At 38.9% G+C, this 418,691-nt stretch overlaps 6 protein-coding genes and 1 pseudogene across 10 annotated transcripts; 3 read left to right on the top strand and 4 right to left on the bottom strand.

Annotated features, from left to right (window-relative positions):
• Positions 1-12,660: 12,660 nt before the first annotated feature.
• HDAC1 (histone deacetylase 1) lies at positions 12,661-39,630 on the bottom strand. The gene is made up of 6 exons (XM_065230504.1): positions 39,371-39,630; positions 36,062-36,174; positions 35,876-35,993; positions 35,353-35,813; positions 13,912-14,560; positions 12,661-13,793 (listed from the first exon to the last, which is right to left on the bottom strand). Exons 1-6 carry the CDS (start codon positions 39,411-39,413, stop codon positions 13,714-13,716), a joined length of 1,464 nt encoding a protein of 487 aa, XP_065086576.1. The 5' UTR covers positions 39,414-39,630; the 3' UTR covers positions 12,661-13,713.
• Positions 39,631-45,265: 5,635 nt separating this feature from the next.
• Src64B (Tyrosine-protein kinase Src64B) lies at positions 45,266-289,812 on the top strand. 2 transcript variants are annotated; one of them, XM_065230479.1, is made up of 6 exons: positions 45,266-45,468; positions 46,144-46,754; positions 264,711-265,917; positions 285,189-285,402; positions 285,465-285,718; positions 285,788-289,812. In XM_065230479.1, exons 3-6 carry the CDS (start codon positions 265,686-265,688, stop codon positions 286,708-286,710), a joined length of 1,623 nt encoding a protein of 540 aa, XP_065086551.1. In that variant the 5' UTR covers positions 45,266-45,468; positions 46,144-46,754; positions 264,711-265,685; the 3' UTR covers positions 286,711-289,812. The 2 variants fall into 2 exon arrangements, with proteins under 2 accessions (XP_065086551.1, XP_065086550.1); XM_065230478.1 differs by lacking the exon at positions 45,266-45,468 and having other exon boundaries at positions 45,498-46,754.
• Positions 189,931-190,631, bottom strand: LOC135708656 (heterogeneous nuclear ribonucleoprotein L-like; annotated as a pseudogene).
• A 3,517-nt stretch (positions 289,813-293,329) lies between the features above and the next one.
• Positions 293,330-295,183, bottom strand: LOC135708504 (uncharacterized). The gene is made up of 6 exons (XM_065230622.1): positions 294,846-295,183; positions 294,706-294,804; positions 294,246-294,638; positions 293,921-294,184; positions 293,550-293,692; positions 293,330-293,351 (listed from the first exon to the last, which is right to left on the bottom strand). Exons 1-6 carry the CDS (start codon positions 295,086-295,088, stop codon positions 293,330-293,332), a joined length of 1,164 nt encoding a protein of 387 aa, XP_065086694.1. The 5' UTR covers positions 295,089-295,183.
• A 6,495-nt stretch (positions 295,184-301,678) lies between these two features.
• On the bottom strand, positions 301,679-303,250 carry Papst2 (PAPS transporter 2). The gene is made up of 3 exons (XM_065230706.1): positions 302,276-303,250; positions 302,039-302,220; positions 301,679-301,969 (listed from the first exon to the last, which is right to left on the bottom strand). Exons 1-3 carry the CDS (start codon positions 303,062-303,064, stop codon positions 301,786-301,788), a joined length of 1,155 nt encoding a protein of 384 aa, XP_065086778.1. The 5' UTR covers positions 303,065-303,250; the 3' UTR covers positions 301,679-301,785.
• Positions 303,251-307,152: 3,902 nt separating this feature from the next.
• Positions 307,153-415,059, top strand: SCaMC (Short Calcium-binding Mitochondrial Carrier). Of its 4 annotated transcripts, none has more exons than XM_065230489.1 (6): positions 307,153-307,950; positions 341,291-341,505; positions 341,576-341,687; positions 405,052-405,210; positions 405,288-405,855; positions 412,838-415,059. In XM_065230489.1, exons 1-6 carry the CDS (start codon positions 307,726-307,728, stop codon positions 413,047-413,049), a joined length of 1,491 nt encoding a protein of 496 aa, XP_065086561.1. In that variant the 5' UTR covers positions 307,153-307,725; the 3' UTR covers positions 413,050-415,059. The 4 variants fall into 4 exon arrangements, with proteins under 4 accessions (XP_065086561.1, XP_065086560.1, XP_065086562.1 ...); XM_065230488.1 differs by having other exon boundaries at positions 341,264-341,505; XM_065230490.1 differs by lacking the exons at positions 307,153-307,950; positions 341,291-341,505; positions 341,576-341,687 and adding an exon at positions 391,840-392,993.
• On the top strand, positions 338,478-384,959 carry LOC135708503 (uncharacterized). The gene is made up of 3 exons (XM_065230621.1): positions 338,478-338,539; positions 383,610-384,424; positions 384,932-384,959. The coding sequence occupies exons 2-3, from the start codon at positions 383,757-383,759 to the stop codon at positions 384,957-384,959; spliced, it is 696 nt and encodes a 231-aa protein (XP_065086693.1). The 5' UTR covers positions 338,478-338,539; positions 383,610-383,756.
• Positions 415,060-418,691: the final 3,632 nt, after the last annotated feature.

Below are 418,691 nucleotides of genomic sequence, written 5' to 3'. Positions count from 1 at the left end.
CTCCGTTTGTGTGTAGGTTACACTCAATCGAATGATATATAGCGTTTCTCAAATGAGAATGATCCATGCCTTCGTCAAATGACTAAGCAATTGATATCACCCATTCGGAGGAGGTCCCCTTTGATAGCGAATAGCTACTTTTCTCATTTTCATCAAAAATGTTCAAATGATTTTGAGAATTTACAGCACTGATCCCATCAAACAAGATGTGGGAGGCTTGGAATTCTTATATTGAGAATTTTGAGATTGCCCTCTCCCTCAGCAATGCTCGGGACCCAGTGCGCAAAACGCAGCTACTTTTCTTCTCCATGGGGGAGCAGCTGCAAAACATCGTTCGAGCGGCAAAGCTTCGTCCCAGCTTATCCCGGCCGGATTGTTACGAAGAGTTAGTGAGAAACGTTGACGAATACTTCAGATCGATGACCGACACGGCCGCAGAGCACGAGGCATTCTCAAATATGAGGCAGCAAAAAGGAGAGTCAGCAGTTACATTCCCCTGGATTCGATTCCCCCTGGGTTCGGGTTACAGCGCCATCATGTTGTCAAAGAGGGTTTTTAAGTGGGGAAGTCGCCGTTAGTGGCGCTTAAGTCGAATAGGAATCTTTACACAAGTTTTTAAAGAAATGTTGTTCGAGCCTCCATGTCTGTTCTCTGTGTGCAAAAGTGGATTACGGGTTTTAAAATAAAAATTGACAGCATTCAGTAATTCATTAACTTGTATAACTTTTATATCAAAGGAGAGGGAAGATATGAGATGGATAATAACTAGGCACGCCATGACTTCCCTAATAAAAAATAACCATAAACGAACGATAACGCAAATCATTGAACTATTCCATAAATGGTTTGGATGATACCCAGAACACGTCGTTAAGCAAATTAACCATACAATTTTTATTAGGGTTTTCATACACATTTCCTGACAGTTGGTAAAAGGCCATTTGGATTGAAGCTGCTGCACGGGTAAGTTCAACATTCACTAGCTGCGTCGTGGGTGATTTGCCCATAACCAATATCGGCGGATTTTCACACATATTAGCTTATTGCGTGCTCTCCACTTAGTGTTCTAGATGCACTTCCACAGTTATTAATTGACCATTTTTGCATTAGTATAATTGTGTGGCAAGTACAATCATACTCTATGCCCAGGGAAGTCGAGAAATTTTCCTACCCGAAAAATTCCTAGACCGAACCGGGAATCGAACCCAACCACCTCCAGCATGGTCTTGCTTTGTAGCTGCGCCTTTACCGACTGAGCTAAGGGAGGCCCCAATTATTCAGCTGTTGATCAACTCAAATTGTTTGTTGGGTGATTACGTTCTAATTCGTCAATTATGTGTAAATTAAACCGTTTCATATCAGATCATGCCTTTTGTTGCAGAAAATGCGTCGACTACGGGACCGTTTACAGTATAGACACTGTATATAGACTTCTCTGACGTTTATAAATTGCACAAGTTTTAGTGCAGAACTTTGGGTGAATTCAAAGGTTTTCTTGCACTAATACTTATAATTTACCCACTAATACATACAATACATACACACACACTGTACCAAACCACCGTCCTCTGTTCGAATGAAACCTCAGACCATTCAAATCGAAAAATCGAAATCGCCTTTTCGAATGATAGCTGCAACCGGATGACGGTTGTTTTGAAATCAGATGATTTTCCTCTCGAATACAGGATGAACATTGTTAAGAAAAGTGATAGGGCCTTTAGTTGGAATGCGTAATGCTTTCTGCAGAATGATAATCATCTTAGGCTCTGAACCATTTGGTGGATTATTTTAACTTTTGGTTAAAATTTGACAGATGAAAAGTTATCGATTAACCCTGCTATCCGAGCGTGGTTACTTCTGACAGACAAGAAGTTAAATTTTGACGACCGTGGCTCGGAAACCGGTCGATCGACAGCACGGGGATTTTCGAACATAAGAAATAACTTTCGAAATGTCACTTTTAACCACGAGTTAAATTTAACTCGGCAAATGGTTCACAGCCTTAAATTGAAATTAATTTGGTATTGGTTAAGCCCCTTAACGCAAATCATTCAAAACGATGATGTAAATAATTCTATCGAACATCATTTGTTGCTCTGAGCAGACTAACGAGGTGGAAGCATATAGCCATCACTATCAGAGGTGGTACGAGCATTGGTAAAGCGTGGAAACCGTAAATTGTCTATTTCGTAGTGGAAGAAGTTTCCTCTACCAACCAACAAGGAATTTTTGTATCCATGATGAATGACTGTTCATCGCTATTCAATATGTAAATGCAAACAATCGAATTATTAATCTAATCTAAAGCATTTGCAAGTCATCCTATCGTAAAATTGTTGTCCTCTGAGTCCTGTATGTTTTACAGACAATTTGCAAATAAACAACATCCTTTATTTGGATGACAGTCATATTGATTCCCATCAGTTCATGACGAATTCAATCATATGATATGTAAGGAAATCATCCGAAATTCTACAGCATATTGTTAAAGGGCTCGAGCAATACAATAATCAGTCGAAGTATTGCGGATATTTTCGTTCAGTGCATGCATTTCACAAACGTCAGAGAAGTCTATACACGGAAATAGAAAACTACCTAATATTAAGTTCAATCTACTCAACTACCTAGTTCCGTGCGGGAAGTTAAAATTGAGTTCTACCCATTGAACCTAAAAATAAGTTCCTGCACCTAAAGTATTGGATGGATAGTTTTTACCTAACGTTAAAAATAATAAAATTAGGTTAAAAAAACTTAAAATTAGGTAGTTTCCAAAAAATAGAATACAGGAAATATTGATGACTGCAACTAAAACTAGGCTACCCCAAAAAGTGCGATAAAATCGCAAGTTGTCGCCAAATCGTTTTGGTGTCTTCGGAGCACTTATTGCTTGCATCATAAGGAATAAGTACACTGAAGACACCAAGAAGATTTGACGGAAACTGGCACTTTTACTTAAATTTTTAATAGGGTAAGTGTTCCAGTTTTGGCACAATCCCATAAGCGTAATGGTTCCTATTTTGGCCCTACTTCATACAAATTACACGGGCTAATGCCAAAACTGGTACATATTTTAAGTAGTGCCAAAACTGGCTCACTCACCCTAAATGAAAACGCATACATTTACCCAGTTTGGAATGAAGTGTGCATAAGGGGGAAACAAAATGAAACAAAAACCCGCTGTTAATCTTTTTATTTATCTTGCTTATTTAGTTATTTTCTTCCACAGGAAGTTTTATTAACATTTTTGTTTATTTTTATTCATTTCGAAACAACTTGCTTGTTTTTTTTTTAAATATCAGCTTCTGTCAAAGAGTAAAATACAAAAAGATGCATGTGTAAAAATATGGACCGAATCCAATAAACAAATAATCATGTCAAAAAGTAAAATACAAAATATGCAAATGTAAACATATGGACCGCTACCGATTTGTTTTAGTCCAGGCATACGTTTAGCAAACAATTATTTTTCCTAATTAACATTTTCATAAGTTCATCAAAACCAGCACTTTTAAAATACTAATGAGCTTTTAAGATCTTGATAAATTTTAGGAATCTGATTGGTATTTTATGCAATGCAAGTATCCAAGATTCCTTAACTTTTTCAAGTCTAAGATCTCATAATCAAAACTCACCTGTTAGTTTGGCGTAAACATCGCCGTCCAATTTCCGTCCAAGTCCTTCCATTTTCCCGGTTCTGGTCGGAAAACAGCACCTGCAAGGAACTACGCACTCGGGACACTCGACGGATACACTAGACAAGTCCAATAAGCTGTACAAGGTTGTACAAATCGGATCCTCTCGGAGCTTCTCCCTTTTCTGTCGAGTTTGGTTCGTTCAAGTTCTGCAATGAAAAATCTATTTAGAACTAAATTTAAGGAAAAATATTCTTGCAAACTTACGATTGCATGCAACCTCCGTAGGGAAAACGAATGAAAACAACCGCTCTTTACGCCGCACTGCTACACCTCGTATCGGTGAGCGAAAAGCAACGTGGCACTTTGGATGTGGTCTCGACTTCGCAATCCTGACGCTCCACGGACGGGATACACCGTTGGTTCGACTCGGACTTAGCTTATACGGCGTTCGACGGACTATCAACTTTGGTTTGTTCAACCACGTTCAACACGTGAAAACGTATCCAAACAATCACTGAACTCAACAAGGTTAATCTGCCAACTGCTCTCTACTCCCGACGGAGCCGCACTGGTCCACCTCTTTCCAGTGAGCGGACAACAACGAGGCACTTCGTCGTTGGTGACACTTTACTTCGGATGAAGTCTCGACTACGCACTCTGAACGGTCCACGGACAGGATACGTTGTTGGTTCGACTGCGACTGTGATTCTGCGTGCTACTTTCAATTTCTGCAATGAAAAAAATAACATTTTACACTGAATTTACACTCAAATACCCGAACAAACTTACGCAACCGCTAAAATCAGCACGGATCTGGCTACTCCTCTTAACGCTTGATGGAGCCAAACAACCACACCTCGTTCTGGTGAGCGGATCGTAACAACGGACACACCCGACAAATAAACTAAGGTGTACTCGGTTGTAAAAATCGGAGCTTTTCTTCTGACTTCTAGGCGTGATCACGACTACGCACTCCTGACGCTCCACAAATGGGATACACCGTTGGTTCAACTGTGACTGACTGTATGCAGCGTACGACGGACCGTCAAGTACGATTCGTTCAATCACGTTCAACTTCTGCAATCAAAAACAAAACCATTGAGCATTTAATTAACTAAAAAATATCAGTACAAACTTACGATTGCGTTCCACCTCCGTAGTGTAAACGTATCCAAACAACCACTGAAATCACCACGGTTAATCTTCCCCCTGCAATTTTCTTCCGCCGAAGCCGCACTGGTACTCCTCTTTCTGCTGACCGGATATCGACGAGGCACTTCGTCGTTGGTGGCACTTTACTTTGAACGTGGTCTCGAATACGCACTCCGGGTGCTCCGCGGACGGGATATGAAATCAGCACGGATTACGGAACTGCTGGTAACGCTCGATGGAGCCACACTGCTACACCTCGTTCTGGTCTTTATACGTTCGACGGAGCCGCACAACTACCACCGACCAACCGGTAGTTTCACTGTATTTCTGGATGCAGTCACGACAAGTCCGAAAACTTCACGGGCGGGATATGCCGTTGGACCGATTTCGAGGGACAGTGATATCTGGCTCTGATCGTGAAACCCGGATCCTGCAAAGAAATGAGGAAAAACACAACCTTCAAATTGGTTGGAACGCCGATTTTGCTGATGGGGGGAATGCCATATAACGAAGAAGATTTTACTTACGGAATATTGAGAGCGACCTCACGGAACAAGCTAAAAATCCTGCCACACACAAAGTACCTTTCACCGATATAAATTACTATTATAATTGAACACGGAAACACTTCGACAACTTCGACTGAAAACGCGACGCGACCGACTTCAACGAAAGTTTGCTGTCAACTGAGCGGGCACAATTTTTTCATCCAAAATTAAGTTTAAACTACCCAACGTCAAGTTCGCTTAAGTAAAAACACGTTGAGTAATTTCTACGTAATTTTGAGTTATTTGAAACTTGAATTTTTTTTTAGATTTGATCAGGGATCCGATTTGAATTGGACGCGAATGCACGATAGAGAAAATGATTATCTCAGTTAATAAGGGGTTTAATTTAATTTGCATTTAATTGTTTAAAATTAAAAAAGGACAGTTGAGTTTCGCGAATGTGTTGTGCGGAATCCAACAACATTATGGAGCAGATTTGCAGGAAACGTTTTACAAAAAGTTCAAATAAATACATCAACGTTCGTGTTAAGTGTGGAATACTATTCGAACGTGAAAACGAACATGAGTGATACCTAGTTATATTTTGCAGGATATTTACGATCATTAACATTTTTCTGTCAAATCAAAGTTTTTTTAAACCTATTAATGAGTTCTTTTGAAAGTACCTAAACGTTAGGTAAAAAGAACCTAATAACGAAAGCGATATTTACCCAATCGTTTAGTTCAATCGGAAGAAGCCAATTTTAGGTTCTTTTGAACTTAATATTAGGTAGTTTTCTATTTCCGTGTAGAGAAGCCTGCTTGTTACTACGGCACGCTATGTCTGAAGGCACTTTTTTTGCAACATTCATGTACCTCAGTTTTATCTTCACAGGAAGTTAGTTTTGATCCTAACAATCAAATCTGCGAAGATTTTAAAATATTTCATCTTGGGTTTTTTGAGAAAAAGTGTTTTGAAGTTTACATAGCTGTTCACAAAGGCATATACGGACTATTGATGATACAAAACTGTTACAGATCGAAACAAATTCAGCTGAAAATGATTCAAAAGGGGATTAAAGTTTTCAAAACATTAAGTTTCAATGATACAGTAAGATTCCCTCTTCGGTACCGTCAGATATCGTAACAATGTCATGATCTCAGAATGTATAAATTAATAAAATAATTAAAACAATGGTTTGGTCTCTAAATTTACTATTATTGAGCCATTCCATTGCAAAACGATATAGTGGTTCTCAGAATTTGGTAGGAAATGGTAGTTTTGAACCTTATCGTAAAATATTTTTTTCATGTTGTCAACGTTAGGGTAGTCCAAAAAAACTTTTATTTTTTATTTTTTTCAAAAATGACTTTTTAAAAAAAAAATTATAGCTTTTGAACAACTGGGCCAATTTTGAAGATCAAAATATCAAATGAAAGGTTATTAAAAGTACTTGTAATGATGCAATATAATGGTATTAAAAAATTGGGATTTTTTATTTGAAAACATTGATTGTATTCGTTTATTATGGTTTTCATGGTTTGTAGATAGAGGGTGCAATGTGTTTTTATATTTTTCCTTAAAAATTTAGGCTTTTTTACACAACATATCGAAAAATCAGCGATGTGTTGTTTTTCATTAGCTGATGATTAAAATTACATCCTTCAAAAACTGCACGAATATCAGGTAATGGCGTTTTTCAAGCACCTACAATGGCGACCAGTGAATCCAAATTGCGTATGCTGAGTCGCATTTGCGGCAGCCATATTGCGTTATTGGGATCATTCTTGGCCGCGTTGTCTTTCATCATAGCTGATTTGAGGCCCGGCTGGATAGTTTGACGGCCGGTATGTCTCATACATTTTGCCAGTTTTAGCGTCTGTAATATAACAAAAGTATAGTTTAAAGTCATGTAAAATATAAAGTTATAAAGATAACTGTTACATACTGACCTTATTAAGATCTTTCTTAAAACTGAGTAAATCTTCGTGAGAAATCTAAGATTTGTTTCCTGATTGTTTCAAATTTAAACGCATTGGTCTTGCTGCGACGTTTGAAAAACTAATCTATACTAGTTTTTTGCCTGCTAACTATCTAATCCTTTTGGCAATAAAGTGATGCTTACTTTCATCTGCCAATTTGAAGAGATTCTGAAGTCTGAATTCTGAAACCTGCTTCCGACATAATTTGAATTTTTTTTTCAATTTTTTTTCTGTGGTGTTTTTTTCTTACAAATATCTACACACCCGCATAACTTTGACTGTCGAGTTTGGTCTTCTGGACATTTATGAACCTCAATTTTCATAAACTGCTCCCTTTTTTTATACCGTTAACGGCAATGTAACATGCGTGAGCCGTACTCACGATTTTTTTAGGTGGCAAACTTTCATTTTTACGCCCTTCCACCCTGCTCATGCCCACATTTCATAAAGGAAGTGTAAAAGAGAAAGAGATATTGCAACAAATTCTCAATATTATACCTGTTTTCTAAGACATGGAGTGGGAGTTGTTCCACCAACGACCCGATGAGACAGCTTATAGAAGTAACTTTCAAATTCAAATCCCTGTTCATATGTTTTTCCTTGATTTCGTTGAACTTCGATGAAATTCTTCTTACTTTCTTGATGTTCTTTGATGTTCTTGTTTTTTTCCTGAAATTCTCAGATATTTTTCAAAATTCATAGTACATACTTTCCTAATGTTATTAAATTTTCCTGTGGTTCACAGACCATCCTAAAGGTTGCAAAAATTTCCTCACGTTTAAAGAACTGTTTACAGCACATCATTGAAATTCATATAATGTTGCTATAGTTCACAGAACACTCTTGAAGTTCGTAGAACTTACCAGGTTGGGCATTGAACTCCCCTGAAGCTCACAAAATGTCCCTGAAGTTGGCAGGTCTGGAGAGCGAAGCTCACTTTTAAAGTTTGAAGAATTTTCCTGAAGTCTTTCCTGAAGTTCAATGAGCTTCTCTGAACGTTGTTGAATTTCTCTGCATAGTTCGCATAATTTCCTAGAAAGTCGCTGAACCTTCCTGAATGTTTTCTTATTCAAAATATGGGAATTGCAATGCAGCTCTAGCAATTCTGTAGTAATTCAAGGCTAGGACTACCTAAACTCACTGGGCAAGAGCAGCTAACCTCATGTGAGTTTCATTCCTGTATTATCGGTTAAACGATTTTCAAACCAATTCGTCATGGTTGCCAGAATTTATTTTCGATCTCGCCATTGAGTCAAACATATCTATTTTTTTTTTAAATCCAAGCAATTTTTTTTAAATTTTTTTTCCAGATTTTCTACACGATATCTCCAATAAAAACAAAAACACTCGAAACAGGACGAAAATCAATGCCTACTATGATTACGTGGCTGCCTCAGACTGTCCTGCTCGTTTCTTTTTCTTCTACATACTCTTATGAGGGAAGAGAAATTAATTAAGAAGTTGTTCTAGCAACAATTATTAATTGATTTTGGTCAAAGTCAACATAATCAATACGGATCTTACTTGAGAGTCAAAGAGAACTCCTTAATACCATTTAGATTAATTCAATCATCATTTGAACATTTTTTAACTGCATTTGTTCAATTCGTAATAGTTTTGTATCGTCGGCTTTGAAAACTTCAAAACACTTGTTCTCAAAAAACCCAAGATGAAATATTTTAAAACCATCACAGATTTGATTGTTAGGATCAAAACTAACATCCTGTCAAGGAAAATCTGAGGTACATGAATGTTGCAAAAAAAGTGCCTTCAGACATGGCGTGCGGCACTGGAGATTCGAAGCGCAATGTCTCGGTGATAACCCGCAGGAGCCAAATCCGAGACTGACAGTGCTCTCTAACTACCATGAAATGTGACTTAAAACTGAGCCGGAAAATCGACATTGCTTTTTGTAGGGTATTTCCTCCCCGTCAATTCAGATGGGCCACTTCCAGGGATGGTGGTTGCCCATGCAGAGGTGGGTTATACTCCATTCATAGTCACTGAGAATAGTACGACTGCCAGTATGGAGCCTTGTGGCACGTTTCCTTTTTACTTTTCGTGTTTCTTATGGTCACCTGGAACGTTGTAATGATAAGAAAGTTTTGGATGGCACGGAGAATGTGGCCAGACAAGCCCTATTCTTTGGAGAGTCTCCTAGAGCATCGTCGATTACCTGGCCCAGAGAAGCTAAGTACGTTCCTGTACCAAAGCCCTGTCGGAAAGCATGTAATCTATGATCCAGGTGATTGTTTTCTCGAAGGTACGCTGTCAACTTTTTTGTTGATGATCCGTTCGTAGATCTCACAGGCGCAGCTGGTTATTTGCGATTGGACGGAAGTCCTTGGGATCAATTGATGAAGATCCGTTCTTCGGTATGAGGATCACCAGGCTGTGAGGCCACTGCCAGCATTGATTTAATTTTTTAAGAAGCATTTGTTTGCCACGAATCGGAAGGTGCATCAGCATGGGGTATCCAATATCGTCAGGGCCTTCAGATCTTCCACTGCTACCAGCGAGAGCAGATGATAATTCCACCATGGTAAAAGGTTGGTTGATTGAGGAGTTTTGGCAATCGGATGGAATTACGAATGTTGATACGGAGTTCGTGCATGCTTTTTGCGGCGAAGGAAGGCTTCACTGTAGTTATTAACAGCTGAGAGATCAGTAAAATAATCCGCAAGGGTGTCGGCAACAATCGCAGGGTCCCGGGAGATTCCAGTCTGAAAGCGGATTCCATTCCCAGGGTGGCAAGTGAATTTCTATTTTGAAATTCCTGGTTTTTTTCCTGGTTTTCCTGGTCAATGATTTAAAAATGTCCTGGTTTAAAAAACCATGTATTTAAAAGAAACAATTTTTAATAAAAAAAATAAAGTGAATCCTTGTACCATCATTTCGCGCAATGCGAAGCCGCGCTACTTCGTCGTATCATGGCGCCTATTTCCGTTCTATGTGCTAAAACTATAATAGCAAAGCGTTTTCACTCATGTTTTTGCAAAAGCATCTTTGCTTACAAGATTGATTACGATTGACACTGAAACATTTGCGATAACCCGTAAAATGAGCGATTTTAGGGGTGTATGACGAAGAAAAGCTGAGATACGACGGACTAGCGCGGAGCCCTATCTAATGTCTGAAATTTAGTGATCTATAAGCCCCTAAATTTTGAGATTTCTGTTTTTGAAGCAGCGATTTTTTCAACTTTATTACTGAGAGTTTTAGCCAACGGGCTAGTTTATCTCAAGGTGAAATTGCGAAGTGTGATATGAATGAGGACTCTTTAAACAAACCTTTGCTTCTAACAATTTTACGGATTTCCAGTTTGTTTAAATTTTCCGCAAATTGTCAACGGTTAAGGATCTTATTTAGCTGAATTTTGATTACAACATGATTTCAAAATCATATGATTAAAAGATTTCATAAAGATTCCCTAAAGTTCGTAGAACTTCCCTGAAGCGTTAAGGTCTTTCTTGAAGGGTTCATTGAATTTTGTATTGCCTGAATTTCATGGGACTTCCCCGAAGTTCCAAGGACTTTTTTAAGATCTTAGGACTTCCCTGAAGTTCGAAGTTTTTTAAAATTCATAGGAATTTCTTAAATATCGTAGAAGTACCACGAAGTTCGTAGAAATTCTCAGAAATTCGTAAGACTTCCTTCAAGTTCGAAGAACTTTCTCGAAGATCTGAGGACTTCCCTGAAGTTTGAAAGACTTAACTGAATATATGAGGACCCTAAAATTAGAAGAGCTTCCCTGAAGCTCATAAAGCTTTAAATATCGAAGGGTTTTCCAAAAGTTTGTTGGTCTTTCCTTAATTTCTTGGAAATTCCCTGAAGTTTGGAGAGCTCTCATGAATTTCGTAGGACTACCTGTAGTTCAATCGACTTCTCGGAAGTTCTAGGAACTTTTTTGAGCTTGGAGAACTATGTTAAGTTCAGAGGACCTCCCAAGAGTATTGAAGACTTCTCTGAAGCTCGGAAAAAAATCCATAAGTGTCACAGGATTATCCTTAAGTATTAAGCAATGCCTAAATGTCGTAGAAGTTACATTAAATCTGTAGAAAATTCTGTAAAATTCGTAGTTATTCCCCAAAGATAAAAGGACTTCCCTGAAGTTCGTAAGACTTCTCTGAATTTTGTAAAACTTCTCTGAAGGTTCGGAGAGATTTCCTGACCGTCATAGGTCATCACAGTAGTTCACAGGATTATCCTGAAACTTGTAAGACTTTCCCGAATTTTGTAGAATTTGCATGAAATTCGAAGTTTTTATAAATAGAACTTTTTTATTGAACATGTTGAACAGGTACTTCAAAGTAGTTACGCGTCGGCGCTGCTTAAGTCTGCTATCAATTAAGCACAAATCATACATGCAATTGATTCTAGAAAAAAATTAATTTAAAAATAAATACAAAATATATTTACAAAATTCTCAGGGTAAATTTTGTTCATCAATGTTTAGTTGTGTGAAAGATTTAGTTTGAACAAAATGGTTAGTTTTGACCTGATTATAAAAAGAAACTTTGACATACATAAAATTTAAAACCTATTTAAATTATACAAACAAGATTATTTTCCTGGTGGACTTATGAAATTCCTGGTTTTTCCTGGTGAAAATAAATTCCCAACTTTTTCCCGGTTTTCCTGGTTCACTTGTCACCCTGCATTCCCGTTGATTTTCTTTTTACTTTACTCCGGAGTTCCGTAGCTGATTGGTTGCTGTTGATGAATTTCTCCCAGCTGTGACGTTAACTGCTCGCATTACTTTTCTCCTTGCTTTAATTGTCGATCGTGTTTCGGCAGTCTACCAGTGGAAGGCTCGCCGTTCAGAATTTGGGCTTGTCCGTGCGGCCAAGTGCATTGACTCGAAGGTGAGTGTTCGTCCAGGTTCGTCCATGCAAGTTTCAAAGTCCAGTCCGCTAGCGTGGTCGACGTGTAGTTTTTGGATGGTGATCGTTCGTGGAGATTTCGATTGGTCGGTGGTTGGATATTCTCTCATGATGCAAGGTATTCCAAAAACCACCAGGCGATCGGAGATCAAGTATTGTTCTGAAAATCTTGAACTATGCAACAATTCAAATCAAATTTTCAACTATGCAATGAGTCACCTGGTAATGAGGCACAACAATGCAGTCAAGCAAAATGAGATCAACTGGAGTATTCAAAATAAGTTACATCATAACAGCTTTGGTCGGGTAATTTATACCTACCCGAGTTGCACCGAACCATCAATCGATTCTCATCCTGGTTTGACTCTTCAACTTTCATCGAAATGTGACAAAGTTACGGTTATCAGTTTTACCTCGAACCATCAATAAAAAAAATCATGTAGGTACATAACAGCAAAACACACACCGCTTGCAGAATGAAATTGAACATTTCGAAGAAATCAACAGAAACTTGAAATCTTTTCCAGTTGTTGCTCGCAAGACCCTTACCGATCTTGAAAACACATTTAATTCATCTCTTCTTTTCGTCAATTTGGAAATATAGTTCTTATTTATTTGTATCCTACCGTGTTGATCCTATAAGTTATAAGTTCATTGCTAAATGTTCATTATTTAGTTTTAGTTTCCTATATTCTTACCATTTATTAGTTAGTAGTGTGAATTATTAATCATGATTGTTTACTGGGATCCATCATTCAGAATGACAAATCTCCGCGGCGATAGTTGGCTAAAATGTGGCCGAACTGAAGACTTTTAGAATTGATAAGATAAAACGATTCAAATAAATTAATCTCTCTTTCTTGATGCCTCCAATTGGGGGTGGAAATGTAACTTAAAATTTAGGCGAATGTAATACCAGACATAAGAAGGGTAATAAACGAAGATGCTTGCTTTCAAAACGTGGGTTACGTTCCTGAGATCAATGTTGATTTGTGAGTTCCGGTTGCTTAAGCTTTGTTTGTTTTGTTCTGTATAAATTGATTTGTTTGATTGTGGGACCGGGGTTTGTTGCTACAAAAAAAAATACCATCATGCTTTTGCTTTTCAATTTATACCTTTTTTTTTGGGAATTTGAATCCTAACTATGTATAGGTATCTGGTACCGAACACGACGACAGGAACTCTCGCTCAATTTGTTACGTTTGCCTTCTCGTTCGGGTTTAGAAGTTTTTATTTCTAAATGTACTTTTTTGTTTGAGGAAAATTCTGAATCAATTGGAAAGAGTTTGTCTTATTTTTGTCATTGAAGTGCAAATAAAAAAGTTTTTACATTCTACAGTTTAAAACTATCGCTTTGCCTATAAATTGAACATAAGTTTGCCCTTGCACACTAACACGTCGGAGAGGGCAAGCAACTGGACGTGCGTCCAGGTCCGCCACAAATGTATGCAAGTGTTTCCGATACTGTATGCGTGGATGTTTGTTTTTTTTCTGTATGTTTGTCAGGGCGTGGGAAATTTACTGTTTCATTATGCTAGTAGCGGGCTATTTCCGGTACGCGGCCAACGCTGATCATGCAACAGCGGTCGTTTCCTTCTTCGATTCCTCACCGCCGCCGGCTTTGGCATCCTCTTTATCACCCGTCGTTTCGGCTATACCAACAAGATTGCAGAAAGAAGAAAAACGAAAAAACGATTCCAACATCAGTAAGTAAATCATTTATTTCCTTAAAAATCAACAGATCTAAGTATCAGACAAAAAATTGCAAACCTTTCACTTCCGCTTCGTCCTTCATGTCTTCCGACTTGGCATCCTTGTCCAGCCGTGGTCTCTTCCGTGCACCGCCCTTGTACGATCGGTTATCCCTTCGGCCGCCCTCGCCTTCGTCTTCCGAGTCGGAGAACTCATTATCCGGCACTATCCGTTTGTCCTTGTCGCTTTGTGGCAGTCGTTCGTCCTTGTCGATCTTGTCCTCGTCGTCGCTTTCCTCATTGACCGCATCCTCTGGGATTGCTTGCACCTGCACCCCTGGAGCATGTGGCAACATTCGCAAATTTTCGAACAACCGGTTCTTGATCTTCTCCAAGTATTCCGTCGTATTCTGGTTGCTCATGTTGCTCGGGCTGATATGCAGCTTAAAGTCCGGTCCGAAGTATTCAAAGTAATCGTTGTACGGCAGCTCGTTGGCAATTTCGCAACCCAACGCAACCGAGGTTTCGTACGTCCAGCAGCGGGAAACGTTTCGGATGGTATAGCCACCGCCGCCCACCATCAGGAAGGGAAGATTGTACTTCTTGACAAACTCCACGCACTTCCCGTGGCCCTTGACCGTCAGGTTGAAACAGCCCAGACGATCGCCGGTGAGGGAATCGGCACCGCACTGGAGCACCACCGCCGACGGTTGGAACGTTTCCATGACCTGGAAGAAACAGGAGACACATTTTTTTTAGATGTCAGATTATTTTCAGTCTAATGAAGAGAATCGATCAATGCAGATAGGACCTTCTGAAATGTTCAGAATATGGTTGGAGTTTTGTCATATTCGGTTACGACCACTGGCTTGCCGGCCAACAATTTATCCAAAAGCAATCAAAATGTCAGTTTTTTTTTTTTTTTTTTTTTTTTTTTAACTCTTTATTTGTTCCAAATTCAAAATAAATTACATTTCATTTTAACCTAGGTGCTCCAGTTACTGCAGTAACTTACCAGCCTTAATTGTTATGATATATATCTAAGTGTTTTTACATTGTTCATGTCTTGGCAATTCAGTATTTTAAACAGGTTTTTTAACCTGCATGTCAGTATAACAATTGATATCTTAAAACTAAAAACTAAAACTAAATCTTATCTAAGTATAAAGGGAATTAATCGTTGCAATTGAGGATTGCAACGATTTTTGCCTGAAATTATTAATTATTTTGTTGGACATTTGTGCTAAAGTCTCAACATTCGAAATTCTATGTACTTCGGTTGTACTGTACCAGGGAGGCAACTTCAAAATCATTTTCAGAATTTTGTTCTGAATCCTTTGAAGTCCTTTTTTCCTGGTAGTGCAGCAACTAGACCATATTGGCACAGCGTAAAGCATGGCCGGTCTAAAAACTTGTTTAAATATTAGGAGTTTATTCGTCAGGCAAAGTTTGGATTTCCTGTTTATAAGAGGATACAAACATTTTATATATTTGTTACATTTGGCTTGAATGCCCTCAATGTGATCTTTAAAAGTTAATTTTTGGTCAAGAACTAATCCAAGATATTTCACTTGGTTTGACCAGGAAATTGGAACTCCGTTCATAGTGACTATGTGACTACTACTAGGTTTCAAAAAGGAAGCCCTGGGCTTATGTGGAAATATTATAAGTTGAGTTTTGGAAGCGTTGGGAGAAATTTTCCATTTTTGTAAATAAGAAGAGAAAATATCTAAACTTTTCTGCAGTCTGCTGCAAATAACACGAAGACTTCTTCCTTTAGCGGAAATGCCTGTGTCATCAGCGAACAAAGATTTGTGGCAACCCTGAGGCAAATCAGGGAGGTCCGAAGTGAAAATGTTATACAATATAGGCCCAAGAATGCTACCCTGAGGAACTCCTGCTCTAACAGGTAGTCGATTAGATTTGGAATTTTGATAATTTACCTGCAGAGTTCTGTCAGTTAAATAATTTTGAACTAATTTCATAATATAAAGTGGAAAATAAAACTTTTTCAATTTAGCAATCAAACCTTCATGCCAAACACTGTCGAATGCTTTTTCAATGTCTAGAAGAGCAACTCCAGTTGAGTGGCCTTCAGATTTGTTTGAACGAATTAAATTGTTAACTCTTAAGAGTTGATGAGTAGTTGAATGCCCATGGCGAAATCCAAACTGCTCATCTGCAAAAATTGAGTTCGTATTGATGTGAAGCATCATTCTATTCAAAATTATCTTTTCAAAAAGTTTACTTATTGAAGAAAGCAAACTTATTGGACGGTAGCTAGAAGCTTCAGCTGGATTTTTATCCGGCTTCAAAATTGGAACAACTTTTGCATTTTTCCATTTATCAGGAAAGTATGCCAAATGGAAACATCTGTTAAATAATTTTACCAAGAAAGACAAGGTACTCTCTGGGAGTTTTTTGATGAGGATATAGAAAATTCCATCATCACCTGGAGCTTTCATATTTTGAAATTTTTTAGTTATAGACCTTACTTCGTCCAAATCAGTCCCCCAGGAATCATCAAAAATATTTTCCCGAGAGAAAATATTCAGAAAATCCCGAGCAACCTGATTCTCAATAGGACTAGTAAGACCCAAACTGAAATTATGGGAACTCTCGAATTGCTTAGCAAGTTTCTGAGCTTTTTCCAAATTTGTGATCAAAATTTTACCACCTTCTTTAAGCGCTGGAATAGGCTTTTGAGGTTTTTTCAAAATTTTTGTGAGTTTCCAAAAGGGTTTGGAACTCGGGTCTAATTTAGAAATATTATTTTCAAAAGTTTTGTTCCTCAGGGCAGAGAATCGCTTTTTAATTTGTTTTTGCAAATCCCGCCAGATAACTTTCATGGCAGGATCGCGTGTTCTTTGAAATTGTCTCCTACGGACATTTTTAAGACGGATCAAGAGCTGAAGATCATCGTCTATTATAATTGAATCGAATTTAACCTCGCATTTTGGTACTGAGGCAGCTCTTGCTTCAACTATAGAAGTAGTCAGAGATTCAAGAGCATAATTAATTTCATCTTTGGTTTGCAAAGGAATGTTTGGATCGAAGTTATATTCCATAAATGTTCGATACTGCTCCCAATCAGCTCTATGGTAATTGAAAGTAGAGCTGTTGGGATTACAAATTATTTCTTGGGATATTTCAAAAGTTACTGGAAGGTGATCAGAACCGAAGTCAGCATGGGTAACCAATTGGCTACAAAGTTGACATGAATCAGTTAAGACCAAATCAATAGTGGAGGGATTTCTTGTAGAAGAAAAGCATGTTGGGCTGTTTGGATATTGAATAGTGTAATAACCTGCAGAACAATCATCAAACAGAATATTACCATTGGAATTGCTTTGCGCATTATTCCATGAGCGGTGTTTTGCATTAAAATCACCAATAATGAAGAATTTAGACCTATGACGGGTAAGTTTCTGGAGGTCACCCTTGAGAAAATTCTTTTGCTGGCCTACGCATTGGAATGGCAAATAGGCAGCTATAAACGTAAGTTGTCCAAATTTTGTTTCAACAGAAACTCCCAAAGTTTCAAAAACTTTGGTTTCAAATGAAGAAAGAATTTTATGTTTGATTCGTCTATGAATAATGATGGCAACGCCACCACAGGGTCCATCAAGACGATCATTTCTATAAATCAAGTAATTTGCGTCCTTCTTAACCTTATGGGCAGGTTTAAGGAACGTTTCAGTTATAACGGCAATATGCACGTTATGAACTCTTAAAAAGTTAAATAGCTCGTCTTCATTATCTTTAAGAGATCGAGCATTCCAATTTACAATATTTAATGCTTTAAAATCCATTACTGAATTTTAAAGTCATGACAATATTATTTGCAAATTTTACTCCAGTTTGAATAGCATCAAACATGGAGTTAGATTTAAGCATATCAGAAATCATGTCAATTAATGAATTCTGTAAAAATTCCATTTTGGGGGCAGTAATGCTTCCTAAGTCAAAATTGTCAAAATTTCCGTTAGAACGTTGGTTAGTATTTTGATTTCTACCCGCTGCAATAGCAGCATAGGTAGCTCCATTAACTCGCTGAACATTGTTAGCAGCGAGGGGAGTAGGTACAGATGAAACATTTGAAGCAGGGGAGATATTTGTACCTACGGGTACGAATGTAGAATTTGTTCCTCGCTGACCGTTGTTAACAGCAGAGGAATTTGTACCTGGTCGGAAACGTGGAGCGTTTCCTACCTGACGGTTAGAACGAGATTGTAGGATCGCTTTGCGAGTCTTACATTCCCAAAAATTGGATTTGTGGTTTTCACCACAATTTGAACATTTAAATTTCTTAGGATCTTCCTTCACAGGACAGTCGTCCTTTGCGTGAGAGGAATCACCACAATTCATGCATTTAGCTGGCATGTAGCAATTTTTAGTTCCGTGACCCCATCCCTGGCACTTACGGCACTGGGTGAGGTTTTGGAAATTTCCTCCAGTCTTCCTGAAGTGTTCCCACTTCACTCGGACATGGAGCATAAGGCTAGCTTTTTCTAAGGCCTTAAGGTTGTTTAGTTCACTAGACTTGAAGTGAACTAAATAAAAATCATTAGAAATCCCGTTGCGCGAATCGCCAGGACGGGATTTCATTTTCATTTTGATTACTTGGAGTGGCACAACTCCAAGTAATTTTGCCAGTTCATCTTTGATCTGATCCAGGGATTCACCACTGGGCAGTCCTTTCATGACAACCTTGAACACACGTTCAGTTTTGGTGTCGTAAGTAAAAAATTTGTGCTTCTTCTCAGTAAGATACTTGAGAAGACATTTAAATCCGTCCAAGGTTTCAGCCAATACACGGCATTCACCCCGACGTCCAATTTGTAGTGAAAACTTAACTTTCACGAAATTCAAAAGTTCCATGCGAAGAGCATGGAAATCGGTAGTGGTTATCACAATAGGGGGAATCTTTTCCTTCTTGGCATTAAGCCGGGAAAGTTTACTAGAATTTTTCTTGGATGATGGATCATTCTCATCATCCGTGAGCAAATCAAATTGATTACTCAAATTAATTTCATCAGAAGGGGGGTCAAGAGTTTGCCCCTTTCTTTTGCGTTTAGGCGCCATGGCGGCAGTAAATTTTTATCCAAATCGACTTCCAAGCAGATTACTATAAGAATCTGAAGGATCGAAGAGGAATTTTCCAAATTGATATCCAAGAAGGATTACCTCGGGTAGGGTCCAAACAAGGATCGAAGAGGAATAAGAGTTGAACAAGGTAGAAAATTTTTTACAGGTTGAGCACTGAAAAGTGCTGTTTAAATTTGTTGTAGCTTTAGGTAGTAGTAACACTTCCTTCAGCAAAAAGCAAATAGATCCGCACGGCAAGAGAGCACGATGCGGACTGTGTATCAAAATGTCAGTGATAAACCGTTCAATATAGGTAATCAATCGTAATCGTTAAATAGTAATCATCGATTGGCGAGCTTGTTTTAGATTATGAGGATTTCATGGTGGTTCAAGATAGCTCCAGGAGATTTTCAGGGAGACTTAAATGGTATTGGTTCTTTCGAGAACGTTTGGGGTAAACCTAGATCACTCCTAATAGAAGTTTGAAGGATTTATAGAGAAACATTTTTTTTAGGGAAACGGCAGAGAAAAGAGCCAGGTACGGAAATGTGCGTACTATCGTGGCAGAAGAAAAATTTGATCAAACTGAACCAGAAGGCGACGAATTTCTGTGGACAAAGATTGGATGAGTTTTGGTTCAGGTGTTAATCGATTCAGGTAGTTCAAAGAATATTATCGATGATGCGACCTGGGTCTACATGAAGAATCATGGTGTGAGAAGCTGGGTCCCACGAGATGTTCCTAATCAGGGCGTCACAATATCAGCTTCAATCGACCAAATCGATGCGACGAAGAGACTGCTGGCTTGCTTTTTCTGTTAAAGTCGAACAGCTTCGCAGCATTCTAGAACCTCAGTCGGCGTGCACAAACAAATGTTCAATCGCTTCTCTCTCTTTCTCCCGTCGCTCCATTGGTCTTCCTTTCAAGCTTCGTCGAAACGGATGAGCGAAAGAGCGCTCGACTTTGATAGTTTTCTCTTTCGTGAAACACATCAACAGAGGTTTCATGACGTATATGACGGAAAATGAAATAACACATTTAAAGCATTTCCCACGTCAAAACACTTGAAGATTACACGTCATATTTCTAATTTATCTTCCATCCATATATTTATCTAAAAAAAATGATCGAAAACGGGACATAACGCATTTTAAACAAATTGAAAGAGCGGTGATGGAGTGTTCGTGAAAGGGGATTGAAAGCCATAATGAGGTTCGTTTAACTAGAAAATCGACGTTAGTTACATTGAAAGCGATGAGCAAAGCAACGACGAGAAGTTCCACAGCCAGCCTTTCCTTCTAAGCGTCCTGCTTTTTTTATTTTCGTTTCTTGCTGATAGTCTAGCTAGGCGTTATAGAAATGAAGCGTCGAACACGTATGTATGAGAGAAACAAAACACGAGTTCATTTTAGAGCTTCGAAATTGTAGAGCCCTGTTCCTAATACAACGAGGATGCGGTCGAGAAGCTAAACCATTGGAGATTGTACACTAGACTGATGCAAAATTTGACTTTTTCGCAGTGCTTAAATGGTTTCAAATCGGATCCTGATTAGCCTCCCAAAGTTACAACTCATTTGGTTAGAAACAGACTTCGCACAAGCCATTTGAAGTTTACATGTAAATTACTATGGGAAATCTCAACTATTTGTTCATTGCCTTCTAGTCTTTTTCCATATTGAGCTACGAAACAGTTCGATAGCCATTCTTATAGAAAATTTTCTCAGCTACAACTTTGCCCAAGATCGTTTCTATGTAAAACGAGACAGGAAAAAGTTATTAATTATTTAATAGATTGGTGAACTTATGACATGATCAAGCAGCTGCTCTGTAGGCAACACTGTATTTTGCAGTGCGACATAGTAGCCATGATTTTTGTGTCCTATTCAACGCCCCAGAAACACCAATGTTGCCTGCTGAGCAGTTGATTGAGCATGATCATAAGACATCAGCGCATTGAACCATTGATAACTTTCGATCCTTGCATTTAATTAAAAAGTGGTCTTTAGCAAAGTTGTAGCTGGGAAAATTTCCTACAAGTACAGTTGAAAACTTTTGAAGCAGACCGATATGGTGAATTATTAGATAGACATGAACAAAAATCTTGGTTTTACCATAGTAATTCCCATACAAACTTCAAATGGTTTGTGCCATCTCAGTTTCTCACCAAATGGGTTCAAATTTTGAAAGGTTAGTCAGGATCCGATTTGGAATCGTTTAAGTTTTGTGTAGCGAAAATTTCAAATTTTGCATCAATCTATTGTACACGTGTTTGAAGCCGTCATTTCAGTGGAATCAAGTAGCAGCAAATTTGAAACCATTGCAATATTCTATGTTGTGGTAGGTGGATTGCAGTCGCTATTTGGAAAGGAAACTGCGAAGTGTTTAAGAGTACTGAAAATTGGACTTCCGTATCCTGAGCACTCAATCAACGCTGTGATTCCAGTAGCGAAACGACCATTTCCCAAGATGAAAAATGTTCAAGTAAGGATTCCCGTTAATCAAGATGTCACTCCAATCGTTCAAAGAGCTCATCGTCCTCCTATATTGCATTACTCAGTCGGATTGAAGACAGATTGGATCAGGTTTTGGCAAACGATATTATCGAATTCGTAACGGGACCATCGCCTTGGGTATCACCATTGGTAACCATTGTGAAGGACAATGGTGATCTACTTTTTTTGTAATGAATATGCGGCGACCGAATCAAGCAATCCAGAGAGAGCATCATGTGATGCCTACGTTTGAAGACTTCTTTCCCCACTTCAAGTCATCTCGATTCTTTAGCCGATTAGACATTAAAGATGCTTTTCATCAGGTAAGAACTCTAGAAGAGAAAATAATATTGTAAAGCAAAGATGGGACTGATATGCGATTATGGGTAGTATAGAAAGTATACTTATGAAGCTCCATTTGATTTCGACTTCTTCAGTTTGAGCTGATATATAACAACCTTTATTTGCCATAAAGGATTGTTCAGATACAGGCGGCTAATGTTTGGAATTTCCTGTGCTCCAGAGATGTTCCAAAATATTTTGGAACATATTCTGTCAGACTGTGAGAATGTTGTAAATTACATGGTTGACATAATTGTCTCGGGGGACACTGAAAAAGAACACGATGAAGCATTGAGGAAGGTGCTCAGAGTACTAGAGTTCTGAAATATATTGCTTAACAAGGACAAATATATTTTTAAAGCAAAGCAAGTTGAGTTCCTTGGTCATCTGATTTCATCGGAAGGAATTAAGCCAACTATTGGTGAGGTTGAAGCGCTTCATAGATTTCCCGACCCAAAGACTGCCGAAGAAGTAAGAAGTTTCCTGGGTCTTGTAACTTATGTCGGAAAATTCCCGAACCTCTAAGACAACTTATCTGCAAAAAATAATAGATTCAAGTGGGAAAGGAAACATCAAGACAGTTTTGAGCTCTTAAGAAGGATGATCGCTGATGTACAAACTCTCTCGTTTTTCAATAACTCGCTGAGAACTCGAGTTATTGCGGATGCTTCTCCAGTGGCTCAAGGGGCAGTCCTTGTTCAATTTGAAGGTAGAGCTGATGCTGATCCTCGAATTATAAGCTATGCGAGCAAAAGCCTAACTATAACCGAGAAACGTTATTGCCGAACAGAGAAGGAGGCGCTAGGCGTTGGTATGGGCAGTGGAAAAATTTTCAGTTTATCTGGTTGGCAGAGAATTTGAATGGAGACAGATCATAAGTCGTTAGAGATCATTTTCTCACCTTCATCGACGCCGTGTGCTTGAATTGAGCGGTGGGTATTAAGGCTCCAATCCTTAAAGTTCACCGTGAAACATCGGAAAGGTTCGGCTGGTAGTAGCAGAGGATCCTGTTGAATTCGCAACAGACAACCATTTCTTAGTTCTCGCTGTTCAGGAATCAGCGGCGATTGATGTAGGAGAAATTGAAGTTGCTACTAGATCGGACCCTGAACTTAAAGCTGTTTAAAGATTGTCTCGTATCAGGAAACTGGAGTAACCAATTAGTAAAGCCATTCGAACCATTCCGAAATGAGCTGGGTTTAATTGATGATACGATTGTAAGAGGGAATAAACTAGTTGTACCTCGATAACTTCGACCACGAATGCTTCAGCTAGCTCATGAGGATCATCCAGGGGAATCGATCATTAAAAAGCGCTTGAGAGATCGAGCCTGGTTGCCAGCTATGGATCGGGGAGTAAAAGATTACGTTTCGTGCTGTGAAGGTTGTCAGTTAATAGGAATGCCAAGTAAACCGCTCCCGATGAGCAGACGAGAATTGCCAACAAAACCTTGGATTGACGTTGCAATCGACTTCATGGGACCTTTTTCCTTTACCTTCTGGGGAGTATTTACTTGTGTATTATACAACTCCTTATTCAACAACCGGGAAAACTCCAACAGGGGCTTACTATTAGATCCAAGTTGCCGTCAATCGAGGACATCGAAACCACACTAGCAACATTAGATTATCGTGATCTGGACAAGATCAACAAGAAAAAAGGAAAAGAAAAGGAGGACAGAAGGCGACACGCTCAGGAGTCAGACATCGAAAGAGGAGATACTGTTCTAATGGAAAACCTTTTGCCATCAAATAAACTAGCAACGTTTCATAAAACTAAATATAAAGTAGTAGATCGCGCAGGGGCGAGGGCTGTGGCAGAAGACCAGGACACAGGAAAACATTCAAAAGAAACATTGCACACTTGAAGAGAATTAGGACTCCAGCTACAGAAGCCGCATCTAGTTCAACTGACACTTCATGTTCTGGCAAAGACGCAACAGCTACAACCACTGCTGACCTAGTAACACCATAGAGGTAACTCTAAGACTAGAAGGTCCCGAAATAACATGCTCAACTTTTTGGCTCCGCTCTGGTACTCCCTTCGGTCCCAAGCTAATCGATTCACCTTTCGAAACATAGGAAAAACCAATAACCCCTCATTTTATCTGTCGAACTTTCATAGCGAATCAAAACAAACATTGCGTAGTACTAGAATTTCGACTAGAATGGGATACGTTAATCGTTTGTTTGGGACCACTAGGCTAGTCAAGTAGTGAGCCAATTTAAAATCGTTAGTTTCGTATTGATTGTTGGTAACACCATGTGCATCAAAACCTATGGTTAGTACATCACTATTTGAAGAAGATCAAGAGGAGAAAAACATATCATCAGATGGAGCTGAAGAGAACTTCCGGGGATTCAACATTGAAGAGTTAGGTAATAATCAACGCACTAGAAGACTACCTCCAACATTTGACGATTTTATTTTTTAACGATTTAAGTATTTATGTTGATTAAATAGATTTAAACTTGGTCTATGTTTATATAAAAAAAAAGAAGATGTGCAAAATAATATCTAAGCAGGCCTTGATAACATGATAATTAATAAATTCAGAATATACTGTACTACCAAACAGATAACAAGTACTTTTACTGTGTGCATGAATTGGAATCCGAATATACCAAGGTACCACAGATTCTCTTAATTTCTTTAAACTTTATTATCCTTTAAAATCCTCTGAAAATTCACATGGAATTCTCCTTAAAATTATCAACAAATTCTTTTCGAGATGTCCTAGAAACTATTCTCGGAATTTACTTAAAACTCTTCGCAGAATTCCTTTCGAACTGAGTTTTCTACAACGCTACTTAAAAAATTACTAGAGAACCAACTCAAAAACCACATATGACGTTTTGACTAGTCAAGTTGTACATCGGACATGTTACATTGGACGATTTTTCTCAATGGCATATGCAATAAGTGTTACATTGGACGTTTTGTTCTACATGATACTAGATTCCCTTTCACAGATTTCAGAATAGAGTACCTAACCTAACCATGCCCCGCCTTTAGAAAATGAGCACCAATCATGCAGTCCAAATGTCCAAAGTAACAATCACGTACCCATCATTTCAAACTGAACATTGGACAATTTTCGACCTATGATTGATTATCTTAAATAGATGAAAGTAAATTTGGATGGGTGTTTTTGTATCACATACAGTGATAGAAGAGCAATAGTTTGTATCGACTAACTCGATTTGTTTACATTTGTTACTTAGGATCTTTTGAAAGGTAACGCGATAATTGTCAATAATGTTTTAGACCTACCATGCTTTATGCTGTGCCAATAAGATGGTGTAGTTATTACACTGCCAGTAAAATAAACAATTCAAAGGATTCAGAGCAAAGTTCTGAAGTATGAGTTTGAAGTTGCCTTTGGGCCTATCAAGCAGAAAACATCAAATAAATCCATGATTTCGGCGTTAACAGGTAAATTATGCGTTTGGTACGATACTTTAGTTCAAATGCTACCGAACGAAGTCAATAAGAACGAGTGATATGAATGTTTGCATTCAATATTATCAAATACAAATGAACCGCTCCGACCGAATCAATCTTTATCTTCATCCGATAGGCCGAAGTGAACTCATTGGCGTTTCAAAGTGTTAGGCCGAGTTTGGCGTCAAGAAGCAGTGTTCGACTTTTAACAATATCTCAACAATTTGTTTCTCTTTATCAAATCTTACGGTATGTACGGAACGGTAAATACATTTGGAAGCCTTCAGTAATAATAACATTCCGTTTGGTGCTAAACTACGCTAGAATAGGAAAGACTAAGTGTGGGTTGTGCTTAATAGGCCGGAAAAGGGGTAGTTAACCACCCTACAACCGAGGTACACAGAATTTCGAATGATGAGACTTAAGAACAAATGTCCAACAAAATAATTAATAATTTCAGGTAAAAATCGTTGCAATCTTCAATTGCAATGATTAATTCCCTTTGTACTTATTTATTATTCAGTTCCATCCTGGATCGGGTGTCAAGATTGGATCTGCTCATTTTCTGACAAACGTCAGTTTGATCGTTTGTTTTTAAAACCTACCTTCAGTTGAGGTTCGCACTGACAAAAAGTTCGGTTTCGCACTTCGGTCGGTCCTATTTGCGTTTTTGTCAAAACTGAGCTTTTAAATGGAAACGGTAGCTAATCACCCATATTTTCATGATACTGGATGAACATAACTACTTTGTTCTAAAAGAGTTTGGAAAAACAGCAAAACTGTCCCATCATATAAGAAGCAGAGGTACGAAGTAAACTTAAATCGCGTTTTTCTCGGTTTGCTGATTTGTGCTATGGGACGGACTTGCCATGAGGGGCAGTGCAGGAATAGCAAACCTGTTTAAAATACTGAATTGTCAAGGCAGGAACAATGTAAAAACACTTAGGTAGATGTAAATCATAACAATTAAGGCTGGTATGTTACTGTAGTAGCTGGAGCACCTAGGTTAAAAATATTTTTTTTTGTTTTAATTTGAGGAAAATAGAGTTAAAAAAGGAAAGCAAGAAAGAAATGAAAGACAACTCAGTCGGTGAAAAGTTGGTTGATGGTTCGATTTTTGGAATATTGGCTGATGGTTGAACAGCCATTTATCGGTATAGTTTTGGACTTAATTGGCATAGTCGGTATGTGGAGTAATTTTAATAAAATAACCGGCTTTTTAAAAATCTCTATTAAGACTACAAATGCGTAAAGTTTTATTCATTGTCTTTCAAGAAAATGGGGTTTTTCTTAACTAGTTCTAACTTCTTACACGCCCATCGAAATATGCACAATATGCTATACCAATAACCGATAAATGGTTAATGAGCCAAGCAGACAAAAAAATAAGAAATCTATCTTGTTACAGATCGTTTTCCGGCAAATTCCACTCACAGCAAGAGCATCTGGAAAACCTCTGGAGTTAGCGAAACATTTCACTACGACTATCACAATCAGCAACGTTACCAAGCCAGAGCATTGCTATATCACGTCGGTCAAAGATTTTAACGTGATTGGTCTGGACTGGACGGATGCATTCGATCTGTGGTCAAAGCCGTTTGCTGTAAAAAGGTGAATCTTTCAGATGTCCCTGTCCATGATCAGCACTTTCTCACTCGATTTCCTGCCGTTTTCCAGGATGGATTGGGTGTCTGAATTAAAAAAAAAGTAGAACGGTCTGTGCCTAGGGGCACGAACGGAAGCTTGACGTAGGACCGCTAGTGGATGGAATAAATGTGAAGAGCATTTAGTTCTTTTAATTAATCAATTATCTATCATCTCAACTCTTTCCGTTTTTGAATTGTAGGCGTACCAAATTTGTAGTAAATTTTTTCAAAGAGAAAGTTGATTAAGAGAATCAATCAAAATCACTTGCACCCCTGCTTCCAAGTTTGGTTACAAGATTACAACTCTGGCGAGCATTTTGTGTGGTCGTTGGGGGTTTGTGGTTCTGAATAAGGACAAACAAGCACAGATAAATTCTATTTCAACTCTTTACTGATGTAAGCTTGATGGCCCTGAAAAGGGCCGTTTTATTGAAGAGGACACCCATGGCCACTTACGCTTGGCGTGTTTAGTGTAGGTGACAGCATCACAAACCTCATTTTCCAGGAACACCTTCAGCACACCTCGTAGATCAGACCGGAGATACGTTTGACACCACCACGGCGAGCCAGACGACCGATGGCGGTTATCTCGAAGAACTTTGCGATGACGCTTGGCGCCTCCTTTACCAGACCTTTTCCTCCTTTGCCACGACCAGTCAATTGTTGCTTGTTGGGTTATAGAAGAGTGGACTAGCCACCACCTTCCTACTGCTACTATTGCTGTTCACCACGCCGTCCGAAGCGAATATGAGCTAATGCCATACAGCAGCGCTCTTTTATATCTTTTCAGGTTAAAGCAGAATGCTGTGCAACCAAGTGGTTTAAAAGCACATGAGTAGTTTGCTATCAAGTAGCGACACTGGCTCTTTTCCTTTTGCGGACACGGCGAATGAGAACGACCCAAATTTTTGAATTTAGTTCACTCATAATCACCAAAAGTGCAGGAACTCAGCGATGAGTAAATTTGTATCATGGTTTCCTGTGGAAAACCTAAAAAATCTGCCAGAAAATGAGGAAATTGACGAAAATTTTATTCAGTCTCGGAGTGGTACCAATAGACTGAATGAATCCAATATTTACTTTTCTCAAATTAGGGAATTTTTCCCTGGAAAATCCTGGGAAAACATGAGGCAAATTTACTCATCGCTGAGTTCCTGCACTTTATTCCTTATTTCTGAGATAACTAAACTCAAATTTGGGTCGATCTCATTCGCCGTGATATCACCTTGAAAGATATCGGCGCCGGTGGTTAGCGTGATTACCTCTCACCCCAGCAGGCCTGGGTCCAATCTCAGTCGGCGCCACCGGCATGTTCTAAGGCATAACATCTCTGATCACGCCTTGCCGTTGGTCCCCGGTTGAGTTGATGGGTCGATTGGTAGGGTCCAGGTGTGGGAGCTGCCTTCCTGGCGTCGGTAGCATTGGAGCTCAGTACGGAAAACAAATCTCGCCTCACTTTTCAATACGTCCTATCTACATTGATCGATTATCTTCATCGACACTCTCTTTCGTAAATAACTCGGTTTCACAAATGTTTCCTGCCGCCTTCGTCGAATTAGATGCTAGATTGTTGCTTCTTCCATCGAAAATAACTGGCCGTGGCGATTCAAAGTTGATCAAAATAATTTGTATAGCTGCTTCCAGTTTGATTACATGAGCATTTTATGTGGTCGTTGGTTCTGAATATGGACAAACAGGCAGATGAATTCTATTCCTACTCTTTACTATAATAAGCTTGGTTGCCCTGAAGAGCCGTTTTGTTGCCAAAGTTGGTGATGATTTAACCTCCGAAACCAAACAGAGTGCGTTTCTGTCACTTCAAAACGTAGATGACATCCATGACCGCTTACGATTGGCGTGTTTAGTGTAGGTGACAGCATCACGGATCTCATTTTCAGGAACACCTTCAGCACACCTCGTAAATCGGACCGGAGATACGTCAGACACCGCCATGGCGAGCCAGACGACGGATGGTGGTTATCTCGAAGAATTTGCGTTTGGTTCTGAATATGGCGATGAGTGTGCAAAATATTACGCAATTCCATCCTCCCTATTCGCACGTGCCCGAGGATCGGAGGCGAATGCCACTTCGACTTGTTTCGTCTACTTACTACTCTCTAACGACTGTGCTGGGGAAGCAGCATATGCATGTAGGTAATTGGTGGATTTGTTAGTTAATTCGACGCTTTTGGACAATGCTGGACATTTACCACTTTTTCAATAGTTTCTTGTTGAAAATCAACATTCGGAAGCATTGTTATCGATGCGTAGCCATATTTCTGATCGACTGGTGATAAAATTATGGAAATTGGACCAGGGGCAGCTGAGTTATTAACGTTCAAAATCTTTCTTAATTTGTTACATGTTCCATTTTCGGTTTTCACAAAGTGTACCCCCATATAGAAATCAAAGACGTAGTCCTACGTCAAAAGTTTGGCCAAAGCGAACAGTTCCATTCGAGCTCGATTCGCTGCCAGACTGTTGAGCAGTTCAGTCGATTTGAATTCTCTCTAGTTTCGTTCGTTCGTTCGCAAGTCGAATTAGCTCCGCGTTGTGTAGTGACGCTCTCGCTGACCCAGCCATGGGTAAGAAATCGCGCGGTAACGCGAGTGCCGGTTTACCGGGAAAACAGACTCTCCCAGGAGACGGCGCGACCACCGAGCCAGCCCAGAAGAAGCAGAAGAAAACCCCATTGCCCATCCCGACAGGCGTTGCGGACCCGCAGCCGGGGCCTCCCGGAACTAAACGACCCAGACCTGAAGACAGCAGCGCCACCGTATCAGCAGCAAAAAAGCTGCTGAGCAACAATCCGTTCTCCGCCTTGCAGAACGGAGCCCAGCCACAGTCGGACCCTGAGACGGTGCCGAAAAAAGTTAAGTTGCCACCCTTCTATGTGAAGGGCTTCCCTCCCGGGCTATGGGAGCAGCTGGATTTCTACATTAAGCAGGGCCTTCGCTGCACCATTCAACGGTGCACGGAAGGCTACAAACTGATGGTCCCGGCCGAAAAACACTTCAACGCAGTTCAGGCCCTCTTGGACAGAATGAAGCTGGAGTACTTCTCCCACGACATCGAGGCCACCAAGCCGCTGAAAGTGGTGCTGCGCGGGCTCCACGACATGGACACCACCACCTTAATGGACGAGATTAAGGCGAACGGCCTCAAGCCGGTCGAAGTCCACAAGATGACCCGCAGCAAGGCCATCAAGTATCGTGACCAGCTCTACCTGGTCCATCTGGAGAAGAACTCCACAACCGTGAAGGATCTCCAGACGACACGCACACTGTTCCACATCGTAGTGAAGTGGGAGCGGTATAAACCCACCCACCGTGGCGTCACTCAGTGCTCGAACTGCCTATTGTTCGGGCACGGCACCAGGAATTGCCGCATGGCCAGCCGCTGCATCAAATGCGGCAAAAACCACAAGATCGACAACTGCGACAGCATCGAGGAAGCCACTCCCACATGCGCCAACTGCGGTGCCGCCCACAAGGCCACGAGTAAGGCCTGTCCGAAGCGGGCCGAATACGCCGAGATCCGGAAGAAGGCCTCGTCCAACAGCCAGCCCGGTCGCAAGAAGGTTCCAGAAAACAACGCGCAGAACTTTCCTCCGTTATCACCGGTCCAATCACGGCCAATTCCAGTGTTGCCGCCGCTCCCGCTCAACCAACAGTTGGCTGCCGCTGCAGTACCCGGTCAATCCTCCGGGCCATCGACGGATCCCCCTGCTCCGGGATTGGCCGGTACAACCGGTGAAGCTACAGACGATTCTCCGCTGTCAACGGATGAGATCGTCACACTGTTGGCCCAGGCCATCATCATCAAGCGCACCTGCGCAACAAGAACACAACAGCTCCAAGCTATCATCTCCTTCGTCGCTAATTATGGACCGTGAACCCATAAAGATTGCCAACTGGAACGCTCGCTCCGTAGGGGCGAAAAACATTGAGCTTGCAGACTTCCTCCGCAAGCACGACATCGACGTGGGCCTTCTCACCGAGACCCACCTCAAGACCGGTGACAGCTTCTGGCTGCCCGACCACAGCATTGTCCGGCTTGATCGCACCAGCTCCAGGGGGGGCGGTGTCGCGGTCATCATCAAGAAAGGCATCAAGTACTGCACCCTACCCCACTACCGCACTTCCATCATCGAGGCCGTCGGCGTTGAGGTGGAAACATCGACCGGAAACGTCCGGTTCATCGTTGTCTACTGCCCCCGGCAATGTACCGTTAGCAATGGTACAGCACAGCAGTTCAAGAACGACCTTGCCATCATAACCCACACCAATGCCCGCTTTGTAATTGGAGGGGACCTGAACGCCCGGCACGAGGCCTGGCGGAACTACCAGCAGAACCAGAACGGCCGCCTGCTATTCGACCATTCCCAGCATGGTCTCTATTCCGTCTGGTTTGCGGACGAACCAACCTTCACATCACCGACGGGCAACCCATCGACGCTGGACCTGTTCTTGGCAAACACCAGATTAGCCAAGCCGGTTGCCATCAACGACCTGAGTTCGGACCACCAACCGGTGCTGACCGAGCTGGGCTACAACGTGGCCCCTGCACCGTGCCAGCGGAAGGACTACCATCGAGTCAACTGGGTCCAGTTTCGACGCGTGGTCGACCGCCACATCGACGACAACCCACCGCTCGACACAGTGGAGGACATCGACCGGGCCCTGGAGGGTCTCCATCAAGCCATATCCGTGGCTGACGAAGAGTGCGTTCGACGAGTTCCTGTGAGGGGTAAGTTTCAAGCAATTGATTCCCACACCAAACTCTTGATTCGGCTCAGAAATGTTCGTAGACGCCAGTTTCAGCGGACTGGGGATCTGCAGCGTAAATACGAAATGGTCGATCTGAATCGGCAGATCGCTTCCAGAATGGTCTCAATCCGGAACGAGAGTTTCGGGCGGCTCGTTCAGAACCTGGACGACCGTTCCAGACCATGCTGGAAGGTTGCCAAGGTGCTGAAGTCTCACCCCAAGCCCATTCCACCACTTAGAGTCAATGACGAACGGCTTATCACCAACGAAGAGAAGGCCAATGCGATTGGGGAGCACATTGCCCAGTCGCATTTGCTTGGCTCTAAAATCCCAAGTCCACTCGAGAACCAGGTTGCGCAGTGCGTCCTGACGTTAGATGCCTCCCCTTGTGCCGTCCCTCCAGAAGAACGGATTACAGAGGAACAAATTTGCTCAGCGCTGAAATACAGTAAGAACATGAAGGCTCCCGGGTTTGACGGAATATTCAACCTAGCGTTGAAAAATCTCAGCCCGAGGGTGCACTCGCTGCTAGCTGCCACCTTCAACAGATGCTTGGAGCTGCACTACTTTCCAAGCATCTGGAAGGTGGCAAAAATCATCCCGATCCGCAAACCTGGGAAAGACCCTTCACTACCGTCAAGCTACAGACCGATTAGCCTGATCTCAGCGCTGAGCAAGCTGTTCGAAAAATTGATCCTCAGCCGACTAAACAAGTTTGTGGAGGAACATGACATTCTTCTTCCGGAACAGTTCGGGTTCCGTAAGGGGCATTCCACCAATCATCAGCTAGTGCGGGTGATGAATAACATCCGGAGTAACAAAGCTGTATCCAAGTCCACAGCCATGGCCTTGTTAGACGTCGAAAAGGCGTTTGACAATGTCTGGCACGACGGACTTATATACAAGCTTTGTAACTCCAACTTTCCACCATACCTTGTGAAAATCACCCGTAACTATCTCCAGCAAAGGTCGTTCAGGGTGTCGTTGAATAGTTCCCTTTCGGGACAATTTCCGATCCCAGCAGGTGTTCCGCAAGGGAGTCTGCTGGGACCACTGCTTTACAGCATCTACACGTCGGACATCCCTCCTCTAGGAGACGGTTGCGTGTTCTTTCTGTTTGCAGATGACACCGCGATAGCCGTCAAGGGTAGGATGCCTCGTGAAATTACGAACAAGCTCCAACGATGCCTTGACACCTTTACTGATTATGCCACCACGTGGAAAATCAAAATCAACGCCTCGAAAACCCAAGCGATCATGTTCCTTCACAGACAATCATTAAAACTTAAACCGTCTCCCTCCTGTACCGTAATAATGGATGGTACAAGGGTCGAGTGGTCCACTGATGTTACTTATCTCGGGATGTTGTTCGATGAGAAGCTCCTGTTCCGCTCGCACATAGAGAAAACCCTAGTTAAGTGCTCCGCCTTGGTTAGGTGTTTGTATCCGCTCATTTGCCGCAGATCCCGCCTCTCAAGGCAAAACAAACTGGCTGTTTACAAACAGATCATAGCCCCCGCGATCTTCTATGCCGCCCCGGTGTGGGAATCGTGCGCTCAGACCCACAGGAACAAAATCCAGGTTGCACAGAATAGAGTGTTGAGGATGATCCTAGATCGTCCATTCGACACAAGAATAGTAGACCTCCATCAAGAGGCAGAAATTCCCAAAGTAGATTCCAAAATTGATGATATGACAACTAAATTTATTCAAAAATGCAATCTTTCTGAACATGCTTTAATAAGCAATTTGTACATAGTAGGTTAAGTGTATATAGTAGAGTAGGTTAGTTTTAAGCTGTCAATAGTAGTATTAAGTAGTTTCTCTTCAAATTCTAAAAACAAAACAAACCAATCCCACCAAGGTGGTCGACCGTGTACTAAGTCTAGGACTAATTCTGTGAAACAAATTTTGAATTTTGCCCATACCTAAAGATGAAGAAAGCAATTAAATCACTTAGTAAAAATGTATATGGTAATCGTCCAAGTTAAACTAAAATAAAGATCATTTAAACTAAAAAAAAATAAAAAAAAACTAAAACAGTTCCATTCCATTCCACTCAAGAAGTCAAACGGAACAGTCATAACACCTATCGATTTCTCTGACTGGGCAGCTGATGCGCATTTGCGCCGATTATTTCGCCGGAGTCAAACTGGAATGCCAGAAGACATCTTGCCAGCAAACGTTTTTTTAGCATCATTGATCTTTCCGACGGGTGCCTACAAGTAGAAGTGGCACAGAAGCTCCTGACAATCAACAACCGTCGTGGCTTGTTTCGATTCAATCGTTTGGCACCTGGGATCAAAGCAGCACATGGTGCATTCCTGCAGCTGATGACGAAGATGATAGCAGGTCTGGAGGGAGCCGATGGTTTTATTCACAGCGAATATGAAGAGAAACATTCAACGCACTCTTCAAGCGAATTGATTTTCATTTACGCCTGGATAAATGTCAATTTCACTAGAAGGAGATCAAATACCTCGGAAACATACACATCCTTCGTCCTTCATTCCTTCATGTATGCAAGATATTACAGAACAATTGATGAAACATTTTTACGTATAGCATTAGTTAGATTTGAGCACCTCTACTGTTATGGAGCGTTGTTGGATTTCATGCTTTGACATTGGACGTAGAAACTTGAAGAAGTTCTTCTCAGAGTTCAAACCAACGTTTAAGCTGGTCATTAGGGTTAGTACATAGTCGCATAGTTCACAGGCGAGGCATCTTTGGATTCATCTCTGGCGTCGTGATATATCGTAGAGGAGACAGGTTGCAACTTTCTCCCCTTCGTTGGCTAGGGAATCCCCTCACGGTCGATTGTCACATCTGCAAGAGTGCTTTGTCTTTGTCTTCTCTCATAGGTTATCGGTTTTAAAGGCTTTCTTGATGGCCGTTCATTGCTCGTCTCCGTAGCCACCTTCCTGAACATCCGATGTTCGGGCCTTAAGCTTTTCAACGAACGATCTCCGGGGCTGTTCATAATCTACGTACCGGGTCAGCACCATATTTGACGAGTTACTTATGATGACGCCGCACTCGTCTATTTTTGATCGCATCTCGATCTTGACAAAATATTTTTTTAAACTTTATTACACCATCATCCCTAGAGCAGTGGAACTAATATTTGCAGAAGTGACATTTAGAAAATAATGATTGAAAATAGTCGAACATTATTGAGTGCCGTGCGTCGATTTTGGAACCGTTTCGAATATGGTACCTCCACGGTAGACCATTTTCAAGAGATTTTAGAGAAATTTGACAGAGAAGTTTAAACCATTGCTGACTATTAAAAAATCCAGAACTGATTATTACAATATTTCTTTTTTCCTTGATTTGTTTTCCGTGCTGAGCACCAATGCTACTTAGAGAGGCAGCTCCCACACCTGGACCCTACCTATCGACTCATCAACTCATGATCCGGGGACCAACGGCTTTACTTCCCTTCCGAAGGCGGCGCCGACTAGGATTGAACCCAGGCCTGCTGGGGTAAGAGATAATCACGCTTACCACTACACCACCGGCGCCGCTGATTATTACAATAGCCAATACAGTATTGTAATAATCAGTTCTGGATCGCCTTGTTACTGCTATAAAAATGTACACAGAGTGACGTGCTGCTATTCGGTAGGTTACCCTCAGGCAAAAAGCGTTTGCAATGGGTTTGCAATCACCTTACGCTATAACACACATCGGGGTTCAAATTAACAGAGGATTAGAAAAACCCCCTCTCACTCACCTTCGAAATGATCGGCACAAAGATCGACTCGTACGACTCGTCGTCCATTCCGTCCCTCAGCGGAATATTCACGGCGTAGTACTTGCCCCGTCCGGCACCAATGTCCCGCAGGTCACCCGTTCCGGGGAAGTACTCCCCGTACTTGTGGAAGCTCACCGTCATGACCCGGTCCGTGGTGTAGAACGCTTCCTCCACGCCGTCCCCGTGGTGCACATCGATGTCGATGTACAGCACCCGCTGGTGATACTTCAACAGTTCCAAAATGCCCAGCACAATATCGTTTACGTAGCAAAATCCGGAAGCTTCGGATTTTTTCGCATGATGCAGCCCACCACCCCAGTTGATGCAAATCTCCGAAGCCTGTTTGTTGAGCTTCACGGCAGCCGCCACCGAGCCGCCGGCCGAAAGCTGACAAAACTCGTACAGACCGTCGAACACCGGGCAATCTTCACCGACGTTAACTGAAAAACCGAAGTTGACTGATTAGTCCAAGGAAGATTGAAAAAAATGCGTGCGTGCGTACATCTCTGCATCTGTTTGTTATACTCGGACATGTTATCGGGACGGATTGAGCGCAGGAATCGGATGTAGTCGTCCGAATGGAACTTGGTCATCTCATCGGCAGTGGCTTTGTGCGGTCTCTGAAAGTTGGACGAGACCAAACATTACTACTTAGTTGGTATTAATCGGGGGACGCAAATCAACTAACGTAGATCTCCATCTTCCGGTAGAGGCCATAGTTGAGCAGTAGGTTGTGTGTCATCCGTATGCGGTGCGGCTTCATCGGATGTCCCTGGCCATAGTAGTAGTTTCCGATGTCACCTAGAGGACGAACAAGGGAGCGAGAGAGAACGAAAATGTTGTCAATCAATGAAATTGCATTAGATAGCGAGCATTTTGCGCGCGCGGTTCAAGGAATGTTCAGGAAGGCAGATAGACAGAGGTGGCAAGGTAGAAAGGTAGAAAAGAGAAACGCCGATACAAAGCAGCAGCGCACAAATTCACCATTTTAACGCCACTGTCTCCTAGCGAACACTTGGCGGCTATCGCCGTCGTGTATCGAAAAGCAGACTGCGGGTGGGGTGGGATTTGTTGATGTGAATCGCACTCCTTTGAGTTAGACTTGTGCGCCGTCACATAGTCTATAAAGGGCGAGGCAAAATTTGAAGTGTTTGCTACTTTGTGCTCAAATGGTTCCAAATCCAGGGTTGTCTATTTGTTATGATAAATAAAATTCCCTGAGTTTTCCAGGTTTTTCCAGGACTTCAAGGGAAAATTTCAAGGTTATCAATGAAACCTTTATTTAAATTAGGTTAAAAAATATTTCTGATAGTTTTGAATCATGAAAGCTTCTCATGGTCCAGAATCTTGGACAACAAATCAAGAACACTGGCAACTCTTCCATTTTCTCATACGAACGCTATGAGACAGGTACAATCGCGTCATCTGCCGCTCAAAGGTAAATGCTTCGAACGATGAGCCCTGAATGTCAAAAAAAAAACACCCTAATCTTGATGATTTGATTTTTCTAAATTCAGAATCAAGAGAACTTTTCTAAACATGAGATATCAAATTTAATAAAAATTCTCATATTTCATATATGTTTTACCTTATCTTCTTTTCTGTGATTTCGAATTCATTTTTTTATTATTCATCTGTGTTTGAATCATTTTGATACTTTTGACGTTAGTCACAGGATGTCTTAAAATCAGTTTCCGGTATTCCATTACAATTTGCTCCATAAAACTCCATCTCCAGAAGGCTCTTTGAATCACTGTTCAGTTCCCTTAAAATTCTTAAATTACTTCACTAGGAATTCCTATAGAATTCTTCTGAAATAAACTCTCCTCAGTACTCACTAAGTATCTCCTGAAATTGCTGTGGAATTATCTTCGGAATTACCTCTAAATTGCACTCAAAATAATCAAAGAGCAATCCCATAAATTTCTTGAAAGGTCCCCAGACTTCCCTATGAACTGTTCTTTGATTTCTCTTAAAATGATTTCAATAATAGCATTGAAACTTTCCTAAGTATTGCATCAAAACATTGTTATTTCCCTGAAAATTCCTTCGGAATACCATTGGAATCATCCTCAAAATGTTCATTGAATTCTATCCTAAATTCCCTTTGGAATCTCCTTCTTCTCTACTCACAAGTATCTTGGAGTTCTCTTTACCAATCACTTAGCCAGAACTCTCTTGGAATTCTCTTTGAGATTACCTTAGAATCATTATCAGAATTCTGTTGGAAATTTCCTTTGCATTCCTACTAAGGATTTCCTTGGACTAATAATCAGAACTACCATGGAATTCTCCTTACGCTTCAGCTTGCTTTTCATGTGAAATTCAACAGAACTAACTTGAAAGGAATCCTCAGATTTCACTTGAAGTTTTCCTAAAAGTTCTTCCCCTGGGATTTACCTCTGAATTTCCATGAAATCATCCCAAGAGTTCGTTGGAGATTCTCGTCAAATTAATTAATAAAATTAAAAGATGAGAAACTTTTGCAAAGCCTTTATATTGTTTAAATCTGGGTTCTTGGAAAACATTCGATGACGTTTAAAATGTGTAGACATTATTGATAGTTCAGAACCCTGGAAACCAATCCTAGTTGTTGTTGTTAAATGTTCCAAATGTTGTTTGTTACTGTAGATTAATCCACTTCAGAATTATTATGTTCAAAGAGGAAAAGTTTATAACGAGGGAGATAAAGTTGGTTGTATTTTAAAATGTTTGGCAGGTTCTTTGGCGTACACCCTGAAATCTTGTCTTGAACATTCTCATTATTTTATGAAAACCGACTTGAATGAAACAGAGTACTTTTCATAATTGGGCTAACATAAATTTGAAATACACTCTGGCAGTCTCTTGAAAATTTTAGTCCAGAAATATTATCTACGAATGTTTGATTCTTCCAAGAATTCACTGAAGCTTCCTTCAATCAAGTCGTTTTTAATTTTCTTTAGGATTTCCAAGCATTTCACCTTAGAATTTATTGAAATTTTTCTTAGAATTATCATGGAGTTTTTCTCTAAATTCTTCTGAAAATCAACTTGAAGTTCTGCTTAGAAATTCTTCTCGAGATGCCCTTGGAATTACCCTCGGAATTCCCTTAACAGTTTTCTCAGAATTCTGTTGGAATTGTACCTTGGTATTTTTCGGGCATCCAGGAATCCTCTTCACAATCGTTTTGGAAATTTCAACATACCTACTTAAAGATTCTACTCTGAACTCACACAATTGGTACAGATTTCTAGTCAGAACTCCCTTGGAAATTATCTGTGAAATGCCTTGGTGTTTCCCCTAAAATCTCATTAAAATTCCAATGCTACAAGAACGAATTCGAAAAAGCTATGGACGACTTATTTGAATCACCTCGCATTGAATCGTAATTTTGTTTTGCCGGTTTACGTGTCTAGCTTTTGGAAAAACATGACCGTGTAGCTAGATAATGGTTTTAGTTGAAATGTCATCTACATTTTTCCAATAAAAAAACAACTAAGTAGAATTAAACAAATCCATTACACATCATTAATCTAATAACCAAACTAAAACAAAATTAAGTAAAAATCTAATTCACAAATCCGAAATCTAGCACCACTGCCATCATAGGTGGCAGCAGATCCGCCGCCCGCCCATCAATTTGGCTCTTCTCACAAACTATGGCTTTCAGGCACCCGTACTTTTTGCGTCTCTCGTCTTCTCATCCGGCAATTTTTCCCACACACACCACTGACTGACTGCCTCACACTCCCTTTCTATAGCAAACATCGTGTTGATTGTACGGTCGCCATCTTAAAAGTCTTGGCTAGGGACAGTGGTCGTAAAATTTTAAAATGATTTTACAGAGCTAGAGGTTTTATTTTTCGGTGAATTTCGATCGCAAACTACCCTACATCAACGTCCACAATTGTGAGAAATGAAGTTTTTCAAAAATTCTAATTATAGGAGCGAAAAACTCGAAACCAAAAAACCCTGGCATTCGAATGGTCAAGTTCCCGTTGTTCGGAATACTCACTGTCGTAGTAGTAACATACGCGCTTCTTGCTATGTGACTGCATTTTTTTTTCTTAACTAGCAGAAAAACTTATCCTGCTAGAACTGAACACCGGTAAACACGGAACACACACAAGACGGCAGCCAAAAAAAATGCACTATTTTTGTTTATGCCTCCTCCGTGCTGCCCACTACGACGCGATACGACGGCAATCGAAATTACTTCGGTCGCAAATGCGTTTATTCACTCTTCACTGTACCGACTTCGACTGCGACGCTCACTCTAGTTGAACAAAGTGCTCTTGCCTTTGCTTGCGAACTCACTGACGATTTATGTTGATTTGATTTGACTTGACGATGACGATCGCGAGTTCGAATGAGTCGAATTTATGCTCGCCACAAGCGAAACAAGGATGTGTGAGCATGTACACATGAACAATGTTGGTGTGTTGGTGAGTGCTCTGGCTGAGTAAACGTCTGAAGTATTTTGAAAACTCAGACGTATGCCCCATCGGCCAGGAAGGAGGAGCTTAATACACTCAGAAACAAATTTATATTACACTCAAATAACATTCAATTCGAAATAGTATAAAAGCTACGCTAAATCGCAACTCTCCTGACCGACGCATACACAGAAAAAAAAAGTTGTTGAATATTACATCCAAACTGCTGCAACCAGGTCAATCCCTCGGTAATTACGGAGTTCGGTTCTCTTGGGCAGCGCTTGGTTTTTACTTCAAATCCTGCTTTAAATTTTGATTAAGGATACGTTGCTTCGAATTTTCATAAAAATAAAACCAGTTTTGTCAAAGAAATGTATGAAATATATTTATTTAATTTGTCTTGGCAAATAAAAACTTCCGTAACGCGAGTTACAGCGTGGAAAAGTACAGTCAAAAAAATCTCTGTCATTCTTATTCAAATGGTTTTTAAAATGCGTTTGCAAGCCAGAGAAATAACCTTGTATATTTTCACGGCATGATAAACAAACTATAGCACAAGATGCCTACAAATAAAATCATACCGTTACAAATGATTTCAATCAAACGTGCATCCTTCTGTTACAGCTGCTCCAGGACTTTTTCCATTTTTACTAAAGTTTTGCACATGTCCGACGAGCACATGCGATAAAAAAAATGGCTGCCTAATATTAGATTCAGCTTAGAGAACCAAGTTTTCGGTTAAAATTTCCGTCACGAAGTTGAGCGCAAGTGGAACGTTTGACGTTTAAGCGTTTGACGTTTAACACGCTTTAGCGAATATTCGGTTCAGTTTACCGAGTTTCTCGGTTTTCACGTAGCGAATTCGTAAATGTCGATACATTACCGTATATACTTTTCGGATTTTTAAGAGATTAACTAGCCTATGGCTAAAAATCTCTTAAGGGGTTACGCCTACCTGCAAGACCGAAAAAAAGCGAAAGTTTGGATTTTTTTTTTCTCGAAAACGACGCAACATATTGAAAATCGGTTTTCTGCAGTTTATTGAGCACACATTAAATGGTACATTTATCAGTCGATGCTGTAAAAACGAGGTCCTGGTGCCCCGCACGGCTGCTCCCTGTAGACGATGTTCTAAAAAACGCTTTTTGCGGTGCCAACTGCGGTTTGTGATGTAATCATCTGAAATAAAAAAAAAAAACCATGCCAAATCGTTAAGCATGTGTTAAACTAGTCCTTGATCGTTCGGTTTTTTTTTTAATTTTTTTGACAAAATGGTGGTCTTGCAAAGTTGAAGTGCCGATTTTTGATCCTTAAAATTTGTCTTTGATCGGCTGTAAAAAATCGAAATTAAATGATAGACGAAATCCGAACGATCGTGGACTGCACAAAATAGTACTGAACAGAAATCAAAACGAATCGGACGAATGTATACATTTCGAGAAATTTTTGGCACCGGTTTTGAAAATATGATTCCGAGATAATCGCGTTTAAAGTTTCAATTTGGGTTTAGTCCACTATAAGTAAATATTTTGATACGTCGCATAACTTTCACAATTTTCATCGGATCAACTTGATCTTTTGAGGAAATATTCTTGACTTTATATACTTTCGATTAGGACAATAAAAAAAAATCGATTTTTTGAAAGTTTGCAGGTAGGCGTAACCCTAGGGGAGTCTCACTTTTAGAATGCCCATTGAATATGCATTTAATTTAAATCAAATGCATTTAATTTACATCGTTTGCATCAACCATTCAGTGGGATGTGAACATAAAAACAAAGTATGCACTTTTCCGGTGACACCTATACATACATACATGCATCAAGGCGAAGATAAATAAACACAACAGGAAAAGATAACTCGGAGTAGAGAATTCACGAAAATCTCCCTGCAACCTTCTCCGGCAGCAAATAAAATCTCCAACGAAATCGTGCAGAAGCTCCCTCCGGAATTTCCACTGCTAACATCAAAATTACGTGAAACCTGCTCCGCCGAGAACGCGAGACAACTTCGTCGAAATTCCGTAGAACATGGTAGACCCTCCATTGACAGCATCGGAAATCTCCACCGGAATCATGCGGAAGCTCCTCCATCTAAAAAACCCGAGAAAATACCGTACAGATTTCCTGAAACTTCCATTGGCAGCACCGAAAATCACCACCGTGAATGCTAGAAAACTCCGACGAATCTGGCAGAATCAGAAACCTCTACCAAAATTGTGCAGAACCTCCTCCACTGAGAACGCGTGAGAACTCCACCGAAATCGATTGGGACCTCATCCACCAAGATCGCAAGAAAACGCCATTGAAATTTCGCATTTCTTAATTGCCATACTTTATGTAATTGTAATTTATTTATTTGTCAACATCAACAGACTCAATGTAGCCCCAATGTATGTATGTAGTCAAACGTAATCCTGGTGGAACCATTAATCAACAAGACATAGTTCCTAGAACCTTCGTTGGCAGTCTTAGAAATCATGCAGAACCTCCTCCACCCAGAAGGCAAGAAAAATCCGTTTGAACTTCCAGAAACTCCCGCTGGCAGCTTCCAAAATCACTGAAATCACACAGAACCTCGTCCATCGATAACGTAAGAAAACGCTGTCGATATTCCCTGGAACTTTCGTCTACAGCATCCAATCTCTTCACTGGTATCGTGCAAAACCTCTTTCACCGATAATACGTGGAAACTTCGTCGTAAGTCTCTGGGAACCTCCGTTGGCAGCATCTACATTTTCGAGGGGAGTTTCGAAGGAGTTTTCATGTGTTCACGACGAAAAGGATTCTGAAAAGGGTTATTTTCCGAGGGGGGCGACACATCTAAATCTCAAGTTTAGATGCTCAACAAATCTCACACTAGCGAATCAATCTTCGAACAATCTTCTTTCATTTGTCGCATCTACTTGCATCGCTCATCAAGTTTTTGCAGGAAATCTTCAGAATCGTCTTCAATCTTCTTTCTATCTACTCAGCGTGCGCGCAGCTAACCACAGCAAAACACAATTTTTCCTGCATCGTAGATAAAGTCGTCCCCCTCGTTATTTTCCACCTTCTCGGAGGAGCTTCTGGACTAATTTTCTCAAGCGTGGAGTGTGGATTTGAGCGAAACCGAAGCGAACAACAAAACAGGACAAAACCTTCATGTATACATGCATGTATTGGTGGGAGGTGTCACTTAAAGCTACACACAGCAAAAAATGCACTGAGAAAATGCATTTAATTTGTTTTGTTATAATAAATGCACCTCAAGTGATCTGCCCCTAGGCGTAACCCCTTAAATAAAGATAAAAAAAACGTACTTTTCGGTTCAGTCTTCAATTATATCTGTCAAATTTATACTATTTTACTGAAATTAGGGTCTGATTCGATAAAAACGCCTAAAAAATATTTTTAAACCATTTATTCGGTTTCTCGTTGGTAACCGAAGAGGTTCGGTAGAAAATTAAACCGAGTTCGGTATTATTTTCTAAGTGTGAATGTATTGTTATTGTTGTATGGAGTAAATAATGTTTTCTAATTTAATATTTTTGCTTCCTCGCCATTCAAATTTTAATAGATTTTGAAAAGAAAAATGACGTTATTACCAACAATCAATACGAAACTAACGGTTTTAAATTGGCTCACCAATTTAGTAGCCTATTGGTCCCAAGCAAACGATTAACGTACCCTATTCTAGTCGAAATTCTATTACTACACTATGTTTGTTTTGATTCGCTATGAAAGTTTGACAGATAACATCAGGGGTGTGTGGATTCATGCAGAACATGCAGGGGTGTGTGAAATAGCTTGGGACTGCTTGGGACCGTTGTTCTGGTACTGAGTGAGCCAAAAATAATAATGATTTTCTTCGGGACCCAGTGGTCTTAGAGTTACCTCTATGTTATTACGTTGAAAACACAGGTTTATAAACTGAAAACATTTGTTTTTTGCAATAATAATTGGCGTCTTGCAGTGAAACTTTTCCAAGCTTTCCCCAACTACATTTCGAAGTGAGAACTACTAGAAGGAGGATAGTTTCAAAATTTTCCAAGTAAAACCGACGCTTTTTGGGGCAAATCGGTCCATAAAGAAAAACTAATAATTTCCCGTGAAAACTTTTGCTTGAATCGTGTAAGAAAACGTGTTTGAAAACTATTTGTTATTATTTCGGTATGGATCGGAGATGTTTTCATGGCAAATTATGCATAACAAGTTTGCACCCACAGGGACAGGTTACCTCCAGCGCAGCTGCATTTTTCAGAAACTGATAAATATGTGTGATTTTCACTAATATGAAAGTGGAAATTAAGTGAATTTACTTAGGAAAGGTTGTATCATGCTGGTGGTAATAGAGAATTGGTTGTATAGGACGCCAATATTCAATAAATGTTCATTTTGGCCTTTTTTAAGCAAACATATTGATACTCACAATTTTCGACGGAAAACGCACCGGAACTTGATTTACTCAACACGCACCATACTATTAAAATGGTGCTAGATGGTCTTCAAAGTGATAACAAGATGACAAATCATCTTTATTTTGAGTAATTGAGCAATTTACTTCTGTTTACCATCATATTTACGATGCGGCATTGATGGAGCCGTGAAATGAAATGAATATATCTTATGAAAGTTCATCTGGAAAAGTCAAAGATGCACATCAGTCTGATCGTAAAAACGTTTTCTTCTTCAATTCGAATGTTATATTGGAAGGATTTCACGCAGGCTTGATGAAAATTATGATTCAATGCTAATTTTCACGAATTTTATATGCAGTCTGTCAACATTATCATCATCATGCAGTGGCGACATCTGCGTTGAGCTTTTGCGGCAATCTTCCAATACTACATTTAATTTCCGTTTCGAGTCTATACGCCCTTCTGACTTGTTTCCTCAGATTTTCGTCACTTTTGTCGATTGGGCACGTACACTCTAAGCTACGATTACCTAAAATTATCGGTATTGTATACCGATAAAAATCGTTACATTTTACTTTAAATAGGCTATTTTTTACCATAAATTAGGATATTTTAACGTTAATTATTGGTAATCCATGATTACCGATAATTTTGGTATGTGCACTTTCTTCGATTATCGGTAATTTTTTACCGATGTCTAGGTATTCTTAACCGATTTTTAGGTATGTGCATCTTAGCGTGTAGCGCAAGGATCTCTAAAAATCCGAAAGGTAAGCGTTTTTGTGTGGAAACTCGCTTGTTTTGTTTTCGGTTTGAATGTGTGAGTTCCCCCAACATATAAATAAACAAAGCGACGTTGCCGCGTTCTACGTGTTATTATGCTACGCGAGATTCGTTCGTCAACATAGCACCAACACAATCACTTTTTTGTTTTCTCCGCTGCTCGCTCTCACCATCAGCATCGTCTCGTGAGCATAACAAGCCGCATAGAAGTTACAATGCAACAACAGCACCAACACCGACTTGCCGTTGTTCTCCCGCTGTTGGCCGTGTGTCGTTCGTTGGGGCCTTTGATTTGCGGATGGCGGCGGATCTTCCTTCAGTCGAGAAAAGAGTGTGTTTCAGTGAACATCGGTGTGACCTCGCGCGGTTGGATGCGCCTTTTTTACAATACAGTGTGTTTTGCTGCTCCCCACATCTCTCTGCTGCTGGTGTGCGATAATAGTCATGGATGCGGCGGACGGGGATCACCCGCTTTGTGAACGGTGAATAGAAAAGGTGAAAAAACTGGTTCTTTTATTTTTAATAGCACACGGGACGGAAGAAAAACGGTGCTGGCTCTGAAACTTGGATTGCAGTGTCGGAAGAAGGAAAGAAGAAAGGCTCGGAGGGCTCAGAAGACTGGTGTTTTTTTTTTTGGTTTGTCAAATTAGTGGACCAGTGGAAGAGTCATCTTTTCGGCAGACGAGCCCCCCTTTTGGTGTGTAACAGCGGCTCTTCTATTTTGCTCCCTTTTGGTGGCACGCAGAAACAGGCCACGACGTCCGTTTGCTTTTTCTTGAATTTGGAAGTGTTTATGTCCAGAATAGGATCAATTTGTGTGAAGATAAGCTATTATTGTGCAAAACATTTTGCCAGGAAAGTCGTCAACTTTAGTGAAGAACGAGTATCCTTCCGTGAGTGAGTGAGTGAGTGTATTGGTGAAGGGTGTATTGTGTGAGTGGTGTGTGGTGAATATTCGACGAGGGAGGGTACGGTGAAAACAATATTCCTGGGGTGGAAAACGGAAAGGTTTCGATTTTCCTGCCTTTTCCTATCAACGATCCTGTTATAGTGAAGCAAGCCAGGGGGAAGAAGCGAAGGTTGAAAATTCTGGGGAGCAACCCCTGTACACAGTGTATCCTTTCTTCACCACTCTCACACACCCTACTTCCTTTTTTTTTTGGCATATAGCGCTTTTCCACCCTCGTCAAGAAGTGAAAAATTGATTGGGAATTCGTCGTCGTGTCAACTTGAAAGTAAAATCGGTTTCCTGTTTTTCATTTTTGAGGAATAAATTAAAATAAATGTTAAATTAACATACAGTGATATACTATAAGGAAACATAAAAATAAATATTGTAGAAATTAAGTGAAAAGTGCATTGATAAAAAGTCAATCAAAATAGTGTGCAGAAGGCAACACAAGAAGAAGAAGAAAAAAAGTCTCCTGCGAATGAAGATTGACGAGGAAAATTGTGGGATTAATTAGGATTATTCACCGACTTTTCGCTGGTTGGTTTGTTGTATAGCTGCTGCAGTGATTCAGTGTATGTGTGGTGCGTGTGCCAGAAAAGAGGATACAATAGCAGCTCAGCGGGCAGGATTCGTGTTCTAGTGGAAAGCACACAAACACCAATGTAGGTGAGCGCGATTGCGGTGGGACGACGAATTGTAGCGAGTAGCGGAAAAACAGCCTACTTGGATTATGTATACATCAACAACAACAACAACAATAGCAGCAGAACATCAATAGCAGCACAGCGAAAATTGCAGCCGATTCAAAATAGGAACAGGAATAATAAAGGTTTGTTGAACTCTTTTGGGCTGTGTTGTTCGGACTTTTCGGATATTTTTTTTGTCGTGACTGTCTGTCTGTCGTCCGAAGGGATGAGTATAGCTGAATTGGCACAGTTTGAAGGGATGATGGAGAAATTGAAGTTCGGTATGAAGACAGATGGCTATAATCTATTTTTTTTTTTGGTGAATAATAAGTCGATAACTTCTATGTACTGATTCATACTTATTACATATACTTCAGAATAAGATTGAAGTTTCCGTGAATATGTGGGTATGTGTTGAAGTGCTATGGGTAGGTCGATATCATATGTTAGTACAATAGCGTACAAATTCTAGATGTAATACGGATACAACTAGAGACAGAGTGGCAACTGAACCGGGAAATAAACGGGAATTCGATTTGAACCTTAAAACATATGAAGAGCTTTGAGTGGATTGGTTTATTTCCTTTAAATTCTGTTATAATTGCTTATCTTTTGACAGATACGCGTATTTCGTCTACTATTTGCAGACTTCATGAGTGCCAAGTACTCAACACCACTTGGGTACTTGGCACTGATGAAGTCTGCAAGTAGTAGACGAAATACGCGTATCTGTCAAAAGATAAGCAATTATAACGGAATTCAAAAGAAATAAACCAACCCACTCAAAGCTCTTCATATAGGGATTCCGTTAAGAGGTTCGATAAATTTAAAGGACTTAAAACATATTTTTAAGGCCATTATTATTCGAATTTTCTACTAAGTCCAATGTTTTGAATATTTTTTGCGGAACATTTGAAAATGGCCTAAGTCCAAAATGTAAACAAACCAGAAAATGAATTTAAATTTTTTTCGTCACTATTCAATTCATCAGGGCTGATAGCGGGTCACTTTTTAGTGACTTTGTCACTTTTTTGAAGATGGTCACTAAAAAGTCCCTATTTTCGACAAAAAGTCACTTTTTTCGCTATTCCCGCTTGAATTGCAATGTAAAATTCGTTATAAAAATAAAGATTGTTACAGTGCTTCAGTATGCAAAGTTCTTAGTTGGAAGTTCATTAAACTATCGAATGAAAAAGTTTGCAGAAGAAAGCAAGACGCTACATCATCAAAGCACACTTTTATTTGCGATTTCGCAAATAAAAGTGGAGTCCAGTTTCAACTGCAAAATTAAATAATAAGGGTGACCGGGAAATCGGGATACCTCGTGAACTTCGGAGCTAAATTGAAAAAATGTGCTTCATCCTCTCTTTAAAAAATCTCAAGAATAGAGCTCCGAGTTAATTGTGTGAGATCAGTGTTTTTTTTTTAAAGTATACCCTGTGAAAAATTTCTTGGGAACAACTTGGACTATGAACTACTTGGAAAGCATTTCCAGATAATTTTAAAGAGAACTCCATGTGAATTTTCAGTAGAACTTAAAGGGGAACTCCAAAACAATTTAGATAAAAATTTATGAGAACTCGGAGGTGAACAGCATGGGTATTTCTAAGGAGGTGAATTCTTTAAAAAAGTTTATAATTCAAAGAGAATCTAAGGACGAATTTCATGATTTGTCTAGTGTTCTGCAGAGAATTCCTTTCTGCACTGTTATAAAGAAAATTCAAGGCACTCCCAGAGATAAACTCGAATTTATTTTTTAGAAGAATTCTGTTAAGAACTCCATAAGGGAAAATTCTTTTGAAAGAAATACTTGAACTTAAATATAATCCTGTTAAGCTCTGTAAAGCTTCTCTGAAACTTTAAAAACGGCAAGTTGAAATTTAAATTGTTACCCATAACTGGGCAGTCTCAAATTGTCATGTCAAATATTTATCTCGTTACAATAAATATAAGAACCTTATTGTAACTAAAATCAAACACTTCAACAATAAGTAGCTTTTGGTTTTATATATAGTTAATCTACTGATTGGTTTAAGTTAAATTTGAATCCACATCTCTAAAATTTCACCAAGTTCATGTACCTGATGACGCCGGTTGTGTAGTGGTAAGCGTGCTTACCTCTCACCCCAGCAGGCCTGGGTTCAATCCCAGTCGGCGCCGCCGGGATGTTCTGAGGCATAACAAAGGGAAGTAAAGCCGTTGGTCCCCGTTTCATGAGTTGATGGGTCGATAGGTAGGGTCCAAGTGTGGGAGCTGCCTCCCTGGCGTCGGTAGCATTGGTGCTAAGCACGGAAAACAAGATTGACGAAATACAAATCAAGGAGAAAAAAATGTACCTGATGAGTTTAAATTTTTATTCTTGTCAATGTCCACAAAATTTAACCCTTGGATCATTTTCGTCAATGTCCTAGAACTCTAGTTTTGTAGGTAATTCTGAGTAGAATTCCAATGCAGCTTTTGACGTTAATTCTTAAGGAATTATGAGAAAATTTAAACGAGAAGGAGGATTACACCATGATTATTCTGAGGAGAACTTCAAGATAATACAAGAGATAAATCTAAGGACATTGTGAGGATAATTTAAAGAAGATTCTGGGACCAAAGGAATCCAGAGCATATTTCCATGTGAGTTTTCGGAGAATTCATAGAGGGTATATTATGGAGGATTACAATTTAATATGAGTTTAACTCCTATCGAACCTCAAATGAATTCGGTTGAAAATTCCAAGAGGGTTCTGACAAATTTTATGGAGAAATCTAAGAAGAACTGCAAGTTATTTTTTAGGTGAGAATGTCATAGTAGTGAGTTGAATTCCAAGGAAAGGGGCAATATTCAACGGTAATTCCAAAATATATTCAATGAGAATTTTTCCAACGGATATCGTTAGAAAATTATGAGCTTAATTTCAAGTGAATTTCAAGGAGTATTCTAAAGATATTCCGGTGTTTTTCTCTTCAGATAATTCAAAGAAGATTTTTTTTATAGTCACTTTAACACTCTTGGGTCATTGGTGACTTGTCCGGGGGTGAGATTTGAACTCGTGACTTTGGCGTCGCCCGGGGTCAAAGAAGAATCCCAGCAGCATTTCGAAGAATTTTTGGGATTTCCTAGCAGAACTAAAAAAAAAATCCAAAGATATTTCCATCGGAATCTCAGGATAATATTAAGTAAATTCCAAGGTGACCTCCAAGTTAGGAGTTCCGGCAGTGCCTAGCAAGAATTAATTATAATGTAATGAGCATTGCAAAGTGAATTAAAATTGTTTTCTAAAGATGTTGTAATATTTTTTAAAATCATATTTTTCCTTTACACTATCTAGGATAATACCTATCAGAATTTCTATCTCAATTTAAAATATTTCCATTATACATTTGGATTGTATTTTTGAAAAATGCGTGAAATTAAGATCATAGGTTAATGAAACTATAGTACTTTATGGTAGAAACATTCGAAAAAAACCTGGAATTTTATTAAGAAAAATGAGTAGACAATAAGCTATAATAATTATCAACTATATACATTTTTTTTGGGAATCTGGATTTCTTTTCCATCGTTTTTTTTTAATTACTCACTATATAGGGGAAATGGCTCTAATGTTGGCCTATGGATCTAAGATTGGGCCCATCGCTAAAAATCTGCTATTTATCAATTTTATCTAGATGAACGCGTCATTGGGACAGTACTAATGGATAGTTTTGGACGCCATTGAAAATTTATTCGATTGCTGAATTTGTGTATGGGCCCAAATTAGGAGCTAGTACTGTATTTTGTACGTTTAAGCTCTATGACCCTTTCCTTCCCACGGTAGCACAGGGGATCTATAGGTTTTTGGTCCGTCTTACGATTATCATTACAGCTTAAATTAGTCAGCATTGATTTAAGTTTCTCTTGTGCTCAATATTCCCCTTTATATATTTATCTCACAAATTTCTTGAAAATTTATAAAAAAAATCATTTCGGAACTTATAAATTGAGCTTGATAACTTCAAAAGTGTCTTAGTCCTATGATTTGTAAATTTCCCGCTTCTTGCAGCTGTTTTTGTATAATTATTTTCCCAATATCTTGTTGTTAGACCATACCTCAATCTTTTATTTAAAAATGCAATTGACAACAGAGTTTAAAGATTAAAAAGAATATATCTGAAATTTATTAAAACTTAATCCAAAATATATCTAATTTCCACAAAGTACAAGCTTGAAAATAATCGAAGAATATTAACAAATCTCCAAAGACAAGACTAAGAGATCTTAAAACAAATGGTTCATTCAGGTACTTTCTTATTTCAAAAATTTTAAGATTGTTTGTCAGTCTGTCAATTGTTAAATGATCCAAAATCTTTTCAGGGATCTTGTGAATTGAAGTTCAAGGATTTTATGAATTCTAGGGATCTTTCATAAACAATTCCGATCACTCGATATTTTACTTATCATGTGTTATTCTATTTTTTACCTGTTTAAAATAGTTTATTAGCTTAAAGGTTCAACACGAAACAATGCGGACGCATTTCTTAATCAAGCTAAGTGTGTATAAAATCACAGCAGGCATTGGTTGTCAGGATAAGTTAATTTGTTTACATCATGGCTTCACCGGAACAAGCACGTCGCGATTCGATCCTGCGCGCTCAAAACGAAAATCCCGGTCCATCCGCTCCTGGCAGTTTTCGATCAAATTCCTGGGCAGGAGTTTCATACCTCGGTTGACCGGAAGAGTGACCCGGAAGAATGTAAAATCAAAAAGAAATTGAAATTTCCCAGAAAGTTCCTTGCCTGGCAAGCAATCTGCAGTTGTGGGATTAAAAGCGAAACTGGGACCATGAACCAGCAAATTTACCACGAGGAGTGCCTACGGAAAAGAATACTGCCTTTTCTGGAGCAGCATGAGATGGACTGTATATTCTGGCCGGACTTGGCAAGCTGCCACAACTCAAATTCCACCAAACAGTGGTACAGCGAAAATGGCGTCACAATGGTTCCCAAGGAGATGAATCCGGCCAATACTCTCCGGAACTAAGGCCAATTGAGGAATACTGGTCAATTGGGTTTTTTTAATTTTGAAAAAATATATCGGTTTTTATGTATCAGCTTCGTTTTCTGAGCACAGCGATATTTTTTTTTCGAACCCACACACTTTCATCTCGATTTTTAAATCAAGATTTAAATCAAAATAATAACTTCACTGTTTGACACTATACTGACAAACTGACAGCTCGCTCCCATACAAAGTGGTACCCAGGGGCGCTAATAAGGTGATTTTTGCAAATGTAATCGTACTTTTTTAAAATAGTTCCAGTGTACCAAAATTGATGAAATTTTGGGTATAGGTTCCATTTTTAATGCAGATTACGAATATGCATTTACCTCAATACCCTTAAAGAACCCAATTAAGCAAAGGCGGCGCCCTTCGTGATGCAAGTTTGCAGATCACATAAAGATCATCATAGTTCATATCTAAATTCTAAAGAGCGTGACGTGTTAGATAATAGATTTATTCTAGACTTTAATTCAGGAGACCATAAGAATCTCAAATATGGTAAAATACATCTGTTATAGAAACTCGTGTTACACAGTGTTGTTAGTTTTCAATCTAGTTCAGTTGTGCAAGATCTTGCAATATAAACTTTTGACGAATGCGTACAGATAAGAAATCGATGCCTACCTTTTTTGGATAACTGACAAATCAATTTGCAAGATTCTTTTTCTGAAAGTTTTCCGATAATTTTTAAGTCACATTTTGGTAACTTTTTAAAATAATTTTGGTCACTTTTACTGCTATCAGCCCTGCAATTCATTTAAAAGGAAACTGAAGTATTTTGTTTTCAAAATTATATGAAAATCGATAACCAAATTAATAAGCCTTTTTGTGAATCTTTCAATGGATAGGCCCTTTTGTTAAGCCGTTGTGCTTGTCATCACGCCCTTTGCTAAGCCTTTTCGCAGCGTCAAATAAATTCAGAACAAATCAAGCTGAACATTGCACTAGCTCCTAAGTAACATTGATCGATTCTCTTCGTCGACTTTCTCTTTCGTTAATAACATGAGCACTAGACTGATGCAAAATTTGAAATTTTCACTCCACAATGCTTAAACGGTTCCAAATTGGGTCCTGCTTAGCCTCCCAAATTTTGAACTACTTTAGAAAGAAACTGACCCTGACTGATTTCAAGTTTATATGGGAATTACTATGGGAAAATTTATGTTTTTGTTCATATCTATCTAACAATTCACCACATCACTATGCTTTCAAAGATGATCACAGTCATTGTAGAAAATTTTTCCAGCTACAACTTTGTCCAAAACCTCTTTTCAATATAATGTAAACATCAAAAGTTATCAATAATTCAAGCCACTAACGTCTTATGATTATGCTCAAACAACTGTTCAGCAGGCAACATTGGTGTTTCTGGTGCGAAGAATAGAGCACAAATATCATGGCTACTATGTCACACTGCAGAATACAGTGTTGCCCACAGAACAGCTGCTTGATCATGCCATAAGATTATCAATCTCTTAAACAATTAATAACAATTTAAGTTGTAGCTTAGAAAATTTCCCATAAGAATAGTTATAGAAAATTTTTCGAAAAAGCAATATGGAAAATAGGTAGAAGACATTGAACAAAAAGTTTGGTTTTCCCATACTAACTTCCATATAAACTTCGAATAGTTTGTGGCAAGTCAGTTTCTTACCATATGAGTGTAAATTTGGAGAGGCTAATCAGGACCTGATTTGAAACCGTTTGAGCACTGTGGAGCAAAAATTTCAAATTTTGCATCAGTCTAATGAGCACATAACCATTTCTTGTTGTGTTTCTCGTATTAGATGCTAGATGAAAGCTTCTTTTATCGATATGTGTGCTGAAAATACCTGGGAATGTCTGAAGATGGCCGTGAGGATACAAAGAGAAAGTCGACGAAGAGAATCTGTCAATGTTACTTAGGACCTAATGCAATGTTCAGCTTGAAATAATCATCGGCCCTGCCTCAAGCAGTATAGGGCCTAGCTTTGGTTTGAAAATTTTCAATTTTCGGCCCTTCTACGTCAGTTGGCTTATCAATTAAATGAAAAAAAAAATGAATTATTGGCTGTTTTAGCGTACGGGCCATTAATGAATCGAAAAATTTCTTTGACCGGCAGTTTCGAAAATCGAGTTATTTTTAATGATTTTTATCGATTATGCGGAAGGGAACTGGGTGTAGTTCTGCCCTTAGCGTTGAGTTTGGAATCACTTAGAAAAGAACTTCTAAGGGTGAGAAAATTGCAAGTAATACATTGCTTGTAACATATTCGTAAACCCGCTCCTCACTAAGAGCGTGATGTACTTAATGGATCATCGTCTGCTGTAGGTTAATCCACATTGCATCAATCTGCCCTCAATATTTTGAACTCCGTTAATTATTTCCCGAAATGAAATCTGCTTTCAATGTGCCGCTGTTTATCAAGTGCTCACAACAATGTGTTAAATCAGTGACTTGATCAGGATGCCAAGGCAATAACAAAAACGTGATTTACACTTACTACCTCTGTTGCAGTTCGTAGCTGAATTAATCTCTCAAAACAAGGGAAACCTACGGCCAGCTGTATTATTTTAACTTACAATTTACACCGGGTTCTCGTCTGATCTTTCGTCCAACTGTAGCCAGTTGCCTGCATATATTTAGCCAGCCCAAAAAAACACCCGAATTTCGTTGCGTGAGAGCTCTAAACTAGCACTCACTACTAGCAGCCGGGTCCGGATCGAACCGTGGCAAACCGAAGGAAATGGGCGTAGGAGGGAACACGAGACATGCGTGCATTTGGTCCCTCGCTGTTCCCCAGTCCCGATTCTCTTATTCCCGGTTGGCCAGTGATGTGTGTGCGCACTCGACCCCCGTGTAGACTACTTTCTGTAGACAGTCTGTCACTTTCGGAGGTTTGCTGTGTATGTTCCTATGTACGTACTTTGCGTCGTCGTTGTTGTTGTTGTTCCACTACGAGAGTACCGGTTCGATGCGTTTTTCTTCGGTTGGTGCCTTTTGGCATATGGCCTGCAATAGTAAATGCACTGGTATTGGTATCGAACCAGCAGCACCATCGTTGCCGTTCGTCGATGTGTAGGATGAATGTTTTTCTTTCTTCTCTCGACGACGACGACGACGGACGGTTCACCTCCCAGTGGCTGCTTGCACGGTGATAGTTGCCCTCTCTGAACTGCAGAGCTGCCTCTGCTGCCGGTCGCAGCCTCAGGGACAAAGCTGATGTTTTCACTTTGTTCAGCTTTCTTCCTGATGGGTCGCTTCAGAGTTTGTTTTGGTTTTGATTTTGGCTTAGGGATATGAGTGTTGCAGTATGCAAATAGCAGTCAACTATTCTGTGGTAGGTATTGCATGATTTTCTTATTTTACCATGTTCGAAAAGACTTCTAAAACAGTTGTGATCACCTTGATGTAGATTCGTTTGAGGAAAATGATCTTTTTGATGGTAGAAATGTTACTAAGTTTCTATTATTTCCTAAAATTCTGGAGTTGAAGTTGTTGCACAGGTAGATGCAGGTTAAAGTGAAGTCGCTGCTTTTTAGTCGTCTAAATTTCTGTATAAACTTCTCCAGACTAGGGTTGCCAACAGTTTTCCACTGGAAGAAAACTGGATCCCCATAAAAATTTGATTTTCTTGCAAATATGCAAATTGCTGACCATTTCATAATAATTTTTTTCTTCAATTTATTTATTTGGTAAGACTCTACTGTTAAAAAGAACTTTATGGAGCCGAAAGTCTTTAAATCAATACTGAGCTAACAAGTAGCACTATTAACAATCGTTGACATTATTAAATTGAAAAGTTCCCTGATTTTCCGGTACGAATTTATCTGTCTATAAAAATTGACAAATGTCCAGAAGAAACGACAATGTTATTTATTTGAGAACTTTAATGACTTATTAATACCCAAAGTGACCATTCGCAAATTTATTTCGCGTTTTTGTATATATACTAGCTGAGCAATGGCTATACCCGTAGTGTTAGTAAGCTCTGATGAGGCCCGTGCAAGGCAGGAAAGGCCACTTAATTATTTGAAATTGTTCTAACACCCCCATAATTTTATTTTATTGTTAAAAAAACCGATTTTGGGTAAGTGACCACATACTACCATGAGTAAGTCAATCATTTTTCAACAATTTTTTTTAAAAGTATATTTTATAAAAAAAACTCAGTAATAAATGATAAACTTCAGTAATATCATCATCGAATGTGAATATATTTGGAGAGCGCCTCTCCGCTTTCCAAAACCGTATAAAACTATCGGTTGAAAAATAATAGTGTTATTCATGGTAGTATGCGATCACTTAATTGGAAAAGCAAACGTGAAAATTCCGGGAGATTGACGGGAGAAGCGGGAAAAATAAATTATCCTTCATATATGGTCGCTTAAATCATATGTTTCTTTTCTTTCTATTGGTTATGAATGTTTATTCTAACTGATGATATGTTTTATTATAATGTTTAATAGATTTCTGACATTGCCATGATCTCTGAGCCATGTTTTTCCTTTGCCCTTGTTATCACGAAATAGCCAAAGAAAATTGTATCGCAAATTTTCTGAGGTTTCAATAAAAAAAATCTGATTCCAACATCCTGGCTTCTTTACTTCGTGATCTTGGAAAATTTCCAAGTCTTAGATATTTTGAAAAATGGTCTAGGAAAATTTACTTGCGCTAAACATTTTTTCAAAGACTTAAATTTTGAAAAATCTTTGAAGCTCGGTAGCTTTAATATTCGTCCAAACATTTCCATGACCAGATTTTAGAAAAAAAAATCTTTGCCCATGATTAAAAGTTTCTTAACTTGTTTGTCTAAGAGATTTCGAATGCTTAAGGTTCAATTTACTTTGATGCTTTTTCGAAAAATTGCAGAGCAGTTTTTTTCAACGCATTAGTTCAGATTGCAAAATGCTTGCACTATTCGATTCCTTTTGCTATTCTAAACAAAATGACGCGAGCTTTTAGCAATCCGAAATAATGCGTTGAAAAAAACTGCTTTTGAATTTTTCGAAAATGCATCAAAGTAAATTGAACCTTAAGTCCCAGCATTGAAAAATTGTTCCAAAATCTTTAAAATTTATCCCGGAATCTTTAATTATTTTTTTTGTTTTCCAGATGTTAAGGCCGAGACGCATGCAAAATATTGTACACGGCAAAAAAAAAATTTGACTCATATGTCAGTCCCGTTAACTAAAATTCGTATTTGAGTAATTTTTTACACAAATATGAGCAAATATCACTCATATTTGAATGACATTTACTCATATATGAGTGACATTTACGCTTCTTTGAGTAAAAATTTACTCATTCCTGTGACCTACGTTTTTGCGAATTTAAGTGAACTTGACTCAAATATGAGTCAGATTAATTTGCCGTGTGCATTCATGATCTTTCCATCTTGAAAAATTTTCCTCGTTCCACAATGAGATTTTTTCTTGGACCGCTACCTAGAAAAGTTGTGTAGGTCCTAGAGCTATGAAAATTTGAGGTGTTTCAAAAGTTTCTACATCCGAGGTCTTTAAAATTGATTGTCTAAAAATTGTCAACATTTGTCTTGTTATTATTATTTGATTACCTAATAAGGCATAAGAATGATGTAAGTAACATTTTCATTTTATTTCCGACATCACTCAAATAGGTCGAGGAAGGGCAAATATAAAAAAGCAAAAAACCAATAAATTTACGTATAAGCAACTCATTTATTAACAAAAAACAAAAATCAAATTTGTATTAGTCATAATTATTGTGACCAGCAAATCTCACTTTAATTTCCCGGGGTTTTCCCGGAATTTTGGTGATTTTGGTTTTGAGCCAGGGAAATTTCTGGCATCTAAATTATAATCCATTTAGGCTCAAACGCATCCGGTTATATGCTTAATTAAAATGTAGGGAAAATGGCTCTAATATTGGCCTATGGATCTAAGATTGGGCCCATGGCTAAACATCTGCTATTTATCAATTTTAACTTTTTTCGTCGCTATTGAAAATTTAGTCGATTGCTGAATTTATGCATGGGCTCAAATTAGGGACATGACCGACATAACATCCACTTCCCTTATATTTCACATTTGAGAAATACCAAATTTGTTGGAAAAAGTCGTTAGTTTCTTATCAAGAAGTCATTAAGATTTTTCGATGTTTTAACTATAATGAAAAAAGTTCGCTCAAAACTCTTTACATGATTTTTATGAAATGTTCTCAAAACTCCTTTAGAATTATTTCCTACCACAGAGTTATTTTCAGAGTTTCTATAAGTTAATTTGAGATTTTCTCCGAGAGACCCTTGAAAATGTCTATATAACATTTCAGAACACTAAAAAAATCAAAGAATTTATCCTAAGATTCGCTTCGAAAAATCTTACTGAAACTTCCTTACATGCTTCTAACATTCAATTTAGAATTAGTCTGAACATTCCTTAGAATTGTCATACAATTCTGCTCATAATTATCTTGGAGCTTAATTCTTCTGAAAATTCGCTTGTACGTGTGAAATTCTTCTCGAGATGCTCTTTGAATTAAACTCGCAATTCTCATAAAACTCATCTCAGAATCCCCTTGGCATTGTTGTCTCAAAATTCTATTCACTTGGTATTTATCGTAAGATCTCGGTAGAATTCATTTGATATTATCTTTAAATTTTCTAATAATTTCCTTCGAATTGTCATCACAATTCTGCTAAGAGCTCATCTTGAATATTCTTTTGAAATGAACCTGGAATCCACTTCACAATTGTCATGAATTTTCCAAAAGAACTACCTAAATAGATTCTACTCTGAGGTTCCACAATTGACTTGGAGTTCTAGTCAAATCTATCTTAGAGTTCATAAAAAAGATCTATTGGTATTTTTCTCTGAAAAACATTGTTGTTATCTGCAGAATTCATCGTAAAATCTTTTCAAAATTCTCATAACATTTAGTTCATTAAAGTGACTGTATCCTCAAAACATTTTTCAGTCCAGGGGTCTTGCAATTGTTTAAAGGTCCAGAATCTTATTTTCCCCGGTTTGTCATCGAAATACACTGGCTTTTTCCGATTTTTTCCCGGCGATTTCGAATTCATGCCTTTCTCCCGGTTTTCCTGAATTCCTGGTTCACTGTATAATAAATTAATAATAATTGTTCGAGACAAATTTATGGAATCGGTAAACCATTATTTGTTTTATTTCAAAGGAGCATGAACAATGCTCAGAATAGGTTGTGATTGTGAGTTTATAAAATTTCTCGAAGTGGGTCGCAGTCAACAAAATATTGTAACCGTTTTTTTCCGATCAATAAATGTCACTATTAGTCACTTTTTATTGGTTTAAAGTCACTATTTGGTCCCTATTTTCGTTATGTTAGTCACTAAAGTCACTACTATTATATTACTTATCCACTACCAGCCCTGTATATTGAAAATGCCCTTGAAGTTCTTTTATGAAATTATTTTCTTAGCACTCTTTAAATTCGGTTTGGAATTATCTTTAAATTTTCAGCAAAACTCTCGGAATGAAGAAGAAAATTTCCTGATTTTAATTCCATCGTAAAATTTTAAGTGTAAGCATCTTAATTATTCTGTACTGGTAATCCTACTTAAAAAAATGTTGCTATTTATAAGGTACAACTGGATATAACTGGAAGATTTCAAACTTTAACTGTTTGACTGGATGTGTCCAAAACAATCTGGAAGAATCCAGGTTAAACTGAAATGTTGCCATCACTGCACCAGACTTGTGTCCGGAATACGCTAGGTTTGTCTCCAAGTCTACACAATTTGTGACCATTTTTAGAGCATGAAAATTGATTGCAGAAATATTTCAGAAACTATTCAAAGACTTTCACACCGATAATCCACTTACACTTAACTATCCTGCGAACCTTCAGTAGTGCCAACGTAAAAAATTTACCCTGGGTCTGCTTTTGCTGCGATGTCTTGCCGGATTCCCCAATCCAGCGCTTGCTTGCAAATGGCCAACAACTTTTAGCATATTTGTCGTTCTCAACTGCAATTATTTAAAGTCTTATTGGAAAGATAAATCTTCAGAACCATTTCAACATTAAATAAGGTCTCAAACTTGTACACACTCGGATCGTCTCAGGGCCACTGCTACTATGTTTATTTAATCTGGGAAGGACAAATAACTCATCCATTACTAACGACCGCCCATGAAAGTATCACAACATATCATGTTAAGTACGGTCGAAAGCAATCCACAATCATACGGTCAGTCCATTTTGGACGACCTTAAACCCTATCCACCTCGCCGCACCAAGGAGGTAACCTTCATCCGAACGACGAACACGTTGAACTTTCACTAGATCCCTCTATTCCGGGCCATTGAATACACGCAACTCAAGCTCCGTCATTCTCATTTGTACTCGAGCCAAAGTGTACATATGTACATATGTACAATCAAGACAGAAGTACATATATCGAAATGAGAAAAACAATACACCAAAATAGGGTATATTACCTAAAAAATAAAAGAAAAGGAAACGTTATTGCCACATGCCCTTTCCACACATATCCTGGGCCGGGTTCGAGTCTCGTAGTTTCAAGAGCAAAGCCGTTCCGTCACAGCACGTTCACCAACCTTGGGCTCTGAAATCTAGCTGAACGCAGATTAACCCTTGGGGTGATGATTTCCGTTATTTGGTTGTTGTGCGTGTGTTTTCCCAAACACGTAATCCCCACAGAGCGGAGGAGAATGGAAAACGAAAGTGAAATTAAGTTGTTCTCGGTTTCGGGCTGGTTCGGTAGTGGTTCGATTGCTACAACACGTGCTCTAAAATTTGCGAGCGATAATCAGCGTCGTTGGCACGTGTGTTAGCAGCGAAACCGCACCGTCACGGCAGGACATCTTCGTTCCATCGTTGGCGACAGAGCTGGCATTCGTTTCCACCGATATGTCCGGCCTTTGCGGTCCTGAAAGAGGAGCGGGAGGTATAGGTATAACGCTCGAAAGCCTTGCTGCCAGGGGTTGTGTACAACGATAATTATGGATAATGCTAACCAGGAGCGAAATTGAAATGGTCGTAATGGTTTTGCGGTTAAGTTCAGTTAAATAGCTTCGGGGTGGAAGTTAGGCGGAGACAATTTTGCAATTACAGATTTTTTTTTATTGTTCAAATGGGCAGATAGGGGTGATTGGATTTTGCAATTGGAGCTGGAGTTGGAGTTTTTAGCGACCTCCGGCTTTGCTTAAACATTGGCATATGGTGGCAATCAAGATGAGTACTACAAACTGAAAAAGTCTCCCATCGTGGTAATACAATTTTAACGCCAAACAAATTTTACATCAAATTTAAATCGAATGGTATGATAACATTTGAAATCCGTCGAAAAATGGCCATATTTAAAGGGATTTAAATCTTCCGCTATTTCGTTACACTTTCAATTTGCAATTTTATAATTTGCACCCCCATGTGTTCTGCAAAGACGTAAGACCACGTCAAAATTCAAGATGATAACCTTATAAAATAATAGATCTTGAAAGATTACCGCAGGATTGATAAAATCATTGGAATGAAATGACACAGTCAACTTTTCGTGAAGTGTTATTTATACTGCAGGAGTTTCAGGGCTACAAGGTGTCATTCGAACGACCCAATTTCATTCGAACGATTTTACCAACCAAGAGATGGCATCCCGGAAGCAAAGGAAACATTCCATCCCCATCGCTTTAAGTTGGCCTTCGTAATAAGTACGTACCCGCAGCAGCAGCAGCAGCAGCAGCGGTTCCATTCAGCTGTCACTTGATACTGGGCGTACAGCATCAACCTACAGCAGACAGATGTTGGAAACTGCAGATCAGTCCAGGGCTGTATCACTTTCTTCCTTTTCCGAGTTTCGAATTGTGGGCTCAATTTGACCTCGTCTGCTCTGTTCCTGGTAACAGTAGGAAGGACATCATAACTGTGGCACACGCACAAGCAGCTGCCTCGATCACGTTGTCGAGCAGCTTGAATAATGGTTGAACTGTTCACGCGAGCTCTCCGGCGGCGACCGGCAATCGTCGTCATCATCATCATTGGTTTCTCGGTAAGCGCCACCTACAGTTCAAGAGATTATCCGAGTCTGAGTGAAGAATGCAAGAAGACCCACTTTGTGTTACGGTTACGTGTTATTGCATTGAATGGAGCTATTTAAATATCTTCGTTTGGAGTGAAGTTTTATTTAACTTCTTGGAATAGAGTGCAATAGCAGTCATTGGTAATAATAGAAGGAACCGGTAACAATGGTCAGCCCACGCAGAGAATGAAAAAGCAGACACCCATTTATATCTAACTGCGCAGTACGAGCATGTCGATGATGCAAAAAAAAAGTACGGGTTCTAACAAGTAACAGGTACAGGGGTAGGTAATTTCATAGTGATTTTTTCCTCCCACCTCGCCACACTGAGCTGAGGTGGATACTCAATATTTGAACCATTAATAATAAATGACACGTCTCTGGGAATATAGTTTTTTTTCCCGATAGGTTTTCCATTCTTCTCAAAGCAAGTCCCCGGGTGTAGATTGACAATAACTGCATTACCCAAGAGGTGCACGTTGTTGCCTTCTTACCGGGAAATTTGCTCTGGCATAGCTCTGGAAGGAAGATGAACTTTCTTTGTTGTCTGAAATGGAATCGTATGTCCCGAGAAATAGGGTTATGGAAAAGTTTTCCTGTTCTCGGAAACCCGTGCAAAGGAAGTTCTGATATGACTTTTCCATTTGACTATGGGCAAATAGAGTTTCGCGCTCATTTAAGTATGGATTGATTTTGTCGGGAATCAACATTGATCAATATTTTGCTCAGTGTGTGTTCTGTGTATTGAATTAAATTGTTTTGCAAATGGTCTAAATTACGCTTGTATCAACACAAGCGCGTGCCGTACGCAAGTGTGTTTGAGTTTAAATTTCGTTGATTCTGTTGGGTTTTTTATTGTAGGTGGTGATTGCGAAAAAAAACCCATTAGCGACTGTAGCAACTAAAAAAACAACAGGAACGTATATTCATCTCGTGCAATCGCATGCGAATGTAGCAGGGGAAACATACAAATTGATAATTAAACCTTGCGGAAGAGGGGAATCTCTGTTAAATGGAATAGGTTCTCGTTTTTTTTTTCATACGATGGTTGCTGGACTCACGAACCGTGGGGCGGAGAAAGAATAAACAAATTAATACTTTAATCGATTGTATTGAAATACAGTCAGCTTACCATACCTCGATATTTACCCACTCAACCTCATACTTTAGACCAAAGTTTCGTTGTGTTTAGCTAATCATGGATGTTCATAACGCGCATACCCTTGTTAGTGCTAAAAAAACGACATAATATTTAGGAGCTATTTGCCAAGGTGGCCAGCAAACCGAGAAAACCGGGAATTTGAAAAGCAACTGGGAAAAATCCGGGAATTTTATGGAAGAACCAGGAAAACAATAAACTTTAACAGACGGTTACTTAAATTATAGCCAAGGTTGCAAAGACTCATTTCAGCTAAAATAATGTTTTTCGGAATAATAAAACCAAAAGATGGTATGATGGCATGTTTTACTTGTAACTTACAAGAAGAGGTTACAAAGTATGCGTTGGAAACATAAAACCTGTAAATTTTCCTGATGAATGTGGGCGTCTTAGTGGAATACCTGTATAATGAGAGAGAGAAGGATTAGTATTTTCCATTTAATTCCACTACTTTATTTGCTTATCCTTGACAGATACGCGTATTTCGTCTACAATGTGCAGACTTCTTCAGTGTCTTGTACTAATACTCGACTGTAAATTTTGCTTTCTATGAGTCACAATCAGCGATTTGCTGATCGCTGAGTGAGTGAGTGAGTGAGTTTGTGAAAAATCGCTGATTGTGACTCTCATGAAGTGAAATAAACAGGTTTAATATGTCAAACACATTCTTTGCAAACTCTTCTTGTATCCTACCAATTCAAAATTTGATCATGGCATCTAATTACACTCAGGTCTTTTTTTACACGGGGGATACGGTCCGTGTAAAAAAAAACCGTGTAAAAAAAAACCGCGTAAAAAAAAACCGTGTAAAAAAAGACTTCAGTGTATTTCATAATTTATAAAGACATTGTTTTAGCTGAAATGAGTCTTTGCAACCTTGATTATAGCTTTTATTTTTGATGGATGCACAGGTCATGGATAATGTTGTTTTTTTCTCTCAAAATTCCCTTGAAGTTCTTTTCTGAGTTTTCTCGAGTATTCCTTTGAAATTGTCATCCAAAACATCATTTAAATTCGGCTTGCATTCTCATTGAATTATCATCAGAATTCTCCTACACTACAAATTCACCTGCTATTCTCCTCAGAAACACCTCGGAATTTAATGCAGAACTTAATTTCTACTTCCCAGAAATCTACGAATTTCTCAAACCTTAACCTCAATAATATTGATGGAGTTCAGCAGCATGAGCATGATTGACCGCCCACGGTTGCTACTCTGTTATCGCCAGACCAGCTGTAATTACACAGAGAACCAATAGACGATGCTTGGGACTAGCAATCATTCTCAATGTGTAAAAACTGGTGATCTCAATCTAGGCAATACCAGCGCCGGCCGCGCCCGAACACAGGTCAAGAAATGAAGGGGTAGGAATGTGTTGACGTGACACTCGCTTTGATGGAAGCCGAGAACACCTCTGCACTTCCACGAGGAATCACTGGGATGTTGGATAAGAGGGTTGGGTTTGTAGCAGGGTTCGTTTTGGTAAACGATAAGCTGAACTGATGTCCTAACGATCATATAACGCGAAGGAGTTTGGGATTGAACCCACGGTCTTCTGCTCAGTAAGCATAAACGTTTGCCACTAGGCAGACGAGCTCCTTTTTAACCATCGCTTGCTGCTGTTATTACCATGTAGTCATGTTAACAAATAAAACGATTGAAGAATCTTGAATGTGGTTGGGCTTGAGATTAGACTCATGATGTTCTGCTCAGTAAGTAAGGCCACCGAACCCCTCATATCACATTATACCGTTACTCAAATTTCTTTAACTATTCAAATCCGGCACCGACGACAGCGAAAAGTTTTATAAAATACACGATAAACAAGCGATCTTACCATACATTTTTAATATGAAAGGACCTGGGACCGCGTTTTTCAGCTCAGTAAGCACGGCACTGCAACCGACGATCTTTGAAATCCTAAGACTAAAAGCTACGAAAGAGTATTTAGGCCTTCATTAAGATCCACTTTCACGCGACGTTCAATGTTTCGATTTTCTCTTTACGCATGGTTCAGACAATCATAACAAGCTTTGACCGACGTGACGATTGTTTAAGACCTGGTTAAACAAGCTATTCAAATGAAATTACGTTCTCGAATTTCACTTGGAATGTAATGAACAACAGAAATACGCGATAATTCATATAGTTTCAGCGGTTGATGGTTAATTTTAAATATACTAACGGTACTGCCTACGGCGACTACGACGGCGATTACGACAACGACAACAGCGAATTTGTAACTTACCATTTGTCTAGGATATAACACCTTTGACCGGCACCCCTCAAAATATTCATGGAGTTCAAGCTCAAAACTATCTTAGTTTTTTTTCCACATTTTTTTAAGAATCCTTCCCAGTGTATCTGTTGGAATGACAACTTCAATTCCTTTCAAATTTAGTGAGAAAATAATTAAAATCTAAAAAAAAAGGTAAAAACTTTCCCCCATTTTGAGTATTTTTTCAGATCCAGATTGATGAAAAACATTACAATTCTGTTAGTTTCGGAAACTATAAAAAATGTCAGTCTAAGACTCAAAATAAACGTCAAAACCTTGGAAGCAATGCAAATCTTGGAAATTTTATCAATTGCCATTTTTTATAGATTTCTACGGAGTGTTAAAATATTTTCTTGCTACGAAATCTCCAAGGATTTTCACTAGATCTCATTTGTGTCAAGTTCAAGATTTCTAAATCAATTCTTAATTCAATATCTCACTAGTCACAATTCGATCTAATGACTCATTCAGTTGGCTTACACGCTGGACTGACTGATTCATAACTAGTAATTGCTCATCTTCAATTATGGATCGAAACCTGATCGTAAAGATTGTTTTTCTTTTAATACATCATGCGAACGATTTAGTTGAATATGCTACCAGCCTTATAAAATGCTTTCTGTAGTTTTGCTACTGAATATGTTTTTCCCAAAACATTATATGCACGTGGTCATAAACACATTTGGTTTTTGCTAAATATTAAAAATTGGAAAATTTCTGGAATTTGTACAGGGAATTTCAAAATGACAATTTGCTGGTCACGATGGATTTATGGTTTCCAAATGTTTCGTATTGAATTGCATCTTAGTCCAAAAGTTTTGGTAATTTGGTACTAATTTTAAGTCCACTACATTACACTACAAGACACAAGAGATCTGGACATTGTAGATGAAATACACATCTGTCAAGAATATGCAAATCTTGAAAATATGAAACTGAATTTTTGTTCACGAAATCTTGAAAAATTTCAATGTCTGATTTAACTAAATTATTTCTTTGGAGCTTGTCCCAGAATTTCTTTAAAAGATCTCAAAGATGTATTAAGAATCAGTCCAACATGTCTTCAGAGATGCTTTCAAAATTCCATTCAACAATTTTATGATTCACTCCGGTGTTCCATAACAATCTCGGAATATAAAGAGAAAGATAAGGATTAATAATTTCCTTTTAATTTCACTACCTTATTTGCTTCTCCTCGATAGAAACGGGCATTTCGTCTACAATTGGCAGACTTCTTGAGAGTCTTGTACTAATACTCGACTAAAGAAAGCATAGCATTTTACCAAATATATATTAACCTGAGTACATTTTCACTTAGAAGTTAGGTAAACTTAAATCCAATTTACTGTAGGAGCAGGCACTCCGTTGCTTACTCGTTGATGTGTACTAGATAGTAACATGAAAAGCCATGTGTGTCCGTTTCCTTGATCCCTGTTGAGTAAAGTTGAATTCCGTCAAGTCCTACCCGGTTGTCAAGTCCCGTCCCAGGTATGGCAAAGTGTTACAACCCTTTTATCAAGTATAAGAAAAGTACGTTATGTAGGGGAGGATAGTATTAAAAAGCAATCTGTTACATTATGTAACATTTTAATGGGCCCTAGGAATTCTTTCATTTATTGAGCATTACACGTTATTAATATGTTGATACCGATAAATGATATGATTGATACTTTGATACATAGTTGAATGTACACGCATTGTAGTCATATAACTTTTTGTTTATGTATTTCAAGATGATGTATTTCGGATATACGTAGAATCCCGCACGATTTGGATCTGTAAGAGATTTAAATGAAAAAACAGTTCAAATATCAACGTGTTGTTAATAATAGTCACTTATTCACCTTTATGTAAATCCGATCCGAATGAGACGAGGCTCGGTAGCTCAGTGGTTACCGTTTCTGCTTACTGAGCAGAAGATCGGGGAGTTCAATCCCAGGCCCGTCCCCTTCCTTGCAATTTTTCACTTTGCCTTATTCTATACCCACTAGATTTTAATAAAAACAAATTCTTCTTTAACACCGATCGCATCAATTACCACAGTGTGGGTCGTGATCTATAAATAGAAATTGGATGAGTGCGCGCGCGCGTGTGTGTGTGTGTGTTTGTGTATTATAATCGCTCTACCAAAAAACGATCCCTGCGTGTGCGTGCAACCTTTCCCCACATCCAACATCCCAGTGATTTCTCGTGGAAGCGCAGAGGATTTCTCGGTTTCCTTCACAGCGAGTACCACGTCAACACATTCCTTCCCATTCCCTAGTTGACCTGCATTCGGACACGGCCGGCGCTGGTATTGCTAAATATTAGATCTCCAGTTCTTACACATTGAGGATGAATGTTAGTCCCAAACATCATCTGTTGGTTCTCTGTGTAATTGCAGCTGATCTGGTAATAACAGAGCAGCAACCGTGGGCGGTCAATCTGATTTGATTTTGATTTATGTAAATCCGATCCGAATGATGTATTCCTGTGTGCTAGATCGTGAGCTAGTGTGAACAAACGTCAAAAAACTAAATGGCAATCACTGCACCACACACAAGTTCTAATTTCAGCGCTTTCATGATGCATTTAACCGAAAAGGTGGTACGGATTTTTCATCGGCGTGACATAAATGTATTCGACGACGTGAAAGATTTTACTGCTGCGGCGAATGAAAATCGTCGGCGGCGCACAGGTCTATTTTTTTTTATCGATGATTGCCTGGATTGTGGATTCCGTGTATCCGTTGAGTCTCGCTGTTTCGAAGATGTACTGTAATTCCTTAACCTTTCCTGTATAACGCTTTGGACTTCTCTTACTGCGTCCATGGCTGGTATTGGGATATCATGTGGTTCGTTCTTTCTAGCTTCACCCGCTAGACGGTCTGCAGAAATATTTCCTTGAATAGCAGCATGACCAGGAATCCAGCAAAATTTTATGTTTTTGTTGCGAACTGCCGCTTCAATACTTTCGATCCATGGATGTGTAGACCTGCCGGACTCGAGAGCATAAAGACAGCTGGCTAAGTCCGTTAGGATAGCTATTGGCTTTTTGGATGAAGTCTTGAGTGCCAGGTTGAGGGCATAGGCCTCTGCTGAGTACACGCTGCACTGACGAGGGATGGCTACAGATTTGCTAACGCCAGCTCCAAAAAGGCCTGTGCCGACTGTATCGTCACTCTTGGAGCCATCGGTGTAAAGTATGGTTCAGTTCACAGGACGTTAAGCTCCGCGAGATAAAATTCGACACAAGCCAATGGAAGGACAGCGTGAACCCCGCAGACCAACGGGTCCTAACCCGATTGAGAATAGGACATACGAGGCTCACCCACGAGTTCCTGATCAACAGAACAGATCCACCTTTATGCGAATCCATCATCGACATACGTCATATCCTTCTGGACTGCAGGAAATATCAAGATTCCCGATCACAATTCAACATTGACTCTTCAAGCCTGCAAGCAATACTCCACAATAATGATGCAGTAGAAAAAACATCATTGCTTTCTTAAAAGAAACTGATCTGTACAACAAATTGTAATTAATCCAATCTAGACATGAATGCACAATACAGGTGTAAAATGTCTCTAATATTAAAAAAAACATAACCTTTCCTGTTTTGCTCAGTAGAAGAGTCTGCATCCAATGAATCATTCGGTGGAAGGCGGTCATTTTCTGCTGGAACGAGAATGGTTGGATGTATAGGGGATAACTCTTTTGGTGCTTGTTGGTCTCCTGTAAACGTCGTATTCAAGCGACGAAGATGATGACTAGAAGATCGAGAAATGCGAGTCTTTTTCTACCTCGTGAGTGAATTTTATATCCTTGTGAATTCTGTTGATCTCTTCTAAAATTTGTGGAAGGACTTCCCTTTTAACTAAGCTGAAGATATCGTCAACAAACCTCCACCAACGGTTTGGTAATAGTCCTTTCTCCTTAAGAATTGTCTCCAAGTTGGCCATGAAAAGTTCACACAGGAAGGGGGATAGGGAGTTTCCCATTGGGGCTCCTTTCGTCTGCTTGTAGCAGCTACCTCGGAAAGAAAAGTAGTTATGTTCCATACAAAGGCGGCTCAGCTTAAGGTACGTTCGAACCTTGTTTCTCCAAGCTGCATCCTCTCGTTGTGTTAATAGCCAGTCCTCCAAATGGTTGATCGCTTCCTTGACCGGTATGCTGGGAAAAAGAGAGCTGTAACGTTGAAAGATACCATAATCTCGTCCTCGTTGATGTCTCCTGAAGATTGTGATTGCTGGGCGAACTCCTAGGTGTTACTAACTGCCGTACTCTGGAACTGATTCGGGCATACTCTGGAACTCTGTGACTAGCCACTTAGCTAGTTTGTGGGTAGGGGAACCAACTGCAGACACGATTTCTCGCATTTTATTCCCCGGTTTGTGGACTTTGGGGAGACCTTTGATCCTGGGTAGAATGGGATTAGATTCCCGTAAACGACCTGCTCGATCTCCTAATATTGATTTGCACTCCTTCAGTGTTTTCTCCACGCGTTTCACTATGTTCTGTAAGAGGTCTACTCGAAGCTGTTTATATGGTCCATTGTTAATCTTCATTGTCATCTCATTGTCGTAATCGTCCTTGTCCAGCTTTTCAGCTCCTTAACAATCCGAATTTTGTTTTCGTTGCTATGACTATGTTCCTATCCGTCCTTGATTATGTTCGATGTGATAGTCCTGACCGTATTCTGTGATGATGTTGGAAGTGTATTGGTAATCGTTGTCTCCACGTCAATGATGATCTGCTCCACGTCTTACTTATAACCGCGTATCCTAGCCCCTTGTTGAGGTGTGTCAATTGTTCTTCCGTGAATGCGGTCGTCGATCGGTTGACAACCAACTCATCAATGGAGTGAACCCTCGGCGTCGTGGTGATGGTGGATGGGATCTGCTCACCCGTTCGGTGTGTCATTCGTCTTCGTTGAGACTCGTGTCGTAGCTTCTGTTTTCCATCCGATTCGCACTCCTCGGCTAACTTTACCCTAGACAGAAACTCTTGGAATTTAATTGGATACTCCTTGGCCTATTTGAGATGTAGAGAATAACATCCCAAAGTCTTCATGTCCAGTTTGCTATATAGTCGTCTGATGCTATCCTTGATAAACTCTGCTTCCATCGTCTTTACTACACTGGGTGGGGTGTGTGTCCGTACCTTAATCCTATGGCTTATAGGTATAACTTTATATTCGATATTCGAAGTTTTTTAAACTTTGCTGAAATTCAAGTTATTTAATTTTTTTAGTTAGTATTATATTTTATTCAAAAGAATAGTTTTATCGTTTTTCTTCGATCTGATCCGATCGATTCAATCTTTTCCAGATCAATGCTATTATTTTTAAAGTACTGAAAAACATAGATCACATGAAATTTGAAAAAAATACATGATTTTCTGAACGAATTTTCTTAAAAATGCCCAAGCGAACGCAACATGCCATCAATCATTCAAAACTGTACAGCTCATACGCAGGCCTGCAGGAATAAATGGCACAGTAAGTCAAAAGTAAATGCAATGATAACAACGTTATTCTGCATAGTTTTCCCAATCGCTGCCTTCAGCATGGTCTTGCTATAAGCTGCACCTGCTTTAACGGCTGAGCTAAGGGAGGCCAGTATTCAGAATTAGATTTCATTGGAAATCGATGGAGAGATCTTCTGAATTTTCTTGGATTGATTGATTTACAATTTCAGCCGTAGATGATCGTTAGTGCCATTAGTGGGAAGTGTCAGGATTGTAGCAATGAATTAATAATTTCCAGAAATTGTACTCATAATCGCTATAATAGTCTCTTCAGAGCTACCCAGACAACCAGTAGTCGTATAACAATGTACAGACAGTATTGTAAATTGCTACAGTTTAAGTCAAAATCGCATATAAGAATGGCATACCTCGCATTATGTTTAAGTTAAATCGTATAGAATGCAAATTTCCGACCTATATGCGATGACTCATTTTTCCGTCGTACTGTATCACAAATTAAATCGGATTACATCGTAAGACTTCAAAATGAATTTGTTATTACAGATTAAAACGTATATGATGTTAAATCAACTCGTTTAAAATTAAATGAAAATATGCACATATATGGCCTCCACTTTTGTACGTATAAGCCATTTCTTTGCATTCTATACGAATTGTTTGTTTGTATATATGTTTGTATATCACGAAAACAACTTTGAATATACGTGCAATCTGGTTGTCTGGGTACCTTGGAATGTATCTTCAGTTATCGTAACAATTTTCTAGAAATACCTTTCAAAATTCCCTGAAACTTCTACTCAATTTTCTCGGAGGTTCTCTTCATACCCCATTTAGAATTATCTTTAAAATTCGGCTCAAAACTCTAACTCGGTGAGAACGTTTTTCATATTCTTTCAGTTTCTCTCCTGATTCGCACTACTACTGTCAATTCTGAGTATAAGTGTAGTCATCTTCGGGGTAGAATCAACCCTTGTTCAACTATCTTTTAACTTCCAACCCTGGCTATTTTTGTTCTAACTTGAATGAAAGGATTTCACTAATTGATTAATTCAAAAACTCTTTCTTGCCAAATCGTGTTCACAACATTTATAGAAACAGTTAAAAAAAATACTTTAAGGTTATAGTGAATGTCGCAATAAATGCCCTAATTGTGACTCCAATTTATATGTATTTCAAAACTTCAAAATTGGTGTCACGTCGAGATTTTCGATAAATTTTAAAAATTCACACATAAATCTGTATAAATGCATTTGTATGGAATCATCCAAATTTAAGAGTGTTCAATATATTGCAGTGGTTTGATAAACTTAATTCTCAAAGTACCATGAGTGTTGATGCTAGGTCACACGACTGTTCTATTGCGGAGAAGCGAGCTTGCTCACAACACAGGATTTAAGAGGTTTATAGATCAGACATGACTTGCTTCTCCACAGCAAGCAACAAGTTCTGGTTTCAGCTAAGTGCATTTCCAAAAACCTTCATATTTTGGCTGGTAAAATTGCAAAGTTTAATGAGGAAAACGACGCAATAAAAAATCAATTATTTTCTAAAAGCACTACAGGTATACCTCGATATAACTTAACTGTTACTTTTGACTTCAATCATCGATATCTCGCAAATATAAATTCAATCATACAAATCAACATTACCAATAGATGGGAGATTGCCTTAGCTGGCCGAGGGTGTTGTTACTTTGCTTGATTAAATGATCGTTCGCCACAAATCGACGATCGAAGTCAAAGGTGACAGTTACGTTATATCAAGGTATACCTGTATTTGTAAAACTGGGAACTTTTAGAATTGACCAAGAAAACCGGGAAAAAAATCTGGAATTTTAAAATAGGAATTCTCTTGCCACCCTGTAATTTATTTCTTGAACCCCTTGGCCCAGTAGTGTTCGGCCTAGTGCCCTTCGAAAAATTTACCTGTAACCTCAAAAATATCATATATTTTCGCAAAGTTAATCTTGTAAACTATTCAGACTAACCTGAATTGATGTAACAGAAGATAAGTTTTCTTTTCCTGAAGAGTTTAATCGTGAACCAGCATAAAATGTGAAACTTAGTTGTGGTAATCTGCTTAATTCAAGGATTTTCGTTTGAACTTTTAAGTTGCAACCTTGATGAAAGAATAACTTTCGTTCCCAGTTGATCCAGACAATAATGAATCTCATCCAATTACTTTCAAGGATATATCACTTTCGTTCTAGTCTACTCAACCGGGAAATACACCTCTTCGGAAGATATTCAACCGAGGCTCCCCTTCCCAAAAGGAGGCGGATTCTCACTCGAAAGGACACCCAGGTATAGGGATTAAACTGAACAGAGCAAAAAAAAAAAACTGTTATAAATCGAGTGCTTTAGACGCTGGCGGTGCAAAAATGAGCTCTCATTTTTTGCTCCATGTTCATCCCCTAGCAGACCAACCCCTGTGCCAGTTATAATGATGCCCTATACCTTTCCCAAGAGTTGCAAAAAATTTCCCACCTCATTGGAAGTTATTATGGGGCTGGAATGGGGCGTTTATGTAGTTCCCTTGATTAGTTCGTTCCCCCGGGGTTGAGTTTTGCATCAGTTGGAGGAATCCGCTTATTGCGCCTTGCTAGCAGCGATAGGAGAATGGGACACGACCGACATGCTTTTTGGTTTGTAACGGTAATAATGAAAAAAAAAGGTTTCCTAGGGACTTCAACTCTAGAGTTTGAACAGTGGGAAACTGCGCTGTGTTGCATCAATTGACACGTCCCACCAATGAAAGGGAAAAAGCATGACGTTAGATAACGATCGAAAACAAACAATCATACCATCACCAAAACAAACAAAACTGAACTTTGCGTGACGGTCTCCAGCTTCTCTCAGCAGCAGCAGCAGCAGCAGCGAGTCGTTTGTCATCGAGTATGTCGTCCAAAGTCGTTTTTTACCCTTCTTACAATCACAAATTGAAAGGTGTTATCGTCCCTTAGAACTTTTTTTTGAGTATTTTTGGGATCGGTCAACTGGTTCCGGTTTGTATGGGCCATGTGACTAAATCCGACCTGAAACAAATAAAACCCAAAATGTGACACATCAAATTACTTGAGAATCCAAAAACCAGTTCAATGGTTGTCATCTGAAGTTGCCAGAATCACACTGGTTACATCCAGCCATGTTCCGGTACCTTCGGAGAAGTGGCCAGTTTCTGACTGTGGTCAAAACTAATTATGTGATACTTCAAATTGCTTTAGAATTCAAAAACCAGTTCAATCAGGGCTGGTAGCGAGTCACTTTTTTCAAGCCGGTCACTAAAAAGTCTTCTTTTTTAAGGCCATGTCACTAAAGTCACTTTTTCTTGTAATCAGTCATTCCTACATTTTGTTCTAATTTTTTTGACGTTTAATCGTCTTTTTCTATCCACAGGGTTTCTATTCATTTTTCTAAATAAAATTACCTGAGTTTTCCAGGTTTTTCCAGAATTTTAACGGATCAATTCCAGGCTTATAATAAGAAGCTGTTTTTGAATTACGTTCAAATTATGCTTTTTTTTTTGTAAATCAACAACAACAGCAATTAACCAAAACGTGTTGAAGAGATGGCAATCTGTGTTAAAGAAACAGTTTTACAATCAAATCCATTGAATGCTGAAGTTTAACACTTACTTATTTTTCACTTTTATAAAGTTTTAAAAAATCTTACTTAATTTTAGTAAATCCAAGATCACAAAATATTCAATGTCTTGAAGTTTCGTATTCCATGTACAAGTTCAAAATATTGAAAATTTTCCAGAACAAGTACCAGAATGATAAATGATTTATTTCAAGTTCGTAATTAATTTTATGACAGATTCGAAACTTCATTGCACCCCCATTCATCCCACAACAATTGTAGAAACTTTGGAGAAGTTCTAAGGAATGAAAGGAAATGCTGAGAATTTCAATGAACCTTCTTAAAAAAAACTGCGGAAACATAAGGAAAGCACACTGAAAATATGGGGAAAAGCGGTTCTTTTAGCATCCGAAAATTTGCAGTAACTTTTAAGAAGTTCCTAGAATTTCAGAGAACTTCACAGGTGTCAAGAGAACTTGAGAAATATAGAATACTTGAGGGGAGTTGTGCAAATCTTTAAGAAGTTCTAAGCATCTCAAAAAAGCTAGATATCGAGATCTTTGGGGAATTTAAGAGATCATAAGGGCAGTTCTTGTAATTTTAGTCCAGACTTTTGGAGCAGTTTAAAGATCTATAAGCGTGAGTTTAAAAAAGTTCAGGATAGCTCCATGATGTGCTGAAAAAAAAATCGATGACCCTTAAGATGTGCCGAGAATTCCAGGGAAGTACAGAAAATTAATGAAAACTGCAGAAATATTTCAGGAACTTCACAGAAGTAAAGAGAATTTACGGGAATTCAATTTATTTCCGAGCAGAGCCGAGATCTTGAATAAAATTGAGAGCTACAGAGAAGCCCCGAGAACATCAAGACAGATCAGAGAATCAAAGGGCAGTTCAAACAATTTCAAGAAAATTACAGAAACCTTAAAGAAGTTTCGAGAAACTCAAAGAATTTTCGTGAAACTTCAGCAAAGCTCCGAGAGAATTTCTGGCACGTGATATAAATTAAATGAACATCTGGAAAAAGTGGGAATCTTTTAAGCGTGTTATATCATGGAGATTTCACAAACTTCTAAAAATTGCCAGAATTTAACTAATTTTATTAGAAAACATCAACGAGGTTCGATGAGTAAAAAAAACAATACGAGAACCTTTATCAAGCACCGATATATTCAAGAACGTCCAGAGAACTTCTAACAAATTCTGATATTTTTAGATAGTTGCTCGATATTCAGTGAAGTTTCGAGTACTTCGAGGACGATCAAATAACTTAAGAAAAATACCATTAAATTAAGGAAATTTGCAGCGACTTACTAGGAGTTGCGTAGAATTATAGGATATTCCAAGAATTCTATGATTGATCCGAAAACGTCAGATGCTTCAGGGAATTATGAATAAATATCTGAAACATTCAAAATGTTTGTGTTACTTCATACGTTAAGTTTACGAGTTTCAGAGTTGGTTGGAAATGCTATACTAATATCATGAAGCTTTAGGGTGAGAATCTATTAGCTAGGGAAATTTCTGAAGAGTGTAGGTTGATAGTTCCGCTAGGGAGTGTGAAAATTGAATAGAAGTTGAAATTGAGCGAAGGGCCATTAATGCGACAGTACTAGTCAAACGCACTCTCCTTTACCTAACTCACACATTAATGGAGGAAGCGGACTTGAGGAACTCCCTTAGCTCAGTCGGTAAAGGCGCAGCTACAAAGCAAGACCATGCTGGAGGTGGCTGGGTTCAATTCCCGGTTCGGTCTAGGAATTTTTCGGGTTGGAAAATTTCTCGACTTCCCTGGGCTTGCCACACAATTATACCAATGCGAAAATGGTACAGGCATCGAAAGCTCTCAATTAATAACTGTGGAAGTGCATCTGGAACACTAAGTAGAGAGCATGCAATAAGCTAATATGCGATATGCAATAAGCTTGAAATGCGAAGAAGAAGAAGAAGAAGAAGGGACTTGAGGACTATTCCACAGCCGCATGCAGTATATCAGCCAGTCAAACGCGCACTCTTTTGCTTGCTTGTGGATTTGAGGAAAAGCCTCAAGTCCCCTCTTTTATTAATGTATGAGTCAGGTAAAGGAGTGTGCGTTTGACTAGTACTGTAGCATTAATGGCCCTTCGCTCAATTTCAACTTCTATTCAATTTTCACACTACCGTACTCTAGCGGAACTATTCATCTACTGTCTTCAGAACCTTCTCTAGCTAATAAATTATCACACTATAGCTTCATGTTGATATTAGCATAGCATTTCCAACCAACTCTGTAAATCTGAAAATTTTCCGGATCATTAAACAAATTTAGGGAACTTCAGGAAATCATAGCTAAGTTCAGGTATAGTTTGTGATTTATAGGCAAAGTTCCATGAGCGTTTATAAAGTTTATAATACTTGAGGAAAATTGTCGAAACTTCAAGGCAATTCAATTAATTCAGTAAAGTTTTGGCAGTTTTAATAACATCAGGAAAGTCTACACAATTAATGAAGTTATGAATAAGTGGCGACTATTTAAGGACAGATCCATGAACTTTAGCAAAATCTTGAAAACTTCAGTGAAAATCAAGAAACCATATTAATTGTTTCGTTTTGATTCCATTTGATTTTTTGAGTTTAAAGTAGTTCCAGAAATTTCAGAAAAACTTTGAAATCTTCACAGAAGTACAGTGGTTTTCAGAAACATTTCGCGAACTTCATATAATTCTATGGAACTGTAGGGGAGATCCGCGAGCTTCAGGAATATTTATGAACATTAGCAGAATGCGGGAGCATTTCAAATAAGTTTAGTAGGATCCAAAAACTGGAGTAATTTCGGGAGGAGATCAGTTCCTTTGTTTCAGAAAATTAGTTAATATCCCATTAGTTTCAGAGATGTTAAAAAATAATAATTGAGGCTTCACATAAGTTCAGAAGTTCACGGTAGCTTAAACATATTTAGGGCAGTTCAATTAAATTCAGCGCAGTACAACAAGCTTCATGAGAACTGCAAAAAATTAGAGAAGTTTCGAAAACTTCAACAACGAACAGAGAACCTCAGAACAGTTCCGTTAACATTAGAGAAATTACATAAATTGTTAATAAGCTTCGAGAACTTCACAAAATTGTTGAAATTTTAGAGAAGATCCATGATCGTTAGGAAAATTGAGGATACTTTAGGAAGTCCAATAAAGTTCAGGGAAGTTTAAAAATTGGATGAGAAGTATTGTGAGCTTCAGGATAGTTTCTCAAACTACAAAAAAAAAGCTTCAAATAAGTTTCATTAACTTCAGGAAAAATGTGGGTATGTTGAAGTAGTTCTGAATAGTCTATTCTATATTCAACGGAGATTGCACATGAAAATTCACTTGCAGTTGTCCTCAGAATTCGCTGTGTATTTTTTTTTTACAGACCGTGGATTTCGTATTGCTCAGAGGAGCACATAGATGACGCTTGGGATTAGCTCTTCAATGTGCAAGTTCGCAAATTCAAGCTATTTACAGATCAGCACCGACGCCAGCCACGTCCACAGGGTCTTTTGGGAAGGGGAAGGACAATTAGTATGACAACCGTTGTTATAAAGACCGTGTTAAACTCTGCGTGTCTACGATTGCCATTGGAAGGAAATTTGTGTTAGTTTAGGACAGGTTATTTTCTTCTGGATTCACTGTGGTAAGTGATGTGATCGGATCGCTAAAGCAGATTTGTTTATTTGAATCTGATGGGGACAGATAATTAGGCATAGTGACAAATACATGGAAAGGGACGGGCCTGGGATTGAACTCCCGACCTTCTGCTCAGTGAGCAGAAACGGTAAACACTAAGTTACCGAGCGTCGTCTCTCCTCAGCATTCGCTTTGTATTCTCCCGAAACTCTCATGGAAATATTCTAGAAAGTTTCTCTAAATTATCTAAAAAATATATCAACAGAATATACCTAGACAACTTCTCGCAATTCCATTGAAATATGCCTCAAAATTTCGATGGAACCATCCTCCGAATTCAATTTTCTTTGAATTTTCCTCGGAATTACCTTGAAGTTCTTCTCGGTTAGAAGCCCTTTGGAAAAATTCTTCGAATATTCATTGAATTCATTTCAGATTTCCTTTTGAATCTCACTCCTTCCTTAGAAATTCTACTCACATTGAAAGTCTCCTAACAATTCATTTGCATTTCTCCTCACAAATTCCTTAGATTTCTTCTCATAATTTGTTTGGTAAACTCTCCTGAATTTATTTTCCGAATCCCTTTGAAGATGTCTTGGAGTTATTCTCAGAGTTAATTGTAATCCTTCTTTTAGTATTCTCAGTATTTAGTATTTTCAAACTGCGTGAAATTATCTTCAGAATGCCCTTGGAATTTTCCTCTGAAGTTCACAGGAAGTGTGCTCCTCAGAAATTCCTAAGAGTTTACATTAAAATTTACTTTGAATTCAATTCAGGTTTTTGCTACTCAAAACTGTCAGGCTTCACATGAAATCTAAAATTCCTCAGAACTACCTTGAAAGCAAGTTGCATTTGTTGTTTTTCTCAAAGAATTTTTTCAGGGATTTCCCTTGGAATGAGGTCATTAGAAGTTATAATTAAATTCCACGAGTCTTTTGAGTCTTGAAAATTTCTTGAAGTAGCTTTTAAGACCAGGATTTTAAAAATTTGTTTAAATTTAATTTTTTTTTTTGAATTATGCATATTACAGAACAAAAAAAAACATTTCAAGCTTCTAAATTTTTAAAATTTGTTTGTTACTGAAGATTAATCCTTTCTGGTGAATGAAAATATCGAGGAAAATCAAATGTTAGTATTTGAAAATCCATTCTTTTCTTTAAATTATCCTTAGTAAAAAAAAATCATAAATTCCTAGAGTACTTCAAGGTATTTTTAGTAAAAATAAGATTCTCTGAAGATTTCCAGCTTTTCATGTTTTGACGCAGAACTACGTCTGTGATTTCTATATAGGGGTACACTTTGTGAAAACCAAGAATGGAACATGTAACAAAATTATGAAAGATTTTGAACGTTAATAACTCTGCTGCCCCTGGACCAATTTCAATAACTTTATCACCAATCGATCAGAAATATTTCTACGCATCTGATAAATTTAAAACCTTATCATTTTCAACATGTCACTATTGAAAATTGCACCAATGGGCAACTGTTGCTAAGATAATTAAAATTATCACCGATTGCCTGTGAAAAGCGATTTCCCTAACACAGATTTCATTTCGGTTAAAATTCATCAGGCGATGCCTAAAATCACATGAGAAGTCATCCGTTACGTCATATGAGGCAATTTTGACGGAATTTCCATTAGTAAGAAGTATCAGATCTCACCATAGGTGGATTAATTCGGATTTTTTTTTGGTCGGCTTGAAATCTCTTTCTCCGAATTCCCGTTGACTCACACTCCGTCGTCGTCGTCGTCGCTGACTATCTCCATCCCTTTGGCTTATGCTGCAGCGAATCAAACGACGAGTGCGTTGTGTTGTTTTTTAACTGATTTCTTCATTCCACTTCTATGTTTTGCTTCGCATAATCATAAGCGCGAACCGAGCGGCATTTACCACTCGATATCGTTGCTTGCCTTTATATTCGTCATCCGTCGCACTCGCCGAGCTCAAGAGAGTGATTTACTTCCTAGCTGTGGTGGTGGGTGACTCAATTTTTCGTTCCCAAAATGTTTGTTTTTCTTTCTCTGCGTCGCCGGCGTCGTTTCGGCTCCGTGAGGTGCAACGAAACGTTTCTCGATGTCAGGCAAACTCCGGGCGCCCGTAGAAGCAAAGGGATCTGACCAAATGAGACGGATCCGGGTGAAGTGATTGAGTGTGTGTTTATTTCTATATGTATGCTCTATGTTTTTATGGGACGTATTAATTCATTTTGTGTCGATTTCGCTTCGGATTTATTTTTTGCGCTTGGAAGAAGATTGATTTACAAGTAGTACATGTGATAATGCGATAATTTGAGTGTGAAGGTTTACGCTACCAAATCAATCAAATCCACTCCACCGGTAAAATGTCCGAAAGTCCTTATTGTTTATGCAAAATCACATTCAAAACAAAATATGTGATAACACGTAAATGTAGGACCTCGTTCACCAACCACATACTACTGAAGTGCTTCGACAGCAAAAAAATCCATGAATCTGAAATATTCTCAGATAAAATCTCTCAGAGCGATCTCCTCAGTTGATGAAGAGTGCTTTAAATGACACTAACCAGACACAGCCAGTTAACAACCAACACCAGAAACACACCCCTTTATATCACATAAGACCCATCATCATTGCGTGCCGTTACTACTTTCGGACTGCCAAATAGGGAAACCCTAAAAAAAAAGTGGTTTCGCCAAAAAATACAACCACTCCCGTCAAGCGTTTCAGTTGCCATAAATCAAAAGCTGTGTCTACTTTCGTCCGCTTCGGGCAGCCGGGCAGTAAAAATGTTAATTTTTCAATTCTTAATTGGCCATTTCGGAATAAATTTCTATTCTGCAACGTACTCGGATGGAAGACGCGCTGATTCCAAAGTGCGGGTTCCGGAATGTCTGTAAAGTTTGGCTGTACACCATCCAAAGGAAGAGAAAAAGTTATTCGCTGCGTAGCTATTCTTTTGCGAAGAACTTTAAATCGAAAAAAAAATGTAATCCTGTAGAAAATGAAAAGTGCGACACTCTCGACTTAATCAAAAGTGCACAGCCCTTCTCCCTCTATTCGATACCAGGGAGCTAGGATCAAGGCAGTCAGTGTGGCTTCGCTGCATGAGAAGAATGACGGAATGTTACATTTCTTCTAGCTCCCCGGAACAAAGAATCGTAAAGCAAATCGTAAAGCTCAAGAGAATCCCTTCAAGTATGCGAAAGTAGAAATTACAACGTACGATCGGAGCTAGGGGGAAAGGCCTAGCTGTGTCCTGAAGGAATTTCACCCCCGGGAGTGACACAAGGACAAGTGCGCACACACACACTTGAAAAACGCACACACAATGCCTCGGATCGTTGTCGTTTTCCTTCGCTCCAGTCTTCAAGAATTGCCATTGAAATGGGTTCGCTTTTCGTCCTTGTCAGTTTGCTTTTCCTGATGTAAGGCGAAAGGGTAGGTTGTAGGAAGCTCTTATCTTCGTCCTTGCCTTGATCCACTTCCGATTTTTTTATTCCCGTTCTGCTGCTTTCTCGGCTCTCGGTTTTCTTTGGACACCAAGCAATTCATTCAATTATGACCATCATTTGTTTCCTTCACTTTTGTGGCGCACGCTCTCCGGATGACAAAGCATTACTTTTTATCTATGGGATATTTTACTGAAAAGGGGAAGATTTTGCTGTTGTCACCTTTAAACGCATCAAGGGGTCATGTTTGATGTATTTTTTAAAGTCATTTGGGATATATGTTATGCTATACAGTAGGGTTTGTCCTTTGTTAAGATGAAAATGACCTAGTTATAAAATAAAAATTCCAAAAACGGTTAGCTCTGAGACATCACTTCAGATTGCCAAAAGCTCTCGTCGGTGTTCTACTTTTATTATTTCACACAACCATTTTTTGAATTTTTATTTACTCACTAAGTCTCTTTCACCTTAAGGTGCATGTCGGATTACCTCATCACAATGTTAAAGTAATGAGGTTTTCGTTTTAGATACAGCTATCATGCATACTTGCTCTTTTCATAATAATCCTCGTGTTCTTTTTAGTTCTGTATCGTTCAAAAAGGGTTCTGAGACCTCTCCAAATACGCGCTTTCTCATCAATTTTAAGTCCAATTAGGTGTCCTTGGTGACAAAAAACAACAATGATACTGATATTTGACCATGCATCAGAACCATGGTCCGAATTTTTTTTTTTTGGTTTCCAATTTCAGTTCCTCTGAGATTCTCAAAACCGAGGTTCATAACCGTCGACAAGAAGAGCTTAGGGCAGAGTTCGATGTGCTAGATCTTACACTGCAACGCACCATGAAAAGGAGATCTACCCGTGGAATTGTTATTTTTCACCTCATTATTAGTAATTTTCTAGTACTTGAATTAATCAAATTTCCAGGTAGGGTAGGTAAGTGAGTATGACATATGCACCACCCAGTTGCTTAGAAATTACTACCACGCAGTCAAAGAAAATCTTTGAATTGTATTGAATGATACCAATATTGTTTTATTTGTTTACGTTTAGAGAATTGTTGAACAGGTAGATTGAGGTTAGGGCGACGCCATTGATGTCTTGTTATTATTATTTGATTTTAATAGGTAATCTCATAAGGCAAAAGGATGATGCAAATAATATTTTCAGTGGCGTCGCGTAACCTCACTTTTTACCTGTGGACCAACTTTCAAAAACAGATTTAATGCCATATTCATACTCGAATCGGTTGAAAAATACACTTAATCTTTTATTTAACTCGAGATCTATCCATTGCAAGCAATATTTTGATAATTGTTTATGTTTTGAGAGTTGGTGCACAGGTAGATTGAGGTTAAGGCGACGCCACTGAATACTTTCATTTTATGTCCGACATCACTCAAATAGGTCAAAGAGGGGCAAATATTAAATAACAAAAAAAGAAATAAATTTTCTAATAAGCAACTTATTTAATGAAAAATTCATAAATTAATAATAAAAGCAATATTTTGTGTACTTTTAGGATAAAGCGTAGAGTGGAAAACGATTTTAAGAAGAGCTAAATTTTCAAATAACACATAAAACAAAAATCAAATTTGCATTAGTCATAATCATGGTGACCAGCAAATCCCAATTTGCAGTTTCCCGGGGTTTTCCAGGAATTTTGGTGATTTTCCCGGTTGTTTTGAGCCAATGAAATTTCTGCTTTCTAAATTATAACCCATTTAGCCGAGTAATCTCTTCGACTCAATCGCATCCGTATATTTCACAAATACCAATTTTTTGGAAAATTAGTTTCTTATCAAGAAGTCATTAAGATTTTTCGATGTTAAAACTATATTGAAAAAAGTTCGTTAAAAACTCTACATGATTTTTATGGAATTTTCTCAAATTTCCTTTAGAATCATTTCCTATCACAGAGCTATGTTCAGAGTTTCTTTAAAATTAATTTGAAATACTCTCCGAGAGACTCTTGAAAATGTCTATACAACATTTCATAACACTCAAAAAAAATCGAAAAATTCATCCTAAGATTCGTTTCCAAAAATAAACTTACTGAAACTTCCTTACATACTCCTTGCTTTCTTTTTGGAATTAGTCTGAATATTCCTTACAATATTCATGCAATTCTCCTCAAAATTGTCATACAATTCTGCTCATACTTATCTTGGAGCTCTCCGCTGAATTCTTCTGAAAATTCGCTTAGAATACTCCTCAGAATACCCTTGAAATTCTTTTCGAAATGCTTTCGGAATTAAACTCGGAATTCTCATAAACCTCATGTCAGAATTCCTTTGCAATTGTTCCCTCAACATTCGATTCCCTTGCTATTAATCGTGAGATCCTTGAAACTCTCTTTAGGATTTACTTGATATTATCTTTAAATTTTCTAAGAATTTCCTTCGAATTGTCATCACAATTCTTCTAAGAACTTATTTTGAATATTTATTTGAAATGGACCTGGAATCCGCTTCACAACAATCGTCATGAATTTTCCAAAAGAACTACCTAAAGATTCTACTCTGAATGTCTGAAGTCCCACGAATAACTGGGAGTTCTAGTGAAATCTCTCATAGAGTTCTTAAAAAAGACCTGTTGCTATTTTTCTCTAAAAAAAACATTGTATTTATCTGCAGAATTCATCCTAAAATCTTTTCAAAATTCTCATAATATTTAGTTCATTAAAGTGACTGTATCCTGAAAACATTTTCTTGTCCATGGGTCTTACAATTGTTTAAAGGTCCAGAATCTTATTTTTTCCCGGTTTGTCATCGAAATTCACGGGCTTTTCCCGATTTTTTTCCCGGCGATTTCGAATTCGCGCCTTTCCCCAATTTTCCTGAATTCCTGGTTCACTGTAAAATAAATAAATATTAATTTTTCGAGATAAATTTATGGGATTGGTAAACCATTATTTGTTTTATTTTAAAGGAGCATGGAAAATGTTTAGGATTGCGTTGCGATTGTGAGTTTATAAAATTTCTCGAAGTGTAACGAAATATTGTAACCATTTTTTTTTTCGATTAATAAATGTCACTATTAGTCATTTTTTATTGCTTTAAAGTCACTCTCTTGTCACTATTTTCGTTATTTTAGTCACTAAAGTCACTACTATTATATTACATATCCACTACCAGCCCTGACCACGATATCAAGGCACTGAATTCAATTCTTTTTCATACCATATTTAGCAGTTTATAGGAAACCGGGGAAAACCGAGAATTTAATGTATTCAATTCAGGGGCCACTCATTTAGCCTTTCAAATCCTGTTTATTGGAGGTTCAAGTTACTCAAAGTGAATCGCAATCAATAAAAGTTTGAGAACTCCGTTCCAGGTACCTAGGAAAGCTGTTTTAGTATTAAAAATTTGAATTTCTTTCAAAGACCAATATTTTGAAAAAGGCATAGATCGGGATCTTCAAATTTTATGTAAGTAAAGGGTGAACAGCAAACCGGGAAAAACCCGGGAATTTGACGGGACAATCGGGAAAAATCTATAATCCTTAACATAAGGCCGAGTTTTTACGCAAGATTTTCAGAATCAATTAATGAATAGTGCAAGTGTGTACCAAAAGAAAGACTTGTTCTTTAATTGGGGTAGATGTACCAGTTATGGTTATGCGTTCCAATTATGACCTATTCATAGGCCATAATTGGAACACACCATAATAGGAACGAATGTTCCGGGATTTGATTTTTTACGATTTCAATTCAAAATTAGCATGTAATTCTTATTATAATTCCCATGGTATTAAAACCAGATTTTCTGTGAAATTCTGCTGAGAATTATCATGACATTCTTGTTAAAACTAAAAGAAACCCCATTTTGCAACACCTTGTAATAAGCTTTGGAACTCTCCTTTGACTTTCAACGAAATCCTCCTTAGAAATCCTTTCAACCCACCCTGAGTATTCGATCCATTTTAAATTCTTCTTCAAATTTTCTTTGAGCTTTAATCAAAACACACCTCATAAATCCTTAGGAATTCTCTTCAGAAATCCTTTGCAATTCTCCTCACAAATCCCTAGAATTTTCTTGTCAATTGACCACTTTGTCAAGCAGTTTTAGCGTGACTTTCTACCAGCGATTTTACAAAACTGGACCAACTAATTTCTATTTTTTTATGAAACGCACAAATGTTGGCTACTTATCTCGAGGTCCTAGAAGAAAAAATCTCAAAATAATGTTTTATTTCAAAGTTCGAGTGGTAGTAAACGTCATTTTAAGTGCTCGAATGAAGTGATTAATTTCATATGAACTTAATTTTAATACTCTTCCTTTTGACGTAGGACTACGTCAAAATAATAATAATAACTCAGCAGCCCCTGGACCAATTTCAATAATTTTATCACCAATCGATCAGATATATGACTACGCGTCTGTTAAATTTAAGACTTCATCATTTTTCAAATTGTCACTATTGAAAATTGCACGAATGTGCAACTGTTGCTATGATAATTAAAATTATCACCGATTGTCTGCAAAAAGCGATATCCCTAACACAGATTTCAAAGTTGAATTCCATCTGGTCTCACCAAACGGTGTTTACTCAATCAGCGAGTGGTGAGTGGTGGTGTTCTCCAGTACACAACGAAATTCTGCCTGCAAGCAGCGAGCTGCAGCCCACATGAGCATCCATAGAAGGAGGACGGAGCCGCACCGCTATTGATCGGAATCAGTAGCTCTTCGTGAGTTTTTTTTTTCCCTTTGGTTTGTTTTTTCCGTCGATCTTGTTTTCCGTACTGAGCACCAATGCTACCGACGTGCCAGGAAGGCAGCTCCCACACCTGGACCCTACCTATCGACCCATCAACTCATGAACTGGGGACCAACGGCTTTACTTCCCATCCGAAGGAAGGCGTGATCAGAGATGTTATGCCTCAGAACACTCTTCGTGAGTTGCTGTGGGCCATCTATGTCAAGCGCGTCATTCTAAAGAGTATGAACAAAGAGAACCCCGCTTAAATTCCTATTCCTACACAAAACACAAGCTCCTGCTGCAGTTAACAAATAAGATTTATTATATAAGACCACGTAGTCCTACGTCACCATTACGTACAAGTAGCCCCTGTCCCTCTGTAGCTTTTTTTTGCTGATCCACGCTGTCCCGTGTAGTTTTTTAGTTTAAATTAATCTTCGAATACGATTTCTTCGGTATTTTTCCCGGAAATCCCTTGAATATGTTGCCTTAAATTCTGTTTATAAATCTCGTTGAATGCTAATAAGAATTCTCTTATGCTTCATTAAAATTAACTTCTGTTCTCCTCAAAATCCCCATACAATTCAAAATAGATTTTCATTGGAATTTCCCTTGAAGTTCTTCTCACAATTCCCTTTGAATTATTCTTAGAATAACATAGAAATCATCTCAGAATTTCTCAAATTTGTTTTCGAATCCCTAGAGATCTCCTTAAATTTTCTACAAACTACTTCAGGAATTCTCTGCAGGCCTTCTTTTCAGGGATTTGTTAAGACATTCTTCTTAATCTCAGGGCTGGTAGCAGGTCACTTAAGTGGCTTGTTCACAATTTTTAAATCAGTCACTAAAAAGTCACTGTTTACACCAAAAAGTCATTGAAGTAACTTTTTTTTCTAAAAATAGTCACTAAACTCACTTTTTCCCATCCAATAAAGGGTGTGAAAAATATCATCAAAATGTTTAAATTGACGAGTACTTTGCACTAAGGAAGTCTACAGTAGTTATGACGAAATGTGCACACCTGTCAAAAAATAAACAATTATAACCGGACAAATTCAAGGAATTTTAAAACACCGGGAAACAAACTTGGAATTGTTTTGAGTTTCGAGGACAAATCGGGGAAAATAAACTTCCTTTTCTCGACAGTAAATTCTGCTCCTTGGAAACTTTTCAAGGATATTGGTCTATGCTAGATTTTCAGAAGTCTTTAATGAATAATCTAAAAAAATCAATGGTAATTCCAAAGGAAATTTGAAGTGAAAATCAAAGGCATTCTACGGATGATACCAAGATATTTCGGAAAAGAATGCAAAACTACGAAAGTCTCCTGTAAATTCAGGTGCTCTGAGGGTCGATTTGTTCACCGCCGCTTAAATCTTAAAACTGATTTAAGGCGGAGGTGAAAAAATCGGCCCTGAGACTGACACATACGAGCTTCACTTTTGATATTACATGATTAAAAACGCAAAATTCAGCCCAAAAACAATTCTAGATAGGGCTGGAATTAGGGCGTAACAGCTTTGGTAAACAATGACTTCTCTCGATGATTTCTAGAAAGTCATGGCTCGCTCACTCAAATCAACATCATTATCAGGTTGGGGAAGTCTTCCCCTTCCCGATGGTTATGTTGGTTTGCGTGGGCGTGCCTTGAGTTCCGAGAAATCATCGAGAAAAGTCATTGTTTACAAAAGCTGTTACGCCCTAATTCCAGCTCTATCTAGAATTTTTGGAAGAATTCCAAGATAATTGAAAGGCGAGCACTGTAACGAGAGTTCTGAAAACAATTCTATGACGATTGGATGAGGAATTCTTGGTCCAAATTCTAATAAGTTTAAAAAAAAAATTCTGATAAATTATTTAAGCAAATTCCGTGAACTCCAAAGGTCTCAAAACTCAGCAAATAGTAAAGGAGTTTTGGGGCGATTTCTGAGTCTGATTCCGAGAGAATCCTAAATAATTCGAATGAAATTCCAAGAAGAATTCCAATAGAATCAAAACGGAACTGTGAGAAGAGTTTCAAGGGTATTCTGAGATGGATTTTTTGTTGAGAATTCTGAAGAAATACCATGGAAACTCTAAAGAAAATACGAATTCAGGGTCCAAGATCATTCAGAACAGAAATTTAAGACGACTTCAAGTAAATTCTTGAGAACATTGCGATGAATTTCTGACGAATAATCAAGGTTCACTTACCTATATACGTATAAATTTTTAAGATTTTGAACGCAGAAACAAATTCCAAATCTACGAAAAATACTGTAGTTGTAGTTAACCCTATTTAACCTAATGGCTTCATTGGTTTATACATTAGTTTAAATGTATGTCGCACAACCAGTAACATTTACAAAACTCTAGGAAACCCCGAATTTTTTTTAAATTGATATTTTCTGGTCATCATGTAAAATATAATCAAAAGAGAACTATCCAAATCGATATCATTTATAACTCACTATTTGGTCACTATTTTCGTAATTTTAGTCACTACACCGTTTGAAAAATTCATGTAGATTTCTGCGAGATATAGCGCACATAAAATTAACGCTAGATTTGGCATAAATTTACACGATATTTCGATATTTATTTTATGGGGCACGTAAAGGCACGGTATAACCAAGCCGGAGGCGGCGGGTTCGATTCCCAGTCCGGTCGAGGGAATCTTTCGAGTTGGAAATTTTCTCGAGTTCCCTGGGTATAGAGTATCATTGTGCTTGCCACACAATATACAAATTCATGCATTGGTATTGGCATCGAAAGCTCTCAATTAATAAATGTGGAAGTGCATTTAGAACACTAAGTTGAGAGCACACAATAAGCTAAAATGCGCTAAGCAATAAGCTTGAAATGTGAACAAGAAGAAGATCGCTAAAATTAGCAATATTGTATCCTAAGAGATGAACTAAAACTGGCTAAAAGTCTCTATAATAAAGAAAAAAAAGCAATATTGTATGCAAGCTTGTAAACGATTTCGTTGCTTATGCCAACTGTAGCTCCAAATTAAACGAGGGCAGATTTTACGCGATAGTTAAAATTCAGAACTTTTTTCTGTGTAAAGTCACTACTATTATATCGCATCAGCACTACCAGCCCTGAAATCACTCTACAATACTATTCGAAATGTAGTATTATAATTCGTGCAACAAATCGCTTGAATGTATGTCCATAGCATATTCTGTGTGTACAGATTCCCCTAGAAGATGCTTTAGATTTCCTTATATCCTGCAGATTTGCTTTACCATTTTTCTTAGAAATCTCTAGAAGATCACACTGGTTGGGAATTGCATTCACAATTCTCGTAGAGCTTTCTTCACAAATCTTCTGAAAATTTCCATTGGATTGAAGTTATTCTCAGAAACTATTTAGAACTTGTCCTCAGAATTAACTTAATAACTGTCCTTAATTAACTCCTCAGGATGCCGTTGGAATTATCCTCTGAATTCTCTAGGAATGCATTCGGAAATTCGTATAAATTCTTCTCAGCATTCCTTTCACAATTTCCCTACGATCCTTCTCATCATAATTATTTTAAAACTCTCCTTTGAATTCACTTGAATTTGCTACCAAATGGCATGTTGTGGTATAGGACTAAAATTGTTCCTTGCTGTAGGTTCCTTCGGTGGCATCTCAGTGATTCTGTAATGGCCAATCATTTGTGCGATTAAACATGGTTTATTTAACCAAAAAGACAGACATTTTTTTGGGCGTAAAACATCAACTGTCCCCTACTACAGGTTCCCCCCCTACAGGTCATCACATTATTTCCGGCAAGCCGAATTTGGCTATGATTAGTTTGTAAAAACCATGAAGTTTGAACCATCGAATAACATTTTTTAAAGTATAACTGAAGTTATCCCCTGCTGATTCACGCGAAGGCAATGACCAATGATCGTCTGCAAGACAATTGATAGCCCTAGAAATCGATTGATGCCGAAATTTAAGGATTTTTCCGAAGAAACGGAATCAGTGCTACTCAGTAAGCATAATTGGACGCTACTAGGCCACCAAGCCCCTTACATGGTAACAAAACACTGTGACCGACGATCCTTCAAGTCTGGCAACATGAAGCTATTGCAATGAAATGACGTGCCCAAATGGTGTCAACTATGTTCTCGAACCCGGGTCAAGCATACATATTGTTTTACCAAGAATATCATTATTTTCGCACCGTTTCGGCTCAAGATTTAACAGTAGGAATTTTCGATGTTCGCGATGCTTTTATTTCTATAATAATGAGCCGATGGTTAAACCCATAGTGCTCAGTCAGCATAAATGGGCACTACTAGGCCACCGAGCTCCTTACATCACAACAAACCACTTCGACTGATGATCTGTTCTGCCCGGTGGAATGAAGCTATCCCTTCAGATCGGCTATGACTTACGTTCGACTATCACTACAAATTTCTAATTGGCATTTGAATTTGCCAAGTTGCACAAATCTGTAGGTGATGCAAGTCCTAAATTATTGTGGTAGTGATGTAGACGTAGTCATCCATTATCTCATATGCAGCAATTTGGGTTTAATTACTGCTTCTTAGATGGATACAATTTCCAACGATCGAAAACTATCCTGTCTACGACCTTGCAACTGGTGGGAACAGGAATGATTGCTGATACGTACAGAGACGACCCCTCATAAGTGCCACGGAAAAAGGGTGAAAATTGTTAGAAGCAGGGTGGCCAGCAAACCGGGCAAACCTGGAATATCAGGAAATATCCGGGAATTCGAAAAGTAACCGGGAAAAACCCGGGAATTCGACGAGAGAACCGGGAAAAATTAATTAATCATACCATAGGAACAATTTTTTACACCAGAATTTCAAAAATAGACCATTAAAACAGAGTGATCCTTTACCAAATGAATGTCTTGTTCTATTTGCTGCATAATTGTCTTCAGTTTCTTGTCTTCAGTTTCCCGTCTTATTGTTTTTAGAATTTAATCAGTCAGAAATTTGTAATAAATTGATTTTTGTCGTTTCAATTTCAGATGTAAAGGGCATGGCCCTTAAAAGAAAATATTGAAGATGCTGGACTTTGGATACAGATATTTGTAATAAACGAAACTGAATTATTCTTTTCCGGGGCTTTAATTTTTCGTTGTTCAAATTTCTCATGATATGAATTCCAGAATAAACTTGTAATTCTGCTCTGAATTATCATGGAGTTCTTCTGAAATTAACAAGAAAACACTCCGCGTAATAATTACCGTTGAATTCTTTTTTGAATTTACTTGAAACCCCTTCTAAGAATTTCATTGGAATCCTTCTTATAATTCCCTTGAGCCCATTCGAAGACTTTGATTCTTTTGAAAAACTTTTCAAAAATTTCTTTTAACTCTATTCAAAACAGCAGAAATCTTTCGAAATTTTGTTTAGAAACCCCTTGGAGTATTTTAAAGAATTTCTTTCTAAATATCAGCAAATTTTGATGAATTTTTCAAAATGAATTTTGAAATTATTGCCAGAACACTCTTAAGCTCTGTTTCTTGTTGAATTTTGATCATAACTCTCTTAAAATTCTTCTTAAAATTTATCTGTCATTTTTCTCACGATCCCTATACAAAATCACGTAGGAAGTTTACTTAAAGTTTTGTTTTTCACAACTCCTTTTGAAATTTTCTAAGATTACGTAACAATTTAATTTAGAACTTGCATTCTTCTCCACAGAAATCCCTCCAAATTCATCTAACAATTTCAAAGGACTTCATGTCAGAATAATTCTGGAATTCTGCTCAGAACTTCTCCTTCAAAAACTGTGTGGAAATCCTTCTCAATATTTGTTTGAAATCAACACATTGAATTATTTTAAATTTTACTAAAATTTCCAGGGTTTGTCCGTAAGATTCTATAGATTATTCTGTAATTTGTTATAACCCTTAAAATGCTTCCAAGTCTCAGAGCGTGACAATTATGACTCTTATTAGAAGTGGGATGCAATCTGCTGATGATGAGCTATATATCAGCCCTCCAGCTGGAAAGCGAATTAAGAGGTATGCTAGTTACTCGGAAGTCGAAAGGTCCTGAGGGTTTCAAGGAGAAAATCCAACAATTTTCAGATCACGCTCAGATGGAAAATGTACAGTACTTGAAAGGCAAATCCTTTGATAACATCGGGTACAAGTCTGAAAGATCTCTAGGGATACGAACGGTTTATGTTCAAGCCCAAAGGGCCTCGGTAGCCCAGCAAGAAAGTCCAGAGCATAAAATGTTGGGTTCTGCCCAAAAAGTGCTCCTACCTTGTGAGTTACATCATCGCTGATTGATATTACAGCCCGTCGGTATGCGAGTAGGGCAACCAAGTTGATAAAATTTACATTCATTGACGATTAAACTAGCGTACGCTGGCTGACGTGAAATTCCCTCAGATAAGCAAAAGTGCTAACTCGCCGGAGTCATCCGTTTCCCCGCTAACACGTATGCAGGCCTATGAATCCCATTTTGATTATTCGGCACAAACTCTCCCCTCTTCCCTAGTTCTGCAGAAGCTGACGTAATCCTTCCTGGCTCTAGCGAAAATGGAGAAAAGCTTGTGATTCACCCATTTCCCATCCATCAACTACTCACCCAGGCTAAACGCACTCTTTCGCCTCCGGAAAGGGGGGACCAACCTACATCGCCATGTCGTTCATATGGTTGGTTAAGCTCGGAATCCTTTTTATGTTTTCGCCTACATTCTTATTTCGACGCTTATTTCTCCACCAATCTCTCACACTTTGAGCGATGTTTTTCCCTGTGCCTTGTGTATGTGTGTGATTGTGGCCGTTCGAGAGAATTTAGGTACGATAGAACCTTTTCCAAGAAAACAAATTGTATTGGATTAACTTTTTCATAGCCCGTCAGTCAGCTGAGAAGATGTCTTCGTTCGTTCTGAAGGAAGTTTTACGCTCCATTGAACCAAAAACGGTGGGTCGGTGGATTGGTGGAAATTGGGTCGCTGGAAAAGCGTGTGTGTCTGTGTTTCCTTCGGTCAAACTTCTTGAAAATTAAGGCTACCAGTTGGTATCCTGAACAAAGATAACAGCCCACCCAGTAACCCTATTCCGTTCTGCAGATCTATTGTGCTGATTTACTGCGAATCGATCAAATTCAATAACTGTGATGTTTTTTTTCTTTTCTCTACTTTCAGGTGAGTTGGCTTCGATCGAAAGCGAAAATACAATTTCGGATCCCCATCGGGCAACTGTTTGGCTTTGGGTGACAAAGTGCCATCCTCTCGCCCGTCCGTTGGCAATTGAGGATTAGATTCCGCACACAAAGATGAGCAGCAACAGTGAGTATGGCAAATCGAGAAGATTTAGAGAGGATTACGCTTCGGTGGTAATCGGCCTATTCGACCGTGAAATGTTCCCTCCATAGAGAACCAACTCCGTAGGATTATCGCGTTCGGTCCGATCCGTCAGGATTGATTGAGTTATTGTGTTTCCATTGGACTGCGGATTAATCCTCCCCCGCAAATTCCCCAATTATCGATGCAGGAGAGAGGCCACATTTCTAGTTGAAATGGAGTCGAACCGCACACAGGCAAACAGAGACCGCGTATTATCTCAATTGCGCAAATTAAAAGCGTTTGGCGGTCCGGGGGACTTTCACTTGAATTTTGCCGCTGTTGATATTGGTCAGTCAGTCGGGTCTGATGATGATGGCCAAAAATAAACATACCCACCAGATAGGAACTAGTGGAACAATGAAACCGTGGTTTTCTGTTGTGAGTCCCGGATTTTCGTTGGATGTGTCGATGATGATGAACGAGGGTGCTGACTGAAAGCAGAAATGCTAACGACGATGGTGTTCTGTTATCTTATCATTGAAAGTAACTATTGGAGCAACAGGCAGGGATGGTGCTAGAGTAATGTGTTTGGAAATAAGTTTGATTGTTGAGCTCTGATTCGGTCAAAATGCAGACAACCTATGCAGGGGCTTAACAGGCTCGATGCTTTTGAAAACTTTGAGCATATATCCGTGCAATTTGAAAAACAGTTCCCTGAAAAAGTTTGTCTTTTAATGAGCCCTTGTAATATGTGTAACACTGTGCAACACGATAGGATAGCTTTTTTTTTATTAATGAGACTTTCAGCCCATTTGGTCAAAACCAATAAGTTCAGTGTACTTCAATGTCAACTTCAAAGGTTCAAAATAACTCCGGAGTTTATCTCAGGAAGCCATCAAGACATATGCGTTATCAAGTAGAGTTCATTTTATATCATTGATTTTATAAATCATGAATTTCAATAATATATTCTTATCGTATATTAGCTTATTCCGTGCTCTCAACTTAGTGTTCTTGATGCACTTCTACAGTTATTTATTAAAGCTTTCGATATAATTGTGTGGCAAGTACAATCATACTCTATGCCCTGGGAAGTCGTAAAATTTTCCAACCCGAAAAATTCCTAGACCGGACCAGGAATCGAACCCAGCCACGTTCAGCATGGTCTTGCTTTGTAGCTGCGCCTTAACCGACTGAGCTAAGCGAGGCTCGATTAATAATATCTGGAGTTTTTAAATAACACACAATTATAATAACAGGGCTGGTAGCGAGTCACTTTTTTTCAAGTCAGTCACTAAAAAGTCTCTTTTTTTAAGGCCAAGTTCAAAGTACCAGAATTAAGTAAAAAATACATGATTTATTTCAAGTTTGTATTTAACTTTATGAAAGATTAGAGATCTTTAATGCAGTCCCATTAACTTTACACCAATTGTAGGAAGGAGAAGTTCTGAGGAATTAATGAAAATGCTGAGAATTTCAGTGAAGCTCTATAAACAAACTGCAGGAACATAAGGGAAGTTAACCCACTGAAAATATGGGAAACTTACTGGAAGCTGTAAGAACCTCCAACTGGTTCTTTTGGCATCCGAGACTTTTCAGGAACTTTTATGAAGTTCCTAGAATTTCAGAGAACTTCACAGGTATCAAGCGAACTTTTAAGAAGTTCTAAGTACCTCAGAAAAGCTAGATAGATTAAAAATCTATAATCGTTATATAAATTCAAGATAGTTCCATGATGTGCTGAAAAACAAATCGAGAACCCTTAAGATGATCCGCGAATTTCAGGGAAGTACTGAGACCTTCAGAGAATTTATGAAAACTTCAGAAAATTCACAGATAAGTTCAGGTAAATTTAAAGGTGTTTACGGGAATTCTATTTATTTCCGAGCAGAACCGAGATCTTCAATAGAGCTAAAAGCTTTATGGAAGTTTCGAGAACATCAAGACATTTCAGAGAATCAAAGGGCAGTTCAAATAATTTCAAGGAAATATTAGAAACCTTAAAGAAGTTTCGTGAAACTCCGTGAATTTCCGAAAATTTCAGCAAAGCTCCGAGAGAATTCCTGGAAATTTTATGAACATCCAGAAAACGTGAGAGTATTTTAAGGGTGTTATAGCATGGAGATTTCAAGAAATTAAAAAATACGAAAATTTAGCTCAGTTGATTAGAGAACATCAACGAAGTTCCATTAATAATAAAAAAGCGAGAACTTTTAGCAAACAGCGATATCTTCAAGAAATTCCAGAGAACTAAATTTAAACAATTTTAGAGAACTTCAGGTAAGCATAAATAAGTTCAGGAAAAAGCGAGTGTTGATAATGGTTATAATACTTAAGGAACATTTTCGAAACTTCAAGGCAAATCAATTAATTTCAGTAAAGTGTCGGGTTTCTGAAAAAATACTGATTAATTCGGGGCAGTCTAGAGAACTTTATAAAAATTCAGTAATCGTTTAGGCACCAGGACATTCTAGACTATTGAAGAAGTTTTAAATTAGTGTCGATAATTTAAGGGTAGTTTTATGAACTTCAGAAAAATCTTAAGAACTTCAGTGAAAATCATAAAATTATATTAATTATTTCCTTCTAAAAATGAAAATCCATGCAAATTGCGGACGCACAAAAGTTCAATAAATTTAGAAAAAACTTAGGAAACTTCACAGAAGGTCAATGGTCTTCAGAAACTAAAAAAAAGTCACTTTTTTAAATTTATTTATTTTTTTAAATTTATTTCTTACTGAAGATTAATCCACTGTGAATCTTTAAAGTTCAACGTTAATTAGAATAAATTGGGATTGGGATTTGCTGTTTGAGCGATATTGTTGAAGCGATCATTTTGCTTACTAAATAAAATATTATGGATTCATACCCAGGCTCCTCTGGGTTCGAAAACATAACGTTTTATTCCATAACATGCTACTGTGTTACCTGACTTGTAACGAATATATGTTATATCCACGGTATTATATATAATTTAACAAAGTATAATTAACGCAAAATTATACGAGTTCAGGATTTCTTGGATAATATGTAGATGCGCTATAAGTGTTCTGGTAACACATTAGTTGATTGCAGTGGTTTGTTGTAATGTAAGAGGCTCTGTGACCTAGTGGCGATCGGTTTTGCATACCGGTCAAAAAATCGTGGGTTCTATCCCAGGCCTCTTTACAGAACTGAGCTGATATAAGGTGCATCGTTGTTTGTTGGCTCTTTGAACATGATTTATCAAATCGTTTCTAACGGTAGTCAATTTCCGTTTAACTACATTTTGTTACTTTTTCTTATATATTCATTCTTAAATTAAATCGTTCAATTTATTAAATTTATTAATGTTATTAACTGAAAATGGACTGAAGTTGAGCTAAATAAAATCGTTGTTTGCACCATGTATGCAAGTCAGTTGCCTACGCGTAAATAGGCTAGCGAAAACGTATTGCTTCCGTAGCTTCCCCGAAGAGTTTCACTATTCGCGTTTTGCGTTACTCGGATTGAGAAAACCGAATGGGATAGTTCCAAAGCTTGTTAGCCGCAGAAGGGAACCAGACGAACAGACAGAGATCGACTGAAGAGGGAAGGAGATACTTCATTTGATCTCTCACGATCTTGACTAACGAAATCCGTTGATCTTCCATTTACGGTAATCATGCCTTGGGACTTTTCTGAGGAAAAACAGTAATCGCCTCTTCCACTTTAATCCTGACTGTGGTAGAAGATGGGCGCGATTTATTAGTTTGTTCCGCGGTGTGATTGGCTAGGAAAGTTAGACAGATTTGTAGTGCGGTTGTTGTTGTGCTAGTTTTGTGAAAGCGTTAAACCAGTGTTCCTTTGGTTTGTTTTCCGTCGATCTTGTTTTGCGTGCTGAGCACCAATGCTACCGACGCCAGGAAGGCAGCTCCCACACCTGGACCCTGCCTATTGACCCATCAACTCATGAACCGGGGACCAACGGCTTTACTTCCCTTCCGAAGGAAGGCGTGATCAGAGATGTTATACCTCAGAACATCCCGGCGGCGCCGACTGGGATTGAACTCAGGCCTGCTGGGGTGAGAGGTAATCACGCTTACCACTACACCACCGGCGCTGCTAAACCAGTGTTCAACGGCCAACCAAGCGATCGCGCTCGACAATAGCGCTGCCTCAATTGGCCTCGCACCGCGGGTTGTCGCTCGTTGCCCTACTACGCTTCCCGGTTACCTATCGGAAGGGAGTTGCCTGCGTCACCAGGGCACTCCAGCTAACGTCCAGCAAGCCACCATCCGCTGACTGAGTTCGGCAACCCGTCACCAAGACCGATTCACGGCACTACGTGCAACGAATAGCATCGTAAAATCTCAAGCGCAGTAGGAGGACACCAGCCGTCGTTGCAACGACGGCATAGGCCGGGCGAAAGCTCGCAAAGCTCGCCAACGTAAGCTTTCAAAACTGTAAGTAGCGAACCCACACTTGCATGCAAGGCCGTTAGCACGGACACACAAATGATAGCGCGCTAGGCGAATAGTCGATCGACCGCACTAGTCAGATAGAGGGGAACAGGAGTTAGGCCGGCCAAGACCAAGTTTTGTAAATATATAAATAAAAATTATAGGTAAAACTAAACTGAATAAATGAAGAATGAAGTTTTCCACTCCCAAAGTAAATCAATGTTCAGTGTTCAGAGATTGAGCGAATCTGAAGGTTGTTTCACATTTCGTTCATCATGTTAAGTCATTTTTCGTTGATTTGTTTGTGATACTCGTCTTCTAAATCAGGCTTGAATTGATGGGTCATAAGGATTGCTTACTGTGATGATACCCCTGTTCGGATCGGTTTTCGGTATTGGAAGTTTTTCGGACTCGGATCTTGGAATTTCGGGTATGTTGGTCTTGTTCCGGACGCTGTGGATTAATTTTAGAACTGGCTCATTAGGCCAGTATCTAGCCAGGCATCTTGAAACACGACAGGTGGTCCTCTTCGGAGGTGGCGCTTAAGCCATCCGTTTAAAAAACCTATCGGGAACAAGCAATAGCACCGTACCTACCTCGGGGCCGCTACACGTTTACCAAGACTGCCCTCTTTACTCCCTGTGATGCTCGTGGAAGTGCAGAGGACTTCTCGGCTTCTATTCCCTCTCCCTATCTGACCTGCATTTGGACATTGTCGTGCCGATATTGCACAAAATACATGAGATCCACAGCATTTGTACATTGAGGATGAATGCAACTCCGAAGTGCCATCTATTGGTTCTCTGTACAATAACAGCTGATCTTTGCATAAATTACCAAAAATATAAACTTAGAATGAAAATTGAAGATCGTAGAAGGATTAGTATGTTTTCAAGACAAGTTTATAGTTTTACTGGATCTTTATTAATTAACAAAATTCTGCCATTTCCCTACGAATTCGCAAAACAGTTTATTTTTGTATTTTTTGATTTGGTTGGAAATTTGCGGAAACGTTCATTATGACCGACACTGCCATTTTGTATCTTCATATCGCCATTTTTAAACCAGCCTTATTTTTGAAAAGGGCATAGAGAAAAATATCAAGCTTATCTGTATAAATTTTTTACTCGAAAACTGTTTGCCCGATCGGTTTGGTGTCTTGGGCAATATTGCAGATTATGGATGAGACCTTTTGAAAAAAAATATGCACTTTAAAAAAATTACCCAACTTTTTTTTAATTTCAAATAAAATCTTAAAAAAAAATTCTCAAAAATTTTTCGTTTTTTTTTATTTGTTGATATGTTTTAGAAGACATAAAATGCTATCTATTGCACTATAGGTCAAGATGGAGAAATGATGATTTGAAATTAAAAAAAGTTCGGTAATTTTTTTAGAGTGCATATTTTTTCAAATAGCCTCATCCATTATCTGCAATATTGCCCAAGACACCAAACCGATCGGGCAAACAGTTTTCGAGTAAAACATTTCTGAAGATATGCTTGATATTTTTCAATATGCCCTTTTCAAAAGTAAGGCTGTATTCAAAATGGTGATATGGAGATGCAAAATGGCATTGTCGGCCATAAGGAACGTTTCTGCAAAATTTGAACATAATCAAAAAATAGAAAAATAAACCGATTTGCGAATTCGTAGGGAATTGCTCTATAGTGAAAAATCCCATAAGATACTGTACCATGGTGCAGTGAAGAGATAAGACAAAGTCCGCTTATGAAATTGTACCATAGGAGTAAAACCCAAACTTGGGAAGAATCCTCACAGATCGGTCAAAACTGAATCTATCCAAAAATGGGTAAACTATGTTGGGAGTGATTAAAGAGGCTGAATTTATTCATATCGAGCAGAAGACCTGTCAAATGGATAAGATGTCGCCTCTTTACCCAATTCAGTCTCTTTGAATCACACTACGTTGTTTATTTGTTAACTTGTCACTCCCAACATAGTTTACCGATTTTTAGGTGGCTTCACTTTTGACCGATCAGAGTGGATTCTACCCAAATTTGGGTAGTTTTAAAATACCGGGTACTGAGCATACCACCAAATATCTGATTTTCTTTCATAAGGGCCAATGTTTGCAGGGTCGGTAGCGAGCCACTTTTTAGTGACTTGGTCACTTTTTTCAAGCCAGTCACTAAAAAGTCTTCTTTTTTATGGCCAAGTAATTAAAGTCACTTTTTCTTGTAATAAGTCACTATTTTAAACGCAAACGTTTTTAAGACATGACAATCAGTTTTAAAGAAACAGCTTTACTATCAAATCCATTAAATGTTGGACACTTACTTCATTTTAGTAACTCTAAGATCACAACATTTTAATTGTCTTGACGTTTCGTACTAACAAAAGCAGCAAAGCTAGATTTAGAGATCTTTGGGAAATTCCAGAAATCTTAAGGGGAAGTCCCCGAAACTTTAGCCCAGACTACTGAATTGGTTTAAAAATCTTTAAGCATGAGTTAAGACAAATTCAGGATAGTTCTATGATGTGCTGAAATTAAATCTGGAGCCCACAAGATCTTCCGAAAGATTCAGTATCGTATGCGTGATAATGTTTGCACCATTGAGCAATGTCAAAATTAGAAGAATTCTCAAAAATTTCGTTTTCGAGTGTTTTTATTTATTCAAAGGGGGGATGTTTCTCAGAGTCTTAAACTATGTTAATCATCTATTCGGTTTTCACTTGCTGCAATAACGGCCTCCATACGCTTCCGGAATGCACGGCAGGTTTCAATAATATAGTCTGGATCCATTTCTCTCCAGGTACGGGTCAATGTTTGTCTGAGGCTTGCTGTACTCGGGTGGCGTTTAGAACAGGCCTTGGCCTTCATGACGTGCCATATTGAGTAATCCAGCGGATTAAGATCGGGGCTGGATGCCGGCCACATATCCTTCGCCCAGAACGGAGCCCCATCTTGTTGAAATACAACGTTTGACTTCGGACCGTATTGTTCTTTGATCCACGGAAGAACATACTTACTTAAAATCCCGATGTAGACCTCCGTGTTGACCTTGTCGCCTTCTGGAATGAACACCGGGTCCATTTTTTTTGCCATCGGAAGCCACCAATCCAAACACCATAACGCTAACAGGATGCTTGGTCAGATACGCGTTCTTGTGCTCGTTGGCCACGTCTTTAACCGGAAGAGAACTAATATACCGGTCGGTTCTGGAAGTTGATACGGGATCGACGGTAAACATGCTCTCGTCGGTGAACAGGATTACCTGATTTTTTCGCTTAAGGAAGTTCAAGATTTTCTTGCATCGTTCGACTCGTAGCTCCCGGATGGGGGCTCGACGTGCCCTCGACTTCGCCCCGCAAGCTTCCTTTACGATATTCCGTGCCGTAAAGTCACTGACCCCGTGTTCCTTTGCCTTTTTCCTTATTAAACGCACTGGATTCACCCGAATCTTCCTTTTGATAGCAGCGATAACCCTCGGAACCCGAGCTGACCTTGGACGACCTGTGGCCACCTTCGCGGATAGTTGTCCTTTCTTTTCTCGGTCTAAAACCCTTTTGACGGTCCACCGAGACACTCCCACGGCGATTGAAATGTCTTTTTGCGACATTTGCGCGTGGGACAAATCACGAATACGCTGCCACTTCGTCATGGTGCAACTGTCAAACTAAGTCAATCATTTTCTTTTATACACAGCCTACTACGGTATGAGCTATAGGAGGTTACGTGCATGCAAAGAAAACCAAGGCATTGTATGTACAGGTGAAACGGGTACCTTATTTGTACGATGGTGCAAACATTATCACGCATACGGTACAGAGACCTTCAGAAAATTTATGAAAACTTGATAAATAATTCAGGAACTTCACAGAAATCCAGAGAATTTTAGGGAAGTTTAAAGGTGTTTACGAGAATTTATTTTATTTTAAAGCAGAACCGAGATCTTCATTAGAGTTAGAAGTTTAAGGGAAGCTCCGATAACATCAAGACAGATCGGAGAGTTAAAAGGCAGTTCTAAAAATTTCAAGGAAACCGGAATTTCCGGAAACTTTGGATAGCTTTCTGGAACGCAATAAAAATTGAAGGAACATCGGGAAAATGTGAGAGTATTTCAAGGGTGTTATATTATGGAAATTTCAGTATCTAAAAAAAAAGAAAATTTAGCTAAGTTGACTAGACAACATCAACGAAGTTCCATTATCTAAAAAAAGGCGATAACTTTTAGCAAGCACCGATATTTCAAGAAATTCCAGAGAACTTCTAAGAAATTTAGATATTTTTAGATTGTTTCATTATATTCAGTGAAGTTCCGCGTACTTCGAGGACGATCAGATAACATTCGAAAAATCACACTAACTTAAGGAAATTTGCAGCGACTTTCAAGGAGTTCCTTACAATTCTTGGATATTCGGGGAATTGTATGATTTATTCGAAAACTTTAGAAGCTTCAGGGAATTATAAATAAATATATCAGAAAATTTACCGGAACATTTGATCAATTTAAAGAAATTTAGGTACGCATAGAAAACTTCTGGGATGTCCAGGCTTTCCGGGGAAAATTAGTGATTTTAGGCAAAGTTTCGTAAGCGCTTATAAACTTTATAAAACTTAAGGAAAATTGTAGAACTTAAAGGCAATTAAATCAATTCCAGTAAAATGGTGGGTTCTTTTAAAAAAATACTAAAATATTCAGGGCAGTCTACAGCATTTTGAGGAAATTGAGAAATATTTTGGGCAGTTTAAAAAACATCAGGAAACTCTGGACTATTGAAGAAGTTATGAATTAGTTTCGATAGTTCGAATTTCAGACCAAGAAGTTCCTAAAATTTCTGAATATCTTCGAAAACTTCACAGGAGTACAGAGATCTTAAGGAACATTTCGAAAACTTCATAAAAGTCTATGGAACTTAAGGGAAGATCCGAGAACTTCAGGAACTTTTATGGACATTTCGGGAGCATCTCAAATAAGTTTAGGAAAGCTCCAAAAACAAAAGGAACTTCAGGGGAGTTCATTTCCATTGGTTTCACTAAATTAGCGGAAAATTTCATAAAGTTCCCAGATTTTCAGAGAACTTTAGAGATGTTAAGAAAATTATTGAGGTTTTCGCATAAGTCCAGAAGTTCACGCAAGTTTAAACATTTTTAGAACAGTTCAATCAAATTTATGGTGGTACAACAAGCTTCATGAGAATTGCAAACACTTGAAAGAAGTTTTGAGAACTTCGGGAAAGATATTGATTTCGCTAATAAAGCTCTAAACAAAAATAGAGAAAGAACAGATATCCTCAGAGCAGAGATGTTCCAGAGTAGAGAAATTACATAAATTTTTAAAAAGTTTCGAGAAATTTAGTGAATTTTTAACACTTAAGAGAAGATTAATGATCGTTAGGAAAATTGTGGAAATTTTAGGAAGTCCGAAAAAGTTTAGGGAAGTTAAAAAAAATGAAGGGAAGTATTGTGAGCATCAGGCTAGTTTCTCAAACTACAAAAGAACTTCAAGGCAATTTAATTAACTTCAGGAATATTTTGGGCACTTTCACGTAGTTCTGAAGACCTCAGAATAGGCCATTCAACGGAGATTTCTCATGAAAATTAGCTTGGAGTTTACTATCTTAGGCTTGGGCTTCACATGAAGTCTTAAATTCCTCAGAACTACCATGAAAGTAGATTGCAGTTGATGTTTTTCTCTTAGATGTTTTTTCCCAGAACTCTCGTGGAATGTGGCCCTTAGAAATTAAAATTAAATTCCATGAGCCTTAAAAATGTACAGGAAATTTGACTCCAGGAGTCAAATTTCTTGCACATTTTTGAAGTATTTTAACTTTTCAGTTCCAAATTTTTAATTTTTTAGGGAAATATACATATTCTAGAACCAAAAAAGTAATATTTGAAGCCTCTCAATTTTAAAAATGCATTTGTTACTAAAGATCAATCCATTCTCGATCTATAAAGTTCAATATGTGAATGAAAATAACTAGGCATATTAAATGTTTAATTTTAGAATGCATTTTTAGTAGGAAGATTATTTAATTTCCTGAATAATGATTGAGACTTCAAGGTATTTTCAGGAAAAATAAAATTCCCTGAGAATTTACGGTTTTTCAGGTTTTCCAGGTAGTAGAAGATTGGAGGTTTAGTCATAAAAACTCTATTGAATCTTTCGCTTTAACATTCCGAATACGATGCCTCCGAAAAACGTGTAACGGCAAGTTTGCAATAGCATAACTTAGCCATTTCTTGATGAATTTAAAAAATTGTAGTATTTCTAGAATTCATAGGGTCTGTAGATTATTTTGATTGTAAAAATAAAAATAGGGTAGTCTACTTTATTTAAAAGCGAAGAAAGTCGTTACACTTTTTTTTAAATGTGTGTTTATTATTTACATGGCCGTGGGGATACAAAGAGAAAGTCGACGAAGAGAATCTGTCAATGTTGCTTAGGACCTAATGCAATGTTCAGCTTGAAATCAAGCAAATGTTAATATTTGAAGCATCATATCGGAAAGTAGATTCAAACGCCAATCTTCATCCCAATAACCAACCAAACCCTTATCCCGTAGGCCGACAATCGACTACCATGCTTTTCTGATGGCTTACCGCATTCGCATCAACCAACATCAATCGAGTCTATTTAATTGCAATTTTCACACAAAATTTGCTTCATCAGCAGTAGCAATAGTACCATGGTGTGTCACATCCAACTCCAAACCGATTCAAGGGATCCCCTTGGTTCCCATCCATGTCACAGCCCACGGCGACGGTTTTGTATCCCCGACAAAGGTGCATGAAATTGATTGAGTGACACTTTCTACATTTCATTGGTTTCTCTCTCCAACAACAACAAGAACAACAACAACACCTCCACCACTATTCCGAGAGGGTTCAAAGCCCACGGACCACAAGTGTGAAATGCCTACCCGAGGCTTGTCGCCGGTGTCGTTGATTAATCGATTTGTAAATGGAATTAAAAATTTCACTCGACTGGAACTTTGACGTTTTGTCTCCAATGTGTGCGTGCTGTTCTCATCTAACGACGATAATTAGTTTGTGACACAACCGTTGTTGGCGTCGTCGTCGTCGGTCATCCGTGTATGTCAATTAAAACCGGAACGTTGCAACGGAGCTACCACCATTTGTTCGCTCACTCGTCTGCAGGTATGTCACCGTAGAATATTTTTTGATTGATTGTTCCGACCGAATGGGACCGGAGCTGCCCTTGGATGACACGACGACACCACACCGGTTTGATGTATGTTCATCAAATTTGCAAACAAACAATTTCGAATGGGATTTCAGTGTGCATGTTTGATTTCTGCATTGCAGCTGCAGTTTCTGGTGAAATGAACGTCATAGGTCAAGGGTGACGGCTCAACGGGCGACGATGGGACTCTCACACCCATGAAATGAGCAACTCATTCGGCGACAGAACGGAGGGCAAAAGAAATGTTTCCATTACAGCAGCCATTGTTATCATTGATATCACGCGTGCTAAAAGGAACATCACTGAACATGGTGGAAATGCTTTCAACGAACGAAAAACAAAACCCCTTTATGGTTCGTTTCTCGGGGCATTGTCGTAGGATGACACATTCCAGTGGAAGTGGATGCGACTTGCTCCTACATATTGTGTCCCCGTCTGGGCTGCGGGTGAATTTTTGCTAGTTGGCGGTTAAGGCAAAAGCTGCGGTGAGGTCGACATGCTGGTCCGGGGTGCACATGCATATGAGATGATTCTGCTGTGCATACACGGGAAAAATGAATGCTGTTCTTTTTGGTGCTGGAGCTTTAAAAGGAAAATTTAACGTGAGCTTCGTATGGCTTATTTTCTTATTTCAAAAAAATACTTTCAGAAGACGACGAACGTGAATCTCTTTACAATGGTGATTTTAGTAGATCGGGCTTAAAAGTTGGAAAATGATAATTTCATGTGGTTAACGACGTCGAATTGAAACAACCAAAATACTAAAAATAAGTGCGTAAATCTCCATTTGCAATCAATCTATACCTCTAGTAAAAACAACGTCTATATCAACTTAACAAGGCGCCCATCAGCAGCACATTAGTTGTCCATAAATGTTTGATAAATGACAATGCCTCATTCTGTTGTTGACCATCATTTTTATCGTCTCCGTCACCAGAAAGCCATAAGCAAATGTTGAATTGAAACCCCTCCCCTTCCTTCTTATTATTACATTAGACGCATATTTATTTAAGGGGGTACGACCCAACCTCTCCTATACATGGCTACTCGCCTCAAACACATTTTTTTTCAGCGAAAGTAAACTTCAAACCAGCGACACCGATTTATGGCCAATCGAAAGTGAGGAATTGCTCGCCCCCTTTGAGGTCGCGGTGTCGCAGATGGCGCAACGCAGCGCTAAATATCCCACTGGCTTTTGGGCATGGAACCGACGACCAGCGATGCGATGATGCAACAACACCGATCCATCAAGTGGTGTGTTCCTTTTCCCATACAACCAGTACAAGAGTCTTATTTTTGCCGGCTCGCAACTGTTAATCGATCAACACCAGCAGAGTGAGTGGTGGTGTTGGGTTCAGTGCTGGTGGCACGCTCTCCTGTTTTCGCGATGATAATCGAATAGAATCGAACATCATCGCAACACGAGCATCCTCCCGGGGGCATATTTACGATACGGCACTGCGGATTTCAGCGCGTAATTAGAGCGCGCACCCGCGGAACGAAACGTTCATTCAAGTGAGTTGCGGGAACGTGTGCATGTATGCAGCAGAGACAGACGTTTGGTTGTGCAGTGTACTCACTACTGCTGGATGGGATTTTGGGTGCCGGTTAAGTGCCCGAGGCGCCGAGAATGATGAATGGGGTGCTGTTTTCATCATTGATGTTGCTACTGGTGTGGCGTTGACGTTGAAGAGACAAGAGCTGATTCGTTTCCATATTCATAATTCCCCAAATGCGAGTTGCCATAAATCACTATGCAGTGGAGACGCGAGAAAGTGTGCACTTGTTACAATTATGCATGCTTGTTTTGTGGGATTTTGCGATGCTGATTTATTTATGCACTTCACAAAATAAGCACTTCATGGAGCAGGAAACCCTCATAAATGTATCTCCCTCATAAACAACTGCTACTTAAAGACTTAAATTACTTTATAAACACCCAAGAAGCTACTGTCACCAAAAAGGTTCCACCTAAAATTTGTTTCGACTCCGGTTGTCTGAAGATACTCCACGTGTCCTCTTTAGTAACAACCTTGAAGACCTCTGATCCTGACACCTTTTCTATTTTCTGGACTGATTTTTAAGCTCTCTTAACTTCTTCTTAAGGACCGTTGGGCTTGCATGTTGCATGATGATGAGATATAAAGCAAGACCATGCTGGATGCGTCTGGGTTTGCTTCCCGGTCTGGTCTAAGAATTTTTCAACTCGAGCAAAATCACCAACCAAGAATCATCAGAAGAACGACACTACTTTGAAATAGTTTTTTATAGGTATTGTAGAATTTTAATTAAAGACTTTTGGCTCCGTGAACAAGGTGGCCACTCAACCGAGAATCGAAGATAATCGGGGAAAAAACGGGAAATAACCGGGAATTTGATTGGAGACTTAAGTATATTTTTAAAACGTATTGTGATCTTGTTATACTAAAAATTCCTAGCCCGATATCTCAAATATTTTACTTAGTATCTTGAATATAAGCTCGAGATTCTGAAATTGTCATTAGTACGGGATAAACAAAAATAAGTTGGAGATCTAAAGTAAATAACAATGTCCCAGAATTACGGAAATTAGTTCAATCCAAGATCGTTAAAGATTTTTTTAATGATTCCACTGATAATCTTAAACAATTCCTTAGGCTGATACACGTGATTTTTTGTTATTTTTTTTTTTGCAATATTGAAAAGTTGTCTGATGTGCGAAAATTTGTTGATTTAAGAACCTTGCCATTTTGTCCATGTCCGGGATATTGAGTTTGCGTACGTCGTATAGAATATTTTTTCGATTTTTAAATCTCTATGCCAGTGAAAAGACGTCATTATCGCGTAGGCAACGCATCATATCAGCAGGCCCAAAACAGTAACAAATGATTTGGGTCGGAATATGCTGCCTACTGTCAAACGCTGTAGTTGGTATTACTCTTTTCAGCCATCCCTGGTCCCATAATATTGAACATTTATCTTAAACCATGATCTTTAAATTTGTTACCAATAAAAGTCGCAGAAATCTTGAAAAATCAATCTAGGGCGTGAATTTCTGTGATTATTTTTTTGAAACTTATCTCAAGATACCTTTAGAAATTTTTAAAATATTTTGTTATGATCATTTCAAATTGCCCTCATTTTTTTTTATTATAGTCACTTAAATACATTTTAGGTCATTCGTGACTTGTCCGGGAATGAGATTTGAACTCGTGACCTTTAGCGTGAGAGTTACATTCAGAATTTACGTCAATAATTGTATGATTCTCTCCGGTATTTCCTAAAAAAATCCATAATGGATTCGTTATTGTGTGCATAGAGACTCGCCGAAATTTCTCCCTGCATTTGTCTTCAAAGTCTTTATAATTGTTAAGGAAATATGCTTTAATTTCTCTCCATAGTTTTTATTAAATTTCCCTTAAGGTTCTACAAAGGGTAAGTAATTTTGTGTTCTTCTTCTTTTTTAAATATCATAAAATCATCATCATTAGTTTACACATACATTCATATATTATGAATACGAAAATTTAAAACATGTATTTCGTGGGTAAAACACGAAAATTTCCTGGGTAAAACACATTCACTGCATTTACTTACTTGTGTTCTTCGAAGTATAGCACAATTAAACGCAATCGAATACACGAAACTCAAAACAACTGCTTCACAAAACTCTTGGTGAACAAAATTCATCACAAAGAAAACCATTTCTACTTTACTGCTTTGCTAGCAATCGTGAAAGTATCATTGAAACAGCGGTGCCAGATGCATTGCCTCTAGCAATGAATTTAAGTATATTAAAACAATTAATTGCGAAGTCTGCCTTATTAACATAGATGAGTGGATGTATTTAATGGTGGATAAATATCCAAAACTGATTAAATAAAACATAAATGACCATTTTAAACATTTTACCGGTCCAATTAAAAAAGTCACAGAAGATTGAATTCAACACTAACAGGGTTGATGGCAGCAGTGCACGTAGCCTGTTATACACTTTCCCGCTCAGGGGTGTAAACAAACTTGCATACAGCGCAGTCTGGCAGTGCTTATGTTTTGTCTGCTACATTCTTATCCACTAGATAGTGTGACATCACATTTGCTGTTGTATTGAAATGAAGGAAGAAAAGAGATGGTTAAGTTTTCCTCACCATACCAGTTGATATTTATGAAAAATGGGCAGTTTTGGCGTGCGGACATGCACTTCCAATGAATTTTACCAATACATTTAGAAAATGATGACCGAAGAATATTTCAAAAAGAAGAAGTAAACAAAATAATGACCCTTTGTAGAACCTTAAAATACTCCTCAGAAACCTCTTGGTATGCAAAGTGGAATCATTTTCTTGGACTACACCTAAGAATTGCATTGGGAATTTTCTCAGAATTCCTCTGAAATCCTTTTCAAAATGGCATTTAGAGAATCTCTCTGCTTAGAATTAATCATGCTAACATGCTTCTGCGTTAATTTTCCTTCAGATGTTACTGTCAATTCCTAGTTGAACCATACAAAAAAAAAGTTCTTAATGGTGACATCCATCGGAAATCACGCATACACTTAGTTCTGTCAATTGTAAACAGAGGGCAGTGTGGTTAAAACATGTATGGTACCCAGTGCTGAGATTTGTCATTTTCATTGACAGACTTTCGCGCGATATTGTTCGTCACATTGTCACTGACAGACTTGATCCTCAAAAAAACCTTCGTCAAAATCTCATTCATTTTTTCGTCAATGACAAAGATTCAACTGGTAACAAAAAGTGTAATTTCGTACATTCTGTGTCACATTATTCTAGATAAACATTTCAAAAGGTCCTATCTGCATTGATCGATTCTCTTCATCGACTTTCTCTTTTGTTAAAACTCAGCTGCAAAACCTTTCCCTGTTGTATTTGACGTTTTAGACGCTTGATAAGAACCTCCTTTATCAAACTATGCGATACAATTAGCGCAAAATCTGTTTGCATAGCAGTGATTATAAAAAGAGAAAGTCGAAAACAGATAGGACCATTTGAAATGGTCATCGAGTATTGTTATCCAAGTAGTTAAGGAGGTAGATGCTTGTTCACATTGTTGTTGCTCAAGTCAGTAAATTTCGTTACAAATTTAGTTATGCAGCATTGTCATTGACAATTGACATGGTTTGCCTTGACTATGACTGTTAGCTCAAATGAGTGACCAAAGCAGAATTGTCAATATCACCGTGTATTGTCGAGATTTTGCAGCACTGATGGTACCTCTATATATGCACAGTGTGTCGACTACGAATATCAGGGTATGAATTTGTTGTGGACCTGGAAAATCAGGGAATCTCAGGGAATTTCATTAAAATTCAGGAAAATATCCCAAGTAACAATTTTGGTTTTATGAGGGTTCTGTAGACCATGATTTAGACTTGTAGAATGCTATAAATCCTCTATAAAGCTTGCAATGTTACCTGGGATTTCTTAATCTCAGAAACTTAATTATAAGTATGAAAATATACGTTGTTAGTTGTTGCAAAATTTAACCTCCAAATGGGTATGTGCGCCCCTTAAAAGATCTTCTTTTTCTTCATTCCTTTATCTAACGTCGGTCTCTGTTCCGCAATCTAGTGCCAATCACCGACGGACATCGACCCACCAAACACTGTAAAATGAAAATGAAAATGAATCTTCCTGCAATGCTACTCATAATTATTTGGAAATTTTCTCAAAAATCTGGAATTTTCCTCTCAATCCTCGAGACTGTCTCTTCAGAACTACCTTGGAATTTACCTTTATTGCTCCTTACAATTTTCTTGAAATATGTCTCAGAATTACCAGATTTTTTTAGAATTATCGTTAGAATATCATAAGTTGTTGTCCAAGCGATGATTTTTTAAAATCTAAAGTTCTCGCGTCATCTTTCAAATAGACCAATCTACATTGATCCATTCTCTTCATCGACACTCTCTTTCGTTAACAACTCGGCTCCAAAAACATATTTCTGCTGTTCTTATCAGACTATGTAGAAAAATTAGACCGTTCCCGTTCTCAACAAGTCATCAAAGCTCCTTCAAATCTTCCATCTTTGTTCCAGGGTGAGTTTAAAGGCAAAAAATTGCCTCGGCAGAATGGCGAATGAAAGTTAGGATGACAAAAGGTCGAATGGACAAACTTAAAGCGAAAAAAGGTCGAATGAATTTTAAAGGCATAAAACGTGGAGAGCAAATAGCAAAAAACAAAATGAATTTCGTTCTCCGATTTCGCATGAAACTTTGCGTATTTGTTATTTTTTATGGTCAATCATTCTCATTTGAGGTTAAATTCTCACAAAAACTTCAAAATGGCATATTCGGTATTTGTCAACTCAACATAACTCAAAAATGTAGCTTCCAATCGAAATGACGTCTGTGACAAAGATATAGGAACAATTACTTTTCTGAAAGAAAAAGACACGAAAAAAATTTAAGTAATTTTGGTTAAAAAATTGGAAAGTGTTTAAAACTTAAATAACAAAAAAATCAGGGTGTCCATCCAACCGGAAAATCCGGGAAAAAACCGGGAGTTCGGATTTACTTTTTCCCGGTAACCGGGAAAAATGCGGGAAAACCCTAATTGCACCGGGAAAGATCATATATAATAAAAGTAAAATTTTTGATTTTATATTAGTCTTGAAGAGTCCTTTAAACCTTTAAACGGGTAATGTTACTTGGAATCAATCAACTGATGTATGTGTTCATTATATTCTCTTGCTTACAACTGTTCGCATCCGGATCAAGCGGTGATTTTGTCGTTGTTCCTACTACGATAGCTAAATTTACAGAATTTCATATGGTGTCATTGGAATGCATATGGTGTCATATGGTGTCATTGCTTGAATTCTTTTGCTACAGTTTTCCTAGTGAAGTAGTTCTAGAGCGAGACATATCATATTACAAAGCTACTTCAAGATAGAAAAGCAGATTCATGCCGTCTCATACTCCTTGCAAACTCCGATCATGCTTGGCATGCAAATGTTCGACACCGGACATAGAGATAAATTAAACATTAATTTCTGCACATTGTGCTAACCAGATATCAAGATTAGGACATCTTTGAATACCGAGGTTAGTCTATACAACATAAAGATCTGAATCCATACCTCTCACTCCAAAATCATGAGTTCAAATCTCACCCGGATAAAGCACGAATGATTCGAGAGTGTGGAAACTACTATATATAAAAAAAAAACTCTCCTTGAAACTTTGCTAAGCATTCTCAAATCATCTCTCTTGGAATCCTGTAAAGATTCTTTTAAGATTATTTCAAAAATCATCATTGGAATTCTCTTGCAATCCCCAATTGCGAATAACATGATTTGTCCTTACTACATATTACATACTGTATTCTTTAGAGTCAACATTTAAGCAAAATAATAATCTATACTTCAAGTAAGGATTTGGGTTTTATCATGCGATAAAACTTGTGATGATACTTAGGGTATTTTACCATATTTAACTATTTCAATTAAACTGGGAAAACTAGGTTAGACAACTGAAAAAAAAACCGAAAAAAAACAGGTTTTGAATTTTTTTTCATTGTCTATGATCTCGATAAATCACAAATTTTCTGACGTTTCGAAAAAATACACTCTGGTTCCGATATCTCTTCGTTATCTTGAAAGTTTTCCAAACCTAATATGTTGGAAAATGGTCTAGGAAACTTTCCAAGCGATAGAGATTTTTTCAAAGACCTGAGTTTCGATAAATCTTTGAGGGCCGGAAGCTTTACTATCGGCAAACATCGACAAATCATGCAGTAGAATCTTCTTTTTTTCAGAAGTTCTTTTCCAAGCCCATCAAATTGTATTTTCTACAAGTCCGGAATCAAAAAATTTCCAATCCCAGATTTTAGATCAATTCTATGTTTAAAATCATGAAATATTTTCTATATTTTAGAATCATTAAATGTTTCTCGGACTGTGAACTTACATTCTAACATATCGTAAATTATTCTACGCTTTCTTAATTTGTTTGAATTAAAGATAACGAATTACTAAGTACCAGCATTAAACCAAAAAAATGTACAATGTCTCTATAATGTATACCAGATTTTACAACTTTTTTGAAGATCGGGATTTTTAGAGAAAATTTTACTCGTTCCAGAATAATGATAATTATTGATACGATCCAGAACACTTGTCTAGGTGCCAGAGACATGAAAATTTTTCTATGTTTGAAGTTTTACAAGAGTTTATATATTCGAGATCTTTTATTATTATTATTATTTAATTAAATCTTCAACATAATGTTGTACCGATATTTTCTAGGCTAGGTGTCGAATTCTATGTCTGTAAGTAGACTTACTAATGTTAAAATCATATACATCAAACGTTTCATTAAACACACGACAGCACAAAGTCCACGTTTCGTTGAATCCATAGTTGGTCCGATGAGTAGGTTGCCACAGAAGCGTGTAACTACGTAGAACTCTTTGAGGAGCATTGATGTAGATTTGGCTCACAAGAGAGTTGCAATCCACGTCACCGTTAAGCAATCCAAACACGAAGAGTCGCTGAAGTAGTTTCCTCCTTGTTGCCAACGTGTCCAGGTCAATCAGCCTGCACCGTTCTTCGTAAGGCGGCAAATTTACCGAATCGTTCCAGAGCAGAACACGTAGAGCGTATCTTACGAAGTTTCACTGAATGGCTTCGATTCTGTTAGCTTGAATAGCGTAAAAGGGTACCCACACCTCAACAGCATACTCTAGAAGACTGCGGACGAGAGCACAGTATAGTGATTTCAGCGCGAAGATGTCCTGGAATGCGTTTGTGTTTCGTTTCAAGAAACCTAATGTGGCGAATGCTTTAGCAGTTATCATGGAGATGTGCTCATTGAATCTGACTTTAGAGTCGATTATAACACCCAAATCCTTAACTGAAGAAACGAAGAGCAAACTACTGAGTCCTATCCTATAGTCATGTCGTAAGGGCTCGCGTGAACGGCTGAAAGATATTGCGCAGCATTTTGAAACATTAACCTGCATACCGTTCAATGTACACCAGCGCAAAAGGGAATCAATATCCTTCTGGAGTGCGCAACAGTCAAGTCTTGACTTAATTGTACGAAAGATCTTTAAGTCATCGGCGAACATAAGTTTCGAAGAACACAGTCGACTACACAGATCGTTCACGAACAGGATGAAAATTAAAGGCCCCCAAATGGCTACCTTGGGTAACACCAGAGGGTATCTCGAAACTAGGCGAATTAACATCTTTAAAATTGCTTGTCTTAAAATTAACAAATTTGTCGAAGACGTTGAACATTTTTCTTTACGCCTCAATTTTTAATAAATTTCTAAGTTCAATTTTTCACATCCCGACATTCAAATAATTCGTGATCTGAATCTTAATTCAACTTATTCAACGGTTGGTTTCCAAAAAAAATGTAGCAGAAAAATGAGTACTATGTGAGGAACTGGAGGTTACAAATTAACCTATTGATTACCAATTATTACTGATTTTACGAAAACAAATTTATAAGATCCTTCAGCCATTTGTTTTATTAAAAAAAAAACTTGTTAAATGCTCATGGTGGTTTAAGATTTTTTTTTTGTCAAAGCGGATCGCATTGAAAGACAGATTAAATTCATATCTTTCCGATCAATAAATGTCACTATTGGTCACTTTTTTATTGTTTTAAAGTCACTATTTGATCACTTTTTTCGTTATTGTAGTCAATACTATTGTATAACCCACTACCAGCCCTGCATATTGTACAGGAATTCTGTTGACAAAATTTTATCATTATCTCTAAAGGGTAGGGTGGCCAGTAAACCGGGAAAACCGGGAATACCGGGAAATATCCGGGAATTTGAAAAGTAACCGGGAAAACCGGGAAAAACCCCGGAATTCGATGAGAGAACCGGGAAAAATTAATTAATTACACTATATGAATTAATTTTCACACCAGAATTTCAGAATAAACCATTAAAACAGAGTGATTTTTTACCAAATGAATGTCTTTCTCTATTTGCTGCATAATTTTCTTCAGATTCCCGCCTTATTATTTTTAGAATTTCATCACTCAGCAATATTTCAAATTGATTTTTGCGATTCAATTTCAGATGTAAAGTGCACGGGCCTTAAAACGAAATATTGAAGATGCTGGACAAATATTTGTAATATCTGAAACTGAACTATTCTTTTCCCGGGTTTTAATTTTATTAAAATCTCTCATGATATGAATTTCAGAATGAACTTGGAATTCTGCTCTGAATTATTATAGAATTCTTTTAAAATTAACCAGAAAACACTCTACGTAATAATTGCCATTGAATTCTTTTTTTGAATTTCCTTGATACCCCTTCTAAGAAACTGTTTGTAATCCGTCTTAGAATTCCCTTAAACCTATTATGAGACTTTGATTTTATTGAAATCCTTTTCAAAATTTTCTTTTAACTCTAGCATAAATTTTTTGAAATTTGGGATTATTTAGAAACCCCTTGGAGTATTTTGTAGAATTTCTTTCTAATTATTAGCCATTTTTTTGCAATAAATTTTGTTGGAGCTCTTTGATGAATCATTCACACTAGGGTTGAAATTATCGCCAGGACACTCTTAGAACTCTGTTTTTTGTTGAATTCTCATTATAATTCTCTTGGGATTCTACAAAAATTGCCTAAAAATTTATTTTAGAACTTGTAATTTCTCCACAGAAATCCTACAAATTCTTCTTACAATTTCTAAGGATTTCATGTCACAATAATTCCGGAATTCTGCTCTGAACTTCTCCTTCGAAAAATTGGAAAAGGATCCGATTTCGTTTTTTGTTGAATATCAACAACCGGGAAATTTTTAAGATTTGAACCGGGAAAACCGGGAATTTCAAAATGAAAAGTCACTGGCCACCCTGCTAAAGGGTTATTTTTGAACGCCTTTTTTGTTTAAAGTAGAGTTTTTTTTTTAAATAACCAGGAATTGAAAAATGGAATTTGAATGGACTCCCTGAAAAAATGGACCTCTTCAACATTTTTAATATTTTTCATTATCAAAAATGCCCTTATCTTCTGTGAAAATTTCAAGTTGGACATTTGAAAATTATTAAAAATCATAAATCAACACATTTTTAAACTGTTTGTTTCCCGTTTTTTTGTAAATTTTTAAAAGTCTAAAGAAATGGTTTTCTGTGCAATATTAAAAAAAGCAGAAAGTGCAATGGTTTTACTAATAGTTGTTGATTGTTGTTAATTTTCAAGTGGCCAACTGGATATTTTCACAGAAGATAGGATTTTTCATAAGCTTTTTAATGATAAATATTGAAGAGGGTTATTTTTTGTCATTTAACTTTTTCTCTATAACATGAAGCCCTGCACTTGCGTTCGAAGTCTTTTCTTTTACTCTTACCCAATTAAAGAAGGCACTAGTTGCTTAAGGAATTGCTTAGTTTAACGGCTTAAACACTCTAACGACTACGATGTAATCTGGTTGACGTTTCGGCCACGGGCAGATTACATCGTAGTCGTTAGAGTGATAACACTGAGAAAGCAATTCCTCTCAAGTCCCAGTCGTCACCATCATTAAGTTGCTTAAAGATTTACTTCACTTTGTTTTGCTTTGCGTTGTTGTTGTTTTTTTTTCAGATCAGCTGTAATTTGACAGCGTAGTTAAATTATGCATTAAAGTAATGAAACACATTCGTTTAACATGCTTCCACAATTTCCACCACAGTTGTCACGAATAACAATCACTGTAACGTGTAATCAAATTTAATTCCCATGAAAGTTCAACGTTGCAGTCTTCCATTGAAAATCCTTTTAGGAGTTGTAAATCTCAGCTGCTGCAGCGCACCAAACTGTGTATTGTATGCCCTAGAAAAACCACAAACCCCTATCTTTGTTTTAAGAACCCTTCCCGACAACGACGTATGTGTGTACCGTATAATCAGTGCGGGTCCGGATTTCCACGTGTATACCTACGTCGCGTTCCCCCGCCGTATTCTCACCTCCATGTTCATTTCGGGTATGGTTCGTTCAAGTACCCCACCACTAGACACACAGACAACGGTTAACATTTTTCCCATCCTTTGGAAAGATATTGCTGTTGTGTTTTGATGTGCCTGAATCTTGGCTCGTCTTGCGGGCGAACCTAGGAACCGGTATACTACTGTAAAGGACGGTTATAGCAGCTATCACGTTTGCTCCATATTTCACCGAGAGGCGAATCCATCATGCATGTGCTCTGCTGCTCCGCAGCCACCGTTAGTTGTGGTTGAGGATTCTCCCAAGTTGCACATATTTCGTGATGTGTGTGGCTTTCAAGCAAGGGTGGTGGTGGTTCAGGCAGGTTCTGGAAATGGACGAATGTTGTGCATCACAGCTGAGTAATAAGGATTTGCTGCCTGTAATGTTGTATGTACTTTGTGTGGATGTGATGGGAGCATCGCGCTGACATCATACAGGACGACGACGGTGCCGTCATAGTTTGTTGCCGGTTGCTATTGGGGCTGTGTATTATTGCCAGTTATGGCGTGTCGGTCGTAGAAACCGATGCTAAAATGTTGTGGTGTTAAGATTTTACTGCTGCTCTCCTGTCGGGTAGATAAAAGGATACACTCAATTTGGCTAATTTTGGTACATGCGAACCACAATTTCATTTTTTATATTGAACGATTATGTCCCTTTCAGACAATTCAGTCTTCGACTGTCCTTCTTTATTCGAGTTGCCATCGAAAACCCAAATCGCAATTATTGATCGCGACGACGCACTGCCTTCAGCTCGCACTTATTTATCGGCCACCCGCATGTTTACAGTTCGTGATGGCGGCCCACCATGAACGGAACCGTCGCCGTAATAAACCGTCCACAACCCGATTAAAGCCAACCACCACTGAGGTTTGCTCGAAGGGAATAAAAAACAGAAACTCGTGCAACAATGTTGACACAATCCATTAGCAATTATATTCGGATTGGAAAACAATAAATTATTCAATTCGAATTTGTTTACGAACGGTCGATTGGTTTCGCTCCAACTTGTAGGACCACTGTTCAAGTCCGATTACACGAATTGGCCGATCGACGACGACGATTAAGATTGGCTACATTTTTTTTTCCGAGTGGAGCCGCCGTCATTGAACTCGGTCAAATTGGCCAAGGTGTTTGTATATCTATATATCTAGAACAAACCAAACGGTTGATGCTCCCGCCGTACAATTAGATCTTCGTTCAATTATTCTCCATTATTGTTATTGCTGTTTAAGGGAGGGGGGCACGAGAATGTACATCCAGTTGTAGCGAAACCGTCATATAGCTGCAGGTTCGAGTTGTACCGGTGGTGAGTGCGCTTATTCTCGGAAGTGCAAATGTAGGAAGAAACCGAACGTTCGTTACTCTACCGGTAGCAATTCAATCTCGGACCGCCGCAGCACAGTGGGACCATTCTGAAAAAAAGGCGGTCAAAACCTTTTTCTCATATTTCTCAATGTTTTAACGGATGTTTAGGGAGACATTTCCAGGCAATGTTTGAACTAGCCGATAAAACTTCCGGAGAAAGAATAAAGTAGTTCTTCTGGAGTAAGTTTGAAGAAACTTCCAATCGTATAAAATTCCGGAGAAGTTCCACGACAAATATTGAGAAACTTCTGGTGACAATTTAAAAAAGCTTTCAGAAATTAAATCGGATGACACATCCAGAGAAAGCCAGAAAAGATTCGGAAATCTGAAACAAATTCCAGGAGTAGCCCTTTCCAGGGAAAGCCCGAAGAAGCTCAGGAAAACCTGCCAATAGAAGCCGAAAAAAAAAAACCTACGGATAATGGCTTATGGAGAAAGTTCCAGAGGAAGACACTCCGTTCGTGTGGGAGATACATTTGGTAGAAGTTCCTTAGGTAGATTGGAAGAAACTTCTGGAGAAAGTCGGTAGTCAGGGGGCTTACGGATCAGTCGAAAGAAACTTCAAGGAGAAGTTGGGGTTGTTCCCCAACTTGAAGGGCTACGGAACAAATCGATTTCTTGGGGATGTTGGCACAACATTCCCTGAAGCTCCTTTCATGTTCTAACGATCCTGAGTAATTTTCAATTTTTTTTATAAAACATCCCTGAAGTCCCTACAATGCCCCTGAAGTTTCCTGAACATTCCTAAAATGCACTTCGGAATATCACATAATTCCTCGGAACTCCTTGAAAGGTCTTGTAATTTTCCTTAAATTTTGATTGTAATGAAACTACCAGAAAATCTCTAATTTTCTTATAAGGTAGGGTTTTTGATCTAATTTCCGTCCTACTAAGCACAACCCGCGCTTTACCTATCTTTGCTGAACGAGTTTAAACAAAAAATGGAATATTTCTGTCAAATATGACTTGCCTTTCCATACGTACTGTTGGATTTGATAAAGAGTCACAAATTGATGAGATATTGTCTAAAATCTAACACTGCTTCTTGATTCTAAATTCGTTCTACGAGTTTTAGATTTTCTTCGTCCTACGGATAAACGTAGAAAAAGGGGATTCGCTAGGAGCGCTTCTTTTGTTTTGAGAACAATGAGCGTAAATATTCATACTATGCGCTCTAACAGGATTTAAATATGTTGTAGCTAATGAGCTAGCGCATCGGAACAAACCTATTATTGAATTGTGCACGTTGAAATCATTGATATTATTGATCTTTTCTGATCGATAGAACGGAAATAGGCGATTACGACGAAGTAGCGCTCTACCCTATCCGGACTTTCATAAAGATTTCGGAACTTCTTAAGTGCTCTCAAAATATTTATGAAATTAATGGAACAACGACATTGAAGTTCTCTCACTTTCTCGATTTTTTTTTTTTGATTTTTTAAAGTTCTCGAAACTTTCATTAATATGATTTCACAATTTTCATGTTACATCTCTAACGTTTCCAAAAATTTTCATGAACCTCTCGGTACTTTGCTCAAGTTTTCGGAAATTCCCCGAGTTTCTCGGAACTCCTATGAAATTCAGAAATTTCCTTTAAATTAATTGATCTGTTCTGGTGTTGTCGTAGCTTCCCTAAGTTCTCTGAATTCCCCCGAAAAAAATGGAACCATCCTGAATACCATTAAATTTCCCTGAAGTGCTTTGTGAAGTTTCCAAAATATTTCTGATGTTTTCTTAGGTTCATTGGAGCTCTCTGGATTTTCCTGAAATTGTCGGGGTTGCGAAATTTAACAGAATTTAATGAAACTTTCTTTAACTCATCGGCACTTACCCTGGCAGATATTTAAACTTGCACAAAAACCTTTTATTGTTACGATCAGTTTTACAGCATATTAAGAAAAATAGAAATGCGAAAAACTTACAAAATAGGGTAGATTGACAGATGAAAATGTGCAAAATGTGTACCAATTTCATCACACCAATAATAGGCTTGACAATCGCACATCAAATTTTTCATCGTTTCGACAATTACAATCAAAAGATCAATGTTAGTGAAATTCAATAATTTCCCATAGTAATTCACCGAAATCTGCCTACAAACTTCAATCCATTGGCGCGAATTCTAAAATTTCATCAATCATTCCCATTTCTTGCATTTCCATACTTTGGCGGTATTGAATCGAACTAGAGTGTGGCCTATAAGAAATTTATCATTTTTTTTTCGAAAAAAAATCACCCTCATGTCGAAGATAGTAGCAATGAAGATGTATTGCAAGTAGAAGGCGATCAACCCTAAACAAATCTATGCAAATATTGCCAGCAGCTAAGTCACTCCTGGTTGTATCCCTTTTTAATTTGCATGCATTCGGGTGACGAGCGAACATGATGAAGAAGATGGCTTTATCACAGAGCCCCGTCTCGGAACGAGTGTATTGTTGAACGACATGGTCTACGATTCAAGATTGGTTTCTGTAATGATAAGTATCACGATCTTCATCAAAATGTAAGTATTATTGCCAATAATCATAACAATCAACTCGTATATACATTGAAATACATAAATAAAAGGGAAGGGACGGTCCCGATTGAAGCGACTTGGACGGGGAGAGTGGGAATGCCAACTCCCTGTTGATAACATTTCGTGGATATAGGGCGGGCTCTTCTCCCCACTCATTGGGACATCTTCCTGTTTGGGGGCTTGTCTTTTTGACCAATTGGCCGATCAAGTTGCTGGAAGGAGATTCTCTTGTTCCGTAGATGCGTATAGGCGACTTTGCCTATCGATCTACCCAATCCGTTTTTGGCCCTTCATACAGCGACACGTTGAGGACAATAAGAGGTTATTAAGCTTGATCAAGACAAACAGAGAAGAGAGCCCACTGCTGTCGGACTTAGTTTCCGTGCTGCAAAGGGTGGTAAACCACTATCATGCTATCATATCATTGAATCGAAATAGTGTGGCCTATAAGAAATTTAACATTTTTTTTTTCGAAATGAAGCACCCTAATGTCTAAGATAGTAGCAATGAAGATATATTGCAAGTAGAAGGCGATCAACCCTTAAAAAATCTATGCAAATGTTGCCAGCAGCAAAGTAACTTTCGCTAAATTCACGAGATCTATCAGCAGATATGGATTCCGACCCACTGACAGTGGAGAAAATCAGTTACATGCAATTGTTTACAATTTTAATTTTATACTTTAATTTAAATAATAGCTAACATTATTAAATAAAAAGAATTAAACGTCTAACAAGAGTAACAAAACTAAATAAAAATATAACCAAAACAACATAAAAGACTATCGAAAAGGCAAAAATCCATGGCTCGTTAGATTTATGTCGTAGAAACTGTGTCCACGGCAAAGCTTCATGGAATTCACAGTTCTACAACTTTGCCTTTGTGATTAAAAAAAGTTAGTTATTCAAAGTTTAATTCTACCTAATACAAATTTATATGTATATAGCAGAAGATGCAGAATAATAATTCAGGAAACTTGATGATGATGATAGCGGTCTACCACTCACTGTTGAACTTGATCAAGCTTAATAACCTCTCGTTGTCATCAGCAAATCACTGTAAGAAGGGCCAAAAGCGAATGGATGGATTGATAGGCAATTTGCCTATTCATTTCCTTGAGAGAGTAAAGAATCTCATTCCAACAACTTGATCAGTCAATTGGTCAAAAAACGAGCCACCCAACAGGAAGATGCCCCAGTGAATGGGGAGAAGAGCCCGCCCTTTATTCACAAAATGTTAGCATTAGGGGGTTGACATCTTCACTCTCCCCATCCAATTCGCTTACAATTCGGTCCCTCCTCATTCCGATTTTTTTTAAAAAGTAGTATGTAATTTAATAATCAGATACCTGACATTGTTGAAAATTATGATAGCATCAAATTGCGTGGTTGCTAGTGTAATAGGATGCTTTGTTGATTGTTCATTAACTCTTGATCGCTTGTCACACTTATGAATATTTTAGGTGGATAAAAAGGCGAACTAAGAGGTGTACGCCAGAGCTTTTCCACATTTATATCGCTGTGGAGCAACTGTAAAATCTAGAGGGAATTTATATCTGTTACTGTAACCAGTTGGATTTTGTTTGTAAACCTGGTTAAATTGTCGTATTTAATTTTCTTAAAGATAAATCGTCCAGCATAAACCTTTGTAGGGGTAAGAGGTGGGACCATCATCATCATAATCAGAAGCATAACGTCTACAAAAATATGCCAATCGAGTGAAAACAGAATAATATTTCAAGACACCTAAACGCTAAAACATCGAAAAAAGCGAGAACGTTTTGACCGTCTTTTTCAGAACGGTCTCACTGTGCGCCGCGCAACAGAAGGGTTTCTCTGGTATGACTTATTAATGCCGGACCGGATCGGATCGGATGAGGTTGGAGGATGGTGGTGGATATAGCGAGGGGTTCACTGTTGGTCGATTTGGTATGTTATCGGATGCTGATTCCTAACAGCAGTGACTGCGGTGAAGCTGTGTGAGTGTTCAGTGACGTAGGTAGGATGTTTTGCTATTCTTTAAATGAATTGGAAATTCCCTCCAGATCTTCTGGTATTAGACGGGTCCAGTCTTTTTCAGGCTGATGTTCAGTTTAGTTGAAGGCAGGATTATATAGTTCCAGTTTGAACCTAATATCCATGGAGAAGAATTCTCTTTGAGATATTTCGTTTGACGCCAAGCATTCTGAAATTTTTGCCAAGAAATTTAAAGAATTTTGAAGAAACCGTTTAAATTATTCCACGATTATTGTGAATATATCCACAGGTTTAGGAACTACATTAGTACAAATCTTCATATTGTATGCATGAAAATACAACCAGCTGCTATGCGTCCTTTTGATTTTGTAGGTCCAACTTTTTGCCATGATAATGTAGAAAAAAAAAATCTCAATAATCTATAGAATTTTTAAAGTAGAGGATTTTTTTTAATTTTAGTCACTGAGTGTTAGGGTCCAAGAGTGTTAGCGTCATTCGTGACTTGTCCGGGGGTGAGATTTGAACTCATGACTTTGGCGTGAGAGGTATGGATGTTAACCACTACGCCGGGGTCACCCCCAGGTATAGGAATAGATGCCGTGATCACGGTGCAATATTTGGGTTATTGTGAATTGAAGGGCTGTAGCGAGTCACTTTTTAGATGTTTAACACTTACGGTGGTGTAGTGATAAGCGTGATTATCTCTCACCCCAGAATGCCTGGGTTCAATCCCAGTCGGCGCCGCCGGAATTTCTGAGGCATAACATCTCTGATCACGCCTTCCTTCGGATGGGAAGTAAAGCCGTTGGTTCCCGGTTCATGAGTTGTGATGGGTCGATAGGTAGGGTCCAGGTGTGGGAGCTGCCTCCCTGGCGTCGGTAGCATTGGTGCTCAGCACGGAAAACAAGATCGACGGAAAAATCGAGGAAAAAAAAAAAGATCTCAAAATATTCAATGTCTTGAAGTTTCGTATTCCATCAAGTTTCACGGAATTATGAATATTCAGCCATTCCATAGCAAAAAAATATAGTGGTTCTCAGAAGTTCATAAAAAATTGCAGTTTTGTTCCTTATCGCAAAATATTAGATTGCTTATTTCGCCAGTAGAGTGGCCATTTCCATGTTAGGGTGGTCCAAAAAAAGAAATTTTTTTTTCAAACCCGACTTTTTTTAATTTATAAATTTTTAAACACTTGGCCGATTTCAAAGTTCAAAACATCAAATGAAAGGTAATTAAAAGTACTTTTTAGGAAAAATATAATGAGATTTTGTATTGGAAAACATTGATTGTATTTGTTTTTTTTATGGTTTTCATGGTTTGTAGATAGTGGCCGCAATATGTGTTTATATTTTTCCTTGAAAATTTAGGATTTTTACACATTTTTTTTAATCAGCAAAGTGTTTTTTTTTTTCGTTTTTGAGTTACATTTTTTGAAGTTATAAAGTTTTGGGTTTTTCCTCAATACTCCTATGCGACAGCAGCTTTTTGTAGTTCAGATGAATACTTTTTTTATTGTTGCAATTTCCAATTTTAGTTTTGGAAATGTTTTAAGTAATATCCATGTTTAGTTTAGAGGTTTAAGGCCATTTTGTTGCTTAAGAAGTGATTATTAGAATTCGTTTTCCTGTTTTGTTAACTAGGGGAGGAGGGGCATAGTGAACAGGTGGGGCATAGTGAGCATCCCGCATTATGATATTGATCCTGCCACCAACCAATATGTTCCGAACGGCCGGAAGTCCAAGCTGGTGCAAGGGATGCTCACTATGCCCCACCTGTTCACTATGCCCTACTATGCCTCTCATGAGTTGAAAAACCAGGATTTTTTAATATTATCCTCCGCGACAAAACTCGAATTTTGAAATCCATATCCACTTCAGGCCCAAACGCTGTTTTGGTTTTGGACAAAACCAGGTGACATTCCAATTTTATAAGCCACCGTTTGGACAGAGAGATTAGGGTTTTCCTTCGATATCCTCTGCACCTTTCGATCCATGACAGGACTAGAAGGTTTTCGGAACGGTCTAAAGAAACTTTTAAGAGAAATTGGGATACAAATTCCGGAAGAAAGAGATTTTTGGGATTTGTCGAAATAAATTTCCGGTGAAAATCGGTAGAATCTTCTAGGGAAAGTTGGCACAATATTTCGAGGAAAATTGAAAAAAAAAACTAGCGGTAGTAGACGGAAGAACCTTTCAAGCGAAGCCAGATGAAACTCCCGAGGAATATCCTTTCAATCGAAATAATTTATAATAATAATCGAAATAATAATAGGAATTGGAAAATCACTTACGGACTAATTAAATTCCAGGGGAAAGTTTTGAGCAACTTCTAAGGATAGATTAAATAAACTTCAGAAAGTTTAAAAATTTAACATTCTGATGGACTTTTTTGGTGACATAAAAGACAAAAGTATTTCCCGATTCCCAGGAATTATCAAGATGAGCTATTAGCATTTTCTCGATTTATGGGTAGCCAAACACGGCGAAGAAATGGAAATATAATCGAAAGAGTATCCAGAATAAGCGAGTATGCATTAAGTACGTCACGTCATTTTAGAGAAATTCAATCCCTCCCCCTCCCACCTTTTGTCACGTTTTTCTTATACCTAATACATTCCCAACAAACAATTTGAGCTGATTAAAAACTGAATAAGCTATTTCTTAGCTGAAGCAGCATATTTTTGCCTTAAGAAGTCCCTTTGGGTTAGTTGGGTTACTTGTCACACATTTGTAAGCTATCTCCCCCTTAAAGTTTGACGGACTTAATAAATGCTTTTTAAGACATGTTTTTAGTTGAAATATTTTTTGAGCATATTCTGAACGATAAAAGTCTCTCACATTAGTTTTTCTCTGACATTTAAGTGTGGGCAAGCATTAATAATTGTGATTATTAAAAATCGGTATAAATCGGTATAGAATCTAAAAAATTGGTATCCTGATGAGCCTTATTTGTATATTGGTATCAAGTTTAAAAATCGGTACAAATACCGATAAATCGGTATATCTGGCAGCGCTGCATGGAATGTAAACACCAATCATAGTCTTTTTCATCAATGACTCCCAGCTATACCTCAGTGCAATTTTTCACTCCTGCGTGCAATATTTCAACAGTGACAGTAATTACCTTACATTCTGATATCGAAATGTAGAAAATTTCTAAATTTCTAAAAAATACTTGAATCAAACCAACGATGACATCGACGATCGAGCTCAACATGGGAGATTCAGTTGTGTAATTCCAACTATATAACGCAGGCCTTATCGGTTGATGAAGGATTTGCAGCTTTTGAGTGCTCTCCAGAGAATATTTTAAATCTCTGATAATTTTCATCGAAATCCAATCCTGACTCCAGAAGCTCGATATGATTTCGTTAACCTTTAGACTAAATATGTCTTCAAACTTCAAACTTGATGAACGATAAACGAACTTTTGATCATCACATAAACTTATGATCCTTACTACAACCCCCGCTTGAAACGAACTGTTTACCTGTTTGTGTGCGAAGCATGCAATTTCGCCTATGAAATACACAAGATCCTATCTTCGGCGCCCCCACGTCAGTAGTCGACTGCTAACGAAAACATGGCCAGAAAAATTCCGGAAAAGACGCATGCGCTTTCACACGCCTGTGATGCCTCCTCGGCCCGAACTCACCATTCGATGTTCCCGCCGGAGTTTGTGCTGCGGTAGGTGGTGGTAGTGGCAACTTTTATTGAAATTGATACACACCAACCTTATGCCGAACAGACCATCTGCCGGCCCCTCGGCAGAATTGTAGGGATCGAGCTGCCTAGTAGTTGGGAGAGTAGGTATCGTGTGCAGCAGACAGACATAACTTTTCGAATGCCGAAAAGGATTTTCGGTGCGATTACTTTTTGGCTACTGCCGATCCGGTACCACTTCAGCTACCTTGACCCTTTCGCAAAGCAGAAGAGGGTGATTGGATATCGAAAGGATTAAATTACTCCTCTCTCTTCCTTGCGGAGTTATGAAATAATGCGTGCGGATTACGGTGAGGGAGTTGGTGGCCTTCAGTGGCAAACCGTGTGCGGTGGCTTGATTCTGAATGTGATTCTTGGTTCGATTGTGGTTGGCATGTGTACTGTGTAGCTTAGGGGTAGGATTTTGTTGTTGGGGTTGTAAGTTTATTACTGATGGCTTTTGGAATGGCCATTTTCCGATGATGTATGGCAGCCAAAACCACCATTGTTTCGTCATTTATCAAATGATTCGCTATCGTAATGGCCTTCATTCCCAATGCGCAACCTGAAAAATTTCCCATAAACTAAATCTTTTTCTCTCTCTCTCTCTATTTCAGGTAAATAACTTGCGGAAACGGTTCTTATGTCGAAGGAGAACATCTTCATCGATAGTAATTTTTAGTGAAATATGATCAATTTAAACGGTCCTTAGATAGCCTACCAACCATTGGCACTATGTTTCGCCTTTTTGGCTATATACAGAACACAGCTGAGCAATGGCTTTACCAGTGTGTGTAAGTTCTGATGAGGCCCGCATAAGGCAGAAAGGGCTCCTTATTTGGTTTATTGGTTACTTGGGTATTCCAAGCTGGAGGCGGCGGATTCAATTCCTAGCCCGGTCTAGAAAAAAAATCGGTTTGGAATTTTTTTTCGACTTCCCTAGCATAGAATATCGTTGTGCTTGGCACACAATACACAAAATCATGCATTTGTTGAATAAAGCTCTCATTTAATAACTGTCGAACACTAAATGGAGAGCACGCATTATTCTTCTTACTGGCTTTGACGCTCTTACGTGAGCTTTCGCATACTCTCAACTTAGTGTTCTTTAATCGGTTTGATCATCTCTCTTTACCAAACTCCTACGTTTGAGAGGGATGGTGATGGCCACTTGAGTGTGAAACAATCAATAGAACTGTTTTCGCACATCAGAGGTACATGAGCAAATCGGTGATCATCCCTTTTGCCAGTGGTGGCAGGGGGAAACACCCCTCACCATCCCTCATTAACGGATGAGCTTGGTAAAGGAGATGCTCTACCCTAATCGTACCTTCCTCAAAATTATTCTTTGTTCGCTTCTACTTTCTATATACAAATTTTACACTGCCACACTATAACGGAACTATCAACTCTTTACTTTCATCTCCTCATCTATCGTATCTTTAATTCTGATATTTGATGTTAAGCGTTTCCAACTAGATCTATTTCCAAGAATTTTGTTGATTGTTCTGCAAAGAATTCAAGAATGCAATATTATGTTAGTAAATGCTTATTTGCCTCTAAGTTTAAGAGAAGAGGAATTATTCTAAAAAAATTCTTGAGATCATTCTGAAGAAATTCTGTGAAAATTTCATAGCAAATTATCAAAGTTATCTACCTAGATATATCAAATATTTAGAGATTTCGAACGCAGAATCAAATTCAAGATCATAAAAATGGGAATTACTATTTGCTAGTCATCATGTATAACGTAAGCAAAAGTACATTATTAAAATCACTTCAAATGCTCTTTACAGGATTTTCCGTTGTGAGATTCGATTAAATTGGAAGAATTTATGAAATTTGATATTGAGTTCCATGACATAAAAAGTTTATTTCAATATCAAACCGTATTTGAATTTCTATGTTACCATATATGTACAAGTCACTATTTGGAAACTATTTCCGTAATTTTAGTCACTAAAGTCACTACTATTATATGGCATCAGCGCTACCAGCCCTGGATTAACGCGTTCCAGAGGTTTTTTTTCCCACTTAATTTAACTGGAAAGTCACTTCGACTTGAATTATCACTTGTTTAAACACTTTGACTTGTATCTGCAAACTATGCTCCAAACCTCCTTCGAGAAGAGCTGAAGTGAAAAAGAACTTGCCCATTCGATCTGACCCAGTAGTAACCTCGATTTTCTCCTATTTAACCATACTCCCTGTTTCCACCCGTCATACTTTCCATGTATTTCCCTCTTCTATGATCCGATCCTGTTTGTGGTGTCTGTATGGGAAGTGCACCTTATGTTTAACAAATTGTGTTATGATAATTTTAATTTGACCATTTCTTTGGAGTGGAATTTTTAATCTGTTCTGTTATCTTTTACACATTTTCATTTGTTTTTAATAAATTAAGTTTTACAACATAGAACATTAGACAAATAAACAGTTAAGTAAATAGCTTAATAAAATAAATAAGTCAATAGCATATTGATAACAACAGTCGGCCTTGCTCGGTCATACTTGGCAGTATGGATTGCCGATACCTACACTCACTCTCAGCACTCAGTGCTGGTGATATAGGGTAAACTACCGAAACGGTAACAAGTTAGCATTTTTCAAAAGCTTTTTAATGAAAAATACTCAAAAATTATTAAACTCTCAAAACGTCTAAAAACTACCCCATTTCAATTCAAAATATTTAGAAAGTTCATATTTTTTAAAGTCCTTCAAAGCTCTCCAAAACTTGAGGAGTTTGCGGTTAGATATATGGATACAACATCTGTTCAGAAATGATAGTTTCAGCATTTTTCAATATCAATTAATCGTCATTTTGATTAGTCATTTTAAACAACTCGGAGGAGGTTGAGTCGAACATGCTATTTCGCCAGGAACTAATCAGGATTTTCCCTCTAAATTTAAGCATTATTCAGGTTGACTGCACATCTACCGCAATTTCTACCCACGCATCACTGGGCTGTGGGTTAATGTCACTGTCACCCGTATGTACTGCACATTACAGATAACAAGTGCACCATCCGCAATAATGTTGGGCCCCAATCAGGGAAACCCATCCGATCAACTAATAAATTGTGTCTAACACAATTTTCGACACACCTTCCGGGACCTAATGCAACCCATTCTAGACTTTCACCATCGCCTCTCATTTGCACTATCATTATCGTCATCATCGACGCTTGTGTCCAAGCTGCACACACACAAACACTATTTCACTATGCCTCTCTGTGATAGCGGTTACCAGCGCTGGACATCGTCGTGTGAAAAGCTGGACACAAATTATATGGTTGACCGCGGCTCTTCGGGCATTTACCTACCATCAGCCCATCGTCGGATGTGTTTTGGACAGGAGCCAAACCTCCACAGCCCAGGCGTCGTTTGGCACTCTTCTATCATCATCAGCACCGCGCGCGGTTGGGTGTCAAAAATGGCGATACACTCAGTTTCTGATCCATTTGAAAACGGGGTCCAACTTACTTGTTTTTATGTTCAGGTTCCAAAAAAACAGAAACCTCATCCACGTGGTCATTAAAACGGTAAGATTGTACTGTTATCAAGCGCGTGCCAGGCGAAGCCCAAGAGCTTCCGACCGAGGCCACATTTCCAGCCGATGGCGTGTGAGTTGGGCGTATTTTAGAGAGCTATTTTTAGTTGCGGGGGTACCAATCCGGAAAAAAAACAAACGCTTCATCATGCGAATCAATTTCAAAGTTGAGTTTTTTTCTTGCGTATCATCTCGGGTACTTACAATACCAAATGCACAATATAGGTAAAAACGGTTAAAACATGCGTGTAGCGGAATCAACGACTAATGTGGACTAATGAGCGAAGCGGTCGTTGTAAATCTTGGCTGGTACAAACTCATCCGACGACTTTTTCAAGTCACAATACCGACCGACCGACCGGTATAAATATGTATGTTTATTGTCGGCTATCAAGGCCAGCAAGTACTACAACCGAGTTGCATCAAATAGATATATAGGCAGAGGAACTTCTTACTCACAAGTAGGCCTTTGCAAGTCAGCTGCCCAGTCGAGCCGGTTGAATGACCCATTTCCTCTACCTGGTGGAAAAGCATCGTGCCTTCGTGACGGCAGACAACCGCGTCGGCCGTGCTGTGTTTATATCTATTACAACTACGAGTGTGTCCGCGGTTTTCCTCCCCGCGCAGTCCCATATTTCCATCTCACTCACAAGTGGAGGAGATACTAGTTTGCTCGCCTTTGCCGTTCGCGTGTCAGGCTTTCGACATTTTCTCCTGATGTGTGTTTGTTTATAACGGGGCAATCGGATTCGACCGAATCGATTCGTACAATCAATCGACAAACAGCCTTTTGTATCATTTCGCGAAATCGTGACTGATAGTTGAACATTTTCCGTCGATCGGTAACAACCGAGGGAGAGAAGGTCCGAAAGTGAACCGGCTTAAATTCGATCAAATGTCAAAGTCATGAAAGGGTAAACCACTTGGCTTATGGTGCATATTGCAACGTAGTAGACTTCTGCGCGTAAAATATTCCCTCGGAGTTGTTTTCGCTTAGACCAGGAAAAATAACAATTAATCATTTTCATAGCTCTTTCACCTTCTAGTAGGGTAAATGCTGGCTTCGGCACCCATTGACTGTTATCGTCAACCACAAATTAAACGATACTTAGTCTTTCAGCTTCAATCTGATTGAACTTTTACGACTAAGAAAACCTGTCATGTCAGGTTGTTCTTCAAATGAAACATACGCACTACAAAATACGGCTGATTTCGAGTTGCCGATAATAGAACAGCTTGTTAACACGCAGTTCAAATGGAAAGGTTGCCGAAGAAAAAGAGACTGTCGACAATAGTCACACTTACCTGAGAAGTTTGGAGCGTTGAAAAAACGTTTTCAACACGTTTTGGACAATTCTATCGATTGGAATGGATAGAATAGCAAGCAGCAGATGAATGTAAACAAACAAACACATATGACGTGTGGGAGACGCTGAGGAATTGCTAATAGAAGGGCGGATGCTGCTTAGATTGAAGAGAATACGTGATTGTCCTGTGCCATATTAATGCTGCTGGTTTCTTCTCAATTGGAACCAACAACTCTAAAGTAAATTTGATTGATTCGGGCGGTCCCTTCATTTCTCCATGTATCGTACTCTCCATAAGTTGATATTTCTTCAAGTCGATGCCTCCTTTGGGTGACGTCCTATATAATGTTATTCTGATTCTATAACTCGACATGTCACACATATCTGAATTATGTGATTTTGATAATTAAATCAAAGAGACTTTGAAAACATTATAACTGGTGGGCATATTGAGTGCCCAGAGCCCATCGGTCCTAAAGAAGGGGGATCTGACTGTGTGCGACAATTGGCGAGGCATCATGTTACTGTGTATTGTTCTCAAAGTTCTGTACAAAGTTATCCTGAATCGGATACAGGAGAAGATCGACGCGACTCTCCGACGGCAGCAGGCAGGATTCCGTGCCGGAAGATCTTGTGTGGACCATATTGTCACGCTCCGCATCATCCTGGAGCAGGTCAATGAATTCCAAGAGTCCCTTTATTTGGTATTCATTGACTACGAAAAAGCTTTCGACCGTCTCAATCACGAGAATCTGGGAGGCGCCCTGAGACGCAAGGGAGTCCCGGATAAAATCGTCAACCTCATCGAAGCGCAGTATGAGGCTTTCACGTGCAGAGTTCTGCATAACGGAGCCTTTTCCGACCCTATCCGGGTAGTCGCTGGTGTGAGACAAGGATGTATACTATCACCGTTACTGTTTCTCATCGTAATCGACGAGATCATGGTAGGTGCAATTGACCGTGTACCGAACCGTGGGCTGCTTTGGCAGCCATGTAGCATCTCAACGACTTCGATTTGGCTGATGATGTTGCTCTACTAGCACAACGGCGCTCTGATATACAGAGTAAGCTCAATGACCTAGCTGAACGCTTCTCTGCGGCGGGTCTCACCATCAACGTCAACAAGACCAAATCGTTAGATATCAACACGGGCAACCCTTCCAAGTTTATGGTAGCGGGGCAAGCAGTGGAGAAGGTCGAAAGTTTCCAATATCTTGGCAGCCAAATAGCGTCGGAAGAGCGACATAGGTGCACGAATCAAGAAGGCTAGGGCTGCCTTTGCGAGTTTACGAAACGTATGGAGATCCAACCAGATAAGTCAATGCACCAAAATCTGAATTTTCAACTTGAACGTGAAATCTGTGTTGTTATACGCCAGCGAGGCGTGGTGTGTATCAACAGAGAACACTCAAAAGCTGCAGGTCTTCATCAACCGATGCCTGCGGTATATAATTCGTGCCTGGTGGCCTCACAACTGGATCTCGAATGCCGAGCTCCATCGTCGATGTCATCAGAAGCCGATAGCCACAGAAATTCGAGAGCGAAAGGGGAGGTGGGTCGGCCACACACTTCGACGGGGTGGAAACGAAATCTGCAAGCAAGGGCTGAATTGGAATCCGGCAGGACATCGCAGACTCAGGGGCTCATGGCGCCGGAGCCTCAATAAGGAAATTAAGCAAGTCGATAGGAATCTGACCTGGGCCCAGGTCAAGGCAAAAGCGAGCAGGCGCCCAGGATGGAAGTCTTTCACGTTGGCCCTTTGCACCGCTGGTGGTGCACAGGACCCTTAAGTAAGTAAGTAAGAGTCCATCGCCCAAGTAACATTGCAAGTTTTATCGAGGTTTTAAAGCATTCTTCAAGACTAAATCATGGTCTACAGAACCCTCATAAAACCCGAATTGTGATTTGGGTGGCCACATCAGAATTCATACCTAAATCTATCATGAGACAAATCAAACTTGAGTACTCATGGCCGGGTGTTTTGAGAAAAAGTCTTCAACGAGATCGAATAAATGTCTTCACAGAAGGGAGGGCTTTCATTATTTGTATATTATTTTAAATTGATGTCATTCTCCGAGTTGTCTAACATGAAGCTTTAGTGTGATAATTTATTAGCTAGATAATGGTCTTAGAAGAGGGTAGATATATAGTTCCGTTAGAAGTATGAAAATTGAATAGAAGTTGAAAATGAGCGAAGGGCCATCAATGCAACAGTACAAAGTCAAACGCACACTTCTTCGCCTAACCCGTACGATGTACGCGGAGATTTGAAGTATGTCTTCAAATCCACATACTTCAAATCTCCGCGACATCGTACGGGTTAGGCAAAGAAGTGTGCGTTTGACTTTGTACTGTCGCATTGATGGCTCTTCGCTCAAACTTCTTTTCAATTTTCATACTGCCGTACTTTAACGGAACTATCTACCTACCCTCTTCTAAGACCATTCTCTAGCTAATAAATTATCACACTAAAGCTTCATGTCAGATATCATTTCCAACCAACTCTGAAAATCGTAAACTTCGCGTATGAAGTAACATAAAAACACTTTGAATGTTGATGTCATGGTTCATAATAATAAAATCAGAAAAGACGGATACAGTGAGAATGCTACCCCCCTTAATACAGTAACTTAATTAATTTTCAGATTTTTTTTATTTCGGAAGTTCAAGAATCTTGAAACATTTCATAATTTCATGTAAAACTAGAACTTACCTTTTTTAAGTGTGCGATCTCCGAAGCTTTTCAAAGTCTCTGATATTTTAAATTTCATAGAAATTGTTCAAAGTCAGTGAACGCAACTGGGATAAACGCGAATTCTGCAAATACATAGAAGGAATAAAGTTTGAAATAACATTTTGAAATTAAATCTATTTATCGTAATTGAGACAAATTTTTAAGATTTGATTGATTGAATAATCTTCAAGACCGTCAAATTTAATGCAAATTTCAAAATCACGAGACAGATTCTAAAAAAATATATATTAAGCTGAAGAAAATGTTCAATTCCTAAACCTTAACAAAAGAATAATCCGAGCTTGCAGAAATGTTCAAGACTCTGGAACGCAGATTCAGATTTCAGGTCTTGACATTTTTCCAAGATCCCAGATTTGAAAACAAATATCAATATAATGGACGCAAGAAAATTGTCAAGGTTCATGGGCTTGAAGAAAATATTAATGATTCTGGAATTCTATGGCATTATCTTGAGAATTACTGAAGAATTTTGAGGCAAACTTAAAGGGAATTCTAAGGAGTATTCTAAGAGAGTTCTTACTGGAATTCCTTTTTAGTGTTGAAGAGAACTTCAATCGAAATTTATGGAATGCTTCCAAGGTAATTCTGAACTCCTTTTGATTCCTGGTCATTTCCTAGGTAATTCTAAGGAGAATTCAAACGGGAAGAGCTTCAATTTAATCATAAGTAAGTAGAATGCCAAAGTTGAGAAGGAAATTGAAAAGATTATTTAAGCATAATTGTTAAGCAAATGTGTGAATAATTCCAAGAGAATTATGAGAGCATCCCAAGTGAATTCGGAGGAAAGAATCAACGGTAGATCGAAGCATGATTTCACCAGAGAAGAGGAGAAAACTTAATGAATGCCAAGGAATATTAGCTAGAAATTGCGAGGAGAGCCACAGGTGAATTTTAAGGATTATTTTAAAAGAATTCTAAGAATAATTCCAAGGGAGTTTTGGCTATAATTTCAGGACAATTATGACGAGTATTCCGTCGAAGTTCAGGAAGGAAAAGTCCAGATTAAATTTAAGGTGCATTCCAAAGGAATTCTGATGAGATTTCCAACGGAAGTCTTAAGAGAGTCTGAAAGGAATTCCATGGTGTATTTCAATGCAATTCCTATGAGAATTTCATGGAAAATAAAAGCGAAATTCCATGAGAATCGTAATGAATGTTTTGATGAATGCCAGAGTTGGTATCAAAAGTAGTTTTAATTATTTTTAATTCTTAGAAATTCGAAATGAATTGCAGAACGAATTTAAAGGGTTTTCTGTAGATAATTTGTAGAGTGTTTTGAAGAAAACTATGTGGGTAGGGTAGAGAACTACTTCGGCCTAATCGCCCATTTTGGGCCTATCGAGCAGAAAACTTCAAATAAATCCATGATTTCAGAGTTAACATGTCAATTAGTTAATAAGCTACCAAACGAAGTCAATGAGAACGCGTTATATGAAGGTGTGCACCCATTAATCCCAAAAACAAAAGAAGCGCTCCGACCTAATCAATTTTTATCTTCATCCGATAGGCCGAAGTGAATTCATTGGCGTTTCAATGTGTTAGGCCGAGTTTAGAATCCGTAGGCCGAGTTTGGCGTCAAGAAGTAGTGTTCGACTTTCGACAATATCTCAACGATTGGTTTCCCTTTATCAAATTTCGCTGTACGTACGGAAAGGTAAATAAATATGGAAGCCATCAGTAATAATAACATTCCGTTTGGTGCTAAACTACGCTAGATTAAGGAAGACTAAGTGTGGGTTATGCTTAATAGGCCGAAAATGGAGTAGTTAACCCTATTACTAGAAATACTCAGAGGAAAAGATAGACGGAGAAAACGAAATACAATTCGGCAGTAGGAATTTGTACCTAAATTATCTTGCAACCCTTGCTAGAAGCTAGCATTTCACATGACTTTTATTTTTGATTCGATTTACGTGCAAAATAATAATTGATACGCTAGCAATATTTTGCACAATTCAAGCTGAACATTGCATTAGGTCCTAAGTAACATTGATCGATTCTCTTCGTCGACTTTCTCTTTCGTTAATAACATGAGCGTTTCTTGTTGTGTTTTTCGTATTAGACGCTAGATAAAAGCTTCTTTCGATCTGTGTGCTGAAAATATCTGGGAATGTCTTTACATGGTCGAGGGGATACAAGGAAAAAGTCGACGAAGATAATCTGTCCATGTTACTTAGGAACTAATGCAATGTGCAGCTTGAATTCTTGGTGCCATTAATTAACCAACTAAGATCAATTAATCAATAGAGTTAGAATATTGTTTTTTTGTATGCCAAAAACTAGTTGATTTTGAGAAGCACACGAAACATAAAGATGATTGGATTTCTGTTAGATTGCAGTACTCTCAAACTGAATCTAGTAAGAATAAGAAATCCTCGGAAAAATTCTAATGGAGATATTCGATTGGCTGAGAATTTGACAGTTTATTTGGCTCGAAACATTCTCTCCGCCCATCCCTTCCTCTGAGTATTTCTAGGTATTACCATCGAGGTTAGGTTATCTTTATTAACGAGACTTTCAAACATAGGCTGGTTCATCTCTTTATTAACATCGAGAGTTGGAGTCCCAAGGTGGATTTGCAGAATTATTTCAAGAAATTCTTTAATAAATTCCACAGAAATTCTGTAAAAGGTTCCAAGATAAATGTGACTTTGAAAAAAAATTAAGCATCTGAGACTTCAGATAAGTTTTTACTTAATTTTTATTTTAGATCTTATATTAATATCCCAAAGATGTATGATTAACAGAAATATTCAAAATGCTACACAATGGTAAGTTAATTTAAAATAAATCGAATGTTTAAGACCTCGAGGATTTTAGGGTTCTTGCACTTTTAAAATTTTGAAGATTATAAACTTTATTAAGGTTTCTAAATTCTAGGGTACTGGGATTTTTATGAGATATGAGAATTAAAAAAAACAGATGATTCGAAATTTGTACACATTTAAAATTTATTCAAAACACTGAGACTATGAAATGATTTTTCGTAGCAGATTCTCTTCCTTTGAAATATGATCACTTCATTCGAGATTTCGTACTCTATGTTTTGAAAGCCTTGCTCATAATAACTATTTTTTTTAGTAGCTGCGTAAAATATGAATCCAACATCTACTTCAATTTCGAAGTGTCTTAGGAATTGTGTAAGGAACTACGTTAATGGGATTGTTCTGAAATTAGTCTTCGAAGCACTCAACTGCGGAACTGCGGAGCACTCAACTGCGGAACTGCGCTGATCATCATGAAACTATCTGAATGTCTTAGAAGTTCACTGGAATTTCTTGAAGATATCGATGCTTGCTACAAGTTCTCACATTTAAAAAAAAATGAACTTCGAACTCTCACATTTCCCGGATGTTCATATATTTTTATTGCATTCCAGAAATTATCTCGGAGCTTGGCTGAAGTTTCCGGAAATTCCCTGCGGCTTCTGCAATTTCCTTGAAACTATTTGAACTGTCCTTTGATTCTCTAATCTGTCTTGATGTTCTCGGAGCTTCTCTGAAGCTCTCAATTGTATTGAAGATCTCGGTTCTGTTCTGAAATAAATGAAATTCTCATAAACACCTTTAAACTTCCCTAAATTTCTCTGGATTTCCGTGAAGTTCCCGAAATATATCTGACTTCCCTGAAATCCCTGAAACATTTTAAGGGTTCATGATATTTTTTCTGCATATAATGGAATTATCCTGTATTTTTCAAAACTCACACTTAATGATCTTTAAACTGCTCCAAACGTCTGGTATAAAGTTACGGGAACTGCCCTTAAGATCTCTTAAAATTCCCTGAGGTACTTAGAACTTCTTCAAAGTTTCCACAATTTCCTCAAGTTCTCCATATTTCTGTAGCTCTCTTGACACCGGTGACGTTCTCTGAAATTTCTTAAAAGTTCCTCTGCAATTTTTCGCAAGTCAATAGAACCAGTTTGAGGTTCTGAAAGTTTTCAGTAAGTCCCCAATATTTTCAGGATGTTAACTTCCCTTATGTTCCTGCAGTTTGTTTATGAAGCTTCTCTGAAATTCCCAGCATTTCCTTTCATTTTGTAGAACTTCTCTAAAGTTGCTACAAGTATTGTAAAGGTACACTGAGAGAGTAATCTTTCATAAAGTTAATTACAGACTTTTTTCCTTAATTCTGGAATTTTGAGAATTTCCAATATCTAGAACTTGTACAGGGGATACAAAACTTCAAGACATTGAATATTTTGAGATCTTAGACTTACTAAAATTAACTAGGTGTTCAACTTCAACATTCAATGGATTTGATTGCAAAGCTGTTTATCTAATACTGATTGCCATATCTTGAAAACGTATGTGTTGGTAGCAGTTGTTTAGGTTAAAAAAAATAATTTTAACGCTTTTTAAAAAGAGCGTTCTTATGGTATACCTGTAAATTATCCGTTAAAGCTCTGGAAAAAAAGTGGAAATCTCAAAAATGTCATCTACCAACCTATGTAAATCGTTTTTTTTTTTTTCTTTGATTTGTTTTCCGTCGATCTTGTTTTCCGTGCTGAGTACCAATGCTACCGACGCCAGGGAGGTAGCTCCCACACCTGGACCCTACCTATCGACTCATCAACTCATGAACCAGGGACCAACCGCTTTACTTCCCTCCGCGGCGCCGACTGGGATTAAACCCAGGCCTGCTGGGATAAGAGGTAATCACGCTTACCACTACACCACCGGTGCCGCTATCATATGTAAATCATGATTCTAAACAAAATTTTATATGAATATACAGTTGATGACACCCAAATTTGGGTCTCTCTACTCTACACCGAACCAGTTATTGAAACCAAACATAGTTCATCGCTAACGTATGCGGTCTTCAATTCCCGAGCAAACTTCTACCACCATTCCAAATTCCATCGATCACAACTTCGTTGGTTCAGCTTGTCCTCTACTAGCTGCTCTCCTCAAGTTGCATGACACACAATCCTAACTATTTCTGGAGTACGCCTATCATCATTAGTTCATCAAAATGCGGTGACGGGCGACTACGACAGACATGCATCCTCAAACTCAAACATGTGGCTTGGGCAGTCTCTAACGAAGCTCTATTTATCTAGCTCAGGATCTAGTTCAGATTCCAACGAAACAACTTTATCTAAACCCAACCGAGGCAACCATTATGTTTATTTTCGAATTCACACAGGATGATTGCACGATGGAATAACGTCCACCACATACCTACAGGACGATTTTCCACAATAAATGCAGAAATGACCATTTGTCGGCGTGCGTGTTATTGGTGTAATAATTTGAGCAAATGTAATCCATTTCTGCCGCTCCGGACCGCCGGAGACACGCACGAACGCACGCCTATGAGGACCTTGCCTTCCCAGTCGGACAGTCTCTCGATTGAATACTGATACGATGACGGCGGTAGCAGCAAGGAGCGTGTGCAATCCAAAGTGACCTGATAAGCACAAACTCACGAAAGGAGAGGGGCGGATTGACGCCGTCGTCATCATCATAGTCGTCGTCGGTTGGCTGACTGGCTGGCCTGGCAAACGAATGGCGCCGACGTGTCGAAGCCTGATGGGCTAGAACCCGTCCGTTCCTCCCTTCATGCGAAAGGCGACACGGCCAGATTAAAATAGGAAGTGGAAAAAGGAATAAACCGTGACTTCGTTAGCGTTGGAAGTTGTACTTGCTTGCAACTGTAAAAGGGCGCATGGCGGATATGAATGACTCGCGATATGGCGTGGCTCGGGAATCTTGAATGGGTGTCGGTGGGGCAACTTGAAATGAAAAATGATCCATCCGGTGCAACTTGGCACAGTGCGAGACCCGTCTCTGCATGATGTGAGGAAGCGAAAAAGTGCAATCCGTGGAATTATGAACGGGATACGTTAAGAAGACGAAAATGGGTAAATTGACTTTAGCTTTTTCGAAACCAACCATTTGGAGTAAATTTGTTCATTTTCTTATGATGTCAGATTTAAACTAGATTAACTGAAACTGTTATCATTCAATCGCATATGGACTGAAGTTTTTAAAATGTGTACAGGTTGACCGGGTTTTTGTACCTATTGATGGTTACTCGATGGTTAGTAAATATCGAGTTAGGGAGAGTTAGTTAAATTATCTAACCGTAATTCTTGTATATTCGTTTTGAATTTGGGTTCGCAAATATGCTGGCTATGGGATCTTCAAAATTTGCTTAAATACTGATATTTTAATGAGTTTCTAAGATCTTGAAAAATGTTCAATTCAGAGACTACCAAAACAAACCTCAGAACGTTGAAAATATCTTCAAATCTAAGATGTAATATAATTTGCAAAAGATCTATTGAAACTATATTATACGCCTTTTGCAAGAATTTTCTTCATATTATTCTTCTTCTAGGTTTGTTATGCTTCTGTTGCGAGCGTTTTGCCGGCTCTCAACATAGTGTTCAGTCAGCGACGCCGGTGGTGTAATGGTAAGTGTGATTACCTATCACCCCAGTAGGCCTGGGTTCAATCCCAGGGGGCGCCGCCGGGATGTTATGAGGCCTAACATTTCTGATCACGCCTTCCTTCGGAAGGGAAGTAAAGCCGTTGGTCCCCGGTTCATGAGTTGATAGGTCGATAGGTAGGGTCCAAGTGTGGGAGCTGCCTCCCTGGCGTCGGTAGCATTAATGATCAGCACAGAAAACAAGATCGATGGAAAACAAATCAAGGAAAAAAAAACATAGTGTTCAAGATGGACTTCCACAGTTATTAATTGAGAGTATTCTATTCCAACTTACTTTCAATTAATGAATGTGATCCGAATTTCCAAGGAACTCCAAAGGAATTTAGAGGAGAATTCCAAGGTAAGAATTGTTAGGAAAACTTGATGTGATATTTGATGTTAGTTTTGTTGACTTTCTGATTCAAAGGTACATAGTTCTGAGTAGAATCTCAAGAGACGCATGAGTAGGATTCAAAATAAATGTCCTACAGAATGCTGAGAAAGATTCCATGGTAATTTAAAAACGAATTCCAGGAAAGTTCTGACTTAAATAGCAAAGTAGTTTTGAGGAGAATTCTAAGGGATTCAAATCTCCAGAGAAATCCAAGGTTCTTGCGAGTAGCATTCCAAGAGAAGAAGGATAATCACATGGTTATTCTAAAAAGAATCCAATGAAAATTCTGCAGATAATTCCAAAGGAGCAAATTAAATGTTAAAGGTGGGTTTTAGGATTAAGGAGAGTTTCAAGGATATTTGTGTATTTTTTTTTAAAAGAACTCAAATAATTCCTTGATAATAGGACGTTGACTCTACTTACTGAAAATATGTTCCTGCTAGTAGGGCATTATTATCGCAAAGGAGGTAAAATACCCAGTTTGTGCTAACACTACGCGGCAGCAAATTCGTTTGTATTCATGTCCATGGTAGGCATGCTTATTTTTATAGACCAATTGTTCTTTTGTTAATAACTTGTCACTCAGTTGATCAAATTTTTTTAAGCAATTGATAGAGTAGGATCATAGTTCTCTGTAGCAGGGCTAATAGCAGGTCACTTTTTAGTAGATAGGTCACTATGTTCAAGTCACTAAAAAGTCACTCTTTGACGTAGGACTACGTGTTTGTGGGCTGTACTGGGGTGCAATTCGAAAAAAAAAACTGTGTGACGAAATAGTGTCAGATTTTGAACGCTTATAACATGGTCATTTATGAATGGAATTCCATTTTAATTACACCATTTTATTCAGATTGAATGGAAGATTTGTTTGGTTAAAAAATGATAGTTATTTATCAATGGGTAACTATTGAAAATTGATCAAAGTTTTTAGCCGTAATCAACCATGTTTACTGGCCTAAGGAGGGAGGGGAGTCTGAGAGATTATATTTGATGCAGCAGTATACTTGGTGCAAAACGCTTAGTATCTAAAACTTTAAAATTGGTTAGCATGCATTAAATTTTAGAGAACTTTACAGAAGCATCAACATTTAATGGGGTTCAATAAGCTACAGTGGTTTGAAATGCTTAGTGGGCTAGCGTGGATTTAAAATCTTATGCAAAATTTAACATGTTTTAAAATTATGTTGTGATTCAAATTGTGCAAAATGTTTTAATTGTTGTTAGGTAAACCGGTTTGAATTTTTATTCTTGATTTTTTTTTTTTTTTTTTAGATTTCAATATATTTTCAATAAAAATGGTAGAAGTATTTAAATATTCTTATAACAAATCTTTATTAACAATGAAACTGCTTTGATAAATGATGGCTTTAGCAGGGTGGCCAGCAAACCGGGAATACCGGGAAATATCAGGGAATTTGAAAAGTAACCGGGGAAACCCCGGGAATTCGGTGAGAGAACTGAAAATTAACCATACCATATGAACAAATTTTTAAACCAGAATTTCAGAATAAATCATTAAATCAGAGTTCTCCTTTACCAAATGAATGTCTTGCTCTATTTTCTGCATAATTTTCTTCAGTTTCCCGTTCAGTTTCCATCACTCAGCCATATTGTTAATTGATTTTTGTCGTCTCAGATGTAAAGTGCATGGTCCTTAAAAGAAAATATTGAAGATGCTGGACTTGGGAAACAAATATTTGTAAAAATCGAAACTGAATTATTCTTTTCCGGGGCTTTTATTTTTCGTTGTTCAAAATTCTCATGACAGGAATTCCAGAATTAACGTGGAATTCTACTCTGAATTATCTTGAAATTGTTCTGAAATAAACCAGAAGACACTCCGCGTAATAATTGCCGTTGAATTCTTTTTGGAATTTCCTTGAAACCCCTTCTAAGAATTTAATTGGAATGCTTCTTAGAATTCCCTTAAGCCTTTCCGGAGACTTTGATTCCTTTGAAAATATTTTCAAAAATTTCTTTTAACTCTATTCAAAACAGCAGAAATCTTTCGAATTTTTTTTTAGAAACCCCTTGGAGTATTTTAAAGAATTTCTTTCTAATTCTCAGAATTTTTCGCAATAAATTTTGTTGGAGTTCTGTGATGAATCTTTCGCACTAGGGTTGACATTATTGCCAGCACAATCTAAAAACTCTGTTTTTTGTTGAATTCTGATCATAATTCCCTTAGAATTCTTCTTAAAATTCATCCCTAATTTTCTTCACGATACCGATACAAATCTCATCAGAATCACGTAGGAATTTTCCGCAATGTTTTGTTTTGACAACTCATTTTTAAATCTTCTAAAATTATCTAACAATTTAATTTAGAATTTGCATTCTTCCCCACAGAAATCCTTCTAAATGCATCTAACAATTACTAGGGTTTTCATGTCAGAATAATTCTGGAAATCTGCTCAAAACTTTTCCTTCGAAAACTGTGTGGGATTCTTTCTCAATATTTGTTTGAATTCTTTTAAAATTTACTAAAAATTCCAGGGTTTTTCCGCTAGATTCTATAGATTGTTATGTAATTTGTTATAACCCTTAAAATGCTTCCAAGTCTCAGAGCGTGAACATTATGACTCCACGACTCATAAGTATGATATTTACAGGGTGTCCATCCAACCGGGAAAACCGGGAAATCCGGGAAAAAACCAGGAATTCGGATTCGCCGGGAAAAATCCGGGAAAACCCAAATGGCACCGGGAAAATCATGTATATTCATCCTAAGAAGCATTTTTTTAATATCATAGTCTGATCGCGCACGGTAGGACCCGATTTTCTACGTTGTGTGATTATTAATTGAAACAGATCGATTTATTGGCCGTCCTGCCATGGCGGAGACATTAAACTATATTCATATCACAGGGATAGCACATGACAGAGAAACAATAACGAATAGTTACAATATACAACATAATTAAGTAGTGACATCTATCGGTTGGTACAGTAAATTGTATATGCTAAGGGTAGAGGTAGTAGTTGTCGCTTGCATGAACATACTCCCCCCCCCCCCCCCCCAAAAAACAACGTTTTTTATTTCATTTGATGACAATAAATCTGCTGATGACTTTGCACGTACGTTGCCCATTGTTGACCGATGAAGAAAGTACGGTAGTCCAGTCATAGTCTGACGAATATCCAGCGTAGACACTTGCCCGTTGTTATAGAGCACCTGCTTCTAGCCCAATACTGAGCCGTTTGCAGCAGTATTGGATGATGAGCTAGATCCGAGCGGGATGCTCTGCTAGATGGCTACTTGAAAAGCCACACCATCGTAGCCGGTAGTGTACTTAAATTATCCATAGCACTGCACTCAGTTACTGGTGTTGATCGTAAAAAGTGTTGTATGATCGTGCACGGTAGGACCCGATTTTCTACGTTGTGTGATTATTAATTGAAACAGACCGATTTTTCGGCCGTCCTGCCATTAAACTATATTCACATGGATAGCACATGACAGAGAAACAATAACGAATAATTACAATATACAACATATAACGGCGCCGGTGGTGTAGTGGTAAGCGTGATTACCTCTCACCCCAGTAGGCCTGGGTTCAATCCCAGTCGGCGCCGCCGGGATGTTCTGAGGCATAACATCTCTGATCACGCCTTCCTTCGGAAGGGAAGTAAAGCCGTTGGTCCCCGGTTCATGAGTTGATGGGTCGATAGGTAGGGTCCAGGTGTGGGAGCTGCTTTCCTGGCACGTCGGTAGCATTGGTGCTCAGCACGGAAAACAAGATCGACGGAAAAAACAAACCAAGGAAAAAAAATATACAACATAATTAAGTAGTGACATCTATCGGTTGATACAGTAAATTGTATATGCTAAAGGTAGAGGTAGTAGTTGTCGCCTGCACGAACATAGTCTTTCACGCCATAATATGATTTTGAAGAATCATTTACATCTTTATAAAACTTGAAATGTTACATGGAATCAATCAATTTTACATAATTATATTATTTTGTTTTCACATCTGTTTACAACTTTCATATTATGTCTTTCACTGTGATAAAGTATCAAAAATCTTAAAAATTACAAAAAATTCTATTCTTTTCTTTCACAATCTGTTGGCGCACGGGGTAAACGGTGATTTTGCTATTATTTTTGGTTTCATTGGAAGAAAGATGCTTGAATTCTTTTGCTACAGTTTTCTGAGTGAAGTAGTTCTAAAGAATGAGACAGATATACTATAACTTGTTACGAAGATACTAAGATAGAAAAGCACCCAAGTAACATTGAAAGTTTTATCGAGGTTTTAAAGCATGCTACAAGTTTAAATCATGATCTACAGAACCGTCATAAAACCAAAATTGTTACTTGGGCAGATTCAAGCCATTAAAAGAATGAACGATCTAAAACTCCTTGCATACCCGATCATGTTTGGCATGGAAAAGTTCGACACTGGACACAATCATCGAAATTTTAAACTCATGAAATGATTGGTTCAGAGATAAATTAAAAATAATGTCTGCATTTGTGTTAACCAGGTACACAAGATTAGTCAGGACATCGTAGAATACCTTGGTTAGTCTGTAAAACATAAAGATCTGAATCTATACCTCTCGCGCCAAAGTCGAAGTACTTAATTATCTTAGAGATAAATCATCCAGCTCAAACCTAGGGGAAATCATCATTATACTGAGTTCAAATCTAACCGGCATAAGTCACGAATGATCCAAGAGTGTTAAAGTGACTTTAATAATAATAATAAAAAAAGATCTAAACTGCGGGCATTTTGGAAAACCTAATAATAAAAACTAATGATATTATGGGGCTTCACGAAGGTTTACCCATTCTATCATTAAGTCTAATCATCGTATACCTTGTTGAGTCTGCAGAGCTTCAAGAGCAGATATCCGGGATGATTTTGATAATCAAACAATGTTTTTTTTTTTAAACAAAACTCAATTATGTTATGAACTCAAAATGCTCAAAAGTGCTCAAAATGGTTAACCTGTAAAATATCTCCTAGACAATTTGGAGAAATATAAATATGTTGGTAACACATCTTTATATCCCAGAAAATGTTATTTTGCTTATATAATTTCAAGATATAAACTCCAGGAAGATTTTAAGAAATTTTAATACTGCGATTCTCTTGTTCAGGTAACTTGTTTTGATATATCTCGATTACTTTTTCGAAGAGTCGTATCAGTTTTTGTAAACAATGCATTTGATCGTCGATTCGGCGTAGCTGGTAGCTCGCACACGCTTACTAACACCACTTGCAGGTGGGGGGGAAATTTCCCCTATCTGATGGTAGTGTTAGCATGCATGGGCGAGCTACCAGTTACGCCAAATCGACGATCAAATGCATTGTTTACAAAAGCTGATACGTCCCTTCGAAAAAGTAATCGAGATTTGCTTTTTCCGACATCCAAATACAACATTTAGACTCATTTTTTGCAGGAGACTCATTGATTTTATACGAATTCATGATTCTATGATATGTTGGAGATCTAGATCATACAATCAATACAAATCTCATCTCATTTTTTTTTACAAAATAGACGTATTGTAGAGCAATTCTGTAGCAATTCTGCTGAAAAAATATATGATTATCTATAAACGGTTATTTTTGGTCGCCTTTTTAGTTAATCGTTGGGGAAATACAAGTAACATGTCAAAAACTCGACGATTATCGGATTTTTTTTTTAAGCTAATGAAACAACGCAAACGTTTTGGGTTTTTCATTGCTGTGTGAGGCTCTGTGGTAATTGGCGGGCGTTCTAGAGACCTGAAATATGAACAAAACTTACTTTTATCAATTGGACCTTATTCAGAAAAGATTTTTGTTCTATATGAACCTCTAAAACAAAACAAAAAAATAATTTAAAAATTTAGAATAAAATATCTGAAAAAAAGTTGATTTTTCACTGTTTTTTCCACTTTAGGCAGACCTGAAAATTATTTATTGTTAATTTTTCATGATATCAGTGGTTCACATAGAGTAAAAATCTATTTCCTTCAAGATGCGCCAGGTTTCAAGTCATTTGGATGAGAACTTTTTGAGTTATCTTTCCCGACAATTTGGAAAACACCGTTTCGAGAAAAACGCGTTTAAACTTTTGGGTTGTGTAAAAACATGATTTCTGGAACTTACGGTTAATCAGCGATACCGGAGCCATAGAACAGTCCTTCATCGTGCTGGTAGCATTTTTTTTTAATTTTTTTAAAGTAAAATTAAAAAATCGTTAAAACAAAAATTTTTACTTGTATTTCCCCCCTTAAGGCAGCGGTGATTTTTGGGTTGGGTTTTTTTAATAACCGGGAAAAAACCGGGAATTGGAAAATTGGATTTGAATTGACACCCTGTTATTTAAGTATTCACTTGTTTCTTACTCTTTCACCATTTTTGCATTACTGTCATATTGCAAGATTTGTATAACTATTTAATAAATATCTTGATGTATTCCCCCAAGGTATCAGATAAATTGTGGGCTGCATGAGGGAATCGTGGGATTTTCTAGAGGGTCTGATTGTCTTCCGACAGTCTACACTTTGTTTGATGTACCCTATTTTGAACAAACGGAAATCCTGATGCTATGTATTCCCTGTAGTAAGATCGTTCTGTTGGAAGGAGATTCTCTTCTCCTGCCGTGGATTTCATGTAAATGTTTCTGCTTACGGCTTCACACCTCCGTTTTTGACCCTTCATACAACGGAATAGTACCGATTATAAGGGTTTAGGAGGAACTGTACGTGCTGCACTGGTTGTTGCCGTTTCATTAAGTACATACCTAACGAACCATTTGTGCAAAGCATAATTATGGAAAAGGTCACGTCTGATCGATTTGCCAAGTTAGTATGGCGTCGGATTGTCAAAAGCATCGCAAAAATCATTTCCCAAAAATGTTTCCAACTTCCACTCAACTACGATTCCCACTGCTGCCGGGTTCCTAAAATTGTCCTAGGCTGGCGCAAAGTGGTGCCTTCTTCGGAATCCACAAATTCCAACCCAAGCAGCGGAAATTCAAGTGAAACACTTAAGAGATGGAAAAGCCTATCACCAGAGTGGAAAAGTGGTAACGGTTGGCATTCACACTCACAAACACACGTGACATCTCAATCTCCATAATACGCATAGATGCATACACGAAAAATATACGGTTCGACGAACGTAGAGGAAACGGTGACTTTATCTTATACATCAGCTTGTGCTGGTATACTTCCAATGCGAGACCTAGCTTTTTTTTCATTTGAATCGAGTTAGGCTGGTAAATTACAAACATTAAAATATCGTTGGATTCAGACTTCATGTTTCGGAGATGTGCATTTGTAATCATTCCGATGTAACCATGGCCCGCAACACACATAAAAAAAATCGATTTTTGGTCCCGAGTGCCTAAGTGAATAGAACCGAACATGTTCCATCGTTTGCGATCGATTTCAGAAATCTGTGCAGAAAATGTGAATTTATTGCACTCTGCAAAATGTAATTTACATCATTCCATTTATTCCTTCACACCCATCGCATTACTTCAATCGAATACCAACTTTTACCAATGTGTTTTTTTTTCGTAAAGAATTCACCAACAGTGGCCGACTCGTAGCTGAATTGAAAACATCAAGTGGAATCCCATTTCTAGCGACAGAACAAAACAAAAAGTACAAAGTACAAAAAAAGTGCCGCACATCGAGTGGAACCGGTCCCCGGGGTGTTTTATTGTTCACCGGCTTGGACTACCACATTCTCTGCATGAAAAGCGGAACAAAACCCTGACCCCCCCACCAGAGTTGTGCCAAATTCAACCAAGTATGAGGAAGGAAGGAGTTTTGTAACGCTATCAATTAACACACTTTTCCGCTCGCCTCCACACCACGGCCGACCCGACCATAAACTGTCCCGATGAGGTGGGGGCGTACAGCAGGGTGTTTTGGTTCGCAGGACTCGGCAGAAATGATGATACGATGGGATGTGTTTCAGCGTATATTTGCATTATGGTTATGGTTATTTATAATTTCCCACTGAAGAGAGGGCAAAGTTCTCCCAATGGGGGGGAAAGCTTTGACATGACTTCACCACCCTCCGAACGATCGGGCTTCGCGAGGTGATCCTATCCGGCTCATGCTTTGTTTTGACTATAATTTTATGTAATTACATTTTTCATTGTCGGGTGCGTGTTAATTTTGTAACATTATTGTGTCGGGATATGGGAACCTAATTGAATAATTGAAAACGAATCCTTGCAGCTGTAAGCTATTTAGTTGGCATTCGTGGTTGGTTAGGCAACAAAAACTGTTATAAGGCCGATTTAGGATTAAAATAATAATAAAAAAAGAAAGGTGTTGTCCTGGTGGGCGGGGTCATCAAAAAATGGACTTCCAAAGAATGAAATAATCCTGGAAATTATATATCTGACAAAACTCCCTCCCCTCATTGTAAGATTTTGTTTGTGTAAAATTGGCCTCAAGGTTTTGTTTTGTCAATCCCCCCCTCCCCTTTATAAAGTTTTTTTTTGTAACCAAGTCGGATAGAACAATATTCGCGTTCGGAAAGCGTTATATGACAACATCACGGAACATCACGGACTCCTGGAGCTGCTTCGATTTGGCTTCCCATCGATACATTCGTCTATGATACGGATCAGACAATAAAAAGAACAGGATCGTTCCTTTGTTCTCGAGTATCGCTAATTCATTTGGGTATGGATACTCGCTTTGTTAGATTTTATTATGTTGTAGAATATCACCTTGTTCTTCTACAGAATTTTTACAAAAATTTGACCTAGACCGGTAACGCATGCCAGGTCCTTGAAATCGGATCAGCCGGACATTTCATCGAACATCATTCCTAATCTTGTCAGGCAACTCATTACACAGCAAAAAAATAATTTTGATATCACATCAAAGTGTATGCACTACAATCATGTCGAAAATTTCATGTAATTTTTATGACCACATAAATAAACAAATGCAGTAAAAGCAGCGTAATGTCAGTTCATGCATTGTATTAATGATAATTTTGTCCTTTTTAGCAAGTAATATTACACCATATTTTCGACATGATTGTAGTGCATCCACTTTGACGTGATATCAAAATTATTTTTTTGCTGTGTAGGTAAGGTCGCTATCAAGAGCCATTTTCATTGGGTCGTTATCCTACATTGTTACGATATGCTCAGCCCACCGTAGTCACCCGATTTTCGCATTTGATCTAAATTGCTTAACTTACAAACCTACTGATTCAAATCTTTTCTACAGTGATTCAACAATTTCCGAGCTAAATCCAATATTTTCAAAATTGGTTTAACATTTTTTGAACTGAGACCAAATCAGAAACGATTCAAGCAATTCCTAATTGAGGTGACTCTTTTCAAAGCAGATTCAAAGCTGAGTCTGAACTTTTTTGAAGTGAGCTCAATCTTTCAAATTGATCATCAACATTTTTCTAATTGAGTCTAAACTTCTCCGTTATGTTATTCAATCCTTTTAAACATTGTCAAAGCTTTCCTTAAGTGATCCAACATATCCCGAACCCAAGTTTTAAAGAATTGGTTTCGCATTTTCTGGAGCCACATTACGATTTTTTTTTAATTTTTTGATCGATCTTCTACGATTATGTTGAAACTATGCACAGTTGTTTGTTATTGTCCAACATGCCATTTTACATATTTGGTTCTCTAGTTTTGTACACGAATAACACTTGAAAAGGGCTTATGCAAAAATGATACGCATCAATAGAAAAACATATATCTTGCAAACGATTTGTTTGATTGACATGGTGTCTTCGAAGAAATTGCGGACAAGTATTGTGCCTTTCAAGAAAAAATATACACTGTAAAAAATTATATTTTTTTACAAAACATATTTTTTTTTATATTTATTTTGTAGCTTAAGTAAAGAAATACCTATTGACACTGTGCTTTTGCTGAGCAAATCATAAACAAAAAAGTTATGAATTATTGAAAAAATAAGTATTTTCCAAAATACCACCTACAGTTATCGTGTATCTTTAAAATTGTGTAATATTAAATATTTTTTTTCTTGAAAGACACAATACTTCTTCGAAGACACCATCTCAATCAAACAAATCGTTCGCAAGATATATGTTTTTCTATTAATGCGTATCATTTTTGCATAAGCCTTTTTCAAGTGTTAGTCGTGTGCAAAACTAGGGAAACATATATGTAAAATGGCATGTTGGGCAACACACCACTGTGCAAAGTTTCGTCATAATCGTAAAAGGTCGATCCGAAACGATTTGCGAATCTGTGTGGAACTGCTCATTAGCTGATTCTAATCCCTTTCCTTAATTAATCCAGAGTTTCCTGCATTGATTCAACTTTTTCCTAACTGAATCCAAACTTGTCAGATCGGGTTTCAAATTTTCCTAAGTGAGTCCTAGATTTTTGTTAACTGCTTTGGCATTTGGCAAGGACACAATCTTGTTTAGGGCATCTAGCTTTCCTTAAATTGTAGAAAGTAACCCGTAGTGAGCCGACACTTTTTTTAGCTTAAATTTTCCAAATGGAGTCAAACCTTTTCTGAAGTGATTCAATACCTTCCTTATGGAGTTCAAACTTTTATGTTGAGCAATTGAATTATATATAATGTTAGTCTGAGCTTTCCTGAATTGATTTAACTAACTTTTAACGTATATTCCGTTTTCCTAGACCCCTTCTCGTGCTTGTGATATTCACATTCTTTGAAAATTAAGCTAATATTTTAAAGAATGGACTTCGTGTGTTCATACCTGATGGTAGATTTTTTTAAGCGAGCACAATTGTTGAGAAAACTGGGCTTACATCAACAAAAGTAGGTACACTACCGATCATAAGTTTAAAGACACCCCCAAAAAACCATGCAAATATGTTTTGTTCAATGATCTCTCATTTTACGTTCAATTGTCGATCTCCAAAGGTTATTTGAATGGTATAGCATAAGTGTTCTACTACTACTTTTATTTCAAAATTTGGCCAACCCAATTCTGAGAAAATCAGTCACGATTCTTCAGAGTAAATTTTGAAAAAATATTGTAACTTTGGGTGAACTTTTAGCACACAACATTTGAAAATTATATTGAACAATTTGCCTACGAGGAAAGTTCCATTCAATACCTTTCATATGATCTAAAGAGAACGAATATTGGACGCAACATGACAGAGATATGAACTTAACAAATTTGTCATAGTTGGTTGGAAATGCTAACATGAAGCTTTGGTGTGATAATTTATTAGCTAGAGAATGATCTTTAGAAGAGAGTAGGTGGATAGTTCCGTTAGAGTACAGCAGTATGAAAACTGAATAGAAGTTGAAAATGAGCGAAGGGCCATTAATGCGACAGTTTTTAAAGATAGACGCACATTTTTGCCTAACCCGTACGATGTACGCGGAGACTTGAAGTATGTCTCCAAGTCTACAGGCAAAAAATGTGCGTCCTTCTTTTGCTCATAAACTGACTGCGGCTGTGGAATAGTTCTAGCGACGTTTTCATCACTACCTAAAGCCCCACGTTGCGAGAGCATTTCCAGTCGATGGTGTGTTATAATGCAATTCTTCTTTACCCAACTATTGTGTTGCTCCTCTCGTCATGTTTTTTTGGAGGTGTCCTTAAACTTATGATCGGGAGTGTATTTTTATGGAAATTTTCAATTCTTGATCAGCCAAGCTGGACTTTGGCTTCGTCCTTTGAAAAGCAGGCTTGGATTTTATAGAAAAGACTTTTGTGAGTTCATACGAGATGGTAGATTTTTTTGAATCCAGGTTGGATTCCTTGCTGTCGATTGAAATTTGTGCTTGGATTTTATAGAACGGAACTTGCTTAATCCATGCGTGAAGGACGAACCTGGTTAATATTCACAAAAGTAGGTATTTTCATAGAAATTTAATTTTTCTGTTTTGCCGAACTGAATTTTGGCTTCTATCTTTGAAAAATAGGCTTGTATTTTGTAGAATAAAACTTGCTGAATCCATACGTTGATTTTGATTTTTTTTTAGTGGTTAACTTCATTCGAGCAGTTAAAATGACGTTTGCTACTACCACTCGAATTTTGAAGTAACACATTATTTTGAGACTCTTCTAGAACCACGAGAAAAGTAGCCAACATTTGTGCGTTTCATAAAAAATATAAATTAGTTGCTCCAATTTTGTGAAATCGCTGGTAGAAGCTCACGCACAAAACTGCTTGACAAAGTGGTCAATTCACAAAATTACGTATTTTGATGGAAGTTCGCGTTTCCTGTTCAGCCAAGTTGGATTTTGGCTTCGTCCTTTGAAAAATAGGCTTAGATTTTATAGAATGGACCTTGCTGAGTCGAAGCGTGATGGTATATTTTTTGAAGCATGCACATTTTTTTTTAGAAAACTGGGTTTAAATTCTCAAAGTAGGTATGTTCATAGAAATTTGGGTTTCCTGTTCAGTCAAGTTGAATTTCGGCTCCTTCCTTGGAACATTGGCGTGGATTTTATAGAATTGCTGAATCCATACGTATTTACGTAGGTTTATAGCTTATATAGAATGGAACTTGCTCCATACGTGAAGGACGAACCTAGTTAATATTCACAAAAGTACGTATTTTCATAGAAATTTGATTTTTCTGTTCGGTCGAACTCAATTTCAGCTTACATCTTTGAAAAATAGGCTCGTATTTAATAGAATGGACTTTGCTGAATCCATACGTGAAGCTTGAACCGGGTTTTGTATTTCGAAAAATATATTTCTTATAAATTTGGGTTTCCTTTTCAGCTAAGTTAAATTTTTAAACCGTCCTTTGAAAGTTGTGCTTGGATTTTATAGAATGGACCTTGCTGAATTCATACGTGATGATTATTTTTTTCAAGCATACACAAAGCCAGGTTTAAATTGACAAAAGTTCGTATTTTTATTAAAATTTGGTTTTAATGTTCAGCCAAGATTGATTCTGGCTCTTTCCTTTTGATATTAGACTTGAATTTTGTTGAACAGACCTTCCTGAATCCATACGTCTAGTTAGATTTTTTGAAGCACGCACAATTGTTGAGAAAACTGGGTTAAAATTCACAAAGTAGGTATTTTCATATCAATTTGGGTTTCCTGTTGTGCCATGTTATATTTAAATAAGGAGGAACTATCGACAACAGAACGTTTTTATATGAAGAACTATTACGTTTGTAGTATTTCGCTTGATGGTTTACCCGGAATTAATCAAAATCCAAAAATCAGTTGCTTAGATCCTATTCATCTACCAATGTACTTCCTTGAAATGATACAAAAACTTATGCTCGAAATGTCTTGTTGATAACCCGAGTGTTACACACAATAAAGTCAACATTTATGGCTCCTGTTATGCATTAGTGTCAAAAATCACGGCTTCAAAAAAGTATAAGGCGAAAGCGAAGGCTGAAAAGTAATCAAAACGTTCGAAATATACGGTTTAGATGTGATGTAAAACGAATTTTGAATGTTTTTTTTTTGGTTTATTTTTTATTCGTGTCTACTTTGTAGCCAATTGGTTACCCATGCTGACTTCGGTTCTGATCACTTTCCAGTAACTTTTGAAATATCCCAAGAAATAATTTTTAACCCCAACAGCTCTACATTCAATTAACATAGGGCTGATTGGGAGCAATATTGAACATTTATGGAATATAGCTTTGATCCTTTGCATACCTTGGCAAACCAAAAATGATGTTAATTATGCTCTTGAATCTCTGACTACTTCTATAGTAAAGGGTGATACGGTCAAAATTTGGTCAATATCAACTTGACGTATTTCTTTCAATTTTGCATTTAAAAAACCTGAACACCCCTCATTTTGAAGGTGTGTGTGTGTAGAATGTTGCTCCTATTTTGATTTTGGAATTCACTCTTCAGTTGTCAAAATGCCGTGCAAGCAAGAAGAGCAGCGTATCAAAATTTTGCTCGCGCATCGCGAAAATCCGAGCTACTCGCACGCAAAGTTGGCAAAATCGCTAAAAGTTGCCAAATCAACCGTTACAAATGTAATTAAAGTGTTTGGGGAACGTTTGTCGACAGCCAGGAAGTCTGGATCGGGGGGAAATCGAAAACCGGAAGCCGCTGAGACGACAAAGAGAGTTGCCGGTAGTTTCAAGCGAAACCCTAACCTCTCTCTCCGAGATGCCGCAAATAAGCTGGGTGTATCGTCTACAACCGTGCATCGAGCCAAAAAACGAGCCGGACTATCGACTTACAAGAAGGTAGTGACTCCAAATCGCGATGATAAACAAAATACGACGGACAAAGCGCGATCCCGGAGGCTGTACACGACGATGCTGACGAAGTTTGACTGCGTGGTAATGGACGACGAAACCTACGTCAAAGCCGACTACAAGCAGTTTCCGGGACAGGAGTTTTATACGGCAAAAGGAAGGGGAAAGGTAGCAGATATTTTTCAAGCACATGAAACTGTCAAAGTTCGCAAAGAAATATCTGGTTTGGCAAGCCATCTGTACCTGTGGCTTGAAAAGCAGCATTTTCATAGCTTCCGGGACTGTCAACCAAGAAATTTACGTGAAAGAGTGTTTGAATAAACGTCTGCTGCCTTTCCTGAAGAAATACGGTTGTTCCGTACTGTTTTGGCCGGATTTGGCATCTTGCCATTACGGTAAAAGGGCCATGGAGTGGTACGCCGCCAACAACGTGCAGGTGGTTCCCAAGGACAAGAACCCTCCCAACACGCCAGAGCTCCGCCCAATTGAGAAATACTGGGCTATTGTCAAGCGGAACCTAAAGAAGACCAAAAAAACTGCTAAGGGCGAGCAGCAGTTCAAGGCAAACTGGCTTTCTGCGGCGAAGAAGGTGGACAAGGTGGCTGTACAAAATCTGATGGCAGGGGTCAAGCGTAAGGCCCGGCAATTCGGATTTGGAAAAGCGGAAGCCTAACTGAATATTTTTCCCGAATTTTATACTAATTGAACTTGAAAAAGAAATTTAATTTGATTTTTTAAATAAACAATTTCACCGATTTACACGCGTTTTCCCTTGACCAAATTTTGACCGTATCACCCTTTAGTACCAAAATGCGAGGTTAAATTCGGTTCAATTATAATAGGCGATGATCTTCAGCTCTTGATCCGTCTGAAAAATGTCCGTAGAAGGCAATATCACACGCGATCCTGCCATGAAAGTTATCTTGCAGGATTTGCAAAAACAAATTAAAACGCGATTCTCTTCCCTAAAGAACAAAACTTTTTAAAATAATGTTTCCAAGTTAGAACCGAGTTCCAACCCCAAAAATTTTTGAAAACCCCTCAAAAGCCTATTCTAGCGCTTAAATAAGGTTCTAGAATTTGCATCATATATTCGGGAAAAGTTCATAAACTTACTGAGAAATTCGAGAGTTCCCATATGATGATGTGTTCATCTAGATAAAATTTATAAATAGTAGATTTTCAATTATGGGCCAAATCTTGGATCCATAGGCCAACATTAGAGCCATTTCCCCTATTTATTAAGTTGCAAAATAGACGTTATGTTTTGTAAAAATATAAATGTGGAAATTAACGATCCGTCCGATATTCGGTGCATTACGATAAAAGATGCTCCAACGCTTTGTTTTTTTTTTAAATGTTAATAATTTTAACATATTTTTTTATAAAGAGAGAGAGAGAGAGAGAGAGAGAGAGAGAGAGAGAGAGAGAGAGAGAGAGAGAGAGAGAGAGAGAGAAAGATTAGTAATTTCCATTTAATTCCACTACCTTATTTGCTTATCCTTGACAGATACGCGTATTTCGTCTACAATGTGCAGACTTCTTCAGTGTATTGTACTAATACTCGAGTATTAGTAGTCACTAAGACGCCCACATTCATCAGGACACAGTTTATATACATTAGTTCATTATTCGTGAAGATTTGAACTCGTGACCTTTAGCACGAGCTATTTCGGGCCCTTCATCCCATTTGAAATTTGTTGAATGCTTAAGCTAGTGTTTTGTTATCTGCAATTGAAGTCCGTGTTAGGAAATCGCTATCGATTAAATTCTTCTGACACTCGAGTTTGCATTACATTTTTTGAAATGGTACATTAACAATGTAAATCCAACCATAAATGGTCAAGTTATAAGCGTTTAAAAACATAACATGATTTCGTGACGCTGCTGCGATGAAATGGTACCCCAGAACTTCGACAAAGACGTAGTCCTACGTCAAAAGTTTTGAATATTCTATGATATTTTTGAGATATCTGATTGAAAGAAAAATATAAAATCATGGAATTGAAAGACACTGAGATTCAAACATTTAATTAATCAACAAACTTTAACTCAGTAGCTCGAAAAATGTTTAAGGTAGCCTGATTATTCCATAACTGTACAATATAGTAATTCGGTAATTTTGAAACTTCTAATTGATATGACGTCTGAGACAAAGTTGTAGGGAAAAATAAAGTTTTTCTAGGAAAAATATACACGGTATTTTTTCAGCAATTTTGGAGTAAAACATCCAAAAAGTTTTAAAAACTTAAATAACAAAAAATGTCCTTGTCCAAATTTACCATTTTTAGAAGCTTATTATACTAGAATAAATACTTTTAATACTTCCAAAATGTAATCTTCTTAAGAAACTTTTAGACCCATCTTAATTCGCTCACTTACCTTTTTGCTTACCCTGCAAATGTTTCAAACACGGTAATCTATCTTAAACTTATCTTTTCTTTCCCCCTCCCACCATGATCCCACTGCAATAAGATCAACTTCAGGCAGATCCAGTTAATTACGGCCCATAAAGTGGATAGCATATTAAATAATTGAGTCCTCAACTTCGCTTGCTTCGTGTCACCAAAACCCAGAGCTCGGATCGCGGATCATCCACACCGGTGAACAGGTATTTAATACCTCAATGTAAATGAAACCAGTTCGAAACAGGTGATCCAACCGGGGAGTGGATGGCACACAAGTAAGATGGACTTATCGTTTTGGCATCGTTTTTCACCGTCGCCAACGTCGTCGTCTTCGAAGTGATTGTCGTGTAACCACGTGTTTACTATGGTTGAGAAATAGCTCTAAACAGCTCAAAAGAGATAGAGAATCACCAACTGCGGGAAATAAAGATGTCAATAGTGTAGTGTGCTGGAACCTACGCGAGATATATGTTGAATGAGGGGAGAGGCGAGGAAGACTGGAACCAAACGAGTCGTCGTAAACGGTTTTAAAACTGAGATAGCGCACACGCGAACAAAAAGATCCACTTGCATTTGGGTTGAAAGCAGGGTGTGGTTGGGAGGGGGTTGAGGGGGAGGGGAGGCGCTACAACTTGAAAGCGAATGCGAAGCATTTCTAAATGGAAGTGGATTAATATGTATGTATTTATGTACAGTATAGCTATAATACCGCGCTTGGAGCAGGAGTACCCCGTTGCTAAACTGTGTCAATGTGCATTCGTTCCGTCCAAGGTGTGCAATGGATTCACTGACGGCTGCCGCCAGGAGGGCCACGCGACGCAGGCAGTGAAAGTTTATTCCTTTTGGCTTAATTGAAGCTTTACAAACGAACCCTACCAACAACGGGAGATGCTGTGATGCTGTTGTAGATTTGAGCTGCATTGTTCGGAAGAGCATTGTGCAGCAACGAACTCACAATGGATATCAAACGAAACGAACACGTGAATTTGAATCAGCTGGATTCATTTTTTCTAAATTGAGTTGTTTGTTGATAAAATGGGTGCGCTATTCTACAGCAAAATAAAATTGATTGATAGATGCTTCTGCAATTTCGACAGCAAACCATGGAAAAATTGAATCTCCTTGGATGTAATGTAATTTAACCAACCTGTTTCAATAAATGACAAAGTACAATTTTTGGGAAAAATATTAATTTTAAGTAAAAAAAAAATCAAGAAATGTGTCAAAAACTCAGACAACAGAAAATGTCCCTTTTCAAAATTGTTTGAATGTTAATCATTAAAAAGCTTATGAAAAATTCTAATAAAAGACCTTTTTAATTTGGCATAATCGTAGAACATCCACAGCTCTGACACTCCAGTTACTGGTATAAATAACGATAATTTGACCAACTGATTAAGATCTATGACCTTTCTTGATGGAAAGTTATCAACTTTCTACAAGGCGAAGTTTGTTATCATCGTAATCGAAATTACAGTCACCTTCGACAGTGTTCCTATCTCGTTCGATAAAATCTACCAACTTGATCCATCGAATTGGACACAGATAAAATAATCACATTAGTGCTTTATACACCCTTGAACTCGACTTGATGTGGCAAAACACCGACAAGCAATTGCTGCCCGTTACCACGTCCGAGTTCTTCCTGTTCCGGGCAGATCCTCCACTGCTGATAGAGAACAAAAAACATCACACACAGCCAACGTGGGGCACAGCTAAAAGGGCGTAATTAGATTTTTCTTCCCCATTCTTCCGTTACAGTAAACATAGTACCCCAACAATGTCTACAAATGTGACGATAAAATCTCCTTTCCTAGTTCCACAATCCACACACCACTCACGCCCATCACCGTGCCAGTTGCTATAGGTCAGCAGTGTGAAGCTATATAGGAACCTACCTACTCTCGGCGTAATTGCATCCTGACCGTGTGCGAGAGAGTGGCACGCCATTTTCGTAAGAAGTAAGTAAAAGTTTATCCCAAACGACTACCAAAGGCAGCCGTCGCCGAGTGAAAAATTTATCTCCGAGGTTAATGCGATATAAATTATGCGTCACGTCCATATGACTCGGTCTCGTCGGGTCTCGTCCATCGTTAAGCTCCACTTGGCACACGATGATGATGAAGGCTTGAGGGCAGTCTCAAAATGGAATAAAAACAAATTGCAAAAGCAGAATAAACACAGATGGCCACCCCAAAGATGTCTTTTATTGGGAAAGTTTTTCCGGTGCAGAAGTTTAAAGTTTTATTAATCGTGCAAAAAAAGTTTCGGAAAGTCCTTGGTCGGAGTAATTTGAATGGTAGTTTCCTCCCAAATGATCGTCACATCATGGTTGACATCAGTGCGTATCTTTAAATTGATTACTTCATCGAGCAACCACAAGAATTAAGTATATTCCAAGTATGTGGTAGGAAAAAGTGGACGATACCCTGTTAGGCCTAAGACAAAGTTTTGCCTGGATTCTGGAATTGGATAAAATTTTAAAAATAATTTCAAAATTCCTAGCTTAGATTGCACAGTGGTCCAGAGCGGAAAAATACATGGAAATTGGGTTTTCCGCAAAATCTACTGGTTTTAGCGTTTTGAGTCTTCGAAAGAGTTGTTGGTAATGAAAAAGCGCATTTTTTCATTGGATCAGTCATTAGGGTGATTCAGTTTTAGGGTGACTTCAAAAAATTAACTCTTCAGGGAAATTTATGGGAATTTTTTTACTTTTTCAAAGTTGTAGAGGATGCAATACCAAGCAACTTTGTCGAAGACGTCAAATTTTTATCTCATCATCTACGCATTCTACGAACTGAAACACCTAGAAGGTTAGGGTGATTCATGAAAAAACAGTTTTTGACCATAACCTTTTTTGCTTTATATTTAGAGAAAACTGTTCTTCAGAACACTTTTAGAACTTAAAAACCACACACTTTGATCACCTAATTATGACGTTTGGACCACTGAATCAAAAGATATAGTCATTTTAAGGTAAGACACAAGTATTTTTCAAACTAATATAACTTTAATAACGCAAACCAATTCAAATCTATGGAAAGTAATGGAAAGAAGAAATTCTATTTTTGCTGAAAAACTGGCAGAGGTAACCTTTTATTTAACTCGAGATATTTGAATTAGAAAATTGCCATTTTTTAAGGAAAAAAGCCATAGAACATGAACAAAAGTGGCAATAACCGGTCATTCCTCCTAAAAACTGCTAAAAGCTATGGTAAAATAATAGTGACAACTAAGCTGTTTGCTCACAAAAAATGTTTTGACAACTCGTTCTGAGCTGAAATATTGGATACAAACAAATTAAAGGGAATTAGTTGCTGTGATTGAGCAATTATTCAATGTTTAATTTTTATAATAACGATCAAGGTTATCAATAAAATGAACTAAAGCAAAATTGAACAACAATTACAGCAATTATCCGAAGACTTCTGACTTTTTTGGCGTTTTTGAGTCCTTTTTCAGGATCTTGGAGGATTTAAAATACATCAAAATAACATTAAACACGCAAAATAAACCTCACACTGCCTAAAAAGCATTAAATATAACAATTATTACAATTGTGGGCCTTTGATTGCCCAGTTAGTTAAAGCACATTAAGTATGTAAGGTAGTAACCATCCCTTCAAGACTTGTCTTGTATTCAGCTCCACTTAATAGCAAGATCAATTTGAGCTACCGATCTGAATTCACTATATCGCTGTACCCAGTTAGTTAAAGCAAATTATTAGCAAATAATAACTGTGCAAGTACTTCCATCTTAAACTTAATGAATAGGGCTCTCTGCACCGACATATGGTATGTTGTTTCCATCTCAGTAGCATTCGCATCCAGCGATCATTGACGAAATCAACAATTTCACCCTAGGTTGGTCTCGCACTTCCATTTTCGAACTCAAAACAAACGTTGCTCTTGACGTCAACTCCAAACATCATCAAACTTTAATTGTTTCAAACAATAACATGACAATCATCGATCGAGCTGCAGACAGTGAACGATGCACCCGGGAAAATAGCCTCTACCGGCAAAACATGGTTTTCTATCTCTTAACGTTATGATCAGGGCGTCACAATATCAACTTCAATCGACCAAATCGATGCGACGAAGAGGCTGCTGGCTTTCTTTTTCTGTTAAAATCGAACAGCTTCACAGCATTCTAGAACCTCAGTCGGCGTGCACAAACAAATGTTCAATCGCTTGTCTCTCTTTCTCCCGTCGCTCCATTGGTCTTCCTTTCAAGCTTCGGTGAAACGGATGAGCGAAAAAGCGCTCGACTTTGATAGTTTTCTCTTTCATGAAACACATCAACAGAGGTTTCATGACGTATATGACGGAAAATGAAATTACATATTTAAAGCATTTCTCACGTGAAAACACTTGAAGTTTACACGTAATATGTTTAATTTATCTTCCATCCACATATTTATCAAAAAAAAAATTAAAGAAAACGAGACATAACGCATTTTAAACAAATTGAAAGAGCGGTGATAGAGTGTTCGTGAAAGGGGATTGAAAGCCATAATGAGGTTTCGTTTAACTAGAAAATCGACGTTACTTACATTGAAAGCGATGAGCAAAGCAACGACGAGAAGATCCACAGCCAACGTTTCCTTCAAAGTGTGCTTCTTTTTCATTATCATTTCTTGCTGATAGTCTAGCTAGGCGTTATAGAAATGAAGCGTTGAACACGTTTGTATGAGAGAAACAAAACTCGAGTTCATTTTAGAGCTTCGAAAATGTAGAGCCCTGGTTATGATCAGTTTCGTGTCATTAGCAAAGTTTTTCGAATGGACAAGATCCGTTCAGTAGTAAACAGTTTAAAGGGTGTTACGATTAAAATTTGGTCAAACAAGAATGCGTGTAAATTGATTAAATTTTTTATTAAAAAATATTCAGCTATATACTTCCGATTGACCGAAACCGAACTGCCGGGCTTTTCGTTTAACTCCTGCCATCAGATTCTGTACAGCCACCTCTTCCACTTTGTTTGCCGCAGAACACCAGTTTGCCTTAAACTATATCTCGCTAGCTAAGGATTTTGGAATTTCCCAATATTGTTTTCTGCAATTCCTGCATTTAGCCATCACTAATAATGAATAATTGAAACACCAATAACAAATAATACATAACTATTCCCTTTAATTGGTCAAAACTAATTTTCTTAAAAACTCACACGGGACAATAGTGCCACCCCTATATTTATGAATAAAATTATACAAAAATGCAAAAGAAATTGCTTCATTGATGTATGTATGATGTAAAGGATACCACTCATTGTTGCAAGGCACAGCCATTAGACAGGTGATCATCCTTCAAGTATGACTTGATCAAGTACGATACCTGGTTGTATTCAATTTACCATTGTAAGAAGGGCCAAAAACGGAGGAGCGGACCCGTAAGCAGATACACTTACGCGCAATCCGCGGGATCAGGAGAATCGCCTTCCAATGATAAAATCCTACAACCCGATGTAGAACAAGCCATCATACGAGGGAACGTCCCAATGAGTGGGGAGAAGAGCCCGCCGTCAATTCACGAAATGTTAATGACAGGGAGTTGGCAATTCCACTCTCCTCATCCAAATCGCTTCAATCCGGTGCCCATGTGGTCCCATCCCTCCCCTTTGCATTTAATGTGTGTATATATATATATATATATATATTTATTTATATCGGCATTACCCGTTAGATTTTGTGAACACAATTTTGACTTCTTTGCTTTTCAAAATCTTTAATAAATGCAAATCTTATCATCTGACCTATTCCGCGAGTCGTGCGAATCTCCACCACCAATGAGTCAACAAAAGTCGCGCACTAGTGGGGTGACTCTCCGTGCAATCAAATCAAATGTCACCTCACACGAGGCGACCACCGTCACCCTACTAGCGACAGAGAGCCATACTACTCGCAGAACAGGCCTGCAGGTGGCAAAAGAAATTGCTTCATTGCCCATAAAATATCAACAACAATAGTTTTCATTTGAATTCATTGGTAAACATAGTTCATTTGTTATGTACACTATTCCAGGCCTCTGCCGATCGGTAAATTTTGAACTACAGAACTATTCGGTAAAAGCTTGAATTTTTTTTTAAATCCAATAATTAGTAAATGTATTCCGAACTTGTACAGACTTTGTTTAGTTTACCCCATTTAGCTATAAAAATAAAATAAAATTTGTCAAATTTATTGATTTATCACGTTTAACGGTCATTGGGAAATTTTACCGACTTGATCTGCTGTTCAAAAACTATAGCTTTTTCCTTAAAAAATGATAATTTTCTAATTCAAATATCTCGAGTTAAAAAATGATACCTCTGCCATTTTTTTTCAGCAAATATAGAATCAATTTTTTTCGTCTTTCCATTACTTTCAATAGATTTAAAATTGGTTGCGCGTTTTAAAGTTATATTAGTTTGAAAAATACTTTTTTCTTACCTTTAAATGACTATATATTTTGTGGCTCAAACGTCATAATTAGGTGATCAAAAGGTGTGTTTTTTAAAGTTCTAAAAGTGTTCTGAAGAACAGTTTTCTCTAAATATAAAGCAAAAAAGGTTATGGTCAAAACACTGTTTTTTCATGAATCACCCTAACCTTCTAGTTGTTTCAGTTCGTAGAATGCGTAGATGATGAGATAAAAATGTGACGTTTTCGACTAAGTTGCTTGGTTTTGCATCAACTACAACTTTGAAGAAGTAAAAAAAATTCCCTGAAGAGTTAGATTTTTGAAGTCACCCTATAACTGAATCACCCTAATGACTGATCCAATGAAAAGATCGCGCTTTTTGATTACCAACGACTATTTTGAAGGCATCAAAACGCTAAAACCAGTAGATTTTGCGGAAAACCCAATTTCCATGTATTTTTCCGTCATGGACCACTGTGCATTGTTGACGTAGAACTGCTAGATAATTTTTGCTGCTCCATTTACTTATATATTAATAACAAAATAAATGGTTTAGAAACGTAACTTCAATACCGCCAATTTATCCCAGGAGTATAAATCTTTTTTTTTAAATGTGTGGTCCGGAGAAGGGCTGATTGTCCGATGTAAAAATAAGCTTCAAAGCGACTTCGTTCTTAACTTAAAGCTCATCCCACACCTGCTCCCGATATCATCCGGTCACAGCGCCTGCGAGAATGTTCAGCACGACGGCAGAAAGAGAGGAAGAAAATCCACCTCTTGCTCCCACCATGCCGTCCAAAGCGGAAATGAGCAGAGGCACGACAGCAGCGCTGTTTTATAACTTTTCAGGTTCAGGCAGAACGATGTGAAACCAAGTGGTACTAGATTATGACGACTGGGTTTGGGCAAAACGTTTATTTCATGATATTTATTCCAGTAGATTCGTAGAGTTATTTACCATCGATTGGCGTATTTGGATTTTAATTTCATCTTTAATTGACAAAATTGCAAGCGTTAAAAACCTAACACTTTTTCGCAACACATTTTCTCGATTTGCACCCCAGCATAGTCCACAAAGACGTAGGGGAAATGTTGGCTTCGGCAATACCTTAACCTATTATCGTCAGGGGTAAACAAAGTCCAGAGCACTCAAATTTGGCCAATAGTCGCTCTGAAACACAATGTATCCACGTGCCAAAATTGAGCTCTCAAGGACGTTGTTTTCCCCTAGTTTTACGTCAAAAAGCTCATGAAAAATGCAAACTTTTGAAGTATTAAAAATCATGGACACTTGAAAATTGACATACAAAAACGTAGAACGTCAACATTTGGTCATATTATTATGCTTATTGTTGGCAAGCCATTTTATGGGATCTTTGTACAGATTAGAATTGTCTGAAATATTGTTTCTTGTGTAAAAGTTACATATTAAATCGTTGGAGCAAAAAGTTAAAAAAGAATTGACCACATGGTCCATTATTGGAAATATTCCAAAAGTTTGCATTTTTTGTGATATTTTTTTTAATTTAACTAAAATTAAATAAACACTTTTTGAGATATTTGAGTTTATAACAAATTTTTTTATTTTTGCTACAACTTTTAGACGTCATTTCGATCAGAAGTGATGTTTTCGAGCTACATTTTATTAAAAAATGACAAAGAGGTTATTTTGAAAAAATGCATGATCCAAAATGGCCGAGTTTTCGCAAAAATGTGAATTATTGTTCATAACACAATTATGTAAATCGGAGGAGGTCGAATTTTTCCGATGCATTATGTGGCGTGGAAGCACTCTGTGATTATAGGGTGATACGGTCAAAATTTGGTCAAGGGAAAACGCGTGTAAATCGGTGAAATCGTTTATTTAAAAAATCAAATTAAATTTCTTTTTCAAGTTCAATTAGTATAAAATTCAGGAAAAATATTCAGTTAGGCTTCCGCTTTTCCAAATCCGAATTGCCGGGCCTTACGCTTGACCCCTGCCATCAGATTTTGTACAGCCACCTTGTCCACCTTCTTCGCCGCAGAAAGCCAGTTTGCCTTGAACTGCTGCTCGCCCTTAGCAGTTTTTTTGGTCTTCTTTAGGTTCCGCTTGACAATAGCCCAGTATTTCTCAATTGGGCGGAGCTCTGGCGTGTTGGGAGGGTTCTTGTCCTTGGGAACCACCTGCACGTTGTTGGCGGCGTACCACTCCATGGCCTTTTTACCGTAATGGCAAGATGCCAAATCCGGCCAAAACAGTACGGAACAACCGTGTTTCTTCAGGAAAGGCAGCAGACGTTTATTCAAACACTCTTTCACGTAAATTTCTTGGTTGACAGTCCCGGAAGCTATGAAAATGCTGCTTTTCAAGCCACAGGTACAGATGGCTTGCCAAACCAGATATTTCTTTGCGAACTTTGACAGTTTCATGTGCTTGAAAACATCTGCTACCTTTCCCCTTCCTTTTGCCGTATAAAACTCCTGTCCCGGAAGCTGCTTGTAGTCGGCTTTGACGTAGGTTTCGTCGTCCATTACCACGCAGTCAAACTTCGTCAGCATCGTCGTGTACAGCCTCCGGGATCGCGCTTTGGCCGTCGTATTTTGTTTATCATCGCGATTTGGAGTCACTACCTTCTTGTAAGTCGATAGTCCGGCTCGTTTTTTGGCTCGATGCACGGTTGTAGACGATACACCCAGCTTATTTGCGGCATCTCGGAGAGAGAGGTTAGGGTTTCGCTTGAAACTACCGGCAACTCTCTTTGTCGTCTCAGCGGCTTCCGGTTTTCGATTTCCCCCCGATCCAGACTTCCTGGCTGTCGACAAACGTTCCCCAAACACTTTAATTACATTTGTAACGGTTGATTTGGCAACTTTTAGCGATTTTGCCAACTTTGCGTGCGAGTAGCTCGGATTTTCGCGATGCGCGAGCAAAATTTTGATACGCTGCTCTTCTTGCTTGGACGGCATTTTGACAACTGAAGAGTGAATTCCAAAATCAAAATAGGAGCAACATTCTACACACACACACCTTCAAAATGAGGGGTGTTCAGGTTTTTTAAATGCAAAATTGAAAGAAATACGTCAAGTTGATATTGACCAAATTTTGACCGTATCACCCTTTACATAAACCACGTAGACACTTGGGGGGGCTAGCGATTGTCTACGGTCCATACAAATTTCAAAAGAAATTTATAGAAATTTTCAACGCGAGCGGAGGGTAAATCCCTCCCGCTCAAAAACGGAAAACGTAGTTTTACTTTAAATAGTAGGTAATGCGATCTTTTCTAGTAAATGCACGAACGACTCAAAATTGCTAAACGTGGGGTTACTCACTGGATGAGTAACATTTTCATTGATTTTCCTCATAAATCGGCTCAAATGCAGTTTGAACACGAAAAAAATCAGACACAACAATCTTGTTGGGGTTTAAAAATACGCTTTATTTTTCATAGTTCAATATAACAATTAGTAGGTATTACTATATGTTTATTGTAAGACCATTGTTTCAGTCTTCCTTCTCACCATAGGCCATTGCATGAACTTTTCTTCGTACACGGCCCATCATCTTTTCCACGAGATCAATTGCAGTTCCACCCTTTTTCTTCAGTATGTGCGTCACAACTGACCAGTATTCCTCAATTGGCCTTAGTTCCGGAGTATTGGTCGAATTCATCTTCTTGGCAACCACTGTAACGCCATTTTCACTGTACCACTGTTTGGTAAAATTTGAGTAGTGGCAGCTTGCCAAGTCCGGCCATAATAGGCAATCCACCTCATGGTGCTCCAGAAAAGGCAGTAGTCCTTTTCGTAGGCTGATAAATTTGCTGGTTCATGGTCCCAGAAAAAACGAAAGTTTCGCTTTTCAACCCACAACTGCAGATTGCTTGCCAGGCTAGGAACTTGTTGGGGCATTTTGATTTCTTTTAGATTTTACATTCTTCCGGGGCACACTTCCGGTATAAAATATCCTATAGAATTCCTGCCCAGGAATTTGATCGCAAACTGCCAGGAGCGGATATACCGGAATTTTCGTTTCGAACGTGCAGGATCGAATCGCGATGTGCTTGCTCCGTGAAGCCATGATGCAGCATTGATTCAGTGAAATTTTGAAAAACTGCCTTCATGGCAGCGTTTTTAATGTGTCCGGATTTTTTCGTGTTCAACTTTTACTGTTGTCACTTTACACTTCAAAGTGCAGTTGGAAAATTTAAGATGCATTTGATATGAATTATAAATAAATTATAAAAATATGTACCTACCTAAAACATACAAACAGAAGCGAAGACAGCAAAACTATCTTTTCCGGGATAAGAAGCGCCGCCTGGAAGAGCTGGAGTGCGAAGAAATACAGCTGCTGTATCGTTCTAACGAAACGCGTATGTTCTACGAGAAACTCAACGCATCCCGCAAGGGCTTTGTGTCGGGATAAGGATGAGGGTATCTTGACGGACGAACGTGAGGTGGTTGAAAGGTGGAAACAGCACTACGATGAACATCTGAACGTCGCAGAGGCGGATGACCAAGGCAGCAGGACGAATGGCTTCGTTGGTACAGCGGATGTGGGGGACATACCAGCTCCCACGATATGTGAAATTAAGGATGCGATCCGACAGCTTAAGAACAACAAAGCAGCTGATAAAGATGATATCGAAGCGGAACTTATTAAAATGGGCCCGAATAAGTTGGCCACTTGTCTGCACAGACTGATAGTCAGGATCTGGGATACAAAACAGCTACCGGAGGAGTGGAAGGAGGGAGTAATATGCCCAGTATATAAAAAAGACGACAAGCTAGAATGTGAGAACTATCGAGCGATCACTATTCTCAACGCGGCCTACAAAGTGCTTTCCCAGATCATCTTTCGTCGTCTATCGCCGCTAGCAAGCAGATTTGTGGGAAGTTATCAAGCCGGTTTTGTGGACGGGCTGTCGATAACGGACCAAATTTTTACGTTGTGGCAGATCCTCCAAAAGTGTCGTGAATATCAAGTCCCTACGCACCACCTATTTATCGATTTCAAGGCCGCTTATGATACTATTAACCGTGAAAATCTATGGAAGATTAAGAACGAGAACAGTTTTCCCGGGAAGCTGACCAGACTGATCAGGGCTACGATGGATGGTGTACAGAGCTGCGTGAAGATATCGGGTGCGTTATCGGACCCGTTTGAAACTCGCAAAGGACTTCAACAAGGCGATGGTCTTTCCTGCCTCCTGTTCAACATTGCGCTAGAAGGTGTTATGAAACGTGCGGGTTTTAACATGCGGGGCACGATCTTCAATAAGTCCAGCCAGTTCATCTGCTTCGCTGACGACGTGGAAATTGTCGGAAGAATGTTTCGGGCTGTGGCGGAGAAATACACCAGGCTGAAACGTGAAGCAGAAAAGGTTGGATTAAAGGAGAACACGTCGAAGACAAAGTATCTGTTAGCTGGAGGAACCGAGCGCGATATGGCTCGCATAGGTAGAAGCGTGACAATCGACGGAGATGAGTTCGAGGTGGTGGATGAATTTGTGTACGTCGGATAACAACTGCAGCAGAGAAATTCGTAGACGCATAATTGCCGGAAGTCGTGCATACTACGGACTCCACAAGACCCTGAGGTCGGGTAAACTTCACCCTCGTGCTAAATGTACCATGTACAAGACGCTGATAAGACCGGTAGTTCTCTACGGGCACGAGACGTGGACGATGCTCGAGGAGGACCTGCAAGCACTGGGTGTTTTCGAACGACGAGTGCTTAGGACCATCTTTGGCGGGGTATGTTAGAACGGTGCATAGAGGCAACTCTATGGCGAACCCAGTATCCAGAAAGTCGCGAAAGCTGGACGGGTACGATGGGCGGGACACGTTGTAAAAATGCCGGACAACAATCCCGCAAAAATGGTGTTTGCCTCGTATCCGGCCGGTTCAAGACGCAAAGGAGCACAGCGAGCAAGATCTAGGAAGTGTGGGACGGTCAAGAAATTGGAGACAAGCAGCTACGAACCGAATAAGTTGGCTTAACATTGTGACGCAGGTGCAATCCTGAGGGACGTCGGACCAGAAAATGTAAAGTAGCCTAAAACATACTGAAAGTAATCATTTTCTTTTGTTTTTTTTTTCAATTTTCCTACAAATTTGTTTCGTATTTCGCATCGATTAGAAGAGTCGTTGTCGTGTTGAAACTTCGAATACTTTTTTTTTCGTAAGTTAAATAGCAAAACACATTAACTGATGAACTTATAAATCTCTTCGCTTCACACCGCAGTGCCCACAACCAGTGAGCAGATATTCAAATCCGCAATAGGCTTCCCTTGATGATGGTTGGGCTGGCAACCCGCCGCAGTTGTCCTGCTTTTATGTTCCGCATTCCGCGTCCGTGTGTGTCGTCCGCTTGTGGCTCCCAAAGAGGGATCAGGTTTTCAAAGTTAAACGGTTCCACCACACCACCGACGACGACGAGGGACGATGGTCGTGGCATGCGCACCATAGAAAAAAATATTGTGTTTAAATGCACCCGGGAAGTGGGAAAACCGGCGAGGGTTGTTTTGCAAGCTCTTTATTTTTACAAGCCTATCTGCTGAGTGCTATGGTAATGATGCTGCTGCTACTGGTATACTTGAACCTGGTACGTGCACGAGAATACAGTTGTTTTCAACTTTTATATATCATTGAACTTTTTCTCGCCTGCGGGAATCGCTCAGCTCTGATGATGGTGTTCTGAATTTGGCCTTTTTCCTTTTTGAATTGAAGCACAACACTCTCTCTATGAACGAGGTGGCTCTATGAAGGTGGATACATTCCGTTTAGGCCTACAACTCGTGGTCAACTTTATTAGCTCACTCTCTGTTTCTCTCGTAGGAAATGTAGGTCACACCAAGATGCGACCTACATTCCTCCCAGCTAATGGCATTGGGAACAATTCTTGGCTTGTAGAAGTTATGACTAAGGTGGGTAGTCCACACGTGACTTAAGTGTACTTTTCTTTGGATTTTTTTTTTTATTATTAAAGCAAACTGTGGGAAAAGTCTTTAATCTAAAGCCAAACATAAATATTTACGTTCGACAGGATTGTATAACTTTTCGAACGGAGCGAAGCGAACCAATCTTGCTTTCGAAAGGGGGTCGTAAATCAGAAGATAAGAACACTAAGCATACATGTGTAGGCATATATACGTTCAGCTCCGCACTACGGTTCGATTCAGTGAGTGCCATACGTATTCCCTATTATCATCGAGAAATCTACTTCCATGCCTTGCAATGGACCCTGGCTTTGTTGAAAGTAAAAGGTGAAAGGTTTCTTTGCTTGATATTCAATAAATCGGCTAGTTTATTGTGCAGCGCTCTTACGTCTCCAATCATTATAATTATAAACTATTGTTTCACATTTGCCAGTACTTTAACTTGATTTGTATCATTCGTCAAATGAAGAAAAATGCAAGCTAAATTTTATGCCGTCTTGTGTAATGGGGGGAGAGCTCTCATTTAATAAAATTTAAAATGCAACCCTCTCGCCTCGTGCCTTCCTCTGTGAAAAGCAAAACCACAAGCCGAAAAAAGAGAATAAAGTGAAGAGCTGCGGCTTTAGCTGCATAATGATGACCGATTATAATTTAATGCCTCCTTAACACGATGAGAGTCAAGCACGTTGTTTGTGAATGAAAAAAAGGGGGAGGCCGGCAGAAGAATCTCTTCAGGAGCAACTCGCCTCGTAGTAAGCTATGCGGTTTTGATTCTGCATTTTCGGAGAGGCGATCTACGGCAATCGGAATACGCACTCTCGCCACGATGCACTAGATTAATTACCAACCGTAATTAAGATTAATCACTCAGTTATTTATAGTGCTCCCATTAAAACCGATCTGCTCGTATCCCATTTCCATTTATCCATTCTTCCGGCACGGCGCGCAGTACGGGAAAATTGCACATCAAAAGAACCCAAGAGAGAATCCCCTAACTGCCCCTCCCCCGGCAATCGTCACCTCCGTACGTATGCATCCACTTGAGAAAAGCGCCCCTCCAAACTGCTGCGGATTAAATCGTCAGTTTTACTGCGGTGGATGGCGATCGTTTTCCTTCGGCTTTCTTCTTTTGACTCACACTTGGGAGGAATTGTGGTGTTGCATCATTCAGCAAAATGCGGTCCAGAACCTGGATGTGCTCAGCAAAACCAATTCATCTCACGACAGCTGGGATCAATCCCGTCAGTTCGAGTAACGACTCGGTTCGGATTCCCTACGCTTTTTTTAAGGAAACGGGCGGGAGGTGATTCATTCTGGTCTAGGCTTAAGGAAACTCTTTTTGTGCGTGCTGATTAGGCGACGTGAGTCACTTGTATTTGTTAGGTTTTTTTGTATTTATATCGGTAGTACATTTCTTTTTATATTTGAGACTTTGAGTCATAGTACTGGTTTATATTATCCACATTCGCTGACCGATAACACCGGGAATGTGGGTCATATTATTGGCATTGCAGAACGATATATTAACTACTTTTTTTTTTTTTTTCCTCTGTTCGGGACATAAAACCACTGCGACCAGTAATTTGATCTATTGAACTACTTTACTACATACACACTTAGAAAATTTCATGTAAATTTAGGTGCTCTGAGAGTGACACATATGAGCGTCAATTTTGACATAACGTTGAGTCATAACAGACGCGAAATATAGGTCAATCAAACGTACTTTTCGTTGAGCAACGAACTTTTCAGTCTCGATTAATATTACATAACCTGTTTGTTTACGTCTAATCTTTTATGTCAAATAAGGATTCCGTCACCTTTAAAATTAGTTATTTCTAAGTGTGTAGCAATTTCTGTTCAAACAATTTTACCAAATGGTTGCATTTCAATGCAGTATTTTTTTATACTAGAACTGTTTCTTACTTGACATTATTATGTCATTGGTAAGTTGTGCACTATAACAAGTTAATAGATTATTTTGTTATCAAAGCACAATTTTACTATTGTTATGATATTTAGGAATCATGATTTGAAAATCTGATAAAAATTGATGTGATTGCAGAATAAGTTATTAGTATGTCATTTAATGAATTGATTTAAAAAACATACCAACAGTTGATGAGACATAATATCAATACAATATGTGACATTAATTTGTTACGGTTTTTGCTATTCTTGAGATGTGACAACAAATGACTTTGCTATTACTCAGTTATGGTCAGATAGATTTTTCTATATTATGTGTTGATATTTTACATCTTATATCCATCAAACTAATAGCAATTTTCGATGTTCTGTTCGCCAATTTCAATAGTAAAACTTGCAATTGATTTCATATTCTCGTCTACTCGGGTAGTGATGGATGCTAATAAAATAGCAGGGTTACTTTTATGGAGAGTGAAGGTTTAATTTTCTGAAGTGATAATTTGTGCATCTATTTGAAATTTTTAATAATAAAAGGACTGCTCTAATAAAAAGTAAGTTAACAAAATTAGTTAAGTATCACGTACCAAATGCTGACGATTTTCCGGCAGCCCGAAATCATGACCCTCAATCCCATTTTTTTTCATATGGAACAGTGCGCAGTGGTCCAGAATGCAGATTTAGAGGGGAATGATATGTTTTAGGGCCTTAAATTGAAACTTTAGACTAAAAGTCTCTTCTACAAAGTTGTTCCTTATAGTTTGGCCCTCATTTGAATGACAATGAATTCGAGGGTGGTTTTTATTATATTTAAAATAAAAAATCTAACTTTTTTGTTTGAAGAAATTAAGGTATACACTCTTGAGCAGTCTTGTAAGCGGTCACGGTAGTTGACACATTTTCTGTGATAATCGACTGCCTTTGTCTCCGACACAAGCAAAACGAGCTATCATAGTACAGTACCAAACTCAAATGTCATTTGACAGGCTCTGTCATACGACACTGTCGCCGAAGACCGTCACGAATGTATGTATTTTAGTTTTTCTTATAATAAGAGCAGCTGATGTGTGCTTGTATGAATTCTGAAAATAACAAGCAATGATGTCATAGGAATAACATTTCTGATCAGAAATGGTTTAATTAACATCAAATTAAGGAATTAGAACTAAATCACTCATGTCATATGATAGTTATTTGATAATTTTTCTTTTGCTCTAATGTTATTTTACCGGTTGTGTTGTGTGAGAGAGACGACGGTAGAGCATGAGTGTACGAATAAAAACAGACTGTCACGCACGACAACGAAGCGAGTGCAGTGAAAAATGTCAACTGTTTCAACCCCTGCTCTTGAGCAAAGATATAGCTGAGCTAATTTCAAGCAAAAAAAAAACTTTTTTGTATCTCTTAAATTGACCGATTTAGAGCTATTTTCTTGAATTGAGTTAGGGTGTCTCTAAAAAAACAGTTGTTTTGCTCTAGTTTTCTTTGTTTGTAACAAAGTTCACTTAATTCTATGGCTAGTAGGAGTTACATTGGCGAAGGATAGGAAAAGGAGTTCCTCCCCTTTGGGGTTAGGGTTTCGTTGTATCATCAGAGCGATGTCACCAGTATGAACTTCTGGATTTGTCTGGAGTTCGACCGGCTATGGTGACCAGTGGGCGACGTGAGTCTCATCGTCGAGACGGGGGAAAAGATAAACAAGAACTAATAAAGAGATACAAAAGTCAAACGAATTAAATTCTTATACTAGACATTTTTAGAAACACATAAATCGACTGCATATAGCAGGGCTGGTAGCAGGTCACTTTTAGTGACTTGGTCACTATTTTGAAGCCAGTCATTAAAAAGCCACTTTTTACACCAAAAAGTCACTAAAGTCACTATTTCCTTAAAAATAGTAACTAAAGTAACTTTTTCACTACTAAAATAAAGTGAAATTTAAAAATATCAACAAAATGTTTAAATTGAGTACTGGGCACTGAGACGGTTTACAGTAGTTTTAACAAAATATACATATCTGTTAAATTTAAAAATTTTAACCAGGGTGACCAGTGAATCGCAAAACTTTAGAACACCAGGAAAACTATTGGGAAATGCCTTCAATTTCGAATAAAAATCATTTTCTCCCATACCTCTTTTCCCAGAAAATAAATTGTAAACCTTGAAAACTTTCCAAAGGTATGTGATAGATTTTCAATGGATGATTAAGAACTTTGAAAAAATCTAAAGTAAATTTTAAGAGAATCTTAAAGGATTCTAGGGATGACACCAAGATATATTAGAGGAGAATACCAAAGTGCAGACTACGAAAGTCTCATGTGTTCTGTGTAAGTGTTCTGAGGACTGATTTCTTCATCTCTGCTAAAATCTTAAGCCAGGTTTGCCTATATGTATAGTTAAACTTGGCTTAACACATACGAGCGTCGCTTTTGATTATTGTTTAAATTATTAGAGACGCAAAATTCAGCTAGGAAACAATTTTGGAAATAATTTCAATATAATTGAAAGTGCATTTAACGAGAGTTCTGAGAAGAATTCTATGATGATTTGATGAGGAATCTAGGTCCAATTCTAATAAGAATTGAGAAGATTAGAAGGAAAGGGGTGTAAGTGATTTTGATCTATTCTCTTCATCGTTTTTCTCTTTTGATAGTCACAGCTTTATAAACAGATTTTGCGCTATTTCTGCCACATAGTTTGACAAAGGAGGTGCTCATCTAGCATCCAGAATGGCACACGAATAAAGGAATGTGTTTGCAGCTGAATTATTAACGAAAGTGAAAGTCGATGAAGAGAATCGATCAAAGTCACTTACACCCCTTTCCCTCTAACCCCCTCAATTCGAAATTAATTCGTAAATTCCAAGAAAATTCTAAAGAGTTAGAAATAAATTCCTATCATTCCAATGGAATCGAATTTTGAAGGTTCAATCTCAAAGAAGAGTTTCAAAGTTATTCTAAGCAGAAATTAATGAAATTTCTGAGGTTAATTGCATGGAAATCGTAAGGAAAATTCACATAAATTTTAAATGGATTTATGGGAGGGGTCTTCAGGGAGTTCCTAGAAGAATCAATACAAAATCGAAAGCTCCACTTTAACTAATCATGTGTTATTACTTCATGCGTGAATTTAACATATACAGAATTGGAGATGCTTGACGTCAAATATCAGACTTAAAGTGGAGATTTTATACGACAGATGAGGAGATTAAATCATAAAGTTGATAGCTCCGTTATAGTACGGCAGTGTGAAAATTGTATATACAAAGTAGAAAGCGAGCGAGCAAAGGACAATTTTGAGAAAGGTACGAATCGGGTAATTCAGATATCGACTTGAGTGTGAAACAATCGATATAACTGTTTCCGCACATCGGAGGTACATGAGCAAATCGGCGATCATCCCTTTTGCCAGTGATGGCAGAGGGAAAAACCCCTCACCATTCCTCATTAACGGATGAGCTTGGAAAAGGAGATGCTCTACCCGATTTGTACCTTCCTCAAAATTGTCGTTTGTTCGCTTTCTACTTTCCATATACAAATTTCACACTGCCGTACTATAACGGAACTATCAACTATTTACTTTCATCTCCTCATCCATCGTCTAGAATGTCCATTTTAATTCAGATAGGGTAAACAGCCCTATTATTGCGGTACGTTAGCAGCGTTAGAAGCCTATTGTTTTGTATGGAGGTTTCTATACACAACAATAGGCTTCTAACGCTGCTAACGTACCGCAACAATAGGGCTGTTTACCCTTTTCGATGTTAAGCATTTCCAACTACGAAAATAATCTATTTCCAAGAACTTTGTTGATTGTTCTGCAAAAAATTCAAGAATGCAGTATTATTTTTGTAAAAGCTTATTTGCCTCTAAATTTAAGAGAAGGGGAATTATTATAAAAAAAGTTTTTGAGATCATTCTGAAGAAATTCTGTGAAAAGTTCTTAGCGAATTATCAAAGTTATCTACCTAGATATATCAAAATTTAAAAGATTTTGAACGCAGAATCAAATACAAGATCATAAAAAAATAGAAAGTACTATTTACTAGTCATCATTTATAACGTAAGCAAAAGTTAAATATTCAAATCACTTCAAATGCTCTTCACAGGAGATTCCGTTGTGAGCTTCGATTAAATTAGAGGAATTTATGAAATTTGATTTTAAGTTCCATGACATAAAAAGTTTATTTCAATATAAAACCGTGTTTGAATTTCTAAGTTACCATATAAATGGTTACTTATTTAGTATTTACAAGTCACTATTTGGTCACTATTCCCGTAATTTGGTCACTAAAGTCACTACTATTATAGAGAAATCGCGGGTACCCAACACGTCTCTGATAGGGATATACGGTTTTCTTCCTATATTCTTCGAGGGTATTCAAAAGTCGTGCTCTGGCGGCGTCATTATACATACATTGCCTAATTCCATAGCAAAACAATATAGTGGTTCTCAGAATTTCGTAAAAGTTGGTAGTTTTGTTCCTTATCGCAAAATATTAGACCCGTATTTTTTATTATTATAAGGGTGGCCATTTCCATGTTAGGGTGCACCCAAAAGTCATTAAATACGATTTTTTTTGTACCACCCTAACATGAAAATGATCACCATTATGACAAAATAAAAAAAGACGGGTCTAATATTTTACGATAAGGAACAAAATTACCAATTTTTACGAAATTCTGAGAACCACTATATCGTTTTGCTATGGAATGGTGGTATGTTAAAATATTTTTTGAAATTTTCATTTTCTTGACTTTGAATTAAAATCAAAAAAATCCGTTGAACAAACATTGTTCAGCATAGCTATAGAATTCACTCTTCCTCGTATTGTCAATATTTTCTCTCTATTCCCTTAAAATTTCCATTGAAATGTCTCTCAGGATTTCCTTGGTATACTCTTGAGCATTTAGAAACCTCGGAATTTTTTCTAAAAAATTATCCCCAGAGAATCCTCGCTCAGAAATTTCTTGGACTTCTTATTACTATGAAAATGATCTAGTAGTTCAGGTTTTTTTTTCGAAAATTCCATTGGAATTAACCTCAGCTTTCCCAAAGTAATCTCCCAAAATTCAATTGGAATTAATCTCAGAATTTCAGAATTTATCTGAAATCCATTGAAATTCTTCTCGAAATTTCCTTAAGATTTTCCTTAACAATTTCCTTGGAATTCCCTTCGAAATTTCCTTGCAACTCTTCCCTTGATAATTTTCTAAGAAATTTATTGGAACTCTCTTCATAATACCCCTGGACTGCAATTCAGAATTCGCTTTGTATTCTCCTTAGAATTTCTTTTGAACCCTCCTAGAAATTCCACTCCTAATTCTTAAGAATCTTTAGCATTGGAGTTCGATTTGCTTTAAATGTTTATAAAATATGTACAGTCGTAGGCTGGTTTGTTTCTGGTAAAGAGTGAGAAGGCGTCTAAAGAGGCCTCCTTGGCTGAGTAATACGTTGTTACATCCTTTTAAACTCATCTTAGAATTCTCTCTTGGAAATGCTCCCTGAAATTTCTTCAAATTTGGCTTAGAAGTCCTGGTTCTGTCCTGGTCCATGTACGGGTAGACTTGTAGAATGCTATAAAACCTCTATAAAGCTTGCAATGTTACTAGGGAATGCTCCTTACAGTCCCCATCTAATTGTCTTCAAAACTACCTTAGAATACCTTTAGCTCTACCGTATGCGTGATAATGTTTGCACCATTGAGCAATGTCAAAATTTAAAAAATTCTCAAAAATTTAGTTTTTGAGTTTTTTTATCAGAGTTTCTCAGAGTCTTAAACTAGGTTAATCGTCGATCGAGTTTCCACTTGCTGCAATTCCGGCCTCCATACGCTTCCGAAATGCACGGCAGGTTCTAATAATGTAGTCTGGATCCATTTCTCTCCATGTACGGGTCAAAGTTTGTCTGAGGCTTGCTGTACTCGGGTGGCGTTTAGAACAGGCCTTGGCCTTCATGATGCGCCATATTGAGTAATCCAGCGGATTAAGATCGGGGCTGGATGGCGGCCACATTTCCTTCGTCCAGAACGGAAGATGTTCCTGCAACCACTTCTGAGTGCGGTTCGAGGTGTGGCACGGAGTCCCATCTTGTTAAAATACAACATTTGGCTTCGGACCGTACTGTTCTTTGATCCACGGAAGAACATACTTACTTACCACGTTGACCTTGTCGCCTTCTGGAATGAACACCGGGTCCATTTTTTTGCCATCGGAAGCAACCAATCCAAACACCATAACGCTAGCAGGATGCTTGGTCAGATACACGTTCTTGTGCTCGTCGGCCACGTCTTTTATCGGAAGAGAACTAATATACCGGTCGGTTCTGGAATTTGATACGGGATCGACGGTAAACTTGCCCTCGTCGGTGAACAGGATTACCGGACTTTTTCGATTAAGGAAGTTCAAGATTTTCTTGCATCGTTCGACTCGTAGCTCCCGGATGTGGTTGGTAATCATGTGAGTTTTTTTTTCCGTGCCCTCGACTTCGCCCCGCAATCTTCCTTTACGATCTTCCGTGCCGTAAAGTCACTGATCCCGTGTTCCTTTGTCATCTTATTGAACGCACTGGATTCACACGAATCTTCCTTTTGATAGCAGCGATAACCCTCGGAACCCGAGCTGACCTCGGACGACCTGTGGCCACCTTCGCGGATAGTTGTCCTTTCTAAATCCCTTTTGACGGTCAACCGGGACACTCCGACGACGATTGAAATGTCTTTTTGCGACATTTGCGCGTGGGACAAATCACGAACTAAGTAAATCATTTTCTTTTATACACAGCCTACTACGATATGAGCTATAGGTTACGTGCATGCAAAGAAAACCAAGGCATTGTATGCACAGGTAAAACGGGAACCTTATTTGTACGATGGTGCAAACATTATCACGCATACGGTACTCTTCTTAAAATTACCTGGAAGTTTTAGAAATTCATCACATCCTCTAGAATTACCCATAGAATTCGTTTGGAATTCTCCTCAAATTTCCTTTTTGACAATTTTGTAAAAGTGACCTTACCTCAGAAATCACCCTGAAAAGAATGTTTCGATGCAAACCTGGAAATGTTTCGTTAAAGTCCTGTAAAACCTGGAAAACTTAGGGATTTTTTTTTCAGCACAATAAGTAGACACTCTCTGGGTGAGCTAGAAGCTTCCACAAATTAACGTTTCCAATTTATTTTATTTACGTCATGGAAATTTGAATAGGAAGCACTGTTTTTGCGGAACGGAAAGACTTGAACGCGAATAAATCATATCCTCACAATGAAAAAAGTTATACTAAATATTGTTTCTTTTCTCTTATTTATTGCAGGTATTGACCCAATTCCAACCTTACTTTGTACCATGATGATAGGCTGATAGCGATGAATGGTAATACTTTCGGAGTAAATAGCTTCAAAGCAACCAAAGGCTGCATCTCTGAACGGGAAATAATCTTAAGCAATATTACAAACAAAGTGTTTTTATGTTACTTCATACGTGAAGTTTACGATTTTTAGAGTCAGGCACTATGAAATTGAATAGAAGTTGAAAATGTACTAGTCAAACGCACACTTCTTTGCCTACCTAGTACAATGTACAAGGATATTTGCAGTACTTCTTCAAATAGACAGGCAAATAAGTGCGTGTTTGACTTGCTCATATACTGTCTGCGACTGTGGAATAGTTCTAGCGACGTTTCATCAGACCTATTCCACAGCCGCAGACAGTTCATGAGCAAGTCAAACACGCACTTTTTTGCCTGTTGATTTGAAGAAGTACTGCAAATCTCCTCGTACATTGTACTAGTTAGGTAAAGAAGTGTGTGTTTGACTAGTACTGTCGCATTAATGGCCCTTCGCTCATTTTCAACTTCTATTCAATTTTCATACAGCCGTACTCTAGCGGAACTATCTACCAACCCTCTTCAGACTATTCACTAGCTAATAAATTATCACAGTAAAGCTTTATGTTAGATAGCATTTCCATCCAACTCTGAATATTACAAGCTTTATCGAGGTTTTAAAGCAGCCATCAAATCTAAATGATGGTCTGCAAGACTACACGCAACCGGTAAAAGTAAGATTGTCTTTCAGGTTTGCATACAAAATGAACAGAATTTGTAAGGAATGACCTACAAGAACAGATTTTGTAATTTGGCCGGAAGATTTTTTCAGTAATTGTGTAAAATTAATCTTAACTTATTTTACGAAGTAATTATATTCCCGCAGTTATTTATTTATTGTTTAGTAAATCATCCGACAAAACAGTCTTAATGAATATCTAAATTATGCTCAATCTCCTTACTATATTTATAAATTGAGGCGTTGACATACCAAAATTGAACGCGGATTCAACCGATGCAAGCAAACGAACCATTGCAGATATAGACTGGTCATAACCATACAGAGTACGATGAAATCCCGGCTGCATCAGGGACCGCTGACGTAATATCCTACCTGTAGCACGGAAGTCAAGGAGTAATAGAAGATAGGAGCAATCGACGTCACCTTTGAGTAATTTAACGACAAACGTAGCTTGTTGTAATTTTCGTCTTCGATCAAGCGTTTCAAGACCAAGCAGACGGCATCTAGCAGGATACGCTGGAAGGTTAGACGGATCACGCCATGGTAGATTCCTGAGAGCAAGCCGTATGAACCTTTTTTGGACTCGCTCGATTCTTAGGTTCCATGTAACGTCGTTTGGAGCCCATACGAGTAAAGTGTTTTCTAGAATCGATCGCACGATGGAACAAAATAGCGCTTTTAGGCAGTGTGGATCCGTGAAGTCCTTGGCAATTTTAGAGATAAAGCCAAGTAGACGGTTTTCCTTGGAAATTATCGATGCGTAATGGGAATAGAAGGAGAGTTTCGAATCCAACACAACACCAAGATCGGTTACATGGTCCACCCTATCAAGCACAGTATTATCGATGTGGTATTCATAAATTATAGGATCTTTGGAACGATGGAAGGTCCTCACGTGGCATTTTGCGATGCTCATGACAAGTTTATTCGAGCGACACCAGTGAACAAACATGTTGAGCAACATTTGCAGGTGAAGACAATCCTCGATGCAGCGTACCACATATATCTTTAGATCATCAGCATATATGAGCTTGCATCTATAACAAAGCTAGCAAATGGCGATGAAACACAAGATCCGTGCTTAATATCAGGGCTGGTAGCAGGTCACTTTTTAGTGACTTGGTCACTATTTTCAAGTCAGTCACTAAAAAGTCACTTTTTTCATCAAAAAGTCACTAAAGTCACTATTCCTTCAAATTTAGTCACTAAAGTCACTTTTTACGACCAATGTTGAGAGTCAAGAATTTGATTTTAAAAACCCAAAGTAAAATCTGACAAGAAGAGTTGCGAACATATCAAACTGAACATTGCATTAGGTCCTAAGTAACATTGATCGATTCTCTTCGTCGACTTTCTCTTTCGTTAATAGCTTGAGCACATAGCCGTTTTTTTGCTGTGTTTGTTTTATCAGATGCTAGATAAAAGCTTCTTTTACCAATCTGTGTGCTGAAAATACCTGGGAATGATTTTTTTTTTATCAGGAATTTGGCATTTTTTTATCTTGAAAAATGACATAAATGTTCAGAAATTTCGAAAAATGTTCTAAATTTAATATTCTGGCTATTTTACATTGAGATCTTGAAAGTTATCCAAACCTACACTGCAAAAAAAAGTTACTTAAAATGCACCTGAAAAGGCACGTAGATATTTTCACATAGAAATCAATTGATTTACACGAAAATTTGTTCCGACTTTCCGATGATCTTCAAATTGGCATCACTTAAAAGTCACGGTACGGGAATTGGCAAGTAAATGTTACTGGATTTTGTTGTAATGATAAAGTAAACTGATTTATTTGAGTCATTAAATGATTGCATTCTAGGAAAAAAAAAACACTAATTTACATTATTTAATAATTGGCACTGATGATCTCGAAGTACATAAATCGTATAGTAACTCCCTTATAGGTCGTCAATTGTTGATTCTTAGCACCTCGAATAATCAATTCCCGTATTCTGCAATTTCATTTTTAATTTATAAATGAGTGTTAATTTATAAAAAATATAAAACTTATACTTGAAAACATGAAGAATCCTGGTAATTCCAACTCGTCCAACAACGACGAAAGCGCATTTTCTGCTATGGCGATTTTTGAATTACGAATACGACAAAAAATTCAAGATAGAGCTGGGAATTAGGGCGTAACAGCTTACAGTATACAATGACTTCTTTCGATGATGATGATGATGATGATGTGCGGCACGTGAACCCTCTTGAATTCCTATTTGGAAGAGGATACCTGAATTTTCAGGTAAAAATTACCTTTCCCGTTGGTTCCATGTAAAAAAATGGTCTAGGTAAATTTTCAAGCTCTCAACATTTGTTCAAAAGCCAGAAATTTGAATAATCTGTAACCCCTCGGTAGCTTTAGTATTTGTCCAAACATCGAGAAAAATAAACCATGTCACAGGTTCATGAGTTCCTTTTTAAGTCCATTAAATTGTATTGTATTCTCCTATACTAATATTCCGGTAATACAAAAAAAAATCCAAGTCCAGGTCTTAAAAAAAAAATTAAAGAACTCTAAAATGTATTCCTAAATCTCTATTTTTCACTATCGAGATTTTAAGTCCTAGACGCATTCAATTTTGTTTTATGTCCGTGATCATTCCATCTCGGTCATAATAATGAGATTTTTTCTTAAACTGCGATCTAGAAAAGCTGTCTAGATCCCAGAGTTATGATTCTTTTTCTATGTTTGAGGTGTTACAGAAGATTCTATTCTTGGGAGAAATACAGCAAAGTAAAAAGACGACCAGTTAGTAATATAGCGACTACATAGAAGAGAGTGATCTTTTATTAATATACTAATGGCTAAATTAGATCGATATACATTTAATTCTGGACTGCAGTTCTTCATGTTGTTAAATGCATCGCTTCATACATATCCTAGATCCTCAAAAATTGCTATCCTAAAATTGTCTAAAATCGGTACTTGGAACATTTTTCTCTGTGCCTCAATTTTGCGATCTAATAACAATTTCTTGTGAGGAAATGGAGGTTAGAATTTGACCGTGCTTTTGCTTATTCAATTCACACTTATTTTTTTTTTATAACAAATTGATGTGATCTTTAAATCATTTGTTTTATTTTTAAAAAGCATGAAACATATCGGAATAGCGGAACAATATCTTTCCGATCAATAAATGTCACTATTGGTCACTTTTTAATTGTTTAAAGGTCACTATTTGGTCACTATTTTCATAATTTTAGTCACTAAAGTCACTACTATTACATCGCATACCCACTACCAGCCCTGTAATATGCAGCACCCTGCGAGTCAGATAGATGAAAACCATGACACCAGTGTATTCGAGGCTCTCAATCGTGATAATTTCCTGAGTAACATTTTGTGATCGATTTTGTCGAAAGCCGCCTTTAGGTCCGTATAGATTACGTCTACCTGCGCTTTTTCTTCCATAGCCGTTAAATAGGTGGTAGCTAGATCCAACAAATTAGTAGTTACGGACCTGCCGGGAATGAATCCGTGTTGATCGGTCGACAGTGGAAAAAGTTACTTGTTCTCGTAAGAAATATTTACAGAGAATGTAGGACATTTCTTCTTACATTTTTTGCGTTTGCCAATTGTGTTGCGTGTATGATAAAACCGAACTATCCAGCTTTCCACACTCGGTAATGGCGACCTACGCGAGTTTTAAAATGCAGCGTTTAGTATCAAAAACAACAACAAACGCTGCATTTTAAATTGCTCGCTTATTCATTTTCAGTTGCTGATAAGTTATTGAGGAATTTAAATACTGTTATTGATAAAAAAAGGGCCTACACATGCTATAAAATTAATAATTGGAACATAAATTCACTCAGATGTGTTGGGTGTACATCTGAGTGTAAATGATCTTTGATTCCACAAGGGGTTTTGGATCATTTCGCGATCACTCCGAAATCCGCAGTATGCGATAATAAACTTGTAGAATTCTGTTGAACATTGTTCTTATTCCTAACAAAATTAAGTTTATAAAAATATTTGTGAAGTCATCTCCAAGAACGTTCTTGCTGCAGCACTTTTGAACAACATTCTATACCAAGATCCTACCAAACTGCTTTCGCGATTTGCGCACAAATATCTCTCGTCACCAGTGCTTCAATTTACGGCTTCTTTGAAGTTTCATTCCAAATTACACTACTTCATTGACCCCTTCCCAGCGGCAGTTCCGTAGAATTTCCGTCCAACCAAAACCATCGCACCGTCACGTGAATAGATTCGTAATGTCTTCATTGGAAGCCATTTGCCGGTTAGCCAATAATGTACGACTTCTTCAGCAATTCCTCCCTTAGTATGGCATGCTAATTTATAGTCCACGTTCAGACCACGCTTGTGCTGGTAGGCGTTTAGGCGAGACTTCCGAAAGTGATGAAAAAGTAAACATTCACATGGCGCTGACACTGTGTGCTGCACTCGCACACGCCCTTCTTCCGAGGAATTGTTCGCTTGATTGACAGTCGTCGACGGCGAAGACAGGAAGTGGTGCCTTTACACTGTCTACTTCTGTGCTAAACAGATATTCCAAAGAAGAAGCTTCAAAATACACAAATCGCCAAAGGCAAAATCGATTATTCTGCGCGGTTCGCTTCCTCTCCGATGATGGTCCGCATCACCACACCACATGGACTCAGTTTGGTCGAGAAGAACGTTCTTGGCTGACTAAAAGCGTGTATGGTTTTATGAGCGACGATGACGACGACGACGACGAGGCCGGTTCGGTGATTGTACTCCCAAGTGTTGTTTTCAGTTCAGAGCTTGGATGCGGCGTGCAGTGAATGCCAAATTACAGCTCAGGCTCCTGTTTGCCCGCGCCGTGGTACAACGAAAGTGCAAGTCTAGTACCCACTGCTGCCTCAAACCGAAGACATCATACCAAGAAGATTGGCAACTTTTTTTCAGAATCCAAACGGCACCATCAAATCCATCCAAGAGTTGCCAGTCTTGTTGCTGCTGTCTTCGCTCAAACCTTCATCAGTATGCAGCGGGCATTGACTGAAAATGGCACCAATTCCTAGGAAATCAATTCCACCGAATCCCGATTGCCGGTTTTATCTCCGAAACAGATTCACAGTTCCCCCCGGGACGCTTTCGTGATGAGAAATGTCTTCCAAGGAAGAATAAACGCTGACATGATTTTAATTACACAACGCGACTCTGGCTGTGACGTCCGTTAATTTCCAACGCAGCGTGTACCTTTGAGCGCTCCAAAAACAACTGCTGAAGTAAGTTCCCGTTTGGGAATGCTACTTTTGACACGGCGTCATTATCGCAGTGGAAAATGACGTGTGAAAAGCAGAGCCTTTCACCCAGGCAGGATAGGTGTCATCTTGTCGAGCATCAAGGCAGTCGAAAAGTGCTGGTTCCAACGAGGAGCATAATTCAACCCATTATAGCGGTGGTCTACAGTCGAGCTACTGGTGTAAAATATTCCATTGTGTGATGTAGGGAGATAACCTTCGCTCGCAATGGAAATTACTCCTGGCTGGTGACGGTGGCCAAAACCAGTCAGTGGTGGGTGGTGTCGTCGCCGGTATGGCTGCCTCTCTGACACCTATGTAATGTCTGATGACTATGGTGTAATGTACAGAGAGATCGTGGGAGGATTCACACTTCCTTTGTTTATCCGGTTTATTCATGAGTGTCTGTGTCTGTTGAATGATTCTTCTGAGCTGAGGTTTCGCAGGTAACAAGGACACGCAGCATGGTTCACCGGTACAAATTCTGGGCTGAGGGATAAATCGAGCGATGCACGAATGAAGGGACTATGTTCCCTTTGGGGGTTGGCTCTACGTTGCCGGATACGTTGATGTGTGTGTTTGATGTTAAATGAGACGAATCTTCTTGTGCTGTACAATGCTGTTTGATGGTCTTTTTGTTGCCTTGAAATGACTCCAGTGGAAGGTAATGTCATGAATTTAAAGTGAGCATTCGGAGGATGGTTCCATTCTCCGTGGAAGAATGCAGAATATTTAAATAGGATTCTACCCTAATCTCGTTTTCTGCGCCATTGTATTCGAAAAAAAAACTCTTGTTGTGCCGTCCCATTAACTTCACAAAAATTGAGAGAACTTTATAGAAGTTCTGAAGAATGACAGGAAATGCGGAGAATTTCAGTGAAGCTTCATAACCAAACTGCGGGAACATAGGGGAAGTTAACATCCTGAAAATATGGGGAACTTACTGGAAGCTTTAAGAACCTCAAAGCAGTTCCAATAGCTTCCGAAAAACTGCAGGAATTTGTAAGAAGTTCCTAGATTTTCAGAGAATTTTACCGGTGTCAAGATAGCATCAGATATTTAGAAAACTTGAGTAGAAACTTTTAGAAAGTTCTAAAAAGAATTGAAGATCTTTGATTTCAAAGATCTTAAGGGCAGTTCCCGATACTTTAGTTCAAACTTTTGGAGCAGTTTAAAGATTTTTGAGCCAGAGTTTAGAAAAAATCAGGAAAGAGAATTTCAGGGAAGTGCAGAGACCTTCAGAAATACTTCAGGAACAGAGAATTTCTGAGAAACTTAATGATGTTTTCGAGAATTCCATTTATTTCAGAGCAGAACCGAGTTCTACAATAGAATGTAGGAAGGAAGCTCCGAGAACATCAAGACAGATTAGAGGATCACAGGGCAGTTCAAATAATTTAAAGGAAATTGCAGAAACCTTAAAGAAGTTCGAGAAACTCTGGGAATTTCCGGAACGCAATACAAATTATGTGAACATCTTGAAAATGTCGGAGTATTTTAAGGGTGTTATGCCATGGAAATTTCAAGAACTTGAAACATTGCGAAAATTTAACCAAGTTGATTATAAAACATCAACGAAATTCAATTAATTAAACAAAAATTAAGAACATGTAGCAAGCACCGATATCTTCAAGGAATTCCAGAGAACTTGCAAGACCTATAGATATGTTTAGATAGTTTCATGATATTCAGCAAAGTTCTGAGTACTTCGAGTACGATCAGATAACTTCAGAAAAATCTTATTAATTTAAGGAAATCTGCAGCGACTTCCAAGGAGGATATTCCGAAAATTCCTAAGGTTGATCCGAAAACTTATGAAGCCTTAGGGAATTATGAATATAGTTCAGAAAATTTGCCAAATTAAGAGAACTCCAGGTGAGCATAGAAAACTTCAGGGAAATCCAGATAATTTCAGGAAAAAAAAATGATTCAAGACAAAGTGCTGTGAGCGTTTACGAAACTTAAGGAAAATTGTGGAAAATTCAGAGCAATTCCAGTAAATCGCAGTTAAGTTGCGGGTTCTTATAAAAACTCAGGGCAGTCTAGAGATCTTTAAGGACATTCAGACATCTTTTGGGAACATTCAATATCATCAGGAAAGTCTAGACTATTGAAGAAGTTATGAATTAGTGTCGATAATTTAAGGGCAGTTCCATGAGCTTGAGAAATTCAATGAAAATCATAGAACCAAGGTTGCGAATACTCATTTCAGCTAAAACAATGTTTTTTTTTTAATTATGAAATAATTAGATGCTATTATCATATTTTAAATTGGTAAGATACAAGAAGAGGTTGCAAAGAATGTGTTTGACATATTAAACCTTTTTATTTCACTTCATGAGAGTCACAATCAGCGATTTTTCACACACTCACTTAGCTATAAGCAAATCGCTGATTGTGACTCATAGAAAGCAAAATTTACAGGTTTTATGTTTCAAACGCATACTGTGTAACCTCTTCTTGTAAGTTACAATTAAAACATGTCATCTTACCATCTTTTGGTTTTATTATTCCGACGTTTTGATTACAAGAAAATTGCGGCAACTTGAAGAAGTTCCAGAAAAACTTCGAAAACTTCATAAAAGCGCAGAGATCTTCAGAAACATTTCGATAAATTCATAGGGAAGGGAATATCCGAAAACTAGGAACGTTCATGAACATTAGCAAAATGCGGGAGCATTTCAAAGATACTTAGTAAGTTGAAATAAAATCCATGCGGCGCCTGCTGTGTTGTGGTAAACGTAATTACCTCTCACATCAAAGGGACTGGGTTCAATCCCAGTTGGCTCCGCAGGAATTTTCTGAGGCATAACATCTCTGATCACCCTTTGCTTCAGAAGGGAAGTAAAGCCGTTGGTCCCTGGTCCATGAGTTGATGGGTCGATAGGTACGGTCCAGGTGTGGGAGTAGCCCTGGCGTCGGTAGCATTAGTACTCGAATACAAGATTGACGGAAATCAAATCAAGGAAAAAATAGCTCCAAAATAGGGGTAATTTCAGGGGGAGTTCAGGTCGATTAATTGCAGACAATTAGCGGGAAATTTAAGGAAGTTTTAAAATTTTCAGAAAACTTCAGAGATGCTAAGAAAACACATACAGTGTATCTCAAAATTGAGCGTACAGATGTCCTTAAATTTTAGAAAAAAACAGCTTTAAACGCACAATTTAAAGAGATACGTTTCTGAATTTTTGGCTGCTGAATAATCATAGATTTATCAATTATTGTTGGGCTTATTTGGTTGCGTTTATTAAAAGTAAGAGCTATTTGAGAAAAACGCATTTTCCTTAAAAAAAAAACCTTAATATCTTGCAAGGGGATGGTCGCTCCACACAATGTGCCAAAAACAAGCTTGGGCACATCTGGGCACAGTCATTGGCACTGTTTGGCACCTATGGTTACAATTTTTCTGATCTTTTTAGTTACTGGCAACACTGAACTTCTTCTGCGCCTGCGCAGTGTGCAAATGTCAAAATTTGTTATTGATGTTGCCACAATATAATCAAATTATTTACCGTTTATTTACAACCGTGAATCTCCACCAAGTCTCGCCATGGATTCTTAAAACCGTTACACCCGTGACGGCAGTCGCGTCCACATTTCCTCAAAGACGAAGAACAGCTGACAGCGGTATCTTGACTTGACCGTGGCTTCCGGCCATGTCTTTTTTGACGAATTTTAGAAGGAACAGCAGCAGCAGCATTGGAAGCATCCGTAGCCGTGGGAACTGCATCGCTAATCGTGTAGCCGTGGCCGACGCTGCAAATCTCGGTCCGGTCACGACAAGCGGTGCTTGAGTTCTAACCGGAAAGTCAACAACCAAACAAAAACTATACCATCCGACCATTCGAACTGCTCGAATACCTCCATGGCGGTGGCTGCTACACCAACCATTCCATCGTCCAACATATAATGTTGCAGGCCCGTCTTGGCAAAATCTCAAATAGTTCACTTCCAACTAACACAATAAGAAATTATAATTACGAATCATAACATTAACTGCACATAAAAAGAAAAATCCTTTCTTTTCTCAGAAAAAATAAGCTTCCGCTCTTTCCAAGCTTACGTGTTTTCGATGTTCTCGTTGCGCCACGCACCGTTCATCGTCTTGGAGGAGGAGAAGCACAGCTTCATAATGAACGGGAATGTTGTGCCTTTGTGATCGATCGCACTGTGATTGCACTTGGCGTTCACCGCCAGGGCTACGCTCGGGAACTCGACCAATCCGGAGGAGGAACTTTCCGATTTCAACGGGAACCTTCGCATTTGCGACGGGTGGCAGTCCTTGGTCCAGCAGCAGATCCTTGGACGGCATATGAGTGGGGTATTGAAGAAGTGGAGAATGCGATTTTTGCAGGCCTGTGTCAACGAAAAAAAGCAATTGTTCTTGGAGGCGGTGTAGTCCTTGAAGCTGATTGAATTTTCCGGTGGGGTGTTGGGGTTGGTGGGCTCTGACTGTTTGGAAAATGCAATCTGAATTTTACTACCATCATTTCCATTCATTCAATGTTGTTCAAGTGCTGGATGCTGCGTCAGACTGGTTCGACTGCGATGGCGTCTCCCATCTGAACCATGGCGGTACCCTCTTTGGTCTTCAGGAACTTTATCTTGACAACATTTCCGTACAGGCAGAACAGATTGAACAGCTTATCGGTGTTGGCTGTGTTGTTATCGAGTCCGTAGACCATCATCACTGCACCCTGTTGCTGTGCCGGTTGAATAAAGTTGGCTGGTCCGTTTCGGGTCAGCGGTGCGACCTTCATCAGTCCGAAGTGTGTTCCAGCCGGTGTTGGCAAGTGTGTTCTGGCCGGGTCCCAGAAGGGCTGGTTGACTAATGATTGACGTTCGTTGTGCGGGGTCGGCCTCGGAGTTCGTCAGTTGCAGGCATCCTTGGAGACAGCTGCATCCAATGTGTAGTCCCAACTGGAGTCCGTTTCGTTTGTTGCCAAACAAGTCATTATTCACAAGCAAACAAAAGTCAGTTCAATGACTTCTTGACACTACCGGCACAGCTGCGGCACACTGAGGCACACTGAGAAAAATGTTGGCGGAAAATAAGTGTGTAGAGTGACCACCCCTTGATATCTTGAAATACAATGAACTAAACTTTTTGAAATTTTGCTCATTTTTAGTCATAATAAAGATCATTCATATTCCACTAATTTTACTAAAATTCGCCCACTAGGTAAAAAGTTGAAAATCGTGCGTTTTTTTTTTTTTTTCCTCTGTTCGGGACATAAAACTACTGCGACCAGTAATTTGATCTATTGTAGTATATCCCGTGTCCTTAGTTTAGTGCATGTCGTATTACTCCATCACTATTGAGAAATGATGAAGCATTCGATTTTTTTACAGTTGTCATTCTCGCATTTATCGCAAGGATCCGACTCTAATTGAAAGGTCCCGCTATTTATACCCTTCGGAGTGTTGGAACACCCTCCAAAGGCGCGCTCCTTTGTCAATCAAAATTGGATCTCTTAGCAACAAAAACAAGCAATGACACCGATAATGACCATGCATCAGAACCCTAGTCTTAACCACTTCAAACTAGGGAACAATGAATAGAAGATTTGGAATCACATAGGTGAAGACTAACTCATTTTTTCCTTGTTTCAAGATCATCCTCGGTCAAGGCAACCCGGGGACTTGTCACTATCAACAAGGCATAAAAAGTAACAAGGACTAAGATGTGTTCCTTTGATTACTGAAAAATCCTGTTCCCCTAGTCTGAAGTAGACAAGACTAGGAATCGGTGGTAGATCTTACATCCCATAACGTACCACGAAAAGGTGATCTACCCACGTTACGGGGCATCGTGCGTTTTACTAACGTAAATCTAGCTTCATGCAGGGAATTCCAATAAAGTCCAAAACTAAAACGATAAATCAATAAACATCTGTTTAACCACCAGCCATGATTTAAAAAAAAAATGTAATATTCAGAATGTTTCTAAAATTGTTCCATTTTGCGATACACTGTAACTGCAGGAGTTCACCGAAGCTTAACATTTTTAAGACAGTACAGTTAAATTCAGGGCAGCTTAACAAGGTTTATGAGAACTGCAAAACTTTAGAACCTCAGAGCAGTTCCGTTAATATTAGAGAAATTACATATATTTTAAAGAAGTTTCGAGAACTTCAGCGAGTTGTTAAAACCTAAGAGAAGATCCATGATCGTTAGGAAAATTGAGGAAACATTATAGGAAGACCGAAAAAGTTCAGAGATGTTTAAAAATTTGGTGAGAAGTATTGTAAGCATCAGGCTAGTTTCTCAAACTACAAAAGAACTTCAAGGCAGTTTCATTAACTTCAGGATAATTTTGGGACTTTCATGTAGTTCTGATGACCTCAGAATAATCCATTCCATATTCAACGGAGATTTCTTATGAAAATTCATGTGGAGTTCTCCTCAGCATTCACATTGTATTTTCCAGAAACTTTCATGGAATTATTCTAGAAATGCGCTTGCAATGTTTTTCTGAAGTCTTCAAAAAATATCCCCATAACATACTTAGAATACTTCTCGCAATTCTATTAAAATATTCCTCTAAATTTCATTGGAGCTATCTTCCGGATAGAATTTTATTTGAATTTTCATCGGAATTACCATTCATCGGTAGCCAAAACAACCTTTTTTTTAATAAAAATGGTACTGCTGCACATCGAATCGCATCATTTTAATGCATATGAAACGATTATTTTGATATTTTGCCAATAGTCTGGTTGCTTTTGATCATTGACTTAGCCAGGATGTTCCGGATACCGGTTCTGGAGAGCCCAGTGGATTTTCACAATCAAAAAATTGGGCAAAACACATAAAATAGCGCAGTGAATGAATGCAGTCCTTCTTCTTCTTCTTCTTCTTCTTCTTCGTCGTCTTCGTATTTCAAGCTAATTGCTTATCGCATATTAGCTTGTTGCGTGCTCTCAACTGAGTGTTCTATAGATCAGAGCTCGTAAATATCACGGCCGTCATGTGACAATGAGAAAACAGGTCCTCTCGCTATCACGAGACAAAACTACCAATCATTGGATTTCTTGTCATTTTCCAATGATCAAACACTCATGAGAATAATTACTATGCGGTTTTGAAGTGGCGTCGCGTCCACATGTGCAACCTGTGCACGACACAGGTGTAAATAATTGTAAAAAAATGCGTTTAGATTTTTATAGAATTTATGGTCACATTGTAGCTGTACTTCATTACTCCAGACCACAATTGACCATGAATACACTGAAGTAATGAAATTGGGTTGTTAGCGGAATGCTAAATAAAACAGCAAAAAAGGTTATCTTCCATTTAATTCCACTTAATTAATTTTGGTATCCATGACAGATACGTATTTCGACTACAATGTGCAGTCTTCATCAGTGTCATTCCCACTAAAGAACTTATCAAAATCTAACACTTCATTACTTCATTATGATGGCTACCAAGCCTTTGGGGATTTTCCTTATTAGAGAGTTGTATAGATTTTTCTCCTTTAGTTTACTTAAATCTTTGGTTTTTATTAGTTAGGTAGGTTCCGATTCAACACATTATAGTTTCATTTTTATACCTATGATCTTGACTTTTTTACCTAGAGGATGAGTACTTAAGGGGGTTAGATTTTGATAAGTTCTTTAGTGGGAATGACACTGATGAAGACTGCACATTGTAGTCGAAATACGTATCTGTCATGGATACCAAAATTAATTAAGTGGAATTAAATGGAAGATAACCTTTTTTGCTGTTTCATGAATACACTATTTTATAGTGTAGTTCAATTAAATCTTCGACCTTGGTTTGCTTCAAAAAGGGTTAAACTCAGTTTGGATGGTCTGCCTAATCCCTAGTGCATTGATTTCTAAGCATGTCGATATCACTACCATGACAAAACTCGTTAAATAGTGCACCTAAAAGCGAGCTTTTTTGGGTGGCGGGTAGCAAGTTTGAGAATGGCAAACACAACAAGAAATGGTTATGTGCTCAAGTTATTAACGCATTATAAAGTCGACGAAGAGAATCGATCAATATTACTTAGAACCTAATGAAATGTTCTGCTGGAATTAGTTAAGTTTTGCAATTACTCCTACTTCGGTTAGCGCGAAAAGGGCCGTACAAGTTGTGTTTATACAAGATGATAGGCCCTTCAAATGTTACGTTAGGTAGTGATTAATGTAGTGATGGAGAATATGTCCCTCGAATTCATGGAGCATTGAAAAATAAAACAAAAACTAATATGTGGTGGTAAACTATAACGAACAAAGCTTGGTGCACAGGTAAACAAATGAGGCACGCGACGCGGTTTTGCCATCAACATTTCTAACTGATTTAGATGAATTTAAGCAAGTAACCGTATGTATAGGTACAAGAAATATATTATAAAGATTTACTCGGTACTAGTAACATTAATAGCAATTAATGAGCTAGTAATTACGATCAGGGTTACTTCCACTCATTTGCTATAAAAAAATGTTTTTCGGAATTATGAAATCATGATATAGTATAATGCTAATTAGTACTTGTAAGTTACAAGAAGAGGTCATGAAGTATATATTTGACACATAAAGTCTGTCAAAATTGCTATCAGTGCGTCACAATCAGCGATTTTACGACTCGTGAACGCTCACTCTGAGTGAACGCTCACGAATCATAAGATCGCTAATTGTGACGCTCTCAAAGCGATATTGACAGGTTTTATGAGTCAAACACATACTTTGCTACCACTTCTTGTTACTTACAAGTACAACATAGCATTATTGCATCTAATGATTACACAATTCCGAATAATATTTTTTTTATAGCAAGTGAGTGGCAGCAACCCTGATTACGATGATCACAACACTGTCACGTTCTGTCATGACAAAAATTTCGTTGATATTTTGAAGAAAATCTCTATCATCGTTTTCTCATCCGATGATAGTGACAGAAGTATCTTTGTAAACATCGCGTGAGATCTTTAATTGAAAATGACATTTGCCAGCCCAGCTATTGATGCACTTCCACCGTTATTAACTGAAAGCTTTCGATGCCATTTTTCATTAGTATAATGGCCTTGCTTTGTAGCTGCGCCTTTGCTGACTGATCTAAGGGAGGCCCCACATGCAGTGATGCAGTCCACGCACCGCTATTTTTTGGCTGCCCGCCAACCAATTGAGCTGATTTTCTGAAAGCGTGGACACCAATCGCTCACCAAAAATCAGGTCAGTTGGTCGGAGGACAACCGAGAAATAGTGGTGGGTGAAATTTGATTTACACTCCGGTAACCGGTATGTGGAATATCAGTCAGTCATGCACATCCATTTAATATGTTTTGATGTGTCGCACGATGATGTCGATTTTTATGAGAAAGTTGATTGTTGCCACCAGAACCGGTATCCGGAACATCAGGGTTAGATTTATGATATTTTATGAGTCACTAACATACCGGCAATATGGCCAAACCTGACTTCATTCGGCATCGATATCAAAATCTCATAATTCAGACTATTGACTTTTTCTTTCAGATAAACAGTTTGACTGTAAAAACATTTATTATTTGATTGTGAAAACCTTATTCCAAATACATTTTGAAATCCGGGTCAATTTGACCCGTTAACACAATATTTGTAACTTTTTTTTTTAGCACCAGAATCACAAATGTCCAAATAACATGATTTAAATGTAGAAATGTAACTCTTCAAAAATTAGGAAAAGTCAAGAAAATTCAGCTCTCTCGATGTTCACCTTAAATAAATAGTTATGCTGTTTAGAATGCTCATTTCGGGTCATATTGACCCCAACACCTAAGAGAAGGTTGAACCACAACAATACAGTTGTCGTACGAAAAGCGAACAGCTATCAAAATTTCGGCCTAGGACCCATTCGGCCTAATGGCACGCGGCCTGATGACCCATCACCCTCCTACCACGAACTTGCGCTTTTCAGTTGAAGTCATCTAGAACAGATCTAAAACCGTCAGTTTTGAATCGACATTTCCAAGTGATTCTTGTTGGTCAACGTATAAATTTTAAATTGAGAGATCAAACACTGCTTCGAACGCTTTGCAAAATTCAGCTACTGGTACGCCCCCCTATATCAACGTTCAGGCAACGAAGCCGCGATTGCCGGCGATAATTGAAATCAAGAGTCACTCGTCGCCGTCGTCGTCGTCCGTCCAAAAACCATGCCTGCAGCACGTTACTGCTTTGCGAATTTTAGCTCTCGCGAACGTAGGTATGTGTGTGGTGCTCCGATGTTTAAAATTCGTCGACAAACTTAATTATTGAATTACGAGACGGCACTTCCTGCGTAAACTACCGCCCGGGTCCAATATATTCGCAAACAGTTCGTCTGCCATGGTACGCAGGAGGATGCCACCATCCCATCAAGCCGATGTTGTGTTGTTATGGTAGCAGGCATCGGATGCAGCAGAAAACATCATGATCTCGGTGCCCTCATGGATGCGTATTTTTTACGACCTAAGCACAATCCACAATCCATCGCACCCAACAACGACCCAACCGACCCGCGTAGGCCCTGTCGCATTTTGTTTGTAATTCAATCCGCAGTAATCTCTCTTCCCACATTGCATTGGGCGAGATGGCGGCATTCCGTATTGAGTTTGTATTGCACGGCGTTTCCTCGCGGAGCAAACGTTACGACGGTGGCAACACAAATTTGGAGGCAGCAATTTCATGGCTAGACTCACTTCAGTTGTAATAATTTTAATGAATTCCTAGAGCCAAGAAAGACGCGTTAAAATATCCATCCGAAATTCCTCCGACTAAACTAGGTTGGGTAATTTCCTGATTATCACAGATAAATGGACGTAGCTCACGCTTTATTTTCATAAGCATCATTCTGTGGGTATTTTCCGGTGGCGTTTCTGAAAGGTCTGTTCGAGAAGGGTGGACCGAGTATTGAAAATCTCTCTAAATCTACGTAGTTTTTCGACAGCCCCGGATAACGATATATATCGTTAAGGCTGTTAAAACATTTCCACCTGAAGGTTGATGCAGATGACAACTGGAGTGGTTCCATGGTTCTCATGGAAATAATTATGGTGCAACCATCCGCATCCGTAATCATAATAAACAGTGCGCTTTGATAACTCCAAAACACTATTATATGGCATCATGCTTAAAATTTTCTAACCGGTCAACCCCCCCGGAACAGGTCCATCAATCTCTAACTAAGCTGATAATTTATTCCAACCGGGCTGTAGTGACGAAACGCATTTCTCGGATGTTGAAGGGGAGGCGTGTAATGTTTACTTTGTGATAATTAGTCTTGTGGGTCGATTACATGTTTTCTATTTGAACGCACCACGGACGGTGACAGCCAACAAGCGACGACGACGATGATGGGCTCTGTGGTTGAGTGGTGCCTATTTGATGAGCCAATTTCGGATGGATGCCCCTTCGGGGCGATGTAATCTGATTGCGGAATATCATTTTGAATGTGGGTTATTTTATTACGGTGCGAAGGGCTTTCGCTATCAGGTGGCCAATTTGATTTGAAGTTGAAAGTTGTATGACGAAATTTGGAGGCCATTTCGGATGATAATGATAAACGCTCAATTAGGGTCTCCAATTTATGAGTTGATATTCAGATATGATTATAATTTTAGAAAGTAATTGCAAAGGCCATCAATTTGAGATTGTAAATAGGAAATTTTTATGAAAGACATGTCACATCAACCTAATGATCGGTAACCTCAACCCGGGGATAACACCTACTCGAAGTCATTCCCGAGAAAGAACCGGGAGAGCAAGAGCCAAAAACCATTTACCGAGCAACAACAAAAAAAAGAAGCATTATCTGGATTTAATGGGCTTATCCCGACAACAACGGCCATTACCGGAGCCAACATACAACAATGCCAACATCGAATGGGAATAACAGTAGAAGAAAGAAAAAAACAGCCAAAGAAAGGAAATAACGGATCTTGGTGATAACGATAATGATTGTTACACTATGTATAACAACTCCATAGGATCGCATCGTCAGAAGTCGTCTACAGAAAGAGATGTGTTCAATGTGCCACTTAATCAGGAAAAAGGCGGTGGCAGACCCTCTCCACACATTGCGTCTATCCTCTTAGAATGTAGGTCTTGGAGATCCTAAACAAGATGGGGATTTTCCGCCACCTCTTCAACATTCGTACCCTCTTGAGAACACGGCGCAAACATTTATCGACAGTCACTCAGAGGTAGAATCCTTTACCAAGACAACTGGGTAAATAGCAAATAGTAGAAGAATCTTGTCCGAAAAACTGGTGGACGGAAAATGAATCTCCTTCCACACCGGGGACGATGACGACGAAAGAGCCATTAGTGGAGCGCAACCGGAAGTAAGCTGTTTCCGTTTGCTACCCCAGTGGGTTGAATTGTGGGGAGCCGTCTCTTGAAGTATAGTCTTTCCCAGTACCAGTCCTCACTTTAATGTTGGTATGGATTTGTACATCATAAATTCATTTGGATTTCATGTTTTAGTGTACTATTTACTTTCTTTCTAGTTCACAAAATGTGAGATTTAGTTATGAAATGAATGATAGATGAAAGTAAACTCGAAACCAGATGAAAGATCTTATTTCCCTCCCGTAGGTCATTTTTAAGCACCTTGCCGAAGATGGGAGAGCTTAATCTCATGCTGTAGACCTGCATGGGAGACCAAGACAGTGGTCCGAAGTGATGGTATCCCACATTCTTTTCACGTTGTAGTACGTTTAAATAAAGGCACTGACATCAGGTGTGATACCAGCGGGTCTTGCCGAAATTTACTCCTAAATCCAACATAGTGGGTATCACGTCAACACATTCCTACCCATTCCTTTCTTGACCTGCGTTCGGGCGCAGCCGGCGCTGATATAGCCTAGTTTGAGATCACCAGTTTTTACACATTGAGGATGATTGCTAGTCCCAAGCATCGTCTATTGGTTCTCTGTGTAATTCTGTGTAACAACTAAAAAGAGCACTTTTCAATTACGTGACGTGCTTTCATTGTTTTTTATTCAATAATTATCATTGAATGTATAACCAAAAATACCTATATTGCTGTTGGTATCATCAATAATTTATGTATTGCTTTCTTTTCGAAAAAAAAAGTCCGTTATGGCTGTGTGTCCTGTTATGTGTTCGGTTGTGGCATTTGGGAATACCATTTACCATGACACGGTGCGTTGAGATGAAGTCAAGTGCCATGATGGAAGTACTAACCCTAAGCAAAATAAACTTTAGATAGGAAACTAATCTCGGAATGAAGCATGTTATCACAGAAAAGTGTTACTTAAGACAGACAAAGACTAGATAAATTTTGTGGATCAATGTATAAAGAGATTATTACTTTTAGGCTGATCTCGTGGGAAGAATAGCATCCGGGGGTCCGCATAAGAAGGCAACTAGGCCATTTTATTTATTTGTAGTTATAGGCAATAGTGGAAGTTGTTATTTCAACCAATACAAAAAGCAATCAGATCTTCGATCATCTGTTTGCTAACAAGTGACTTTTAGGGAAGAAAGAAAAATCAATAAGCAATAATTGGATGAGACTGGTCAGGAACTTGTTGATTGTTTGTAGTGGGAGTTTGGATTGTTATGCAATTGACTGACTGTATCTAGTTGGGAGACATTGTAGCTTCTCAGTGGTATTAGCTTTTTAACCATCAACGGCAGAAACTATATGAATTATCGCGTATCTTTGTTGTTTATTACACAGGGGAAATGGATGTAATGTCGGCCTAAATGCCTCTAATTTGGGCCTATAAATAAATACAGCAATCGACTAAATTTTCAATAGTGACCAAAAATATCCATTAGTACCGTCCCAATGACGCGTTCATATAGATAAAATTGATAAATAGCAGATTTTCAGCGATGGGCCCAACATTAAAGCCATTTCCCCTATCAAGTGAAAACATAATCTTATTTTTTTGTGGAGTGTTGTGGTTTTGAGATGCTCGATGACCCTGGAGGGATCGTTTTTGCTTACTGAGCAGAAAATCATGGGTTTAATCCCAAGCTTTCCCACAACGGAATAAACCGCCATCACCGAGTTTCGAGACCATAAAGCGACATAATAACCAAAAGTTGAAATCTTTAAATCATTATCGCATTGGAACTATTCCTTACAACTCAATAAACCATAAGCTTTAAAATGCACAAACACTAAATCCAATCTACGAAGTATACCGCAAAAACGCATACGATATGAAAGCACCATTATATAATTCTCAAATTTGATTCAAAGCAGAGCAGAACTCTAAATAATGAATTCGTATATAATTAAATAACTCATTACAAATTTCAAATGATTTCCAGCTTACACATTCCATACCATTTTATAGCATCGTGGCCAACTCAATCCAAAAAACTTCCAACCACCTACCTCAATCTAATAATTATCCTTTCCCACGGCGATCATGTAGCCTGCATGTAGCGAGTCAGCCATTACCCCTTCTTCACTATCGCTGCGTGCTATGCTGCAAAATGCAAAATGAAAATAAAAGGACAGTTCTGACTTATACCGAAGACATCATATCAAGAAGACTGGCAACTTTTCCAGAATCCAAGCGACACATGCAATAGCGCTGCGCTTGAGTGAAGTTGGAAGCAACGCATAGAAAAATGAGCAAATACACAAACCCTTCTTCTGAGGATGTAATCTTTGCTATCAAATTCGTTCGAAGCATTTACCTTTGAGCGGCAGATGACGCGATTGCACCTGTCTCATAGCGTTCGTATGAGAAAATGGAAGAGTTACCAGTCTTCTTGTTTTGTTGTCTTCGCTTACATCAAACATATTTTGAGAATGTAGTTCAAGTGAATTCTCAAATCACTTTGAAAGATTCCCAGGACATTCCATTTTTAGATAATTCAATGGAGAATTCCAAGGGAATTCTTATGAGTATTGAGCAGGACTAAAAAGGAATTTCTATAATAATTCCATGGGATTTTCGGGAGAATACAAAGTAAATGCTGAAGAGAACTCCTAGTGAATTTTCAAGCTAAATCTCCGAAGCATTCCTAGGTAATATTGCAAGAATTATTAATAATTTGAAGACCATTGCAGAGTGAATTCATAGAGTGTTCTGCGGAAGATGTTCAAGAGTATTATGGAGCATATGGGTATACAAGATCTATGATAAACTCTGAGAGTATTCCGATATGATTCTAAGGAAATTCTTCAGAAAATACTGAAAAAATCCAGTAAAGAGTTCCAAGGGTATCAAGATGATTCCAACATAGAATGTTTGTTTTCAAGATTCTGGGTACCTAAAAAAATGAACTTCCGGATTTAAAAAAAAAAAACAATCTTACTGAATTTATTATTTAGGAGATTCCATGCTTAAAATTGTCTTTCTTTTATTTATTGCTTGAATAGCGAGATTTTGAGCATGGCTAGTTGCTTGAAAATTCAATGAAGTTTTATTTAGGAGAAATTTCCAAGATTCTGGAACATCAAAATTTACAAGTTCCAAAACTAGCTGAAGTAGGGTAAATGACGGCTTTTGCAATACCTTATTCTATTATTGTCAGGGGGTAAACAACATCGTTGAGAGCTCCATTTTGACATGTGGATAGATTGTGTTTCAGAACTTCTATTGGCCAAATTCAAGTGCTCTAGGACTTCGTCTCCTTCCTGACGATAATAGGTTAAGGTATTGCCGAAGCCGACATTTCCGCCAATCGTAATGCCGAACTGCAATATGTTTTTAAGATTGCGAACATCCAATAAACATTACTTTTGTTTTTATTTGGCACGAACATTTTTACGACCTTGGAAAAATCAGTTTTCCTTCAATCTTGAAAATGTCCCGTAAAAGTTCTGAAAAATCTATGGAGAATTCCAACGTAGTTTTGAGTAGACTCTGATCTCGCGCGTCAATAGGATAGAAGAAGAGATGAAGAAAGTTTTTCAACTCTCGGACTCTATCACTGGCATACGAGATCACATTGCTGCTCAGATAGACATCGCGGTTAAAAGCGGGATGGCAGATATAAGCCGAAATGTAAATGGTTTTGAAAATTTAATTTGTGAGAAATTGGATAATATGAAAAGTTCATTTTTTAAAATTGATGCGGAAAACAAATTAGCGGTAATGAATGATCAGTGCAGTGTATCTAGGACGATTCAGTCGGAATCGGACCAAAATACCAGACGCAAAAAACGTAAATTAGTAATCAGTAATAGTGATAATGATGATGTTTTTCAAGAAAATGCGAGTTTTGCGGATGTTGTAAAAAGAGACAGTCGTGCTAGTAAAAGTAAACATGTTAGTAACAGTAACAGTAAAAATAACAGTAACAGTAACAAACAAGATAATCGTAAGACTCGTCCGGTCATTGTGATTAAACCGAAAGAGTCCAAACAAGCTTGCGAAGACACTCGTAAGTTTTTGAAAACTCAGTTGGATCCAAAAACACACAAAATCAGTAATTTTAGAAATGGTAAAGATGGCTCCATTATTGTTGAGTGTGCAACAGGAGCAAATGTAAGTGATGTCAAAAATGGTATTGAAAGCAATCTGGGTGAAAACTATAGTGCTGTTGTTCCCACTTCGGTGCCGAGATTGAAAATAGTGGGCATGAGCGATCAGTATTCCTCCGATGTCTTCATTGACTATTTAAAAAGTCAAAATGAAGACATCGCTATAAATGATGTAAAAGTAGTTAACATGTTTGAAAATCCACGCTTCACGTACAACAAGTTCAGTGTTGTGATTGAAGTCGATTTCGATACGTATAAATGTTTGTTATGCGCGAAAAAAGTAAATGTAGGGTTTGATCGGTGCTCTATAGTTCCCGCGATTAATGTATTGAGGTGTTTCAAATGTGGAGAATTTGGGCACAAGAGCATGGATTGCAAAAATTGTGAGAGATGCTCTAGGTGCAGCCAACAACACAAAACATCGGAGTGTACGTCAACTGTATTGAAATGTGTTAATTGTTTGAAAATGAATAAAGAACGTAAAATGAACTTGGACGTCAACCATGCCGCATTTAGTCCTGAATGTTTGCTCTATAAAAGACTTTTTGAACAGAAGAAAAGCAGCTTGCGTTTCAATAAATAGCAGCCAAGTTCCAGGAATGTGAATCAATTCGATTTTTTATATTTGAATATTGCGGGGTTGTCAACAAACTACGTAGCATTACGTCAGATTGTTGAGGAAAAACGTCCTCTTTTAGTTTTATTATCTGAAACTCATATTGTAGAAACTGAAGCTTTTGATCAGTATAGTATTCCGGGATATATTGTTGCTGCTTGTTTATCACATTCTAGACACACTGGCGGTGTTGCTATTTATGTCAAAGAATCAATTCAATTCGACCTTCGAATCAACGAAGTTATCGATGGTAACTGGTTCTTGGGCATTACAGTTGTGCGTGGCATGAAGATGGGTAATTATGGTGTTTTGTATCATTCTCCCAGTTCTAGTGACCAGCGTTTTGTTGATGTTTTAGAGAACTGGCTAGAGACATTCCTTGATTCAAGTAAATTAAATATATTAGCTGGTGATTTTAATATTAATTGGCGTGACAACCATAATTCGAATCATTTGAAGCGTTTAGCTGATTTTTTCAATTTAAAACAAACGGTAGATGAGTATACGCGTATTTCCAGGCACAGTAGAACTTTAATTGACCACGTTTATTCCAATTTTGATTCCATTTGTTCAGTTCCGGATGCTGATTTGAAAATAACCGATCATGAGACCTTAGTGATTAATGTATTAGATAATATCAATAATAACGATGACTTAGTCAAATTGAAGTGCTGGAGGAAATATTCGAAACAGGCTGTTTCAAATCTTGTTGAGAGAAGCGTGGATTTTCCATTCGCGGCCGGTAATTTAGATGAATCTGCAGCTGTTCTAACTAACACTTTGAAAACGTGTACCAATCAATTAGTTGAGCAAAAGTTTGTTTCTTTGAAAAACTCGAACAGCTGGTACAATTTGGAACTTTTGCGTCTTAAACGTAAGAGGGACAAATGGTACAAAAAGTTTTGCAGATCAAATAATGATAATCATTGGAATAGGTACACAATCGCGCGTAATAAATATTCACAATCGATAAAACAAACTCGTTGTGAATATGTCCAGAGGAAGATTGATCAGCATCAAAACAACAGCAAAGAGTTATGGAAAATTTTGAAATCTTTATTAAAACCTAGTAATTGCAAACCGCGGTCCATAACTTTTAATGGCACATTAGAACAGTCAGAACCAGTAATTGCATCTATGTTTAATGATTATTTTGTCGAAAGTGTTTCATTGATTAATCAATCCATTGAATTGGTCGATGAACCTGACGAAATAAAACAGCCAGTTAATAGTAGTTGTAGATTTGAAGGTTTTCACCAAATTACTTTAAATGAACTTAGAGTTATTTGCTTTTCATTAGGAAAATCGGCTGGAGTAGATAATGTTAATTCTAGAGTTATTCAAGATTACTTTCATGTCATTGGCCACATCTTGCTGGACCTTATTAATGAATCTTTGCAGACTGGACATGTGCCACAAATTTGGAAGGAATCCTTAGTGGTTCCTATTCAAAAAGTTGCTGGAACGATTAAAGCCGAAGAGTTTCGTCCCATCAACATGTTGCACACATTAGAGAAAATTTTAGAACTTGTTGTTAAAGGCCAGCTGTTGGAGTATTTGAATAGCAACTCTTTGTTGATACCAGAACAATCAGGATATCGGGAAGGTCATTCCTGTGAAACTGCGTTGAATTTGGTGTTAGCAAAGTGGAAAGACAACTTGGAGCGTAAAGATACGACTGTTGCTGTTTTTTGGATCTGAAACGCGCTTTTGAAACAATTTCTAGGCCCTTACTGTTAAGTACAATCAAGCGCTTTGGAATTACGAGTACTGCTTATAAATGGTTTGAAAGCTATTTATCTGACAGAACTCAACGGACTGTTTTTAATGATTCTGTTTCCAGTCCCGTGGGGAATAACCTTTTGCGACATTAATCTTTTTGCAGATGATACTGTGTTATTCATTGCAGCTAAGGATTTAGAAGTTGCCGTCTCACATTTGAATGAAGATTTGCGTTCTCTAAGTAGATGGTTGAAGTGTAAGCAGTTGAAATTAAATACAAGTAAAACTAAATTCATGGTAATTTCGCGGAACCGAGTAAATGATAATGTCTCCGTGGTAATTGATGATGAGGCTATTGATCGCGTTCGGGAGATTAAATATCTTGGCGTGATTATTGATGACAAACTTAAGTTCAACTCTCACATTGACAATGTCATCAAGAAAATTGCCAAGAAGTATGGAATTCTATGTCGACTGAAAAACGATTTAACTATTGCCAGTAAAATACAGCTATACAAATCAATCATCTCTCCTCATCTAGACTTTTGCCCATCCATTTTATTTCTAGCCAATGAAACACAAATATCGAGATTACAGCGTTTGCAGAATAAAATAATGCGTTTGATTTTGCGATGTAATAGATTCACTTCCTCAACTTTGATGCTGGACGCTTTAAAATGGCTGTCAGTGAAGCAAAGAATAATTTATTTGACTATGGTGTTCATTTTTAAAGTAGTAAATGGTTTGCTGCCTCGATATTTGTGTGATCGAATTGAAAGAGGAAGTGATTTTCATAGATATAATACTAGAAACGCGGATGAAATAAGAACACCACATTTCTTGACTTGCGCTTCACAGAATTCATTGTATTTTAAAGGAGTAAATGTTTTCAATTCGATGCCTAGACATATTAAACGTGCAACAACATTAGCAGAATTCAAGAGACATTGTATTTCACACGTTAAAACTGTCTTTTGAACAGTTATCCAGTGATTTTTATTTTTTTTTTTTTTATGAATGGACGAAGTATGTATCTTGACGAAGTTATTTATAACGGATTATTTTGTATGGATAGCTGTCATAACGACTTTTTAATAATTATTGTAGCACTGCAAAAACTATTTTGTTCGCCACGATGGTGATGATGGATTTTTTTTTTATATTTGAATTAAAGTAGTAGTTAAAAAAAAAAAAGTAGTAGTCTACAAAGGTTTGAGCCTCGCGCGCGTATTACGGATATAGAGGACTGAATTTAACATTTGATAAAAAAAAAAATGCAACTTTGAAGCTTATTTGGAAGATACTTTGAGTTAGTATTAAGTTTTCTGGCTGAATGTCGGGGGTTCGTGAGCAGTCCTGACATTGCTGAAAATTATAATAGCATCATTGCGGGGTTGCTAGTGTATAGGATGCTTTGTTGATTGTTCATTAACTCTTGATTGCTTGTAATACTTATGAATATTCTAGGTGGACAAAAAGGCGAACTAAGAGGTGGACGCCTAAGCTTTTTCACATTTATGTATATTGCTGTGAAGCAACTGTAAAGTCTAGAGGGAATTTATATCTGTAACTGTAACCAGCTCGTTTTTGTTTGCTAACCTGGTTAAAATGTTTATATTTAATTATCTTAAAGATAAATCGTCCAGCTCAAACCTTTGTAGGGGTAAGAGGTGGGACCATCATCATCATCACTCCTTGGGTATCCGGATTCTAAGTAAATTTACAAGAGAATTCTGTGGAGAATTCCAAGGCAATCCCAAAGAGAATTCAAAGGGAGCTCTGACTAAAACTGCAAAGTAATTTTGAGGAGACTTTTTAAGGGATTTGAACTGAAAGGGAATACTACGGAGACTTCAAAGGTATGTGTAAAGAAGAATTCCATGAGAAGAAGTAGAATCCAAAGGGAATTCGAAAAATTTTTAATTTGTCAGGAGACACTTTTTTTATCTACATCATTTATTTGAAAGACTCAATCGCGTAAGGTTTACGGAGCCGATAGTTCATTGCTTCGTAACAAAATTGTCTAATTCTAAGTCTAGTAGGGGTTGGGCCGAATACTCGTAGCTTACTCGAGGTTAAAGGGGTACATTGTCGAAGGATAGGATCAAGGGAGGAGAACAGTACACGCTTCGAAATAACTAATTTTACTCGTGACGGAATCCATCTTTGATATAACAAACATGTCATGTAAAATCAAGTGCTCCGAGACTGACAAGTTCATCACTTGACAAAAAGTACATTTGATTGAGCGGAATTTGACGTCTGTTGTGGCTTAATTTTATGTCAAAATTAACGCTCCTATATATGCCAGTCTCAGAGTATTTCAAAGAAGATTTGAAGAAAGTTTATAAGACATTTCCAACGAGGTAAATTTCAAGGTTGTTCCTGTAATCATCTATAGATAACTTAAGAAGAGATCCTAGTGATATCTGCGGACCATTTCAAAGAATTCACGTTTTATAAAAATATGTAAATTATCCGTTGATGTCCTGGAAAATCAGAAAAATAGTAAACACTCTGAAAGTTTAAGAACTTGACATTTTTTTTTGAATGATACCAGTGTGAATCCTAACAAAAGTCCAAGATTCGGTTGGTTGTTGTTTAGTTACCTTCCCTTGCTCTCATTATTAGTTTTAGAATTTTAGATACTGGCATGGGTAAAACTCTCCAAGTTGTGGATATTGATTGTTTTTCACATCTCACACAGCTCACTACTCCAATTTTTAGAAATTCCTAACCACTTACACCTAGACAGTACAGGATCTTAAAAATTGTTCAACTAATTTATTTCTTTAGAACCAGTGTTGGGAAATGAAATCTCACCATGCCCAAGATCACGCTTGATTTTCGTTGACAAAAATCAACAAGCAAGCAACTGCGGATGATATTACAAGATGTGATATCGTAGCTACGAACATCAAGCTAACATAAATCACCAGCCACAATTCTTTCCAAAACCATGGCGAATTTGAGTTCGCAACAGAATTCTTTTAGACTTATCTCTATTCCTGTACCATTCTCCACAAAATTGGAATTCTCATTAAAATTGTGAAAACAATTGTTCAAAATCTATTAATCGTAAAATTGTGTCTAGAAATGATTTTTTTTTAAATCTGAGGTCTTGAAAATTACACCATGTTTGAAATTTTAATTTTCGGCGTCTGAAATCACAAAAAAATTAAAAATGTGAAACACTGGCCTAGTCCCAAAATCCTGAATATTTTCTCATTTAATCTTAGAAAAATTTCTCCATCCGATATCCCAATGTTATTCCGTGGATCTCATTGTTTTTTTTTTATATAAATTTCCAAGTTCAATATTTCACTTTATAGCATTCGGCTCAATGTTCCATTCGACCCAGTGGTGTTCAGTCTAGTGCCTTTCGGAAAATTTACATAACATTTACGAGAAATTTAAAAATTCGGAGACTCCTAAAAACTTTCAAAATGTCCGGCTTATGTATACTAAATTATCTAAATGATGGAGCTTAATTTAATAATTTGATGCGATCTTACGAATGTTCAAAATTAGTGCATTCATTACGTTGATTAGCGGCGCCTGGTGTAGTGGAAAGCGTGATTACCTCTCACCCCAGCAGGCCTGGGTTCAATACCAGTCGGCGCCGCCGGGATGTTCTGAGGCATAAGTAAAGCCGTTGGTCCCCGGTTCATGAGTTGATGGGTCGATAGGTAGGGTCCAGATGTGGGAGATGCCTCCCTGGCGTCGGTAGCATTGGTGCTCAGCACGGAAAATAACTAGCTAGGAAAATTAGTAGGAATATGTTGACGTAATACTCGCTTTGATGAAAGCCGAGAATACCTCTGCACTTCCACGAGAAATCACTGGGATGTTGGATAAAAGGGTTGAAATTGAAGCAGGATTCGTTTTGGTAAACGATATGCTGAAATGATGTCCTAACGATTCAATAGCGTGAATGAGCTTGGGTTCGAACCAACGGTCTCCTGCTCAGTAAGCAAAATCGGTCGCCACTAGGCTACCTATGTAGCTCTTTATATCACAAAACAATTACGATCAAGTTTCCGTTTAACTTGTTGTTACTAGGTTTTGATCCCGGCGGTGAACTCAGCGATGACGATAACAACTGCCCCAATAAAAATACCAACCCGAACGATAATTACGCTTACGATAATTACTCGCTCCTCTAATCGATATTAATTAAGTTTTATCTCATATTAAAAAAAGTGGTTTACACTATTACTCTACAATGTGTGGGAGCTTGAAATTGAACTTATGATTTTCTGCTCAGTAAGCAAATTTGGTCTCAACAAGGCCACCGAGCTACTTATATTACTAAACAATTACGGTCAAGTTCCCGTTTCACTTGCTGTCACTAGTTTTCGATTCCGCATTTCGAACGGTTATCAAAACCGCATGCAAAAGCAGCTTGCTTCCATCCCGGTAGAATTCATGGAGTTACATGACCTTTAAAGACACACGTATAATATTGCTTACTTTTCGTGAAGTAGTAGAACCTTCTCTCGCATATTTTCTAGTTGCTAGTTTTCGTGCGCGGTTTGCTTTTAAACGAATTGTAATATCAGAAATTTTAGCGTTTTGTTTTGCGTCATACCCCCCTAATACAAATAATCATAAGAAATAGCTTAACAACGTGTTTGGGGTATTATTCAAGCCATTTGTGGGGGAGTTCTACAATCCGGATCACTTTATGGTTTTTTGGTTATTAGAGTACCTATAGGCTACCTACATCGGCAATTTGCAACGGCTTTTTAGTTCTTTCGCGAACACGCTCTGGTTATTAGCTGAAGATGATGTTTTCTTATCTTTCACAACATATAATGGTTTAGTGAAACAATCAAAAATGTACATACAGTGTATCGCAAAATTGAGCGTAAACCCTAGTGGAACATTTTTTCAAACATTCTGAATATATATTTTTTGATCTTGGCTGGTGGTTAAACAGATGTTTATTGATTTATCGTTTTAGTTTTGGACTTTATTGGAATAATCTGTATGCAGTTAGATTTATTTTAGTGAAACGCACTATTTTTTACTTTTTACCTAGTGAACGAATTTTAGTATAATTAGTGGAATATGAATGATCTTTAGTAGACTAGTTCATTGTATTTCAAGATATTAAGGTTTTCCAAGGAGAAGGCGTTTTTCTCAAATAGCTCTTATTTTTAATAAACGCAACCAAATAAGCCCAACACTGTACCAATAATTGATCAATCTATGATGATTCAGCAGCCAGAAATTCAGATACGCATCTTGCTTTTAAAGCTTTTTTTTTCTAAAATTCAAGGACATCTGTGCGCTCAGTTTTGAGATACACTGTACATACGAGCATGAGCATGATTGACCGCCCACGGTTGCAACTCTGTTATAACCAGAACTGCTGTAATTACACAAAGAACCAATAGATGATGCTTGGGACTAGCAATCATCCTCAATAAGTAAAAACTGGTGATCTCAAACTGGGCAATACCAGCGCCGGCCGCACCCAAACGCAGGTCAAGAAAGGAATGGGTAGGAATGTGTTGACGTGACACTCGCTTTCATGGAAGCCGTGAAATCCTCTGCACATCCACGAAGAATCACTGGGATATTGGGTAAGAGGGTAGGGTTTGCAGCAGGGTTCGTTTTGGTAAACGATAAGCTGAATTGATGTCCTAACGATCATAGAACGCGCTGAAGCTTGGGATTGAATCCACGGTCTTCTACTCAGTAAGCAAAAACGATAGCCACTAGCTCATTTTTAATGATCGAGTTGCTGTTATTAAAATGTAGTAATATTATCAAATAAAACGATTCACGAATCTTGAATGTGGATGGACCTGAGATTAAACTTATGATGTTCTGCTCGGTAAGCAAAAGCGGTTGCTCTAAGGCCACCGAGCTCCTCGTATCACATCATACCGTTTTTTTTCTCATCTGTTCGGGACATAAGGCCTGTACTCGAAAAAAATGCACCAGACAAAAGTGTTCGCCAAAAATTTATTTTAAGTCGGATTTTCTTTAAACTTTCAGGGAATGAACTAATACATATGGATTATGTTTCGGCATAATTACTTTATTCAATTTCTTTTCCATCTCTGAAAGTCCGCACCTTTCCCTTAAGACCCCTCATTACATTTTGTGCAATGGTGGAGCCGACCTTTTTGGTCACTTTCATCCATTCTTTCTTCAACTCCAGCTCGTTCTTAAACACCTTGGACGATTTTCGAACTTTGGCCCAAAATCTTTCCACCGGACGAATCCCTGGTGAATTTGGGGGGCTGGCGGTTTTTGGTACAAAAACAACGTTATTGTCTCTGTACCAATCCAACGTCGATCGCGCGTAATGGCATGATGCCAGGTCCGACCAAAATAATGTATTCCTCCGTGGGACCGCAGGAAGGGACGCTTCTGGAGGCATCTTCTTCCTTATGTCTTCCGGAACATCAAACCGTGATTTGGCAACGTAGAACTCCAGCCCCGGTATCTGCTTTCCGTCTGCCTTGATGTAGTTTTCGTCATCCATAACCACACACATCGGTTTCGTTAACCACTCTTGATACAGCTTCCTTGCGCGGGATTTGGCCGCCGTGTTTTGTTGATCACGCCGGTTCGGCGCCTTCCGGACCTTGAATACACGAAGCCCAGCTCGTTTCATGGTTTGCTGAACGAACCAGGGTGAACACTTTGCCTTCAGAGCCGCGTCGCGAATCGAAAGGTTCGGATTACGCTTGAAATAATCCAACACCTTCCGGGCCTTCACAGGGTCAGCTGTCTTCGATTTTCTTCCACTTCCAGCCCGCCGCTCGGTCATCTGGGACTCCTTAAACGATTTTACCACCCGAGACACAGTTGTATGGGTGATTCCCAGTTGTCTTCCGGTCCATCTCATGGTCGCAGTCGGATTTTCCATGACGGCGCGCAAAATTCTCCGGAAATTTTCTTCTTGTTTCGATGACATCTCAATAACCACTGAACCGATTGTTATGAAATTTTGCACATGTAAACAACTCCCTCCAAACTAGTTATACCCAGATTTTCATCAATTTTTACCCACGGATAAAAAAGTTACACCTCTGCACATCCACGAGAAATCACTGGGATAATGGGTAAGAGGGTAGGGTTTGCAGCAGGATTTGATTTAGTAAACGATAAGCTGAATTAATGTCCTAACAATCATATAACGCGCAGGAGCTTGGGATTGAATCCACGGTCTTCTACTCAGTAAGCAAAGACCATTGACACTAGGCAAACGAGCTCATTTTTAATCATCCAGTTGCTGTTATTAAAATGTAGTCATATTATCAAATAAAACGATTCACGAATATTGAATGTGGATAAGCCTGAGATTCGACTCATGATGTTCTGCTCAGTAAGCAAAAGCGGTCGCTCTAAGACCACCGAGCCCCTCGTATCACATCATACCGTTACTCGAGTTGTTGGGATCATTCAAACATGGTACCGACGACGACACATACATCTCTTTAATATGAAAGGACCTGGGATCACGTTTTTCTGCTCAGAAAGCAAGCCACTGCAACCGACGATCTTTCAAATTCGAAAACTAAAAGCTACGAAAAAGTAGTTAGGCCTTCATTAAGTTCCACTTTCACACAACGTTCAATGTTTCGATTTGCTCTTTACGCATTGTTCAGGTTATCATAACAAGCTTTGACCAAGTTGAGAATTGTTTTAGTCCTCATTTAACAAGCTATTCAAATGAAATTACGTTTTCGTAAGCAGTCAAACGGATCTAACCTGAGTGAAGGCAAAGAATCATCACCGTGCCCCTTAAATTTCCACAATCTACGACCGACTTAACAAAAAGCTATTCAAATGAAGCGACGTCTCCGAAAGCAGCCAACAATGTCTTCCAAACTAGATCACGCATACACCCTTTCCGAAACTCATGGTTTAAACAATTCAACTATTGATTATTAACTGTGCTTTATGCTCTTGGAACCCACCGATAGGGGTTTATTATGTTGTGCGAGAGCTTGGGATTAAACCCATGATATTCTGCTCATTAAGCAAAACCGATCCCTCTAGGGTTATCGAGCATCTCAAAACTACAATACTCAACGGCAAAATATGATTAAGTTTTCACTTGGCATGTAATGAACAACAGAAATACGCGATAATTCATATAGTTTCAGCGGCTGATGGTTGATTTTAAATATACTAACAGTACTGCCTACGCAGACTACGACGGCGCCAACGACGACGACAACAGCGAATTTGTTACTTACCATTTGTCTAGGATATAACACACAGAATACTAATACTAATAGCAATTACTGTACATACGATACCGGCGCCGGTGGTGTAGTGGTAAGCGTGACTGCTTTCTCACCCCAATAGGTCTGGGTTCAATCCCAGCCGAGGTCGGTGGGATTTTTCTGAGGCATGTGTTTTTGAATGGGTGCGATATCCTACGCAGGTGTGCAAGCTGCCTTCCTGCACATTCGATTGCCGTCAATGGATGGCAATCGATGTCCGTCGGTGATTGGCACTAGATTGCGGAACAGAGACTGACGTTAAATAAAGGAAAGAAGAACTGTACATACGATTAGATAAAATTGATTACCTGTTCCATGAACAGGTTGCACATGCGGACGGGACGCCTCAATGGTTCGTAACATTTTCTTGGAGCATAACATTTCTTAAGAGAAATGTGATTGACATTTAATTCTGGACAAAGTTGCTAATTATTTCCATTGAATTTTCAGTTATAGGGTAGAGCACTACTTCGGCCTAATCCCCCATTTTGGGCCTATCGAGCAGAAAACCTCAAATAAATCCATGATTTCAGAGTTAACAAGTCAATTATGCGTTGGGTACGATACTTTAGTTAATAAGCTACCGAACGAAGTCAATGAGAACACCTGGTATGAAAGTTTGCACCCATTATTCCCAAAAACAAAAGAAGCGCTCCGACCGAATCAATTTTTATCTTCATACGATAGGCCGAAGTGAATTCATTGGCGTTTCAATTGCGTTTCAATGCGTTAGGCCGAGTTTAAAATCCGTAGGCCGAGTTTGGCGTCAAGAATCAGTGTTGAACTTTTGACAATATCTCAACAATTGGTTCTCGTTTTCAAATCTTATGGTACGTACGGAAAGGCAAATAAATTTGGAAGCCATCAGTAATAATAACATTCCGTTTGGTGCAAAACTGATCTAGATTAAGAAAGACTAAGTGCGTGTTATGCTTAATAGGCCGGAAATGGGGTATTTAACCCTACGTATACAGGAAATGCATTTCCATCTTTTAGGCTGATTTAAATAAAATCTTATTAAATAATGTATTTATTATACGTACTAAACTATGTATTTTCCTCCTTCTTTCAGGTATGAATCGAAATGTTCAGCTACGTAAGTATCGTAAGCAGGATCTCGTATTTTGGGGGTATTTTGTAAACGGTAACCTAGTAAACGCTCACTAAAAGAAGGCAAAATTCCCTTACGAAATATGCACTTGCGGATGAGCAACAAAAAAAAACTGGAACAAATTATAGAAATGATGCAATTGTAAATTGTAAAGTTCCAATGGTAATTATTTATTGAGCGGTCAATTTGATTTTTAACTAAGCCATTCTAATGTAACTTTTAACATCTGAAGAATTTACAATGCAAGAAATCAAAATTTAGCGGCGCCGGTGGTGTAGTGCTAAGCGTGATTGCTTATCACCCCAAAAGATCTGAGTTCAATCCCAGTTGGCGTCCCAATGTCATCGCGTGCTTCAAAAAGTTGTCTAAATCCTGGACTATTTAAAATTATCAAAATATACAGGATTTTCTATGGTAGTTTGGGAAATTGGGTTCCAGTCAAAGCACATACGTTTCACAACAGGAACACTAACCCTATATTTACCAGGGCTGAAAAAATCATTAAAATTCATCAAAGTTCACCATGGATGAAAAATTCATTTCATAGTGAATGCTGGTGATTTTTTCATGATTTTTTCAACCCTGATATTTACCCCGTTGCAACTGTAATGTTATAACGCCCAAGTAACAATTTAACAGCGTTTTGGCTTTAACACTGATTTAGTGTGGTTTTATGACGGCAAACGCAATCTTTTTGGTTTAAATACAGCATTCAATAGTTCAACATATTCTTGTTTAGCAGTTCAGAATTTTGCTGTTTTGAAAACCTTTTAATGTATGACGATAAAGTCAAAACGGGTCTGGTTTTAAACATGAATTCAATGCAGCACTCTATCCCTTTATAAAACTGTGAAGTTAATCAATAATAAACCTGCTCGGTGTTTTTGTATTGCTGTCATGACAAAATTCTCCATAGAGGTGTTTTATCGTTATAAAAGCAATTATAAAACCGTTGGATTTAAAACGGAAACAAAAAGCATATATTGTTGCTTTTTGGTGCCAATAAAGTGTATCACAAAACCCTTCACTGTTAACAAATTAAACTAAAAATATGGATCCGCCTAGAGACAGAGAAAAAAATAAATCGAATGCGGATTTTGAATGCTGAATCACAAGTAAATACCGATTGATAGTCGAGTAATAATACTAGCGATAGTAGGAAGAATAATTCTAGCCATACTGGCGACGGAAGGGAAAAAAAAAATTCAATTTCAGAACCTCCTGTGGATGTCCAGCAGCTCCGTCAAAACCGGTCAAAAACAACAGAGCAGCCGACTGAGGAGAGTGAAGTGAATGTGGTTCACGAAGCACTGGTTGCCAGCTTCCAGTGGCTCTTAATATTGATGGGAATACATGGCGTTTGCGTCGCGTTCTGAATAAAAACAGACCAGCCTTCTCCAGTAATTGCGCTGCCGCAGTGTAAAACTGGGACTGCGGAAAACTGCAGACGGAAGCTTCAGAAGCTGTCAGTCAGTTGGAAGTTGGCCGCCTTCCGAACCATACCAGCAGTTTCATTCTGCGAAAGAGTTGACCCTTCGAAAAAAAAAACTCAAGCAAGCACACATAAAATTCCTGAGGTTTCACCTGTTCCAAGATACGTCGATACACTTCCTGATTAACTGCTTCCGATGGATGATATTTGCCCTTATCGAGGGCGCAACTTGTGGATCCAATGCTGGAGTAGAAGCTAGTTGCAATGATGGCACAACAAAACTATCGAAAAATAAACACATTTTGACGTTTATGTTTTTCCAGGCCACCATTAATGCCGTCATAAAACTAAACGGAATAGGATCCAGCCAAATGGCTTCAGATAAAAACAATTCAGTCTGCAAATTAACGTCATAAAAGCAGCATTAAAATATTTTACATTTGTTAGGGCTTTCATGAAAGAAAAACAGCTTTTTCACAAATGGATTATGGAAAATTAATGTTTTTGCAATCGCCATGTGGTTATTATTCCATTTGTTTTTTTTACTATATTCGTTTTTCAAAATGGTTTTCCTTAAAAATAACTTTATTCTCATCAATTCACCAATGAGCAGTAATAAAGATTACGAAAATTATCAAATTATCTCGACTGGGCGCAATGATTAAAGGGTGATACGGTCAAAATTTGGTCAAGGGAAAACGCGTGTAAATCGGTGAAATCGTTTATTTAAAAAATCAAATTAAATTTCTTTTTCAAGTTCAATTAGTATAAAATTCAGGAAAAATATTCAGTTAGGCTTCCGCATTTCCAAATCCAAATTGCCGGGCCTTACGCTTGACCCCTGCCATCAGATTTTGTACAGCCACCTTGTCCACCTTCTTCGCCGCAGAAAGCCAGTTTGCCTTGAACTGCTGCTCGCCCTTAGCAGTTTTTTTGGTCTTCTTTAGGTTCCGCTTGACAATAGCCCAGTATTTCTCAATTGGGCGGAGCTCTGGCGTGTTGGGAGGGTTCTTGTCCTTGGGAACCACCTGCACGTTTTTTGCGGCGTACCACTCCATGGCCTTTTTACCGTAATGGCAAGATGCCAAATCCGGCCAAAACAATACGGAACAACCGTGTTTCTTCAGGAAAGGCAGCAGACGTTTATTCAAACACTCTTTCACGTAAATTTCTTGGTTGACAGTCCCGGAAGCTATGAAAATGCTGCTTTTCAAGCCACAGGTACAGATGGCTTGCCAAACCAGATATTTCTTTGCGAACTTTGACAGTTTCATGTGCTTGAAAACATCTGCTACCTTTCCCCTTCCTTTTGCCGTATAAAACTCCTGTCCCGGAAGCTGCTTGTAGTCGGTTTTGACGTAGGTTTCGTCGTCCATTACCACGCAGTCAAACTTCGTCAGCATCGTCGTGTACAGCCTCCGATATCGCGCTTTGGCCGTCGTATTTTGTTTATCATCGCGATTTGGAGTCACTACCTTCTTGTAAGTCGATAGTCCGGCTCGTTTTTTGGCTCGATTTACGGTTGTATTTGCGGCATCAGCTTATTTGCGGCATCTCGGAGAGAGAGGTTAGGGTTTCGCTTGAAACTACCGGCAACTCTCTTTGTCGTCTCAGCGGCTTCCGGTTTTCGATTTCCCCCCGATCCAGACTTCCTGGCTGTCGACAAACGTTCCCCAAACACTTTAATTACATTTGTAACGGTTGATTTGGCAACTTTTAGCGATTTTGCCAACTTTTCGTGCGAGTAGCTCGGATTTTCGCGATGCTCGAGCAAAATTTTGATACGCTGCTCTTCTTGCTTGGACGGCATTTTGACAACTGAAGAGTGAATTCCAAAATCAAAATAGGAGCAACATTCTACACACACACACCTTCAAAATGAGGGGTGTTCAGGTTTTTTAAATGCAAAATTGAAAGAAATACGTCAAGTTGATATTGACCAAATTTTGACCGTATCACCCTTTAATATAAAAAATAACTATATTCTGTTTCCTAAATTAAAAATAATTAGTAAAATCAACGTTTTTGGAAGGTGGACGGACTTACATTTTTCGATCTTCCGAAGCTCATTTCATATTAGATTTTATTTTTTACCTAAAAATAGACCACAATATGAGTTTCGATAATTTTGATGATTATTTCAATTTAATGATGAGGAAATTTATGAGAATTTTTGACAGATTTATTTTTGAACAATGAATTTGGCAAGAGCGGATGATATGTATGTATCCCTTTTTATCTTGATTGATGCTTTATTTTTAGTGCGCTTATCAAGCGTCAAAGGTAAATGGCACGAGTATTAATGTCAAATGGCTTTTATTGTAGTTTTAATAAAGATTTCAAATGGTTCTCATTGGTTTCGTCGTATATCCTTTTTGCAGCAAATCAATCTTGAAGTGCCTCGAAAATATGCCCTTCAAAACCTTCTCCAGGGTGGGCCAACTAGACAGATTCTAGTCTTAATGAGGTTTTGGGGATGTAATAACGGCAAAGCTGTCTTAACCAGGGTTTTATGCATGTTGTTTTATAGTAGCCTTGTAGTACTGCATAAAACGTAAAATGTTACTTGGAAACGTTATTCACTGTACAGCATACACCCTTAAACCAGAGACCTACCTCAAAGTAAAGGCTAACTTTGTGTGCAATCAGTTCCCTCTGAAATGATGCAAACTAATTCCTTCATTTAGCATTCGACTCGAGTCATTGAACTAAATCTTCTCCAATTAGTACGGATCTACACATGTTTGCCATTTACCATTGCCTTGAAACACCGTTAGAAGAGAAGTACCCAGTCCCTCTGTACAGTAGGTCGAGAAACCAAGCAATGATAACGACCAATCAGCAGGCAATCGAGTTCAAAAACCACTGCACTTTCAGCAACATTGTACCGACCTTGGCATGAATCGCTTAAAACTGCGGTGTGCCACTTATGCTGCGTGTGCCCCGGTCTAAATTGCAAACGTCTTTTGAAAGCTCTCGAGCATTTGTCTAGGCCGGGTAGATCTGTGTGCTTGTCTGTGTATGCTAACTCGCAGGAGCATCTTTCCAACGAAACGTTCGATAAAACTGGTTTCCGTGTGGCATCATTAGTTATTTGCACTGCATTCTCCTTATTCCATCAGCATCGCCATCAGGACGGGGAGATGAAGATGCTTCGCTGCGACCAACCAGTTTGCTGACGGCTCTATTACCCCCGCTTCGACTTTTCCCCTGCGGTGAGTGTTTGGGTGTATTTCTTTTAAAACAAGCACAATACCGGTTGTTAAAGTAGACAGTTCTAATGCCGGGCACGAATAGACAATTACCTGCGGGTTCACTGTGCAAACAAGGAAGTTTTCTGTTCTTGTTGCTCCCGTTCCAAACCGAATCAATCGATAACGGAAAAAAACAAGTACAAAGGGTTATCTGCAAATTATAAAAGTCAATAAAGATGTCTAACCCTTTCTCCATAGGTATGTGGAGAAAGGAAGGGAAAGTTGTGGAAGTCACGTGCATTGTGTCTGGATTTTATGGCCTTCCGAGGGAGGTTCTCCGGTCGTTGGGATGGGTATGGGATCGTGATACCCACGCCCAGTTCAGTGAATGCAACTAAATATTAATGCCGTCGGTTTGGATGCTAGAGAAAAGAGAGAGAGAGAGGGAGTACGCGTCTAATTGGTATGCGAAATACGGCTTTGCGATTACGATTACATTATTGAAGCCTTGCAATATTGATTGTTGCAGCCGTTTTATGGTTAACTTTGCGATAACCCCCGTAATTGTTGGTTGATTGCTTGCGTGGTGCTGTGAATACGTTAATTACTCGATTAGATAAGTGTTAGTGTATAAATTTGTTGCAGTATTGATAGTAACTGCATATTTGAAAATGTACCCTTAACCCTTAGTCGGGGAAATACTTATCCGATTTCGATCTACAACCCTTCCACTCACCCCTGTAGGTAAAACATGCTGTCAAATCCCATCTCAAGCCCATTAAAAACCAATCACCGTTCACCTTGACCTCAATTCAGATGCTTCTTTTACCTGGAGCACGCCAACCGTTTGTACCGTTTTGTATATCCCACCGGCAAAAGGTGGAAGGTTAAGGCAGTAACATTTCACTCTCACTTTTGATTTCGGTCCCAGGTCCCGATTTACAAACGACTACGGTCACTTGCACGCGAACAGTCTGATTTTGGACGCCACTTTTCGACAGTAACAATTCACCGCCACCGCCAGCGTCGATTTGTAGAACCGATTGAAAGTAAAGATAAGCACTCATAACTAATGTATGAGATATGCCATATGGTCACCGTTGAAGCGTTAAATAGCCGCTTTTTCGACACCATATGTTCGTTTCCGGCACGGGACTCGCAGAGTAAATGTTAAATTTTATTTGATCGAAGCTTTGACGACGGTGTGACATGCTCACTCCAAAGGTGTTGGCATATGCTACAAGGTGTGAACGATAATTTCTAGCGAATATTTATTGGCAACATTTCCAAGAAGGCTAATCTTTCTACAGTTTCTTCGGTATTGCTCCAACCCCCCTTCCCATCCATCTCGAATCGGATTAGGTTGAATCGAAGTATCGGCTCACACAAAGCGTGTAACTGTGTCATTCACGTAAGCGCAGTTCCGACTAAGTATACTTTTATGGATCCCAATTTCCCATTTATGACGATTGATAAAATTCGATTTCGAGCCTGTTGAGTTGTGCAGCAACAATCGCCGACAGTCACTCTCTTTCTTTTGGGACGGAAAATTCATTTCCGTGCCATAAATCTCACTTTTATTTCAATTTAATCTCCACTCCATGCCGACCGACAACATTCATAAAAAAACTGGATAAAACAGAATAAAAATACGATTTTGCTACAAGCATACACACACACACCCACAGCAATCATGGTCCATGTACTATCGCCCACGCCAGCACCGTCGGAATGCGTGGGAGGCAATCGAAAATGGTCTAAATGTGTTTTGGCAATATTCTCGATTATCAGCAGGAAAGGCTACAGCAGAAGCAGCAGTACTATCCATATTGGCATACTACATAGTTCACCGCAGCAATCGATTTCTGATACATTAGCACACCCTCTATCTCTACGTCGGGTTCAGATTTGCCCCGGAAGGTTATTATAGAATGGGTAGATCTTCAAACCGGTGCGATGCCTGTGGCTGCATTCCCTCTGCATCAGACTTTTCTCTTCCACACTGATTTCACATAACCGAGATTTCATGGCACACCTGGGACGACATTGCAATCACTTGGAACTAGCCGGATTTCAGAGGATAAAACGATTTCCGTAAAATCCAAACAAAGCATTAAGGATGCATTCACGAACATCTCGAAACATCTCATTTTCCATTATGCTCATGGGAAGGTAATGAAGATACGCACCTCGTTTATTGGAGGCATCGTTCAATGTGTGTGCGAGGGTACAATCTCCCAGTGGAGGAACCCCACAGCTGATGCTGGGGAAATCCGGAAAAGCCAACTGTGTAGTTGGGTCTTGACCTCGGCCACATCTGTGACACAAACGTCATTCCCATACACATTACGTGGATTTGAAAAACGCTGGTTCTCTGGTTCGATTTTGCGTCACATTTGACAGCTGCTGTAAACGTGACGCGAGCATGAGGGGTATTTCTTCTAATCTAGCTCTAGTCGATTTTAAAAATTAACCAAAATTAATTTTTAATTGTTGCATTGCACACCCAAAAGATAGGAGAACAATGCTCTATATTTTTTATTTCTTATTCAAAGCTCAGAATGTTGTTATTTTAATTCAAATTAGGTTGTTGTTGCATAGTGCAAAATCGCTCGAAATGTTCGTTGTAGTTTTCTTGCCTCTATAGCAATTTTGGGATGATTGAATATGTTTGTAACAATGCCAATGCACATCAAAAATAGACTACATACATCCGAACATTTGTTGATCTCAAATCGAAGGAAGACATTCCGCGCAACTACCATAAACCGAACTAGTTCATGTTGAACTTCGTCAAGCTTCGTCAACAATTTGGACTTCTACATCAACACCTGTCAGGCAGCCTTCAGGTTCAATTGGCTAAACTTGGTGAGTTCGTTCCATTTTGTAAATTTTTATCTTTTCAAACCAGTAACGTTGGGAGATCACCTTTTTATGGTGCGTTACTGGTATAAGATCTACCACCGAACCCTAGTCGTGACAACTTCAAACTAGGGAATCAAGATTTTCCAGTAATCGAAGGACCACATTTTAGTCCTTGTTACTTTTTATGACTTGATAATAGTGACAAGACTCGGGTAGTGACCACCGCGCCGTTCTGCATTTCTATATTGTATATATTTCAAATCAAAAATATTGGTTATGTTCATAAATTTCACATAATCCTTTTCCCTTTGTCCTCCTTTTCCTTTCTCTCTTCTCTTTACAGAAAGCGAGTAATTGCGCTATAGCCATAAGTCATAAAAGGCTAGGACAAAAGTTAGTGCTCATGCCCCAACCATCAGAAGAAAATGGAGCATTGCTTAACCTTTCTAGCTTTAATGCTTCCAACGACCAACCAATCATATAATTACCAAAATCGGAACGTACGGTACGAGATGTCCACGTTTCATCCATTTATTGGATTCTGAAGCATCCTGTTTAAATTTTCGATTTAAACAGGCCCGATGTTTTCTGAATCATCTTGCCCCTTAAATGCTGCACAGTAGACCTGGCCGTTTTGATATGTGTAACGCATATTCGATGTGAAACATAGGGGAATTTACGTATTCTCGGCAACCTAAGCAGCGACCTTCTTTCTATAGCCTTTTTCTCTAAGGAACGCACACATATGCAGTATTGGTTTGTTTACAATCTTTTGCTGCCAGCTGCTCTAACAATTTCAGTCGAAAGAATTGTCAAAAACTGTTTTGAAACGCTTTTACAAAGCTCCAATCTTCTCTAGTGAGAGCGAGTATTGTCGGCAACCAGTTTTTCTTCGGCAACCGTTCCATTTGAACTGCATGTAAATCTGCTGTTCTATTATCGGCAACTCGAAATCAGATACAATGTATAGTGCGTGTGCTTCATTTCAAGAAAACCTTGCTAGATTGCTTTTTCTCAGTGGTAAAAATATAGTCAAATTGAAGCTGAAAGCATAAAGAATCGTTTGCATGCATTCAGCGAAGTGTTTTCGTAAGAAAATCCAGTGAAAATAGTGTTTCAATTTGTGTTGCCGAAAATAGTCTGTCATGACGAAGCCGTCATTTCGCCTATATCAAATAGACAAGAAAAATTATGGAACTGGCTGTGTTGGTGTTAGATTAGATTAGATTGAATCTGTTTGTAACAAATGTGTCTTGATTTAAAAAGTATTGAAGTATTTATTCCACATGATATCAGTTGATTCCGCTAAATGAAGGATTCGTTCAAATTGCTTATCAATTAGAATGTTTTTTTTTTTCAATTATTCCACATTTTTAAATTGTGCAAGGCCAACCACTGCAATTTTGATCAAGATTGGCCCGATGTGTTTGTATGCAATGGAATCAAATGTTCCACGCAAAAGGCGCCCTATTTCCCAACTTGGAATACTCCTCAGCTTAGCGTGCTGAACCGTGAGCGTAACGCAGTCCAGCGAAAACTACGTCGTCACAGAACAGCTGACACGAAACGTGATTTCAAGCATGCTAGTACCGCTTACAGTAAACTTAACAGTGCCTTGTATAAATCACACGTCCCCAGAGTCCAGTGGAATTTGCGGAGTAACCCCCGAAATTTCTGGAGCTTCGTCAACAGCAAAAGGGAAAGAGTCGACTTTTCCTAGTGAAGCGTGTGAGATGTTCGCGAAACACTTTGCTTCTATCTTCGATAAAAATATGACAAGTCAAGCGTAACTATTCAAATCGACGTATCTGCTTTTGCAGTGATGGGAAAATATCAAAAAATCAAATCTCACCAACGCCTAAGATCATGCTTGATTTTCGTACACAAAAATCAACAAGCAAACAACTGCGGTTGTTTTTGCAAGCTGTGATATCGCAGCTCGGAATATCAAGCTAACAAAACTCACCAACTGCAAATCTCACCAAACTGTGGTGAGATTGAGTTTAATGATTTTTGCTTTACACCAGAATGCAACCGAAACTTCCATAACGGCTTGCAGCAGTCCCTTCGCGTCTGCCATCGGTCAAGATTAAAAAGAGATAGCAAACTATGCATTCTCTTTCTAAGAAAACGATGTGCAATTGGCGTTGACGGCACCGTCGAAAAATTGTCTCTTCTAGAAAAGATTGACAGTTTCTTATGGGATTTTTCGATGGAGTGAAAGGATAGTACGAAGTCCGCCATGTTTCACGCACAGTCTGACGTTTGCTTATGGATTTTACCATAGGAGTAAAGAGCTACAGAGTTGCCGTCAAAGCCAATGGAATCATTTTTGTGTCGAGTCAACTCTCAGCTTGATTTTTGCACCTTGTGAGTAGTCTCGCAATATCAAAGGAGCTTGTATTTAAAATCAATATCAAGCATGATATTTTGTTCCAATATCACGCGTGATATTGCGAGCGAATGAGAGCGGAAAAACATCAATTGATTTTTGATTTTGCCAACACTGTGCTTTTGTAAACAATGACTTCAATCGACTATTTGTCTTAACTGCTAATTCACCCTCGCAAACAAACACCATCATCAGGTAGGGGAATCTTTCCCCTACTAGCTGGTGTTGTTGGTTTTTTTGAGTGAGCTAGCAGTTGCCACAAATCGTCGATTGAAGTGATTGTTTACAAAACCAGATGCGTCGATTTGAATAGTTACGCTTGAAGTGACGTTGAAGCTTAATCTGCTGCCTTTGATACGCCTACTGACTTAGTGGTATTGAGCTCTTTCGAAGTAACTCGGGATATGGTACTTTCAGCAGTAAGGATACTGAAAAGGTAACTCTCTCCGGGTCCAGATGGAATTCCGGCAGTGGTGTTCTGCCGTTGTTCAGCTGCCTTAGCACAACCTTTAGCAGCCATATTTAGTGCATCCTTTGAGCAAGGAAAATTCCCAGCATTGTGGAAGCAGTCATCAAAGCTGGCAATAAACGAGATATCAAGAACAGGGCTCTACATTTTCGAAGCTCTAAAGTGAACTCAAGTTTTGTTTCTCTCATACAAACGTGTTCAGCAAGAAATGATAATGAAAAAGAAGCACGCTTAGAAGGAAACGCTGGCTGTGGATCTTCTCGTCGTTGCTTTGCTCATCGCTTTCAATGTACGTAATGTCGATTTTCTAGTTAAACGAAACCTCATTATGGCTTTCAATCCCCTTTCACGAACACTCTATCACCGCTCTTTCAATTTGTCTAAAATGCGTTATGTCCCGTTTTCGTTCATTTTTTTTAGATAAATATGTGGATGGAAGATAAATTAAACATATTAGGGGAAACGCTCCTATAGTTGCGGTACGTTAGAAGCGTTAGGTAAACTTCAAGTGTTTTCACGTGAGAAATGCTTTAAGGTGATTCCTTGTGGAGTCCACAAATGGCCGCCACGTAGGCTTTACATACACTTTAGGCTATACATGCACTTCCACTTCGAATTTTCAATTACACAAATCTCGGAAATCGGTGCTTCATTTCACCTGAAATTGCTACTTCATGTATGCCGCAGTTCAGCTAACGTGGAGTAACAATTTGAATGTTGCACGTGTCGTAGAAGCTGTTATTTGTGCACTTAAAACTCTGAAGTGATTCCAAGAATAAGGATTTCACAGCGATTCACCTTAAATGTATTATATCATTTTCCGTCATATACGTCATGAAACCTCTGTTGATGTTTTTCATGAAAGAGAAAACTATCAAAGTCGAGCGGTCTTTCGCTCATCCGTTTCACCGAAGCTTGAAAGGAAAACCAACGGGAGAAAGAGAGACAAGCGATTGAACATTTGTTTGTGCACGCCGACTGAGGTTCTCGAATGCTGCGAAGCTGTTCGACTTTAATGCTGGGTTTAGACAGGGCAAGTCAATTGATTAAGTCAGTTGAATTCAACTGACTTGAACGCGAATTGAACGTGTAAACCATGCCATTCAACTGATTTGATCAACTCACTTGAATTGAAAAAAAATGAACCAGGCTCAACTTTTCAAGCCAATTGAATTCAACTGAGTTGATCATTTGACTTGCCTAGTCTAAACCCAGCTTAACAGAAAAAGAAAGCCAGCAGTCTCTTCGTCGCATCGATTTGGTCGATTGAAGCTGATATTGTGACGCCCTGATCAAGAACTATCGAGGTATCACCAGTCTTTTGGCAGCAGCCAAACTGTTAGAGATCATCTTGAGCGAATTTGTCTTGAATCGGTCGAAAAAATATATTTCAACTGACCAGCATGGATTTATTCCCGGTAGATCGGTAGCATCGTGATTGAGAATAAGACACAATTCGACGTCATACATACTGATCTGAAAGCCGCAGTCGATAAGATCGACCAGAAGGCATTGTTATGTAAGCTTTCCCGACTAGAAGCGTCTGAGCAGCTTAGGTCATGGTTACATTCTTACTTGACCGGACGAACTCTTCGCGTACGACTAGGCTCTTGTGTCTCTTCTACGTTAACCAGCACCTCTGGACAGGGCTGTCATCTGATTACTCAATGCGCGCAATGTACTGAAATAAACAAAGTGAGAGTCAAGCAAACTCTAAGTTTGCTTGTCTTTCACCCTGCGCAAGTGTAAAGCAGCGCGGAGAAGAGAAGACAGACACACACCCAGAAATAACGAAAGCTCAATGTGCAGCCATCACTCCGACGGCTTCGACCCAAAGAGTGCCACTCTGTTTATTGTTTGCATTTGGAAAACCCAGCAAAAATACAAAATTCTTCTTCGCCGTGCCCTTCTTTATCTCCTATGTATGCAGTCGTGGTAAGCAAAGTCCGTAAAGAATTCAAAGAAGACATTAGCGCTTGTTATATTATATTCGCTCCCTGCGCTGCACGAAGTGTACTGCTCATTGTGTGGATCGCTTTCTCACATATTAGTTGGAAAAGAGTGTGCGAAGTAAATGTGAGAACCTCACACTCTTTGTCGAGTGCAGTGAGATGCATACACAAAGTTGCTTTGCTAACGCTCTGAGGTGCTTTCCAGCCCTGCCTCTGGAGTACCTCAGGGAAGTAACCTGGTTCCAATTTTGTTTACGTTATTCTTCAACGATGTAGCAGCATTGTTGGGAGTAAAATGCAACCTCATTTATGCAGATGACGATACGTCAAGCTCTACTAGATTTGTTTGTGGATTGATGCCGTCGCAATAAGCTCATCATCAGCATTCCAAAGTGTGCAGTAATGACATTCCACCACTCTAAAAACCCGGTCACATACGACTACCACATTGATAACGTTTCGCTTCGCAGAGTAGAGCGTTCAAAATTGAAAATTGAAAAGACCTCAACTCCATTTTGTAAACAAACTTTGTAAGGCCATTCTGTCATACTTGGAAAAATAGGCATGAAAACAGCAAAACGTTGCAAAACATTGAGGTACTTCATAAGAAAATTAATTGGGCATTTTCTTGGATTCTCCTATGAATTGTATATGTCACAGTACGGCATTAGTTGCTGAACAAAGTAACGATTGCCCCGTAACGTGGGTAGATCACCTTTTCGTGGTACGTTACGGGATGTAAGATCTACCACCGATTCCTAGTCCTGACTACTTCAAACTAGGGGAACAGGATTTTTCAGTAATTCAAGGAACACATCTTAGTCCTTGTTACTTTTTATGCCTTGTTGATAGTGACAAGACTCGGCTTTGTCTACCGAGGATGATCTTGAAACAAGGAAAAAAATGAGTTAGTTGTCTTCATCTATGTGATTCATAATCTTCTATTCGTTGTTCCCTAGTTTGAAGTGGTTAAGACTAGGGTTCTGATGCATGGTCATTATCGGTGTCATACCTTAATTTTGTTGCTAAGGAATCCAATTTTGACTGACAAAGGGGCGCGCCTTTGGAGGGTGTTTCAACACTCCGAAGGGTATAAATAGCGGGACCTTTCAATTAGAGTCGGATCCTTGCGATAAATGCAAGAGTGGCAACTGTAAAAAAATCGAATACTTCATCATTTCTCAATAGTGATGGAGTAATACGACATGCACTAAACTAAGGACACGGGATAGACTACAATAGATCAATTTACTGGTCGCATTAGTGTTTGGTCCCGAACAGAGGAAAAAAAAAAAAAAAAAAACGTTAAGATTAGCTAATACCAGCCAACCTGCATGTGTTAAAAAATTATAAAAAAACGTACGTAAATCCTTAAAATGAAGAGATAGCGATTTATTTCCTTCAGAAAAAATGTGCATTTTAAGAGTTTTCAAGGGAGTACTACCGTTTGAACTCCATTTTCACCCTATAACTTCGTTCACTTGAGAGATAGAAAATTGTTGTCTTCGACAAAGTTCCTTAAAATGACTTCACCTACAATGTTTTCAAAGATGTTCATCAACTTTAACAAGACATAGAACAGTTTTTTTACGTAGGACTACGGCTGTGATTTCTATATGGGGGTATACTTTGTGAAAACCCGAAAATGGAACATGTAACGAAATTATGAAAGATTTTGAACGTTAATAGCTCAGCTGCCCCTGGACCAATTTCAATAGTTTCATCGCCAATCGATCAGAAATATTTCTACGCATCGAAAGCAATGCTTTTGACTGTTGATTTTAGACAAGAAACTATTAAAAAGGTGGTAAAGCGTCGAAATAACTAGCAAATCCATAGGGAGGATGCAATTGCGTAACATTTTGCGCACTCATCGCCATATTCAGAACCACACAAAATGTTCTCCAGAGTTGTAATCTTGTAACCAAACATGGAAGCAGGGGTTCAAGTGAGTTTGATCGATTCTCTTCATCGACTTTCTGTTTCGTTAATAACTCGACGGCAAACTCATTCGTTGATACGTTTGTTGTTCTGGATAGTGCGAAATAGGTTGATGCAGCCATGGTCATCAAAAGAGGAAATCGATGAAGAGAATTGACTTTCACCACTCTGCTTCTAAGCTCCTTAATTAAGTCGTCGCCGTAGCAATGAAAACTAGCATCACACCGCTTTTGGTTCTTGGGTTACACCGGTTGCTGGTTGCAGTTCTGCTGTTTGACATTTTAGAAGGACCATCAAAAAACATGAAATTGCGCTATTTTCTAGGGATGCTTAAAAGTCCAATTATTTGCTTAACGATTAATCGCAAAGATTTTTCCAGCTATTCGATTAACTATTTATCGAATTTTCAATTATTCGAGCGCGCAACCGACATCCCTTCTTATTTCTACTCGTTTGATTTAGAACAATAGAGAAAATAAATAACTGTACTAATTTATCTGAACAGGCATAGAGAAGAACCATGACGTGAAACAGGATCATAAATTCGCCGAAAAAAGTGTTAAGCGTCTTTCTGATAAAGGCTAAGATTTGCCAACTTTTTGAGAGAAGGAGTTAAATGGGAAAAACTAAAAAAGGGAGGAGCTGGGTGTACACTGATATTCTGTGGCCTTCCAACCTGTCGCAGACACCAGTTCAACCCCTTTCCAGCAGCAGACGGACCGATACTCTTGCGAGTATCCAATCATTGAACCGACGAATATGGAATTGCTGATCTAGCTGCCTACCCGTCATCATCATCTTCCATAGGCTATAAGGCTGTACTACCATCGGCCCTTTTCAGGGCCACCAAGATTTTCCAAAAGAGTTAAATTTCTGAACATGTCGCAACTAAAATTCATATCAAAAGATTCTTTTCAGGGCAATCATAGTCATACTAAAGAGTATCTTCCGAAGGCAGGTGTGATCAGAGGTTTTATGCCTCAGAAAATCCCGACGGCGCCGACTGGGATTGAAGCCAGGCCCTTTGGAGTTTGAGGCAATCACGCCTACCACTACACCACCGGCGCCGATAAAAAGAGAATCTGACTTGTTTTGGAAATGTCGTTCGACTGTTTCAGGAAGTTCCTCCAGACTTTCTTTGAAAGGTTCTTCCGACTTCCTCCAAAAAAAACACATGCTTTCTGCTAGAATTACCTTCTGTCTTCCTTCAAAATTTTGTTCAGACCAGCCACCTATATACTTCCTTCCTATATACTCCCCACTCTCAAATTTACCAAATTCCCCGAAAATGTTTTCCCATTGTGTGTGAATTAAATTGTTATAGAGATTTATATTGTGCATGTCTTTTATCGAAGACAACAAATCAAGAAGACTGGCAACTTTGCCAGAGTCCAAGCGACACATACAATGGCGCTGCGCTTGAGTGAAGGTGGAAGCAACGCATAGAAAAATTAGCAAATACACAAACCCCTTCTTCTGAGGATGTAATCTTTGCTATCAAATTCGTTTACCTTTGAGCGGCAGATGACGCGATTGTACCTGTCTGATAGCGGTCGTATGAGAAAATGGAAGAGTTGCCAGTCTTCTTGATTGGTTGCCTTCGCTTTTATGAAAAAAAAAAATTATACATATTTTTCTGGAAACCGACTCGAATTCCCGGCAGTTACTTTTGGCATTTCTCAGGAATAGTTTCTCGGAATGACCTGGGTAGGAAAATAATTTTAGGTTAAACTGATCGTTCACTCTGGTTACTCCATTCAGTGTGGACATGTTACGAATATTGCAATGTATAATGTGAAATTTATGAATAAATGTAGCTCTATGCCATCAACAATTAAAACTGTGATCTCAATAAATAAAAGAATGTAAATTTAACTATTTTTTAAACTATTCGATTTTAGCATGTTGCCCAAATAGAACCGTGCAAAAACGAACGATTTTGTTTTCAAAATCAAACGGGTACTGTAATACTGATTTTAGAGAAAAACAATTATGTGATCCTAAGATAATTTTGTTTCATTTTAAAGTAGCATGAAAAATGCTCATGCGATTTCATAAAATTAATCGAAGTGGGTCGCAATGAACGAAAGATTGGAACCACATCTTTCCGATCAATTAATATCACTGTATGTCATTATTCCATAGAGTGATTCGTTTATGTTTAATTGGGCAATTACATGCAACAAATACAAAGCAAAAATCGTACAAATATGTGTGTTTTATTTGTTAAATGCAGGGCTGTGGATTTGTAGTTTGAGTCGATGAGTCGTAGTCGGAGTTGGAAGAGACCTAGCGAAATGAGAAGTCGGAGTCGTTGAAATTATACACACTTTCATCAACACCAAAACAAGCTGAATAAAACACTATTCAGCCAAAACAAAGCTTCTTCAGCTAAAAAATAGCTGTTCAACTTTTAATCAGCTCATATTGTTGGTTGGGTTAAATCCAGATTGAAAATAACGGTGCTCTAAAATCTTCATTTGATGTGCTTAAACCATGAACTCGTATTCCGGGATTCTTTTTTATTGGGGTAACTGAAGTAATAGGGGAAATGGCTCTAATGTTGGCCTATGGATCTAAGATTGGGCTCATCGCTTAAAATTTGCTAGTTATCAATTTTACCGAGATGAACGCGTCATTGGGACTACTAATGGATATTTTTGGTCTCCATTGAAAATTTAGTCGATTGCTGAACTTATGTATGGGCCCAAATTAGGGGCATTTAGGCCGACATTACATCCATTTCCGCTATATGAGTTTGCGTTTAGCTTGCAACGTTACCAGTTCAGCTTGTGCCGTGCTCTGTTTGTGCATTTTTTTTTCTTCCCTTGCTTGCTGCGCGCTAGCGTTCCGCCTCCCGGACGAAAGGTGGTTATCGAATGTTGTCGTCGTCGTGTTTGTGCGTTGAGGTTGTGTTTCAGAAATGTAGTCGAAGTGTGCCATTGCTGACATTATACGCGATTGTCTTCGGTTGCTGGAGTTGTCGGTTCTGATTTAGGATTTGATTGAGGAGATGGCGCTGCGTATTACAGACTGTGTATTGGCGAAATGAAACCTTTGTGTCGTGACTCGCGAGTGATTGGTGATGGAAAGTGGACAGAGTCCTTTTTTTTCTCTGATGAGGTCCCTCAAGTTGGAGCAGCTAGAGTGTTTCGTGGTTGATGGGGGCTGGGAAGAGAAAAGGATGGGGAGAGTGGCAATGCCAACTCCCTGTTTTTAACATTTCGTGAAAAGAGGGCGGACTCTTCTTCCCACTCAGTGGGACATCGTCCTGTTGGATGGTCTGTTTTTTGACCGGTTGTATGATCCTGTTCTTGGAAGCAGATTCTCTTTTATCTCGTGAATGTTGACAGTTGTCTTGCTACAGTGAGTGGTAGTTCCATATAAGCATCATCGTCAACTGGAGCAATACATGACTTTCATTTTAATTAAATTTATTTAAAAAAAAAATCTGTTGAAATTTCTAAAAACTGAAATATCACGTTTTTTATTTTAAATATGTCGATAGCTGAATAACGTCAAAATATGAAAATATTCATATGCTAGTAGTTATTTAATTACAAGATAATAATCACGGTGAGCTAAGGTGCTGTCCTATTGGTATACCCTCATCAAAACTCAACGTTTAAATAATTCTATTAAAACTTAGATAAAACTCAATCGGCGTCTACGTCTAACTGCGTCACATCGCAAAAGTATCCCACGCAAAAGGCCGAAACCTATCCAGGAGAAATAGGCTTCACTTTTCCAGATGGACATGATTGATGAACAACACCAGCAGATTTGCCACGAGCATATATGTGTGTGTGTGCGTGTAATCGATGGATCACTGTCTCCCTTTCTCCCTGTCCATCATCGATCCCAATCATGATTAGTCAGCAATAGAACCTGATAACGTTTCCCACGTTAATCCGTCATCATTAGCAAGGTACTACCTTTTCGCCTTCCGGCTCTGACGTGCTCTGAGATGACCTCTGGTGTAATGCAATTTTCAAATTGATCAAACCTCCTCTGCTGCGTCACAGGTGGACACTCTACATCAATTTTGCATAAATGACGAATGTACTGCGTTTCATTCGGTTGCATTAAATCCCATCGCAGGGGACCTTCACACTCCCACCGAAGAACACGCAAACGTGGATTAAATTATTTATCCCCAGAGCCGCCATCGCTGCTCCGGCTGAGTGCCATATAACAACTTTATTTCGCTGCTTCCGCTGTTTAAATGATTGAATGAAAGGATCTTTATCGTACCATCAGGTGGTGGTATTTCAAAATTATGGCGCACGTGAATCAGGAACTGCGTTGGGAAATTGTCCCTGTAAATGAGGAAAGTATACCACGTGCCAACCGCTGTGAGTGTAATTTTCCTAGGAAGATTTCCTGGCCCCAAGCTTTAACGCGTAGGCGTTTCTGCGAACACGGCACGTGAAAGTGTTAAAAGCGGTTGGGGTGCTTTATCACTGTTTTATGTGCTTTATTCTTCGTGTTTACATTACCATTACCGAGTGGAATTATATTTGAAATGAAAACTAAGCAGCATCGCAATCTGGTATTTGAGTTGCACTGTACGATCAAAGCTAAATTTCTTTCTAATCAGATTTGTATTACTCCATGCGTGACGATGACGATTACAAAGTTGAAAGAAATTCTTTGCTAATGTCAACATGAGACTTAGTGCCAAATTTATCAGCTAGATAAAGTTATGAAGAGGACAGAATTGACGGTCGTATGGAAATTTTAATAGAATTTGAAAGTGAGTCAGGGTCATTTGAATGACAGTATGAACCTCTTTTGTTATGTTAACTATTTGGGTAAGGAAGAGGTCAAGCCTACCGTTAACGAAAGTAAAATCTCAGAAATCGTTTGGCCGATATAAAAACAACCATTGAATTATGATACTCATTAGCTCACAGAGTCCAAACCGTTATGCAATAGAAAAACCCAGACGACCGAGGCATTTCACCGTTTGCGAAAACCGCCATAAACCGGAGAACAAAAGTGCCAAAAACTTTTTTAATCTCATTAATTCCCACAATGTTTCCCCCCTACTCAGAAGATCTTCCGGCTATTGGCAGCCAACAAGTCTGCTGTAATCGTCGACGTCGGAAGAATTAATTTCCGCTCACCTCCCGTACTGCTACTTAAATATGAAACGCCCGAGACAGACTAAGTATCGCTTTCGACGGCCGGTGGTGGTGTGAACATCAAACCGAAACCGATTCGCTGTTGTCGGCTTCATCGTCGTCGTCGTCGAAGAAATGATGTGATAAATATTTATTTTAACCTCCGAGATGTGTAATTTACCCATCGGTATTCGGCGCTGCCTTGATGGGAAAAGACCACCCCGGATGACACAATCGGTTGACCACAGTGACAGAGCTGATTTCACTTTAAAATTCTACGCTCACTGATTTGTATTCATTAAACGAACCGTTTCAGTTGGATTAAATCCCTTTATGTAAGTGCCAAAGAGCCAGCAGCAGCCAGAAGCAAAATCAATACTGACCCAGCTAATGGAAATTGTGCCTCTTCTTCTGCTTCTGAGATCCCGGAGCAACATACAGTGCTAAACCCTTGGAGAGAAGCCTATACACCGACGAAAAGACTTCTTCATCTGAATAATTAAATTAAGTGCCAGTGATATCCAGTTTTCGTTCGATTATTACCAGGAAATCGTTTCGGGATCCTGCCGTTAGTCGACGAATGTGGAATTTCTCGCAACGATGGAAGTGGATTCACCTGAAGACGGTGGGGTGGAGGTGGAGTACAATGTTTATTAGACCAACATGACTATTGACTTGCGGGAATTCTGTTGTTGATTGGAGCAGCTTGGAATGACGGATGGAAAGTGTTACGAAGGACACGGGATTTATCTTTTTTTGTGATAAAAATTTGCAATCGAAGCTTTGCTGTGGAAGTCTGTTTTGTGATTTTGAGGAAATTCTCAGAGTGGGAATTCCTTTTGAATTTGGATTTCAGCTATTCCGTATTATCCATGTATGGAATAATTATTATTCCGTTTAATAAATAATCAGTATCAATGCAATACAATCTTTGTAGTATCGAATATTAAATACTAAAAACGAAGCTTCAAAGTCTAAGAACCTTATACTTTTGGTTAGAAATCAGCATTGGTGATTCCAATGACGGAAGTGTCCAGTTTTTTGCGCGCGCGTGTGTGTGTATGTGTGTGGGTTGCAAACCCAAAGATACACATTTTTACTCACTTACACTAATGGCAATAGGACACATCGTTTGAATATGCTAGAATGATTTCTATTTGCAAACAAAACTAAAATTCTGTATTTCTGCTGTAAATTGGACATGCCGTGAAGCGTGCACTCATGTATCCTAAGCGCCGACAGTGGTGCATTTCATGTTCAGGAACTAGTAAATACTTCATGCCTGTGATTATCAGAATGTTTGAGTGAAAGACGAAATAAAAATCAATTTCCAGGATTTTGAATAGTTTTGCTAGGAACTCTGCTCTCTTGACAGGATATCTTAAGAATTTTCTCAAGAATTGCCTTAGAATAATCCAAAATCTTCTTATGATGCTCTGCGATACCTTGAAATTTTCATCATAACAGTTTCGGGATTCTCTGGGATTATTATATAAAACTGTTGTATTCTCAAACATTTTTGTGAGAATATTCCCAAATTTCTATTCAAAATCCTATTTTCCTATTTTAACTACCCTTACAAGGTGCCCCAAAATTACCTTTTGAAATTAGAAGTCTTCTCAGAATTGGAGTTTCTCTTAAAATTTCCTTGGATTGTTCAGGGTTCCATGAGAATCTTCTTCTGAATTCCCTTGATAATAAACTCAAAATTGCCTTGATATTTTCCTGGATTTCCTTGGAGCTATTTTCTGAATTCCTGTCAATTTCTCCTTGAAATCGCACCAAAAAAAAAACTCGATTATGTAAAGAGCAAATTGGAACATTGAACGTCGCTTGAAAGTGGAACTTAATGAAGACCTAATTACTCTTTCGTAGCTTTTAGTTTTAGGATTTCAAAGATCGCCGGTATTTTGTAAAACTTTTCGTTGTCGTCGGTGCCGGGTTTGAATAGTTATAACAACTTGAGTAACGGTATAATGTGATATGAGGTGCTCGGTGGCCTCAGAGCAACCGTTTTTGCTTACTGAGCAGAACATGAATCTCAATCTCAAGCCCATGCACATTAAATATTCGTCAATCGTTTTATTTGTTAACATGACTATATGGTAATAACAGCAACTCGATTATTGAAGCTCGTCTGCATTTTTGCTTTCTGAACAGAAGACCGTGGGTTCAATCCCAAGCTCCTGCGTTCGTTAGGACATCAATTCAGCTTATCTTTTACCAAAACGAACTCTCCTGCAAATCCAACCCTCTTACCCAACATCCCATTGGTTCCTCGTGGAAGTGCAGAGGACTCCTCAGCTTCCATCAAAGCGAGGGTCATGGCAACGCATTCATACCCATCGTTTGGGCGCGGTCGACGCTGGTATTGCCTAGTTTGATATCACCATACACATTGAGGATGATTGCTAGTCCCAAGCATCGTCTATTGGTTCTTTGTGTAATTACAGCTGGTCTGGCAATAACAGAATAGCAACCGTGGGCGGTCAATCATGGTCATGCTCATGCCTTAAAATTTTTCTGGGGACTCCCAACTTTCTCCAGAATTCCTCTGAAATACTACTAACAGTTCTGGTAGTAGGTTCCTTTTTTATGGCTAGGTCACTATTTTCAGTTAAATTCTGGGGTGAATTTGGTTGTCATGCTGATTGTTCAATTTTTCTCACAAAATCACCAAACTGACAAGAACTTATTATTATTTTAACGTCTACTAATTTCATAATTCCGGAAAACATTTTTTTATAGCAAGTGAGTGGAGGCAAACGTGAGTGAAAATGATACAATAGTAGTAGAATTAAAAGAAAAAAAACACGTTATAAGGTATATTTAAAGTAACTTAATAGAATACTCGACAAATTATCTCATAGCAATACTACTACTGTTTTACTAACGAATTGACACTTGAAAAACATTCATTCTTGTAAAAAATATTTAGAATCTACTAAACAAAGCTATCAAATTTTCCCCCTGTTTACGGTATTTAAAGCCATGGACCCATGAAAATTTTCAAAAATCGTTGGACACCATCTTTTGGTTCTATTTTTAAACTTCTTGTTAACCGGCTTTTTTGAGTAATTTATGGCCAAATAAGTATTGACAATCAGTGTTCACTCGGCTGTCAACAAAAGCAGGCCACTTTCGATGTGTTTGGCCCTCCTCATTGTTCTTCATCAGCAGTTCTTTCGGTCGATGCGTCGTCGACTTTGGAAAGCAACCGTTTAGTGATGAGTGTGTGAGTGCTGACCACGTTTTGCGTCCATAGCTGCAATGGAAGCACTCTGACTCTCGTTGGCGTAACTGCCATACAATGAAACCACTGGAAGCGGCTCCAGTTCTGATGGAGGAGGCTTTTTGGATAGAAGGAAGATAAAGTGTTTATTGTGTTGTACCTTTTGATTATATTTTTAAGACGTTTTGTATAGGGACCAAGAATCCTCGGCTCTGTAAAGTTAATTCGTTTGAGCGTTATCAAATAAATTAATAAACAACAAGTATTTACAATATCTCAAATATTTGTTTCCAGAATTTATTCAAAAAGCGTACTAGCAAAAACTTAAAAAAAATTACCAAAGGTCAGAGTGACCAGCCAACCGGGAAAACCTGTAAATTCGAGAAATAACCGGAAATTCTAAAAGTAACCGGGAAAAGCCGGAGAATACGACGGGAGAACTAGGAAAAAAATCTTAATAGGGGAATTGGCTCTAATGTTGGCCTTTGGATCTAAGATTGGACCCATCGCTAAACATCTGCTATTTATCAATTTTATCTAACTGAACGCGTCATTGAGACGGTACTAATGGATATTTTTGGTCGCTATTGAAAATTTAGTCGATTGCTGAATATTTGTATGAACCCAAATTAGGGGTATTTAGGCCGACATTATCCATTTCCCCTACATGATCAATTATATTTTTTTTATTTTTAATGAATCAACAAGTTTATAGAGTTTGTGAAAAAAATAAATTTCCCAAAATACCATGATCGATGAGTCATGCAGATTTCAAATTTATCAACTTATTTGTTACTGTTGCAAATTGTCTAATATAAACCTATTTAAAATCAATATACAATTTTCTTTCCCATGAGATCCTCCTAAAAACTCACCAGAAAAAAACACTTATAACTCTTGTCGTACCTTGAAATTCTCTTTGAAATTCCCTTGAAACTCCCCTAACAATTTCATCGAAATCCTCCATAGGATTCCTTTAGTATTATGCTGAGAATTAAATTCCTTTGATAATATTCTAAAAATATTAATCAAAAGTTTCCTCGAAAATTACAGTATTGTAAAATAGACTAGACTAGACTAGAAAACTTTCTTCAGGAATACACCAGAGTCTGTTGCTTTATAAATTATTCTCAGAACACCCTATAAATTCTGTTAATAATTATCTTTGAATTCTCGCCAAAATTCGTTTGAAATTATTTTTAAAATTCACTTGCTTATCTCGTCATGATTCCTATAAAATTAAACTCAAAATCACAGAGGAATTCTTCTTGATGCTCTTTTCTCAACTTCCATGGAATTCGTTTTAGAATTATCTAGCAACATTCCATGAAATTCATCTCAGAATTTCTTAGAATATTATTTCAGAATTATTTCTGACCAGAATCTCCCTTTATTCGAATTTTGAAGTTATTCTGCAAGGCATTTCTCTTCAATTAACAGTTAAATGTTTTTTTTTTAAATGCTCCTAAAAAAATCAATTGGATTTATCCTTAGAATTCTATGATTTTTTTTTAATTACTGGAGCCCTGAACTTTATTCCAATTTGCAGAGCCTTGAAAACTTTTCAGGATCAAATTTTGTGAATTTTCAATGTTCCTTATTTTGAGTATTTTTCTCAATACCATGTTTAAATAAACCAAAATCTTTTTGTTTTACAAATCTAAGGCCTTGCTGTTTTTTTTTTAAATATTTAACAAATTAAAAAAACGCAGTCTAATGCTCTTAACAAATCTAAAAGCTTCAGAATTACTTAAGATTTCTGTTAGTTCAGACTACGGAATGTTCAAAGATTTTCTCACTCCGAGATCTTCAACAAATTTTCCTAGATTGTTTGTTTCAAGCTAAAGGTTTTTTTAAACAATGTCACAATTCGATCTCTCACTCTTTACAATTCGGTTTAATGACTCATTCAGCGTAATAGCGTTCGGCCCAGTGACCTTACAAATATCAGTTATCCAAAAGTAAATGATACTATCGCGATATGTACTAAGAAAATTCAATTTGCATCACTTTACTGAGCTTGAGACCTCTGATGTTTGCAAAGCCCGAGAACTTACTGTGCAACTGTGTCATAGGGGTTTTTTATGGTTACTATAGACCGAACGCTATTCAGCTATTCCAAGAGTTCGCTAAAGCTCATTCAATAATTCTTATTAAAATTCTCCTTAGAATACTCATGCCACCATATTATTGTATTGTAAACAGCTGTAATCCACTCTACGCATTCTAAAGAATTCTCGTGCGAATTTAAAAAAAAACATATATCCTATATCCTTCCTTGATTTCCTTAGAGTTCTCTTCGAAATTCCCTTGAAACTCTTATCACAACAATTATCTTGAATGTCTCCCTACAATACTCTAGAATTTTTTTTTTAGATGCCATCGGCATGGATCTCATTATTCGAGCAGTTTAAAATGACGCATCTTACCATTCGAACTTTGCCTTTGCCTTCTAATTTAATTATAATCTTTAGTAGAAGGTCGGCTATGCGATTCCATTCTCTTAAAACTCTTCTGAGAACCTCTTTGGAAGTTTCCACTCAAAATTCGATTCCCGTAATAATTTCCGCTGATACTGAATCCTCTTCACAATCATCATGGAATTTTCCACTTCTGAACGTAATAGGAGTAATTCTCATTGAAACCAGGCCGTCATTGACACATGGTCTTTAAATATTTAAAGATATTCGCTTGATTGGTCGACTCTGATGAAAAAATTAGATTGCCACTGGACCTCTCACGCCAAGAGGCCTTACAGTTTTCAAAAAAGTTGAATTTCATTGACATATGTATCACCTTAAATCTATCTGTTAAATATGTATCACCTTAAATCTTTGAAATTTCATATGGAACCCTCCTGCAATCAACATTTTATTATGAAGAGGAAGGATAGAGCTTTCGTTCATAATGGGGATTTTTTTGGCGACCATCTTGGATTTGGCCGCCATATTGGATTTTTTATCAGAAAAACTTATTTTTCACTATGTTCGCAACCAATGATTTTGATTCTGAGTTACAGACCGCTGAGAAAAAAATTATCAGACATAGGGGAAACGGATGTAATATCGGCCTAAATACTCCTAATTTGGGCCCATACATATCCATTAGTACCGTCTCAATGACACGTTCATCTAGATAAAATTGATAATTAGCAGATTTTTAGCGATGGGCCCAATCTTAGATCCATAGGCCAACATTAGAGTCATTTCCCATATGTCAAGAATTGCTAGAAATTCTACTTTTTTAAAACTGTAAGGCTCCTTGGCGAGTGAGGAGTCCATTAAATTTAACTAAGGAAAGTGGCAATCTAATTTTTTCATCAAATTTCCCTGATTTCAACGAGAATTACTCAATTTTGAACAATCTATGAAACCCGAAAGCTTTGGTATTTGTCCATACATCGAGAAAAAAAAATCGTGTTGGAAGATCTCGAGTTCATTTCTAAGTCCATTAAATTGTTTTGTATTTTTTCCGGACTTGTAATCGAAAATGCAAAAATTGCCATGACCAGATTCTAGAAAAAATTTGTCCAACATTTTGAATGATGTCTATATTTCAGAAGCAATTCAAATTTTCTAGGACTGTGAACATACATTCTATATAGGACCTGTTCCAGGACAAAAAAAAATAAAGTTTGTGATTCGATCTTCTCAGATTTGCATGATACAGGCAATTATGGGTAATCATTCACATTTTTGCAAAAATTCGGCCATTTTGGATCTTACATTTTTTAATAAATTGTAGCACGGAAACTTCACTTCTGAAACAAAGCTGTTTAGAAAAGTATTTTTAACAATAATAAACACGGTAATTTTTTTGTAGTAATTTCAAAAAAAGTGTTTAAAACTGAAATTTTTCAAAAAGTATATCTTAATTTGTTATATTTTTTTAAAATAAAGCTCATGAAAAATGCAAACTTGTGGAGTATTTAAAACCATAGACTCATCAACTCACGGACCAACGAATTTACTTCACTTCCGAAGGAACGCGCGATCAGAGATTGCGTGCCTCAGAAAATCCCAACGGTCCCGACTGGGGTTGAATCCAGGCCCTTTAGAGTGAGAGGCAATCGCGCTTTCTACTACACCATCGGCGCCGCTGGTTTGTTTTATTTTAAAGAAGCATGGAAAATGCCCATGATGGTTTGTGAGTTTATAAAATATCTGGTAATGGGTCGCAATCAACGAAAGATTGGAGCCATACCCTTCGATAAATAAATGTCACTATTGGTCACTTCTTTAATATTTCAGTGTCACTATTTTCGTTATATTGGTCACTAAAGCCACATACCCACTACCAGCCCTGTACTAATAATTCTTAGGAATTCTCCACACTTCCATCCTGGACGACTACTCGCTTTTGCTTTAACCTGGGTCCAGATCAAATTCCTATCGATTTGCTTGACTTCCTTGTTGAGGCTCCGCCGCCATGAGCCCCTGGGTATGCCTCTGCTGCGATATCCTGCCGAGTTCCAATCCAGCGCTTGCTTGTAGATTTCATTTCCGTCCCTTCGTAGAGTGTGGCCGATCTACCTGCAATTACGTTCTCGAATTTCAGTTGATATCAGCTTCTGATGACATTGGCGATGGAGCTGAGCATTTGTGATCCTGGGGTGAGGCCCGTGGATACGCACCATGTCTCGCTGGCATATAATAGTACAGACTTTATGTTTGAGTTGAAAATTGTCGTAAGCTCGAAAAGGCTGCCATAACCTTCTTGATATGTGCAACTATGCCGCTTTTGGTCCCACCTTCTGACACTATCTAGCTACCAATATATTGAAAACTCCAGACTTTCTCCACTGCTTGCCTGGCTACCGTAAAAGTAGAGGATTTTTCTTGTTTTCGTTGGCAGTCTCTGCCTGTTAAAAACTGTTTAGGTAAATCTTTCTGATTTTTCCTTGAAAACGACCCTTGAAAAGGCTTAAAATAAATTGCCGAAACGTAGGAAAGATGTTATTAAACTGTTCTGAACAGGTAGGACTGCCTGCTAAAACAAGACAAATCTGATATATCCACCCAGGCGAATACCAAAAAAAAAACATCAGTTAAGTTAGAAGGGTTGTCCATGTCCAACGATTTGCATGGTTTTTACAGTGGAATTTGTGTTTGGTGCGGATTTCGCGCGTTTTTATATGTACCTATGTGGCGAGGATTTTGCGGAAAGCTTATATATCCATCCGTAATCCGCAACCTACGACCCGTCCGGTAGCTAGCAGTCGTTGGTCCCGGTTCATATGTTAATGGGTTCGATATCTAGGATCCAGGTGTGGATACAGATATAGGCTTCAGATATTTTAAACAAGTGCAATTGGTTTCAATCCATCAAGATTTTTTAAATCTAAAAAAATACAAAAACTGTGCGGATCTATTAATGTATAAATTGGGATCACGATGCCATTATTGCACTGAGTTAATGACGTTCCCACTCAACAGGCAGCATGATCCGTTAGGAAAACAAACGTCAACCACGAGCCGAAATCGAGACTCATTGATTTTGCCCTGTTATTCATCATTCAAACATTCATCAGTCTCAGATTGTTATTTTTTTCATTTCCCAACCATGCCCCTATAATTAAAAATCACTTCCGATGTACAAGTACCTACCTCCGGTTGGGTACGAACGGTAGAAGCCGGGCCCTGAAAAGGATATAATCATTAGGAAAATGCCAACCACCTGCTGCTTCTGTTTCTACCCGTGTCCAAAAGGGTGACGGACCCCAGATTGGACATGACCAGCAGCACTTGTTCAACTTTTGCAGGACAAGTCACTGCTTCAACAAATAGGACCAATGCAGGTTCCGTCACCCTATTTTCAAGGGTTGAAGGCATCACAGACTGTGACTAACGATAGACAGGCACTGATGAAGGCTCGTTCTCGGGTTGGATAATTGCGCTGAGTGACAATTTACCTACCGTCGATCCAACAGGATATTGATAGCTTCATCGAACGAGTCACGAAAGATGCAGAGTAAAGTGTGTCTGGTGCTAAATAAAACAATATACAAACAGGCGTATAACCGTGTGGCCACAAAGCCGGAAATAAGCAACCGGAATGCACCTTGTTCAATAAAGATAACGAAGTTATTCCTTGAAAAATAGGAAATTGAAATTCCCCTACACCACGGATAGCTCAAGGTCGCTGGTAAATCTTCCGGCTGCCAGGGGCCAATGCTTGTATTTGATTAGGATTTTAATCTCGTCCCAATTAGTGCTCGTGTAGTTGCAATGAATTTCCGCACCCAGCCAATACCACAATGGAAAAGTTCTTTTCAACATGAATTTTGGCAAGCAAAAACTTCGGTAACATCATCGTTGTCGTCGTCGTTGATAATGATATTGCTTGGGGACTTTGTTGGCTCACCGATGAAAATTTGAAAGAGGTGGCGGCGGAGGTCTACTGATCCCATGAAAAGGCGTGTAAATATTTGTGTCTCCGCTTATGCCTGCCTCCACTGATTGCTTCATCTTTCGAGTTCTCCCTGTCATAAGTGGATGTGGTTTTATAGGCTCCGTTCTTATCACTTTTGCTTTAGAATAATAAAGCCACCGAATGGAGCGTCTCGAAGTTCGTTCCTTTGCATGATTTTGCACACCGGTGAGACAGGATCGACTTCATCTCGGCAGACGGCGACCGGCATTCAGATAGAATTTTCACACAAAAGAAGCAGCAGCAGCATGGGTGGTTACATAACTTCTACTGAGATAACATAAGTAAGTTGAATGGAATCAGGGTGTTGGATAAAATTTTATGGGGCAGAAAGTGAAATTTTATCATTTCGAAATCTTGGGGACGGATTTATCTACTGGACATACTATCATTTAGCACGGTGATTTTAAAGTCTTTACAGTGAGTGCGAATATGCGATAATAATAATAATATGATAAATATGCGAAACGTATTAAGAATCGGAAAACTTTTCTGTGAGTTATTGAATAGCTTTTTTTTAATTGAGCCTAAAAAATCGTCCTGTGAAGATTTTGCAATAAATTTACAAGTTGTTATTTTCCTGCTTACGAAGTTTTCCTATATTTTCCCAAAGAAGCCTTGAAATTCGATCTACAATTCTCCTCGAATTCTTAATATTTTTCACAGCATTAACTTTGAGTTCCCCTCAGAATACTCTAGTATTCTCTATATGAAATTATTCTCCAAATTTTCTTGGTATTCTATTTATAAATTTCTTTGACTGTTTCTCAGAATAACCTTGGAATTTATCTTTGAATTCCCTTGAAAATATCCTCGGAATTTCCCACAAACTCTGCTGCTGTTTAGAATCTCCTTAGAATTCCAATAAAATTCTCCTACCTTGTAAATCTTTTTTGAATGAAAATCAAGCGACTCCGACTCCTCTGATTTAAAATAATCGACTTCAACTCCGACTCCAATTGAAAAACAAACACAATTACTTAAAAAAATCCGGATGAAAATGAAAAAATCTTGAAAATATAATGATTAATTATGCAAAAATAAATGCTTGTCCGCAGATTTAAAAACTTGCTGTAAATTGAACCAATAAAATTGCATATAAATTCAGTAATTCTTTCTAAGTAAATGCTATCGAACATTAAACTTTAATGTGGTAATTTATTATCTAGAGAAAGGTCTGAAGAGGGTAGGTTGATACTTCCGCTAGAATACGGCAGTATTAAAATTGAATAGAAGTTGGAGATGAGCGAAGGGTCATTAATGCGACAGTACTAGTCAAACGCACACTTCTTTACCTAACTCATACATTAATGGAGTTTTTCTTCCGATGCGGTATTTGAGTTAAATTGTACCATGCCTAGGGTTTTTAAAATATATTTATATTTATTCAAATGATTAATTAAACTTATTCTGGGATATCGTGGGAACCCATTCGAGCATACTAAGTAGGTAATCCTTTTAAATGTACTTTGATGTGCTTGCAAAAAAGTCAAATCAATTTTTCTCGTTGCATCATTTGAGATTGCAGAAATCAGTCTAAATGAAGTGTTTTTCGAATGTTACAAAACGGGTTGTTCATAAACCTCGTTGACAAATTTTAAAATAAAAATGAACACTAAGGGGCTGTTTGAAACTACCTCCCCATACGTAAAGACCCGTCCATATATATATATATATATATATATATATATATTTTTTTTTTGAAAACTCTCCTCACAACCATAAAGGAAGCCTTCTTTAAATTTCCTAATTATTCGCTCAAAATTCCCAGAGAGTACTCATTTGAATTCTCTTTTAATTCTGTTCAGCATGCCATATGAATGTCTTCAGAAATTTCATAAAATTCAACATTTAATTCTCTTTGAATTCTCCTCGGAATTCCTTTGAAACTATCCTCAAAAACAGGGCTGGTAGCGTGTCACTTTTAAGTGACTTGGTCACTTTTTTTCAAATTCTCCTTTTTTAAGGCCAAGTCACTAAAGTCACTTTTTCTTGTAATCAGTCACTATTTTAAACTAGTTTAGCTTGAATTTATTTCTACTTTCCTTTATTTAACGTCGGTCTCTGTTCCGCAATCTAGTGCCAATCACAGACGAGTATCGATTGCCATCCATTGACGGCAGTTAATACACTGAAAATATGTAAAAAATCGTGAGTTATATAAATAGAGTGTGAAAAAACGAGCCGTTATAAAACCGAAACTCTACTGTACTCAAAACTATTAACACAGAATTAAAAAAGTTTTATTTTGTGCTTTAAAATTTCCCCTCATCATCCCCTTCTGTTTGACTGTTGCAGTCTGAGTCTGAGCGTATTTTGTCAGGAAAGTTTGCATTTGTTCCGGAATTTAGTCAATCGGATATTACAAATTTAGTGAGGAGCAGCTCTGTGTTGATGACCCGCAAAACTTCTCTCGTATGTTTGAACTATAATCGAGCTCAAAAGATTTCAAGTCTCATAGACCGTCGATATAAGTCCAGAAGACTTGAGATGGTAGGTTTACCGAGTTTAAGAGGTAATCTTGAAGAACTCTAGATGGCTTCTACCAAATGAAATAAGAATATTGTGAACAAGTACAGTGAAATGGGATTTCCCCTTTCCAATCCATAGGACAGATGCAGGGAAGGTCCAGGGAAGTTGGATTGAACTATAAATTTCTCTGAACTTCTCCCAATTTTTTCTTGGAAGTGCTCTTGACCTATTCTTGAACATCTGTGGTCCACCCATCAAAATGCAGTGTTCCGAAATTTCTGAATTAATAAACCTTAAGTCTAGATAGACTAGTTCCCAAATTGCCAAATAGATCAACCATAAAGCTTCCTGATTTAGCAACCACACTATTCCTCCTGGGGCCTCTTAGTCGGCAAAGGCGCAGAAACAAAGCAAGACCATGCTGGTGGTGGCTGGGTTCGATTCCCGGTTCAGTCTAGAAATTTTTCGGGAATGAAATTTTTTCGACTTCCCTGAGCATATAGAGTATGATCGAACTTGCCACTCAATTATACAAATGCAAAAATGGTACAGGCATCGAAAGCTCTCAATTAATAACTGTGGAAGTGCATCTATAGAACATTAAGTTGAGAGCACGCAATAAGCTAATACGCGATAAGCAATAATCTTGAAAATGCAATGAAGAAGAAGAAGAAGAAGAAGACTGTTCCCAAAAAAAATCGTTCACACATACAATAGAATCTCTGCATATTAAGACAATATTTCGACTTCACAGCTATTGCGTTTTTCCATTGTTAAATTATGCATGCATCAATTCGCCCTCTGCATACTGTGCGCGTGTCTGAGATGCTGCACCACACTTCAAAGACCTTCCCGAAATCATCCCTTCCGTCCACCCCGCCCTTCTTCTGGACAGCGGCCAACAAGGTTTCGCTTTCCCTTTCATGTGAGTGTCTCTCGTTTGTGGACTTTTACTTTCAACAAATGGCCTCTGTCTCCCGGATCTGGCGGCAGTGATGCTCTATCTAGACGCAATGCTTCCCATTTGATAGACTGCTCCACAAACATAGCCCTTCCATACCGATTGGACCAGGTGTCACCGTTTTTTTTTTTTGAATTCCCACTTCCATACAGTTAGTCAGTGGCAGTGGGAGGTTTCAATCGTGCACCGTTCGAAACGGGTCGAAGAGAAAACTGAAAAATTTCCGGACCGTTGGCGTTGGTCGGACACATAAAACAGGCAAACTGAAAGCTCACGATTTTGACCGATTCGGGCTTGAACGCGCACGTGTCCACCAAAAGCGAACAAATGGAGAAGAACTTGTGAAGCGTGATATCCGACTGCAATTTAGTTTCCAGTGAAAAGAGATGGACATCGACGACGAACAAAAAGAATAATCGATTTACTATTCAGTAGCCGCTCCATAACGGTCAAAGGTTTGACGAAAACACCTGGCTATGAATGAACCTCACCGAATTCAAGTGCAATTAAAAGATTCAGCCGTTACCCCGGGCTCGGCAATAGATTTTTCACGAAGACCTTTTTTTTGGATTGATTAACACAATTGCCTGCTTTGCGCCACTCCCCCGGATCAGTGCTCGTGCCAGTAGGTAGCATCAGTCAGTGTAGCGTGGCAGGAAGTATCGCTAATGAATCGCATAATGCAATTTGAATTACCAATCAGCTACTGACTACTGGAACTGCAATGGCAATGCTAAGGCTGGCCGAGAGTTCACACGTCGTCCCAAGATCCGGTGGTGGTGGATTGTTGTTTGCACTCAGCGCCCTGACTGATGGTGCATTATGCATCGTTTGGTGTGTAGATCATTATCAAATTGTTGTCGCTAGTTTACGAGTTGTCTCCGCTGGATGTGGCAGCGTTGATTTATGCTTTTTCTCGACAGCTGTGGATGTGTATTCGTAAGAGTGATTTAGATTTTTTTGGGTTTACGGTTACTGAGCGGCTTGCTGGGTGAAGCAGACGGTCATAAAGTAGAACATGTTGAAAATGAAATAATCGATTCCCCGGAGGCGGGGAATTTTCGTTCTTGATGGGCAGGTCCTACATGCTCTATATTCAAAACGACGTAAGTGCTTGTGTAACCAATTACTTTAAACATTAATTAGGTTAATTTGATAGTGCATGGGCGAACACCATCTTCACGAAGGTGTCCGACCGAACAGTAATTAGGTCGAATTTCGGAAATTTCAAGAAAATAAAATCCATTTTTGGTTCCAGAATATTTGAAAAAAAAAATAGTGCACGTTCCAGAATCCTGAAAAGATTTCTAGATAAGGATCTCTTTTTTTTTGATCATTTATTTTAAATGTTTAATCACGGGAGCATTACAAAGCCGTTATTTCTATTTAGTAGTTTTACCAAAAATAATACTGTGCAATACGACTTTATAGGGCAGACAAAAATTTTCCATATTTAACTCTGTACGACTTACACTGAAAGTTTCTTCTGGCTTCCACTGTAAAATTCCTGCAACTTCTCCTGGCTCATCTGGGAACTTTTTTCCAGACATGCTCTTAAAGTTTCTTCTGACTCACATTCTTATGATTTCTCCTAGAAGCTCCTTCAATTTTCCCCCAGAAGCCTTGCTAACTTGTCCCGGTAGCGTCTGTTGAATTCCTCTTAAAGTATCTCCAAACTTCCGGGTGGCCACTGAACTGAGAAAACAACATTGCAACATTACAATCTAACTTTTGTTAATAAGTATTCAAAGTCAGGTTTCTCAAATATGCCTCTTAGAATTTTGAATCCAGCCACATAGTCTTGAACAGGTTTCTAAGACCAGAATCTTAAAATTTGTTCTTAACTGAAGTCTCAGAATCTAGACCATTTATGTTAATCCTGGATCTTAAATTAAAAAAAAAACCTCCTTTGATGCTTATCTCAGGATATTTTTTCAAAATTCCTCATGAATTTCTTCAAGATCATTTCAAAATATCTTCACAATTTACTTTCCTTCCAAACTTCTCCTTGATAATCTTTCGTATTTATCCGGTATTCCATTTCTCCATGAAAATCGGATTTCTTTGCAGAACACTTTATGAATTAGCTCCATAAAACTCTTGAAATTCACTCTACATTTATCATAGTATTTTTTTTTTTTTGAATTCTCGATTTTTTTTTTTGTCTTCTCTCCAGTGTTGGCAAAATCATTAATCAAATAATATTTTTCCACTCTCATACGCTCTCAATATCACGCGTGATAGTGGAACAAAATATCATGCTTGATATTGATTTACAAGCTCCTTTGATATTGCGAGACTATTCAAAAATCAAGCTGAGAGCTGACTCGACACAAAAATAGTTCCATTGCACATCGTTTTCTTAGAAAGAGAAAGCATAGTTAACTATCTCTTTTTAATCTTCACCGATGGCAGACGCGAAGCTGCCAGCCGTTATGGAAGTTTCGGTTCCATTCGGGTGTAAAGTAAAAATCATTAAACTTAATCTCACCACAGTTTGGTGAGATTTGCAGTTGGTGAGTTTTGTTAGCTTGATATTCCGAGCTGCGACATCACAGCTTGCAAAATCAACCGCAGATGTTTGCTTGTTGATTTTTGTCTACGAAAATCAAGCGTGATCTTGGGCATTGGTGAGATTTGATTTTTTGATATTTTTCCAACACTGCTTCTCTCCATTATGTTCTTTGCTATTCGCTTGGAATATTCCTGTACATCTCTTGATACGCCATTTAGAATTTAAAAAAATATTATTCCAAAATATCCTTGCATATGGAGCATTCCATAGAAATTTTCCTCAGAATTTCCTTGAAATGCTTCTCAAAATGCTCTTGAAACTTGCCCTAGAATTCCCTTGAAAATTTCATCAGAATCTCCTTGAACACTACCCAACAAACAATCACCTATTGATCACCAAGATTTTATTCAACTGCATGCTTAATAATACTTGTACTATGTTTAATAATAACTTCTGTTCAGGCTTTCAGGTATATCGAGAAGCTTTTATTCGACGACTTCCATTAGTTGTAGCAGAGCTTATTCGATCAAATGTTTGATTATTCAGCGTTTATTGGACACCTTTGCTTCCTTAAACAGCGATGATGTATACGCTTGATTATCATGTGAAATAACGTTTAAATTAGGCACTATTATATTATTATTAAACGATTATTCAACTGCTGGAAAATTCACCCGAAAACTAAAGGCTAACATTACATTCATTTCCCCTATATGCTTATTTGTGACTCCAAATTGTTTGTTGGGTACTCAGAGTTTCTTTGGAAATATGCTTAAATCTTTCCTGCCAATCCTTTCCAAACTATTTGATATTTCTTCAAATTCTTATGAATTCGCTTAGGAATTCACTTCAAACTAGCTTAAAATTCGGCAAATAATATGTTGAGCTTTATTTGGTATTAGTTTCCTTTGTAATTATCCATATTTCCTTGCAGCTCTCCTTAGACTGAATCTTTGATTATTTGATCGATCAACATTTAGGGGGGGTGTAATTTCAGGATTGTCACAAATCAGTCATTTACCTTATTTTGCTCACTAGAAATCCCTTTCCGAATTCTCGAGTTCCCTAGAATACTACTCATAATCCCCATAATAGTCTCTTCAGAACTACCTTAGAATTCACCTGTAGTACTTCTTATAATGTTCTTGAAATACCTAAAATTTCTAGTCAAATTCCATTGAACCTCCCCAGAATTCTTTTAAAATTTTTCCTAGAATTCCTCTACAATTCTCCTCAAAACATATTTGGCATTCTCATCATAATTCTTTAGCCAACGCTTTGAAGTGTCAGAATCCTAAAATGTTGTTTAATTCCAAGAGGTTTTTGACGTAGGACTACGTCTTTGATTGTTATATGGGGGTACACTTTGTGAAATACAAAAATGGAACATGTAACAAAATTATGAAAGATTTTGAACGTTGATAACTCAGCTGCCCCTAGACCAATTTAAATAATTGTATCACCAATCGATCAGATATATTTCTACGCATCTGTTAAATGTAAAACATAAAAAATATCACTTTTCAAAATGTCACTATTGAAAATTACAAGAATGTGCATCTATTGCTACGATAACTAACATTATCACCGATTGCCTGCGAAAAGCGATTTCCCTAACACGGATTTCAAAGTAGAATTCCATCCGGTCTAACCAAACGGTGTTTATTTAATCACTGCGTGGTGAGTGGTGGTGTTGTTCAGTACACAACGAAAGGCTCCCCGCAAGCAGCGAGCTGCAGCCCACATGAGCATCCATAGAAGGTGGTAGAAGCCACACCGCTATTGATCGGAATCAGTAGCTCTTCGTGAGGTGCTGTGGGCCATCTATGTCAAGCGCGTCATACTAAAGAGTATAAACAGAGAGAACCCCGCTCAAATTCCTATTCCTACACAAAACACAAGCTCCTGCTGCAGTTAACAAATAAGATTTATTATATAAGACCACGTAGTCCTACGTCACCATTGCGTACAACCCCATAGGACTGTCCCTTGTAGTTTTTAAAATTGAGATCTTTTAAATAGACCATATTTTAAGTCAGAAATCTCGCAAAGTTCATGTAATTGTGGTTTCTATGAATATTTGGACTTTCTCGACGAAATGTGGAAGCTGCCAAAATCTTCTGTGGCTTTTGAAACTATTACCATTTCAGCTTTTCCTTGTCGTTTTCGCGCGCAAACAGGTTCACCAACTGGATTTGTTATGTAAACATGACCAGCTGTGAGCTCGAGATCAAAGAGGTCAAAAGTAAACACCATCGAAATGTCATGGAAACCAAGCGTTATATATGTTCCAAGGTGGGATTGGTGAGAGCGATATCGAAAGCGAAATTTGAGAACGACGAAGTTAAAATCATTCGAGTCTAAATGAAGAAAAATTTTGCAATATCTTTAGTTCAAATGCTGTTCCGTGGATCTAAGTGTTTTCTAAAAGGCAATTCGGCATCAGTGCCCTTTGAATAATTTACATTTAACATAGAAAAAATTCAATACTGTGAGACATTTAAGAAAATTTCAAATTTCGGACTTCAAAAACTTATCTAAATTATGGTAATTATAAAACCTAAGAAATTTTCAAAAGTTATTTATTTCAATTCACCTAGTTATAATTTTGTGAAAAAATTAAAACAGCAAAATTCAAGCGAGAAGACTCCAACAGACGTCCTACAGAGCGCATAACATTTAGTTGGGCTGTGGTTTTGACAGTTTACTTAACAGTTCTAAAGTATCCGAAATACATCGTCATTGCTAACCCGTGAATTGCCTGCAGTGAAACATACAGCGAAGCAATTTAATGGACGCACATGGATTTCGAAAATCCATCTTACGGCATAAATTGTGGTTCAAGTTTCAACCAAACATTTCGCAATTTTCCTTCATCAAACCGACTATACCTACATGTAGTGATTGTTGTTTACAGCGCCAAAATTTTCAACGAACCAGAACTCATCATCGTCATCAACAATCAACAACAGAGAAAATTGCAATTTCCCATCGGTCGGTGTGGCGTTGAATCGTTAAAGCCTGACACGCATCATGATGTGACCATTATTCGCTGAGACGACCAGAAGGAACGAGGGGTCGAAGCCGAAGGCAATTAAACTTGAAAATCTCGTCATATTTCTGGACCCCAGTTGTAGCCGTTGTTGTCAGAAAAGTCCAGGTTTGAATTTCCTCGCCCTTCTCTTGCATTCCTTGCCGTGCTTTCTTCACGGTTCGTGGTCTGCAGTTGCTTATCTCAATTTCCATTTTATTGTTATTGCTCCGCTGTGAACCGGGATGTGCTGTCTCTCAGGGTGGGCGGTGGTCGTCATATTCCTTGCCAAGACGATTTCAGACTGGTTGGAAAATGTCTGGAAACGATAATTTATCTCACCAATATAAAATTCATTTGTTGAGCTTAAATGGAAAGTTTCAAAACCCGAGGCAGTCTAACGACGTGTTGTTTTGCCCCTCATCTGCCTGTACATATTTTCGTTTAGAAATAGAATAATTAAAACCCAAGTTCAGAAAACGGTATTCGGTAATCAGAAACGCCACCACTCAAAGACAGTCTGCGAGAGAAACAAGGTGTACGCAGTCAGTGGTACGAAGAATTTATCAAATTTACCATCTGCGCACCGGCTGAACGAAAATGCCCTTCGCTTTTTTTCCAGAAGAAGCCATTTTTTTTTTGGGGGGAAAACCTCTTGAGTGTTGAATTGTGCTCCCACGTCGTCGCTAAGAACAGAGGAAGTGCTGCTGATGAAACAACCGGTGACTGAACTTTTCATTTGTGTGTCGTCTCCAGCTGGGACTGCTCAGAGGGAGACAGAGAGATCCAGGTTCTTGCCCGTTCGAATGAAACGTGCTGGCCATATGTTTGTAATTTTTATGATTATATTTGCTATCTTACCGGGTACCGTCGTCTCCATCCGATATAGAGTAGACGGAGAATGCAATAACTTCTTTTTGGGAACTAATTGCTTGAATATCATTATAGCCTGGCTGTAAATAGCTAGTGTATTAATTCGTATGCAAAGTGCAATTGAAATAGTTGAATACTTACAGTTTGTGGAATTGAAATCTGGCCACGAAAAATGTTTGATCTAATGTGATTGGATTATTCAGTTTTAGAAGTAAATCAGACCAAGAAGTTTCAATTAGAAGAACCACTAAATTAACTATGGATTAATTTATTTGCGAAGTACTAGTGAATCGTTACAAAAAAAAAAAATTAATAAAAATCGGGTTCAACATTTCAAATAGACGTATCAGCTTTTGTAAGTATTGATTTCAGTCGTCGATTTTTTCCATAACTGGTAGCTGTAGATGTGCGTATTGCGTCGGGGAGAGAACCGCATCTCCATCTCAGGACTGGTAGCGAGTCACTTTTTAGTGACTTGGTCACTTTTTTCAAGCCAGTCACTAAAAAGTCTCCTTTTTTAAGGCCAAGTCACTAAAGTCACCTTTTCTTGTAATCAGTCACTATTTTAAACTTTTTCTAACGTGAATTTATTTCAAGAGTGATCTTTCTTCTTGTGTAGGATAGGCCTACATTCTGTTCTCAATTTGAAGTTGACGACCTTTTTTATGTTTAATCGTTTTTATCTATCTTAATAAAGTTCCCTGAGTTATTGATTTATTTTAAAGCAGAACTGATATCTTCATTAGAATTGAGAGCTTTAGGGCAGTACTGTGAACATCAAGACAGATCATATAATTAAAGAGCAGGTAAAAAATCAATTAAATTGCAGAAACCTTAAAGAAGTTTCAAGAAAATTTCCGGAATTTTCTGGCTACTTCGGTTTGCTCAGAGAAAATTTCTGGAACGGAATAAAAATGACATGAACATCAGGAAAATGTGAGAGTATTTGAAAGGTGTTAATTCATGGAAATTTCAAGATCTAAAAAATTTCGGAAATTGAGCTAAGTTGATTAGAGAACATCAAAGAAGTTTCATTAATTAAAAAAAAAAGATAAATTTTAGCAAGCAAAGATATTTTTAAGAAATTCCAGAGAACTTCCAATAAATTTAAATATTTTTAGATTGTTTCATTATATTCAGTGAAGTTCCGAATATTTTGAGGACGATGAGATAACATCATAAAAATCCTATTAACTTAAGGAAATCTACAGTGTTAGTCAGGAGTTCCTTGGAATTATGGGATGTTCCAAGAACTATAAAGGGTGTCCACGATGAAATTGCCACACACAAAATTGATTCGCAAAATTCGAGTTTTCATCCGATTGCCATCAAATTTTCAGGGATTGAGAAATAACTATTAAACTTCATTTTACCATTTTACTCGTATTTTATTTACAGTCCATACGCAAATGCCCGCACCTTGGCCTTAACCCCGGCCATAAGATTCTGCACAACCTGTGAATCAACCGTTTTTTGCATGTAAACCCATACTTTCTTCAGTTCCTCGACTGTCTTCACTACCTTAGGTCGTTTAAGAAGGTGCTGCTTCATAATCGCCCAGTACTTCTCGATGGGGCGGAGCTCCGGAGTGTTGGGAGGGTTGAACATTTTCGGCACGAAATTGACCTTATTGTCCGCATACCACTTCAGCACGTCCTTGGAGTAGTGGCATGAGGCCAAATCCGGCCAGAAGATTGTTGGGACATTGTGGGCCTTCAGGAGAGGAAGCAGCCGCTTCTGGAGGCACTCTTTTATGTACACCTGTCCGTTCATCGTGTCCTGGGTCCTGGCCTTCTGGACAAAACTTCGGCTTAGGTGCAGCTTCTTAGCCACATCCCTAACGGAGGCGTTCGGATTTCGGTTGAAGGCCCCAACTACGCGGTTGTGATTTTTGGTGTTGTACGGAATACTTTTTCCTTCACTTCTGGGCTTCCGATCGGTGGTCAACCGTTCCTCGAACCGCTTAATCACTCGCGACACCGTGGAATTCGCGATTCCCAACGTTTTAGCGATGGAACGATGCGAGAGATCCTTGTTCTCGTGATGAATGCGCAAGATTTTATCACGCACGAGCTGTTCTTTCGACTCCATTTCCGCGAGTTTTGATCACAGGACTTTAAAACTTGCAGGATGTAAATAATGCACTATGAACTAAATCCACCCAAATTTTCATTAAATTCTACGCAACGGTTAAAAAGTTAGAGCAATTTCATAGTGTGGCAATTTCATCGTGGACACCCTTTATAATTGATCTAAAAACTTTTGAAGGTTCAGGGAATTATAAATATATATCAGAAAATTTACCGGAACATTTGATCAATTTAGAGAAATTAAGGTAAGCATAGAAAACTTCAAGGCTGGACTTTCCAGGGAAAATTAGTGATTTTTAGCAAAGATCCTTGAGCGTTTAAAACTTAAAGAAAATTGTAGAACTTAAAGGCAATTTAATCAATTCCAGTAAAATGATGGGTTCATTAAAAAAAACTAATAAGATATTCCGTGCAGTATAGAGAACTTTAAGGAAATTGAGAAATATTTTGGGCAGTTTTAAAAACATCAGAAAACTCTATACTGTTGAAAAACTTGTGAATTAGTTTCGATAATTTTAACTTCAGACAAATCTTGAGAACTTCAGTGAAAATCGTAGAAGTATATTGATTATTTCGTTACGGGAGCTTAAATAAATTCCTGAAATTTCGGAATATCTTCGAAAGCTTCACAGGAGTACAGAGTACTTAATAAACATTTCGAGAACTTCATAAAAGTCTATGGAACTTAAGGTAAGATCCCAGAACTTCAGCAATGTATATGGACATTTCGGGAGCATTTCAAATAACTTAAGTAAAACTCCAAAAACAAGGCGCCAATTCACTAAATTAGCGGGAAATTTCAAGAAGTTCCCAGATTTTCAGAGAACTTTAGAGATGTTAAGAAAATTATTGAGGTTTTCACATATGTCCAGAGTTCACGGAAGCTTCAACATTTTTAGAACAGTTCAATTAAATTCAGGGTAGTATATCAAGCTCCATGAGAACTGCAAACACTTTAGAGAAGTTTCGAGAACTTCAAGAAAGATATTGATCTCGCTAATAAAGCTCTACAAAAAAAAGCTTCAAGAAGCAACAGATATCCTCAGAGCAGAGATATTCCAGAACAGCGAAATCAAATAAATTTTATAAAAAGTTTCGAGAAATTCAGTGAATTGTTAAAACTTTAGATAAGATTCATGATCGTTAGGAAAATTTTGGAAACTTAAGGAAGTCCGAAAAAATTTAGAGAAGTTGAAAACATTGATGAGAAGTATTGCGAGCATCAGGCTAGTTTCTCAAACTACAAAAGAACTTCAAGGCAGTTTCATTAACTTCAGGAATATTTTGGGAACTTTCAAGCTGTTCTAAAGACCTCAGAATAGACCGTTACATATTCAACGGAGATTTCTCATGCAAAATCGCTTAAAGTTCTCCTAATATTACGCTCGTATTCTTCCGAAACTCTCATGGAATTATTTCAGAAATTCACTTGGAACACTTCTTCTTTAAAAATATATCTAAAAGAATATAGTTAGAATACTTCTCGCAATTCCATTGAAATATTCCTCAAAATATCGTTGAAACTATGCTCCAAATTCAATTTTCTTTTAATTTTCCTAGGAATTGCCTTGAAATTCTCCTCAATAAGAAATATGAGATTCTCACATTATGATCGAATTCATTTCAGATTTCCATTTTAATCTCACTCCTTTCCTTAGAATTCTACTCACATTGAAAGTCTGCTAAAAATTCATTTTCATGTCTCCTCACAAATTCCTTAGATTTCTCCCCTTAATTTGTTTGGCAATCTCTATTGGAATTGTTTTCCCTTTACCACCTAAGTATTCACCAAAAAATTACGAGGAATTATGCTTCGATTTCATTGTCTTTCACAAACTTCATGTTATTATCCTCAGAATGCCTTGGAATTTTCCTCTGAAGTTTAGAGGAGGAGAAATTCCTATGAATTTTCATTTTAATTTACATTGAATTCAATTCCGGGTTTTCTTGAAGTTCTATTCAAAATTCCATGATCCTTAAAACTGTGCAAAGAATTTTACTCAGTTCAGAATTTGTTGGAAATATGCATATTCTAGAACCGGGGAGGGCTATAAAGTTCAATGTGTGAATGGAAATAACCAGGAATATTAAATGTTTTTATTTTAAAATGCCTTTTTTTTTTGTTTGGAATATCCTTAGTAAGAAAATTTTAAAATTTCCTGAGTAATGATAAGATTCCATGAGACTTCCAGGTATTTTCAGGTTTAGTCACAAACTTTCTATTGAAACGTTCGGTTTAAAGGTTCTTATCATACATATTTAAGTGTTTATGAGATTCTAATTGAATAAGTCTAAAACATCAAACATTTATTTGGTATGCCATCAGAACGACTAATTTTCTTCCCTTAGGTTACTTTTGACGTAGGACTACGTCTGTGATTTCTATATGGGGGTACACTTTGTAAAAACCGAAAATGGAACATGTAACAAAATTATGAAAGATTTTGATCGTTAATAACTCAGCTGCCCCTGGACCAATTTCAATAATTTTAGCACCAATCGATCAGAAATGTTTCCACGCATCTGTTTAATTTAAGACTTCAAAAATTTCCAAAATTTCCCTATAGAAAATTCCTCGAATGAGCAAATGTTGCTTTACTAACGTTAGTTTTAATTAATTTTGTAATCTAAACAATGAATATCGGCTCCGCAAAGCTACAGCAAATGAGCCTGCAAAAATAAACGCATTATATAAAAAAAAAGAAACCGGTGCTTTTTCGGAGGTGGAATTCGGTGAGATTAATCTGAATATAAATCAGTTATAAACTACGCGTTTAAAAATCTTGAAGTGTGTTTGCAATTCTATTATCCTTGTGATAACGGTAGTATTTACATGCGAGGCTTATTGTATGTGAAAGTGACTTCGGAATGGACGTAAAATGGTATTCTGAAATGGGTTGCTGGATCTGCAGTAGAGCTATCACAATTCTAACTCCCGGACTAACGCTGCTTTCAAGTGTCACTTCAAATAGTATTGCTAGCAGATTTCTTCCATAATATCACTGCCGGCCAGTGGGTGTTCGATTGAATTGAATACACACACATATCAAGAAAGATAGAAATTTGAAAAAAAAATACAATATAGGGTAAATTGACAGATGAAAATGTGCAAGGCAAATGTGCACTAATTACATCTCAACAATAACAGGCTTATTAATGATTGTCATGACAACAGCACAGTAGTGTCTCGTAACCTCACTTTTTACCTGAGCACCAACTTTCAAAACCAGATTTAATGCCATATTCATACTCGAATCGGCTTAAAAAGTACACTTAATCTTCTAGTTTACTCGATATCTATCCATTGCAAGCCCATAGTATTTCATTGAAATCTCCATAAAAACTTCCATCGATTGGCGCGACCTGTAAACCTTCATCAATCTTCACCATATTCTGCATAGACTAATATTTTTAGGTATTGAATCGAACGAGAGGGTGGCCTAACGATAAGAATTGTTTCACTTGTGTTCAAAATGATGCACCGTAATGCTCATATTCCGGGACCGGATTCCGGAAAGTTTGGATTCTGACCAGGTTCCATCTTGGAAGCATTTCTAATATTCCATCGTAATCGCCTTTAAAAATTAGCGTCAATTGATGTGTCGTTAGCCCATGTTCTGTCAAACCTAAAACATTGTTGATCGGCACCGGATTCCGGAACATTCGGTACGAGGTAGGCTTTCACTTTTGAAAAATCTTTGTTAAACACTGCCACCGGAAAAGTGACAATTTCGATCCAGACTATCTCCAGCCCATTCAAATTCTTCTAGACGTTAACGAGACTTGAAGCGAAGACAACAAATCAAAAAGACTGGCAACTCTTCCATTTTCTCATACGAACGCTATGAGACAGGTACAATCGCGTCATCTGCTGCTCAAAGGTAAATGCTTCGAACGAATTTGATAGCAAAGATTACATCTTCATAAGACGGGTTTGTGTATTTGCTCATTTTTCTATGCGTTGCTTCCACCTTCACTCAAGCGCAGCGCCATTGTATTCTGGCAAAGTTGCCAGTCTTCTTGATTTGTTTTCTTCGCTTGAAGTGTACCCGGTTCATTTGGAGGAACGCCAATCAGAAGAAATTTCCAAGTGCGGTAGGAAAAAACACTCCGGGTATTTCTGGAAAAACTTCCAGAGAGATAATATTGCGGAAGATATTTCCGTAGGAAGTCAGTTGAAGCTTCCGGGGAACATCAGAAGAAACTTTTGATGAAAAAAAAAAACTTCTGGGAAAAACTGGAGAAACTTTCAGAGGAAGGTGGAAGAAACTTTCAGAGGAAGATGGAAAAAGTTTCTTGTGAAAGTTAGAAGAAACTTCCGGGAGAAGAAGTATAAAATCCATGGGAAATTAGATGAAACTTGCAAGGGAAGTCGGTTAAACCTTCCCCGAAATTTCCTAGAAGAAACTGAAAGAAACTTCCAAGGGAAGTCAGAATAAAGTTTTATGGGAAGTCTCGAAAAATTACAGAGAAACTCGGAACAAGCTTCCGTGGGAAGCCGGATGAAGATTCCGGAGAACATCAGAACAAACTTCCTAGGGATGAATGAACAAAAATCAGAAAAACTCTGCAGAAAATTTCAGAGAATGGTAGAAGAAGCTTCTTGGGAAAGTTCTAATAAACTTCCAGGGGAGTTCGAAAGAAAATTTTGGACGAAGTCAGGATAGAACTTCCGGGAGAATTTTGGAAGATACTTCCTGGAAAATCGGTAGAAGCTTCAGGTGGAAGTCAGATTTTTTTCTGGGGGATAACTGCAGAAGCATCCTGAGAAGACGGAAGAAGTTTCCGGCGGAAGTCGGAAGAAGATTCCGGAGGAAATCGGAAGAAGCTTCCGGAGGATGTCGGAAGAAGCTTCGGGAGGAAGTCGGAACAAGATTCCAGAGGATGACAAGCTTCCGGAGGAAGTTGGAACAAGCTTCCGGAGGAAGTCGGAACAAGCTTACGGAGGAAATCGGAAGAAGTTTCCGGAGGAAGCTGGAAGAAGCTTCCGGAGAAAATTTGAACAAGCTTCCGGAGGAGGTCGGAAGAAGCTTCCGGAGGAAATCGCAAAAAGTTTCCGGAGGAAGTCGGAACAAACTTTCGAAGGAAGTCGGATGAAGCTTCCGGAGGATATCGGAACAAGCCTCCTGAGGAAGTAGTAACAAGCTGCCGGAGGAAGTCGGAATAAGCTTCCGGAGGAAGTTGGAACAAGCTTCCGGAGAAAGTCGGAACAAGCTTCCGGAGAAAGTCGGGTGAAGCTTCCGGAGGAAATCGGAACAAGCTTCCGGAGGAAATCGGAAAAAGCTTCCGGTGGAAGTCTGAAGAAGCCTCTGGAGGAAATTGGAAGAAGCTTCCAGAGGATGTCGGAAGAAGCTTCCGGAGGAAGTCTTAGCAAGCTTCCGGAGGAAGTCGGAAGAAGCTTCCGGAGGAAGTTGGAAGAAGCTTCTGGAGGAAGTCGGAAGAAGCTTCCGGAGGAATTTGAGAGAAGCTTCCGGAGGAATTTGAGAGAAGCTTCTGGAGGAATTTGAGAGAAGCTTCTGGAGGAATTTGAGAGAAGCTTCCGGAGGAAGCCGGAAGAAGCTTCTGGAGGAAGTCGGAAGAAGCTTTCGGAGGAAGTCGGAAGAAGCTTCTGGAAGAAGTTGGAAGAAGCTTCCGGAGGAAGTCGGAATAAGCATCCGGAGGAAGTCGGAAGATGCTTCCGGAGGAATTCGGGAGAAGCTTTCAGAGAAAGTCGGAAGAAGCTTCCAGAGGAAGTCGAAAGAATTAACCGAGTAACATCAATGGGTTGAAGAAACAAACACCTGGAGAAAGTTTGGAGAAATTTTCAGAGGCTGTTGGAATAAACTTCTTGGAAAAGAACGAATAATCTTCCAGGGGAGGACGCAAGAAACTACTCCGCAAGATTATTCCAACTTCTCCCGAAAGTTTCTTTCAACATCCACCACAATTTTCTTCCGACTTGCTTTGGAATATTCTTCCTACTTCCGGGGATGTTTCGTCCGACTTGCTCCGGAAGTTTCATATCGAGGAATCCGAAAAATCAATAAATAAGTACGGGATCATGAAAATTGGTCAAAATTCAATTCTATTAAAAGAAAGTTAAGTCCATGAACTATTTGGACGGTTTTAGACCGATTAAGCCCCCCCCCCCCCCCTCACCACGTCCTTCCTCTCTTCACCATGCGTAAGCAATAAGACGCTTCATTTTGAAAAAAATGAATTCATGACCCCAAAAATTAAATCTTATGCAGAAAGTGAAAATGGGGAAAATTCAGAAGGTCAAAATTTTGTATGGGTATTACAATGGGAGATTTTTAAATTTTACTTTTTTCGCTCTTTCTTTGTTTTTTATTGTGATTATAATGCTCCGCCCCAGGTCCTGATCATTCTCCCAAAATGTTAACCGACTTGGTTGCGAACTCGTACTGCACCACTAACCCTTTGAAGTTTATATGGGAATTACTACACCCAAGATGTAAATGGTCTTGAGCATTGTTGTACCTGGGAAAATTTCGTATAAGCTGTCTCAAGTATTTCCGTATATCATTATGGCGAAGGGTCAGGACAAGGAGTACAAAATTTTTTATTATATATAATTCAAAGAACGAGTTTACATGCAACTGAGCTCAAATTTTGGATGAATGATCAGGACCTGATTTTGAACCGATTGAGTGGGGTTTACAGGGTGGCAAGTGAGCCAGGAAAACCGGGAAAAAGTCGGGAATTTATTTTCACCAGGAAAAACCGGGAAAAAACCCCACGGGTTTTAAATTTTATGTATGTCAAAGTTTCTTTTTATAGACAGGTCAAAACTAACCATTTTGTTCAAGCTAAATCTTTCACACAATTAAACATTGATGAACAAAATTTACCCTGAGAATTTAGTAAATATATTTTGTATTTATTTTTAATTTAATTTGTTTCATCAATTGCATGTATGATTTGTACTTAATTGATAGCAGACTTAAGCAGTGCCGACGCGTAACTACTTTGAAGTACCTGTTCAACATGTTCAATAAAAAAAGTTCTATTTCTAAAAACTTCAGATAAGGCCTTCGAACTTCATGCAAGTTCTACAAAATTCGGGAATGTCTTACAAGTTTTAGGAAAATCCTGTGAACTACTGTGATGACCTACGACGGTCAGGAAATCTCCGAACCTTCAGAGAAGTTCTACAAATGTCAGAGAAGTCTTACGAACTTCAGGGAAGTCCTTTAATCTTTGGGGAATAACTACGAATTTTACAGAATTTTCTACAGATTTAATGTAACTTCTACGACATTTAGGCATTGCTTATGGATTTTTTTATGGATGAAACTTATGAATTTTTTCCGAGCTCCAGAGAAGTCTTCAATACTCTTGGGAAGTCCTCTGAACTTGCCATAGATCTCCTAGAACTTCCGAGAAGTCGATTGAACTACAGGTAGTCCTACGAAATTCATGGGAGCTCTCCAAGCTTCAGGGAATTTCCAAGAAATTAAGGAAAGACCCACAAACTTTCGGAAAACCCTTCGATATTTAAAGCCTTATGAACTTCAGGGAAGCTCTTTTAAATTTAGGGTCCTCATATATTTAGTTAAGTCCTTCAAACTTCAGGGAAGTCCTCAGATCTTCGAGAAAGTTATTCGAACTTGAAGGAAGTCTTACGAACTTCGTGGTACTTCTACGATATTTAAGAAATTTCTATGAATTTAAAAAAACTCCGAACTTCAGAGAAGTCCTAAGATCTTAAAAAAAAAGTCCTTCGAACTTCGGGGAAGTCCCATGAAATTCAGGCAATACAAACTTCAATGAACCCTTCAGACCTTAACGCTTCAGGGAAATTCTACGAACTTTAGGGAATTTATATGAACTTCAGCAGTCAGTCTTTTTAATAATAAGAGTTATTAAACCAGCGTTGTTTATGAAATCTTTTAATCATATGATTTTGAAATCATGTTGTAATAAAAATTCCGCTAAATAAGACCCTTAATCGTTGACAATTTGCGGAAAATTTAAACAAACTGGAAATCCATAAAATTGTTAGAAGCAAAGGTTTGTTTAAAGAGTCCTCATTCATATCACACTTCGCAATTTCACCTTGAGATAAACTAGCCCGTTGGCTAAAAATCTTAATAAGAAAGTTAAAAAAATCGCAGTTTCAAAAACAGAAATCTCAAGATTTAGGGGCTTATAGATCTCTAAATTTCAGACATTAGATAGGGCTCCGCGCTTGTCTGTCGTATCTCAGCTTTTCTTCGTCATACACCAAAATCGCTCATTTTACGGGTTATCGCAAATGTTTCAGTGTCAATCGTAGTTAATCTTGTGAGCAAAGATGTTTTTGCAAAAACATGAGTGAAAACGCTTTGCTATTGTAGTTTTAGCACATAGAACGGAAATAGGCGCCATGATACGACGAAGTAGCGCGGCTTCCTACTAGGTTCTTTACAGCAAACAATCATATAAAGATTTCACGGGCATTCACAAGAACCTTAATACCTATTTTGGTTTGTGAAATTCCACATTGGGCGAAAAATGATGGAACAAAGGTTCACTTTATTTTGTTTACTAAAAATTGTTTTTTAAATACCTGGTTTTTAAAACCAGAAAATTTTTAAATCATTGACCAGGAAAACCAAGAAAAAACCAGGAATTTCAAAATGGAAATTCACTTGCCACCCTGGGTGTAGCAAAATCTATATTTTGAACCACCCTAATGTTTACATATGTTCCAATAGAGTTCTCTACCACCGTTAGTATTAGTGAGCAGTTTCACTAATTCATGCATTTTACTGGTTGAAATTTAAAAAAACAATCCACTGTCAAGTCGAACACTTTGACAGCTAATTTCGTGGTTGAAAATAATAAACAAAATCTATTTTACTGCAGCCGTGCAGCTAGGTTAATATTAGTGAAATACCAAAACTGGAGTAAATGGTAAGTAGGGTCAAATATTGGGTAAAACTTTGAAAATTATTCAAGCTCCACAATCTTGAAAGATGGAAGTTATTTATTCAATATTTGAGATCAAGATCAGATCTCAGCTTCTGGGAATACCCAGTAGCCTAGTAAGTTAAGGTGTGACATAGTACGCTGAAGATGGCGGGATCGATTTCCATTCTGCTCTACGGGTTGGAACATTTCGTAACATTCATGATAAAGTGCAAACACTAAGTTCAGCGAAAGCGTAAAATTCATGTTGGGCCGCCATGGCTAAGAAGGAGAACCATGGAATATGTCCTTTTTTAGCTGCAAAATATTATTCAGCTAGCAGTATTTGTTAGGAATATATCCAGTTGAATGTGGCCTTTCCTAAAATACTTCAAAATGTTTCAGAAAGACTGTTCGAATGAATTCGTCAGCAACATTGGATTGTTGATTTTTACGATTAAGAATTACAGCCCTGAAGTCATCATTTTTTGTCACATGTAAGCTAGGCTCATTTGGTATTCAAACTTAGTTGAAAGCTTTCTACTGATGTAATTAAGACTGCTAGACTCACTGTCCTCAAATAGAGACATGGGAAATTTCTACCAAACAATTTGCGTTATTGTCCACTGGACCACTTGTTTTTCCTGAATTGAATTTCCTTCCCTATACTACCTATATAAGTCTAACAAACAGTACAACGCAACATAATGAATATGAATAAGCGACAGCAGCGCTGGAGCACTTTTCCTCTTTCGCTAAATGCAAAGTTTTCAACTCAACTTTTCTCTTACCCACCCTTTTTTCACATCTCTTTTTCCAGATCACTGCGCAGCACTATCCTGAGAGCAAAAAAAAACGCAACCCCCGGCAAAAATGGCAGTTGAAAGCAACCTCTTGAGAATAGATTTGCGTTGTTTTGACTGCCAGCATCGTCACCATCAACAGACCAAACTACCATCCGGCCAAGAACATCAGCAGCACTAGTAGTTGCGGCAACCGGCAGGACACGCTGATTTGTATCAACCTAGCGTCTAGTAGTGAGGTTGCACCTTCAGGGAAAAAGTTCCAAACGAGCTGTGTGCCATTTTACGACAAGCAGAATAAGGAAGAAACGAACGTGGTGAAAATTTATCAACTTTAAACGAACCGAAGCCCTTATCTACACAATCACCATCGGTTCCATCGTAGACTCAGAGACTTTTTTGTGTGAGCAAATAAGATAGGATGCAAATTAATTAATCCGCACAAATAACCGTGCTAATAAGAAAGGCTGAGCATCCTTCCCTGGTGGTTTCCCGACCGTAATCAGATGAATGTTCTATCATCGATCACATCCACGTCACCATCATCCCAACATTGCAGCCACCAACCGCGGCACCATCCCGAAGACACTAGACCTCCAATTTCGTAAACTGCAACGACAGCATTTAATTCGTGCCAAGATAATCTGGAATTAAATTCTAAGCGAAACCGAGAGTATCAAGATTTAGAAGACCGGAACGTAGATCTACCTTTTTTGTAGAATACGGCAGTAGCACACACTTTAGGAACGGAACGCACATATCCGATCCCCTCCGACGAACGGTTAAGACCTACGTGCAGTAGGAACGTAGGACAAAAAGACAACTAAATAGCCCACAGTGTGCCTCTCGTTCAAGCCACAGCATTTTCCCCTGTCTGACTTTGTCTCCGAAACCGAAACCAAAAGCGACATTACCTTACTGTAGCCAGTCCCTTATCGATAGGAGGACACGCGCGTGTGTGTGTGTGTGAGATTAAACTAGTTTTAGCGAAAATGGGCAACAAATGCTGCAGCAAACGGCAGGATCAGGAACTGGCCCTCACCTACCCGGGCGGGTACAAGAAGGGCGAAAATTCCTTCACCTCCAACATGTCCGGCCCGAAGCACAGCAACGGAGGCGGTGGGTCGCTGGACTCCCGCTACACACCCGACCCGAACCGAGGGCAGTTGATCAAGGGAATCCCCAAGGGGGGAGTTGACATCATACGACCGAGGACGACACCACGTAAGTAACCAAACAAAGGGAAAAACAAATGTCATTACATAGTTATTGGTGTCATGTAGAACATGATTCCGTGGTTGTTTGTGGTATCGAAATTGAAGTCGCCTCGCCATCACCGACTGGCCAACAGATGCAATGTTGTTGTTGTTATATTGGTTGGTTATATTTAACCCTTGGCACAGAACATTGTACGAGTGCCAATCACGTTATGACGTTATCGCAACAACAACAACAAAAGAATAGATGCGTGCAATTTACGCTCCATGCCATATCATGAGTGTGATGGCGCATTATTACAAAAGTATAATGGCCACGATGTTTACATGTCTGTCAGGCTTATCAGGAAGAGAGAGGCAAATTCTTATCAAATAAAGGGTACCTTTATTGGTGCGGGCAAGAGCTTTGATTTCCTGTGAAATCGAACAAACTCATCGTTTAGGTGATTCAAGCACACGTAAGGTGATTCAACAATGGCTTCTAAGAATTTGAATATTTGACTCAAGCACTTTGAGACAGAATCAATTTTTTTCAGAAATTGCCATACGAGCAGTGCCACAGTGGATTAGGGTTTCCACAAAATGTTCGTTTCCCTGGATTCCCAAATTTCTCGGGAAATTTACTTGTTTATTCATAGATAGCTTTCGAATCAGCTGAACTTCATTTTCTCCGCTGAAATTCATCATTAGTGTGCTGCTTGTGGTCGATGTTGACGATGACAGGAAAAATAACGTCAAAATATCATTTTAATTGACCTTCCAGAAGGCTGATCGATTTCCCACTTTGTCTGCTTGGTCTCAAGTCACTTATCGAAGGCATATTTAATTCAACTAACTTGAACGTATTATGGTGGTGTGCTTCCAGACGTATTAAAATTTAATGGCCAGCCCTGCATAGAAGATATGTCAAATGTTTGCTGACATCGGACCGATTTAGTAATATGATGTTTGTTGAACATTTGCCGGATCTTCTATACAGGGATGGTCGAAAAAGTTAATCCATCAAATAAGTGTGGTACCCCTTATCTTCCATTTAATTCAACTTAATTGATTTTGGTATCCATGACAGATACGTATTTCGACTACAATGTGCAGCCTACATCAGTGTCATTCCCACTATAGAACTTATCAAAATCTAACACCCTTAAGTAGAATCTTTCCGAGCATAAATATTAGCCACCAGAAAACATAAAATTACGAAATATGCATCACAAAGTTTGTTGCAGCTTAGGATATATGGTAAAGTAAATTTGAAGCGCAAAGTCGGAATAGTATCCGAGATTTGTACTTTAGAAAATTTTAAGTGATAGTGTCATGTGTAGGCTCTGTATCGTATCACTGGAAAAACAGCTCTAACGACTGCTATACAATGTTCAAGGAAAATAAAACCTCTCTCTTCGGAAATTTATATCTTAGGACAGAGAAACTTCTCATCGGAAGTTCTCTGAACTTCTCGTCAGAAGCGCTCTGAACTTCTCGTCGGAGGTTCTCTGATATTCTCCTCGGAAATTATTTGAACTTACCTTCAGAAGATCTGTAAACTTCTCGTCGGAAGTTCTCTGAACTTCTCGTCGGAAGTTCTCTAAACTTCTCGTCGGAAGCTCACTGAATTTCTCGTTGGAAGTTCTCTGAGCTTCTCGTTGGAAGTTCACTGAATCTCTCATTGACAGTTATCTGAATTCGTCGGAAGTTGTCTGAAATTTCGACGGAAGTTCTCTGAGTTTCTCCTCGGAAGTTCTCTGAACTTATAGTAAGAAGTTCTCTGAACTTCTTGTCGGAAATTATCTGAACTTCTTGTCGGAAGTTATCTGAACTTCTCTTGAAATGTTTTGTCCTCTCCTTGACAGTTTTTTGAATTTGTCAGAAGTTGTCTGAAGTTTTGACGCAAGTTCTCTGAGTTTCTCCTGGGAATTTTTCGGAACTTTCCTTGTTACATCTCTGAACTTATAGTTAGAAGTTCTCAAAACATCTTGTCAGAAGTTATCTGAACTTCTCCTCGGAAGTTCTTTGAACGGCTCGCCGGAAGTTATCTGAACCTATCCTTTATCCTAAATTATTTGAACTTATCTTCAGAAGTTCTGTAAACTTCTCGTCGGAAGCTCTCTGAATTTCTCGTTGAAAGTTATCTGAATTTCTCCCCAGAAGTTATCTGAACTTCTCGAAGGAAGTTCTCTGAGCTTCTCGTTGGAAGTTCACTGAACCTCTCCTTGGCGGTTCTCTGAATTCGTCGGAAGTTATCTGAAATTTCGACGAAAGTTCTCTGATCCTCTCCTTGGAAGTTCTCTGAGTTTCTCCTCGGAAGTTCTCTGAGTTTCTCCTCGGAAGTTCTCGGAACTTATAGTAAGAAGTTATCTGAACTTCTTGTCGGAAGTTATCTGACTTCTTGTCGGAAGTTATCTGATCTTCTCTTCGGAAATTCGTTGAACTTCTCTTGGAATGATTTGTTCTCTCCTTGACAGTTCTCTGAATTCGTCGGAAGTTGTCTGACATTTTGACGAACGTTCTCTGAGTTTCTTCTTGGACATTATCGGAACTTTTCCTGGGTACATCTCTGAACTTATAGTAAGAAGTTCTCAAAACATCTTGTCAGAAGTTATCTGAACTTTTCCTCGGAAGTTCTCTGAACATCTCGCCGGAAGTTCTCTGAACCTATCTTCACAAGTGCTCTTAACTTTTCGTTGAAAATTCTCCAAACTTCTAGTCGGAAGTTCTCCGAATTTCTCGTCCGAAAAACTCTTAACCTATCCTCAGAAGTTATCTGAACATCTCTTCGGTATCTGAAGTTCTTGTCGGAAGCTCGCTGAATTTCTCGTTGGAAGTTATCTGAATTTCTCGCCAGAAGTTATCTGAACTTCTCGAAGGAAGTTATCTGAGCTTCTCTCTGAAAGTTCACTGAACCTCTCCTTGGCGGTTCTCTGAATTCATCGGAAGTTGTCTGAAATTTCGACGAAAGTTCTCTGATCCTCTCCTTGGAAGTTCTCTGAGTTTCTCCTCGGAAGTTCTCTAAGTTTCTCCTCGGAAGTTCTCTGAGTTTCTCCTCGGAACTTCTCGGAACTTATAGTAAGAAGTTATCTGAACTTCTTGTCGGAAGTTATCTGACTTCTTGTCGGAAGTTATCTGAACTTCTCTTCGGAAATTCGTTGAACTTCTCTTGGAATGTTTTGTCCTCTCCTTGACAGTTCTCTGAATTCGTCGGAAGTTGTCTGACATTTTGACGAACGTTCTCGGAGTTTCTCCTTGGAATTTATCGGAACTTTTCCTTGGTACATCTCTGAACTTATAGTAAGAAGTTCTCTGAACATCACGCCGGAAGTTCTCTGAACCTATCCTCACAAGTGCTCTGAACTTTTCGTCGGAAATTCTCCAAATTTCTCGTCCGAAAATCTCTTAACCTATCCTCAGAAGTTATCTGAACAACTCGTCGGTCTCTGAAGTTCTTGTCGGAAGTTCGCTAAACTTCAAGTCGGAAGTTCTATGAATTTATAGTTGGTTGTTTTCTGAACTTCTCTGCGGAAGTTCTCTGAACTTCAGGAAACTTCCGAGAAGTTCACAGAACTTCCGCCAAGTTCACGTGACTTCCGCCAAGTTCACGGGACTTCTGACTAGCTCACGGAACTTCCAACGAGAAGGTCATAGAGCTACTGACAAGAAGTTCATAGAATTTCCAAGTAGAGATTCAGAGAACTTCCGACTAGATGTTCAAAGACCTTCTCTGAGATTTTCTTCGGAAATTCTCTGAACATCCTCTGAACTTATTCTCGGAAGATCTCTGAACTTCTCGTTCTCGTTCTCCTTGCAATTTATTTGAACTTTTCGTAGGAAGTTCTCTGAATTTATTTTCGGAAGCTCTTATCATCAGAAGATCTCTGAACTCCTCCTTGGAATTTCTCTGAACTTCTTTTCAGAAGTTCTCTGAACATCTCATCGGAAGTTCTCTGAATTTTTTGTCAGTAGTTCTTTGAACACTTCTCTTTGGAAATGCTCAGAACTTCACGTCGAATGTTCTCAGAACTTATTCTTGGAATTTATCTGAATTCTTGTCGGATGTCCTCTAAACTTCTCCTCACAAGTGCTCTGAACTTTTCGTCGGAAATTCTCCAAACTTCTAGTCGGAAGTTCTCCGAATTTCTCGTCCGAAAATCTCTTAACCTATCCTCAGAAGTTATCTGAACATCTCGTCGGTCTCTGAAGCTCTTGTCGGAAGTTCGCTGAACTTCAAGTCAGAAGTTCTATGAATTTATAGTTGGTTGTTTTCTGAACTTCTCTGCGGAAGTTCTCTGAACTTCAGGAAACTTTCGAGAAGTTCACGGAACTTCTGCCAAGTTCACGGAACTTCTGCCAAGTTCACGGGACTTCGAACAAGTTCATGGAACTTCCAACGAGAAGTTCATAGAATTTCCATGTACAAATTCGAAGAACTTCCGACTGGATGTTCAAAGACCTTCTCTGAGATTCTCTTCGTAAGTTCTCTGAACTTATCCTCGGAAGATCTCTGAAAATCTCGTAAGAAACTCTCTGAAACTCCCCTTGGAAATTCTGTGAACTTTTCGTCGGAAGTTCTCTGAATTTCTTTTCGGAAGTTCTTAGAATTTCTCATCGGAAGTTCTTTGAACTTCTCCTCGGAATTTCTTTGAACTTCTTTTCAGAAGCTTAGAGAACTTCCGACGAAAAGTTCTTAGAATTTTCAAGACCTTCTCTGAGATTTTGTTCAGAAATTCTCTGAACATACTCTCGAAACTTCCCTTCGGAAGTCCTCTGAACTTATTCTCGGAATTTCTCTGAACTTTTTTTCAGACGTTCTCTGATCAGCTCAACGGGAGTTCCCTGAACTTTTTATCAGTGGTTCTTTGGACACTTCGGAAGTTCTCTGCATTTCATTTTCGGAAGCTCTTAAAATTTCTCTCCAGAAGTTCTCTGAACTTCTCCTCGGAATTTCTCTGAACTTCTTTTCTGACGTTCTCTGATCAGCTCAACGGAAGTTCTCTGAACTTTTTATCAGTGGTTCTTTGGACACTTCTCGTTGGAACTGCTTAGAGCTTCACGTCGAATGTTCTCAGAACTTATTCTTGGAATTTCTCTGAATTCTTGGCAGACATTCTCTAAACTTGGAAGTTCCCTGATTTTCTCGTTTAAAGTTCTCTGAAGTTGTCCTCGGAATTCCTTTGAGCTTCTCTTCAGATGTTCTCTGAATTTCTCATCGGAAGTTCTCTGAACTTCTCTTCCATGAATCCTGATGAATGTGGGCGTCTTAGTGGAATACCTGTATAATGAGAGAGAGAAGGATTAATATTTTCCATTTAATTCCACTACTTTATTTGCTTATCCTTGACAGATACGCGTATTTCGTCTACAATAAGCAGAGTCGAGTATTAGTACAAGACACTGAAGAAGTCTGCACATTGTAGACGAAATACGCGTATCTGTCAAGGATAAGCAAATAAAGTAGTGGAATTAAATCGAAAATACTAATCCTTCTCTCTCTCATTATTCTCTTCCATGAATTTCACGAAACTTCCAACAAGATTTTCCGAAAAGTTCTTGGAAATTCCAACAAGTTTAAGTTACTTCCGAAAAGCAAACGAAACATCCTAGAAGCTTACGAAACTTCAGAGCCGTTCATGAAATTGCAGAGAAGTTCACAAAAATTAAAAAAAAAACTCAAGGAACTTTCAAGAAGCTCTCGGTTCTTCAGAGACGAAATTTCAGTGAAGTTCAGGTATTTTCAGAGAAGTTTGCGGAACTTTGGAGATGGTCATGTATTTTCAGAGAAGTTCACGAAACATTAGAGAATTTCAAGAGACTTCAGAGAAGTTCACGAAACTTTGAAAGCTAATGAAACTTTCAAGAATCTGACGGATCTATCGAGAAGTTCACGAGAAATCGAGATATTTTATTCTTCAGAACCCTTAAATATTGATTGAGAAAAATTCAAGTTAACTTAAAGGGTGATACGGTCAAAATTTGGTCAAGGGAAAACGCGTGTAAATCGGTGAAATCGTTTATTTAAAAAATCAAATTAAATTTCTTTTTTAAGTTCAATTAGTATAAAATTCAGGAAAAATATTCAGTTAGGCTTCCGCTTTTCCAAATCCGAATTGCCGGGCCTTACGCTTGACCCCTGCCATCAGATTTTGTACAGCCACCTTGTCCACCTTCTTCGCCGCAGAAAGCCAGTTTGCCTTGAACTGCTGCTCGCCCTTAGCAGTTTTTTTTTTGGTCTTCTTTAGGTTCCGCTTGACAATAGCCCAGTATTTCTCAATTGGGCGGAGCTCTGGCGTGTTGGGAGGGTTCTTGTCCTTGGGAACCACCTGCACGTTGTTGGCGGCGTACCACTCCATGGCCTTTTTACCGTAATGGCAAGATGCCAAATCCGGCCAAAACAGTACGGAACAACCGTGTTTCTTCAGGAAAGGCAGCAGACGTTTATTCAAACACTCTTTCACGTAAATTTCTTGGTTGACAGTCCCGGAAGCTATGAAAATGCTGCTTTTCAAGCCACAGGTACAGGTGGCTTGCCAAACCAGATATTTCTTTGCGAACTTTGACAGTTTCATGTGCTTGAAAACATCTGCTACCTTTCCCCTTCCTTTTGCCGTATAAAACTCCTGTCCCGGAAGCTGCTTGTAGTCGGCTTTGACGTAGGTTTCGTCGTCCATTACCACGCAGTCAAACTTCGTCAGCATCGTCGTGTACAGCCTCCGGGATCGCGCTTTGGCCGTCGTATTTTGTTTATCATCGCGATTTGGAGTCACTACCTTCTTGTAAGTCGATAGTCCGGCTCGTTTTTTGGCTCGATGTACGGTTGTAGACGATACACCCAGCTTATTTGCGGCATCTCGGAGAGAGAGGTTAGGGTTTCGCTTGAAACTACCGGCAACTCTCTTTGTCGTCTCAGCGGCTTCCGGTTTTCGATTTCCCCCCGATCCAGACTTCTTGGCTGTCGACAAACGTTCCCCAAACACTTTAATTACATTTGTAACGGTTGATTTGGCAACTTTTAGCGATTTTGCCAACTTTGCGTGCGAGTAGCTCGGATTTTCGCGATGCGCGAGCAAAATTTTGATACGCTGCTCTTCTTGCTTGGACGGCATTTTGACAACTGAAGAGTGAATTCCAAAATCAAAATAGGAGCAACATTCTACACACACACACACCTTCAAAATGAGGGGTGTTCAGGTTTTTTAAATGCAAAATTGAAAGAAATACGTCAAGTTGATATTGACCAAATTTTGACCGTATCACCCTTTATGAGAAATTCGAAGGGAACTTGTGGACAGTTCCAAGGAAACTTCTGTGAAGTTCATCGTAAAATGCTGGAAAGTTTTCAGCAGTTTTCTCAGAAATTGTTGGAAATTTTCAGCTGAAGCTCCCTCGCATCATCGCTGAAATTTTCTCGCAACACCTCTGAATTCCTCTTGGATGTCTGCACGGCGAATGAGAACGACCCAAATTTGAGTTTAGCTTGCAGGAACTCAGCGATGAGTAAATTAGCTGCATGTTTTTCCAGGTTTGGCCAGGAACAAATTCCCTAATATGATAAAAGTAAAGATTGGATTCCCTCAGTCTATTGGTACTACTCCTAGACTGAGTGAAATTTGTATCAATTTTCCGGCTGATTTTTTAGGTTTACCACAGAAGGGCAAAGTTACTCATCGCCTTACAATTTTCCGAAAACTGTCAGAGAAAGTGTTTTGCGGAACTTATCTTTAGTCCTCCCGGAGCTTTCCAAAATGTTCCTTGCAACTTTCCTGAAGTTCATCTAGAACTGCTAATGAGAAGTTCACCCAAAATGTTCCTCTGAACTTCTATTTACACTAACCCCAGAATTATGGATCACCTCCATTTGATAAACACGTGACACGCTAGACTGACTGATCCATAATTGTGTGGTCAGTGTAACTAAAGTTCCCTCTGAAGATATCTTAGTGAAACACGTGTTCTAGCTTCATCGAAATTATCAATAATCACAAACCCCCCACCATCGCTGGAGCTGGAACTCTCTGTGGACATCACCTATATTTACGTCGTTCTGCGAGGCCTCCTTGAACGCCCGTGAAACCAAACCTGCAGCACGTGTAGTTCCCTGGACGGATGCTCAATTCACTCAAAAGATTGATTCTGAGCTGAAGTCGGACTGTTTGACATTCCACTTCCAGTCCCCGCACCACAACCGCCAGCCGCAATCGTGTTCCGGTGTATTTTGTTCAGACTGTTCTGGTTCTGCAGGTTGTGGCTATTGATGTTCAGATCTAACTTGTCCAATTCGATGCATTGATCCGACGGGCAAACTTGATCATCTCCTCTGACGAAACCGGTCGCTTGACGCTCCATTCAAGCTTTCCGCATCCGCAACCTGTCCCTAAGACTGAACCAAAAGAAAATAGTCCAGTCCATTTTCGTCCGGAACGATAAGATATCTGTGCGGCTGGCCGGACAGAAGCGATATGTTCCAAAAATGGATTGCAACGAATTACTCAAGCTAGCGGGGACTGATGCTTGCATGGATGAGTCCTAAGTGTTTTTCGACACCGTGTCCGCAGACGTATCATCTCAACAATGACCACCCACCGCACGCTAACCTTTTCCAAAATACGAATATCTCCAACAAATATGCCGAACAATAACATCTCTAACCTACGACTTGGACATCTAAATGTAAGAGGACTTGAAAACCTCATAGACGAAATCAAACTATTCCTTCACAAGACGAAATACCACTTCTTCGCAGTCACGGAAACGAAACTAAAATCATCTGCTCCTGTTGGACCAGTTCGTGTACCAGCATATAACTTCGTGAAACATTCATTACCATCCAATTGGGATTTACGTGTTAAAAGGTCTTGCAGCAACCCCAGTACTCAAATCTACATACGATCCAGGCGTTTCTCTAGCGCAAAGTCTCGAACATCTCGTCGTTAAGGTAAAAATCAACGATCTCAACATTGTTATCGTCACCATCTACAACCCCTCCGTTTCGAACCCGCATTTTGCACGAGAGTACGAAAAGCTTCTTTTCGATGTCCAGGATTTCGCCTTCGACCGAATCTTCGTCGCCGAAGACTTTAACATCAACGTCACTGCTCCACAACCATCAAGAAATCTAAGAGCGCTCATCCGTATTCACGATGCTTTCCATCTTACCATCCTACCAACACCACCTACAAGAATAGCAGAAAGCAGTTCAACGACAATCGATCGGTACATCACATACAGTCCTGAATCTATACGTACTGCTAAGACAAAACCCTCGAGCCTCTCAGATCATGAGATCATCTTCTTGATCTCCGACGTTAGAGTTAGGAAAGCAAGCAGCATCTCAACGTATTATGGTCAGAAGTTTCCGTAATGTTGATTGAGTGCGCTTTAGGCAGACTTCCAAGCAACGGACTTCAGACAGGCACTCAATACTGAAGACGTTAACACTAAGGCACAGATCATAACAACGAAACTGCAGAACCTAATGGATAGACATGCTCTTGAACGTGAAATTGTAGTAAAAGATGCGTTTACGCCGTGGATTACAGCAGAAATTGAAAGGGCGATTGTCGTGAGAGAAATGAATGGAACGACTTCGTACGAAAACGCAGTAAGGCAGCATCGTTGATCTCAGCAGCAAAGAGACGATACGGGGGAAAAAGCTTTGGAGCAACCTCCGGCGTGGAGGCGTCCATAACAATGCCAAGAAGAACGTAGCCACTGAACATGCTGATCCAGATGAGATGAACCGTTTCTTCTGCGAAGGACATAGACTTCTTATGACAGACAATAGAGTAGAAGTTGAACCGGTGCACCGTACCGCTACGGACCGTGGCGAACGCAGTTCGATTTCCGAAGGACTACAGCCAACGAAGTGTCACGAAAGATCATGGAAGTTCAATTCAACGCTGCAGGTTCAGATGGAATCCCTATCTTATTTGTTAAGATGTTGGTTGCGTTTGTATTGCCTATGCTGGTGCACCTGTACAATGCGGTGATTGATGCTAGATCGTTCCCTGCTTTCTGCAAAAAGGCTCTCATCACTCATCATTACCGAAAGTAACAAATCCGACTGGACCTAATTAGTGTTCTCCCACTAAGATCCTGCTCGACCAAATTGTTGGGCACGTGGACGCGGATGATCGTAGGCTTCAACAGCTTTGGCAAAGGTGACACACGATATCTATGACCATTTCAACAACGAACGGTGCACAGTTATGGTCCTTGTTGACTTCTCGTTGGCATTCAACTGTGTTGATCATCGCAAATTACACAAATTGTGAGGAATTTTCTTTCACCGACGGTGCATGTGACCTTATCTCTTCGTTCCTCGATCTTCTCAGGGATCAGTGCTGGATGGTACACCCCAGGACTCTTACTTGAGCGCTTCACTGTTTAGGCTCTACATCAATAGCCTACCCCGTGACCTACAGATTTACATTTCTGGTGCCATCCAAAATGTAGACCAACTCGTCGAAATCATAAACGATCTGGAAAGCATAGAGCGATGGGCCAGACAGAACTCTCTTTTTCCTAGCCCGAAGAAGATGAAAGCAATCATTGTTTGCAAAGAAGGGGCGGTAGCACCAGCCACAAACATCGTTTTCTGTGGAGAACACATTCTTTTGTCAGACAACGTAGTGAATCTTGGTCTAAAGATCGTAATCTGAAGTGGAACGGACATGTGTTTACTATATAACGGCTAAAGTGGTCGTGCCGTTTTTACCTACTGTGACGTCACTTACTATCCTTTTTTTTTTTTTTTTTTAACTCTTTATTTGTTCCAAATTCAAAATAAATTACATTTCATTTTAACCTAGGTGCTCCAGTTACTGCAGTAACGTACCAGCCTTAATTGTTATGTTATATATCTAAGTGTTTTTACATTGTTCATGTCTTGGCAATTCAGTATTTTAAACAGGTTTTTTAACCTGCATGTCAGTATAACAATTGATATCTTAAAACTAAAAACTAAAACTAAATCTTATCTAAGTATAAAGGGAATTAATCGTTGCAATTGAGGATTGCAACGATTTTTGCCTGAAATTATTAATTATTTTGTTGGACATTTGTTCTAAGGTCTCAACATTCGAAATTCTATGTACTTCGGTAGTACTGTACCAGGGAGGCAACTTCAAAATCATTTTCAGAATTTTGTTCTGAATCCTTTGAAGTGCTTTTTTCCTGGTAGTGCAGCAACTAGACCATATTGGCACAGCGTAAAGCATGGCCGGTCTAAAAACTTGTTTAAATATTAGAAGTTTATTCGTCAGGCAAAGTTTGGATTTCCTGTTAATAAGAGGATACAAACATTTTATATATTTGTTACATTTGGCTTGAATGCCCTCAATGTGATCTTTAAAAGTTAATTTATGGTCAAGTATTAATCCAAGATATTTCACTTGGTTTGACCAGGAAATTGGAACTCCGTTCATAGTGACTATGTGACTACTACTAGGTTTCAAAGAGGAAGCCCTGGGCTTATGTGGAAATATTATAAGTTGAGTTTTGGAAGCGTTGGGAGAAATCTTCCATTTTTGTAAATAAGAAGAGAAAATATCTAAACTTTTCTGAAGTCTGCTGCAAATAACACGAAGACTTCTTCCTTTAGCGGAAATGCCTGTGTCATCAGCGAACAAAGATTTGTGGCAACCCTGAGGCAAATCAGGGAGGTCCGAAGTGAAAATGTTATACAATATAGGCCCAAGAATGCTACCCTGAGGAACTCCTGCCCTAACAGGTAGTCGATTAGATTTGGAATTTTGATAATTTACTTGAAGAGTTCTGTCAGTTAAATAATTTTGAACTAATTTCATAATATAGAGTGGAAAATTAAACTTTTTCAATTTAGCAATCAAACCTTCATGCCAAACACTGTCGAATGCTTTTTCTATGTCTAGAAGAGCAACTCCAGTTGAGTGGCCTTCAGATTTGTTTGAACGAATTAAATTGTTAACTCTTAAGAGTTGATGAGTAGTTGAATGCCCATGGCGAAATCCAAACTGCTCATCTGCAAAAATTGAGTTCGTATTGATGTGAAGCATCATTCTATTCAAAATTATCTTTTCAAAAAGTTTACTTATTGAAGAAAGCAAACTTATTGGACGGTAGTTAGAAGCTTCAGCTGGATTTTTATCCGGCTTCAAAATTGGAACAACTTTTGCATTTTTCCATTTATCAGGAAAGTATGCCAAATGGAAACATCTGTTAAATAATTTTACCAAGAAAGACAAGGTACTCTCTGGGAGTTTTTTGATGAGGATATAGAAAATTCCATAATTACCTGGAGCTTTCATATTTTGAAATTTTTTAGTTATAGACCTTACTTCGTCCAAATCAGTCCCCCAGGAATCATCAAAAATATTTTCCCGAGAGAAAATATTCAGAAAATCCCGAGCAACCTGATTCTCAATAGGACTAGTAAGACCCAAACTGAAATTATGGGAACTCTCGAATTGCTTAGCAAGTTTCTGAGCTTTTTCCAAATTTGTGATCAAAATTTTACCACCTTCTTTAAGCGCTGGAATAGGCTTTTGAGGTTTTTTCAAAATTTTTGTGAGTTTCCAAAAGGGTTTGGAACTCGGGTCTAATTTAGAAATATTATTTTCAAAAGTTTTGTTCCTCAGGGCAGAGAATCGCTTTTTAATTTGTTTTTGCAAATCCCGCCAGATAACTTTCATGGCAGGATCGCGTGTTCTTTGATATTGTCTCCTACGGACATTTTTAAGACGGATCAAGAGCTGAAGATCATCGTCTATTATAATTGAATCGAATTTAACCTCGCATTTTGGTACTGAGGCAGCTCTTGCTTCACCTATAGAAGTAGTCAGAGATTCAAGAGCATAATTAATTTCATCTTTGGTTTGCAAAGGAATGTTTGGATCGAAGTTATATTCCATAAATGCTCGATACTGCTCCCAATCAGCTCTATGGTAATTGAAAGTAGAGCTGTTGGGATTACAAATTATTTCTTGGGATATTTCAAAAGTTACTGGAAGGTGATCAGAACCGAAGTCAGCATGGGTAACCAATTGGCTACAAAGTTGACATGAATCAGTTAAGACCAAATCAATAGTGGAGGGATTTCTTGCAGAAGAAAAGCATGTTGGGCTGTTTGGATATTGAATAATGTAATAACCTGCAGAACAATCATCAAACAGAATATTACCATTGGAATTGCTTTGAGCATTATTCCATGAGCGGTGTTTTGCATTAAAATCACCAATAATGAAGAATTTAGACCTACGACGGGTAAGTTTCTGGAGGTCACCCTTGAGAAAATTCTTTTGCTGGCCTACGCATTGGAATGGCAAATAGGCAGCTATAAACGTAAGTTGTCCAAATTTTGTTTCAACAGAAACTCCCAAAGTTTCAAAAACTTTGGTTTCAAATGAAGAAAGAATTTTATGTTTAATTCGTCTATGAATAATGATGGCAACGCCACCACAGGGTCCATCAAGACGATCATTTCTATAAATCAAGTAATTTGCGTCCTTCTTAACCTTATGGGCAGGTTTAAGGAACGTTTCAGTTATAACGGCAATATGCACGTTATGAACTCGCAAAAAGTTAAATAGCTCGTCTTCATTATCTTTAAGAGATCGAGCATTCCAATTTACAATATTTAATGCTTTAAAATCCATTACTGAATTTTAAAGTCATGACAATATTATTTGCAAATTTTACCCCAGTTTGAATAGCATCAAACATGGAGTTAGATTTAAACATATCAGAAATCATGTCAATTAATGAATTCTGTAAAAATTCCATTTTAGGGGCAGTAATGCTTCCTAAGTCAAAATTGTCAAAATTTCCGTTAGAACGTTGGTTAGTATTTTGATTTCTACCCGCTGCAATAGCAGCATAGGTAGCTCCATTAACTCGCTGAACATTGTTAGCAGCGAGGGGAGTAGGTACAGATGAAACATTTGAAGCAGGGGAGATATTTGTACCTACGGGTACGAATGTAGAATTTGTTCCTCGCTGACCGTTGTTAACAGCAGAGGAATTTGTACCTGTTCGGAAACGTGGAGCGTTTCCTACCTGACGGTTACAACGAGATTGTAGGATCGCTTTGCGAGTCTTACATTCCCAAAAATTGGATTTGTGGTTTTCACCACAGTTTGAACATTTAAATTTCTTAGGATCTTCCTTAACAGGACAGTCGTCCTTTGCGTGAGAGGAATCACCACAATTCATGCATTTAGCTGGCATGTAGCAATTTTTAGTTCCGTGACCCCATCCCTGGCACTTACGGCACTGGGTGAGGTTTTGGAAATTTCCTCCAGTCTTCCTGAAGTGTTCCCACTTCACTCGGACATGGAGCATAAGGCTAGCTTTTTCTAAGGCCTTAAGGTTGTTTAGTTCACTAGACTTGAAGTGAACTAAATAAAAATCATTAGAAATCCCGTTGCGCGAATCGCCAGGACGGGATTTCATTTTCATTTTGATTACTTGGAGTGGCACAACTCCAAGTAATTTTGCCAGTTCATCTTTGATCTGATCCAGGGATTCACCACTGGGCAGTCCTTTCATGACAACCTTGAACACACGTTCAGTTTTGGTGTCGTAAGTAAAAAATTTGTGCTTCTTCTCAGTAAGATACTTGAGAAGACATTTAAATCCGTCCAAGGTTTCAGCCAATACACGGCATTCACCCCGACGTCCAATTTGTAGTGAAAACTTAACTTTCACGAAATTCAAAAGTTCTATGCGAAGAGCATGGAAATCGGTAGTGGTTATCACAATAGGGGGAATCTTTTCCTTCTTGGCATTAAGCCGGGAAAGTTTACTAGAATTTTTCTTGGATGATGGATCATTCTCATCATCCGTGAGCAAATCAAATTGATTACTCAAATTAATTTCATCAGAAGGGGGGTCAAGAGTTTGCCCCTTTCTTTTGCGTTTAGGTGCCATGGCGGCAGTAAATTTTTATCCAGATCAATTTCCAAGCAGATTACTATAAGAATCTGAAGGATCGAAGAGGAATTTTCCAAATCGATATCCAAGAAGGATTACCTCGGGTAGGGTCCAAACAAGGATCGAATAGGAATAAGAGGAGTTGAACAAGGTAGAAAATTTTTACAGGTTGAGCACTGAAAAGTGCTGTTTAAATTTGTTGTAGCTTTAGGTAGTAGTAACACTTCCTTCAGCAAAAAGCAAATAGATCCGCACGGCAAGAGAGCACGATGCGGACTGCGACACTTACTATCCTGGATTGTCACCAGCGCTCCATGATCAGCTAAACCGTTGTTTCAAGGCAGCAGTTCGCTTTGTACATGGCATCAGACGCAGAGAATCCACTGCTGCCGTAAGGAACTCTATGTTGGGACACGACCTCGACACAAACTACCGGAATAGAATTAGCTGTTTTATTCGCCAGGGGTACGCTGGAACTTTCCCTCCTTATCTGCAGCAACACCTGAGAAGAGGACAGCTTGAGCGGACGCGTTGCTTTGCGATTCCCCATTACAACACATCGAAGAAGAAGAAGAGGAGTGCAATGATCGCAGGTGCAATCATCTGGAACCAGCTCCCTCTAGGAACACGACACCAGACAAAGATCAGCGCATTCAAGGCAGCGCTCTCAACAAGATCTTAAACATAGATTTACAACTACATACCTATTAAGAACGCCACTTTCACTAGTAACTTTTTATTGGTTTCCTCAAGTTTAAAAATCAAATGTTGTGTTTTTCTTGACCAAAGCAATGGTGTAACCGACAGGCTAACGTTACGAAAATAAATTACAATTACAATATTAATAACAAGGGGTAATCAACTCTGCACACTGTGCCGCTGTACATGGCACACTGTTCGGCACGATAGAGCACATTTTGACACGTAGGACACAAACAATATAATATAAAACGGCATCATTGCTGAGTGTAGACCTTTTGCAAATCGTTGCTAAGGTTGACTACTCGGTTGAATACTTTGTTTGCTCAAAAGTAAAGCTAGTGAGAGTATTTGTTTTCATGCATAAAACTGGTAAAACAACGATTCAATCAAGAATTTAAGAATGACAAACCGGTTTCGAGGATCACTCGAAAAAAATCTGTAAGCATTCTCTGAACCGTGGATCGCTTTAAATCTAGCAAAACTCAATCCGATTCACAGCAAACAATTCCTGTGGCTCGTGATTTCATCCAGAACAGCTTCTATTCGGGCTTGATTTCCATGAATTTCATCCACACCATGGCCGGTCGAGAGGGTCTTGTCCAGGCTTCCAAAAAGTACAGCCTCCTCGCGACAGTTGGTTTATACCTTGAATTGACTGTTGCTTTGTGTGCTTTACTACCGCTTGCTACCGTACGTTCAGATCTGAATTCGAAGTGTATTGGTAACAGCGCACACACGAACGAATGAAAGCTGTATTAGAACAGTCGCATCTATACCCGCTTTGCTAAAATCATCGTGCTTGGAACGTAGTGAACCGAATGGGCTGTATTTATGCATTTCTTTATGACCAGGTTCTCAATGTTTCTGTCGTCATAACAGCCTTCACAAACCGACGACATCCCTCAGCTTACCCAAGTGGCTGTCACGAAAAGGCTGTCACGAGACATTATATACAATTGATATACGGCAGTGGAGTATGGAAGAAACCCAGAAGAATGATCCCGAACAGATATGTCGGCTCGATGTCGGATCAATGTAAGGTCAATTTATGGTCGGCATCGGCCAAATGTCGGGTCGATGTCGGGTCAATTCTGTGTTTATGTCGGGTCAATGTCGGGCCAACATCGGGTTGGGGTTTGGTAGAAGTCAGGTTGGTGTCGGGTAGGCTTATATTTTTCGCCGGAGACCGTGCGTTTTAAAAAAAAATATCGGATGAAAATTTTGCAATGGGCAGCACGAACGTGATAGCAACCGACCGAGCTCCGGCGCCACACTGGTAGTGTAGTAGCAGTCTTACGACACACAAACAAAATTTCAAAGACAGCAGCAACGAATCGGCAGTTTGACGGACTGCTTGTTGTATGTACGAGGAAAGTTACGAATGACCATCCGAGGCTGTCATAGCCGAACGAACAAAATACATGACTAAGAACAAGCTGTCGTGACCAGCACAAGACGGCAACGTTGCATGTCGTATAACAGCCTCACTGTGGGCTGGCGCTTATAGCTCAATCTCAAGGCTGTCGTAGGGAAAAGAAAGCGACAGCCGTTGGAATACTGTCATGAGGCGGTACTTTTGGTATGCCTGGTCTTGTCGATACGGCAGTCAAAACAGTTACAGCGGGTTGCCTCCAGCGACTGACGGTTGGTCAAAAGCTACCTATGGTACAAACTGGTTGGATCCCGTGATCTTGAAAATCAAAAATAAACCTGGAGACATTGAACGTTAGTTTATACACGTTCGCAGTTGGGACGCAAATAAATATAAGGCCGCCTGTGGAGGAAATTTTGAAGAAGTCTATTTTCGTATCATCGAGGAATTGATCTCCATATCAAGTACATCCCCGTCACCAGATGCGGCCATTTTGCAGATGCATCTCAGTCATCATCCTTCTTTTGAACTAGCTCGTATCAAGGGAGTCCAGTGCCTACCTATGGACCTATAGTTGGGTCAACTGTAAGACCTTGCTCATTACTGAAAATTTGATTTGAGGCTTCATTAAAAACTAGCTCGAGGAAGTTGCTCCTAGGGTGGGATTGAATTCTCGCCCATCAAAGTTCTGGGTTACTTTAGTCGGGAAGAATTTGACAGGGAAATTTCATCCATCATCGATCGGGTACGCCTTCGTTTCTGTACATCTACAAGTAATTAGCAGTTCAATGTGACATCGAGCCGGTATCTGGTGGACGGGTTGAACTCCGTATAGATTTGATGGCTTCCACTTCCTCTTCCACCTCCCGATCTACAAACGCTTTAATGAGAATGAAGAGAAGCAGAATGCTTTCAGAGAAATTAAGAATGTAAACGCAATAAAAAAAAAGTCACAATTCTCGGGGTTGCCAAACTCATGGAATAGTGACACATTGATAGGCACACTTTGATTGAAACCTTGTTCGGCACACCGCTTGGCACAGCTCAATCACTCGGCATGGATTAAGGCTGTGTTCCATTTGGTGAATTTTCACTTAAATTTGACGCTTCGAAAATAAATTAAGATGTTCGAAAATCCCTCTGTTGTTGGTCTTCCTATTTTCCAGAAGGTGTTTGTCAAAGTTGATTCCTGGTCTGTCAGTAATAAGTCTGGTACAATTTGAAAAAATTTCATCTGTCAAATTTAAGTGAAAATTCACCAAATGGAACACAGCCTAAAGTGTGCAGAGTTGAATACCCCTTGATTGATATACAGCTTCTTTCATTCTGTCACATCCGGTAGATCGAAGTAGCCTTTGGCAGTCGATTGGTTTCCTTGGTTTTTTTCCGCTGGCGGAACAGCCGCAGACGAATCTGTTTCAGCTTTCAGCAAATGCTTGAATGCTGTGTTGACGAATAAATAATATGAACATGACATTTGTTGCTTATGCAAGTGTATATGTGATAACAGATGGCTGCGTGCTTTTGGAAAATCACGGATTATACTCAGAAATCGGGATCCAGGATTGAAATTGAAGATAACATGGTGCTTAGCGAAATCGAGTATAATCCTAGATTGGCGTATTTACCTCGCTGGAGCTTACCGCCATTGATGTCCTTCATAGTCTTTTTTTTCTTTTAGGCTATTTGTGTTTCTTTTGCGAGTGTTTTAGTGTTCTAGATGCTCTTCCATAGTGATTAATTGAGAGTTTTCTATGCCAACCAACGCATGTATTTGTATGTTGTGTGGCAAGCACAATGATACTCTATGCCCAGGGTAGTCGAGAAAACTTCCAACCCGAAAGATTTACTCGACCGGACCGGGAATCGACGAACCCGCTGCCTCCGGCCTGGTAATACCGTGCCTTTCTTGACTAGGCTATCTGGGGCGGTAAAATCCCTCCTAAGCATAAATAATTCTAATTGAGTCTTGTTGGCTTGACGTCACTAAACAAAATACAAATTTATGCATTGGCTAATGTCCAGCATTAGCTGTATGCAATTCCGAGAGTCAAATAAAAAAAAGCTAAAAGTTCCAGTTTAACTCCCAGCAGCAGATCCTTAACCGCATAAGCCAAATGCAACGAAGTCGAGCAATGTCATCTCCTCTGTTCGGTCCATTTAATTCAATCTATAAATTGTTACAATTCCACCGCAGCATCCTATTGCCAACCGTGGTGGGATGGTCATCGGTAGACTGAGAACTAATGGCGACCATAAAAGTTCCGTACCGTAATATGTATTGATTTTTGCCATCTCTCCCCGCACAGTGCACCCCAGTCTCAACACCCGGCGGATAGTGGTCGCCCTGTACAACTACAATGCCCGCGAGGAAACCGACGTCAGCTTCGTCAAGGGCGACCGGATGGAAGTGCTGGACGACACCGAATCCGATTGGTGGCGCGTGGTACATCTGAAAACCCGCCAGGAAGGCCTGATCCCGTGGAACTTTGTCGCCGAGGACCGAAGTGTCAACAGTGAAGAGTGAGTATTGGGGCACGCACGGGTGGAATCGAGTTGAATTACTGAATGCTATTTTTTCACAGCTGGTTCTTTGAGAACGTATCGCGAAAGGAGGCAGACAAGCTGCTCCTGGCGGCGGAGAATCCCCGGGGCACCTTCCTGGTGCGACCGTCCGAGCACAATCCGAACGGTTTCTCGCTCTCGGTCAAAGACTGGGAGGAAAGCAGAGGCTACCACGTGAAGCACTACAAGATCAAACCCCTGGACAACGGTGGCTACTACATCGCAACGAATCAGACCTTCCCCTCGCTGCCGGCGCTCGTGCTGGCGTATTCAAGTGAGAGTTTGGCATCGGCTGTCTCGGGAAGTTACGTATCTAATGGCTATATTTCTTTTTTTTTTGCAGAGAACGCCCTCGGGTTGTGTCACGTGCTGTCTAGTCCATGTCCAAAGCCACAGCCACAGGTGTGGGACCTCGGTCCGGAGCTGCGTGACAAGTGGGAAATCAACCGGAACGAAATCCAGCTGATCCGCAAGCTAGGTCACGGCAACTTCGGCGAAGTATACTACGGCAAATGGCGTAACAATATCGAAGTTGCCGTCAAGACCCTCCGGGAGGGTACGATGTCAACACAGGCCTTCCTGCAAGAGGCGGCCATCATGAAGAAATTCCGTCACAGTAGACTAGTCGCGTTGTACGCGGTCTGTTCCAAGGAGGAACCGATCTACATCGTCCAGGAGTACATGTCCAAGGGTAGTCTGCTGGATTACCTCCGAACGGGTGACGGTCAGTTCCTGCAGTTCGAGGATCTGATCTACATTGCCGCCCAGGTGGCATCCGGTATGGAGTATCTGGAACTGAAACTGCTGATACATCGGGACCTGGCGGCCCGGAACGTACTGATAGGGGAGAACAACGTAGCGAAGATCTGTGATTTCGGACTGGCGCGGGTGATAGCGGACGATGAGTACTGTCCCAAGCAAGGATCTCGATTCCCGGTGAAGTGGACAGCCCCGGAGGCGATAGTGTACGGCAAGTTCTCAATCAAATCGGACGTCTGGTCGTACGGCATCCTGCTGATGGAGCTGTTCACCTACGGTCAGGTGCCGTACCCGGGAATGCACAGCCGCGAGGTCATCGAGCAGATCGAACGGGGCTACCGAATGCCAAAGTCAACGAACCATCAGCTGCCGGACGACATCTACAGCCTGATGCTCAAGTGCTGGGATGCGATACCGGAGAAGCGTCCGACGTTCGAGTTCTTGAACCACTACTTCCAGAACTTTACCGTCACCTCGGAGGTGCCCTATCGAGAGGTGCAAGACTAAGCGCAAGCAGGCGTTTGCAAGTGAGAATGAGTCTGAGCGATCTTATCGGTTTTTTTTTCGAATTTGGGTTATTCCGTTCTTTCGGGTAAGTCGTCCTCTCTATTGCTTCTAGAGCGTAGGATTATAATCATACAAGCAGAGACAACTGCTGCAATGTGAAAACGTGACACGATAAACACTGAGACATACACACACACACAAACACAAACATCCATTTGAAACATAACACAGCATCAGCCAAGAGTTGATCGTATGTAAGCGTAAAATGTAGTATGCAACTGAAGTGAAGAACTACTGTGTTTTTATTTAAACAATTAAGCTACAGCTAGCGGAAGTGAGGCATGAAAAGGCTGTTTTATTTTTCCTGTAGCCCAAAGGTCGTGAGATGAAGAGGTGGAGAACAGACGTACCCTGGTGTACGTTGTGTGATTGTTTACGGTAGGATTTTTCACATTGGCTGCGACGTTTTGGACTTTCTGTCGGAGTTGAGTTCGCATGTGTTTGGTGGGCAACGATTTTTCTTCAATACTATTGGCGGAGGATGAGCGGAAATTCTCTGTCGTTAAAGCTGTCTTCAGGCATGAGCGCGCACGCGGAGCGGAGCGTGATTTGCATCCTGTATTTGAGAGGAGCATCTGCTGATTACAAAACAACCGTCATCCGGTTGCAGCTATCATTCGAAAATCGATTTCGATGCTTCGATTTGAATGGTTTGAAGTTTCATTCGAACAGAGGATGATGTTTTGGTACAGTGTAGTTGTCTCTCGGTTAACTGTGGAGGCAGGAATGACTCGTTCGATTGAGCCTCCGCGGTTAAGAAGGGGAGTTTCTTTTAGATCTTTTCTTTGTAAGCCAGGGCTAGGACAGGCCTATCATTTATAATGAAAAAATTGCCGAATAAAATGTCGATGATTAGAACATTTGTCAAAATGTCATGCATTTCTTTATCACGACAAAATTGTAATTTCGCGCGCATTGATGATTCAAGACAACCGATTGAAAGTTGTCAAAAATTATAACAAGCTACAAGCTAAACTTGAAAGTACCCCTTAATGGGTAAAAGAGATCCATTTTTTTAAATTAGTTAAATCATTTTTCTTCAAAATGGGTATGTTTTACCCATTAATTTGTACTTTCAAGATAGCGTGCACTCAATATTGGAATTTCCTAATTAAAAGAAACAATTCCTTCGTTTAGTATGCAAGAGATATTTTCGTTGCAGTCTTCTGAAACATGCAAAATATAGCCACTGATCTTGAACACTGAAACAATTCAACGCCTCACACTTGCAATTATTTCTCACACATATTTCATTTCACTTCAAATGGAATTTTCTGCAACAGAATGATAAAACGTATGTGCAGCAATGTGAAAATGTGTACTAAAAGCGAAACTAGTCGTCAAGCCTGAAAAAATTAAAACAACTCTTTTGTAATATAATTTTCTTATCATTAGTGACATACATACACATAGTTAAGTGGGAATCATTCAAGAGCAAAAGCACACACTCATCTATTTAGTCCAATTATCATTACCCTTTTCATTATCGAAAGGATCATACATATGGTAGTCCAACTTGTAGTGAAAAAAAAAATATCGGAACATTTAAAAACACGAATACCAATACTATGAACTGCCATTTTCCCCCCGAAATTCACTATCTATCATCCGCGCTACAGTTTCAGTTTAGGTAGTTGTTACTTATTTCGTTAGTTACAAATCTATATTCTTTATTTCCCATTGAGAAAAAAAAACACTGAAACGAACACAATTTTCCAATCATGTTCGCAAAGATTGAGAAAAATTTCGAAAATATAAGCTTAGCAACAATCTTCTTGTTGAAACAAAGTGCGTATGTGTGTGTACGCTGTAAAGTATAAAGCACATGCCTCTGAAAAAAAAAAAAATCGCCACTACACTATCACTAAATGGAAGCACGCGAGCGAAAGTGTATATGAAATAAGCATTATATAGAAAAGCTACGAGTATGCATTAAAACAAACAAACAAGTGAAAACAAACTGTATCGGTAGGTGAGCGATAGCAACTGAACACTCTTTTATGACTATTTATATTTATATAAATTAATTTACCGAACATACACACAATCTGTAGAACTAAAACTATTACCCATTTCTTCTCGGTTCGGTTTAAAGTCATGATAAGGCAAAGCTAATTTTATCAGCGAAACCACAAACAGGAAATCACACCTTTTACTATCTCTCTCTATTGAATATCTTTATCCAAAAAAGAAAAAAAAAAGAAACGGAAGTAATAGAAGCGTGAATCGAAATAAAAAAAATGTGAAAAAAGCATTTCTGTCCAGACAAAGCAAAAAAACAATGATAGTGAAAAAAGACAATTGCCAATAAACAATATACAATACTTCAAATTTCAACACTACACACAAACACATTTTCACAAAACAAACAAACAAACAAACAGTACTAGCGAAAAACAAGGTTTTAAGAAAGGACATACATACATTCACATGAATACCTACAAAAAAGGAAAAAAAAAAAAGAAAAAGCAAAACAAATTTTTAACCGAGTTTCCCTCCCAGCGCTAGTGGCGAGAAATCCGATTTTTACTATTATAGCTGAAATATCTGCTGAATTTTATATACAACACACAACAACTACAAAAATCATAGAAATTTGCAAACCCGTTTTTGACAGAACCCAAACCATACACGTAATTATTGAAGAAGAAATACATACACACACACACATACATACATACATACACACCCATTACCGCAGACTATAATTCTGAAGGGAAGAGAACGAATGCGAATCCTAGCAGGTAAGGAAAAGTAAAACACTAACTAAGAAAAATGAGCATGTTAAAGAAGAAGAAGAATTAAAAAAAAAACAGTAATCATAAGCTATTCGTAATAAGATAAGTTGAACAAAACAAAATGACAAAATGACACTCACACGTGCGCACATATTCACCACACTCACAGCCGCGGAGAAAACAACAACAACAACAGACAAACAATGAGTAGGAGAGTAAAAATTAAAGTGTGGGTTGTGTGAAAACAAAAAAAAAACCAATTCTATGTTTAGTGGTTTGTTGTATGATAAATACAAAAAAATAATGAAAAATGAAAGGAAATCTTTGACAAAATACAAAGTGCATCAGGGTCGAGTTCATGGGAAAAACAGGTTCCGAAATCCCTTAAACACAAGTGCAAACAAATAACGTACGTACAAATACGTGTCATAGTTCTGTGCAGCGCCTTTTTCTCCACATATCGCCCAAATTGTGCAGTACATTGCGATTTCATCCAAATTTATATTTGTCGAAAATGATCTAAAGATAAAATTATCTATTTCATCATGAAACTCAACTCTCCTTTCCTCGATCTCTTCCTGACTCGATGGAAATCCAAGCTACTTGGACCATTTCGTTCATACAAATTTCCAAAATTATTTTTTTTTGCGCATAGGGGTAGATGGGGCAAGATGAGCACACTTCAAGTTTACATCAAAAATCTTATAAACCATGGCCCACTTAGTAATGGAACAAATTCTTCTGCTTATTACAGCGCTCCTATATTTGTTGAAAACAACAATAACATTGTATTTTTTCAGTTCATAAAACGCTCTTGTTTTGGATACAATCACCCTCGCAATCACCATAGAGATCTCCAAGCGCAATCTCACGAACACTAAAATCCAACATCCATATATAAAAATAAAGAAGAAGAAGAAACAAAAAGGTATCGTGATATCACAACTACTTTAAAAGGTAGCGCGCGATCTCACGCACACTTTTGTGCATCTGGAGAACTCTATGCAAGAGGAACTTCGAAAAAAAATCGTGCGCAGTCACCTGGAAAATCCATCATGGCCGCGTCCAAGCTGGCTAAAGTGTTGAATTTTCCTAGAAACACTGTATGGCGCGTGCTCAAAACGTACAGGGCAACCTTGACGACCAATCGGATGCCTCAAAGTAAACGCCGTATTGGAACTGCCATGCTCCATACAAAGGTCGTTAGGTCCATCAGAAGCAACCCAGGTATGTCGGATCGCGATTTGAGTACAAAGTATGATCAACAATCAATACGAAACTAACGATTTTAAATCGGCTCACTACTCGACTAGCCGATTGGTCCCAAGCAAATCGATTAACGTACCCCATTCTAGTCAAAATTCTAGTATTACACAATGTTTGTTTTGATTCGCTATGAAAGTTTGACAGATGAAATGAGGGGTTAGTGGATTTTCCTATGTTTCGAGGGGTGAATCGATTAGCTTGGGACCGAAGATAGTAGCAACAATCAATACGAAACTAACGATTTTAAATTGGCTCACCACTTTAGTAGCCTATTGGTCCCAAGCAAACGATTAACGTACCCTATTCTAGTTGAAATTCTATTACTACACTATGTTTGTTTTGATTCGCTATGAAAGTTTGACAGATAACATCAGGGGTGTGTGGATTCATGCAGAACATGCAGGGGTGAGTGAAATAGCTTGGGACTGCTTGGGACCGTTGTTCTGGTACTGAGTGAGCCAAAAATAATAATGATTTTCTTCGGGACCCAGTGGTCTTAGAGTTACCTCTATGATAGTACCATAGAGGTAACTCTAAGACCACTGGGTCCCGAAGAAAATCATTATTATTTTTGGCTCACTCAGTACCAGAACAACGGTCCCAAGCAGTCCCAAGCTATTTCACTCACCCCTGCATGTTCTGCATGAATCCACACACCCCTGATGTTATCTGTCAAACTTTCATAGCGAATCAAAACAAACATAGTGTAGTAATAGAATTTCAACTAGAATAGGGTACGTTAATCGTTTGCTTGGGACCAATAGGCTACTAAAGTGGTGAGCCAATTTAAAATCGTTAGTTTCGTATTGATTGTTGCTACTACTAGATTGAACTAGCATTTTCACCAAATGTACTAGAATGTTTTGGTTCTATCTCTTTCACTCTACTCAAAATCGAAATGCTTTAAAAATGACAAAATGATACGCACTCTTTGCACACTGTCAAAAAATCATTGTACACAAACAGGCATGGAAAATCATTTGCATTCATTTCGTGCATTCATTTACATTCATTTGCCTCTAACTTTTTTCTTTAACAGCATTTCGCAAATTGATGTTTAGAGCTTTTGTAGGTTTTTTTTATAAGCTACAACTTTTGTTAACAACTCAAATCCGTATCTCATATGCATGACGAAGCAGAGCGAACAGAAGCCACTACTGTTTTTCAGTGAATGTATTTTACATTCACTGAAAAACAGTAACAAGTTCTGCCCGCTCTAGTTCGTGATGCATAGGAGATACAGATTTGAGTTATGAACAAAACTTGTAGCTAATAAGAAAACCTACAAAAGCTCTATACATCATTTTGCGGAAGGGTGTTGATGAAAAAAGTTAGAGGCAAATGAATGTAAATGAATGTATGAAATGAATGCAAATGATTTTCCATGCCTGTACACAAAATCAACTTTGTTCAAATCAAAACAAAAAAACTAACCCATCTGGTGGATAATGGCACAAGCTTCCAAGAAAATTCTATTACAGTGAACCACATTATTTAAATGGATTTCTTCGCCAGTTAGTCGTCTGTCACTTCGTTTGTGCTAATCTGAGTTATTTCAAAATAGGAATCCTCAAACAACATACTCAGAAACTATACCCGATCTCAACAAACTGTACCGAAATCAGAAACCAGAACAGCTAAACTACTCGGTAGGACTTTGACATTTCTATGAAATTGTATTAAGCTACTTTATATCGAGCTTCTTTTCAACAATTGCAACATGTGAAAAATGCAGAAAAAGTTTAAAATTGTTCTAGAGCCAAATTGGTTTTGAAAGGAAGGTCAAACGGTCAAACTACCACCGAACAGCTCAGCCGCTCTGAACTCTTCAAGTATGAACATTATGCTTTCCCTAAGCGGTCCCTCCACGCTCTGCCTCTGTTAACCCAAAAACCTAAAACTGATTCAAAGATTATAGGTAATACATATAGAGAGCACAAAATAAAATGTCCACCTGCACTGTATTGTCCATTCAGAAATCATTAGACCCTAACCTACTTACTTGGCCAGACTTTATTTGTTTATTTGTTTATTTGTTATGGTTGCATCAACAGGCTGGAAATAGTCCCACACTGAGGCAAAAGTACTTAAGAATTCCATAAGAATGACTAATGACTTTACGACAAAAGGATCTGTTATGAAAATCATAAGTTTATCTTATGACTTCGGAGGGGAATTTGTTCATCATACCACTTAAGATTTTCATAAGTTGTCTTATGAAAATCATATTCATGTGTAATGAATAACATACGTATTTACTTGTGAAAATCATAATGAGTAGTTATGAATATCATTATTAACTTGCTATAATATTTATAAGTATGTTATATGAATTATTTTTTTAATAGAAATTTAATTATCCAGAAGCTTATAAATTGATCGAAATTTATCCAACCGTCACTTATTTTAAGGATGGACAAAGCTCGATCAACTTATGTTTTCTTGGTGAAAAATATTCAATCATTTGCTACGGCTTAAATGTTATTTTATTGAAATATAATTAATTAACAACATTGGTTTATTTATAATACTAAACTTAATAATATTCTCTACATCTAGTTAAAATCATTATTAATCCTGAAATAATAATGGTTTTTCACTTCATGAATAGAAAATGGAGATCCAATCACTGCATTAATACCAATAATACACATTGAATCACATCTTTCTACTGCTTCATAAGCTAATAAATGATCATCATATGCTCCTTTTTCCCAATTTCTGCACATTGCATATATTGTTTCTCTATGTTTCACAAACTCTTCTATTTCTAACAATTTGATCGATGCGTTTTCCGATATTGTTATAAATTGACCTATTGTAAATTGTGAACCTTTGAATTGTTTAATATAGTTGATCCTGCTAAAAACTTTTCCTCCAGGATTGGATCTATCAGCTTTCGGTAGGTAGTATGTATCCTTAAATAATGAAAGATGCAAAAAAGATGCCAGATTATCCAAAATTCTAATTTCTATAATAAAATGATTTGTTTTTCCGTCAATTTTTTTACTTGTAGGGTGTACAAGTACAACCCTTAGCGTTGATTTTTGACTGTCAATAATAAACGGAAGAATTGACGAAAAATAAAATCACCATTCACTGAAAACATTATCATTTAATCGTGTCATATTCTCACTAAGTTTAACCTTTGATTTTTTGGGAAAAACGCGAATAATGACTTCACTAAGGTCGTTTATTGACTCTGCAGTGGTTTTTCGTCCCAAAGATAAATGGAATCGGGCAACCATGTCGACGACTAGCTTTTGACCCGCGTTAGAAAGCTTGTGCGTTGTCGCTTCTTTCAACACTTGTTTTCCATAATCTGTTTTTACCAAAAGAGCTCGGAGATGGTTTGGCGACAGAAAAGGAGGTGATTCGCTGTTCGCTGATGTCAAAAATTCTTCTCTTTCCTAGAAGCAGTAAAGAAGTAGATTTTTAGAACTTAGTCAAATATATTATAAAATAACTTACGTTGTTTTGTTCCACGTTTCTGTTCGCAGGAAAATGCTCTGCTACTTCTGGCTCTAAAACCTCGACGGTACGTACAGCTGGAGGAAGCTTTTTATTTGATGTAGGCTCACTGAGAGTACTTCGAAGTGAAAATAATCCTCTTTTCTCGAGCTTTTCTGTAGATAATTTTTCTGCACTTTCCGCTACCAAATTTGACTCTTCAGTGGTAATTTTAAACTTAAATACAGCTGCGTTCGTAATTGTCGTCTGCTTTCCGGTTGCTGAACTCGAGGGTGCTGGTAGAACAAACTCACTCGAATCATCAATTTCGTTAACTGGTTTGTTTACATGGCTGAAATCTTCATCAGCGGATGGATAACTTTCCTGAATTTCCTCTTTAAACACTCGGAGATCCTGTGAAAATAAAAAAAAAAACAAAATGGGGTAAAACACGAGGAAATAATAAGAAACAGGAACTTACATCGATCGGATTTCCGATTCTAACTGCTTTTTCTTTCAGGAGCTGGCCACCTCTTGCGAAATCTGGAACTTCTTCCACTAGCAAACAGTTTTGAAGGTGCTTGAAATGAAATCAATTAAAAAAGCATAAATCATTTAAAATAGGATGCAAATACTTACATTTCTCTGCCGCCAATCCAGCACCCAGCTCCAAATTTGGTTGATTTCAAATGGAAGCGAGTAATTCGAAAACAGCGAACAAAAAGAAGCTTCATCCAACGTTAGCAAGTCTATTAAGCGTAGTTTTGCCTGCTGAAATAGTCCAATGCACACACCCGGTACATTCGAAATTAAATCTGCGATTAATCTCTGTTCGTTGAACACAAGGCTTCCATGATTCGCCATTTTGACAAACTGACTTCAAATCCAAAAATGATAACTTCATCGACGCTTCTGAAAATCATAAGTTACGCTTATGAAATGCATAAGCGTCTTATGAAATCAAAATCATCCGGGTTCATAAGGTATGCGTTATGAAATTGTGTTGTAAAAAAAAAAGTACAGATTATACAGACGACATACATATACTACAGTTACAAACGAAAATAACTAGGAAAGCATTGTCAAGATACTAAAAATTTATAAGTCTTAAATTTTACACTTCCCAGCCGAGGTCGGTGGGATTTTTCTGAGGCATAAAAATCTCTGGTCAGTGGTCACGTCTTCCTTCGGAAGGGAAATAAAGCCGTTGGTCCCGGCCCATGTGTGTTGTGAATGGGTGCGATATCCTACGCAGGTGTGGAAGCTGCCTTCCTGCACATTCGATTGCCGTCAATGGATGGCAATCGATGTCCGTCGGTGATTGGCACCCGGGACGGGACTTGACAATCGATCTTCTCACTCTTCCTAATGTTTTTGGAGAATGCCCTTCGGAAAGTTGTGCATGGTGTTTGACGGAGTTGACTAGTGATGCCAGGAATGTAAAATATTTTTTTCTAATTTAATTTGGATTTTATCCGGCGTTTCTACCGCAGTTTAGCAGCTTGTACATCACTTTTTGCTCAACACAATAAAAACAACCATTAACAAACAACAATATGCATCGCTTAAAACACGCAGTGCACTCAATTTTTCAACTTTACTTTCGAAAATATAAACAATTAACAGCCTTATTGATTCCGGCATCACTGCCAGCCAAATTAATGCGATCCCTCTGTTCTTTTTATTCCACGATTGCTACTGTCAAATCGCCCAATCAGAAACTGGTTCGGGTTTGACAGCAAATTGGCTCGAAATCGCTACCCGATTGTCAAGTCCCGTCCCAGATTGGCACTAGATTGCGGAACAGAGACCGACGTTAAATCGACAGTAAGCATGCATAAGCGCCTATACGCGATGATCGATTCTCTTCGTCGATTTTCTCTTTTGTTAATAACTCGCTAGATTTAACGTTTCTCGGTGCGTTTGCTGTTGCTTTTGATAGCCAATACAACCTGTTACTACTCTGCATTGAACAAATTCTAGAAAATTGTTTCGCCTAGCTGTAGCAATGCAAAGAGAAAATCGATGAAGAGAATCGATCATCGCGTATTCGCCCTTATGAATGCTCACTGTCGAAATAAAGGAAAAGGAAAATTTTTACACTTAGCTGTTGGGCATCAAGCGCCTTCGGTCAGCAAAAAAAGGCAAAGAATCTTCGGCGAAGCATATTCCGTGTCAAGTGGAAATCGAACATCGACGCTACTCGGTTGAACACTAGCTGCAAGCCGTAAATAGCGCTCCCTATGCTATAATTAGTTCGAAGAAGTGGAAGTCTCAGCATAAGACTGTTGCGTAGTGATCGAGGTTGAACATTAATGTTCACTTGTTGCAGAATTGCTTCGCAGTCGATTCTTCCTTGCAGAGTATCGGCGACGGTTAAGGCTCTGAAAACATCTCTTCGGATACGTAAGGGCTCGATATTGATCAATTGGCAGCGATTCTCGTAGCTTGGAAGACGAAGTGGGTATCTCCAAGGCAGCTTACGGGGCGCGAAGCGAAAAAACGTCGTTGAACAGATTCAATTCGCTCGGTCCCATTATTGTAGTTCGGGCTCCAGACAGCAGAGCAGTATTCCAACGTAGATCGTACGAGAGAGCAATAGAGCGATTTCAAGTAGTAAATGTCCGTGAAGTTCTTAGTAATCTTGAAGACAAAGCCAAGCGTTCTGGACGCTTTGTCGACGACATACGATATATGGTGTGAGTATGTCAGCTTTGAGTCTAGAAAAACGCCTAAGTCTTTCACGCAGTGCACCCGTTCGATAGTCGTGCCTAGTAGTTTGTAGTTGAAAATAATCGGTTGTTTCTTGCGTGAGAAAGTAATAACTGTACACTTAGCTGAGTTGACCACCAGTCGGTTTAGACTACACCAGTCAGCAAAGATGTCAATCTGATTTTGGAGAGAACGGCAGTCGGCGAGTGAGCGGATGCGCAGAAAAACTTCGTCTTCGTCAGATCGTCTACAAACGATAATCGTGGCTCTGTGATATAACATGGTGAACGTCGTCGAAGTAGAGGAGAAATACCAATGGTCCCAGATGGCTACCCTGAGGTATACCGGACTTTGCGCAGAAGCTTGCTGAGCGACAAGTACCCAAAGTTACTGTCGATTGGCGCTCCGTGAGGTAAGGAGGATTCAACGGCGGCTAAAATCACACCCGAAATCCTTCTATGTAGAACTTCGTAAATGAGCAACGCAGGGAAGTCGGCTACCCTCTTCCATGATTTTTAATGGTGAAACTGCTGGCAATTAACAAGACATTTGCAACCTGTTCTCAGCCAAATTTGCTAGTGTGCTTGAAGACGAGCAACTCTCCGCTAATCTCATTACTTCCGCGGCCAGTAATGTTCCTTTGATCAACCAAACGCTCAGCATGGTCGAAGCCACTACAGATACGATTTCTAGAGCAGCATCTAAACTTAAGACTTCAACTAAGGCTGGACCCGATGGTGTTCCGTCGATTATTCTTAAAAAGAACATCACTTGTCTTTTAGATCCACTGCGCCGCATATTCCAGCTCTCTCTTTCCAGCGGCAAAAAAGGGAAGCAAACACGACGTAAACAACTACCGGGGAATCACGTCGCTGAGTGCTGTATCAAAACTTTTTGAATTGGTTGTCATAGAGTCCCTAAATGCGCATTGCAAGCAATATCTAAGTACAGATCAACACGGATTCATAACTGGGCGTTCCACAACGTCACAGACAGTTTGATTGCTCGGACCCAAACGGACGTTATCTACACAGATCTTACGGCAGCCTTCGATAAGCTGAACCACGAAATTGCGATCGCTAAGCTTGATAGGCTAGGGATCGGTGGAAATCTTTTGAGATGGTTTCGTTCATATACGCTTGACCCCTGCCATCAGATTTTGTACAGCCACCTTGTCCACCTTCTTCGCCGCAGAAAGCCAGTTTGCCTTGAACTGCTGCTCGCCCTTAGCAGTTTTTTTGGTCTTCTTTAGGTTCCGCTTGACAATAGCCCAGTATTTCTCAATTGGGCGGAGCTCTGGCGTGTTGGGAGGGTTCTTGTCCTTGGGAACCACCTGCACGTTGTTGGCGGCGTACCACTCCATGGCCTTTTTACCGTAATGGCAAGATGCCAAATCCGGCCAAAACAGTACGGAACAACCGTGTTTCTTCAGGAAAGGCAGCAGACGTTTATTCAAACACTCTTTCACGTAAATTTCTTGGTTGACAGTCCCGGAAGCTATGAAAATGCTGCTTTTCAAGCCACAGGTACAGATGGCTTGCCAAACCAGATATTTCTTTGCGAACTTTGACAGTTTCATGTGCTTGAAAACATCTGCTACCTTTCCCCTTCGTTTTGCCGTATAAAACTCCTGTCCCGGAAGCTGCTTGTAGTCGGCTTTGACGTAGGTTTCGTCGTCCATTACCACGCAGTCAAACTTCGTCAGCATCGTCGTGTACAGCCTCCGGGATCGCGCTTTGGCCGTCGTATTTTGTTTATCATCGCGATTTGGAGTCACTTCCTTCTTGTAAGTCGATAGTCCGGCTCGTTTTTTGGCTCGATGCACGGTTGTAGACGATACACCCAGCTTATTTGTGGCATCTCGGAGAGAGAGGTTAGGGTTTCGCTTGAAACTACCGGCAACTCTCTTTGTCGTCTCAGCGGCTTCCGGTTTTCGATTTCCCCCCGATCCAGACTTCCTGGCTGTCGACAAACGTTCCCCAAACACTTTAATTACATTTGTAACGGTTGATTTGGCAACTTTTAGCGATTTTGCCAACTTTGCGTGCGAGTAGCTCGGATTTTCGCGATGCGCGAGCAAAATTTTGATACGCTGCTCTTCTTGCTTGGACGGCATTTTGACAACTGAAGAGTGAATTTCAAAATCAAAATAGGAGCAACATTCTACACACACACACCTTCAAAATGAGGGGTGTTCAGGTTTTTTAAATGCAAAATTGAAAGAAATACGTCAAGTTGATATTGACCAAATTTTGACCGTATCACCCTTTAGTAGCATTTCAGCGGCAGTGTGCGGAGTTTAGTAAATCTTCTGAGAGCAGCCTTCTTAGTTCTTTTCAACGAGCGAAGATCTTTCGTCATCCACGGGACGCGAGAGTCGATATGGATGATCTTTTTGGAAACGTGTCTGTCAATGACATATGCCAAGACGTGAGAAAAGGTTTGTGCAGCAATGTTGACGTCTACAGGATCTAGAATATGCTCCCAATCTAGGTTAGACAGCACATGGACGATACTGCGATGGTCAGCTCTACGGAAGTCATATGACACAGCGTTTGGAGTGCTGGTGAAATCATGGACTATATTATTTTCGATCACGATAACTAAAGCAGGGTGATGATGCACTAGACTTCAGCATCAACCGGTGGGCAGTGAACTCTACACTCCAAGTTCCCTTTGTTTCAAATTCATCTGAAATTTCGTACTTTACCCATTGAGTGTTGATTAATCACAATACAAATTGTGACCGAGCGCGGACTTGAGGTTACTATACTATTAAATAATCTAGGTCCTTTTTAGGATAACATTTATATAAAAAATCCAATGTCCACCGAAAATAAATAAAACTACTTTATGACTAAAAGCGCAAGCCGGCGTGGTAAGCGTGACTGCTTTCTAACACCCCAATGGGTGTGGGTTCAATCCCAGCTGAGGTCGGTGGGATTTTTCTGAGGCATAAAAATCTCTGGTCGTCTTCCTTCGGAAGGGAAGTAAAGCCGTTGGTCCCGGCCCATGTGTGTTGAATGGGTGCGATATCCTACGCAGGTGTGGAAGCTGCCTTCCTGCACATTCGATTGCCGTCAATGGATGGCAATCGATGTCCGACGGTGATTGGCACTAGATTGCGGAACAGAGACCGACGTTAAATAAAGGACTGACTAAAAGCGCAATGAATGAGCATTAGTTTCGGGATCATTTTAATGTTAGAGTTATGTTAGTTTTGATCCGTAATCAGCCCTGCCGGCCCCTCCAACATTAGTTGCAGGCAGTGGCTGTTAGATCATGCGACACTGTAATTACTACCATGTTAGATGTATGATTCGTCAAGTTTGTACAGCTCATTGTTTCAAATGAGGTAAACTATTTATCTTATAATTACAAAAGCAAACATAAAATTACAATTATATGCAAATGCAAAATAAAACATGAAAAATCATCGTCAATCCCTCTATTCTTGGTCAGGGCATGACAATGTGAATCTGATTTTGATCAGTGAACGGGTACCAATATGGTACACGCAGAAAAATTGATTTTTGTTTCAGGGCCTAATGTATTTTGTTATTGATTCAAACATATTGTATCATTATTTCAACAAAACATATTTTTGAATCAACAAAATGGTTTTTAGAATCAACAAACAGTTTAATGACTCTACAACCGGTTTTTTTATTCCAAAATATGTTTCTTTGAATTAACCGAATAATATATTTGAATCAATACCAAAAATATAATATATTATTATATTATTAGGCCCTGAGCCAAAAATATATCCATTTGAATTTAAAAATCATTTCTCTGCGTGTAGACGTATCATTTCTAGCCTATCTGAACTATTCAATAAATGGAAACCATCATGGGCGGGCCCTCCGCATCCTATCACTGTCTTATCTCAAATACCAAATGCCAATGGTTTGAATGTATCAATATATAAATTGGAAATGACATTCAATCAAATAAACCCATACCCCACTCACTTGGCCAGGCTTCAGAATCGTCCAGTCGGCAGTGCGCTCTACACTCCAAGTTCCCTTTCATTCAAATTCACCCCAAATTTAATATTTTACCCCTTTGAGTGTTGATTTAGGTTACTAGAGTATTAAATAATCTTATATCTGAAAAATCCAAATCTTTCCAAAGACCACTATGGTAGAATAGTAGCATAGAGGTAACTCTAAGACTAGTAGGCCCCGAAGAAACGAGCTCTACTTTTTGGCTCAGCTCTGGTACTATCTTCAGTCCCAAGCTAATCGAGTCACCCCTCGAATTATAGGAAAATCCACTAACCCCTCATTTTATCTGTCAAACTTTCGTAGCGAATCAAAACAAACATTGTGTAGTACTAGAATTTCGACTAGAATAGGGTACGTTAAACGTTTGCTTGGGACCAATAGGCTAGTCAAGTAGTGAGCCAATTTAAAATCGTTAGTTTCGTATTGATAGTAGTGTTACCATGTGGTACACTGAAAAATTGCAATAGCAGGTTCGTCACCAAAGTTTTCGAGCCGCTCCGTCTGTCACTTCGTTTGTGCTTTGCACACTGCGTCAAAGATCATTGCACACAAAAAAACTTTGTTCAAATCAAATCATAAATACCAGCCCATCTGGTGGTTGATGGCACAAGCTTCTAAGGAAATTCTATTACAGCAAACCACATTATTTTAATTGATTTCTTCGTCAGTTAGTCACTTCGTTTGTGGTTTGTGCGCTAGTCTCAACTTGAGCAAAATTAAAATGTCCACTAATTCCTAGAATAAATAAGATATATTTTAGCCTTCAATTGTTGGAATATAATACAATTACACAGCGGTCTGCACTAGCTCTAAAATACCCACTAACACTAACATTGAACTTAAACTTCTAGCAGTAACTTTTTGGTACTCGACGATCCACTAACACCACCACCTCTGTGAGGCACCAGCTTGCGGTAGAGTCGTTCCGCTGTCCGATTAATATCGGAGAAGGTCCATTTGCTACGCTTACTGTACACGTTGAGATAGATTCCTAACACCACAATCAGTCCAGACCATAGGTAGCTGCAAATCGAAATAAAAACGCGATTGAAATCGATGCAATTAGAAAAACAACACTAATACCAATCTTACTTGATAGTGAACGGTTTGCTGAAGAACACAAACGAGAGGGCAATGGTCACCGCCTTGCGGGCGGTCGTTACCGTTGCAGCCAGAGGAGCACCACAGGTTCTCACCAGAGTGAGAACGATTTGGATTCCCAGATAGCCGGAAAGACTGAACAAAAAGGCATAACCGTACGTTTCAACGGGGTGCTGCAATATAACATAAATCAATAAATATGTAATTCCAAGCAAAAGTTCCACAAACCTTCATGCAGAAGGTAATCCCCGAAAAGAGATTCCCCGTCAGCAGCATAACGACGCTCAGATAGACGAACCCGATTCCGTACGAGTACAGTACCACCTCGTTGTTCGGTGCCATGTGTTCCCGCATGGCCTTCTCCTGTACGTTCCCGATCGCAGCATCACACAGCAGTGCCATCGAAATCAGCAGCACCCCGAAGGAGTCGAAATTCGGTGAAACTTGCGAATCCGCCAGAGTGAACAGTGTCAATCCGAGGCACATCGCAATGGCAGCCAGGAAATCCAAAGGTCCGTGCTTCTTACCCTGGATCAGGATACTACCGATCAGCACCGGGACCAGCTTGCAGCACTTGAATATAACCTGAGTCGGATAGTTCAAATAGCCGAGACTGGAATTGGACAGTCCCATCGTCCCAAGGGTGAGAAAAGCCAACAGCACGTACGTTTTCATCGGAATGCAGCGAGGAACTTTGGTTTTCTCAAGCGATCGCTCAACGTAGCCGAAGACGGTGTAGTAAGCAAATTGCACCAACGTCAGGAACCATCCGTACGGCTTGAATCCGTCCAGCGTGAAAATCAACTCCTGCATGTACCCATACAACAGGTACAGAACAAACACCCCGGCGCAACATAGCAGAAACTGTGTCGTCGTGTTGTAGTAAGTCAAATCGAAAAACAGTATCTTAACCTCCTTCCGGTCTCCGTCCGGGCTCGGTGCATTCCGCTGCTGTCGATTTGTGCCCTTATCACCTACGTAGATCACCTCACTGCCACTCCGGTTTGCGATCGCCATCGCAGATCAAACGACGATTATTGCCTGCTGATTGAGTTTAAATTGGCGATACTTACTGCAGGATAATTGAGGTCATGCTACACGACGATTAGTAGCGAATAAAAACACTGCACAACACCGGAGTGGCCACTTTGCCGTCGTAGATCGATGGACGGAGCGGAACGACACTGCGTACACTCGCTGGTGCAGTGCTGATGATGACGGTGATGATGATGATGCGCGGTGGTGATAAACAAAACGCTGTCAAACTTTGATAGATGGTGGGTTATCAAATAAGGATGAGGTTGTCGTGACTTGGGAGGTGGTGCTAACCGTTGCACACTGGGAAACAAAGTGTCAGTTCTTAACTGATAATTTAAATTATTCTCATTTTGTTTAAAATTTAATCAATTTGACATTAAACTCAGTTTAATAGTTTAACCAGATCGAATGATTAAAAATTAATTATCTCTTGCTGAAAAATAATCATCTGTTCATCATTATCAAAAATAATCATCATGGTTGATTAAATTGAAAGTTATCTTGTTTGAATAAATTTTAATCATTGTTGATTATATTTTAATCATTTTTGATTAAATTTTAATCTGTTTTGATTGAATTTTCATCTTTTTCGATTGTATATTAATATTCTTAAAAAAAATAGAATCTAATACTGAAGATATAAATGTTTATCAAAAGTGAATATTTCTAATTTAATCATGCATGACCACTGTTAAAATGACATTTACTACCACTAGAACTTTGAAATAAAACATTATTTTGAGATTTTTTCTTCTAGAACAACGAGAAAAGTAGCCAACATTTGTGCGTTTCATAAAAAAAATAGAAAGTTTTGTTAAATCGCTGGTAGAAAGACAAGCCAAAACTGCTAGACAAAGTGGTCAATTATGGCTTGGACTCGCTCGGGCTCGCTCGCACTCAATAAGGTGCAGCAGGAATTTGTCTACTTTTTAATTTTTTTGGATTTCGTTTATTTTTGAGTGTACACGAGTGCACGGAAGTATTTGAGTTCACTCATTCGAGGAAAAGTGGCACAAGCTGTGGGAAATGTTTACCAATCATGAACACTAATGCAGGTAAGCTCTAACTCGGATTAACTTTTAATACCGTCCCTGATTGGAGAATCTGCCAAATGTTTATTAAAGGTAATATTGATTGATGTCGACATCAGAGCTCGTATCAGAGTTGATCAACACGGCTTTAAGCAAATATTTGGCAGATCATCCAAACAGGGTCGGAATTAAAAGTTAATTCGAGGTAGAGGTTACTGCCATTAGTGTTCATGATTAGTAAACATTTCCCGCAGTTTGTGTCACTTTTTCTTGAGTGAGTGAACTCAAATCATTCCGTCAACGATTTGAAATTGGCTCACTACTTGGCTAGCCTATTGGTCCCAAGCAAAACGATAAACGTACCCCATTCTAGTCAAATTTCTAGTACTTCACTATGTTTGTTTTGATTCGCTATGAAACTTTGACAGATAAAATGAGAGGTTCGTGGAATTACCTATGTACCAGAGCTGAGCCAAAAAGTTGAGCACGTTTCTTCGGGACCTTCTAGTCCTAGAGTTACAGAGTTACCTCAATGGTAGAACGAACCTCCGTTGGCAGCATCGGAAATCTCCACCAGAATCATGCGGAAGCTCCTCCACCTAAAACACGAGAAAATACCGAACAGATTTCCTGAAACTTGTTGGCAGCACCGAAAATCACCACCGTGAATGCGAGATAACTCCGTCGAAACTGGAATCTCCGCTGGCAGAATCAAAAACCTCCACCAAAATTGTGCAGAATCTCTTCCGCTGAGAACGCGAGAAAACTCCGTTAAAATTCCCTGGAACCTCCGCTGGCAGCATCATAAATAGCCACCGAAACTGTATGGAACCTCGACCGCCATGATCGCAAGAAAACGCCATCGAAATTTCGCATTTTTTATTAATTGTTATATATTTATTTGTCAACATCAACAGACTCAATGTAGCCCCAATGTATTTAATTTAGTCAAACCAAGTCAAACATAATCCTGGTGGATAAACCCTTTATCAAAACAAGACAAAGTTCCTAGAACCTTCGTAGGCAGCTGCTAGAATCGTCTTCAAAATCATGCAGAACTTAATTCACCGAGAAGGCAAAAAAAAATCCGTTGAAACTTCCAGGACCTCCCACTGGCAGCTTCCAAAATCACCGAAATCACGCGGAACTTCGTCCATCGATAACGTGAGAAAATGCCTGGAGCTTCCGTCTGCTGCATCCAATCTCTTCACTGGTATTTATCGTGCAGAACCTCTTTGGCCGACAACGCGTGGAAACTTTGTCGAAAGTCTCTGGGAACCTCCGTTGGCAGCATCTGAATATTCGAGGAGAGTTTTCAGATATTGATGGCGGAGAGGGTTCCGATAGATTTCGGTGGATATTCTTGGAGATTTTCGGTGCGGCCAAAGTAAGCTTCGACGGAGTTTCTCACGTTTTCGGTGGAGGAGGCTCTGCACGATTCCGGTGGAGATTTGTAATGCTGCCACCGCAAATTTCGACGGATTTTTTTCTGCAGAATAATTCAGGAGTGTGGCGAGTGTGAAGCGAACAACAAAACAGGACAAAACTCTTCATGTATACATGCATGTATTGGTGGGAGGTGTCACTTGGAACTACACACAACAAAAAATGCACTGAGAAAATGCATTTAATTTTTTTTTTTGTTATAATAAATACACCTCAAGTAATCTGCCCCTAGATAAACACCGATATATGGAACCGAAATTCAAAATTTCATCAATTTTGGTACACTGGAACCTCGACTGGAATTATTTTAAATAAGTACAATTAAATTAGCAAAAAATCACCATCTTAGCGCACCTTGGTGGGACTTTGTATAAGAGCGAGCTGTCAACGAATATATTTAGTGTCAACAATCAAAAACTTAAATCTTGATTTAAAAATCGAGATGAATGTCTACGGGATTGATAAAAATATCATTGTGCTCAGAAAACAAAGCTCTATCAGATGATGTATAAAAATCAATATATTTTTCGAAGTTAAACAACTCGATTGAGATTTGGATGTGACGCCTCCCTCGCTCCTTACAATAAATACACACTTCATTTAAAAATATATATTTTTGATTTTATCAATTTAGTATCAAGGGTGCGAGTGGTTAGCAACCATACCTCTCACGCCAAAGCCACGAGTTCAAATCTCAACCCGGACAACTCACGAATGACCCAAGAGCTTTAAAGTAGGCGTAACATTTGATACCGGCACAAAAGCTTTTGTAAACAAACTTTCTAAGGCCCTTTACACCGAGGGGGGCGACACATCTAAATCTCAATTCTAGATGCTCAACAAATCTCACTCTAGCGAATCAATCTTCGAAAAATCTTCAATCATTTCTCGCATCAACTTGCATCGCGCATCATCTTTTTGCAGGAAATCTTCAGAATCGTCATCAATCTTCTTTGTATCTACTCAGCGTGCGCGCAGCTAGCCACTGCAAAACATAATCTTTCCTGCAACGTAGATAGAGTCGTCCCCCTCGCTTTACACGCGAATCGAAGTACGCTCACGCAAACCAACAACATCATCGGATAGGGGCAACTCTCACCTTTCCGAAAGTGGTACTGGTTTGCGTGGGCGTACTTTGCTTCGCGTGTAAAGGACATTAAAAAGTTTGTTTACAAATGCTTTTGTACCGTTATCATATTTTACGCTAGAAATATAATAATAATAATAATTAAAATCAACAAACCGATGGAGTAAACAACAACAAACACATCACTAGCAACCGACCATAATACTAACAATACTACCACAGACAAAATACTACGATGAATGTGAAGTTAAGATTTTAAATACCTAAAAATACTAAAGAATACTTGCGGGATATAAAAATATTTAAATAAATATTGGAGCTCATGCCTCTAGTGTAATCCCCTCTTCAGCGTCAGGCAGCATCAGCCATGCGCGTTCGTCAGCACCGAACATACCGTTTGACGCCTTTTGCTTTTTCACTGATGATGATGGTGGTGATGATGATGATGATAATGCTCCTTTTGTCCGTCCCGTTCGTTCGTTCAGTCGATTTTCATTCGTGTTCGTAGTCGAAAGTGTGTCGCAGTGGCTTGAATCCCGTTCGCGTTGTCGCGTTTCGAGTGAAAAAAAAAATTCAGTTCCCATTTTTTCGATTCGAAAAAAAAATTCAAGTTTCCCAGTGAATTTAGGTGTGGGATTGAAATTTTCCGTCGTTTCGACAGTATGCATTGTCTAGTGAAGATCAGTTCGGTTGAAAATAGTCGGGCCATGTCTCGGAAAAAGTGAGGAAATTTTGCTTCTTTGCCCCGTTGGTGTCAGAAAAAGTTTCATCTTATTCCTCTTGTTCGATTGTGCAAAAACGTGAGACCATCCCGTGTGTGAGTCAGCAGCAAGTAGCCAGCGAGGCATAGCCAGTTCCTTGGCTCGGAAGAAACTTGGGAATTGCGAAAAAGCAAGCAGGCAAGGAATTCGGTAACGAAAAAAAAAGGGGTTCGCTTGAAGGCAGACCAGAAATTTTCGCTGGCATCGCACTAGAGTCTGCGTTTTCGAGTGCGCACGGTGAAGTGAAAGTGCAAATCCGGGTTTCTGAGTGGGAAATTATTACGGGACTGTCTCGTTTCATTACTCGTCCATACGATGGTGAACCTGAACCTGGACAACGGTGGAAACAGCAACGGCAACAATTCGGAAAATAATCAGGCCTTTCCTCCGGTGCACTATCTGCACGAGTTGCCCCAGGCCGACGAGGAACGGCTGGAGAAGATTTTCAAGAAACTCGACCGGGACGGCAATGGTCGGATAGACATCCAGGATCTGTCGGCGGCGCTGAAGGAATTTGGCCTGTCCCATCAATACGCGGAGGTAAATATGATCCGATGGATCCGAACCGGGTAGGGGAAATGGGGTCATCATTTCTCTTTAATGTGGTATTTTTTTTTCGTTTGACTCTTGCGAAATTTATGTTGGTCGCTCTTTTACTCATCATCTCTCTGTGGCTAATAAATTGGTGTCGCTATTTTTTTCCCGATTGTTGGTAGGTGTAATAATCGATCCAGATATATACTCTGGAACGTCGACGATGTGATGAACGATTATCATCAGCTGTGGTTGATTGCTGTTGTAGGTGGTGGCACTTCTAGACGTTTTCTTGCATGTGCTCGGGTGGGCATGGTGACACCATTCATTGATTTGCAGTTTAGTCACTCGCTGTTGGGGTAGGGTTGGCAGAACCGGTTTTGATTGCTGATGGACATTTACAACGACATTTCCATTTTGAATTATTCAATACTGGTTGAAGAGTCATTTGAACGATTTCTTATGAACGTACAATTGCTGGCTATGAAGGTGAACAACGGTGTCTGCAAAAATATGTCACCAAGGATAGTATTGAACTCGAAACGGATATTTATTTATTCATTTTTATTGTTTAATAATTCATCCGACGAAAATATTTTAAAGAATAATGTGAGCGTTATCTTAAATTAAATTTTCTTACTCTATTTACAAATTGAGGCATAGACATTAGGTAATCGAACGCGGATTCGACTGATGCAAACATACGAACCATCGCACATACATATAAGCTGGTTATAACCATACCGAGTACGATGAAAGCCCGGTTGGATCAGGGACCGCTGTCTTAACACCCTACCTGAAGCACGGAAAACGAGCAGCGATAGAAGATGGGAGCAATCGACGTCACCATTGAGTAATTAAGCCACAAACGTAGCTTGTTGTAACTTACCTCTCCGATCAAGCGTTTCGAAGCCAAGCAGACGACATCTATCGGGATACACTGGAAGGTTCGAAGGATCACGCCACGGTTGATTCCTGAGGGAAAGCCGTATGAAGCTTTTTTGAACTCGCTCGTTCCATGTTACGTCGTTTGGATCCTATATAATTGAAGCGTTTTCTAGGATCGCTCGTACGAGGGAACAATACAACGCTTTAGGGCAGTGTTGATCTGTGAAATCCTTGGCTATTTTGGAGATAAAGCCAAGTTGACGGTTTCCCTTGGAAATAATCGACGCATAATGGGAATGGAAGAAAAGCGTTGAATCCAACACAAAACCAAGATTCGTCATTTGGTCCACCCTATTAAGAACAGTATCATCAATATGGTATTCTTAAGTTATCGGGTCTTTGGAACGATCGAAGGTCATCACGTAACATTTCGCGATGCACCAGTAGTAATAGTAGTAGTAGTAGTGGGACCTCCTTTGGCTCAGTCGGTAAAGGCACAGCTACAAAGCAAGACCATGCTGGAGGTGTTCGATTCCCGGTCCGGTCTAGGAATTTTTCGGGTTGGAAAATTTCTCGACTTCCCTGGGCATTAGAGTGATGCAAAATCTGAAATTTTCACTCCACAATACTTAAACGATTCCAAATAGGATCCTGACTAACCTCTCAAAATTTGAACCCATTTGGTGAGAAACTGAGATGGCACAAACCATTTGAAGTTTGTATGGGAATAACTATAGTAAAACCAAGATTTTTGTTCATGTCTATCTAATAATTAACCATATCGGTCTGCTTCAAAAGTTTTCAACTGAACTTGTAGGAAATTTTTCCAGCTACAACTTTGCTCAAGACCACTTTTCAATTAAATGCAAGGATCGAAAGTTATAAATGGTTCAATGCGCTGATGTCTTATGATCATGCTCAATCAACTGCTCAGCAGGCAACAGTGGTGTTTCTGGGGCGTTGAATAGGACACAAAAATCATGGCTACTATGTCACACTGCAAAATACAGTGTTGCCTACAGAGCAGCTGCTTGATCATGTCATAAATTTACCAATCTCTTAAACAATTAATAAATTTTTCCTGTCTCGTTTTACATAGAAACAATCTTCAGCAAAGTTGTAGCTGAGAAAATTTTCTATAAGAATGGCTATCGAACTGTTTCGCAGCTCAATATGGAAAAAGACTAGAAGGTAATGAACAAAAAGTTGAGATTTTCCATAGTAATTTACATGTAAACTTAAAATGGTTTGTGCGAAGTCTGTTTCTAACCAAATGAGTTGTAACTTTTGGAGGCTAATCAGGACCCGATTTGAAACCATTTAAGCACTGTGGAGCGAAAAAGTCAAATTTTGCATCAGTCTACTGGGCATAGAGTATGATTGTACTTGCCACACAATTATACTAATGCAAAAATGGTACAGGCATCGAAAGCTCTCAATTATTAACTGTAGAAGTGCATCAGAACACTAAGTTGAGAGCACACAAAAAAGCTAATATGCCATACGCAATAAGCTTGATGAAAAGCGAGGAAGAAGAAGAAGTAGTGCGACACTAGTGAACAAACATGTTGAGTAACATTTGCAGGTGAAAACAATCCTCGATGCAGCGTACCATCACATAGATCTTTCGATAATCAGCATATACGAGCTTGCATCTATAGTCGGGCTGGTAGCGAGTAACTTTTTAATGACCTGGTCACTTTTTTTAAGCCACCCTAATGAAAAAAATACCATAAACGAATGATAACCCACATGATTGAACTATTCCACAATTGGTTTGGATGATACCCGGAACACGTCGTTAAGCAAAATAACAATGAGAATTTTATTAAGGCAGTCTCTAAAAAGTCTCCTTTTTTGAGGCCAATAATCAATCACTATTTACAACTTTTATTCTCAAAATTGATCATTCTTCTTGCAGTGTGTAGGATTTTGATAATCCACTCGATGCCTACAGTTTGTTCTAGTTTTAGAACAATTCGAAAGTGTTGTGCTTCTTTTGAACTTTTGAATGTTTAATCGTCTGAGTTCTACATATTTTTTCCAGAATTTTAACGGATGATTTCCAGGTTTATAATAAGAAAGCAAATTTTTAAATGCGTTAAAAATATGCATTTTTTTTTTGGTTAAACAACATCAGCAATTAACGCAATCGTTTTTACGACATGACAATCAGTTTTAAAGAAATACCTTTACAATCAAATCCATTAAATGTTGAACCTGTGGTGTGCACTGCCAACACTGGACAACAGCGCGCACCTGGATACACCCCTGCATCAAAAGCGACCATGTTGATTTTAAGTTAGTAAGTTTGGGACAATTCTCCTTCCGGTCCCCACATTGGTGACCGCCGACGTGATATCGCGACGCGTAAAACAACGAAAATCGAAAGCCGATCGCTATCGTCGCAGATTCGAAAATGACGGAGGAAAACGCTGCTGTTACCGCTGGAGTTGCAGTCAAACTTCCAGATTTCTGGAAGAATGATCCCGTGATGTAGTTCGCGCCGGCCGAAGCACAGTTTGTTCTGGCTAACGTGGTACGGGATCACACCAAGTTCTATCATATCGTCGCGAAAATTGACCAGTCTGTCATATGCCATGTAGCGGACTTGGTCACGACCCCGCCGCCGGAGAAAAACAAATACGAAACCATCAAGCAGCGTTTGATTTCCCGATTCCAAGTGTCAGCGCAAGGAAGTTTGGAGCGACTTTTGGGTGCTTGCGACCTCGGAGACATGCGTCCTACACATCTTCTGGCCAAAATGCAGGAACTTGCTGCGGGCCTGAATGTTACGGATGATTTGCTGAAAATGCTGTTCCTCCAGCGGATGCCACCGAGTGTCAAAGCCGTTCTCGCTACCATCGGGAAACTCGCCGAGATGGCAGACAAAATGCTTGAGTCTCCATCGTCACACGTCGCCGCAGCCTCCACCAGCTCCTCCGGAACAGATGCCGTCGCCGAGCTTCAAAGCCAAATTGTGGCTTTGACAGCAGAAATACGTAACCTCAAATCGCCGAGAGGTACTTCCAGAAGTCGAGCGATCAAGCCGAGTGACAGACGCCGAAATATGCTGGTTCCACCGGAAGTTTTGGGGGGCGTGCTTTGAAATGCCGTGAGCCCTGTAAGTACAATCCCCGCAAAGCCGCCGTATTCTGTTTTACGATCGTTCATCCAACATGAGATTTCTTATCGATATCGGTTCGGATGTATCGATAATTCCAGCAACAAACAAGGACAGGAGCAAAGGTGCAACACCGTTCGTTTTACACGCAACGAATGGATCAAGAATTAAAGTGTACGATAAGCGATACGTCACAACTGATTTAAGACTACGTCGGCGCGTCACTTGGCCTGTCCTCGTGGCAGATGAGGATGTTGCTATTATCGGTGTTGACTTTCTCGCAACGTTCGGCATATTGGTAGACCTGAAACACCGGCGCCTTATGGATGGTCTAAGGCTCTGAACCATTTGGTGGATTATTTTAACTTTTGGTTAAAATTTGACAGATGGAAAGTTATCGATTGACCCTGCTATCCGAGCTTGGTTACTTCTGACAGACAAGAAGTTAAATTTTGACAACTTTGGCTGAGTTCTTCTCGAAAACCGGTCGATCGACAGCACAGGGATTTTCGAACATAGAAAATAACTTTCGAAATGTCACTTTTAACCACGAGTTAAATTTAACTCGGCAAATGGTTCACAGCCTAACTAAGCTTTCGTCGACTGGAGGTTTGACTGATGCATCCGTTCACAGCGTTACAGTAGTTGCTGCAGATCATCCGTTCCGAGAACTTTTGTCAGAATTTAATGTCGTTTTCGTTTTTGCGGTGTAGCTACACCGGTGCTACACTATCGTACACCGAAATATTTTAGGGTGTAGATATAGGATGCACCTTTGTTTACAAACAAATGATGTTGAGCTGTCAAAGACTCGCGCTTATTCCTGCTTACACTACACCAGTGCTACACCGCAAAAACGAAAACGAACGATCTCGGCATTTGTCGTCCCTCCAGCAGTTGTTGGTCGAGTCCACTTCACTGCGTTCCGAAAAAGACCGGTGAGTTGAGGTTTGTGGGAGATTATCGAGCGCTAAATAAAGTGACTGTGCCAGATCGATATCCCGTACCTCATATTCACGACTTGCTTAACGCCTTCCACACGCTAACTTGCAAGTACCCATTTAATGAGTATCTTATACTCTTTTTTGGAATCCATACTAAGTTGTCAAAAAATGGGTATTTTCAAAAATTGAAAAATGGTTACTTTTTATTCACTTTAAAAAATGTCTTTTGGAATAAAAATGGGTAAACACATTATTATTATTTAGCATTTTGGTGACATGTCGAAAAAAATGACGGATCAAGACGAACGCGTAGGAAGCTTGAACGGAAGTTTGACTGTGCTAGCAGATTCCATCTGGCCGGTGTTAATTCAGGTGAAAAAAATGTTTATGCAAATAGTGCCCCGGACAGACATCTCTTTATTGCAACAGCAAACCGATGTGATTTTCACGAGGTAAGAGCTAGAAGTGGGATGAGTTCCATTCTCTGTTCCGTTCCAGGTTAGCGGAATAAAAGTACAGGAGATTGACGTTAGCTTCTATTAGTGGAGACTGGCGAGTGAATGTCCAGTACTGAGTTTCAACAAATTTTACAGGGTGGCCGTGGAACCAGTGGAATTCCATCGAATATCAGGATGGTTCGGTAATGGAAGACGGTGACTTGTTTTGAAATTCGAACAGCCGGAACCGAGGCCAGAACAGCCTCTTCTCGCTTAAAGGGTGACAGGTTACAACCTTTTACACATATTTGATTATATGAGTGTTATGTCTTGTTCAGACTGGAGAGTTATAACATGTTATAACGGTTGTCAAATAATTGCAACACAGAGACCACCATCAAGATAGCGCTATAACATGTTATAACTTTGTAGTCTGAACGTACTATTAAACATAAAATAATTTAAAAGATTCTTATTCGTTTTTCTTTTGACTACTTTTCATATTCGGTTAAATAATAGACAGCAGGAAGCCCATAAAGCAAATTTTTTGAAAAAATGGGTATTTTTTATTGATCCCCAGTAAGAACATGAAGGTTAAAAAGTACCCAGTTTTTGAAGTATGCGTCAAATACTCATTAATGAGTAATATTGGGTTTACTCATTTAATGAGTTAAGCCACTTTTCTTCAAAATGGGTCTTTTTTTACCCGTTAATGGGTACTTTCAAGTTAGCGTGCAGGGATAAAACATATTCACAACCCTGGATTTGGAAAGAGCATATCATCAAATTCCTGTGGAGGAGGACGATATACCCAAGACTGCAGTAATAACCCCGTTCGGCCTCTATGAGTTTACTCGAATGCAGTCAAATAAATTCAAAACAAATCATCAGCCCTGCCTCAAGCAGTAGGGCCTAGCTTTGGTTTGAAAATTTTCAATCATCGGCCCTTCTACGTCACTGGGCTTATCAATTAAATGAAATAAATGAATAGTTGGCCGTTTTAGCGTGCGGACCTATTAATGAATCCAAAAATTTCGTTGATCGGCCGTTTCGAAAATCGAGTTATTTTTAATAAGCAACGTTCACAAGGACATCAAATTTACTCTCGAAGAAGAGAGAGACGGTAAACTCCCCTTCTTAGATCTTCTCATCATCAGGGAAACGTCTTCGTTCAATTTCGAAATCTATAGGAAACCAACAAACACAAAGAGAGTAATACCAAGCACTTCAAACCATTCCCATCAACACAAAATGGCCGCTTTTCACCACATGGTTCACAGGATGCAAACTCTTCCTCTTAGTGATACAGGCAAATCAAAGGAAATAGCTCACATTTTTGAAATCGCTAGACTTAATGGGTATCAAGAAAAAACAATTCAAGCAGTAATCGATAAAAGAACAAGTGATCATTTTAGGCGTATTTCGACAACTCTTACTCCAGTAACTGAGGGTTTAAAACGGGTAGTGGTGAATTTCGACAAAAACATTACCAAACCATTGATTTCAAAGTTTAGAAGTTTTGGCCTCGATTTAGTATTCAGCAGTAGGATAAATCAGCTGAAGTCACTGTTAGGATCAACTAAGGATTCAATAAATGTCTTAGGGAAAGCCGGAGTCTACAAAATCTCTTGTCCAGATTGCAATAAAATCTACATTGGTCAGACGAAAAGGACTTTGGAAACAAGGTTTAAGGAACACATCGCAGAGGTAAAAAAGGCTAACAAAGAGATGGATACAGGGCTTCATTATGAATTTAAATCCAAGGTTGCAGAACATATCGTTAAAAAAAAAGGGGCACAATTTGACTAAGGAAAACATTAATATCCTGCGGACTGTATCTTCACCTTGGAAACTAGACGTAGCCGAAAGTCTAGAAATATTTAAACATAATCCATCAACATTGCTTAATAGAGATCAAGGAAACGGATACTCGAGACTCTTTAGCATGCTACCTAAAACAACACATCGTAGCATGCCTCTACCTGTTGAAGACTGAATTTAGGTACCTGTTTAGGTCAATTTTGACATGGCAGTGGATACCTGCTGAATTTTAGTACCTATTGATTAGTATATAACTCGTAGATTAAAGATGGATTCTTCAGTGGTGTTGAGTACTTGGCACTGATGAAGTCTGCAAGTAGTAGACGAAATACGCGTATCTGTCAAAAGATAAGCAATTATAACGGAATTAAAAGGAAATATACCAACACGCTCAAAGCTCTTCATAAAAGGGATTCCGTTAAGAGGTTCGACAAATTTAAAGGATTATTTTTAATGATTTTTCTCGATTATGCGGAACTTTCCTACATAATTAGTAGCTATCAAGCGGTCCTAAAGAATGGTATCTAAATCCGATTTGTTTACGTTTTGGACATAGGTCCATTTGTTACAAATGTTACTCGAGAAATGCTTTTTGTGTCAACAAAGTAGGAACCATGTTCACGCCCTTCTGGAAAACTGCTTTCACGGCTGGATTTTGTAGGAGCTCAAGAAAACAATTCGGTATTCAGTACATGATTATGACTATGTTAGCCTACAGTTTTAATTTAGCAGCATCCGTGCATTAAGCAAACTAAAAAGTCCACAACCACAGTAACAGTATAATTCTCTCCGGTTTAGGAAACTCTACGCCGAACAATAGTGTCACGCGAGATCATGCGATAACGGTGTTGCCATCAGCCACTGGCACCTTGCTGTCTCCCCGTCATTCGTCCTTTCTGCGAACCCGCCAAGGACGAATCAATAAACTACTACTATTGCTGCTGCTGCTGCTAGAGTCATTTCTGTTTGCATACGTATGCGCACTCGAAGCTACCGAAGAAGAAAGCAAAATGCGATAATGTGCACCACCAAGCTCAAACCCCAGGACAAACGGGACCAAATGAACAAGTGCCATGGTGTCAAAGCTGCTGCAGCAGTTCCTGCCTTACCTATTATTGGCAATGCGATTAAAAGCCTAGCTGCTCTACTCGAGTGTTACTTCACCATTGCTGTTATGGTGGAACATCTCCACTGCCGGTTTCCACAGAGTGCAATATGTCACACGGTCCAATGGTCTTGATCTTCGTTCGCCAACCCCCTCCGAGGTGAGGTGGAGAAACTCGTTTCGCCTTGAAAGCGCAATTGGATTACATTACCTCTCTTAGCTGCCGCTTGGTGCGACCACTTTCATCAGCTGATTGTGGCCTGCTCGACGGGAATCAACAACACCCACGAGGACTCGCATAACGCGATTAAGTCAGTATCTACGGGGTGTGAAGACTGTCAGCGAAAGTTAATAAGAAATGCATCAGAAGGCAGGTAATGTGTATGTGTACCTACCACCACGTGCAACGTGCACAGAATTTATGTCAAAGCAAATAGCAAAGAAGGTGCAGTTTGAAGCGCACACGAACGTGACAGCGCAGGAACTAGTTCCGTGCCAGTCAGCTCGTGTGTCGCGGTAATCTTATCAAGAACGATTATAGCTACAATGTACATTTCAAGTACCGTAATTGAACGGGGATGGTTTTACTACCGCAAACAAAACGAAAATTGATGACCGATTCCCAGACCGGACAACCGTCATGACCTACTGTACCGACAGGTAATTCCTCCAGTGCTGATAACGGCGACCATGTGCTTGAATTCACTCGTGCGAGGAAACGTAAATAAACCTCCAGAAGAGAGAGAGAGAGGAACCGCAACCGATAAGGATTCTATCTGCCCTGGTATGGTGGGGATTGGATTCGGAAATGCCGTGCTTACGTATTGTTTTGATTTAATTCGATGCATGTATTGAGCGGGTCGAAGAGCGCTTGCACACATTCTCCACAACCGTGTGATAGTCAGTGGCGGCATGACTAGAGATACAAGCGAATCTTAACGGATAATATCAGTTATCTGTGGGGATTACATCGATAAATATTTAACCACCGGACGTCAAGTGCTTATCCGATATAATCCGGATGTGGATTGGCACAGACGTTGTCTGTGACGTTGGAAAAAAAAAACCGGGGCCGTGTGGAGTTCACCGTTCACAAACATTTCTTAACATAGTATAAGATACTAATTTCAAATAACAGACTAAAGTGGTTATTTTTATACGATAAATGAGGAGATGGAAGTATAGAATTAACAGTTCCGTTTAGAGTACGGCAGTGTGAAAATTGCATATAGAGAGTAGAAAGCGAGCTAGGACAACTTTTAGGAAGGTACAAATCGGTTTTATCATCTCTCTTTACCATACTCCCCCTTTGGAGAGTCCCCTAAAAATTACCACTTTAGTCTGTTATTTGAAATTAGCATCTTAAACTATGTAAATCGTTGACTTCACGCAGAAGACAGACATCTTGGTTTGGAACTGCTGGCTGAAGAATCCGAGCGTGATCAGAGCTCGCTTGAACAAAAACATGCGTGATAAGCAACAGCGATGGAGATGAGTTCGAGGTGGTGGATGGATTTGTGTACCTTGGATCATTGTTTTGACGTCGGATAACAACTTACTTACTCCAGGGGTGCAAAGGGCCTTTGTGAAAGATTTCCATCCTGGGCGATTACTAGATTTGGCCTTGACCTGTGCCCAAGTCAAATTTCGGTCAACGTTCTTAATTTCACTGTTTAGGCTCCGCCGCCACGAGCCTCTGCGTCTGCCTCTGCTGCGATGTCCTGCTGAATTCCAGTCCAGTGCTTGCTTGCAGATTTCGTTTCCGGTCCGTCGTAGTGAGTGGCCGACCCACCTCCACTTCCGTTCACGAATTTCTGTCTATCGGCTTCTGATGGCACAAACGATGAAGCTCGGAATTTGAGATCCAATTGTGGGGCCACCAGGCACGAATTATGTGCCGCAGGCATCGGTTGATAAACACCTGCAGCTTCTGAGTGTTCTTCGCTGATACACACAAACTGGCAAAAGCAGCCCTCGCCTTCTTAATCCGTGCGCCTATGTCGCTCTTGCTGCCGCCGTCCGACGCTTTCTGGCTGCCAAGATATTGGAAGCTTTCGACTTTCTGCACTGCCTGCCCAGCAACCGTGAAATTGGAACGGTTTTCCGTGTTGACATCCAACGATTTGGATTTGTTGACGTTGATAGTTAGACCTGCTTCAGAGGAGCGCTCCACAAGGTCGTCGAGCTTACTCTGCATGTCAGAGCGCCGTTGTGCTAATAACGCAACATCATCAGCCAAATCAAAGTCGTTGAGATGCTCCATGGTAATAGGCTGCCACAGCAACCCACGGTTCGGTACACGGTCAACGGCTCCAACGATGATCTCGTCGATTACGATGATGAACAGTAGCGGTGATAATATACATCCTTGCCTCATACCCGCGATTACCCGAATCGGGTCAGACAAAGCTCCGTTGTGCAACACTCTGCATGAGAAAGCCTCGTACTGCGCTTCGATGAGGTTGACGATCTTATCAGGGACTCCCTTGCGTCTCAGAGCGCCTCAGAAGTTTTCGTGGTTTAGTCGGTCGAAAGCTTTTTCGTAGTCAATGAATACCAAGAGCAGGGACTCTTGCAACTCATCGACCTGCTCCGAGATGATGCGGAGCGTGACAATATAGTCGATCGATCTTCTCCTGTATCCGATTGAGGATAACTTTACACAGAATTTTGAGAACAATAAACAGTAACACGATGCCTCGCCAGTTGTCGCATACAGTTGGATCCCCCTTCTTGGGGACTTTTACCTGGACGCCCCGCATCCAGTCGGCCGGAAAAGTCGCGATGTCCCAGATATTGACGAATAGTTGATGCAACATTTGTGAGGATAGCATGGGGTCAGCTTTGAGCATCTCTGCTGATATGAGATCGACCCCCTGGGCTTTGTTGGACTTCATACTTCGGATGGCTGTTTCTATCTCCTGCAATGATGGAGCTTCAGTGTTGACGCGAGTAAGGCGCCTCACCCTTGGCGGATCATGCCGAGATGTTGATGGTTGGTTGACCGTTGAAACTTCGAGAAGTTGTTCAAAGTGCTCAAACCAACGTTTCAACTGGTCAGAGGGGTCGGTGAGCAACTGTCCAGTCGCGACTTCCACAAGCATCCTTGGGTTTTCCTTGCCCCGCTCAGGCGTCGTGAAACATCATAGCGGAGGCGGATATCGCCAGTTGCTGCGGCTTTCTCCCCTTCATCAGCCAGGGAGTCCACCCACGCTCGCTTGTCCCGTATACAGGAGCGCTTAACTTCCCTCTCTAGAGCCGAATACCGCTGACGGACCTCGTTCTTGGCTCCTCGGGTCCTCGGCTCGCTCTATCGCGGCTTTTGCTTCTCTCCGCTCCTCGATCGTCCTCCAGGTTTCATCGGTGATCCACTCCTTCCTCTGAGTGCGCAGCTCACCCAGGTTGTTCTCGCTTGTTTCAATAAAGGCATTCTTGATGGCCGTCCATTGTATTTCTATGCTGCCACCTTCTGAAACGTCCACAGCTCAAGTTTTAAGTTCTTCAACGAAAGACCTTTTTACCGTTGGATCTTCCAGTCGGCGTGTGTTGAATCGCCGCCCGAGTCTCTCCTGCCGCCGTTGAACCCGCGCAATGCGTAGGCGGATCTCACCGACCAGGAGCTGATTGTCAGACGCGATGTCAGCGCTGCGTTTACTCCGAACATCGAACATTTTCGGCTGATGCAGATGTGGTCGATTTGGTTCTCTGTATATCCATCACGGGAGACCCATGTGACTTTATGCACTGGGCGATGGGGGAAGAGCGAACCCTCGATCACCATGTCGTTGTTGCCACAAAACTCTGCAAGCAGCTCGCCGTTCTCGCTCATATCTCCGGGACCATGGCGTCCCATAATGCGCTCATAGTCCGAGTTCTCGGAGCCGATCTTCGCATTGAAGTCGCCTGTGTAGATCTTGATATCACCTCTTGGAGTCTTATCCACGACAGCATTCAGTTGACTGTAAAAGTTCTCTTTGTCCTGCAATTCGGCAGCATCGGTTGACGCATAACATTGGATTATGGTAAGGTTTCGGACCCGTCTTCTGAATCTGGCAACGATTATTCTCTCATTGATAGGTTCCCACTTAATGAGCGCAGCCTGTGCTTGGGCACGATGTCGCGGAGCCGCAGAGCGTTTTCACCTCGCATACCAGAATATAACAGTACCTGTCCCGAAGGCAGCTTGTGTTCTCCAAAGTTCGGCCAGCGGACTTCACTAAGTCCCAGGATTTCTAGCTTCATACGGCGGGCCTCACTGGCGAGTTGTGCCAGTTTACCCCGGATAACAACTGCAGCAGACAAATTGAGAGACGCATTTTTTTCGGAGGTCGTGCTACGAACTTCACAAGACCTTTATGTAGTATGGTAAGGTTCGTTCGCATACTAAGTGTACCATGTACGACGCTCGAGAAGAAATATCTGAAAACCCAGCGTAAGTCACTAAGGTTGGAACACGAGCAATGAGATCCACTCAAATTTGAGTTCAGTTTACTCATAATCGCAAAAAGTTCAGTTCGTTGAGGATGAGTAAATTTGCCTTACGCTTTGCCGGAAAATTGGAAAAATTGTCGAAAATTTTACTCAGTCTAGGAGTACTACCCATAATCGCATATCAGTCCCATCTTCGCTTGATTTCCTATCCATATGGGACTGATATGTGATTATGGGCAAAGTAGTACCGATAGACTGAGAGAATCCAATCTTACCTTTTCTCATATTCGGGAACTTTTTCCTGGAAAAACTGAAAAAATTTACTCGCTGAGTTCCTGCCCTTCTTACGATTTATGAGTAAACTGAATTCAAATTTGTATGTTTGCTTTGTATGATGGTGATGATGATAGTCCCACCTCTTACTCTTACTTTATTTTTTTAAGGAAAACTGGAAATTCAATGAGCAAGCTATAAAATGGATTTGTAAGTGTATACATGTATCCCTAAACCAAATGGATTCAGCAAAGGATTGAAAACCAAAGCAACTGAACAATACTTCAGTACGTTGGCCTCGAACTGAAGCGTAATATCGGAAGCCTTGATTCGATTTTGCTACATGCGCACAATCCCCACCGACATACGACGATTCAAATCATAATCAGTAACCTAATATACCGCCAATAATGCAATCAAGTCGCTTTTCTTCGAAAGAATACCAGCCAATCTTGGCTTGACGGTGAGACTGCCCATGTGTGCAAATAAATGCCACCTTGAAGACTCGAGCGACTGACTGGTTGAGAACGGTCGTCTAGAAGACGCTATCGTGGCTCTTTTCAAGAAGGACGCAATAAATATTTACATTAGGTCACATGAAAAAAATAAATATCAGCTACCTACCGCGTTATAAATAGTCGATCAACTCAAACATACGCACACCAAGACGATAGTGGACCTAAAAATGTCACTGAGCGGTGTTGGCCAATCTGGATTGTCAGTCAGTGTTGTTATGCAAAGAAACGTGATCCTTGCGGCGATGAATTAAAATAGCATTCGACTTTGGTAATGCTGCACCGTTCAGACACTTTCTACCACCTGGTGTGACTTGGAAAGCAAATGCGAATTATCGATGCCAGCAAAAGTGCGAAAATGCTTCCTCAAGCAGTTTCACACGATTTCACTGGTGGTGGGAGGTGTTTGCCGCACCATGTGATGTGCCAACGGCGCCGGCGACAACGTCGGCAAATGTAGTGGTAATTCCATTAAGTTCAACATTGATTACCACCGCTAATCCGAGATCCGGGGGATGCTCTAACTATACACTAATGCCACGCTACAATGACTGTGTGTACGGTTGAGTGCGAGTATGACAAATTACAGGGAATCCACCGGCCAGACCAGACGGTTTTCTGCAATTCGAAGTCGCGTGTCGCCTGGTGGCTGGTTAGTTTTTGATCATCGTCGCCACGACGACAGACAACAATAATTTCAGAGTGCGGTGGTGGTGGCGCGTCCGTAGATTTCGATTATGATATCCATGAAGTACACCCGTGGACTGCAGGCTCCCGTTATCGGAAGTCTATTCCGGAACAATACTTCCGTCACGATTAGATAAGAGTAAGCCATAAGATTGTAATGTTGGATTAGTATGAAGCTGCGCTGCGAATCGCGTTTGCTCGAGGAATAATACTAGAGGAGGCGTAACTTACTGTTGATGGTTACGTTATTTCTGATCCGACCGCAGCAAATTCGAACCAAAAAAACACGAAATAACAACTTGTTGGCATCCCGCCAAGGTCGTTTCGCGTGCCTGTAAATAAAACTCATACATACCTACTAATAGGAGGGCAGGGACATGTTGGTACGTCGCGATGTCGATATTTTTTACCGGCTCGAACCGGCTTGAGCTCTGAAGAGTGAAGGTTTATAGATCATTCGAAATGGAGTTGATTGGAACCGGCTTTCGTTCGTACGCAACTCGGTAACTCTCAAGGTTAGGGAAGGGTCATCAGAGGATGTTGACTGTTCTGTTTTTACAAGATCATTGGACTTATGTACAATTGTTGAGTGAACGATCCATAACCTGTTCTGTGAGAAGTTCATAAATCATATTTTTCAATGACTTGCCAATGAATGAGTAGATGGCTTTTGGTTATTAATATGAAGAAGGTCCTCAATTTTATTGTAAAGATCCTAAAATCAGTGACGTTTCCTTAACCTCAATCTACCACCTGTGCACTAACTCTTAAAACATAAACAATTATCAAAATATTGCTTGCGATGTCGAGTAAATTAGAAGATTAAGTGTATTTTTCAACCGATTCGAGTATGAATATGGCATTAAATCTTGTTTTGAAAGTTGGCCCTCCCCATGGACATGGAGGTTGACGGTACTGAAGCAAAGGGTTATGTTTAATTTCTTTATATTTGCAACGATGATTATTTCCTATAGTGACACATATCACCTTCTTAATGCTTCAGTATGCCTCAAACGATTAATTCTTGGTTGTTAATAGAACTTCCTTGATGAAATCGGCTGCTTCATGCAGACTGAGCAATTCTGATTATAGTATCAGATTTGTTCTGTATACAGAGGAACTGGGAGGGCTTATTAGAAACTTCCTTCTCACCAATAATGTAATGATCTTCTAGTTAATTTTGCATGTAATTTTATTAATATTTTATTTTATTTAAGCATATTATTTAATTATCGTATATCGTGTCGTCAATCAGTGCAGTCGCGTTTTCAATTCGCTCTTAACCACGTGCGTTTTCGTGGTATTTATTTTTGCATACGCTACGCTTTTAGTCTTGTGTACTGTTTTTGTTCAAAATGAGTTGTGAAATTTGCTCACTTGATTCCTCCGTCGAAACGGTAATGTGGGAATGCGTCGGATGTACGCGCACATTTCATGCCGCCTGCGTGGGAGTGCCTGTAAAACGTGGTTCGCTTCGTAAAAATGACAAAAAGATTGACACTCAATCTTATGTCATACCGTGCTGCAGTTCGTGTCAAGTGCTAGTCGCAATGAACTTTGACTTCAAATTGCTAATCGATCAGCAGGCGAAACTAACCGAAATAATAAATAATAACTCAGAAGTCACACATCGCTCCGCTCAGCAAAATAATGTTGATGTTGTGCATAAAGCGATCGATCACCTCGACACTCTGCTCACCGACATAAAAAAAGAGCTGGCAGCGAATAAAAGCAGCGGTTCTACTGGAAATGTTATTGCCATTAAGAACCATATGACATCGCTAAATGATATGGCAATGCAGGCATCCAATAAAAGCATATCGACGTTATTACAAGCGATGACGTTAGGTATATCAAGTGACTTGAGATGTTTAAGCGATGAAGTTAATAAAATCTCAAGTCTCACTATGGACCTGACAACTAGTGCTCCAATGCGCAATAATCCAATGTTAGAGTTGGACATTCTGGACGAGCTGAAGTCATTATCAGCAAACATTATGACAGTACATAGTACTGCACCTTTGACTCTGTCTCCGGATTTGTGTCCCAGCCTGGACTCAGAAATAAACAATACAAATAAAAATAACAACAATAATGATGCCACTGACTCAGGATGGAGACTTCTTGGTACCCGGAAGGTGTGGAGACCAGATTGGACGGACTACGACGCTCGTGTATCGCGCCGCTTGAGTCAGCAAAAATTGGCTGACAAGGCTAAAAAATGGAGGAAGCAGAACACATCACGTCAAAATTTAGGCTACAACATCCGTAACAACAACATCCGTAATAACAACAACAACAACAACAACAACAACAACAACAACAACAACAACAACAACAGCAACAACAACAACAACTACAACAATAACAAAATCAACAACCAGCACCAAAATCAAAGCAGAAACGACAACTACGATGTTTACTTCTACAACAACAGTCGTACAGGGATAATAGTGACATCAATCGCAGAAACATTGGACTGAATCGCGCCCACTTACTTCCGTCTGATAGAGAGCTTCTTGCAGTAGCGAAAGATCGCTTCTCCAGGCCACCGACTAATTATCGTCCAACGATGCAATTTCATCGAGGTGAAATTCTAAACCCATATCCGGAGAGCGAATCTCCATGTACCATTCCTGCGCCTAACCGGATGATTTCAGCTACTGCATGTGAGGCATGTTCAAGTTCTTGCAGGCATTCGTGTTTTCGACTAAATTGACGAGTCATCTAGAGGAAAGTCCCAACGATGACAATGTTTTTGAAGAACTGGACAACTTTCACGATTTGACGACCTCTCGACAGCAGGAAGGAGAGGTAATTAATTTAAATAGTTTCAGTTTGCCGCCTAGTACTGAAGCACAAAATTTGGAATTGCATCGTAATGATGAAAGTAAGGAGTTGGTCATTTACTGTCAGAATTTTAATAGAATGAGAAGCGCCACCAAAGTGAATGAGATTTACAAGAAAGTTAATGCTTGCACTTTTCCTGTGATTTTAGGAACAGAAACAAGTTGGGATTCTAGTATTAATAACGAAGAAGTTTTTGGCGATCGTTTTAATGTTTATAGAGATGATCGCGATAAATTATTATCCAACAAAAAATGCGGTAGAGGTGTGTTAATAGCAGTTAGCGTGGAGTATGAATCTGAGCAAATTTCATCTTGCAAGAACAAGGAGTTTGACCATGTATGGGTCAAATTAATTATTGGTGATCGTGTTCATATTTTCGCGGTTGTGTATTTTCCACCAGAACATGCTAAAAAAGAAGCATTTGAAAAATTTTTTGGTCTTGCTAGCAGTATTATGTCGGAATTCGAGGCTGAAGCAAACGTTCACATATATGGAGATTTTAATCAACGGGCAGCTAATTTTATTGTAGATGACGAAAATGAATCCATTTTGATTCCGATTATGGGGGAAAATGAAACACTTCATACTTTGTTTGAAAAATGCGCAGAAATTGGATTGAATCAAGTAAATCATATAAAAAATCAAAATAACTGCTATTTAGATTTGGGAACCATGACTGACGATTTTTGCGTATCAGAGTCACCTTCTCCTCTTTGGAAAAATGAAGTGTTCCACACTGCTATTGAATATTCCATAATGATACTTGAAAAAACCGCAATGGTGGATAATAATTTGTCAGACCCCTATTTCGATTTCAGTAAGGCAGACTATGGAGCTATCAAAAATAAATTGAACAGTATAGATTGGCAACTTGTAATCCGTAGTCATGATACAGAACATGCAGTTGATGTATTCTATCAGATTATTTATTCTATTCTAGAACAGACAGTGCCCATGAAGCAAAAGAAAAAAGCCAATGCAAAAACACCAATATGGTACAATAGACAGATAATAAATCTTAGAAACAGAAAGCAGAAAGCTCATAAAGCGTACAAGAGAAACAAAAATGATGAAAATTTTACCTATTATCTTACTATTTGTGACCAACTTAATTTAGAAATTGAAAATGCATATGAAGAGCACAATAGAAAGATTGAAACTAACATTAAGTCAGACCCAAAATCCTTTTTTAACTATGTTAAAGAAAGGTAAAAATCCAAGAGCTTTCCATCCAAAATGCAATTAGACAGTAAGTTGGGCAATACTCCTAGTCAGATTAGTAACTTATTTGCTGACTTCTTTCAGGACGTTTATACAATTCATGATGAGAATGAGCGAGATTATCAATATTTTTCGTATCTCCCCGACCCAATGAAGAACATCGCAGTGGATAATTTAACTCTCAAGGAAATTATACGTGGTCTTGAAACCTTGGATGCTTCAAAAGGTGCTGGACCGGATGGTTTACCACCTATTTTTTTAAAGTCACTTTCGAAGGAGCTAGCAAAACCTTTGTTCTGGCTGTTTAATTTATCCTTGGAGTCGAGTGTACTTCCTCCGATTTGGAAGGAATCATTTTTAATTCCAATTTTTAAAAGTGGTAAAAAGTCTGATGTAAAAAATTACCGTGGAGTTGCTATATTATCAAGCATTCCTAAATTATTCGAATCCATCATTAATGACAATGTATTCTTCAATGTATGCCAAAAACAGCCCATTGAATAGAATGATGTCTTGCTATAATACATACTGTGAATATATTGACATAACAATGAATAAAAGTACGCTTAAAAAAACTTTCTTCACGAGGTTAGCTAGGCATCAATAATAAAATATAAATGCTATGCAAGTAATTGAAGTAAAATTGTAACAATTAGCGTTTAAGTAAAACTGTAAAACGGTCTACACTGATTGACGACTAATAAATAAATAAATTGTTTTTACAGTCAATTAGCATTAGCATACGATACAAGAGATTTAATATTACTTGCTCGTTTTTGCGGTTTTATGATTCGTGAGCGCTCGCGATTCGTAGAATCGTTGATTGTGACTGCAAGTGGATCTGGCGGGTTTTGTGTGTCGGACGCTTGCTTTTTGGCCTCTTCTTGTGTCTAACAAGTGCAGAGTATCATTATAGCGTCTAATTGTTTGAGATTCCTAGTTGCGTGAAATATATTTGTGAGAATATCTGTTTGAGATTTTAGTTGTCACGTTTTGTTTGTAGTTTATGTTTTATTTCTTTCATGTAATTATCGTAAATAATCACCCCTATTCTGTATTTCGTTTCGAACGAAATTCTCATACAAAAAAATATTTTTTTTAATGAGAATTTCGTTCGAAACGAAATACAGAATAGGGGTGAATAGTTATTCAATAATAGATAGTTCATCCATATATTCGTACTTTGACGCGAAGCGCTGTGGATTATGAGATGCTTGATGACCCTGGAGGGATCGATTTTGCTTACTGAGCAGAAAATCATGGACCTAACTCCAAGCTCTTCCACAGCACAATAAATCGCCACCATCATTTGTATATTTGATATTAAACACTAACCTTGGAAACTATTTGCATATCAAGCGAAAACGTAGTCCTGTATTGTCGAGAAGCGTTATGGTTCTGAGATGCTCGATGACCCTGGAGGGATCGTTTTTGCCAGCTTTTGAGCAGAAAATCATGGGTTTAATCCCAAGCTCTCCGTCATGACTTTTAAAATTCATGATCACTAAACAAAACGAATATGTTCTTTCGATAGCCGGCTATCGAGAGATTAAATAAACAACAAATAAACAATACATACTTTTGGTTGCATCGCCAACTTGAGGTGAATCCTAACCGAATACCCTACCCAACCCTCCAACTCCGTAGCACTTATGAGGGTGTCGCTAAGTCGGTGGCCTCTCGTTAAGTAAGTACTACATCAACATTTCCTTCTCTATCCCTAGTTATGGTAAAGATGGGCGTGGCCAGGAATAGCGGCAGTCATGCTTCTGTTACTCTTGTTTAGATTGGAACCAATGTTTACTCCCCAGCATTATTCCTGAAAGTAATCTAACTGAGAATTTCAGAAGAGACGTGAGTGTCGCTAGTATCCAATCTACGAAGTATATCATAACAACGCTAACGCTAAATCTTGTTTTGAAAGTTGGTGCACAGGTAAAAAGTGAGGTTACGGTGGTTACGGGACGCACAGTGCGGTATTTATAAATTCTAGCTGGCCAAAAAGATTTAACCGTTCTAACTTGTCACATTCAAACATCTTATAAAATGTGTTGGTCAAAAAAGGGCGGAGTCGTGATTTGGAAGGCGGAAGGGTGGGGGGTGGGGTAGTCATGTTATAATGATGTTATTTTTTTAAAATTTGTAAGTCGTCAAGTATTCTTCGGATTTATTTACCGTCTAAGGATGAAATGTTGGAACAAATAATTCTCTTATTTAAAAATAGAAAAATACACTTACACCTGCGGTCAACATAAAACCACTACCGAATTTTGTTTACAGTCCAGCCAAATTTGATATGCTGTAACTTTGTTCTTTTATGATCAATTGAGCTGAAATTTTGAAACAACACCAAATATGATGAATTTTGCGTGAACAAAAGGTCAAACTTTTTGGAACTCCTGCCGAAAATTGGCGAATTGGTTAAAAATGTTTAAAATAGTAGCATTTTTGAAATTCGAAATATTTCAAGATCCTTACACACTTACACACTTAGATTTTTTCGCCGAGATGGGCACCACCGAGCAGCTCGGCATTTTATTTTGCTGGAGCTCAGTGAAAAACTTGCCGAGATTCAGCTAACAAACGGGAATTTTGCCGAGATCTCAGCTAACAAACATATGTTTTGCTGAATTTCCAGCAAAATAAAATGCCGAGCTGCTCGGTGGTGCCCATCTCGGCAAAAAAATCTTAGTGTGTAGATTTTTAGCCGAGATGGGCACCACCGAGCAGCTCGGCATTTTTCTTTTGCTGGATCTCAGTGAAAAACTTGCCGAGATTCATCAAAAATTATGTTTGTTAGCTGAGATCTCGGCAAAATTTCCATTTGTTAGCTGAATCTCGGCAAGTTTTTCACTGAGATCCAGCAAAATAAAATGCCGAGCTACTCGGTGGTACCCATCTCGGCAAAAAAATCGAAGTTTGTACATATATTAAAGTATTTTTCGTACACACAAAAATCACGATATTTTGGTTCTGTATAACAATTTCAGCTTAATTGATCATAACGAAAGAAAATTACATCATGTAAAAGTTGGCTAATTTATATGAAAATCCGCATACGGTGCTATTTTCTTGCCCGCGGTGTAAAAAAATATAAGAATATAAAAAAAAAAAATTAAGATTTTCCTGACGTTTTACAATCAGTCATTGTAAAATAAATTGAGCTAAAAGAGAACAAGATATTTATATTTGAATTTTGAGATTTAAGGAGAAAGTTGATGGACTCCACAAATGGCCGCTATTTTGTTTATTTTGACTTACTGTTAAAATTCTCCTTCAAAAGTCACTATTTTCAACTTTTTTAGCGTGAATTTATTTCAAGATTGATCATTCTTTTTGCAGTGTGTAGGATCTGATAGTCCTACATTTTGTACAAATTTTCGAAAAATTCGAAGGTGTTGTGCTTCTATACAGCATATTGACGTTTAATCGTCTTTCTCTATCGCCCTACTCATTTGGCTAAATAAAATTCCCTGAGTGTTCCAGGGTTTTCCAGATCTTATCAGTTTTAAAGAAACAGCTTTTCAGTCAAATCCATTAAATGTTGAAGAACACTTACTTAATTTTAGTAAGTCTAAGACATCAAAATATTCAATGCCTTGAAGTGTCGTATCCCATGGACAAATTTTCAAAGTGCCAGAATTAAAGAAAACATTAAATGAAAGGCTAGAGACCTTCACTGAAGTCCTATTAAATTCACTACAATTGTAGGAATTTTACAGAAGTTCTGAGGAATGCAAGGAAATGCTGTAAATTTTGATAAAGCTTCATTAACAAACTGCGGAAAGATAACATCCTGAAAATATACAACACTTACTGGAAGCTTTAAGGGGAAGTTCACCGCTTCGAAAAAAATAATTACGTTTTGATTTTTCTAAAAATATTGAAAAAACAGTATCAAAAATCTAAAAAAATCACATTTTTTCTAATTTTTTAAAGAAAATTCACGTGCAAAAACATGTTTTATAATCATTATGGCATAAAGTTGGAGTCAAAAAACCACAAAACATCAACTTTTCGTTTTTTCTGAGAGTCCAATTTTTTTTCATGATGGGATAGAAAAATTTTTTTTGCATGTAATTTTTGACAAAAATCTAAGGAAGAAACTGATTTTCTTGGATTTTTGATAATTTTTCCCAATATTTTTAGAAAAATAAAAACGTGCCGAAAATATTTTTTATTTTTGGGCCGGTGAGCTTCCCCTTAAGAACCTCAAAGCGGTTCTATTAGCTTCCAAAAAACACCAGGAGCTTTTAGGAAGTTCCTAGAATTTCAGAGAACTTCACCGGTGTCAAGAGAAATTCAGCACTACAGGGAACTTGAGGAAAATTATGGTAAATTTTAAGATGGTTTTCTTCTTTTTCGCATTTCAAGCTTATTGCTTATCGCATATTAGCTTATTGTGTGCTCTCAACTTAGTGGTCTTGATGCACTTCCACAGTTATTAATTGAGAGCTTTCCATGCCTGGTACAATTTTTGCATTGGTATAATTGTGCGGCAAGTCCAATCATACTTCTATGCCCAGGTAAGTCGAGAGATTTTCCTGCCCGAAAAATTCCTAGACCGGACCGGGAATCGAACCCAGCCACCTCCAGCATGGTCTTGCTTTGTAGCTGCGCCTTTACCGACTGAGCTAAGGGAGGCCCTTTAGGAAGGGAGTGAGCAGACAATTCAAATTACCAAAAAAGCGACGGCAATATATCGCTCAGCTGATTCTTAAATTCGTAGTTGGAACTGGAATTTGGCAAATTAATTATAAATTAATCATAAAATGCCGTGATTTCAGAAAAAAAATCAGGATAGTTCTATGATATGTTAAAAAAAATCGGTAATCTTAAGATGTTCCGAGAATTTCAGGGAAGTACAGAGACCTTCAGAGAATTAATGGAAACCTTAGAAATATGTCAGGAATTTCACAGAAGTTCCAAGAATTTCAGGGAAGTTTAAAGGTGTTTACGAGAATTCCATTTAATTCAGAGCAAAACCGAGATCTTCAATAGAGTTGAAGGGGCTACAGGGACTGTTCAACAACTTAAGAAACGTTATTTAGGGTTCTTCGGGCATCATTATTCTTCGTCACGAAAGATCATCGCAGAGCCACCTACAAGTCAACCTGCAACGTGGACATCGCTGATCCCCTCGAACATCGATAGGTCGACCGACTCCGACAACCGTTGAAGGATGACGTTAACGGCCCTTCGGAAATAGCAACATGGTGGAAAAAGAACTCGATTCGTCGTTGGTGTGCTCTCTTGCTTCCTGAAACGTCAACGATGTAAAATGTAAATAGAACAGTGAGGAGTGAAGAATTTTATAAAAGAGAAAAGTAGTGGTAGAGAATTTGGCATTTAATAAAAACTGAATTTTCACTGGAGGTATTTACCAGGTGCCCGGCCAGGTTGAGGTTACCTGCACATCTAGGTTCTTGTACTCCTAGCAACGATTGGATAAATCAAGAGCAAATTTTCATTACGTCGAATGTAACAAAGGTAAACAAAGTCGAGCTATCAGTGTCAATCGATTCTCCTGCTATTACACTATATACTGTCCGAATATAGGATCAAATCCCATTTTTAAATTTATTTGCCAGTCAAATTGCTTTTTGACGTAATCACCTTCCAATCAAAATAGTTTTCGATGTTACTTAAGTCACCCAATTTCTATGGAGATGCCGTTTGACTTAAGTAACAGCGCTGAGAAACCCGTGAAAAGTGTACGTTCGTCGTTTCGCTTTCTCATTATTAAAGTGAATAAATCGAACTGTTTGTTGCTAAGATGATTTCGGTAGTCCTAAAATGATGAATGGGCTGGACGTAAGGAGACGTAATTGATAATTCTCCCGAATATCCTGGTAAATACACTTTGACTTAAGTAACAATAGGGGCCACCAAACGACGTATAATAACTTTTGACTCAAAAACCAGTATTTTTTAGCATGAAAGCTAGCGATTTGCATTTGTATGATTAAAACCCTGCTAAATATGTTAAACATTGCTATCACTATGAGATTATATGTGTTTACTTGGAAATAGGAATAACTTTTCGGTCATCAAAACAAAACTTTATTTTTCTCGGATTGGTGCGAATGTTACTTACGACATAATGAAAATTTGCTCTTGAAATATTCAAGGCATAGCTTTGCCTTAGATAAGGTAATTAGCTTTCCAATCTCCTTAAATCAACTCTTTTGATCTGCGTGGTCTGTGGTTTCCAGATCCTGCGCACCCATTCGACTCGTTACTTGCACGATGTCCAACGATCGGCGAATAAAATCGCTGAAGACGAGGCAAAAAAGCCTCCTAACCTAACCTCAAGGCCTTCGTCGATGCATACCACGAGGAAACTGGTTCTCGCGAGGTTGTCGTCCGGTTGAAGCACATTGTGGCCATCTGGAATGATTTCAACGCCATGCAAGCCGAATTCGAAAATACCTGGCTGAAGCGGCCATCGAGACTCACTTAAAGGAACGTATCGAATTCGAGACGTCCTACTTCATTGTGAAAGAATTCCTGCTCGCCGTCAGTAAAATTGAACCTACGTCGCCACGCACTTCTTCGTCTTCTTTGTTACCTACGCAAAGTCCTCTGTCGTCGCATGTAAGGTTGCCCGACATAAAACTGCCAGTTTTCGCCGGAAATCTCGACCAATGGTTGAACTTTCACGACCTCTTCGTTTCGTTGGTCCACTCGTCGCATGAACTGTCGAACATTCAGGAATTTTATTATCTTCGCTCGTCGCTCTCTAGGGATGCTTTGAAGCTCGTGAAAACCATCGCCAATTACCAGGTCGCCTGGAATCTGCTATTGGACTACTAACAGAACCCTGTACGCCTAAAGCAGTCATACGTCAACTCGCTGTTCGAATTTCCCTCCGTCAAAAAGGAGTCTGCATCACACTCAGCTTTGCCAAGCTTCCGCTGCAATTAGCTCGAAAGTGATCGACTCGCCTCAACCGAAGGAGAATTCAAGCCAACAATCTACCAAACAAACATCAGTTTCTGCATCAGCAACCCTCGATGAGCATGCCAGCTGCGCTTCCGCTGGACGCTGACGAAAAAGTCTACTCCTTGCTACCGATGACAACGGGAAGGAGCATCCTGCTAGAGCCCTGCTAGCCTCCGGCAGTGAATGTTGTTTCTCTACTGAATCGTTTTCGCAACTCCTCACCTTACATCTAAATCAGTTTTAAATGGCACAGGGTCTTCTAATTACACTGATTTGTATTCATTAGAAGCAATATTTTTTTATTCGTTTTAGTTTTGAGAGTTATTGAACAGGTAGATTGAGGTTAGGGCGACGCCTCATCAAACAAGATCAGAGAATCAAAGGGCAGTTGAAATAATTTCAAGGAAATTGCAGAAACCTTTGAGAAACTTAGAGAAACTCTGGAAATTTCCGGAAACTTCAGCGAAACTCCGAAAACATTTTTGGAACACAATTAAAATTATATGAACAGCCGGAAAATGTGAGAGTATTTTAAGGGTGTGATGTCATGGAAATTTCAAGGACTTCAAAACATTGCAAAAATTTAGCTTTGCAGTTGATTAGAGAACGTTAACGAAGCTCCAATAATAATAAACATATGGGAACTTTTAGCAAGCACCGATATCTTCAACATATTCTAGAGAACTTCTAAGAAATTGAGATATTTTAAGATAGTTTCATGATATGCAGCGAAGTTCCCAGTACTTCGAAGACGACCAGATAATTTCAGAACGATTACAAGATACAAGAAGTTCCGTGGAATTATGGGATATTCCAACAATTGATGATTGATCTGAAAACTTCAGAATCATCAGGGAATTATGAATATGTATCAGATAATATGCCGAAACATTAAACAATTTTAGACAACTTAGGGTAAGCGCAGTAAACTCAAAGAAGAATACTAAGATGAAACTGTCGGAAGAAAAACTTTCTATTTTAGTGTCCTCTTTCACGGACCCTTTCATCTAATGAGTACCCCCCGTACGCAAGGTAATTTTGTGATTCTGCTGCCCCCTCGGTAGAGATTAAAAATTAGTGATTTAAAGTAAAGTTCCGTGAGCTTTTATATAGTTTATAAAACTTATGGAAAATTGTGGAAACTTCAATGCAATTCAATAAATTTCAGTCAAATTATTATGAAAAAAACTGAGAAATATAATGCAGTCTAGAGGAAATTCAGAAATTTTTTGTGCAGTCTAAACTATTTAAAAAGTTATGAATTAGGGAAGTTCCAAATAACGTCTTTTCGTTAACGCCTGATACGCGCATTTCCCATTGCGGACGCTAACGAAAAGACGTTATCGAGTTATCGATTAACAACCCTGTTCCAAATCATGAGAACTTCAGTTCAAATCATAGAACTATACTAACTATTTCGTGTTGATTCCAAGAAAATTTTAGGAGCTTAATTTATGTTAAAGACAAGTTCAGAAGCTCTCGAACGCTTAATTTTTAAGACAGCTCAATTAAGTTCAGGGCAGTACAACAATCTTCATGCGAACAGCAAAAACTATAGAGAAAGAACAGAAAATCTAAGAGCAGTTCCGTTAACATTAGATAAATCACATGAATTTAAAAAAAGTTTCGAGAACTTCAGCGAACTGTGAAAATTTTATTGAAGATCCATGATTGGTAAGAAAATTGTGGAAACTTTAAAAAAAGCGAAAAAGTTCAGGAAAGTTTACAAATTTGATGAGAATTAGGTTAGTTTCTCAAACTACAAAAGAACTTCAAGCCAGTTTCATTATCTTCAGAAAAATTTTGGGAACTTTCAAGCAGGTCTGAAGACGTCAGAATAGTCCATTCCATATTCAACGAAGATTTCTCATGAAAATTCACTTGGTGTGTTCCTCAGCATTCGCTTTGTATTCTCCCGAAACTCTCATGGAGTTATTCTAGAATCAATCTGTGAAACCTGTCAGGTTCCCCACTCAGTGGAACACGTGTTTTGCTCAGGCTTCCAAAAAGTACAGCCTCCTCGCGACAGTTGGTTTATACCTGAATTGACTGTTGCTTTGTGTGCTTTACTACCGCTTGCTACCGTACGTTCAGATCTGAATTCGAAGTGTATTGGTAACAGCACACGCATGAACGAATGAAAGCTGTATTAGAACAGTCGCATCTATACCCGCTTTGCTAAAATCATCGTGCTTGGAACGTAGTGAACCGAATGGGCTGTATTTATGCATTTCTTTATGACCAGGTTCTCAATGTTTCTGTCGTCATAACAGCCTTCACAAACCGACGACATCCCTCAGCTTACCCAAGTGGCTGTCACGAAAAGGCTGTCACGAGACGTTATATACAATTGATATACGGCAGTGGAGTATGGAAGAAACCCAGAAGAATGATCCCGAACAGATATGTCGGCCCGATGTCGGATCAATGTAAGGTCATTTTATGGTCGACGTCGTCCAAATGTCGGGTCGATGTCGGGGCAATTCTGTGTTTATGTCAGGTCAATGTCGGCCCAACATCGGGTTGGGGTTTGGTAGAAGTCAAGTTGGTGTCGGGTAGGCTTATATTTTTCGCCGGAGACAGTGCGTTTAAAAAAAAATATCGGATGAAAATTCTGCAATGGGCAGCACGAACGTGATAGCAACCGAACGAGCTCCGGCGCCACACTGGTAGTGTAGTAGCAGTTTTACGACATACAAACAAAATTTCAAAGACAGCAGCAACGAATCGGCAGTTTGACGGACTGCTTGTTGTATGTACGAGGAAAGTTACGAATGACCATCCGAGGCTGTCATAGCCGAACGAACAAAATACATGACTAAGAACAAGCTGTCGTGAACAGCACAAGACGGCAACGTTGCATGTCGTATAAAAGCCTCACTGTGGGCTGTCGCTTATAACTCAATCTCAAGGCTGTCGTAGGAAAAAGAAAGCGACAGCCGTTGGAATACTGTCATGAGGCGGTACTTTTGGTATGCCTGGTTTTGCTGCTGCCCGCAACATCCGGGCCCACGTGACTTCTATGCAATATCAGAAAACAACGCCCTCTCCAACGACCCCACCAGGATAGCGGCCCTCACTGGTTTTCTTTACGAAGCCGAACTCTACTACCAAGTTTAAACCCCGATTATCGTAGTGCCAAGGTCAGAATCACAACCTCCAACTTAGACAACGACTACCCAACAAACAATTAGTGCTGATTAAGGGCGGAATAAGCTATTTTTTAGCTGAAGAAGCATATTTTTGCCTGAATAGGCTCTTTTTCCGCATCCCATGTTTGTTGGGTACCGCCTATCCATGGAATACGATACGGAACTAGAGAAACCACCGTATGACCGGAAATGAGGACCAACGCAACTATAACGGAACCGACTTTACTTTACCCTTCAGACAATCGACAGCATGAAGAAACTCTGAGAAAAAAACAATTCCGTTGAAACCACGGGAAATGTATGTAATGTCAGCCTAAGTGTCCCTAATTTGGGCCCATACAGCAATCGACTAAATTTTCAATAGCAACCAAAAATATCCATTAGTACCGTCCCAATGACGCGTTCATCTAGATACAATTGATAAATAGCAGATTTTTAGCGATGGGCCCAATCTTAGATCCATAGGCCAACATTAGAGCCATTTCCCCTACTCTGTATCTTCTGCGATCTCTTAATACCAAACTTCGTTTCCGTTTACTCTGTAACTAATGGGGAATCCTTCTGGCTTCCCAACAGCTCTTTTCCAGTGGCGAAGCAGCCAAAGGCTGAAAGCCTCGTCAATAAAGGAAACTAACTATCTAGGGGAAATGGCTCTAATGTTGGCCTATGAATCTAATATTGGGCCCATCGCTGAAAATCTGCTATTTATCAATTTTATCTAGATGAACGCGCCATTGGGACTGTACTAATGGATATTTTTGGTCGCTATTTAGAAAATTTCACCTATTATTCTAGAAATTCACTTGGAACGCTTATCTGAATGTTTTAAAAAAATATCACCAGAATATACTTAGATTACTGTTCGTAATTCCATTGAAATATTCCTCAAAATTTCGTTGGAACTATCCTCCGAATTCAAATTTCTTTGAATTTTCCTCGGAATTACCTTGAAATTCTCCTCAGCAAGAACCCCTTTGGAAAGATTCTCAGAATTTTAATTGAATTCATTTTAAGATTTTTTTTGAATGCTACTTAAATGGAAAGTCTCCTGAGAATTCATTTGCATTTTCTCCTCATAAATTTCTTAGATAGAGGAAATGGATGCAATGTCGGCCTAAATGCCCCTAAATTGGGCCCATACATAAATTCAGCAATCGACTAAATTTTCAATGTCGACCAAAAATATCCATTAGTACGGTCCCAATGACGCGTTGATAAAATTGATAAATAGCAGATTTTTAGCGATGGGCCCAATATTAGATCCATAGGCCAACATTAGAGACATTTCCCCTGTGTCCTCATAATTTGTTTGGTCAATTCTCGTGAAATTGTTTTCCGAATTCCTTTGAAGATCTCCTGGAGTTATTCTCAGATTTAATTGTAATCCTCCTTTTAGCATCCCATCCCCCTCCCCCTAAGTATTCTCCAAAATTGTCCAAGGACTTATACTCCGGATGCGTTTTCTAGCATAAACTTCATGAAATTATCTTCAGAATCCGTTGGAATTTTCCTCTGAAGGTCACAGGAGTTCTGCTCCTTAGAAATTCCTATGAGTTTTCATTAAAATTTACTTTGAATTCAATCCATAGTTTTCTTGAAATTCTAGTCAAAACTATCTCAGGCTGTACATGAAATCTAAAATTCCTCAAAATTATCTTGAAAGCGGATTGCACTTGACCTTACCGAAAATGGTTAAAAATTGTTTATAATCCCTGCTAAACTTTAACTGAAATGGTTATGGAACTTTACATGAACGTTTGTGTGATACAGTTTTAACCTTATGTATTAAGGTTTTTTTGGAAGTGAACCTTAAAAATAATGGGTTGTTAAGAACCATTACCATTCCAAATTCTTGTTTTCTCCATACATTTTTGGGAAATGAATTATATTGGAACCATTTTATTTATGATTTTAGAACACTAATGGCAATGGTTATGGTAGTCGGTAGGATTCATAGATGGTTTTGTAACATCCATCAACTTTTTGTGTGATATATCGCGAATTGGTGGCCTGTAAATTACTGATTACCTGATTCGCGATATATTCCACGTAAAGTTGACCGATAATACAAAACCATTAATGGACCTTACTGGCTACCATTACCATTATCATTAAAGTTGTCAAACCATCAAAAGTAAAAAGGTTCTAGCATAGTCTCTCTCCGAAAATGTATGGAGAAAACAACTATTTTGAAAGGTAATGGTTCTTAACAACCCATTATTTGTAAGGTTCTCTTCCAAAGAACCATAATACATATGGTTAAAACTTTATCACACAAACGTTCATGTAAAGTTACATAACCATTTCAGTTAAAGTTTAGCATGGATTATAAACAATTTTTAGATTGTTTATGAGATACTCATTGAATAAATCTAACACATTAAACATTCGTTTGGTGTGTCATTGTTTGAGTTATTGGGTTTATGCAATATTTAAAATTTCGGAACTTTTAAACAGTCAACACTCAACTCACGGTGGATGCATAAATGCTTGCTTCTTTATTTAGATTCGATGCCAACATCAACTAAAGAATTTCAAACCAAGTGTTTCATTTGACACACAAAAAATCTTTATTCGAACCACATCTCAGCGTGGTGAGTTTCGAGGTAGTTTGGTAGATCCACACATCAATCAGATTGGTGTAAACAACTTTTTTCTTCACTGTCGTGCCAACGACGACCGTGTCTTATCGAGTTTCGGTTGTTCTTTCTTCACCTTGAGCTTCGATCGTCCGAACTGATTGCGTATCTTTTCAGATTTGGATGAGATTTTTTTTTCTTGCTTCTATTAACATGTGCTCCATGCGATGGATGCAAAATGCATGTTCAAATAACTGTTTGTGGGAGGCGGAGCAAATGCAGCTCTCCCCGCTCAATAAATTTGGTTTTCATTAACACCAGCAAGATTGTTCCTCGAGGCTATGCTGTGCAAATTGCTCTTGTTTACTTGGTGTGCCTTATGGCCATGGGTTAGTAGTGCGTATACTTGACAATTTTAAGTGCAATTGATGAGTATAAGAATTGCTTATAAATTTAGTGTCGAAATACAATAAATATGCAAACCTGCAAATAAAGGGTGATACGGTCAAAATTTGGTCAAGGGAAAACGCGTGTAAATCGGTGAAATCGTTTATTTAAAAAATCAAATTAAATTTCTTTTTCAAGTTCAATTAGTATAAAATTCAGGAAAAATATTCAGTTAGGCTTCCGCTTTTCCAAATCCGAATTGCCGGGCCTTACGCTTGACCCCTGCCATCAGATTTTGTACAGCCACCTTGTCCACCTTCTTCGCCGCAGAAAGCCAGTTTGCCTTGAACTGCTGCTCGCCCTTAGCAGTTTTTCTGGTCTTCTTTAGGTTCCGTTTGACAATAGCCCAGTATTTCTCAATTGGGCGGAGCTCTGGCGTGTTGGGAGGGTTCTTGTCCTTGGGAACCACCTGCACGTTGTTGGCGGCGTACCACTTCATGGCCTTTTTACCGTAATGGCAAGATGCCAAATCCGGCCAAAACAGTACGGAACAACCGTGTTTCTTCAGGAAAGGCAGCAGACGTTTATTCAAACACTCTTTCACGTAAATTTCTTGGTTGACAGTCCCGGAAGCTATGAAAATGCTGCTTTTCAAGCCACAGGTACAGATGGCTTGCCAAACCAGATATTTCTTTGCGAACTTTGACAGTTTCATGTGCTTGAAAACATCTGCTACCTTTCCCCTTCCTTTTGCCGTATAAAACTCCTGTCCCGGAAGCTGCTTGTAGTCGGCTTTGACGTAGGTTTCGTCGTCCATTACCACGCAGTCAAACTTCGTCAGCATCGTCGTGTACAGCCTCCGGGATCGCGCTTTGGCCGTCGTATTTTGTTTATCATCGCGATTTGGAGTCACTACCTTCTTGTAAGTCGATAGTCCGGCTCGTTTTTTGGCTCGATGCACGGTTGTAGACGATACACCCAGCTTATTTGCGGCATCTCGGAGAGAGAGGTTAGGGTTTTGCTTGAAACTACCGGCAACTCTCTTTGTCGTCTCAGCGGCTTCCGGTTTTCGATTTCCCCCCGATCCAGACTTCCTGGCTGTCGACAAACGTTCTCCAAACATTTTAATTACATTTGTAACGGTTGATTTGGCAACTTTTAGCGATTTTGCCAACTTTGCGTGCGAGTAGCTCGAATTTTCGCGATGCGCGAGCAAAATTTTGATACGCTGCTCTTCTTGCTTGGACGGCATTTTGACAACTGAAGAGTGAATTCCAAAATCAAAATAGGAGCAACATTCTACACACACACACCTTCAAAATGAGGGGTGTTCAGGTTTTTTAAATGCAAAATTGAAAGAAATACGTCAAGTTGATATTGACCAAATTTTGACCGTATCACCCTTTAGCCATGGCTATTCCAGACAATCCCGGACTGGACCTTGACCTATAGCATTTCGAGCGAATAATCTTGTGCGGAGGATTGTACGCAAGCAATCGGTATAATTCCGACTTGTAAGCAATGTGATCCACACATAGGTGGCAGCACCGAAATTACCAGTCAGATGGTCGTATTCATCACATCGTACGAATTTTTATTTTAGCCACATTGAGATGATCTGATCGTTTTTATAAATATACCATTTGAATTTTTAAACTGATTTTACTACTATTATAATTACATTTCGCTAATATTTACGATTTTACGTTTGTTTTATTCTTTTCCATTTTGTTTTGCCATAACCATAACAATCACGCCCACCAACTGTACACTTACACGTGCTCACCCCACTCTGCTAACATGTGTGCTCTGTAACCATACACTCATCGGGGGCACACTTTCTGTGATTGGGTCATTACTGAATGCATGGCATGAACATCAACATCATCATCACCTCCAACCAACGTGGCCACAACGACAACAACAACAACAACAACTACTACAACAACAACAACAACAGGAATACGGACATTCGTTATTTTTTCAGCGATTTCTTAAGCAATCGGATCAAACGCAAAGCGGAGATGTCGGCCTGGCCGAGTTTATTCATTACGTGCGGGAGCACGAAAAAAATCTACGGCTACAGTTTACGCACCTGGACAGAAACAAGGACGGCAAGGTCGATCTGGACGAGCTGATCATGGCCTTCAAGGAGCTGGGCGTCGAAATAGATAACAGCGAGGCGGCGAAGCTACTTAAGAGGTGATGTGACGTGGAATAGAAAATTTAGTTGAAGATCATTTCTAAAATGCGTGTACCCCTTTTATTTTAGGATGGACACCGACGGTAGTCTCAACATTAGCTACGACGAGTGGCGAGATTTTCTCCTGTTGGCGCCATCTTCGGACCTTCACGAACTCGTCAAGTACTGGAGGCATTCAACCGTAAGTACATCCAATTTTCTACTTCAACCGATCCTTTCGAATCGCCTCGGGCCATCCAAGTGATTGAAACCCCCTTAACTTGTGTTCTCTACTTTCTCTTTTTCGTTTCTCCTACTCTCAAATCAAACAAACCAAATCGCTCAAATCTTGCTGGGAAACTCTGTGAAGAATCTGAGATACAATGAACCGTATCTGGCGTTGATCGGTCGGAAAATGCCAACGAATCCCTTACCTTCCACTGAGCTCCCACCACTTTCGGGGGCATTCCGCCGAAACAATAATCTGAATCGCGACAACATTCGTGGTGATCTAGGTACCGGTACTAATCCTTTCACTAACACCATTCCCACCACTACTAACAACCCGTCGCCGCCGCCGCCGCAGTCGTCGACGACGACGACGGATGACCTGATCCTGGGAACGACAACGCCCGACGAAAATCCCGATCTTTCCCTGCTCAGTCTGATCGATCTCGAGCAAGCAATCGAACATGTCACTGATCTGATTCTGAACCCGAGCCTGCTGAACTCTGGCCGCTCGGGTTCCTCTGCCATTGCCGGTGTACACAAATGCAACAATTCCCATCTGCTGGTGGATGGTAAGGTACAGTGGAAAAAAAGGCTTTGTATTTTCAAAATTTCCCAACCTTCTTGTGTCGTGGTGCGCTAATGAAGAGAAGTATAAGATAATCGTTTTATTTAAGTTCGTCTCCTGGGTTTGTGCAAGTTCCGATTGCTTGCGGAAACGAGTTAGTTGCAAAAACGCAGATCCCTGACCGCTCTGCTAGATGGCTTTTGTTGTGATTCTTTAAATTTAACGCAAAACGCACCACCTTCACCCTACCATCAGTTTCATATCAGAAAAAAAAACTTTGGCAGGATTCAAAATTATCACTGACCAAGAAGATTGTCGTGATCGCAATCACGATACTCTTTTGGGAAATTAAAAAAAACCTTTCGGCCATCAAATGTTCAAAATTCAACTGCCTTTTCATCCACACACCTTAACCTTAGCATTAGTTCCACCTGTCGTCTCCTCCGCCTCAGTACATCATCGATTGGTTTGCTTGTTTCATCCTCATCCTCTCTACTACCGCATCATTGAAATTATGTTTTTTTTTTAAATCCTATACCGTGCAATTTGGATTTATCCTGTACCGGATCATTCGCCACAAGAGCTGTTAGTAGACGGAAACCACACACTGATCTGATTGTATTCCTCCTCCCTACTAAAATTATAATATCTGGCTATAATATCATAATTGGATTCACAGTTCGGGGGGTGGGTGAAATTGTGTACCTCATTATTCCTAGGTAATTGCACCTTACAACTCGCTATAAAACCCTCTACTTCTACCGTAGGACTACTGTAACTCACTCTCTCTGATTGGACGGCGTAATCCTCCCCCCCCCCCTCTTTTATAGTTTATATGTTGTGTGATATTAGCGGCTAGTTCTACTCACAATGAAGGATATAACTATCTAGTTTGAATGAGATGAGTTGAGTTCTAGAAGTTTAGAGTAGCTATTTTCGTGTGGAGAAGTAGTTTTAGTCAGTAGAGCGAAAAGTAGTTCAGTGGAGTGTAAATGTGTGTGCATTTTTGGTGTATGCATGCAAATGTTGTTTTGTTCGATTTTCTTCTTCTAAATATCATTAGGTTGATAGGAAAAGTTGTGTCGCCATAACTTTGATCCACAGACAAACAGACGTAAACCTTTGAATAAGTTTTCTTGAAAACATTGCACCTAAAAAATAGGACCTCAGTAACGACATCTCTCGAGCTTCTCGCGGAAAGCAAGCAAGCTCGCTAGGTCGCAAACAATGTTGCATGCAAGGTAAACATAATATATAGAAAATATCAAAGTGCTTCATCATTTGAACGTATAAAAATAGTAAAACTTTGCAAGCATTTTGCAAACGATTTTGAGCAAACAAGTAGATGTAGAGTTAAAAAAGATGTTGCAATACGTCACAAAACTACATGAATGGATATTAAAAGCTAATGAAAAACAGTTTGAAGTAGATCAACAGATGTGACATTTTAACTACCGATCCTACTCCGTAGATAAATCACAAATATATTATTATGCAGATTTGAAACTGGCTACCCGGAATGTATCAGCATTCATGGAAGAGATAACTGTAGAGCTTAATATTTTTGCTTAATATAGTGATTGTGATTGTGTAGTATAGAAGGGGGTCCAGGGCCAGGTCTCCGATGCTAAATAAGTTCTATGTAATCCACGAATGTGAAACAGGGCGAGCCACATTGACATCACCGATAGGGTATCGTATTGGCAAGATCCCATCTCAACATTAGTGAATTAGCTGCCATAAGGGAAGAGACAAGGGTGGGGGTTTGTGTCGATTCATAGATAGCTGTAACTTAAGATGGTTAATTCGAATATAAGTAAAATATAGGTGAAATTAGTAAGAAATTATCTGATTGTTTATGATGCCTGTCGATGAGTCCGATGAAAATCCCAGCATGGCGTTTATTTATCCCTCGAATTTCGTTATCGAAATATCCCTCGAAATTCCTTTGGTAAAGGTCATCGCTGCTGCTAGCGTCTGACACTGTTGTGGTTATCACAATATGGGGACCTGTCTGGATGATGGATCATTCTCATCATCCGTGAGCATATCAAATTGATTGCGCTCAATCGGTAAAGGCGCAACAACCAAGTCCATACTGGAGGCGACTGAGTTCGATTCCCGTCCGGTCTATTCATTTTTCGGGTTGAAAAATTTCTCCACTTCCTTGGGCATAGGATGGTACAGGCATAGCCCTCAATTAAAATGTGAAAGTACTTCAAAGAACACTAAGTTGAGAGCAAGCAAAATTCTAATATCAGGGTGACCAGCAAACCGGTAATACCGGGAAATATCCGGGAATTTGAAAAGTAACCTGGAAAACCGGGAAAAACCTGGGAATTCGGTGAGAGAACCGAGAAAAATAATTTTTTCCATACCATAGGAACAAATTTTTTCACCAGAATTTCAGAATAAGCGATAAAAACAGAGTGATCCTTTACCAAATGAATGTCTTGCTCTATTTGTTTTCCGTCTTATTGTTTTTAGAATTTAATCACGCAGAAATATTGCAAATTAGTTTTTTTTTTTCCTTTGGTTTGTTTTTTTCCGTCGATCTTGTTTTCCGTGCTGAGCACCAATGCTACCAACATGCCAGGAAGGCAGCTCCCACACCTGGACCCTACCTATCGACTCATCAACTCATGAACCGGGGACCAACGGCTTTACTTCCCATCCGAAGGAAGGCGTGATCAGAGATGTTATGCCTCAGAACATCCCGGCGGCGCCGACTGGGATTGAACCCAGGCCTGCTGGGGTGAGAGGTAATCACGCTTACCACTACACCACCGGCGCCGTTAAATAAAACGAAGCAGACTGGAACCGAACCATGGACGTTGAGATTATGGGGTCTGTGTGTTGACCACTCGTCTTTCAACGCTACAAATTGATTTTTGTCGTCTCAATTTCAGATGTAAAGTGCATGATCATCAAAATTCTCATGATGAATTCCAGAATTAATTTGGAATTCGTCTCTGAATTATTTTGAAATTGTTCAGAAATAAACCAGAAAACACTCTGCGTATTAATTACCTTTTGAATTCTTTTTGGAATTTCCTTGCAATTGCAATTTAATTGGAATCCTTTTTAGAATTCCCTTGAACCTATCTGGAGACTTTGATTTTTTTGAAATACTTTTCAAAAATTTCTTTTAACTCTATTAAAAACAGCAGAAATCTTTCAAATTTTTTTTTAGAAACCCCTTGGAGTATTTTAAAGAATTTCTTTCTAAATATCAGCAAATTTGTTGCAATCAATTTTGTTGAAATTCTGTGATGAATCTTTCGTTTTAGGGTTGAAATTACTGCCAGAACATTCTAAGAACTCTGTTTATTGTTGAATTCTGATCATAATTCTCTTGGAATTCTTCTTAAAATTCATCTGTCATTTTCCTCTCGATACCCATACAAATCTTCTCAGAATCAAGTAGATATTTTCCGCAAAGTTTTGTTTTTCACGACTCGTTTTTAAATCTTCTAAAATTACCTAACAATTTAATTTAGAACTTGCATTCTTCTCCACAGAAATCCTTCCAACCTCATCTAACAATGTCTAGGGTTTTCATGTCAGAATAATTCTGGAAATCTGCTCAGAACTTCTCCTTCGAAAACTGTGTGGGAATCCTTCTCAATATTTGTTTGAAATCAACACTTTGAATTCTTTTAAATTTTACTAATAATTCCAGGGTTTGTCCGCTAGATTCTATAGATTTTTAGGTAAATTGTTATAACTCTTAAAATGCTTCCAAGTCTCAGAGCGTGACAATTATGACACGACTCAAAAGTATATTTTTTTTTCAAATCTGTGATCTTGAATTTTTTTCAAAATCTCACATTTTAATTATTTTTACTCCAAATCTTGCATCACAAATTTTGAAAAAAAAAGTTCTAGTTTCAAACACTACTCAAATTTTAAAGCCCCAGAATCTTGGGAATCTTCTTAAATCACATTTTTTATCCTTTCAGTAAATTCCTTAACGGCGCCGGTGGTGTAGTGGTAAGCGTGATTACCTCTCACCCCAGCAGGCCTGGGTTGAATCCCAGTCGGCGCCGCCGGGATGTTCTGAGGCATAACATCTCTGATCACGCCTTCCTTCGGATGGAAAGTAAAGCCGTTGGTCCCCGGTTCATGAGTTGATGGGTCGATAGGTAGGGTCCAGGTCAATTTCGTTTTTGTTTTGTTGAATATTAACAACCGGGATTTTTTTAAAGATTTGAACCGGGAAAAAACCAGGAATTTCAAAATAAAAATTCACTGGCCACCCTGTAATATGCTATAAGCAATAAGCTTGAAATGCCATGTAGTAGTATACAAATGCTATTTTTAGGCAATGAAAACAGTTTTTTTTTGTCGCGGATTAGTATTTGAAGTCGCGGATTTCGTGGATCAAATTTAGAAAATCTTGTAACAGTCCTGCATTTCAATAAACGATGACCGCCGAGTTCTCCTATGTGAAACATTGGAAACGCAGTGTATTCATCATACCAGTGTTGGCTGCAATCAAGATCAGAAAATCAAAATCAGCAATCTTTCAAGATCAAGATCACCTAAAATCACAGGCACCAATAGCACAAGCCATCATCACCACGAAAATCACACGTGATTTCCGACCAATATCAGCCATGATTTTCGATTCTCAAAATTAACCAGCATCAATATCAACCAAGATCAAAATCATCGAAAACCATTGGATTAGAAGATATGTGAAATTCTAGAGTTTGGGGCATTCCGAAATCCAAGTTAAAATGGTGGATTTCAACCCAAGATGGCTCCCATAAATCCAATATGGCGGCTCCTGGACAGGGAATATGCATCTAAACCCATGCAATATGGGTATCTACGGAATGGGCTCGATGAGTGGAAGTGAAAAATTGATATCCGCCGCCATTTTGGAATCCAATATGGTAGGCCAAAGTCCAATATGGCGGCCCCCGAACTAGGAATATGCATTTAAACCCATGCAATATGGGTATCTACGGAATGAGCTCGATTAGGGGAAATGGAAAATTGACATCCTCCGCCATTTTGGAATCAAATATGGCGGATAAAAATCCAATATGGCGGCCCCCGGACAGAGAATATTCCATCTAAACCCATGCAATATGGGTATCTGCGAAATGGGCTCGATAATTGGAAGTGCAAAATTGACATCCACCGCCATTTTGGAATCCAAGATGGCAGAACAAAATCCATTATGGTGGCCCCTGGACAAGGAATATTCATCTAAACACATGCAATATGGGTATCTACGGAATGGGCTCGATGAGTGGAAGTGGAAAATGGTCATCTGCCGCCATTTTTAGAATACAATATGGTGGATCAAAATCTATACAATACAATATGGCGGCCCCCGGACAGGGAATATTCATCTAAACCTATGCAATATGGGTATCTACGGAATGGCCTCGATTAGGGGAAGTGGAAAATTGACATCCGCCGCCATTTTGGAATAAAATATGGTGGACCAAAACCCAATATGGCGGCCCTCAGACTAGGCATATGCATTTAAACCCATGCAATATGGGTATCTACGGAATGGGCTCGATTAAGGGAAGTGGAAAATTGACATCCTCCGCCATTTTGGAATCCAATATGGCGGCCCTCAGACTAGGAATATGCATTTAAACCCATGCAATATGTGTATCTACAGAATGGGCTCGATAATTGAAAGTGCAAAATTGACATCCGCCGCCATTTTGGAATCCAAGATGGCAGAACAAAATCCATTATGGTGGCCCCTGGACAAGGAATATTCATCTAAACACATGCAATATGGGTATCTACGGAATGGGCTCGATGAGTGGAAGTGGAAAATGGACATCTGCCGCCATTTTTAGAATACAATATGGTGGACCAAAATCTGATATGGCGGCCCCCGGACAGGGAATATTCATCTAAGCCTATGCAATATGGGTATCTGCGAAATGGGCTCGATAAGTGGAAGTGGAAAATTGACATCCGTCGCCATTTTGGCATCCAAGATGGCGGATCAAATTCCAATACGCGGCCCCGGACAGTTAATATGCATTCAAACACATGCAATATGGGTATCTGCGGAATGAGCTGAGGTGAAGTGGAAAATTGACATCCGCCGCCATTTTGGAATCAAATATGGCGGATAACAATCCAATATGGCGGCCCCCGGACAGGGAGTATTCATCTGAACACATGCAATACATGATCATACAGTTAGTTTCTTCGATATTTTCGTAGGCTCTTATGAACATTCTGTAGAAAATTAATTGTTTTGAAATTTGATCGATAGGTTTTAATGCATAAAATACATTGAATACATTTCAGTAGTGTCGGAATAGGCAGCAATGCTGCCTTGCTTAGACTTCTACTACGTTAGGAAAATATTTCCATTGGCAAACAATTGTGACAATCTTGAAATAACATGCGAATTATCATAATTATGCAAATATATGCAAACCGTCAGCGGCATAATATAGGTTAATCCTGTTGATGGTGATCAACGCTATAATGTTTATCTTTGGAGTTTTAGTTGCTGTGATCAAACTGTTAATCATCGAAATATGTATTTATAAAGTATAACGCACGCATAGTTTTGAAAATAGATTCAACGCACTACACATTACGCAGTATTCTGCTTAGGATTGATTCCGTTGTGCGTTGTTACTTTTACTACATCACACTATCTCTTTGTGCCGCTATCGTCTGGAATGACCGACAATCTAGCGACACTTCTAATTCTTACTTTTTGAACTTTTTCGTGATTTATTATGATTGTACCGTAAAGTGACATCATGATGTGCACCTAAGGCCTAATTCCGCGCAGTTTCGAAAATTTTTAAAATAATTATAATTTGAATTGGATTGTAGACGAATGTAGGTATTATGCACTTAGGAAAAATAGATAAAATTGTAATATTTCGAACTCGCAGAATTGTGGCACTTTGCCTTGTTTCGACCCAGTTCTTTATATAATACTTCAGCGCTACGTCAACCTTAAGGTAACAGATTTGAGCTGCAATGTGAAGTGGTAATTTAAGGAATCCTGTTTTCGGATGGAATGTTTTTATTTTGATTAGAGAGCAAATTTTCCAGTTCTCAGTAGCCTTCTAATAAGTTTTTTGTTTTCCATTTCTGTTGACTGTTGACAGATCAGTGTTTCCTGGTTATAATTATCCTATTGTTAAATATTACAAATCCCAAATAAAAAAACAAAGCATAGGAAAGTTCTACGATAAGCTGTTTGTTGCGATTATCATAATACCTCCAGTTATCATATTATTGGCGCCATACGTTAATTAATTCTAAACATTGTTTACATCGACCGTTCATCCCTTTATTTCCTAATTCTATGTCAGCGCGGAAAGTTTAAACGACGTAGTTTTCGAACGGGCCAAAAATTTCCACTAGGAATTCGTATTGAACCATCTTTCTCAACTACATCAGCTGTTTAGTGACCGGTTTGTCCACCTCCTACTTGTTTACATGCACTATCTCGTTTAATCTTGACTTGTGTGCAAAGTTCAAAGCTCAGTACGTATAATCATAACACACACCCTCCGGAACCGATGCTGAAAGCAAGCCTGACGGGGTACCCTGCTCCTATCCGGTTATTTGTTTATCCTAGGTAGGTATATATCACAGGAGGCGCCGCGAGTCACGCTGCCAAGCGATTAGAACAGGCGGGCGGAAAAAAATAAACAAAGATCGAGGTCAAGGGACGGAATGTGAACTCTGCCCAAATCGTGGTGGCAGCACATTCCATCCGCGAGTCTAATCAAAATTGGCTTGTGCCAATTGTGCTTCATTGAAATCGTCGTTCGCTGCTGTTGTTATTTATCAATGGCTGTACATATGTAGTTTGCTTGGTTACAACCAACTATTAGTTATCGCTTCGTGTCTAAAGTGCAATTTTGTGTTTGTATTTAGCTGTTGTGTAGTCGTCAGCAGTCAACAGTAGTCGCGATGGCAATGCAATGCTCAAGCGCTACTAGCAACAAAGTGTTGTTTTGTCGTTTACAATTTGCTCAATAACATTTCAGTTCAGTTCACTACTTGGCTTGGCTTTGTTTTGCGGCATTACGGTAATAGGGTTGGCTTACATTATCGTTTCCAACAAATTTAGGTTACATTTGATTCTTTTTTGTAAATCTAGAGCTTAGTTACTAGTGTTTGAATTGTACTTATATTATATATTGATATTTCACAAACCCTATCACCAGTTTAGTGACCGTCAAATTGCTTTCATATGTACACGGAGATCCGTCCGAGCAACAGCTGTAACGTTATGTACTACGTCGCAGACGGTGTTTCATAGCGTGGCATGTACACGCGCTTGGAGGCTCGCTTGTCTCGAGGCGATCGTTGATTGGTCCGTTGGCCTTTTCGTGAATAATTAACAAATACAAACAAGTCTCGGTCGCTGTTATTTTTTTCATTTCGTGTTTTGAAAAGCGCCGACCACAGAGTATCCGCGTCAACGAATTACAGGGCTGACCGCTTAATCGGGAAGGTCAAAGCAGACGAGCTTTGGTCCAATTATAGGAATGCTGCGATAATGACGGGTATTTTTTTTTCGGCTTGACTATGGATCCTTGACACCGGTTTGATAAGAGCGCTCCAGAAACCGGACTGCTGAACTCTTCTCCTCGGTCGGTAATAAGCCATAATGATATGTAAACTGCCGGCGGATGAAATTCGTCCGGTTGGATCCAGTTTCTGTCGTGGAAAATTCCTACTTGGCTCTGTTGACTTACACACGGTGCATTGATGCTGATTGTCGTCAATTGAAAGTGCACTCGGATGCGAACTTTGGATTCGCATTCTGGATCATTGCTAGAGCGACTATTTGTTGTGTTCCTGACGAGCGAAATTGAGCCATTTAGTACGAAGTAATTGACGGTTCCAAAGATTGAAACTAGTTTCCAACTGGTTACAACCCTTGCCTGGTGACAGAAATTTTATTGCCATGAACTCATAATGAACGTTTCGTCTATTTGTCTCGGAGAATCGTGCCGCGAACACTAGAAACGTGAATATCTTTTGTTCGAAACGGACGACCTCCGCCTCACTGTCCCAGGATGAAATGCTATTTTTAGATTGATCTCAGATAAAACTCTGCTCTGCTGGCTGTCAACCCAAGCGTTGTTGATACTGTATCTGTTAGAATTCGTTAGTTTCAATCTTTTGCCTCTATTTTTGTTTTGTTTTGTCTTGTTTTGAAAGTTTCAATGAAGATTGTCTGGCTAGAATGTAGCTGCTTTTGGAACTTTCCGAGCGGCGCTATTTTTGTCCATTTACGTTGTCGATTTTCGGTCCGTTCATTCATGAAATGGAAATTTTCCACTGCGAGCGTCCGGTGATGATGGGAGATTGCGAGTAGGATGTTTTTGAAAAAAAAAGAACGAAAGAAATTCAGTTGGTTTGAAACATTCACACTCTAACCGGGAGCGTAGGTGGTGTGCAATATATAAACATCATGTGACTGTGAATCATTGATTCTGGGGTGGACATCTGGCCTTAGCGAGGTGATAATTTATCGGGACAGTTGATTTTAATGATTACATTCCGAGGATGAAGTAAAAACTGATCAGTTATTCCTCTGCGAAGTCGACCTCCTCAAACCTCAAATATGACAATATTTAATCTAGACAGTACGTCAATCCAAACGGGCAATCATATGGAATTACGATGATAGGACTCTGTCAGTGATAGCTTTAAACTGATTACTGCCACGTTCTTGCCCGCGTGACTCAGTACGTTTTTGTTAATAAAACTGAATTATGGTGATCTAGATTGTGATTAAACCTGGAGGACTTTCTTGGAACCAATCGTAATTGAGTGTCGGGAGAGTTCGGGATTACAGTTTGTTTTAGTTGGTTTTACAGAATAAACAATTAAAAAGCATTAGAATTTCAGACGTCTCTGCGATGATGCAAATTGTTCTTGTTTATGGTTTATTTCCCCCGATCCATTCGAGCGAAACGTTGATCATAATATGTTTGCGCATATACTGTGCTGTGAACAGCAAATTGACTGAACCGTAAATTGGTAAAGTTCCTCCATCATCCATTGAGAAAAATCACATGCAATATCTCCTTAAAATAAATTTATGCCTTTTCCAACTATGTCAATTAGCTCAACTATGTACTTGCCCGTCAATTTTGTGGTTACATAGTTATAGTTAGGGTTGCATGTCTAATGTGAACATATGCTGAAAATTTAGACCTTTTCGCTCCAAAGAAAACGTGTATATGTTACTGTAGATGTGTACAGTAAATTAGAAATGATTTAGGAAGATCCTGTACATAAATCCAAATGCAAGATCTCAACAAGGAAATCTTCAATCGAGTTCTTTGAGATTTGCTTGTAGAAGTTCGAAGCGTGTTGAAAATCTTATATATCTCAATCCATGAGCATGATGCCACTCCGTTATTGCCAAATAAGCTGTAATTACACTGAGAACCAATAGACGTTGCTTGGGATTAGCAATCATCCTCAATGTGTAAATACTGGTAATCCTCAATGTGTTAATACTGGTAACCGGCCACTTCCGAATGCTGCTCATTTAAATGAAAGTCGAGAACACCTCTGGCCTTCCACGAGACATCACTGGGATGTTGGATAAAAGGGTTGGGATTGCAGCAGGATTCGTTTTGGTGAACGAAATGCTGAATTGATGTCCACTAATGATTCAATAGCGTGAAGGAGCGGGGGATTTAATCCACGGTATTCTGTTCAGTTTGCAAAATCGGTCGCCACTAGGCCACCGAGCTCCTAATTTCCCAAAACAATCTAGTGTCGGTTCAACTTGTTGCTACCCGCCGGCGAATTCACCGACGACGACAAAAACTGCTCTTGAGAAGGATTTGATTTGGATTTCAAATCTACACGTCTTTCTTAAAACTTAAATATCACTTCTTCTAAGTACCCGGTCCTTCAACCGAATTTCTTTATGCTTTACATCATGTTATGAAAGAAAGCCAATTTAGAGTATAAATCTATAATGTGAACGAGCTTGGGATTAAACCCATGATTTACTGCTTAGTAAGTAAAATCGGTCACCACAAGGCCACCGAGCTCCTTATTTCACAAAACAATCACGACCAAGTTCCCGTTGAACTTGCTGTTACTACGATAACAGCTTCTCTTGAGAAGCATTTGTTAAAAGATTTCCGATCAAAACGTCTTATTATGTATTTTACGTACTCGTTCGTCCAACCGGATTTCAAGACGCTTTATCTCATATTAAGAACAAATCCGATTCACACTAAAGCTTTATTATGTTTGAGATTGATCCCATAATTTTCTGCTATATACGCAAAAGCTCCTTATATCAGCAACAACCTCACAGACGACGACAACAAGTGCTCTTGAGTAGGATTTGGTATGGATTTCCGATCAACACGTCTTAAACATGGCAATCTTACCGTAGCCTCGGGTGAGGTGACTCTCCATTTGCTTTGCACGGAGATTCATCTCACCCGAGGTGATAATTGTCACTTCATCATCACATCACTGTCACCTCCTCACATGCAGCGCAAAATAGGTTTACATTTCCCGGCCATTTGTGGTTTCCCGGGAATCGGGAAATTTGCCGTTCAGAGACAAGAAAAGTATAAAGTTCAATTCATGGCGGTAACTCATCAGCATTTTTGTTTTATCGTCGCTTGTGCAGAACGATTTTTAAACTATGGAATAGTTTAACCTCTTACTTTGAATATTTTTACGTCTATTGGGAAACAATTCCTAGCTAGCTTCGATTTTTGTTCTGACTTATTTCGTAATGTTTAGTTACGACAACCTTCCGGAGTTTCTTTTGACCCAGAAGATCTATCCGAATTCTCCCAGAAATATCTTTCATTTTTCCTGTACGCTTTCATCTGATTTCATTGGAAGCTCCTGACTTCCGCGATAGATTCTTTTGGCTTCCGCTTGAAGGTGCTTCCGATTTCTTCAGTTTTCTTTTTTTAAGGAATATTATATTTCCTATTCAACCTGTTTAAACTACAGAGTTTGACATCCCCGGAAGGTTCTTCCGACTACCTTCATTAGTCTTTTTGGCCTAAAGGGTGATACGGTCAAAATTTGGTCAATATCAACTTGACGTATTTCTTTCAATTTTGCATTTAAAAAACCTGAACACCCCTCATTTTGAAGGTGTGTGTGTGTAGAATGTTGCTCCTATTTTGATTTTGGAATTCACTCTTCAGTTGTCAAAATGCCGTCCAAGCAAGAAGAGCAGCGTATCAAAATTTTGCTCGCGCATCGCGAAAATCCGAGCTACTCGCACGCAAAGTTGGCAAAATCGCTAAAAGTTGCCAAATCAACCGTTACAAATGTAATTAAAGTGTTTGGGGAACGTTTGTCGACAGCCAGAAAGTCTGGATCGGGGGGAAATCGAAAACCGGAAGCCGCTGAGACGACAAAGAGAGTTGCCGGTAGTTTCAAGCGAAACCCTAACCTCTCTCTCCGAGATGCCGCAAATAAGCTGGGTGTATCGTCTACAACCGTGCATCGAGCCAAAAAACGAGCCGGACTATCGACTTACAAGAAGGTAGTGACTCCAAATCGCGATGATAAACAAAATACGACGGCCAAAGCGCGATCCCGGAGGCTGTACACGACGATGCTGACGAAGTTTGACTGCGTGGTAATGGACGACGCAACCAACGTCAAAGCCGACTACAAGCAGCTTCCGAGACAGGAGTTTTATACGGCAAAAGGAAGGGGAAAGGTAGCAGATGTTTTCAAGCACATGAAACTGTCAAAGTTCGCAAAGAAATATCTGGTTTGGCAAGCCATCTGTACCTGTGGCTTGAAAAGCAGCATTTTCATAGCTTCCGGGACTGTCAACCAAAAAATTTACGTGAAAGAGTGTTTGAATAAACGTCTGCTGCCTTTCCTGAAGAAACACGGTTGTTCCGTACTGTTTTGGCCGGATTTGGCATCTTGCCATTACGGTAAAAAGGCCATGGAGTGGTACGCCGCCAACAACGTGCAGGTGGTTCCCAAGGACAAGAACCCTCCCAACACGCCAGAGCTCCGCCCAATTGAGAAATACTGGGCTATTGTCAAGCGGAACCTAAAGAAGACCAAAAAAACTGCTAAGGGCGAGCAGCAGTTCAAGGCAAACTGGCTTTCTGCGGCGAAGAAGGTGGACAAGGTGGCTGTACAAAATCTGATGGCAGGGGTCAAGCGTAAGGCCCGGCAATTCGGATTTGGAAAGCGGAAGCCTAACTGAATATTTTTCCTGAATTTTATACTAATTGAACTTGAAAAAGAAATTTAATTTGATTTTTTAAATAAACGATTTCACCGATTTACACGCGTTTTCCCTTGACCAAATTTTGACCGTATCACCCTTTAGAAATGTTTTATGATTTCCCTCAAAGTTTTTCCTGGACTCCCTCTGGAAATTCCTTCAGGCTGTCCTTGGAAAATTCTTCCGCCTTCTTCTTGAACATTCTACCGATTTACCTTAGCAGATCTTCAGATTCCTCTGGAAGTCAATCCAAACTTTCTCTATAGAAGTTTCTTTTGGCTCCTCTGGGAAATTTCTTGTAACTTTCACCTCCCAAAAACTCGTCTGAATTTGTTTCCCAGAAAATAGCTTCCCGGGTATAGGAAAACGTACACAGCCAATGAGATCAACCCAAATTAGAGTTTAGTTTACTCATAAACCGTAAAAAGTGCAGGTACTCAGCGATGAGTAAATTTGCCTCATGTTTTTCCAGATTTTGCCAGAAAAAATCTCGAATATGACGCATTTCGTGCCAAATCGTATTCGGAGCTGGCAGCACCCTCTCAGATTTCAATGAAACTTTCTGGATGTGTGGACCTTGACAAAATAAGCCACTTTGCATGTACTTAGTTTTTCCAAAATTTATCTAGACTAACCTTTGAGAAGGGCCAAACTTTTTCTGCCGATTTTTTTTTCAAAAAAATATTATGGAAAAATGACAACTCCTGCAAAAATTTGTTGTATCAATGACTTTTAGGAAATTGTCCAAATTATAGAAAAAAAAAACTGCAAAATTCCATTAGAAACCTACATTGAAAAAATCAATTTTTAAAATTTTAATTCGATTAAAAAAAAATCGCTATGTTTGATTTGGATGAAACTTTGTCTCAAGATAGATAATTATGTTTACTACCAACCATACATCGCGAGATGGGCACTTTTAAGGAAACTTTTTCATGTCTGAACTGATTTTTTTTAATTTGCCATTTCCACACAAAACTAAACCAGTGAAGCTCAAAATCATCTCAGAATCTAATGAAGCTCAATTTGCGTTTCAATTTTGTCTGATCAGCACTTAATTTCACTTTGATTAATCGAGAATTTCATATGAAAAGGGCTCATGATCAGTGCGCAAAACAGTCAGGTTCATTGAGTCATTTTGATATGAATATGAACTGCCATCTGCCTCATCATTCACTGCCTCGTGAGAATCTGAATGATTCAGAGGTTAACGAGTCACTGACAGCCGAGCACTCAGTCAGTAGCTCAGTCAACACGTTTATTCTGCCGTGATGGTACCCAATATTTGTTTTGAATGACTGAGCGCACATTTTCTATGGAAAAATGACTCAATTACATGCTGTGTGAGCGAAGGCAAGCGGTGTGCGTCGCCTGCTCGTGAGTGACTGAATGTTTTGGTTGGCTCTTTCATTGCCTCGTCCTTTACCGGTCTGCACAGAGCAATTGATTGAATAGTGCAGTGCTTTCACACTCAGCCTAGGCAGTCAATAATTTTAAGCTCTGCTCATGATGAATTCCTCGCCAAATCGTATTCGGAATTGGCAGCACCCTCTCAGAGTTCAATAAAACTTTCTGGACTTGTAGACCTTGTCAAAAAAAAATATCATTCCCTTATTCTGTTGTCTACTACTGAGGCAAAATCTGATAATATGTGAGAGAAAAAAGACAAGATTTTTCATATATCATTTGTTTATATATTTTCAATGTTTTAAACCTATTTTTATACATGCTATTTTTTTTTCCTTTTTCCAATCAAGTTAAATATTTTTGGTTCATCTTCTGAATTAGAATACCTTTTTGCCGCTACTTTGTCACCAGTTATAGGCCCAAAACTGTGTAATTTCGATGTACTGTTCAGTGGATAAAGGGTGTCCACGATGAAATTGCCACACACAAAATTGATTCGCAAAATTCGAGTTTTCATCCGATTGCCATCAAATTTTCAGGGATTGAGAAATAACTATTAAACTTCATTTTACCATTTTACTCGTATTTTATTTACAGTCCATACGCAAATGCCCGCACCTTGGCCTTAACCCCGGCCATAAGATTCTGCACAACCTGTGAATCAACCGTTTTTTGCATGTAAACCCATACTTTCTTCAGTTCCTCGACTGTCTTCACTACCTTAGGTCGTTTAAGAAGGTGCTGCTTCATAATCGCCCAGTACTTCTCGATGGAGCGGATCTCCGGAGTGTTTTTTTTTTTTTTTTTTTTTTTTTGTTGGGATTTGAACCACCACATTAAGCTGATCTATTGTGGTATACCCCTGTTTAGTATCGCATCTGTTCAGGACGACGAGTTACCATTTAGGGTAACTGCCGTTGTTGCCTGATAATGCAGAGTTCCCCAATCTGGTATCATTCTTAGAATGAATTCAACCACCATTTTGGGATTTTTTAACCAAATCTCAGAAGGACTTAGTATGCTTTTGTTGAAATGTTGTCTTCTGCGCACGAATAGTGCCGAACATTCGCAGAGTAAATGTTGAGAGGTCTCTGTCTCACAGTCACAAAACCTACAGATATCTGTTTGACTTCGATTTATCTTTTTCAAATGATATCTAACGGGACAGTGTCCCGTAAGTAGCCCAATAAGTATGTTTAGTGATTTTTTATTTAAATTTAGTATTTTTTCCGTAATTCCTTTGTTTGGAGTAATAAACAATTTGGATTGCCTTGAAGTATTCGTAGCAGCCCAATTTGACTGTATCATATTGTCTTCCCATTTTTTCATTTCCATTTGTATTACACATTTAGATACCCTACAGAAAGGTTCTGGTCCTATAAATTGGACACTTAAGCCTTGTCTAGCGAGTAAATCGGCTTTTTCGTTTCCTTCGATTCCGCAATGGCCTGGTACCCAGTACAGATAAACCTGGTTTTTGACTGCCAGTTGCTTTAGAAGTATTATGCATTCCCACACCAGTTTTGATTGGCATGTGAAAGATTGTAGTGCATTCAATGCTGCCTGGCTATCTGAAAGTATGCAGATTCGCGTGTGTCGATAATTCCTTTTTTGACAAATATATGCACACTCTAAGATAGCGTAAATTTCTGCAAGAAAAACAGTTGTCCATCTTCCCATTGGTATTGAAACGTTAAGCCCCGGGCCTGTGATCCCAGCTCCAGTGCTATCATTCATTTTTGAACCATCTGTGTAGAAAATTATTGATCCTGGTGGAATTATTGGCCCTCCTGATTCCCATATTTCGCGGTTAGATTTAACTACTTTATACGGTATACCTAGGTTTAACCTTTTTTCCATCCAGTTTTCGTTCATTACTACTAATGGATTAATGAGAAAATCTTTCAGTATACTAAGGTTCCCTGAAAGATTGCCTTCAAGATAGACGTTTGTTCTGCGTAGCCTTAGTGCACTCTTTCCAGCTTCCATTTGCACGTATTGATGCAGTGGCAGCATATTGAGAGCTGCCTCCATGGCCTTTGATGGCGTGCTGTGCATTGCTCCTGTTATGGCCATGCAGGCCAAACGTTGAAATTTTTCTAGCTTTTTCTGGGTCACGCTTTGCTTTGTTTTAGGCCACCAAACCAATGAAGCGTATACTATTCTAGGTCTTACAATAACCGTGTAGATCCAATGTATCATTTTAGGATTAAGTCCCCATTTTTTTCCAAATGTTTTTTTACTAACCCAGAGAGCATTCGTGGCTTTTCTTATTACCTGCTCTAAGTGTAAGTTCCAATTAAGTTTATCATCTAGAATGACTCCCAGATACTTTACGTTTGACGAGTATTTTATAATAGATCCATCAATTGACAAACTTTTGAGTGTTACTTGTCTTCTGCGAGTGAACGGGACCAAAACTGTTTTGGATGGGTTTATATTTAACCCTTCATTTTGGCACCACTGAAATGTGCAGTTCAATGCAGATTGCATTCTATCTGTGATGATGTGATCAAATTTTCCACGAACTATTATGACCACGTCATCAGCAAACCCGATAACTTCGAAGCCTTCTTCCACTAGTTTATTGAGAAGATCATCAACAACAAGTGACCATAATAAGGGTGACAATACACCTCCTTGAGGACACCCCCTAGTGGTCTTTATTGTTATTGATGATTCTCCCAAGTCAGCCGATACTTCTCTATTATTCAGCATTTTCATAATCCAAATTATAATGCAAGGATCGACGTTCCTTTTTTCCATTGAGTTTTCTATAGATTTGTAAGATGTATTATCAAAAGCGCCCTCTACATCGAGAAATGCTGCGAGAACAATTTCTTTTTTGTCAAGAGTATTTTCTACTTTTGTAACTAGTTTATGTAAAGCTGTGACTGTAGATTTGTTTGATTGATAAGCAAATTGAGATCTGTTAAGAGGGCTCGTTTGCAAACATTTTGATTTTATATACTCGTCTATTATCTTTTCCATGATTTTAAGCATGGTAGATGTTAGACTTATTGGTCTGAACGATTTTGGATTTGTTTTGTCTCTTTTGCCTGCTTTAGGAATAAAGACAACACGAACGTGGGTCCATATTTTTGGTATATGACCAAGCACTAAACTAGCTTTAAAAATATTAGTTAAGGAATCAAGTAGTACTTCTCCACCTTTCTGAAGAAATGCAGGAAAGATACCATCTTTTCCAGGAGATTTGAATAATTCGAAGGAGTTCACTGCCCACTCAACCTTAGTTCGTGTGAAGATGGTATTAAGTACGGCTGAATTTACGGTCGTAGTCCCGGATGGCCTACAATTCTCTTCTGTACCTACTACATTATCACTCGACACCAAATTTGATCCTGGGAAATGAGTTTTCATCATTATTTCAAGGGTTTCTTTTGTATCAATAGTAAAATTACCATTTGTTTTCTTTAAATTTCCAAGACCATTTGAATGGTCCTTAGAAAGTACTTTTTGTAGTTTGGCTACATCTGGAGTTTTCTCAATGTTTTCACAGTGAGACTTCCAGGTTCTTCTGCGTGATTTCCTTAATTCTTTATTGTATGCGGTAAGGGCCTTTTTATATTGGTCCCACTGTCCAGAAACTTTTACTCGATTGAAAAGTTTCCGAGTTGTTTTCCTTAGCTTATTCAAAGTTCTATTCCACCAAGGAACATCTCTGTTTGAGAGTTCTTCCTTGACTGGACAGCTCGCTTCATACGCCTGTATGATTTTTCCAGTGATATTTTCTGCTGCTTTGTCCAGTTGTCTGATTGATTCTATTTTATCGTCCAATTTTATATCTACAGATCGCATTTTCAACTCGTAACTTTCCCAGTTGGTAATCCTAGGATTTCTGTAGGCTACTTTGAATAATTCACCAGCATTGTACTCAAACACTATATGTTTGTGGTCAGATAAAGATTGTTCATCTGAGACATGCCAGTTTCTAATATTTGTCGAAAGCATAGGACTACAAATTGTCAAGTCCAATACTTCTTGTCTTCTTTTTGTTGTAAATGTAGGTTGATCTCCTTTGTTACATATATCGATGTTATTCGAAGATATGTATTCAAAGAGGTCTTCACCTCTTTTATTAGTATCGGTGCTTCCCCAAGTTATGTGATGGGAATTTGCATCACATCCAATGATGAAGTGTTTGTTGTTCTTTTTGCAGAAGTTAGTGAAGGCTGCTAATTCGGGTGGAGGAACTGTATCCACATCCCCAGGGAAGTAAGCCGAAGCTATGTAGGCTTCAGTTTTTCCCCGGGTTGTGGGAATTTCCATTCGAATTGCAACTAAATCTTTGGTAATATATTGTGTTATAGGTACGAATTTGATCCCCCCTTTTATTAAAATCGCTGTCCGAGGTTTTGGATTGCTTTCATCATAAATTAGCTTACCTGCCTGTGTGCCTATTCCAAGAACTCGGTGTTTATGAGCCCACGGCTCTTGTATTAGCGCCACGGTTATATTTTCCTTCACGAATCTTCGACAAAGGACTCCGGTTGCCCCTTTGGCATGATGAAGATTTATTTGAATAAATTTTAAGTTAGTACTCATTTTTAATTTTTTTTTTTTTTTTTTTTTTTACTGCTTCTGGTTCTTTGATGACCCAGAGAATTTACGGTCCTGTAGAGGCCCAGAACTATCTCGGCCCTTTGGATGCCCAGATATGTTCCGGTCCTTTAGAGACTCAGAGTAATTCCGGTCCTTTGAAAGCCCAGATGACTTACGGTTCTGTGGAGGCCTAGAATCATTTCGGCCCTTTGCATGCCCAGATATATTCCGGTCCTTTAGAGACCCAGAAAAAATCCAGTCCTTTGAAGGCCCAGAAAGATTCTGGTCTTTAGGAGGCCCAGAAATTATCTGGTCATTTGGAGGCCCACATGGGTTCCTGTCCATTGGATGCCCAGAGTGATTCAAGTCCTTGGAGTTTTCTTGAAGGTTTTGATCAGGATTTTGGTTGGTTTTGGAGGACATTACTCCTGGCAAGTTTCCGTCAGTTCCACTTGTTCCCGGGACACTAAGATCGTCTTTGTTCCCAGAATTCTGGCAACTTTCCGGCTTCTTGCCTTTGAGATCGTCACTCGAATCAACCATCCCCTCTGAATCGGGTTTGTACATACCTTTTTTCCGTAGAGTTGTTTGCCCAAACTTGAAGTTGATGAGGAAATTACATGCTTTAAAATGTTGCATGGACGCCTCATCCACAGTGAAGAACCACTCAACGTGTTTCTCATAGAGAGTGTTACGTTGAATTATCCTCCATTTGTTGGTGCTCCGGAGTGTTGGGAGGGTTGAACATTTTCGGCACGAAATTGACCTTATTGTCCGCATACCACTTCAGCACGTCCTTGGAGTAGTGGCATGAGGCCAAATCCGGCCAGAAGATTGTTGGGACGTTGTGGGCCTTCAGGAGAGGAAGCAGCCGCTTTTGGAGGCACTCTTTTATGTACACCTGTCCGTTCATCGTGTCCTGGGTCACGAAAGGTGCACTCCGCTTCCCGCACGTGCAGATGGCTTGCCAAACCAGGAATTTCTTCGCAAATTTGGACATCTTTTGAGTGCGGACATGCTTCGGAACGCTGAACTTATCCTTGGCCGTGAAAAACAGGTTGCCGGGGATCTATTTGAAGTCGGCCTTCACATATGTTTCGTCGTCCATGATGCAGCATTCAACTTTCGTCAGCATGTTGAGATACAACTTCCTGGCACGGGTTTTGGCGGACTTGTTCTGCTTCTCGTCGCGATTAGGGGCCTTTTGTACCTTGACGTTCGAAGCCCAGCCTTAGTTTTGGCCTTCTGGACAAAACTTCGGCTTAGGTGCAGCTTCTTAGCCACATCCCTAACGGAGGCGTTCGGATTTCGGTTGAAGGCCCCAACTACGCGGTTGTGATTTTTGGTGTTGTACGGAATACTTTTTCCTTCACTTCTGGGCTTCCGATCGGTGGTCAACCGTTCCTCGAACCGCTTAATCACTCGCGACACCGTGGAATTTGCGATTCCCAACGTTTTAGCGATGGAACGATGCGAGAGATCCTTGTTCTCGTGATGAATGCGCAAGATTTTATCACGCACGAGGTGTTCTTTCGACTCCATTTCCGCGAGTTTTGATCACAGGACTTTAAAACTTGCAGGATGTAAATAATGCACTATGAACTAAATCCACCCAAATTTTCATTAAATTCTACCCAACGGTTAAAAAGTCATCACAATTTCATAGTGTGGCAATTTCATCGTGGACACCCTTTATGTACTCAAAACGTAGTTTTGTGATATTTTTATCTGTTTGTTCAACTGCTAAGTTATATAATTCTCGTGGAGTTGTTATGGTGTTTCCATAATCTCGAGCAAGACTAGCTTTCTTTGCCATTCGCTTGAGAGTGCCACCAATGGAATCACAGGGACCTTTTCCTTGAGACGTTGCAAAAAAAAAATGCCATTCTGTTACCTTACTGTTTTTTTTTAATATTTAACTAATTCAAAAAAGGCAGTCTAATCGGAGACGAGCCAGCCAACGGCTGAAAGTCTCCTTAATAAAGATATAAAAAAGGCAGTCTAATGCTCTTAAAAAAATCCCAAAGCTTCAGATTTTTTTAAGATTTCTGTTAGTTCAGACTACGGAATGTTCAAACATTTTCTTACTTCGAGATCTTCAACCAATTTCCCTAGATCTTATTTGTATCAAGTTAAAGATTTTTTTTTTTTTAATACTTTATTATAGAGATTTTTAGCCATAGGCTAGTTCATCTCTTATAAAGATTTTTTAAACAATGTCTTAATTCGATCTCTCGCTCTTTACAATTCGGTTTAATGTCCCATTCAGCTTAATAGTTTCCGGCCTTGTGACCTTACAAATGTTGGTTATCCAAAAGTAAATGATACTATCGAGATAGGTACTAAGAAAATTCAATTTGCATCACTTTACTAAGCTTGATGCCTCTTATGTTTGAAAAGCCCGAGAGCTTACTGAGCAACTGTGTTATGGGATTTTTATAGTTACTAGGCCGAACGCTATTCAGCTGATTGGGTCATTAGACCAAATTGTAAAGAGTGAGAGATTGAATTTAGACATTGTTTAAGAAATCATTTCTCATAATCACTCCACATTTGAAGATAACTTCCAGTTGACTTACACGGTAGGCTGACAGATTCATAATTATTATTAGCTGACCCATAATTGTGCGGTGACTGTAAAATTGATGTGTAATGGATCAAAACATTGTATAGAATAAAGATCAATGATTTATTTTATAACGTTCGAGCCATTTTGTTGAATATACTTTCATCTTTACCATTTTTTTCTTGAAGTTTTGCTATTGAAGATAATTTACCTACAAATATCATGGCAAATTTTCACTTTGGTCACGATAGAAAAAAAACCGGGATCCGGGAAAAAACCGGGTTTTTAAATGAAATATCATTGATATTTGTTTCTAATCTGCTATCTAATGCTTCGTGAGGCCTCATAACATCATCTTTGACTCTCCGAATCATCCTGGAGCTCAGATGTTGAAGCTCTACACAGACTCAACGAGGTCCCGACTAAATTTTTCAACTCGGATAGCGTCGCGGGATATGTAGCTATATGTTATATGTATATGTAGCTATATAAACCTTGACGATTTAATTTTATATGGATCCAAAATATTCTGAATATTTTAATTTCTTTTGTGAAGAAAGCTGAAATCTTTTGAAAAACCGGACAATTTTATTTTTAAGCATGATTTTACAGTGATTTTTAGAAAAAAAAAATAAAACCCTCCAATGAGGACTTACGAAAAATTATCAACAAGAGTAACATTTTTTTTCATGGAAGATGCCACCTTGGGTAGCAGTGATGTTTGTCATGTCCAACCAATTCACTATTTGGCGTGGAAATGCTCTTTTTCCATTTTTCATGATTTGCGTCACAATGTCTTTAAAAATATGACGTTTAATTTGATTTATAAATTGTTTTCAGTTCAGTTGGAAAATTTTCCACCATGTAATGACGCGCATAATCATGATTAATATCAATTATCGTCCCGAACGAACCTTTTTGACTACTTGTTTGGCCTCGATAGGTGCGAGGAAGGCTATTGCTTTTCAAAGCATCAACAAAGTTTTGTTTAAATGTGAGTTTTAATTAGTCTCATTTCCATCTTGAATTTGACGCACGAAATTATCTAATAGAGTGTGGAATATTTACCTACTCTAATAAACGACGTTGTTGAAATTTTCCACTTGCGCAAAATTGTCATACCGAGGAAGAAGGGAACTTAAAAAAAAATTGTGATTGTTAAAATCAGAACATCACTTTATTTTCATAATCAGTCACCTTAGTATTATTATGGGCCACTTCCATTTGATTAACACACATAATGGACAGACCCATAATAGTGACTAGCTAGCTCATAATACTAGGGGCACTGTAATATGAAATAATTGCTTAATAAATGATTGAACTGAAAATTAAATAAGATTAAAATATTTATACAATCGAAAGAAAACAAAGCAAAAAGAACAAGTATAGATGGGGAAAATAGGAGAAAGTAGAACGGAACACAAGACAAAAAATAAAGAATGCAAAATAGATGGTTGACTGTCGATATTAAACTATAACAGTTTAAAATTCATCAAATAGGAAATGCAAAGGAAATTATATGAACGAATTCCAAAAAAAATAACTTGCCTAAAAAATCGTGAAAGAAGAACACTTAATTACCAATAACCGAAAACAACTGAGCAATTGAAAAATAAACACAGGAAAATAGTGATTGAGACTACGAGATCGGCAGAAGCTTTCGTAAACAATTCAACGTTTAACTCGCCTCAGCTCGGGAGAAATCCCATTAAAGTGATATTCTTTCCAACAAATAAATATCGTCAGTCAAATATTGATTCCGCGTAATTTGTTATTACGCTACAAGTGGTTCCACTAAAAACCCCGGTATCAGTCTGCGACGACGGTGCTGACGTCGTCGGAAGATGACGCGTTGACCGCTGTGGGCAGAACTTGAATTCGATTGCGTCAACGTGAATGTGTTTTCTATTTACCTATTTATTATTTTTCGGAATCAAAGCATGCAGTGTCATGCTTTGATTCCGTGCCAATCTTCGTTAGTGTGTTTACTCGATCCTTCACGATCACTCTGCGAGTGACTGCGCAATGTGTATGCGTACATACGTACCGGTAGTATAGTATGTAGCCTGACGTGCCCCTTTTACCAGCCGAGCAATCGGAGTGGACTTTAGTCCCTCTGTTTTGCTTCCTGTGATTCTCAGCAAGGTTTTTGAAAATCAGCACAAATGTTGGCAAATTTTATTTTTGCCGGAGCGGATTCTACGGGTAATCGGCGTGCGTCGTAGAGGAATTTGTTTTGCATGTAAATTGTGACTGACATGGGACGTTTGATATTTTTCTCAAAAAATCTCTGAATGCGCAATAATCTCTTCGAGTTCAAGGCTTCTGTAGGCCAACAGCTTGCCTAATTAAAATTTTAATTCATTGTAACGGCTTAGGTAAGTTTCGTGCATTCGAACGATTTCATTGACTCTACTACCTTCGCATTCAAATAGCAAATCAAACGTTGCCTGAGGTGACATAAGACTTGCACTTGTCACTTGTGTCACAAACAGAAAACTGTATAAATAGCGAAGAAGTGCTAACTTGATATGGTTATTTTTAGCAGCTGCGATTTCTGTAGCACATGTCTATAATTGTAAACAGAAGCCAAATCTTGCCTAAACCCTTCGATGCGGAACGAGGCGGAGCAATTTTGGACCGATTCGGTGACTGAAAATAACTGGCCGGGTGCGCGCGTGCTACACGTGCAAAACCAAGTTATTTATCTTGGCTTACGAAAAAGTTGGTTTGACGGAAAACTGATTGTTTGCAATGTTTACCCCGTCAGTAACCTATTGTAGACCAGATCCTGTGGTGTTGACACGAACGTCACTAACGTGCGTAATTATGAGCCGGGAAAGACAATGGTTGTTTTGTTTTTCTCAACAGGCTGACCAACCTCGTCAAAGAAGCTCTTCGAGTGATGCACATTCAGAGATCTCTTCAAGCAACCATCCGCCTCCGTCTGTAACGATTTATATTGGAAATGAAAGGACGCAGACACATACTTGTGGGGCGGTTTCGCTGTTTGTTAACAAAGATGTTCGAAACGGGATGGCTGGGCGAAAATTGGTGGATGAGCTATTTTGGGAGCTGACATGAATTGTGTGCCGCGTTTGAGGATTTGTAGGTTTTCAATGAATGAGTAATGATTTAGTAGGAGTTTGTGAATGGATCCACAGTAAAGATTGTTTACAAAATAACCTTGCAAAGCACCTCTAGGATAAATGTATGATTTTAAAGTAGATGAAGAATTTTCTATTGGAAAAGTGCCTTCAATTGGCAAAATTGGTTTTGGATTTTTGGGATCATTTTACTCCATTCCATGGTGGTAAATCAATCCTGCGAATTTCTATGGATTTCTCCATAAAATTCTCCTAGACTTTTCCTCACAATCTTCATGAAATTCTCTTAAGAATAACGATGTAATTCTATTCATAATCAACTTGGAATTCTCCATAGAATCATCCACCTCACAACGCTTATGAAATTCTTATCAGTATTACCTTGGAAATCTCCTTGGAATTCTTTAAGAAATCCAAAATCCTATCTAAATTCTCTAGAAAAATCATCATGCGAGTTAATTTAAGTCCAAGAGCAATGACAACTTTCCACAGCCCAAAATCATGATTTCTTTTTCAAATATGGAACCGTAGAAGTCTGAAAAATTCTAATGGTCACCCGAGCAAGAAACGATCACTAACCGAGAATGACTTAATGAGGTATGATATCTTATTCTGGTATGCTTGTTGTATGAAACCTTGTTTTGATAGTAGTCACGTATCGAAATATTTTTTTAAATATCAAATGAATACCAAAATAACAAAATATGATCTTTCAGCTTTTACCCGAGCAGGAACGAATATCTCGATACCTTTATTGGCATAGATGAGCCTGACATAAGAGGTACAATACCAAAATCTATTCGCTGTTAAGGAAATCGCTTTCGGTGATAATTTTAATTATCATAACAACAGTTGCACATTCGCTTGAATTTTAAATAGTGACATTTTGAAAAATGATAAAGTCTTTAACAGATTCGTAGAAAAATCTCCTATCGATTGGCGTATTAAGAATTAAAATCCATCATCTCTGGATCAAAATCAGACCACTTTCATGCCGCGACCGACTTTGGTGTTTGAAATCGCACCCCCAATGTTGCCTTAAAGTACATAGTTAGATTTAAACATATCTAGATAAAGCTGGAATTATGCGTAACAGCTTTTTTAAACAATGACTTCTCTCGATAATTTTGAGGAATTCAAGGCACGCCCACACAAACAAGCATTACCGTCGGGTAAAGGAAGTCTTACCCTACCTGATGGTGATGTTGATTTGCGTGGGTGAGCCATGACTTTCAAGACATCGAAAGAAGTAATTGTTTACAAAAGCTGTTACGCCCTAATTCCAGGTCTATCTTGATATGGGAACTGACATCCGATTGATAACCTTGACAAATGTCCAAAACATACTCTTATAAAAATTTATGGTGTTTTTGAAATGAACCGTTTTGTCATGATGGTTGAGCAATGCAGAACAAGTAGGGTGTTAAACACAGATAAACCTGGTGAGCTGTATGTTGTTTGGAATGAGGGTGGCGCGCTTGGCATAGATGACCCACAGCAACTCACGAAGAGCTACTGATTCTGATGCTTGCAGGTAGCCTTTCGTTGTGTACTGGAGAACAATGTTCAACGCCACGCGTCGAAAACACTACTGCTGCTGCAGCTGATGCCGACGACCGGACACCACCCCACACGGTGATTGGAACTCAATCCGATCAGCGGTTGAGGCCAGCCTTGGTAGCTACCTGATTGCGGGGAGCCTTTCGTTATGTACTGGAGAACACCACCACTCACCACGCGGTGATTGAATAAACACCGTTTGGTGAGACCGGATGGAATTCAACTTTGAAATCTGTGTTAGGGAAATCGCTTTTCGCAGGCAATCGATGATAATTTTAACTATCATAGCAACAGTTGCACATTTGTGCAATTTTCAATAGTGACATTTTGAAAAATGATAAAGTCTTAAATTTAACGAATGCGTAGGAATATATCTGAGCGATTGGTGCTAAAATGATTGAAATTGATCCAGGGGCAGCTGAGTTATTAATGTTCAAAATCTTTCATAATGTTGTTACATGTTCCATTTTCAGGTTTCACAAAGTGTATTCCTCATATAGAAATCACAGACGCAGTCCTACGTCAAAACCTGGACAATTAGAGAATATCAGTGAATTAATGCTTGGATCTGGAAGATCAGGGAATTTCAGGGAATTTAATTCAAATCCAGGGAAATGTTTCTTTTTTATAACAGAAACTTATTAATAAGTATGGGTGACTTCGCTAGTTTCAAACAACTTAATTACTCGGTGTAGTTTGAGGATGGTTTTTCATTTCAAAATTTAAATAGAGTTGCGAACTAGTGGTTGTTCAATGCTTGATGTTCATTTTTGAAATTTGAGCAAAAGTTACCCAAGTAAAAGGGTATTTTGATGATTTTGTGCCTATTATAAATTCAGCTACCACTGAGTTGAACTGAGATAAAAATCCATTTCCGTAGAAACTAGATATTGGTAGTTGTTGCAAAATTTAGGCTGCTAATGGGTATGTGCGTCTCTTGATAGATGTTACACCTAATTGCGTGATACAAAATTTAACCTTCGAGTAGATTGGTGCGTCCGCTCGGTTGCTTGATCCAGCTGTGTTCAACAAAAATCAATCCCTTGAGCGCCTTAGAGTAAATGCAAGAATGGTAAAGTGTTGAGCTGAACTTAGACAAGGCAAGTCAGCTGAACTCAATTGGCTAGAAAAGTTGTGCCTGGTTCAACTGTTTTCAATTCGAGTGAGTTGAAAGGAATCGTTTACACGTTGAAACAAATTCAAAATGTGTTCTTCTTAACAGCTTGATTAACTCAGACAACTAACTAAAGGAAAATTTGGGAGGAATTTTGGTTGATCGCTTGGAGTAGTACTTTTATGATTGAATAATGATTCAAATATACGTAGACAAGAATTGCCTTTATAGCATAGAGTGGCTTTATTGAGTATTCTAGGTCTTCATTGGAAACCTGGTAAGCTCGCAAAAATTAGCTTCTCAGTGCAATTTTAGTATTGTAATGTTGCTGCTATTGCAATTTAGATGGAATTAACTTACAGAATTTTGGAGGTGAATGCGCTGTTTTCACGATTTCCCACTGGAGGAATCCACCCGCAAATTAGCTTTTGGTTAAGCGTGTTATTCGGAATAATTTCCTTGCGGAGCAGGGTCTCAAAATGTGCTCAAGGCAAAACAAATATAATGGGATTAAAAACAAGAGTTTCATATGTAAAATGCAGAGTGACCAGTGAACCGGGAAAACCGTAAAAAAGCTGGGAATTTGAAGTCACCGGGGAAAAACCGATAGATGCCAAATCTGGAGAAATATTCTTCGTCCTCTCTTCGAAAACAATAAGATTTCAAGACCCTTGGACTGGACTAGATTTTCAGGATACACTCATTGTGAAGAACTAGGGGAAATGGATGAAATGTCAGCCTAAATGCTTCTAATTTGGGCCCATACATAAATTCAGGGTGGCCAGCAAACCGGGAAAACCGGGAATACCGGGAAATATCCGGGAATTTGAAAAGCAACCGGGAAAAACCCGGGAATTCGACGACAGAACCGGGAAAATAAATTAACATACCATAGAAACAAATTTTTACACCAGAATTTCAGAATAAACCATTAAAAAAGAGTGATCCTTTATCAAATGAATGTCTTGCTCATTTTGCTGCATAATGTTATTATTCGTTTTATTGTTTTTAGAATTTAGTCACTCAGCAATATTGCAAATTGATTTTTGTCGTCTCAATCTCAGATGTAAAGTGCATGGTCCTTAAAAGAAAATATTGAAGATGTTGGGCTTTGGAAACAAATATTTGTAAAACCCGAAACTGAATCATTCTTTTCCGGGGGTTTAATTTTTCGTTGTTCAAAATTTTCATGACATAAATTCCAGAATTAACTTGGAATTCTGTTCTGGATTATCTTGAAATTGTTTTGAAATAAACCAGAAAACACTCCGCGTAATAATTACCGTTGAATTCTTTTTGGAATTACCTTGCAACCCCTTCTAAGAATTTAATTAGAATCATTCTTAGAATTCCCTTGAGCCTATCCGGAGACTTTGATTCCTTTGAAAATCGTTTCAAAAATTTATTTTAATTCTATTGAAAAAAGCAGAAACTTTTCGAAATTTTATTTAGAAACCCCTTGGAGTATTTCAAATAATTTCTTTCTAATTATCAGGATTTTTTTTTACAATCAATTTTGTTGGAGTTCTGTGATGAATCTTTCGCACTAGGGTTGATATTATTGCCAGAACATTCTAAGAACTCTGTTTCTTGTTGAATTCTGATGATAATTATCTTGGTATTCTTCTTAAAATTCATCTGTCATTTTCCTCACGATCCCCATACAAATCTCATCAGAATCATTTAGCAATTTTCCTCAAAGTTTTGTTTTTCACAACTCCTTTTTAAATCTTCTAAAATTACCTAACAATTTAATTGAGAACTTGCTTTTTTCTCCACAGAAATTCCTCCAAATTCATCTAACAATTTTTTAAGGATTTCATGTCAGAATAATTCTGGAATTTTGCTCAGAACTTCTCCTTCGAAAACTGTGTGGGAATCCTTCTCAATATTTGTTTGAAATCAACACTTTTTAATTTTACTAAAAAATCCAGGGTTTGTCCACTAGATTCTATAGATTGTTCTGTAATTTGTTATAACCCTTAAAATGATTCCAAGTCTCAGAGCGTGACATTTATGACTCCACGACTCATAAGTATGATATTTTTGTTTTTTAAATCTGTGATCTTGAACATTTTTCAAAATCTCACATTTTAATTATTTTTTCTGCAAATCTTACATCACAAAGATTCAGAATCATAAATTTTGACAAAAAATTTTCTAGTTTCAGACTCTACACAAATTTTAAAGCCCCAGAATCTTGGGAATCTTCTTAAATCACATTTTTTAGCCTTTCAGTAAATTCCTTTCAGAACGTTCTTAAAAATGCGGTCAATTTCGTTTTGTTGTTGAATATTAACAACCGGAATTTTTTAAAGATTTAAACCGGGAAAACCGGAAAAACCGGGAATTTCAAAATGAAAATTCACTGACCACCCTGTAAATTCAGCAATCGACTAAATTTTCAATAGCGACCAAAAATATCCATTAGCAGATTTTTAGCGATGGGCCCAACCTTAGATCTATAGGCCAACATTAGAGTCATTTCCCATATTAAGAGAATTTTAGACTTCTTTCCAAAACAATTTTGAGCAGAAGTAACTTTACGCAGAAGTAATACGAACAAAATATTTAAAGTACATAACTCTAGATGGGAGCTTACCATCAATCATATTGTCATTGGTCGAAAGGTACAGTAGCAGCAGCTCCCCTACCCGTGTCTCCTCGAGATCTTCAAGTCGACGATGACAGGAACACATACAGTGGTAGAGGTAGCAATATTTAGCTATAATTTCCAAATCTACGACCCTTCAGATAACGACTTGAGTGCGGTACAATCGATTGAACTGTTTCAAACACATCGGAAGGATACCCCTCACCATCCCTCTCCAACAGGGGAGTTTGGTAAAGAGAGATGATCAACCCGATTCGTACCTTTCTAAAAGTTGTCCTTGCTCGCTTTCTACTAAGGGAAATGGATGTAATGTCGGCTTAAATGCGGTTGCTTAAATTATAGGTTGTATTTTTGTAATGGATGCAGAAGGTTTTTTTTATTTAGTATTTTGTTTCTACTCAAACTTACTTTAAAGTTTACACAATCAAACTTAGGAATTTGACATCCTATGGTTGATTTTATAATTGGTGTAATAGGAGAAATGGATGTAATGTCGGCCTAAATGCCCCTAATTTGGGACCGTACATAAATTCAGCAATCGACTAAATTTTCAATAGCGACCTAAAATATCTATTAGTACCGTCCCAATAGATAAAATAGATAAAATTGATAAATAGCAGATTTTTAGTGATGGTCCCAATCTATTTAAGATCCATAGGCCGGCCAACATTAGAGCCATTTCCCCTATTAAAATAACCAATTTCAAATAAAACATGTAATTATTTTAAGTTAATTAGAATAAATAACTAATAACCGGTGACTCCAATGCCATGTTCCAACAAGGAGTTTTAAGAGTTATAAGCTATTTATAAGATTCCAGATCAATTGTGATACATTATTCTTGTATTACGAATACTAACTTACAGGGCTTTAGTCTAAACATCGTATAAATGTTATCCAATTTTCATAATAAATTTGAAGGTTTATGTTTGTTGGAGTTCTGTTCTGATTTTGAAAACAATCCCTTCAATCGACGGTTTGTCTTAACTACTAGATCACCCACGCACACTAACACCACCATCAGGTAGGGGAATCTGATAGAATTGTTCTCCCTTAACTTACCAGTATATTCCCTATCACTTGTATTACGAATACTAACTTACAGGGCTTTAGTCTAAACATCGTATAAATGTTATCCAATTTTCATAATAAATTTGAAGGTTTATGTTTGTTGGAGTTCTGTTCTGATTTTGAAAACAATCCCTTCAATCGACGGTTTGTCTTAACTACTAGATCACCCACGCACACTAACACCACCATCAGGTAGGGGAATCTGATAGAATTTTTCTCCCTTAACTTACCAGTATATTCCCTATCACTCTTCTCGTAATTACCATGTTTTTAATTCCCTAAAAAATCTCGATAGAATTACCTTGGAATCCTTCGTAACATGATGGAGCCTCGCTCACGAGTTTGAAATGAGCAGAGCATAGCATTTTTTCTGAGGAGTAGAATTCCTACTGTCAAATCATTCCACTGAGCTTCAGAGCTTGTGAGCGAAGGGGGATAAAATGAGAGTGAGGTTTGCTGTCATTCATGTTCATGTTTTCTATCACACGCTCTTACTCGCACTCTTGGTGAACTCTAAGCTTTTTGCGTCGAACAAAAAAGTCATCCGGAGTCTCGAAAAGCGCACCTCACGTCAAATCATCCTCTCGCTGAAGTTCACTCTCCCTCTCTCTCGAGGAGTTTTTGTTTACTTCTACCATATTCCTGATGCCACTCACTCAATGTGAGGGCTGGCTAACTCGCAAGAAAATAGTGTTTTAAAACCCCCAGTGAGTTTGAGGGGTTTCAGCAAGCCTGCATACCTGTGTTACTATTTCAATAATTAAATTCCTTTGATTTTTTTTCTCATTATTTTTTAAACTGCAAACGCTTTTCAGAAATCCCTTGAAATTTTCTTCTAAATTTTCCTCCATTTTTTTAGAATTATCCTCAAAATATGATCTTTTTGCATATTTTTCGGAATTCCTTTGAAATTCGTTTCTGAATCTCCTTCACTATTCGTTGGAAATTATCGTCAAATCACCCTTTAAATTTTGTTTATGATTATCCTTGAATTCTCCTTAAAACCTGGTATCCTCTTCAAGATCCAAATCAGTGTTGGGAAAATATCAGAAAAATCAAATCTCACCAACGCCCAAGATCACGCTTGATTTTCGTAGACAAAACTCAACAAGCAAACTACTGCGGTTGATTTTGCAAGCTGTGATATCACAGCTCGGAATATCAAGCTAACAAAACTCACCAACTGCAAATTTCACCACTGTGGTGAGATTGAGTTTAATGATTTTTGCTTTACACGCGAATGCAACCGAAACTTCCATAACGGCTTGCAGCAGTCCCTTCGCGTCTGCCATCGGCGAAGATTAAAAAGAGATAGCAAACTATGCTTTCTCTTTCTAAAAAACGATATGCAATGGAATCATTTTTGTGTCGAGTCAACTCTCAGCTTGATTTTTGCACATTGTGAATAGTCTCGCAATATCAAAGGAGCTTGTAAAATCAATATCAAGCATAATATTTTGTTCCAATATCACGCGTGATATTGCGAGCGCATGAGATCATTTTAAATTTTAGATTTAAATTCTGTTTATAATTCTCCTTGCATTCTCCTTAAATCCTGGTATCCTCTTCAAGATCCAAATGCAAGTCGCTTCAGAATCACCTAGGAATTCAATCCAGAACTTAATTTTTTCTCCCCAGAAACCCATTGGAATTCATCTCGGAATTTCTTAGGACTACATCAAATTTGAAATTCTGGTCAAAGTTCCCTTAGAAACCGGAATGGCAGTCCCGATTTGCATACAAATCGTTTGTTTTTTAGTCCTACGTAATTTTTTTTTTATTCCTCATCGTTATAATTTTTTTAACTCCTCCATAGTTGATTAAACAGCTTTATTCGTAAAGGATTCATCAGTGCTCCATATAAAAATTCAGATTGCAGCGTTATCCTCGCAAAATGCTTCAATGCCTAATTTAGGATGCACTTGTAGCAATTCTTATCGCAAAAGTCATCTTAACCCTGCATCATACAACCTTTGTCTCACTGTTATCATTGACTATTATTAGGGCTATAAATTTGTCGCCTGCATTGCAATTGAACTTCATGATGGCAGTTGTCGCCGGTTCATGCACAACTTATCATCCATCATCATCATCATCATCATGATTGCGATCATTTGAGGGCTACTTGCCAACAGATGCTTGTTCTTCTTCGTCTGAATTATGCGCCGTGAATTTTTGCTTGATTGACGCTTGTTCACGTTTTCGACACAGGTTTCGCAAATTTGGCACCCTTCCAATTGAAATACTGAAAACATTCATATTTCAACTTGCCCCAGCGGCAGGCAGAGCGAGTCAGTCGTTAATTGGTTATTTATTTGAGTGAGATTTGGTAAAGAATGTTCACAATTTTGCTGTAAACTGCATTTTTTTTTAATTTCTCAAGAATAAATTCCTCTTTTCTTTATCTTATCTAGGCAGAAACTGCTTGCCTCACTTTTTACCCTTATCTCTGCCGTCTTCCGCTTGACGTCAGCAGAAGCGGTTTCGACCCGGCTGACCTGCTAAAATCCGGAGAACTTCGAGATTGGACATAATTAAATTTTTCAAACAAACAAGGTCAATCGCCGATTTCTTGCGAATCAGAGCTCAATCTCAAAAATTAACAACACCAACTGATAGAGGAATGATTTCTCTATCATTTGGTATAGTTTGTTGGTGAGATACTGAACTTTTATTCGCGAGAATCCGGCGATTGACGTATTTATTTACAAAAGCAATTACGCCCAAATCCTAAAGTTTTCCTGAAATGTACTTTTTACCCGATTCGTTTGAAAGTTATTCCCGTCAACTGACAACAGTAAATAAATTCAGTTTATTTGCATCACCTGAGCGTACTCGTGACCGCGAACCTGCCGTAAATCCCAAATGGCACCAACAAATGTTATAAAGCTGTAATAATAAGCAACCAGACTTTGCCTAACTGGCTTATCGTCGTTTACTGTTTTCCCATAATAATCAAAGTCTGGCGTGGTTTGTTGATTTAATTATCAAAGCCGCGCGTGTTCCAATGTTGTCGGAACTCCCCACATGTCTCCATAACGTACAACAGTGTCGGACATGTGCCAGGGGGATGCTAGTAGGATGGGCAGCAGGATTGCAATACTCCCTCTATGTGTTTGAGCTGTCATGTGAAATCTCACTGCGGAGAAAGGCGATCTGGTTGATTACGGATGCGATGATCAATGATGATCACCACCGTGGCGCTCTTTGTCGCAAACCGGCGAGAGGCGATTTAAATCGGTTAACGGGTCAATATATAAGTAGGGGTAGCGAAGAGGAATAGGCTCTGTCTGCCCGGTTCTAAAATGCATCCGATCCGTTTCGATACGTTGACGATAGAAAGAATACACCCACCTGGCTGCGGCTGGTCGTCGTCACTGTGCAGCCGTGTAGGTCGCACACAGTTGCACATCGTCGATAAGACTGTATGCGTTCCACTGTAGTCGCAGTAGAAACCCGACGAAAAGTTCGTTATTCTAACCACTTTGATCGAGTACCTACAGTGTGGTGGTGGTGAGGACGACCAATTTCTCATTTCCGTTGAATTTGGTATGTGAATAAAATTCGTGAAACCATCCTCCTAACGCTTTTATTTGGCAGAATGAATTGGTTTGAATGCAGTGCAGAGGAAATCGATTTTTAATGATTTCCAATTAATTTTGATAAAATTGTTGACTGCATGATTCAACTTGAGCTAAATCACAACGCTTGTTGATGTCGTTATCGATTTTGGTGTTGTATTCTTATCTGTTGAACGGCAACTGACGTGGCAGCTTAGCATTTCATTTCCCGCATTACCACATCAATTGTTATCAAGTTATTTGAAAGTTGCATTGTTTCGAAATTTTCCATAAAAGAAAGTCCTTCGAATCGTATTTGCAGTTTACATTTGCAAACTGACAAATTGAACGGTATATCACTTGTCGTTGAACTCATTCAGCATGGCGACGGTGAGCTACCTCGTTGAGGAAAATGACAAAATTAGCACATGTGTTTATTGTCATTTTTTTTTTTCGTCGAGAACCAGTTCAAACCGGATGGACTGTGCACGTAAAGTGCCGCCATTTCAATGTCGACACGATGGTAGTAGTGTGAGGGGGTTGAGAAAAGAACTGTCATTTATCAGCTAGACAACGGTAATAAAGTGCCGGGCAACGACAATAAACGTTCTGTTGACCGAAATTTTTCTTTTTCTTTGCTATTGTTTCTTAAATGTTTGTGAATTCAAATGTGTATAGAGCATTTCCAGCCCAAAACGCAAACCGGTTGGTCATGAGTGTTTCCGATTTGAATGAAACATTTCTCACGTGTTCGCTGCTACTAATGGTTGCATTTTTCATTTGAATATGATTTTTTCCTCCAGAGTAACTTTTGAAAAGGGCGTATAAAAAAATGGATTATTTTTTTTTCAAAAAATCATAACTTGAAAACTATTGATCTGATCAAAATAGCATATGAAAAGAAGTTTTAGGTAGTTGAATTATCTTTGCGGAAAAAAATACACTGAAAGAAAAACTTAGTAAATTAGTATCTAAAAAACGTAAAAGGATGATTATCTCAAAACACCCCCCCTTCGATCTTTATAATTTTTTTTTTCAAGAAAACTGAAAAAATGCCCTAATATTTGGTGAAGAGTGTATACTGGTAACTTTCTTAAAAAAAAATTTATAGTTTTTGAAATTTTTATTGGTTTTTACAAGTTGGTGAAATTGCATATTTTTTAGTAAAATAGTAATTTATTTGGATTCTACGCATAATTTTCAAAAACATTGCACATAAAAACTTTTTTTCTAAATCCAGCCGTTCTCAAGTTAGTGTAATAAAAAAAAAATAATTATAATAATTTTCTACATTTTGGGCCATTTTCAAATGTTAGTCGTGATGTCCAGCAACGAGATGTTTTTCCATGAATATATATTAAAAAACAGACAATTCATTCTCAAATATGGTAGCTGTCAGACTTACCCGTTTCTATTTAGGCGCAGCGGAAAAGAAACAAGTTTATAAGTAAATACTCTCAAATATACCCAAATAATCAACAAACCCACTCATGTGCCTTTTTTCTGTCCTCTATTAGTTGTATACCTGGATAGAATTGTGTATGTCATAACAGAGGCTCAAAACATAAACAGGTAAACAAATATGTTATTAAACCTGTAATTGAGATAAATTATCTAGGTACTTCTCTGACGTATACCATATTGTGCCTTAAGAGCTCATCCCGCGATATCACAACTACATAAAAAGGCACCCCGTGGAGGCTTCTTACACTCACACTTAAAAAAGTTTGCTATAATCAATTGTACCTAATGAAGAAAGGTATAATGTCAACATTGTAATTTTCTGCTACATATATATATATTGGGACGATCTTCACCTGTTCCATTCAGTTCATCTCTCTTAGCGTTTCAAGTTAAAAAGCAAGTAGTTTTTTACGATGGATAACAATTTCAAGTGTTGTAAACCTCCACCTAAATCAATTTCAAAGCATGACACAGTAGCAGTTCAGTTGTTTATCTCAAAATTATTAGAATTTTTAAAGTTGCAAATAACAGTCCAAAAGTGTATTTTTATGTCAGATGGAGCAGCATCACAATACAAAAACATAAAAAATTTTGCTAGCATTTGTGGATTTAAAGATAAGCATACTGTAGAAATTGAATGGCATTTTTTTTGCAACTTCACACGGCAAAGGTCATTGTGATGCGATTGGCGGTACCCTTAAGAGAATGGCAACCAGAGCAAGTTTAGTTAAGCAACACGAGCACCCTTTAACGAACCCTTAACAACTGTACGACTGGGCAAATAGTCGTAAAGAAGATCTTCAAACAAAAATGTCATTTTGTTATGTTTCTACGGAAGAATACAAAAAAGCTGACACGGAATTTGATCCAATTTTTAAGAAAGTGAAACCAATTCCTGGAACTCGAAAATATCATTGCTATATTCCAGTTTCAAACAACCAAATTGCAGTAAAAATATTCTCTAATTCTAACGATACACCCAAATTATTCAATGTATTCAAATAATATGAGTTGTAAAATAAAATAATAAATATATACTGTTTTTTATCTCAACAAATCTTTCATTTGACCACATCAACGTGCTTCTCTTCCGCTGCCTCTAGATAGAAACGGGTAAGTCTGACAGCTACCATATCTGAGAATGAATTGTTTGTTTTTTAATATACAATCATGAAATAAAATCTCGTTGCTGGACATCTCGACGAACATTTGAAAATGGCCTAAAATGTTGAAAATTGTTATAATTATATTTTTTTAATTTGCATTAACTTGAGAACGGCTGGACTTAGGAAAAAAGTTTCTATATGCAAAGTTATCGAAAATTATGCGTAGAATCCAAATAAATTGTTATTTTTCAAAAAAATATGCATTTTCATCAACTTGTAAAAATCAACAAAAATTTAAAAAATTATAGATTTCTTTTTAAGGAAGTTACCAGCATACATTTTTCACGAAATTCAAGGGTATTCCATCAATTTTCTTGAAAAAAAAAATTATAAAGATCGAAGGGGGGGTGTTTTGAGATAATCATCGTTTTACGTTTTTTAAATACTAATTTACGAAGTTTTTTCTTTCAGTGTATTTTTTCCGCAAAAATAATTTAATTACCTAAAACTTCTTCTCATATGCCGTTTTGATCAGATCAATAGTTTTCAAGTTATGATTTTTTGAATAAAAAATAATCAATTTTTTTATACGCCCTTTTCAAAAGTTACTCTGGAGGAAAAAATCATATTTAAATGAAAAATGCAACCATTAGTAGCAGCGAACACGTGAGCAATGTTTCATTCAAATCAGAAGGGGTCGAGACAAAATTGACATTTTTTTTAACGATTTGAGCTAGAAATGCTCTATAATTAGATTTGCAGTGCAAAACAAATTGGAACATCGGCTAAAAGAATGCAGGGTGGGAACTGAACCAGGAAAACCGGGAGAATCGGGAATAGCCCTATAATCTTGAACAGTTTTCTATGATCAGGATCTTTAAATTTGTTCTCAACTGAAGAATCCTGTATGTTTAATTTCTGTGTCCGGAATATAAAACTTAACTGTATAATTTCTTTGAAACTTGTATCAGGATATCTTTGAAAATTGTTCATGGATTTTGTTGCGACAACCACTGGGTCGTCACCGGGCGATTGTGCGACTTGACCGAATGACAGATCGAATCAGGACCTTTAAAATTGAAAACAGCAATCAGAAGTGTTTTTTCTTAGAACTACGGTAACTTTAAACACAATGTGAAGTTTACCTGCTTGTGGAATTATTCAATATTAATATAAACCTGCTCTGCCTTAAATTAGTACTAGAATAGTGTTCTGGATTAGGATTATCTAAGCATTAGAAATCCGTAAGTCTTTTCCATTATTGAATTCAGAATTTGATCTAATTACAGGGTGGCAGGTGAACCAGGAAAACCAGGAAAACCGGGAAAAAGTCGGGAATTTATTTTCACCAGGAAAAACCGGGGAAAACCAGGAATTTCATAAGTCCACCAGGAAAATAATCTTGTTTGTATAATTTAAATGGGTTTTAAATTTTATGTATGTCGAAGTTCCTTTTTTATAATCAGGTCAAAACTAACCATTTTGTTCAAGCTTAATCTTTCACACAACTAAACATTGATGAAAAAAATTTACCCTGAGAATTTAGTAAATATATTTTGTATTTACTTTTAATTTAATTATTTTCTCGAATCAATTGCATGTATGATTTGTGCATAATTGATAGCAGACTTAAGCAGTGCCGACGCGTAACTACTTTGAAGTACCTGTTCAACATGTTCAATCAAAAAGTTTTATTTCTAAAAACTTCAGATAAGGCCTTCGAACTTCATGCAAGTTCTACAAAATTCGGGAAAGTCTTACAAGTTTCAGGAAAATCCTGTGAACTATTCTGATTACCTACGACGGTCAGGAAATCTCTTCGAACCTTCAGAGAAGTCTTACGAACTTCAGGGAAGTCCTTTGCTCTTTCGGGAATAACTATGAATTTTACAAATTTTTTTACAGATTTAATGTAACTTCTAAGACATTTAGGTATTGCCTAAAACTGAAACTATGACAGTTATGGATTTTTTAAACTATGACACTTTTGGATTTTTTTTTCCGAATTTCAGAGAAGTCTTCAATATTCTTGGGAATTCCTCTGAACTTAACATAGTTCTCCAAGCTCAAAAAACTTTCTAGAACTTCTGAGAAGTCGATTGAACTACAGGTAGTCCTACGAAATTCATGGGAGCTCTCCAAACTTCAGGGAATTTCCAAGAAATTAAGGAAAGACCCACAAACTTTTGGAAAACCCTTCGATATTTAAAGCCTTATGAACTTCAGGGAAGCTCTTCTAAATTTAGGGTCTTCATATATTCAGTTAAGTCCTTCAAACTTCAGGGAAGTCCTCAGATCTTCGAGAAAGTTCTTCGAACTTGAAGGAAGTCTTACGAACTTCCGAGAATTTCTGCGAACTTCGTGGTACTTCTACGATATTTAAGAAATTACTATGAATTTCAAAAAACTCCGAACTTCAGGGAAATCCTAAGATCTTAAAAAAAGTCCTTGGAACTTCGGGGAAGTCCCATAAAATTCAGGCAATACAAACTTCAATGAACCCTTCTGGAAAGACCTTAACGCTTCAGGGAAGTTCTACGAACTTTAGGGAGTTTCTATGAACTTCAGCAGTCAGTCTTTTTAATAATAAGAGTTATTAAACCAGCGTTGTTTATGAAATCTTTTAATCATATGATTTTGAAATCATGTTGTAATCAAAATTCCGCTAAATAATCTGGAAATCCGTAAAATTGTTAGAAGCAAAGGTTTGTTTAAAGAGTCCTCATTCATATCACACTTCGCAATTTCACCTTGAGATAAACTAGCCTGTTGGCTAAAAATCTCAATAATAAAGTTGAAAAAATCGCTGTTTCAAAAACAGAAATCCTAAAATTTAGGGTCTTATAGATCTCTTAACTTCAGACATTAGATAGGGCTCCGCGCTAGTCCGTCACCACTAAAATCGCTCATTTTACGGGTTATCGCAAATGTTTCGGTGTCAATCGTAATTAATCTTGTAAGTAAAGATGCTTTTGCAAAAACATGAGTGAAAACGCTTTGCTATTGTAGTTTTAGCACATAGAACGGAAATAGGCGCCATGATACGACGAAGTAGCGCGGCTCCCTACTAGCTTCTTTACAGCAAACAATCAGATAAAGATTTCACGGGCATTCATAAGAACCTTAATACCTATTTTGGTTTGTGAAATTCCGCATTGGGCGAAGAATGATGGTACAAGGATTCACTTTATTTTTTCTATTAAAAATTGTATTTAAATATGGTTTTTAAAACCAGGAAATTTTCAAATCATTGACCAGGAAAACCAGGAAAAACCAGGAATTTCAAAATGGAAATTCACTTGCCACCCCGTAATTAGCTTCTTAATCTAGATTCACCATTAACTAAATCTAAAGTAGAAAATCAAATGATTGGAATCTGAATGCGTTATTCTAATACTGAAATGTAAGTACATTAGATACCTACATATTGATAACATTAAAACCTAAATAAATTTGCAACTTTGAAGCTGTCAGCAACAGCTAGCAGAATTTTAGTGTTTCGCTTCCAAATTATCGCAACAGATTTCTTCAGGATCGTTTCAGAACACTTAAGGAATTCCCTTGAGAAAACCGTTGAAATTAACCCTACATTTATCTTTACATTCTAAAAGCTCTCGCGAGGATTCACTTTAACTTCTCTCGATTATGTTCTCTCCAATTCGCTTGGAATTATCCTGGGAATATATTGGTATGCCATTTAGAATGTAGAAAGGTTTTATCCCAAAATTTGTCCAGTAACGCTTCGTAGATTACCTTTTCGTGGTGCGTTGCTGGCATTAAGCTCTACCACCGAAGCCTGGTTCGAACTACTTCAAACTAGGGGAACAGAATTGTTTGCTAATCAAAGGAACACATCTTAGTCCTTTTTACTTTGTATGCCTTGTTGATAGTGAAAAGACTCGGCTTTGTCCACCGAGAATGATCTTGAAACAAGGAAAAAATGAGTTAGGTAGTTAAAGGGTGTCCACGATGAAATTGCCACACTATGAAATTGCTCTAACTTTTTAACCGTTGGGTAGAATTTAATGAAAATTTGGGTGGATTTAGTTCATAGTGCATTATTTACATCCTTTTTTTTTAAAGTTCTGTGATCAAAACTCGCGGAAATGGAGTCGAAAGAACAGCTCGTGCGTGATAAAATCTTGCGCATTCATCACGAGAACAAGGATCTCTCGCATCGTTCCATCGCTAAAACGTTGGGAATCGCGAATTCCACGGTGTCGCGAGTGATTAAGCGGTTCGAGGAACGGTTGACCACCGATCGGAAGCCCAGAAGTGAAGGAAAAAGTATTCCGTACAACACCAAAAATCACAACCGCGTAGTTGGGGCCTTCAATCGAAATCCGAACGCCTCCGTTAGGGATGTGGCTAAGAAGCTGCACCTAAGCCGAAGTTTTGTCCAGAAGGCCAAAACTAAGGCTGGGCTTCGAACGTTCAAGGTACAAAAGGCCCCTAATCGCGACGAGAAGCAGAACAAGTCCGCCAAAACCCGTGCCAGGAAGTTGTACCTCAACATGCTGACGAAAGTTGAATGCTGCATCATGGAGGACGAAACATATGTGAAGGCCGACTTCAAACAGATCCCCGGCAACCTGTTTTTCACGGCCAAGGATAAGTTCAGCGTTCCGGAGCATGTCCGCACTCAGGAGATGTCCAAATTTGCGAAGAAATTCCTGGTTTGGCAAGCCATCTGCACGTGCGGGAAGCGGAGTGCACCTTTCGTGACCCAGGACACGATGAACGGACAGGTGTACATAAAAGAGTGCCTCCAGAAGCGGCTGCTTCCTCTCCTGAAGGCCCACAACGTCCCAACAATCTTCTGGCCGGATTTGGCCTCATGCCACTACTCCAAGGACGGACAATAAGGTCAATTTCGTGCCGAAAATGTTCAACCCTCCCAACACTCCGGAGCTCCGCCCCATCGAGAAGTACTGGGCGATTATGAAGCAGCACCTTCTTAAACGACCTAAGGTAGTGAATACAGTCGAGGAACTGAAGAAAGTATGGGTTTACATGCAAAAAACGGTTGATTCACAGGTTGTGCAGAATCTTATGGCCGGGGTTAAGGCCAAGGTGCGGGCATTTGCGTATGGACTGTAAATAAAATACGAGTAAAATGGTAAAATGAAGTTTAATAGTTATTTCTCAATCCCTGAAAATTTGATGGCAATCGGATGAAAACTCGAATTTTGCGAATCAATTTTGTGTGTGGCAATTTCATCGTGGACACCCTTTATTCTTCATCTACGTGATTCCTAATCTTTTATTCGCTGTTCTCTAGTTTGAAGTGGTTAAGACTAGGATTCTGATGCATGGTTATTATCGGAGTCATTGCTTGATTTTGTTGCTAAGGAATCCGTTTTTGACTGCAAAGGGGGCGCGCCTTTGGAGGGTGTTCCAACACTCCAAAGGGTTTAAAGAACGGGACCTTAGGGTTGATGCATATATTATGTCACGCTCTAAGGGGGGGAGGGGGGTCTAAGATTTTGTGACAAGCAATGCATTAGGTATAGGAAAAACGTCACGATAGGGGGGAGGGGGTAATTTTTTGCTCGATTGAGCGTGACATTATTAATGCATGGGCCCTTACAATTAAAGTCGGATCCTTGCGATAAAGGCAAGAATGACAACTGTATAAAAACCGATTACTTCTTCATTTCTCAATTGTGATGGAGTAATACGACATGCACTAAACAAAGGAGACGGGGTATACCACAATAGATCAAATTACTGGTCGCAGTAGTGTTAGGTCCCGAACAGAGGAAAAAAAAAATTTAAAGATTTCCTCGAATATTTATAATTCCATCGAAATTTTCGCCAGAATTTCCTTGAAATGCTCTTGCAAAAGACTTCTTGGAATTTTCTTGTAATCTTCATGAAACTCTCCTTCATAATCTCCCAGAACTCAGAGTTTCTTTGGAAATGTGTTAAAAATTTCCTGCTGTTCACCACAGTTTTTTTTTAATTTGTTCAACATTATTTTGATTTTTTTTAGGATTTCATTGAAACTATTTTCAAACTAGCTTAAAATTCTGCAAAGAATATTTTGGTAAGAATTAGTTTCCCTTGGAATTATTATCCATATTTCCATGCAGCTTTCTCTTTGATTAATTGATTGATCAACATTTAAGAGATTTTCGTATGTAGGTAGGATTAGGTGTATTGTCAGGGCGTATCATCATTAAGTTTGCCTTATTTAATTCACTTTGAATCATCTTCTGAATCCCCTTGGAATGCTCCTTGACATGTCGTTAGATTTCCAACCAATTTTCCTTAATTAGTGTTACGGGATGTAATGTCAGCCTAGCCCCTCACTTCGGCCTATCAAGCACATAACTCATTAATTCAGCAATAATACACAATAGTAATGAAAAACCAATTCCACCTCTGCTGGGAAATTGTAATCCGTAGATTATTTGCCTATTTTTGGGACCAATTTAGATCAATTATTGTTCTTTTTCAAAGAAAAAGTTTAGTGCAATCTTCATATTTTACGATTTTTTGCGCCATGATCTTGCCGTATTACTGCACTAACGAAAATCTACACAGCCAGCGGTGTTCATAAAAAAACCTGATAATTTGGCTCTAATGTTGGCCTATGCATCTAAGATTGGGCCCATCACTAAAAATCTGCTATTTATCAATTTTATCTAGATGAACGCGTCATTGGGACGGTACTAATGGATATTTTTGGTCGCTATTGAAAATTTAATCGATTACTGAATTTATGTATGGGCCCAAATTAGGGGCATTTAGGCCGACATTACATCCATTTCCCCTAGCTTCTTTTATCGAACTATGTGTTGAAAATAGCTGGAAATGTCTATACATGGCCGTGGGGATGCAAAGAGAAAATCTACTAAGGGAATCTGTCAATGTTACTTAGGAGCTAATGCTTTATTCGGCTTGCTATTACTTGACTTGACAGTTCGTTATATGTGGTCGTGAGATGATCTATTTGGCTTTTATTTTTATTGTAAAATCATTTTGATTTATATTAGGTATGTGGATCAACCGGAAAGAAAACTTTGTCTCTTTCATCCACATCAGTTCTTACGCGGGAAGTGAAAGTGACGTCAACAATGTGGTTACGTATGAATGATAAGGAGTGAAAAAGTAGCACGATTTCACATGCCGATCCTTTGTAGATCGAGGATCATCGTCGATAGGACGAAGTTGCATCCATTTATAGACCCAATTTGAGTACAGTAAACCTATATTACATCCAGCTACCTGGTGAGTTATCATGTTATAATGGTGAGATTAAACAATTTTCAGTCGTGCCTAATCAATATCCAAATAATAAGAATATCTAACAGGGGAATATCGACTGCAGCTCAATTATTCTATAAGATACGGCATAAAATGTAAATGAAGCATTCATATTAGACCCAGGTTAGAGACATATACCCTACCATAAAATGTATCTTGGTGTAAGCATAGGATTTTCCTTCATCTCACAAGAAAATACCCTTGAAACTCTTCTAGTACGTTGGAATTACCTTTGCAATTCCTTCGAAATTCTCCTTAGAATTTCCTTGGAATTTTCAATAAAAATCCTTAAATAATATTCTTCAAATGCAATTCGTTTGAAAATATTATCAAAATTCTAATTCAAATTTTGCTCAGGAATCCTAGAATCTGAAAACCAACATGAAAAACTATCATCAGAAATTTTCCTGAGTCTGTTTATAAATCTGTTCAAAATACTGTTGGAATTATGTATTCTTAAAATTCACAAGCTACGCTTCCCGATCTCCATAAAATTTCACTGTCACTTAGCGGTTCCCTATGAGGTTCTTTTCAAAACTTTTATGAAATTGTTCTAAGAATTCATTTCAGAACTTCCTTTCTTCTTCCCAGCTATTTTTTTGGATTCAACTGAGAATTCCTTGGAATCCTGGTCAGATGTCCCCTAGGATGTTTACCAGACTTTTGTAGTTATTAATTGAGGGCTTTCGATGCCGGTACAGGCAGGTCACTTTTAAGGAGCTAGGTCACTATTTTCAAGTCAGTCACTAAAATGACACTTTTTTACATATTTGTCCATCCAACCGGGAAAGATCATATACAGGGTGCGTGACGAATTTTTGCAGTAAATGGCATATTTGAGAAAAAATACACCAGTTAGTTATTCTAGCAATGAATTTTGTGCGATTTATTTTCTTTCGCAACATATGGAAGTTGTAAGTAAATTTATTCATAAAAAATTGCCTTCCCTTTCGACGACTGTAGTTAGACGCTTCCGGAAACTGCAGTATGCACGTTTTAAAATGTTTCGATCCATAGATGTCATCACTGCCTTGATTTTAGCTTTTAGCGACTTAAGTGTGGTGTGAGGGGTTCTATTGGTATCCCGTTGGACGACGCCCTATACAAAATAATCCAACGGATTGATATCGGGACTGCTTGGGGGCCAAATTTCTTCCTCCCAAATTTACGAAATATTTTCCGTAAGCCATTTCTGTGCTTTATTAGCAGTATGAGCAGGTGCTCCGTCTTATCACTTTCCCAAGCCTTTTTTAATATTATACACTGTTCTTTCAGAAACATTTACCGACCGAATTATTTCTTTCATGCATACTCCGGCGCGCAACAAAGCGACAACGGCTGACAGATTGCTCTCTTGTTTCGACATCTTTACGTTTACTCAACATTGTTTGTTTAAATCTTACACCTAACAGTATAAGCTATCCAGTGCTGCCAAATATATCTAAATCATGATGCACAAGCATGAGAAATTACTATTTGAAATTTACTGCAAAAATTCGTCACGCACCCTGTATACTCATTCCAAGTAACAATTTTGGTTTTATCATAGTATTGTAGGCCCTAATTTGGTCTTGAAGAATCTTTCAAATTTTTATAAAACATGCAATGTTACTTGGAATCAATTTATAGCTTACAGAGTAAATTTTTATAATTTCTTTTGGTGTTTGGTGGTAAAAAAAATAAAGAGCTGAACTCTAGGCATTTTGGAAAACCGAATAAACCAAACCAATGATATTAGTTATGGGGTTACACGAAGGTTTGCCCATTCTTCATTAAGTCGAACGATCGTTCAATCTGCAGAACTTCAGGTATTCGGGATTATTTGGACAATCCAACCAATTTTTTAAAACTATTAATAGTTTTAAATTATATTATGAGTCTCCATGAAGTACAAATTCTGAGTGGACATCGAAAAAAAATTGATTAACATATAAAATATCTCCAGGGGGTAACCCCGGCGTAGTGGTTAGCATCCATGCCTCTAACGTCAAAGTCACGAGTTCAAATCTCACCCCATAAGAATGTTAAAGTGACTATAGTAGCCAAAAAATCTCCAGGGCAATTCGGAGAGTGATAAATATTTTGGTAACACATCTTTGTATTCTACAAAATGTTGTTTGGCTTAGAAAGCTTCAATATTGAAACTCCAGGAAGATTTGAAGATCTTTTAATACCGCGTTTCTCGCTCAGGTCTCTTGTATAGATACATGCGTTTACCTACAATGAGACTATTTGATTTTGTACGAATTCATGATTCCATGAGATTTCTGAAGATCATGAACATGTTAATGTAAATCTCATCTCATTTTTTTACAAAGTAGAGGTATTCTAGAGCTGCTCAGAGATTCGGAAATATTTCAAGTCCAAGACCCGCCGCCGGGATGTTCTGAGGCATAACATCTCTGATCACACCAGGGGAAGTAAGGCCGTTGGTCCCCGGTTCATGAGTTGATGGGTCGATAGGTAGGGTCCAGGTGTGGGAGCTGCCTCCCTGGCGTCGGTAGCATTGGTGCTCAGCACGGAAAACAAGATCGACGGAAAACAAATCAAGGAAAGAAAAAGTCCAAGACCGTACAAGATTTTGTTAAATGATTCTAGTGAATATTCTCAACAACTCCTAAACATCAGACACGTGTTTTTTTTTATAAATGTTTGCAATCTTCGATGACAATGATGATTTTTTTTTAAATATTCGTTTTTTTTCAACCTGGCAAGCTATTCAAATGTGATGCTTTCTGCTGTTGAACATGATTAGTTCTTTTGGGTTGTACTGATTTGAAATCATAGATATTTTTGATTTATAGGAAAGCTTCCTTCTTTTAAACATGAGTAGTTCTTTCGAGTTGTAATATTCGGCAATTGAGTCATAATAGACGCGAAATTCAGCTCAATCAAATGTACTTTCAAACTTTTCAGTCTGGAAGCACTTAATTTTACATGACATAATGAGAGAGAGAAGGATTAGTATTTTCCATTTAATTCCACTACTTTATTTGCTTATCCTTGACAGATACGCGTATTTCGTCTACAATGTGCAGACTTCTTCAGTGTCTTGTACTAATACTCGACTGTCGAGTATTAGTACAAGACACTGAAGAAGTCTGCACATTGTAGACGAAATACGCGTATCTGTCAAGGATAAGCAAATAAAGTAGTGAAATTAAATGGAAAATACTAATCCTTCTCTCTCTCATTATACAGGTATTCCACTAAGACGCCCACATTCATCAGGATTTACATGACATGTTTGTTTACGTCTCATCCTTTATGTCAAAGATGGATTCCGTCACGTGTAAGATTAGGTATTTCTAAGTGTGTATCGTACATCTCTATATGGACTGAGCTGCTTCCTAACACAACTTACGGATCAGTTTTCAGTGCATTTTTTTTGAAAATGAAATACTTTTAAATACTTTGCTATATCCCGATTTTTTTTACAAAATATACTTGCAATCCTCTCATAGTGAAGTTTCCTTGGGATCGAGCTTGAGATACTGAAGTATGCAACCAAAAGTTGTTGCAGAAGTTCAGAAAAACGTGACCTGTGAAAATTTGGGCGAAAATCAAGTTTATCTCAGAAAAAACACGAAGTGCTACAAATGACTCTAGTTACTTGTCCAAACCAGTTTCACTGAACGAAGAATCTTTCATTCTTTGAACACTTTGTGGGAATTTCTCGGGGAATTTACTTTCAGTTCAGGACTTCAAAATTATTCGGACGTTTATTGTATTTAATCTTACTGAAAACAGTAAAGTTCAATATTTATTTAATTAAAGTAAATGCTACTCACTTTGTTAAATATATGTTATTCAGTTTTTGACATTTGTCATACAAATACGAAACTGAGTCAAAGTTGTTGCTCACTTTAGAGTAAAGTCATTCGAGCATGTATCAAAAAACAAATTTGTTTACATTTTGTTCATAGTCCCTTTTCAAATGTTACGCGAGAGTTCTTCTGTTCTCCACGGGGACCAACTTTGATTTTCCAATATTCAATGTATTCTTTGATAATTGCATACATGTGAAATCGGAGACAGTTACTCCGAATCACCCTGTATACACAATTTTGACAATTCACGCTGAACCTTGCATTAGGTCCTAAGTAACATTGACAGATTCTCGATCAATGTTATTTAGGACCAGTGGCGTCGCGTAACCTCACCTCACCAACTTTCAAAACCAGATTTAATGCCATATTCATTCTCGAATCGGTTGAAAAATACACTTAATCTTCTAGTTTACTCGATATCTATCCATTCCAAGCAATATTTTGTTAATTGTATGTTTTGAGAGTTGGACCTAATCCAAAGTTCAGCTTGAATATTGTTAACAAAACTGCTGCCGGTATAGAAACTTCTAGCAGTTTCTACCAAAAACTGCACATTTAGCCTCTACTGTATACAGGGGAAATGGTTCTAATGTGGGCCTATGAATCTAATCGCCTGTTCTTCTATTGTGCTTAGAACCATCGGACGCATCTGGACAATACAAATAGAAATTTTTGATTTGAAAAATTGGTAAACAATGCTTTTCTTCGAAATGTATGTAGGAGCCCAATATTAGGGACACTTATACCGACTTTAGGTACATTAACCCTACGTACCAATATTACTGCAGCAGTTGTATGTATTCCACCACACAACGACGACGCCGACACCGGGATCACATATAGCGCTACATGTGCGCTTGCCTTGGCTCGGTGGCGGTGTGGTGCTGGGTAAACACATAGAGCAGCGGGGTTTAGCTAGTCCATTGCCTCGAAGCATTCACGTGCTTTTACGTAACGGACTCACCAACACCTTTTTGTGGGGTAGCACTTAGTGCGTTGTGAAGTGGTGTGCACTAACCAACACAGTGTTGAACTCCTTCCGAGGCCCGACCGACCCAGCTCGCCTTCGTTAACCCATATCAGTAGTACGCGCGCTTTCGTTGATCACACCGTAGCAGTAGCCAGATACTCGAGAGGCACTGCCCACCCATTGCTCTTAGAGGTATCGTCACCATACATACCTAATAAGAGGAAGTGGCCGTTGCAACTGGTTAGTTTGAATCTTGCTGCCGATAAGACTGGACGGAATCCGTGGTTCGTCCCCTCCCAATATATCACTGCAACAGCATTCAGTTGCATTGGGCTACAGAAGAACCACCAGCATCACACAACGAAGCATACATCCCAAACTAAAGTTGATACAAGGAAAAGAAGAGTCTGCTTTTTTATTACCTGATTAGTGTAGGAAGGATTTAAGTGTCTGCACGTTTTGTAACGATTTTTTTTTTATGAAAAAAGTGCAGGAATGTTGTCTTCCTGGCGAAGAATTAGTGATATAATTGCTCTGCTCTTAGAAAGCTAACGCGGTTAGCTTGAACCAGTGATCGAAAAATTCCTACTGCCTCTTTTTCCCTCCGTGCAAGAGCGTTGGTAGTGGGAAAGTACACACAGACATACAACGAATCGACGAAGAAGAGTGAACGTTTTCTGAATATAAATTTTGTAGCGCTGTTGCTAAGCGAAAAACCTGACTGCACGCGGTAGTCAGTCGTGCTAAAACAGCTGTTCGACCATATAAAGAGATACGGCTTGAGGCAGGGCCGCCGTATGAGAAGTTTTAAATTCGAAAAAAAGAAGCGCGTGTAGACGTACAAGTCGAAGAGAAGGTCTCGTTCGAAGCAAAAAAAGTGCATTCAGTATATAACACTGAAAAAGGCCACGTGCGATTTCGTATCGAAATAAGGAGAGGAATTTGGTGTGCGCGATACACACGGAAAAAGAAGGCTTGGTGCTATCAAAAGCATAACTGATTGTGATATTAGTGTGTATTGGTGCTCTCTCCACTAAAAAAAATAAAACAACCCTTGAAGGGCGGTTTTCGTTATCTTGCGAAATAGAGTTCCGGCCACAGTTGTGCAAGTGTGGTTATTGCTAGTCTGCCTAGGACCGTACAATATCCCCGTGTGAAAAGGCTTCAAAATTGATCCCAACATGGCACTGGAACAGAATGCCGCCACCGTCCGCGTCAGGGGAGACGTCCTGGAGGACTTTGTATTGATCTTCAGAGAGCTGCTTTCAAAGGTAATCATTTGTGCCGTTTTGTCCGCACTAACAAACAATGGGTTTTTTTGTGTGTGTGGTGTATTGTATTGGGGATTTTTTGGACGCGAAACAAGTTTCGCTGGAAATTAGTCATCCAAGCGTGCGTCGACCGCTTGAAAGCGAGCGAACTAGCGAGCGCTGGTTGCTTTGATGATATCATTACTTGGGCATTAGTCAGTTCCGGTTTTCCGGAGAACAGTAATTTCGATTTCGAAAATCGGTTTTATGAATGGGCAATTGAATTGAATTGAGTCACTTTGTTTCAGTTTGCAAACAATCGCGTGCGGTGTTGAGGGGGAGTAATGCTAGATTATGCCATCTAAACCGGTTTGGGGAATGGGTAGATTTACCCGGAATCAAGGCTTTTTTGTTATCTTGCCGCAGATAAACTAGAAGTAGGCGAGAAGGCGACGACGAAAAGAGATGCCTGATAAGTACCATCCAAGGTGGATTAACCAGATTTTTCGATTTACCCAAGATTACCTATTTTACGGGATTATAACCAAAAATATGTCGGATCAGCTTTGAGTTGCAATTTTCGATGGAAATCTTTTTAACTCAACAGGAAGCGTCTACCTGTTCGTTGATTAAGATTTGTTTGTTTTGAGGCTTGGTTCTACCTAACCTTCTTAACCGACTTGATTGGTTTTTGAGGTTTCAGAAGAACCATCCTGGAAAATATTTTAATGGAATTCTGAAAACGTTTGTAGGTGGTTGTAAATCCGATACCTAGGATTTTTGGTCATGCTTTGTCCGTGAAGAACATATCTTTGACTCATCTTTGAATTTTTCTGGACTTGCTTTAGCTTGAAGTCCACCGACAAATTGTCTTAAATACTTTCAAGATCTATGAACATGGCTTTCGTTGGCATCCCTTCAGTTTTTCTAAAGGTTGATGGGCATGTCCAAAAGAATTTGGAGGCCCTGACGACTTTAATTTATAATTATCTTGATATGCCAATCAGGACCTTCGAAGATAGATGCCCTACAAACTACTGCCCATGTATTTGAAGCCTTCTGATAAAACCTGTACACAGGCCTTTAAGGATTGTCATTGAATACTTATACCCTAGTCGCTCACTTGTGGCAGAACGGTTGTGGAACCTTGTGTGTGACTTATTTCAGTTACAACCAAGTTGCTTCAACTGAGTTCGTGATCCAGATTCACATCTTGAGATATTTAAGGACATGTCTAGAGGTTAAGCCTTTGAATATCTCAAGATTTGTTCTTCAAAATCGTTTAAACTCGTCTTTGTAGACTTCTGAACTTGTTTTAAAAATTCCCGAACGTGCCCTTGGTGTTTCTCATTGTATGATTTTTTTTGGCCATGCTCTTCATTAAAGATTTGGTTAATGGTTTTTGGAAGTTTGTCACTAAAATCATTTGGGCCTGTTTTACAACACTTTTAGATCCAGTCTGACACACCAGTCTTTTAGGTATTCTAAACTTGCCTTTGAGCAGTTACATGCTAAATGACGAATCGGGAAAACTCGACCTCCTTCGATTTGCATGAAACTTTGCATAATTGTTTGTTATGGGCATTTGCCAAAAATTTCGCTAAAATTTTCAATCGAACTGACGTCTGCGACAAAATTGAAGCGAAAAATTATGATTTTCTGGGAAAAATATACAAGGAAATGTTTCTAGTAATTTCCAGTTAAAATTCAACATCAATATTTAACACCGAAATATCTCAAAATTTCCTCGTCCAATTTTTATAATTTTAAAAAAAATCTCAATTTTTGAAATATTTAATATTACGAACTCTTGAAAACTGCCGAAAATCGTAGAACAAGAACTTTTGGTCTAAATTTTAAATTTTTTGTTATAACGTTTTTTCATGCAATGTATACTCAGACAACAATATTTGAGACACTTTGAATCATTTTCTGTGAAAATATACACAAGAAAAGTGTATTAACAAAAAGTTCTAAAATTTGACCAAACGTTCTTGTTCTACGATTTTTGTCAGTTTTCAAGAGTGCATGGTTTTGAAAATTTTAAAAGCTTGCACTTTTCATAAGCTTTTTTCTGAAAATAAAAATTTTGAAAATTCGGCAGAGATATTTTGAAAAATTTGCGGTTTTAACTTTTTTTCGTAAAAGTAATAAATAATATTTGTTGTGTATTTTTCACAGAAAGGCATTATTTTCCTCTAAAACTTTGTCTCAGACGTCATTTCGATAAGAAATGCCATTTCCGTGCTATAATTTTTATAATACGATATCCAACATGACCGAATTTTGGCAAAAATATGAATCATTGCCCATAACAAAAATTACGTTAAGTTTCATACACATCGGAGAAGGTCGATTCAAAAACTTTGCCTGGAACTGCTCATTTGTAGATCTCTGAACATGCTGTCTTTTGAACTTTGCCTTGAGACCTGAATTTGTCATTTAAAACATCTGAACCAGTGTTTGGAGTCTCTTAGACTTGCATTTTGCAGGCTGTTTGTTAAGTTTGCCGTAAACATCCTCTGACTTTTACGCTTGTCTGTGAAGTCATCTGAACATACCTTTATTGTAGATTTCTCCGCATGCTGGAAATTAAGAATCTTTGATCGTTGCGAGAAGTCCTATAGATTTTTCTTTAAAATCTCTTAGGTTGACTTTTGAAGATCCTTGGACTTGCTATTGAACACTGGCTGATCTTGGAAGCCCTCTGAACTTGCTCAAGAAGTCCTCTGAGAATCCGAACCAGCCTTGTATTACATAAGTTTAGAGTCACCATTTTAGATCTCTGGACTCTGGAAAAGTCATAACTTTGTCTAGACTTATCTTTCAAATCTGCTAAGCGTGCCTTTGAAGATTCTGGGGTTTGTTTTTAACAACTTCTGCGCTGATATTTGAAGCCCTCTAAGGTTGTCCTAATTGTTGATCCCTGAACATTCTAGTCATTGAAGATCCTTAAACTTTCCTTGAAGTCATAAGGATTTGGGTTTAAAGTCATTTGGACATAGTTTTCAAGTCCCTGGATTGGCCATTTATAATATCTGAAAAAAAAAAATAGTTCTTATAGGTCGTTTCTTAAAGTCTTCTGAACTTGTGTTTAAAAACTTCTCACTGTACTTAAAGTTTCTTGAACTCGCTTTCGACGACTTCGGGGGTTTTTTTTCGAAGCCAGCTGAACTTGCCCTCATTGTGGATTTCTTGACATTCTTTTAATGACCGTCGAACTTGCTCTTCAACGCTTCTGTATTTGTCATTTATAATATCTGACCATGTCTTTGTGAACATTTCGACTCGTTGTAGGCCTCCGGACTTGTCCTCTGGTTAGGCGCCTGTACATCTTAAGCCTAGTGCTTGGAGTTTCTTAGACTTGGTTTAAGTAACTTCTGCTTGCCTTATAGCCCTCTTATTATAGATTATGAGGCATGCTTTTGATGAACTTGTCCTTGAAGATTTATGAACTTGCTATTTATAATATCTGAAATTGTTTTTGAAGTCGTTGACGTACTCTTAGTCCTCTTATGCCCTTAAGTATCTTAAATCTAGGCCCTGAAGACCTTAGGACTTACTCTAAAAGACTTTTGCGATTGCTTTTGTTTATGAATCCTATGAACGTGCCTTGAAGTTTTCTAGACACTATTTAGTTCTCAACGTTCTCTGTACTAGATTTGGAGTACCTTTGGATTTTCTCTAAAAAATCTCTGAGTCTTTTCTAATATAGATCTTATAAGCATTACATTAGTCGTATATCTGCTCTATAAGGCAAAGAGGCCAAACATAGTGCGTTGGTTAATTACTTTGAAATCCATCAAAGTCTTCGGGTCTTGAAAATTAGGAACAGGGATGATTCCAAAAATATAAATTCGGTGTATTTTATTTAAAAGTCCTCCTAACATCTGTAAGCTTTCCGGAAAGGATCTATGAAAAATTGACCGACTCCCATGACGCCCCTGATTGTATCTCTATCCGCTGCTGCTCCAGTTACATTGTACAAACGGTCCACTTGTCACCATCAATTCAATTACAGCAACTTGAACAGCTTCAATCTCAATGGTCAACCCCAACCGCTGCTGTCAGTCGTCATGCTATAAATATACACCTTCTTCCTTCAAATAGGCACGAAGCCGTTTCTCTAATTAAAAAGTCCCATTATCCCAGTTCTCCCTCATCCCATTCATGCAATCACCGGACTTCAATCTAAATAACAGCACAGCGTAGTAAGTACTTGGTAGATACTGCTCGCTCGTATTCCACTTCAAACCGGAAGCAGTTGACTCGCCGTTCTGTTTACTACTGCGAACTGCGAATCCTTAGTAAAGCCCTTCCCACTTATGCAGCCCTCTTGCCAAAGGCCAAGAAGAAGAAAAAATGCGGAAAGAGGTTAAAATGCCAAATCCCTCAAGGACACGTTGGCACGTGCTCCAATTATTTCATTTCTCCGCTGGATAGGAATGTCCTGAAATGATCCTGTAGTTCGTTGTCATAAACAACAAAAGTTGAATCGCAGGCGGCGCTGACGTCGCCCGTCGCGACGGCAACCATTGTTTATACCTCATTTAACTCTAAGCAACAGAAGGTCAGAGGTTACTATTTGCATACCTTCAGGGGGAGGATGGGGAGGGGGAGAGAATGCGCAGCTCATAAAAAACTAATGCCAATGTCGGAGGACGCCCGTAGGCACGTAGATGATGAACAATTTTTAATGAACACCTTACCACCCATCCATCCGGAAGAGCTGTTCCGACAGGTGGCTAATCGGACGTTATGCCGAGCACTATTTATAGGTTTTGATCTTTCCGAACACCAGTATGACCGATTGGTGCGCAAAACTTTGTCGTTTTGCACTTCCATCGAAACGTTAATTACACTCTCTATGGTCGTGCACAGAGAGCAAGCGGTAAAAGTTATGATTAGCACACGCGAGCTGCTACTGTCTCTATATAGCAATGTACATTGATACCTGCACACGCCGCGAGGGAGAGAGAAGAGCGGATCAAGTCGTCGGCACGGTCGCCATATAGATATAGGGATATACCTGAGCTGCACTCTATGCACGGGTTTCTAGTTTCGGCCTTTTCCTCCTATCTCCGACTCCGGCTGGGTTCGGTCGCACACGTAACTTGGCACACAGTTGAACGGCATCGATGCAACGAGGTGGTTGCAATTTTCCCCTGCTTGCAAAAGGGGCAGTGCTGCCAGCGTCCGCCGATACATAATCGCGGCAAATTTTTTGGCCATTTGCCGATTACTGTTTGCATAACGTGTTTGTCTCCTTCCATACCGCCGCGGTTCGATCGGTGTCGGTTACGGTAACGGTAATAGTGTGTGCGATCAAAATCCGGCGTTTGACGACGAGCAGCAGTAGAAATCTCTGCCGATAGGCAGCCGAGGATTTATCGATTTGCTGCCTCGAGCGCTTGCTTGGGAAACAGCTGAGTTCCGGAGTCGGTCCATGGATACGCTGGATAGCGATTTCTACGTGGAAGTTGTGATTAAGGTCTGCTTCGCTCCCTTCTCTCTCTCTCTCACTAGAACGTTTGCGTGACAAAGCTCTACTACCGTTTGTTTGTTTATTTGTAGTAAGCGGTGTAATTTTGTGTGTTGTGCGTTACATAAGAATCGGTTTGGCAACTTCGAAGGCCAATCGGTGCACCTAACCCAGTTTGGAGTGACTTTGGACGCAACGGTTGTGAATTTGGCGAGGGATTATGAAACGATGTTGGTGGAATTTGTTCATTGAAAGGCAATGGACAGAACTAGAGTGCAGTGCACAATCGTAATACGCTGAGAATTTAAATCTTCGAACCGGAAGTTCACTGATTCCAGATCGGTTTGTTTATCTGTGCGTTAAGAGGGAAGGGAGGGACGTGATTATTTATTGGAAAGTCAAAAGCAATTTTTTTCGTTGTGCCCACTGTGTTCCGGCAGGCAAGTGGCAATCCAATGAACACATTTTCATGACCGTAATTTTGGATTTTAAAGAAAAAACTGCTTTTTTAATTTTGAAAATGAATGACGTCCCCTTTTACCTTAAGTTGATCTTAACTTAAATTGAAAAAAGACAATATTTGGCTTCAACAGCCAGGCAGTGTTGCCAGTTGTCCATACCACGACACCCAGACATGTCACCCAGAAACTCTTGAATTTAGTAGTTGAAACTTGACTTGAGAAGAACTAATTTTAGTCATTAAGCGCATTATACTTCCTTCGTCATGGAATTATTAACTTATCACATCGTTCGAGCAGTTGCTATGGGATTGTTGGTCATATTTTCGAGCAGATTTGGGACCAGCGATTTTAGGAAAATGAAACTTAGCATAAACAAGACCCTATTTTTCTTGGGGTTCTAGAAGAAGAAAGAGGTTGTAAGAGGTTGTATTCAAGACACGACCGTAAATTTGACGTAGGATTACGAGCTCGGTATCAATATTCGGCGACTGTGTTAGGGAAACCACTTTTTCCCATCACGGAAACGCCTCGTTTTCTGGTGACAAAATTACGCATTTTCGTGCACAAAACGCTAAATTAATTGGAGGAATTTCTTTCTAAAATTTTCCAGTCGCGCGATATTCGCGATCAATCATATGAATTCGAGATTTGTTTCGCTTTTTTTCTAGCGTCCTGGAGTTTTCTCTACCTTAATTCGAAGTGTTTCTAAATTGACAACGTTTGAGAATTTGCATGTACAACTTCAATACTGTTACGCATTTGACCACAAACGTTTGGTTGCTGGGTACATTATCAAAGAGCTATGAGGGTGATGTGACTGGCAGCAAAGCGAGCGAAAGTTCAATGACAATTAACAATGTATGGTGATCCTGAAAAGAACCGTTTTGTCGTGATGGTTGAGTAATGCCTGAGCTATTAGGGTGTTCAACACGGATGAGCCTAGTAAGCTGTATGTTGTTTGGAACGAGGATGACGCGCTTGGCCCAGATGGCCCACAGCGACACACGAAGAGCTACTGAATCCGATCAGCAGCGGTACGGCTTCTTCCTTCTTCTTCGGTTAATCGAGGGATCGTGGGGGCAGCCTTGATAGCTAGCTGCTTGCGGGGAGCCTTTCGTTGTGTACTGGAGAAAAATGTACAACGCCACGCGCCGAAAGCACTGCTGTTGCTGTTACTGATGTCGACCGACCGGACACCACCACCACCGTTTGGTGGGACCGGATGGAATTATATTTTCAAATCCGTGCAATTGGTGATAATTTTGATCACCATTGCAAAAGTTGAACATTTGTGTAATTTTCAATAGATTGGTAGACAAATTTCCAACCAATTGGCTTGTTTAGAATTAAAATTCATGCGCTATTGACAGAGCTATAAGTGGTCAAAACCTGACCACTTTTCGTAACGCGGTCGATTTAGGTTTTTTGAAATTGCACCCTCAATATGTTGCTGAAAGGTGGCAAAGTTCTAGTGGCAGAAATGTAATTTTAAACTGCTCGAACGTTGCCCAGCACTGCTCGACTAAGTTATTAATTTCTGTTTTTTTAAACATCCAAAATGTTGTCTACTTTTCTGGATATTTTAAAAGGAAGGACATTTCTCAAACTACTATTTTATTTCAGAGTTCACGGGGTAGTGGCAATTTAAACTGCTCGAATGGAGCGATTCATTGCCATTTATTCAAATTTATCTCAATTGATGAATCTACGTTAAGGTCGACCAGCAGATGGAAATGATGATAAAATGAAAATGACGTTTTGCTACCTGTCAAATCGTATGGAATATTTTTTAGTACATCATCACTTTTGTGGTTTTGGATTTCAAACCTAGGTGTCGCATGCACTGGTGCAGTTTCGCGTAGATTCATCAATAGCCAAGAATTATTTTATTCTACTTTAGATACTCGGCTCATCTGTTTTTAAGTTTGCCTCACTGAGTTTTTGAAAGTTTATGAAGTTTATGAAGTTTTCAGAAGATTATATTTTTAACTTCACTCAAATTTAGATAATTTTTGGCAAATTTTACTTAAATATGAGTACTTGAGTACTATGAGTTCCAAACACTGCCTAAATTTTAGTGAAGTTGATAAATAATTCCCGCAGTTTACTGAATCGAAACATAATTGTTTATAGTACAGGAATTCGTTGGTTGACGGTTTTGACGTTAGGGTTCTTCTTTTAAGCTTTTAACACATCTTTAGCGAGCGTTTTGCTGGCTATCAATTTAGTGTTCTTTAGTGATGAACTTTCACAGTTATTAATTGACTGCATTCTATGCCAATCAATGCATGAATTTTTGTATAGAAGTCGAGAAAATTTCAATCTCGAAAGACTTCTTCGATCGAACGGGTAATCGCCGCCTCCAGTTTGGTAATACCGTGCCCTTTACTGACTCGGCTATCTGAGATCGCGCGTTGAGGGTGCTTTGCAGTTCAAATACAAGTTTGGGATACGATCGAATATGACCTTAGTCTCAAATGCTGATGAATTGTTGAATAGTTGAATATCTGTATAATGCTAGAGAGAAGGATTTCATTTAATTCCACTACCTTATTCGCTTATCCTTGACTGCCTTTTACTAATCCTCGACTGAAGAAATGTATATTTTGGTAGATTTTAACTTAGAAGCTAGGTAAATATAAATCTACGCTCCTGTAGAAGCAGGTACTTAACTGCTTACTCATTGATGTGCCCTAGGTAGTAACTTGAAAATCCAAGTGTGTCCGTTTCCTTGATCTCTGCTGAGTAAAGTTGTTTCAAATCTAGATAGAGCTGAAATTAGGGCGTAACATAAAGAGAGTAAAGTCATGGCACTCGCTGGCAAATCGACATCTCTATCGAGTAGGGGAAGACTTTCCTTACCCGATGGATATGTTGGTTTGTGTGGGCGTGTCTTGAATTCCTAGGAATCAACGAGAGAAGTCATTATTTACAAAAGCTGTTACACCCCAATTTCAGCTCTATCTAGAAATGTTTTTTCTTTTCGATTTAAACAACAGTTTGACACATTTCAAACTCAAACATTACCCATGAAATCACTTTTCCATAAACAAACCATCCTAATCTATTTGAAATTTAAACAAAAACTTGGAGTTAACCGAAGACAACCTATCATGAAGACTGACAGCTCTCACGCTTTCTTATACAATCGCTAAGAATCCTCGTCATCTATCGCTCAAAGGAAAATACTCCGACTCCGAACGAATTTGATGTGCATGGATAAGGGCAGAGTTTCCAATCTTCTTGATTAATCTGAATTTGTCATGCTAAATGATTCAACTTTAACGTATCCAAAGATTAAAAATGGGTTTGTTTTCATAGCAATCTACATTTCGCCTGAGGTTGGAATCTTCGCTTAAAATACATTCACTGAAAACGAATCTTACTCAGAGAGAGAGCCATTTTTACTCATTCGTATGGAGAAATCACTCCATACGAATGAGTAAAAGTGAGCTAGACTCGTTTTCAGTGTTTTGAGCATTTATCTCTTTAAATAAATTGTTCTTTAATACATCATCACGAAACTCACTAACGACATCTCGCGAGCTATTCGTGGAAAACCGGTTGTTTGCCAATGTTGCATACAAGTTCAATTTCTGTGGTGAAGGACTCACGCAACTAATAATATTTAAATTGAACGTTACATGCGTGTACGATGATTGAGGAGAAAGAAGTACGTCTGTTTGTCTGTGATTTATCTTTGAACGGCAGTGTGATGTGTTGTCTTGGATAATCAGGTTTCTACTATCCTCACTTTTTGAAAAATCCAATTTTTCAAAAAGTTAGTACAGTAGCAACCCAGCTGCTACATCGTGCAGCAGAATTGCGAATGTATTCGCTTGTAAACGATTACGGGCCCATCAGCTGTTGTTTTCTCGTTCGAAAAACCACCAATCAAAGGTAAACCTCGGGGTCGACGATGGATGCATAGTAATCGCGAGACACACCTCCGTTGCGTGCTGGCGCAATGATTCGCTGGAAAGGACGGGGACGGCTCGACAAGATTCAACGTCAAGTTTGAAACAAAGAAGCGAGCTGGTGAAGTATGTGTGTGTGTGTGTGTGTTCGAACCTTATCGGCTTTAACATAGCCGCGAAAGGTTGGAAACAGAACCGCATCAAAATAGACGAACTGGTTTTGCACTGAACTGAAATTAATGAGCAATTAAGACGGAGCGCTTGGCAACAGACGGAGGCGCGATTTCGGCTGTTGGCTGTTGTTTCAAAGAGCGATAAGGTTATTTTTGTTCTGCGGATTCCCATTTTTGGGTGGCAAGTTCACCCGAGATTGACCTTTAAAATTCCCGATGAAATGCCCAAAGCGCTCAAGTTGTGTGCTATTTACCCGTTCGCGATAAGCAATCGAACAGCGTATTTTTTCTAGTGCGAAATTCATGTAAACGTCACCAGTCGTCACGAGGTGACGAGGTGCGTGCCAGCCATTAGCCGATATCCGCTAATTGGATGCGCCCGTTTCGAAGAATTCCGTAGCAAATTTTTGGCGATCTCACAATCAGCGAAATCGCATTAGCGCCGGTTGGCCAAATATCACACCCACATTTGCTAATCATGAAACGTGGCACTGCGTGAAACGTCACGGCCGTCTCGGTCAAGTCCCGTTTGGATGCGGCCATACATTTGTCGGTGCAGACAGTTTGACAAATACCGGAAATATCCACCCGGATCCATCAGCGTCGCGTCGTCTGCTGCAGTTTTTCCTGCAGCGTGACTTATCAGAATGTAAACATCACTCTAGGTAGTGAGGCCTTTTTGCACTCAACCAGCCCGTGATGTTGTCAGTTCTAGCGAAAGCAAAACTAAGCCATCGATCGATCGTAATCAACAAAACATGATGTTTACGTCTGATTGGTGGCTGACCGAGAATTGCATGTTTTTGTTTTCAGCAAACCGTCTCGCGTGTCGTTATCAGCTCTCTATGTTGATTCAACATTCTCGATCTTCTTGTCATGCTCTGCTCTGCCTTCCCTTGTATGGTTCGGCAATACCGCACAGTCATGCCACGTTGGAGTATTTGACCCAACAAGTTGGCCGGAAGTCCGAAATGAATTCTGGACCTGATTAATGCTTTTCTAAACCCACCCAATTGTCATTATTAGAAGCTCTTGAGCAATCACTTGGTCGTTTCGAAAAGTTCATTCTGTCAGTAGTCTGCTGCTCGGTTTTCGGCTTGTGATTGACAGCCACGACCTTAATCGAATGCTGAACTTCCAACGTCCTCAACGTGGCATTTCTGGTTCCCCGCAGCAGCAGGCAATCTTGTTTGGCAAGATGCAGCCGCGCTTTGTCGTCCGAAGACAAAAATTGAAAGTCCATCCAATTCATGGCCTCTGATCAAATACCACATTCATAACCGACGACCGAACCGGGCGAACAGACGACGCGCGAGCGAGTTCAAACTGGACCTTGATCTGCTAAACAAGCAATTCATGCGCCGAAGTCGTGATCGTCGTCGTCGTCGTCGTCGTGGATGAGCGTCATTTGCGATCGTGACTGATGACGTCACAAAAAGTAAACCACTGCCGCGTGCTGTTTAGTTTGGGATGAATTTTTGTTTGTTTGTACGAAACGGGGTTTCCGTTGGTAGTGTGTATGCATTGATTGAAATTGTATAAGAGACCTACTTTTCGCTAGGGCCTAGGGTTTGGGTAATTGGTTCGAACGCGTTTTCGGGTGTTGAATGTCTAATGGTTAGACATGACATCGGAGCTGAAATTTGTTCTTGGACTTACATCATGGCTTCAGCATAGATCACCATTGGCATTTGCTATGACTCATCCCTTGTTCAACTTTCGTTGCCTCAATTTCTTCTGATGAGTTTGTGAGCGCGGTTCGAACCTTCATCTTATTACATCGATAATGATACGATCAAATCAAAAACATCCCATCGTGCATAATTGTCACAGTAGGCTCATCACTGTACGGGCGACTGTCAAACGGCAGCCCTTTCGATCCTTCTTTAGTCGTTATTTGTTTCCATCCCCACTCCACTCCACACAATATTTGCACCCATAAAATAAAAAAAACCTTAGTTAGCCTTAATGCGTAGCATTCCACGGAACGACATCGACGGCGGTACTAATTGTGCTTCCTTTCTTCGCTTTTACATTCACTTTCAGTATCTGGATATAGGCGAAGATCTGAACGTACCTGATGACTTCACGCAGAGCGAGATGCAGAGCGGTATGTGGTGGCGGCACCTGGCCGCCGGTGGTTTCGCGGGGGCCGTCTCCCGGACCTGCACGGCACCGCTCGATCGGCTCAAGGTATTCCTGCAGGTAAGTCCACTGCGTCCGAGCACAATCCTTGCTCAAGTCATTTCAATGTTCTTTTTTTTTGTTCTGCCTTCCCCCAGGTGCAATCAACCAAACAGCGAATCTCAGACTGCCTGCAGTACATGCTGAAGGAGGGCGGAGTGCAGAGCCTGTGGCGGGGCAACTTCATCAACGTGCTTAAGATTGCCCCGGAGTCGGCAATCAAGTTTGCTGCCTACGAGCAGGTGAAGCGGCTCATCCGGGGCAGCGACAAGCGCCAGCTGTCGATCTACGAACGGTTCGTGGCCGGTGCCTGCGCCGGTGGGGTATCCCAGACGGCGATCTATCCACTAGAAGTATTAAAAACTCGACTAGCATTAAGGAAAACCGGACAATACAGTAGTATATTGGACGCGGCGAGCAAGATCTACCGCCGCGAGGGCGTCCGCTCGTTCTACCGTGGCTACATTCCAAACATGCTCGGCATCATACCGTACGCCGGTATCGATCTGGCCGTGTACGAAACGCTGAAGAAGAAGTACCTCAGTCACCACGAGACGGAACAGCCGAGCTTTTGGCTGCTGCTGGCGTGCGGTAGCGCCTCCAGCACGCTCGGGCAGGTGTGCTCCTACCCGTTGGCCCTGGTGCGGACGCGGTTGCAGGCTCAAGGTGAGTTGGGAACTTGACCAATGCAGGACAGACAGTTGACAAACGAGAACATATCTAGATAGAGCTGGAATTAGGGCGTAACAGCTTTTGTAAACAATGACTTGTATCGATGATTCTCCGGACTAGAAGAGACACAAACAGAGCCCTTACCGTGGCCGATATCCTACAAGGAAGGACAGATTGTGAGGCTATCCTGAGGCAAATTGACCTGAATGTTCAACCCCGACCGCTTCGTAATAACCTTATGCTAAGACTGCCTCTACGTCGCACAAATTATGGAGCGTACGGTGCGATTTGCGGACTGCAGAGAACATTCAACAGAGTTGCATCTGTTTTCGACTTTCATCTTTCCCGTGATGCGCTTCGTCGAAAGTTTTCTTCTGTTTTTCGCCGGCAGGAGTTAAGATATTGACTATAAGATATACGTTTTTTAATGTTTTTTTATGTTATGACCATGCTTGAATGTAATTTTTTTTTACCATAGTTGATAAGGTTTAAATCATTGGGGCTTCATCCAGCCTGTTGATGTAATTAAATAAATAACAAATAACAAAATGATTTCTCGGAATTCAAGGCACGGCCACGCAAACCAACATAACCAACGGGAAGGGGAAGTCTTCTCCTACCCGATGGTAATGTCGATTTGAGTGAGCGAGCCTTGATTTTTTAGAAATTGTTTACAAAAGCTGCTACGCCCTAATTCCAGCTCTCTATAAATATAAGAAATGATTGTGATCCGAATAATCGGTATCCTTGTTCTGTATGAAAAGAGAGTGGTAATCCAACATTTCTCCAATCGCCAATCGAAAAATTTAACCAGATGTTTCACGATCTCAGATTGTCAGAAGGTCTCTGAACAACAATTATGGTGGATTCACTCCGTACATGGAGCTCACTAGACACCTCGGAAGCTTTTTGGCTTTTAAAGTGGACATTTTATACGATTTATGAGGAGTTGAAAGTATAGAGTTGATATTTCCGTACGGCAGTGTGAAAATTGTATAAAGAAAGTAGAAACCAAGCAATTAGCAACTTTGAGCAAGGTACGAATCGGATCGAGCATCCTCTTTACCAAACTCATCCGTTGATGAGGGATGTGAGGAGTGTGATATTTGACGTTAGGCATCTCCAAACCGCCCTAAAATAATCAATCGAATTCTTTTAATAAATGTTCTTATTTATTTATTTATTTATTTATTTATTTATTATTCGCTTCATCGAACTTTTGTTGTCTAAATGAAGATTGATGGGGAAAAGCCTATTTGGCAAATATTTGCGCAAATAGGCGTAAAAACCCCATATCTTTTCAAAATACAAGGAATATAAAAAGGACAGAAAAACACATCAATTATAAAAATAAACACCGAATAATAATAATACTATGGTCTTCATCATAAAAAAATAACCTCGTCCTATGGCATGGAGTTGTCCTTGGATCAGTCGAGGCCGCCATCGCAGAGTTGATCGGGAACAAAAAAGGAAACAGGTAGCAAAATTCATCATAATATGTACATTAATGGACCGCTACTCACCGTCTTGCAACAATTTGCTGATTGAAAGCAGTTGCATGTGTCGAACCGTATCGTCACCTATCCAGCAGAATACGTTGAATCCGTTGACGAAATGTTTCCACTGTGCAGTTGAAATCGAAAAAAAAACATAGAATTCATTGAAACGGGCTGACATGAGCCGTATTGGATCATGAAATCCGTAATTAGCTGCACGGGGTCCGAGATGCAGATGTAGAACTCGTTCAGGTGCATAGATTTCGAATTCAGCCAAAATCCCGGGAGAGTCGATTTCACTTATCAGCACTTTTGCTGCAAACACTGCCTGGTTAATCTTCCGCCTACGTTCAAGAGTTTCAATACCCAGTAGTTGGCAACGATCTTCGTAGGGTGGAAGGTTCGTAGGATCGTACCAAGGAAGGTGGCGAAGAGCGTAACGAATGAATTTCCTCTGAACAGACTAGATCATCGCTATCCAAACTGTTTCATACGGACACCATACTACTACACCAAATTCCAAGATCGATCGCACTAGAGAACAATATAGAGCTGTCAGGCAGGTAGGATCCCGAAACTCATCAGAGATCTTAAAGATGAATCCGAGTTGCCTGTTAGCTTTGGCTATGATATCCGTGTAATGTAGCTTAAATGTCAAAGCAGAATCAAGTGTAATTCCTAGATCACGAACGTTGTCCACACGCTGCAGAGGTTGGTTATCGATCGTATAATTGAATGCAATTGGTTTGAGCTTGCGATGGAAAGTGATGATATTGCATTTTTGAACACTCAACGTGAGAAAATTCTTAGAGCACCACTCTTCGAAACTATCGATCAGGTGCTGCAACCGCAGGCAGTCAGTGAAGCATCGCACAACCACGTACATCTTGACATCGTCTGCATAGAATGACCGGCAGCCAGTTGGAAGTATCAAACCGATTTCCTTAATGAATATGGAGAATAGCAGCGGTCCCAAATTGCTGCCTTGAGGAACGCCTGAGTTGTTTGAAAAATATTCCGATTGATCAGACCCGATTTTCACACAAAGCTGTCGATTGGTAAGATACGATTCAAACCAACGAGTGAGTCCATGAGAAACACCAAACTTCTCGATTTTGGCAATTAGAATGGCATGATCAACCCGGTCGAAAGCAGCCTTGAGATCCGTGTATACGACGTCCACCTGTGCCCCTGCCTCCATATTTCGTAGGCATAGGGAAATGAAAGGAGCGAGGTTTGTTGAGACCGACCGTTTGGGGTGGAAACCATGTTGGTCAGGAGAAATGTAGTTTCTACAGCTGGCAAATAAAGCATCGTTGATGATTATCTCGAATACTTTCGAGCAGGCACAAAGTGAAGTAATTCCTCGGTAATTCTCACCATTTTGTTTGTCTCCTTTCTTGAAAATCGGGAACATGAACGATGATTTCAAAAGAGAGGGAAATACACCTTGTTGTAACGAAATATTGAACAGCTTTGAAAGCGGAGAGGAAAGCTCTGTTGAGCATCTTTTGAGTATGGACGATGCAATGCCGTCAGGCCCAACAGTGTTCGAGAATTTCAGCTTCTGGATGGCAGAGTCGACGAGGTTCAATGTGACCGTGAAAATATCAAAGCTGAACGCGTCACTGGGAGTATCTCTGATCCCTTCAGCAACTTGGCTTAACGATGCCGTCGAATCGCTGAAAGCACTCTTGAAATGCTCAGCCAGGAGGTTACATTTCTCTAAAGAAGTGTTGGCTCTTTTATCACTTAGATGAATCTCAACCGGTAGCCCATCCTCTTTCCTTTTTGTCTTCACAAACGTCGCCGGTTACGCCGGAGATTGGTCTGCATACGTCTTGAGTACTTCTTGAGTACTACGGTTGTACATTCGGTAGCAATTACTTGCTAACGAAAATAATCGCTTGGTGAATGGATTACGGGACTGGCTGTATTTTCGAAGAGCCTCACACGCTTCAAGTGTTGTAATCGAGCATTGGACCATGCAGGTTTTGGAGCAGGTCTCCTCAGAGGCACACAATCCATTATTAATCGGCTAACAACTTCGTCGAAATAGTTAACGGCTTCATCAATGGACGAACATAAGTCAAGCCACTGCCAATCTACCTGTGCCAGTAAGTGATTCAATGCGACGTAGTCAGTTCTACGTAAGTCCAGGCTTTGTACATCAACGATGTTTTCATAGAGAACAGGAACTGCTCGATTGATGAATGCTTCCAACGCTGGATGATCGGCGCCAAATTGTTTTTCTTAGAATCTTAAATATTTTTCAAGGCTGGAATTTTTTACTTTTCCTTAGTACACTATACTAAAAATCTGAGTACTGCGAACTAACTCAAAATGCTTGTCATCTGAGAGCCGAGTCGAACTGTCAAACGGGAGGCAAACATTCAAAAGAGCACAGAAGTCATGTGGGTAGTTACTGTTTAAACCACAAATAAAGGTATTGCCATCTACTGTAAACAAATGAAGAATTATAATTATGAAACTGTCCAAACATCAACCCTAGTAGGCGGATAATGTTAATTATCGAACGTGATCAGGGTGTCGACTACCTAGGAAAAAACCTGGAAAATCAGCGAATATCAGGGAATTCATTTTTAGTCTGGAAAATCAGGGAATCTCAGGGAATTTCATTCAAATTCAGGGAAATCTTTCTTCAGAAACTTATCAATAAGTATGATTGATTTCGCTAGTTTTAAACAATAACTCAGCGTAGTATGAAGATGGTTGTTTATTTCAAATTTTAAATAGAGTTGCGAACTTGTGGTTGCCCAATGCTTGATGTTGCATTTTTGCGAATTGAGCAAAAATTACTTAGAAAAAGGATATTTCGATGATTTTTGGTCTAACATAAATTCAGCTCCCACTGGGTGTTGGAACATTCCTGAGTTCGACTGAGATCCTGAGGGTTGACAAAAACCCATTTTTGTAGCCGCTAGGCGGTGTTAGTTGTTTCAAAATTTAATCTTGAAATGAGCATGTTTCTTCCGAATACAGTAGTTGTTTGCTAACTGGGTTAAAAGTGCAGCCTAGATAGCGAATTCCACTCGCTAACATGGCTTGTCAAACGTCAAAAAACACCGAGGTGACCTTCAATGGCTTGAGTTGAAACAGTGTAAAGTTTCTTAATGATATTTTCACTGCATTGCATTTGCTATTTAAATAGGCTTAACGCTTTCAAGTCTTGCTTTCAGTGTGAAATAAAAATAAAATTAACACTTAATATTCCATTCGAATGCCCCTCACCAATTATGACAACGAAATGTTAAACTAAATGTGACGTCTATTTTTGATGTATAACTGCTTTTTAACTGGGCTAAAGCCGTAATATTAGCTTGAAGTAACTTACAGATTTTTTTTGTGTAAAATCGCTGTGTTTACTATTTCCCGAATCCGCCCGCGAATTAGTTTTTGGTTAAGCGTATTATCCTTATAATTGTATAGCAAAGCTGGGTCTCAAAATGAGTTCGAAGCAAAACAAATAATAAGATTAAAGACAAGTGTTTCATATTTAAAGTTCAGGGTGACCAGTGATCTGGGAAACCGAGAAACCGGGCTGAAGCCACCGGGAAAAAACCGGGAAAATCCCGTGAATTTCGATGACTAATCCGGAAAAGTATACTGAAAACAGTTTTCATATAGTTTCCATTGGGAACGCAAATGATATTTTTCCAATAACAAAATTAATGATTTCTATCTGAAATTCACATAACATTCTCATGATCACATGAATTCTATGTGATAAATCATATAAACTTCATTCGACACATAAGGTTCATGTGATTTCATGGTGCGATTCCCAATTATGAGATCACATGAAAGTTATGTGAAATTCTAATGGATATTTTCCATCGGAAATGTGATTTATTTTTTGAGTGTATACTTCGTCCTCTCTTCGAAAAAAAAAGATTTTAAGACCCTTGGACTCTACTAGATTTTCAGGATACAGTAACTTTGAAGAACTTCAAAGAGAATTTTAGATTTTTTTCCAAAACAAATTTGAACAGATTTTTAGAATGAATTCTACACCGAAAAAAGTTTGCATGTAGCTTCCATTGGAAATGCACATGATTTTCATCCATAATCAAAATCAATGGAATTCATCTGAATTTCACATAACATTTATGCGATCCCATTAAATTTATGTGATTTTGCAAATGAATTTCTTCGGCCTCATAATATTCATGTGATTTTGTGGTGGGATTTGCTGCCATGGAAAGTTATGTGAAATTCACATGGATTTCATCCATTAGATATGTGATAAATTTTTTGAGTGTAGAAATAACACCAAGGTATTTCAAAGAACATTTTTAGAGAGAGTTAGGAAAATCAGTGAGTGAGTGCAGAGTAAAAATTTAAGTCCTTCTCTAGAAAATTCCATGACGATTGTGAATAAAAAATACCAAGGGAATTGAATTTGGAGGGAACAATTCCAAAGATAACTCTGTGGATAATTCCATGCGCATTTCGAATAGAATTTCTTGATAATTTTAGGGAGAGTTCCAAGCAATTTCCAGATGAATTCAGAGGAGAACCCCAAGATAATACTGAACAAAATTTGAAGACATTTTTCGACGGGAGAATTTCCCCTGCCCGATGGAAATAGTGAAGGGATTCCCAGAGAGAATTAAAAAAAATCTGAAAATAACTCTGTGAATGGATGATTCTTAAGGAAATGCTTAAGAACAATCAAATAAAATCCTGTTAAGACAAATTGTGAACACTTCGAACGTGTCATAGAGCCAAATTCAAGATCCAGGAAAGTAGATTTATATCAAGTAGGTTGCAGTTTCCTTTACACATCCATAACATCCCGGTTACTGCTTGAACTGGGTACCTGGCCTTTACCAAGATTAAAATGTGTGTATTTAGAAAAAATGCACTGCCTTCCTGTTTTTGGCAACACGCGATTGATTTATGTCTTATTTGCATTCTATAAAATGTATCGAACACTTTATTCAGTTTGAAATTGTATAGGATCAATCTTCGTGGGTTAGAGGTCCATGTCGTATTTCATGAAAAAATGTCCAGAAAGCACTAGTATAGTACTGAGGACAGTAATAGCCGATGGGATTGCCAAAAACGGGTAGGCACTGCACCTGGAATTATTGTGGAATTTACTAGAAAGTCAGGGAATATCAGGGAATTTGGTTTTCTTCATTAAGTCGGTACCCTGGTGATGCTCGAATAAGTTTTTTTATTTGATATTAATAATAATGCCAACACTGGGGTTACGAATTGCTGCAACAAGAATTAAATCAAATTTTATAAGAGTCATGTGAGCTTTGATGTTGCTTGCTCACTTGAAAAATCAAACCGACATAGTTCGCAATACCCAGCTAAAAATTAAGTTTGAGATCTAAAAAAAAAAGAATACTCCCGAGTTTGACTTCATCAAAGACTGAACTAATGACTCACGTGGTCCCAAAAATACTAACGATCCAATCTTCTATTGTTCCTCCCATTTCCAGCCGTAACGATCGGAGCGCAGAACCCGGCCGACGGAATCGCCACCGTCGAACCGAACATGACGAACGTGTTCAAGCGGATACTGCAAACGGAAGGTCCCCTGGGGCTGTACCGGGGCATCACGCCAAACTTTATCAAGGTGCTACCGGCCGTATCGATCAGCTACGTCGTGTACGAGTACTCGAGCCGCGCCCTCGGAGTGAACATGACGTGATTTGCTACTGTTGCCACCGAAAACGACAACAACAACAACGACCCGATGAGACGCACTTTCCTGAATGCCATCATCGTCGTCGTCGTTGCACCTGCAGCAGAAGCAGCTCTAGAACTCCTACAACTGCTACTATCACTACAACTGCTATTGTTACTATTACAACAGCTAGCACTGTTGCTACTACTGCAGAAAGCGCTAATGTTGCTAATATCAGCTAGCCGTTTTTATTACGCCGCAACATCATCTCTTCGTCATCGCCCGTCATCATCATTTAAATATCAATCGCGCCCTTCTCCCGTCGGGGCTTCCGACGGGGAGGTGGTTGATTCCTTCAGCTATTTATTAATTGAATGAAAGTTTCCCGAACATTGAGCAAAGGACACGGAAACTCTGCGAAATCGTGCTTTTCCTCCCCTTTAAGTTCTGTTCGATCTAATGCTTAAAACAATAGGTGTACATATTGCAATTTAACTTATTTCCCGCTCTTATTATTTAGTTTGTATTTGTTTTAAGTAGTAGCAACAAATTGAAAAAAAACCCCTCCCAATATAATTTAAGTAAATCCAATCTTTGCAATCAGGTCAATTTTTTACTACTTTGATTTTCCTTATGATTACAAATAAAACAGACAAACAAGCAAAACCTTCTAACGATTCCAGTTTCGATTGAAGCAACGTGACAATGTAAAAGTCACGAACCGTCTCTCTAAATGTGGTAATCTTAGCGGGTGACATCTAGGGGCAAAGTCGCAAACTAGAGGTACATTGTATGGAAAGTGCAAACATTAAACAGAATCAACAACAATTCTAATTTAAACCTATTTATTTACCCAATTCTTCGGCGTTTAGAAAAAAATGCTTAGATTTACATTTAGCCAATTTTTTAAACAGTACACCCCCCCCTCCCTCCTGAAATCTTAAAACTAAACAAACGAAATGTAATACCGTCCAATCCCCGAAGGCGTTCGGACGATTCGGACGGAGATGAAGCATTCTTGCAGGCTACGAGTTTGCGAGGGCTTCCGGATCTCAGCACCCAGCGGTGCCGGTCGGTCGGTCGGTCGGTTCGCCGCATTCCTCGGCAGGTTCGAGAGAAGGTGACGAACGGGGAAACCCACTGTTTGGTGCTGCTGCTGGTGAAGGAAGCCCTCAAAACCAGAACAAAACCGGCGCGCATCCGAACCAAAGCGCTTAGTTAGTGTAGAGTAATCAAAGTCGAAAAGCTATTAAACAAAAAATGAAATGTTCGTTTGGAATGAAAACAATAACAATTTGCTTGTGCGCTTTTTCTTATTACTTTTAGTTAGGTGACTTTTTCAAAAAAAAAAAAAAAAAAACACTAAAATCAAATGAATTTCCCATTCACATGCAGACACATGAAGAACTTGAATTAAAAAAAAAAGAGGTCAGTGATGGTTTTGAAAATGAGGGGTGTGAGAGCGTGGTGCGCGCGTTGTGCTTATGCATTAGGAAACAATTTATAAGAAATGAAAAGAAGAAATGATGTGAGACTGATGGACGTTCTGGAGAAAATGCGGGAAGAGATCAGCAGAAGCGAGAGAAAGAATTGAACGTAAACTAAAATAATAATAAAAAAACAAACAAACAAAAAAAATACGTGCGAAATTTATGCAACAACAATTCCTCCCGGCGTGAAACGATTCGTTATATTTAGACCTTTTTAGATGTTATAGGTAAAAATCGCAAACTATGAATTCGAAAAAGAAGAGGAAATCTGTTCAAAAAGTGATTCCGACTGTTTCCCCCCGTATTTTACTCGTCTTAACTACTACCTACTATTAGAAATCACGGAGAACGCGACAAAGGAATGCAGTTTTGAACAGAGCGATTCTGTGAAGGCACAAAAGAGGAATGAGACAGTTTCAAGCGAATAGGAAAACAAAATACTATGAGCCGAAAATATTCAGTAAATTAACGATAACAATTACAACAGGAACACAAGCAGTAAAAATCAGAAAACTCAATGAAATATAAGTGATTATTCTTGAAACATTAATTATTTGCGTTGATTTATTTTGCTACCTTATTTTCCCTTTTCCCGTGTTCAAATTCGATACCGGATCTTGGTTTTGACTTTTGTGTGTGTGTGTGTGGGTGGTTCTGTTTCCGATTGGCAGTCGAATGGTTTTAGCTTGGTTCTTTCCGTTTTCCATTTTCTTTCTTCCATTCATTTGGATTAGTGTTTTGTTTGGGCTTGCAAGTTAGCGAACAAACTACATTCATAGTTTCCTAAACATAAACTAACCTCCATGAGCAGTCGAGAAATCTTACTGATTTTGTCAGCAAATCCCGAGGGGTTGGTCACTTGACTTCTCGCCGCAAAATCTCACTCTGACGAGTTGAAAAATGTACGCATATCTGTCCCACTGTGAACAACTTCTCATTTGCTGCTGTTGTTATGTTTGACACTTCGTGAGTGACGGTTGGAGTTTTTTTCTCTTTAAAATTGTTGATTTCAGTGCCAACATTTCAAAGGGACGTAATTACATTTGTAAACAATGGATTTAGACGTCGATTACTCATGGAAAAAAGCTCACTCATGAAAGTTAATGACACCACAGAGACACAGGCAGAGGAATGTTTCATCTACCAGCTAGCATTGCTAATTTGGAGGGGTGAGCATTTACTTGCGAGATATCGACGGCTAAAGCCAATGTTTACAAAAGCAATTACGCCCCTTTGGAATGTTGACACTGATTTGAATGTGGGCCGGAAACGTCTGCCATAGAACATTTAAAGCAATACGGTGGTTCCAGTGGTAGTGATAGCTATTAGTCTTTAACGAGACAATTGCTCCTGTTGGCGCATATGCACGATCATTTCCAGTGTCTGCATGTACACGTTACACGTACAGTACACGTTGAACTTATTCAAGCATCGCCCGTACGTGGACATCATGAGAAAATTGTTTTTCTCAAAAAAGACGATATGAGCTAGGATACGCAAGCAACATCAACAGTGAGACCTTAAATACGGCAAACTGTTTTCCAAGAAACAACTCCAGCTGATCGTCAACGATACGTTCTCTACTGAAGCTATCGTACTCTGGTAAAGGTCTCCTCGTTGAATTGAAGTAGATAGGAAGGCCTCTCTGTTGGCAGTTGTCGTACCTGTTATTGGAGAAGACAAAACATCATTTTGAGTTGGTCTTCCGACCAAGCAACATGCATCGAAATGATAGTTATTTGAGGTTAACCGTTGCATGCATTTCTTTCATTTAAAAAATAAAATCTCATCATGTTACTCTATAGTTTTTCAATACCAAATTATCATATGTGTCACGAAAAGGTACAAATAGGGCAAGGCGTTGCAAGTTGATTAGTACATTATATAATTTATTTGTTTGTAAATAGCAACAGAACTGAGAATGATAGCTTAAATTTTCCAAAAAAAAGTGTCAATGTGCTTACGACGTTATGGGGACGTAAATAATAAAATAATTTTACCATTTGGGTAATCGTTTGGATCTGGTAATATGTTTACGATGTATTATTTGGATAACATACTATAACTTTTGAAGAATTTCTTATACATATTAAAAATTAGAGCAGTGGCACAGATATGCATCCATTTTTACAATGGGACTAAATGCCTTCACATTTTTTTAAATTTTTCTAGAATAAACAACATGTTCTAATATAATATATTAAAAATATGTATTGATTTATAACGTTAAGCATCATAACCTCAAAAAAAATCTATATGTCACATGGGACAGTTATGCTTCCACCGGCAGTATAGGATTTATACGAACGGATCATTGCAGTTAGAAATGCAATTATATTCTATTCCATGAGTTCGACATCAAGCACATCCCCATCTCTGTCTGCAGATCGGATAAATGTAAGGCCTTGCCTTGGTGTTGCCAATAAAGTCCTCTAAGTAAAAGCACAGACAGACAGACATAACGCTCACAATCACATTCGGCGATGGAAGTCAACAGTGACAGTTACGTTATATCGAAGACTACAAATCAAGAAGACTGGCAACTGTTCCCTTCTCCCATACAAATGTCAAACGTCACTGATAACAGCGCCTCTGTCAATCAAAGGTGGAACTTTGAAGCACAAAGTGTTAGTGAGACTGCTCATAAAATGTTTTTTTTTTGTTTATTAGGGACATTTTACATCTCCGCGATGCATTCATGTCCGACATGTAATAAAAAGTGACTGTGTGTGACCTAATGTCACCGAAACGAATAATCATAACACAGTACTCTTGTTTTTGTTTTGATCAACAAAATTTCACGGCAATTTGTTTCCTAATCCCAGCAAGCCGGCAGTTTTGCAACTCCAAACCGAAAAACTTGTCATGGTGGATCAAGTAGAGGACCGAAATATTGTTTATTTTGCCTGTTGGAAGCAATCAATTATAATGAATTGGCAGCTTCCATCACCATTGAGTGAACTACCGTCATTCGGAAGCTGCTGAAAAATAAAGGATTCAACAAGAAGAAAGATCCGATACCTACATCACGATCCAACGGAAGGTGTAGCAGGATCTAATGTTGGAGAAAATGAATATGAAGGTTGAAGGACTGCAATTCCAAACGGTACGTATTGATAAAGAATATATTTCAATTTTAGATGTTGTAAGAACATGAAACCACCGGATAGTGATCCTCTGTATGCTTTAAAAATTCTTGGAATCGACCGACCCCTTCCAGAGAATAAAATCAACAGTTTCGGATTGGAAAGTTACATTCAAATGGTCTGCGAGTACTTTGCCAAGTTGCCGAGCGTCACAACTTAACTCCCCCCGCTGTGGCCAGGTGCCAAAGCCGTGCATTTTACTAATGCACCATACGAATGCCCATAAATGCATTACTAAACCCTAATAAAAAATAACCATAAACGAACGATAACCCAAATCATTGAACTATTCCACAATTTTTTTGGATGATACCCAGAACACGTCGTTAAGCAAATTAAACATACAATTTTATATTAGGGAAGGGCTTAGGAAAAGTGGAAGATAATTCTGAGATAGCAAATTAATGACCGAGGAAGGTCCCACCATCATTGTGAATGGCATCATTTTCAAAACAAATTTACTTACGCATCTGTTCAGTTTCAGCTGGAATTTTACTCGTTGGTCAGCATAAAGCAAAGAAAGAAACGTTTCACTTTTTACAACAATTATAACAAAACCAATAATTGACAGCTATTTATTTCTACCTATGTGTGTGAATGCACTCGTTAATTAACACACACCATCATACACAGGTTCCACTTTTGCTCAGAAGAGGCGTTGCCGTTACTGTCTCCTGATTTTTGGCAGAGTTGCCAGTCTTCTTGATTTGTAGTCTTCGGTTATATCGAAGTATACCCAACACTCAAAACGAAACTAACGATTTTAAATTGGCTCACTACTTGACTAGCCTATTGGTCCCAAACAAATCGATTAACGTACCCCATTTCAGTCGAACTTCTAATACTACACTCAAATCTTCAACAAATCTTTTGTAGAGTCGAAATTTCCTGCAATCTGGAAAGAGTCATTTATGGTTCCGGTACACAAGAAAGGAGATAAACGTGACGTTAAAAACTACAGAGGAATTACTAATCTCTCTGCAGCATCAAAACTGTTTGAGATAATTGTGAGTGGTTTCATTCTTGAGCA

Source organism: Ochlerotatus camptorhynchus, unplaced genomic scaffold (genome assembly GCF_037179485.1).
Source record: "Ochlerotatus camptorhynchus isolate MF236.1 unplaced genomic scaffold, CSIRO-AGI_Acam_v1.1 ptg000330l, whole genome shotgun sequence".
Taxonomy (NCBI): Eukaryota; Metazoa; Arthropoda; class Insecta; order Diptera; family Culicidae; genus Ochlerotatus; species Ochlerotatus camptorhynchus.
Note: the sequence above shows the minus strand (reverse complement) of the source record. Positions and strands in the feature narration are given on the sequence as shown.

Excerpts from the sequence above, each read along its gene's own strand:
- HDAC1 (XM_065230504.1), bottom strand. The coding sequence starts at position 39,413 with ATGCAGTCACATAGCAAGAAGCGCGTATGTTACTACTACGACA. Across the intron at positions 35,994-36,061 it reads ACCGGAAGATGGAGATCTAC|AGACCGCACAAAGCCACTGC; the intron begins GTTAGTTGATTT and ends TCCAACTTTCAG. Across the intron at positions 14,561-35,352 it reads TTGTGCCGATCATTTCGAAG|GTCATGGAAACGTTCCAACC; the intron begins GTGAGTGAGAGG and ends TGTTTCTTCCAG.
- Src64B (XM_065230479.1), top strand. The coding sequence starts at position 265,686 with ATGGGCAACAAATGCTGCAGCAAACGGCAGGATCAGGAACTGGCCCTC. Across the intron at positions 265,918-285,188 it reads ACGACCGAGGACGACACCAC|TGCACCCCAGTCTCAACACC; the intron begins GTAAGTAACCAA and ends CTCCCCGCACAG. Across the intron at positions 285,719-285,787 it reads GCTCGTGCTGGCGTATTCAA|AGAACGCCCTCGGGTTGTGT; the intron begins GTGAGAGTTTGG and ends TTTTTTTTGCAG.
- LOC135708504 (XM_065230622.1), bottom strand. The coding sequence starts at position 295,088 with ATGGCGAATCATGGAAGCCTTGTGTTCAACGAACAGAGATTAATCGCA. Across the intron at positions 294,805-294,845 it reads ATGTAAGTATTTGCATCCTA|CACCTTCAAAACTGTTTGCT; the intron begins TTTTAAATGATT and ends TTTCATTTCAAG. Across the intron at positions 293,352-293,549 it reads GAAAACGCATCGATCAAATT|GATTAATAATGATTTTAACT; the intron begins GTTAGAAATAGA and ends TTATTATTTCAG.
- Papst2 (XM_065230706.1), bottom strand. The coding sequence starts at position 303,064 with ATGGCGATCGCAAACCGGAGTGGCAGTGAGGTGATCTACGTAGGTGAT. Across the intron at positions 302,221-302,275 it reads GGATTACCTTCTGCATGAAG|CACCCCGTTGAAACGTACGG; the intron begins GTTTGTGGAACT and ends GTTATATTGCAG. Across the intron at positions 301,970-302,038 it reads AGCAAACCGTTCACTATCAA|CTACCTATGGTCTGGACTGA; the intron begins GTAAGATTGGTA and ends TTCGATTTGCAG.
- SCaMC (XM_065230488.1), top strand. The coding sequence starts at position 307,726 with ATGGTGAACCTGAACCTGGACAACGGTGGAAACAGCAACGGCAACAAT. Across the intron at positions 405,211-405,287 it reads GGCTCAAGGTATTCCTGCAG|GTGCAATCAACCAAACAGCG; the intron begins GTAAGTCCACTG and ends GCCTTCCCCCAG. Across the intron at positions 405,856-412,837 it reads GACGCGGTTGCAGGCTCAAG|CCGTAACGATCGGAGCGCAG; the intron begins GTGAGTTGGGAA and ends TCCCATTTCCAG.
- LOC135708503 (XM_065230621.1), top strand. The coding sequence starts at position 383,757 with ATGGAGTCGAAAGAACAGCTCGTGCGTGATAAAATCTTGCGCATTCAT. Across the intron at positions 384,425-384,931 it reads ATAAAAGAGTGCCTCCAGAA|TTTGAAGTGGTTAAGACTAG; the intron begins GCGGCTGCTTCC and ends GCTGTTCTCTAG.